The following is a 558,440-nucleotide window of genomic DNA, read 5'->3' as shown; positions in this document are numbered from 1 at the left end:
TTTTACAGATGGGTGTCATTTGATTGCATTACTGTGTTCATCAGCTAGTTAATTAAATTCTGATTTTTGCATGCCATGCTGAAACTAACAATAGTGATGTCCATTGAGTTGTACAGCCTAGCAGGTTTTCTTTTTAATTCCTTTGAGCTCATTAGTTGTTAAAGGTCTGGGCAGAACCAGAACAAGCTCATCACAATGGTTTTAGCTGAATTTAATAGTACAGTATAAGAGAGTTACAGTATGTTTGACTACTGGCCTCCTACCAAACGGCAAGATAGATTACTGATATTCCTGCATAATGTCAATCATTTTTAATTTCTCTCAGTTGAAATGCAATGGCACCTGTTTTTCCAATAACTTACATGCAAATCTGGGCAAAGTGAATTTGAATGAAAAAAAAATGAATGTTTGAAGCAGGCTGTTCCCGTCCAAGAGTGTTGAGAAACAGGGATGTGAAACCAACCGTGCAAGCAAATAGCAAAACCTGTGGTCATTATGGCTGATCTTCCCATAACCCTTTTACTTCACTGTGTGAGCCATCCTTCCTCAAACCCCAATGGATGTCTTGCAAAAATAAATTGCAATAAATAAGGCAGAACGACTTGCCTTGTTGATTTCTACAACAAGTCACAAGGTCACCCGCGAGGTTTATTTAATGGAGCTTAGAACTGAAAGGCTGTGTGAATGAGTAACAGAGACAGTAACCATGATAAACTTTCACCATGTGTTTTGTGTGGAGATTTGGAGATGTATTCTCCAGCATTCACCTGGGAATATCTCATTAACCTGTGTGGAGTATGGTGATATTTGACCAATGATTTGATCAGATCTGTAAATGTACTTCACATATTAAGATTTTGGCCATTCTCCTTATATAACTATTTAAGATCAGTCAAATAGCAAGGGGGCTGCTGATGGACTACAACCTTCATCTCATTCCTCAGATTTTCAATCGGATTGAGGTCAGGGCTCTCACAAGAACAATCAAGGACTTTTACCTTTTTCATCTCCACTGTTGCTGTGCCTTATTGATTTGGGTCGGTTTGGATTCTTGCAGAAGACAGTAGGTTTTGCCCCATTTATTTTTTCATTAATTCATTTTCCCTTTTTTCCTCACCCAGTCATTGATGATGAGAAACATCACAGTAACATGACACTGTCACTACTATTCTTCCCCATCGTAGGGATGATGTTCTTTGAGTGATGTGCTGTTTAGTCAGACCACAAAACATTTTGCCAAATGTGTAATGCCTTGTTGTTGTTGTTGTTTTAGTTTCAGTAATGGCTTCAGGCCAGATACTATATGTGAATTGCCTGGGCTATCAATGTCACTTTCACTCTTTGACCAGTCTTGACCATAATAGCCTGTAGCTCTTTCAAAGTTGACATTGGCCTCTTGATTGCCTCTCTGATCAGTCTCTTTTTTGCTTCGTCATCCAGTATGGCCCGATCTGGGCAGGGATTCAGTTGTGTCATGCACTTTTCACTTTTTATAATATCGTGACCATGCTCCAAGGGATATTTAAGGCTTTTGAAATATTTTTATATCTCCAGCTCTTGAGATGAGATATAAATTGAGATGCACTGCCCAAACAGAAGCCGATAATGTTATTCTGAAATCATACAGGTGGAGGATAATTAGCTTGCTGTGTGATTTGGAAGGCAATTGGTTACACCAGAACCACCACTGGTTTTCAATTGTAATTACTTTTCAGAATGTTCGAGCATTTGTTGCTGATTTGGAAGATGTGTGTCACAATGTTAATAGAGGTAAAATAAGTTCTGATTTAATGTGTCTTGATTTCAGGCTATTAAGACTCAACATGTGTTAGTTTGGAAAGGGCATGCAGCCTTTCTATAGGCATTGTTGGTAGTACAAAATGGCCTTTTCATTGACAAATAATCAAAGAATACTGTAGATTGTGGAGAATTGGTTTGTTCCATCCATTTTCTAACTGCATCATCCGATTCATGGTTATGGGGGATCTGGAGCTGACAAGCATCTCGACAAGCAACAGGCACAAGGCAGGATATAACCTGGATACAGCAGCAGTCCATCACAGGGCTTGATCCTTAGCATACAAAAGTAGTGTCATCATTGCATTATTGACAGACCAATGAGCTGTCCAGTTTATATCTATTTTTTAAGGTCAGAGTATTTCCATGCATGTCACCACTCCATTTACAATGTCTCACACGACTGCCGTACAGCCACTTTCAAATTCTGTTCTTTTCAAGTTAGCCTGTTCTGTTAAACGTTTTATAATACACTTTTATATTGCATGACATACAGTAAATTGATAAGAAGCATGTTGGATTTCTGTTTGTTTACCCTATACTTATATCACAGTCTCAGCACTTTGGCGAAACCAGAGCATTTCACAATTTCACAAAAAAGCCCCTAAATTGACCAACAAGGATGTGGAAAACTTTTAATTTTTACCTTCCATATATAGTAACTACTGAAAAAAACACATTTAAAAAAATATTGTTTCAGTTCTCCACATATGCCTGTGATAGTACTGTATATACATACATATACATTCTTCCTGTTTCTATTATATGATGGAATTCTGCTTTACAATGCACTAGCAATATATAACTTTGACTATTATGTTGTTTTTGTCACTATACCGTGAAAGGATATTGTAGCCTAAGAAAGATTTTAAATAGGAGTTTCAAGAACCTTCTTTGGTGTACTGTAGCTTTCAAAGGTTGTGTTTCAGATTCAAACTGTCACCTCTCCTGTACCTCTAAACAACTGAGGAAAACCAACACAAGGAGCCGATTTTTAGTGCAGGAGGTTCAACTTCTTCAGTATCTCAAAGCTTTGGTAGCTGTAGTGAGTAACATTACCGAAAGAACAATCATCTTGTGCTGTACCACACTCAGAGGTGAAGCTGAGATTCAGACAGGGGTTGACCTCCACCAACGATTCAATCACAACTCCACAACAGCGAAGGAACGTAATGAGTTTCTGAATCCCAGCCTAAGGGTCCATATTCTTCAAGTATCACAAACCACTATAAAATCAGCAACCTCTGAACACATGAGCAAATTAATCTGATCATAGTTTCATAACATTTGTGAATGCGACAAATCTCCTCACTAGATCAGAGTCATTTATGTAGAAGAGAAGTGTTTTAGAACTGACCCTTGAGGTACACCTCCAACAGCCTCACTCTGGGCTGAGAAAACCCAAAGAAACAAAAGAAAGGTAACAAACAAGGGGAGGGCATTCAGCCCATCTAGCCAATTTGGTAGTTAGTAGCTAATTGATCCAAGGATCTCATGTGACCATTTCTTGAAAGAAACCAGGGTATCAGCTTCAGCACATCTGGGAAGCTAGTTTTGTTCTCCCAAAGCACCTTGGGAAAGTAAAACTGTGCCCTGCTCTTTATTTTCACTGTACTTCAGTCACCTGGTTTTCACTTGTGTCCTCAGGTACATGTTTTCATTTTCATTCTGAAGCTGTCCACTGGTTTGACTTTGTCAATGTCTTTGACAACTTTGAAAACTTGTACAGTATCAGGTTTCCTCTTAGTCCTCTGTGTTTAAGACAATTAAACACAAGGAACCTGAATGCCCCTTATCAGTACACAGCAGTCAAACATCCTTTTTAGTTAGGGATTCCAAACTGAACCTAACGTATCATACTTGGAAGAAAAGCTTAAGTGTTAATCATCTTTGGGAAATTATCGCTAAATTAGCTCAAATACAATTTGCTGAATCATGGTAAAGACAGAATTTCTCAAAACCATTTCTTAAGCAGCAAAACCCCAAACAGATGTTACTTTCCTCCACCTTCTCACGAGTGAGAAACAGAAAGTTCCTCATTTGGGTTATGTTAGATAGGATAAAGAGCTCCACTATTGGTCTCTCAGTCTCTCGCCAGTTGCAGAATGGAGACAACAGTCATAACCTCAGCTCTGCTTCTAGTTCTTCTCTTCAGCCTCTGCAGGGTAAGAATCCAACTGTCTTTTCACTGTCCCAGCAAACAGAGCATATTAATCTCATCCTACATTTTACAACAATGAACTGTTTCTCCCGACATGTTGTTCTCACATTAATAACTCTGCAATTAGAGCTCATAGTGCTTTGAACACAGTTTCCTTTACTGTGCGCAGAGATACTTATTAGATGTTTATTGTTCAGCAAATGGAATTGAAACAATAATAAATAAATAAAACTTGAAGCAATATTTTGGTTTGATTTTACAGGAAATTTAAAACACCTCTAATCCTTTATATACAGTAGTCATATTAATTCTAATACAATCAGAACTTTTGATACTGCACATTGTCTTGCTTGACTTTAAACAGAGAGATTCCTCTATTCCATTAATTAGTCTATTTATGGACTCTAGAGATTCCAGAAACATATTTTGTGTAAGAATATATTTTGTATAAGAGCTAGACTTGTATTGCACTTTAATTGAATCCTGTACTAATGTATATGAGACCTGGTTAGTTTTTAGGTGATTGTTATAGAGTACAGTATCACTCATTAGGTCAAGTCCCTTGATTTTCAATATATAACTTACGATGTTTCTTACTTGTTTTACAATGTCTTCATACAAAGAACTTCGCACTTACTTAAAATGAATTGATTGCATTAGACCAGGCAGTAATATAGCACCCGCCCCCTCTGCTGGGTGGTTTAATGAAGTACAGCTTATAGAAATGTGGAATTTTGTTCTTGATCAGACCTGTCAGAGTCAGAGGGAAGAGGAGGACCTGCTCACAGAGGTGGTGACCCCTTCTCCCACATCCTGCTTCTGTGAGCTGAAGAACCTGGGCCAAGCCTTCCCCTGGCAGACACTGGAGGACATGCAGAGTGCCTCCAGCAACTGTACTCACGCCATCACCAAAGAACAGGTATTCCTGCACTGCTCGGGCCATATTAATGTACAGGCAGTATAGGAGTAAGAGAGTTCAAAAGTTCTATACTGGGCTGCTTGTCACTTCCAATGATCTTATACCATAACCTTGGCAAGTAAAATAAGCAAATAGTTAAGTAGTCTAGAAGCTGTTCTGGAAATCCAAGAACTAGCTGAAATGCAGGAAAAAGATAGTTGAATTGTGTATTAGGAAACCTAGTGTGTCATGTTTAGGGGAAAAAAAGTTGGATTGCAATCTTCATGAAATTTTAAGTGTGTGATACCAACAGTAGAACACCACATGTGGGAAAATGCATTGAGGTGTTGTTTTGTAAAGAACTGGTCCAGAACAACACCAGTTGCTTCACAATGCTGATCATCCTGTTACCCCGCTAGCTGACCGAAGTGGAGACCCTGCTGGACAGCCTGCACTACCGGCTGCTGGACCTGGAGAAGGACATGAAGGACCTGGAGGAGGCGAACGATGAGGGGATGTACGGCATCATCTCCCTGAGGATCATTGAGATCGAGCTGAACGAGATCAGTGACCTCCTCATCAGGCTCAACAGCACCACCCGGAACCATCAGGCCCTCACTGCCAGAGTGGCTCCACAGGTAACACACTGGCTCCATTGACACAATGCAGCACAACATGTGGAGTTGTCTGCTGTGAATTACATTAACTATTTTCCAGCCCTTGAAGGTCAGCAATAATGAACTACTGACATATCACAGTAACGGTGACTGTGATCTTGGTGCTCTTTTTTGGCATGAATCAAGTACACTAATGTAATTTATTTCCCCAGCTCTTTTCCAATATTAGATGACAATAAATTTATACAGTACAGTATGATTCATTAGGTCACGTCCCTTAATTTACCATATGTAAGTTGATCAATATTTTTTAAAATATGATGGGCAGGTAACTGTGATCACTGATGCAGATCACATTTAAAGCATTAATACAATAATAAAATACACCACACGATACAATAAGCCAATACAATTCTAAAATGTATGTCTACCAATAAAAGACTGCACAAATACATTTTAGATTACTCATTAAACATATGCATTAGATCCAACTGTATTGTAATAAATTATGTAAATGAACACAAATGTATTTAATTTTTTTGAAAAAGGAATTGACCTAACCTAGTTGTCCTGCTGAAAATCACAACAATAAAAACAGTTTGTGAATCCTCCCACGCACATGTAGAATGTCATAAATTCATGTACCTGAAGGTTTGACCAGGTGTCTTCCTTTATCCAGCTGGAGATCCTGATGACTGAGATGGAGAAGCTGGTTGACTTTGATAGGATGCAGGTCGTGAAGAAGGAGCAGGAGAACAAAAGGGTGAAGAGAGATCTGGCATCTTGCAAGACAGAGCTGCAGGCAACACCTGCTCCACACAGCACCTCTGCACCAGGTGAGAGAGACACAGAGTTTGTGCTTTCCCCTTCCAAAACAAAAACGGCAGACATCCAAGCTCCTGATCAGAAAATATCAATGATGAAATCTGAAATTATAAGTGAAATCTGGGCATGTTCAAAGAAATACTTCTCTTAAGAAGGTTGGTTTAGATCCATGATGTGCGAGTCTAGTGTATTCTGAAGGACAATTCACATCTATCTGAGATTTGCCAGGTTCATGATGAATGACGTGGCAGCTTTTCTCACTTTACAAAGTATCTCCACCACCTGAGCTGGGCCATCCATCTCCATGTCTGAGCACCATTAGTAAGGTCATTTTTCCTTCCTCTGCCTGAGTCTGTAATTCCTGTTGACCACTGTCTGCACAATCCTTCCTCAAGTGGTGAAAAAGGGAACGCTTGACACAGTGCCTCATGGAGAAGACATCCTTGATTACCTTATCTTTACATCACAACAGTAACCTTGGATTAACAATTCTTAAGGATAAAAATAATTGCCATTTGTTAAGTTAGTGCTGAAAACAGAAGGATATTTATTTTTGTTTTATTTAGTGGGAAAAATGTAAATTGATTTAATGTATGCCTTCTTGTTAAAACAATTTTAGCCCAACTAATTTTCCCTTCTCCTAGGAAACTGTCCTTTTGGCCAACTTCGGAACGTAAGTGGTCCCAGCAGCTATATTGTCACCCAATATGGCACCTCCTATACTTATGGCGCCTGGGGAAAAGACCCCAAACCAGCCCCTGGCAAGGAAGACTGGTACTGGCTGGTGGTGCTGACCAGCAGTAATGCCTACGGCAACTACATTCGCACTTACAGCAGCCACCTCACCCTGATAGCCGCGCAGAGTGTTAGCGATGTCACAGTCACATCTTCCAATCCCACGACCAACTCCATGATGGGCCCCGGATCTGTCATGTATGACAACGCCTTTTACTACAACTGCTACAATTCACCTAGTGTGTGTCGCTTTGACATGACAACCAAAGCCATCACCTCCATGAGCCTCCCAGGGGCAGGCTATAACAACAAGTTTCCCTACTGCCATCTCACCTCCTGCTACAGCTTCACAGATATTGACCTGTCTACTGATGAGTCGGGGCTCTGGGTGGTCTATGCCTCGGAGGCCAATTTTGGCAATGTCGTCCTTAGCCGACTTAATGCCAGCAGCAATCCTGTCGCTCTCCAAACGTGGCACACCTCTCTGTTCAAGAAAGCCATCTCAAACACCTTTGTCACCTGTGGGGTGCTGTATGCCACTCGCTACGTTGACAAGGAATACGAAGAGATCTTTTATGCCTTTGACACTGTCACAGGCATCGAGCGAGGCAACCTCAGCATTCGCTTCAAGAAAGTGTCACCCATTATCCAGCACCTCAACTACAACCCAAGGGATCAGCTCCTCTATGTCTATAATGATGCCTACATCATCACGTACCAGGTGGTGTTTGGGTAGTCTGATCTTGAAGCAGCCTGTTTCAGCATGCAAGCCCAGCTCAAGCACAGACTGATCACGAATAGAACAACATTTACAAGGAATCCTCTACAAACAGAAACACCAATGGAAATGTATGTGCAAGAAGAGACTCCAATTGTTCTATTTTACTCATTTGCTTGCTTGTTTTTTGCATTTTAATTATTTTTTTCGTAAATGTTCGACAAAAAAAGAGTGGGGGATAGATCAGATGATTCTGTTTATCAAAAAGTAGAGAATACCCCCTAATAATGAGCTATCTCCAGTGGCTATTATAGTCCCAATAACTTACCACATCCATTCTTACTTACAGCAGATGGTGACAAAGCACTGTCTGAGATATTAGTCATGGTTTAGTCCTTACTTGCACTTCCTAACTGGCTGCATGTTAGTCCATCTGAGCTGACACATTTGATAGGTCTGTTGTTAATGTTGAAAGTATACAAGAGGCATGTTCACCAAGAATGATGCATTTTATGAGATCACTTACAGTACATAGCCCTTTTTTCCCATAACATAGCACATTCTACTTAGAGTCTGATTTAATAGAGAAGTGTATAATATACAGTATATAACCTGGATCACTATAACCCTGTATTGGACTAAGCAGTTAGATGTATATATGGCAGTATATTAACATTAAATAATATATAACAAAATATATGTGAAAGCACTTTTAGTGAAACTTCAGGTTAAAAATAATTAAAGTAACAATTGAAAGTTAATATGTGGTTTGAGAATAAGACCAATAAAAATGCAGTATTGAACTGGAATACATTATTTTATTGTACCTAAAATCTTTTTTGTAGAAATCTTTACTTATGAAATGCATACGGACTTTTAGCATTCCAAACGCATTACTTAATCACTGCACCATTTTGTAATGAATAAAATGATTTTAAAAAAATGATGAAATTGCTTCTGACAAGCGAATGGAACTATTTGCCAATCAGTCATTGTGACATGTGAATGAAGAAGAATTGAAGCATGCCAAGCCAGGGTTGCACACTGGGCTGAGACTCTGACTGGTGGGGCTGTCTCTGCTGTCTACAGCAGGGCCTCCGTGGCTTCGGGGAAAATTGGCCCTGACATACAGTAAGTGTGTTGGTTTGTGTCTTTGTGGCGCCCAGTGATGGACTGGTGTCCCGTTCAGGGTGTACAGTATCTTGCCTCGCACCCTTTCCCTGTCAGACAGTCTCCTGCTCCCCTGTGACACTGTATTGAATAAACATGGTTAGAAAACAGATGAATGAAAAATATCACGATGGAAAATTATTATTTTTACCCCAAACACTGGTTAGATTTGTAACAATAAAGTTGAAAATGTTCCTCTTGTTTTCCTTTTGAAAAATAGAATCAGTGGTTGCTGGTCAGTCCAGATCAATACTAGAACCCCTGTGTCCGAGGAGAAGCAGTGTAACATGCAGGTTAAGGGCAAGAACAAGCACTTGTACTTTGTATCACATATCTAGATCACTGCAAGCTCACAGGCAATCATTGAGCAGTAGAGGTCAGTGTTGTAGAGCAAACTAACTCCAAACTCCTGGTGCCTGACGTGCTGCCGTTTGGATAGAACAGGAGCCGAACCTCAGCACTTCCTTTCCATTCCCATGCAAGCCTTACTTCCAGCTAAGCGAAAATTGGACACTGGGACTTGGGTTAATTAAACAATTAAATTGGAAGCTTCAAAGTAATGTAATGTAATGGTATCAAGGTTGATGACCCCTATACCAAAGACAAAGCCAAAGCACTTTTTTATGTAATGCACATAGTTTGAAATACTGGCCAAGTTTAAAAATCAGCTTAGAGGGAAACTAAACAACATAAATAACAATGTTAGAATATATTATACTCCAGGAGGTATAGAGAAGTATACTTGTGAGATTAGTAGGTGGTAACAAGTCTTATCAAGGCCAGGTTGGGGCTTGTGAGTCCTATGATGGGAAAGCAAAAACACACTGCTGCTGTAGAAAACTGGTGGATCAATAGGTGGCGCTCTTCTGTTTGGACCTTAATTTGCCCCATTATGGCAACCAGGGACATTGTGTTGTAGGATGTGCCATCCTTCAGATGAGATGTTAAGTTTCTAACATCTTCTCTTCTGCGTGTGGCTGTTGGTGCAGAATGGCTGTGTGACCATGGGACCCCTATGTGGGGCTGTACATGAGTGCTAGGTGAATTGAGTTCTCACCTGTATGCAAAGTCCTTGGGATCCTTTGGAATTAAATGCGCTATACAAATGCAAGGAATTAATTAAATTTATTTGATTGATTGCTTTTAATCACATTTGGATACATGTGCATTGTAGACAAGTTAATACAACTATTCATTTGAAATACTGCTTTTGCTGTGCCACGCAGAATAGAACCATTAATTATAATACGACTACCGTTTCCAAAGTTAATAATTGTCGATTACTCTGCAGCAAAAGCTGTATAATATAAAAACAAGTGTTGCCTTAATATCTGCAGCTATTATGGAACTTGGCTCTTGATTTCTTAGTCATGGAATACCTGATAATATGGTATTGTGGGGTTTCCTTTGACATGGGCGTTTCAGAAAAACAGGTCAAAGGCCATGGTGTAGCCATCATTGAAAAGGTAGAGACGCTGGTCAAAAGGGCTGTAGTTTAGGTATTGGATAGTGCTGGAGACCTTTTCAAATGGCAGTTTCAGGGCACTGGTTTCGTAGCCGTTTGCTGTGTCAAAAGCATAGAAAACCTCCTCTTGGTAGGTGTTGACATAACGGGTGGCGTAGAGCACTCCACACACCATGAAGGTGTTGGTCACCGACTTCTTGAACAGCCTGGTCCTCCAGGTCTGGATCACAGCCAGGTTGGTGGTGTTGACTTTGCTCACCACCACATTCCCATAGTTCTCCTCTGTGGCATAGATTACCCACAATCCTTTTTCATCTGTTGCAAAATCTATATCTGTGAAAACAGAGCAGCTGTAGTAGCAGTAGGGGAACTTGTCACTGTAGCCCGCCCCAGGCAGAGAAACAGAAATGATGGTCTTGGTCTGCAGGTCATATTTGCAGATGTTGCCTGAAGCATAGCAGTTGTAATAGAAGGCGTCCTTGTACAAGACAGAGCCAGGACCTTGGATGGCGTTGGTTGTGGAGTAGGAAGACGTCACAGTAATTGTTTGATAGTTTCTTGATGACATGTAGTCCTCATGGCTAGGGTAAGTATACAGGTAATTGCCATACTTGTTGCTACTTGTCAGTGCTGTGACCCAATAGACCGCACTGCCGTCGTCCTTTTTGTCTCTGCCCCAGGACCCATAGGGGTATGACTTGCCATAAATACTGAGCTTAGTGACCGCTGGGGAGCTGATATTCGACAGCAAACGTCTGGAGCATTGGCCTATGACGACAGAAAAAAGACACAAGACTTTATTTCTGAACAGTTTTCTAATCGTTTGGATTATTCCTGATCAATAGTGGGCCCTGTCATATCAAATGGAAATAGCATAATGGATAGATAAATACTGGTATCATAATAGATAGATACAATCTATTAGTTTATTGAAAATGTACTGTATTTGTCTGCAGCCCCTGTGACATTTATCAACCCTAAAATGAGAGAAATTCAAAACAACAAAATAGAAATTCAGGTCTGCGGGCAGTAGTGTCCCTTAAAGGAGAAATATATTTTGCTTTACAAAACTTTTCACTCGTCTTCTTAACAGTGCCAACAAAAGCATAGCATCAAACCGGTAGTGACATTGTCAAAACTGACAGAAAACATTGTACAAACCTCTTTAGTCCCCTGCAAGTCACTGTGTGTAGGAGCCTTTGATTTCAGGGGAGCTTCTCCCCAGTCATTTTAAGCATGCTTACTTGATCTGAATGAGTCAGATCAAAGTAAAGTCCACCTTCCTTGTTGTACAAAGCATTTCAGAGGTGTCTCAGGGTGTGAAATGAGCAATTGACCGTGGGAATGTGAACAAGACGTTCTCAAAATAAGTATTGAATTGTCCTATGACTTCACATTTGTTGTTTGAAACTTTCCTACCACTTGGTGTCAGTGTATAGTTACAAATTTCTGACTATGAAAAACTTCACCATATCAAGCAATTTCTAGCTACTTATAGTAGCTCAGCTGTTAAAGGCACTCTCTAACAGCACAGCGCAGGTTGAGCTCAGTGACCCAGACATCATGTGTTCCAGCCTGTGGAACCAGTGTGGAGCTGACACTAGTGTAGAGCTGACATTAGTCTGTTGTACAGTGACTCGTGAAACCTGTCAGCACCTGTGACCTTATGGTAACATCATCTATTGACCTAGTTCTCTGTGTGTTGGGTGTCTTGTAAAGCCCTGTGGAACTCAAAGTCTGTCAAACGGGTCAGAAAGGTATAGGTGTTATGCCAAGGTTAGGGGGCTTCAGCCACAACCAAAACCCAGTTGCTTTGCCCCTCTGGATGTGGTTGCCTGCTACAATCCACAGCAAACCCACACGGTTTGTACCCTCTGCCCATGTAGACACTGGCTCTGGCCCTTTCCCCAGTGGAAGAGCCCACTCACTTTGGTGGTTGCTGTCCAGGGTCCTGCAGGACTCCAGGCGGTTCCTCAGGGTGCGGAGGTGCTCCCTCATGGCCAGCAGGTTAAACTTGTCGAAATTCTGTAGGCTCTGCACCTTCACCCGGACGCTGTTCAACTTGAAACATCAAGGGAAAGCGAGTTAGTTTTCATAAATTCTCAAGAAAAAAAGACGATGTTGCCTTTATTGTATTCTGATGTGAGATTACAAATCTCACCTTAACAAAGTTCCTTTCAATAAGTCCATTAAGAATTCCATACTCTGAGCTGGTTGAGAATGAAGAAGCAAGAGTCATATGTCTCAGAGATCTTAGAACATCTCTGCAGATATGGATAACAGAGGAGAGCAACCTGACCCCCTAGTCAGACTTCACACATAACCCATTCTTGCGCCCTACCTCATTGGTGAGTTCTCGTGTTTTGGAGGGGTCCACTGCTTTATTCTTGTGAAAGTCTTTGATCTGTGTCTCCAGTCCTTCCAGCTCTGAATCTAGCTGGCGGAAATGGAGGGCATTGTACAGGCCTTTCTTATTGAGATACTCATACTGACGGACACGCTGGGTGAGGGTCCCCACGGTGCTGGATATTTTGGGGACCTTGTACTGAGTGAGGTTCACCTGCCAACAAAAACAGTCACCATTAAACGTGGCGATCCTTGAAAGTGAAAAAGTGCAGTATGTGTTGTGCCTTTGTGGCAATTAATTGTGTTTACCTTCCAGGGCTGGTTTGGAAATTTCCTTGGCATTCCTGATTAATGGAAGAAGGTAATGGATACACAAATATCTAATTTCATTATTTAATTGTTGTATTTCTACCAAGAGTTCTGTATTCAGTATACACCATTGAGTCTGATGTAGAAGAGAAAGATTTGTAATTCAGCATACTTTACTAATGGCATGTGTTTTCTGTGTTGGGTCAAAGTCCTGTATGGAGGATTGAGTAGGTAGTGGTGGGCATTCAAATGTCTGAAGCAACCCCAATTGCTGCTCAAGCAGCTCACCTGTTCCCGCAGTGTCGTAAAAGTGGCTTGGCATTTCTCCACCAAGCTCTCTGCCTCCTCGTAGCTCTGGACAGGGAAATCCCAGGCGCTGAAGTCCATCCTGCACAAACAGGAGTCACCTGTCTGGATCCCCTGCACACGCTGCGAGCTGGCTGCCTGTGCACACAAGCACCATCATTCTCATAGATAGTGGTGGCACCACCACCTACAGCACCTCATTCTGACATTAGTAGTCTGCTACAAAATCAATACCTGGAACGTTAAGTATCCCCCTTCATGACCATACTGTATCGAACTCTCACTGTGAAGCAAGAACCTGTAAAATGTGATGTGTAATTTTGATTGTAGGTACAGTATGGTAAATGTATCTACAGTAGATAATCAAACATGCTTTTAAAAAGCTGTTTAGAGGGAAATTGTGTGGCGATTTTTAGAGACCATAATGGAACCAATTAAATCAGGACAGAAAGTGGAAGAATCCTGCAAGGAGTGACGCAAAATACAGATAATGTTTCATATCCAGGTTCCATATGTGGATTCAAGTTCTGAGTTCCTATTGTGGCTGATTTTGTAAACCACAAAACTTTGGATTTTGGGACATCATGCACATTAATCGTGAAGACTGAGAGCTGTAGAGGTGGCAGGACTCTTACTGAACATCAGTGGTTTCTTAAGATATTAATCTTGTTGACTTCTACATCATCAAGAGTACTGACAGGGACAGTGAAAGGGCAAGCATGAATTCTGCTGTTTGAGCGCTGAGACTAAAAGTTCACATTCATCTGTCAGCTTACAAATTTCAATTAAAATTCATGTAAAAAAGGTATAACAAGCATTCTTTCAGAAACTCATTAGGGACAAACAAGAGTTTCAGTCAAAAGTGAAAAGCATTTATGATTAATCCTGAATTTGCTTTTAAAATACATAAATTTGATTAAGATCTTTTATAGTTTGTTAATTTTTCTTAATCTCTCACAGTGATAATAGGGTCTACTTTATTTATCTATCATTACATTACTACGGGGTCCTATTTTATGATAATACTTACCATATTCATAGTTAGTTAGTCTAGAAAGTAAGGCCAAGGTACAACTGCAACTTTTTTTATCTCCCACTCATGCTTGGTTTTGAATTTACATTTTGAAAACAATTGTGATCTTAAATCAATACACATTTTACACTGTGGTTACCTTAAATAAATACACAGTTGATTGCAGAGATATTCTCATTATTTCAATTCCTAATCAATCTGAAAAATCTACAGTTGCTTTAGGCATTAAGGAAGAACTGTTGCAACAGTGCAGTGCTGTTCATGTGGTTATGTTTATTCAGATTTCACATGTATCAGAAAATGCTTTTGCATGTAGCGTATGACTCTATAGATCTAATGTATCATAGAATATATTTCAGAGCAGAAGGACAGTGAGTACTCACAGTGAGAGGCAGCAGGAAGAGCAGGAGAATCGGAGGCTTGGCCATGTCTGTAAATGAGCCTCCGTATGGAGAAATGCTCCTTTTTATACTTAGCAGAGTCCAGACGCTGTTCTCCCTCCTCCCCTGATAGACAGTGGGCCACCCTGCACCCTTTACAAAACAAGACTCGCGTCGTGTCCACAGCAAAACTCTGCTGTACAGACAACACAGACTGCTTTGTAACGTTATCAGTGCTTTACGAAATACAGGTTGAAAGGGCTTAAGGATATTCCCAGAATATGCTATGGATATTGTGGTAATTATGTTCTCAGAAGAATAAATTAAACTTTAAAAGTACAGTAGTCCACTGTACTTTATTGCCACTGTGTTAGGTACTAGCCGCAGCCTATAAGTACAAAAAAGCTTTTAAAATGATTATTTTGTAAATGAAGGCTCTTACTGCAGCATCCAGCTGACTAAACCCTAAAAACCTTGCACTGCTTGGAGTATTTAACAATAACCATCACTTCCCTGAATCTCTCTTTGACTTTCAAAGCACTACTTGGTTCAATCAGGCACAAAAGCTACACCCAGTAAAGGCTGATGCCATAGAAATCTGTTCAGGAAAAAATCCAAACTGAATTTGGCAAATTTCACACTTGGCATTGAGCTAGCCTATGCACATAGCTAAAATGTTTTAAGCTAATTTTGCAAAATGAAACATACAGTATTTACAGTACATAACGAATATCAAAATGTAAACGCCCCAGGGTAACATTAACAACAAGGTTGTAACTTCGGGGAAGTTACACCCACATTCACTGCATGATGCTGACAGCTGTAAGTGTGAGCAAAGGCTTCTTTCTGGGTGATTTGGGTGCGTCAGTGCTCAGAAGTTTCGGTCACTTCTGCAACCTTCCTCAATACCAAAATGTTTGTGCAGTGTTTTTACAGCATGCATACTTGGAAGAAAGTTATTGCACTTTTGAAGTAAGAACCTATGCAGGCTATTTCAGGGTACTGACTTTAATTTAGTTTTTAGCCCAAACTCCAAAGGCCATTCTTCCATTCTTATAACCAAGATTTTGTTTACACTACTTGAATATAACCTGTCTCATAAAAGGAGCAAACGTTTTTTGTCTAGAACAAAGCGTACAGGGAAAACTGATTCAGGTGTATCAAAACACCCAAAAACTACTGAGAAAGTCAACCTAGGAGTCTTCAAGAAAGAGACCAGCTCTACCTGTATTGCTCAAGCTGACTTCCTGAGATCCTTCAAGAAAGCTCTTGTTCAGATTCTTGGATCATTAAGCTATTAGTATCAGAGCACTGAAAGGTTTGTTCCTGACCTTTGTCGTGTTCTCACTGCCTAGAGTTCTTTTTGCAATCTCTGATACAAGATGTAGGGTCTTCTAGTTTGTAACCTTGACAAAGTTCAGGGTGTGTAAATCCTACATCTTGTTTTCTGTGTAGCAAATCAGGGGAAATGAAACCTGCCCTGTGAGACGGAAAACAAGATGTAGGATTTAAACAGCCTGAAGTTTGGAAAGGTTACAAGCTAGAAGACCCATCTCGCCGATGGGGGCTGAAGATCCTGTCGTAACACTGTGCTTGTTTTCGTGGTCTTGCACAATAGCCTCCTGCTTTTATTTTTACACACTGAATAATCAGAATAATCATTTTTACTTTTGTGGAAATGTTGAGCACAGCACGCCTAACCGTTCATCAGTTCCTTGACCGGATTGTTTTGCAGAAACAACAATTTTACCACCTTTTCAGCAATATTAACCAGAGCCAGTTAGGATATCACCTTGGGTATCATATCACATGAATTACAGTAAAGAATAACTGTTAAAACTAAGTATTTACAATAATACTGTAGCTCCACATTTACTGATTTCATACATCACAATGGAACATTCTCACAATTGTGATCTATATTTTACTGTTTACAAGTAAATTCAACCTTTTCAATGAATTCAGTGAAGTACTGTATTCAAATATTATTTACAAAATATAGTCATTTACTTAGAAGGTGAGTTTAGCAATGGTGATCTACATTCCAGATAATCAGCAAACTGTTAAAAACAGTGCAAGTAATACAGAGTGATTTAAAAACTAAACCACAGGTGCTGAATCTGCAATCTAATCCACAACTTTCAATAGACTTGATTTACTCCATCATTAAAAAAACAAAACAATTAAAGCAATTGAACAACAAAACGTATTTTCTTTGATGACAATTATTTAAACAAGAAAACCTGTCCAGGATATTTTAGGAATCTATTTTGCTCATTATTGTTACAAGTGCAAGTGATTTGTTGAAGTTCTGATTAAAACTTAAAAAACTTTGTTATTCTCATGCAGTGTTGTAATGAGTAATGAATGAAAAACATCTACAAAGTAAGGAGCAAAGGCAATATGTTAATGTGACAGACTGATGAAACTGCATGTGAAGAAAAAGTAGTGAATATGTGAAATAAAAGAAGAGATGATGTAAATATTGAATTTACTTGGTATATGAGTTGTTTTTGTTCAGTGGTTCCTTTTGATTTTATTTTCCAGTTTCAGTGCTATGCTAATCCATTGGGATAGAGCTGTAGCTTCTGTGCAAGACAGGGCCAAATAAAGACCAGAATTAATTGCTGTAGTATGGCTCACAGCTGGAGCACTCCCTGCTCACTAGATCCACAATGTGCACAGTATGCACGTCTTTCTGTACAGGAGGATAAATTATTGGCAAATTATGAGGTATTTAAAAAATGATTTTGAAGTGAAACATTATACTTTTCAAAATGTATGGTATTCAATCTGTATGTAGAGATATAACATAGATCTAAAAAGCTTTGCTTTCCGGGTGTCATCTGCTTGGTCATTTGGGCTTGAGAATGTGGAGTAGTGTCTTCCTCTTAGGAACAAAGAGCTAGTTAACCACTGAGAAAAAGCAATTAGCTACAGTACATAATGCAGTGACAGTGTTTTCCTCACAACAGGAGTTTGCTCTTCAGTCATTATTTGGCATTGATAAATGCATTGCATTACGGCTTTGATTTCTTCTGCTATAAGACCATGCCATCAAGCCAGAACTTATCCTGCTTTCTGTACTGTGGTATTAAGCACACTGAGTGACTCCCTCCATATCTGTGGCATAACCAATCTGCAATGCCTAACAGGGTGAATTATTTCCTTTATTTAGATCATAGGTCCCCAAGCCTAGGCTCTGAGGTGTTTTATTTTCAATCCAGCTGAGCCCACATTCATTTAAATTTATGCTGTATCAGCATCTAGAATTCCATTGAACCTATTTGGTTATTGGAAGCAAATTGATCTGAGCATTTTATCCAACCATTTCTTGAAAGTATTGCTATTGGCCTCAACATCATGACTGTGTGTGTATTCCATTGTAGATTTGACATTTAGAATCTTGTAGGGCTTCCTGTGTGCAGTCTTAAATGCACTTCTTCATAGTTTCCACTTGTGTCCTTTAAGTCTGTGAACTCTTGTCTCAATTAATTCTGAAAGTTGTCTTAGACATGTAGTACTTTAACATAAAAACAGTTATTGCCAGGTAAATGGCACTGAACTAAAATGAACTAACACTCCAACCCTTCCATGAGTCCACTCAGCATTATTGTACCAAAACAAACACTAACCAAGTTCAAAACGATAAGTGTTTAGGAGCATGTGGTGAGGTAAGCAATAATACATGTTTGGTTTGTTAAAAACATGGCCTCTGGCACTTTTGTGATGCAAAGTCATCAGTTCCTTTTTTAATCATCTCTATCCTGCTCATTAGCAGTTTCAGGGTTTTTTTTTCATTTATTCAGGATTTTTAATGTACAGTGAGAAATAAAAAAGCAATGCCATTTTTTTAGAGAAAGTGTGCAATAAATCCAGGTCACTATTGTCACTGTTCTCTATTAAAAAGGAACACTTTTTAATAGAAATAAATTCTCATGAAGGAAATACATTTTATCAGTGCTGTTTCTGAATTGGTGGCATCCATATACAGTACTTTGTGCACAGTGACATTTCATTAATTTCAAATATTGTTACTTACGTCAAAACACATATTCCTTTTGTATACCCAGCCCTAGAAAACCAGCATGTTGATGTTCAAAATTTGATAACTGACAATTGTGTAAGGACCTCAGTATTTTGTAATCCCACAGAACAAAAATATCTGCCTATTATTTGAAATGTAAATAACATCACGTATCTGCCCAATGAATTATTCATGTAAAGCTCAGATTGTTGAGTTTTCATTGTGGATCGGTCTAGGTTTTTGTTTAAATGTGTACGCAGAGCATCTTCACAAACAGATTTACTGTATAGTATTTTCTCTTGCATATGGCAAAATAAGATTCTAAAAGATGGTTCTCCTTTCTACATTTATGCTGAAAGTTCTTCACCCTTTTTCAATATGGAGAAATGTTTTTTTGTGATTTAGAACTACAGTAACTTATTAGGTATTTACAGTAAGCACAGTGAAAAGAGCCACACTACTGTCATGTCCAAAAATCTGAAGCTGTTGAAAAATGAACTGTTCTGGACTGTGTGCCTCCGCCCAGTCACGTGCTGAAGGAGAAAGTACTTGACTCGGCTGGTGTGGCCTGAGCCAGCACTCTTTTGCCAGACTTTCAGCGCCTGAGCAATGAAGCCATCATTCATCTTCTCAGCTGTGACTGCAGTTGTCCTCTGCAGCCTTCTCAAGGTAAGGAGACAGGCCGTCAGAAAGAAGGTACAGATTGTGTACAATTAGATCTCACTGCAGAATTCAGGCAGTTTGACATCTGCACTGTCCTGGTTACAAAAAGTTTGACAGTGTTTCTCAGCTTTGCAGCGAATTGAGCATTCACATTTAAATATTTGCTGGTTTAGACTCCCTGTTTTATTAATAGTTTTCAGTTCCTAAAAACTGGTTAGTTTTGTAAATCCTCTACCAGACATTTTCAGTATTTAGGTATCTTTAGGAATTTTGCTCTCAATATACAATAAAATTGTTTATAATGAGAAATCCCTTTTCGGGTTTGATGGTTTGATGAAACACAGGACACCATTCAGATGTACACCATTACTAATTCACAAAACAAGTTATTCGGAAGGTTTAGTGGTGAAACAGTTTTCACATTGAGGTCATTTATAAAATTCTCGCTGACTATACACAAATTCTTATTAACTGTATTACTGTTAGTACTTTCTGTAATATGTGTACAGTATATTTCACTCACAACATTAATATGTGATGCAATGGAAGCGTCTTCATTTTAATGTGTGACCTTGTCGTGTTGATAAAAGACAGTTCATTTCAGTTCTTAAGACGAACCTTACTTTGCATAAACTGTAACTCAGTTCCTCCCACCTGTTAGTGCAGAACACTCTTTATCCCCAGAATGCAACAGGTTGCTTTGTTTATCTGAACTCGAAGAAGGACATGAACTCAGTACTCTGGAGACTGATAACCCATGATGGACACAGCACTCCGACACAATCACTTCAGCAACAGACAGTCATGCTGATGTGGTTCTTTTGATCAAACAAGTGTTTTGTTTGGTACTAAAAGATACAGTAGCTGTACCAGGCTTAATCAGCAAGGAGTAAGCTTTATTACTGTAGGTAAATGGAGAAGACCACTTATTAGCCCCATAGTTAAATGTTATTATTTCTTGGGGATCCACTTTAGAAACTGGTACAAGCTTAAACAGCCATTTGTATTAAAAAAGGGTTTTATTATTTTTCTTTATGATTTTAAGCATCTCAAAATAAAACTCTGGCATAAAGTCTTGACCTTACACCTCAATGGGTTAAAAGAAGCAAATTTAACTGATCACCGTGGAACTGTATCTTTACTACTGTAGATTTGACAATAAAGCACCAATACCTGCCTTAGCACAGGGTCATTTCTGTCTGTTTAAGGATCCAATTAAAAGCACGTCCATCTGAAATTTTCCTGGAGAAACAAAAATTCTCTCTTTCCAATAATACACTATCCCTACTTCATCAAAATGCACTGAAAACTGTCCTATCATGTGATCATCATCAAAGCAGAAAAGAACTGTGATTAACAGTAACTTCCTCTTACTGTATGTGTGTTTTTATCTAATCATGAAAGCTAATTGTCCTGAGTGTGAACCTGAATCTATGGTCTTTCCCTCTAGTCTTGGGTTTCAGCCCAGGTCTCAAAAGCATGCTTCTGCGAGCTGCAGAACCTGGGTCAGGCTTTCCCCTCAGACAAGCTCGAGGAAATCCTCCAAACCTCCACTGCCTGCACTCGCAGTGCCACAGAGGAGCAGGTAACATGAGCTGGGCGTCCGGCTGTGATGACTTTCCTCCCCTAGACCCTCTAAGTCTGATGTTCTCTCACAGTCAGGCACGTGTCTCACATAAGATTAGGCCTTATGTTTAAAGCTGCAGGCACAGAAATGGCTGCTCCATAACTGGACCATTTAAAGATAAAGCTTTTTTACTGCATGAGGTTCGTCTTCAACAAGTTCTCTGATTGTAAGAATTCTCAATTACTGTACAAGTTTAAGACCCCAAAAGACAGTATTTTTATTTGATCATTCCAAAAATCAGTGTGTATAAAAGTGAGATGCTATAGAACCTTTTGTATTTTCCCTTGAGCTCATCTGATCTGATCTTAGTTTCCCCTCTTTTGAACTATAGAACTATGAGTTACTTGTGTAAAAAACAATATAACTAAGGTTATAAAATACAATGCCAGAGGAGGCCATGTGGCCCTTCTGGTTTGTTTGGAAATAAGTAGCTTATTGATTCAAGGATCTCTAGGCTGGACCTTTCTCAACTAGTCATTTAGAGTCTTTCCAGTGTTCACAGTTGAGGCTTGTCTATTTCTCCTTCAGCTGACCGAAGTGGAGACCCTGCTGGACAGCCTGCACTACCGGCTGCTGGACCTGGAGAAGGACGTGAAGGACCTGGAGGAGGCGAACGATGAGGGGATGTACGGCATCATCTCCCTGAGGATCATTGAGATCGAGCTGAACGAGATCAGTGACCTCCTCATCAGGCTCAACAGCACCACCCGGAACCATCAGGCCCTCACTGTCAACCTAGGTCCACAGGTAGGACATGGGCTCCACAGGTAACACACTGACTCCACAGGTAACACACTGACTCCACAGGTAACATACTGATTCCACAGGTAACACACTGACTCCACAGGTAACACACTGACTCCACAGGTAAGCCACTGACTTCACAGGTAACACACTGACTCCACAGGTAACATACTGATTCCACAGGTAACACACTGACTCCACAGGTAAGCCACTGACTCCACAGGTAACACACTGACTCCACAGGTAACATACTGATTCCACAGGTAACACACTGACTCCACAGGTAACACACTGACTCCACAGGTAAGCCACTGACTCCACAGGTAACACACTGACTCCACAGGTAACATACTGATTCCACAGGTAACACACTGACTCCACAGGTAACACGCTGACTCCACATGTAAGGCACTGACTCCACAGGTAACACACTGACTCCACAGCTAACACACTGACTTCACAGGTAACAACTGGTAACAATCTGTAATTGCAGTCACTGCCACAAATCAAACTCATACAACCATGTACAGTTTCCATTTGCAGTCAGGTGCTGGCCCAACAGCAAATAGATTTTTTAGCAAATAAGTACATTAGAAGGCAACTGCTTCAAGTCATTAAGGTCATTGTTCTGAGATGAAATGCTGGTCAACTGTCTCCTTTTTCTTCAGTGAACTGATGTAAGCTTGTAGACCTGACCAGGTATTTTCCCTTATTCAGCTGAGGAATCTGAGGACAGAGCTGGGGAAGCTGGCTGACTTTGATAGGATGCAGGTGGTAAAAAAAGAGCAGGAGAACAAAAGGCTGAAGAGACACCTGTCAGTTTGTGAAACTGATCTGAGGATGACTCCTGCTCCACATAAGGACCCTGCACCAGGTGAGAGATGCACAGAAGAAGGTGCACACCATCCTCAGGTAACATAGCTTAGGTCTTTGGTGTTCTGGTTTGTAGGGAAGAGAAGTGGTGTAAAAAGAAGTAATGGTTCATGGATGTGTCAATGAAGGCACAGTCAGGAAGATATCATTAGGCAATGGATCCTGAGACATATGGGTGAGGAAGGTTGTATAACTGGTTCACTACAGTATGGTTGGATAGGTAATTATGGTATAACGTGGTTGTACAGTATAACTCTATTTCTGGAGGGTCAAGAGTCTTCTGGTTTCTGTTCCACTTGGTCATATAGTTGGTCTAATTACTGTATGTACTGTAATTACTGTAAGTGCATAATTCAAAAACGTCTAGTTTCAGAGGTAACAGTGAAGTGAAGTTATTTGAGTAATCGACTGTAAAATATCTTATGATAAATCCCAGCTATATCTAAGAAAAAAATTACGTTATTTGTTTGACTGCTCGAGTTAGAAAATAACCCAGAAGACCACAGATCCTCCAGAAATTTAGTCTAACCCCCCTACTACTGTTTCTCATTTTCCCTTCTCCTAGGAAACTGCCCCTTTGGCCGTCTGCTGAACGTGACAGGACCCACCAGCAGTATGCTTACAGAATATGACAGCTCCTATCCCTATGGCGCCTGGGGTAAGGACCCCAAACCAGCCCCTGGCAAGGAAAGCTGGTACTGGCTGGTGGTGCTGTCCAGCAGCAGCTGCTATGGCAGCTTCGTTCGCACTTACACAAGTCGCAGTGCCCAGATCGTGGCCCAGTATGCAGGTGATGTCACTGTTACTTCCTCCGTTACTACCACCAACTCCATAATGGGCCCTGGCTCTGTCATGTATAACAACGCCTATTACTACAATTGCTACTACTCCCCTAACGTCTGCCGCTTTGACATGGAGACCAAAACGATCACTACCAGGGCCCTTCCAGGGGCAGGAGCCAATGGCAAGTTTCCCTACTGCCATCTCACCGCCTGCTACAGCTGCACGGACATCGACCTGTCTACCGACGAGTCGGGGCTCTGGGTGATCTACGCCTCTGAGGAAAACTTTGGTAATGTTGTTCTCAGCCGGCTCAACGCCACCAGCACCCTGGACATTCTGGAAACCTGGCGCACCTCTCTGGTCAAGAAAGCCGTCACCAATGCCTTCGTCGCCTGTGGCGTGCTGTATGCCACCCGCCTCGTCAACAACAACTATGAAGAGATCTTCTACTCCTTCGATACTGTCACGGGCATTGAAAGAGGCAACCTCAGCATTCGCTTCAGGAAGCCTTCTGCCTACATCTACTCTCTGAACTACAACCCACGGGACCGCAACCTCTACGCCTATAATGATGCCTATATTGTCACCTACCAGACCGTGTTTGGGTGAACAGATTTGGATGCCCATTCTTCTCCAGCTTGTGGCCACACTTTCAAACCAGACTCAACAGAAGGGCACAACAAACAAACAAACAAAATTTGCTCCAAAATATAACTTACTTTTTTCCCCTCAGATGACCTTCCTACGGTGCGTAGATGTGACTGAAACATTACTTATGGTAAAGAAAATACAAACTAGTTTAAAAATGCTCTATGGACCTTCTGTGCTTAAGTATAGATAGGTAAGGAGCATTTGCAGTTGATGGTACAGTCTGGTTTCAGAAGGGTGGCTTTCAGGCTTTATAATCTTGATTTTCTTTAGTAATCCTATATATGCACACAGGGAGCAAAGATAAGACTGGGAAGTTTAGTAAATGATTTAGTTGCACTGCAGTTTACGCCTGCTCTATGATAACTGGCCACTGATGATCAGCTGGCACTTTCAGAAAATCATGCAGTCATGCAATTTTATCATTTAAATTAATAGAAAAGATGTAGGTTCTACAAAAACCTTGTTCTGTACAGTACATGGTTATACTTGGGTGTGGAACTCACTTTTGGGGTTTTAGATCGCCAGATCAATCACACCTGTACAGAACAAGGTACAGAACAAGAACTAATCCTGCCTTGCTTGCATGTAAACCAGATGTGTGGAGATTTTGATATGTGTAGCAGCTGCTCAATAAATTTGTACCGCAAATGTTGGTGTTCCTTTCATGCTTCACAACAAAGGGGTGTTACAAAAGCAATAATGTCCACAATCGAAGCTTGTCCATTTCTCTTCTGCTGCTTTAGCAGGACCAGAAGAGGTCAGCTGAAGACCCGGAGAGCCATCGTCAACCACTGATGGGTCTCTCTAAACGATGACTAGCCTCAAGGCTTCCCTCTCCTGATCTAGAGTGGATCTGTTTCTTTTTGTGTTTCATTCCATCTTTATTTTGTTCCTGGTATTGTAGCTCATTCATAAAATAATTTTATCACGCTGCTTATTACTGGGAACGGGATGGTACTGTAGCAGCTAGTGCTGCCCTATACTGTAGCTCTTGGGTAGAGTTCAGTTCTGAGCTGGGGCACCATGTATATGGAGTTTGCGTGTCTTCTTTGTGTTCATGTAAATGCTCTGGTTTCCTCCTACCCTGCAAAGAAATACTGGTGCAGGTAATTAGTCTCTCTGAATTGGCCTATGATGTGATGGACTGGTGTCCCACCCAGGATGTAATCCTGAATACGTATTAGTAAAATAAAATATAAAGAATGGCTAACTTTCCAACACAGGTGCTCACAAAGATATTTTTGTATTTAAAAGTTTCCTAAACAAATGTTTCCACATGTATAATGATTTACGGTCTGTGTAGATGCTTAGACATTGGTGTATTCCCTCCAGACCACAAGTGGGCACTGTAGAAAAAGAGCAACAGCTGTCCATTTACTTCTTCCTGGACAATGTTTGATCCTGACCCTGAGTGTGGTTTTAGCTTATAGCATAGGTGAGTGTACTGTCTGCAACTGCAATCTGCAAATACCAAACAAAACAAACTTTTCCTGTCCTACTACTACTACAATGGAAAACACAAATAGCCTGACAAAGGTAAGTGCTCTACTTTTCTTTATTTTGAAACTAGCCAGTGTGTTTGCAGTAACAAAATATTTTTATAGGTTGTGAGAAAATGTCTGATCACACCTGCCTTTCTTCTGGGATAAGATCAGGAACAGATAGGTTTTCAATTACAAAATGAAATGGTGTATGTAATGGGCCAAAAATGTGGTGAAGCCCCTACTCTTTGTAGCCTTGTTCCTGAAATTGTGTGGCTCTTTGAATCCATCAACAGTGCCATAATTTGAATTTCCCAGTTGGCTAAAGAAAAAATAGATGGCCAACAAACTCCTTCCCTGGGTTAACTATTCAAAGATGTTTTCATTTAAAACATGTTAGAAGTATTGTAAATGAAGGTGTGGCAAAGCAGTAATCTGTTTTTGTTTTACATTGTACAGAAGTGGAATTCTGTTTAGAACATTTGACTTTGTGTTTAGGGAAGAGTTATTTTGGTGAAGAGAAACATTTAAAATCGTTTGATGAAGTGAATCTATTTAATTTCACTACCACATTGCAGGTTGGTAAATGGATCTTCCAGGCCCTCTGAGAGGTAAAGTGTAGAGGCCTATGTTAAAGTGTACATAGGCCTGAAAAAGAAATGGCTTTCTATATAAAAAAGATGTTCTTTTTTATTTTGTTGGTTCTGTAGATTTCCTTACAGCACACAGTACTTTAAAACAGTGTTGAAAACACACTATCATACTCATACTACAGTCTTGCTTCCTGTATTAAACAGGACAAAGACTGCTCTGTGGCGTTGTAGTGGAGACTTTGGATATGATCAGAGATCTTCTCAAATGGCAGGCTCAAGACATTGGTTTCATGGCCTGTTTCTGTGTCGAAGGCATAGAAAACCTCCTCTCGGTAGGTGTTGACGTAGTGGGTGGTGTAGAGCACTCCACACACCATGAAGGTGTTGGTCACCGACTTCTTGAACAGCCTGGTCCTCCAGGTCTGGACCAGGCTGGAGGTGTTGAGTTTGCTCACCACCATGTTCCCATAATTCTCCTCTGTGGCATAGATTACCCACAATCCTTTTTCATACGCTGTGAAGTCTATATCTGTGGAATCATAGCAGCTGTAGTAGCAGTAGGGGAACTTGTCGTTAAAGCCAGCTCCAGGCAAGGTAGCATGAAGGATGGTCTTGGTCTTCAGGTCATATTTGCAAAGACTGGCCGTCTTGTAGCAGCTGTAATAGAAAGCCTCATCATACAAGACAGAACCAGGACCTTGGATGGCGTTGGTTGAGGAGTGGGAAGAGGTCACAGTGAAGTCTTCATGGTTCTTAGACAAAATAAAGTCTGAGTAGGAAGCATAAGTACGCAGAACATTTCCATACTTGTCACTGCTAACCAGCCGCTGAATCCAGTAGATCTCCTTGGAGATTTTTCCATTTTTGATTTCTTTGCCCCAGGAGGTGAAGGGGCATGATGTTCCTTAAGGGCTGAGGTGTATAACCACAGGGGAGCTAATATTGGACGGCAGGTCTTTGGTGCATTGACCTACAATGTACCAAAATCAGAATTTGATCACACTGAAAACAAGTGAGAGAATGAAAGATGATTTTCAGAATCCACTATTTGAAAGCAAGGTGCAAATGACATTGACATTATGGCAAAGATTTATTCCATATAAGTCACAATGTTGGAAATGGCCTGTCATTTCCTCTTTACCTCCAAAAGGCAAACTGAAGAAAAATCTGTTTTCTAAACATCATGCAGGATGAAGTCTGTTTTTAACCTCAGATTCAGTCACTTCACTGCCTTACCAAATTGTTTGTTAGAGCCATTTTGCTTATTTTTCCCTTTTTGAATTTGCAATCTTCTCTTTAATTGAGGATGTAATGTCAGCACATCATTTTCAACTACCCTCCAATCAGGGTTAACAGCAGCCATTTCAAAACTGCCCACCACAAAGACAGCGTGAAATTCAATACATTCTCCCTTATGAATAGAACCCATAGTCCTGGCTAGAAAAAATCATTATGTAAGAATTCAATTGCACTATACTTACATTTCCTAAGAAACTTCCCAATGAATTACAGAGAGTCATTACACCTTTGGAAGTTGGTTTAGTTTTTGCTGATTTCCGGCCACTTGGTGTCAGTGTAAACTAACATTTAGTACATTATGTATTCAATTGCTGTATACATTTGTTTTCATATTAGCTTTTATATCCTGCTACAATGCTTGAGAACATGTCACAACTGAAGAATGCAAATGTTCACAATAGCACTTAAATACTGGACATTTCACCTGTTCATATACCACTTTAATAAAATCACAGAACTATTAATATTGTTACCTTACTATTGCTACCCTCATTTTTATAATTGAAACCTGTGACATATTTTTTCTATAATGGATTAATGGATAATTTAAATCTTGCTAGTAGTTTCATCTGAATTCAGATAGGATTCTTAAATTCTACTTACTATGGCAACAGCTATGGATGGTAAATTGATAGGAAACACCATTACAGTTGTTATGTCCCAGTGTGGTCTATGTGTGTTTTGTTGTTGACACTGCTGACCTTGACTGTTCTCCCTCCCCCATTGGCCCACCATTTCACCACTGTTTCAGTATGATGTCATCATCAATCAGCTTCTCAGCCAATCAGAGTGCATCTTATTCAGTATATAACATGGAGGTTTTCAGAAGGAAGGAGCCTTTCGTTTGACTTCGGTCCCGCTCGGCCTTGGTTTTGCTTTGCTTCATTTCGCTTTTGGTTATTGCCTCGGCTTTTTTGGTTTGTTGTTTTGCTTTGTGTATGTGTGTTTTCGTTTAGCTTCAGCTTTGTTGTTTTGTTGGTTCTTTTTGCCTCTTTGTACTTTCCTTTGTTTGTGATTATCCTTCTTTCGCCATTACCTTGCCCTAACGTGTTATATGTTCAACCTTTGTGTATAGTTTTGGGTAGTCAGTGGAGGTTAGGCAGGGTGTTGAAGATACCGAAGACTGTGTGTTTTGGGTTTTCTTTTGTAGTCAGGTTAGCTTTCCCTCACTTTCCTAGCCAGCTCCATTTTTGTTTGTTATTTTCTTTTCTTTGGCACCACTCTAGTTCCCTTACCCTATGTGTTATTGTCTTATTTCATACCAGTCACTTATTCACCTTACAATTATCAATTTTTGCACCAACCCCTTAATATCACGCTTCCTAGTCCCTCACCAGAACCCACCTGCTTCCAAAAATGATCCTAAATGTTACACCCCTTTACCCCTAGACACTTGGGGTCATAACAACAGTCTAGAAATAGGAATAATGCAAATGTCTTATAATTTATACACATGGGATTTTATTCTGTTATGAATAATCTGAGTCAGATCCAAGTCAGATCCCTGGGACTAGACTGTTGGCTGCATATTGTATGTCTTTATAAACCTGAGAATGTGTTATCTGAGAGTCTGCTGATGGAACACATGTAACTGTAACATCTAGCTTTTGTACTGTACCTGGAGGCTTTTCTCACTGCTGTCTTACAATGCCTGGTCAGTTTTAGCCACACATTCAAGGAGATTCTTTCCTTCACTGTGCCCATCACATGGTTGCCCTGCCTGTAGTTTGGGTGACCATGTGCCCTGAGGCTGCCCTGTCCCTTAGTGTGGGTGACCATGTGCCCTGAGGCTGCCCTGTCCCTTAGTGTGGGTGACCATGTGCCCTGTGGCTGCCCTGTCCCTTAGTGTGGGTGACCATACGCCCTGAGGCTGCCCTGTCCCTTAGTGTGGGTGACCATGTGCCCTGAGGCTGCCCTGTCCTGTAGTGTGGGTGACCATGTGCCCTGAGGCTGTCCATTCACTTTGGTGGTTGCTGTCCAGGGTCCTGCAGGACTCCAGGCAGTTCTTCAGACTGCAGAGCTGCTTCCTCATGACCAACAGGTTGAATTTGTCGAAGTTCTGTAGGTTTTGGACCTTTTCCCTGACGGACTTCAGCTAGAATCAGGGAAGACAAGTACAATAAGTACATTTTATCGTGACTATTCACATCGTACACAGACTAGTGGTATTTCTTGGCTTTTTGAAAACAAATCAAATTTGACAACACAAAATACAGAATATGTATTTAAGACAGAAAAAAATATGATAATGATATACAGTATAAAAATAGTTTCAAAGAGGCATATTATGGTTAATGATAAGACACAACACTGAGGAAAACCACAGTGCATTAAATTATTTCATAATTCTGTGGGTTTTGACCAACACAAAAGCCCTAATCTCTTTAGAGCTGAGTTTGCTGAAACTTGGAGACATAAAGTTATTTCTCAGCAGTGCAGCAATAAATGGAGAACTGAAACTACTACTACAAGAGTAATGAAGCAAATAGCTCTTCAAATAAAAATATATGTGGAGATTGTTATGAAACATTGGTTAGGTATAGAACTGACAACAACAAATCTCCCTCTGATTACAGTATATTACTCTGCTAAAGTCCTTCCATCCATCCATTTTCTAAATGCTTTATCCAATTCGGGATCATGGGGGAGCTGGAGCCTATCCCAGCAAGCAAGAGGCACAAGGTCTTTCTCACACCTGAAGAAGGCTCCATGGCTGAAATGTTGTGTTTTCTTTCTCCCTTTTTTTCAACATGGAATAAACCTATTACTTGTTCCTTTGCAGCCTACGCATGCTGACGCAGCTACCCACCTGAACTACTTATTGTACTTATGTACTATAGCATAATAATACATTAATAATGTAAACCTATTAACATGTTCTGTCCAGATGGGCTCTTAATGACCTAATTCAAATGATAACTAGCTTAACTGGACAAATTTAACACCACCTCCAAGTTTTTCAGGTTCTGGTGCAATTAAGAGACCTGGAACACACAGACACACCTGCCCCGTGACCATGATTAGAGTCCCCTGCCTTAGGACCATGCTCAAACAGCACACCTGGACAGAGGGATGTCATGATAAAGGAATTGTACCCCAAAATAAAGTGAAAAGGGACCAGAAAAGAATAGATTTTGTCTTCCACCCAAAACACTTTGCTGGCAGATGAGTGTGATCAGTAGGCAGCTGCAGTCATTTAGTCATGTGAAATGGAGGAAACTTTTTGAATCAGACCCAGTTCAACAGCAGACACAAAGACCAAGTCCATTTATTGGAATGGAAAAGTTCTATTTTAGCTTTGTCTTAAAAGGCATTTATTAGTTCTGTATTCTTAAAATCTGTATTCTTAAAAGCTTGTTATTGAAATTGTAACTGATGTCATATCTTTTAATACACTATATATTGCTATAAGCCGTGTTAAGCAATAACTACTGAGATCGTGTAGTACTGACAATTTCTATTCATTCGTGTGTTTTAAGTGGTGGTATGGAAGTCATAAAGAACCTTTATTATTTATTTATTTGACAGTTTGGAAAATGAGTGTCATTTTATACATGTACTGTAGTTTTAAATGTACAGTAGTTTTAGATCTGAGCACCATTGTCTTAACAACACATCATAGTAATCCTACTCCATGCACTGATAATTCTCTTTATAATGTTTTCAGCTATTGGAGTGAAATCAGTTTTTGAGCAGTTTTCTTGCTAAGGTTTTGTGTTCACTGAATATGACTTGAATTAACTATTAGCATCAACCTTGTTTGTTTCCTTTGAACTTCACATGGGACTGTATCACTCAAACCTGTTCTTTTACTGAGATTGAAAAAAATTAGGTCCCTCCAGCAAGTCTGCATAACACATCACCCCAGAATGAGCTGCTTTCCTTCTGTAATGAGGAGAACTTACCTGGCTGAAGTGTGTTGTCTAACTGAGGCATGGTACAAAACTCTATATGTATCCTCAGTTTTGTTGCAAATTAAGTTAATAATTAGCTCAGTTATTCTGACATTTTTAGTGAAGAGCCTCTTGTGTGTATTAAGTCTTATGTGTATTAAGTCCAATTAAATTATGGTAGAAACATTGAAAGCACTTCAAATAATAGTTGAAAATGTTATATTTTTCATCAGTTTTAAAAAAATTCCCCAAACCTTTATTAACATCTCATTAAAGAACCCCCATTCAGGATCAATGCCTGAGGCGACGGTTATTTTCAGTGGTGTTAATGGCTGCCTGCAGCTGTATTTTGTAGGCCGGGAGCAGGGTTGTGGAGTCGGTCTGTCAGAACACAGGTCTGTAGCCTCCTCCTGAGCTCTTCTGCTCGTCCTCCTCCCCTCCCTCTGCAGGGTCAAACCCAGTTCCAGCTCCAGAATCAGCTGCGACCCTTTCTAGCATTCTGTCTCCAAATATCTCCAATCTGATACTTCTCTCATCCACCGGCACTTAATAGTTTCGGACCTTTTTTGAAATCAATACTTATATTTGTTTATACTGCACTTTTTGCACTTAATGTAGCCTACCTTCATTGTATAAACTCTGGGTGCTCTATGAAAGTTGCTGTGGACAAAGCAATGGATTTCTGTTGTTGCATTCATTAATACCATTGATATATTACACATTTAAAGGTTTTTTTCTTGGTAAACCATATTTCTCTTCACCCCTCACCAGAGTCAGAGGGAAGAGGAGGACCTGCTCACAGAGGTGGTGACTCCTTCTCCTGCATCCTGCTTCTGTGAGCTGAAGAACCTGGGCAAAGCCTTCCCCTGGCAGACACTGGAGGACATTGACAGAGGAGCTAGCAACTCTCACCAAGGAGCAGGTATCACAGTCAGGAGTGTTGACTGTGTCTGTACTTATAAAATAATATATTTCAATATAAGGTTCATGTCAGAAAACAATTCTTAGATTTAACAGTGAAAACTGCAACCTAAATGATCCTAAAAGCAGGGTCACCTCCTCTAGAGTACAGATATCTAATCCTGGTCCTGGAGAGCTCCAATCCACTGGATGTGGAGGTCTGCTGAAGATATGGATTAATTCCTTTGTGATCAGTTAAAGAACTGATTCATAAAACTGATGACCTTCGAGATCTTTTAGGACTTCTTTTAATCTAAAGAGTTCTCTTAATTCAACATGAATTGTTTGCGGATGTTATAAATCTTTAACCATGGTGACCTACAAGACCAACAGGACTGGGACTCTCGATGACCAAGGGAATCCGCAAGGATCTCTCGGAGGCGAGCACATGGAAATGTAGAAAACGTTCCCAGCAGGTTGTGAGAGGTGTGGCTGGATCGATGGACAGACCTGTTCATGCCCACAGTGGCAGGCACTACCCATGACGTTACAGCACCTCCAAACTTTGAATAAGATTCACAACACTCGCCTCTTAATTCCTCAGATCAGATCATCTAAGATCTTTCACACCTTAAATATACACATATCTGCATGTTTTCAGCCTGCTTTGGCCCCAGCAAATTTTCTGTATGTCTGTGTTTAGCCATACATTATGACAATACATGACATGCTTGTTAGCAACGAAAATTTTAAAAAGAGAAACAATTTGATTCATCCATGAACAAAGATGTTGGTTAGAATATCACCACAAAGATATGCATACCAGGGTACACTTTTAAAGATCTATTTCAACAAGCAGTTTGTTTTATGAGAGGCACTCCAATGATGACATAAGACATTGCGCAGATCAACTTCTTTATCCTTTTCCTTTTCATGCAAGCCCTCTTAGCCCAGCCAAGCTTATTAAATGACTGTCTGTGAAACAAATATCCTTTATAAAAGTATTTAAATCAAATATAGGGTTTTCTATTAAGCCCTTTATTTGTCTCTTTTTGACAATATTTTTACACCAACATTTAACAAAGATTGTTGCCAGATAACAGGCACAGAATCCAACACAATAGTGGAAAGCAATGATGGACAAGTGAAAAAATAGATGCTGTCACTTTTCCAGCACATAAAAACCATCACCATATTATCTAGATGCTAAGGAAAGTGATTTTATGTAGGCCACAATCTGTGGATAAATGAGAAGCAGCGAGACATCTGTGTTGACATAAATCTTTTTATTGTTGACTATATTTTATTACATCACCAGTGACACCATTTATATAATACTTCAGAATTATAATTAAGCGATTTACTGTGGCACCTACGTAATGTGGGCTTGATTACAGGTCATAGAGAAACCCACAAAATGGCAAGAGAACAGAACAGCTTATTGCTGAATACAAAAAAACTAAATTATACTATTAATAATTAATAACACCCCACAGGAACAACCGAACCACAGGAGAACACTGGTCATAATATAAAAAAAGAAGGGAAATCAAGGAAGAGGATCAGAAATACTGTATTCATCACAATTTTAAACTTGTACTGAATATGTACCTCAGTTATCGCTCTAAAAATGGCAGGTATCTACAGCGCAATTGCTCAATAAATACAACACTTGATCTCTGGGGGGAAGCACATTTAAAGGTTCTTACAGCACCTGGAGACAATGGACACAGGTTGCACAGCTCAACCAGAGATGTCATCATATCTAACTATACATTCAGCTTTCACTCTGTAGGCTTAAAATAGGACTGCGGTTAAGCTCAGTGGCTAGACTGCTAGGCTGAAAGCAGGCTATGAAAAGAGGGAGCGAGTTTTCTTAGAATTACAGACCACATGCTACACAAACTTAAAGAAAGACAGCCTTAGGTTTTCACTGCCTTCGGATAGAACAGGCCAGGAAGAAACACTATCGTCATAATCCAGTTTCTTTTTCAGAACCTGTTAATATTAGCTTTTAATGCGCTGTGACCCACTGACACCTAGAACATTTTCTTCCCTCTTCTGAAACTCCTTCCTCAGTGTTTGTCATGTATTTCACATTGTATGAAAAGTGACATTGATTTGAATTTCTTTTCCTGAACTTGCTGATGTCTTGGTCATCCAAAACTGCTCAAATACCCACCACCTTTATTGTTTCTTTCTGTGGCTGGAGATCTTGACAGAATGGCCTTACGTTATCACAAGATATCCATGTTCCATCTACACCGACCTTCTCCGCTAGTCTCTCAGCCCTCACTGTAAAAGTAGGAAAAAAGCCATAGTTCTTCCCGCTAATCCACAATGCCACATTCCTGTCAGTCATTCAGCTCATACCACTCAGCCCAGTGCCAATACCTGAGCGAGATAGTCTCTGTTCTTTTCCTCTTTTGTGTTTCCCTTGCCTAAAGAAACATATTGTTCCCAAGCTTATTCCATTTACAGTTTGTGCCTTTTTAGCCCGGAAATGACATGATTAAACTCTTTCTTGTTGTGCTGCCTAAAAAAAACCTAGAAATTGTGACATCTCTGACCAACTGTACTGCATAACCGTATTGCTCAAAATAATAAAACATACATGAGAAATGAATGATTAAAACCTGGAGGAGAAACCGTGTTCCTATGGCGACGCATCTCTGGGCTAGGCTCAGCAGGGGGTTGGAGTACCTTGTAATGAAAAACAAAAGTAGAGGGAGCAACACATCCAGAAACGGAGCAGGGATCTGGAGAATGTGGGAAGGAGACCTGGGGGCTACATGCTCAGCTCACTGTACAGCACAGCAAGCATGAGGAGAAGAGAAACAGAGGGAAGAAAATGGCTTTGACTATCCAGATGACTTGAATAAAAGATTTTTCAAATATAGTAGATGGGACCCACTTCATTGTAGACACATGACCGTGGGACAGCTCGTTTTTTTAACGTTAGCCCTCATTTACCAAAGAGAGCAAAGACCATCAAAATAAACGATTTTGGACAGGGCTAAATTTTAAAAGTAGAACACTACCGTTAAAGGTACAGTATGTGTGTTTTCAATGTTTGGATTCTGTTAACAAACTATTCCATTTAAGATCCAAATGTATAAACAAAATGAATGTAATGTGAAATTTGGGACCATTTAATTTTCTATCCTACTGTTCAATTTACAGTATGTTTTAGCACTAAAACGTAGTCTTAGTGACCAGGTATATCAAGGCAACAGTAAAGCTTGTATAGTTCGGCCATGTGAAAAAATTTAATTTGAATATCTAAAAGGGTTAATGAAGCAGAAAGTTTCTAGTTTCTGTCACTAAAAAGTGTTCATCCTATAGGTACAGTATGTGAAACTCCCTGTCTGGCTCCTGAAATTAAAGTGAATTGGAAATGATCTGGTTTTGCTTTGAAATAATTTATAGGGATGGTGGATGGATTTTAAGTGAGTAGAGCTGTCTGTTATAGACTATAAGCACACACTGTATATCACAACATTTAGTTTTCTGCATTGGTCCCAACACTAGTTAGGGAATTAAATGCATCTAATCTGATAGCCCTTATAAGGCAATTAATCGTATCTGGGAGAGGTGGGGCACAAGTGATTTGTGGGGAAGTGTCCTACATTCAGAGCTCAGAGCAACAGGCTCTACAAGCCCCACCCCTTACAGACAGCCATTAATCCCCCTCTGTGCTTTGCTGCCAGTTACAGAATAACTGTCTTGGATTTGACATTCAAGCTGACATGAAAAAGTGCTACAAGGAAAAGCCAGTGATACCTGGAAAATTCCTGGGCGCTCATGGAGACATGGCATTTTTTAAAAGTATTCTTCCAAAAGGTAGAAATGATTCCACTTTAGGTGAAAATAACCAGTAGTAAAAGGTGGGTCTCCTCATTAATTTTTTCATTTTGTTCTCCTTTTCAAAATGAATTTTGCTTGTATGGAGAAAGTAATTGTTTTGAAGATAAATTCCAATACACCCCATGAGACTTTCACTGCTTTGGGACTGATTTGTCTTTTTCCTTGTGTAACGAATAATCCTAACAAAATAGATCGTACAGTATGACCAGCCACATCTGTCAAATTGTAATTTTGGTTAAGTTTGAATAGAATATTGCTCAGAGGCCTATAAAGTGATCTGTGAAAATTCAGCATTTCCATTGAATTGGAACAGTTCATTTTTATTTTGTCTAGAAGAAAAGTTGTAGGAAACTTTGTCTATGCATAAGAATACTAGGAGATGTCTGCTTGTTTCTTTTAGGCGATCAGCTGCTGTTATGTCCCCACAGTGAAAAGCCCCCGTCTTTACCTCCCCTTTGGTACACGTTATGAAACTGAAGAACACATCAGTGTGGGGACATGGGGCCTGTTATGGACGGAAGCTTTGATATCAAACCTTGTGAGTGTCTGCCTCGGGGCAAATCTTTGTAGCTGGTCTAAGCTGGCGCTGCCTCAGCTCCAAAGTCAGTTTTGGTACATGGTAAATGTGATTGTCATTTTAAAGAGACTCTAGAAAGCTGATCGTTGGCCAAAACGCCCCCCATTCGGACCCGCCAGCCTCGGATCGCTTAGTTCTCACTGGCTGATACCATGAAAGCTTTGGTTGTATCATCCAGTCTGCTAGCAGAGACTCCCATAAAATTGGTTTAGGTTTGCAAGGTTATGTCAGTGATTCCAAAGAACAATATGTCTCATGAATATTATGAGTTCATGGCCGAACGCCTTCCCCTACACTATGCAAGTATAAGCCACTATCCGCCCACGTTTTGAAGATCCACTGGACCAATTGCAGCTATCTAACTTTCTCTAGCTAATATAATTTACTGTCATGTTGATCAGTGAGTCTCCTAAAACCTTTCCCATCGCACGGCCTTCTTGTGTCTCACAGTTGCACTATACTTCCAATCACATACTTTGCTTCAGCTGGTCTGAATCATCAAATTATCATCTGAGAATTTTTCGTTCCACCCCACATGATATCTACAAATTTGAGAATGACAATAAAGGAACACATTTTAGAATTTTGATTGCTTCAATTACTTTCTTCATATGCAAAATGACTGGATTTTCACTGAATTAGTCACAAAGAATGAGTTCATTATTTGGAAGGAATTCACCCCAGGGATGAAGAATTTCCCAGGACCAGGGGCTGAGCCATGGTTAGTCTGTGTTTGAGAAAGATGGACATGAGGTTGACTACAGAGCCAGAAGAATGCTGTAGGCAGGGCCACATGGCAATCCCAAGGGTTGGGCCCACAGTCTCTCCTTCCCATTGTTCAAATCCAGAGGGAAGAACCGAAAAGGCTGCAGAATGACACAGGAACCACCTTCTCAAAAAAGATTCAGAATACTTCAAAAGGCTGAAGGTCAAGTTAACGTTCCCATCCCCCCACAACCATTACACAGGAATTTAACCCACACAGCATATCAGAGAACAGGATCTGGTAATGACAAGCAGGAGGATACACTGCGAAACACAAACGACCATCACGTGAAACCAGCTAGAAACAATGGCTACTGTTCTTAAGTTAAGGAATAGGTTTTGTGTTGAGTTTGCAGAGCGAGGGGAGAAGAGGAGGGGTGGATGGGAAAGAGAGGGATGACTTGCCAAAATGGCGGCCCCACAAGAGTGCCTGTCATCTGCTGAGGCCTCTTTTACTGTCTCTCTGCCGGCCTCCCAGGTGTCTTCAGCAGGACACCTCCATGGTGTGGTTGATCTGGCCCACGCCATCGCTACTGTCGGAGTGGGTGCACGGCCGGGCGCGCGAACCGTCCACGGAGCTGGCGCTGGTCAAAGAGGCAGTCCTTGAACGGGCCAGGCGAGTCATGCTGGCCGAGGGCACTAAACGGGAGGGAAAGAGGCAATGGCTGATCCACACTTCCATCGACACCAAGTACTCAAGAAAACAGAAATTGAAATTGGCTAGAGGAGCTGTCGTGGTCCTATTCTGTCGTTGCTGTTTCTACTTGTTTCTGGATATCTGTGTAACTGGGTGATGACACGGATGCAGAGTTGCAAATTAGGTCTTTCCCAGTGAACACCTTTTTCTAAAAACAACAGAGGTCTAAGAATGCACAATAGGATGAAATCCATCTTTTAAAATTGCCCTCCTACTGTTCCTCTGTAGCAGGAGTCTCCAATGCTGGTCCTAGAGAGCCTAAGTCAATCCAGTTATACAGTAGGAAGCCCTTCAATCGTCCATTTAAAAAGGCATGGAACATGATCAATTAAACAGTTTCACCTAAGTAATTTAGAGATCATTTGGAACCAAAATCAACATACAGTATCCTTCAGCCTTTAAGTTCAGTAGTTCCCTTCACTGAAACCTTATTTGCTTAATTAACCTAAATAAGTGTTTAAATAACAGGTGATCTAGGGTGACCTTTAAGAATAACTGTATTGGGCCTCTCCAGGACCAGGGTTTGGAGACACCTGCTCTACACTCTCCCAGTTATAGATCACCTTAAAATATTTTTGTGTGCAAAAGCAAGAAAACGTGCACCACCCCTTTCTTGGCTTTGTCTGTTATAGAGGTTAAAACACGTGAGGTTGTTCCAGAAAGGTAAGAAGAATTTCTTTCTGCAGTCACACACGTACTGTACTGTATATTGGGCTTGAGCCATTGGGAACTGATTTACAATTCTTCTGCCTTAAGGGGCACCTTTTCCTTCCATGGCCAACACAATCTCAGGATCCCAATCCTGTTCACCTCCTGATAAAATCCAGATGAATCCTGCATTCCATTACCCTTGACACAACCTCACGTGAAGGTGATCGTGCTGGAAGAATGGAATGAGACTGAGATTGGGCTGGGAATATTCCAAATCCTTGTGAAATACAGAAGCCCAGCACATTATTCTTTGAGGATCTCTAATATTTTGGGTGAGTGTAACTTCAACAGTTATTGCCACAATGCCTTATCTGTGAATGTCTGGGTTGTTCAAGCTCAGCTATCTATTTCTCTGGCTTTTTTTCCTTTCTGCAAATCCTCCTCTCTTCTAATACCCTTCAGGTCAATTCACTTCCTCACAGGGAACCACCAACAGGTCCTCTTTGCTTTTTACACATGCTTTCTCAGGATGTTCAGTTAGGAATGATAATACATCCCTTCCTGAAGATACAGTAGCGTGTCATGCCTACACACAATGTTTCTGTTCATTTCTACAGGATTTAACACATTGCTACTGTCAATTTCAATTTCTGTATAAATATCAGGGACTCTGTCTGGTTTTGTGAGTTAGTGCTTTTTGGATAGAGGAACTGGAGACCTAGAATTCTCCTGCGCTTCCATAAAAAGTACTGTACTTTGAGAACCAAAGTAGGAAGCAAAGCAGACATGCAGTGTGAGGTCATTCCAGTGGAATTGAAAAAGGTGCATAAATAAAAAAACAAGAGATTTAAAGCATCATTAAAGAGGTTTAAAGCATCAGTGGTTAGTTCAGGCCATTTTGTGGAGAATATTAAATATTAGCTCCCTGATCAAAGTGTACATTAGGACAAAATCAAAACAAGTGTTATTGGTGTTATTCACAGACTCTGAAATAGCCCTATACTTGCCTCAATTAATATTAGTTGGTAAAAATTTAATTAGCTACAATAAGGGTCTGTGAAACCACTGGCTCTTGTTCTCCAATGTACTGTACACAAAATCTGACTTCTTCAAGGCATTAACTAATTTTATACCACGACAGACAAAGAGGAAGCTTGCAAAATACATTAAAATGTATAAATGTACATTATACTATACATTAAACTACATCAAAACTATAAGACAGTTTAATATTTTGATAGTTTTGTATCATTATCAACTGATCAGTAAAAGACAGCAAAATAGAATGTAGGTTTCAGAATCACTATACATGTAAATCATAAATCAAATTGTTTTTTGCGTTTCGTTACTATATTTACAAGCTTAGGACTTTGGGTTTATTGTGTTTCCTTGTTTTTCAAGGGTATAAATATTTCCTTTCATTTGAAGATTACATTTTATTCATTATACACAGAGGGAATATTAAAAGTTAGTTTATTGCTTCTGGGAATTAACCCAGTAGAATAGTTAATCTGATCTCTGAAGGTACTTTAATTGGGCTACTTTACTGTAAAAGGGAAACTACTGTACATAGTATAAGATTACTACAGAAACATACTGTAAGCTGAAACAATATTTTACAGTATTTCCCAGCAAAGTCAAAAGTAGTTCAGCACTAGAACCTTAGACTGAGTGCCAGTTATAGGAGTGTTATTTTCCACTTAAGTGATTCTACTATATGATGAGACTAAAATCGTATATCAAGGGTTTACATGCCTCATGTGACTAAAGTCAATGCTATCTGATAACTGGAATTCTAAAGACAATCCCATCACTAAAATTACAAAAACTTAAAGGAGTAGGTACTGTAGGAGCAGCTAAAATATTGTAGAAATGTTTAAATGAGATCCCTTCAGATGTTTGTCAGCCTCTAACACAAAACGATTCATCTACACAGGAACAATTAAAGTTAGATGGAAGCACAGAAAAAAACAATGATGAGATTGTCAGTGTGCTGTCTGAACATACTGTACAGTACAAGAGTCCTGCTGGAGTCCAGATTTAAAGAGGGGAAAATGTTCTTGGTAATTGCAAGATTTAACTAGCTAAACAGATGAGTGCAAATTAACTGTTTAATGGATTTTAAGTGTGGGCTCATCTGTTATGCAGGGGTTTGACGCAAGGACAGACATTCTTAATATTATGTTTTATTTTCGCTGTGCAGATTATTCAATATCCTAATGACAAATCTCAAGCACTATGCATGTGGCTTCTCAGTGTTGCTTATGTGCTAGTGTTTTGAAATAGATCTAGTTTTGTCTAGATCTAGTTTAGATCTAGTCAGTTTTGGAGTTCACACTATGTATAAACTCCTTTGGAGCAGATGGTGGAAATCCATGAACATTCACAAGCTTTTGTAGAATCACTGGATAACAACGGACATGCAGAAGAGCAGAGCATTGACCATAAGGACAGGATAAGTGAAGGTACAGTACACAGTTACAGCTGCAGGCACACAGCGACATTCTGCATGTCAAATTGTTCAATTCACTGGAACATTTTCACTGCCACTTGGACACCGGAGAGTTCAATAATCTTACTAACTGTATCATTGACAAGGACAAAGTGTCTGCAGCTGTAGAACCTATCAATCTATAAATATAATATGTATCTCTTACAAGGAACACTCTCCAGGATTCTGGTGGATAGAAGCATGCAGTCACTATGAATTCTACATGCTAATAGATACAGTAGCTGGATAGATGGATAGATCACCATGCAAGCATATACTGTATGAAGCAACTTTGGGAAAACATTTTATGTCCTTCAAAAATGTAAGTTTCATGTACTGTGTCATAATGACTTTCCACATTTACTGTAACAATACTCAAAACCTTCAGCAACGTACTTGAAAAAAAAACGACTGGTCATTCAGTCTACTTTAAAGTTTCCAGAAAGTCCTCGTATATTAACGGATTTTCTCTAAATGAAGCAGGTTGAGAACACGTACAGTAGAAATTTACTGAGGTCACCTCAAGAGCATAAAAAGAGTTGACTTTCCAGAGGGACCCTGTACCACAAAACAGCCTGACCATGAAAACATCTTGGAAAGAAAACAGGATACAAGTTGGGCTTGGGATATCAGGAACAGATATGTCAGGGGAGATCTTCATTAGGGGCAAACTGACCACTCGGTAGCAAAACAGGCAGATCAACCTCTAGGAAACAGGCTGTGGGAGTTTAAAAAAAAAACATTTCTACAGATGGGAAAATATCTAAGTGTGCATGAATGACAAGAGAGAAAGAAGGAACAAAGGCACTTTCAATGGACAAGGCTGAGGGAACGTGAGGGTTAACAGCAAACAGGAAGTACCTGCTCCTCCACTCAACCTCCGATCCTTTAGATACGCAACTGAGAGAAGGAGGCAGGAAACACAAAGGGCAAGGTTAACACATCTCCCAGTAACACACAACACAAAAAAAACACACACACTGGATACAACAAGATACAGTGTGGGAGGGGGAGGTTAAGGCTGAAACGCAAATAATTTTTTATATACTGTATATAAACAGGCACAATTTCAAATCTTGTTTTCCTGCCGGACAGATTGCGATTGTGCCGTTGTGGAGATCATATTTCACAGAGCGGCACACTGGAGCTGATGAGTGCCTACGGGTTATCCACACGAATCCACAGGGTCTGGATTCAAACAGCAGAATTGTGAACAAAAGAATAAAAACTGCCGCATAATTAAAAGGTGCTGTATGCGGCGTGAAACACTGTCAGACTAAACTGTACAAAGATTTCATTCTCCATCCCTCCTCCAACACTGAGAACAGGGTTGTCAGCTGTGATTACAGCAGTCCACAAATGACACTGTGAGACTGGAGAGAATTAGGGGGATGTCATGATTAACGGGTTTAGTGTGCCACACATATAATGTTGCTCTGGGCATTGTAGAGATACATCTACTGTATGTACAGTAGCTAGTCCATACAGAACAAAAGGAGTCTGATACAAAGACATCTAGTTTTATAGATGAGACTGATGCCATGAGATCTTTCAGCAAACTACAAAGAAGGTGGATCCTCAGATCAATTAGCAAATTGCAGCCTTATATTCATGCAACAGCATTTAGCCTGAGGTGTGACAGCACTCCTAACGCTTATGTCAAAAGAAATGAGCTCAATTATATTAAATATGAAACAAATTAATTGTTAAATGTATTGGGTTGTATTTGATAATGCAGGTGAACCAATCTTAGCTTGTCACCATTCTATTAGAAGGTGAGTGAGAGATGCATCACTTCACACCCCAAAGAGCTGAGCTTGCAAAGAGAGGAATGACTCTGAAAAACACCCCCCACTGTTATGATCGACTTGCTCTGATGTAAATTTTTGTTAACTTTTTAGAGTCTCGGTACTCATATGACTGCTTTGTAGCATGATGGAGTTTAAAAGATCGAGGTGAATGAACACAAAAGTTGCAGGAGATTAAGGACTCGTGTTTTGAGGGAACTGCCCTAACCAACAGTATGGTAGAACCATTCAGAACAATGTTCGTTGTTTGAGTGAACATTGATGCATTTCTGATTGAGAGCTTTTTGTTAGAGAGACTGAGTATTTATTATGCATTTCTGTTGTTTTGTTTGTTTGTTTCACAAGATTACAGTAAAGGGATTACTGTCTAATCTCATAATGAACAGGGGAAAAGAAAGTGGAAAACGTCATTTCTGCTGTGAATGTCCCCATTTCTCAATCCACACAAGCACCAGGTGGTCAAATCTGGGGGGAGTGGGGTTGGTCCTGTGGAGCTGCTGCCCAGCTGTCAGTATTTATTTTAAAACTATAACACAAAGGCAATGGTTTGATTTATAATCCAGAGGTCTGATGAAAGGAAAGCAGAGCACTGCAAGACCCCAGAGGGCCACCACCTCAAGCTGTTGTGCGATTGTGTGTTTTCGTGAAAAAGATTTTTCGTTAGGTCTCGGTTTTGAAGGGGGTGTTTAAACAGGCCTGCCAAGGAAATGGGGAAGTTTCTATTAGACAGTGAAACTCTAAATGTGGCTGAGACTGGTTTCTACCAAGTGGAAATGCTGGGAACAGTGAGACTAACAGCTTCACACATACACACATCTCTTTCATGCACCCACATTCACACAAGAAGATATTCGCTGGTCTCTAACGTTTATCTGCTGCCTAAAGCTGGCAGCTTTCCCTGACCCAGGTACTTACTGTATCCCATCCCTTGAAGAAAGTACTTGAAAGCCTCTGTTAGTTTTCCAGGCTGAAAGAGACAATGAAACAACACTGTTGGAAAAAAGGAGCAGAATGTCCATAAATTCCACAGCAAGAGGTGATTGATTCCAGAGTGGAGCAAAACAGTGAGAAACAGACAGTGAACTAGACCTGTTGACCTCCTTTTCCCAAATTCATGGAATCATTTTTTTCTTCATCACTAAAGTAATGTTAAAAATACTGTACTGTATATATTCTACAGTACTATACAAAATCATCAAATTATGTTAAAAAATCTATCATGTACAGTATAATTGGAAAATATACACAAAATGAAAGTCCACCAGGCACGTATCTCACAAGGAAGGAATATAAACGTCGTCTGACCTGGGTGACCTGAGGCAGACCACCAGAGTCGGCCATCTGTGAAGGAAAAGCAGAACTGGGGTGAGAGGAGCTCTGGGATCTTCATACCGGGGTGTGAAGCTTACTCAAGGGGCACTGAATAACCTGCAGATACTGCATTATCCATGCATTAGTAAGTGTAACTTTATTCAACTACAGTAAAACACTGCAGACAGCAGCACACATACAGTAGATAGCATTACAAAACATAAGGTAGGACCATTTCTGTCTTTCTAAGTCATAGTCATTGCATTCTGCAAGATTTGCATTACCTTCAGGAAAGTGGTATTAGTGGGATCCAGCTTGGAGTTGCATTCAACCTTAAAAAAAAAAACAGATTGCTTGAAATACAGACATCAGTGATCAGCTCTGAAGGCATCTGTGCTCAAATGACAGCTGAAGAAAAGTGCAGTGAGTCCTATTTACCACACAGTTACCCACTCGTTGTATTCTTACCTCATCACAAACATTGAGCACAAGAAAGCAAACAGTTTTACTGACACTATGTAGGACAAGTTCCTAAAAAAACAGTCAAAATTTGAGAATGAAAACAAATCAGTTCTGCCATTGCAATTTTGAATGCGACTGACGTGAATTTAAAAAAAAATGTGAGTGCTAGACGCTAGATTTACACACAAATTGATCTTCTGGCTTGAATGAATACACAATGAACAGCTATATTGACCCCTGAGGAAATTGTAATATATCAGAAAAATGTGTGGACATATCATTTCAATCATTACATTTAAAATCCAGTCAGTTCAAAATGTATTTTAAAAAATGGTGCATTGAATATAATTAAAATAAGTGTCTATGAATAGAGTTCACCAAATTCTGAATTTCTGAATAACATAGAATATTCTGCTGTACATTTGATATTGGCACAGTACAGTACTGTATATGTTGTGTTGAAGCCATCGTTTAGCAGACCATTCATGTACAGCATTTACTGTACCTCCAATTAAAATGCTGCCATAGGCCTTCATCCCTAAAATTTCAAACTACTGTACGTGTTATTCCTTAAATTTTAAACATGCCCAAGTACAAGAGCTTGATCAATTATATGTAAGATTAGAAGTGCTACTATAAATGACATGATGGGCACAGAATCTGCAGTTTCTTACTGTACCTGTATACAGTATGTACAGTACATACAGTATTAATCTTATTGTGTCTACTGTAGCGAAAACAAAGAATTGATATACTCCTTACTGTATACTGTATATGATTGAATTGAATAAAAATTCAACGTTAGTTAATTACATTAGATTTCCCCATTTTGCCAATGCCAACATAACTCCAAGTAACAAAGGTAATACACTGTTTTTAAAAGACAGATTTCTTTTCTTAATGATGATCAACTGAATAAAAAATGGAGCAAAAAAAGAAAGGAGCTGACAGTTACAGTGAGAATGAAAGAACCACTGTAAGACAGATGTGCATTTTCAGGGTGAGCCTACTTGAATGAGAGGAACAATCAAGATGTTTGTACTGTATTGTATGACACCAGTTTGCTTATTTCACAGTTTATGACAGTGTACTGCTACAGTAGATGCTGGTGTGGGCTCCAGTAACACATGTACGTGCTTCGGAAGAGATGTGGGTCAGGATGGCAGAGGGAGAGGACGGGGGGGGGGGGGGGCTGGGCTAGCCCAGTACCGCAGTCTGCTGCAGTGATGAGTCATCTCTGCTTGCCAGGGGCAGCCAGCTGGCTCCGTGCTGCTGCAGACCCTGCGTCAGCTGGCTGCCTCTCTCCCAGAGCAGGACGCTGCTGGAATTGATATTCCTGCCACACCAGCTGCACAGACAGCCCCCATCTCTGCGGGGGTGACTTTGAAATCCTGTGCGCCTGACCTTCACTTGTCTGCGGCCTTCCGTTTCAGGAGCCTGTTTAAGGCCAGTGAGTGCAGAGATGGGCACTGCCTCATTCACTTGAATAATTTGTTTACCAATACAGTGAGAGATATAAATACTGTATTACATCAAGACTGTGGTGTACTGTCATCTAGACTGCCCTAGTTCCTCTGCAGTCATTAATACATTGTGACTGTCATAAAATACAACACAGAACTGACTTTACGTTGAGTGCAGATTCTGTGTTTTTCTGAATAGGAGAGAGCTATTGTATGTCTATATAAGAATTCTAGAATTTTGCAATAGGGATTTGTAATCTGGAGGTATTTTTTTAAATGACCAACATATTTACAATTGTTAGTTTTAGTTCTGGTAAATTGGTAAATGTGGAAGAAAAGAGACTGTGCTGTGCTATGGGTTTAAAGAGCTGGAATTTTCATGTCTTTCAGCTGATACCTCTAAGAGAAGCTCAGCACCCTCCTTGATGGACATGTTGTTTTGTGTGTTTTTATACCCATCACTTCTGGCAATTGTCCATCAACTCAGCCTGTCACTTGAAGATGGATGGAGATATCACTCACACCTCCTCCACAATGTGCATCTATTTATGCATTAGAAGCGCCACACAACTTCCAGTCAAGTTAGTTTCAAATGGAAGACTTTTGTAACCCTTGCTAATGGAACTAAACATTTACAGGTGCTTTACAAGCCTCAGGAGTCGCTGATGAACTGCGATCTGAGCAAACTCTCCCCTGGTAATTCTCAACCCATTGTAGTCTGCCACTATAGAAGATTCAGTCACAGTTGCTAAATGACACCAGTCGCTGGTGAGGGCTGGATTACAGGTCTCAACCTGTGCAAAAGTCCTGGGCATCTGTTACCCAGGACAACCACAAAACCACCCTGTTAAAAAATTAGGTGTTTCAAACAAAGAAAGATAAAAAGTTTTTTTTGCGTATGACAGAAAATCCAAACGCAAGATGCAGAAACAAAGCGTTAATGACGCTCTGAAAAAAACAGCTGGAATAAAGGGGAACAAAGTTGAACAAAGTTTTTTGGAAGAAAAAGATTTCTGCTCACAAAAGCATAAATATCTTTTGCAGCAAGACCCCATCCAACACTTACTAAGCAGCAATGTGATACATTTGTCAAACAAAAATATTGGTTTGGTGAAAACATCACTTTGACTAATAAAGTAAAAATGCTTTTTTAGCCAGGGGCTTTTTGCCTTTTCTGCAAGGCCACCCTTGAACTCAAAGAGAAGACACACAAAGCCAGCCCCTTATTCATCTCAAATTGAATGATGCCTGTGATATTCCTTAACAGTAGGAGCACTGTTATTGTGAGAAATGACCAGTAATCACACTCACCACTCCTTCTTCAGCTGGGGCATTGTCTCCAACCACCAACATGGCTGGGCACCTGCACAAGGAAAACACAGAAATGAGGGTTTGCTACAGATCTCTCCAATACCTCAGGTATGGTAGACGCATGGGCTTAGTGATGGTATTAAAGATGTACAGATTTAAAGAGATGATTGCAAAATTTGGAGAGAGGTTATCAGAGGAAAAATGAAGTTTACAGACCTTTCTTAAGTGTATTGTTAAAAAGTGATACATACATTTTTCACCGAACAATATTAAGATGGGAAATGAAGACTAGGAAATCATACCCTTCATCTCATAAAGTACATTATACTTTTGGAGCTCCTCTACACTTTGAATCCATATACTGTATCTCTACACCTTTCCCCAGGTCTAACTAACACCTAACCATAAATCAAACTGTACCACTCTGTACTGTGAGGAAATCCCAGCAGTGTGGTAACAATTAACTAATTAACAAGACAAGTGGTCTGCTGACGACGTCTATGTGCTACTGTATATGAACACTGAGGCACTCACTGCAGGGTCTTGGCATTGACCACTGTGCCAGGTCTGTTCATCTCCAGGTCTCTGCGGCTGTTTGAAAAAAGACCAGAATGCATTAGTCCCAAACGTGTTATGCAATTTCAGGCTGCACACTACTATAGATAACTGCAGAGTCCATATTTAATGTTCGCTAAGGCACCTGATGCAAACTTTTATGACTACACAGTGTGTACCCCTGTGGTGGCTAATGTGAGGAGGTACAGAACTTTGACAGGTTTCTGTTCATTCTCCCTTTCAAATACACAGATGCTTAAAGCAATGCAGCAGCCATAATGTAATATTTGCAAGGTTGTGGTCCCTTCTCTTTAATTCAATCTTACAGTGGATGAGGAGAAAAGCATCCTTTGACAATCAGATGCTTCACAGGAAATACCAATGCCACTCATTTCTGCTAAACACAAGTGCCAGCTGCACTCCTCAGTGCAGGAGATCTGCAGGCCTGGAAAGTTAAGAATCAGTCTTAACGTTGGGAGGCAAATCAATCTTTTTGTCAGCAGTAGTATGCGTTCAATAAAATATCACACGTAACCAATGAGCAAAGAAATTACTCTGCAAAATGTAGCTGTAAGCTTTTTTGTTAGAAGACTATTTGAATCAGACAATCCTGTAGCAGTACTTGAAATAATGTGTAGATCCAAAACTGAGAAAAAGGAGGACACAGTAACCTTGTTTCTGACTTGTTCTAGTTCTTATCTGCTGTGTTCAAATATGTGTGTGAAGTGGACAACAATCAGAAATCCCTGTAAATTAGTTTCAGCCAACCCTCGTGAGGCATAGCAATGAATCACAAACCCCATTTTGACCTGGAAATTTGCTGTAAAAACTATGACCACTCAGATCTCAAAAGCAAAAATAGACTGCTGGTCCAGAATGCACCCCACTCTTTGATCTTCAGCAGGACAGCCCCAAATAATGTCACTGGTTTACTGTATCAAACTATAGGATTGTAATAACCATATCACATTACAATCCAGCATATTCATTTCTTCACTACGAGCACTAAAATATATATATTTTTATTAAATAACTTCAGTCTCAAAAAGATAATGTGGAAAATTGGGTTAGCTTCAATTCCCACTCATTCATTTTCAGTCTTAGTCTGAAACTTCTGAAATACTCATGCATAAGTGACTGCTGAATTGATGGGAAAATATACCAATGTTCTTATTTGCAATTAAATCTGAATCATAAGGATCCTAGCCCTATGTAGATAAGCAGCTTTTAAACTAAAGATAATCTTTATTCGACACCAAGCACGTAACAGCAATTTGCATATGGCTTGAAAAATCATTTTCGTGCCCTGAGGCGATGAATTACCTATTGTACATGTTCCAGAAGAGCTGCAGATTAAACTGATTGATGCTGCTCCCAATCTGCTGCCTGTAGCTCTGCACAAGCTCTGTGTTGCTCATCAGCTCCTCCTGTGGACAGAGTGTGTCAGTGTGGGTTCAAACTTCACATTACAGTATGTACCCCAGCAGTACACAGTGACCAAGTGACATCAGCACAGGGTAGATATTAAATACACACAGCACTGCATACTTCTAAATTAATTATAAAACATTTTAATTATGTACTAGTTCAGAACTGTACATAGTGGATGTGATGATAATACAAAAAAGTCTGCTTTGTGTCTGTAACTGTATGAACATTCTAATATCATTGAGATGTATGGATTTAAATAAAATCTTAAATGAAATTAGACATATTAGATGTGTTATTAGGAAGTCATATTTCTATTTTATACTCAAATTCTATTAAATTAATATTTTTATAAAAGTAATATTTTATAATATTATGTACAATTCCAGAAATGACCCTGATCAGTCTAATATCGATGTTGATGAGTATGTGAAGAAGTTTGCTAAGCCTACATCTGCATTTTATTTCCTCCACCTACAAAAGAAATCGCAGGAAAAAATCCACTATCTCCTTATACTGTTTAATTGGGCATGTCGCAGCTTTTGTTTGTGATGCAACTATATGACTCTGAATCTTCCAATAAATTAACTGCTGAAATGATTCTTAATTATTTAATTAATCCAGGTGAAGATCGCTTTGATGATGAGGCACTAGCTGGAGCAAATCCTTCCAACTGAACAGAAATGATACAGTTGGTCATCCTGATCTTGCACAATCAGGCTTCTTGCACAGTAAGTGTTGAGATTGTTAGTACATAAAATTTCCTGTGGATTTAGCTTTCTGTTACTGTGCTATACTGCACTGAACTATAAGAGAACCATAGGTTTCATACTATGAAGCACCAGTCTTACCTGGCTGAACAAATGGGACAGAACTGTGTCTGGAAGAGAGCTGGTTAGTCCGGACAGCTGCGGGCAGAGAGCAGGGAACAGGAGAACGTTTGGAATAAGGAAACTAAATTCTGTCATACAGCTAAACAGAAACACCCTCAGTCCACAAGAAAATCAACCTGTGCAATAATCCAGACAGGTCCAACACAGAAGCATAATCAATAATGATTATAGGATAAAACAGAAAAATGCAATTTAATATATTCATCTTGTAAAAATCAGAAGCATCAGACTAATTTGTATCAATGTATCTGTAATTCTAAATATCACAGTTTATGAATATTTGAATAAAAAGCATTGTATGTATTGTAAAAATTCACATTTAACCCTTTTCTGCTATTTCAGGACTTGCAGGACAATTACTAATTACCATAAATTGCATTGGACAAAAACCCCTGACATCATATTTTCGGTATTTTTGGACCATAGTATTAATGTTTTAGGATTTTATTTTAATGCAGTATTCTTCTTTCCTATGTGTGTTTAAATAATAGGGAGCAGCCATTTTGTTCTCAGTTCAACAAAATGGCTGACATCAGCTGTGAAATTTACAGAAGGCTGTAAAATACCAAGACTTGTGCAGCCAGAGAGAAACAATAGCAAAGGTAAAGCATGACACTTTGTCACTGTGTCTATTTTTGCACTGTATACATATGCTGAAATACCAGACGTGGTGTACCAGCAGGCAGCTGTTGAAATTAATCAACACGATCCAGCAGCGCGATTTAGCAGAAAGATTTTTCAGACACACTGTGGAGGTGGCTAACATGCTCTCTCAACACTATCATAATCTGCACGCATTTAATAATTAAAGAGTCATTGATAAGACAGAGCAAAGCCGGATGAATCTGTGACATAACCCAGACGTGAACTGGTACCATCTTTATCAGGGAGTAAAATGAGTGCCAAGCACTTTACTTCAGTGGTGTTTTCTGAGCTTCTGCTCTGGGACCTTACTTTATCCATCTTCCTGAAGGGTTGAACCATTCCAGATTTCAAAAGGAGCTAACAGAAAAGGGCACAGAAGTCTGGAAATGCCCCGCCAGAACATGAAGCAGGACCCAAAACATATTTTTACACTCTCACATCCAGCTTTATCAGACTTTTCTGGAAATTTCTCTCAGATAAAAGGTCATGAAATGATTCGCTTGCTTAATCAAAGGAAAAGGCCTACTCTCTCCACAGTATACGAAAACATTCGATAGCCTGTAAATATGTTTGCCAGGATTTTTGGCTCCATATTATTAACGTATTGCTTATCCTGGTGAAGGCTGCAGCAAACAGGAGCCTGTCCTGGAGAGGGCACAAGGCAAGACTCATAGCACATGATTGCTCTTCCCTGGTTGGGACAGTTTATGGCCGCCAATCAAAACCTAGTCCACACAGCTTTGGAGCTAGGAGGAAACCAGAGCACCCATCAAAAACACACATGGTCACAGAGGGAACATGCAAACTCCACGCAAACACCCAAGGCCAGAACTGGACATACTGTATGACCCTGGAGCTGGGAGGCTACAATTAGCCTTTCCACTGTTCCTCCTGGTACAAAAGAAATAACGTTTAACCTCATTTTATTTTGATTCTGTGGAGATTGTATGCCGGCTCTGAGTGTTATGTTTGGATGAAGCCTCCGCTAGATGAACTGCAAGCTGGAAATGCTCTCCTGGTAATGCCAAGAAAAGCCAGAACCAACCTTGGTCGCTGCCCAGTCGATCCAACCCTTCCCATTGGGGTCAATGTTGAGCAGGACCAGGCCCTCCACCAGGTCAGGGAAGATCAGCTACAGGAAGGAGGAGGGAGTGTTACTGTGTCTTATGAGTACATTTATACTAGAGCAGACATACAGTACATCACAGAGCCATGTCTAATCAAAAACATCATCCCCTTGTTCAGTGTTTATACTAATACTACCCTGCTGTATGTAGATCAGCACAAGGTACTGTTCTACATACAAGCTGTGTTGGTATCTCCTCGGCCTTGTGCTTTGCACTGTGCTACAGTATGTACAATATTGTTTGTCAAGGCTGCTTATTTTAATATGACAGGGCTCTGGATTTTGCAGCTACCAATGTAAGAAAATCTGTGGTCGGCTGGCTCCCTCTCAAGAAAGGGATGTTTTTTTATTTATATATACTGTAGATACGCATTAACTACAGAAAAGCACTGTCAACATGTGGCAGCATATAAAAAAAAATAATAAAAGAAATAAACACAAAACACTTTGTCAGAAAGAAAGACTACATTGTTCTTAATATTCTAATATTGGCTCATCGAATAATCCATGTTGTGCTCTTTCTTGCTCTTGTGAAAGTTTACTTTGGTAAATGTACCACAAGAACGTCATTAATTTTGAATTCAGTGAAGTTGTGTAGAGTTACCAGCCTAACAGCACAGTTTACACTGATGTTCTGAACCTGTACTGTAGATAGAGCTCGAGACGACAAGGTGAAGTCACATGCTAGTCTAGAGCATCAGAAAAAGGAAGTGCTCACTTACAGCAAACTTAGCCAAGATGTAGGCACCTGCCCCCACACCTATTCCAACAATGCTTTTGAACCTGAAAACCACAAGAGACCCATTTGGAAAATTGCCATTATGCGTTTCATACAATATGTTTTTATTTACATCTTTCATTGATAAGTGCACAGCGTGGTACCTTTCAACTATACTCACCCAAAGTGCTGGATCACACTGGGTAGCATTCCAGCCAGCTGGTCCATAGTGGGATACTGGTACCTGTGAAGGAGGCATTCAGATTATTCTTAGTTATGAATGATAAGCACAATGGCTAATACTTTTGGTGCACCTTTTTGCCTTATACACCACGTAGAGAAAAAGAGCCTTTGTGAATAGATCAGTCTGTGGTCAGTGGTACTGGAACCCATTTCCACCACAGGCTTGTTGGGTGAGGAATGGGGCCACAACTGACTAATCAGAGGAGCTGGCCTCATAAAGAACTGCCCCACACACTGAGGTACTCCGAAAGGGAATTCTTCCTGCCTCTGCCTGTGCTCAGTGCCTGAAGAGGGCCAAGCTCATTACCCAGTGGAGACTGCCTCCAGCTCATACTGCACATGTGTGGCCAAGCACATCACAGATAACAGGAGGATATGATGACTAGACATTCACTGTACTCCCGACAATCTGTGGACATGAAGTTCTTCGACCCATTGTCCACTGTCCTCACTGATCTCTATGAAAGCTTTAGAACCAAGTTTAGATTATTTGAAGGAATACAGTACAATCCCATCGATCAGAGCTGATGATTTTGTATCATTGCTGTTTTGCATCTGACAAAGGGCATCCTTACAAAGTAGCATCATGCATGACTCCGGAATAAACTGAACTAGAAAATAGGACATCTTTTTATTAACTTCAAGAAAACAGACAGTCGGGAAGACAAAATGTCAATGAAGAAAATAGCATTTATTCAATGTACTTGTATAGGAGGAATGGAGTGATCTGTTTTTTATGATCATGAGATGCAACCTGATCCAGAGCAATGCAATGTCTCTGTATTGGATGGCTCCGCAAGACTAGACTGTATATTGTAACCACAGCTTGTGGTGTGAAAATCTTTTCGACCTTGAAACCAATTGACACATGTCAAAGAAGCATTAGCACATAGATGAAGGAGGTTAATGGTGCTGAAAATAGTTTTAACAGTCAGTCTCCCTAGCCCATTTGCATTTCATAGGAAGACAATGGTTTTTAGGTGAATAAGATGGGGAGAATATAATGAGTCTCTTTTTGAAAGGCTCTCTGGTGTTTTGTATTTCTGTGTCCCATTTTGAGATTAGACATTTGCATTATTGGTCTATTGAGAAAACCACAGACCTTTCCTACAGACACTTTGAGATATGTCCAAAAACCCTTAACGCACTCTTAGATTTTACAACACCTCCTTCAGATCTTCTAAGAACACTGTACATCTGTGTATTCTGTCACAAGCTTTCATCTGGACAGTCCCAGATTTCTGGGGAATTCTTTAATTTTTCTCCTTCTCATATGGGAGGCTGAGTCCCATAAACTAGAGGTTACTTCCAAAAATGGAGACTGTGCCACAAGTGACCTGTTGTTTAGGACATTGCAGATAGAAAAGCACAGCATGCCTCATACTGGATGAAGTTAACTAGAACAATCGTGGCCAATATCCTTCTCAGTAGCCCTGTATGTCTGTGACACTGTTGTGTCTGGTCTGGGCTCAAGCTAAAGCAGTTCTAGTGTGAGCACAAGTGATGTGACAACGGATTTCATGTATGGTATACAGCATGTATACAGTTGAGCTATCACTGGAGCAGAAGGTTGCAAAAGTGTTTTGGGCGAATAAAAAAATCCTCCTGCTTTCTTGGTAAGTGGGACGAGCGGAGATTTCTTTTTAATGAGTTTTAATACAGCCTTACCCCTGGGGGAACTGAGAGGCACCAGTCTGCTGGCCAGGAGCATCCACATGGCACACGACAAAGTGCTTCGTGATCTCCTGCATGTCCTCGAAGTTGAAGAATGTGTTGAAGCACAGCTTGTCTGTGGAGCAAAAAAAAATACTTACATTTTAAAAAAATAGACAATGGTTGAAAACGTCTTTCCAGTTTTACTGTAGTGTTTGTTGATGTAGCTGTAAAGCAATGCACTCTCTGTGACATTAACATCTACACATATGCCACATTTGCTGTTTTCTACATTGTAAAACAATGCAGAAAAAAACACCATTTGGGACACAGGCATAGAGTGTACCAGTGTAGGCCCCAGTCCAGTGGATTCTGCACAGACAAAGGAGACTTTATTTTCTTTTCCTAGATCTGGAATCATTTTTTACACATCCATTATGGAATCACCAATGGCTAATCCATTCAGCCTTGTGACTACAATCTGTGTACTGCTTGGGGATATTGCGTACCTGTCAGCTCCATTTGACAAACAGCACTTTGAACTCCACAGTGCTAAACAGCAACATTTGTCCTAAATGCAGGGGCAATGGATCTCTCAGTGACAACATTCCAAGTATGCAAGCAAGTCCCAGGGGAAGAGACCCTGGCTGGCCATTACTTTTGCAGCTCTGGTCACAGCGCGATAGTGAGCAGCCCTGGGCTCAGGCTGCACTCTGACTGAGCTCTTTCACTTCTTAAGCTATTTGTCCCAGAGCAGTCCATTTCCACACCTAATAAGGATCAAACAAGTGTCTCAAACTAATACAAATCAAAGTTTCAGCTCCCTATACATTCTAATGACAGTCACTGTTGGCACACAATGTAGTAGGTGGTGCTCAGAGTAAAGATATCTAGATTTAAATATTCTATATCAGGAAGAATATTATGTTTTATTAAATACTCTTTAGCCATGGATAAATGACTGTTATATGAGAGTAAAGGACATCAAAATGTATTTTATTTAGTGACATTATTATGACTAATAGCAATTATAATGGCTATATCTAATTGATGCCAAACATCAATTTTAAATAAAGTGAAACAAATTCCTCAGTACTGTACAGTTCTTTATTTGTCAGTGTAATGGTGTTTAGTAGAGTGTATAGCGTACATATACTGTACAGAGAGAGAGTCAGCCTGGTGTCTCTCAGGAATGCAGTGCCTGAGACGTGGATTTTCGTCTTTCTGAGTGGAGTAAAATTATACTCAGGAACACAAACATTAGCACAAGCTCAAAGGAAAGAAAATGGGACGTGCATTATGGCATTTCAGCTTTTTGTGATTAGCTTGCCTTTTTCCACTTGTGTTTGGAGAAAAAGGCAGGTTAAGTGCATTGTGACACGATGACCTTCAAAAAGCCTCGTCACAGCTGGGAGCTCAGACTGGACCGGATTCATTAACTTCATGCTGCAAGGGCTCTGGCCTTGATTTACAGACCAATCAATACAGACAGTTCTTCATCATCTGTTACTGACAAGCGAAAGATCAGGTTACTGAAGATGTTGCAGTCCTGAGCTCCCATTCCCCATTCCTTGTGCTTTATCGGCTTGGGTTATGTTCATGAATTTCAGAAGAACAGCGGACCTGGGGTGCACAATCAGCCAACAATTCAATTGGAGGCTTTTAGAAAAGGTCATCGCCCTTGTTGGACGAAAAATGCAATCTTAAATGCCAGCACAGTGAATAACAGAGATGTGGAGTGGCGACAGAATATAACACTCAATGTTTTAAACCAGAACAGATGTGAAGTTAAGAATAAATATTTTCTAGTATTTTAATATTCAACTTCCATGTCCCATTGTGATCATCACTTCAGTCACAGCCCAACTCATAACCATGGAATCCCAATTCTGAAGAGCATATCTTCTAAAACAAATCAGAGTATTTCACATTCTATTAATTATACTTTTCAAAACCAATTTTAAAGGCATACTGCATTAATATAGTGTCCTAAAAATATTGAAATGCACTTGAAAATGTAAAGAAATAGGATATAAATATATTGTAAAATGGATTAACCTATTTTCAGCACTTCTTTTTCAGTCCATATACATCACAGTCTATAAATAAATGGGCTTTAAACTCAGGAGATTTAGACAAATCCATAGTTGTGGAATAGGGAAGCTTAGAGTTTGACATTAAGCCGCTGGGTTATAAGGGTGAGAGTCTGGCCATGTGGACACAGTGGGCAAGGTGTTCCTTTGCAGAGAACTGGGGGAAAGTCTGAGGTCTCCTATTTACAGTATATGCAGGAGGAAGCAAGTGATTGATAAAACTGGGAGTTTGTCCTCCCAGAATTTTATCTGAATGAATGCTTTATTACTATTTCTTTAGGTTGTCATAAATATTTCAGTATTTTCTTCTGGTTATTTTATAATTACACTATATATCAATGAAAGTTCTGGAATCAGTTGTTTTTGAACTGTTCTGCTAGGTTTTCAGAATTACGGAGACAGGTTTTCTCCATGAAAGCTGCATTATATATGAAATATTTGCTTGATCAATTCATTCTTTTGGCATTTGTTCTGCCTTCACTCTGGATTTCCTCTCTGAACTAATTATTGATTCCGATAAGCCAATTCAACACCATTCTGAAGGCAAGGGCTTGATGAGCAGGAGCACTTTGATGTGGTGCTTCCAGTTTGAACCTCTATCCTACTTGAACGCTTTGATGACACAGACCCTTTCCAACTCTGACAAACATGTCCAGTGGTGAAATAATTAGTCTGAGTAGTTTATGAAGGATAACATGGATGACTTAGCAATAGTGTACAATTTAAAATAATGACATGGTCCACTGAAAGTGCAAACTAAATTATTGGCCTTCAGGCATACAAGTTGTATTATTTCTATTTGTGTACGTGGAACCCAACACCCCGGACATACTGTATCACTCCTCTCCTCTGCCTAACAGACCCAGCAAGGGTTTTCTCAGCTAAGGGAAAGAGTTTAATAAAAATAAATGTATGTAGAACTTTGTAGCATTCTGCTAATTGTACACACGCTTTACCAAAGACAGAATGGTCTGATCCGACAGCCTATAATCTGCTCTCTGCACCCAGGCTTCTCAATCATAGACCCTAGAACATGCAGGCTCTGATGACGCATCACATGGACACGAGTACGAGTGATTGACCCTGAACAGATGGTGAGAGGCTTTAGAGCAAACACGCATATTGGTGGCAGTGTCAAAGGAGATATTTATTGAGGAAATATTAATTCTGGAAAGGAAACATGATTTCGTGAAGATGAAAGTCAAGAACGCTACAGGTACAGTATATGAGATTGTCTTCAAGGATAAGAGAAACAATTCCACCCTCAATCTGAGGACATTCTGCCCATTGTAACCCCTCTCATGCCAGTGCTCACACAATCCCTGTCATAGCTGGAGAGTCCAAACCATCCATTTTAATATAAAAAAAACTAATCTACCTGAATTAACATTAAATATTTTAGGTGCCTAGTGGATGTTGTGCAAGGTAGGAATATGTATTCAATTGTGAATAAATAATATAGTATTGTAACGCAACGGGGGCTCAGGCGGGCGCCCTTGCCGCATCTGGTCGGCCCCATCCCGACTGGAGGCTCGAACCCGGGACTTCCGCGTCTCTCTGCAGCGACCCAGCCCCGTGAGCTAAAGAGAGATTTCTCCACAGCCCAGTAGCTGTGGTCCTGCTATCACAGGGAAGGGCGGTGACGTCACCCGCTCTGGTACGCCGGCTCTTACACACAGTGCTTGTCGGCCGTAAGCGTTACAGTATATAAAATGTATATTATATTTCTACACAAGTGAGCAAATACATTGGACACAGCAACTGACTCTGTTTCTAAGATTTTTTTTTATTATCCTTCTTTCAGCTGAAATCATGCCAAACAAATAGCCGTAAAATATACTGTAGCTAATCTTTTTTTCCTTCTCGGTAATGTAATATTAATTGCGCCCCAGCCACTGCCTTGTCACATTTGCATTTTCATCGACTACAAGCGCCCGGCCCCCTCTGCCCACATGTGCCAGATGTGCTGCACGTCACTGGGCTTCAACAACCAGGGCAAGACACCCGCCGCGGGGGGAGGAAAAAAGCTGAGTCGCGAAAGTTGCTTCGCTTCGTGCTCCAGATATTTTTCAGGGAGGTAAAACCGTGACCTCCTCTACCTTCCCCACTAACAGCAGCGTAAGCTCATGCTCTGCTCCCAGCACAATTTTCCGTCCTACTTCGGAGCACCGGATACGTAAATTAAGCAGAAAGCCTACAGTATATTTAGAAATAGCTTCGCTTATTTTCAACATATTAAAGCAAAGCATCCCCCCTCCTCCCTTAGGAAAACAAATTGCTGCTCATCCCACTCATCACGACCCCCCCTCCCAAATGTCCCTGACTTTCTCCTCTTTCTGTAATCTCTGCAAATAGGCCTTCCTGCTCTTCCTGCCCTGCGGCCCTCAGCCTCCGCTAAGCCAACTGCTCTAGCGGTGCCGCTCTCTGAATGTTAATAGAACCTGCCGCAGCAACGCCGAACTGCGGCAGACCTGGTGCTGCGCTGAGCGACTCCTCCCTCCCTCCCTGCATGACGGGAATGTTTTTTTGACCTACATTTTTTTTTTATCACACGTAAGCGCATGATTGGGAACGGGCGAATAAACTGGACCGATTAACCCTCCTACAGCTCAGCATTTTCTGTGGGACTAGTCAATCCTATAAACGTGTCTGGAAATCAGGGGGTGAAGAACTGCTTCTCCTCCATGTTTCTCATTTCGTGAACAGCAATCACTTCATTCGGACTGAAAAAAGCGAAAAGCAAGACATTCTGCCGGCGCATTTAAAAGAATAGTTTTTGTGTGAGTGGGTTTTGAGTTGCTCCACATACAGTACGAACCCCACTTTAGACACAATTCAAATAAATATGAGAAAACAAGAAAAACGTCTGGAATGCCTACAGTACCTACGTTTAAAGTATGCAATTACAGTCTGTCAAAGTGGGGTTTCACGGCAAACTAAAAACTGAGCAAATCTTTGAGCAAATGTTACATACTTTTAAATAATAAATTATGATGATAAATAGCCATCAGTTTCCACTGATAAAAGGTGGCTTCCTTTATGACCATTATACTAGTACATACCAGGTTGTAAACCTTCCACAAAATAGTCCGTGTTCCTCAGAGTGAAATGCACAATGATGTAAAACAGTTCAATCCATCCATTTTGTCACCACTTCACCCCCAATTCAGGGTCGCAGCGGAGCCAGAGCAACAGGCGCAAGGCAGGGCACCCCACGGACAAGATGCCAGTCCATCGCAGGGCATCGCTACAGCCACAGGCACAGACTCTCACACACTCGAAACAGAGGACAGCTCACCACCAGTATGTCTTTGGAGTCTGAATCACCCGGAGGAAACCTCAGAAAGCAACAGGAGGACGGCAGGATACAAGATGGGACACCAGTCCATCACTGGGCACACGCCCTCACACCAGGGGCAATCTTCCCAGAAGCCAGTTGACCTACCAGTATGTCTTTGGAAACTGGAGCACCCAGAGGAAACCTATTACAAACCTAGCGAGAACATGCAAACTCCACACGGACAGCACTCCAAGTCCAGAACCGAACCCAGGGCCCCAGAGCTGCGAGGCAGCCATACCAACCACTGCGTCACTGTGCCACCCTAAACCCAGATAACATTTAATTAAAATAATTGTAAAATTCTTCTGACATGCTCTTAGATTGATGTGGTGTGTTATATTTATAGAGCATCCTCCCTCCAGTAGTTAGCTCTATAAGGCTGACTCACTACCACACGCATGTCCTACTTATCGTAAAGTAGATCCTTTGTGCATCACATCAGTCATCATACAGTAGATGAAGAGATGAAAAGTCACTTAATATCTCATCCTGAAAATAAACAAGAGCAAGCAGCTATACTTTTGTTTTTGCATATCACATATCACAGGGACCAAGTGGTAGCATTGCCACATTTTTAATTTTTCCTATCATATGCTGAAGCCATTTTGTTGGTGATAATGCAATTTAGAAAGAACATAAGAGGAACTCAAAAACCTCTTTACGGTGTTTAAGAATTCATATTACAAAATAAAAAACTCCTGCTTAAATGGCCCTTTTGTGAACGGATACCCCTTGCAATGCTATTGCACAGTGTGTGATGCTGCAGGCTCAACTGTGATAAAATTAGACACTAAATCAGATCTGCGCACTCTGTATCTTCCTCTTCTACAGTACACACTGGGATCCACTTGAAACACAACACTTTATACCAGAAAAATGAAGGACATTCAGAGAGATTTACAGTATCACTTTTTGGAGAAGTAGATTGCTCTCAGATAACACAAAAACTTCAAACAGGCTTCATTACATGGTGGTTGCAGGAACCTGATTTTCAAGCGCCAGATTGATGACATTGTACTGGAGGAAGCAGCACATGAAAACAAGGGTCAGGGAGTTCATAAAGGCTCATCATTTTTGTCAGCTAGGGAATCACAGAACCCATAATAAGGTACCGTGGATATATTGTAAAAATTGTTAAAAGCTTTAGACAGAGCTTGCTTGGAATACTGTATTCGTCTGTGGTCACCAGGCTATATGAGAGACATCACTGCTCTTGTGGCAGTACAAAGCAGAGCTGCCTGAAAGGACTGCCACACTCAGACAAGCTAAGGGAACTGAATCTTTTAGTCTGGAACAGACAAGTCTGGTTTCACAAACCAACATAGAAAAAAAATAGAGAAGAGCTACTGCTGTAGACACATCTCGGATCTAGCTTTGGGCAAAAATGAAAATTAAACTCAGAAGACTGTGAAGAAGTGAAATGTTTTCATCAAACTCTGTCATGTACAAGAGGTGTGTTTCTGAGGCCTGTTCCATTTCATTATCACATTGGCATATTAAACAAGGAAGGATCTCCTTGCAGTCCGGTTCAGCACGCAGAGCTTCTGATAAAGAAACAGTGTGACCCTTCCTCAAAAACACATACAGACTCAAACACATAGTACCCCGACAGTCGAAGTGGAGAGAAATATGTCCATAAAATGTTAGCTAAAAAGCTATTCACTGAGCAATAAAGAGAGCTCAAAAACACATACAGACTCAAACACATAGTACCCCGACAGTCGAAGTGGAGAGAAATATGTCCATAAAATGTTAGCTAAAAAGCCATTCACTGAGCAATAAAGTGAGCTGAAAGAGCAAATACTGAGGGCAGTGTGCTTATGTTGTTCGTGTATTCATATAGTCCCCATTGGCTGTGCCTTATTCCAATTTTTCAACACAATAATGATATGATGATGGCAGATGTTCAATAGAGACACTGCCCATTTAGTGATTGCATTTCATACTGTTTTATTTTAAATGTGATCTTCAGATATTTTAGAATATTTTTATGAGTTATGAGTGAATACTAAAAAAAATCGAAGAGTCTCACCCGTCCATCAACAGAAATGTAATTTAAATGCATAATTCCAATCAGCTTTTGAACAAATCACTCACACTGTTCAGCTGTTCATATAATCTGACAGTTGGCAAGAGTATTGAACAGCTGATCAGTGTTACACATTGACTGTGCACAGACGTTAAGGACTGATTCTCATCTCTGCAAACAAACAAATAATAATAAAGGTTTTTCTGTATAAGGGAAATTTTAAAATCCCACCCTGTTTCAAAACATCCCGGTCAACACTTGGTTTAAGGACAGCTGTCCTGGACATGCACCAAAGCAGCACAAGGGTTAACTATAAACTAGAGTATTTCCGGTCACCAGTAATAATGCTCTTGGCTGAATGAGAAGTAATTAACATAATGAAAGCTCCACTAGGGCACCCAGTGATAGACAGGAGCTCAGCCAATGGTAAACTCTAGCATGTGCATCTTGAGGTTTATGCAGTTTGCAATTGTAAATCAAAGATTTAGTTTTGTTTTAGTTTGCAGAAATGGGTTTGCTTCTATACATCAAGAACTATTTTAACGGTGTCGTTGTTGTGGCCTAAATGCTCCTCTCCTGTTCTCATAATGTTTGCTGCAAAGATTATATTCAGCTGGGCTACGGCAGTGTTGCAGCCCCATGAATTGTCTGTGCACATTGCTGCCCCCGGAGTGTGTAGCAGCAGCCATCTGAGCTACTGTATAGTTTGCCCTGATAGGTTCTACTGTACATCACACTTTCAGATTTCTGAATTTGCCAGTTTAATTCAGAAAGTAGCTATGCCTTGCTCTGGTTGCAAATATTTCTTGGACGTTTTCCTGGATTCCTTTGTGCTAATATCTAGCTACACTTATACCCTTTCTGTCCAGTATTCCATTGTACGTTATTTCTGCACAAAGTGCCAGTGCTGCACCCAACTTGATTGACACTAAAGGCTAAATTAAATTCAGTGTGACTTCTCTCATCATTATTCATCAGCACCATCTAGTATCACACTTTTCTAGTTGCTAGCATACAGTAACTGCACCATAATGCATTCAATGAAAATTGCACTGACACTGAAAAAGTGAAAAGATGAGATAATGACAGAAGTTCTATGTGGACATTGTACTGTAGCTCCAGTTATGCTCATGTTCCAGAATCAGATTGAATAATTGCATTACTATTAAGTTCCCATTTTTTGCCCCATTAACTGTGAGAGTCTCTCAAAACATTCCATTTCAGATGCATTATCAAAGACAGGAAAAATGTGGCATTTCATTTTTGTCATAAGGCAAATATAGTATAGTATAGAAGTATTATATAGAAAGTGGTTGCTACAGTACTTTAGGTTTACATGAGTCATTTCTTTAAAGAAAGATTAGACTCCGAAGGGCGGTCTGACTTATCAAGGCGCCTTGCTGTGTAAGTAAGTTTTCAAGATCGCGCCAAAGAGTGTTCAAACCCACATTTGCAAGGTAAAGTAGGACTGGTAACCCTGGTAGGCTGGGCTCTCAGAGGTGGTATGGATGGCAAGTTTAAATGCCAGGTACAGCTGCACTCACTGCGGTGAAATATACACTTGAGTATTATGACACATGCACGGCATTGTGAAATTCCCCCATTTTTCAATGCAGAAATATGAATGACTTACGGTTGAGGCCAACATCATGGTAGGTGAGAATAGTAGGACGGTTGCCCTTCGGTGCCCCTCTGATCACCACGTGGAGCATCCCATAGGGGGTCTCAATGTCATGTTCCTGAAACAAGCAAAACAGACATCATGAAGGAGTGATACAGACTGAACCGCTGTTAGTATTCATTAAAACTAATAGCAGCTCATTAAGAGGCACTGCTCTGAAGATTTTAACGGGATATAAATGTACCCAGGGGCTTAGGATCTCAAGTACAGAACATGTAAAACACTGACTAGAAACATGTTTTTCAGAATCCTTCATTAGGCTTCTGGCCTCTGTTCAGCTGCTGAGCTCAACACCCTTCAACTCAAGAAACACTTCAAGGGAAAACTAAGTGAAAATAAACTTCCAGTGTTTAATCAACTGCCCACTGGAATACTGGAAATTTCCAATAGTTGATCCACTATGATACAATCTAAACAGAAGGCCCTGTGGCTCTCCAGGGCCAAGAGTGAGAAGCACTGACACACACAGTACAGTACTCAGCATGCATGCAGGTCCTTGTACTGTTTGACACAAGTAGGACTTTATTCATGTGGTTGATTCACACTGAACTCAGAACAGTCTTCACCAAGGGTTTTCTTGGTCATTATTTCAACGTTGTCTGTATTTTAGAGAGATATTGAGTTTAAGATAATACTATCCCCAAGAAAGTCTGCAAGATAAAAAGAAGCTATGGCATTCATTCATTCCATTCTGGATTTTCCTTCTAAGATAGTTTGTAATGCAGCAGGAACCTTTCCCTTTGCCCATAGATAAAAAGTGAAATATGCACTCTTTAATAGGATCGTGCTTCTTATAGAGATGGTTTAGCCAACCACAAAAGCTTAGCAGTCCTTGGTCAGAAGTGATGGAAATTAAATGCGATGAAAATCTATGGCTGATGCATCACATGCACCGACAGTGGCAACAGAAATGCACCCTGTCAGGGAAGGACGTCCCATTTACAGAGCTGTTCAAGATTGCAGATTTCTGCTCATTTCAGTAGTGTAATAACCTGCTTCACTGTTTTCAATCATTCAGCAGGACTTAAAAAACCGGACAGTGCTGAATACAACCATAACCAACTCATATTCATCTCATGCAAAGAAGGGGAATTTTATTGTGATATAGGTGGACATTTTTTATTAGCTAAACGTTTAAGGAGTTACTGTTGTGGTGACCATGCTGCGGTCATTCTGCGGGAGCAAACCTTCTCTTCTGGTGAATTCTTTTAGTGTTGAATCTGGTACATCAAAAAAGGTAAAAGCCCTCTTTGTACTGTTTTAACACTGGGAATCAAAACGGTGCCTCTTTGTCAGCTCTTGGTACTCCAAAAGTATTGATTTTTTCACACTACAACTCCTATGAAATGTATCCCATTAAGGACACTGCTAACAGGAAGACAGACAAGGAGCAATTATTGGAAAAGAAAGGGGGAGGGGTTTGCGCCACAAATCATACAAAGCCAACTGCAGCTTTTAGAAATGGCGTTCATTTTTATTAAGATATTTTGAACCATGAATTGCTGTCTACGAAAATATACTGTAGGACTTTCCAATAAATTTGTGTGTTAAATTGCCCGATCCTGAGGGACACCTGCAAGTAATAAAAATTCACCAGAAATGCCAAAAACAGGCATAAAAATACACGCATGAAGAAACAGTGTGATATTTCCTTTGTTCATTATAGTGCTAATAAGTCTTAAACACACAGAGAGGCAGTATTATGCTTCAGAAGGCTTTTGGATGAATCTGTTCTGGAGTGCATCAGTATATACTGTAATACAGTGCTTTTAAAAGGATTTAAGTTACAATGTACTACAATGGCATTTGTGTTTCAGTTTGAAGTGCACTTTCAACACTGGGTAATTAATGTCATTAATCTGACCAAAAGACTCCAGAACCGCATATCCTTGGTTAAATTTTTTTTTGTCCTGTACATCTTTTAGGACAACATCCTTAAATCTTTCAAATTGTCTGACAATCTTTAAATTCTTCAGTTTAGGTCAGGTTACATCTCAAGTTTTATTACCACACATATTTAAAATGAAATTACTGCAAATCAGAATATAAGCTAGTAGAATAGAGTACCTTTCACAATAAAGATCTTTAAATATCCTTTATAAAAAGGACAAAAAGACTTATGCTACTCATAATACCCAACACATTATTAGTATTTTGGTTGTATAATTGGAAGACTAAAACAAGGCAATAATAAACTGTCATGTCTTATGTATAACAGAAAAAAAATAAAAACCTTTGCTTGACCTTGTTGCCCTTACACACTAAAAAAAACCATTCACACATATTTAATCCACAAACACAGACTAACAAATGCTTTTGCGACACTTATTCCTCAAAAGGCAGATTCAGAAAGCAGCAATGCTGTAATTTCATTCCTAATGATCTCTAAAGAAGACAATGATGGCATGAAACTGAAGCTGAGCAGATCTGCTCCTCCTCAAGGTCACTGTGCCAGGTGGCTGTGTGCTCTGACCTCCAGCAGATGAAGATGGTGCTCCCTGCCTACCAGCCCTATTGCACTCGCACACGGAGAACGCAGATATCCGGCGTGATTTTTTTTTCTCCCAGCGTGGAGTTGCGGCTCTCCAGTGGAGGAGCCCTGCTGTGTGCAATCCTAGCCATGCCAGCGTTGTGCACGTGCACAGAGGGACCTGCCCAGCCCTGGCCTCGGCAGTCCTGCACTGGAGCTACCTGATCAGACTGAAGAGCCGATATACATCCTGGAACAAGGACAGGCTCTCTCACATAATAAAATAATAAAAGTGATCATTGCATGAAAACAGAAAGATCATTGAAGCAGGTGAATAGAGAGAGATGCACTACCAACAGCATTCATCCTTGCTTTCCTAGGAGCAGATAACAGATGAGGTGTAGCCAGCCCATACCCGACCCCATCCTTTTTATTCCCTCATGGACAGCCATGCACACAAGACGAACAAGCCTGGCTCGACCCCTGAGCCACTCACCCCATCCCAGCACTCAGGCATCTTGACACCACTTTGCTCTCTGACGGCAGGAGGATGAAAAGCAGGCCAGTCCTCGCTGATGAGAGGAACAGCTCCGGGCTTCGCTGGATGCCTTTTGTCTCCTAGCTCTCAAAGCCGTAGCTCCGCAGTGCTGCTCCCCTCCCCTCTACCCACTCGGCTTTATAAACCTCCCCTCCTGCCTAGGGGAGCTGTGGGGGGTGCAGACGCCTCCGATTGGCTGGACGGAACTGTGTCTTGCACATTGATTGGACTCTTCTGAGGCTCCCACCCTCCCCAGCCCTCCCCTCTGTCTTCCCTGCCCTGTTGTTTCCAATACAGGACACGCGGAGGGTCTGTTTGGAGTGATGTGCCAGGAATGCATGATCACAAGATGACCTACTCACCTCCAGGTCACTGCAATTCTGATTTTAGGGGTCAATCAAAAGGTGCCAGTAGCACACACAGCTGCTGAGAATACTATTCTGGAATGTGGCACGCTGCATTTAAGACTGGCTGCAAGTCTGCCAGTTAAATTCACTTTTTACCCTTGTTTCAACATCTTTGTTTACAATCTGAGGAACTGCCTAATAGATTATACACTTACACTTCTTTTCAATGTGGGTGATAGGCATTGGTTGTCACAAGTTGCAATCCACAGTTATTCCACCTTAATTGCAGCTATAATAAAAATTGACCAACAGCTCTCAAGTTAACACACAAACAATTCAAGATTTATGTCTAAAACCTGTTTTACCTTTTTGTCTTAAGGCTTGCACAGAAAGATTTACACATAATCCTTACACAGAACTTCCATGTATATATAATCTAAGTGTTATTTTCACAGCAGCGACCTGGACATCTTTATCCTTTGTAATGTGGTTTTCTGACAGTTTCCTGTCCTCTCTCATGATCTTCTTCTACCCAAAACAGAACAGGCTTTGAGCAGAGGTCATCACACTGGAGATCCGAGGAACCCGCTCACGCCAAAGAACAGGAGGCCGATATCACAAACAATAAAAGAGAAAAACCAGAAATATTCAATAAAAATTCAGTAGAGAGGAAAACAGCCTTTTCACTGTGCTTCTGTTTTATATTTATCCATCTATATATTTTCCAATCCCTTCACTGAATCTGGGGTCAAGGAGGGGCCAGACCCCATCTCTGTAAGCAACGGGAGGAGGGCAGGATGCCTCATGGGCAGGACACCAGCCCATTATAAGGCGCACACGGACTCACGCATGCTCACACCAGAGCCAATTTTCCCAGAAGACAATCAACCTACCGGTATGTCTTCACCCAGAGGAAATCTATTACGAACATTAAAACTCCACAAAGGGAGCACCCCAGGTCTGGAATTGAACCAGGGCACCGGCGCTACTGGGGGACCTTGGTTGTCCAATTTTATTGTTATTTATCTCCTTTTCCTGCGAGTGTATACATGAGCTCTTTGTGAACTAGGGGGCCATGTCTGGACTTTATCTCTTGGTGCAGCGCACTGCTCTGAGCAGCACCAGTGCGACATGTTCCTCTGTTCCTCTCTCTCTCTGTGCAGTGCGAGATGAATGCTACAGAATTTACATTCAAGGCAAAAAAAAAAGAAGGGGGAATATTATTTTACAGATGAATTGCCCAACATGACTTTTGCTTTTTGCAGCAGAAGAATGTTAGCTGTCGAGAGCACTTGATTAAATGCAAATGCCTTGTTTGGTATTTCCATATTAATAACTGCAATCAGAGCACTGTGCACCCTGACCGTCTGCAGAGGATTAGCAGATGGAAATTACTCTGTTCCTCTCTGTGCAAGGCAGACTGTGTCTCCAGAATGGCTTTACAATACCCTTCTAAAAAAATACTGTACGTCACTCTCTCTTACAATTTTTCTCTGTGCTTATAAGCTATTGGAAATTTTAGACATGCCTTGGACTCCTTGTCCAGTATCAGTACAGTAATAAAACAAATTGTTGTGATATACAACAGAGACAAATGAAACCACTGTCTGTCCTAACTCACGTTTCAATATCTTTGAGACACCAGTACCAAAGCTATACACCCATACTCATTTAAGTGTAAATCAAAACAGTCCGAGGTTCCCAAGCATCCTTAACAACCACTGTTGCTTCCTTTAGAAATGAGTCCATAGTTAGTACAGTTTGCTATGCTAGAATTTCTATGTATACTATCTTGTTTTAGTGATTAAAAATGAATGAGAGGATGTCACGAATTAAAAAGCAAAAGCAATCTAAATCTAAATCTAAAGCAATCTAAAAAATCTTCAACATTATATGTGTTTGCCTCATATTTGCAAGAGACCCTCCCAATCAAATCTTGGTAGAACAGCGACAAACTTAGCTGTGTGTTGGTACCCTGCAAGTCTGCAGTAGTAAAATTTAAGAATGTGAGATGCAATGTTTCATTACTTCTGCAGACACTGGAAATGTTATCAGCAAATTCTCTAACAATACCACATAGCAGCATCAGTCACTAGAAACTTTGGTGAAGGGGATCAACAGCTGAAGTCTTTTGAAATGTGACAAAAGAGGATCTGCACATGTTCAAAAGTCAAACTTTCTGTTACTATTGGCATCATATCAGTTCACGCTTCCAATTTTAATTGTTCAGATATGTACAGTACCGCTGCAAAAACTGCTCTTTTTTAAGTTTTGATGTTGAAGGCTTAAATTCAGAAATTAATGGAGACATTACTCTGACTTTGGTTATCATGCTCGAAGGCTGTAACTATCAGTGGTGTACTAGGCCCCCCAGTACCTAGATCTAACAACCCCAATAAACAGGAAGTTATTGTCCCTCTTGAACATCTTCACCCACCTGTAAAATCTGGGAAAGGCTATTCTAATGCCAGCAGCCATGTCACCCTGTAAGAAGGTACCTTCCTGATATAACTACAATAACAACTCTCCATTTAATACAACTCACAAATCAGCCATATCACCCTGCAGCTCACAACTGGCAACCACTGAAGCTCAGCAGGTGTGAGCCTGGTCATTCCCTGGATGGGAGACTCCTGGGAAGCTAAGATTGCTACTGGAAGAGGTGTTAGTGGGGCCAGCAGGGGGGGCTCACCCTGCGGTCTGTATGGGCTCTAATGTCCTAGTATAGTGATGGGGACACTATATTGTATAAAGGCGCCGTCCTTCTGAGACATTGAACCAAGGTCCTATTTTCTCAGGCTATTGTTATATATATCATTAAGCTGTTAATTAATACGGAATGGTTAATCAGCCCAGTTGTATTAAAATTGAAGATGGGTTAAAGACTTGATCAGGCCATTCAGCCTGTTGCTTTTTTTATTTTCCTACTGTGGACATTGGGGTATACAGTTATAATGAAATAATTACAGTTATAAAGCATAATAATTGGGGAAAACAGTTAAGAAACAAAATGACCCATCTGGCTAATCAAGACGAAATTGGCATCTTCCCAGATGTATTAGGGAAATCAGCTGCTACACGTGGTGACAGCGGTGTTGAGTCCAGGTGTCTGGAGAGAGGAAAGAAAGATAGAAAGGCACAGAAAAGCTTTGGAGGCTTATGTGTCTCTGTGAGAGGGTACGACCAGCACTCAGCAGACAACGCTAAGAGTGTTTGTTTAAGATGTGAGGAGGACAGTGCATTAAACTAGGGTTAATAAAGAAAAAAACTTACAATCTGGAGACTAATTGTCAATACAAGGCAAGCTAACCAAGCGCTCAGTGTAGAGAAGGTGCACAGTAATACAGTACATTATTAGACGATAACATCATAACCAGCCTGCTACCTTGAAAAGAGACAGCTAGGATATCACACCACACAAGGAGAAATTGTGTTGCCACTTCAAGCCTAGATTAGACAGAACCCTGTGTCTCAGTAAGCCATGCCAAAACCCACGAAACCGTCTGCCAGTTTCACTGAGGATGCAGCTTTCGTTCAATCTCCGAAACTCATCGCGGTACTGTGTGTTGCAGTTCATCTGCTGTGTCATCGAATTGCCGCAAACTGCACTTCAATCATTGTATTTTTCTTTTTCTTTTAACTCAAAGGCATTATCTATTAGATTCGGAACAGTGGAAACAGTAGTGTGGTGGATTTAATTGTATTCAAGGGGCAATAGAGTTCTCCCTGATGAGTTTAATCACCGATGGGCTGGAAGTGAGCTGCCCAGCTGATGCAGTGATAAAGGCAGTCTTCCCATTTCCCTTGTCTTATCGGTGCTTGCAGCTTTCAGGCAAGGAGAACGGGAGCATGGCTTTTCTCGGTAGTGTCCGCACACCGGACAGCAGCTGCACCAAGGTCTCAAACCGACTCGCGCTTTGTCCTTTCTTTGCCACAGGACACAGGCAGGCAGAGCCCACAGGATTGTGTCCCACTCCAGAGGGAAAGCCCCTCCCTTATTTTTCAAAAGCGATTGCAAATTCTTGAAATGAAAAATCTAGCAAGAGCTGGCACACAGATAGAGACATAGACAAGGTGGTTGTTTTTTTTTTCCATTTGAACTTTGTTGAATTCTTAGCTGATTGTAAGTTGGAAAGCGAAAAAGTAGAAGACATTTCACTCTGGAGATGAAATCCAGCAGCGATTGTTTTAATCATGTTTAAAAACATTTTGGAAACTGAGGGTTAGGGTTAGTTTCGATTGATGAAAATAAAGATTTTTTACAGTGCAAAATATGCTCTAACATCTGTCATGTACAGTACTTTAAATCTCTTCCTGTTCCAGTTTGTCTCCCCAGTCCAGCATCTGGTTATTCCTGCCGGATTTTGTACAGCATGGGTCTCTCCGTTCAGCTCCAGACCATATTGCTTCCTCTCCTACTTCTCTACTCCAATCCTAGTCCCAGCCATTCCTCCAGCCTCCTGCTCTGCCCTGTAGCCACCTCTGCTGACAGGGCTTCATCACCTTCCACTATATGTGCTGTACATAAACAAGCAGAAGGACACAAGAAAGGGTACAAACGAGTAGATGCTATTCAGCCCATCTTGTTCAAGTGGCTGCTAGTAAGGGATTGATATGTGGATCTTGCACATTACTTGAGCAATCCCAGGAAACCGTGGTCCTGCAGACCTTACAATGCTTTTGGAAAGCTGTGATTCCTGACTTCAACACTAAACACATTCCTTCTTGTGATCCTAAAGCACAGTCCCCTGTGCCCACATGGTCACTTCCAGTGATTTAACATGCCTGTGTGTAGGTCCCTTGTAGTCTCCTCTGATCAAGGCTGAATTAGAAGAGAGAACATGATCTACTGTATATACTCCAATTACAGTGACAAAATTTAGTACCCAGGCTTTCACAATCATATGGCAGAGCTGCTCTTCTAGAGTTTCATAAAGGAATATCAGAACTGACAAATAACGTCATTTGAGAAATTGATTAATACAGTGTCTGAATTCTGAACTGATGGAATTTCATTTGTTGCAAAAGTTACACACTTCAGAGAAAAAAAAAACGATTGCACCATCTTGAGGGAAGATTGCTAAATCCATACTAAGCTGACAGTGCATCATGTTTATCTTTTCTGAAGGTTTTGAATAGCTAGGAGTTTCTGTCATATCACACTTTAATTGCAAGGGACTTTTTAAATCATCACTTCAACCAATATGTTCTATTTCATTTCACATATAAACAAAATAAGTCATTTTTTATTTTAAATGTAATATTGTATAGTATCGACTATTATGGTGTTGCTTCATCTGTTTAAAAAGTATTTTTAAAATGCATCCTTACTGAAGATGTTAATAACAATAATACAGTTTTGTATTTTTCGTATTGAACAGCCTAAAACTGCCCTTTTTAAATTAAAAACATCGAAATATTCACAGCCAAAATGGGATACTTATAGAAAGGTGGAATCTCCACTTTTAGCGATACAGTATTACAACTTTTGATAAATGTGTGACTCTAAATAAGACTATAACAGTGTACTGTAACTGGAAGTTCCTTTAGTGACCTTTAGCATCTTACACACTTTCTCACTTGTGATGATGTCACTTGTGACCCTGGTGGAGAATTTCAATAACCATACGAGTCTGGTGTCTTGCATGTTAGTGAATAGGCTGGCCTGCTCAACACAAGATAAGTAAAAATAAAAGCCACACTGTAACTCAGTGTGACATACATACTGTATAACCATGATGAAATCTGTTCTCACGCTTGGCGCCTAATGTTCTTGCAGTCAGAATTCAGTCTTGAAGTTGCTGGTTTTTGTGCATTTTCAAAAGGAGAGGCCTTGATACAGACACCAGCTTCTGAGTGCCCTGGCGTCTGTTTCATGCAGGGGCTGACACAGATGCTTGTGATGAAGGCCAATGCCCTGCGAGCAGAAAATTCCCTAACTTACCTAAAAGACAATTGTGCATTTATTGTATATTAATAAAATACCTCCATGATGGGTCAACTGTTCTCTGTTCTGTGGTAACTTAAAATCCATAAACTAACCTTGTTTGTAGTCTGAACATAACCAGAACCCCAGTGAATGTTCCTATCACGGAACATTCAAACTGCGCTTCAGAGTACAGGTCAAACACAGACCTTACCATAAATTAAATTCAGTGACCAGAACATGAGGACACAGCTGGAAACAAGGAAAAAGCCAGATTTGCACCAAGAGGAAGAAGAAATATGATCTTTATACAGAGAATGCATGGAGTGGATTTCTGTGGAATGCTAGGACAATGATGGACACGGATGCGTTTCTGAAAATGCTCTTAACAGGAGTCTGTCACGGATGTTGGAAAGGCATGCCATGGAATGGCCAGGAGAGCAAAAAAAGACCCTATGTGTTGCGGCAAAACAGGGTTTAACCTGGGCCCAGGAGGTCGGATGATGTCGGGTAGAAACTTAAGCCCCCAGGCCGCGGAGGAGACGACCTGGTGCTCGGCGGGTCTCAAGACACCCGAACCCTCAGTGCTGAGCCAGGAGCAGAGCAGACACAGGAAGTAAGACATGAATCATCACAGGGCACTAGGAACAGGACAGAAGTAGAGCGCCCTCTAGGTGTACAGGGCGTGACGGAGTCCTATTCCAGATGATTCCCTCTGGTAGACACTTGCCAACCCTCGTCTGTGCTGAGAGTCGAGCCACTAGATCCCGCACACGCTGTGTTCATGCAACACTGGGGAAAAGTGGGAAGTGATGGCAGAGGGCCCAGCAGAAACACGATGCTCACAGCTACTGACTGTCACCCACTCCCCTGGGAGGAAGGCGTCTTGTCATCTTCCAGAGCAAACACAATCCTTACAATAGGCTAACAGCACTCAAAATAGCTTCACCCCAATTACCGACCTCTTACTACCGTGCAGTGCCCAGTCTAAATGGTTCAGACAATAAGTGCTTCATTTTGCAAAAGGATTTGAGAATAATGAGAAGTTACACTGTCGGAGAGGTGGGGATGATCCTGTCAGCCAGTGGAAATGAAAGCAGAAAAACGTCTCATTTGTCTGTGTGACTGGTAGCTGGATGTCAATCCGAAGATCCTGCTACAACAGCTGCAGCCCGTTGGTGGAAATTATATATTAAGAGATGTGAATTTTATGTTACAGAGAGGTCAGACTGTAATAGCACGACTCTATGGAAATTACCTGGGGGTGGAAAAATTAACATCCTAATACAGAGACAGACAACCCAGATGACTTCTTGCTAGAGTACCTACAAGTAATAGTCAATATTCATAAACACAGCCTCACTATTTCCACGTACTGTAGTTCCCTTCAAAACTCACAGTTTCAGATTTACTGTGAGTTAAATCCTCAATGCCAAGTTAACTCAGGGGACATATTGCAGGGATGCAAGGAGAAATTAAATTCTGGGAGACGACAGTTGATGCTTTGTTTACACGGAGGATCATGGAAAGTTTGAAGCAGTTCTTTAATCCAGGTGCTGGAAGCCACGTCAACTGGATCCTTTAAAAGAAGAGCTTGCTGAAACGCTTAGATTGTTAAACTGCTAGCTCCCAAAATCACCAAAGTGAGCTCAGTCCTTACATGCACGTGATTCCTGGGTTTCTAATGTGAAAGTCTGAGCACAAAGAATAATACAAGCTTGATTATCATGACTTGCCTGTTTGCCTGTATTCCCCATGGGCAGATGGGCAATGGGCAGCTCATTGTGTTCATTTCTGCTACATGTTGGGCTCTGTAGCCTTCAGCTAAATGTATTACTTGAGGCAGGGTGGTTCATCTGCAATCATACAGGTCTAGAGCAGCTTCAGGACTTCCCAATATTGCTTCCAATGCATATAGAAAAACCTTTACAATAATTATTGAAGAAAACTTGAAGCAGACACCAGGGAGTTTTGTTTTCTTTAAAAAGGGTTTGCAACTGTAACCAAAAGGTGACATAATATTTTCTCACTATTACCAACAACAATGCTTGTAATGCAGTGCAAAAACATTGCATGTCTAAACAACGTGATTGCAGCAAAATTAATTCATTTTGGTATCTGAGATTTATCCCAGGTATAGAATATACCTGTTTTGCAGTTATCCCGCTTTCTGCTCTGGAATGTTTCAGACTTCATCCACTAGAGGGCACCCCTTACAAATCGGTGAAAAACATGAAACGTACTGCCAGATTTCGCCTCCGCCCTAACCCACTTTTTGCTGTACTTCTGAGCCCACACACAGCTAATAAACTGCAAGAACTGTGTGTTCTGTGTGACACTTTCATATCATTAAAAATTATAGAAATATGAGAGCCATTCTTTCTCTGGAGGGAATACATCTTCTGACTGGCACAGAGAAGAAGCAAAGCTTATTGTTGGAAGCGCTAACGCTTCTCCAGCACGTACGTACAGTATGCACACAAAAATCTGCAGGCACTTCAAATAATTATTATATACTGTGGCAAATACTCTGCCAGACTTGTCCACAGTAAAGAACTTTGGACGTTCATTTCTCAGAAAAACAAAAACAGAGACCTGCTGAAAAATCCCTGCTCAAACTCAGTAATATGAGAAGCTGTGACCCTACACAGGGAGTTGATTGTTTGGGTGTATCCTGTAGTAATTATGTAATATAAATTATATAAAAACGACCGGTCATTTGACTTGGACCAAATATATCTTGGTAAGACTTGTTTGGAATTAACTGCCTGTGTGTAGTAAATGTAGTTGCATTAGCAGATTGTGGAAGAGTTCATCTTTAATTTGTACATTGTTGTTGTACTGCTCAGCAAGGCCCTTAATGACTCCTGTAAACTGGGGTGGATGAGCAGGTATCAGACTATACTGGGGCTTAATTTATAAATATCGAATTCTGTGGAAGACTTGTACTTTGCTTCAACTCCAAGAGCAGGAATAAACACTGCTCACCCAAGCCACTTAGTACATCAGCTGCAATATTTGGATAGACATGATAAAAAAAAACATAATTTTTTACTTTTGTGCAGAAATCAGCTTTGTAATACCACCCAGAATAATTTCTAGTTTCAAAGCCTGTCCTGTAAAGATGGATTGAAAGAAACATTCTCTTAAATGAAAGCAAAGCATTTCACATTCTTTGAAGGACTGCTGCAGTCCAACCTCCCGAATACAACCAGGTCCAAAACGTATGCACACAAAGAACAGAAATTAAGAGGCATTTCTTCACTCAGACGGCTGTGGTGTCTAAAACAAACTGCCCCGCAATGTTAATGAAGCTGACATGCTTGCATCACTTGAGAAACAGCAGGCAGAGATTTCTGAATCAACCAATCAACAAATATAAAAAAGTAACAGAGTCCATTGGATCTTCTCTTACTTGTAATCTGCATTGCATTTGTATATTCCTATGGTCTTATAACTGCAGTTCCCAGTTGAGTAAGTCATTTTTATCTTAAGGTAATTAGGCAATCAATAAGTAATATAGGGGTACAATTATCCCATCTCAGAAATGAACTCAGGTTCTGATTCAAGTGAATACACGAGTCAAGCATGATGCATACAATGACCTCTGATTTGTAATCTTTCTTCAGTTCTTATGTGCTGGTCTGCCTGGGTAACTGGCAGACACTGAAAGGACAAGCTCGGTGTTTGGAGCCAAATTCACTGGCTCATTAGGCTTAAAGGGGTACAGATACAGTAGAATGTGGGATGGAGACAAGGTGGCCAAAGCCTTTTTGGCCCCCATAAAGCAGAGCCAAAAATACATGCAATATGAGCAGTGTCCTGCATTTTCAGTACTTATTTTAAAACGGCATGACTCCCTATAAAAGGCAATTGCCAACCATTACTTCTCCACTAGATCCCAATTTAGCCAAACACATTCATTATCCTCAACTGATGAAAAGAGATGCGCTGCTATATATACTTATCACTTAGTGAGCTGTGACTGAAAAGAGGTTATCGGGCTCGGGGATAAGGGAATGTCATCAGATGTAAACTGTGCTTGAAGAACTGAAGAGGCAGCAGCACCTCAGTGGCCCAGATCAGTTCAGGAAGAAGCGGCTCAGGCCTCTTTGTGATCAGCAGAGTTTCAGTGTTTTTAACCGGGAGAGAGTAAGACCAGAGGCAAGTTTAAACAAGGCGTCACGTGGCCAAACACTGAAAACACGAAATATGAGTTAAGCATAAGAAACCGAAGGCACGTCTTCGTGTTCACGGTGTTTACAAGGGAAAAGGAAATCTAAGCCGTACAGATACCAGTTCTTGAAGGTCTTTTCTGAAACCCCGGAAAGAGATTATAAGGAGTAGCAAGCGAAGACCAACCTGACAAGCTGAATGCTTCCTTATTAGAGCAACGGCTGTAATTAGTCAACACTCCTGCCGCATCTAATTTTAATCAGCTGTATAAACAAATTACACCCTCAGACAAACACACTGTCCCAAATCCTAAACTCAACCGCCATGATTGTGAGAGAGCAATATTCCCCTGGAGTTCACCTGAGTCATTATTCATATTGTAACAGGACACCTTTCCTCCCCCAGGCACAGATGACAGTAGCATCTTCATGAGTCTGCAAAACCCCGACATCACTTCACAAGGTATCATCAGCGGGCTGCATCTTTACAGCTTTGTTTTCTTTCCCAGCTAGGGCGGGCACTGCAGCCCTTATTCAGTCATACATCACAGGCAACACTGCAGAAGCCTTGCCTTTCCGTTATTACATTGTCCCTGACAGACATGACTTCATGATCTCACTGCCTGAGATTTGCAAAGTGGTTAAAATAAAATGTACTAAAATACACACCTTTTTTAATACCAGCTCCAAACAGGTGACAAATGAAATCTGTTTTAAAAAAACTCGGGGCTACACATTTGCATGCACAAGGAATTTGGTCCAATTCATACTTTCGATCATTTTAGCCAAGTCTTAACTATGTCTATTTGTGAGATCAGATACTACTCAAACGGCTGTACTGGTGCATCAGTACCATTTGCTTTTCAATCTTGTTCTACCCTTTTATTTAACATATTGTACCAGATCTCAGGGTCATGTTAAGAATTTCACTATGTTCATCAATATCAAGCTAAATACCAAAAGTGTATATACAGTGGTGCTAATCCCTTGTTGTTATTTCTTAAAGTGAAGGACACACTACAGTTCCCAAGCAGGCACAGAAACGTGAAGTAAACCAGTTTGATTACCTTCCAGTCTGCGTCCCCAATCGAGAGAAACGTCTCACAGTTTTCCTGAAAGAAACAAAGGGCGAGAGGGTTATTAAGACCGGGAGTGATGTTGGGATTGACAGAGCACATGGCAGCACTGGACTGCAGCATCCACGGTGACTCGCTGGCACCCCGTGCTACACAGTGCCACCCACCTGGGGGATACTGACAGACTACGCTCACATCATCATCACGGGATCGCAAACGGGCAGGTCACAAAGCAGGACTCCATGGGGACAGTGGGTGACCTCCACTCTCCCCTTCACACTTAATCTCAAAAGTATTTCCAAACTACAAAACATCTGACAAGCCTCACTTCAAACGGAGTCACTGTGCCTTTCAATCATGTGTACTTTGGCTACAACAATCATGTGTAGGCTGCATTGTATTTTTGTTGTGTTCATCTTACCTGCAGCAGCAGTAGCTGTAGAATGTTAAGAAGGAATGCACACCTACTGTACCTCTGCCCCAATGTAAATGAGCTAATGCACGACCTTCCAACGGAGAGCTTCGTTGCAATACGCTACAATAACGTTATGAGTTAACTCCATGCTGAAAAATCGATAAAGCACAAAGAACAGCCTGAAGCTCTGAGAGTGGAAACATTGAATTTTCCAGAGTAGACTTCATCTCTACTTGGTCCCTTGCAGCCAGCACACTGGTGCAGCTCCCTGCTCAAACCATGGGTAATTATTATGTGAGATATCTGTGAATCTTACATTGAATATATTATATATCGCACAGTGCACATATTCTATCTCAAAGTGGATATATCCTGTATATCTCACAGTGATCTAATAGATTTTGCAGTGAATAAATCATATATAGCACAGTGAATATATAATCTTTCTTCCATTGTATACGTTGTATATCGTACCATGAATAAATCTCATAGTGATTGTACAGAGTCTACTGTGGAACACAGAGTAAACATGTTTAAAACAGGCAGAACTAATTCAGGTTGTCAGGAGATGGCTTGTCATTCTTGCTGGGACTGAACAATTGTGCCGAAAGACAAAAAAAAACATGTTTTCAACTCCCAAAGGACACAATTCGTTCAGGTGGTGTCTGTTGTGAGGCCTGTTGGTGCCAAACATTTTGAGGTAGAGATGTGGAAATAAAAAAAGAACTGAGAAATATTTGTGTTAAAGGAAAAGGCACTGTTTACTTTGAGCTGTGGAAAGCATGCAATTTCACCACTAGCAGTGTTGTAAAGCTGAAAGTGGCACCATTATAACAGAGAATAATACAATACACCTGAAACAGAAAAGAGATCTGGAGTGTGCTGCAACCGAAAACAAATCCATTGCCAGCGTTGGAGCAGAGATTATGGAGAAACGATAAAGATTTGACATTAGCACAAGATCACAACAGATTATTGTGAGAGCTGTTAACAGTGTATCCCATTGTAGTGCACTTCTACTGATGTTAAGTCACATATAATTAAGATTGTTGTGACAGTGTACTCATGCCCTGGGTCAGAATTAAGCTGGACAGCACTGATGAAATCGAATCCCACACTATTTCTCCAGGAGTTAAAAAACTATACTATCAACTCCAATGATGATATTAAACCTTCATAAATAATACAGATTTCCCTTATTGGCTCATTGGATTCTGGGATTCAGTCAGCAAATATCCCAGCATGCTTTGCAATGATCTGATACAAGCCCTGCAACCACACAGACAATTCAGGCAGAAAACAAAATGCATCTCTCTTTTTTTAAAATAACAGGCTAGTAGGTATCTCAGTGGTGCGTTTTCTTTCTGAACATCAGGGGTCAGTCTTATTCCTCTTGATATTCTGTAAATACCTTGATTTTAATGCAAGACCATATCTCTCCTTAACTATTTTAATCCATCATGCTTCCAGCTACAGTATATTACTGTATGTACACACCACTACAGGAAACTGGATCCTAGTCTCTTATATACAGCTTGTCCTTGGGGCACTAAGGACACATGTGCACACTCCCTGCACATCTTGGGAGTGTCCGGATGAGGTGGTGTTTCACAGATGGGTTTCTTCTTCCCTGCCACTGCACAAGACAAGAACCTGGTGATCCTGTTGAATGACATCACCTCTTGGTCCATCACAGCAGCAGACAGATGTGGTAGGCTTGTCTCACTGCAGCTAAAAAGATTTTTCCACTTCAGTTCCTCCCTGGGCATCATCGAATTCTGGCTATTTTAAAAACCTATTTATACAGAACTTTTTTTAATGCCCATATCCCTGGTGTCAGGGAGGACCTCCGACTTCTGACAAAGCACATTAACTTGAAGGAATCTATTTTAGAACTGGAATTCAGGCTAATCCCTAAGGCAGACAACAGTTCAGTTCTCAAATACAGTATCAAAACTTAGATGCACTGTTTAAACATCTATTACGGACAAGTGTCTAAGTCAAAGGAGAAACTATTGATCTGATTTTCTTGGTGACATCCATTATCTCCCATCTATATTTCACATCCTCCACCAGGATCATCAAGTTGGATGGACTTAACGATCCCGACCTACTGTGCAAAACTTGAGTGGCACCATTATAACAGAGATTAAAGCAATTGCTAGCCTGCATGTGTTCACAGCAGGAATGGCATTTGCTTAAGAAAATATCCATGGGTGGTGCTGCCGTGGTCTTCAAGCACTTTTTCGCAAGCCTGACATCACAGAAGTGGGTTCAAAGGCTTCGTCGTGGAAGTTCGTTCACTGTCAGTAAAACTTCAGCTAAGCCAGTGCGATGTTTGATGTCACCCTGAGAAAATTTAGCTGAGCACTGGGGTTGCTGCTGTATCTTTCAGATGAAACAAAACTTGAAATCAGACTGACAAGAAATATGCTATAGAACATGGAAAAACCCTTTTAACAAGGGCAATGCTGATAAATATCTAGGTTACAAGGGCTGGTGGCCCTTTTATTTTTCAGCCTTATCCCCCACTGAGGAACTATTGCTTAGGCTGTGTGAAGAGTTGAAGTTAGATGGAAGAACATTTGATACTGAAAACTGAGGCTACTTCTTTTTCGCAAAGTGATGGTGGAGGATGGAACAAGCAAACCAGCCATGGTGTTGAAAAGGTTGGCATCCCCCAGGAAACGACAGGATGAGATTATTGAACAATTAAGCTATCAGCGTCCGAAAGAGCTGGGCGAGAATTTCAGAGAGTGATACATGAATGTGTTAACCCTTATACTCCTCATTCAAAATGGCCTGCTATTCAGAAGTAATTGTTTACCTCTGGAATTACTTCATAAAAAAAGAATGAATTGGTTGGGGACAAATATTTATCTCTTTTAAAAAAAACCAAACCTGCTACAGGTTACAGCTTGGGGGTCTTCTTTCAGTGCTAAGAAGCAAAGAAGCTGAAATGAAACAATTGCTTTGTGGAAACGTGATAGTGCTGATGGTGAGGTAGCCTTTGGGGCTCCTAACAGTGAGGACACAGGACTATAGAGAGATCTGACGCTGCCTCGGCTTAATTACCGGTACGCGACCTCTAGTCCTTCGTCTGGTGATTCGGAGCCAGTGCCGTGCGATCACGTGGCTGCGCTGGAGGCCAGTGGGAGGTTTTGCCTCAGGTTTGGCGGAACGGGGCTGTGCAGACGTGCGCAGTCCCTCTCTGCGTTCCAGCTGCACCAACACAAATAAAAACACCACCTCGTCAATCCATCACTCAGTCACACAGCACGCAAAGCAGCAAGGGCGCGCAGCAGCTCTTGGCAAAGAAAACCGTGAACATAAATAGCAACAGGCAGAGTGTCCAGAAGGTGCTGGTCTAGTAGGTGGGGCCCTGCTCAGTCGGTCGGGACACTGTGTGGCTGAAGACGCCAAGTGGTCTGGTATCGACACGGGGCTTGGCACAGGCTTACCCACAAAAAAACGAGAGGGGTTGTGCTGGGCTTTTCTTCCCAGTACTGGCTGGAGATTTAAAGGCAAGCATAGTGGAAAAACTGCCTTGGATGTTCAAAATAACAAAAAAAAGTCCAAATAAATTAAAGCTGTCCAAGATGCAAGGCTTATTTTTTCTGGGCAAAACAGCACAACCTTTGGAATGGATAGGTGTTTCAGTTATTATTGTTACCTACAAAGAATGCCAGAAATTACTGTTATGACTGAGAAACGGTTAAAAGCACAAGAAACACTGGAAACAGGACGAAGCCTTTCAGCCCTTCTGTCTCGTCTGACAGTTAACAGCTTCCAGGTTCCTCAGTTCCTAAACTACCCGTTTCTTGAAAGAAGTCAGAGTATGGATTTCAATATGGCTGGGTAGCTTGTTCCAGACTACTACAACCCTTTGTGTAAAGAAGTACATCCATCTCTTGTTTCAAAAGAACTTCCAAATAGTTTGGGAAATCCAGAGCTAATGGAAATGAGCAGTGGGTTTGACTTGAATGGGCTCTTCACTGTGCAAAAGTGACCGTGTCCAGAATGATGAAGCACAGCCTGCGTAGTGCTGTGATATGCAGAGGCAACTTTTTCATCCCAAAGAAAATAAGCAAAGCAAGTGAAGAAAGATAAAACCATCAATTAAGATGTTGTTGCTTCGTTCAGTCCTCTGACACATTAGGTAACTGTTGAAAACAAGCTCAGACTTGTGGAGGTCTGTATTGTATTAAGGCAAGACCACAATGGAACGGTAAGGCTCTTCCACTTAGTGACAGCACAGGTAGTTTTGTGAAAGCACACAAAGGTGAAGGAAGCCTCTTCAAAAGAAAACCCCTGATTAAAGTCCATAACCAGAGTCAGTAATCTTCACATCTGTCCAGAGCAGCCCAACAAGAATGGACTTGGACATGACCACGAGGGGGGTATTCACAGGTCTCGGTAAACTAACACCGCATCACAGCATTTCAGTGCCAAAAGGGTGAGCTAGCACTTACACCACTTTCTTTCAAGAGTCCACAGCCAAAAGCGGGACCACTCAATGTCATGGAACAGACAGTCTTCTATTTCCAGATGGGGATTTAAGCACACGACTTCTTCTCATCCCATACTAAAAGGATGTCAAAGCACAAAGCCACATTGTGTTGCTGCCCTCTTTTGGAATTGAAGTTCTGGATTGAAGGGGAGAGAGGGAATCCTGAATCCTGACGGGGAATCCTTCATCACTCGTTCCAGTCCGGTGCCTCTGGGGAAATGGAGCCAGTACCAGGGGGTCTAAACCCGTTGGCCTTAGATCCCCCAACGGCTGCCCCTTCGCTCCAGGCCTGCCTGCACACACCTCTGCTGCCTTGAAGAGCTATTGGACAAGAGTGGCTCAAAGACCATGGCAGCTCCCCTCTTCTCCAGGCTGAGTTAGCTCTTCTTGTGGGTGCGTGCGTGCGTGCGTGCGTGCGTGCGTGCGTGCGTGCGTGCGTGCGTGCGTGCGTGCGTGCGTGCGTGCGTGCGTGCGTGCGCCAGGAGAGGTGAGGGGGAATAACAGAGATTAAGCGACTTCATCCCGATGCTGATTTCCATTCAACTAGCTGGAAGGCAGGAGGAAGTGAGCAGAGGGAAAAAGACAGTGTGACCTCCCCATCCCTTGACAGGTGCCTGTTCCAGTCTACAGGAGCTGTGCCTTCCTGGAGCGGAGCAGAGCGCTCCTGTGTTGCCCTGGAGCGGGCCAGCAGAGCAGCAGTCATGCATGTTGTGAGATTGGAAAGGACGTGGAGAAGCAGAAAGGGCTGTTCTGAGAGCCGCAAGCAGGATTTCGAGATGACTCACACGATGTGCTGAAGTGAACACTCTGGCCCATATTGTCCAAGGCTGTTACTGTATGTAATCATTAATCAACATTACAGATCCAGCATATGAAAGTGTAACATAAAGTGATTGTTAACTTGAATAGACTGAGAACAGCAATTTAATAAAACAGCAGTCTACGAAGTTGTCTTAGATGATGAACTTCTGACAAACTAATTCGATTAATGTTCCACTGATATGTACCATATATTCAGGACAAACCATACATATAACAAATGCACATTGTTAAGGCAACAGGGCTGGAAAAGAACAACAGGAAACTCATGTAAATGAGTGACATACAGAATGCAAACAGGATGTTTTATTCATTTGTATTTGTGAATATTATTTATAATTTATTGTAAATTTCACAACACTGTTTTGTGTATCAGCAGAATTGTAGACCACTGTTTCAAACCTTATTCTTTCCTGAAAAGAACTGTTTTTAAACATACTGTACTTCACTGTGAATAGTTTCAGGTATTTGTGTTTCTATTGTACCATTTGCAATAAGGTGCAGCTGTTTCTGAATTTCTCAGGCCGGTCCTTCTATTGACTCACACATGTTCCCACTTTCTGTATAAAGCTGTGTACAGTATTTGATTGACATGATTCGGGGGGAATTAAATGCACAAGAAAGGGAGTAGAAAATTAAAGATGTACTTAACCTCAGACTTTTCAGTTTAGGAAGGGAAAGGAGACACATGCTTGAGAGTACAACTGCAGTGTCTTGCCTGAAATCTGAACCTACAATATTCCACTTACAAGTCCAGATCTATACCTGTTGCACCATGCTGCTGCCCGACCCACAGCAGTTCTGCAGGATTTTGTTTTACATTTTGGAACATCAGTTTCAGTCCATTTGAATGTGTTAATTCTAATGGTTCTATAGTTAATTAAAATCAGTGTTGTATTGTATTGGAGTAGACATGCAAATAAGCATTTCATTACCCTTGTGCATCTGGCGAATAAACTGAGCTGACCTGATGTTTTAAAGAGCATTTAACTGTGGAATCTGCTGCTTTGTTCAAATTGTGTTTTTTTCCTGTTCAGAGCCCTTGTGAGACGCTTTGTCTTCTATCAGAGATTGATGTTTGATTCAAAACTCTTAAAGGAAATTACTTGGATGCCAAATCCAGTTCATGTTTTCTTTGCTGAGTCTATTACAGCTGTGATGTAAACCAACGTGTGCTTTCACACGGCAGCACAAATGTGTTCGAGCAAACTTCATCATGTGCGTCTGTGCAAACTATTCTTGACTGCAAGGAGTTTTGTTTTATTGGTTTCTTCCCACTTTCGGACTTACCATGGTTAAAGACCAGATAGATAAAAAATATTATTAAGCAAGGACTGTGAATTGAGACAGATAAACCTCTTAATATATGATAAACACTGAGGACGCGGTGCTCTTTTTGGACTAGAATGGCATTTCACACCTGACAAAATAAGCCCTTCTGGACTGCCAGCTGAACCCTGTTCGGAATCACATTCTTTCAACAAACTAGCAATCCAACCCCACTTGATTCAGGGTGTTATCTGCAGTGTGAAGTGTCCATTTTCATTTATGCAATACAAGTAGTTTTTCCTAGATGGACTTTGTTTCTGGTATCTCTAAAAATCATCTTTACAATCTTCAGTTAATTAAAAATGTGGCACAGAGCAGGACTAATTCTAAGACATTGCTCCTTCTTGCTTAATTCGACTAGATGTCTCTTAAATTTAAAATTGATTTCAGACATCTATTGTTGCTGCACAGACACTACTGTGCTCCCTCAGCCCAAACAATCTGGTCCTGGTGTATTCTCCCAGCTATGATCCACAGTTATCCACTGATGACTCACTGTAAGTCCCCAAGAATAGAATACATCCTAGTAGATTGTGCTTTCCCTTAATGAGCAGAGATTTCAAAATGCTGTGCCTCACTGCACCTGCAGAGTAATTTATTGTGAAACCTGATTAAAACTTATTCTGTCACTTTGTTTTAATCACTTGTGACTGCTACACAGCCATTTTTAAACAGTTGCATGCAATGCAGTTAAAAAAAAGGATTTTAGTGTTAAAACTGTAAAGATTCTTTCCCTCTCATATATAGTAAACAATGCTAGTTCAGACTGAGGTTGGAGTAATGGGGTCCCAGAAACCATTACAGCCTCATCAAGATTTTAATTAATCCAAACCAGGGCTGATGGAAGAGTCATTTCCCTGCTTCTCCAGTATGTCTGTGCTACAGTACACCTCTCAGATAAACAGTTACAGTAGGTCACAGTTTCTAAATTAGCTGCAACGATGCAAAAGTCAAACGCTCTCTAAATCCCTTGTATTTAAGCACTAATACTTCAATTCTAAGTGTTTGACTCACATGCCACATAGACTTCTTTAAAACAGCACTCTTAGAAGCAAAAAGAACTTTAAACACCGTCAGCTGCTTTTCCTTCTTTCTGACCATTAATTTGGAATGGCCAATTATTATTCAATGACTCACTGTCACTCCCCCCGATGCAGGCTGGGAGAGCTGATTACCGCATACATGCATTCTCCAAACTGTATATTTTCAAACCATCTGTTGGTTCTTGCTCTATAGGCCCTGAGCACCAGGAGCAGGTCTTTTTGTCTTCAGATGCACAGCTGAAACAGGCTGCATTTCCACTCATTTAGGATTTCCTGCTAGGATGGGCCAAACAAAACCTCGCCCAGGCCTTCCCAGAAAACTGGAAAGACCTGTTCTGACACCATGCAAGGGGAGGATGAACTTTGCCGTGTGCAGAGGCTAATAGGCATTTCTGTGCCGCTTTCAAGCGTGTGGTTCCTAATCACAGAAGACACCTCACTTGGATACCCATAACTGTCTGGCGCCGTTGTGTTCAGCACCTGTTATTTAAAGTGTTCAGCAGACACAGCAGAGCGGTGATGTGAACGCAGCTGGTCCCTGTTGCCCGAACTGTGTTCCAAACACATGCAGAGCATGTCGTTACCGTGTGCAACGTCACCACGGGCAGAAAATATTAACAGAGATGTAAACAACACCTGAGCCTCTCAGAGCACCAGGGCTTAAAGCTATTGGAGACGCAGCTTGTTGGGTAGAAGATCAGATACTGCAACAGTTATGGAGGTTTTGTTAATGGACCTGGATGTAGACAGTTCAGGTTGTCCCAAGCAATCGATAGGCTGATTGTCACCGTCTGTGCTTTTCAGAAATCAGTAGCTCGGGAGCTCCCTTCATGCAGACTGAAAGGAGACCGTCATGGAAGCAGTAGCAGTAGAAGCTGGGTCTCCTTCTTTGACCTCTTTGGTACTTTTGGAGCTGCAGTAGCATGACGACCTGTGACGTGCAAACTCCAGATTACAGTGCCAAAGCTTGACAGCAGGAATGTGCAAAGAAACTAGAAACTATGTGCCATGCACTTCTAAAGCTGATGGACTCTGGGGAGAGGCTTAGTGATAGTGATGATGAAACTGAGACGTGAATGACTACTAATGAAAGCATCTATGTGGCGTGTTCATGTACAGTAAGTAACTGATTCATATAAAACATGCTTTGCTTTGGGACAAACTTTACTTTGGAACTACTGTACATGATTAAGTGTGAAGTTCCTTAAAACTGAAATAACTAATCTCTAACTGAATGTTTCTAATTATTTTTGAATTGTAGAGACTCTTGAAGCGCTTCCAAATGCAAGCAAACCCTTGACATGTACAAAAGCATGTTGTGCTTCCCCACGCCTGCTTGACCAGCCCCTCCCAGCCCCAGCTCCTCACCATCTCCGTGTCCTGGCCTGGCAGCAAAGGTTTATCCTCGGTGAACTGCAGCTCCTTCAGACCAGCCATCCTGGAGAGCAACCTGGAAACAGACAGAGGACCAGGGTCACTGCACACTGCCACTACACAGTATGGCCTGCATAGAGGGGATAGCCTGTCCTTATCCAGGGAGTCACAGGTGAGCAGATTTCTCAAGCACGAGAAAACTATTAATGGGCTAAGTAGAGAACTGGAAAATAATTGATTCATGAACCATGCGGTTCATGAGATTTACTGAGTCATCCCTTCTGTTGAAACTTTAGACTCCACAGCCACAGATTAGGCCACCAGATTCTTCATATCTCATACCTATTGAAAGGGCAACTGAACTGTTTGGAGGGTTTCCAGAGTTCAAGAAAGAAACCTAGCTTTAGGGTCACACAGTGAGAGCAATTAGCAATGCAGTAGCTCAATTTCAATTTACAGTACATAGTGCCTTTTAATTGCAAAGCACTAACAAGTGTACCGGTTTTTGGATTTGGCCTTGTGCAGTAGAAGAGTAATACATGAAGTACAGTCAAATAATCTCCATGTCAAATACACGAAGCAGGCTTTTTCCACTGGAGGACCCCTTTATAAAACCGGGTGGATTACAAGTACAAAAAACAGCAAAAAAAATCAAACGAGGCAGCAATGAGGAGATTTTGTGAAATGTCTATGTTTTGCTCAGGTCATTTGGGCTTTGGCATGCAGTTCCTAATGTGAAGGAGTCTGCTGAAGAGAGAGAGACTGCCAGGGCTGAAAGGTTTCTCAGATATACTGTATACAGTACAGTGTGTCACAATGACAGAAAAAAAATGATCTTGTTCTTAAGGTTAGTCGCCCTCAGGTAATTGATACAGTATTACAAAGGGAAGAACCTGAGGTGTTTTTATTTTTCTTAAATATGCAATTTTCTGAAGTTCACTTATTTAATAAAAATACAGATTACTTGATTTCTCTATGGAACATGCCTTGGACTCAAACGTCAAAATAAATGTACTGCTACAGACAGAATACATTAAAAAAAACTACATCGGCGTACTGAGCTCTTTCCATGCGCATCTCATTTACTAGAGCTCAATATCAGCCAAACTGTATAAATTAAACATTTCTTCATGATTAAAAAAGATTAATCCACAAACGAATGGGATTCCCTAGACTGGTGAATAATTTGAATTTGTTGTCCTAAAGCTGGGAAACCAGGGCCTGTGGCATTTAATTGACAACTTCGGATAATTAGGTCCTTTCTGATGTTTTCTGGTGCTCTTGGGCCCCTTTAGGTACATTCAGATGCCAAGCTATAATTCCCTCAGGCAGCTGAAGGTGGGCGGAATCTAAGATATTTTGTCGAAACGAACACTCCCACAGATAATTAGATGCCAATAAGGGATTCATTTGTAACATCTGTTGGCAGTATCCAAAACTGGATAACCTATTGCCTGAACTGGTAGGGTAGGCATGTATGAATGAGTACCCCTCAAAAATATTTGAAGGATATACAGTAAGTAGCAGGTGGCACAGGGGCCCCATGGTTATCATCGCAGCCTCACAGTCCTGTGTTCCCGAGTTCAATTGTGTGTGTGTGTGTGTGTGTGTGTGTGTGTGTGTGTGTGTGTGTGTGTGTGTGTGTGTGTGTGTGTCTGTCTGTCTGTGTGTCTGTCTGTCTGTCTGTGTGTCTGTCTGTCTGTCTGTCTGTCTGTCTGTCTGTCTGTCTGTCTGTCTGTCTGTGCCCAGTAATGGACTGGCATCCAGTGCAGGGTGTATTCTGCCTTGTGTCTGTTGCTTTGCCAACTCCCCTGTGATTCTGAATTGTATAATGAGGTTAGAAAATGGATGAATGAATGGATATTAGTGGCGGCAGTGAGGTTAAGACTCATCAGAGCTGTCATTAGAATGCCATGCATGATTGGCGCCTACGATATTCCTCCCCTTTCCAGGGGCGGGCCAGTAGGTCACTTTGATGTGCCCACTGTGAGAGTGGTTGCTTGAGCCTTGGGCCTGTCAGATGGATGTGTTCAATGGCAAGAGCCCCACAGCTGTCAGGCATCACCCTGCATGAATGCCAAGCATTGCACCATGTGATAAACGGGCACTGATCGGGCCAGATCAAAAAGAACCACATCAGAATCTGGCAGATTTTGCAGAAACAGGAGGCAGAACCAAATATACCACTTCCTACCTGTCATCTGTAAAGGTGTTTTAATGTCGCACACCTACACATTCAGGAAGGCAGTGTCATGTCTGTGCATGGCATTTCCTCACAGACCAAATTAGAACTGCAAAATACAGCTTATTAAACATCCAGCACTAGTTACAGTAGTAACTATGAGCAATGCTGTTTACAGGGATCGGAATTGAAAAAGTAAATGACATTGGGAAGCTTATTGTGACAATGACAATATACTGTAAATAAGGACACTAAAATTGCAGATTGGCATAAATTGACCACAAAAAGATCAAATATACAAGCATGCCTTGAGCAGTTTAATTGTCATCAAGGGCCTTGGAAAATAATTTGGGCTGTATAACTGCTGTTCCTCCAGTCTACCAGCCAGAGTATTTATTTGCATTTCATCTGGCTATGCAGCAAGGTGAGCTTATCAGGGAAATCTGTTGCAGTCTTTTTTTATAAAGACATTTGCACAGCTTAAGCCAGAAAAGCTAAAAAAAAAAAGATATTTTCCAGCAGAGAACTGCTGACATTCAAACGTCATACTGAGCTTTAAGACAACCATCGGTGCACAGAAAGTTTCTCTCACAGTCTATGCTGGCAACAGATTAACTTGCCAGGTCATGGTAACACTTTAGCAGGCAATGTGGTGGCACTATTTCTGCCCTCAAGACTGATCCCACTTCTCTTTGTTTCGGAAAGCTGTTGAAAACGGGTAAACTGTGTTGTTCAGCCACACACACCACTACACTCTTCTGAACCTCAACCAAAGGAGATCCTGCTGGATAAGAGATATGGGACGGGGCCGCAAATCTGTCAGAAGCTGGTGGAAAAGAGGCTATATTCTTGATCAGCTGGGTTTTTAATGTTTCTTTTTTTTCCAGTTTAATTCAGTTCAAGTTTTATTATCTTCTGGAGGAATCTGGTTTTATTTTTCATGGTACAGTCCAATACAGCAACACAACAAAGACGATCAAACATTACCAACAGAGAAAGACAGTAAAATAGTGTTACAGGAGGTAAGACAGAAGACAGCTACTGCATATTGTTTAGTGAAATGGCAGTGAGGACGAAAGATTTCCTCAGTCTTTAACTTTTAAGAGGTCAATAAAAAGGTTAATACTATCAATCCTATTCTCTCTTTTTGTCATTTCTTTCTTTGAACAAGGATCATGTGCACGGTAAAGTCATCCACTAGTTTTCACCCTGCGAGCCCCACAGTGCCTACAGCTCAGTGAGCACTCGTTGGAGGACTGATGTAGCTCTCACTGGTAGCACTCCAACGACATGGGCACAGACTCCCCAACAGATTCAAGCCCCCTGTAACTTTGTGCTACCATTTTAAGAACCCCTGTTGCAGTAAGCTGAAGACACATCAAAAACCTTGCAGTGGCTCGGGCTGAAGACACTTCACACTAATGTGAGGACAATAGAGCTTAAACAGCAGCCCCTTCAAATAACCTTCTGGGCACCTATACAGTACGTACATTGCTTTGAACAAAGAAAATCCTCAAGCATCAAGACAGACACATCAGTTCTGTTTCAGTGATGAAACATTTTAATCAGCTATTTTAACCCTGTTGTTTGATCAGTTACATAAACAAGAAAAATCCCTCCTCACAGGATTTGAAATTGTGTTTTTTTAAAAGACAGCTGAAAACAAGTAGAAGCCAAAATCTGCCTATTCCTAGCTCCATGAGACAGCTTTCAAAGAATTTGGTATCATGTGGCCCTCTCTCCTTGCACCTCTGCTCTTAAAGCCGCATTCTACAAATGTGTTGCTATGACAACCACTCTAGCGCAAAACAGCCCACTGCGCTCTATCCAGTACGGCCTGCCATTTTGGAAAAAAGTCTGGCTCGTTCTCTCCTCCCTCCTGCTGTGAACCTGTTCTTCGTTTTCCTTCCTTCAACCTGTCTCGATCTGTCCTTCAACTGTAGGGAAAAAAACTACATTTTTCAGATTTCTCTAGCTGATCTTTGGATCTCCGCAAACAATCTTTTATTTCAACTACAGTTACATAGCCTTATCAACTGAACAGACATTCGCTGAATACCCAAGATTTGTAAAAGAAGAATGAAACCTTGAGAGGACACAAAGATTTCTTCTGAAGGTTTATTATGATAAGTTGATGTGTTTTTCCCTCTTTACTCTGCACTTCTAGACTAATTTACTTCTAATTTACTGTATGCTCCTCCAAGGTGATTTCACTGCATGGCACAACAGTAGACTACCATAACATACCATAGTAACAAGAACACAAAACAGAAAAAAATGAGAGGAGAAAAGGACATTTAGCTCATCTGAGTGCAAACAACTACTCTAAGTGACCCAAGAATCTCACCCAAATCATTCATTTCTTGAAGGAATCCAGGCTTTGGGCTTACAAAACTTTGCATTGGCAGCTTGTTCCAGCTTTATGTAAATAAAATTTTATTTAAATACGTTTCCACATAAACTGAGTGGCACAGTCCTTATAGACATTTACTATACAGTACAAAGGCAAGTTCCTGTCTTATAGTTTTTGCAAAATATAGGACAACCATGACAAAGGAGCATTTAGCACCACTACTCTTTTCGAGAAACGCCCTGGGATTTTTAAGGACCACCAAAAGTTGAGACCTCAGTTTTATATCTCATCTGAAGGATGGTGCCTTTTTACAGTAGTAGTGTCCGCATCACTATATCAGGGGGCCCTAATTAGGACCCACACACCCCGCAGGGTGAACACTACCTACTGGTCCCACTAAGATGGGTTCCCTTGCCTTGGCATATTTTTTTCTGCTCATAGACCAAGGTGGACCTATCTGTACACGTGAACAAGGAAACTGTTCTTATTAATGACACCATTCTAGGCAAACCTGGCTGCTGATGAAAATCTCATCCAAAACTTCTATATCTATGCAGAGAGACTGGGAGAAAGGTTTGCTTTTATTAGCTGTTACAAACTAATGAATGGTCAATATTAGCAATTCCCGAGCAAAAGGCAAAACATAAAAATGTTAATTACATCACTAAATAAGTCATGCAGCATGGAGCAGATACATAGTTAAGGACACCAGACATTGTGCTCTCATGGGAACTGTAGGATCTACAGCAGGAAGAGTCTGTGGGGTGATCAACCGAGGAAAGGCTTTTCTTTTTTAATCCACGTGCAGTCACATCTGCAGGTACAGTAAAGGGAATAAAATCATGACTGTGGCAAAACACCTCTGAGATTCAGCTGTTTGAAGGATGTTCTTGGAGTGAAGATCCTGAGAGCTGAGACCCGCCATCCCAAAACGAGTGCTCTTGATAGATAGAGGTCGAGAGATACTGTGCACAACACACTTCCCAGCACCCAGCAGAGTGGAAGCAGACATGGCAGAAGATGGCCGTTCAGCCCCATGAGCCCCGAGGGCCTGTCTGGGGGGCAACTAATTTGGAAAATAACAGGGGGAGGCTTCAGGAACTAGTGAAAATCCCCTGGTGTTTTAGGCTACCTCTTAGTGTTGGCTCTTACTGCCGTATTAGAGAGGTTTTATCCACTTGTTGAAGCACCACCTGTAAAAGGTGTGTTCTGAATTTTTTGGGGAGCTACAGTAAGGTGTGGATCCCAAGAACTGGGACAGCATGTGGGAAAACTGGCTGTTTGGGTACTGGAAAGAAAATGTAAGGAAGTAACAGATTATTTAATCCCCACAATCTGCCAGATGGATATTTTTGTGAGATAGTTTTCTTTCGGAAAGAGCATTGAGCTTGTTAGGCCCTTGTGTTGGACCAGGCCTGGCCAGACTGGATAAAGAAAAGACAAGAGAAGCTATCCAGTCAGAAGGCAAAGGCATGATCTGTACACAGTCCTCAAGGTTCAATCTGTAGTGGGACGCAGGTATATCTATCACCCATCATCAAAGGGAAATGAAAATTTACCCCCCCCCCAACCCAGAAAAATTGAGCTACATGGAAATCGTTTTTTGAAAAACAATGAATGAAAATGCTATCATCTGTGACACAAAATCGATGAGGCTGTAGGTACTCAGAGGAATTTACCTCGAGGGCCACTGCTAGATTAGTGCTTTAATACGAAATCGATGCCAGCAACAGGACTGGATACACTTTCACAGCAGCGGTGTTTGGGGGGGGGGGGGGAGAGAAATGGCTGGGGCAGGGGCAGGGGGTGATTTTGTGGCTAATGCAGAAAGATATTGTGTGAACCACGGGGACAACTGCTTCCCGATACTGCAGAGACTCCAGACTGTATCTGGAACTGAAGAGCATGAAGGACTTGAGTCACACTAGTTGTGAGAAGCAAAAGAGAAATAGTCAGGTCCGGGAACTCATTCAGAATAACAGACATCCAAGAAGGAGACTGTATCAGTAACTGATACAGTACTTACTAAGATTGGAGCTGGAGATCAGGATCACTAAAATCTGTCCAACAAGGACGTACTCTGTGGTCTAGATGAGATTCTCATTTGCAAGCTTCTGAATCTGACTTTTATTGTAAGAAATTTGCCCTAAAAATAGTTAGCTATGGCAAGGCAGACAGTATGCTTTGCTCAAATAGCTATAACAACACATTAAGGAAACATAAAACTGTATTTGTCCAAAGCAGTACTTGTACTCATAATGGAGCAAGGAAAAGTACTGCACACACTGGATGGGACACCAGTCCATTGCAGGGCAGATAAGGCACAAACACACACATACTCACACCCAGGCCAATTTCCCAGAAGCCAATACACCAACCAGTATCTTTTGGACTGTGCATGCAAAAAGTGGGAGAACATACAAACTCCACACAGATAGCACCCCAGTTCCAGAATTGAACCCAGCGCCCCAGTGCTTCAAGGCACCAATCCCACTCACTGCGCCACAGCATACTTACAATGTGGTAAAAACCTTTAAAGACAGAGGGTCAGAATGACACTGATCTGGGTCAAGTCCAAGACCTATGATTCAGAGAGACAACTTGACTCCTTCACACAAGCTACAGTATGCAATGTCATTTTCAAGTTGAATTAGACCTTGTGTGCTGTAGAAGAGAGTTCATGGATAAAAACTGGGAATCCATCAATTTAATAGCAAACATGGAGATTCCCATTGTGGTGTGGAGGATTATGGAGTTTAATTGGGGAATCACAGCCTTATTCCCAATATGACAATCACATTAGGATTCAACATTCCAAACAAAAGCATCTGTGCTTTTGAAAGCTTAAGTTTTTTAATAGTTGGGAAGCAAACCTTTATGTTATTTTTGATCATGAAGATGTTCCCAGGACTGACTTGGTCTATTCCTTTCAAGGTTTTGATAGCTGGACATTATCTTATCTAATCTTCTGTGTCTCAGGCTAAAAAGATTAAATTCTCCTTATCTGTCTGAGTAGAACTTTTTTTTCAGAACAGAAACTAGTCCGGTTGCTCTTTAAAGTACTAAGAGGTATGATGAATTTCTTATTATGGATCACTAAACTTACAGAAATCAAATCTGTTTTCCTATTTATTTTGTTCAAATCCTTCTTACCTTTGCTCTTTTGCTCAATCATCTGTGGCAGAATAGCCTTTAGGTCTATAGTGCCTAAACGAATGCTCACAAGCTTGAAATGCAAACTATTGCAAAGCCTGATGAGACATTTGGGCATGTTACAAAGAATGTAGCATATAAACAGGAGGTGAAACATTTACTGTACATTCTCTCTAGAAACTGCTGTTACAAACATCTACATCCCATTTCTCTCTGTATCAATCAAAAACAGAGACACACTTGTACAAGGTTGGGAATAAAAACAGAATTTAATTTGTTTCACAATCCAGGGCTGACAAAAACAGGTAGACTGATCTATTATCACATGGAAAAACAGAGAAAAACACAAATATAACTTGTCCATCCCCAGAAGCTCCAAGTCCAATTTGCTGTCCTAGAGACAATGATGACACACATAAATAATGAAGCTGATTTGGTTCTGTGTGCCAATGGCAGTGGATGGCCAAAGGCACAGAAATTGATCTGATTGATGCTGATGTCCCTAACAATGGCTTTAACTAGAAGGAAATCAATAGCATCTCAAAGGACTCATACTGTTAGGCCAAAGCTGACATTTACTTATTTTCATTTGTCGCTTGTGACATTAACACCAGCTAAAGTACTGCCCACCCACCCTTCTCTATTCAAACCCCCTGCCAAATGGGCAGAAGGTAAGACAGCATGAGCCTCTCAATGGTCATCTCTATTCTTGCAAAACAAACACGCTCTCAGTGAATGCAGGTGAATGGGGATGAGTTAACTCTTCATAGGCTTGAGTCCCAGTCCTAACAGAAGTCCTATCTCCCGTTGACAGTTCAGATTTAATCGGTTCACAAGGATCTTTTTTTTTTCCGCACACACCGCCCCAGTGTGGAATTGACAACTGTTAATCACCACGACAAGCCCTTAACCAGAGCTGGTGAGATAAGGTTTGCACACATCTTCACTTCCAACCTTCTACTAACAGACCAGCCTCAGTTTTTCACACTGTGAAAATAGTCGTCCTCAGCTTTCTTCTCAGAAGCTGCAGCTGTTGTGATTCCTTAACTGTGTCCCTGACATGGTGTCTATTCCTGGTAAAGACTCTTGTTATTTGTGTCTTACCCACATAAAAAGCCACTATTTTTTCTTTTTAATGTTATTTCTAATTGATCTTTAGATAAATACACATTTTATGATGTCCAAATAAAAAATTAATTGGTGTGCTTTAAAATTGAGTGCGAGAGAATACTTTTGCTTTTTTGACTGCTGTTTTGAAATTTCTTTACAGTGACATTCAGGCTCAGCCATTCGTGCATTTGATGAAACAAAGAATAAGGCTGTTATACAGTATGTTGCTGTCTTTTCAACATTCACAATGTTCGAGAAATTTTTTCTAAGTGTTTTTAGTCTTCAAGGTTTCATCTGCCAACCAGACTGTGAAATTAGCTCATTTAGCCAAGCTGTGAATTAATTGGGTGTTGCTAAAATCATATCGGACTCCACTTTACATATTACTCAGCATTAAGAAAAATTTCCATATATTTCAAATCAGTGCTGGTGTCTGTGACCAATATCAATATATCACAGACAGTGGATTGCTCAAGGTAATTTTGTGTTGTGTGGCAAGAATCTGGGCACCTGCAGGGTTTATGACTGCATGATCACGGGCATTTCTGATCAATACTGAATGCAAAGCACGCAAAGCACGCAACTGGATGAACAGTCAGTAAAAGTACTGTATACATGTATCTCAACCAGAGATACAGAAATGGCACAGTTGATCATTTCACAGTGAAAAAAAACCAATGAGGTGCTAAAGGTTCAAACATTTAAGGACCTCAAGATGCTAAAAGCAGCTCATATCATTCATCTAATCTATATACCTTACAGGATACATAAGACATTCATACAGTATGTCTTGTCAGGATGAGTTCTATAGAGATGTTTCCAGCTCATACTTTGTGAGTGACACTGGCATTTGCACAGCTAACTCCTTGCGCTCAGGGTGTGATCAGCCTCCATTAATTTCCCAATCAGGCTCACCCCAATCATCTGGTTGTGTTCTTTACTTAAGGTCAATTCCCTGCCTGTTTAGTACTCCTACGCTGAGCCAACGCTCAGTGTCAATTCCTTGAACTGAAGAGCTATTTTATTTATTTATTTCATAGCCGCCAGAGCACTGACTAGGCAGGGAATTCCCTTTTCCCCTTGAGCTGTACTTCTTCTGCTCTGCAGCAAGTCCGTCCCAGAAACTAAAGCAAACCTTGTCTCCCCCAAACTCCTCTGATTCCCTCTGAGCCCCTGCACTTGGAGCTCAGCTTGCCATTCAAGCCAGGGAGCCCAAATAAGACCAGCTAAGCACTGGATGGACATCTGTCCATCACTGATTCAACAGACAGTTCGACAAAAATCGTCAGAAATGTTCTTTTCCAGCTGTATGTAACATGAATGGTACATTTTCCGATAATAAGACTACACCACCAAAAGTCCCGATTGTCCTTCACAGCATGATATTATTCACTCTACGTCTAGACACAGTTTAAATGGTTTGTGACCTATGTAAATATGCTGCTTATTGCTCATGACGTAGGCTATCGATGTCAGCTTGTGGTATAAGCTGGTATAAACAAAATGTAACCTGGTACTTGGAATTTATAGTTAAATATTTGTAATAAACACCTGATTTGTGAATGGAACTTTTCAGCAAGCCAGTGCAGACATATTTTAGTGCAATTGCACTTTTGGTCCTCTTTCTTAGCAATAGAGGTTCCACAGACTCTGAGAAACCCTGTAATGTTGGATGGCCTGGAAAAATCACAGCCTGGCACAGATTTGGCACCAACTTGACTGGCTGAGGGAAACACAGCCTGACCATTGCACAGAGCATGATGGAACTTCCTCAAAAGCCGGAAAACGAAAAGGAGCTGCTGCACAGGCATGAACCAGCAAAGATTGAGACAAGTGGCACCCATTTTGTAGTCATAGTCAGGTTTTCCTTCTCTCTCTCTGCCTTTATGGAAGTGGATTCTGGGCCCAGCTGCAGCCAGGCCTTCTGATTGAAAGTCACCCCAAGTCTAGATAAGTCACAGACTCACGCCACCCCAGAAAGTACTTCAAGTGTGCAGCAGAATATCCAGGTCCTCGTGGTATCAGCATGGAGACAGTGCACAAGCTCTGCTGTTTTCCAGCCAGATAGGAAGGCTACAGAAGGACCGTGTCTGTGGCATGTTTTAAAAGTGTTGTGTGAAATCAGCGAGTGCTGGGTCTTATCGGAGATGGTGTGAAAAGAACATAGCCCTGGGACCCAACAAGTCGAGCCAAACTGCACAGTCTGTGTACTGCTCAAAGCCTCTTTCCCCTAGCAGGCAAACACACTGACAACCCCTTTCCTGATTCATAACCCATGCCAGGACCTGAGATGGCGTTGATCAACGAGGGCAACCAACCTACGCGTCCAGCATACATGCTATTTGATTGGAGAGCAGACACAACAATGGAACAGAAATGTCTTCACGAGACTATGACTGGAACATGCTCTCAAACAAATGGATTAACTATGGGGTTTTACACACACAGTGGTAGTTTAAACCAACTAAAGAAAGTGACAGCATCTCAGACATATCTGATGACTCTGTGCCAACCCAGACACCCATCTCACCTCCACCCCAAAAAAATAAAAAAAGGTCTGATCTTTGCTAAGAAAGTCGTGTCCATGGCATCACTGTCAATAATACAGTAGATATGACTGATGATGTTTAAAATAAAACTGGCTGCAGCGAACAGAGACCCAGACACAAGATGAAATGAGCCACAGGCATTAGAATTACGTACATTGTCTGAAGCAGTTTCTGATACGTGGCTGTTAGTCTTTACAGAGGAACTCCATAACAATCCAGATCAGGCCCCATCTATTTGAACAAAGCAAAAGAGTTGGATGTTGAAAAGTTTTTTTAAAAGTAAGGCAAATCTGTAGTTAAAACAAAGCTCCTCCTACCCATATAGCTTTTATAACATATTTTCTATATTAAAGAATGAAGGAGGACAAAAGGGTCTGTCTCTTTAAAGTCTTGTGGTATCATACATTGCTTTGCATGCTGTAGATAACTGCATGACATTGATTCCAACTTTTTTCTTGTACCTCTCTTAACAATATATGTTACTAGAATAATTTACATACATTATATATGATATGATGTCACTTTACACAGCCATTGTGTAGTTTATATTAACAGCACAGCAATTGCTCTGATTGTGGATTTCAGAAGAAAATTAAAAATGCTACAGGACACCTTGAATATATCATTGTACAGTTAACTCCGCCTACACCTATATCATTTAAATTTAAAAATATTCTCTAGCTTTTAAATCTATTAATTGTATTAAAATGGGTATTAATCCAATAGGTTTCTAATGCTTTTGCTTAATGTGCTGCAGATCATGTCATGATGTCATGAAAGGTGCTACTGTATATACACAAAAGATTATAAATACAATGTAATCCAAGTCACCTTTTATAGAGAGATCACTAAATAATTTACAACTGTATTAAAAATATAACATTCAGAATTCTGTTAAAGAACTCAATTGCATATGCTTTCTTCTTCAGATTGTGCAACATAGACGTAATTGGATGGTCGTCTTCTTAAGAGATATTAAATCTGCCTGGACACAGTGCCTGTCACAGTGAGAGAGTGGGATAACAAAAAATTGAAGTCAAGAAAAGAAAATCAATTGAAACATCCCGGGCATCACAGCCTGAAGCTCAAAAGCCTCAAAAGGTGGGATTGACTAGGCATCTATGCTGTCGGGTTGCATGTCTCGCTAGCGGCATGAAAATCAAATAAGAGTAGAAATACTCACTCCTGGGTCTCCAGGTACAGGGTGACATGGGGATTCGCTCTGCCTTATTGATCAAAATGACAGCTTGATTTAAAGCTTTGATGTCCCATCTGATTATCTGAAAGCCTGCAGAGCTGTGATTGCCCAGGAACAGAAGCAAGAGGGATTTCAACGCCAGAGTTTTCCATATCAAACTCTTCTGAACCCACAAGCGGCTCATCCCCTGATATTGGTCTCTCATTCCAGAGTGTTGACGGGTCCCAGAAATCCCGGGTGGTGTTGTGTGGTGGTGCTGACTTTGTCCGGCAGTGTCCGGTCATACTGTACCACCAGCCTAGCTGAGGACGCCGGCACTGCAGGAGCAGGTTGGCCCAGCAGGGGGCACCTCTAACAATAAAACTCAGAAGGCATTTCTGTGATTGACTGCGCACCTACAGTATATGCTTGGTTAATATCAGGGCTACCTTCCTGTTGGCAATGCAGCACTGCTACTTTCAGTTATCTGATTGACGGTTAATATCCGTCATATTCAAGGAATTACTCTACTACTTACAGTACACGTTTGGGAGCATGAGGACTTGGGGATAGTGAAGAATAAGAGAATAAAGAAACAGAAGGGGTAGTTGAGCATTCTATAAAAATTAAATTAAAAAAATGTAATTATTTGACACATACTACTTCTAATTAACACGATTGTTGTGTTTAGCGAGTTGTATAGATAAAGGGTTTTTATACTTTTCATGCAACAGAATCTGGAAAATATTCAACTATTTCTCCTTAGATGTATTCCTGATTTCCCAGTAGATTTCACAAAGACTAGTCTGTTAAAAACAAACCCCTTCCAACATTTGCTATGTAAATGACTTTGGTTTGATCTTTTTTAATCAAGCATGTCACTCTTGCATCACATATCCAGCCTGTATTATGTTAGATGGATTAAAAGCAGCTTCATACAAATTATTTCAGATATCTTTACAAATATCACATAGTTTGCATGTAAATACTAATTAAGAAATTTTAAATCGGACAGCTTCACGATCATTTTCTTTCATGTTTTCCAAACAATATTGGATTCTTGAAATGGAGAAAGAGTTAAATATCTTTATGTTCATCCAGATCTTTCCTTTGTATAATGTTTTTTTAATAAAGGTTTTCATTGAAGATTCCCTTACACCATCACAGCCCCATGTGGGGCTCCAGATAATCTGATACTAGCAAATAAAAAACGTTGCTTGTGAATTAAGGCAGATGAAAAACAGGGCCTGTGAAGGTTTTTAAATTGATTTTTTTTCAATAATCCAGAAATGTCACATCTCTCAAGCAATTTATTGTGCAATATTTTTTTTATTTCAGTGCTGTACATAGCAATCTCCTCCTGCCAGACCTATATCCCCAGAACAACAGCTTTAACCTAAATGCCTCCTAACAATTTAGAAGTGTTTAGCTCTTTGCTTATAAAAAGAAACCACTTAACGAGGAATTGTGTATATCCTGTATTCCACTTGATAAATTGAGCTTTGCTTTACGAACATTTTGACAAAGTTGCCCGTCACTTCAATATTTATAAAACCAGTAAAAATAAGAGACACTGGATTCAAAACTAAAATTTGTATTGTTGAATTTCAGAATCTCCTGTTTAGCCAGAGGAGAAGCATGGCATTACAGAGGGTATTCTGATAAAGTCTTTACTTTGATACATATCCAGTGTTTAGATTTCCCATTTAAAGCAGAACTTCAGGGGTTAATTAATTCACCTGATGGTGTCCTGATGCCATCGCAGATCGTGGAACACTGACGCCATGCCAGTCTTGCCCATTATGGACTAGTATGTAACACATGAGCTCAGAAATCTGGGTGTAAGACTGCAATACAGCTCCCCTGATCATACTGGCAGCACAGCCAGATTAAAGAATTCAAATTAAAAATAACTCCACGGTGCTGAACAGAATGTGCAGTTTAAAGCCCACAGCTGATCGCCATGCAGATGAAAAATAAAGTCTCCTACCTGTTGTGATGTGGTTTAGGCTGGTTTCTTTGTGCTCGTGTCTCCTGTTCTCTCGTCCTCGGCCTCTGTGTGTGAGGGACAGCCTACCCTGGGAGAACGCGCCTGGGTGGCTTGTTCTGAGAGGCAATAAACAGAAAGCACGTGCGTCTGTGGTGATGCGGCAGGGGAACTGACGAGTGTGCAGACTCCCCCTGCTCTGTGAGGCTGGAGATGAGAGGGAGAGAGAGGGAGGGAGGGGGGAGAGAGAGGTGGCTACTTCCACGAAGAGACCTAGACTGCGACAGGCAGCTCTCTGGCACCGGTCTCAAACGAATCAGGGAGATGAAAGCAGAGCAAAAAAAAATAACACCCACACAGGCACTTAGGAGTGTTTTCATTATAAAATGGTTTAGGTGAAAATTTTTGTGCATGTCTAACACCCCCCCCCAGAGTTAATTATAAATTAGCCTGTCTTTCACATTTGCTGCTACAATACTGTACCTCATTCTCCCCTCGAGTTCTCCATCTGAGATCATGTTTCTCTGTGATTTCTACTAAAAGCTCATTTTTCTGCCCTCGTGCTGTATATCTCACTAGATTGTTAATTGTGAAACAGCAGTTTTGTGCTGGCGATAGTCTCCTTGCTTTTAAACTCCTATTGGTATTGTTGCATGTTATGTAACATGCCTTTGAAACTAGAATTGAGACTTGTTAGGCCTCAGGCCCTTCGGGGGCACGCTAATCTTGCAGCAGCATCTTTATGTTGATATATCTCCGTCTATGACACACTGCTACCAAGTTTTAAACAACAAGGAACCTGAACACCTAAAATATTTACAGCAATTTTTTTTTTGCATGAGAAATAAGACACTTATAATCATAATAATGAAGTCTACATGAAGTCAGCATTTTTGTGACTTTTCATTGTACCTGAAAAAAAAACATTAATTTATGTTGGTCATTCCACAACTCTGGAGTTCTGGAGGCATTTTTTTAAAACACACAGTACAGAGGGATTGATCAAGATGCCTCTCCTGCAAGTTACTGTGGCTTTTCTGTATTTGCACAGGCAGACTCAACCCAGGGCTGTTTTTGTTCTCCTTTCCCTGAACAGATTGAGGTAAGCGGAGGCAGCCCTGATCAGATCGGAATCTCGCTCTGGAGAGAATGGTACATCTGAGCTAACAGGTAGGCAACAGGAGAGGAACGGGAGACCCATCCAGCAATGCACTGTGTAGAGCTCTGGCCTCAGGCCACAGGCCAAAGCTCACCCACCTGCCTACCTGCTCATTTTACTTCACCCCATAACCTACCCTTGTTCGCAAATAAGCACAACTCAACTGAGAACTGCAAATGTAGAGCTGTGATGGAGACAAAGATGATTTCTCTTGGGAAGGAAACCATCTTGGCTCAAACCCGGGCACTCTTGAGCCAAAATGGCTGCCGAGTAACTAATAATAATAATTGTTTACACTTATATAGTGCTTTTCTGGACACTCCACTCAAAGCGCTTTACAGGTAATGGGGACTTCCCTCCACCACCACCAATGTGCAGCATCCACCTGGATGCACAAATAGACAGAGCTGCTGAATCCGAATTCGAATTCACCTGGGATGAATGAGTGAATCTTGGATGTGCTCTGAGTGTAAGGAATTTTATGTGAAGGAAAAGAACTCTCTCTGTAAACTGCCACGGTTAATGGTACCCAAGAGCCTTAGAAGAGAGTAGCCTATAAAGTTAAGCCTGCATCTAAGAAGGAACAGCACATCAAATCAGCTGCTGTAATGTCAAGGGCGCCTGTACTGTTGTGGAGGTGTATCCCTGAAGAAATGGGATCATCCAGAATGGAGAATGAATGAAGGCTCCATAGCCAAGCATTATGTAGTTGTTGAGTTCCTGATCTTGGGACTCAGCAAGCTTTACACGACATAATGAATTCTATTGGGTGATGTATCACAAGTCCTGGATGGGCAGGTTGCACGCTAGCCTGTCCTAATGATGAAGACAAGTTCAGGAGCAAGCAAGTCTGATTCTGTTGTTCTTTATAAGGAAGAACAGTCATCTTGGCTCAAGGCTGCAGTCTTGTCATTCTCTTTTGTTCAAATTTACTGGTTAGATCAACAAAATCAAACTGGTTGGTTCTGTCAGGCTGGTGTTAGGAGGTGCAGTGATAAATGCTCACAGCCAGGAGGCAAGAGGCAGATGGACACAGACTCCTGCGCTGGGAACCAGTTAGGCATAACAACCCCACAGCTGTTTCTTCAAAGCCCAAGGGCAGGACAGAGATAAGGTCAACATTGCTCTTGGATTTGGTTATCTTAAGTTAAAAATAAAAGCGCCTGCACAAGCTGCCCTCTGCATGACGGACCTGTTGTGGACATGAGCCTGTGAAACTGCTGATCTGATCCAAGGGCTGTGAGCAGCAGACACACCCCTCCACAGAAAAAACAATAGGAGAAAAACAAAACAATCAGGCCCAGAAAATGGAAATGATCATTAATTGCATTTATACAGCACTTCACATTCCAAAGGATTCCCCTTGGCAAGCATACAGGAGGGGAGGTATTGCTTTCACCATTGAAATGTGGTGTTTTACACTTAAAACAAATGCAATATCACAGTTTTACTATTTTACTTACAGTAACAGCCTTACAGTCTTCCTAACCCTAGTTCAACCCAAACCTCAACTCTCAGCTTAACACTTTCTCAACACTTTTGTTGAGGTTCATCCAAAAATACTTTCTAGAGTACAAAATACCAATGGACAAAACAAACATGTATTCAAAATGGTCTTAAATTACCTTAGGATATCATGGAGAATAATATTACAGAAATGTGATCAATATTAACATTGAGTGCATTTAAGGGTTCAAATGCTATATGGCACTGGTTTAGGCCTGATGATTTGCTTGGGTTTCTGCTCAAGATTGTTCATATGATATTTGTTTCACACCACGTAGTACACAGTAGGAATAAACTAACAATATATTTTAGGCTTATCCTTGTGTAGAATGCAGGGCCGGATGCAGATGCTCATCCAGAAGGCTGATTTAAGAAAGGTTTTGGAAACCAGAAATTGTAAAAGAGGTACTGTAGGGGGGGGCCTGTTTTCACATTCACACTGAGGTATGCAAGAGCAAGAGCACAATGCCAGCTAGCATAGCACAGCAATGTTGTAACAAGTGGAGAGTAAAGGCCAGAGAGGAATGGTGCCGTACATGTATAATGCAAGTGTGTAGAAACCATGAAAGAGCTGACTGAATACACAACACTTAAGGCAAAACCAAGTCAAAATTGTACCAGCAGTTTGCAAATGGAACTTGGTGAACATTTCAAGAAGTGTTCCTTTGACAGGGGAGGGCTCAATATATGCAAAAGATTATTCTATGAAATTTGCCATCTAAAACCAAACGACTGGGGATGGAAGTCATGAGTAGTGGTGGGCAGGAATATGTTTTAAATTCAAGTTGTGCTGAAGTTCACAAACTTGCATCTTGTCTGAGGACTCCACAGCATGGGGCATCTGCCCTTCAGCTAAAAAGCTTTTCTGAACTGTTGGAAGAAAGCAGAATACAAGAACAACACTGGCACACACTCTCCAGGTATTTGTGCATTTAGTAACACAAAAAATCCTTTCACTCTGCAAGGTGATCTACAGTAACTGGATGGAAGCTCAGGCTGATGAAGGATGTGTGGACAGGCAGACAGGTGGGACCGTTCCCTCTAAATCAAAAGCTCCAAACAAAAACTCCAGTTTAGGAAAGGGGACACTATACTGTAGAAGATGCCATTCTGGAGTAGATTTTACACAGAGGACCTGACCACTTCAAGACCTGAGTCATTACAGATTCCAATTGTGCTGTTTGCAAAATGCCGGGCCTGGTGGACTGGCTGAATTCCACAAACGTTACAGTATAAACTACCTAAACATCTCAACACATCTCTTTCTGATCTTCTGTTTCTATGAAAATTGGCATCTAAAAACCCAATCAGAAAATTATTGAGCATCTAGTTTAGATGGGCCGGCATGCAGGAATGGAGGTTTTTACAAAGTGATTCACCTTCAAAACATAAAGTAGCCCCTGTACAGGACAGTGTTCAGTGCCATTCAGCTTTGAGGAGCCATCATTATTGCCATTGCAGTGTGTTGACTGGATGGGTCCAAATCACAGTGACCTTAAAGTGTCAGATGTTTTAAATCCCATAAAAGCCTTCGACAAAGACATATCATCAATTAAAAACCCATACTCATTCCAAGCTTTTTTCGCTTTCTCGGTATTTCAGCTGAAGTTAATATCTTCATTCAGTAGCTATTGAAAACCATTGTTATATTGTATGTTAACAGCCGACAGTATTTCACAGATCCTGGTGGCCAGTATTCAGGCACCCCAGGACTCTCTCTGACTCACAGCATTGCTCTACGGACAATGTTTGCCTTTCACTCTCCTACTGTACATCTACAGCGAACCATAAAAGGTGAAAACTAACAGGGTTTCTAGAACAAAAAGAAAAAAATGACAAATGACGTGTTTACAAAGAACACTAAACATTGCACACTAAAAGGTCTCAGCATGAGCCACGCTTTTGTAAACTGATTATAATCAATGTTTAGCAGAATTACAGAAGCAGTTGGAGCTAGGACAGTTACTCAAACCTGCACAGTGTCTCTTAGCAAGGCGTCTGCATGGTTGCTTTTGAGTTATTCTGGGTAATTAATAATAATCAAATTGTAATAACCTATAACACACTGCTTTTACACCTCTTTGCATGTTTGAAGCAGAAGTGGTGCACTACTGTTAAATCTCACTCCCTTCAGGGATGCATGAATTCAAAACACATCACTTCCAACTGTCTGCCTCAAAAGCTGCAATTCACCGCCAGCACCTCACCACGCTGCCCGACTGTAGAAGTGTTTTTTTTTCTCATATTTTCATGTTTTTGCTCTGAATCCTTGAGCTACAATCGTGATTCCATTCTCCTCTTGTGGAGAAATGGGTGCTGCTCTTCAGCTGGTGATGAAGTGGGATCTCTGCTATGTGTAAAGACCTTTACAAACGTTGTTGTTGTTACGGTATCTTGCTTGCACAGCCATTGGCTGTGGCTTCATTCCTTATTTCCATACACAGTGTTGCAGCTCCTGCATCACTCTGCGTGTTGCACTGTGGAAGTAACCGTCATCTGCAAAACTGTGATGCTTCACTGACCACATGGGGATTTATGTACAGTAAGTTATCTCGGATAAAGGAACAGGCAAAATAAACATGGCAAATGTAAACTAAGAACAGCAAAACAGCCACCGGCAGGCTTCGTAATTTACAATGAGGTAACGGAGAGGAACAAAGCTTTCAACCTAATGAAGCCATTGCACCACTCGATCTCTGTGCAGAATGCACAATGTTTTATTGAAGTCCATTTGGCTGTTAATCGATTGGTTTCCTTCCAACACAATACACTTTTAATAATACTCTACTTTGACCCCATTTTAAAAAATGTTGGAATTCTTCACCACACGACAAAGAAAAATACTTTAGTCTTCTGGTCAGGATATTTTATGGAAAAGGAAGCAATAAAAAGACCGTGGTGAGTCATGGTCTGTAATAATGATTAAAGGGTGAATTGTAAAGACATAGAACAACCTCAATACGACCTCTTAAAGACAGTTTGTTCAATTAAACCCTCAGGAATGAATGAACACTGTGTCATTCTAGAACCAGAGTTGAGAGCTCCTCACTTAATTGAACAAACTTCCTAAAACTAAAAACCTACATCAATAATGAAGTGAAAAAAGCTACTGGATTGGGGAAAGGGATCCCTCAGTGGATGAGTGAAGAAGGGTACTTGCTTAGAGAGCAGGTTAACGTCCTTCAAACCCAATGTCACAATTTGACCCAGGACAACCGTGACCGCATTTCCACAGAATGGCAAAAGGTGAATCTTCAGTTGTTCAGACACATCTGTGCATGATCGCTGTATCAACATGCCTTGTGTTATACATGGAAAACAAACAAGCACTTCCTATAATTGAGTTTAAGCGGCTAAAGGCAGATTAACCAGTCAGCCTTGTAGCCTCGCGCTCCGCCTTTGGTACTGAACTCCATCTCTCTCACATTCTCTTTTGCTCTCTGCTCTGGTAAAATCTGCTAGCAGGAGGAATCGCATTCCCTGATCCCTCTCCAGCTCAGGATTTAATGATCTGAAGATGATTCACACAAGCCCAGAATGAATGACAATGCAGTCAAGCTGAACAGAAAAGACAGGTTCAATGCCATCGCCGTTACAGAGCTCTTATCATTTAGCCTTTTGGTATTTAGATGATAAATTCTATTTTTATCTGAGGAACTTGACCTTAACTGCCAATAGAATATTTCTGGTGCTGTACAATTGGCAGACATAATGCAACAGCTACAACAGGGATGCAAATTTCACAAATACATAACTTCAAAATAAAGGCCATTTAAACATACATACGCCACAGGTCCAAGGATTAGAAATAAAAAGTGAACTCTTACTATATTCTTCCTGTCTTTGATTATGGTCACTTTATACTGCTGGACCATCAATATTTCCTATTGACCGATACTGTGCTTATGATACCATGTGAACCAGAACTCTTGCTGCTCCACAGAGAAACAGGGGTATCTTAGTCTGTGGGCAGGGCTTGATCCTATTCGGTAATCAAAATGTTGTCTGCCTTGCAGACGTATTCACCTCTTTTTCCCCCCTACCATTTCATTGAGCGACAAATAATGGATACTTTTAAAAAGTGAATATTTAATCAAATTAAACAAACTTTGAATGCTCAAGCTGAACACTTATGTAAAATAAGTTGAATGTGGTCAAAACCTGTAAAACCGAAATAATTCAAGAATTATAAGGGGGCGAATACTTATACAAGCACTGTATCTGGACATGAGTCTGCGTCTTCTTTTCTAAACATGTATAAGGAAATTGATAGATTAATTAATACAAAAAAATATATATAATAAATTAATAAAAACAGAAGTATAAAGAATTTCCACCGAGGAATTTATCTAACAGAAGAAAGCAGCTGGAGGGGGGATCAACAGTGTGGAGCAGGTCTCCAGGCTCCTGCGTAGTGAAGCCCCCCATGGCGCCATTGGCCCAAGGCAAATTTCTGCCGGTGTGGGTTGAGCCCTGCAGTCCTGCTATAACTGCTTTTGATTCCCGGCCTTTTTCCTCCTGCAACCAGGACTCCCCATGATAGTACCATAGCATGATGCAAACACTGCAGAGGATGGGATGAATTCAAGGCAAGTAGAATAACCCTGTATCAGTGACAAGTGTGCTCTGGCAAATCTGTTCTCCAGTTTCCACTGACACTGCACGCTAGCTGCAGGCGAAAGTAGTTTATGAGTCTAAAATGTATGTATGCCCACTGCAAGGGGCCGGTACCCCCTATCTAGGTGCAGTCAGGGCCTACGTCCCTTATTCCAAGATAGGCTCTACACTGCTGTAGCCTTCACCAGCATTGAGCAAGTTTCTGCTAACGCATGAATGCATAAAAGGGCCCATTAATGCATGTACTCTTCCCAATCAATCTTCAACTCCTTCAAGTAAAAATCAGATCAGGATAATCAAATCAATTGTTTCCTACACTGTGATGTGGGCTACCTTCCTTACCAGAACAGCAAAGAAATGATGAAAGGGCCTCCTTCTATTCCCGAAGACCCTGGGTATGTTTGTCGATTGAGTTCTAGAGATTATATTCATCGGACAAATTTTGCTAAATGGGTTTAAAAGCAATGGACTACACTTAGGAAGGACCTACAAAGCAGTGAAGTAATCTTGCATGTTACATGTCTTTGAATAGGCCCGATAATACACATCTCTTGTGTGCTTTTTGGAATGTGGATTATATTCTGAAAGGGTTCTGCATCTCCTGTCTGCCTCCTGTTCTATCTGCCTGCCTTGGGCAAGACTATTTAAATCCTTTACATCAGTCATCCTCCTCTTAGCTTCTTTTTTAATAATCATAACAGCCCGTTTACAGAAGCTAACCACCCAGGGGGCTGAGGTTTGGAGAAGAGCAGCCCAGCACATAGAGATAGTTGTTTTTCTTGTTTCTGTGCGTCACTTCTTTTGTCTTAAGATGGAATGAAATTGAGAGGGTGGAGGTTTGCCAGAGAAAGAGCACAGTCGCTGCTTGAATCTATTTCAGAACACGACCTTAATTTCAGCCAAGACGGCAGGGAAATATACATCATTGAGGTGGGTGGTTTGCAGATTATGATGGCTGTTACTGAGGTTTGAAGAATAGAGTGTGAATGAGCTCCTCATATATTTGTCTTGTGAAGATTACAAAGAGAGAGCTGCAGATTTACTTCTGCAATGTATAAAGCTTTGTCTTCTTAATGCAGAACACTGGTAAAATGTTTTAGCTAGTATGTTTATTTTACTATTCATAGAATTCAATTTTTTCTAATTTCTGCTTAATTAGATCAATCTTGATACCCACTCTTGGGGTGGGTGGACCTACAGTAGGTGAATTGTATAGTCAATTATAATTTTGTTTGTGAGTCTGTAGTGTTATCGCTAAAGGGCTCTGCTTCTCTCCTCCACCTGGTACTGAAGCTCTATTCTTTGGTCAATTTTTCTAAAAGGAAGTAGGAACCACCAGGGAAAAATTGAAGCAAATCTTAAAAGGTGGTAAAAATGGGAACTAGCAAAACATAAAATGAGAAGATCCTCATAAATAATGAGGGTGAACTCCTCAGCAGAATAAGAAATTAACAGCAAAAGCCCTGTTATCTAAACTTAGACTAAAGATGACAAACACTGTAAGTCTCCTTGGTGTATTCACAGAGTTTTTTGCAGTATGCCAGCATCATCTGTGCCAGGCCCTGTGAAATAAAGGCTAAGTTACTGTCAGCTCTGTGTTGCTTTTCCACAGCTACATTCTCTGTCAAAGTGGATCATCTAAATAATACAAAAGGTTCTGCAACAGCTGACAAAGAAGATCTCCCTGTCTGTGCTGTACTTAATTTGAAAACACAACAGGCATTTGCCTACTGTTGCTACATTAGTACAGCATGGTCTATAACTGACAAACTTCCAAAACAACCAGCAGAATACCCCTGGAAACATTTCCTACTCTCATGAAACACACTGGGCCACTTTCTGGATCACAACGTAGCCCAGATCACCAGCTGGAGGTCAAGTCCCTGCTTTTTATCACCTTGTCTTAAGCGCGTTCCATTTCCCCAATATTCACCACACTTTATATAGTAAACAGAAAACCCTGGAGCTCTCACATTCTGTAAACCACTTTGGCCACACAAGTCATTTTTCATCACTGGAACTTAAAAATAAAAACACACAGGCACACATTAAATTTGAAGATTACCTGTGAATGTAAATGACTGACTGTAGTGGCGCCTTCTCTGACATGCATCTGGAAATACTCTTAAAAAAAGCCAAATGTATTTTTTACCACTTTACTATTTGCTTTTACTAAAAACTAGGTTATTACTCTACAAATCTGTAGGTTATTTCCATAAGGATACAGATGAAGTAATAATTGAATTGACCACATGACAATCTCCCTTAGTCATTGCTAGAAGTTAGGCAAAACTTTACAACTTCACATATTAGCCTATACCAGAGCTCATCTTACAGAACACTAACAATCTGCTTCTTGCATTGGAAACGGAACTAAAACAACCATGTCGCATTCCAGAGCTTTTCCTTAACATGCCATGGGGAAAGAAGGCTGATGTATACTGTACATGTTCTCCTAAAACACCACAACTGTTGGTGCACCGCTGACTGCAAGAGCAGAGCTGGTTAAGGCAGGAATTACTCAAGAGTTCACAGGTAGTGGCTGCTGAATAACAAAACTACTAGCAGGAAACACAATCCTGGAGCCTTGGAAGCCCTTCAGTAGCTTCTACATCTCCTCCAATTCTGCGGTTGGTTGAGCTGTGCAGAAAGCCCACCCTGATACTAAGGATACTCTTGCATTCCTGGTCGGAAATTACATCTGTGATTGCAAAAATACCAGCAAGCCATTTGGAACAGGCACAGGAAAGCTGTTGTTCTCAGCTGCTTTAACTGCGCTCACGGTGCCCGTCATGGGAAGATGTCAGTAGAGCTGTAGGGAATGGGACCTTTGACACTTTTGCAGGTTTGGTATGTGAAAGCTCCAAGAGAAAGGAAGCTATCTTTGACCTATGGGTTTGTTTGGAACGTATGTACAGTATGCAGTACTACCTTACTGTCCCCAAAAATGATGAGGCACACTGAGTAATGTCCACTATCTTGGGCAGGTTGGGTCACACAGAATAGAATGTTCTCTAATTTAAGAGGGGCAGAAAGAACAGATACAGTATAGCTTGGCAAAACTCAACAACCCTCCACCTTTGGAAGGATGCCATTTGGGCTTCAATTGCAATGACGCCGACATCAACGGATCATTAAAACCCAGCCTGGAATGTCGATATTTTCCGCTCTCATCAACAGGAACAGACGATTTGCATTTCACACATGACTGCAGGGCAGAATTGTGTTGGAAAAAAAAAGGATGGACAACAAAGTTGACCCTGAAGTGCTGGAGCAGGCTGCATCATGCAGTGCCCTCCCTCTCTCCCTCCCTGGGTACTCAGCTCGCGATGGAGCTCAATGTCACCCCTGGGCTGCCAGGGAGTGCAAGCTGACTAAACAAGGTCACTGGCTCGGGGTTGTGAAAAGCACACAGGCCAATCTCCCCCAGTCAGGACGGGCCCCCAGGGGTGAGGAATCTAGCCCTACTGTTCAGATTAAGAAGTGGTCATCTGACAGCTCAGTCTCCCACTACCCACAATTGAGATTTTCTAAGGGGAGAGCTTGGCTATGAACAACTGCATAAATAGAATCTTACATCTGCTGCTATACAAACATATAATCTCTGGCACGTTTCCCAAAAAACACAACTGTGACTCTTTGAAAATTGTCCAATTAGATTGCAGTTAAACATGGCCCCACTGCCACCTGCTTTGCACTTACAAAACCCCTATTCCATAGATGAAGCCTTGCTTCAGAGCCATACATTTTTGTTCTGGTAGGTTATATTGTTCTAAAAAAGAAAACAGTATGTCTACTCTCTCTCGAGATCGGTCTCTGCTCCATTCAGAGGCAGGTTAAGACCTGTTCTCCCTACAGACTATTGAGTCGGCTCACCTTTCAGATCTAAATGAAGTCTCACATTCCCCCCCCACCCTCATTCTGCCTTCCTTTATAGGGTTTCTCAGGTGAACCTTGATTATCACTGCCCACACCTGCTCTCAATTATTGAGCTATCAGCAGCCATTTTGACAAGAGCCAAAATGGCTGCCTCCTATGGAAAACTCCGAAAGACAGTACAAATGAGTCTTTCATTAAGGGGTATATATAGACTGTCCCGTAGGCTGCCTTTGGACACTTCATAGAAGTCATTAATGTATAATGGCAGGATGAATTTCAGAAAGGCAGCTTGGTAATCACTGTAAATGTACCAGTGTGCATAGTTAACTGTAGTATTTGTTTAAACCATGAGTACCATGTCATTTTAAAAGTTTGAAGTTTGTAGTGCCCCATTCCTACCAATATGATATCACCAAAACATGACAGAATATCCCGGTCCACCTCTGGTGGCAAAGTTAGTGCTTGACATGACACGGGCTATCATGTCACAGACAATGGAGAATAAACCTTTACTGTAGCAATTCTCAGGGATGACTGCCACATGAAATCTCATGCCACTATGAGCTCAAACCAACCTCAAGACTGTTACAGGATGTGAAGCAGGAAGAAAATAATTCACTGCCTTTGATAGAGGCTCTCCCTTTTCCTGCAAACAAATCTCTCAGCTTCTCAGTGTGTAAACACTTGCATTATCACAAGATGCAAGGAGCCCGAAAACAACACAGGATACCGTCAATTAAAGTGCAACACAATCGCGGTTATGTCTCACACTCCAAAGTACTGGAGGTTTTGTAAAGCCTCCTCCCTACCTGTGAAACTCGGTGCTGGATGGTTGGGAAATGAGGAAAAGCAAGACTTGATCAAATAGTTCACCTTCACTTGAACCACCTCAAGTGGATCAGGTCTGTTTGCGTGCAGCACATACAACAAATCGCGATGCCAGATCACCAGGTCTGACAGTCAAAATTCTGATAATTTAAACAAATCTGAAAAGAAAAATAATCTACCTGACTGATTTGGAACCCCAGTCTCTAGAGTTAAAGTGCTTCAAGAAAAAAAAAATGTACTTAAACTTTAACTAATATGCATTTTGTAAGAATCGTTTAGAGTCTGTTGCAATAAGAAGTCAACGGAACACAATAGCTCAAGAAAGGCTGCAAACAGAATGAGGCCCTTCTGCACAGTTTAATTGCTAGTTTAATTGTTTAATTGAATCGTTTACTTGCTGGTGGACAAATGATCCGAGGATCTCATCCAAACATTTCTTCCAGAGCCTCGGGGAACCTGCTTCGACAACATGGCTGGGCAGCATGTTTCAGATGGAACACCTTGTATGCCTCCTGTATTCACTCTTACCTGCACTTCCACTTCACTGTCAATGGCGCTCCCATGTCATTTCACAATGGGTCCTACAGCAGCACTGGCAGCTGACTTTCCAGTACCTTTTTGGGATTCGTTTCACAATTGTATCAGTTCACCTTCTAGTAATACAAAACCATATTAGAACCATATAAACTATATTATAGCATCGAAATTGTGGGACTTTTCTTCCCTTCTTGATGAGGGATCGCCCAGGCTAGGCTCTTTCCATAAACAACTGGCAGCGTGCTGCCAAAAACAAAATGGAAGTTAACTTCAGAGCTGTCCCAAACACAAACGGTGCACCAGAAGAGCGACAGCAACCGTGTTTCAGCACCTGCAAGAGTTTCACCTGTTCACACCGCACTTGTGGTCTAGCTGTGCAAAAATCGACTTTCAGTATATTCTTAGCAAGCCGACAATGATGTGCTTTTTACTTTCATTGCTGTAAACGTGGAGCATGTGCCAGAAGACTGTCTTCATTAATGACTGGCATCCTCTCCGTCTGCTGTTCAAATTTTGAACTAGCACTTGCATCACTCTTCCAGGTGGTGCCAGCCTTATGCTTCACTTTATTAACTTACCTTTTTTTTTATGTGCATGAATATTAGATACCCGTTGTGAAGTCACCTAGCTAAGGATGTCAGCTATATGGATTAAAAAATATATATTGCTCTTAAGCTACACCAGAAGGCTTCTATAGAACAAGGGACTTTATTACAGGCACTCCCACCTGGACCTTTTCTGACTGCTAGTACCTGTATTTGGTTTGGCCTCAAGTGGATCCTAATCTGCTTATCTGTAAGTTGAGCCTGCGTGTTCAGCAGCTACTGATCATGGGCCTGTGAGCATGAAGAGTGAAGCAGGGCTCCCAGCCCTGCTGAACGCTCGATGTCTGGTTGACAGTCTGCGCTGGTAGTAACTGTCTGCATCTGCCAGCAGGGTTTTAATCAATGACGCTGAACCACTGTAGAAGAGTTTATCTAAATCCCCATTACCAGCCACTCGGAGGAAATTCAGCTGAGTGCCTGTCTGAATTTGACAGTCTCCCACGTGCAAATTGAAAGAAATCCACTGCACTTGCGGTCTTCTCCGGCAGCAACAGTATGATCTGAACCCAAATTATAAATAAAACGAAGAGCCAGTTATACAAACAGGCTTCTGCCTCGATATATGGGGATATGACCCAGTTTGCTGCGCAGGATTCGACAGGGTTGTAGGAGAATGGCTGCAGCTTGTTGTGATGTACGTCAAAATCAACCACAAGAAACAGATCTTTCCAGGGCACATTCTTTAGTACTGATCGAGGATATACAAGGAAACAAAAGGCAGAAAAAAACATGAAAAAACAGAAGTAAATAGCAACCCGACTGATTTTTAGAGATCATCATCAACAAAACACAAGAGGAAAAAAATGCCCCTCTACAAAGAGTACTTATTGCATCAATAAAAGTGTTACTTTGTCATCAAGGTCTTCCGTTCTTTGAAGTACATATTTTCCACTTTTGTGTCCTTTAAATGGATCTTTTTTTCTGTATTCCTGTAACTAACATGCATGACCTACTTGTAGTTTAAGAACTATAGAGAGTTTCCTATACTCATTTTCACCAGTGTTACAGTTGATGTTCATAACACGAGATTTGCAAACCACCCATCTTCCAACAGCTTTATCCAATATAGGGTCATGGGGAGCCAGTGCCTTGACCAGCAAGCAATAGGAACTAGGATTAGATGAACGCCTGTCCATCGCAGGGCACGCGCACACACACACTCTAACACCAGGGCCAATATTCCCAGAAGCCATTTCACCTACCAGAATGTCTTTGGACTGTGGGAGAAAACCAGAGCACCCAGACCTATTGATCACAGGTCTTGAGCAAAACCTTGCAGACGGCACCCCAGAGCTGTGAGGCAGCAATGCTCAACACTGCTCCACAAGTCATAAAAAGTCTTTGAACCAGAACAATCTTGATACACCAAAACAGTAATGAGGAGAAGGGGGATTAGTTACAGTACATAAACAACATCTGCACTCCCTGGCCAAATTATTTGCACTCCCAAGCACTGCCTGGTTGGTTTGAGGAGCCCGAGACAGACGCCATCACCATCCTTGAGTAGAACAATGATTACATTCACGCTTGCTGTGTTTTGACTGTCACCATCTGAACACAAGTAAGCCAGGAGCAAGTCTAATATTTTGTTTCCTCAACATCTCCTTTGTCATCCTGTCTATGGTGGACTGAAAATATGGCATCCAAAAAATGTTTACATAGCTCACTCCAAAAGGGTATTGACTTGTTACCTCTTTTGAGATCATGAGACTGAGATTTTGAATGCCTCCTTGAATTTTAATTGCTTCCACTTCATATTTTTCAGCAGACCTTCAGGTCTTTATGTTGTCCTTACTACTGTACATGCAAAGCATCTTCAGTCCTTTAATTTTTACTATACAGAAAAAGACATTAAGTAATGACGCCCCTTTTAAAAGGCCAACTTGACAAAATGCAGATAGAGGGGTTTGCAGTTTGAGAGTTAATATTTGCTTTCAGCCCTAGCAGAAAAAGAACAATGCTCCTTCGCTTGTCTACACATTGTGCGAGTGCCAGAACATCTTAATATTGAGACTAATTTAATCTGAGATGTTTAAAACGGACTCAAGTCACGGACACATATCACTTTTATCTCTACATAGGAAAATTATTTCACAGCAATATGTAATTAATAGCTGAGGGTTTAGATTACTATTTCACAAACCAAACCTGAAAGAATTATCAGTGAGGGCTTCTCTTCCCCATAATTATCTGCCGAACAATACAGATGGAAAGATATGTTCATAATGCACATTTATAACCTCACAAGAGTCTGGTCATTCCTCAGGGCTGCCCATCAGTCCTCACGGTCAAAAGATTTGAGCTTCCCACTTAATTAAACATAACAGAGGGTCCCCAGCTGCTGTTCTGCAAATTAAATCTGACCTAGTTCAAACTGTCATAGTGTAAGCTCGCCGTCTTAAAGTGTCTTCTGTGCGAATCACAGCTTCCTGCAAGGTGTTACAGCATGTCCCAGGCCTTACAGACATGGCTCTTCTTCAACCAACTTGGAATCGCTACCCTAACAAATCAGAAAGGTTTGAATGTTACCTTATAAATGACTAATCAAAGGCTCAGTCCCTTCCACCACTGGTAGGAATCTGTAATGGCAGATTGAAACACGTCATTATTAAGACAGGTGATCTGAGATCAGTGAACCTCCTTTGGCACCGCCGAGTATCATGGTAGCAAGTCCAAATCGAAATTGTGGATTGCCACCACCAGCCCCGATTTTCCCAGAGGTTGCGGTGTTGCTTCACGTGTTCATAGTTCCTCTTGGTGCAGATGAGGGCCGCGGGGCTGGCGTGGGGGCCCCACACCGGGCCCTGCCCGGACCTCAGGCCTCCAGCTCGGCGAACTTGCGCTTGCGGTAGTTCTGCACCAGGCTGGAAGCGGTCATCTGGGAGGACTGACCCTTCTCCCACCGCTGGAAGTCGTGGAGGCCGGCCTGACCGGAGCGGAACAAGCTCCTCTCCATGCAGTCCAGCTTCTCCACCAGTGCGGACGTGTCCTCGTTGTAGGCGTTCTGGGAGGAGTCCATGATCCGCCGGAAGCGCCTGACGAACGTCTGTCGGTGAAACAGACACAGTGTGGGCTGGAGGCAGGAGAGGAGAAACAGAACGCCGCATGTCCGGGAAAACTAGCCCATTACTGTCCTTGTCTGGATTAGGCTGAAGACACGACGTGCCACATAATGGGAGAGAGCTACTGCTGGAGATCGCACCGGACATTAGAGCCATTTTTAAACAGCTATTAATGCAAATTTTAAAAAGTCCAAAATAAATTAAAAAATTAAGTCAGAGAGATTTGGGATTGCAAAAAAAATGTCTCAAGTGAAAACAGATACCATTGTTGCAATTAGTGTTCGTTGCAGTATCTGTGCACATTGTTGCTTATACAAAGTGTCAAATGTCAAATTTGAATTTTTCTGCCCAAAATATATTCCGCAAGATTGTAACAAACAGCTCATACACATGGAACCAAGTTTTTTACATTTAGAAAAATCTGGTTGCCTTTCAATTGAATAGCTACATTCAACTTGTAAATTAAAGAAAGTAAGCTGTTTTTACATGTATGCAGTTTTTGCTATATATACATAAAACGTATTATTTATATTTTAAAACTCTCAGCATCACAACTGTACTATATCACAAGCATGGAAGACACTTGGCCTATATAATGAGTAAACAACTCACATTTTATATTTATTTAATATTTAATTACACCCAGAAGAGAGAATGGTATAATTACTTTTAGAATCAGTTTCCAAATAACCAATTTTATTTGTTCTCCTGTATTATCCTTTTCTCCAAGGCATGTTGAATAAAATAAAGCAGATCTCAACAGCTATACCAGGCTAAACCTGGTCAGCACAGGAATGTGAGATCATAAACAAAACAAGGCTGCTACTCCAAGACATAACAGTAGGGGGCACTCACTTAAAAAATAAAAAAGATAAGATATGATCACTTTATTGGCCATATACAATTTCTTGTATTAGCAATTTGTCTTTTTTGCATACCCCAGCTTGCTCTCCATGAGACACACAGACAGGGAGAGAAGCCTGAGGTCAGAGCACAGGGTCAGCCATTTATATGGCACCCCTGGAGCAGCTGGGGTGAAGGGCCTTGCTCAGAGGCCCAACGGAGTAGGATTCCTCTACCGTCCGCTGGATATGAACTGGCAACCTTCCAGCACAGATCCTTAACCACAGAGCCACCTCAGCTCAAGCATTAAAATACAAAGCTTAAAACTTAAATTGGCAACGGTAAGAAAAGCAAACCATTTCATAGTCACCATTCTAATATATAAAAATCCTCTTCCCTAAGCTGGTCTCTGTCATTAGATTAAGACAGTGGGCTGGAAAATCAATTTTGAGGAAAAACTATGACAAAAGCTCCCAGAAACAGATTTGGAGCTCAAATCTGCCCAGCAACACTGTTCAATGTCATTGTAAGTGTACTGAAGTGGTGCCATCTTGTGGTGGCTCTTGTGAAGTAAAATAGCCTGTAAAATTGTGAAGGCATACCTTGCACTTCTAATATACTGTATATAAATCAGTGGAAATATACAGGTGATCAAATGCAGTGCATTTAACATCACAGAAGTACAATTTCTAGAAAATGACACAGAGTGGGGTAAAATCTGTTCACAGAATATCAGTGAACTATTACACATACCTAGCATTGAGATTCTTACCCAAAACAGACAGACAGGCCAAAGCCAATAAGAATGAATTGTAAAGCTTTATTCATTACAAAACTGATAGTTATTAGACTGTTGGTCTCCCACAGGCAGGCCCTGGTGACCACGGTCAGAGTACAGGCAAATGCAGTTTCTTCCCTTCGACCCATTCAGCTCTCATCCTGGCAGTTAAGGTGATGCTTATATAAATGTCTTTCTTTAACCCTGCTGCTGAAGGTTACTTCAATCATCAAGCCTTCACTGGATCAAAGAAATAAGGTTAAAAACGAAGGAGGCATTAGAGCCCACCCTGTTCGACTGGCTGCTGGAGATCACGAGTCCAAGGGTCTCTCCTGGCTGCATCTTGAAGACTCCCAGGCAGGGCTGGGTGATTTATATCATCTCCATTTCAATTTCTTTTTATGAAAAGTATTTGAATTAAAATATTTTCTTTACCTTATACCTTCTCAGGGGATATTTATAGTCGTTGGTCTGCTTCCAAATACTACGGGACCACTAGGATATTTACCTCATTTAGAATAAAATCTGATAAAAATATTTTTTTTATCATTAATAAAAGTATTGAACCTCCCCCAGGGAGTGGCCCCCAGTAACCAGGCTCCTTCAGACACCCGCCACTCTTTGTGTACAGAGGTGCTTCCCACCTTCTGTTCTAAAGGCACACCAACAGGACCTCTTTTCAGGTCCTTGAAGGGCAGTCTTGCCCTGTAGGGCATCCCGAGGCTGCAGATTCCCCACAAAGCTGTTTTAAAATGACTAGATATCCTTTTCCTGGGAAGCATTTCAAATTTTGTTTATTCTGCAATCATGCGACTGATGTAAATTGGTCACAGGGAATAACTCAGAATAGGCAGCAGTCAGAGGACATTTTACACTGAGAGTTGTTCTGAATTATTCATCATCGTGAGTTCCATTCATTTTCAGTAACTGCTTTAAACTTGCAGATCACGCCTAACCTGGCACGTATAGGGCACAAGGCAGGAGTACACCCTGAACAGGATACCAGTCCATCACACGCCACATACAAGTACTGCATACAGTATATTTTAGAGATGTCATTTAACCCAGACAGCATGTCTCTGGACTACAGGAGGAAACATGCACATCCACAGACAACCCAAACGAACACAGGCAGTACAGCAGAATGCAATTTTATCATTAAAAACAAGGATATTAAAACTGGGGCAGCATGGTGTCACAGTGGTTAGCATGGTTGCCTTGCAGTTCTGGGGCCCTGAGTTCTATTCCTGGGGTGCTGTCTGTATGATCTTCCCCGTGTTCATGTGGGTTCTCTAGTTTCCATCCACAGCCAATGAAATACTGGCAGATTGGCTCCTGGGAAAACTGGCCCTGGTGTGGGTGCCTGCGTGTGCCCTCCGATGGACTGGCATCCCATCTAGGGTGTTTGTTGCCATTTTTCCCCACCGTTTGCCAACGTAGGCTCTAGTTCCCACATGTCCCTGTATTGAACAAAGTAGTTAGAAAGTGGATGGATAGATCCAATGAGCATCCTGATCAGCAAGTCACAATATCATATACACTTTAATCACTGTAAAAAACAAGATTTTACTCTGCACTTGCTCTCTCTTGCAATAACGACTGCTTGCACACCTTCAACAATAACTGAAGTGCATAGTTCATGCAATAATGCAAATATACTCCCTGCATTAGTTACTGTTGAAAACTGCATTTCAGACACCATGGCAACATTCTCATGACTGATGCACAAGGTTATGGGTGTGTGCATGATCCCTGCCCCTTACCTGCAACACTGTCTGAGCAATGTCGGGGTTCTCCGGGCTGTCGAAGTGCAGCAGCTGGGAGCCCAGGCCATAGTAGTAGGGCCCCATCTTGTGCAGGTCCACCACGTTGGGGTCTGCGCCGAACACGGTCCTCCAGCCCTCACGGTACACCTTGGGCAGGTCCACCGCCACCACCCGGCGCTTGGAGTCGTACAGGCCCTTGGCCAGCCACAGGGGCATCTCCATCTTCGTCCCCTGGACCGGACAGACACCGGACAGATCTAGCGCTGCACACTCTCTACAGCCAGGAGCTCGGAAAACCCCCACAAACCACATTTCTCCTCAAGACTGTGGCGTGGAAATGTACAGGTCGGACAAGTATGTAAGAAGGCCTTGAAAAAGATTAAATTAAACTTCCCAAGATCTCTATCTGAACCAATCTCAGTACCCAGCAACAATCAGTAGAATATCAATATGAAATCACCTTGTCGTAAGTTTTAAAACTCTAATAAATATTCATTTCACAATCTTCCCTAGTTTATAGTTCCTATCACCTTTTCATTCGATTTCGCTTAATTTTGGTACAATGTTTCAACTCTTCCCTAAAGCTGAGGATAATAAAACATAAACGTGCTTGTCAAAAATATTGACTACTAACAGCTCAAAGACTCAATCCGACACAGAGCGCCAGGATCGTCCTGTAACTGACTGGCATTGAGGTCTACAGTATGTACGCGGCCGTCCCCCTGCTTAAATTCTGCAAGGTCGGAGTAGGAGGTAGGAGTCTCTAAATCGAGGGTCAACTGTACGAGTAGATAAAAAGAAATTACAGGTGCGGGATTAAATCATGTCATTAGTACAATTTCATATGCATCTCAGTGCCAGCGCCTGATCAACATATTCAAGATGTCTTGCAACTAATTACTGTACTGCATTTACAGCATGAACAGCCCGGGCAATCATGTGCAATGAACACGGCCGATCACTGTCCTTTCCCCCTCATAGAAATGTCAACACAGAGCGCTAAAACAATGCACATGGCTGCAATACCGGTCAGATTTGGGTTTAAATACTGTTTTAAACGGTTTTTGTGGGATCAACGCGGTCCTCTCGCTTACCTCCTGGATGTCCCCGGTGTCGCCGGACTTCTCCAGGAAGCCCAGCCGGGGGAAGGCGGTTTCAGTCCGGCACGGCAGCTTCTCTTGAGAAAGGAGAATGTCGTCGAGCGAAAGAAAATTATCTTCCATCCCCACGCCGGGCGGCACTGGCGTATAAGATTGGGTCGCCATTCCGAAGCAGTTATTTTGCAGCTTGTGAGGAAAGTCAAACTTATCAACAAACCCAAACCCCAAGACGATCTGCTTTGGCGCGGCGCTTTGAATGGGCCGCTATCCCCGCCCTCTCAGACAGCAGCAGTGGAGCTCCGAGCGCGCCGGCCGACGGATGGCTGAGACGACCTAAAGTGCAGCACTGAAGGCGTTTACAAATTCAGACTGCTTGACGAGGCACGCATGTCGCAAATAATACAAGTAGTTGTCATTGTTGTTATTATTATATACCGGAAATACTATAAATTATCTCAAATTGTCCAAATATCCTTCGTCTTATACATTTTCCAACAAAAACACAACAATAATCAGCAACCAGTAGTCAGTAGCATAGCCCGCAGTCCAGGCAGCGATTCGGCTTATATTAGGTTTGTAGAAGTGCAATTATTTTACTTTGAACTCACATAGTATGGTTGTATTTTTATGGTTTTATGTAAGTAGCCGATAAAAACTGAACTCAGCGACCAGTGTACGTTTTTTTAGATATTCCATTGCATTTAAGATGCATGTAAGAAACTTAAAACTTCAGAAAGAATACAAGATATCGGAAAGTGGCCTCAGAGAGTTCTGCACTTTGAATTGCATTCTGGGAAATAGATGAAGCTTTCAGACCAGTACAATCTGTGACTACCAGGCCAGTAATAGTCAAGATTATTTCATTTTTTCCTCCAAGGCACAATAAACCCTCCAGCAACAGGAGGCTGGACATGTCCTCTCTTGTCACGGAACCACACAGGCACCTTTTCTTTCAGATCAAGGGGAGGACCCTTTCTTCTGCACCCCAATAAATAGGACATTCTGGTGCTGGGGGGTGCTATCTGTTCGTATTTTCTCTCTATGTTCGCATAGATTTCCTCTGGCTGACCTAGACTCCTCCCACAGTCCAGTAAATTAATTTGCATCTTGGTAACTTGGAGCTGGTGAGAGTGTGCGTGTGCCTTGCAGTGGACTTGCCTTAGAAAATGAAAGGATGGAGTGATTCCCTTGTAAGGCCCCTTTTAAGGCTGTGTTTAATATGTGGTGTAACTCTAACATCCCTTTTTATGACAAATACGGAGCAATTCGGAACAGCACACACAAGGCGCCTGACCGCCCCTGTTGACGAACTGTTGTTGTTAAAGTGCTCTGCACTACACCTCACTGTTTCAGTGCCTTCAGTACAGGCCACCCAATCTCTCTAATTTATAAATAAACAGCCACAGCCATTCCAGCAATCTGAAGAATGGCGCCTGTACAAGTATGGATGTCTTTACACTGAGAGGGTCTTCACTGTGATTGCTGGACAGAGGCTAGAATCACGTTGAAGATTTCCAATTAAGGTGCCGGGAACCACGCTGGAGAAACATCTTTTAGGTAGATTTATTTCCGCTGTTTAGCACGGTCTTGCAGGAAATTTTATCCTTGCACAAGCTGCACGTGCCCAGCAGTAAAATGATTGAATGAGTAAAGTAGAACAGATCACGGCCTAGCTTTTATGGCAGAACTGCACAAGAACAATCACACATTTAAATGACCAAAATTCTTCCTCCCCTCCTGTTTCTGTTAAACATTATTGCTATATGATTCATTGAGTTTCAGCACTTTACAGAAACATAACCTTGTTTGTTTCTGCCACATGAGCTGTCCACATCTTGTCACGAAAGGCCTTCAATGGCTTTGTATTGTCCCGTGTGATCTTCCTTGCTGTGGTGCAGAAAGGTGCCAAGCATTAGCTTGAAAAATACAAAGTACCTCCTTATTCTAGAATGTATGCAGAAATCTGTTAGAACTTGTAGCTCTTATATACATGTCTGCCATTCATAGATCCACTTTGTGCTACACAGATCAGACCCTCACTGTTGTCTGTCACAACACAAACAAATGTAAATAGAGAATTATGGTTCAAATTAGATCTAAAGCTACAATACTACTGGATGTAGTTTTGTGCAGTCTCCAGATTACATGCATACTCTACAGCCACAGTACCTATGATATCTGTCTATAAAAGAACTAATAGCTGTAGTTGCAGGTTTGTCCACTGTGAGGCTCTGTTTTGCAGGGATTGGTGTACATATTGCAATTGCTTATAAGGGGTAATGGGGTACTTTTGTACCCTTTCAAGTGGTGACAATGTTGCTAGTTTCCCCTCTGACAAGGTCTGCAATGGTACAGAAATAAACAGAAAGGAAATGCACAATATAAAAGACTACTGAAGTTTCAAAAACATCAAAGTTAATGAACTAATGCAGAAAGCCATGAGTGTTTTTGCATATTGATGTAAGTATCTTCTTAATGTTAATACAATAGGTCTTTGTGGTGCTGTAAGTATTTTTAATTCAATGTTACTTCCTTACATAATGTTGTTTGTCCTACACTACTCTCTTGTTTCCCCATTGATTTTTTGTCTGTGCTGTGGTATTTCTTAAAAGCACAGAAAAACAATACGATACTGGTGAAGTACTCTATAGCCCCAATACATAACAGTACTAATACAAGACAGCAGTGAAGCACAACACCAATACATCACTGCATTAATGAAACACAGCACGGATAAAGCACAAAACCGATTCAGCACCTCACCAATAAAGTCCAGCACCAACACAGCACTGATACAAAACAGCGCTGATAAAATTCAGCACTGCTACTGCACAGTATCACTTCAATACAGCACAGTACTGGTAAAAAACAGCACTGACAACATAAAGCACAGATACAGCCCAGCCCTGATGCAGAGCTGATGCTGCACAGCAAAACTACAATACAGCACAGCAGCCAGTGGGTCAGCAAGTGATCAGTCAGAGATAATTTGCGGCTGTGTTAATGACAGCTGGGCCATAGAAGTATGATTATACTCCCACACCCCTGACACTCACACTAAGTGTCCACTGAGGAAGTGGTCTGAGGCCCAAGCTAGGGAGGAGGAGGGGCTACCATGGAACAGGGGGTGTTCTTACCGATATTCCTAGTTTTATTGGGGGTGGGCTATTTCCAGAACTTGAAAAACGCGAGGAACTGGGATCGGGCTGTCTACCAGGGGGAGTTTGCGTGTGAGATATTAATTGGATACAGATGTTGCCTCCTGGGTAAAGCATGGGTATGGTTTGTTCAGATAGCCAAGGCTGGTCGCCTTTGCCACCTGTGCTCCGGTTAAGCCATAATTATCAAGGTGATCTTCAGTACCTGGGATAATTAAACAATTTGGAATCCATTTGTAGACAATTCATTGGAAATTTTAAAAGTCCTGCAATTGTCTGGATAGGATGTACCAGGGTTGCTTGCTCTCATATAATGTAGGCTGTAGGTACATTTGTACACGCTTTCTTAAGTCAATTTTAGTTGTAACAGCAGTTGTGTTTTACATTTGTACTTGCTGGACAGCGTAATCACAGACTGGAAAAAGCATATAAAATGATTTTAAACTGCCCACAAGAAAGAGATGTGAAATCTGGATATTTACTGTGTGGAAACATTAAAAGGTAAAGACTGTGAAGCATATGTATTTCCTTACAGAGTTACAGTGCTTTTCATTTGAATTACTATTTGCACTTGTTTGCACCTAGTAAAACATGGGGTGAACCTGTTATGGAAGGGTTGTCCTTGAACCAGGTCTCTCCCAGTCCCTGGCCTGGCAAAGCAGTATGTTCAAATAAAAAACAGTGATTATGTTTATAAACTATATATCCTCAAAGGGTTTTTGATGGATTCTTGGAAAGAACTATGAGGTCGTTTAAGGCGTCCTGATCTCGGGTTCCCATAAATGATTCGTCAATTATTTTTAGAACTAAGATTTCGCAATACGAGACGCTTTGGATACTGGCGTCATTCCAAAATCCCTCCACGATTTTGGAGATCCGTTTTCAGAAACTATCGTCTGTGTACGTCTTGCGGCGAATAGGATCCTCGGTCCTCTTCCTGACTCCCCCCACCGCGCCAAAACTCTTAGCTGTGAAGTCGTTACCAGACGCAGAGCAGACGGCTGTTAGCGGATGCCCAGCAGTGACACGGTTAAGCGTCTGCCTTTTCTATCTCCACGCTTTTAATCCGCGTATGCGCAGTGAGCGCTTCTATTGTCTCCGACCAGCAATGTAAGGAGAAGCTCGGGGAGCTTGCGAGCATGAGAGCGGAGGGGAGCGGCACACACTGACCCGACAGCGGGGGCATGAAATAAATCTGAGACCGATACACGCTGTAGCAGGGGAGCAGGGATACCGACTGCTGCGGTTGTCATGGTTCGCTGAACTGAGCAACACTTGTGAAAAAGGGGAAAATCCTGCTGCTTTTCTGAGTTTTTCCCCCCCTGCTTTTTGGGTGGCGGAGGCTGTTTATTTTTTTTTTATTTTGGGGGGAAACGTGTTGCTTTTTTTTGTTGGTTTGTTGCTGTTGGTAAGGCAAGAGGCGACCCTGTGTTCTCACCATCGTTATTTTTCTGGGCGCACTGGGACCTTCAAACTCGCTCATGTTTGGTTTGGAGGAATGCGCTGTAACATTGGTTAGACACAGCTGGTTCAGGCAGACTTGACAAGCTGGGATTTTTTTTTTTTGCCTCTTGTTTGTCACCGGCGGTAACGGACCTGGGCTGTTTTAGTCCATTAACAGGGGCGCACCAGGGACCGAATTATCTGCCGGCTCTCGATTTTTTTTTTTTTAAAAAAGACCCGTACTTTATTGAACCCCTCCCCATTCTTTGGGAGCTGTGAATGGGGGGCAAACAGAGCACAGCGGGGCGGCCCCGGGGAGGTTTTCCGGGTGTCTCGACGGATGACAGTGCGGTGCCACCCGCGGCCCACTTCGGGCACTACCGAGCGGGCGGCGCTATGGGGCTGCGCAGCCGTTCGGTCAGCTCTGTGGCCGGGATGGGGATAGACCCCACCGGCGCGGTGCCGTTTGGATTTTATGGCGGCCGGGGGACTGGGGACACGGACAGAGCCGGGGCAGGGTCTGGAACCGACGCGGCACACGGGAACGGGTACCAGGAAACAGGCGCAGGGCACCACACGGACGGCATGCTTTATCTTGGACCCCGGGCGTCGCTAGCAGACACCTTGCCTCTCCACATTGCGCCCAGGTGGTTCAGCGCACACAGCGGTAAGTGCGGCGCTCTAATTGAGCTCGCCTTCGCCGCGGCTGGAAAGACAGATTTTTAATGAAGTGCATACCGTCGGTCTCGACGCAGGTTGCCATGTAGCTCTGCTTTTAAACTTTTAATATCGCCCTCTCCGCTTTCCCCATTGCGGTTGATGGCTGCAGTGCAAGGAGCCGTTGTGAGCGAGGAGTCGGTCGGATCGCAGTCATTACGAAGCGTAAATGCGTTAATGTGACAGTTTTGTTTCAAGACCTGTGGAGCTATTATTAGGGTCCAAAACAATTTGTTCTCGCAATGAATGCAGCTCCCCGCTGCCACACAACTAGTCACAGTTTAACATATAAATTAACGTGAAGAACATTATACTCAGGACAGACCGCTCATCATCGAGCAGTTTTTATGCGAATAAAGGTGAGCTCAGCCTTATCATCCTAACTGTAGATGAGCTGTAAGGCGTCAGTAGTGGGTTACACTTCAGGTGACAATCAGTTTCAATAGATGGAGCCATGTAGAAAAAAAAAGTGTTTGTGAAATGGTTGTCTTTAAGGTTGTAGTTTTCCGGAGAGATTCAATGCAGGCTGAGGAAGTGGAAAGACTCAAGTAATTGTCAGTCAGAGGCTGAGATATGAAAGGTGCTTTAAGGCTGATGCCCATCTCTCTCAGTTGAGTCACGTACATACTTAGCCGATCTGCCTGCTCTGTGCAGGAGTATAGTCACAGGCTGCTGGCTCTTTCAAGGTGACTGTCATGCTGGGTATTTGTATTTCCCTTGTGTAACCCAGACCTATATATTAGACAGTGTTTTGCCCCTTTGGCACAAGTTTACAGGACATGATGTGTTTTTTCTAGCTGTCATGTAATGAGTACTCCATCCTGAATTACCATGGAGAAAGTGATACAGACTGCAGTTTGCACTGTCTACCCCTCTGACAGTGGGCTTTATAACAGCAGTCTGATCTTCACATGTGGGAGTCAGCAGTGCTCATACAAGGCTGAGAAATTAAATGCCTGCTCAGTACAATGCTTGTCACTACATGGATAAGAGTCTGAACAAATTATCAGGCCCCATGTCAGGACAATTGGATTGAATATTGGAATAATTCGACACACAACCTGTGAATTGTACTGTACTTGTTTATTAGGCTGTAATCTGTCTGGGCCACTGCTAAGGGTTCCCATAGTTGTTCATTATGCTGAATGCCTTGGTCCTCAAAGAGCCTAGAATTCATTCTGAAAGCACCGATTCCCTCGAGAGTAGTGGAAGAGACTAAAAACAGATGCTCCCGTGTTGACCTTGTTATGCAAGAGATCCACCTTGATATTGTGAGGAAAGAGAAGGGTGACGACACCTTTCCAAGCACATCTGTCAAGGGAAAGAGAGCAAGTTAATACTGGCTCTTATTTCTAGGACACAGAGATTTTGCTTTCCAAGTCCCTGGCTGACTATGTAGAGCTATATCCATTTTTAAGAAATATGGGGAGGGGAGTTCAAGTGGGGATGTGCGTATTGCACCCGTTGTGTAGCTTTGGAAACCCTTTCAAGTTAAATGAACTTCTTGCCCTTTTATAAGTGTTACAGAAGAGAAAGCAACATCATAAATCATTATGGACATGCATGCTGGCACCCTGTACTGGTAAAAGGTTATTCACTACTTTTTTGAGCAGGACATTGTCCCCTCCAGCTACACCAGTACTGATTTGCTGTTGCTTCCCAGTCTTGCCCATGCTGAAGCAGAGGGTCTGTCTCTGCCAACAGTGCTCAGGGTTGGATAAGATTAGGGGTCTGAACTTCATGACACTGCCCAGGGTGCTCCCAGCAGACCTCATTGGGAAATGAGCTTGGGCTGTTTCTGGTTTCTTCAAGTTCAACATCTTGTGAGTATCAAAGTTGAGAAACAGGCTTAATATTTAATGTTTGCCACCTTATTTGGAGTACATTTGCATGCTGCGTGGCATGAAAATAGTGATAAACACATACATTTCTTTTTCTCTTTCGTCACTATGGTTCACACACCAGCCTGTGGCCCCCAAGACCTTAAATGCATTGGGAGTGATTGCAGCCTGACTTCTGCTGACTCAAAACCTTGCCTGTTTGTAAATAAGGGAATTTAAAGGCTGTTATTGTATTTTGTTGTAGATGGGTCTGTCTGTGTTATGGTATTAGGTTGAACATCGCAAAAAACGTTTCTTTGGCTGTGGGGGGTTGCAGTTACACCTGCTGACGAAACGCCCTGAATTTGAATTTAAACATATTGCAGTGAGGAAACTGATGGCTAAGCCAATGATGTCGATATTCACATGATCTCATTTGTCAGAAGGTATTGGAGTCTGTGCGGATTTGATAACAACAGAACTGAGATTTCTGTTGCCAGTATGACTTGAGTCCACTGTGGTCAAGAACGGAAGGTAGACACCAGTGCATGTACAGTGGCCAGGCTGAAGAGACACAGTGCACCCCACAGGGATGTTGATAGCCATGCCTGGGGGATATTGGGATTTTCTATGACTGCATTCTTTCAGTCAATCCAGGGCAGCAATGGAAGAATAGCACACCTTGCTTCACTTACAAAAGGCTTATTAGCTGAAAGGTCCCTATAAGTACTGTTTTTCAGACTTGAGGGTTCCCCCTGATCCAGCTGAAATGCCCCTGTTAAGCATGCAAATGCTCCACCTGGTTCTTGGCTGCCTGTTGCTTTGACTTTCAAAGCAAGCTCTTCTTCATGAGGCAGCTCTGTCTGGGCCTACAGGGATCTGCACAGCTCCTGTGACATTTCCCTGACTCTGAGGTGTAATATGTTTGTGCAAGAGGGATAATTGAGCAATAGCTTCTTCCTAGCAAAGACCAGGCTCACACTGTGATCCTTTACATTGAAGTCATTCAGGTGAGACGTGTTATTTGCTTTGCATATCACCACAAAAACAAAGGAGACAAAATATGCAAGAGCTGTCCTATGATATTCTTCACCTCAGACTGGGTGGTTGACAATGCCACTTAAATTATTGTGTTCTTAAAATTGTTTCTGCTTCATTTCTCCTCCTGAAAGTTAACACCCATCCTCAGAGAAATGGGGGGAAACATCTAGACTGACTTTCATTTTGTCAATACAATGGACGTCAGTAAGTTTTCAAATCAACTTGAACGTAGACTACATGGCCTAAAGCACTAATGCACACCCTGTACAAACAAGATGATGTTGGCAAGTTATGAAATAATGGAATGAAATGGATCATGTTGCCCTTTCTGAAGATTGCCATCCAGGATTGTGACTTCTAATCTATCTTGCCTTTGCTGAAGTGTCATTTTTGTGTGCTGTTCTGCAGCACTTCATCTGGTACCTATTTTAAAAGTAGACTAGGCTTGAACTGCAGCTGCCTGACATTTGATTTGAGTTCAAACCATCTTAAGTTAATGCTGACCAGGGCTGCAGTAGGTAAGCTCTTCTCCAAGGGGGTATGCTGGGAGTGCTGTAGTATAACTTACTGAAATCAAGTTAGTCTTTAGCTGCCTGCCATCATGTTACCCTGATGGGTTGTAGTTTTGCAGCCGAAGCTGCCAGCCTTTGATCCTGCTCTCTGTAAAAACTCCAGCTCCCCACCACCATCTGTACAAAGTGTTCTATTGTCAGTGCACTGCATTTGACTCATGAGGCTGACTGTTTAACTGTGCAGTATGTCGTGATTCAAAAGTGAGAATCTGCAACAATGGTAGAAGTGACTGTTTTTCTCGTGAAATGATATCAGCATCTGCATCATGCTGTTCATGGCGTGCAAAGCTAAGTTATACCAGATACAGCATGTTTGTGTCTGACCCTTTTTTACTTTTTTGTGTCTCATGCATCTCTCTGGTTAAGGCTGCTGATTGTGAACCCGGTGAGGCTCTGTTTTAGCATATCTTGATGGCCTTCGTGGTCAATTCTTTTTAAATGGATAATGTGAATAAATGAAACGATCATTTTTTTCCTAGCTAACATCTATTTCTATGGATTGTGTTTGGGATTTCAAATCTTCAGGTGTTGCTGACTATGACGGGTAAGAAAATAGTCTAGCTGCAGAAGTTAGAAAAGAAAGGAATGAGATGGCAGTTTAGGTGAGTCTGCACATTAGCGTTTGTGATGATCATGTACGTCTAGCCTTCTACACAAGAGACAGCTGGGTCCTGTGAAATCCTGTAACGAAGACCCTGGAACAGACCGGTACAGGTCACACTGCAGGGGTGAAAGGTTGTTCCAGTTTTCATGTGTGTTTTCAAGTCTGATATTTGAATTGGTAAGCAATAGGCAGGTGAGTCTGTCCTGAAAGGACAATTAAAGAGCCTTGCTCCTGGCGCGTGTGCTGAGCTCTTTCCATCACTTCTCTTCTGGCTTCTGTGGTCAGTACGAGTGTCCCTGCAGATCCAGCCACCCATTTTCTAACTGCTTCTTCCAACTCAGGGTTGCAGGGGAACCAGAGTCTATCCCAGCAAGCAAAGGGAGAATGGCAGGGTACATCCTAAACAGATGCCAGTCCACCGCAGGGCAGACAGACACAAGCACTCAACCATTGGTGCTAGGGTACGTTTTCCCAGAAGCAATTAATCTGCCAGTATGTCTTTGGACTGTGGGAGGAAAGCGGAGCGCCCGGAGGAAACCTATGCAAACACGGAGAGAACATGCAACATACAAACTCCACGCAGTTTTGGAATTGAAGCAAGAGCCTCAGTACTCTGCAAGACAGCAGTGCTTACCTCTGCTCCTCCATTACTGCCCCACCATTCACCTCAAGGATGTCAAATCTCAGCTTTGACAGCTCTCACCGGCGCTAAGGGTCAAATCTTTAAGTCCACATACGGGAGCAGGAAAACCCTTTTTTTTTTTGCTTTTTTCACTTAAGTATGTATTTTTTGGGAAAGTTAGCCATGGTGTCTCCTTAAAGGTAAGAGGAAAGAAAGTACAGAAGGTTCGATAAATCCTGCTGTGAATTCCACTCTCCCACTAAGAAAGGAAACGGGCACCTAAATGAACAGAATATGTTGTGAGAGTTGTTTGTAAAGCTCATGCTGGTGAGCAATTTGGATGAGAAATGAGTCATTTAAGTTACCCAAGATTTTCCCAGTAAAGTGTTTTCAAGGGAACTTGGAATAACCAGACATGCAAACATGCTGTTAACTTTGTCGTGTAAGCATTGAAAGTCAGTTGAAGCAGCCACCTGAAAGTCACTGACGTCTCCCTTGTGCCAAGCATGCCTGTAGAAAATCAGAACAGCTATGATGTGAATTTGTCTTCCCTTTGTTCCATTCAATTCCCAAACGTCTTTGTCAAGTGACTCCTTATGAGAGGAAAGCCGTCACAAATTAGATGTGTTCAGATCAGCCAGAACAGACAAAAAGAAATTAGGTTCTTAAAATGATGCTGTTTGTTAAAAGCAGGCCTCAGGCTGTTTTTGGGAGAAGTGGTCAGGACACTGGTCGCAGTAGGCTGTGGGTTCACATTCAGCAAAGGGCACTGCTGTTGCACTCTTGGGTACTTCACTCTCATAGCTTCAATGTAAAAGCACACAAATCTAAATCGATTTGGATAAAAGCATCAGCCAAATAAATGACAAGCCTGAATAATGGGTGCTGCTGTATTACAATGAGCATGTCCACTAACAGAGGGATTTGTCTACTTTACCCATTTTCATGAATGTGTGCATCAGGCCTTGTTGACACATTTTTTTGCCTTCTCCCTTCTCCCTTATGCGCTTATTGTTCTGTTGCTTTAAAAGATGCTCATTATAATATGGTAGGACTCTGTGTCCGTGGCAATGGGATTTCACTTGTGGTAGGAACAAGTGAGATTCACAGTTTAAGAGTACCAATTTATAACCCATGCTTCAGACAATGCTTGTATTTATCTAGTGTTGCTGGTGCCATGTCATTGCTAATCTGTCAGTTCTGCCATTAGTAAATCAATAAATAACTGCACAGTTTGCAGACACTTATTTAAAGCAACTAAAGAGACTAGAAGTTGAGCTGTTCTTAAGCAACTGTAGTTATTTTCAGTAGTGCCTTGGTTTTATATCTGGAGGATGGCAGTGTAATTAAGTTAAGTAAGGCAATGTCAGCATGTCGCAGACATGGGATTTGAACTGGCTACTTTCTGGTCACACTCCATTTTCCTTAACTATGGGATCTGACACACTTGAGTAAAACGTGAGTAAAATCTAATCGCTCCGAAATGACTGAGCAGTAACCACATCAAAGAGAACAAGCCATGTGCAGAGAGATATTTGGACAGTGAATTGATCATGTGAGCATATGACCACTACATTAACAAATGTGTGCAAAGAAAATTGGAACTTACACAGTCTGTTTTCACTGATGCAGTGATAACATGAATACTTCTAGAAACTGTTAGAGAGCATACTTCAATGCTTTTGCACATTATGCACTATTGAAAAGTACTTTCTGAATTATTCTCAGTATGTCTAGCTCTTTAAAGTGGAATGTGTTCTTTCGTCCTATTCAAAATGTACTCAACAGTACGCTGTATATAGTGTATGAGTTACACAATGTTGCACCCTCCTCTAAAAAGTGGTTCTGTTGCGGTTTATCACCCTGGATTTGTACAGTTTTATTTTGTGGCATCTTTCATGTTGGTTGAATTTGCCACACATGTTTTTTAAATAACTTGCTCAGTTCGTGGTGAAAATCACCTAGAGTTAACAGCAGAAAATATTTCCCTTGGTGCAGGAGTTTCTCTGTTGATTCCTCTTCTGGCGGGACTGCAAATGCACTGTTAGGATTAGATAAATGTTTTGGTTTTCAGTTCTTAGGCAGTGAGGATTTAAAAACAGCTGCAGTCTTGAAGAGAGGACGCCTGGATGTGAAACTAAGCAGGATCTTGCTGGTGAAGGACACCCACGGGGCCCTCCTGAGATCTGCGCAGAGGTGTGTTTTGGCCAGCGGTGCTGGGGTTATTCTCAGCTGTTTGTTTGCAGAAAAAACCCAGCAGAGCTGTTCCAGTACTGAGCCGAGAGCTGCTCGGAGATGGTTTTTGCAACTTAACAGGGTGAAACTTTGCAGGTTTCCCGCTAAAGTAAGAGCTAGAGCAGAATGCCAGCAGGGTTCAAGATGGAGTAACACTGATAAAAGGTTACCATGGTAAACGTATGGTTTTTAGATGCATTCCTTTTTGGCAATGTTGGAGAACAGTGTACTATTGTAAGCACCCCGTGCCCTTGTTAACCCTTGTAGTCAACATTACAGCCCTTGGGTTTGGAATCCCCTGTGGTTCTCGGGGTGTTGACACCCGTTCTGCCCAGGAGGGAGAGGAACGTTCGTCTGACCTGCCGGCTCATCGGTGCCATTCGTCTTTTCGCACACTGCAAGCTCCACGCTGCTGGCGCCCACAAAGATGCAGGCTGCCAGCAAGCTGAGACGGCCTCGCCCTACCCTGGAGGCACTTTGCCACATGCGCTGCCCAGCTGAAGTCCTTGCTAGTGGTAGCCGTTGACACAGCCCAGGATCCTGGATCATAGGTCTCTGCCTGTTCCCGGGGGGGGGGGTTTACTGGTCAGGCCACTTGGAAGCTCCCTAAGAATTCAGTTCGAGGAAACGCCACAATTGTCCCAGGAATGTTAGAAAGGGACAGCACAGGCAAGTTAAAGCCCCAGGACACTTTAGCAGAAGTAAGGTGGAGCCGTGGTGCGCATCGTGATCATTTCACCATGGTGAAACTTTACAAGGCAAGCCAGGCCGTGAACTTCGTCTTAAACTAGTTCACGGCAAAGGAGGCCAGGCTGCTGTGTGTGATGCTGAGGTGCGACTGCCAGTTCTCGCCTTTGTGAGCAGGAGTTGCAGTCACGAATGCTGCTTTTCCCAGTTATTGGAACACTTTTTGACATGCATTTGAAGCTTGACTCTCAAAACAAAAATGTGCCAGACCTCCCTGTGCAGTGATATCACATTTCTAAGTGCAGGCAGTTCCTATATTATATATTTCCTGGTACAACATCTCAAGGTGCTGAATAGCCTTAATATTATAACTCAAGTTGCAAGCTCAAATTAGCCATGCAGCAATGTAAATAAAACTCCCATTTCAGGTTTTCGGAGCTGCAGGCTCAAACTGTACTGCTGGAACACCTCCAGGTGTCTATGCAGATATGTTCTATTGAAGGCTGCTATAGCCAACACCTAGAGTTGGGCTCTGCGACAAGGCAGACCTATAGTGGTTCCTGCTGATGTGCAATAGCAATCTGTATTCAGTATGTGTCCTCGGTTAGCATACAGGTCCTGTGAAGTACTTAGGCAGCACCACTGCTCAAAGCTCATGTTCTAGGTTTGTTTTTCTAGGTTTGCTTCAACAAAATAGTTAGTTGTCTTTGATTGAAATAGTCATTTTCTCTAGGTCTCATAAATGCCGTAACCATTTATATGTAATAACCACATAACCACAGTGAGCAGCTTATATTAATCAATGCACAAATGCTTCCCAATCGATCGATTTTATGTTCTCCAGAACCTAATCCTATAGTTTCCTGCAGGTTGGCTGCCCCTGGCTGTTTTGGCAGCACATTAGGTGTCACTGAGGGAAAGTAGGTCACCACAGGCCCCGAGAAAAGCTTAATGTCTTCTCCCCATAGGCTGACTCCTGTTTTACAGTACAGGCCTGTACAGCTATAGGCCCAGGGCTGCTGTTGCCATGGTAACCCCACTATCACCACATCCAGTGTTTTCAGAACTCGGTGCACCCACGGTTCCTGCCAGGCCTAGTGTCCCTCACCCTCCGGGACACGAGGAGAGATCTGGGGAACAATTGATCGCTGTAGTGTTCAGCATCTGCTGTTGTTGGGAGGAGAGTGGTCTCTCCTTCCTCAGATGTCAGCCCGTTTTTCTTTGTTTCCTTTAGCGTGCCCTTTCAGAAGAGTGGTACCTTGAGTCTTCCTTACTGCTGTTAGGAGATTTCTCGACGTTCATAGCAGTCATTATTTTATGAAATTCCGTTAAAAGCAAATGTAGGAACTCGGAAGCGCTTGAATTTGGAGTAGCGTCACCAGGGACTGTTTCTCTTTTCTTGTTTTGGGGCACATCGATTGCATTAGTATCCCTCCAGCCAGCTCTCACGCCAGTAACGTGGCTGAACTAACTGAACAAAATCGCAGGTGGTTTAGAAGTGAGGGGAGGGGATCCACATGTTTACCGTTAGCAGGTCACTTCTGCCAGGAAGTGTCTGTCGCCCACACTGGGTTTCCGCTGTAGTCGCATTGCCCTCGCTGCGGGAATGGTTCACTCTGCGGCAGAACGCAGTTTAATCTCCCCCAGTGTCATTTTTCATGTAAACCTAACAAGAAGACGCTGGTCTTACAAGATAAACGGCTGTAGGAGGCTGTGGGGGTAGGCTAGGAAATTGTGGTTTCATTGCTGCTCTTCAGTTTGCATCAGTGTAAGGCTTGATCCATTCTTGGTTCAGGGGGGAATGCATGTCGGATCTCAGTTTTCCTGGGTAGATACTACATCAGTTGTGGTTTCGTGTGCTTAGTATTTGGCTTTTCCCGATCCTCTTTATGCACACAGGCATGCCGCAAGGTGCTTTCTTTACCAATTTTGCAGACGTTTTTTTTATTTTTAGTTTTCAAAAATCCATTGTTCTTTTAGTATATTGGTTCTTGTGAAATTATAAAAGTGTTTTAAGGTATTACCTTCTGGTTATATCGTGCTGGAGCTTGTGTTTTAAGTTGCCTTTAGCTGTATTTATTGGAATTCCTTCCCGGGGTTCTGTCTGTGAGGAGTTTGCATGTTCTCCCCTTAGACGAAAAGGATAGAAAATGGATGGGCGGCCGAAGTGAATGCTCCGGAGGGCTGCTTTGCTGACCACTACTGACCACCAACACAGGCTCAGCCCACTGGTTCACAAAAAAAGTTAAGGGATTGGCAAAACAGATCAAGACCACCTGACAGACCCCTTAAGATTCAACACTGAAACATAACTGGAGGATACAAGTGGAAACTAATGGAAAGGCTTTTTAAAACTGGAAACAGGAGGTGCTTTACATAAAGGGATGTGGGTGTCTGGAACAAGATACCCAGCCACACTGTTGAACTGATGCCCCTGGCCTATTTCAAGAAACAGCTGAATTAGATTAATCAATTAATCAATTAGCGACCAAATGACTGCAATGAGCTGACTAGCCTCCTGCCATTTGCAAGCTTTCTTTATGGTCTCGCATTTCTGTTCAATATGTGTCTGTGCTGTTTTTATTCCTTTTTCACTTCAGCTAGAAAAGGGAAGTAAAAAAATCAAAGCTTTATGGTTCTTTATTTTAATGTGTTGAAGACTTGAAGTTTCTTTTGCTCATGATATTAAGAGGTTTCAGACTGCTTCAGGAATGTTGCACAAGTACATAAAGTAAAAGATGCAAATGCTACTAGGAAGAGCTGTATTAATACATCAGATCTCCCTGCACGGTTGCTTCTGTCTTCATTCTGATTGGGCTGGAGTTGAGGCTGTACCTCTGATCAATTTAATACAATACTGTTACGATTAAGAGGACCATTACTAATATTCTCCTCAAGTCCCAAGGACAGCAATAATGATTCTTTAACTAAAACATACTTCATGTATTTGAGAGAATTGAGTTTCTTTAGTTTAGAAAAAATACTTTAAACATATTTGATTTGGGTATTTAAAATCCTGATGGGCGCAGACAGAAATGAGCAATTATAGAGAGGGAGCAGGTTGCACAAGCTTCTAATGCACATAGAAGAGTTTCAGGGTCAATTGCTGACTCTGGGAGTGTACCTTCTCTCTGATCCCTCAGAAACCAGCTGGAAAAGGCTCCAGGTTTGGTCAGGTGGCAGAAACCAAAAAAGTTTTTCTTTCTGGCCTTTCTTACACTGCGATGACCACGTTAGCCTTCACTCCAGGAGCTTTCTTTGTGCTGTGCTTCTGGTGCACATTCTGTTTACACCTTTCAGTTGCCTTGCACACTGTAAATTGCCCTTTGAAGGCAAAAAGGATCGAAAGCTTCATACACTTCTATTTTCAGCTTGTATCTTGCAGGCAAGGACTAAGAAGGAAGAAAATGGTATAAAAACACATTTCCTGTTTCACGTTGCAACATCGCATTGTAGCAGTTAGCAGACCATGAATTAAACTACAAAGCTAGCGAGTGGTCAAGGCTAACCTCCTTGTTGCATTGACAAGACTGCACGATTTCCTGGCAAAGACCATTCTAAAACCAGTCGATCACAGTCTGTTCACATGTCTGTGCAGGCTTTTGTATATCTTGCTTGTATACATTCTTATATTTTTTAGTTCTAGTAATTCTATGAAATGTTCCATCTTGGTGAAAGTGAAAATGTTCCATACTGTTTTTTTTATTTGAAATGGCCCACTCATTCATTTCTTGTTCCTTGCAATACTTCCTGTCTTTTTAATGCAACAGTGACCTTTCTCATTACCGATACAGACTGCAATGTTGAAGGTGTTAGGAGTTCTTTGCAAAGACTGCACATCAATTTCACTTGATTTCTGGATTATTGTATGGCCCTGTATATCCCATGAAAATCTTCCCGAAAGTGCGTTCAGCGCTTTAGATGGCAAAGAAAGCAAATGATTATATGCCCGAGGGATCATTAACGCATCTGATGAAAGTATGCCTTTATCTCCATGACATGACCTAAATGGTAAAGATGGTCTGGGTATTCTTTCAGTCCAGTCTATGCCTCATTCTTTGATTGGAGGGGTCCTCCAGGGAAAGACCTCTGACTAGTTGAGGTGCCTGCAAGTGTCTGACAGGGGCAGTGTGCCTGTCCTCTTGCTGACATTAGAGCCATACTCCTAGCTTGAATCCTGTCTTCATCACAGCCAGGCTTGGGGAGATAAGTGGTAAATCAGGCTCACTGGGCTTTTTTGGGCTGGTACTGTGAAAGTAAGTGGTAATCATACAGTATGTAAAGAAAAGAGATGGCATTTTAAGAAAATTGAAAACCGGTTATCTAGGAATGAGTAACAGAAAATGTGCCTTAAGATGCATCCCTGTAAATCATCAGATCAAACATCCCAACTACTCTTACCGTCTTTGCAAAGATAAGAATAGATAGGAATAACTCAAACTTATCTTGTCAGAATTTGGAACAGTGCTTGTGTTGTGTAAGCATTGAACTGTAATTCATGTTTGTTTTGTCCAGTGATCTTTTTTCAGGATCACTGTGTGCTGCACAGAGACTCAAAGGTACAAGTTGACAGCAGAAAATAATCAGGCAGCGATGCAGCTAGGTATTGATTTCAATTGTGGATGTAACTTTAAGATCAGACTTGCTGTCTTTCCTTTAATTACATCACAGATTTTGCCTGGGAAGCAATTGCAAAACCACGTTCCAAGTTGCCAAGGTAAATGAGATTGGTTTGTTAAATGAACAGAAGACATTTAGGACAATTTGAATAAGTACTGTTTCTTTAGGCAGTATTCCAGCATGTTTAAAAAGGCTCAGGACCTAATGTATTTCCTGGTTTCCATCTAATTTAAAGAGCTGCTTTTCTTAGGTTTTTTTAATGATAAATGTGACCAACAAAATTCTGGATTATAAAACATCTCTAATTTCCTACAGACATTTCACTCAGGTTTCTAGTTTTAGTTAAATGCTGAAACAGCTCTCTGTAGGGTTGTAAATGATATTTTAATGCTGTGTTATGTTTTTTTTTATTTTATTAATTCTTGGCACTCCTGAATTTAACTGGTGCCCCAAGGAATGTTCAACATTTCATGTCACACTTAGTACCTGGAGCTTCTTCATGAGAAGGAACGAAATGAAACTGTTTGGCACTTTGGAAGGAAAATCCTGGTAATTCCAAGTTTTCCTTGGCTCCACTCGCTGCTCTGTTGAAAGAACCCCAAGAGATCTGACCAGGCTTGATATTACGGGTACAGAATGTCCAAAAACCTTGGGGTCGTGTACCCTTTTTAGGAGGGGTGACTAAGTATGCTGGAAAATCGTAGGAGGAATATAAACCTTTGGCAGTCGCAGGGAAGTCAGAGTCGAACCTTCAGCTCTCTGAGCAGCGGGGGCAATCAATACTTTACGCCCACAGTACCCTGGGGCGAGGTAGGTGGGGGGACAAGAGGCAGATCTTTGTCCCATCAGAAATCCGTAGCACATGGGTACAGTGTTTATGAGGGCCATTTAGGGATTATCGGTTCTTGTTTTCTTTGCTTCCTAGAGCTTAAAAATAAAAGATTTGTCAGTCTTGCATTTGGAGATGTATTCAAACTGGAAAAGAAAGTTGCTGCTGTTTTGTGTGGTGCCAAGTGTCCATCATTGCACAGTTCGGTAATGGCCAGTAATAATGGCCGTCAGTAAATGGTAGTTAACCCAGGGTGATTGTACCAAGTGTGTCATGCACTCTGTCTAGTAGATCATCTGCCAACTCAGTTATCTGTTTTATGGCAGACATCAAGCTGCCATCCTGGTTTTATTGTCCCTTCTGTTATTACATATCTGACTGGAAAAGGAAAGTTCTGACGTTTTGGTTCCGTCGTCTGGGTTTCTCAGAAATGTAGCATTGAGATCGGTCAACATGGGTTACTTGTCTCTGGAGGAACTCTGGCGACATTGCTACCAGGATGCTTGATGGTACTTGATTTCTGTGGAGGCTAGATTGTGGAAACTCTTCAGGTAAATCAGCAGGGCAGTCTCAGAGCTGTTAGAATCTCATTAATCACAAAAAAGTCTCCCTGAGCGACAGGTAATGAAAAACAATTTGTCTTTCTGGAGCTTTATTTTTGCAGCATTCGCCTGGAGAATACAAACGACTGAGGCTGGGGAGGGGGGGTAAATGTTTTCCGATACTGCCACATTGTTGTTTTCATTATCCAGGTAGGTCTTGGGCACGGAGCTCGGGAACTCTGAAAGCGAGATATTGTGAAGTGCCAGTGTGATCTTTCACATCTGTTTGACATGTCTGCAATCATCGTTTTTTCTCCATGGGCCGCTGATATGATGAGTTTTGTAAACTAAGGATCCCACGATTTCTAAAAATATTTCTAAAATTTCATGATTGGAATGGAGGGACACGCTCCTTACCCAACAGCAGTCTCTTTTGGGAAATGACTTGATGCGATTCTTGGGTCATTAAGCTGCTAACAATCAAATAAGCAAGATGAAGGGGCCGTTTGGCCTACTTCATGTTACCAAGCTTTCTTTTTAAGTTTAAAAACATGTCAGGATGTGGGACAATTTTAAGGGAAATTATAGGCATTCTGCTTAAGCCGCTGGAACAATGTGTTGTGATATGCAAAATGGAGTTTTCCCCATTTTCTGCTATTAATGACATTTCGGTGGGGTAGCATGTCTGAAGCTGGTTTGCTTGTATCGGAGGTAGTAGCAGTGAACCCTGACATACTTGTAGTTAAATAAAATGGCCAGTTAGCCATTAGCGAGTCTGTAGCTCTTATTGTAATATTAGGGGAATGGGACACTTGATTGTGTGGGAGAATGCAATAGAATTTCCTTCGCTCTCAGAATTAAGAGGTTTTAAAATCTGAGAATGGAGAAAAGCAACGTTCTCTCCTTCTGCCGTTTCCATGGGAACTGCTATTCCTAATTCTGTAAGGTGAACTGTTGAGCTGAGGAAAACTCAGGCAGCAGAAATAGCTGTGGTACAGTTGTGGTCTCCGACCCCCCCCTCATTTTCCTTTGCCTTGGATTGACACATCTCACTGATTTTATGTACCAGGTGAGCTGAATGGAGTCTCGTCTTTCAATACCTTTCAATGTTGTTCCTTTTCAGTGGTCTTTCACTACATTCGAATGCGTTCGACATGGTGCAGGTTGGATCTGCACTGGTCTGGAGCTACCCTGGCTGTCTGGTATGTTTCAGATCAGCTTTTCTAGCTCCATGTAGGATCTTTCAGGAAAGAATTATCGACTTACACGAGTACACGAGAAAGTCCCTAGAAGTTTTTTTTTTTCTGCAGCGAAAATTCTAATGAAACTTTGGTAGTCACTGTAAGAATTTAGTCATTTTGTAAACACATGCGAATAAAACCTTAAGGGTTCCCCAAACACATTAAGACAAAGCAGAAACCTATACTAAGAAAAAAAAGATTAATACATTTTACTGCTAGCTAATTGTAGTGTGAACATAAAATTGAAAATGTTGGTTCTCTTTTTATAGAACAAACTGCAGTCTGTCCATTTCTGTTCAACCTGACTCATCATTTCAAGAGTTTTTTTTGTTTGCTCTTTTATATCTGGAACAGTTACAGAGATGATGGGAGAAGTAGGTGCTCTCTAAGGCTATGCTGTGTCTGTCTATGTATGCAGGACTTCATTCTTTATGCATCCAAATAAATCGGGATGCAAAAGCTTTTATGAGAGGAAGACTTGTTTTCCCGTTCCAGAAATTGGCCATCGGTGCATTGATATGGTGTCATTTTTCATGTTGTGAAATATTACGTCAGCTGTTCCTGTGGAAACGAAGGATTGGGTCCTGTGTAAATCATCACCTTCTGACCCACAAAGTCAGGAAATTGTATTTCTGTCTCCAGTCTTAAATTTTCCTACACCTTTAAGATGGAAGGTTTTATTCATTCCAACCTTGGGACTCACTGGGTGCTTTCAAACAGCAGCATTAGCTTTGAACATGTACAGTATTGTGAAAAGAATGAAAATATATATATATAATTATCTATTGCAGCAACAGCCTTATTTTCTGCCCTTGAAGAGAGGTTTGGCTGTTCTTCCAGGCATGTTTACATACTGTCATGACCTGCTCCGGGTAGTACAAAGGCATCAGTTGCCAATTAGGTTAATTAGAGCACTGTAAGAGGCACAATCCGCATATGTTGTACTGTATTTCTCATGTTATACAATGTTATAAAGACAGTGCTGGTGTGTCCCTGTATCTGGCATGAAAAGTAATTTAAAAAATCAAACTGGCTTGACATCATGGCAGAATTACTGCTCAGTGTGCTGGATTATTTCGGCCTGTGTAATGGAGAGTGCCCTTGAGTGGTCAACTTAAAATGGTCAAATTTATGACAACGGCATCTTCAGCTCCAAGCCGTATACTGTAGGTGGGCTTCACCTGAATGTACAGTAAATTAAAGAATCTCCTCAAATCACCGCAGAGAATCGGTGCCTGCCAGTGTTTTCTTGCATCCACCCATGTCTTTTTCTGCTTGGCGGCATCTCTGTTTTTTAAGCCAGAGGGTGAATGTGCTCCTCAGCTGGTTTCTCTTGGCGTCCTCTAGGTTTACTCTCTCTGTTAAGTTGGTGAAGGCTGCCTGTGTTCTAGTTTTCAGACCCTTTCATAATTCTAAAGACCTGAGATCTGCCCGACCAACACATCCCAAACTCAAACGATTCAGTTGGATGTCACTTCCAAAGACAGTCCTTCATTCTAATAGGCGCTGTTCTGGGCACTGCTGTTGGGACTGCCTAGTAGGTGGTAGCCATAATTAGACACAATTGCACAACAGAATCTGGTGGAGTGTTGTACAGCATAATCATTACTTCCTTTGATAAAGCCCTGCTTTTAATCCTGTACCGCATGGCCATGTATTGTTGAAGGACTAAGATAAATCGAAGTTAACGGCTCGGATCCTTTTGGTGGGCTGTCTGCTCCATTACACAACTCAAAGGTCCTTTAACCTTGTGTAATGCTTCACATCCGTAATGTTGAATTAACATCCGTCTCCATTTTGAATCTCTAAATATTCCTCTGAGGCTCCAAGCACTATTGTATTTGTGATCCTCCCATTATCGGAAAATCACTAATTCCTGATGAGGGCCATGGACACTTGGGGCTGCTCCCGGAAGCACAGGGCACAGAGCACAGGGCAGGACTACATCCTGGATGGGACCACAGTCCATCACATTTTCTCCATTTGACTTATTTGATGTTATATACAGTATGTTTGTGTTAGGCTCACAGAGACCTGACTTGAGCTCCAACCAGTATGTGTCTTCGGGGGCATGTCTGCAATTCTGCAACAAAATTTGCAGAAGCTGATGATTGTGGAATCCTTTAAGAGTCACCATGGTGGGAATTCTGCGGTATTAAGCTACGATCAAACTAACAAGCCAAGTGAGTTGAACGACTCTTTCCTCCCTAATTCGCTTGGCTCCCAGACAACATTACTGAAACTCCCTGTGTGCTCCTTTAGCATGGAATCGTTTGAATAAAATAACAAGTATAGATTACATGAATAAAATAAAGGCCACGTCTTTATTATCCGTTTTAGTGTTGGTTCCTCACAGAATTATAACACTTTAACTTAATAAGCTTTTTTATAATTCTTTAATGGATATTAACATGTTGTGTAGGTTTACTTCCTTGCATTATTGAATTCATTGTTTCGTTGAATTTCAGAGCTTTAAACCTGCTTAATCCAAGATTTACACTGGTGCGATCTAAACCCTTTCAGTCAATAAAATCCTTTCTGCCATCTTCTTACATATGAACTGGACTCTTAACAGGCTCTCTATAACAATTAAGGTGCTGATGTTGAGACTGCAGTGGAGTCAAGTAGAAGGATCAGGGGATATGTAGCCCTGGATTACAGGGTTAGTTTTATCCCACATTTGAGATCCTTATAAAATGCTTGAATGGTTCTTATAGAACATTCCTTAACTGTGTGGTAATTTGATTGACATTCTAAGCCTGAGGTTTTGCCTTATATTAATTCTAAGAGACCTAACCTCCTGCACAATACAGTATATCTTCGTCAACTATAAAACCCCATTTGAAATGTTTAGCTTCCACTTTCTTTGCAACTGGTGTGTAAATACTTGAAATTATCTAATGTTTTGTGCTGAAGTCTTTTATCTCTGGCCTGTTAACTACATGCTTTTTAAATACTTTCAATCTCTTGTACAGCCTGTGTGATTTGGAATGTTTCTGCAGTTCACTTGCTATAATGTAAAATGACTAGCAGACACCCTTGAGACGAAAATATAAATAATATAAAAACGAATGATCAATTGGAAGGTTTCAATCCTTTGCTCTTGTTATTTTAAAGCGAGAAATGCTGTGATGAACAGTAGATCCTGTATTCATGCAGGAGCTCTGAAGTTAGCTTCAAAGGTATTTCTTTCAGTAAATAAATTCAGGCCTACAGGAAGCAGTATGAGATGTACTGTAAGAGTCTTTTGGAAGAGTTGCTGCCATCCTTTATCCTGTAGGGAAATGAGCCTGTCTCCCTTTGTTACTCCAGACATTATCTTGGTCTGACACTTTTGTTAGGATTCCTACACAGGGCTGCTCAGTCCACGCACACAATGCTCTGATACTGCAGCATGGCAGAGCTCCCTGAAAGGAGAATTGGTAAGCTACAATGCCAAACATGAAAAAACGGAATTCTGGGATAGCCTGACCCTCATTTGTCTTATGCATGTTTAAGGCATTGTCTCCCTGCACCTGGTTGACACATTCAGACTCTTCAGACACATTTCTCCTGCTCACAAGTTAGATGGCTTTTCTTTCAGCCTCTGTGTCTAGGCAAACCTCACGTGTCACACAGAAGGGTTCAGCACAGTGAACCTGTGCCTCACACAAGTGATTACGGCTCCATGGACCCTATATTTAAAACTCGCTTAAAGCTGGGTGGAGAGAGTCATTCTTCCCTTGATCTTACCCAGAGCAGTAGTGACCTCTTTGTAAGCTGATGTCTGGCAACAGAAACCCATCATTTTCTCTGTGACGCTTCTTGTTGCTGGACAGTTCTTCGGTATTCCATCCAGTTCTCTCTGCACCTGCCATATTATTGAAAAGGTAGACTTGACAACAGTTACCATGGTGGGTGGTGCTGTACTAGGCTGGCTGAGGTTTAATTCTGTGGTATCTCAAGTCTGGCCTTGTCAGCAGTAGTGAAGTGCACAAAAGAGGCATTCAAAAATCGAGTTCTAATATGGTATTTCTGTCTCAGTCGTGCTGTAAAGCAACAAAGAACCCTACTATGTTACTAGGTAATCTGATGAAACTGTACAAAAAAGAATCAGCAAATACTACAGCAGCCAATAGAAGGTTTTAATGTTGGAATCAATCACAGTTGCTCTGTTTGGTATCATGTTTTCAACTTGGAGAAAATCTGAGGCAATTGTGTCACTTGTGCATTATAGCAGGGGCCATTGTTTCACCTTCATGTTTCATTGCAGGTATCGCACACTGGCCAAAGGCTTTCCTCCTGAAGCAGTTTAATGGAACACAACTGTAAAATTAAAGAATCACAATGGGTCAGAGCACGATCGTGAAATTGAGTGTGATTCTAAAGGAAAAGACCAATCCCCTAAACTTGCACCTTCAGTTAGTTACAGTGTTCCTTCAATTCAGGATAGACGCTACATGTCTAATGATGGACTACGTAGTTCTTCATTGCAGACATAAACATTTAAGACATAAACTTGCATTTTACTGAGACATTTCTAAATCTAATCTCATGGACTTGGAAGTAGCTTTCATCCCCCATACAAAAGAATGTTTCCTTTTTAGCTGTCGCGCAGATTTTTTTTAGATGACCCTGTGTTTCGCTCAGATTGTCGCGTTGCTTTTGCTCGAAAGTTGAATGGCTTGTGAACGGTGGTTGCTGGTGAGGGTAGTTTAGCATAAATGAATGAGTCTGCACACCTGTAGCCTATGCGGAGTAACTCCGTTACACTGGTAGACAAGTCATTTTTTTAGGCCATTTCAAAGTAAAATTGGTCTAGTTGTACTGTGGTAAGGGAATGGAGTTAATAATATTACGGTATTTGTCCATTTGAACTGTTGAATGTACTTGGTAATGAGCCTGTGTCTTCCATTATAAGACAAGGGTGTGACACTGAGTCACTCCCCAGTACTCACAGAGGCCTTCAGATCTCACTTATAGGATGAACAGAGCAGGCTACACACACTATATGCAAGGAGAGTAATGACAGATTTGTCATTAGTCAGCACCTTAAATTCTTATTCATCTGTGCTATTACACCACTATAACCACTGTGTAAACTCAACCCTATTAATTGCTAAAAGTCCTGGTTAATATTTTGAAACTATTTCTGGTCGATGCTCCACATTATTTTAATCCTCAATAATAATTCAGCAGCTGCAGGAGTCTGAAACAGGCTAACTAGCTGCATTATGGAAGCCGATAACCTGGCTGAGATCAGATCGATTAGGTACTAGCAACCAGCAGTGTCAGATGGACCAAATGGCCTCTTCTCATTTTGTCTTCTTAATATAGCCTATTTGAAATGTTGCAACTGAGTTACAGACTAGGGATATAAGTGCTCCAGTATTTTGAATATAGTGCCCATAATTTCAACCACATGGAAGGTTAACCCAGAGAGAGTAGATTATCGCTGTTTCCTTGCCCTGGGTGTCTACTGATGTTGGCTATCTAAGACTACTCTGCTCTCTCAACAGGGATAAAAAACATTTCTGGGTTCTAGGCCAAACAGTCAGTCAGCATCTGTCTAGTCATTTCAAAAATAGATGTTAACAGAAGAGAGAAGCAGTACTTCAGTTGGGTTGTGTAATGCAGGATAGTGTGTAGAATTGCCAAATAACACATTCTTTGGATGAGAGATTACCATACATAACTAGACAGTGCTCATATACAGCTCTCAGTTTCAGTCTGAGGAAGCAGCAGTCCTGTATCTCAAGGTAAAAAAAGCCAGGAATAAGATCAGCATGCTTTAATTGAGCTGAAGTGTTTTGACTTTCAGGACTTATTAATTCTTGCAACATTTCAAAGCAACGTACAGTATAGCATGTCTGTTTTTCAAGGAGAACAATGCAAATACTGTATATCTGAGGTATTTAGCATTGTGAAAGGGTCAGAAAATAATAACCCAGACGGTCTTTGCCAACTATTCACCAATTATTTTTAAGGTGGATATGCATTCAACATATAATATTGTCCACTATTCTTTATAAAGTGAAATATTCTCCTACAGTAGCAGCAAGTTGAAACAAACCCAAGGTAATGCATTGAGAGCTACAGTTCTGAGTTAAATTCTGTTAAATTCACAGATATTGCTCGTACAAATACTGTTGTACTCGTACTTGCTGATTAATTGTGGCCTTTTGTCATTAATCCTGTTTGAAATTGGTGTCTTTTTTTTTAACAAACTTGCACAAAACTCTTTGAAGGACTTTCAGCAATGTCAGCTATTCTGAAATTCCTCATTCATTTTTTAGAAGACTGAGCCCAGGTTCTCAGGCAATGGATTATTCTCTGAGTGCTAAACTACTAGCATGTTGGATTAAGGAAGTGATGTATTGGCTCAATTTGTTCGTGTCATTTCACTGGCCCGTTTGGGCCAATTGGAATCAATCCGAACAGGGGAAGAAGGACACTGGGGGCCACCAGATACAGATATGCTAACATACAGCATATATGAACTGGAGGTAGTACAGATATTTTTGTATGAGGCCCACAATGTTACTTTTTCCACTGTGATTACATTGGCTTATTAGTTTACCGCTTTACTCACTTGATTCCTGCTTGTGGCTGTAAGCACTTTGGTCCTGGGTTCGATTCTGGAGCAGAGTCCCTTCTGTGTGGAGCTTGCATGTTCTCCATGAGCCTATATGGGTTTTCTCCAGGTTCCCAGCCCATCACGGACTATGAACCCTTACGTGCTGTAGTCCTGACTTGCATCCCCTGCTTCCAAAACAGTCTCTGGGGTGCTGTGACCCTCACAAGGAATAAGCAGAGTTTTGCTGATAGATGGAGGGTTTCTGCTCACAGTTACTCCTGTGCAGGGATGAAACCGTTTTCTATTTGCAAATGGAACAGGTGTCCAGACTCCAGCTCCTAACTTTGGCTTGTTTGTCATGTTTGGAAACTGCTTCCGTGTTCATTTATATCTGTTTGATGGGTGATACATGTAGGAAGTGGAATAGCAGGAGAAAAGAGGAAACACCTGACATAAACCGTGGCTCTACAGCTGTCGGTGCTCAGAACACACTGCATCATTAATGTGACAGAATTTGTACCTCCAGTTGCCATGGTGATGTTCTCCCAGGATCTCTGCAGGCATCTTTAAAAGCACACTCCCAAAGGCTTAGAGATGTTACCGTCTTGCTGCATCATAAGTCATCCAGGTTCGGCTTTTCAGATTTTCGTCCATGGATCAGGGAAGTGAGGAGAAAGACAGAATTATTGTCTGTTACATTCGTCAATTATGGCCGTCCCAAGTTTTTTCATTTTTGGGGGGGGGGGGGGGTATGTGATTTGCCATGTTACAGTAGGAGGCAGCCTCACTATTAGTTTGTCAGATTCAGCTTTAATTATCTACCAGCTGCAATCAGATGGACAACTGGGATAACTGCTGCTCCAAGGCCCTCTGCATTTTTCAGTTGTCTGCGACATTTACAGTGGTTTAAAATGGGAGTGCATCAATTGACCTGAGGAATGAATCACGCTTCTCCAAGCTCAAGCACAGTCAGAGGCTTTCAGTCTATCATCTTCCCCGTGTAGTTGTGTTTGGAACAGACTGCTCTATCCCACACCACTCTGTTCTGACCTTTGTTCTTGTCAAGTGATGGCCTCCCCTTGCTGCCTGTCTGCTGTACGACTGGTATGAGGTGGGCGGAGGGGTAGAACAGTGGAGAGGCACCCAGCAGCTCTTGACCATAGTCAGTGAGAATTTGGGTGATTACTGCGCAGAACTTTATATAGAAATGGGTAAGCACCCAAACTGACACACAACACAGTATGTTTGCTTCATTTCGTGTTGAGTCTGTTTTTTCAGATATAAATTCTGAGTTATGGACAGATTAGGATTTTGTCTGAGAATTTTAAAAAACGAAGGGGTTTTGCTTCAAGTCTTTGGCATTGTCAAACCAGATAACGATGTCAGGTGTAGTAGCAAAACAAAGACGCAAGACAATTAGAAGAAGGTACTTAACATTTGATACTTCTTTTTACAGTGAGCTTTGGGTGTCTGGAACTACAGTAAGCTGGGCTGCCATATTGTTATGATTCAAAACATGTAGATGCAATACTTGGATCAGTGAACTAGTAGAAACACAATTACTGTAGCTGCTGCAAATAGTCTCATCTTCTCAAGAACCTCTCGTGAATCCTTACATGAACCACAATAACCACTTGGAAAGGTATTCACAAAAATGACCCAATCTCACTGAACTCTTCTTAGTATCTCCCAGTGGGAAGACACTGTTCTTTCTTGTTGGCCTTAAAACAAATATCTGGTCTGATGATGGTCTTTAATGACTCGCATTCATTTTCATTAACCTGGATGTATTCTGTGTCGCGTTAAGGACAACACAAGTTTGAATCTCTTGAGTCTTCTTCTTTGATGCTCAATGTCATAATGCACCCACAGTTGCTCTTAGATTTTTGGGAAATAATGATAAAACGCCAATCTTAACTTTTTGCATTTTCAGTCAGGACTGCCTGCAGAGCTTTGTAGTACATCTTTCCTGCAACACAAGGAATTGTTAATTGTGGGGTAAATAGCCTGATCCCAAAGTGCAAATCAGTTCAGCAGCTTGTCAACTGCTGTGCGGAGCAAGGTAAACTTGCAGAGTTTCAAAGCTGTGCAGTGAAGCAGTTTTTCAATTGCAAGCTAGCACATACTGTGTTTGTTTTGAGATTGTGTTTGTGGTATGAGGAGAATGGAGATGCCTGTGTGAAGTCACAATCCGGAAGAGGTAGAAATGAAAGTTTGGTTCCTGTGTCTTGTAGGCTGGGGTCTTTGGAAAACAGGCTGCTGAGACAAGTCATTGCAGCAAGCAAGAGAGGAGGAAGCACAGGGCGCAGGCAGCAAACTGTGTGACACTGAAACGAGGGTGATTAGGCTACATCACCAGTGGAACTACTGTGGCACAGTTCCCAACCCCTTAGGGCTGGGTTTGTCTTCTCAGAGCTGTCCTTTCAATTTGGTTGACATAGTGAGATTTAAAAGACTTTCTTCTGGTTTTGAAAAGACTGAATTAAGGCCCAAAATGCTTGTCAACAGACTCGTTAATAATATGTATTTCTTTTCAAGAGCGAAAGCTCATTGGCCGACTGCTTCAGAAGGCACTGAGGGCATTTGATTTATTGGCCGAATGATGTTTTCTGCACCGCTTCAAAATGAGAGAACTCCAGCAAAATTAAAATGTAAACCCACTGCCCTGAAACCTGGCTCTCTGAGGCTGCTGTGTTACAGTACATCAAGTTATTAATTTTTGCTGTTGAGCCATAGTCAACATTTAGTTCTCTGTTGGCTTTGTAAATGTGATTTAATAAATTCAAGAACATATCTGCCAATTTAAATCTTAATATTGAAATTTTCACATTTTGGGACAGTTTAGCTCACACACATACAGTATCAATACAATGTACAATATTCTTTAAACAGTGAAACGATAGAAGCCCCTATTTTCAGTCATATATAGATAGAAATAGACATGTAATAATAATAAAAAACCTGAATTGACTTGTTGATATAGCCTGTTATAACAGATGTTCATATTCAGCTCAGGATAAATTTGAAGAAATAAGGAAGTCAGTACAGTATGTACTGTACTGTATGTACATCAGATTTTTTCCTAGACAACATTTGGGCCTTTGATGCATGACTAATTACAGTAATTAGTCTTAATTAGTATTAGTCTGACCCAGAACATGGAACCTGTGTGAATGTGCTTAAATGCCTTTAAGCCTGAGTACTTGTTGATTGCTCTTTTCAGGTATTCAGATGGAATTGGAGCTTCCTGTCCTGGGTGTACAGATAGAATCGAGGCACTGGCAGTAAATTCACCAGATACAGAGCCTTCCTCTCCTGGTCCGTGGGGTGGTCTGGTTTGGAGTGCACCCGTGCATCTCTCTCTGCCTCCTGCTCCACCTCTCTCGCTGATGCTCCATGCTGTTCAGGGAGCCGTCCTCCCTGCGCAGCCCAGCAAAGCACTCAAAATAGCAGCCAGTGAAAAAGTGGGTCAGCCGTTGCGAGCTGAAAAGAGCTGGGCGGGGGGGAGCTGGACTTCCTGACTATACTTGCTCCTGCCTCACAGTGCTTCACCATTTGGGCTGCCAGCCTCCTTAGACCTCGCATCGCAGTCCTCCGCAGCAGGGCACAGGCCTGCTGCTCTTCAGCTTTCCCTCCTGTCTGCGCCTGACAGGAGTCTCTCAGCTCTGCGCTGCCTCCCTTCTCCCTTCTCCCTCCCTCGGCTCTGTGCTGCCTCCCTCCCCTGATCCTCCCTCGGCTCTGCTCTGCCTCCGTTTCCCCTCCCTCGGCTCTGCTCTGCCTCCCCTGTCCCTCCCTCGGCTCTGCGCTGCCTCCTTACCCTGTCCCTCATCTCTCTGTTTCAGAACAACAGATCTTGTGAGGCTGTGGCATGTGCCTCCATGCCGTTTGTGTTGGAGTCCCTCACTGAACTCCAGTTCTCTCAAGGGTCTGCTGCCCCCTTACTCCTAGTGCTGTCAGGAAAGAAGAGAAGCTGTCAGAGGAGTTGGCTTGATGACCTCTCCTATCATCCATGCAGATATATGCTCACACACACACAAACATGCAGGGCCTCCCCGAGTCTCCAGCAGAGGCTGTGACGAATCGGCGCCGACAGGCAGCTCTTGTACTTTTTAAGCAGACCAGATCGCTGTGAGGCAATCTGTAGGCCTTCTGGATGGGGTGACATCTCAAAAAGGAATCTACGTGGCTGGCATGGAGATGGTAAATGCGCTGATGGACATCAGAGTTCACAAACACTCCTGCCCTCCTATGCGTTACCCTCTTCCTGACTCCTCCGCCCTGCAGTTCCTTGTCTGTACCACGCAGCTTGGAGCAGCATGCAGGGCACAGCAGATGGAAGCTGCAGAGAGATTCCTGATGCAGTCCAGGAGGCAGAATAGAAGGAAGAAAAACTATTTTGACTGCTTTGGCCTTAAATCCAGTGCCGTGTATAAAGCAAGAACACAATGCCATTGGCTTAAAACAATACTTTGTCAAGTGAAAAAGTGCACAGCAACCTGGAGCTCACAATTTTAGCAAGCAGCCATATCACCCTGCAACTCGCTACTGGCAGCCCACTGAAGCTACGTAGTTGTGAGCCTGGACAGTACCTGGGTGGGAGACCTCCTGGGTTGCATTGCTCAGGAATAAAGCAATTCATTTGTCCGAAGCTTTGCTGTTCCTCAGTTAGTAATACTTACTTTGGTCTGGTTTTGTTCTGGATTTTCAGGTGTTTTAAATGTTGTGTTTTTTGGGTTAGTTCTGTCACCTGCCATCAGTCAATTTTAAATCAATTGTCAATTTTAAATCAATTGTCTAAAGTTTTTGCACCACTATATAAGCACATTGGGCCAATCAAATTTTTTTAATTAAATGTTAGTTTTTTTAAAAAGAAACAAGCTAATGTGTTTTCATTAGAAACTGTTTTCAAAAGATTGTGCTGCTGTGTGCAGAGTATCTTTTGTCATAGAATGCTCCTAGAGCAGCACTGATCTTTGTGTAAAATTTGAAGTGTTACAAAGCTTCCCCAGGGTGTTAATAACAAGCACATGACATTTTATTCCTCTTCATTATGTTGAATGCCTTCCTGAAATAACTACAATAACAGCTCTCTTTAATTCAATTCACAAAACTGGCAACCTACTGAAGCTCAGCAGGTGTGAGCTTGGTCAGTACCTGGATGGGAGACCTCCTGGGGAAAACTAAGGTTGCTGCTGGAAGAGGTGTTAGTGGGCCCAGTAGGGGGTGCTCACCCAGTGGTCTGTGTAGGTCTTAATGCCGCAGTATAGTGACAGGTACACTTTACTGTAAAAAGGCGCCGTCCTTCGGATGAGATGTAAAACCAAGGTCCTGACTCTCTGTTGTCATCCCAGGGTGTCTTTGAAAAGAGTAGGGGTGTTACCCCAGCTTAATTTCCCATTGGCCTTTACCAATCATGGCCTCCTAATAATCCCATCTATGAACTGGCTTCATAACTCTGTTCTCCTCCCCACTGAGAGCTGGTGTGTGGTGTGTGGTGAGCGTACTGGTGCATTATGGTGGAGTCTCTATTACCTGTAAAGCGCTTTGAGTGGAGTGTCCAGAAAAATGCTATATAAGTGTAAGGTATTAATATTATTAATTTCCTTGTAAACTGGAATAGCCAGCCAGAGAAGAACAGGTCTTCTGAACCATATTCTGGAGTTTTTTACATAGATAAAAATGGCCTCATCTTGTTTGCAACTTTTGTTCTTACTTAAGCACTAAAGTCAATACACTCAATAGGCTAAGAACTGCAGTAGAGGGGAAAATGCTATATCAGAGTTGTAGTCGGATGTGGTTGTTTTGCTGCAGTCTTTTCTGTCTTCCTATAGTCTCTATTCCACAGTGGATTTTTTAATGAACATGCTAAAGAATTAGTTATATTGGAAGTAATCTACAGAAATATGTTCATCAGCCCTTTAACCAGCACTGGGCTTGGTAGTATACACACAGGTCAAACATGGTTTTAACATAGTTTCTCTTTACATTTGTTTGACTGAAGGAAAAATAGTGAATGGAAAATGAATAAAAGCCTTATTCGGTCAGCTGCAAGGATCTGAGCAAAACGCGAAGCAGAAAAAGAGAGCCGACACCCACTGCTTAGCAAGTTTGATCTGCTCCAGGTTTCATGGGCTGTGGGCTCTCCTGTTAGCCATCTGAATCCATGCATCTTTGTTATTTTATATAAGCTGAGCTGAATACTTGTAATATATTACAAGCAGTTGGCTTATTTGAAGCACAACAGGTATGAAGGGAAACAGCTTGTGAAAGTAAAATGAATCAAGTAGCTGGACAGTTACAGACAGGCTTGGTTCGGTGTGAAGAGGTGGGGAGTTTTTTGCCTCGGTTTCTTCACGATGGTTACTTTGTTGTTTCCTGTGCTGTTGTAGGTTGTTTTTCATGAAATCAAACTTCCTGAAGACATTGTCTTCTCTTTCTAAGCGTGTGTGTTCTGGTGCCATACTGTTTGCCTCTTGATGTCTCTGTTCAGCCTGGGCTTTCATGCTTAGTGATGCGGTCATGTTGTGACACTGGGCCTGAGCACAAGGTCCTGCTCTGGGGAGTTAATCTCTGTGCTGAAACATATGCAACACCTTCTTCCCTATGTGCTTTCAAGCATAAGAGGTTGCTATGCAACCTGTTTCCCTTAGTAGTGTTGTCTCCATTGCAGACTAGCCTGGAACTCTAACACAGCTGTGTTTCCCCAGCTGCACTGATACAGTATGTGTTTTACTGATAGTCTGCATTAACCTGCCTTTCTTTCATTGTCATCACGGTTTTATAACGGGGAGCTCTTTTGAGTTGGGGTACAGTCTGATGTTGCTGTACAGAACATTGAAACCCCACTGCGCCCCACAAGACAAAATATCAGGCACCCCCCACTAAGTAAAATGTTGGGTAGCATGTGCTTCAAGAAAAAAACAAGGGTTTTACAGCCCTAGAATATCTCATGACGGCCATGTCTTTACCTGGGGCTGTGATTTGAGCAGTTAAGGTCTTTTAGTGATGACTTTGAGCATTTGTGCAAGTGCTAGAAATTCAAGAGGTTTAGTTGAGTCCTCTGCATGTGGTTTGTTAAACTCACAATTTCTTTTATCCTTGTATGTTTTGTCAGTAGATCTTCTCTGGAATTCTGTCCTAATTTAGCTTAGCCTATTCATGTTTTTTGAGATGGTACCAAGTCCTGTTAAAAGTTGTTTTAAAAAAAAAGGCACTTTTGTACAGAGTTTACTTGTTTTTGTCCTGGTGAAGTAACAGCCATAGAGTACGTCATACTATAAAAAGCAATCTGGTAAAGTCATCTTGGTGCTGGAAAGGTTTTATCTACAATAGCATGCATCTGTGCTATATTATTATTATTATTATTATTATTATTATTATTCTTCTTCAGTATTTCATACAGTACGTGTTATTTCTGAACCATGCGCCCTGAACTGAATTAATGCGGAAATCGAGCGTGATTAAACAATTTGCTTTATTCACCTCCAGCCAACGGGAGCTTCAGACGGTGTGCACAGCTGATCGGTATTGTTCACTGCTGAGAAGGAGTCTGTTCAGATCAAAGGGATGTGTTAATTAACAGAAGGCAATAGCAGGCATTTCATATAGGCAACTTCAAAACATAAAATTGGAATTAATGAAAATACAGCAAATTGGAATTTGACTCATTTCAAATGTTGTTTTTTTGTGTGTGTGGCATATCTGATAGCGGGGGGAAATGAGACATAATTGCTTTTTTTGGAGTTTTTTTTTATAAATTGAGCTTTTGCCTATTCTCCAAAGATGAGAGTACATGAAGGGAAGTGAGACAGTGGCAGGTGTTGAACTAGGAACCTCAGGGGTCGCAGAGTCTTTTTTCTTAACCATTGGACCTACTGCAGCTGTGGCGCTTTTTACAGCATCTTCGATTATCCTGGAATGCATTCAGTTTGTGACTTACTGAATTGATTAACACAACTACAGTTCTTAGGAGTTCAGATAATTTAACTTATAACAGTAGAACTACATCTATTTTACATTCTAGTTATATATATTTATATAACAGGCATACGGACATTCCCGTAAAGTAGGTCCAAAATCGGCTTCTGCAAAATCATCGTGCACAGTTCTGCCCTTTTCACCTGGACAGGAGTATCAACGCTTCCTGTCTGTGAATGTACTGTATGCAGGTGGCAGCAGGTAAGGTCAAGCAGTGGGCATTTAGGTTTGAGGTTCATGAGTTGGTTGGAGGGATGGTTGTCCAGCTTTCCGGAGGTTGTTTCTCCCCGTCCTGAATATCGCACTGTCTTGTTTCCTCTGCAGGTTTCAAGTGCCCCATTTGCTCCAAGTCTGTAGCATCCAATGAGATGGAGGTTCACTTCATCATGTGTCTGAGCAAGCCTCGACTTTCTTACAATGGTAAGCTGTAAAATGTCTAGCACTAAGGAGAAACTAGATACTGTTGCATCTTTTGAGTGTCTTTGCAATATTTTCCTTGTCGCACATCCTAAATGTCCCAACATACAAGTTGCCATTACTTACATCCCAGATTACCAGTTTGAAATTTCCCTCCTAGTCCCTTGTTACTTTTGTAGAATGTGTTTGTGTGGACTGTGATATTACATTTTTGGTCTGCGAGTATGCTTTTGTCAACGAGCAGGCTCACAATTAAGACGCACTGGAACAAGTAATAGGTTTATTCCACCTATTACTTGTTCCTTTGCAGCCTACGCATGCTGACGCAGCTACCCACCTGAACTATTAAGACGCACTGTTTTGCCTCTGAAATGCCTCAGAAAATAACCTGGGCTCTGACCTGCAATGTCTGTGTGTAGGTGATCCTAGAGTGGAAAGGTGCTGCTCAGTGGTTGCATTTCTACATAGATTCATTTTAAAAGCACATACAGTAAAGGAGTAAGACATAAGCAGACACATATCTAGGCACTTGTTAAACCTTTAACACAGGACAGAAGGTTGAAATAAAATACAATGTTACTCTCTTGTAAAATACCAGAGTACTTCTACTACTGGTAATAGTCTTTACAGTGCAGAGGGAAGGATCCCTTGTGCAGAGGGAAGATTATTGTATTGTAACCTTGGACCAGTGATGGTGTGACAGTCTGCATCCGATGAGTTAAGAAATGTTGAATAACTTTTTTTTTTAATCAGTAAATTCAGATCAAATGGTAAGACCTTAATAAACTGAATGTGTAAGAAATGGGAGCTGGCATTTATTTCAAATGTATATGGTGAGGTTTACACTAGACTTGTTTTCAAGGAGGGGAAATAAAGCTGTCAGGATTTCTCACTTCGGTCATGCCTCTAGTTAAAATGCAGTTTTTCCCCCAAGCAATTTTTTTTATCAACTGTATACAGTGCTTTTTAATTTTGCAACATCCTTTGGGGTGAATTTGGTTTGCACTGGTGATTCATTGTATCATCTTAGATGGTTTCAGTCAGATGATCCAAACTGGTCAGGTGTCCTGATTCCTAATGTTTTTAACTTGTCCTTTATTCATGGTGTCTGTGTTTAGTCTGAATTGGTGTTTTGAGCTGACTTTAGTCATTGTGAATTCTCATATTGTATCCACCTTGTCTTGTACGCTGTACCTAGAGGAAGAGACAAAGAGCCTCGTCTGGACTTCAGTCCAAGCCATTGTAGGGATTTCCTTCCAGTATGTTAATTGATAAATTAATTCCTAATTGCCTAATTGATCCAGGTGCAGGTGCAGAAGATCATTTTAGTATTTAAGGATTAACTGGAAGGGAGATCTGCAGTTGAATGAAGGGTTTGCCAACCTCTGACCTAGAGTACACCAGCCCTTCTCCTGAACAGATGCTATCAACCATACTTGCTTTACTGGTCTTAAATCATCAAAGTTAAACTTTAGAACAGCTTTGACTTCTTAATCAGTTGTTCACTCCTGTAAAGAACTGAAAACACAAATACTGTAGCTCTCCATTATAGCTTCTGCCCTTTTATGCTTTCACTGAACAAATTAATTTGCTTTTTTCAAAAACTGAAGCTTTGAGAAGCTTGTAGAATGGCTTCTACAATGCTGTTAATGGCCTGAGGAACCCACTGGACTGTGGCTGTCACTGTACAAAGCCTGGAGAGCCACAACCCAGCAGGTTGTTTAGGTGTCTTTAAAGGGCTTCATGATAACACAGGCTACTCCAGGTCCTTCTTTCTATAACTAACTGTTGCCATTTGTTCACCTTATTGCATTCTAGAGCTCAGATTGTAATAAACTGTACAAATATCAAGTACAGTAGGCGATCTGTATTGATCAGAGTTCAATGAAAGGTAATTTGTGTCGATCAGCTGTTCAGTGGCCCTGACTATTGGCAAAGAAAGAAAGTGAGCAAATTGCCCCATTTTCTAAAGCTGGGTGTTTTCAATAAATTTGGAGCAGAGACAGATTTCCAGCCCTGTCTTGACATCTTACAGGACATCAGAACCAGGTGGCTTTGCAGCCCTTTGATGAGGTTAGGGTTAGATGGAAATCAATTCGTTTTTGCCTGACCTAGTTCATTTTTCAGGTTTCTCCTGGCATGCCATGTTTCATGTTTTAAGTTCATTGTGGTCTAATTTGTGAGCTATTTAACAAATAGTCAAGTAAGCATCTTTCTCTCTCATCAAACTGTCACATAGGTACATTGAAGAACGGTAGCTTGCCAGTAAAACAGTAGTGATTTGAAGTACAAGGCAGTACTGATCCTCTGTCTCTGTACTTTGTGTACTGAAGCAATCCAAAGAGACTTGAGCTAACTCGTTTTCCTGAAATGGAAATATACTGTAGGTTTTGTCTGTGATCCAGATTTATTGAAGAGTTATAAAATCCTCCACAGTCCTCACCCCACCCCCTCTCTCAGAATCAACACCTCAGTGGCACCAACACATTTCAAATTAGGTTTTTTTTTTGTGCTTCCACTTGGGCTGCACCTTGCACTGTAGCAACACATTCCATCCTTGGATACATACTGTACACATCAATGCAGGTGAAGGTCAAAGAACAGAGGAATCCCTTTGAACTCAATGCAATGTATATCTGACCTGATCTCCCAGAGCAAGTTATGTTTAGATGATTCTCTCTGCTGCTTTGTTACTTCTATAGAACAGCAGGACCTGAAGGAATACTTCAAAGTATTTATTGCCGACTTCCTCTTCTTTACCTTTGGCGTTCATTTGGGGAGTTTGGGTAGCGTAGCCGCAAGGACGGATGTGCTAGGTTTAAAGTCTCCTGCTAGAAGACTGACCTTAAAGAGCGCAGATTTGGGCCAGTGGATGACTGATGGTGACTTCATAGGCCAGCAAAATTCAAGAGGTTTGATTCGTTTCTGATGACAGGACGTAGGAGGGCAACCATTCCCCAACGGCAGGCCTGCTTTTCCTTTAATGGGCAGCGACAGTCGCCCTCAGCGAGGGCCGTCCTTGAGATGCGATTCCGTCACGCATCACTTCCTGTCTTTGTTGGCATGTCGGTGCAGGGCAGAGCAGGCCAGTAACGTACTGTAATGTCCGTGACGATAATAGAACATCTCTGGCACACCTGTGCTTTTCAACCCGATTTCCTATTTTTTTCTCAAAGATTCAAAGGGGGTGTAACATTGTAAGATCTTTAATTATTTTTAATTGTTGTAGTAGGTGGTAACAATAATAATCAGCATTGTTAAATTCTCCGATACATATAAATGCAAATAACTTTATGAACACATTGTAATGCCATGTGAATTAGAACTTTCCTATCTAAAGAGCTAATTCCATATGTTTGAAAGTGTTCCTTGAGATCATACAGCAGAGGTCTGTTCTATTCCAAGATATTGTGCTGAAACATTTTGGGCATGAGCCTTCAGCCATTGCGAGTGCAGAGTGCAGGAGCCCACTTTTCCTCATCATCAGAGAATGAAGGCCTCCTCAAAGGCCATGGATCCAGATCCACTGTTTGCACCCTTGACAGTACTTGAAAGGCAGATTCCTATAAACCTGTTCCCCATTCTCCATGAGGCCTCCAAATTGGCCTGACTTGTCCTCCAGATGATTTCCTTTTGTCCCTTTCTGATCTGCTCCATGTAGTGTGTCAAGCCCATAGCCCATTTAGTCTTCACTTTTCGTTGCTCTGTTACCCCTAACTTTCTATTTTCCCCAGCCTTGTCTTTCTCAGGCACCTTGTGCTGTTCTCCTCTTCATGTGAGATGGTGTGGGGGTTGATGCCTTTACCCTTTGATGCATGAAAGCCATTTTACTTTCAGGATTACGTTTAGTCTTTCACCTATGAGCTCCAACCCATCGAGACTCTCTTAACGTCTAAGCAGAAGCCTCTCTCTTGAACGGCTTGGACATGGTATGCATCAGGATTGTAGGCTTTGTTGCTTTTGTTTGAAGCTTGAAGAGCACAATTTAAAACTGATTTGGTAGAACTCTTGATGTATAACTCATCCATTAATAAGATGTACTGTAGCTTTTAACAAAAAGTGTCCCTAGAGTGATCATTAATGCTTAGTCTGCCTCTCATCAAATGATCTCCTCTCCATCCCTGGCCTGTTGAACTGAATTTGTTCTACAACAGCCATAGCCTGTATTGGCTGACCTGGGAGCCGACCAACAAAGTACTAATTTCCCTTAATTTCCCCTTCCCCCAGTGGAAAGGTTAAAGTAACCTAATCTGTGTGTCTCATGTGGACACTGGAAGACCATGAAAACTCTACAGAGACAGGAAGCTGGAAACAAACCCAGGACCCTGGAGTTGTGAGGCCATAAAGCTAACCTCCAATGCCTCCATGACACCATGCTAACTTCTTATCGGTACTAATGCAAAGCACACAGCAAAGTAGCAGTGCACAACATTCAGTAGCTTCCAGCAGAGAGGGAGGTACTGTGGGATGAGGGAATGAAGAGATTTTGGGTTTTTCCACTGAGGAATTGTGGTTGTGGAGTCAGGCTGTATTTCACCATTGACTGTTAAGGCCTGTGTAGTGTTGTTTGTTTGGGCTCTCTTTTGAGGTTGTGTCTGATTTTATTACGGATACCAAAAAAATGTCCCATTATAGATGTCAGATTTTCACTGCCTTGTCAAAATCCGATGCCCATACAAAAATATGGACCCTCGGTTTATAATCTTTCTGAAATGTATTATACGTGGAGCAGTCCTGAAGTTGATGACGGAGCTGTAGTTCACACAAACGTTTTTACAAATAATAAACTTTGGAAAACCTTAAAAAATCTCAAATAAGGTTATTGGACATTTTGGAGAAAATCTTTAATGTTAAATGTTTCAACTAAACTCTGGGTTTCATATGTGAACTTCTCTTGGAGGCTGTGTTAGCCTCACTGGCATCAGTTTTCAATGAGCTCTCACCATGTAGAAGAATACAAAGTCTCGGGCACCGCGCAGTGTCCAGCTTAGGAAAACTTGAATCGGTGGCAAATGTTTGTGCCAGTTGGCTTTAGTTCAGTTCAGTTTATTTGTCATATGCACAAGTGCAATGAAATGCTTATTTGCTTGTCTGCACCAATAAAAAGACATTAAGGAAACACCGAAACATAAACAGAGAACAGCAGCCACAACAACAACGTTAAATTACATACAACTTAAATACACGTCGGCACATGCAGTGTGGAAACAAAATAAAACATGGGTGTGATATTCCGAGATCTCAGCGTCCTTGAGTTGATCTGACAAAAAACACCCCCCAACACAAGTCTTTCTTGGCTCAAACATGAGGGCCAAGGGTAGGAGGGGTACATTTACTGTACATGTTTTCAGTCCAGTGGGTGGGTGATGGACAGAGCTAGAAATGAGTGCACTCTTGGTCTGTTGGAGCAGGGATTCAGAGCTATATTTAACAGCATGTATTAATATATCATTAGGCAAAGTCACAGTTCAAAGACACCAGGGGACTTAAATGCCTCTGAGTACCGATTCTCATTGAGAACACTGATGCAGAGGTGAACTCAGTTTTTCTGTGCTTTGAGATCAGAGCCACGTTTCTGCATCGGTTTTGAAATGCGATTGAAACTGCTGCGAATTCAGGGCCTCTCAGGACCTGTCACAGAGCAAATTTTGCAAATTTTAAAAATTAGAGGATAGAAGGGTGTTTCTAATCGCAGAATATACTGAAAAAAATAGAACTGAACTTCATGTAGACCTTTAGAGTCCACAGTGAAACAGGGACTGAATAACACAAGTGGGAATAAAGAACAAGTATATATATTTATAGTAAGAGTGAATATAGGCAATGCTCCCTTTCTCAGGGAGCTGGGAATATCTGGAACAATCGAACAGTCTGCCCATCGAATTCCCAACTCTGAATTCAATACTGCTGAAGTGGAGCTCTCTTGGACCTTTCAAGAAACTGCCTGGGGTGGGCCAGTGGTCTCTTCTCTCTTGTCACACTCCTTGTATTACAATGAATACAGGCAAAGGATTGATTTATCTTTAATATTTAATTGCAGAGCCAAGATTAAACTCACCTTTGGTAGCAGCTTGGGATCAATCTTCAGTTCCTTTCAAGTACAGGACTTAATTCCAAATCATCATCAATTAAGGGATTTTTAGCCACCTTGATCCTTTTTGTTGTTAATATAAATCTAGTTGAAGTTGTTAATATTAATATAGGCCGGAAACAATTCCCTAGGCAAATATAATTTCCTGCTCAAAATACATTGAAATGTGTAACAAATGTGTAACACAATACATTGAAATGTGTTGCTCAATTGCTTTTGGATGGAAGATAACCCCCCAGACATCATTCTTAAATACCCCAGGCAGTCCTTTTGGACAGCAGTGGCCCAGGACCCCCATTTATAAAATATGGCCTCTCGTTTCAGGCTTCAGGGTTTAGGCCATTTCAGTAAGCAAAGGGTTTACTGGATCAAGAGTCCTGCACCACTACTGATAGTGTCTTGGCTTCACGCTAAAGTACCTCTGCTGTCTTCCCCATTTCAGGAGCAAATGCCAGAAGTCATCGCAACATGTATGTAACATGTATCTATTGTGGAGCATGAGACCATGAGATACGATGGTGTCTGTCTGTCCGAGGACTGGCGTGCTGCATGCTCTCCATGCTGAAAGGCAATCCTTTTAGCCGCCTGCAGGGCATGTGAGCTGCTTGTGTGGGCGATCCCATGCAGGGTGCTGGAACGTGCCTGGCAGGCTGACCACACTGCTTTAGATGTATATAGGAACGATTTCCCAAAATAAGATAGCGGCGCATTTAGAAGAAATGTACGAGAGTCTGTCATGTGATTATGACTGCAGTGCCCTATGGGAATGGAGCTCTGACGGGGTTCAAGGTTCCAGCACTGCAGATGGTCACAGCTGTTTTGAGTAATTCTCTTCGGTGCTGTACAGTATGTGGTCTTCCATTTTCGGGACCTCAGAACTTTTTTTTTTAGCTGTGGAGCTCATGCCTTCTCAGTAAGGATGGGGTGGACATAACATTGTGAAAGAAGCAAGCTACAGGTCGTCGGAAAAACGGCAACTAGTGAAGAAGTTCCAGAGAAGAAGAAACTGTCCTGTTGGTGCCTAGCGCAGAAACTTGTGAGAATGGAGCCCAATTAAATAACAGCCCTCAGGAAAGTGGAATAAAATAATTACCTCTGTCATGGAGTGACCTGTACCTGCATTTGGTTGTTCAAAACTTCAACTTCTGACGGTGTTGAGGTCACCGTTGCCCTGACCTGGAGACAGTGCAGTTGAAAATCAGTTCTGTGATGCTAACACAAATTATAGCGGGAAGCTCGACGAGGTCACTTCTTCCTTTGCGCTCTCATTAGATATGTTCTGTTTAACAGCTTCTCCCAGGACTCCTCCAAATGTTGTGATCTTCCAGTTCTGAAAAAGCGAGATGTTGGTGGCATGAGTGTGGGTTTTCTTTAAATCCACTTGCGAAAAGACAGCTTCTGTTTCCCCCTTTCTTCTGCCTATTCAAATCGCCCTTTTTAGATACAGGTCTGTTACGTATTGCGCCAGTTCACTTGTTAACAGGTGCATGATCAGTCTGATTGGACAGTCACGTGTTGTGTTGACTGTTGGAGCTTTCAGAAGAGTCCTGAAATACAGTGCTGTGGTTATGTTTCAGAGCAGCGTGCTTCACCTTTTCCTGGTCATGCTGATGATGATACAGTAGGAGAATGAGAAAAGACAAAACATCCATTCAGTATACTTTGACTTAAAGTTGTAACTCTGTGACAGGAATAATGGTATGATAGTGTATTTTTATAACATATGGAATAGCCAAAAGGGAGCACGTGTCTTGGGACAGGTTTGAAAACAGACACACGAAGACAAGGAGAGAAAAAACAAACTACGGAGTGTGATAATCCTTTTGAAGGCACCTGTCATCAGACAGGAGAGGTTTATGGGATTTGAAGCTTATCCGTTCTGCATCATCAACACGGAAGGCTCTGCAGTCTCACCTCGCTCCATCTGCCTCTCTGTCTCCCTCTCCCTCTCTCATCGCCTCTCCCCCACTGCCTCTCCCTTTCGCCCTCTGTCCATCTCCCAATCTCTGCCTCTGTCCAGCTCAAGTTCAAAAAGACTTTATTTGTGCATCAAGAATACCAAAGTGCTCTTAGTTACACAAATCAATTAAACACACCCACAGTATCGACAGGTTTTCAGTCTGTAACAGCGTGTCCTTTCCACTCCACCTCCCTCTATACAGCAGTTTGCACCCTCTCTCATTCTGCACCTGTCTTGTGCTGTCTCATGGTCACGCAGGAACCTCTTGCTATTGGTCACAAGCTTTTTACAGAAAGGGAAGCTTAGGCTCACTGAGTGACCTTGGGGTCTGTGTTACAGAATGCCCGTGCACAAATGTGAGGAGACACACACAGGACATGACAATGGGCATGCTCACAAACCACAGAAAGGGACACTGCAACCATGTTCCATTTTTGGACTTGGATTGATCACGCGCTCACCAGCCTCCAGAAATTGAACATCTTTTATTTCTTCCTGGAATGTACATCCACATAATGAGCCGCTGAGCGAATCGACATTTCGCTGTGGTTTAGCGCCTCCTGTTACACTTCTGTTAGGTGAAAGAATACGAGGGAATGATGTTCTCTGGCCTAAGACGAGCACAAAGTGCACAAACAGCTGTAGCTGTGTGGGCAGACTGAGGTGGCAGTTGGGAAGCACAAACCAAAGTTGGTGAAAAAAGAACTTTCGAAAGTGGCTTTGGAGGTCGACAGCAAGAACGATTACAAGCATGGTTAAAAAACTATGCTAGCGTGACACTACCTCAAATACCATAGCCAAATCGGGGCAAGCTATTGACATACTTGTCTGGGTTGTTTGAATGTTTTGAATTTTATGAGGAGTGGAAGAAGCCTCCTTAATGTGAGGTGTTCAGGATTCTTTGGAGGACTAAAGACGCCACTCAGATACGTTCTGTACTTCAGACCTGAAAGGCAACCATTAGAATATACAAACATCGAGTTCCTGAACAATCAGATTATATAGCCATTCCCTCAAGTATTCTGTTACCGTCTATGTTAGCATATATAATGCCAATGCACTGTTTTAACAAAGACATTTTGAAAAATCGGTGAGTCTAGTTAATCTAGTTTAACTATATATATATATCATTAATATGCCAGGAATTAACTTCTGGCTATCTACAGTCCCTAAATTATTTACAATACAGCAAACAAATCAGAACAAATCAGAACCTTGACCCCATGTGCAGATTGCAGACCTGATACCTGAAGGGGGGTTCCTACCCTAAGGAATCCTGCTGACACAGGAAGTAGTGGGTAGCTGCTTTGCAATGAGTTCTGCAACTGTAAAAGTATTTTATTTCAATAGTGATATTAAAAGCTTTTTTATTAATCTACAGTAAGAAACGAGGAGTGACAAGTGTTTTTCTGTGGTGTTCTTAAAGTATTTTGAGAAGTGGCAAGGCTCCCTTTAGCCCCGCCCGTGTCGAGAGAGCCTCTTTCTCCGGCGTACAGCTTTGTGGCCGGATGTTTCCACAGGAAGTTGTAACGCCTGAAACAGGAAGTGGTTTGTGCAGCGCTCAGGGCACACTTACACGGCTGCAAAAGGCTTTTTGGTTGCTTTTTCTGAAGAGGCTGCTTCATTTAAACATGAAGAATCAAATCCAGAACAGAAACATTCCTCCCCACCTGCCACCAAATAACGGCTAAAGAGTTTCATACTGCATTTTCTGCATACATGAATAAAATGAGGACAGCAAATACTGAATCTGAAATATGCTTTTAAACATTGGCTTTAAAGATCTCATTTTTATTTAGAAGCATTTTGTCTCCACCTCTGTGATGACACACTTGAAAACAATGAAGGATGTTCTATTCTGTTTTTGACAGCCAATTAATTTAATTGTTGTATTCTTTGTTATTTTATAATCTTTTTAAAGAAAACATTTTGACTGAAGTGTTAAGGAGTATTTAAAGTTAGTTTCCAGTAAGTTCTTAATTTTTCACATATGCTATGCTGTTACTTGATTAATGTCCCTTTATCCGTGTTTTAGATGAGAAATAACCCACACTCTGGAAAACTTGGATGGTCACGTTTTTAAGTCTTGGTGTGTGGCTGTGAATCTCATACTGCATAGTGAGAATGAGATTCTGCAACAAGCCCAGCGTTAGGTATGTGCAAGACTGGATGATCTGACTTGAATTATGTGGTTTAGTTTCAGAATACTTCAAAGCCTACTAGTTTGGCTGTAGCAGTATTGTCTTTTAGACATCAGCTTAGAAATATCTGAATGTGAGTTACCGCATGTTAAATGCACTGGGCTGCTTTTTGAAGCGGGTGTTGTGTTATTTCTCCCGCTCACTGCGTGCGCCTGTGTTGGCAGCCCTGTGCTCAGTCCACTCGTAGTCTCAGTCCATCACGTAGTGCCCATGACCTGAAGGGGTTGTCACTGCGGGGCGGGCTCTTCCTCACTTTGCTCCGGCTCAGTGTTGTGGTCCATTTAGAAAGAATACCCTAAGAAACACTAATGGCAACGCAGGGGCCTGAAAGCATCCCTTGTAACTCCTATCCATCAACATCTTCACACGACAGGTCATTCAGGAATGCGGGGAAGGAGCTGAGCTTAATGGTGAGGATTTCTCTGTATGAAGAAATTGTGAACAGGCACACCTTTCCACACATTGTCAATCTACAGAGTGATCTCCAGCGTTTTGCACAGTGTTGACTGAGTTTCCTTAGCAATAAGGGTTAGTCTCTCGGCAGGTGGTAAGCAGGGCTTGTTGTCTAGCAGTGCACTTCTGTGTACTAGTCTCATGTTTCTCTTCTGCTTCAGTGTTGCTTATTGACTAAGCCTCCCACTAGGTGACTGTATTTAATGAGCAACCTCTTCAACAGTAGCTGAGTTTTTTTTTTTCTTTTGAATTGCTCGTTTTGCTTTTGCTTTCTTATTCGGTGCACAGTGCTAAAATAAAACTGCTTTTGCACAGTACAACGCCAAGACAGACAGACTAGTGCCCCCTGGCTGATGGTAACCGTTTCCTATTTTCATTCTTAATTCCTGCGATGAGATACTATTATTTCTTTGGAGTGCAAGGGCCTACAACTTTTATTCATTTGTTTGAATGTTGAACTGTTACAACTTCCCTTCTGTAGCTGGTCATGCAATGAAACATTGGTTACTGACACTTTGGGTCTTGTTCAGTTAGGTAAAGTTGTATGCTTCCAAGTTTCTGGTTTGCAGCCAGAGACTGTGAAAACCACAGAGCCCAGAAACAGTTGGTTTTTTTTTTGCTCTTCCTGTACAAGACCACACCTGCCAATTGCTTATGTTCTTAAGCAAACACAACAGATATTCAGATAAGCTGTGATCAGAATGCTTTGGCCTGGAGTTTAAGGTTAAAGGGTTAATGAACGGCTTGTTGTCATAACCAGAGACAGAGGAAGTAGAGCTGTTTGAGGTGACTTGATTGTTCAGAATTAGGTCTAGCAGAAGGGGTTAGCAATTTCACAAAGGGCCGTAGGTTGATTGTTGTGTGTGGGCAGGTGTCCGATTTTCTGCAATCAAGTCAAAATTACTACATGACTACGTTTAATAAAAAATTTTTTTTTCAGTCCATTACACCTAACAGACAAACAATCTGAAAAGAAAATGTGAAAAGAATTTCTAGTCTCATTTGTCTGGAAAATTAGTTCATTTTCCTGTGAGCTAAGTTGGTGTCATTCTTTGCCTCTTTCCGGAAACACCTTGATGGTGAGCAGAAGACTTGGGGCTTATTTCAGGATGTATTGAACTCCACTTTGGATATTTCTTTCTTCAAGAAATTAGAGTAGTAGCTGATTATAATATTGATGATATTAAGTTAAAGTCATTAGAATTGAGTCAATAATATAATGAACTTTCCAGTGAGTGAAGGGGCACTGTGCTCTCTGTCCATCCTTATCAGTGAAACACCTGTTGCCAAATACAAATGCAGCTTATTAATGGTTTTATTGGGGGTCTAATTAGGAAACAACATAGAGCTCAATTATGAAGATGGCTAGGCAGGCTGCCAAAGAAGTAAAAAGGCTGTAATGTGGAACTGAATGTGTAGTACACTCGCCTCTTATATCTGGGGGCTATGGTCTTGAAAATAACAGTGCAACGTATACTGTACATACATGCAGTTGTCACTGGAGAAAAACAGAATACTATTAAAGCTGTTTACTATTAACTCCCCCTCCTAAACACAGGGGAATTTCTCAGTTTCATTAGCATGCATGAGCAGCAGGCTGAGAACAGATGCTGCTGTGTTTGTGTCTGCTCCCTTTTGGAGCTTAGCGTTCGGCCACGTCCACTGACCCCTGCTCCTGTTACTGTGGACGATTTCGGTATCTCAGCATTCGGCTGTTGGGCTGTGCCACCGGGCCGTGCTGCTACAGGCCTTCGTTCTGCACTCACCTCCCTGTCTCTGTTGTTGTGCAGATGACGTGCTGAGAAAGGATGCTGGGGAGTGTGTGATCTGCCTGGAGGAGCTCCAGCAAGGAGATACAATAGCCAGATTGCCCTGTCTCTGCATTTACCATAAAAGGTAGGAAATGGTTGCTGTGCCGTGTTCCGTCTTTCACCGTCAACACTCTTTCTCTCCTTTACAGGTTTCTTCCATCCTGGCCTGCATGTCAGATCACTCACTGGCCAGATTATTAGGAACCCCCAGATTCTGAACATCTGTGGTAGGCACTGGTAGGATCGAGGGCCATGAGTTTCCCTTCCATCACCACATCTCAGCCCCGCGGAGAAGGGGTAGAAATGTGGAACCGGTGGAGCATGCAGATCAGGCTCTCTCACCATTACATTTCGGGATTCCTAATGTTCTGACCTTTGGTGTCCCTGTCCAGAGCTATTAGGCATGCGAGGGCTGCAGAAAATGTTAGGACAGTGCTGCATTAACTTTTTACAAAGAACTTGGGGTCCAAGAGGGCCAGAGGGTACTAATTTATACTAGCTGCACCTCTCTGGGCAAATGCTTGTGTTTGTGTTCTTACATTAAGCTTGTGCGGAGGCGGCAGTGTGGAGGGTTTGATTATTAATCATCTTGGACCCAGCCGTCTGTGGCCAGGACTCTTCTGGCTTCACTCCAGCTAAGTTAACACTCCTAAAGAAAACCTCTGGCTTGTTAGCACTTCTTTCTAGACACCTTTTCTGACTTTTTTTATAATCTGCGCACTGCAGGATGGTGACTCACAGTATCGGAGCACACAGCTGGAGCTCTTTCCAGATTTGGTAACTCGTTCTGAAATACCTGCTGCACCTGAGCTTCACGGTCTTCATTGTCATTTCTTGGTATCCAGAAATTCTACTCGGCGAGAGAAATCTGTTAATATACGGGGATTCGAGCTGTCGGATTATGTTTCCATCACGCTGTAATTTTAAGCCCTTTCCTGCAGCAAAGTTTTTAAAAATGTAAAAAAAATAACATTTTAGAAAGTTTATTGCCTCCAGCTAACTTTTGACCATTAATTTGAGGCTCTTAAAATCAGTTTTTTGTGTGTCTCGTTCTTTATCACCCGGCGGTCGTTAGGGATTTAGCTGACGATCTGCCGCTTGGCTTCTGTCCACCCCTGGCTGCCCCACTGAGATGGAGGTTCGTCTGCCAGGAGCTGCTGACTGACTGGTTTTCTGCCAGGGCAGTAGTGACAGACTTGTGTCCTGCAAGAGCCTCTCAGATCCCGCTGGCTCTGTTCCCCGGGAGCTTTCAGCCAGTCCGCCTTGTCACTCTCCAAGCCGGCTCATCGATTGGCGCCGCTTGACGCGCAAATCAAGGGGAGAGCATAGAAACTCAGGCCAGCTGAGAAATTGACCCTGCCTTCAAGGCTGATCCTGTAAAGCTACGAAGGGACGAGCTTAGGTCAGCGTATGGAAATAGAGGACCTGTGTTGTAAGCTCACCTAGGGGCAGTGGGAAGAGACATCACAGTTAACATGCCCCAAACCCACATTATAGTTAATGTGTTTTATCCTCTGTCAGATGACATCAGAATATGAGCAGTGTAATGGGAGAAAAGCCTCTTAGTCCCATCTGAGCAGCTAACATTGCATATCCCTGCATAGCTCCTGGAGCATTGCTGTGTCTTCTGACGTCTGTTCCACCTGAGCTCAAAGGTACTTAATAGTTCTAATTTTCTGATTCACTAAGGTACATTTGCGCTCTCCCCCGTAGGCCTCAAAATGTTTGGAGGATCATGTTTTTTTTATTCTAGTGCAAATTTTTCAGACATCAGCTGTGAGAAAGCTTGAGGAAAACGTTTGAAAATGTCAGAATGAGCAAGAAATTAGATTAAGGTTCTGTAGCTGATAGCCCCAGCTGGAAGAAAAGTCACAAGGCTCTGAAAGATTTTCCTAGGCTTTTCCCATGGTTAATTTCCATGTTAACTGAGTGTAACAGTTCTCAGTGTACGATGATGTGATGATGTTGCTTCCCAAGTTTCCAAAGAGTGTTCAAATCTCCCTCACCCAAAAGCCTGGCCTTTTGGCATAGAGGGCTTCTGTGCTGCTTGTCGGGTCTGTGCAGCTCAGGCTCTGGACAGGAGATTGAATCAAGACTCAGACTACACTCTTCGTCCGTGGTTTTCTGCTCATCGCCATGTGCTGCCAGCGAGAGCAGTAAGCAACAGCTGTTGCGCGTGTCGAAGGGAGTCTTAACTGAGAACTTTTCCAACCAATGAAAACGGTCACATTTCATGATTTAAGTATTCTGTTTTTTCCTATTCTCCTTTTCTGAAGACTTTCCTCCACCCTCTTCCTCAGTGACTGACCCGATGCCAACCATTACAGGCAGTCAAGTCTCTTCTCAAAAAGACTTTCTTCCCCATCAGTAATCACTCCCCTCCCGATTATCTTTATGTGACATTCAGGGACCTAGACCAGCTAAATGGTAGTCCTGATTGGGATGTACTCTGGGATGCTACTCGCCAATTTTCTCGAAAAAAGCAGCACACCAGCTAATCTATTTTAAACTTGCACGCAGAAGGTAAACGACCTATGTGTCACAGATGTCTTCAGGGGGTAACCATTACCTTACCTACACACTCTAAGAGTGCCCTGTAATTCAGTGCTTTTAGCTTTATATGACTTGTACTTTTGAAGATCACTGATGGTACTGTGCTCTGAGCCCTCAATGTCATTCTCATTGATGATTCCCAGGTTATACAAATCTTCAGGTACAACCTTTTTGTGTTTGTGGGTCTCACAGCAGCACATAACTGTCAGACTGTTGCTTGCGACTGGGATATTCTTAAACTGTTCTTGGATGCATTGACTAGTTGCTAGTGCACGAACAGCTCTTTGTCAAATCAGCTTCCCTCTCTCACCTTTTCTATCTTTTGAGCTCCCCATGTTTCAAAATGGAATAAAATAGTGCAGCTTTTCCACATGTTTTCTTAAACTAAGGCAACGGCACTGGAAAGTAAATTAGAGAATCTGAAACAGACATCATAACTGAAGCAAAGACACCAATGGAAACCTGACATGTTCTGTCACAACAGGACCAAAACAAAAACAACAACAAAGATTATTCCTGAAGTAAATTAACAGAGTTTCTCAACTTTGTCTGTACCAGAGACCAGCGTCCCAGCGTCTTTCGTTGGGGACTGCTTAAACTAAAAAGAGAACTATAGCAAGGGCACAAATCAGTCAGTAATGTCACTGGTCAGGTGAAGATTTCCAGCTTAAATGTAAAACAGTGTTGGTTGTATTATGTTGATTTGATGCAAAATGAAACTACTGTAACTTAAAAAAAAATATTTCAAAAAATGAAATAAAAAACTGAAAATGAGGAAAACAGGACTGTGTAAGTTTAGATTTGGACTTTCAATTTGTAGTTTTGTTTTTGAATTATCTTTTTAAACTGAATAAAAAACTGAAAAAGGAAAATAAGACTATAACTTTAGCAGTTTATTTCTGTACTGTCATAAATGTCTCACATTAGCCCAAACAGTTTATTAGATTTTGTTTTTCTATAAGAATCAGATAACTATACCATAACAAAACCAGTAAGCATAACAAGTGCCAGTAAAATGTCTCACACAGTGGAATTGTTTCTCGCATGTACGGTATTTCTTCAATAGAACCTCCTGGCATTCTATTGCTTTAACCCAGCTGTGTGTTCTCCTGCTCGGAGTTCCCTGTATTATTCATTACTGGGACATATTACTGGGAGGTGTTGCTTTCATGTAAAGTCCTCAGCTACCCATGTGGGGGTGAAGGCCGATGAGTGGGGGTCACAGATGCCAGCGTTGATGCCCTTCGCTGGGTAGCGTGTCCCATTGTGCCAAAGTCTTGCCCTTGGCAATAATTGTCCTGCTCTGGCATAGAAGGCACTGAAGGCACTTCTCTCCCTGTCCTGCAAAGTCAATATGTCTCCATGAATGAAAATCACCTGCTTTGTATTGTAGTCACTTGACCCACTGTCCTCTCTCGACCTCTCTCCATCTCCAGCTGTATAGACTCCTGGTTTGAAATAAACCGGTCCTGCCCAGAACACCCTTCTGACTGACCGCAGGCGTTCTCCACCCCCTACAGTACTGTTACAGGTTTGTTATCATTGTTTCTGTAAGACCTCACAAATCCTTCTCACTTAGTACTGTGAGCACCCAATTCAAAGCTTATAAACACAGATGACTGACTGAAAAATGCCTGGCAGATGACATTTAATGTACAGTAGGTAAGTGCAAGGTTTTACATCCTTTACAAATATGTGCTAGAAGGGGTTGCTTACAGTATGTGAAAGGTACATTTTCATAGTGGTTTTCATGAGAGTGGGAGCCCAAAATCTTGCCCGGCCCGGAGCTGTGAAGGGCTGAGCAGCAGGATTCACTTTGTGCAATTCAGTAGGCAAATCGCTGATCAGCGTGAGATTCCCCGAGTCTGGTTCAATAGCACTGAGCGATGGCTGGTTTTATCAGTCAGCCTCAGACTTGTTGCGCTAAGAGAGCGCATTACATGCATCCTGTCCATAGCCTTTACGAATGCTCCAAGCCCATACAGAATAGATAAAAAAATGTCTGCAAAACTGCAAACATCTGCCAAAGTGTCATGGCTTTAAAAAATAGCTGTCACAACATGGTAACATACTACTGCAGTTATTGCAGAACGGGCCCTCTGGTGGAAGCATACGGTAATGCAGGTTTCTGCTCTATGGCAATAAAGTGAGTCCTAAGACATTTTAGGTGAATAATGAAATGTAGTGCTGATTTTAGATTTAGACCAACGGGCAACAGTGGAGAAGAATAACATGCTCATTCAGTTGGGGAATGATTCTGAATGCCGTGTACATGAGTGTGTACAAGGGAGATGGCGAATCCTGATATGTTGTCTCTTTTATGTCATTCCCAGGGCACTTTATGGACTTGGCCTAAACGTACACATACCTGGACATCTGGACACTGAAATAACCAAAAAAAAAAAGAGAAACAAAACCAAACATAAATCAATCAAACCAACATCTTAACCTCCTAACTAGGCCTCTGTCCTGCGATCCCCCCCCCAGCCCTGTTCTCCCACAAATCCAACTAGTTCTGCCTCTGGAGAAGCAATTGAAGAAGAATGTTCTGGCTGCACTCCCGTCTCTGCCCCTCTCTGTCTTTGTGATGCCCAGGAAAGAGACTTGAGGCGAACAGGCCCTCACCTGGACGCTCGGCTCCAGCCGGATCCCAGCTGTCCTGCCCAGACGGATCTTGCTGTGTTTTTGTCTTGTCTGTGTGTAGGTGCGACGGGGTGGGGGGGGTGGGGACAGTTATGCACCTGAAGGTGGGAGGGGGTTACCAGGGGTGGAGGGGAAAGGGGAGGGCGGGGGAAGTGTCGCATGACAAAAGAGTCACAATTCCTATTCCTAGTCCCATTTTTAGGGAGCGTTTGAACTCTGGACTTTGAAAACAAGAGGAACAAGGAAACCTGCTCGTGCCGGGAGGGGATTTCTTTGGCAGTGCAGTTTGTCGGTCTGTCTTTGAAATGTTTACAGATTTTTCTTTTTTTTTTTTCTGTGTGCGTGCGCGTGCGTGTTCTTTTTTTTTCCGCTAATGTTTACAATTTATTAAATTGAAAGATGAAACAGTCAAGCACTTGTTTTTATTTCAAGGCACGCTGTCGGGAGGGGAATGTTGCCGAAGGAGACCCTTCCTCTGTTTGTAAGGGACACAGGTGGGATTTCCTGTGTGCACAGGAAGTGGGAGCAAGTGTGTCCATGTTAGAAGGGTTTCTGATGTCCAGGTTTGGTTTCAGGGCTTGCTGCCATGCTGTCTGCAGATGGTCAGACCGATGGGACGAAGGTTTAACTATAAGAAAGAAAGTCTCATCTGAAGAAATAGCATTTTTTTAACAGTTCACTTTATTTTAATTCAGGGTATTCAGAACTAGATCCTGCTTTCTCAGCCAAGCCATTAAAGGTCACCTAATTCACCAATGATAATATTATATACTGTATTAATACATTCCTCTGTTTAACAAGCGCTACCATTGTTTCTCTTTAACAGATTGTACTTTGGTTTGGAACTTTGAAGGATTTATACATTCAGAACACATGTTGCATGGGACTTCACTGCAGATGATGCAATTTGCATTGCTAGTGAGGAACTCTGAGTGGTACACCTTAAACAATGAGAACAACTATTGCAAAAGTGCTTCTAAACATCCCTCTCTGCTTTATTACAGAATTGGTTTTCACAAATCCTTCAAACTTTTGATGTTGCCCTTGTGGATACTCGAGAAAAAGCAGTTTGATTTTTGCATTAGTTGCATATTTAACCTTTTAAGTTTTTGAATTTTTATTCTTGTACCCTGCCTAGGGCCATCTTACTGCGTCATCATACATGACTGTTATTCAGAGTTACAGTACCAGTCTTAGCTGCATCTTGTAAAGAAACCAAACTTCTTTTAAAAATCCATGATTATATTTCTGTTTTAACAGCACAAGCCCAGGCTGCACATGTTCAGATCAATCCCATCCTATCAGTTGCCCATATGATCTGTCAATGAAGATTCAACCTCTGCTGATTTTATTTTGCAGTCTTTGTTGCTGTCGGGGCTCCTGTGTTTGAAAGTGTTGATACAACGCAGATTCCCAGTATGGGTAGAGTGAAAGGGACTCTTGAGTGACTCGGCTGATAAGGATCTGTGTTTAATAACTGCTTGCTCATATATATATATAGTACTTTTCTGGATACTCCACTCAAAGCACTTTACAGGTAATGGGGACTCCCCTCCACCACCAATGTATAGCCCAACCCAGATGATGCGTCAGCAGCCAAAGTGCACAGTCCTCACCACGCATCAGCTATCACTGGGTAAGAGCTAACAACTCTTCCAGCAGCAACCTTAGCTTTCCAAATAGGTCTCCCATCCAGGAGCTGGCCAGGTTCACACCTGCTGACCTTCAGTGGGTTGCCAGTTGTGAGCTGCAGGGTGATATACAGTAGCTGCTGGCTGCTTTAGGGCACAGCCTGTACTCCACAGTACAGATACAGTAGATCACTGGCTTGAACCTGAGCCGTCATTCCCTCACTGTGACCAGCTGGCCCTGTGTCACATCCTCTGCTTCAGGCCCTACACCCCAGCACAGTGAGGACCCTGACCTTGCACTCCTTGACCGCCACCTGTGCGTCGTCTTCCTCTCTCCCGCGCGAGTCCTGCTGCCCTGAAAAGGAGTTTCGCCACGTGGTGGGATCAAAGGAAAAAAAGAGTACCCAAAATACAGCACATGGGTCAGATGAGCAACCCCTCAAAACACACTGAGATGCACACTTTGTATGTAGAACTCAGTTACAAGCATCTATTGCCCAGAAACAGGAGCACTTTCAGATCCTCTGGTAGTATCCCCTGCAGTTAGGTGAGTGACGAGTTTAACCCTTTAAAGCGAAGGGCTTGTTCAGATCCCTTTGCTGCTTTTGAGCCACTTTAATATTTCCACTTTAAAGGAAAGTCAATTACAAATATAACGTAGACTTTAAAAGGGAGGTAGTTTCTTGGTGAAGGTGCTTTGATATGTTGTATTGAAATATTGTCGAATTAAAAGTATTTATTCACTGACTGTGGTGCCCCGAGTTTTCTGTTCTTTTTGCTGACAGGATCAGTTTAGGCCTCCCCCATTTTCCCATCTGGATTTTTTTTTTCCATGAAAAGGTATCGGCATATAAACGACTTTAAAGTTTTGAAGCGGTTTATTGAACCTGCTGATAGTCAAGCACACCCAAGGACCGGCTGCTGAAATCTGCTATCGCAGCCCTTGCAACGAACTTTTATCTTTAACTTTATTTAACTGCAACTTTTAATGTGTCTAAAATGCAAGGGTCCTGTTTGCATAATCATTGCCCTGTTGTGTTAACATCACAGACTGTCCACAGAACTTCTTTCCAGAAAAGGAATTCCTGGGCTGCCTTGCTTCACAGGTAGGGTTCTGGCCCTGCGCTTGGTATTGCTAGGAGGTTGTGCTCGGGCTTGTGAAGCCTTTGCCGTCTCCTACCTGCTCCCTGAAGGTAAAGTACATTTGTTGAGGTCAGTCTGTTGTTGCTGAGATACTTTTTAAAGGTCATGTGCTCACCTACCGCTCTCTTCATCTCTCCATCGCTTACCCCTCTTCTCTCCCTCTGCTGGTCACTCACTGTACCATGGCTGTCCCTCCGCCTGCTGACCGCTGGGATTCTCTCGGCCCTTTCCGTCACCCCTCCAAGGTAGCTGGGTACCCACAAGCACCAGAACCACTGCTTACCACCCGTTTCGCCTATACCTTGAGATGGTATTGGACTATTGTCAACTGGTTTGTATAACTTCTGTTATAGTTATAGAGTTGGAGACTACTTTTATTACCTGGCTTATTCAAATTCGTTCAATATTTTGTCATGCTTAATATGATGCGTTGATATATCCAATTTCATTTGCTAATGGGCCTTCCTACTGTATGTTAATGTCACAACTCCTGTGTGGAGTTTGTATGTTCCCCATGTGTTTGCACAGCTGGCACTCTGGTTTTCTTCCACCTCTCAAGGACATGTGGGTGAAGTTTGATTCACTGCTCTAAACTTTCCCAAGTGATTTCAAGGTGATTTCTAACTGGAAGGGGTTGTATGCAGTATAGCCAGTACCAGCCATGGAATTACAGAAAATTAGAGCCAATTCAGCAGAATGGACCCAAGGGCCTTATCTCATCTGTGCTCTGATGTTGAATATTCTGTGCATAATAGTATTGTATTTTAGTACATGGTGTCGAACAATTCATGAATAGGCAAGTACATCTGTCTGGAGAGATGCAATCATTCCGATCTCTAACTACCAAGAGACATCAGCAGAACACCCAGCACCACTTTGTCCTTGGCCTGCATTGTCAGCATATACTGGTGCCATACCCTGTGCTATGGGCTCTCTGGTTGTTGCTTAGTAACCACAACCTTGATTTTAGTTCTGAAGACAGATGCATTTGCATGTTTGGGAAAGCATTAAACATGTAAACATAGCAGCTACAGTATATCACTCTGCATCTTACAACTGGCAGCCCACTGAAGGTCAGCAGGTGTGGGACTGGTCCCTGAATGAGATGTAAAACCGAGATCCTGACTCTGTGGTTGTTAAAAATCTGTAGTGTTTCTTAAAACAGTAGGAGTGTTACCCCAGTGTCCTGGCAAAATTTCCCCTTGGCCTTTATCAGTCACGACCTCCTAATAATCCCCATCTCTGAACTGCCTTCATTACTCTGCCCCCTGCCCACTGATAGCTGACGTGTGGTGAGCGTTCTGGCACACTACGGCTGCCGTCGCATCATCTGGGTGGGGCTGCACACTGGTGGAGGTGGGGGGGAGTCCCCATTACCTATAAAGCGCTTTGAGTGGAGTGTCCAGAAAAGCTCTACATAAGTGCAATTCTTCCTCTTGTCATAAAGTGAAAATAACACTGGGCTACTGAACAGTCACTGGCCCTTGCATCATGCAACATTGAGACCTGAGACCACAGACTTCCATCACCTTCTGGCCAGAACAACCTCCTGATCTCAGTCCCAGAAAAACAGCTGAACACACATCGGAACCAAGTCGGCGGAAAGCAAGCCAGTCTGAATCAGGAGATGGGACTGGACTGCAGGCGTGTCCAAACGCCTCGTCCTGTTGGCGCTGCTCTTGGTATTGGCAGAGACCCGACAACTTTCTCACTGTAGAGTTCCTAATATAACCAGCAGGGCGAGCAGCACATGCAGGAACTGACAAGTCACTGTTACGGTCTTGGCGTCTTCAGTGTAGATGTGACTCTAGTCATCCCTGATCCCTGTCTTTGTTTTGTTGTTTAGTAAGGAACGCGAACCCTTTCGGGCAGCACAGTTGTGCAGTGGTTAGTACTGCTGCCTCACAGCTCTGGGGTCCTCCGTTTAGTTCCATGCTTAGGGTGTTATCTGTGTGGAGTCTGCATGTTCTCCTTTGTTTGTGTGGGTTTCCTCCAGGTGCTCCGGTTTTCGTCCAGCAGACCAAAAACGTAATGGTAGGTAAATCGGCTTTTGGGAAAACTGGCCCTGGTGTGAGTCAGCGTGTGCCATGCAATGGCCAGGTAACCTGCCCAAGGTGTACCCAGCCTTGCGTCTGCTGCTTGCTAGGATAGGCTCCAGCTCCCTTGCCACCCTGTATTGGATAAAGCTGTGACAAATGAATGGGTTATTGTACTCCAGCCTGCTAGTGCTTGTCCCCCCACTCTCCCCTACAGTCCTGGTGCTGAGGTTTGCGATATAAAGGTGGCATGTACTGTATGTCCTCCAGATCACCCCTTGCTGACAGGGACCTGGAACCAGCCAGCAGTGCAGAAGATTAAGGCCTGTCCTGCGAAGCGGTTTGGCATGTTTGTAAATCCTTCTGAATTGTACTTCAAGACTAAGTGATGAAGCAAGAAAACCTCGAAGTAGTCAAGGTTGTGGGTGGGTTAGGGGGTTTGGTAGCTAATAATTTTTAAAGGCATCTCGTCCCTCTTTAGCAGTGATCTTTTTGACACCTTTTCCTCTTCTCTTCCAGATGCTGCATTGTGCCGGATCACTTAGTGAAAGAACTAAGAGTCCAGGCAGAATCGAGGGTCCCTGGCTCACAACTCCTGGCCATCTGTAAAAACTCAGGAATTACAGGTGATACTGAGGCAGGCAAAAACTGGAACAAATCATACAGTGATCAAACACAGAAAGTGCAAAAAAAACTCTTGGAAGAGATTCTATAGAACCCTACCTAATACGAATGCTCACCCCACAAACAATTGAATACCAGTTCTTTCATCTGCTTCTTGCCTGTTCTCAGGCCCCTTTGATGTTTAAGGCTCAGGCTACCAGAGAGAATGTGTTTGTGTCTGCTTTATTTTGTGCTTGGTGTTCTGGCACATTTGCATCACCACTGTATCGAAGCTGTATAGTTTAATGAGGCAGAGATCTGTTCTTGTGTTATTCTGTGCTCTTATTTATAGCCATCCTGTAACAGAGGTTACTATATTATTGTTAAGAGTAATGAAAGTGAATGACTGCAGCGTGCCTAATAACCCTGTATTGGAGAAAACCAGTTAGAAAATGGATGGATGGTTGCAATTAAAGCTACAGATCATAATGGCCATATCTACAAATGAAATGTCATTTTCTTTTCCAATGGCACATGGCTGAATGTTGCACACTCAGATGGTTTTAGCAGGCATACAGAACTGTGAATTTGTTAGAAACAAAATATAATTGAAGTGGGCAGAAAACACACTTTAAGGAAAGCAAATGCTTGTAGGTGATGGGAGAGAGATTTTCCCGTCATTTGGTTGGTTCAGTTAGCAAAAATAAAACGTTTATTTTTTATTTGGGATTTTACCAATGATGGCTGAAGTTCAAACCCCTGTGAGACCAGTGAACTTTATCAAACCTTTTCTTGTGATACGGATCTGAGTTCAGCTGGAAAATGTCGTTTCAATGGCTCTACGCTGTGTAAAGAGTGTGGAGTGTCACTAAAACAGCAGACCCGATACAATTTGTGTGTCTGCCAACACCTGCATTTACACTGAAGGAGTAAATCAGTAGGTGCTCTTACATGGCATGTTTAAACTTTTTAGCTCTAATTCACCACCTTGTGGTCAAATTTAAAATGTAAAAGATGCTACCATTTTATAAGCTTAAACGCCACTACATTAGACTCATGATTTCTAAAACAAACCTTTCTCAGACATGTTTATTGTGCTGACTGGGCTTAGTTACTGAAAATAATGAGCTATCTTTTTTAATAACACAATCAATAGGTTAAAGCCACAGATGTATATGTTGTTGAGGTGTTCACATATTTAATCATGGACAATGTCCTTAGTGGTCTGATTCATACTATTTCACCGAGGAAAACAAAATAGCCAGAGGGAAATATCAAAGTGATTTTTTCGGCAGTGGAAAAAGAAATCGCTGAGAAAAAGTGTTCTCTGTGAATCCAGAGAAATTCCATCATTTCAGTATGAACATGATTGTGATCTGGTCATACCTGAGAGGATAAAAGGAAACACAGGATTCGACCATGAAGATGATAATAATAATCATTAATTAGCAACCCCTCACAGAGCTCAAGAGCACCAGTAATGTCAAATTCATTGTCCATTCAAAAACAAAGAAAATATATTTTTATGTACAGTATGATAAACTATTATACTTTTAGCATGTTCACAATTCTTTTATTGATCAGAATAAAATACAACATTAGTTAAATCATGAACAGTCTGTTCAATCAAGCCTTCAGCACACATTCCTGAATACAGCTATTATGTTCAGGGGCCTGATATTATACCAGGTGCAAATAAACATTCACTAGGTTTGCACACAAAAATAGCCTATTTTTTCTCCAGTCAGGACTTCATTTTAAAAAATGGAAGCAATTTAAATAAAAACAAATTTTACTGACAAAATTCGTTTGAAACTACACAATCATGGTGCTGCTTTGCTTTAAGTATTTTAAAGCGAATCTAAAAATAAAAGTTGTTTGATTAGTATCAATGGAAAAACAATCAGGTATCTTTAGCTCTCTTTCTGCTTAGTTAAACCTTCTTTCAAATGTAGAACAAAAACTGTGCATGTTACTTTACACAACTCTCAAAACAAATGCAATCCTTCCACTGAAAACAAACAGGAGCCCTATGTATAATGAAGATCAACCTTTGCGAATTCCTTACCAGTGTTCCAGTAAAATCGCCAGCATCGCCAGTTCTACAGCGAGTGGAAATGTATTTTAGCCCCAGCTGGTACGCATGCACAGAAGTGGACTGGTTGGAGCAATCAGGGCTCAGGCACCTTGTTTAGAGCTGTAGTTGCAGTTTTGAAAACGGGGCCTTGAACCCGCAATCCTCTTGCTATTCAGCCCTAGGGGAGTCCTAGGGGCTTCTCTGCCAGAGTTGTGAGGGACTTTGGTCTTAAACTCTCCCATGTTTCCCCTCTGTGAGTGTACAACACCCCCCAGGGTGCACAGAACTGCATATTGTCCCAGAGCTGAGTTAGTGCTACACCAAGCTAACGTGAATCGGGCTCTCTGGAGTGCAGCAGAGGTGTAGAGGTGCAGTGGCCAATTAGAGGACCTTTCCGGGGTTCATGAGGTTTTTGGGGTCCAGGGATGCTTTGAGCGCCTCCATCACCTCCATGGCCTGAGGCCCCACCTCCTCCCGCAGAAGAGCCCGCTTACCCAGCCCCACGCCGTGCTCTCCTGTACAGGTCCCGTCCAGGGCCAGAGCCCTCCTGCCAGAGAGGGAGGGAAGGTCAGAGCTCTTCCTGTATTTCCCCAGGTTCCCTTTTTAAAACCAGGCAGCAGCTGTATCACTCTGCAGCTACCAGCTGGCGGCCCACTGAAGCTCAGCAGGCGCGGGCCTGGCCAGTGCCTGGAGCGGAGACCTCCTGGGAAAGAGTTGTCAGTTGAGCCAGTAGGTGCACACCCTGCGGTGTTTGAGGGTCCTAATGCCCCAGTATAGTGACGGAGACTACAAGGCGCCTTCCTTTGGATGACACGTACTGTAAAACCGAGGTCCCAACTCTCTGTGATATTTAGAAAACCCAAGATGTTTCTCCAAAAGAGTTGGGTTGTTACCCCAGTTTCCTGGCCAAATTTCCCCCTGGCCTTTACCCATCATGGGCTCCTAATAATCCCCATCTCTGAACTGGCTTCAGCACTCTGTTCTCCTCCCCACTGAGAGCTGGTATTTGAGGAGAGTACTGGCACACGCTGGCTGCTGTCACATCATCCAGGTGGGGCTGCACACTGGTGGTGGAGGGGATTACCTGTAAAGGTGTACTGTACAGAATTACAGTAGGTGGGTTACCGTTATGTTAAAGCTCCTCATTTTATCTTTGGATTTTGGATTCACTGGCTCTGAGTAGAATGTCTAGAAAAGCACTATATTATCATTAAAGATTTATTAGAAGAAACGAAACCACAGGGTGTTGTGGCTTCTGTAGAGTATAGTGGTTTTTGTTCTTCTGTTCATTACGAATTCCTGCGAGGCAGAGGGAAAATAGTCATGCAGAGTTAAAGGATTAATAAAACCCTGTTGTGGATTCACGGACACTGTGACCCCACTGTTCTGCTGTCTTGAGAGCCATTTGCGCAGCAAGAAACAGAGCAGTCCCTCACCGGGCCAGGCGGTTCGTGAACTCATGAACACGCTGGACCTCCGCTGGGTCATCTGGATCCAGGACCATGAGACAGTGGAAGTTTCCATCGCCAACGTGACCCGCAATGGGACCTGGGTATGACATCACACACAGAAGAGGTGAGACGCTGTGACCTCGCCACACTCATATACTCAGATAACAGCTGCACTGGGAACGCCGGGGTGTTCTTGGAATTTAAGGGTGATGATGTGCTCTGGGTGTTGTGTAGACAGCTCTGAATATTGTTAACCCTTAGAAAACAAACGGGCACTGAAACAATAGTAGTCCGTTGCTGGTCTGTGTATGCACTTGTGATCCTGGGAGATAAACAGAACCTGTGGCAGGGAAAAAGAGTCCTAATATTCTTCATAATGGCTAGGTGGTGTAGTCATCTACAAGCAAAAATAATTCTTATTTTTAAGGGTCACCTATCAGTGACACTGACATTTCCAGGACCAAGACACAAACGACACTCTTCGGGACAAAGCTTCAATTTTTAGGATCCGTTCAAAACTGGCTGCAGGCGAGATATCGTCACCTGACAGAGGGAAATGGAAAAACACTGCACAGATCTGCAAGGGGAGCCTTATTATCGTCACCACCCCTCCCACACGCACGCCCCCCTCCCTCTCCACGTACCTGTGAGCTTGTTCTTGATGAGATCGGCCTTCGTCTCAACGATGATCTGGGGGAGTCGAGACAGGGGGACGCACACGTCCGTGGAGTAGGCCTGAAAGAAATACCCAGCATAATACGTCCTGCAATAACACAGGAAGACGGTTGCAAACAAGGAGACGCCATTCATCATATCATGATTATCCGGGAGCAGGCTGGCCATAACCAAGTCTCCCCTCAATTGGCCACAGTCCTGGGCACCTGGGGGCGATGAGCCATTTCACATTAGATTTCCGGCTCCGTTTCCAGTCTCACCTACAGAGCTTTTTCTTTACCCCCCGTCCCCGAGAGGCAGCTGGACATTGAGACAAAAGGGGTGGTGCTTCCATTGGAGCTACCGAAGGAAATCTCATCCCTGGCTGTGTTTGGAATTATAAGCGAACTGAATTTTTGCAAGTGAAAGGGCGTATATCCAGCAGCGAACAGAAGTACAGCAGGTGGGTTACTGTTATGTTAAAGCTCCTCATTTTATCTTTGGATTCACTGGATTCTTTCATTGTTGCACAGATGTTCCGACCCGCCAGTTCCCTCCTGCTCGCAGGCTCGGGCAGTGGCGCTGCCCAGCACGGGGGGGGTACCGGGCTCGGGACGTCCAGGCGGCGCTGATGCGTGTCGGGCTTGAGGCCGTACCCACCTTGCAGCCAGGGCGCAGTGCCAGGGCAGCGTACCAGGCGTCGTGCCGCGCCTTCCAGAGCTTCCCGCGGGTCTCCGCGTCCCGCGCCCAGCTGAAGTCCGAGCCGCCGTTGGCTCCGGCCAGCTCCTCTGCAAAGCGCAGCGAAGCCCGTGAAGAGCGTCTCTGAAGAACCGCTCGGGTTTTGTTTTGTGCGGGTCAGTTTGGGTTTGCGGGCACAATGATTAAAAACAATCCGATTTTGGCCAAACAGTATTAGTGGGCCTGAGTTACCCTTACACTGAGACCTGAACACCAGCTGCAGGAAAAGCTATATACTGAGAAAACAAACTTCCTCAATTTTGACAAGTTCTGGGCGCTCTGCAGAACTCGTGTGTGGGTGCATGGAGAGACAGCAAAAGAAAGAGAGCAATTACCGTGCTTCAAGAACAATCAGGATTAATTTTGCTATTCTGAGAAAAGAAGCCGATACAGAGCTCACTGTATATTGTAATACAGAACACAATACAGAAATAAGCCAATTAGCAACAAATGCATTTTTCTGCTTTAAATAGGTGTTCCTGTGTCATTTAACTGCAAGGTCCCCCAGAGCGTCTCTGCACCTCACGTCTTGTCTTCTGTCTAATACAACTTGACAGCTTTTGAAACACCTGCAGGTTTTAATTCCTTTTTTTTATATTTATGCTTAAGCATATTTTGGCCATATTTTTGACACTTGTAATCATCACTCCAGAACTGGAATTGCTTAGTGTTTCTCAGCTCTTCTTATGACTTCAGCCCCCAGATCACACCAGAAGAGTAAAGACAGATCCAGGACTAACTCAGCTGACAGGAGAGTCAGCAAGTTAGCAGTGATGGATCTTGCTGATATCACTGCAAGCTCACTCATCCTCAGGAGGTCCCAGGTACTCCCGTCCCATGGAAATACAAGGGAATCCTGACTAATTCAAACCACATCACACTGTCTACTGTCATCAGGGAATCCAAGCCATTTATCCTTAATGGCACAGCCAGACTCTAACTAGTGAGGTCTACCTGCAATCCAGACTAACTCCTGCTTACTTCACAGCTTTATACAAACTGAGTTGGATAAGATCCCTGGATCAAATGGGTACTACATACTGTCCTATAAACAGGCTCGATGGCCTCCTCTCGGTTCTGACCTTTCTTCTGAGAGGCGAACGAGCCGCACGCACCTGCCATGGAGACCTGCTCCTCCAGACTCCGCTCGCTGCCGTGGAACTCCAGGAAGAGCGTGGGGGAGGCCGGGTACGACAGGCGGCTGTACCGGTTACAGGCGTCAATCATGACGTCATCCAGGAACTCTGGAAGTCAAAGACAGAGCTGTGGAAACGGGGCAGGCCCAGAACAGCCACAACCCCCGCAAAACCTCAGGTTCAATTCAATCCAAATTCCTTTATTCATTCCCAAGGGATGCAAATGAAGTCCGATTGGCTTGTCAAGCACTTCAAAATGAGCACATGACCAGCCTTTCCCTGTGCTGTTTTTTTAAAAACTAAAACAGTGACTGAGCCTATTTTTCTAAGCCCCTTCTCAAAATAGTTTTTTCCTCCCTCAAACACCTCTACCACCCTGCTCATGTAACAGGCAGGAATTTACTTTATTTGCCCGATGCCTTTATTCAAGGCAATTCACATTCAAGTAAGAGCACTGAATTCAAACAGTTCAACACAAATGCCACTGCATTAACCAAGAGCTACACATAACAGATTACACAATTAATACTGCACTGATCTCTCCCTATCCCATGAGCCTTCCCCTGCCTCTTCCCATGATCCCCCTGCCTCTTCCCATGATTCCCTTTTATCACTCTCCACCAGCTCTCTTACCCAGACGCTTTCTCCCTCCCTCCTTTCCTCCCCTCCGTCCCTTACTGCCCCCCTCTCACCGATCCTAGCGATGGGGATGCCGCACTGCAGGATCTGCACGGTGCTGTCCACCGCAGCCTGCACGGAGGGGAAGGAACAGACGGCCGACACCATGGCCTCTGGGATGCCGTACAGCCGGAGGGTGGCCTTCGTCAGGATGCCCAGCGTGCCCTCGGAGCCGACGAACAGGTTAGTCAGGTTGTAGCCGGCCGACGTTTTCCTTTAAGTGGAGGAAGGGATGGAGAGTGAACATAATCAGGTTTTGGGAAAAGGAAATAAAATTTGTCCGACCGCCCCCAACGCAGCTCGGTCCGTCTTAGTTGAAAGAGCTACACCACTTGAAAAATGACCCCACGGATTAAGCCTGTACTGTGGCAGACATGTATCTCTCGTGATAAAGAGGCGATCACCTTCAGGCGCAGGCGAAAGGCTACCTTGGACGGCGTCCTCTGCCTGCCGTGTGGAAGACTGTTCCATCAGCAAGGACCACCTCCAGGTTGAGCACGTTCTCCCTCATTGTCCCGTAGCGCACCGCGTTGGTGCCAGAGGCGCTGGTGGCAGCCATCCCGCACAGCGAGGCGTCCGCTCCGGGGTCTGGGGGCAGACAAGGGTGTGGGAGCGCGGGCTTGTGGGATAGATCCTACTGTCCATGCTGGTTGCCAAAGCACATTGCCCAGGAGCCTTCAGGAAATGGCGAAATGAGGCCAAACTACTAGTGAACAGAGGAGCAGGGAGAGCCAGTTGGTGTCCTCTATTTTCTATCTCTATTTAATTTTTTTGTCACCTTTTTATTTTGAAGCGTCGCGTTCAGGCTTGGGCAGCACTGTGGCTTAAAAATGCTTTCCTGCAGCACTGGAGCCCTGAGTTCAGTTCATGAGTTTGGTCTCCCCTTGTTCGCGTGGCGCTCCCATTTCCTCTCACTGTCCAAAGACATGTCCATAAGTTAATTGGCTCCTGGGAAAATTGGCCCTGGTGTGAGTGTACGTGCTTTGTGTTGGCTGGCATCCCCGCCAGGGTGTACCTATTGTGCCTTGTGCCCGTTGCTGCCCTGCCTACTGGATAAAATGGTTAGAATAAAGCATGGATGGGTGTTGAGGCTTGGAGGGGTACGATCTACCTTTGCCTGTAAGATCAGAGATTCTTGTCATTCCAAAGCTCAAGGGCATCTACAATAAGCCGCCAACCTTAAGCCAGGTGACACATCTGGAATTTAGCTTTGGCTATTTTGTCATTTTGATGGTGAGTGTATAACGTTTTTCACAATACTATGCAATTACAGACCTACATTCAATTCATAAATTGAAGGCTAAATATTTGGAACCAGGGATTTGTCCAGTTATTTAAATAATTAGACCATTTAATTCAGACATGGCGGAAACAAAGAACTAGAAGACGCTGCAGGCCACCAGGAATTCGGGTTCTGACCCCTGCCCCAGGTCACACGACAGCACTGTGAACTACGCTGTGCTTACCGACAGGAAACCAGAGGCCGCTGTCCCGCAGGTGGCTGTTGAGAGCCGTGCGAGTCACACCGGGCTCCACCGTCACATCGAAGTCCTCAGCGTGCAGGTCCAGGACCCGGTCCATCTTCCGCAGGTCGAAGCACACCCCGCCCTGCCACAGCACACAGCAACACTGGCACACTGGCCATGCACAGCTCACGGTTTTTACAACGCCCGCATCGTTTATTCCTTACAACAAAACAAACCTGAACTTCTCATCTCATGGACTCTTGGCCACCAATCCCTTGAAAACTACTTTCTGGAAGAACTTGATCTCTACTGTTCTCTTATCTCTCACACATTTGTAGGTATATTCCTAGTAGGCTGCAGATTTCATCTCACCGATAACGGGAACAAAAGCGTCTGAAATTTGCCTCTCCAAGTAATCTACTAATCCCCTGCAGAAACTACAGCGTAGCTCCCCACAGACTTTTAGACACATTTTGTATTCCTGCAGAGCTGCCTTTAAAAACCCACTTGTATTGTGCTGAATGCAACATTTTAAGAGCCAAAAAGAAAAGAAGTTAAATGGTGGGTTGTGAGGGTTCAGTAAAATAACAGAGAGTCCTGCTGAAGAAACCCACGAGGGCCAAACTCCACGTCCTGGATTGGGAGCAGCCAGACGCGTGGCCCCCGGGTCCCCCCCCCCCCTCCAGGGCGCACTGATTACCTTGAGGGCCCCGACTCCTCCTTCCAGGCCGGTCCCGGTGCCGAAGGGGATGATGGGGAGGCGGTGGTGGTGACAGATCCGGGCAAGGGCGCTCACCTCTTCCACGCTCCGAGGCCAGACCACCACGTCTGGGGGCCGGCAGCTGAGAAACACCAACACCGCCAAAATCCTGCCAGTCCCACATTACCCCGCCATCACTTTGTCCTGGGTAGGGTCTCCCCTCCCGCAGAACTGAGCCGATGTTTTATATTTTTCTTAGATATACCATTTTCAATGTCTGCCTAAATCCTTACATAATAAATATGAATCCAGTGACAAATAAGATACTAATGACTATAGAAGAAAGATGTAAAATAACATAAGCATTTGAAGAGCCAAGAGGTCTTATTAGCAAAGTATGAGTTCAGTCAAAGGCTCAATCAGCAGCAATGAAAACCCAGTAGCCGGTTTCCCAGGATCTGTAGAAGGAAAACTGGTTTTGAATAAAGATATGTGTGGGGAAAGTCCACCTTGGTACACAGGAATTGTACTTCATTGCACTGCTTTGATCAAGCCAGTATCTTCCTGGATTAATAACTTAATTGGTCAAAGTGCAAACTGGTCCAGAGCTTTAGCCTGCACTGGAATAGAAGAGCTCAGAAAAGCTTTGGCAGTTTACAGTACATGTCAGTGGATGAACTTGTTTGATTCGCTCGTGTATAAATTGCCCAGCCATGTTGTTGAACAAGATTCTCTGGGATCCTCTGAGATGAAGCTGGATGAAATCCTTGGATCAATAAATGAATGGCAACTAAATCAGCAGGACCTGATGGATGGCACCTTTCCCGTGTTCTTATCAACTTATCATGGTACATTAGTGCCCTTAAAAGAGACATCAAGAGGGATTATGGAGAAAATGGCTTTGAGATGGCTTTACCATTATGGCTTATAAAGAATCTGGGTTCTGTGCGATGACCTTCTCCTGAAACTGCCATCTGTGCATCTGTCTGCCTGTCATTGATCCAGGATGAGCACCTCTGAGCCCAACGCACACACGGCGGCCTGACCTGTGCACCGACTCATCCCTGCCATGCTGCTCCCTGACTGCATCCCCTACAGAAACACCCTCGTCCCCCGTCACGGCGCGGAAGGCACCCACAGCGCGGTCCAGCCCCCGGCTCTAGGGAAACGAGAAGGAAAAGAGAAGCTTATCCGGACCGTGCAGTATCCTGAGAGTGGGGCACTTTAATCCTTGAAGTCTGATCCTTTGCAGAAAAACTTTACAAAACAGCACAGGATTGGGAGACCCTGAGTAAGGGCACAAGGGATACACAGACAGTCAGGACTCACAGGACTGGCAAAGCCTCCAGACAACCAGCAAAGCTCTGGTCCGTGCTTGGATTTATATTGCAGACACTGTGCTCCTGACGTTAGCTGGCTTGAGCTAACTGTACAGTAAATGATTCATGAAAACTGTGAAGGAAAGAAATTTAGTGCACAAAGCCATTTTGACAATGACATTGCACACAAGAGGGAGCTAAACTGGCTCAGTGTGACCAGTATTTGTGTTCATAATGGATTGCATGTGGTTACTGAATAGTATATGAGCTGTTCTCCCAGGTCCCATTTGTGATCTCATTGATCCACAATGAATAGTTTCCAGGATGCAGTTGTTTTAATATCCCAGCTAACTTTTTAAGCACTCCTGTATGAACACTTTGGAGTGCACATGCTCTTGCCCCCCAGGTAACACACAATAGATATATCCATGGCATAAATCTCAACTTCAGTCTTCAACTATCCCTGCCTGTACAAGCCCAGACTATCAGACATGGTGTTTATGCTGGCTCTGGTGTGTGCCTGGTGCTAGCATGTTAAAAGCAATCCGGTTTTATGACATTTGAATCAACAGGTTAAAAGCACCTGCCAATGAATTATTGTTATGTATATAAACAGACACTGCACATTTTTTCTTGCAAGGCTATTGATTTTTAAGACTTAATTATTGATCTTATTATGTATAATAATTTTAGCACTGGTGAGGCCAACTTTAAAGCTCTCTTGTAAACATACAGACGAAATCAACACTGCGCATCGACGTCGAATTGCACTGTTTTGAGGACAAGGGGGTCACCAAATATTGACGGGGCAAATTTAAAATGAGAAGATAAACTTGGCGTTTTAAAGGTGTTTACAAGAACCGTGCATTGAGTCCCGACCGACGGGACCGGGGCGGTGCTCTGGTGTAACCGTGAGAATATGGAGAGACTGAAAGACGGCGCTGACCTGCTCCCCGGCCGCGTAGCTCTTCCGGTCAGTGCGCAGCGGAGGAGCCCGGCGGTGCGCTGCCCATCTGCCCTGCAACAGGCGGAGCTGCACCAGGCGAGCGAAGGACATGGCGAGCGGGGCTCCGAAGTCTGCGGTTCAAATGCTCTTTCAGGAGATTCTCCCCCCTCTGCAAAAAAAAATGAAATTATTTTGCTTCCGGGTAAAGGCAGTAGTACTGTACTACAATACTGATACTAGTACTGATCTACACAGCTTCAAATTGCCGCACTGCGAGCCGACTGCCTTGAGCGCACATACAGATACACCCCCTCGTTAGTACACAACCTGGCGTCTTTAATAACCCGTGAAATGTTCTTACTATGTACGGAAAATAAAATATATCTTATAAAATTCAATACCGATACAGAAAGCAGAGAGTAATAGATACAGTTGGGTCCATCGTGAAACTTTGATCAAGCAACAATCAGTATGAACTTTTCACATGTTTTTTTTTTGTTTTTGCTCTTCATTTCGGCTCGATTTAAAAAAACCCACAGAAAATATATAAAAAATTCTCATCAATTTAAAAACGTTTACGAAACATTATAATTGTCTTTTGCGCTAACAAAAATGTTGGAATTTGTTTTTTGACTCTTTAATTTCAAGCGGGTATGCATTTTTTTTATTTCGATGTGGTTTGTTTCTGTAATACTGTATTATTGTTATGGCAATGAGTTTAATAATGAATAGATTCTGGCGTGTGTAAATAAAATGCATATTATGGATTTTTCAGATTACACTAAATCCAATAATAAGAAAATAAATCCCTAATATCCGTGGAAAGAATATATGATGCGTGGCACTTGCAAATCAGCTAGTGGAACGGGACCCTTTTCTTCAAATAAAACTACAATCGCTTAATGCCAGGGTGTTTAGGGATTTATGTTATGATTACAATGCTACATAAGGCAATCAACATTTTAATTACATAAGGCAATTAACATTTCCAGTTACAATATACAGTATATATTACTACAACTAGTGCTAATATAGTCCTACTGTTTCTACTAATATTAATAAACAGTTGCTATGCTCCCCCATTTCAGAACCAGTTCATACAAAAACAACGACATTAAACAACGCACTCAGCTCCTTTATGAATTATTAATAGCTTCAGAACGTGGCATTTTATTATGATCAATTCGATCTGGCCCACACCTCATTCATTTGGGGTGGGCGTTTTCTGATCCTTTTTCGCAACGATATTTCAAATGAAAGCCCCGCGTTTAAAACGGATCATGGATAAAACGAACAACAATTTTTAAAACATCTTCTTGATGAATTAACACTTATTCATCTCAGTGTTGGCTCGAAACAGCTTGGTGTCGTCATGTCATGTCAGTGACTGCAGGCTTCCAGTTGTGTTTTTTTTTTCTCCACGTGCTGACAAAGATAGTGCAGCGGTCAAAGATCGGTTTCGAGAAAAGGGGCACTTTTGTCATGTTTAGTCCAAAGTGCAGGCGGACAGAGCAGAGGCTATTGCGTCTGGTACAGGAGGCGGCTGGGAATGAGCTGTACAGTATGTATTCTGAATAAAGGTCTGCTCGAAAGAGGTAAGTACCTTACAGCTTACTGATTCAGTTACAGTTACAGCTTGCTGATGGGCTTGCAGTTTGTTCTGGAATAGAATTATGCCGACTGTTCGCCTTGAGGGCGCTCTAACGCCGTTGAACCATTTTCAAAAGCATCACACTGACAGAAAACTGTCACAGAATACCTGTGTCAGCAGCGAAACCGAGGAAGCAGGATATGCAGTTCCCTGGGCTGTCCTAATCTGTTATTCTCTTTCTGGCGTTTTATTTTTATTTTGCGACCTGTGAGTTTCGACTTGTGAGTCCATTGTTAACACTCTCCGGCCCTCATACAGTATGAACTGGCTTATCCCACAGTGTCTCCCTGGGCTGTACCGCACGTGTTGGGCTCAGTCTGCTCAGAGCAGCAGGGCAAGAGGTCCGTCACTGTCCTGCTTCAGCCCCTCCAGAGGGGGCGCCATGCCGAGGCCCAGGAGGCGGGCAATGCTGCTGTGTATCTGTGTGCTGGCAGTGGTCACCATCGGGCTCGGCCTCATCCAGAGTGTCCTGCTGGACAGAAGAGCTGAGAAGCCCTGGAGTCGCACCGGAGAGCACCTGGCCTCTGCTCTGAACCTCCCCACGCAGGCAGCAGTGCTGAAGCCCCTGAGAAAACTCCCTGGGAGAAATGACCAGGACAGGTAACATTAACACTAAGCACAGAGCAGAGGCTGCAATTTCATCTGTTCATTTAGCCACGGCGTCAGGATACATCACAGGCAGATACTAGCCAATGTAAGCATTCACCATCAAGTAGCACAGCAGGGTGGAAGCTTTGTAGGAACATAAGAAAGGCTGCAAATAAGAGAAGGCCTATTCAGCCCATGCAATCAGTTTGGAAGTTAGTAGTTGAAGAAAGCCAAGGTTTCAGCTTCGGCTATATGGCTTTGTAGCTGGTTCCAGACTCCCACAGCCTCTGAAGCAGTGAAGAAGTGCCTCCTGTTGGTTTAAAATGCACATGCACATAACTTCCATTGTGTTTTCCTGGACTTTGTGTCAGCTCAGTGATAACCTCTTTCAGGTAATGTGGGTTTCAGGCATGAAGAGGTGTAGATACTGTATATGGAACAAAGTCCCTATTGTTGGCATGAGGAAGAATGAGAATGGGAGATTCTCTAAGTCCAGTGACTCGCAGCATAGATCATAGATCCCAGAACAGAGGATACCTATTGAGGAAAACCACCGTCAGCTGAAACTGTGATCTGCATCTTGTGATTGGTGCTCTCCTGTTTCACAGTGCTGTGTTAGGTTTTCTCTCCCCTCCAATGCGACTGTCTTATTTTTCAACTTTGAGTAAAGTGCGTTTTCCATTTAGCCAGTTACATATTTAAATCCATTTTATCAGCAGTGGAGGGGGCATGTCGCAGATGAACTCTTCCCCTGGTTTTAATGGTCCTGCACATCAGGTGTCAGTTTCAAACGATGCCAGTCAGCGTCTTGTTGAACTGTAAGGGCAACCTGCTCCTGTATGTTCTAGATAACTCGCCTGTTCAAAAGGCCTACTTTTCCTACATTCTGACTGTTTTCCACCTGCGACTAAAGGCCTTTTTCTCCCAGGTGGCTGGAAGAGCCAGTCAGTCAGTCCGAGCAGCACAGAGCTGCCCAGCACCTGTTCCAGAACGGGGAGCTGGCGTGGAGCTCTTACAAGTGCTTGACCTCAGGAAGCTTCTCCCCCGAGGACATGCAGCGGTTGATTCGTTCTCCGAGACAGGCGGACCGGCTGAGCCCCCGAGACAGGGAGATCCTGACCCTCCTGAGGAAGGGCTCGGTCCGCAAGGTGGACCAGCTGGACCTGCGGGGCAAGCGAGCCCGGCTGGTCGTGTCCCTGGACACCTCCCGGCCCGTGCAGGCGGGGAGGGACTACTGCGGCGAGGGCGGCTGCGCGCTGGTGAGGGAGGCGGCGGGGCTGGGCGAGGTGCTGAGCTTCCACCTGGACCGGGTCCTGGGGCTGGGGCTGGCCCCGCCCGCCGCCGCCCGCGCCCTCTCCACCTGGCTCCTGCCTTTCCGCTACACCGACGGGCCCCCGCGGGCGCTGAGCTGGTGGGACCCCCGCGCAGGCCGGGACTGTGAGAGGGGGCCGCCCTGCGAGGGAGGACAGAGCAAAGGGCGCCGCGAAGCCCAGCACCTCCTGAGCTACTTGCTTCAGGTACTGTAAATGGTGTCGCTGGGCAGCCAGACCTTGGGATGGGCACTGTTCACCCTTACCAGCCTTGTACCGACACAGAAAACCATGGCTAGCGTGTGGGCAGGCCAGCGTCAGGCCTTGATTCATGAATAATGATGAATAATAATAATTCCTTACACTTACTGTATAAAGTGCTTTTCTGGGCACTCCAATCAAAGCGCATACAGGTAATGGGGACTCCCTTCCACCACCACCGTAATGCGACAGCAGCCAGAGTACACCAGTACACCCACCCCACACCGGCTCTCAGTGGGGAGGAGAGCAGAGTGATGAAGCCAGTTCATAGATGGGGATTATTAGGATGCCATGATGGGCAAAGGCCAGGAGAAATTTGGCCAGGACCCCGGTGTAGCTCTTTTAAAAAAAACTCTGGGATGCTTAATCAGGACCTCGGTTTTACATCTCATCCAAAGGACAGGTTAAAAGCCACAGGTGAGCATGGAGATAGATGAATGATAAAGCTCTTGATAATAAGACTTTAGATTCACAGAAACACAGTCATCAACACTAGAATTTTTAGGAAGATAGTAACATATAAGAGGAGACTTTCTTGATCACTTGGATGCTACTAGCTACAGTAACAGATGCACGGATCTTATCGAGGTGTTTCATGAAAGCTGATGTAGTTAGCTTCACATTATGGATAACATCTGAATACTATCTGTAATTTCAGCCAGATATTGACTACTGACATCAAATCAAATCTTTAACAATAGTTTTACTCTCAACCCCCAGCCCATGGCACCTGTAAGTACAACATCTTGTCTGCACGTTCATTTCAGCCTCATTGTTAAGAAGTCTTATTCCTACCTCGCTTTGTGCAAAGTAGTGTTCTCCCAGAATGTGCTCTTTCCGGTCTTGATGCTCAAGGAGTCCATTGAAGAAACTTTAACCATTTGAGTAATGAAATACCCTCATAATTGCCTCTGATCAAAACTTAGATTAAGGTATTTTAAGAAATCTGTGTATGTTATATTATCTAGATTGGGATGTCTGGTAGCTGTTTTGAAAATTTTCTAATAACCCCCCCTTGATCTAAACTCTACATTTAAAGGGACAGATCTGAAGTCAAGTTTTTGTCCTTTGATTCACACTTAAATACACAACATAGATACACTTTAATATACATTCCACAACTACATACTGTAGGAACAACAGACCACAAAAGATTCATAGTATAATTCTCTGTGTATTTAAAGATAATGGAATTGCATGTCAGAATACGTCGAGTTCAGTTCTAGTCCAGCTTTGCCACACTTCCCCACTAGAGGTCACATGCCACAAAAAAACTAAAGCAGCCAGCTACTGCAGGAGCTTTCCAGAATTCATTACAAAACAGTAAGAAATATGTGATATCTAAGTCAGAGTTCACTGAGGTACTGGTAACTTCCACTCTCAAGGGGTATCTAGGAAACTATGACTACATTTCTCATGTGAAATAGTCTGGATGTAATGTTGCAAAAAATGTGGAGTCCATAGAACTTTGTAGGGTCAAATTTGATTAGTTCATTTATGATAGCAGAAACAACATGACAAATGGGATGCAGTACATTCCAACTCCTGCGCAAAAGAGACAATCATGTGGGTCACGAGAGCTTGCTGAGGTCCGGCTTAAACATTCTGCATCACTACAGCTCATAGCACCTGCTTCTGCAAGGACTGCATCTCGCGCCACAAATGATTCGACACATACCTAGTAAGGAGGAGATTAGCTGGCTGCAGGATAATTCCAAATTAATTTCATTCAGTTCTGGAAAAGGAAAATTATATGAGGTAAATTCCTTTAATTGTTAGTATTTGAGAAGGAATAGTCAATAGGGAACACACCTCTGCAGTGACCGCTGTTGGCAGGTGTCTCCAAGGTTTTAAATGTATGGCAACAGACTGTCTCCCAGCTGTCTCTGCCTAAGGGATAGTAAATACTTCCTCTCAGCCAGGAACACTCCTGTGCTATACGTCGCACCTCTTACTCCCTCCATTTTGGGAATGACAACTCCCACTGCACACAATCACACACAGTCACAACCCCCCCCCCCCCAACTTTCTAAAATCTGTCCCACACAGCTGTGAGGCTCTTATCCCTAAGCCCCTCCCACCGTTCCTCCACTCCTGACTTTCTGCCTTCAGCCTCCTCTCTCCATGTCCCCTCCCCAGCTCTGACCTGGGCTTCGTCCGGTAGACGAGCTGTGTCAGCTCTACCCTGAGGTCCGTGAGTGCAGGCTGTCGAAGAGTGGGCTTGTGCGCTAAAAGGAAGCGACTCTCGTCCTCACAGGGAGCAGGTGGAAAGAACGCAACTTCCGATGGACGAGAGGAACTTGACCCGCAGCTGATCGAAGAAGTTGGCCGGTGAGTCCCAGTTTAGGGGGTTCTTGTTGGGGACAGTAAACAGCTGCAGAGATGCATTCAAAAGCCCATTTCCATCAGTTTTACAGAAGACATGAGCCAAACAGGTTTGAACTTCCAAAGAGGGCGTGGTGCTTAGCGCTGCTGCTCCGCAGTGCTGGAGACCTGGGGTTTGGTCCTGGACCTGGGCTGCTGACTGTCTGGAGTTTGTACAGCATGTTCTCCCTGTGTTTCCTCCGGTAGCTCTGGTTTCCTCCCAAAACATACTGGTACAGTAGGGGAATTGGGTAACTGGCGGGGGTGTCACCTTGTATTTTTGTCATGACATTGACACTGACATATCTTGACGTTTTGTATCATTGAGACTTTGAGCGTGCGTGCGTGTGTGTTTGTATCTGTGTGATGCCATGTGATGGGCATGTAATCCTGTGCAGGGTGAACCCATCTTTTGCTGGGATAGACTCCAACTTCCCAGTGACCTTCTGCTAGATAAAGTAGTTAGAAATTGTGCTTTGTGTGGAACTTCTACAGAAACTAAATAACATTTTGGGTCGCTTCCCATACTTCCCATTTAGAATCGCTTCTAAATGGGAAGTATTTCCACTTCTTCCACTAAAGACATCGGAGCTCAGTAAACATTTACTGAATTAATGAGCTTAATTGTTGACTGGGCCTGATCTGTCTCTTAAGCTGTAGGTTGGGTATCTTTGTGGACACATGTGAACAAACTGTACAGTAAGCCACAATACTGACACTCCTAAAATAATAACGCAAATATGACTGTACCAAGGTACTGTATAAAAGCCTATGTGTCTAAGAAAAGCTAGCCCTTCTGCATTGTGATACTTTTCACAAATAACAAAAAAGACTCTTGAAGTCTTTTAGTGACTGCTGAAACAAGGGTAATAAATCAATTTATGAAAGAAAATACGTCAAAGCCTGCAGACACTTAATTGCAGTTCATTTTATCTCATTATTTCTTGCAGCATGAACACCTACTTCTCTAAGAGAAATAAACCACATTTGACAGAAAATATCTGCCCCTAAGATATTAATAACATATTCAATTCATAGTGAACATTAATATTAATGTATTTTAAATATATTCTAAATTTGCCTGTTTTTGGATGGTACTAAGCAACAATCATATGAACTGTGTCAATTTAGTATCTAAAAACGAATTGATGTGATGGCATTTTAAAAATTACTCACTGTATCAGGATTCAGGTGATGGTGAATAAGCATACTACAGGATACTCTATGTAACTCGATCGCATGCACAGAATATTGATCAGGCGTAATCTATGCCCTGCACTTAGTGACATGATATGGATCATACAAGAGAGAGCAAGAGCTATGCTTCAGATAGAGAAATATTTTTTAAGCAGGATACCAGAAAAAGGGTACTGTTTATCTCTAACTCAACTATTTTGTGTGTTAATTTTGTGAATGAGCCAGAGTCTAATACTACAAGGGTGCGAGATGGGACTGTGGATATTAGGCTTGTGCTGGAGCACCTGTAAGCAGGCATCAGTGACCTCCGCAGGTACTCGTGTTATCCAGTACCACCCAGCCAGTCCATCCCAGTGTGGCTTGAAGCCGTTTCCTCTGATTATTGCATTAATAAACTGAACCAAGAAATGAATTCACCAGATGAGCCTTACTGGAGTCATAAAAGATTTCACTTACGAACTGGATTTTTATTGTCTCTCGGTGTATATCAACAAACCATATATTAACATCACAGGGAACCTTCGCAATCGAGTCTATGCTAATTTCCTCAATACTAGTTACTATGTTGTTGTGGAAGAGCTACTGTCCTACTCCTACTGTTGTATTGAGAGTTCCTGTCTCAGCGTGCAATACAGCAAGCCTTGATGCTGGTATGAACACATTGTGTTCTAGCTAATAGGTCAAATACTGTGTGATACTACATCCCACAATGGGGAAGTGGTCAATACTGACTCCTACCATCTCTCATCTTCAGTACATTACAAAATAGAATAAATGGGAGCATGGTCATTTTGTAGAATGATTAATATAGACGTTTTTTATTCTTTATTAAGTGAAAAGCATTAAACATTATAATCTCTTTTTATCAACATTTCCCTTGCGGGGGGATCCTGGTTTCTTTCTATAGACATCCAAGCATGTGGAACAGATGAACTACTGCACTGATACAGAAAAAAGTTCAAATTATCACTGTGTCCCAAAATGTCCTCAGTAAACTAGACTAACAGCAGATCCAAAAGCAGGAACAAGACTTATTATTAAATGCAAGTGGGGGATTTGACTGGAGTATTTGCAGGGATGTCTGGGGATTCCTGAGGCAGAATGACTCATTACCATTGGAGTAGAAAGACGTGTTTCGTGTTTTACCTGAAGAGTCTTACCGTAATATGAGGCACAGTATGGTGCTTTCAAACTGCCTGGTTCTCTTTCTGTAGGCTTCCGGAGAGAGCCCGCACTGCCCTGTCGTCGCAATGCGTGTCCGAGAGGTGGGCCACCTCCCTCCACAGTGACCAGACTCTCTGGGAGACCCTCAGCGGGCCGCCCTTGCGGGAGCTCATGCGCCACGTTCAGACCAGGGCCAACGATCTGGTCCGAGCCGCCCGAGATGGAGGGATGCCTTTTGTCCCCCAAAATGTGAAGCACTAACAAAGGTCCAGGTTTTTTGTGTTAATTTTTTCCAATTTGGTTTTGCCAGGTGGCTTTATGGCCACCTGTCTGTTTGTCAGAGCGGTTTGGCGCTCAGTGTCTCGCAGGACAGTTGGCACCTGTAGGCACAGTACAGTGTGTTTCTCCCTGATGACTCCAAGTGCTTGAACTTCATTGCAGCTTCAAGAGCTAAGTCATTCCCAATCCCACAGTGCTCAGCCAGCGTGGCTCTGTGGTGTTCAGGATCACTTGTACAGCAGTCACCATGCGCCCAAACATGGACCTGACTGCTCAGGGCCAACGAAGGAGGTCTCCATCGCTCTCCAGAACGGGCCCTGTCAGATATGGCCCAGAATCGCAGCAGAAAAAAACGTTTTTATGAAAATCATGCGAAATGTCAGCTTCCTTTTCAAATGAATATTTAACGTTTTGAGTTCAATGTTCTGTGTTTTTATTTATGACACAGCCTGCTCTGGCTGTTGCATCATCACAAAACCCAATCAGAATAGAAGGACTTCAGTGGGTTTAAATTTCATTCCAGTTCGAAAGTCCGTGGGGCAGCAGTATTGCATCACAGTGGTTCAATCAAGATAGCAGCGTCCCTTGTATTATCACAATGGACTGTGTGGATCAGTGTCTCCAGTAAAGGAGTAGTTCACCTGAATCTCATCAAGAGCTGCATGAACAAAGAGGACTAACATACAGCTCAACCATGCAGGAATAAATCCTCCTCCCACAGATATGGATGAGGACCGACGCAGTAATCCCGCACATTTACAGCTCTCCTTTTGGCCTCTTTGATTTAAAATCTTTAGATGTCTCTCATATGATCCTCATTGCTCTGTCTGTAGACATGGTCTTTGTGATTTCAATGAGTGGATATTATATTGTATATATTAAAGAGTCAGTAGAGCTCAGAATTTCCAGTTCTCTGATATGTTCAGTTAGTAAACCCCTGTATAAAATATTCTTTAAACACATTTATTATTGTATTTAAATCTTTTAGTATTGGTGTTTTTGATCTCTTATTTAAATTGCGCTTACTGTTCAGCTCATCATTTTTGTTGTTCTGAATTTTCTCTTCCTGAATACTTTTTTCTTTCCTTCTAAAGTGTCCTCTTCCTTTGAACATTAATCACTTAAAGCATGGCCCCTGTTTTAAGAGTAGAAGTACCTCCAGTATGTCCTCACATCCATAAGGGTTTAACTAGGATTTCTAGTCACATTTAATTTCAACCACACTTTTACCAATGACCCATGCTTCATTGTTAAATTTGTTTCATATCTGTTTTGTCATATTTACACTTGTGTCCCACTTCAATTATTTGCATTGTCTGGGATGACTCTCAGTTTTGCATCCTGACAAAACCTCAAATTCAACTTCAAATACCTGTATTGTTGTCTTGTCGGGAAAGAAGAGGGAAATGGGTGAACTGAAACGTCCAGTAAATCTAAGACCTGGAAATAGTTTGTCAGCATTCATGTCGTTGATATAAAACAGAAAGAACGGTTAAGCCTTTTTACTATGGGGATGTGAGCCACTTTTTTACACAATGGTCTAACGCTGTGAAAATGTCAACTAAATGTTGAAGTGGAGTCTTTGGGATTTTGTGGTAAATGCCTGGCTCAGATTTCTGCAATAGCAGCTTCAGATTAAACACGCAGGGCAGACCAGTGGCCTCCTCTGTCTGGTCAGCTGCATCACGGACGTGCGGTCCTGCAGGAGCTGCCTGTGCTGTCTCCTGCCTCTCTGCTGACTCAGCAGCCCTCATCGCCATGTGTGAAGCATGTGTCCTTCATACTTCCCTGCAGCCCTGGAGCTCATCGCCCTCAGCGGTCCCAGCCTCCAGAGCAGCCAGCGTCAGCTCATCGCTTGCTCGCCCTACGGCTGTGGCTGATCCCATAAATTCTGACGGCAGCACTTTCTGTGCTTTTGTACCGCACACATGAAATGTGTTTGACAAGGACCATTATTTTCTGTCACTCCCTCATCCCTACTTACATAAGGTGTTGTAAAACTGAAGTCCTGACTCTCTGTCGTCATTAAAAATCCCAAGATGTTCCTTTGAAAAGAGTAGGCCTGTTACCCCGGCGTCCTGGCCAAATTTCCCCCTGGCCTTTACCTGTCATGGCCTCCTAATAATCCACTATGAACTGCCTTCATCACTCTGCTCTCCTCCCCACTGAGAGCTGGTGTGTGGGGAGAGTACTGGCGCACTATGACTGCCGTTACATCATCCAGGTGGGGCTGCACACTGGTGGTGGGGGGGAGTCCCCATTACCTGTAAAGCGCTTTGAGTGGAGTGTCCAGAAAAGAACTATATACAGTAAGTGTAAGTAATTAGTTATTATTTGCTCCTTCACTCACTCATTCACTCATCCCTCTTGTTCACTCCATTCTTAACTCCATCGCTCTCTGACCTGTTCACTCACTTTTGCCACAGGTCTCATCGAGAACAGGTCATCTCTGATTTCACTCGCCTCACAGTTAAAAGGAGAGATTTTTAAAGGGTTTTGGCAAACCTACTACAAGAATGCAAAAGTTTTGTGGATCAAATTCAAAATTTGCTTGTCTCCAAAATAAACAAAACTTGACATCTCTAAATATCTAAAGTGCATTTTAGAACATTTTGATCATTTATGTCAGCGAAGCTAAAATATTAAAAAATTATGCTGTGTGTAAAATTGTGTGTACCTTTTTTGAAAGAGTTAATAATATTCCTTTCTTAGGCATCTTCCTGGTTTAAAGTCTGTTTTTCAATTTAATCTAACACTGACAAACATGCAAAGCCGATATTTTACTTTAAGAAATGGTGTTGAAACGCGTAAGGTGTTTCTTTGATTTTGATTCGGAGCCCCTACAGCTGGGAAAAACATCAATCAGTTCTGTGCAGCCTTATCTTAAACCTGGACTCTGCAGCCCTGATCCTAGAGGGACATAGTACTGTGGCTTTTTCAGGCAGCTTTCAATGCTCAGTGAGAAAAGAGCTGCAGAATTTTACTAACTGTTCCATTGAAGTCATTCAGGGCTTAACTGCAGTAAAGGCCAGATTCTGAAGCACCAGGGCTACAGACTCCTGAGGTGACATGACCTCATACATTCTAACTAGAAGATGAACTGGTAGCACCAAGGTTTCACAGTTCCATGCAGTTTCAATTTGTTTGTTCTGGTTAGTCTTTTACTGTTAATTCACCAGTGACTAAAATTCCAGGTCAGTGTAGCTAATAGCTTAATATATTTAGATTAAACTTAGAATTAATTATTAGAATAGAATGATTTATTATTACTACACTCAGCCAATGTTTTGATCCAAAGTAGCTTCCATTTATAGAGGTGGGTATTTTACTGGAACAGGGAAAGTACCTTGTTCAAGGGTACAACAGCACTGTCCCAGGATTTGAACCCACAAGCCTTCAGTTATGAGTCCACTCCATACTGCTTCCCTGTGTACCATAGCGTTTTTAGACCTGCTACCCTGAGCAATCGCATCTGGCTCTGTCTGATTCCTGATCCTGGAATAGAGGAACTCTGTTTAGCCTTGAGCACAGTACCTGATACAAATACTGTTTAAAAACCTAAAAAAAAAAACTATTTACAAACTTGACATGTTTTGGCAAAGACAGCTAAAAGGACTACTCAATTTAAGGTCCACTTGTGCAATACAGATTACCAGCTACAAGGCCAAGTTGATAAAACAGATCAATAATTCAAGAGATCCTTGAACCAATGAGCTAAGATGAACTGCATGGCCCCTCTTGTTTGTTACCTTTCTTGTGCTCTTCTGTTTTACATGAATCTGTTTCTGTATTCAGAATGCATGTGGAATCTTTCAGCATTGAAGAGGTCGCCTTGTCCTGCTCTTATTTCACTGAACACCATAATTACATGCTGCTATGAAAAACCAGGGATTTTGAAATGCTGTGTGTGGTGAGGTTTATAGCCCTAACAGCACCCATGCCTCTGCTGTGATTTGTATTCAGCACTACAATTGGAGCATCTACAGGTATGCGTTCATGCCAAAAGGTGATACTGATGTTTACCATACCATGGAGTCAGTAACTCTTGTTCTCAACACTTGATTATGTGTTTTCAAATTTAGAAAGTGCTTGTCCCATTCATTTAAAATATGTCACCTTGAGTTTCACTTCTAACACTACTATTAGTGGTGTACATTGATGTATTTCCTTTAATTATGTTGAGAGCTTTAATTCAGATAGCACGGCCATGCTGGAGATGTAGATCACTGCTTCTTGCAGTTTTCTTATATTTATCAGACATGCCTTTTAAATGACATTCACCGTTCAAGAGCAGGCAGGCAGACAGCATTTATCAGCACCTGGCACGTCATCCCTATCATGTAGTTAGATACAATCTAGCCGATCAAACACTGTCTTTATTTCTTAATCCCATTTTATGGCTCGATTATGTGGAGGTATTTCTGACTATAATTTCTTGGTCTTAGGGGAAAATTACAAGGTTGAGAAGCCCAGCAGGTTAAATGGCTCAATCAGTAGTGACGCTTCTTTATAGCACTAGTTGGTACCCAAACCTCAGACATTACTGGCGCAGTGTGGCACTCTGCCATCCGACTGTAACTGGCATTTTCCCAAAGAATTGAGATCTGGGGAGACTGCAATGAGAAGGTTTGGGTCAGCTGGCCACTCGCCACAGTACGTGTTGATGTATTCACCCGCTCGGTTTTAAATTTAAATTCAAATTCGGCCCAAAATCAGTACTATGGAAGGACTAACTTGCGCAAGCAACCAGGAAAGTAATTAACCTGTGTTATGTGCAGTTGAGATCTCTTGAGTCAAGCTGTCGGAATGAAACGGACCGCCGACTGAAAAAAAAAAAGGACTGAAAAGAATCTTTTAACAGGCCGCACATTCTCGTGATGGAGACATGCCTTGTGTTCAGAGACTAATCAGAATCTCCTTCAAGATGTGGGCACCTGCCCTCCTGGAGGGAGCCTGGTGAGAGGTGGGATCAGAATTTAAGACACAGAGATTAATTATCTGTGCCCACCGGTGTGGCAGGAGTAGCCGAAGGCTCTCCTCGTGTTTGTAAACTTCTCAGATGTACTTATAGTACGTCCTTAAGCCATTAGGGCTGTGCAAGAGCTGTGGTCTTATTAGGTGAAAAGGGAAGGGTGTGACTGAAGTAAGGGCTTATGCCGTATAAGAGGGAGATTCTCAAACTAGTCTGAGCAGTACTTCCATACTGTGAATCATTAACGTTCAATGGTGTAGCCCTCTGTCCTCCATCCTCACTGTCCCTTCCTGTCCTTTGCATTACCTTGGAATATATTTCATATATTGGAAGTATGAAATCAACTTAATTGATTGACCCCCCACCCCCATATCCCAGATTAGCTTTCAAGATACTAAATCTATACTAACCTCTATCTTCCAAAGACATGCAAGCTGATGTCATTAGTAAATCTCTAAGTTGTCCCTGTGTACTTGTATGTCTTTGTGCATACACCCCGCCTCGTGCTTTGCGCTTGCCTTTCTAACAATGGATGCATGTGGGGATGAACCTGTATGCAGATGCCTTCACTATTGTATTCCTCCTTGTATGCTAGGAGTGTGTCTGTGCGACATTTCACAAGTGCAGCAGCAAGCACTGTGTAAAGTGTATAATTCATGCTGACCTAACATAATGTCCCTATGCAGAGCCACATTGTCCTTGTTTTAGTTTTAAACAATGATGCTTGTCTTGTCTTTGTTGCCATCTTGTGCAGCGATTACATCACACTCTCATGTTGCACGGCCAGCTACCAGCTGCTGATCTGTGTCGGTGCTGCTTCAGTTCAGTATTTGCATCTTATCAGGGGGCTCTTTTACAGTTCATCCTCCACTAAATTACCATCAAGATATTCAAACTAGAAACTAGCTAACATAATAGGAGCCCCCCCCACTGAATAACGCTGAGCAGTCTGACTATTTGGAAAGATTTGCAGCTCAGCCTCATCCTGTTCTTCCAGCGGGCTCTCCAGTTGAGGGTGTGATGAGGGCAGTGGTGTGTGGGATTGAACTGCATGGTCCAGAGGTTTCCATGCTTTTCAGAAGAATTGAGATCTGGGGATTGTCCTGGCCCAAGAACATGATGACAGTCTGTCTCATGGTCCCCAAGATAAACACACAGGTTGCTGAGGGTCTTTTCATTTGACAGAAAGTGCCTAATATTTTAAACCGAGACTATTAACTCCCTAGTAGGATGCTGATTTTGCTCATCAGCACTACACAGGAAAGGAGGCAGTGAGGAATTATACCAAGTAGATCTTACCATTGCATATTATATGTGGTGTCTGACTGCCACTCATTTAGCCCAAGAATGTCCTTTAGAGATTTAATTTCTTCAATCTGTCTGACAGGTTAGAGGAACTTAATCTCTTCGGTCTAAAAAAGGGAGATTTAATATAAAAGCCTAAGGGGTAGAATAGGGTCAAACAAGGAGACATCAGACTCAGCAGCGAAACAAGGACACTAACATCTTAACCCTCATTTGAAATCTCTTAAGAAACCACTGTCTTTCCAAAAGGAATTTCTACTGCTTGTAATTATTTCTTCCAGTTAGCTCAGTTCCCAAAGAAATTTGATCACTGACGTCTGCTGCGCAAACCCCTCTCTTATTTTCTCTCAAAAATTCAGAATTCATTTAAGATGTACTGGCGGGATTTGAGTGCAAATATTTTTCTCCCTCTTCCTGCCTGAAATGAGGGACATTTAACCATAAATCTGCTTATTGGAACTTGATGGTTTGGCTTAGTTAATAAAAGCGTAATTAATTTCTGCTCCCAAAATAGGAAGTCATATGATTTCCACATAGTTGTACAGACCCTTTCACAACCTCCTTATTAGGGGAGAGTCAATTGAACTAGACTGGGACTGACATTGAAACAGATTGCGACAAGATGAAACACAATTTTTACCAGTGAACAGGGCTTTTTAAATACCACAAGACCACAATTCACTCCTCATTTGAATTTGGAAAACTGTACTTTTTGCAGCACATTTATCTTTGCTTTGGTTTGGATTTGCTTTAGTTTGGATTTGGTTTGATGTTTCTGGTCCAAAAGTAAAATGCCATGAAATACAAGTATTAATAACATTTTCCATGGAATTACTAGGTATCTGAGCTTTTAGACTGGATAGCCCCTGGCCAAACATATCTGACAGAATGACAGACCAAATTTCAGGATGTTAGGTAGCTCAGCAGAATCCAGCAATTTTCAATACAACTAGGCGAATGTATGTGGGCTCAAAGCATATCACTGTTTATTCTGGAATTGTCTCTCAGTTCATCATGTGGGCACATCACTCTGAGAGGGACAGGAAATTGGAAAAAGAGAGACTATATACCAACACATACGGGGAAGCAGAACTAGACAAAAGTAAGACAAAAAAATGATGAATGGTTTCAAATAACCTGCAGAAATGGACTGACACAGCGAAGACTGCACTCAAAATTGCAGAGAAGACCTTTGTAAAGTTCAGCCACTTGGCATGTTCCTCTCCCAGGAAAAGAGACCCACTTCAAGTAGATTCAAAACTTCAAGTGGGCAGATCCCTCCTGCCATTCAGACTTGGGAACATCACTCGTCAGGAATGATCAGCCTACACTGGGGTAGTATGTGCAGTCCATTGATCTCAGCATGAACTGCACCCCCAATGACAGCAGCCATCCCCTCTCCACAGAGGACCTGAACTCTGCTGTCCTGAGAAGAATGTCACAACTGTCACAGAAAGAGTTGTGACACACACTTCAGACCGTATTATATTTGTCTCCCCTAAAACAAAATTATAACAAATCTTAATCCTGGAGTCTCTAGGCAGAACTTCAAAAGGTACTGGTCCAGAATTACGCAACCAGCTCTGGAGTAAAATGTAGGGTTAGAGCTCATTGTAGGGTTGTGGTTAAGGTTGATCTTGGGAGCACAGATCTGAGCTCTTCATATCAGGTTCCAGAGAGACCAGCTGATTTCATACAGTAGGTACATAACAAATCCTCAAATTTTAAAGACCTACCTGTAGACCAATTGGACTTATTAACAGTGATCAGTCATAGGAGATTCCGTATATTACAGTAAGTCACTTAGAGATTGTTTGGGCCAAAAAACAGATTATTCTTCAATCCTCAAGGAACATAGTTCTCTTAACTAAACAAATTATAGGCTTTATTTGTCATTTCCACGTGCTCCTAATCTTCAAATCCAGACCCCACAAATCTACAAATACCCCATGAAACCACTGATGGCCCTGGAGTTTTGTCATTTGTACCATGGTCATAGTTTTGTTTTGTTTTTTAATCCCAGGCTCTGACCTCCCTGTTTGTTAATATAGGACTTCTTTTCAGATTTTACTCAAAGCTGTTTAAGGCTGTCAAGCGCTTTTCTATTTTAGTCGGAAGAATACTGTTTGCAGTTCGATATTCAGTTCGTACTTTAGTTCATCGAGTCTGTGAGGAACGCCCAACGCTCACAGACAAAAATGCCGGAAATGCCGCTTTTTAAAAAAAAAATACATACATTTTTCTATTTATAGACGAGCTATTGCATAATACAGTAGCTCAACTTCTGAACACACTCCGCTGTTTCACTTTAAGAGCTGCAGCTGCCGAGCTCGCATTGACGTCAACAGGCCAGGTCTCTGAGCAGATTTGAGAACAGGACAACACACTGCGGAGAAGCGCTCGGCGGCCGGTCAGTCAAGCATCGTTACAGTCTGGGCAGACGGGCGGGCGACTCCAGGTCGGAGCAGCGTCTGTAACCGAAGCGCTGAAGCACGCAGCGTTTGACCATTTGAACCAGAAAGGGGGTCTTGCGCGTTTGCAGGAGCGCTGCAGAATAGAAAACCTGCGTATTGTTTTAGGGGGTAAGTTTTTTTTTTTACTAATGTAACCTATCTGTTTGGGCACATTTTGTTCTGAGAAGGGATCAGTTATTTCTACATTCTTATTGATTTTTTTTTTTCGTGAACAATGTGAGGGATAGATTGCATCCTTTCTCTTCCCTGGATGATCACATTGACTCGGGCACTGCAGTTGCTGATAACGAAGTTTTCAATGCTAGTGCGTGATGGTGGGATATTATTAATTGACTATCAGGACACACAGTCCAGTTTCGCGCCCGGGAGAATCGCCATAATAGCTAAGTGTCGTTTAACAATACAATGAGGTTATTATTAGTAAGAATAGTAGCTGGATGTTCAGAAAATGTACTGGCGGAACCGTCCCTTCAGCGCTACCGTCAACAACGCAGGTACCTCTCCCAGTAGAGGACAAGCGTGTCCTCAGAGACATTCACACACATCGGAGGAGCAGAGTGCTGTACTTCAGTGTGGCTGCACACTTTAAAGCGCTTCGATTTCTGTCTTCCATGCCGAAATCACCTTCACCCGTGCATCACTTTCTTCGTCCCCTATGATAGTAAGACTGATAGAAACGTAAACTCGAGTCTTTCACAAACATTGGCATCGTTGGTGCCTTTAACTGTTTGTATTCGCCTCAAGTTCAGTTTTAATCGTGCGAAGCTTACCTGCTCGCCTGCGTGACGAAATGAACTACGCATGCCCTGCAACACAAGACAGTAAATTATAGGGTTAACAGAAACTCCATCCTCATATGAGATTTTAAAATGCACCGACACGTTACACTCAGTGACGGAAAACTTCCTCTATCTCGAATAATACCACTGGGGTGCATTAGTGAAGGAGTTCTCGGTATTGCTAAGCATTCGAAGCTGGTCATTTGCGTGAAAAACATCATTCTTCAGTCACCACGCCTGCCACTCCAAGTTTTGTCTAGTTACTGCAGAAGGAGTCTTGTCAGTTATTTCCCTGACAGGGGGCTTTTTGACAGAAAGCCAAACTCTATGTCCGTCTCCGTTTGTCTCCGTGACTATTGCACTGCAATTCAGAGGCAGAGGGGGTTCACCTGCCTGGAAATAGATTTGGGGTCCATCCAGTTCAAAACCAGTATGTAAATGCAGTAAATGATGAGAAAACTAGCTGTAATTGTATTGAATGCAAACTGCAAGGCAGAACTAGCTCCTGTATCTTTAGCCCATTAGGTGAAGAGGGCAAACGATATATGTACAATTTCTGGACTCAACATAAAAGATTAATCTTTCTGAACAAAGTGCAATGTGCTGAGAGCAGGACCCAGTGAGTCTTAATTCCTTAAGATCTTCCAAGTAATGGAGTCTCCCAGATCAATAAATGCCTATAGGTTGCTGAAAATGAGAGTGGTGGTCTGACTGCTTCCTTTGTTAGGTTCTTATGCCACCAGAAGGGAGCCCTTCGAAAGTGCACCCCGTCTTGTCATTCACCTCTGTTCATGGCACGCTTTTCTCCCCCAGCACAACCTGCACTTTGCCTCATGCTTGAAGCCAGTTAGCAACACACAGCAGGGGCCAGCAGCACCCGAAGGTCAAGTGGCAAATACTTCTCCTCAGACCTGCATGTGCATCCATTACAGTCAGTTTGCAAAGACTTAGTCAGTTTTGAAAAGCCGTATCCCTCAAAGCTTCGTCTTTGTTTCAGCGCAGAAGTTGACTCATCCAGGAGATCTATAAATATTTCCTTGTCTGTATAGCAAATTGTGACGCAGGACATCAACAAAATAGGTAGGAATTCTCCCCCCATTTTTGGAATGTCAAATATGTCGGTTTTTACCCTGCTATAAACAGGGTTGGTTTTGTGGTCAGATAAAAATGACCACAATTGCTATTTTATTGATAAGACTTGGATTAGGTATGTCTTTGTGAAAGTATTTCCCATTGCACAAACTGTGAAGGGAGTGGTGTAGTGGAAGGCAGATCCCACATACTGTACCTTGTGTTGAGTAGGTGTCCTCACCTCCATTTAGACAGAATGGAATAAGATGCACAGCCTTTAGTGAGCACTGTACCTGGTTCAATAGCTATCTAAAACCTCAAATCGCCTTTTCTGTTGTGTGAGTTACAAGAGGAAATATTAGAGGGAAATATTTAGAGGTTAGAGGGAAATAAATAGCCAGGAAGTATGTCAGTACTTAGATTCATACCGAAAAAAAAGTTATGTACCTTAGGACAGAGGTTCCCAGTCCTGATCCTGGAGTCCATAAACCTGGTTTTCATTCCAGCTGAGCTTCATTGAACTTAATTGAAGCCTGAACCTGTTTTATCAAGTTTCTACATAGGGATATTTGGATTTTTTTTCCACTCCTAAGTTTGATTTTATTTTACTTGTGAAATGCAATCAATAAAAGGCAGCCTCAAACACAAATAATCAGTGGTATGTTTGAGGTCCAAGACCGGGACTGGGAACTCCAGTCATAGGAGTTTGCTTGCCCACATTCCCCTACATCATCTCCTATAAAAACTAGCTTTGTAAGCACAGCTCTGTCAGGTTCTGCCTGAGCACTGCCAGGCTGGGGGAGGCTGTAAGCCAGTGAGAGAATTTGGTCACCCTGTAACCTTGCAGGATTGTCAGTGCAGTCAGATCACTAACTCTTCTTGCGGTGAGAACACATCTCAAATCATTTTGCCAGGCCAGGAGTAAACACCTGCAAGATTCGGCTGTAAAACTTGTAAACATCATTGCTGTAGTGGGAGAGAGACTGTATATTCACCCAGGATGGTACAGCTGTGAAATAAGCAGATACATTAAGATGGAGTAGGAACGTGGATACATTTTTGACAGTGCTACTTCTGAGCCTGAGTATCTGCAAGGCCTGCCAAGTGTTTGTTTATTGGGAAAGCAAAATGAGTTTAGTCGTGGAGCTTTTTACTGCTGAATTTGTTTTCTGCAGAGCAAGGTGCGTTGTCTGAAAGCCAAGAATACAGGGGCAGTGTGTATCAGCTGGAAAAAGTAATCTTGTAAGTGCAGTATGTTGAAATACAAATGGGCATTGTGTTGTTGAGCACGTTCCTTTCCCTGATAAGATCAACATACTGAAACAAATGCTTCAAAGGCACGTTTCTTTAGAGGAGGGTAACTAAAGGCCACGAAGATGGTTAAAATTCTCTCTTTTAAAGAAAGAATTGTTTTTTCTTTTAAGCCCACATTTGGCATGTTGTGAAATTAGAACTTTTACGTACTCTGCTGTGATACCTAAATAAATTGTTTGCATCTCATTTTATATGTTACATAAGAGTCACTACATAAAGTCAAAATACATTTTCCTAAATCGGGTTTCTTATCTATCTGTCATTAGGAAAATGCAGGTGTGTGTGAACCTACAATCTTAGCAACATCATAAAGTCTGTGATTAAACACAGTTTAGTATGGACACAGCGTGGTACCATTTATTTACATTACTTTAAATTCCCTGGATCAGAGTACCCAGAGTGCTCAATTAACACAATCTTTTTGGTGTCCTTAGCAACCGTACTCACTGTTCCTAATTACTGGACAAAACATTCCATAGTTGATTTTTATTTTTGGATAGCTATTTGACCTTTAAGGAATTGGGACATTTTTATATGTGGAAGGTGAAGAAAAAACCGAAGGACTTTTCTGAGTCAGAAGAGAAACGTATTTAATGGACAGATAACCTTGAAATCAATTCAGAAAAGTATGTGGATGTTGTGTGAGGCTGACTTATTTGTGTCAGCTCAATGCCATGTTTTGTTAAAATGCTTTAATTTTTTGGTTACGATTCCTTAAAAAACAATTTGGAATCCTTATTTATATATAAATTAGAGCATAAGAACTCCTGTTAAGACAGGATTGTGGTTAGGGAACACCTTCATGTTAAGATGCTGTTTTCCCTCTGTAAAAGCAATAGAAACTCTGTAAAAAGTAACACATACCTTACAGGTTCTCTCTAGACTACTTACAGCTGTTCAAAAGGAAATTATGAAATAGCTTATCCCAGTTAGTTTTGACTGTTCTGATCAATACAGTAGCTCTGCATTTTTTCCTCTTTGCAGGTTTCATCTTAAAAGAAGACGCTTAAGCAGCTTAATCTTATAATTATGCAGAAACAGGTCCACTCTTGTGATTTAGTTTCATTTTGATTATTTGACTATTATAACCAAGAAATACATTTACACATACTATACCTATTAATATTGAGGTTATTGTTTCTGACTGGCATCTTCATGACCTTTATAGCACCTGTTAACAGAACTAGACTTCCCAGTGTCATTCTCTTTTAACCCTGTAAAATCAATGGATACCTGACTATCATGCTTCCATTTCTGGTTCACAGCAAGTCATATTCCACAATGAACATTTGTCACAAAACAATAGGTGACCACCTTGTCTTCCGACTAGCCAAAAGGCAACAATGTAATGACAGTGCTGTCTATTCCCACACCTTGTACCTCTCAATTTTGGAATTTTGGCAGTATTTATCTAATTTAATATAGATCTATATGTTTTTGAGTGCCGCAATCCCATTTTCCTCACGGATAAAGAACCTCCATTGTATCGAGGTTTGCAACCTAATAAGGTCATCAACTCCTGTGGTTAATGAAGATGGAAATGTTTGCTCCTAATTATGTTTTTTCTTTTCAATTTGGCTCAAGGCTAGAGGCTCAAGCTGCTACAATCCCGACCGGTATGATGCAAACAGACTGCAGATAAACCCAGCTCATACTGTGGCTCTTGCATTTGAAAGTCTGATGAATATTTAAAGAAGAAAATGCTCCCATAGCACCATTACCTCACTGGCTGAAACCTGGCTGATGAATATTTGATGGTGGGAATGCCTGTATGAGGTCATCTGGAATGAGGAAACCCCTTCAGTCCTGGCCAGTCTCCTTGTGCATCTTTTGGAAGAGGAGGGTGTGAGTCACAGTTCACAAGTTTCTCTGCTGTTTCATCAGCCTTGGTAGTGCTCTGAAATTAGAAAGAATTAAGGTGCAGTAATGTTACTTAATACAAGAAGGTGGTAGGGAGGGGAATGATCAGAGCAGCAGACAGAAGAGCAAAGACCTGCACCAGCTAAGTGACCAGCAGAAGGTCATGGGAGAGAATGATGGACATGTTGGGTATGGTGAAGGGAGCTCACCACAGTTAGGTAGTCAGTGAATGAAGCTGTAGGGCTGCTGACGTCCTCTCTAATTGCCTTTGAAGCCACAGCTGTTAAACCAATTCTGTTGCAGAGCAATGAATCTGCTAGAACAACAAACTCATAGTCATAGTTTGTTTCTGGGCATGGTTAAAGGGGGCTTGTCTGCTGTTATTCCTGCCAATACAACTGTGCTCTTTAAAAGCAAAATAGCTGTTTCAGTACAAATAATAGGATAGTTATAGCTGTGAATTTTAACAATTTACAAATTGATTAGTCATTATCCAAACATTACCTGGAACATATCACTGGTTAGAGGGAACTTGTTTTGACTTATCTTTTCTCTCCCGATAGCACATTGCCTAATATGAACAGTAGAAATAGCCCTTACTAGTTTGAGGTTGTAACAATGTGTCAGAAAGTGGAAATACTTAACCAAATTGCCAAAATGTATACATTCCATACTTGGCCCTATATAAGTCAATCCAATAAAACTGCTCTACCTCTTTTATAAATCTTGTATCCTTCGATTCTCATGCCTTATTTCCAAATGCATTGACTTGTGAAAGAGGTTTGTATGATAGTGACCTTATACAGTAGTAACACACTGCAGTGGCAAGAGCAGGAAAATCTTTGCTTTTGACCTACATTTTACTTCATGTAACATGCAATACAATAGATGTCACAAAAATTCCTTTTTGCCGTTTTGGGAGTTAATGGTATTATCTTAATCCATGACTAAGATGCCAGTTCAGAGTCGACAGCACTGTTTCCTTTTCTGCTTCATTCACTGGTATGAGAAAGACACACAGATTTTACTGCCTGTCCCGAGCATGAGAGGGTTAAGGGAAACCTCTGGTCGGGTGGTGTTATCCTTCCTTTAGAAGAAAACTTGGCTGATTTGTGCGGTACCATTGTGCTCTTAACAATGACTGACTAGTAAAGGAAGTCTGCTTTGTATGCGCCTGGTGTTTACTTTCACAAATAGAACCTTAAAACAGCTGCTAGAACATCCCAGGCACGATCCTTGAAAGCCTATCTCCATAATATCGGAACCCTGTCATTTGGGATTCAGTGGATTCTAAGGAATGCTCAGTTCTGGTCCTTCATGTCCACACACACCAGCTACTTTTCATTCCAATTACCTAATTGAAGCCTGAATTGAACTAACAGATTGCTTGATTGGAGTATTTTCAGGCTTGGGTTTTTATGTTCCAGATATATAGTAAGATAATAGTTTAAAGGCCACCTCCCACATGCTTAAGAGCTGCACAGTTCTGAGCTTGACTGGGACCAACAACAGCAGGCGTGCATGGTCCACTGGAGCCAGGAGAAAAGGCTATTAATGTAGGAGATCCAATTCAGGTGGTTTCTTGAGAATCAACAACAAAACTCAGAGTCAACAAAAACAACAAAACCACTCTGGAGTAGTGGTTGCCAGCACTGGGCCTGGAGGAATAATGTCTGCTGGTTTTCCTTCCAGATGAGCTCTAAATCTCCACTGCTGTTTGACTGGCTTAACTGAACTCTTTGCTTGTTTAGACTTTTAACTTGTTTCTTCAGTCAGTCCTAAATGTCACATTTTCAAGGGCACTGTTTTCAGCGACCTCACCACACAGAACGTCAGGCAGCCTCTTGCTTGCATTATACAATGACTAAATAGCTCTTAGTGGCAGATAAATTGATGATGAACAAATACATGTGAAAGTGACACTGTATCAGACACTCCCACAAGAGAGAGAAGGAATGAGGGCAGTTCTGAAGCTCAGAAAGTGGCACAGGGTTAATACCCATTGCAACTCTCATTTGACCTTTTGAAGAGCTGAAAGGAAATTTACAATAATGTCCCAAGCAGAAAACTGATATAAATTAGCCTGTGATTAAGAACCCAGCTAGAGCAAAAAACCAGAAGAGACAATGTTCCTCCAAGACCAGGGCAGGGGACCACATAACAAGAGAACCACAACACTTGTAATACTTTTTGCATTACAAGTTGTGAGGGACTGGAACAAGGTTTGTCCACGAAGCTGATATCATAGTTATACTGTATGAGGTCTTCAGATCAATTAGCAGTCAAATGATCTTAGCAGACTGAATGGCCTCCTCTCAGTTACTGTGATCTTCTCAAAGAAGCAGTACCATGGCTGCATCCAAAAACAGGTTTGAAATCTCTCTTCCTTCACGCCCAAGATAAGGACAACAGTACTTATGTAGGACTCTTGGTTCAACTGAACCTTTGATAGAAAAATGATTTGGATTTATTCGTGAGTGTAACACCAGTAGATCAATGTAGTCTTAAAACTGCCTGTACTTACAGATAATAGCTTACTGAAACATTGACAGTATTTCTTACTGTTTTGTTTACAGTAATTGCTATATAAACTACAAGCAAAATAACCGATCTCTCTTCAGTTAACTGTTGTATTTTCCCTAGGTTTCGGATTCCAGGGTCTGTGTCCTGGTGTTGCTGTGGAGGCTGTGACTGCCTGGGTGTGTCTGTTTCTCTGAGTGTGTGAATGAGGCTTTGCAGGGGCTGAGGATGTGAATGAGCAGGAGACAGATTTCCTGATTCAACGCTCCGCTATTTCCTAGAGGGCATCCTGTGAGTCTGGGAAGGTGTTGCCTGAGTCGAGCTTTGGTTTAGAAGTTTTACAAAAGAAAGTTAATGTGTCTGATAATTAAACAACAATGTACAACAGGATGTGTGTGACCAAGGGACCTTGCACTCTGAGAAATGACCGTATCCTTTAATAATACACATTCTAGAGGGTATTGTGCTATTGTACTGTTATTGGTACTGTTGCTAAACATACAGACTGTTTCTAAAGATTGCTGACCACACAGTAAGAGTGGTATTAGCTGGTATGTGGATAATACACATCTCATTATTTGTGACAGGATTGACTCGGAGATGCAAGTCCTGAACTGTTGTCGTTAGTTTTGAAACAGCTCTGAGGCCAAGCTGGGCATATCGGTTCCCTCTTGTATTTCTTAACATAGCCCAGCTATAGTGATGAGCTGCTTTGAGGACAATTAATAATAATAATAATAATAATAATAATAATAATAATAGACTTTATTTTATATAGCCCCTTTAAAGGTGGCTTCTCAAAGCACTTTACAGATTGACAACAACAATAAATAAAAAGAATACACAAGATAAAACACAATTACAATACACAGAGGAGACTGTGGATGGTGGTACTAATTAAATGTCTGAACCACAGTGTGGGCTTTATACAGGACATACAGAGCACTTTATTAATGAGTCCTGCACTACTCTGACTTGAACAAAATTTGCTGCATGTTGTGCTTTCTTTTTGATCAATAATTAGATGCACATATTTCCCAGGCTGCAAAGAGAGGCCACTGCAGACTCAGGGAACCTGGCTCAGCTCCAGAGGGAATCACAGCCACAGCGTGTCAGCAGACATCGAAACACTCTTTGCAGTGGATGTCTTTATTTTTTCATTCACCTACTTCAACAGTGGAGTAGAAATCAACAATGCATTTGCTGCCAAAAAAATAGTTCAGTAAATAGAGCAGTGCTGACCACACTGCTGTCCGTGACTTGATGTTTCTTCATCTAAAATCCAGAATTCTATGGATAAGTGTCAATTTTGCCTGTGCAATTTGATTTCTGTTATGCTGACAGTTGTGCTGTCAAGTGCTGAATGCTCTTGAACATACTGTAATTGTGAATACTGTATCACCTGCTGGGTTTCTTTTGCTGTTGAATGATTGGGGATTTTCTTTCTCTGCCTTTCAACACAAGAATGATATTTAGGTTACGTCGTGGCAGAAGTACATATTGTGCTTGTCAAGAAAATTGAGAGATATTGACCTCCGCTCCAAGCGAGTATCTGGACTGTAGCTGAGATATACAGTATTACTTGGCATTTCTACACTATATTCTGTGATTTCTTCCATAATCAATTAGAAAGAAGATATTAATATTTTTCCCAAGCTGTTTCTTGATGGGTTCTGTTTATGTCACGTAGTCTAAATATTTTCTACTAGTCCACATAAGGTTGGTTTGAGCCATTAAATTCTCTTTTTTTTCTCACATGTCTCTTTAAAAGATTAGCAGAACACAAAAGGCCTGCAGTGCAGAATATGGTGATGTTCTCATGTGTTTAGAACTGCAAAAATAATGCTCACTAGACACCAGCAGTCAGCATGGCTTTTGAAGTGGTGGGTGTGCACTGAAGTGTAGCAGTTTTACACACAGCCTGTGTAAAGTATATGAAAGGTAAGAATACATACTGTATAAAAAGACAATGCCTACTGTATGTGCCTCTGGAGTACTGAATAAACTAGCTAATCGTGAAAAGGTAGGCAGTTCTACGGAATTAGCTATAAGCCTGCAAGAGCTGTTAGTAAGTCTACTCTGGAAGTTTTTGGAAGGCCTGAAATTAGTATTCACTCCCCTGAGTTTAAAAGTGATGTGAGTTTGTGCTTCAGTCTCCTTTTGCATACAAAACCTCTGAAACCAAAACAAGTACAGCTGCACAACACAAGTGCACTGGCGTGCTTTTTAAAATCTGAAGCAACCTGCAAGTTTGTTTGTAATCTCACATTGGCATAGTGCTGACCAGATCAGTCCTGCTTTAATAAGTAGCTTTTGTGGTTTGTCGTCATTTGATAAAGAGCCACGTACAGTCTGCCTACTTGATCTTTTGTCTCTAGTAAAAAAGAGTAGAATTTACTTGCATTCAACACCAGATGCTGCAGCTTGTTTAACGTCAGGCTGATCAAAGTGCAAGGAAACAGGGAAATTATGTTTCGGAGAAAGTCAACATGGATACAAGATAACAGCCCTCCAGATACAGCGTCTTTAAATGAGCCATTTGGGCAAATGATCTTTAAAAAATCTGTGGTGCCTTGTATTGCCAACCTGTGCTATTATTTCTTGTTCCTTTCAGAGTTGTTTTCGATGTCTGATTCTTGAATAATCCAGAAGATCAAGTGATGCATATCTGCCCATATTTATGGAGCATTGACACTTCTCTTGATAGCAAGCGTCTTTATCCCTATTTTCTTTCATTGCCTCACCATGCAAACTCGAAGCAGCCTTCTTCGGGTGAGGGGTCAAGCCATTATGATATCTTTTTACTCATCATCGATCCTCTTGCTGCTTCTAAATCCATCAGATTCCTGCCAAGACCACACATATTCTTTGACCCAAAGCCCCTGTGGAGCAGCACAATATCAGAAAAACATTGTGCTGGAACAGTACCTCTCACTGGGCTGGAGGGCACCAGTGAACTCCCTGAGTGAGCAAAACAGTCCAACACAATTAGGACAGGGGAACTGTGATGAAGGGACGAGTAAACCACTGTGTCGGCCCTTTGCTCCAAAAGATTCCCTGAAAGATTTTTCTTCCCCCCTCTTCTCTAGAAACCCGACACTTCTCTAGAGTCACGTTTTAACATGTCAATGTGTAACGCTTCTGAATATGAGACAAAGTATTTTATTCTGACACCCTCATCAAAACTGAGAGTAGGAGTTCTGAATGGCATCCCTGCTTTAAAAACCTCTAGACCGAGGACTACGCTGAATGTGCTGGTATTAAATTTACTTGTCGAGTTCCATCCATCCATTTTCTAACCACTTCTTCCAGTTCACGGTGATGTGAGAGTTTGAGCCCATCCTGGCAACCTTTATGTCCTCTCTAATTTAATCCATCTGTTGAGTTCAAGATGGTGAGCAGTTTTTTAGGGCTCTGGACATATAACTAGGAGTTCAAGGGTACAGATTTGCTCCGTTATTAAACTTCTTCCAAATTCTACTACTTGATCTCTTGTAGAGCACCTTCTGCTGATTCAGTCATTGAAAGTCTTCAAAATCAAAGGGAGGGATGTTTACAGTTACCACTTTCACGAATTGTTCAAACTGCAATCCTATGAATTTAAATTATTTGATGCTGAGTTACAGATCAGGGGTGTTGCCTTGTAGACTTCGTTTTTGTTTTTGGAGTAATGGGGTTTGGAAGTTTCAGCACATAATTAAAAGAAGATCCCATAACAGGGAGCTGGTATTTCTTATTTAATTTCTTAAGACTTATTTTTGTGGTCCTCTGTTGTGTACCACCTGATGAACAGGGATTCAGCCTCAGGGGTCTGTGAAGTGAAGGCAGATCAAAGGTGTCTTGTGTTCTTCAGAGTGAGTGAGTGAAAATAATCATATGATATGCTGTCAGACTGCAAAAACAGTCTCCTTTTCAAAAGCTTTCCTGAAAGGTGATTAAAAATAGTGCAGAGCTTACAGAGCTGGCGGGCAGATTCAGAGATGAAGTGGCGCTTGTGTTTTTCAGAGCCGAAATGTCGCTCCAGCCCCCCCACAATCGCTGATGGTATCGGCGGTTTGACTGGGTTTTGATTTTAAAGCAGCTTGATACAATTTGTATCGGTGAGCTGCATTTTGTCTTTTCACTAAAAACCACTTTCCTGAACCAAGGTGATATGCCTCCAATCTGCCATTCCCAATCAGACTCGGGGTGAAGGTTTTTCTGCTAGCCCTGGTCCCCAGATTGACTTTGACGCCATGAGCAATATTCAGGAGATGTCCTCAGTCTTGCGCCACCAGAGTTCTCTTTGTCTCTTTCTTCCCCTACTCACTTTGCTGCAGTGGGCACAACCTTGTAAACCAAATGAAACAATAACACATGAACAAAGGAGACATTTGGAGTCACAGTACAGGAGGTCAAATACATATTTTATTAATATATTGAAAGGCAAATGTGTTCATAATAGCTGTTTCAAAGCAGTTTGTCACGATAATAATAATAATTAATAATAATAATAATTGCTTACACTTATATAGCGCTTTTTTTCTGGACACTCCATTCAAAGCGCTTTACAGGTAATGGGGACTCCCCTCCACCACCACCAATGTGCAGCATCCAACTGGATGATGCGACGGCAGCCATAGTGCGCCAGAACGCTCACCACACGCCAGCTATCAGTGGGGAGGAGAGCAGAGTAATGAAATAACGATCATAAACCCCTCCTCTTAAGGACGCTCCAGCCCTTCCTTGTTCAGAACTATGAATTTTCTATGAATGTTTCTTACAAATGCAGTTGTACTGTACAGTATCTGTAAAACGAAAAGGTAATGAAATTTGTGCCCCTTTGGTTTCAGGAGGCAAAGATATGAAATGTTGTTGTTCATGAAGCAAAACAGAAGGTTGGGTCCCATGGCAGCTACACCTCCCCACTGCCAGTATAATGATACTTTTAACTGTATGTCTCATGATTGTTGTAAGGGATCAGTTACATACTTTGCACTGCTATCAAAGGGAGATATGTAAATATCTGGACTGGACTGGCTTTGTGTTTCTTTCCGCTCCATGGGGCCTTTGGAACAGAAGGTTCAAGGGAAAGCAGCCCGAGTGCTTCTACGACTGAACTGGTTGTGTGTCCTGAACAAAATAACAACATTGCCGTTGCATGTACAGTTTGAGCCCTTAAGCTGAGATGTCACTGGTACAAGCCTGGCTGAATAGGTCATCCAGACCAGCCATTAGCTGGCCAGTATTCCAGGGTGGAGGTGCCCAAGTGTCTCAGAGTTGGGTGAACTTCAGCCACCCAGGTGTCTCTCAGCTTTCAGTGCAACAGTGACTCCTGGATCCATCTGAGTACCTGGAGCCATGGAGTGAGATCTCCTCATTGGTACAAACCCTTCTCTAATGTACTGTAGAGCTCTTGGCATGTCAAAAGATAGATGGCTCTGGAAGGTGGGAATGTTGGGGCTGGGTGGCTGCTGATTCCTATTCTTCCAGTGAAGTTCAGGAACCTTTCAAAGTATAAGGAATAAATATCTGGCCTTTGGCTTGCAAAGGAGATAAATTAATTGGGGATTCCAAAATTCTAAAAACAAGAAGACACCTGCAGTGGAGATTTCCAGCCCAGCCCTATCTGTTAAATATGTATGCTGGAAAACCTCATTAAAATTGCAGTTATTCCTTTGAAGTTGAAGTTGTCCTTCTTCAGTTTGGTTGTCTTTTGAGCCTCTCATTGAAGACAATAGCACTCAGCTCCAGAAACATTTAAATGATAGCAGATGAAATTAAATAGAAAGCTGGGAAACTGGGAACATAAAAGTAACGTAGCTTGACCCGGTAAGGTAACCCAGAATCCCTGAAAGGTTTGCGTGGCTCAGCGGCACTGAATGGATGTCCCACCTCAATGTCTTTAATGACTGGAAAATATAGAGAAAGGATCTCAAAGAAGTGCACTTCTTCTTCAAGCAGGTTGGAAAGTAAAAGCCAGTTCACCCATTCACACAACACTATACCTGAGGTCATTAGCAGCTCTGCAGAATACTTTTGATACTTTTTTTTTCATTCTTTTTAAACAGGATAACTGTAAATAGCAGTTCTGCAGCTGTGCCAGTGTGTGCTCAGCAGGAAGAAAGAAGTCTTTTGAAAGAGCAGAAAAGAGGCACGAAACCACATTCAGAAGACACTTCAGAAGCAGCATATGAAACAGATTTGTCTTTTATGTTGAGTGTCACCACTATCTCTTACTAATTAGCATTCCACCTACTCCCTTGCACTTTCCTTGAACCTTTCCCTGCCTAATGCAGTCACCTTGGTAGAGCTGCTCAACAGGAAGATCTGACAGCTAAATTTCCACTGCCGAGACTCTAATTGAGGTTATTATTGTGAATCCAATCCAAAATTTCTCCAAAACAGAATGGCACAATACAGCTCCCTCCACTCCAAAATCATCTCCCTATAGCATCCACAAAGGACCCCTGCATTGTGTCAATCAGCCTGTACCATCTAGTAAGTGTGTAACTGTGTCGGCAACTAGGGTTATTTCTAGTTCCAGACCTGGATACAACCACTAATATTAAAATTACAGGCATTGTAAATGTGCGTGCATTCTGAAACTAGTTTCTTAAGCAGCGCAGTCAAGCACGTGAAGCTCCAAGAAGAGCTTTTTTGTCAAAAAGTCAAGACATCAGAGTGAAAAACAGTTTCTATCTTTCTGCTTAGCCTTAGGAGCTGTTATATTAATATATTTGTTAGAAACATTCTGACTGCTTGAAGGCACTGTTTGAGAGTCTAAACAATAGGTGCACTAATAACTGGGAGTTAAAATGCAATTGTAAAAATATCTCTTTTCCAAGTGTAGATGGCAAGCAGCCATATTTTTTAACCAATGCAAATTTGCAAAGATGCAAAGATGCATTGTTGTTTGGCGAAATTAAATAGAAATACAGGTCAGTTTTTAGAGCATTTGAACGTTAAATGTCCCTTTTCTACCCTACATAAAAAATGTACATCATTTCTTGCATCTTAGTTTCCTGGTTTCTTCTATTCACTTTGTTGTGTACTGGAAATCTGTAAGCATGTTTGTCAAGAAAGCATGTCAAGCAGCACCATGTGTGAGAAAGAGCAGGTGCAGAACTTTTGTCTTGGTGCAGAAGTGTTGCAAAGGGAACAACTGATGACTCTCAGCAACAGCACTGCTTAATTACTGAGCAAATACTATATAGTTGAACTGTACAGCCATGTCACACCTAACAAATGCAGAGCAACCATAACTGCTACTCCTTCTGTTTTTTCAGGTGTGGACAATGGGATTTTAAACAATCGCTGAGAAACTGCCGTTGTTTCTTTAGACCCCAGTGAACACAAGTACAACCCAAGTGGGCATGGCGTCTGCCAAGAGTGGATACGAAGGGAAGATAGCCGGGCTGTATGACTTGGACCGCACGCTGGGCAAGGGGCACTTTGCGGTGGTGAAGCTGGCACGCCACGTCTTCACTGGTGAGCTGGTGGCCGTCAAGGTCATTGACAAGACCAAGCTGGACAGCTTGGCTGCAGGGCACCTCTTGCAGGAGGTACGTTGCATGAAGTTGGTGCAGCATCCCAATGTGGTGCGGCTGTATGAGGTCATCGACACCCAGACCAAACTCTACCTCATCCTGGAGCTGGGGGATGGCGGGGACATGTACGACTACATCCTGCGCCACGAGGGGGGCGTCTCGGAGGCCCAAGCCAAGGTCCACTTTGCCCAGATAGTGCGCGCCATCTCCTACTGCCACCGGCTCCACGTGGTCCACCGAGACCTCAAGCCCGAGAACGTGGTCTTCTTCCGCCAGCAGGGCACCGTCAAGCTCACTGACTTTGGCTTCAGCAACCACTTCCAGCCCGGCACCATGCTGATGACCAGCTGTGGCTCGCTGGCCTACTCGGCGCCCGAGATCCTCCTGGGAGAGGAGTATGATGCGCCTGCCGTGGGTAAGTTATTTCTATAACTAGTATTTGTATGGAAGCAGTCCCATGACGCAGCTGGTCAGGCGGAGAAGAGAGAAGCTGCTTCATCAGTGGCGTCAAAGGGGAACTCAAGGGAGGCTGAGTTAAATTAGCCTGAAGAGGAATTTAGCCAAGACACTAGTGTTAAGACGCCTACTCTTAATGACAGTGCCAGGAGATCTTTAATGACCATGTAGTCAGGACCTCAGTTTAATGTCTCATCTGAAGGTTAATGTCATCTTTCCTACACTTATGAAGGCAAAAGATCTGGGACTTTCATCTATAGCAATGTTATTAATTCATTCAGTGTAATAAATACCCTTCTCTCTAATAAGTGGGATTGGAAAATATTTGACAGCATGTTACAGGAACTCAGCTAATCAGCTTGACCTAATGCAAGAGTTAACTTAATCTGTAAAAAAACTAATTTCAGTTTGAATTTAAAGAAGTGTATTTTTTAAACATTTTTTTTGCGACAGTATCATTCTAACACAGCTATTTTGTTGATCAGTGTGCATTACCAGCCAGTGCCTCACAGAGAGCACAGTGGTTAACAGCAGATGGATTTCATTCTTGTATTAGAAAGAGTATTTGTATTTCTACTTTAAGCTGTCAACCTAATCCTTGAGGAATTGCATTGTTGATATGGGTATCTGTGGAAGTCTGTGTGGATTTGTCCATCTGCGTGTTTTTGTGAGCCACCTCTGGACTTCACCACAGGCAGAACATTTAAAAATACTTTGAGTTTCTATCTGGGTTGCGTGTGGTCATGCCAAAACTGCAACAATAACCTAAAAAAGGTCTTGAAGGACTCCGTTTTCCAGCCTGGCTATATTCTTTGGTCCCATTACATGAAACTGACAAAGTGCTGAAGGATGTCTGTTTTAATTACGTTTCTCTTTCAGAGCCAGTATGTCTGTAGTTTTGGCGTCTCATACAAAAATCAAGCCAGTACCCCCACCGCAAAAAAGTAAGACCAAGCACATTTACTGTACAGGTCCTCTATGTGAACAGACTAACGTTACTGAAGAAGATTATTTGGGGTCTTTCAGGTGATTGGGAAGATGAGATTCAGTCAATACCTGAGCAGTCATGTGAGCAATACTTGTTGAATGACCTCCTTTCACTTCTGACATTTCATGTCTGTCCTCTGGTCATTAAGGGATTCTGAATGGTTCTTCTAGTTAAATCCTTTGTTCAGAGTTTAGGTTGGGCCAGATCAGATTTTGACTATATCACAGTCTGGTAGGGGTGCCAGATCAGATTTGGACTGTACTACAGTCTGGTAGGAGGCAACATACATATGGGACCATTCCATCTTGTCATGTCTATGGAACCATTTGAGCTGAAACACACCCCTCTTGGGTATTTCAAGAACTTGGCTATGCAGTTGTCATTGATCATATTCCTTCAATTTACACTGTATTAGATACAGCTGAACATAGCTCCTTCATCTGTAACTGGTGCCTTCCCGCCTGTTAAATCAGTGCTAACTTTCAGTAATGCCACTTGCCTGATCAAAACCCCTTAAGCTAATAAGCTGCTTTAGTTGATTAACCACACTGGACACGCTGAGAAAATGAGCCATGGAGGGCTTCTCTGCTGGTAGAGATCAATAAGGGCAGAGACGGGGAAGTTGTGGATGACAAGGAAGGTATTTTCTGAAGCACAGTTTATTCAAACCAGAAAAATCACTGCAGTCTATCTTAAGGGAAGACCTGTTTGAAGCCAATTTGAAATGAACAGATCCCAGCCACTGCGCTGCAGTGCATGGTGGACTGAACACTAATGAGAGAAAGGCTGGCATAAGTTGGCCAGGACTCTCTTGGCTCCCAGAAACCCCTGTGTCCTCCTGTGCACTTCCCCTTGCATGGGGCTTCAAGTTAAAAACAAGCCTTTTGAAGGCGGAAGGGTCCCAGGACTCTGCTCACATTTCCTCCTTCTCCCCCATGTCCGGTTGCAGGGTTTATACTTGTGAGCTGAGATGGGAAAACGCACTACTGGCTGTTCCAAATCAGTGGGTATATAACAAGAGATAATAAGTGATATGATATAATATCACAGCACAACACAATGAAGAAGCAGGATAATAAGTACAGACCAGTAAGGAGCAGTACAGCCTGACAACACTTGATTTCCAGGGGAAAGCAAACAGTGGTGTAGGCCAAGTGCACTTCCAGACTCCCAGCCGAAGACAGGAAATGTTCAATTTGCCCTGACCGTGATCTGGAACACCTGGTGTTAAGAAAATGTTATTCCATCATGCTACAGGGCTGAAGTGAGCCCCAGAAGTAGGTCTGGTTTGGCGATGTGGATTCAAATCATGAATCAAATTTGTACTGTTTTCATGAAATAAACGGTATGTGTTTAAATGACAGAATTTGTTAACTTTGTGCTTTCTTCTAAGTAACAGTGCTAAATATGTTCATACAAGATTACAAGAATTATTATAAATATTGATAATGAGGTTCAGTGGAAAATACCAGACCCACTGAGCTTTTTATTCGAAAGACTTTGACAAGTGCCTTAGCAAGCACTGAGAATTTAATTGCAAAGTGTTTTCAATATAGGGCTCACTGTCTTTCTTTCCTAAGACTCACAGGACAGTTGCCAAACCTGTACCAGTGCCGCACATAGCAAATTTAATCTCATTAAATTCTTCTAAACCATTCTAGCAGGCCTCTGGATTTGCAGCAGGTCCATGGGTAGCAGTCTTCAATTTACTGCCTAGGCCTCCAAATTATTGTGCGCTGATTGAAAGGCTGTTGAATTCATGACAAGAATAAAATGAAATGTTTTTTTTTGAGAAACTGTTTTAAACCAGCTCTCGTTCCTGAATGTGAGAAGTAATTGAGTGCTGCCAACACAGTGATAACATTTCATTTCAAGACTGGGTGATACCTGATCACACCATTAGATGACTTGCCTTATTGATTTATGCACTGGCCTTGGTTTAGTTATGCCTGCGTGCTGTGGACTCCCAGGGCTCCTCTGCAGGTATAGGATGTCCTGTGTGTTAATTAACGCATTCACATTGTGGGCTGTGTTTCTCTCTGTTATAGAGTGCAGACGCGGGGGGTGCCGTCTGAGGGCAGGCTTAAATAAAGGCATTCTGAGAGACTGGCAGCTGACCCGTCTTTCCACACTGAGTGGCATGGCTGCTTGACAAGAGCGCAGAGCTGCTGAGACACACAGCACTGCCTCCCCAAGCAAAACAACTATACCTTTCCCACGGCACAAACCGTGAACCAGATTGGCGGCAGTGTAACCAAGTGGTCTTCACCTACCCTCGAAATTAAAGAGCATAGACGGAACACAGGAACAGTCACGAACGAGAGGAGGTCTTTCAGCCCATTTGGTAGTTAGTAGCTAATTGATCCAAGGCTCTCATCCAACCATTTTGTGATAGAGGCCAGGGTATCGGCTTCAGCTGGATGGCTGGGTAGCTTGATCCAGATTCCCACAACCTTCCCACAATTCCAACAAACTCTCGTTTGTTTCTCTGCTTCGTACAGAAGAATTCTACATTGCTGGATTTGTCAACACACTTTCTTCTCTGTTCAAGGCTAGAACATCTTCTTGCTTTTAGACCATACGAACAGGACATTCCTTTAAACCCAGGAATGTCTCTGGTCGCTCTTATTTCCAGTTTTATGTCTGCTGTTATTCTGTTTGCAAAGGGTGTGTAAGTTATTGTGTGGTTTATTGCAAGATTTTCAGTTTAATGTCTAGTGGAGACTGTGCTTTCTGTTTCACAAAGCATCCAGAAGTCAGGTGCAGTTTTCCTACGTTTGCTGTTTTTTACAGACACACTACCATTCTTGCTTTTGAGTAAGATATGGGTGTACCCTTTGGCATGCTGGGACTAGAATTTTATTTACTACAGAAAATCGGAATATCATGGTTCTTAGCATTATGTTGAACGTTTCTGTGAATTGAGATAACCTTTGGATCATAACCAAATCAGAAACAAGTTAATCAAAATCTTGCTTGTGTGCTGTTCCCTAGCATCTTGATTTGGTGCCAGAGGAAGTAAGTGTTACACGCTGGCTTGATTGCAAAATGGCTGTTTTCCACAACGTAACTCAGTAGTAATGAAAATGGCATAAACTAGCAAAAAACAATTGGGCTTAATTATTTAACTTATTTTAAACAACTTGTATGGAGGTTTATGCACAAAATGGAAATACTTAAAACCTCAATACTTCTCAAATTCTCCAGTGTTAAGTTCATTTATGACTGTGCTGTGTAAAAATCTAGATTATTTAGTTATTATTAGTCTAGTTTATTTCAGATGAAGGAGCCATTGAAATAAAAGCTCCTAGCTTGTGACAAGGGTCCTTACAATGTCTTATCCTTAATAATTTTCTGGATAACCTATTAAAGTAATAATGCAGTACAAAACGCAGTGGGCCTTTTTGTCCTTTGTCATCCGGAATAAATCTTTAGAGACTGTAGCTCTAAAATGCAGGGCTGCTCTTGGTATGCGGATTGGGGTGCTTTTCTCTAGGCAGAGGAATGAATGTACAGTGTGCTATTGTGTTTTAACAGAAAGCAGTTTCATTTTCAGGCTGTCATGATGGCTCGATGGTTTAACAGTTATCCTCGTGGATTTTCTATGAAGCTTTTTTTTTCATTTCGCTTGAGCCGGATTGTAAACAAAGTCCTGGAGGAGGACGACCTAAGCCGTTGTCCAACCTGATAATAGTCTTTCAATCTGCATTTCTTCCTTTTCAAGACCTTTTTCTTAAAAGAAGCATGACTTGAAAACTCTTTACTTGGGCACAATCAGAAAACAAATCTCTTAGTGAATTGGAGTTATTTATAACCAGAGATAGAATTGCTTCTCTAAAACAACGACTTGAATATAAATATAATGACATTTGTCGGGTCCCTTTTTTTAAGGTAAAATAACAGCAAGAGAGATTTTACACAGATAGGTTTTAATGATTTTAAGGTGTTACACAAAAAAAAATCTCAAAAACAAAGCAGTTTATAGAAATGTGAAGATATCGTAAAATGCACATTACTTTACTTCTGCGCATTTATGAAAAAACAAGCTTACTGTTAATATTTCTACTTCCCACGGTGGAGTCAAGGTTGTGGTTGTAAGGGAAAAGACTTCCACTTTGGCAGAAGCTGTGTGTCCAAGACAGTCTCTTCTAGAAGACTTTATAGCATGGAAAAGTGCTTCTGGCAGGTTGCAAAAATGAAAAATTGAGCAGCAAATTTAAAAACCTTCACTTGAAATAGAAATCTGCTCTGCTTTTCTAAACTACTCACCAGCCCTGACAAAATGACTGTTTCAGTGCAGTCCAGTTACAGCCCTTTGTGCATTTGAGCAAAGCCACTGCATCACTCAAATCACATAGCCATGAGCAGAGAGGGAAAACAAACCTCCAGAGCCTGGTCTCAGATTTCCCTCTTGTTCTTCATCACTTGCCATTAGAATTTAACTGAGAGGCCAGAAAGGCTAACAGATATTGTCTATGCCACTAAAGTAAAATGCACAAGTAGCGCAAGGCAATCAGAACATACATATATCTCTGTGGTTGCAATCCAACCATGTGATGTAGGAGATATATATAATCCTCATTTGAATGATCACTAAAGGGATTGGGGTTGCCATTGTCAGGGCGTGTTGTAAAAAAGGGATAATGGAGAACACACTTTGTCTGTTTTTATTTCATTCTGTAGCAGTGCTAATGTAGCTTCTCACATCCCTACCAACAGCATAATTGTGCAGTGCAGACACTGGGTGGGAACTATGGTGATGAACCATCAGGTTTTTAACCTACAGTGCTAGATCGTGTCTTTTGTGTTTCAGTTAGTGATCTTATGACGGTTTTCATTACTTTAGCAAATTCGGTCATTTCCAAAAAAATCTTGGAATTGTAAATGAGTATTCAGGTACGGAAGTGTAATTTTCATCCAAACACTTATGTGAATCCTGTAATGAAAAATGAGTACAGTTCGAAAAATGATGATCACAGATTTTTGTTTGTATACATACATACTGTATTAGTTTCTTGAATCTATAGAGCATAACTCTTTACATATAGGAGGAAACATGCACACCTGGGTGGTGCACAGCAACCAATCCATACTGGCTAGGTGAATACTTTGAGGAAGCCAGACTGTAGAAGCTCAGAGTGGGAACTTGTACAATATATTCCACTTTGGGTTAATTACACTACGTTTTCAAAAAGTGCCATTGGATATTTAATGTCTTAATGTCTCCTCCGTAGGATGGCAACTCCTTAGCTGTGTCCTCACTCATCATACTAGGATATAGGTTTGGAATTTCAGAGGGAAGATCGCCACGTACTGGTCCACCGAACACCACTTAGGCTGTTCCTAAAGTATCCAAGACTAGAACAGCTGCTATCTTAGATTGAGGCTTTGGATCAAGGGTACTTGAGCGTGTGTCTGTGGGAGAAACGTATTCTTTTGGAAAGCCTGAACAGGAGATTGTGCCTGTTTCTTTTCTCAGCCTCTGTGACCTAGAGGAGCATGTTCTTGTTCACACAGATGGTCTGCAAAAGGCATCCTCTTGCACAGCTCTGGGGGGGGCTGGGCCGTGAGGAACAGGGAGTGCAGGAGATGCGTGTTTCCTCTTGAAGGCTCACACAGCCCAGTTTGTTTGCTCAGCAAGTAAAGAACCTGCCAAGTGCACTGTTAGCAAACAGGCCTCTGCAGCCCTGACAGGGCAGTGTGCTCCACAGAAAAACACAGTTCTCCAGTTGGGAGGGCTTTACTTGCAAGAATAACCTGGTCTTATTCTCATGCTGAGATCAGGAGGATGTTCTCTCATAGACATTGCAAAGCCTGGTTTGTCCCTTTCTTCCTGGTTCTCATCCCCATCTTGGCATCTCAGCAGCTGAGCCCTGCCAACACCTTGGAAATGCCAAATGCACAACCCTGCTTCGCCAAAGTGAGAGTCAGATTCCAGATTTGTCAAATAGGATCCTAAATTCCAGAACTGAAAGAGAAAATACAGAAAACAGTCATGCTCTTTAAATAAGAACAGAAGGAAGTTTAAAAACTGAGGGGAAGCTCATTTTGCTTGGTTCTTGGTTGCTTGTAGCTGATTGATCTCAGGGTGTCATCTACAGTATCTGTTTCTGCATGGTCTGGCAGCATTTGAAGAGCAAAGAGCACCATGTACAATTCCTCCTAAAGATCATACTAGCTTTAGTTTGTTTCTTCTTACAGCATAAACACAAACCAACCCCTTTTTTAATTAAACAGAATTAAAGAACACAGCACGGCTAATGCATTCACTGGCACTGTGTAGATAAGCATGCATAATGCTTTCTTGTCATACGTTACCTTGTATGTCCTTGAGACAAGGAAGAATTCACTCTATAAAACTCAATATAGTTATAGAAAGAACTGTTGTTCACAGTTGAAAGGCACCCTGACACACAACCCCGCCCCACCTCCCAGTGTCACACTGTATGAATTAGCTATAGCCTCCAATGAATGAATACACATTGATAAACTGAACAGTACGTTCTTGGCAGAGAGCAGGACTCATCAGCTGTGCACATGTTCACATCTGTGCAAACTTTTCTCAGCTGAAAACAAATAACCAGACTAATCATCCATCCATCCATTTTCTAACCACTTCTTCCAATTCAGGATCACAGGGGAAAAAGGACACCAGTCCATTGCAGGGCACAGACAGACACACACACACACATCAGAGACAATTTTCCATGAAGCCATTTAACCTACCAGTATGATTTTGGACTGCAGGAGGAAACCAGTGCACGTGTAGGAAATCCACATACTGTATAAACAATGCATATATAAACTCAATACAGTTAACACCCTAGATCTGGATTTGAACCCAGGGCCCCAGCAATGCGAGGCAACAGTGCTAACAACAACAACATCATTGCTGCTCACCAGACTAATCAGTTGTGCACAATTTCAACATAATTGCTTTAATCTAGAGGCAGCAAGTATGAACTTTTGTGGCTTAAAACAGCCCTGTCGGTCTGGGGCCTGGTGGCCAGTGTGTGAAACTAATTAATGAAGAATTAATATTGCAGGATCTCTTTATTCTTTACTCTACCCCCCTTCCTTTGTTAAAGCCATTCCGAATAGAGCCCCTTGGATTCAATGAGAGGCTTTAGTGAAGAAACAGATGAGTCAGAACAGTGAACCTAAGCAACCTAAAAAAGCATACCAACGGGTATTCGACGTTGAAAAAGAAAATATTACACTTTACCTGTACTGAATACAAATTTGGAATCAAACTTCCTAAACTTATTAGAACGATGTTGCATGTCTCCAGAGTTTCTCTGATGCCCTGGGTTTTGTCTTTGCAGTCGAAATGCAGTCGAACAAAAGATTCCCAGCCATGTTCAGACGATATCGTAGCCAGTGCTGTTATGCTCAGTTAATCACGCCAACAGGAGCAGCGGGCTGGGATGTTAGTGTGTTGATAACTTCATTAGCTAAGTGGATCAGGTGGTGACACACTGACTGCAGCAGCTCTCTCACTGGCTTGGGCTGGCTGGTGCCACGGGCAGGGTGCCAGAGGCTCTCCCGTGGACTGATGGGAAGCATTGAAGAATTTCAAAGAAGGATTCAAGACAAATTTCCAAAATATCCTGTCTTGGGAAAGTTCGCAAAACGCACACGTCACATGGTGCAAATGTGTCGGTTTTCTAAAAGTAGTCAAAAGCCTTTTTTATTATAATGAAGCTTTTCTGGTCTCCCCAGAACATGCTTACATACTGTACGTTGTTAGTAGAGCAGTGCTACTCACTGATGGACATGAGGTTCTGCCCTGCAGCCCAGGCAAGAGCAGATTGGATTTGGTTTGTTTCCGAACAGGGGCTGGCAACTTGGCCATGCTGGAGGATAGGAATACAGGAGGGAAATGAAATGAGTTTCTAGATGTTCTTCACCCATTGGGGTTTGAGCCTGAATGGCAGCCAAACCACATAATGGATAGTGGATGGATGAAGGAATGAGGGGATGGAAGGAGGGGGGGAGATCCAGTGAGGTGGGTTGTTTCACACTGTTACTTCATACGCCTTTTTTACACAGACTTATCAATACATGGAATAGATTGGTAATTTACATTGTGAAGGCAGAGAAGCTGAAATCGTTCAAAGGCCGGCCTGGCAGTGTGACAGAATCACTTAGTGTATAGGAGAATGATGAGCTCTAAATACATACTGTAAATGGCCCTTTCCTGGTGCCAAGATATCTGACGTTCTGTTCCTCTTTAGCTCGTTTTGCTATTAAATCATACAGCAGAAGCTGTGGCTTAAGGGACAGTCATAGAACACAAACCACAGAATGTGTTCTAATATTATCCTTAGTGGGAGGCCTGATATTTTTGTAGTGGTTCTTAATGCTCCTAAGCATAATGAATAGGGGAAATTGTTCCAGGCAGGAATTAGACTGTGCTTCTTGCCAAGTAACGCTGAAATCTGGTCAAATGCAATTTCAGTTACATCCTGGAATGGTTGGTTTTATGTACAAACTTTTATGTTGTAACAAGCAAAGTATTAGCTGCAGCTGTTTCGTCTGGTTGCCTGATCTTGTCAGCTCTCCGAAACTCAGCAAGGTTGGTGGGTTTCATTATATAGACAGGAGACATCTTAGGGAAATCAATTGGAGAAATTCCACAACAGGGCTGGATGTCCAGTAGGTACTGTAATTCAGCCTTTAAGGCATATTTTTAAGTCCAGAATTGACTGCCATGAGAAACAATGCATTGGATGAGGACACTTCTGTGGAAACTCAGTTTCCTTCCGTACAGGCCTCAGGCTTCAGTTCCTTATCAGTTTCCTGCTCCCGTTGTCTCAGCGTCAGGCCTTTGTGATGTCAGTCAGCCATCTCTCTTGACAAGCTGGGGCGCTGAATGTGCTTTTGTCTGTGTGTGTGTGTGTTCCCAGATATCTGGAGCCTGGGAGTGATTCTCTACATGCTCGTATGTGGGCAGCCGCCTTTCCAGGAAGCCAACGACAGCGAGACGCTCATCAAGATTATGGACTGCCAGTACAGTGTGCCCCCCCATGTCTCCGAGGAGTGCCGAGAGTAAGTCTTCCAGGATCTGTGGGGTACCGTGACACAAAACACCCTTCCTGAAAAAACACTGGACATGTCATTTTTCCTTTTTGTGGGAATGTGTGTCTTACCAGTCCTGCCTGGAACACGTTTTATGTGTATACTATGCTCTAAGGACATAAAGGAAAGGAAATGTAAGTCTGCACATACATTAGCTGTAACAAAGGTTGCAAATATGAGGAAGCCACAGGTTATCTTGCTTATCAACATGTCTGGGCCGTTCCAGTCCAAACCCTTTGTGTAAAATGTTAAAGCATTAGTCCTCAATACACGAGCTCTTCATTTCAGTTTCTGTTTCCAGGTTATTATTTCATTCATGGAACTGAGGTGGCCTATCGAATCAGCCTTGTTAATGTCTTTCAAGGTTTTGAAGGCTTGTATCAAGCCCTCCCACATACTCTCCTCTGATTATGACAACTCTTTGAGACAGTGATTTTAAAATAGGATGTTAAACAATATACATCCATTTTGAGTTATTTTCTTGACGTATACTGTATTTGCAAAAAAAAATCACTAAAGACCTTTTGTTTCTAATAAATTGAAGTCCAAAATGAATGCATAAGGAAAAGTAGAATTTCCTAGAAGGGCCTTACTCGAGAAAGATTCCCTCACAAACTGTGAGCATGAGTAACACACTACCACACAAGTGGGCTTTGGGCTCACTAGGTCCAAAACGGAACCCTGCTGTGCCTCTGGAGACCTCCTAGTGTGAAAATGTGACATTTCATGACCTCTTAAGACCGCTTAATCTTAAAGGGTCATTCTTATGTGTTCAAAATTATCCAGGGAAAGTGACAAGCCCAGAGATCAACAGGGGTAAAGTAACACACGTGTGTTGAGTTGCTCAGTGCTCAGTCTCTTCTGCACCAAACTAGATGCTTCTTTGTGTTGGCATTTCCATTTGGACCCTCAATTATACCTTCTTTACTTCCCATCCAGTTAATCAGTGACCCTCCTAGGCACATGTCCAGACATCCTCAGTCAATCCAACACAGACCCAGTAGGAGGAGTGGTGATCAGGCATGGTCCCCTAAGATCAAATTCGGCCAATGAGCCACAGGGTTTTTGAACACATTGGAATCTGAGAATACCCCGAGCAAGTGACACCTACCCTGCCCCAATGTGTGGCTGCCTGCAGGATCTCAGTGAAAGCAGCCTGGACATAACCCAGGCTCAAACCAGCAATGACCTGGGCTATTGACTTCAAGCTCTGTTCCAAATTGAGCCCTTTAAAGTTTGGTTTGCTTGAGAACCCATCTGTTGCTTTCTTGTCACCAGCCAGGAGCTTTCCAATCTCCTTATTTTCTGAGATTTTCCAAATCTCCTGTGACCTCCTGGGTGCTTGCCTGCTCTACATTTCTTGCCTTGGATGGAAATTTTACAAAAGTCATGCGCAATCGAGTTTGTTGCATGATTCCAAATTCAGACTAATGCTGATAGATCTGTTTCCACTATGCCGAACAGTCTCTAAGCTTTCACTTGGAATTAAAATTGGCAACAAAAGTGACCTGGGGATTTATGGCATGATTTCCCATAAGAGGATGTCATTGCTCTTAAGTGTATTTCTCTATATTACTGCAGCAGATGTTTCCAGATGTATTTCTTCTTTCCTTAAATGACTACTGCCCCATTAAAGATCTAATGTTTTACAACATCAAAAGGTCTTTATGTATTGATAACAGATTTATAGCAAATAAAAAGGCATTTGTTCCTAAATAAGTGGCACATATAAAGGCGTTTCTTTGTAAAGAAGGGGTGCCTTAATCTCCATTTTCTTATCTTCATGACATTTGCTTAAAACAAGTAATTGTGCTTGAAATTATGGCCTTTCAACACAGTTACAGACCCTAAATATAGCGTTACTTGCAAGACTGGGAAAGTTGCGGTGATGAGCTCTGAGAATAGATGAAAGGTTCTTTTGATGGAAAATCTCATTAGAAAATAGAACAGTCCTCTTCATTTCTCACAGCAATTGTCTGAACATTTTCACTCGGGACATTATTAGACAGCTTTCTGCAAATCCACAAATTCTTCATTAAAGTAAAAAAAGAAAAAGTGTTACAAGATAAAAATCTGACAATAGAGAAAGACATTGTAACCTAGCAGGCCTATAGAATGGCAAATAGCAAGTTTCAGCAAGTTCTTTTGACACAATTTCATCAAATATAATATTGTGCAGGGAATGTTTCAATAGGTTCCTTTATTTTAAAGGGATTGTGCAGGTTTATTGTCACTTGGAACATCTGTCCAGTCCCTGAGGAACAATAGCATTTAAGCCCTTTCTGTGCTCTGGCTGCTGTGCAATGGACTGCCACAGAACTGACCGACATTTAGTATTCCTGCCAGTGTAAAACTTGATACATCAAGCACTATGTGTAGAGTTTGCATGTCCTTCCTTTATTTATGTGGGTTTTCTCCATGTGCTCTGGTTTCTTCCCAACTATAAAAGACAAGAAAAAAGATCTGGATCTTTATCGTCCTCCCAGTGTTAACTGTCTGGATCCAATTAGGCAAGTGAGCATAAAAAGTGTAAATAAAATCTCCTAGCCACACCTGGGTGACACTGGATCAAAAGTATCTATAAGTTTACAGAGTGCTAATTGATCCTGGTGTACAGATTCCAGCTCAATAAATGAAGGGATGCAAAATAAATGTGAAAAAGAATCCAGAGAATCTTCTTATGGGATTTGCAAAAATGTTAGGACTCTCTTTCATAAAAAGGTATCATAAAGACACAGATTTAAGAGTGAGATACGACTCCATCCTTGCTGGGGGAGGGAGTGGCGTGACAGTCAAATCAAGGGCCCATGACAGAGCTTAGCATAGAATCAGAGAATGGGCCCTGGTTTGCCTTCAGGAGCTAAGGCTAAGCAGTCACATGGATAATCTGCTGGGACAAAGGCTGAGTGAGTGGATTAGACTCTGAGAGGAGAACTAGGCCGTGTTCTGCTTCTCCCTGGTAGCAAGGCCTCAGAGCTCGGGAGCAGACTCCAGTGCATCCTCCTACTTTACCGGAGCCTTGATCTGCCTGCAGGTGTAGGACACATCCCTTCTCATGCTGGCAGAAAGCTTTTACTAAGGGATGTGAGACTGAGAGGCGTTTTCTTCCAAGGGGGAAGCAGTCGTCTGGTCATGTTGATCTGCGCCTGTGGCTGGAAGGTTGCCGGTTCTTATCCTGCAGCCGGCAGAGGAATCCTACTCTGTTGGGCCCCTGAGCAAGGCCCTTAATCCCAACTGCTCCAGGGGCGCTGTACAATGGCTGACCCTGCGCTCTGACCCCAGGCTCCTCTCTCCCTGTCTGTGTGTCTCATGGTGAGCAAGATGGGGTCTGCGAAAAGACAAATTTCTTAATAAAGAAATTGTATATGGCCTATAAAGTGATCTTATGTTATATTGACATAAGCCTTCATACTGTGGTAATTGTAATTTTTGTAACACCTCCTCAGATTTAGGCGTAGACCAAGTGAAATAATAATTATGTTGATAAAACAACATAACATGGTGGAAACAATGTTTGGTGTTGCCAAGTCCATTGCAAAACAACAGAAAACTGGTGTTTTTTGAGATGTGGAGAAGGGAGCACTTCTGATTGGCTGGAATTTCAGTTTATTATTCATTGATAAATCTAGTATCCAGGATTCATATCGGATTATATCTGTGCAGGCTGGGACCCTTTGTAGTGGTGAAAAGAAGATGTGAAATGTCAAAGTTGGGGGTCTTTACATTACATACAGTATCAGCTCAGACCTGAGGGATTCATCATCAGTTAGGTTAGGTGTTTCATGTCTGGCTGAACAGTCAGTTTTGTATGAACATTGATGATTGTAATCACAAAGATCCTTCTCATTAGTAGTCCAAGGAAACTGTTTTTTTTTTGTATTTCTTGTTTTCGTACATCTGCAATATTATTTGAATATCTTTTAAAATGGATAAACTATTGAACAAAGCGTGCAGTAAACAGCAGTAAAACATACCATTATTCTGTTCTCTTGTTCTTTCTAATCTCCTTTCTGTTCTCAAACCTCGAGCTTAAATGGAGTGTATTTGGTATGTCTGTACCAAAGAAAATAAAGCTCTCTCAGAAGACTCGTGCATTTGCTAATAAGCAGTAATCTGGGCTTGCCTGAATGCACGCTGATCCCCAGAGAGCCGGCACTCCCAGATGTTCATGTAGGTTAGCATTAGCAGTGTGACTGGGGCTATTTTTGGCACTCCCTGCCTCACATCTGTTCTGTAGGGCTTTAATGTGGGATTATGGAAGCAAAGGCCTGCCTTGTGCACCTCAAGCTTAATATTTCTTTCCTGGACCACTGTCACGGTGAATCCGGCTTAGAGCTGGGGGGTTTGCAAGATACAGATCACGAGCAGAATTTGGGCGCTCATAGGAAATTAAAAACTATGATTTAAGGTCATTTGACAGGCTGTGCCCAGCTAGACGTGCCCTCTCTTGCCCTGTTGCACTTCTAAATGGATCCCAGCAGGAGTTGTAAACAGGAAATTTGTTAACCTTGAAGCAGCGCTTCTCAAAGTAATGCGGGCTCTCACAAAGCCCTTGGTCCAGATAAGTATTTGACGTACTGTGGCTAATCAAACTCTTAAATGGGCTGTTTGCTTTATAAAGTGCTTTGTAAAGTTGTGCCCATGCAGGACAGCACGCTGATTGTCAGTGCACACCAGACGTGACTCAAAAACGACTTGAAACGGTGTGAACCAATGTCAAGCCCTGCCGTGTGCTCCTGTCCTGACAGGCATGTCTCGTCCCCACAGCTCTTCTGCGCTGCTGTAGACTTACTGGACTTCTGTATTTTAATAGGAAATGTTGACTCATTATAACACGTGTTATAATAAGTACTCCTAAGCACCTTTAAACTAAACTTTCAGAGTACTGTCCAACTAAAACTCATTATGTGTTGGTTCTAATTTGATTTAAATCAAATTTGGCTAATAGAGACATATTTTTATGCAGTCAGCATCACTGAGAAAAATGTTATTGTCAGATGCTGAAGTCTCTTATAAAACAATGTAACAATAAACAAACTGAATCCTTTTAGTCTTGAACAGAGAAGGTTCCAAGGGGACCACATACAAGAGTTCCAAATCCTCAAGGGCATCGACAAACTCCACCCAGTGGGACTTCTTCTGAATCAACAGTAAAACACAAACCAGAGGATACAAGTGGACACTACAGGAAAGTGTTTCAACTTAAAATGAGAGGCACTTCTTTACACAAAGGGTTGTGGGAGGGTGGAACAAGCTACCCAGCTCTGTTGCTCTAGCCAAAACACTAGCTTCTTTCAGGAAATGGCTGGTTGAGATCCTGGGATCAATTATAAACCAAGTATCAAACTGACTAGATGGTCTGTATGGCCTCCTCTCATTTGTGATTGTTCCCATGTCAACATTCCCACTATGTGAGCATTTTTTATGTGTGTGAGAGGTGTTTACTCTTGCTTCTCATTGATCCGTTTCTTTCCAGTCGTGTGGTATAGGTGTTGGTTCTGTTTTAAACTGGACGTGAGTGTTATGAGAATAACTTAGAAACAGCTTTAGTGTGGTGGGTGTAACCACATCAGTGACGCCTCTTTAAGAAATATCCGCCTCACTAATATAGAACCATTTTCTATGTGTGTTTATCTAAGAGAACACATCCCACAGGTCTAAAAAAAGCAGATGTTTCTCTTCGATAACTTGAGTTCACTCAGAAGACAGAATAGAGGTTTTCAACAAAAACATGGTTGTAGGATGTCTGTAAAACTGTCTGCTAAAAATAGTCAGTTTTCTTCAGGTCCAACTTCAAGTGTTGTAGCAGCATAAAAAACGACCTCCAGCTGTAATGACAAGAGCTGGGCTCTTAAAGCTGTACTGCCCTCTAGTGGGACTGTTGATTGCTTGAAATGAAGCTGAGCAATTCGAGTCTGTAGTCAAGACAATCTTCCTAATGCATGGGTAGTTTTAACAAGTTTTGAGCTGATTGGACTATAAGAGAGAGGCATTAGTTGTAATTGACTTTGGCTGAAGAAATTATTTTGTTGTTACACATTTGCACTAGATTTTGTGTTTAATTTGGAGGCCATGTCTGGGACAGAAGTCTCAAACAGATGTCCTCCAACCATAACAAGTTATCTAAAATGATCTAGTACATTTAGTATAAATTAGTACAACAGCCACACGACCAAACTCATGTGGCAGAAAGCAATCATCCCAAACATTTTCGAAGAACATTTTCGATGAACATATATGTTAATAAAATCAAGAATCCCTCGGGTAGTTCATTTACCTCTTAGACATACAGTAAGGTCTCAGTTTACACATCATGGATTGCAATGCTATTCCTTCATGAACTTTTATTATATTGCTTGTTTTAGCTATAAGCTGTAAAAGACTGATAGTTTTTACACAGTAGAAAGCAATCACTGATAATGGAAGAGATGTAGCCTACCTGAGATACAGTATTTTGACAGAAATTAGTTTTCTTTAAAAAAAAAAACGTTACACTTGTGCAGAATTTGCGCCACGCGTTTCCCAATGGACAGGTGTATTGTGGGAGCTCAGCTGCCGGCGGCTTCCTGTGGTTAAGAGATGTTGCTCCTTGTTGCAGCCTGATCTCACACATGCTGCAGCGCAACCCAGAGAAACGGGCGTCCCTGCAGCAGATCGAGGGTCACCCCTGGCTCCGGGGAGTGGACCCCTCGCCGGCCAGTCGCAGCACCGTGCCCCTTACGTCCTACAAGAGCCTGTCCCAGGAGGAGCACAGCATGATCATCCAGGCCATGACCTGCGGCAACATCGCGGACTGCGACACCATCCAGGAGTGAGCCTGCTTTTACTCCCCAGTCGGGCAACCAAAGCATAATTGTCATAACCAAACTCTGGCAGAAAATAAATCACAGACCAGCAGCCACTGATACCAAACTCTGCCTGTGCACGACTCCCATTTGAGCTATCTGCCCATCTCAGCTCAGATTTCCTTCCATTGTGTCATGTCAGGCAGGTTCAGATATTACCTGAAATTAAATATGACATGCTCTGTGTGGGCTTCCTCACACTGGGCACACTGTGTTCTTCTGTAAGATAAGAACACCTGGCTGTTGCACTGAGGAAAACAATAGGAGCTTGCAGCTGGTACTGTCTCCATTGGACAGGGGTAACAGTTAGGCTGCAGTGGGACCATAGCCAGTGCAGTTGTAAAACATTAGGATACTGCTAACAGGGCTGTGCAGGTGACAACACTGCTCTCCGCTGCACAAGTTGCCAGCCTGCTCAGCGGTAGGGATGCACTGTTCTGCATGCCGCTGTAATCGAGTTCATTCTCTGCCAGGGCTCTGGAGGCGGATCGCTACAACCACATCACTGCCACCTACTTCCTCCTGGCGGAGCGCATCCTGAGGGAGAAACAGGAGCACCCCGGACAGGCCCCCAGTGCAGAGGGCAGCTGGACCGCACCATGCCAGCAGCGGTAAGAGGACTCGTTTTTACCCATCAGGGCTCTCTGTTGCACATGCCCAACTGCCCCTGCCCGATGCCAATCCCAGAGTGAATTGCCCCATTGCCTCCTGCTGCGGGCACTGCAACAATGTAAAAAGCTTGCTACGCACCGCACGGGTGTGTGTCTGCTCAGGTTTGTGCTTGGTGGTGGGTTGGATCAGAGAGCCTGACAGTAGATTGGGTTTTGCTTCAATTAGGTTGGTTCACAGAATTAGCTAATAGCATCTAAATGAATAAAATTGAAAGTAATGTCAGTCGCCTTTCCTATATTTCTAACCTTTTAAAAAATCCAGCCCTGAGGTCAAAAGTTATCTAGGCTTAATGGAAAACCTAAACCTAACCCTAACCCTAGCACAGTCTTTTCCTGACTAAGAGTTTCTTTCAATACATCAAAATACAAGCCTGGAACAACTGAAATACTGACCTGTAATGTGACTTTTTCCTATGTTACACTGTATTTTTGTTAGATATCTGCCTTAAATTAAAGCTGGTATACATATTGTTCACTGAATTTATTTATATTTAAGAAGTCCAATTTCCATTTTGTTAGGGCTTGAAATGGTTGAATTAATACTTCCCGTCTCCCTAGTAAGGCAGTATGTTTAAATATGGTGGGATTGTGCAGAAGCATGGCTACTTAAGATGGTCGTGTCACGGGTACACCTGCCATTCAAAATATCTGCATGCAGTGCTTTGGCAGTCAAAACTCTGGACAAACCTGGGAATATTCATGAAGTACAACTAAGAAAGGATGGGTCAGCATCATGTCTTGATCTAGGCTTAGTGCTCCAGCCATTAACCTCAGCACCCTGAAGTATTACAGGGGGAGTCTGACTGCAGCCTGAACATGAAGAAGGCAACCAGTATGAATATATCTTGTGTATTGATTATGACTATATTGACAAAAACTGATTGCAAAATGCTATTAACGTTGGTGGCGTCTTTGCCCAGAGGAACCCTGTCACTGTCATGGCTATTCGAGCTCTTTTTAAGGAAAGATTGCATCATAAAGTACTTGCTGGTATTTCTTGTTTACCCCTTTGGTATGATTTTGGCTCATAATTGTGTTCCCAACCTGCTTTTGAATGAAACACCTTCATCCTAACAAAGAGGACTTGAAAGGGAGCAACTGCTGCACTCAATCGGAGAGAAGTGACATTTTAGTTACATTGGCAGGACGCAACCAGTTACAAATACAGCTTGACTGGAAAAAAGACGGAACTCATTTGCCCTTCCTTCTAGGCATTTCTGTTTCAGAACATTTCACCCTAGTGCTTCAGGAAGAGCCGAAAGATAGGGAAACGTCCGTTGTTACCCTCAGTACAAAACAGGTCGTTGTTCTTGATACCTCATTGAACTTTCAATTCACCGTTCCTCAGTTATTACTCATGAGGCTTTCTTTGTGACACACTGCAGTCTTTCTAACACCTGTCTTTTCCTTCTAAATTAGGAGGCCTCTTTCTGAACCCTTTGACTGGGGCGGGGGTAGAGCCCAGGAGTTACCCGGTGAAATCCCAGGCCACCAGTCCGCGGAGATCCACACCTCGGCTGCTGGACCTGGCCCGGATGTTCCAGAGACCTCTCCGATTCAGGCTGAGGCCCAGAAACCCCTGGACCTTTGTGCTGGCCGGGAAGACGGGAATCCTTTCAGCGAGCACAGCGTCAGCCAGCAGGTGGGGCTCCTGTTGAGGTCCAGCGGGCCAGGTGAGCTCCCGCCCACCAAGAACATCCGAGCCCTGCAGCAGATCTGTGAGGAAGATGAGGAGGAGGAAGAGGACGGGGTTCCTTTAGCTCCATATAATGAGTGTAAAACCACACCTCCTCACAGAAGTGACAAACTGACACATTGGGAGAAAAGGGAGACCCAGCACCGCCTAGACCATTGTATTACACCAAAAGAATCCTTTGCCATTAGCCAAGCTGGTGCACAGGGCTGTCCATTAGAACAGGAAAATGGGAAAAGCAAGCAGAGATCAGAAGGAAAAGAAGGTTGTAAAGACCCTAAGCAAGAACTGCAAGTCAGAAGCAGTGTCAAATTCACCCCACTTGGAGATGAGCTGTACCTTGAGAGCCAAGGACAGGGTGTTGTGATGAATACTGGAAGCAAACAATGCTTAAAAGACCAGGGAAACACGGTGCATTGCCAGGCGATTGAGATTAGTCAGGGCAAAGAGTCTAGCAATGGCGGAGAAGATGTGAAGGAAAGCAGGGCTCAGGAAGGCGAAACTCCAGGGCAAGTTGGTACTGGTGGAGAGACAAGAGTGCAGAGCTGGACTGAAGGATTCACAGAGGAGCCTGCAGAAGCAAGTGGCCTTGAAGTCACTACAGGTGAAGTGGTTGGACAGAAAAATATTCAAGCGCACGATGTTTCAGAGGAAAAGAAAGGGCTCTTGTATGAGAAAGGCATTGCAGAAAGCAAGGATATTGATAAGCGTAGGATTTTGGATAGCCAAGAAGCTCCCAGAGAACCAAGCAGGTTAGACAGCCTGGGAACTTTGGACAAAGGCTACAAGCAGGTCAAAGGGCAAGAGGTGGCTCACCTTGATCGGGGGCCTACAGAGCAAGTTGACCCCATGCCCCAGCATCCCCAAGATGAAATACAGAATAAGCCCAAGAATTCCTCCCGGGGGGTTAAAAATGCAGTGCCAGGTGAGGGCGAGGAGGGTGCCATTGTTTGCCACCTCCTCAGCGTGCAGTGCTGCCAGGACGGCACCGAGACGGCAGACGCCAGCGATGGTGAGGCAGATGTGAAGGAGCACAACAACAACATGCCCAAGATGGAGCTCCAAGTGCCCTCTGCGGCCAGCTCTCCCAGGGCACTGGTAAAGAACCACTGTGTCGACATGGGTCCGGACTCCGTGGAGACGCGCACCAGCGCCCACGCGAAGGACGTTTCACACGCGGCTGACCGGGCACAGTGGGGGGTCCAGGAGGGGGAGGGAGAGGTGAGCTCACATTTCAAGAGGTCCAGGAGAGCTCTGGGTGGCAAAGAAGTGGACTTCTGCAGCCGGGGGGGCGTGTACCTCGCTGGCGGTTACGACATGGGACCAGAACCCATGATCCGGGTCGATCCCACCAAAATGAAAAATGTCAACCTGAGGGACAGGCTGCTGCAGTTCCCGCTGTGTGAGAAAGCCCTGTCCTTCAAGATAAAACCCACCTCAAAGGAGAGCCTCATGCCACTCGGACAGTTCAACTGTTGTCATGTGCTATAGGCCATTGCTAAAACACAAAGGACTGAGAATTTCATTCTCTAAACTAGAGAGTGGTCATGCATCCTGCGGACATTTGTGAGAGACAGCTTAAATTTCCAAGTACTGTAATATTTTTAATTTTACTTTAATTTTAGAGAGGGAAAAACAGTTTATCCTTCATCCATGTCCCTCACCTTCTCGACAGGGTATGGATGTAGTCTCGTTAGTAGGTAAACCATGGCTGCTGTATTTATCTGCCTACTGTTCCTATGCTTTCTCCTTAATGGTTTTAAAATAAGGCCATTTCCTATGAATGCAACAGCTCTGAATGCATCCCTGCAGTGTTCATTACAGTGCTTGTATGTAACCTGAAAGCCCTAAAGCTTTACCAGTGTGAGCTGACTGAACACCACTTTATTTTTAACACGTGTTATTCTTTGGGAAACCTACCAGGAATCTTTAAAGCCCTGTGCATGCTTGAAATGCTTGTGAGCCCTGGTATATTTATCAAGATAATTTTAAAAGAAGGAAAAGGGTGAGGACAGTGATTTCTATCAGTACAGGTTGCAGAAAAGATGATCTGTTGGAAAAAGTCAAGGCAAATGTTTTACCTATATTTAAAACTACAGTCCACAAATGTAATTTATTGCTGTTGGGCCATCCAGGATGTTTTAAACATCTGACATTAGAAGTGTTCCTTAGCAGTGGCCTGCTGGAAATTGGAGTAATGTTTTTCCACATTTATTTTTCCACAATGTGTCTGAATGCATGACAGTGCATTGGATATGTTAGATGTGTTGAGGAACTCTTTTTCATGAGATGGACTGAAGAATGCTGTCACACTCCAATTAAATATTCTAATGCATTTCTATGCATTTAAAAATAGGGAAAGTGGGGGCCTAACATTTCTGATGAGCCTCAAAACCTGGTTTCCTGGCCTGGTAAAGATGTAAAAAATGGACAGAGCCAATACAATGTGTCAGCACTACTGTACCAGCACCCTAGAATTAGACACCACACTGCTGGAGTTTAGCTCTGAATCAAAACAGAGCATGGGAAATGTATTAAGCATGATAAATGTCTGCACAAAAAGTAACATTCTAGGGAGTTAGCATGCACTTCACAAATGCAAATATTAGTAAAAGGGAGTGGCCGAAGCTTTTTAAAAAAAGCTGAAGCTGATTCGGACAAATACACTGATGAATAAAATAAGCTATGTAAACCCCATCGTCTTACGCTGCTCAGGCTGCAGTAGTTATGCCATAAATCATCCTTGCTGTGAGGAGTTTCATGCCTCTTCTAAAAGCAGAACACTTTCTACAACCTTTTCTATATACCAGTTTTGCCCTTTGAAGTTGCACAAAGGGTTACATTTGTTTTGTCATTGCCACAGTAACCAGCAGCAGCCTGACACCCTATAGGGTGAAGATCAGTGTTAAGCGTCTCACCCTGTGAGCTTATCAAGGCCTGTTTCTGATTTTGCTATGTATGCTGTATGTTCACACAAGCCTCTGATGGGATAGGCTACATGTGAAAGGGATATTCAATTATATGTATTTTTCACAACCACATTGATGCATTTTTCTGTACATAATATATGTGTATAATAATGTATATGGGATGCAAGTACGCACTTGAAATACATTTTAAATATAAATTTAATTTATAATCTTTCCATGCATTTCAATATATTTTTTCTCATTCCTGTTTTATTTTGGAAATACAATCAAATTAAATACTGAAATGTATCAAGTGAGAACCTCCACCTGCACTGTCAATATTTGAGAAGTTAAAAGCAGCCAATGTTTGCTGTTTCTTCTTCAAAGGAAATTCCTGCTTGTGGTTATTTCCCTGGATGTCTCCCAGCTTTGCTCTTTGGGCGCTCATGGTCCAGCAGGTTTTTCAGGTCTCTGTGAGCCTACTGCTCTCATTCCACCTGAAGGATGAGAGTTCAGCTGTTCTAATATACCAGCATGAACTGCACCCTGAATAAGATCTATTAACATGTCCAGGCCACAATCCTGACCGAATCTGACATACTTTAACTAACAGACAAAAGGCGCCAAGCCCTCAAAATAAGGCCCACTATAGACCAGAGACTGTTATTTCTACCCGACAGACTCACCTTTCCCAGCAACCTAACAGCATATACAGGGGCCTTACTACTTGTCTATGTGAGAGCTCTGCAATCCCAAACAATACTGTACAGGGTTAGTCAAAATGCTGTCGACAGCTTTGACAGTTTATTACAAATTAATTACATGGGTGTCATGATAACAGAGAACACAAAATGATTTCTCCGCAGGTGACGCCATTGTGGGTGCTGTGTGACTGCAGCGCCATCTGTGGAGGAGAAAACAAAACGTCAGTAAAATAATAGGCATTTACAGTGTACTTGTCGACAACATTTTGACTAACCCTGTGTACTGATGCTAATGTTAAGCTACTGTATTATACATGTGCAGTTTTTTATTCCTGTCTTTTCAAGCTGTTTTTGACCACTCTTGTGGTCTTCCCATCTGCTACTATTCTGCAGAGGCAGCCTGCCAGAATACAGAGTCCTTCCAAGGAACATCTTTTAGAGGAGCAGCATTTCCCAGATCAGGCAGAAGTCACTGTGTATCACGGGATATATGAACATTGATTCAACTCCAATGATAATTCTTTTTAAATTATTTTCCATTTCGTTTCATGCAATTTTAATTCTCAGTCTCACAACTTAATCTGACTGTGTGTGACCTTTCGGAGCGGAACTGTACAAACTGACACCTAATCCTGTTTATTTTATACTTACAGTACTATACATGTGAAGCCGAAAAAAAAATCCCTTTATACCGGAGGTCCCCAGGACTGGGAACCCCTTCTTGAGATGGTTCTGCTCCCTAGCATTGTGAAAACAAGTGTCTTAATATTTGTGTATTCCATGATCCAGTTTATACATGGAATTATTTGGACCTCAGTGTCCCTTTACCTTTCTGAGAGCTGAGATGTGACAACTAGGGAGACCTTAGGGCCCTCAAGCACTGGAACACAAAACCCCTTGTTCACAAGATCACAGAGCTCTGCAGCCCAGACGGACATCATCTTTGGAGTCTTTGTTTCCTTCTGAACCTGTTGGGCCGATAAGGATGAAAAAAAATTGTGACAACACAGTGCATTCAGGATGTCCAAACTGCAATACTGAAATGCATTTCAAACTAAAATGAGTCATCACATCACTAATGCATCTATTTTAAAACGTTTTTTCATTTTATGGGTGTGCTGCTTTTACAACAGCAGGGATCTGTGTAGAAACCTCCTTAAACTTGCTTTCATTTTTCAGTTCACAGGCTTGACTGCACCCAGCAGTAAAAAGTGCAAATTCTCACATGGTATGGCACATCCTGCTTGTTTTTCTTGTTTTAAATGTCTGCCATTCTTAAACTGTACTGTTATTTCTCCTGCTGGACTGACCTGTAAATGTTAGTAGATGGGAAAAGCCTAATTAAAATCTCTGTCCTTCAGATTAATTTATTTTTATATTTATTTAATAAAAAGGATTTAACCAAAGACATTGTGTGGTGGGTTTATTTTCCCCACGTGGGTCTCAAAGGCTTTTTGTTCCAAATCCAGATTTTATCAGTGAACTACAATAAAACAACGCACATTGTTTACACTGAGCGTCTTTAAGCATAATGAAAAAGAAACTTGTTTCTTTATCACTCATTTCTTTTATCTTTTGGGGGTTACTCTTCAGCATTGGGTAACATGCCAGCACCCAGCAGTATCTGATTTGAAATAAATAATGCACACTATACAAGATGATTGAGAGCTAAGAGACCCATGGATGTTCTTCCCGGGTTATTCTGATGCCCTGATTGGTGGAACAGCTCTGAGGTGGGAGGTCAGTATCACTCAGGTGGGTAGAAAACACAGTGATTAATTGCAGAGAAAATAGATCTGATTATGGGGATAGAAATAACTTCCAAAACATGGTTTGATGACAGCAATTAACCTACCCAGTAGCTAGCAGCCATATCACTCTGCAACTCACAACTGGCAACCCACTGAAGCTAAGCAGGTGTGAGCCTGGCCAGTACCTGGATGGGAGACCTCCTGGGAAAAACTAAGGTTGCTGCTGGAAGAGGTGTTAGAGGGGCCAGCAGGGGGCGCTCACCCTGCGGTTCATGTGGGTCCTAATGTCCCAGTATAGGGACAGGGACACTATACTGTAAACAGGCACTGTCCTGGTGAGATGTAAAACCGAGGTCCTGACTCTGTGGTAATTAAAAATCCCAGGGTGTTTCTCAAAAAGATTAGGGATGTAACCCTGGTGTCATTGGCCTTTACCAAATTTCTCATTGGCCTTTACCAATCATGGCCTCTTAATAATACACATCTTTGAATTGGCTTCATTACTCTGTTCTCCTTCTTACTCTGTTCTCCTCCCCACTGATAGCTGGTGCACTATAGCTGCCGTCGCATCATCCAGGTGGATGCTGCACATGGGGAGTGGTGGAGGGGAGTCCCCATTACCTGTAAAGTGCTTTGAGTGGAGTGTCCAGAAAAGCGCTACATAAGTGTAAGCAATTATTATTAATGTGTTCACTTTTTGTGGATCAAATAAACTAGAATTACTGCAAGGGCTTGTATTGTTTTACCGAGATTTCCACTGGTACACCCTAGAGGTTCTTTGAGCATTTCAAAAGTGAATTGAGAGTAAAACATTATATTGTTATTAAAGAATAAGTGATGTGTTTATTTATGTGTGACACTTATCTAACGGAATTTATATTTGTATCCTTTTTTGATACAGTTGGGTTTTTCACTCTGTGAAAAAAAAGCGAACCTTATGATAATAAGGTATAAAGCCTCGATTACTACTCCTCAACTTCACTCTTAGATTTCACCTCTCAACAGACGCAAGTGTAAGAAAGCTCTTTAGGAGTCCGATTTTATTCCGAGGTTGAGGTTTCAATTGGCTGTTTTCTACTTTGAAGTTATGCTACTTCTTTAATTCATTCAAGACTGTATTATCGACGTCTCCTTCGTTTTCAAAATTCTTAAATTCCCTTCTTATTTTGTTATTGTCAGAGGCGTATGACAGACGTTTATAGGTGTTTAATATTCTCTAGGATATTTGCCAAGGTTTTATGCTTGCGCCTGCCCGGGACAAAAACGAACAACACGAGGTTCCTTGGGAGCCCGGATTCAAGGCGAGACTGACTGGATTCAACCCTCCTCGGGATAGGTACTGGCTGAGTTTGTGTTGCTTTGTTGTACCGTTGTTCCGTTCCTGGCGACGTTTTCTCCGACTGTTCTTCACGTTTGCACCGCCTGTTTTTTTCCTAGAGCACGGTTTATCTTCCAGGCCGGTGGAAGTTTGGATCTTGGACCTTTCTTCTTGTTTACAATCTTCTCTGATTCGAGAAGATTTTCATATCATAGGTGGTTGTGTTTTGTGTAAAGTCTCCCTCCGTTTGCTTTTAAAACGTTTTCTCCTACTGTTTTGTCTCTGTAATGCCTTTGCGTTTTCACGTTTGGACATTGGGTTACGTCATGGTGCATGCATACATTGTCCTTCCAGCGATAGAGTTGTTTCGGCTGATGTTCTTTAGAAACCAGAGGGCAAAAAGTCAGAATTAGTGAAGTGCTTCTAAAACCGAGAACATGGGCTGCTTCTTTCACGCTTGTGGAAGAACCTACCGCGCCATGTTGTGAAATAATCCTTAAAGAAAAGGAGGACGAGATACTCCTTAGCTACTAGCAGCCAGGTGAGTTATTGGAATGAATGAAAGGACCTCGTCTCGTTTGTTACTTTTTTACTGTTCTCAGATTGAAGTTAAGCCCCTATTTAGGATTAACACTTGTTTCGCTTGTCCTGTACATCAGGTCTTATGCATCTGTGATCAATAGTGTATTCGAAACTTTTCTAATGTCAAAATCAAGCTTGTCCTTTTGTCACTTTGTGTTGTTGGCGTCTGAAATATTCATTGTATGCACTGTGGAAGACAAGCTCCCCCAGGCTAGAAGATATCAGACTGTCCATAATTGTCTTCTCATGTAACTCTCAGTTGTAACTAAAAAGTTGCACATTGGTACAGTACACATACTTAATATCACCTGAAAAAGGCCTAATGGCCGAAACGTTGTTTTCTTTCTTATAAACCTATTACTTGTTACTTAATGTAACGTATGTTTAGGGTGTGTATCTTAGATTTTAAATGTCTCGTGCAAGCTTCTTTCTGAGAAATGAAAAAATGTCCAGCTTTAAAAATTTCCCCATGTTTTATTAAAGTCTTATAATTATACAATTCTAAGATGATTATTACAATTAAGTACTGTATATGTATTTTAATTATACTAGATGTTCAAATTTTCACAGTTTTCAAGCATTGATTTATGAAAGACATCAGAAAATCATTTTAAATGCATAACACTACAGCTTAATCATAAGTTTAAAAAACTCTTATAATGCTGTTAAACAGTGTTTCATTTATAAAGGTCACATTTTATTTGGATTCACAGGTAGTCAGAAAGACCCAGGTTGAGTAATTTGAAACTCAGCTGGTACGCAGTTTACCAGCTTTTGCTTTATAGGCAGACATATTTAAAGCTTGGCATGGATGCACTAAGTAAAAGAGGAAAAAAACGTTTTAGCAGGTGATATATTCTGTTAAGCGTTGTTCACAGTTTAAGTTCGTTTTCTGCTTCAGTATTTCATGTTTCCTTAGGCTTTCTCTGCTGTAGTGCTTTTTTTCCTGAAAAGAAAGAGGAGCAGTATTAGGAGATAAGAATCTGTTAAATTAGCTTTTAATGTGAGTTCTTAGTACTGCGCCAAAGCAATTATTCCATTTAATGAACAGAAGTTTTAGAAATGTCTGTGGGCCTAGAACATGTCTTGGGATAGAGGGAAAAAACTCTCACAAATGTAAGAGAACAAGAAAATTCCACACAGATGGCATCATTGTCCATAATCAAACCCAGGACCTAGGAACTGTGAGGCAGTATTACGTACTGTTACAATAGGTAATACCTAGAGACATTAAAAACATGGGTTTTGGAAGCAATAGCATTTGTTTTTAATGATCTCTCGGTATATATGATTTCGAAGACCTTATTGCCTTTGGTGGGTATTTACTAAAAAATGTGTATTGCCCCAAAGGACAGGTCTGAATATAAATAAGCTTTAATAAGCTCTTTGCCTGTTTCTCACAAATCGGATTTATATGGGTATGCATATATACAACGTTTTTAATGTGATGGTGCAGAGTAACCAGTGCAGCACAAAAGTATTGAGCTTATTACCTTCTAGATTATTTGGCTCATGAGTTGTGAGATCAATATAGAAATGAGTCATGGAGGACTTACAGTGCTATGACATTACTGATTAGCTGATTGATCCATTGTGCCTGAGGATCCACACAGACAATGTTGTTGTTTCTCAAGGTGACACTGAAAAAGAACAGAGGAAGGGTTTCAGTGTTGGCTCTGTTACACCATACATTGCTTATTTGAGCATAGGCATGAGAAAAACAACGGCAAGATCATTGAATGGAAAGAAGAGGCAGAACATGTTTCCCTCGATGAAAATGCAGGGACTGGGTTCTCAAAGAAAAGACCTCCTTCTTTCTGTTGCCCGAAGGCCCTCTCACGAGATACTGGCCACTGTGCTGTCTTTTAATTTGCTTTCTTTTTTTGAAGTTTTCTTGAAACCAAAACATCCAAAATCTATTTTCTTCAGCTGTGGCAAAGGTACAGATGAAACAACACAAGTACATTACATACAGTAGCCGCTAGTAGGGGTCAGTATCCTGGTAAGCAAAACCATTTATTTTTCACTCTTCCTACAGCTGGGTGAACTACAGTTATTCATATGGGCGCCCATGAGTAGCACAGAATGAGAGCTGAAGAAAGACATTTTTTTTATGTGCCCTGAAAATGTAAGCCTTAAATAGTTTTTGTCCACACATAAAGTTGCATATAGTTTGATATTTAATATATGCATTCAATAAGTGTATTTTGTAAATAGATTATTCATAGTTTTTGTGGATTGATGTAATTGTCATTTGATCTTTTAATGTGCATCAAACAATAATGTCAACAAAATATGAAAAATATCAAGTTTGTCGCCCGTGGTACTTAAAGCATGTACATTTTTATCCTAATCCTGCTGATGTTTTTGTTCTTCTTTTGGATATAGTTCTTTGACAAGTTGACAACAAAAAAGGAAGTTAAAAGTACACATTAGGAACTCTGTGGTATCACCGACACGTCTGTGGTTTACCATGTCTGTTTATATACTTACATTTTGCCATATGCTAATTTTCTAGCGGGACGTTTATATTTTAAGAAACGTTTTAGTCCCATGTAAGCTCAGAACAGGAAGTTCTCTGCATGACTTTAGCCAAGGTTCCAGTTTCACGACAGTTTCAAGTTCAGATCTTTACTTCTGAACCTTTGGGAAAGATGCCCTTCATCTTCTCCGCAAACATAGTCTGATCAGGTGATGGCTGTGATGAAACGTTTTAGACTGGAGTGAAAAGGCAAGTGTTTTTCAGACAAGGTAAAGATTGTGCGCCCACATCAGCCTACATTCTCCAGCTCTCTGAACCTTGTAGCCAAGTTGAGGTTCCACTGACAAGAAGAATTATTTTTAATTATTGTGGGCAAAGGCCACTGAACCACAAATATCATGAAAAGATCAACCACACAAAGTCTGTGCTCTTTAAAGCCACTTAACAGGACGCATTATACAGCTGTGCTGTGTTTTAAAACCAACCTCTGAGGTAACTTTGTAAATATAGCTGAAGTTTCAGGAGGCATTTTTTCCCATTTCTAAGCCCTGCTTTTCTTATGGAACAAGCGAGACTCCTCTGATATACACTACAAAAACATACTAACAGAAAATATCCACCAGGTGGGTGGCTTTAAAGATACAGGAAGGGAAGCGGTTACTCACATTATCTCAGTACGGCGACAACGAGCTCCTTGGGGAATTATTTCGATGTGCCGGAAGTTTCTGGGATTTATGTAGGCAGATGTGTATCTCACACATCGACACTTCAGGTCACTGATAATTCCTTCCATAGGTAAGGCTGGAGGTTGAAAAGCATGAAAACTCATAACCGCAGGTTAGTAGCGATCTCTGAGATAACACTTGCTACAGTAGGTCCCAATACTGATCAAGCACTATGTCTAAATTCACTTTCTGTTTTTATTATTCAAATATGAATTAGATTACTTTCGTGTTACCAAGTTTAAGAGAAAGCTACACGAAGCCCTCAAGTTATAGAGAGAGGGTGGTCAAAGTCCCTGTTCCAGAATAAGTTTTGTTTTTCGGAATTATTACCTTACCAGTTATCTGTTTTCCAGTCATGCACAATGGCTAAAAACAAGGGACAACGTTTGCTTGAAATGTACCCTGATCATCTGAAAGCAGACCTGAAACGCGACTGATATATTGACTTTTCAGGGTCAATAAACTTCTTAAATAAAAAGAAACAAGAGGGCTTTTAGCTGCTTTTTAGAGGAAGAAATAATATCTCCATATAGAAGTATGAAATGAAACCTGAGCCCCTTAAATTATATTTATATTTTAGGTCTGAAGGTCTCGGAATAAAATAATTAATTATGTACATATAAGGAGTAATTTAATTTTGATTTCAAATATAAATAAATACTTAAACATGCATGGATTTAACTGAAAGTTTTTAGATTGTAATTGTGGACAATCAAGGTAACTCGGTAGGTAATGGAATTATGTATTTGGAAAAGTTTGCATGCAATGTCTTGTCTAGTTTGAAACTCACTCACACAGGAAAATTACATTTTTAGCTCAATAAAAATGGAATCTCCCTTTTGAAAGACATGTTCTGATATTCCGATTAATTTTCAAAACTGCATCGAGAATTGAACAGCAATTGGCAAAAATGCAGATCTTAATTACAGCTCAGGATTCCCGACTAGCGGTTGGTCTAAACCCTGTGCGAGGTGACAGTCGGTTTGTCTTACCATAACTTGTGGCGATGCAGCAGATGGCCAGTGTGGCCAGGAGAAGACTCGCCTTCTGTGTCATCTTGTCAGCTGGCTTGCAGGGTGGGTAATGATTCAGCCTGAGGAGTGAGTTGACAGTGCAGTGTAACCTCCTGTGATTTATAGCACCAAAAGCGGAACTAGATAAATCAGAGTATGGAAAGCTGACCCATCACTTTTCATTCACTCCAGAGGAAAGTTCCACTTTCCTCTTGTTTGAAAACAGTTTTTTTTTCTGAACTTGCACAGGAAGTAATTAGATTTTCTTGATCTCTATGCAATGAGTCACTTAACAGCCTACTTTAATGTATTTATGCTCTAAGGACAAAATATTTTAATAAAGTACTCAGCTATGACTAATTTAATTATGTATCAAAGTGTGTGCTTTATTTTTTAGCAAATCTGTTTTTCTTATTTAAAAAACAGACTTTTTGGGCTGTGTGCATGCAAATGTTTTTTTTTATATAAGTAAAACTAAAATATATTTAAAAATTGGTAAACATTCCTTTTCTAGGAACTCTTGATGAAAAATATATTAGCAGATATTGATTTTACTATGATTCAGTCAAATAATGTATGCCTTGTTAATACATTTCTTATAATTAAAGAGATCAAAATGTCTCGTGTTCTTAAGTAATTAGGAGATATGGTTTCAGTTACTAAGGTATCATTATTGAAAATGTAACTTTAAAAAATTAACTGAAAGAAATGTGTATAACGGTTTTTAGTTATTTCAATGTGATTTGGTGTGAATTCTGCTACAGAATATGACATTTATTTAATAAAATGTGGATTGCAGAGTTCACCAGTTCACCAACTGAGTCACTTTTTGGTACCTAATTAATAGAATTGCAGAATCAATTTTGCCCATTTAATTTTTCCAAATTCGCTCAACCTCTGCCAAAAAATTGAAGCAGGTTTTTCTCGGATTTTCCTGTTTTACTCCATCTGCTTTCCCGTAATCTTGGCAAGTCCCTGCCAACGAGAAGCAGCCTTGCCAACACCATTTATGTCAATAGTGATGATACAGGTATTTCCTGAGTGATGTGCTTTGGGGGGTTTTGCTGTGGGAGCTGTGCATTTAGACCAAACAAGATTCATTTTTGTATTTGAGGTGTTATTTGTAATTCCAAACATGCCAGCTCTGTGGAGTGATCAAGGGTTGACCCTTGGACATCTTCTCTCATCTCAGCCCATGAACTCTGTAACTCTTCAAAAGTCACCATTGGCCTCACAGTGGCATCCCTAACCAGTTCTTTCCTTGCCTGGCAGCTCAGTTTACGGGGACAACCTGATCAAGGCAATGTCAGGGTGCCTCACACTGTATGTATTTGTTTTCCTTTGCGCTTTTCTGCAACTACATCTCTGAGTTGTTTTGAAAGCTCTGTGGTCTCCCTGATTGACTCTTTGCTTGCAATTAACCGAAGAATCTTACAGCGTAAACTGTATTTATTCTGAAGTTATGAACTTGTATTATTGCACAGACAAATTGTGTGACTTGTCAAAGTAACTTTGGGCGCCTGAGCAAATGTAGGGTTGCCATAGTAAGAGGTGGGCATACTCACCCATGAAATATTTGTAGTTTTTGAGTGTTCTTTGTGGTTATTGCTGATATTATTTGCCCATAAAAGTGTTCAGTTTGCGAATTCACATTTTGATTAAATTTGATAGTTGTTGAAAAAATGTGTATATGTGACTTGTAATTCAACAAAATGTGACATCATTGGAAAGAGCAGCACTCTTCTGCAAGTGTACAGCTTAGAACACATCTGCCCACAGAAATAATAGACATTTGTTGTTGCTTGACTATCCCCATCTACCATGAGCCAGAAGGACTGATAAGATCATTATGGGATCTACACACTCTCAGGCTGGTTGAGCAGGTGCTATCTTTGGAGCTATCAATGTACAGTACTGTGAAATTCAGCAGTCCAGTTATAGTGAGATCTTTTCAACACTTCCACTTTGTTTCTTTGTTCTGACATCTTTGTGTCTCTTGCATTTTTGACGGAGCCTTTGTTGCTTTGACGTTGACTGTAGAGAAGGTGATCAGTTGTGCAGTTGCTCTTGTAATGTGTTCATTTTTGGCATTGCAGGTATGGACAATGACAGAGCCAGTTAGATGCCACTGTTTGGCCTATGGATATTGTCGGGAAGTTTTGGGTTTGTTTGGTAAGGAGAAGTATGCTGATGAAGTTGAGATGCTGGTATCTCTTCCAGTTTTGGTGTTGAAGAATTGGGTCAGACTCGGCAGAGCACACTAACCTGGTTTTGTGTTCAGAATCCAGAGTAGAGGCACATAGACATATTGGTATCCCTATTATTTGAGACCATGTGTCAAGCTGACAACACAGCAAGGATAAGGGGGTGGATTCTCATATAAAGATCATTCTCATAAAGCTCAACAGCACTGTACTTTCTTTGCTTGCTTCCTTAGTACTTTTTGAGACATGCTAAATATTATTGAAGTATATCTTTAGAAGAAGCTTATAGTTGTCACATAAGCAAATAAAATGTAGATAATTTATTACATTAGTGAGAACAGCTTAGTGTTTCTACATGTGACATTTAAGATTCCGTGCAGCCCTCCTACTTCACAGTCATGCCTTCAATAACTTTAATCTTAAATGAGGCCTACATGAAGGTCCTTGAATCTATCCATGCTTCCTTTGAGCTCTTACCAAGGCAGACTCTTGTATTTACTGTGAGGTGACCACACAATAACTGGACAATTTCTAAAGTGAAAAGTAAGAATTTGCAGACCAATTTGGACTATCATCTATTGGAATGTTTTGCTCATGTGTAATGAGTAGATTAGATATAGTGTGCCATGACCCCATGTTGAATTCAAATTGGTTATGCTTCCTATTGCACACACCTCATTCCAAACCTGCCACTGTTGCCCAAACATTACTTTATCTTCCTTATAGACTTAAGTCACCCTGCACAAATTCTCCCTATCACTGCTCCTTCTTTAAGTCATTTTCCCCTTTCATAACGAAAGCACCACAGACGATGAGCATTATTTTTACCCCCAAAGTCAACTTATTATTCTATAGCTGTAACTGCGTAAGATTGGGTGTACAATTTTGATTCTGATGTCAAGGATAGTGGATGGTGGATCAATGAATTCACACTTGGTATGGCCGTAAGTGAAATGGTCAGAGATGGGATGCACTTCATTTTATTCTAATGATTTTATTTTTATAGTTTGTACAACATTGAAAGGTATTTGCATGTAATTTGTGTTTTTTTTTTTTGTAATTTACAGTTGTGTATTGGTCATTCATTTCACTGTTATAAACCCAGCAGCAGCAGGTGTGTCATTTCCTTACTAGAACATCTTGCAACATTTTTCCTGGGCTTGCCATTTCACAGCTAAGGAACAGAAAGTGCTAACTAGCAAAAAAAAACAGCCTCAGTGAGGTTCTATTTTAAAGTTATTCTGGAAAACAATATAAAAAAAATAACTTTTTACTGTCTGCATTTTCTTCACATTTAGCTTGCAGTTGTGGCACTTTTTAATAGCAATTTGTACCTACACAACCCTCTCCACACCTTAAAATAAAAAACAGAAAGCAAATAGATTATACGTCCATGGAACAATGGCAATCATGACATTTCCTGTGTTTTTAAGTAATTTCTGTATGTTGAATTTCCATATGCATGGAAGCTGGTATCTAATATAGGTAGGTTAGGTCCCCTTTTCAGGCCATCAAGGCCCATGGGGAATTGGGGGGCAAGGGCCCCCATTTTTTTCATCCATCCGACACTGGAGGTGGAGGTGATGAGGTCAGCATGCAGTCCGGCCGGCCTATCGCCCCCAGAAGGATTAACCCCCGGTACTCCCTTGGAAAGCAGGCTGAGTGGACCTGGGAGCTGTCTGGAAGGAATTAGAACAAGCGTCATCACTTGCCCCTACCTGGGACTGAACCTGGGACCTTCCCATCAGGAGCTAGACACCCCTGCTGTCTGAGCTGCCACGGCTCAGGTAGTTAGTATCACTTCTTCTTATTTTTTACATGTCTCTAGCTTCATAGTAACAGCGGCGGCAGAGGCAGAAGAAATAATCTACTCTTATGCTGAGTTCACTCGACGGTGAAAATGGACATGATCTTTCCAGCCAGGCTCCAGTGACAAGTTTCCAGTTTCTCAGATTTTGTATAAAAAAAAGAGAACAGAAAGCCGTAAATAAGAGGGGGAGAAAAACACCTTATTGTAATAGACATCTGCAGGATTAACAAAAAACCCAGTAATGTTGTAATGTACTTAATATATTAAAGGGGAAACTCCATCAAGAACGCTCTGTATGAATAATCAGAATGACAAAACCGTAATGATTAACTAGCCATTGAAAATAATTCTGCATTTCACACGTGTCCAGCACACCACAGAGCCTGCAGCATGTAGTACCATACATCTGACTATTCATCGTCCTATTAGGAAAAAAAAAACGTTTGTGAGCAATCCTGTTTCTATGCTATATTGAATGTCTATTCATGTAGATATCTGGGGCCGATAGGCTGGCCGGAGCATGATGCTGACCACATCACCTCCACCTCCAGTGTCGGATGGTTGAGAAAAATGGTGACCCTTGCCCCCAATTCCCCATGGACCTTGATGGCCTGAAAAGGGGACCTAACCTAAAGTAGAGACTAAAGTGTAGGAGTGATTTGCTGCCAGGGTCTGGTGTGTGTTAGAAGCAGCAAACATTGATAGAAATTGCCTAATGCAGGTAATATTTCAAAGGTGAAAAAATGGCATAATCAAAATTTCCATGTAGGACTTCCAGATTCCTGGCTATGACTGATGCATAAATGAGGAAGTCATTCACGATTACTGTGGATGTGTGGATCCCTCTGATGGACAAGCATCATGCTGAGTCACTGTGGCTCTAGTATGAACTTGCTACATTTATGTAGATACTTGTTATGAATCATGGGATATACTGAATTTGAATGAGCTCAGGCAGCTTCACAACACTAGAAAGCAGAACTGTCAAAAACATGGGTCCCCCCATCCTGGCCATGCAAGAACTGTGTGTCTGCCAGGTTTGTTGGTCGCTTAAAAGCACCAGCAGTAGGCTAAAACCCCAATTAATTAAATTGTTCCAGTTAAGCCAGTAATGTTTAGATTTTTGTCGTGAATAGCTGAGCTGGGATGAAAATCTACAGACACACCTGACCTCTAAGACCAGGAATTGACACTATTGGTCTAGAGAGCCCTATAATTCAGCCTCAAGTATGTAAAGTTAGTCAGCTGCCACAGAAAGCTTTCCCCTTATTAGAGCTCATCAGCAGAACGTATTGTAGCTGTACATTGATCAGGAAAAGGATTCAGAAATGTAAGGACTATATTATGCAACACATGCAGAGAGCAATATAGCATCGTAGTCATTCGCTGCTCCTTCTAAGATGGCACTTGATAAGAACACAACCTCCATGGTGTGGGGCTGTCCATAAACAATGCCCGCGCACAGCTACTCACCATAGAATCTGTCAAACAATCGGGACATACCTGCAGTACCTTTTCATAACTTAATGGATTTTTCACCTAATGTAATTTAATATTCTTGACTAGAAAATAAGAAGAATGTAAATATTAAGGGATGCCTCTCATTCAATTGTCAATGTGGTGATCATTCCTGCTGTAAAGGTAGTTTGGGTTTCCTTAACAAAGAACCACAAACCTGTCTACCACGTCCATAACATCCCTGAGACCCAACTGTATTACCAGAAAGCAATTTCTATATGTGTAGCTATACGATATAGTGTATTTTGAAAAAATCATCATTTCAGTACATTCTTACTGCATATATAGAATTTGTAGCTACTTTGAATCTGTTTACTGTATTATGTAGGCCAATTACCAAAACATCTGCTTATTAATTTATAATAACTGTAATAGATAGTGTAATACAGGAAATGATAAGACGTTAAACCACAGATAAAAACTTTCCATAAAAAAAATGTGCAGCTGTAACCACAAAATAAATGCACTGTTTATTTCATATGGGGATTCACTTCAAGAAATGCATTTGTGGGTTTTTTCAAACTATATTCGGCGCTGCTGCTGGTAAATGTTTTTTTTTGTAGATAATGTTTATTTCCTTCCGTGACTCTTTGTTGCCTTGTGATCAAGCGTTTGACACTTTCAAATGGAACTATGCATTTTTTAATCTGACTATCTTCTGAAGAGTGCTAAAGCTAAAAAAACGCTGACAACAGGCAAATATTTTTAGACGAAATGTAGAAGATTTTCAGTTGCATTGCAAGTGCTTTGCTATGGCTACGCTAAATCAGTTCATGTGCAATCAAAGTGGATTAACCTGATTTCATCTGTCTCTGTATGTTCCATCAGAGAGACATTTAATTTCACATCACAGTTTATAAAGTGATACAATGAGTTGACCATGAAGGCCAGGCACCTTTTATTTTAAAACATATCAGGGAAAATGTGTTAGAGAAGTAGAGATAAAAACTAGGTTATTTATTATTTTGAGTACAGTTAAGTTATTAATGTGCATTGTAACACCCTTCCACACGGAGCTGGGCAGGAGGAAACTGGTAAAGAATGTCAGCGGAGTCTTTTGAAGAAAGTTCTTTGAAATGGGAGTCAGGCCCTGTCCTGACTTTAATCCAATATAAAGTTTGTAATAAGGCTTGACTATTGCAGTCCATCAACTCTCCCTACCACATCTGTCAGAACAGGGGTAATTATTAAGAACAGATAAATGTACACAAACCCACTGTGTTAAGCTCCTAGAGACCTGTCCAGAACTACTGACAGCCATAATTGTTGCTTCCATCCAGTACTGACCTAGGGGGCCTGATATTATGAAAACTCTTGCAAGCACTGCATATCAGAGAGCACATCCTCCACAAAGTATTCTAAGTAAAAATGTGGCTTTAAAGGCAGGTGTGACACTTCAGTGTCTGTATGTTCTATAGTTTTCTATTGACGAGGGAACATTTACTTTATGAGTCTAGACAAATTTGTCTACAAAGGTATTCATACCCTTAATGAACTGTAACTACAGATTGATTAATGTAGGTGTGCAGCAATATATTTCTTGGATTCTAAACTATATCAGGATATTTTAGCCAAAATCGTGGGTACGAAGGAATTCAAGCTTGGTTGCAAATGGGTGTTCCAGCAGAATATCAGATCCAAGCACACCTACAAATTTGCTGCCCAACAGTTAAGGGAGCATAACCAATGTTCCTGATTGGCCAGCACCTTGTCTGGACACCAGTCACAATTGCAAAGTGAGCTGAAGGACGCTCAGATGTCATTTGAAGGTGGCAGAGAAGCTCTGCATGGATTAGTGGCCAACAGTCCCTGAAGCAATTAAAAGGCTGCAGGAAAGCCTTATCAAATTAACTGTCATCTAAGCCAGTGGAGGATCAACAAATGTTTGCAGGGGTGTTAATAATATTGGACATTGTATATTTATATGTGCTTTTTTTGGACTGATTTGTTTTTGAGATTTCCAATACTGATGGGTAAATTTTCATTTTTCATTTTTGCTAAAATCCAACTTTCAGCTACTTTGCGTAAGGGGCATGAATTCTTTAGGAGGCTATGATATCTGAAAGCGCTGGAACTATAGAGTAAGACATCATAAACCGTCGTAACCCATGGGTTTCCGTAGTTCATAGGCCACTACGAGGGCAGCCATTTCCTTTACACGAAAGTAGGTTCACTTGAAAGACACAAAATAACATATGAATTGTAAGCGTAGCAGTGAAAGTAAACCTTTGCACAACAAGAAAGTTACTGAAATATTTATTTCATTTACCTGCCAGTAACATTATGTAACTGGAGGTACTTTACCCTATGTAGGCCTAGTGTTGTATTTTTTATAGCACAAAATATCCATTCTATTCCTATTATCCTATTTAATTCTATTCCTAAATATCCTATTTAATGTCATTTAGGTTCATTGCCATATTTGCTTGGGGTCAATATGACAAATTGGAAAATTATGGCCTTTTTTCGCTGAATGAAAACATTGTAGTAGATGCAGTCCAAAGTCACCATGCACTTAGGTGATGAATCTTATCTTTACTGGATATGCAATTCAAAATCACAACCTTCTTTGACAAGGCAGCTGAGGAGTAATCTTTCAGGTTCAGTAGCTTGGTAACTCTATAAATATCTTGTTTTACTGTAAGCATATTTATAAAGACCAAGGTTCAGAATGAGAGGAGAAGTTGCTATGAAAGAGTCAGAACTGATTAATATACGTAATATAAGTATACCACAATTCATAACAAGATATGCTTGGATGTCCATACAGTACTCGGCCAGTTTCCCTGCTGACTAAATATACTGTATCTGAAGCAGACCTAGTCATCTCTTCAGATGGTTCTGCTTACTAACATTGTGAAATGAGATTGATAACTCAAATACTGTACGGAACACATCCATACTGAAAGAGAAATTGTAATAATCGAGCCAGAACTACTAAGAAATTGGTACATTTTGGGTGAACATCTTTCAACACCAGCTGTGTTTATTCTGTATGCTACAGTTCACCCTCCTCCAATGCCTGAGGAAGAATGGATAAATAACTGAAAAAGAATGTGTTGATGTTGTGTTCAAGGTTTAAATCTTTACAATAACACATTTCACAACTATAAATTTGTTGTTGTTGTTCATTACACTGGAGTTATACTTTATTTCCAACACCTGAAGGACTTTTGTCCATTACTGTATGTTTTTTTTATGATTACATACAGGAGGAGGCCATTCAGCTGATGCAGCCTGTTTAGTAGTTAGTAATTAATTATATACTGTATGTGTAAGGATTATTATTTATTTAGCACTTTTCTGGACACTCCACTGAAAGTGCTTTCCACAGTCACCAGTGTTGCAGCCTCACCTGGATGATGCGACGGCAGCCATAGTGCACCAGTACACTCCCCACACACCAGCTCTCAGTGGGGAGGAGAACAGAGTGATGATTAGAGATTATTAGGAGGCAGGGAGAAATTTGGCCAGGACACCAGGGTAACACCCCTACTCTTTTCAAGAAACGATCTGAAGTTACTCTGAAGATCTCTGCCACCTGTGTGTTGAAAGAAGCTGAAGTTTCTGCTTCAGCAACATGGTTGGATACTTTGATCCAGACTCGGACAACCCTGTGTGTAAGAAAGTGGCTCCCATTCGGAGTATTAAAAGCACTTCCATGTTATTTCAGTTTGTGTCGCTGTTTATTCAACGGTTACTAAAATTTTGGGTCGGTCTAGCTAAATCACAAATTGATTTGGCTGACGGATTTATCCAAAGCAACTTGCTTGTCGCATACATTCATACCCTGGGTGTTGTACTGGAGCAATTTGTGTTTATTTTTATTTTATACGCTTATCTGTCTGCAGTTGGCGTTGGTTTAAAGGAAACATTCCCGTCATGGAACATCTGTGCATTACAGAATAGTTTCAGTTCGAGCTGCACCTTTGCTTCATCCCACGGAAGGAGAGACTTTCCGAAAGGTTGGCGAAGTCCTTCAGACAAAGGGTCTGGAACAGTGCCACCGGTACGTGCTCCACATTAGCAAGAGTTTTTCTTGCTTTTAAAAAACGTGACATTTAAGAAGTGTGAAGTTTCTGTGTGGGCTTCACGAGTCATGCTTACTCTACAAAATGCCATGGGGAAATTGCTCATGTGGCACTTCTGATGGACCTGACAAATATGTCCTAAAAAAAAAAAAAGTAACTTCCCTTCAAAAGAAAAACATCATTCTGGTCTGAAAAGCTTATCTGTGACAGACGTGGTAGAAAAGAAAAACAGGGAGTTCACTCTGACTAACAGTCTCGGCTTCTCAACCTGTGGCACCTCCAATCCACTCTTTTGCAACACATGAGTCTAGCCAGCTTCTTAATTGCTGTATTGATCACTTTAAGAATCAATTAATTCATGAGTGGATTACAGGGGCCAAAGAGTGAGAAGCACTGGACTATGGGTGAGGGGAGAGTGATGGAGGAGGTTAATCAGGGCTGAGAAAGAGGCACTGAGGTTCCAGCAGGAAAAGAAAGCTGGAGTAAAAGAAGTTCAGAAGCCATGTGGGTGGGCTCACACATAAGAACTCTGAATTATAAGTAGGGTGATCTTCAAAACCGCTCTGTCTAGACACCCACTAGACATTACTGATTGTACAGTGAAAACAGAAATGAGGTGATATAAGGGGCTTTAAATTCAACTGCACAGATTGGGATCATCACATTGAAGCTCCAGCACTGAAACTTCAGTGGTCAGTGCGGTCCATGACTGGTTTGCTGTGGCACTCATATTCATTTCCAACACTGGGTCCTGAACAGCAGCAAACAGATGAGAGAAGTGCAATTATCATCACAGCTAAGGAATATAAAATGACCTTTATTTCATGTCTTTAAAAAAATATGCACATGTGCATTTTTATGCTTTTTTATGAAAATTATTCCCCCCCTCCCAATTCCCAAGATTTTGTAAAGTATTTGTATGACAAATTTCTCACTTTGGCTAAAATTTGTCTGCTCCTCTTTTACTTGCATTACTTTTCTTAATATTAATACTGTTGCTGCCCATTAGTACAAGGAAGCACATGTTCACCCATGAAAATCCTTCATGCAAAAGTGCACAACAGATGCATCACGTCCACCCCCTCACACTCTTTCAGAGTGCTTATCCATCAAAAAAAGTCATCTTAAAAAAGCAGTGACTGTAAAATGTTTCTAGTCTTATTTCCTGGCTTTTGCGAAGGCACTGTCTTCCCGTAATTGTCAAATAAAAGTAGGTCAACACAAATGCCTACAGACTTCAAGAGAAGTGGACACAGAGACACATTGTGAACAGCGGCTTCCTCTTTGGAAAATCTGTTTTCCGTCCTGGGAAACCAGAAATCGGCAGCTTCCGCGAGCAGCCTGTGACTGGAATGTGCTCCGCTCAGTGCGTCTGTTCTCCCCTGTTCTCGTCGAACCCCAACAGGAATACCACAACCAGCTGAAGTCGCTCGTGCTCCACCTACAGCGTCTGATACAAGACACACACCAAGGTGATTAGTGGAGAAAAAAATACAAATTATGAATTGGTTCGCTTGCCTCCCTGCTTTGACTCCTATATCTGAATGAGGGGGTAGGAGGCTGACAAGCACACACTAGTCTGAGCAATCTATCATAGTTTTCGCTCTGAAACGCCCACTGTGTCTTCAAGCAGAGCTAGCATCTTTGGCACAAGAAGCAGAGGATCCCCTGCTTCAGGCAAGGTTACTCAACACTTGCCGAGGCACAGGGGATTGTGCTGCTGCAGGAGTCACAACCACTACAGCTGCCCTCCAGACAAGAGCTTTTCCTGATCGGCTGTTATGTTCCAAACTCTTCACTCCCATTTTCCCAGTTGGCTAGGCTGTAGAAAACAGAAACGAAAGGGACTGAGGACAGGGGAGAATTACCTGATGCGTCAGTGCTTGGAGGGAGTTGTACTCCATTTTGGCCTTCTCTGTCCTCACCCAAGAAGGCTCATCAGGGATGACGAACGCTATGATCATCTTCAGAGCAATCAGGCAGTGCTGTGATACAGGCGGGGGAGGCAGATTCTTAAATCGACAGAATGATACCCAATGCAAAAATATCTAAAGTATGATCATCTGATTAAATAATAAGCCTTCCAAATCATGTTTAATAGCAGGTGTAATTCATTTTAAATTGCGTTAAACTGCCATTGCGAAGATCATTTGAGACTACTTGTAGCCTCTCAAAAGGGTGATCAGAGATTCAACAAACTACAGTATTTTAGACAATATTTTAAACCTATGAGGTACTTCCACAGCCGAGCTCTGTCCCCCTCTTGACGGGTCAGAAGTTGAACCCAGGCTGGATCGGGTCAGTCCTGGAAAAGGAGGAGTCTACAAACAAGATGGCCCGGACAGCTTCCGGGCAGCACTGTGAAGAGTCTTCAAGACCTTGCCTTCCCTTCATGCTGTGGGAGCCCTTCACTGCTATAAGCACTTTGCCACCACCAGCCAGACAGGCAGAAATAGTGATTCCATGTTCTTTATGCAGTGCCTTGCGTGTTGCTGCTAGAAGTGATGCTGGTGGACCAGTAGGGGGCAGTCTTCTGCCTAGACCAAAAATATTCAAGCCAACGGTGTGGCGAGAGGGGGAACTGTGCTTTAAAATGTGGCATTGCTGTGATGTAACCTTCTACCAGGGTACTCATTCCCATAAAATTACTTTAAGGAACTTGTGGAGCGTTGCTCAAGAAATGGGGTTTGGAAGACAAACTGGACTACATGAAGCCCCCTGCCATGGTTTGGGTTCCAGTCTGTTTTGTGCTGGGTACCCGAGTTTCTTTTTTTCAGGTTCAGCTGGGCTGGTGGCCGTGAAGAGCAATTGGATCCTGGTGCTAGCCATCAAACAGCAGCAGTGTCCGTCTCCTCAGGTCAGCGCCGCTGGAGCAGCCTGATCTCCCTGCCTAACGTCAGTCCAGTCCAGGTAACAGCTCTTCTGAAAGGAGTTCTCTTTGTTATTCAGTTCAGAAAACCATAAACTGAATCTGTGGGCGCTTCCTGACTCGGATCATGCAAGATTGCTGTGAGGGATTTACCATATCACGTGTAATATCCTACACAATGGGTTGGTGCCAAAAAACAGTTTTTTTTTGCCTCTCAAGAAGAAGAGATCAAGCTTTGTCAGCATGTCTTCTTAGAGTGAACGGTAAAAACAAACCACTGTGGAGATCCTACCTCTAGGAATATGGTGACCAGTAGAGCTTTGCCCATACTGATGCCACTTTCCTGGCAGTACCCCTGGACAGGAGGGGACAGGAGGATGAGGCAGCAGTTTGATATCACAGAGACGAAGCCCAGGACCTCGAAGGCTCCCTGAGAAGACAGCAGAAAACAGAAGAATGAAGAAAGGGGGAGGACTGATGGGCCACATAGTCACCATACCTCACTGAGCCAAACCTATGTGACTTTTCACACCTCTGTGAAGGAACAAGCCAAAAGGGTGATTCAGGAAAATTCTGTTAGCAAAAGAGATATTTAATTGCTGAGTTTAACCCAGATCTGGGCTTCTGAAAACTTAATTTGAGTTCACATCGATTAGTAGTCAGCCTAGATCACTGCTACCACTGTATTAAAATCACAGCATAAAAAAGCTGACAGGCAGATGTCCTCTTAAATACACAGTCAAACTATCTAGCTCTGAGCAACAGCAGACAACAGCAGACAACAGCAGGTCCATGAACTGTATGAGCAGGATGCCATGTTATAAGCATTCTCATAAACATCACTCCCATATGGGGAAAATCTGTCAATTATTATTAGGAAATTCTATCCATCCATTTTCTAACCACTTCATCCAATTTCAGGTACAGGGGAGCCAGAGCCTATCCCAGCAAGCAGCAAGCACAAGGCAAGGGGCAGCCTGGATGGGATACCAGTCACGTACCAGGAACACCTGGAGGAAACCCAAGCAAACACGGGGAGAACATACAAACTCCACACAGATAGCACCCAGGGCCCCAGGGCTCCAGCTCTGTGAGGCAGCAATACGTACTACTGCACCACTACGTTCCCCAGAATTTCATACTGTACATGCACAGCTCATATAATCACTAGATCCTTTTCTTTAAAAATACATTATTTCGGATTTGGATCGTACACACTTGTGTTTTTCTGCTGTGAAGCATGCAAATTGGTAATCGCTCTGTCCCACCTGCCAGACTCCAATGCTGGTAACAGGCTCTGCAAAAGGCTTGCGAAACAGCCTGCAGATCTTCAAGGCATCAGTGCGAATCTCAGTGATGTTGTTCAGCAGCAGCAGGATGGCTGTGAGAGGGTAGACGCAGGAGAACAGGCTCAGGTAGCCAAACTGCACGAAGAGCTCGATGTACTCGCCAAACAGCCCCTGCGAGACAGAAGAGGTCTGAGCACTGAGCAGCAGAGCCTGTATCACGCTAGTGAACATGTACTGTTACACATCTGGCAGGTGCAGTGGAGACCCCTGGTGGTTCCAAATGTTATTATATAGCATGTTAGTCAATGCACATGTACTGAAGTCCTTTAATGCTAGTCGTCCTTCAAAGAAATTAGGTACATATGCTTCATGCAGCTGTGTACAATGTCAACATCCTGCACACAGATGGGAGCCAAACTACAATGATGTGGCACCTTGTTGCATGTGCAGCCATTGTCCACTGGCGTGTGTACTCCATGGTCCCAGATTTCACTGCTCCAGAGTACACAGTGCTGTACAGCTGTTTGAACAGGCCAACTGCCTTTATCAGCACCCCGTATAACACTACGGTCCAAACCTGCTAATCGTGAGCTGAATCTTTAGCAGTGGCTCCCTGGCTCATAAACCAGCAGTACTGATCTCCAGCACACAAGGTAAACATTCAAATCGTCTTGACAAGTCCCATCCACTAAACACAAGCAGGCTTCCATTTGCAGCAAATCAACAAGGTCTTGGGCTAAGTCTAACCCAAAAGTTTAAAATTTAACATGAAGTCTAAGCAATCTAAGCAACTGTCCAAATAAGTATTATAACCTGAAGAAACACTAATATTGTCCCCAGTCTCACTGTGGCCGTTTTTGATTATTAGAAGAAAGTAAAATTTAATATATGAGTCTCCTATGTTGATTTACCAACTATCACTCATAACCTCTCCAATTGTACTGCTTTCGGAATTAAAATAAGGCATTAAGCTGTATTACACTTGGGCAAATTCCTCATTAGGCTGTGCTGTGGTTTGTATGACTAGACAGTTATCTAGTGTTCAGAGATCCAGTGCTATTTGTAAATCTAGGAAGGAGTGTCACTGCTACCCCCCATCCTTTCTATTGACTGTGACTCCAAACTTTTGAACTGTTGAAAACCCAAATGAAAGTCATAACTGCTTAATCCGGCCCTATTCTTGTCTTTTGCAAATCTTTAAACTCTGAAAACTACTAAACAAGTAGTTTCATGAAATTAAAAACACTGATATATTACAATAAAGGTTCAATCCAGTCATTGAGAGCTCAGTTACAAAGCCAGAAGACTACAAGCCCCTGCGAACTGGAAATGAGATGTTCTGCTTTGGAAAAGAGAAACCCGTTAGTTGCGCCACTGCTCAGAGTTAGAAATGGAGCCATCTGAGGTGTTGCTCTGGATCACTGTTTTTGTCGGCACAAGATATTTAAAGGCAAATCCTTCTGGCAAGAACAAGTCCTCAGAGCTGGCCAATGAGTACTGTAGCAATAAATCAAAGAATTGAAACTCCTCCCTCTTTTCCGTCAATCCTGAGTGGAGACCAGACTCACGGGAAAGGCGGGCAGGGAGCCCTGCGCTCGCAGGCGGTCCACCAGGGGATCATCCTCACTGAGCTTCTTGCCCTGGCCGGCAAACAGCTTGTCGGTGACGTAGGGCACAAGCACCTCAGTGCACTGGTTTAATATCTGAGAGACGATCAGCAGGGAGGCCAGCCTCTGCATAGATACAAGATGAGAACCGGGCTGATGAGGCAGCAGCGGCTGTAGGCTATGGAAAACTGAGCCCCTGAACACATGTACAAAGGTACATGTAGACAGAGCTTTAAGAGAAAAAGATAAAAGGAATGAATTACGTTTATTTTTAGGTGCTCACTTTTAAAGTATTCATACCAGTGGATAAACAGTTTTAAATGGCATATAATGATGTGTGTAAACATCAAACCAAGACAGTGTTAAGAACATGTAGTAACTTAAGTGAGATCCCCTCTTGGTCCTGTATATACATGAAAAATTGCCTGTCCAAAGTCCAAGGTGTGAATACCAAGGAGACTAGAGGATGCCCAGAGATGTCCTTTGTAATGTGTGTAAATGAGGAACGACCTGTGTCATTCTTCATGTGTGAAAAAGAAGAACGAGTCACTGTGATCTCGGGAAGCAGTGGGATATACCTTCCGGAGGAGCTGCAGGTCCTGCCTGAAGAAGGCGATGTGGAACAAAACTGCAAAGCAGTTGAAGAAGCTGAACTGGAAAAGAAAAACGAAGACAAGCTGAGCGACTCCGACAGGCACCAGGTGTGGTGCAAAGAGGCAGGAAAAAAATAAAAGGTCGTACCTACCACCAGCACTTTGACAGTATGATGGTTCTGAAATGAAGACTCCACTCTATGATTCTCTAGAGGAAACAAATTGTACATCACTGAACATGACAATGCCGGCGAAGTCAGAGTATTTAAGCCATTTAAACTCATTAAAAATTCATGCAAGTCACTGATATCTCAGGTCCAATGACAGAACTCACATTGCCAGGGGGTTTCAGAAGTCAGTGGCAAAAATGTATTATTTGTTTTGTTCTTCAGCCTGAATTAAAGCTTAGTTGATACTTTATTTAATTGTATTATTTACAATAATTAAATTACCGCCTTTGAAAATACCCTCTTTGAGTTTATATATTCAATATTTCAGTTATACCATATCTGTAGCTAAAAACAATTTAAAAAGCAGTTCATCTGAGTTCCAGAATTGCTGCCTGAACTCAAGGGAGGACAAGTTGCCTTTTTGCTGTTGCTGATACTCCTGTCAGATGAGATTTATGTCCACAGACGTAGATCTGACACCCACAGTCCAGCAGAGGGAGCCAAACACTGCTGGCTGTGTTGTTGTTCAGTGAAGTAACAAGGCATAGACGAGGCTTTAACAGAACTGGTAATACAGGATACTTTGGTGTTGATGGGAAACCAATAGAACAAGTTTATTTCCGCCATTCTATCACAAAAGTTTTACAACCCTTACCCCATTCAGTCAACATCAGTGCCACAGTCCTGTAGATCATGCCCAGTACGTTCACATAGAAAATGTGTGTGATTGAGGGCAGGTAGAGCAGGGGCGATGTGAGAACGGAGCCGTGCTTGCGGTGAAAGTCACTCACAAGAGCTTCGAATTTGTAGAACCCCACCATTCCTGCCACCACCAGCAGCAGGAAGGAGCACACGACCGGGACCGACCCCAGCCAGATCCGCAGCTTGCGCCTCCAGCTGGGGTAATAGGGCTCCAGGCGCCCCGTCACTGGGTTGTGTCCCAGGGTGCCCCAGTAACTGGGGCGTGGCTCGCTGAAATGGGTGGTAAGGTACAGCGTCCCCCATCGGTGAGCCAGTCCAGAGCCCCGGCGCTTCCAGTACTCCATGACCACGGTAGACCACAGCATGTTGAAAACCGCCAGCAGGATGTAGCCGTTCATGGACTCCCAGGGTAAAAGAAACAGGACTAGTCCAATGACCGCAGGGGGCAGCAGGCAGAGGATGTAAAAATCAAGGAAGCTGAAATAAAACGCCACCGGCCCACCAAAATAAGACTGGATGGAATCTGTGCAGAGAAAGAACAGTGGCACACTGAGAGCTGAGGATGACTAGGCACTGGTGCATTGAGGCCGAAGAAGATCAATCAGCAGCGATAGCACACAGACAGTTGTTTAATTAGCATATCTGACTTGACTCCTACAGGCTTCCCAGCAAGCTGCATAAGAAGGAGTGGATATTTCAATACTTCAGTACTTGGTTTTTAATTGTCTGATAAGAGGAGCTCAGAGCAGCATGGTGGCACAGTGATTGGCGTTGCTGCCTCACAGCCCTGGGTTCAAGGGTTCAATTCCCTAGGTTGCTGTCTGTGTGGAGTTTGTACGTTCTCCTCGTGTTCTTGTGGGTTTCCTCCCACAGTGCAAAGACATACTGGTAGATTAGATGGCCCAGGGCACATGTGTATCTGTGTGTGCGCTGTGATGTACTAGTGTCCCATCCAGGAGTGGGCCCTGTCTTGCGCCTGTTGCTTGCTGGGACAGGGTCTGGCTCCCCCGCAACCCCCAAGTGCTTAAAGAAGGGGTGGATGGAGAGATGAGCTCGATTTAAAAAATGCTAAAAATGTGCTGCGTGGCATGTCTGACAATCGATCAGCAAGGACTGGCGGTGCCCATACCCAGTGGCTGGCCCCAGTACCGGCTGTTGGAGTACCAGGCCTTCGCCAAGGCATCCAGCTTCTGCTTCTCGTGAAGTGGGTACATTTGCTTTATGACTCCTATTTTCTCCAGCTTCTGAACTGCAGAAGAAAACATAAATCAGTCTCAAAAAGTCTTCCCAATGCAGAACAGCCCAATAACATTCATGTTGTTTTATGGGGATCTCCTTGTGGTGTGCACCATCATGACTCAGAGACTATACCGTGCATTTGTTAGACCTCATGTAAAATATTTTTTGCATGGTTTTTGTCATCACATTACGAAAAGGAAATTCAACACCAAACCTTGTACATAGTGATCTGTGAACAGTTAATGGATTGTTAATTGTTTGTGGAGTGAGCAGTGCTGCAGGATGGGCTCTTGTCAGTCTGCCTTGTGGTGGGGGAGTACTTACACTTCTGAAACGCCTTCCTACCTGCTGTGTATGAAGGTCTATAAATAGTAAGTCACTGTATGTATTTGCATGGATGTGTTTTACTGTGCCAGAGCTTAATGAAGGTACCAATTATTTAAAGACTACTTCACATTAGAGTGGCAGTACTAGTGTTCTTGGCTCTCAGCGACACAGCGCCCCCTGTGGCCTCCTGGGTGCCTGCAGGCATGTGGTCCTGCGTGACATCTCTCATCCCATCGGCGCTGCACCTCTGGACATGGCTATGCAGCCTGGGCTATGTTAAAAGATCCTGTGTGCGGTCAAGGGGTGCATAGCTGAGAGCCTACACAAAAAAAACACACGACTGTCTACGCCAAGTCAGGGGGTATAATTCTGCACTGACAGAAATAAGCTCCTAGCAGAGCAGCTGTAGCTCATACAGTCACAGCAGTCGAGACTGTATGAGAGACCAGGCAGCTGGCACAGGAACATTAGGTGAAACTATACTCAAGGCACCTCGGATCCATTAGTGAACTGAAATGGACTACCCCATTCTCTCTTTTCTAAGAAGTCAAACATGAAAGGCAAAAAACATCCCAAATTCCCAAACAGAGACTCTCATCTTGCATCACAGAGGCTCCCATTCCATTTGTTTTGGGATTTTTAAAAATAAAGCGGCACTTACATATTGTTTGTCTGGGACGCAAAGTTCCTTTCTTAACCGGAACACCTGGTATGGAATCGGCTTGAGCTGCTTTGACTGAGTTCAGTTCGTACTTAACGATGTACTGCTTTTCTGCCAGGGTCAGGAACTCTTCCACGTCATCTATGGTGACAGAAAAGAGCTGAATCCACCCATCCGAGGGAACAAGCCGTCTTCCAGCAGGGGTTGTACATGAAGTAGGGTACATCGGCTAAACACAAGTCTTAGAGCAGATATCATTGCCTCTTGGCTTAATAAATAGCAATAAGTGGCACAGAATGAATGAATTATACTTACATGCTCGAGGGTGACAAAAACTAGTTTTCTAGGTGTGTTGTGGTATGTTACCTCCACCTCAAATTTGAACCAATGTCACACCAATCACACACCCCGTCAAGTGCTAAATTCACTCTATCGTGACCAGTCCCTTCCTTTGAGGAGTTTACTTGGTTCTAGGAGATCTGTGGGTGGACATCATCTTTACAGTCTTATTTAATAATAAATTAAATAAGTTTCCATGTGGTAACTGGAGGGAGAGGTGTGGACCTCTCCCTCCAGTGACCACACGGGCCGGAGTTTTCTAGAATTGGGCATTTGGAGGTGTGTCTGCATCGGCAGTGGAAATATGGGGTCTGACGATAAAACTGCAAATGTAAATGGCATATCGCTGGTTTCGTTTCGTGATCTGCAAATTCATTTCAAATTTAAAACAAAGTATTGTCCACAATTGTTTCTTTGTAGACCATAAAACAGTCCCGGTCCCGGAGTTTCCCAGCCCGCCCAGGGAAATTACAACCCCGAATGGCTCATGATCCGGTAGCCAGGTTAATTTTGACCCAGTCAGTCAGTAATTGAATTGAATAGTTAAGAGCTGAGATGCAGTGAGAGCTGACCACCTTGTGGCTCTCTACCACCAGAAGTGAGCATCACTGCCTTTGACTAAATGACATGTGGGAACAGAGGCAAGGACCCCCAGATAAGTTCCCCCTCTTCTCCCACCTGTACATGCTATTGATTTTCAGAGAACACCCCCCTGTTGTTGTGAATGACCATCAGTGCCCAGTCTCTCACCTGCACTCATGAAGTTAGCTCTGTCCTTGTAGGAGAAGATCATCATGCTGCCATCATTGTAGCGTTTGGCCAGGCCCAGATACTCCGCCGCCTGGAGCAGCGTACAGCGAGGGGCTGAGACCAGGATCATGTCCCCATCGTCATCCTCGCCGGGGTGAGCCAGCAGCTGAGCTCCTTAAAAAGGGGATGGAGCCAGGAATTAAAACTACCAAACCAAGGGTCTTGGAAAGCATCAACTTTTTACAGCTTAACATTTTTATTTAAAACAATATGTGAGATAGATGCCCAAATAATTATTCCTCTAGTAATTTATTTTATTCTAATCCAATTAGAACAGTAGCATGGCAGCGCAGCAGTTAGCTATGCTGTCTCTCAGGTCATGGGTTAATGGTTCGATTCTGGACTAGAGCACCTTCTGTGTGGAGTTTGCATGTTCTCGTCATACTTTTGTGGGGGTTCTCCAGGTGCTTCTGTGTGAGCCCTGCAAGGGACCTGATGGTTTCTGGGTTACAATGAATTTTACCAGGAGAGCTTTAAATGGCTGTCTGGTAATAGATTGGTTATTAATGGGTCCAACCAGAGTCTGTGGAAAAAAACATTTCTCTACTACACTCAAAGACCAAAATGGTAGAAATATGGAATGCATAACATAAGAAATGTGAAAAGTACAAACGATACAGGATATCTGTACATAATTACAAGAGGAACACAATTATGACATGGAAACTGAGCAAAATGTCAGACAAAACACCTTAGTATTATGAATAATTTCCAATGCGTTCATTAAGCACAGGTTCAGACTGTGGACAGTAATTGATATGTATACCATGGGTGGCTCTTGCACACAGAGCCCAGTCCTGATTCGCCAAAGGAAACGTCAGCCTCTCTCACCTCCGTCCTTTGCGTGAGACTCAATCTTGGAGATGATCCATTGTTTGGTGGCAGGTTGGACATTCTCTGCCAACTCTATGACCACCAAAGGCTGAACGGTAGCCGAATCGCAGCACCGGCAGGTCACTGGAGTCCAGGAGCTCATAGTCAGCGGTCAGCTCCTGCGGAGAATTGAGGAAACACACAGTAAGGCCCTGGAATTCAGCATATCTCCGTTCCCAGTTCAGTAACCATAAAACTAAAGAGAATGTGTTTTGAAAGCATAAGTCTTGACATACACTATAAATTAATTAGTAGGGAATTCAAGTCTATAATTTTATTAGAAGTGCAGTATATTATTGCAGACATTAGTAGTGGCACTAGAATTAGCATTTTGACTTAGAGAGTTTGCATGTTGTATTACAGTTAATATAAGTTACTGAATATAAACCATTCGGTACTGATTGACTAGGAAGCACATACTGTATAAAGCCTACTCCAAAGTGAGCGAGTTTTGAATACAGATGATAAAGCTGTGTTACAAAACCAAGCACAAAGTGGAGAAGGCAGAGAGGTACATGCAGGGCCTAACACAGACACTCCAGCAGGTACAGAATCAGTAAGCTTTGAAATACTACAATGAATTGGACATTTCCACTGTATCAGTTCAAACTGAATTATACCATAGAACTGGGAGCTCGTGACATGAGAGTGTAATCTCAGAGTGGAGGTTTGTTTTTATCATTGTTTATTATACTGTTAATGAAAGTAAAACTTTTTTTTTCCAAAGGAAGGGTAACATTACTCAAGCTGTCGATTCAAGTTTAACCTTTTTACTCACAACCACTCAGACTCACACCCGTAAAATCCACAAAGTCAGTGGAACTCACACCACGGGTGTGTTCTTCTGTATCCCCGCCCAGTGGGAGAACAAGCCCAGCCAGTCGTCTCTGAACAGAACTGCAGCTTTCACCCGGGGCTGTGAGTAGGCACCAGAGTATTTCAGAATAAAGAGCAGTGTGGCTGGGTCACATAAGATATTTTAGTCGGGTAACGTAGCTTATTTTCACAGAGTACTTGATCAATACACGGTCGCTACTGGTCTCTTTCAGAAAAGAGAAGAAACACTGTGTTTCCTTTCTTCTCTTTTCAGCCTGGAATAAACCTGTACTTGTCCCCATTGTAAACTTAGCCTAGCAGGTACAGAAAAGTCACACAGAACCAATGATGAACCTTTCTGTTGGATGTGAGTCAGTCGGGAGTCTGCTTTCTGTGGTGTGCGCATACAACAAAGTACATCCTGACTAATATTATAATAATTAATCATAATTGCTTATACTTATATAGCGCTTTTCTGGACACTCCACTCAAAGCGCTTTACAGGTAATGGGGACTCCCCTCTACCACCAATGTGCAGCCCCATAGTGTGCCAGAACGCTCACCACACATCAGCTATCAGTGGGGAGGAGAGCAGAGTAATGTAGCCAATTCATAGATGGGGATTATTAGGAGGCCATGATTGGTAAGGGCCAATGGGAAATTTGGCCAGGACACCGGGGTTACACCCCTACTCTTTTCGAGAAACACCCTGGGATTTTTAATGAGCACAGAGAGTCAGGACCTCGGTTTTACGTCTCATCCGAAGGACGGCGCCTGTTTACAGTATAGTGTCCCCGTCACTATACTGGGGCATTGGGACCAACATGAACCACAGGGTGAGCGCCCCCTACTGACCCCACTAACACCTCTTCCAGCAGCAACCTTAGTTTTTCCCAGGAGGTCTCCCATTCAGGTACTGACCAGGCTCACAGCTGCTTAGCAGCAGTGGGTTGCCAGTTGTGAGTTGCAGGGTGATACGGCTGCTGGCTATATTAGACTGAATGGCTTTCTGGAGGTTCTTCCCAAATCTGTTGTAGACCAGATTCAACTCGTTTACACATTTTGGCACATAGTCATTAAAGGCAAACAATGTTTGGGTACAGAATTTAAATCAAGAGATTTTGTATTAAAACATTACAATGTATCAGTAAAACCACATGGAAACAGTAACACTGTTCTTGAATCAATAAAGAAAAGAGACACCAGATGCAATTCCTGGGCCTAACAATGTCTTGCTATGACAGGGGGAGAGAACTGATCCTTTCTAGTCTTGAACAGAGAAGACTAAAAGAGGATTTGAGTATTCAAATTTGAAAATCAGGGGAGGCCTTTCAGACCATCTTACTCGTTTAGGTTTCTGGCATTGTATTATTACAAGTATCTCATTGAGGATTTTTAGGGTATCTCCTTCAACAGCATGGCTAGGCAACTTGCCCTAGACCCCCACAACTCTTTGTGTAAACAAGTGCTTCCTGTCTTTAATCCTAAATGCACACAGCGGAATTGAAAGTACAGGTATATTGACACTGGCCAATGAAAACAAGATTACAACTAGTTTCTCACTCAGCAGTCTTATGAATTACGAACACAAAAGACCAATTCGTCCCACCAACCAAGTTACTGGTATCAAGGATGTTCCAGAGTGGCAGTTTTTGGTACAGAACACACTCAGGGCTTTCACAAGAACTCACAGAAGCACACTGCTTACAAAGGTGATCCCTGGTTATTAACTATTCCTGCTGAAAAGGGCTAGTGATCCACTGTGAGGTGACTGTGGAGGAAGCATCAGCTACTTCGTGTCTCTTTCACCAATTTGCATAGATTCAAACACAAGATTGTGTTTTGGAAGAGGCAAAACAGCAAAAAAATACTTCTAGCAGACACGTCCACAGCAAATAAGAATCAAGGAGAGAAACTGCACACTGCAGAAATACTCAGACCAAAGGTAAAACCAAGATGTCAATAATACAAGTCAAGAAGCTGCTCAATTCTTTGTTTTCTATAAAGTGTCAAAATATGTATACAGTATATTTACAGAAATGTAAGTAAAGAATAGGTTAGCTGTTGCCTGTAGCTTGAGACAATTCCACAGAAATGTGACTAAAAATGTCAGTTTAACTTCTTCAATCAAGCCTTTTTTTAAGCTTCTGAAAGGGAAACTCACATGTTGAGTTGTGTGTTGCTCTCTATTGCTGCCAACACAGTCCTGACCACAGAACTTGTGAGTGCCAGTGGCTCTTCTTCACACTGCTGGTAAGTTCATCCCATCATTTTTCAGTAGGGAACACTTCCAAACTCAGGGCTTGTTAGCTGCTGCCTTAATGATTCAGAGTTTCATTTCAGCCAAGCCTGCAACTACTGAAAGGAACTATTCATTAAATTAATGTTAATCTACAAATCAGATCTTTCACAGTGTTCTCAAGACTGAAACCTAAGCTACTGATAAATAAACAAGGCAACGACTTAAAACAGCTGTTCTAGAAGTGAAAACCAAGAAGGAGTAATTATGCAAATTGTTCAGTCAACTAAGGGTTTGCTCAAACTAGAAAAGGGCAGTATTTCAATTAATCAACATAAACACACTGAATAATGAACCTTTACCCACTATCACATAATACAGAAGAATGGAATGATGTTGCTCTGTTACAAATGCACCTATTAGTTTTATATTAGTCTGTGCAGCAAAACAGAGGAAAATAGTCTCAAACCTTGTATACAGTAGTACCCGTGCACAAGAAACAGGAAAAACTTAAAAGAATTACTATCAATTAAATAATTACTATCGCTCTGCTTTGTGACCTACAATTTTGTATCCCTGACATTGCACTCCACCCACTGATCACTCGAGCACATGATGATTAATGATAGAATTAGCAAATTCCTCCAAATCTTAAATAAATGTGTACCTGTATTTAAACTTTTATAATGTACCACTTATATACGGGGATTCTGTACATAATATGTTCTGTTGCTAAATAAAAATGTTTTTAAAACCAGTGTCCCCTAATGAGTGAGTTGTTGGCCACATCCACTCTGATCAGTCCAGGTAGCTAGTGATTCAATGTTTCCTTTTACCTCCTAAATGGAGATACGTCCTTTGTGCAAATGTATTATTAGCCTGAATACTATTGAACTGCAGTGATAGTATGCAATACATTTTGCAATACTTTCAATATATATATATTGGTTAGTCACCCAAAACCCTTTACATGTTTCTCATGGTAACTTACAGAATTGCTAAGTGTGAGAACTGTCATCCTGAACACACGAACAAACTATTTTATTTTGCTGCTCCTGGATTTGTACTGAGTATGAAAGGAGAAATGCACTGTGCTGGAATTTTAGGGAGGAGCATCCGAACAAAAACACTGTCAAGCCGGTTTCCCCTGCTTTCCCTGCCTCCTGTTAAACACAGCGCAGGAAAGGAAGCTGCAGAGGAACCCGAGTGAGAGAAAGGCCGTGAGAGAACATGATTATTACCTGTTAGAGGAAGAGTTGGAGGTCCTAGGGCCGCTGGCCTCTGTATTTCTGCCTGTATTCTCCAGCACGAAAGAGGAAAGTTTGAATATAACCGGTGCAGCCCCACTCCACTGCCTTCAACAAGTCAGTGTGCTCTCCAGCAGCAAAGAATGCGGATACAGCCCTACTCCTGCCCTGCCCATCCGTCAACCTGGGCGTTTCTCTGTGCTTCTGGGTCCTAAATCACAGTTACTTTCACTTTTCACCAGATTCCTCCTGCACGGTTTCTCAGTCTGTTCACGAGACTCCTCCTGCACTGTTTCTCAGTCTGTTCACCAGACACCTCCTGCACTGTTTCTCAGTCTGTTCACGAGACACCTCCTGCACTGTTTCTCAGTCTGTTCACAAGACACCTTCTGCACGGTTTCTCAGCCTGTTCACCAGATTCCTCCTGCACTGTTTCTCAGTCTGTTCACCAGATTCCTCCTGCACTGTTTCTCAGTCTGTTCACCAGATTCATCCTGCAGTTTCTCAGTCTGTTCACCAGATTCATCCTGCAGTTTCTCAGTCTGTTCACCAGATTCCTCCTGCACTGTTTCTCAGTCTGTTCACCAGATTCCTCCTGCACTGTTTCTCAGTCTGTTCACCAGATTCATCCTGCAGTTTCTCAGTCTGTTCACCAGATTCATCCTGCAGTTTCTCAGTCTGTTTACCAGATTCCTCCTGCAGTTTCTCAGTCTGTTTACCAGATTCCTCCTGCAGTTTCTCAGTCTGTTCACAAGACACCTCCTGCACTGTTTCTCAGTCTGTTCACCAGATTCCTCCTGCACTCCTTCTCACTGTAAACGTCGTTCACCTAAAAATACTGCAGGGCATTTAGAGGCGATCTGAACAGTTATCTGTAAAATGCAAAATCGTATCCATCCGTCAATGTTATCTTAATGTTTTTCATGCATTCCAAAACTTGTAATTTGTTAACAGGAGACATTTTAGGACCTCTTCGTGCTAGCCAGCAGCCATATCACCCTGCAACTCACAACTGGCAACCCACTGAAGCTAAGCAGGTGTGAGCCTGGTCAGTACCTGGATGGGAGACCTCCTGGGAAAAACTAAGGTTGCTGCTGGAAGAGGTGTTAGTGGGGCCAGCAGGGGGCGCTCACCCTGTGGTCCATGTGGGTCCTAATGCCCCAGTATAGTGATGGGGACACTATACTGTAAACAGGCGCCGTCCTTCGGATGAGACGTAAAACCGAGGTCCTGACTCTCTGTGGTCATTAAAAAATCCCAGGGCGCTTCTCGAAAAGAGTAGGGGTGTAACCCCGGTGTCCTGGCCAAATTTCCAATTGGCCCTTACCAATCATGGCCTCCTAATACTCCCCCTCTATGAATTGGCTACATTACTCTCTGCTCTCCTCCCCACTGATAGCTGATGTGTGGTGAGTGTTCTGGCGCACTATGGCTGCCGTCGCATCATCCAGGTGGATGCTACACATTGGTGGTGGTGGAGGGGAGTCCCCATTACCTGTAAAGCGGTTTGAGTGGAGTGTCCAGAAAAGCGCTATATAAGTGTAAGCAATAATAATAATAATAATAATTACCTCCTACAAACGGGCATTACACTGGCAGTCTGCTGCTGCGCCATGGCAGCGCTGCCACCTAGGTGCTAAATGGTAACACAGGCTGATAAAGGCTCGCACCCTGGTCCACCTCACCCCACATTCGACGATGCATGCCGCAGCTTTACAGTGTTACTGGGCGGTGTCAGCTGGTCCGGAGGGAGAGGGTTGCTGTTATCTTCAGATCGCAGATACACAGCCGTGCTGCAGCATGCGTGGACACCGCTGTCCTCGAAGCAAACTCACTCGGATTAGCATGCAATTAAAAATGATGATGCGCTTCGACTCACAGCAACCATGACAGCGACTGTCATGTTGCAGACTGCCCCAGCCTGCCTTCCAAGAAGCACTGCTCCCTTCCATGGCCTTTTTATGACGTCGCTTCCCCCATCCCGGCCGCTGCTGTTTGTTTTTTTGTGTTGCAGCCGAAACCTCGATGCTCGGTGAAGTTTCACGACATCTGCAGCGCTCTGCTCAGTAAACACCCGCACACCCGCCACGAGCACTTCCTGACTCCGCCCTCGCAGCTCCCACTTCCTGGGGTTGGCAGCACCCGCGCCAGATCAATCGACCGAAAGGAGTTGTACGTTTTGAAGCCGCTACGCTTTTATGTAGTGTGCATGGACAGTGAACTTCAGTGAAATCAAGGCACGTTCCGTTTTAAAATCTAATTCATAAAATTGTGCACTATTTTTACAAAAATAACAGATGCAATAAACATTCAACATGTACTGAAGATACTCTATGTTCCTTGGCCTGACTCAGGGCCAGTGAAATACCCTAGGGTAAACTTGAGCTCTCCTGTCCCAGTGTCAATAACAGAGCTCTTGGGATCCCTTTATGTTTAAAGGTTCATCGTGGGACCCTGAACTACAGTCTGCCTAATCAGTACCCAGGGCTTGAACTTTGGGGCAGACCTTTATTTGCAGTGTTGTGGGACTTATTTAGGTAGACCAAGGTCAGTCATGATCGGTGACAATTGAACGATGCTTGAAGTCCCCAATGCAATTGCTCATTCCTGTAGTACTACTGTATGTGCACTTACTACAGTATGTGTTCTGTACTGATCGCATGTCCACGGGTCACACAACATGTTCAACGTTTAGAAACATTTGTGAACAAAATGTATAAAAATGAAAATGTTGGCACCTGTTAACATTTACACAAATGTTAGGCTGGTGGCATAAAAAATCATTATTACTAAAGCTGTTTAAGGTTAAGGTCAGTAGTAGAATAAACAAGAGGTTCCATGAGGCACTTTGTCCATCTAACATTGAATGAGACTGTCCAGCTGTAGGTCAGAAATATCCAGCGTCTCTGCAGACCTGTACCTCAAAACCACAAGAAATCAAACAACAGTCACAGGAAACAAAAGGGATTAGAGTGACTTTATAATAAATATAAAGAAATGAAAATTACATGTGTAACAGTCGTGCAAAAAAGTACAAGAAAGGTGTCAATCGCTAGGTTAGTCTCAACAGACTCACATCGGTACAGTTTTTCAAATTTTAAATACTTGTCACAAGCTCACATAGAGCCTATTCCCGGATTTCTCATTCCCCGAAATCTCGGTAACTCTTCCCCCAGCAGGCTCAGCATCATAGTTGCTCCTATTTGTCAAAGGAGCCTTTATCTCCCAGCATGACCCCGGACAGAGAATCATGCTTTGATTGCTAACCTTTGGAAATTTTAAATGCTTTCCCCAAATTGATTGTTTCTGCTTTTTTTTTTCTTTCTTGTGCAAAATGCCTTGATCGTTTTTAGCTAAAAAGAACCAAAAGGGTTCCCCTTCTTTTACTAAACTGCCACCAAAGTAAAGCTATAAATTACAAATGTAATATACTGTATACGTTTATTTTTGACCACTGCCAGAGGGGACTGTGGCTCTCCATGACCAGGCCTGGGTCTATATATTTATTCTGCTGAATTATTCCCAGCCCAGAAAAAATTCTGAAAAAAAGACAAGGAGGAAGCACAGGGACTTTGCACAGAACATGTACGTTCGAGGAAATGGCTCACAGTAGCAACCTGCCAGCCCAGGAGTGTTGAGCATATTTTTAATAAGGTATACTTCAAGGCTAGCTATTGTGCCACGAAAACATGCAAGCTGAAACCACAAGGACTCCCTAATAAGACATTACTACAGAGGCACTAACTGATGTATTAAAATAGGGACCCTCTGACAGAATGAATTCAGCCAGTTTCTTCACAGCATCTCTGGCATCACCAGCATCTATGTCAGGCTGTGTACAGGACCAAGACGTGCTCCTGGGCAATTCTCGTCAAGATGGTTCATTTTAATATATCAAGGCTCATAAGAGGAGCACACAACACCTATTGTGTGCCCCTCTTCCCACCCCCCATTAAGACATAAAAAGTGGACCTCCTATGGTACCAACTCTGCATCACGAAGAGGACTGCCAAACCACTCTACCAACCCCCCCACGTTATTCTCATTTTGTTCTGTTGACTTAATTTATTCCAACTTTACCGAGAGCCCCGTTATCACACATCCACAACTATCTTTTTGCTTTCGATATAGTCTTTGTTTCAAAATCAAGACACCACTAATCTGTACACTGTTTGAGCGGATCATGATATCTTCAGCCTGTGAAATATACTGCAGCTTTTCAAAGAATATTAGAGGAATCTTCATACAGGGATGGGGGTACTATAGGGGCAGATCCTGTCTGTGGAATGCTTGTGGAGAGCATTCCAAGCTATCACAGGAAGTGTGACTTTGCTAAATTTAAGACTCATAACCATTTTCACTATTCCTTTGGCAATAAACATGAGAAATACTGCAGCTGCAGCAAGCTGCAATGAAACAGAATGACAAACTACTTACAGTTATCATCTGCTTCTATACTTCTTAAAACTGTAAAACATCTTCCTCAAGGAAATTCACTAGTGTGCCAAACTCCTCAAAACTTCAGGGTTAAAGAGGTGGAATACTCATATGAGGTTTTGTTTTCTGAACATATCAACACTGTTCGGTGCCGAATTTCAACCCAATCTAGCAGCAGCTTTAACAAAGTGTCAATTTATACCAGTGCAGCTGGGGACACTTAAGTGCTCTAGCACTGAAGTCAGCTGAGACCGTCCGAATTGTCCATCCCAGCATTCCGCAGCTGCTGTAACAGGACTGTCTTTTTCCACAATGCTCATTGTACCAAAAAACAAGTTTTGTAAATAAACACCTCAGGGATGTGCTATCTCTGAATATTGCTCATCGAGACAAAATACGGGACTAGTGTCACTCTAGGCACACTAAAAATGCACAGTATACTTACTGTAGCCAAACAATGAGAGGTATTTATTTCAATCGAAAGGTCTGAGGTACTGTACAAATGCAAAGTGTGAGGATGCTGAGCTTTTAATTACTTAATTAACATGGACCATACAGAAGGTCCCTTCTCTCTGAACTCAGAGGTTCTGAAGGATGTCAAGTCAGTAGCAACCACGCTAGGAGCCACTGAATAACGTTTTCCACTTAGAAGTCCCCTGGATTTAGTTCCAGGAGGGGTAGCAGTGGTTTTTGTTCAACGGGACCATGGAAGCAAAAACACACTGAGCCTTCACCTCCAGGAAGCAGATATGCCAACCGGATATGCTTCCTCTCTCTTTCAGCATCAAAGGGTTAAGGCAGAAAGTCCCTTGTTCTGAGGTCAGTGCCACGCTGCCACCGAAAAAAACCCCGCTGTTATTTGTTTTAGGATTTAAAAACAGTTGAAATAAAGCTAGAAGAGTTGCCAAGGTAATTATACAGGACCACCCCAAAAGATGAGCCTTTCATGCTGACCCACACGATTCTGGTTTCCTAGCCTTTCCTGTGCCATTAAGGATTCCACAGAATAAATCTGCTGGGTGAGGAAAGGCAGATCAAGACTTCGTCTTTTGCGGACAGCTCCATTGAAAACTGCACAAATGCAGACATAAAAAGATAAGACTCGGTATTCAGCTTAAAACGAGACAAATGTCCTCCCAGTGGGGAAGGTATGATTACTTTGGCAAAGATCACGTTTGGTTTTAGTCGGGTTTTTTATCGTAAGAATTAGACCCAACTGGGAGGGGCCAGCTGGCGGTGGCTGTCCTGTTCCGAGCGGTGGCGCGGGCGCACTAGGGTAGGAGCTGGCACAGCTCCTCGTCGCTCAGCTCATTGACGGCGACGATGTGGTCCAGCTGCTGAAGGTAGCGCTCCTGGTCCTCCATGAAGTGCGGGATCCGGGTCTTCCCCAGGACCGCAAACTTCCTTAAGTGCTCCACATCCTCATATGACACCTTCGGGAGCCAGGAAGGAGAGAGAAGGATCCACATGAACTCCGCATGAAGTGCTATACTCCACACAGAATCCCATACAATTTGAAGGCATCTTCCCAACTAGCTCTCTTTTAATATTTACTTTCAGATCCAAAAAAACCTTAATGACGTGCATTTCCAAAAGCGCTTTTCGTAAGCTGTTCAACTCAAACGAGTACCAGTTCAGTACCTTTCCAATCTTCTGATAGATGATAAAGATGCTAGTATCAGATTTCATAACGGCCCTTTTTGTTCAGAAGTACCAGAGAATATAAGAAAGACAAATTTCTTGACCAGTTTGTTAACAAGACGTGCAAGGCAGGCTGAAACTATTTAAAAGATGGTACTTAAGAGTGGCCCTCCGGTAACAGCTGAAGTCTTAAACACTAGTGCCCAGATCTTGTGCATCTCTTCAAACTGCGGCGTCACAGCGTGACAATTGATGCTTTACTGTCTCCAATTTACCGTTACATCAAACAAACTTCCATTTTCAGACTGATGATGTCAAAGACTCATAGGTTTTGCAGAGGTGAAAGTGTAACTTATACCTCCCTTTTATTCAAAGCAGTTTGTAGTCATTTTTGCACCAGCTGAGCACTCATTTTGTCCTGTACACAGACAAGAAAAACCTTCTCCTTCTGAGAAAAAAATCAATTTCCTGGTTAAGGTGCAATTTTCTTTTGTTTTTTCGGAAGTTGTCAAATAATTGCTTTTGATACTCTGCAATTTACATAAAATGACACTTTCCACAAACCTATAACACAAACGTCTTTTGAGTAACAAAGATCAGTTAGCATTAGGGGGCAATACCAAACAGCCCCATTTACACCCCTTCGTTGAGTTTCGACGCCTTGACCTCAACATCCTAAAAACGCAAATCTGACCTTTCTGGCCTGAAAAAAAGTACCAAGTCTGGTGTAAATCACCGACAACTGGGTTTAAAATTGAACGTTTCACGCTGTTCATCATAGAACAATCCCACAATGTTCATGTAAAAGACTGTGTGCCGTGAAAGCATCAGACTTCCACTGACCTTGCCCAGAGACACCAACATTTTGAAGTCAATAGTCCTCCGATCCCGCAGGATCCTCAGAATGCCATCCAGGTACACTTGATCCTTACTGAAACACCCTGGAGGTGTACAGGAAAGACAGCAGAGTGACAGAGCACCACACAGGAGAGATCAGAAGAGCAGATAGGTTACAAATGAGAGGAGGCCATTCAGCCTGTCTCTCCAATTGAGCTGTACACTGGGGATAAAGAACTGCTTCCTGTGTCCAGCAATAAATGCACATCCTTTTAATTTATACCTGCGTCCTCATGTCTGTGTTTCACAATTGATCTAGAAGTAGTAATCTGGGTTGAATTTGGGTTTTGGCTATTTTTACATAAGGTACTTGTATTAAGTTGCCTCCCACATTGGCTCTTGTTAAATTTGATCTTTGAAGTGGTTGCTATTACTTTCAGGAAAGGGGAGCACAGTGAGCTGCGGACCCAGATGCTGTGAAAAGGACTCTCTCTGTGCAATCGTGAATGCTGGGAACAGGACACAGGGCAGTAGGGCACCAGAGCCCACCACTCACTGTTAGGTCATGACGGGAGACCAGCTGCCTAGCTCAGGTGCGGGCACAACCCACAGTCACCCATGAGCCTAAGGCTTTGGGAAGTGGGAGGTAAATGGAGCAGCTGGGAAAACCCCCCATGAATAAGGCAAGAGCGTGCAAAACCTCCATATGGACTGGAATCGAACCTGTGACCCTGGAGCCACCATCACACTGCAAATATCTAGAGCCCCTTCTGGCCACTGCCCTGCATTTACCACGCTTCCTTCAAAGCTCCAAACTAGGCTCATCATCCAAATATCGGCCTCATCTTAGCAGACACCCTCATCCCTATTCCGTAGGATTTACACTACACAAATATGTACAATATAAAATCAGTGGCTCCCACAAGAAACACCTATGGCGGACAATGGCCTGACTCTTGTGCTTGATAACAGCCTGCAATCAGTGTGAAAGTGGATTCCCCAGAAGTGCTTGGGGCTGTGCTACCTGGGGGCAGGCAGTGATTTAGTCATCCTGGGCTGGTGCTGCTTACCCGGGCGGGAGGTGTCCGTCTGGCCCCTCTTGGCCCTCACGCAGTACTCCCAGCGCACGGCGGGGTCGTGAACGAACTGGCTGATGTGGCCGAAGAGCTGGCTGAAGCTCATGTGGCCGGCGTGGTAGACGGTGAAGTAGAGGAGCGCGGCGCGCCACAGGAAGGGGTGGCGGCGGAACAGCACGCTGTGCAGGCTGGCCAGACCCTCCTCCGTGGGGTTGGCCGGCTTCAGGCCGAACTGCTTGCGCCCGGCCGCGCTGTGCCAGGGCTGCTGGCTGTTGTTCACCCCCCGGATGTAGTGTGTCCCTGCACAGGTCAGAGGTCAGAGGTCACAGGGCATCACACTGGGGGGTATGGTGCAAAGTCCAGCTTCTAGGTGGGTGCCTGGCTCTAAACACTTTAGGTCTTTATAAATTGGCTGGATGAATGCACATTCTCCCTATTTGTCAAGGCTAAATATAAGTGACAAACTGGCTGTATTGTGTTTTCCCAGATACATCTTTGATTTCCTTCTTCTATAAGTTACTGCCCTATAAAAACAACTTGGACTCATTGATTACTTTTTCTGTTGTTATCATTATGTAAGTAGTCCCTGAAATGTTCAGAGAGACGTCAGGTGTCTGTCTGTGCCACCCCGCGATAATGAGAAGCTGCACGGGCAGAGAGGCGGGTGAGGGGAACAGTACCGATCTCGTGGCGCAGCATGCCCTCCAGCCAGTGCTGCCGCGCCCCCGCCAGGTTGATGGTGAGGGTCGGCCGGCAGCTCTCCACCATCATCACCGCCTGGGACAGCAGTTCCTCGGACAGGCGCACCACCACCTGATGGGGGGACACAGAGACAGACAGGCAGGCTGCCGTGAAGTCTCTGCACTGGCCCAGAGCTGCCACCACTTTTATTTCTCCGTCTCCTGTGTGTGGCAGCATTCATTGTCAGTGGGGTGATAAGAGAGGCTACTTTACATAAAGCATTTCCCACACCTCCTTCGGAGGTCAAAATGAGGCTCATCATCAAATTACTGTCCCCATCTTAGCAGACACCCTTATCAACTATTCTGTAGCACTTACAATACACACATATTTACAGTGAAAAAATCTTCAGACTCTTCGTACACCTTTATATATTTCTAACACAGGCTAATAGGATTCAAATTGTTGAAAAGCCTGGAAAAATGCTAAACCAGGCAATGGTCTATGTAATTATGTCTAGCAACAAAGGAACGTGGGCATGAAAAAGTGCAGGGACTTCACAAAACTGATGGAATTTCAATAACAAAGCAAATTTCAGCATCTGCGGACAGTCATCCAGGATGCCACTTCATATCCTCGTGTTAAAAAGACCTATTGAGAAAATTTATGAACAGTATTATCACGGAGAATGACCAGAGGGCTACCAGCAGCAAAAGTAAATTTCTCATCCCTTGCTCAACAGTAAAATCAATGTTCAGACAATAAACTGGTTAAAAATGTGCTTATAGAGCTCTTAACTAGTTCCTTGTATTTTCTAGATCAGTGCAGCACTATTTCGAATGATACAAAATCTGGTTTCAATGCCTGGCTACAATGGAACCATTGACTGAGAGAAGTCTCTTAAGAAGGGAGACTCCCAGTCAGGGATGAAAACTCCTGACCAAAGTACAGAACTGAATGTTTTTATTAGCATAAATATCTCCCGGCACACAAGAAGGATAAGTAGTGTCGCCACCCTGTCACCTGATCTCGTCAGATCTCAGAGGCTCAGCCCAGTTGGGCCTGGTTAGTACTGAGATTGAAGAAAACCAGGCTCCTGTTACTGGTGGTGTTGGTGGACCAGTAGATGGTGCTCTTTCCTCTGGATCAGAATGTTCAAATCAAAGCCTTAGTATGGGGGTGGGTACGCTCTTATATTACCTTATATTAAAAGTGATCTGGGGTGACAAACACTATATTAAAAGCAAGGAATCACTGGTATAAGCCTTTTGACACTTCCTCCTGGACTAAAGCCTCTGTAGCAGACAGACAGCCCTGCTGGCGGAGAGCAAAGGGCACTGCCAGTAAGCCTCACCTCGCCCACACAACCCTCCTTCTGCAGGTATTTGCGCACCGCTGTCCAGACACGGCTCTTGGGAAGAATGCTGCCCCCGGTGGCCACCTCAAAACTCTCATAAGATCCATACTTCTGGAGGACGCACTGCATGATTCGCACAGCCTGCACAGGAACAGACGGCACAGACACAGCTGTCACAGCTGGCGAACTGCAGCAATACTGAGGCACTGTCCACTGGACAGGGTGAAAAGAAGACTGAAATCATGGGGATTCATTGTTAGCACCATATTAGTTTTCTTAACCCTTCGATTAAGGGCTGGGATCAGTCTGGACTGGGCTCTTTAAGATCTGGACTCCTGTATTTTCTAGGGCACCTGCAGACTTGCAGTGATGTCAGTGAGTCACTGTTTCCCATAGACCGGTGGTTCAGAAGACAAGCCAGCCCTTCATTCTCCCACTGTGGGTGCGGGGGATGCTGCACCCAATCTAAGATGATTATCAATTCCAAATTGGAGGAAAGGGGTGTGAGACTAAATATACATACAAAAGGGTTTCAATAAGTTCACAGTCCTCGACCCAGTGCATTTGAACTCTTAGGAAGCTATATCCACAAATATCCTACCAGTCTGAATTGCATAAAACATGCTTCGGCTAACTGTTTTGAGTTTTCTTTTTCTTGCTACCAGCCAAATGAGAGGAAGCTTTAACTGCATGATCAGGCACCGCAGAAAGATTCCTGCCCCTCAGAGTTTCACTGAAGGCTGCAGTAGGGCCTGTCCTCCAGTCTGGGCTGATCAGAGACAGAGGACTGCAAGAGAGTGATGTGCTCACTCTGCAGTATTTCTAAAGGGAGATGACTGTTTTAATGAAGTGCTGGTGTCAGTACAGTGAACCCCCCACTGTAAAATAAATCTTGATGGCTCAAAGTGACTATTTTATCAAAGATATCTGCATTCTAGATATCTGACATTCTAGCTTGCAAGTCTAGTTTCTTTGGTATCCTGTGTAGATCAGAATATAATTTGCCACCAAGAGTGATGTTTTCTTAATGCCCAGGACACTTGGAGACCAGGCAGCTTTTTAAACTTGCCATGCAACCCCAAGTAATGAACACGTAATTATGCCTTATTTCAAACACACCTGGCCGTTTCATTACTGTTCAGTGATCCTGAGGTTCACCACTCCTGCCGCCTAGTGGACTGAGTGAACAACTGATGCCCGGTTTTACCGATTGTATCTGAACCGAAATCGCAAGTCAGTCCAACGCTTTTTATTAACCATGACCTGGAGGTGTACAGCGCTTTGTATAATCTGCGTGGGACTGCACAAAGCAAGCAGCGAAAGGAAAGGTTTGTGTTAGTGACTGGCCGGCGCTGGCAGGGGGACACACCTGTGACAGGAACTGTCCCGAGCCCTCGCAGTACTTCTCCAGCACGCTGGTGGGCTGGGGCTCGGCGTACTCGAACTGGGGCTCGTACTGAAACCCCGACTGGAAGAAGGCCTCGCGCTCGTGCTCGATGTTGACGGGGCGCAGGGCCACGAGCAGGCAGGTGGCGCGCGGCCCTGTTGGCGTGGCGGGCGGCGGCGCGGCCCCCGCCCGGGCGATGTGGGGGAGGGAGGTGGCCGGCCGCATGCGCCCGCGGCCCCCCGCCGGCCCCCCGTTCATGGCGCAGGTGCTCTCGCTGCGGCGCATCCAGCTGCCGCGGCCCGTAAACACGGGGCTGGTCAGGCTGCGGGGGGGCGGCCCGGGGGCCCGCGCGCTGCGCCAGGCCGGGCCCCGCCGCTCCTCCTCTCTTCTCGCGTCCAGGCTCGCGGGCCGCTTGACCTCGGGACCCGCCGGCTTCCCGTCCTCTCCCTCAGCGCCCCGGGCGCCCCCGGCCCCCTTGGGCTTGACAAAGGTCCCCGAGACAGGACAAGGGTGGGGCCTCATCCCGTTGCGTGGCGGCTCCCTCTTGGCCGTGCCCGTCCGCTCGGTGGCCAGGGTGCCCCGGCCGGCTGCCCGCTCCACGGAGCCCCCGCCAGGGTCCAGCACCATCTCGGCAGCCGGGCCTCTCCCCTCCCTCCGAGACGAGCCACCTGAGAGCGCAGGGCAACAGCGCCAGATCAGTCACAGGCACACACAGCCACACTCACACTTGGGGTTCGAGGCCTCCACCGGGGAGTGATGATCATCTCAGCTTCTATCACAGTGACAGGACGGAACGCACGCGGCTCCTTTTCTACAGCTGGGAGGACCGGTGCAACCTGGTCGCCGCCCTTGTATCAAGTGGCACATCATCTCTAGCCTTTTCAACTATGGCAGAGGGTGATGGTCCACAGATCACGCAGTCCTGCTACTCAGTTCAGGCCTCATGACTTGTGTGTGTGGTCGACAAACATCACATGTTCCTGAGATCATCAATTCAAACATCTTAGAGCCCATTGAAGAGAGTAGCCCAGTACACAGTGGTGGTGACTACTTGACGTTAGTATTAACTCTGCTGTGAAGTGTGCATTTCTAATATTATTTTGATCGTTTTCACCGTTCAATTTACAGTACATGAAATCATAACTGTAAGGGGATAAAACTACAGTACTGTATATCATCTAATCCAGATATGTCAACAAATTGCAAGAATTAGACTATTACCATTAAAGGTACATCAGCCAATCAAATATAAAGTCCTGATTTAATACACAAAGGTAGATTGTATTCTATTGATGCTTACATTATGCTTAACCCTGATGTGCCTCCAAGTGATGCAGAAGGTCAGAAAGAAGACTGACATTTGGGTCACAGGTGCCAAGAGCAATAGGGAAAAGAGGCAGCTCTGCTATGCTCAGAATCCTCTCTTTAACAATGGTGAGAGCACAACAGAATCAATTCATTCTGCAGCGCAAGGAGTCATTCCCAGGTTCTTTTAACTGGACCTGCAGGGATCTCCCGTGCTCCTGCTTTGACGCCTGGGCAGTTAAAGAGAGCATGTGAAAGGAGCTGCTGTGCCTGCGCTTCCGTGTGGAGGTGCTGTCGATGGGACAGCTGTTAGAGCCCAATTCTGCAGGTCCTGCTGAGAGCGTCAATCTGCCACTTTGCACAGTCATCACCTCTTGTGTTCAAACCCAGCGTACAGCACTATACAACCTATTCTTCATCTAAGGAGCTTGAAGTAGAAAAGGCAAGCCAATTTAAACAATTTAAAATCATGCCTATTGTAGTGAATTGGCAGGGCAACACAGTTCCCAGAATAAGTGCAGAATGACTCACTCGCACGCAAATCATGCTTTTACCCTCTTACAGAAATACTCTGTATTATTTACCCAAACGCCTATGATCATATTGACAAGCAGCACCTTTTACAGGAACAGTAAAGATCTCCCATCATATAGTGAAACTGTCAATTTTCTCTTAAAAATCAAGGAACACAAAGGTCACCTCCATTTTCACTTTGGAGGGTAATATGTTGTTACCTTGTAATTTTTAGTAATGTTATAAATCTAATTTATTCATGCCTTTTATCAAAGCAAAAGCACATTTTTTTCCATCAAAAAGTAACATAGTGCAATGTGTACAGTAATTTAGTAGTAAGAGGGTTACTTTATAAGTTAGTGAAACAAGAAATACAGTACAAAACACTAAAATGATGCACATACAGTAGATGAAGAGCAAGATAATACATTTACACCAGAAGAAAAAAAGTCTAAATCATGACCTAAAATGCAAAACTCAAACATGGAATAAAACACAGAAGAATAATCCTGCAAGGATGACAGCTAAAATGATCATTAAAAAAAACAATTCCTTTTGTTCCTGCTTTCACTGCAATACTGAAAAAATGCACAGCACTCAGATCAGGGCCTAGGGCATTAAACAGGAAGTCTAGCACAGAGGAAGGAGCGCCGGACTGGAACCAGAACCCATTATTCAGAACTGAGGCTCATTCCCAGTGGTCTCAGCTCCATGTGAGAAGAGCTCTCCAGTTCTTGAAAGCAAGAACCTCATTATCAGGAGAAAAAAAAAGACTGTGACAGTCACATGATGGCAAATTATTTTTACCGCATGTGAACAAAACTGTGGTTTGGATAACGTACGTTTCCTCTTGCTAAGCAAACACAAAATACAAAGATATACCTTATCTGGGTTTTTAATAAACGCAAAATGCTTTACAACACCATGCAATTAATACGTTTTTAATGTTTTATAATACATAGAAAAATGTGTAGAGTTACTGGTCCTAACATTGTGCATACCTTACCTATTACAACAGGAATAGTTCTGGCTTCATGATAGTCATCCATCATCAGAGAGCCACTTATTCCTTCTGGATCCTGTCCCAGTAGTACAGGACACTGGGCAGAACTAGACCCTGTGTGGGATTACGGTCCATCACAGGTCACACACATACACAGACAATCTTAGAGCCCCTATTTGATGTAACCAGCGTATCTTTGGGCACAAGAAGAACACACAACTGCTTTGGCGTGCCACCTAATATTGCCTACTTCTGTCCCAGTCTGCTGCCCAGTGACTAAATCTGCCCTCTGGGTCATCGAGGGCTTGCAGAGGGGGGAGAGGCAGGTGATGTCATTGCAGGCTTCTTAGATTGTGCACATACTGTACAAGCCAGACCTCTCCTTTGTTGCTAGAAGGGCTGCAGTAATGATAGTAGTGCGAGAGACACAGCTCAAAGTGTATAACTACAGCCACGCCTAGCAGGTACTGCAATTCAAGAGACCAGGTTTCAACCTCCAACGATGACTCCGAAGAACAACTTCATTAACCGAGCAGGTTCCAAACCCTGGGACTTGGGGAAAAACATGCAGGAATGATGCATATTTAAAAAGGAAAAAAAAGGAATGGCTTGCAGAGACATTAATTTCCAAACTTCGTTGGGAGCATGCTTAACATGGGAGCTTTTTCCCATTTGCTAGAGGCCAGGGGGTTAAACTCCCTTTGCTCTTCTGTCTGGAAGCCTGGTCTGGAGTCAGCTGTCACTGTTCTCTGTCGAGACAGATGTGATAATCAGACCGGACACAGCTGGAAGATCCCACTTCCTGCCGTTTCCAAAGGGAAGCCGCGCCAGAGACATGAACAAGTAAAGTTCAAGAAGAAACAGCGTCTCCGTGTCCTGGGGTGTGTGCCGAGTCAGCTGCCACCAAACCCGGATTCACACCCACTCCATCTGAACGGACCGCAGAATCTCCTGAGGCTGCAGCTGCCTGGGATGGCACTAGGGCTTGTGCTGACACACCCAGCACAATCAGTGGAGCACCTTTCCGGCAGTGGAGCCAAAGCAAAAAAAAAACTCATATTCATAAAGATGTACTGTGCTAAACTGAAAACTGAAAACGATTTCCCCTTTCTTCTGGGAGAATCAGTGAAAAGGGTTAGATTGGGCAGGGAAGAGTTTTTTATCTTCTGTTTTGACGAGCTCCACCTGTTCAGACAAAGTTGGTGCAGATTCGTCCCAGGAGGAGAAAAGCCCCTCTGGTTTTTCTCATTGCTTTTCTCTGCTTTTGGTCTCTTCCAAAGTGAGCCTCAGACCTCAGTGCCAGCTCTACCCATTCATCCACCTCAGACTCTTGCCTCTTGATTCTGTATCAGAAGGAGACCCTTCCTGCAAGGCTAACAGCAGCGGAAAATCCACCTGCTGGATCACTCTTGCTGTATTACGACGGGCTAGGTTGTGTGTTTACAGACGTTGTGCGACCACAGCTAGCTCCACGCCTGTGCTTCCTCAGTAACAGGCCTGGAGTCTGGGTCATGCTAACCTCCAACGCAGTTCACTGAAATGACAGCTCCGTTGTGCTCTTTATTCACACAAGCTCTGGTATACAGTTGTGTGAGCTCTTCTGTAATAGTTCAAAAGTGTTCATCAGAGTCCTAGCTACCTTTCGAGAAAAGACAATGCTTGTGTCCACACCTCAAGTCTCACAGCTCCTACGGGACACTTCAGAAGAACATAAAGCTTAAAAAACAAGAAACCCTTCTGGTAGCTCTCTCTTCGGTGGTCTTTCGCTTTTCAGGCGAATTCGCTGACAATTCACCCCGCTGTTGGAGCTCCGCAGAGGGAGCAGATGGAAGCGCATTTTTTGCCTTCACCCATACTGTATATATAGAGCATAACACTTCACCACTATATGATGCTAATTCCACATTTTCTTTAAACCCCCCCACACACACACACAAATGGCAGGAACTGAAAAGCATCCCTATTATCTGTCATCCTCGAAACGCACCGGCCTCGAAACCGCGAGCCTGTGGGGTCGGTGTCCCGTTATCCCGATCGGTACCGGGACAGGCGGGTCAGCCGGACCGCAGCCAGAGAAGATCGTCGGACAGTCGAGCCCGCAATTGTGTTTCTGTATCCGTAGGACCGCCGGGGACCCACGTCTGGCTGGCCGCAGTGCCAGTAAAGGCGCTGCCTAGCTCTCACGCTGCTGGAGAAGGTGGTTTTCGCCGCCGGATTATCGACACGAGTCGGCACGTATGCACTGCCATCGCATGCCCACTCACTCCCGAGCTTGCCTGTTCCAGGGACGAGTCAGACCTTGTTTCGTTATACGACCTCGCCGCCACCCCCCAGGCCTGTCTCAGGCTCTGTACACAGCAGCGCTGCTATGGATTCGCCGGCTGCTTCCCAGCTTAAACCGAGCAGGGATCGCCAAGTGCAAAAACCCACTCATCATGTAAGACACAGCGAGAACAAAAGCAACATGTGCCGATTACACCAGCGTGCTAAATTCCGTCCGGATGCAGCGATCGAAGCGTTCCGAGGCGCATCACCCTTTAACATCACATTTAAAAAACAACGACCGTAAACACAACTTACTTGGCTGTGGTTGGGGGATTCTCTCTGGTGGTTAACGCATGGCGCCTTCTGCTGCAGCACACAATTGCAGAACTAGCGGTTCCTAATATCCGGCGCAAGCAGATGCTGCCAGACCCTCGGAATTGACACACCGAAGCAGCTGATGGGTCACATTGTCTGAGCGTCTACTGGGCCCCGCCCCCTGCGTGCCGGGGCCCCGCCCCCTCGAGTGAGCTCCCGCGAAAGCCACGCCCAGACCACGTCCGCCCAGCCTCCTCATTGTCCCAGCACACCACGCGTAAGGGTTTTTAAATGGGCGTTTATCCAGTTGCTCGTATAGGCACATAGGTTTTAATTGTACGAGAAAAAAAAAACATACCTCTTCTCTTTTGTTTTAATTCCCAATGTTATTAAACTTGATGAGTAGGAGAAATCACAGCGAGCGTTTCACCCTTGGTAAAATTAATTTTAAACACTTTTTCTTGGTTGGAGTCAGAAATTCTTGTGTGCTGTACCTGTGCGATGGGTTTTCATTGCAGTAATGCAGGCTGCACGGAGCACTGGATGGAGACTATGACACGCCCTGGTAGCAGGAACATGGTCAGTGTACCTGGGAGAGAGAGAAGACAAGACGCTATTTCTGCAGGTGGGCTTAAATATTCCATCACCATGGCGACGGGATGGGGCTGTCACAAAGGTGAGGAAGTTCCACTGATGTCGTCACCGTGGTGCCTGACCTACGTAGGGCAAGAGGCGAGTGTTTTGTTTCGTAAGAATAAAGGAGAACGAAAAACATTATGATACATACAAAAATGAGGCTGATTACAAGTAGGGTGCTTCGTCGTTCCCCTTTTAAGTGCAAATAAAACCCGAAATTTTAAGCAATTTTAAAAGCAGCAAAAACACAAAAATACAGATTTGTTAAAAAGAAAGTTTTAATGAAAATGTACTAGATTAGTTCAGTAACCTAAACGGCATTGTGAATACTTGATATCGAAATTATAAATTGCTATAAAAAACTCAGAGGTTACAGATCTTCATTTTTCAAACTGACATATTTGGATATTCAAATGTAAATACATATTTCGGTTGAGAATCGCAAGTGTCAAAATCTTTTTTAGCACTTTGTGTTAAGATGTTGTTGTGCAGTGAGTGATATTATGCCATCTACCAGAGTATGGACTAGTGATGTAAAGTATTTAATTCCGTGAAAGTAGTGTGTTTTTCCAGTCATGTGCACCGTTGGTCCAACATAATAGCAGCGTACATTTCCAGTGACAACAGAAATTGTGTAAGGACCTGAAAGGGCTTCAGTGACTTTCATAGCTGCTCCTCCCTGTACTAAAAACTGAGACTTTTTCTTCAGTGTGTTTTCTCCAGGCCAGCACGGCCAGTGTACTGTCCCCAAGGCCATCATTCCGCTATCTGAGAAACAGGGAGAAAACAATTAGTGACTTTACCTTCTCCTCCGATCTCCTGCGAAGAGAAAGGTTTTCAGAACATATCAAGTCATTCAAGTGGCTGGCGTACCCTGCTTTTGTGTGTTACAACAATAAGCTGTGGTAGGCAAGAGTAGGCTTGCAGAGATTATGTAAAGGTTACGTTGCAATCTGTCAGACAAGTTCACTGTTACAGGCTTTCTTCAACAAAGCCATCTTTGCAGCAAATTTCCATTGCATGTGCTACTGTATTTGCTGCTCCAATAATCATGTACCATTTTTGCATCTGTAAATTTGAACACTTACTTACACTTTACATTGAGAGGCAATTCTCTCAAAAAAGTACATGCCAAAAAATAGGAACAGAGCATGACCAAATTATTATTATTATATAAATGAGACATTCAAAGATGATAAAATATACAGCAGATGGATGCATTCAAGAACTCACACACAGCTGCAAAAAATGTTTATCAGCATCTCTAATGCATTTATGTGAGACAATGATAATATTCAGGGGAAAACCAAAGAGTGTTGAAGGGAACTGCACAGAAAAAAGCAAACGTTTCTGAGCAAGAGGTTGTCATTATCAACATGCCTCTACTTTACACAAATCACATGCACATAAACTATTCCACATCAGCAGTCCGTCTACAGCAATGGACAAATGTAAAACAGAAACCCAGAAACAGAAAAATACACAAGATAAAGTTATCCAAAAACTCATAATCTTTATTCCAAAATGAGAATTTTCAGGAAAGACGGTACGCCCGGGGAAACGGGATTATGTGCTGGTGCTTCCCCAGGCTGAAGAGGAAATGATTCCTATTTCCGTAGTTCAGAATTTGGTGTGATGTCACAGTGTGGTGGAAGTACAGCTCTGTAAAATATGAGGCAGCATTTGTGTGCCTTTATGTTCGTTTCTGTTCCCAGAACCCTCTCTCCCCTCACACCCTGCATGCTCTGTCCTGGGATGTCGCTGGATGTTCGCTGGAGCATAGGACCATCTCGGAAGCCAATTCTTTTCTCGCCTTTAGGATTGTGAGGGAGAAAAGCAGGAAAATGAAGAATCCTGAAAAAAAAAACGGACGTCATCAGTTGTAATATATTTACCTGAATACAGGTGGCTGACAGTCAAAACATTTAACAAGCACTAGAATGATGCAAACTCCTTTGCTCTCTTCCACCAGCTCAATTTCTTAATCAGTAATAATTATTTGGATTAGTTCAAGTAGGGAGCTGTGTCAGCATGTGTAAGTTATAAAGGAACAAGTAAAGGAGAAAGAGAAGAAAAGAAAGATAATTTTTTGGCTTTGGAGCCTTCTTTGGGTGTGAGAGAGAGGGAAATAATAATTTTATTTGGATCATTCATTTCATCCACCTGACAGGATTTCAGTGAGCTGAACCTTAACTTGGCAGGCACAGGGCGGGACAATATTGGGCCATTGCAAGGGCATACAGTACCCACAGAAAAGCATCCTGAAGGCAGTTTAGAGGTAGCAGTCAACTGGGCAGCATGTCTGGAGGAACATGCAAACTCCATACAGACATCACCAAGCTCCAGACAGGTCATAATCAAAGCCAGGACCCAGGTGCTTTGAGGCAGTGGAGCTAACTGCCCTGTCACTATGCTCTTTTAGGTGGCACAGAGCTGCTAATTGAAAAATACCTGGAAGACGACAGGCTGAGAGGGCTGCTGACAGGAGGAGTATTTAACTGCTCTGAGCAGCTTGCATATGGGATAAGATAACTCTTGAATTGAACAAGCTGAATAGATCATGTTTTCAGGCTGTGGACTTTATATGTTACTTAATCCTTATGAATGAATATGAAAATACTACTGTGTTGTTACAATGTCACACAGCAATGAAGTAACAATATATTTGCAGGGTTTCATCTTCAATTTTTAATATTTCTTTTGGTACCAGGGCAACTTCAGCCTTTTGTCTTCAAAATGTTCTAAGGCAGGACAGTCGCATGCCAGTGTAGCTGCCGGCGGGAACACGTTTTTCGTAGGGAGCCACAGGACTCACCCTGCAGGGAGTTGACCACAGAGAAGCAGATGAGCCCAGGCAGAGCCACGGGGCCGTAGCCCATGAAGGTGAAGCCCCAGGAGCTGCCCAGCAGCAGGCTGAGGCCCAGCACAGTGCAGGTGTCCCTGCAGCCGTGCCTCCCACTGCCTCCCGAGGGCTGGGAGCAGCGCATGGCCCAGACCCTGTGTGCGACCGCAGTCAGCACCGCCAGGGAGCAGAGGAAGAGCAGGGCCAGGTAGGCCAGGTTTAGCAGATACACCCCTCGCAGCTCCTCCGTCTTCAGCCAGCAACTGGGAGGTGACAGGAGGGAGAGACACTGGTATGTGAAGTGGCGATCTTAACTGGTAGGATTATTCTCCTGTTGGGGAGAGCCCAACCTTATTAGAAGAAGTATCCCCACATAAAAACACCAGTACTCTCCAGGTTTCTTTCACGTTTTCCATGTCACAGGGCTTGGAAGTCTATGCCAAAGCTGCTCAATGAATTCTAGCTTCAATTCAATGTAGTAAAGTGATCGAAATGCATCATTACGTTTCTCAGTCAGACTGTGCTGTGTAGGTGGGGCCATGATTTAATCAGTTTCAGATTTCACAACCTTCAGTGCTTGACCTCAGCAGCCTATGGTATGCAAGAATCCCAAGGACCCAGACACATGTATATCAATATCAAGACTATTTTAGAAATGCAATTGACAGGCAGTCAATTCTCTAGTCCACAAACACTGCAGTCATGTCCTGTGACCTTCAATTCCATCCTAGTGCTGTCCTGTCTTCTGTTTTTAACAGGACACCGTGGCCCAAGTCAGAACTGGCTGCTGTGTGAATGAAGCCTTTCAGTACTGGACAAGTACTCACAAGTGTCCATAGGTTTGATTGCCTGCGGTCTTGACTTCAAGCCGCCCATACTGGTTCAAGGAGCCGACGATGGTTACCACCAGCAGCGGTGACCCTAGCTCGGGGGAGAGAGCGGTCAGAGAGAAAAGTCACAGGAGAGGCTGCTAGACAGAAAGGAGAAGACACGGTGGGGAAAAAACAGAGTGAAAGAGAGGGGAGAGGGAAGGTCACAGACTGAAAAAAAGAGCTCTTGGGGACTGTGGATGGGTACTTTTCTACTACAATGCCTGACTGAGGACTGACTTGCTTACATGTGAGCTATACACTCCACGCTACTAGCGCCAGCTATATAACCCAATGTAGCTAACAGCAATGATTCTGCGTTAGTGCCAGCGTATGGAGGCACCAGCTTGGAACTTCTGCTGCTGAATGTACTCCAGCCACCTGTCCACTACGTGTACCAGACGCAGGTTATTTCCACAGGCCAGCTGGGACAAAACTCAAGACGGCGTCTGGCCGCAAGCGCAGCCTGCCGGCAGCCGGGGCCTCACCCCACCCGAAGAGACAGAGCTTCAGCACGTAGCGGCGGAAGTAGGAGTTGAAGATGCGGACGACGAGCAGGTAGAGGTGCAGCGTCTCGATGGCCATCCAGTTGAGGCTGCTGAGCAGGGCGTAGTGCATGACCCCCCCGGCGAGGGCACACAGGGCGCCGCTGCCCAGGGACGCCAGCTTCTCGTTCACCAGGAACAGCAGGTAGAGCAGGAGCAGGGAGGCGCTCAGGCACACGTGGATGGTGCCCGTCTGGTCTCTGCGGGCTTGCCTGCAGTGTGAACGGGACAGGGAAACGCAACCAGGCTGAGTCCTGCCACAGTATAAACACACCTGTGCAGGTTCATCACACAGGCCCAATACAGCTGTTTTTCTGGTCACCCTCTGGAGCAACAGGGTAAGATAACAGCCCTGGTACTGTCCAAGGTTACATTGCCAGCAGAAATGTGTGCTTCTGTCAAGATAGAACTGCCTTTCACTTGACCACACCTTCTCTTCTGCTGCCGCCAGCCAGCCAATTCAGAAGAAATATAAAATAGAAGAAACCGGCAGAGACTACAAAGCCTTTTGAGCTTTTGAACCTTTGGAGAGATTATGAGGGGTCCATATACATGTAATCAAAATCCTCAGGGGCACTGATGAAGTCAAGCCAGCAGGTGTCTTCAGAATGGGCAGCGAAACGTAAACTAGAGTACAAAAGCGGATACTAAGCAGAAGTACATTTGAATCTAAGAAAAGGAGGCCCTTCTATACACAAAGGGTTGCAGGAGAGTGGAACAAGTTTTCCAGCCATGTTGTTGAAGCTGATACCCTGTCTTCTTTCAAGAAATGGTTGGATGAGAGCCTTGGATCAATTAGCTACTAACTGCCACACAAGCTGGACGGGCCAGATGGTCTCCTCATTTGTAACCTTTCCTGTGTTCTAAAAAGTAATCAAAGAACTGTTCCACACTGACTTGTAGACAAAGTAGATGGTAATGCTGAGGACTGAGAACACAGCTGACACTCCGCAGCCGATGAGGGAAATGTAGGTCAAGGCCACCAGTGCCACCTGGTTCAGCACACTGCTTGTCCCAGGAACTTGCTGGGAAAAATAATAATGCAAAAAAAAAACAGGTTTTGAAATCACCCTTGGATTTAGAGGAATTAACACATACATTAAGCATTAAACCTTTGGCTAAACTGATACTTACTTTAACATATGTACTCTTATGAAAGCTACACTTTCCAAATCTGGTATCATAGCATTATTGGACAACGTTTTAATATCACCCTAATTTGAACAGACTCTCTCCAGCTGAGCTACCCTTACCTCTCCTGCAAACAATTTTAACTAAACACTGACTGTCTGAGGAGGCAGAGCACAGGGTGAATACACTTAGTAAAAAGACAAATTATGTATTTTCATGATAAATTTAAAAAGCAAAGTTAAAATGAAGGCAACTAAAATGAAAAACAAATCTGAAAATGACTGAAAATAGAGCAGACTATGTTTTTGTATCATAATCATATATTCCCAGTTTTGCAGTGAGGCCAGACGGGGCGGATGTTCTCACCAGCAGCAGGGCAAAGAAGGTGAGGTGCTGGCACTGACACACAGTCTGGTTGTCGCCTGAGATTGTCACACACCCCGACGTGTTCCACTGACCTCTGCCTGGCAGCACAGGGGAGACATGACAGCGGGACATCTGCTCCACCCTCCACAGCGCACATCGAATCGTGCCACCAGTTTCATTAGGGGAGACTTTAGGAAGCCCAGATTATGCAAACCCATGGCTGTCGAGTGGGGAAGTCGCTGTTATTGTCCTTTGCTCCAGAATTGTAGGGGTCTCTGGACTTTTTTTCATCTCAAACACAGAACACTGGGATTTTAAACCCAACTTCAGCACTATGGATTATTAGAGACTGGGATATTATTACATTTTTACAACTCCTGAAGTGTAACTGGAGAGTAAACATCTCCAAGACAGGAGAAACAAAAGTGGTTTGTGGTTCAAACGTTGAAGCTCTTTTGTGATATTCAATCATTATGTGCAGAAATCAAACATTTGTAGTATATACTGTATATGGAGATCATGCCCCTTAATATTAACTATATATTATATATATTGTGTATATACTGTACATAGTACCTACTATGCCATATACAGTATGCTATATACACATCTCATTACATAATCTCAATACGTAATCTCATTAGTTGTTCCTAAGAAATTCAAATTCATACACTTTTCTTCCATCATGGGATATGGGAGATTTCAAATCAGGATATAACCAGCTCAGCTGCTGTATATTCATTCAGATGTTCCTTCTGACTGAGGAAGTCACTGGGCAGAAAAGTTTAGTTCATATTGAAGAAAGAAAGTAGGGTGGACTGGACTAGGAAGAGAAAAGCAGTCAGTTTCAGGAAAAGAAGGGACATTCTATTTTTTTATATTTACCGTTTTCCATGGGAACCCAAAAAGAGCATGTTCTGTTCCCCTGAAAGAGAAGGTTTAGATGGGTAAGGGAAATTGAGGAAAATCGACAGGTCTCCTGTAGCTCAGATTACCAGCTCATAGCGCCTCGTGGCTCTGCAGGGTTATACTTTCTCAGGGTCTCTCAACACTGACAATGAAGGAGCTCAATGCCACCAGCTTCCCAAGAGAACAAAAAAAGCCAAAAAGGGCATTGGCCTATCGCACTTAGAAAAAACAGCAGCTAAAATTACTGTAAATATGATACGTATATGAAATGGCATTTGGAAAACAACTGGGAACATTTAAGAAACCCACCTAGATTAAGGGGGGAGGGTTCCTTTTTCAATAAGTTTCAGAGCTGGAAAAGGATCAGGTCTTTGAATAGACCTTTATTGCAACAGTGGAAACTAGCTGTTTGTAACAGCTGCCCATGGCTGCTAACTTTGACTTCATATAAATCAAAAAGTAGAATGAGAAGTCAGTGAGACACTTAAGTCTCCTGCAACATTGCAGCTGGGTGAAGACCTCGTTAACATTCACGTCCACAACACATGACCATATACACACTACAAATGCATTCTCACAAGCATACAGTCTTATGACGTGGCTTTGATTGTGGTAGAACAGAATGGACAGTACCTTTGTTCCTGCCTTGTGAGAAAAGGTGATGTTGACTGTGTTTGTGAGATTGGAGATAGTGGAGTTCCCCAGGACCACCCCGATGACGAGGTTCTCGAAGAGCGTTCTGTTCTGCTCGTCCTGTCGAACGAACGCAGGGTGAGAAGGAACACCGAGACGGACGTCTCGCTAACATGTGGTGGTGCTGAAGTCAGGAATTTCAACCCTGCCTCCGCCGTACGGCACTGAACACCTGAGGTGGAGCAGAGCCAATATAAGAGAATTCCTCTCACAAAGGCGGTGTTCTGCCTGCAGAACATCTCCATCTCCGGGTCATCTTCAATCATGCCAGCAGCCACCAGCCCATCCTCCTGACTCACACAGGGCATCGCAACGTCTTTGGCTGTTCTCGTGTTCACATCAGAAGACCGCCCATTTCGACTGCTAATTATTCAGATTTGTAACCAGCTTATTTTGTCACTTTGACCTCAGCTTTCACCTGCCGTTTTTGTGAAACCACATGAATTATGCCCAGCGTTGTGTTATCTCCAGGAGAAATACCACTTCATTCACCAACCTGTCTGTTCACTATTTAAATGTGTAAATAGCATTATGTACTGTTTGCTCCTAATGAGCCATTGATGTAAACCTTGGACTCATTGTGCGTCAGCCTGTAACATCCAGAGATGTTCAAGGTGCTTGATGGAAGAGGCTCAGGGTAGGGATGATCATCAGTCTACCAAGGCCTTGTCAACTTCAGTCAGCATTAAACATGTCTTCTCTTGCTTACCCTGAACTGAGATATGTTCTTATATGCAACAACAGCAACCGTAAAGGATCCTGAGGTCTGCCCTCCTGCTTGTCTCATGGCTTCCTCTGGTATGCTAACGCACCAGTTATCGATTTCCTGAAAGAAACACATCAATTTCACACACAGATGCTGTCATTTCTGCGAAAACAGGATTTTAGTTGCCCAGATATTTACTAATATCAATATATCTGTGTCTTAGCTTAAAGTGCGGGTGTTATTACACAAAATGAATCACCTGTTTCCTGGTTAACTCTCCTGGAATTGAAGGTGCTCCACTGTATTAGCTTTTGGTGTCTCATTGTAACAACTTGTAACAGCCTTGGAGACCATCCTTCAATTGACCTAATTGCCACTGACATTGTGGGGTCTTCTTATTTTTATTGTGGACCAAGCCACAGGCACATTGGCGTTTGGAAAGTGAAATTACCACATTAGCTATTGCCTGTGGTAGCAAGAGCACGGGCATCAGATAAAGACGGGTACAAGCTGCTGGCATTGTGGGTCTGTTTTGACCTGAAGTTATTTTTAACACTGTAAACTTTAAAGGTTCAAAAATATTACAGTTATTGATAATAAGCTTGTTTACATCGCAAAACAAGGATACCCTTTCTAAATCTCTGCCTTTTTAATTAACTGTTTTGTTAAGAAAGGCCTAATTCATAAGGGAGTGTGAAATTGTTGTGCACTGCTTTCTATCAAGTGGCTGAAAATGGAAACGGAAATGTAGTCAAATTTAGTTGATCAGAAGTCAGTATCATATTCAGTTACATTTTCAATTTTTTTAAAAATTTGCCTTAAAAAATCACAAGCTTATCTTTGCTTTTTAGAAGCCAAATGTCTCAAAGTTGTCTACCGGTGTACAGAGGTGAAAACCTCCATGCGTCCTGTTAGTGTCGCTTACCTGGCCACTAGAGGGCGCAGTGAATTCAGCCAGATCTCATCTTCCAGAAAGACTTATACACCCCTGGGCGTTTAGAAGTCCAGCTCCAAAGACCTAGGTTCTACCGGTCTTCATGACAGCTTAAGGGTTTGATACCTAAATTATTTATAATATTTAACATTTTTTGCCATTTAAATTAAATTTAAAAAGATCTTTTGAGGCCGTCGGAAAGTCCAATTACTTCGACGATTACTGAGGCCGAGCAGGAACAAACTGGAGCAGTCTTCTTAACAAAGACCGGGTCAGTCCAGGGAAACTGAGATGTGAGCATCTGTGACAAACTCATCTGTGAACGTGCTTCTGGGAGGTTTGTCAAAACAGGATTTTTCACTGAACACAGAGATTCACTCTTCCAATGAGAAAACGAACAACAGCTTTAGAAAGGTAGTGGTATAACACTCATAAATACGAAATAAATTTGCTACTAATAGATTGATGCTGTCAGGGTGTTGGGTAGTTCTGATAACTCTGCTGTCCTGTGTCTTCAGGGCAGCCCCGATCTCATTTCTCTCACCTCTTCACGTGTGGAGTCTTCAAAAGTCATTGGATTGTAATCGGTTCCTTCCACATGTCTCTCGTCCAAATACATGCCGTTTATATCAACCACTTGTCTGTCAATCAACACAGATTAAAAACTTATTGGACAGCATTGCCAGGGACATCATTTTGTTATTGGAATGAGTATGTGTGAATATAAGTTGGGCTGGGTAAATTTATCTTTAATATTTATGAATTAATCTGGGATCTTTAATACTACATGCTAGGATACGTGTTCAATAATCTTGTTTACTGAGCCAAATGAATCAATGTGTGATTTGGCTCCAAATGTACACTAGCTCCTTGGACTGCATATTATTTCCCCTCACTGGTTTGACAATTGTCAGGATTTGAGTTATTCCATGAAATTGACAAGGCAGAAGTGCTTCATCTGTGAGACGGCACTGTGAAGACAGTTGGAAGAATGGCACAGTTTTGTTCCTGTCTGGTAGGATTATAATCATACTGAAACAGCATTAGTCCTGCCTTGTTCCTGATGCTTCCAAAACTCTGCTGAGATCCTACCAGGAATCAGCAGATAAGAGACAGATGAACGACATTCTGATACGTACCTGTTGTCTACATTTTTCGGGCAACACGTACATCCTAGCCGGATGTTACACTCTTTTAAGATGTTACACACATTTGAGCTTAAAATCTCATTTGGTCTCCGAGAGCATGTTACACATGAACAACTTGATGACGATAAAGTATAGTTCCCACTGATACTGATCCCTGAAAAGAAAAAAAAACAATCTTTGCACTGCGGAGCCTCTGTGGTGGTGTGTGGGAATGAGGGGCAGATCAGGAATATGAAGAAAGTGTGTAGAATGTGTAGTGTTTTTTTCTAGTACAGGACGTTGCTGTAAACCTACTACATACAGAGAAGTCAGTGTCAATCAGAAGTGTAGTAAGAAGAAAGTGGGTGTTGGAAATGACCAAAAAAAGGCATGGATAGGAGAGTAATTATTATACTAGCAATCATGTCAGCGGGCTAAATGCAAGTGTCTGTTGATAGAAAACAACTGTTAGCCCAGAAGTTGCAATATGATGGAACTTAAAAGCTTAATCAGATCCTTGTCAGGGGGTGAAGCAGCCTAATAACCTGACTGTGTACTGAAAAAGGAAAGATCTGGAGGGGGAATTTGAAGATGTGTGGGGGTTCACACCATCACACAGCTCAAGACTGTCTCATACGCTTCTGTGAACAGAAACGGCAGGAAACCTCAGGCATAGGGGCACAGAGATTCTGTGAAATTAACACTACAGAAACCTTGCGTTTGGCAGAATGGTTTAGAGATATTAAATGATGGCTAAAACTAGCAGATGGAAGCGAGAGGCAGTCCCATTTAGATATCTGACCTTCAGAAGCCGCCTATGAAACAAATGAATAAGGGTTTTCTGACAGCTGAATATAACGTACTGTATATTTTTAAAATGGGTTGAAAGATTAAAAATCATAAAACTCAAAAGAGATAGAAGTCTATTGTTGTTGGAAACAGGGGTTGGGATAATAAGTCCGACCTTCTCTGTCTTTCTTGAGTCCATTGCTGAGGTGTGGGGCTAGACTGACGAGCAGCAGACTCCAGAAGGCTCTCATGCTCACAGCGGTGTCCGAAGTCACTGTCCAGGATCTGGGAAGGAAACTCCCATGAGGGGAATGAATACACAAGAACAGAGAAAAGGCACTGATGTGCCAGGAACACAAATTAAGTGTAATCTGATGCAATCTGAGCTTGGAAAAGATTTTCTATTCTGGAACTAATGTACAATCATTTCTAAACTACTCTGGATTAATTTATAGCGGATTAAATAATTTGCACTACAGGGAAATTTTTATGAGGCTCGCTAAGTCCTATCAAAATCAAAAGGAAACATTAAGGAAGTAATTTTCCTTCAATTACCTCTCACGTCTTTCAGGTGTCCTCCACCTCAAAGTTAGAAGACTGAATTCTCAGATCGATGTGTCTGTCCCCAGCCCCCTGCTCCTGCATTAATGAGGTTTACTGCTGGCTTTCTGAGCTCAGGCTGCAAGGAGAAGCTCTAGGCTGCATTTGGCTTGACATGCCCACATGCAAGTGATATACAAATGTTTACAAAGATGTGAGTCAGAATGCATTACTGCCAATAATGGAAATCATTGTTCTAGCCAACAGAACAGCAGAGCCACCAAGCAAATTCAAATACAATTTGGAAATCTACATGAAGATTATTTGTTTATATTTGGAGATCATCAACAGAAACTGAGCCCACATCTGAAAGAAGTCATGTGCTTTGAAAGTTTACTTAATAACACCTGTCAGGATTAAAAAGCATGTGATGATGGAGATCAGGGACTCCAGGATTCTCCTTGAACAGAATCAGACAAGTTGTAATTAGAACCAAGCCAAGTACATACAGCAGGGCTCCAGAAATCACAGGTACCAGCGTTGGTCAGTGCCACACGAGATTTGAATTATCTTTCTTCACAGACTTGGAGAATGATGTCACTGCAGTTTCTTAGTCTGAGACCTGTCACACCAACTGACTGTCACATGGCTACAGTATATTACTTGTACTGTAGCACAGAAAGGGAAGCCAGCAGCTATTCAGGCTTCAGTGATTAAAAGTGAAAAAAGAAAGTGGACAGACTCACACCTGTGTAAATAACCTGTTACTTGGACAGGCTAAAAGAAACTGACTCAAGTATTCCAAATGTTGCACTGACAGTCAACCCAGTGGCATTCTTCAGAATCAAATGTGAAACGCAAACCTGATGACACAAGTAGAAACTGCAGAGTGGTGCATTTTAAACCGAGAACAGGAGGCATTTTATCCACATTGTTGCTGGATTGTGGAACAAGCTACCCAGCCAGGTAGCTGATACACTGGAGCCGATAGGCTGGCTTCTTTCAAGAAATGGCTGGATGAGATGCTGGAGTCAATTAACAACTACCAAAGGGGCCAGATGGGCTACATGGCCTCTCATTTATAACCATTATGTTCTTAGCGTCATTCTTCATGCAGTTTGTCTCTATATTTCTAACTTAAAATGTGCTTTTACTTTTCTAAGTATGTACATAGTCTAGACATATTAAAAATAGTCAGAACATACAATTTCTGCCATTCTTTATTTCAGCAATATTTTACAATCTGATCCAATACAGATATTGGACACTAATAGCAATACCAGGGCTTGTACCCTGAACAGTTTATACCTTGGCTATATGCCTTGAAGTATTCAAAGTGGACACTTTTAATCCCTTATATTGGCTAGCAGAGGTTATGCCTTCCTGCGTTATAAAACTACACCCTTCTGATATAATGCTACCCTTTCGATTACATCAGACACACGAGTCTCTTGTCACCTGGTTAAAACATACCCAGAACTGTATCTTGCACCTTGCTTAATGTTTCTCCATGTAAATCCAAATCACTGCTTGGAAAATCACATTTTTACATAGGGACAATATTATAAAGTACATTATTATTTTACTATGCCCTAGTTTGAGGTGCTTCAGCAAAGTAAAAAACATCTTTAATGAAAGTATAGAAGTCTTGGGGGGTGCAATGCAGACGGTGATTCAAACGAAGGAAAGGCAGCAGTGTGGGAGAACCACTGTCGGAGGGGCCCATGGTCTCTGGGCTGCTTTGAGCCGAGGGCTTGAGCTGCAGGGTTCAGTTAATGGTGAGGACATCACTCTGTATCTCATGGCTCAGCTGGGTCTGCAGATCGCTCAGCTTTTTCTTGAGGACAGCCAAGGCGGACATGACTATAGTCTCTGGTCGCAGAGAACCACATGACTCCACATTGTAGTAGAACCTTGGGGAAACAGAAAAAAGTCAACACTTGGCACCCATGTCAACACCATTAATAGGCAGGGTGCCTCATATACTGGACACTCACTGGCCACAACATTAGGAATCCTCCGTCAAATCAATGGGCAACAGTGGACGGCACTGCGAGGTCACCTCCAGGACCAGGAAGCACACATGAATCATTTTACCAGAACACAAAAATCACCAGATCTCAATCCTACTTAAACCGGGGGAATGTGCAGTTCACTCCCACACTTCTCCATTCATCACAATCTCAAACAAAGCCATAGTTACAAAACTCATGAATATTACTGTTACCTATACATTTATGCATACTGCCCATACTTCTATTTTATATTGCTACTTTCAACTGTAGCTGGCACACATGCTATTGTTCTATGTTTCTGCCTCTAACAAATTTGATGTCATTTGTTATGCGAGTACACAGGCAAGTAAGCTTTTCATTGTACTCAGGTACATATGACAGTCAACTTGTAACTTGATACAATGATTGCCAGAACTTCTGAGCAGAGAATTAATAGCTTAAGTGGTAGGCTCTTACAGCGACTGTACTGGACAACATAATCAAGAGTATTAATGCACCTCCACCGCTGAAGAAGACACTTCCAGTAGCTGGTTTCTCTCAGTGTGACACTCACCTCTCCGGTTTTCCATTGGGATCATAGGGTGCCTGTACCTCTTCCTCATCAATCTCCGAGTATTCACTCTTCGGCCTGAAGAAGAACCCAACAACAAAAGGTATAAGAAAAGGGGAAACCTAAGAATCTGACATCTCAATAATCCACACAAAGCAACCAGCCACACAATGTCTTAGTTTGTCTTCAGCTTGTGCAAAGCATACCATTCCTCTGGGCGGGGGTAGACGGTGTGCCTCAGTGCATTGTCCGGATCGTACTCAAAGGACACCCCCGCAGTGGGGTTCCACTTGGCGTGCTCCTTGCCAAAGCCCTTCTTGGCATAGGCTCTGAGTCGGAGCTCCTGGCCCTTGCGCAGTTTCACCAGCAGGATATCTCAACACAGACAGGAGGGGTGGGGGTTAGTCCGGGCACTGCGTTGTAGCAGTGAAACGTGATATGAAATGTGATACTGTCAAAATACAAACATGACAAAGAGTCTGCCAGAAAGCTTTGCAAATAACACCGTTAGTTGGACACAGACGTGTAAGAGGATTAAACAACTAGAACACCTGGGGAATCTTTGAAGGAAGATATTGTCAATGCTTCCATGAGTTTTTTTAAATTTGAAAAATTTGAAAAAAAACTGAGCTAGGTAAAGACTAAACCACTGCTTCACATGAGCAACAATATGAGTGATGGACAGAAAAGGACAGAAGAAATGACAAAACATGGCCAATCATGGTGACGTTTTGGCCATTCCGCCAACTGACAAGTGTATCAACTCTTACCATCTTGTTCAACATAATCGTTAGGATCATTGTCCCGGCTCCGTGAGGTTACCTAAAGAGACAAGAAGGCTGTTACTTTTAAATCAGAAAACCGGTATCTCATAAATATTATTTCACACAACCAATTTCCATGAATAGTTCTTTTACGAACAACTACTGCAGGACGCTCAATGAATTAATGTGATGAAGGAGTACTGGGCAAATTAATTCATTTGTTATATTGCATATCAACACTAGCTAGTTATGAGTTTAAAGTCCAAGGCACTTGCAACAATTACATGCAAGGGATGTGTTCCTGAGGCTGCCAGCACTTGCAGCTAGTAACAAATTGCTCTTCTCTCATCTATAACATTTAAGGAGTGCCTGAATCTCCAGGGCAAATGACAAACTCAACGATACCATGTATACCTATGACGGACAGACGCTGCTGCCCACTTGATTTTGTCCACATGAAGAACTGTAAATTTAAGCACCTTACTTCTCTTATGTAGCCCCAAATAGCTCACTATTATGAACGTAAAGCCTCTTGCTATTTCCAAACTCACATCTCAGCCAAAGCGATGAAGGTCCACTGCAATCGGTCGGACGTATGAGGGGTAAAGACAGAGGCAGTGTGGGGCTCTGGGCGACTCACCGGAATGACCCTGGGGTTGTTGGAGAGGAGATCCCGGGACGTGACGTGGCGCGTCTGGTCCTCTGTGCACCGCACGTCCAGAGTCAGCTCCACGGAGCACTCCGGGCAGAACTCGTCACACGTGCAGTCCTGAGGGGAGGAAGGGTCATTCTCTGACCGGCACGCCCCCGCAAGACGACACCGGGACCGTGACAGCCTGTGCTCCTGCCCCCCCTCCCAATCCCATTCTTTTTACATCCACCTTTTTCGCTTTTTTATGTGTCCAATAAGGCACTCACAGATTATAAATTATACAAAGAAAGACATTCTTGAAAATAGTTTCAAGAAAGAAGTCATAAAAAAAGAGTACAAGTAATAGGTTTATTCCATGCTGAAAAAAAAGAAGAAAGAAAACAACGTTTCAGCCATGGAGCCTCCACAGCCGAAACGTTGCATTTTCTTTCTTCTTTTTCCAGCACGGAATAAGCCTATTACTTGTTCCTTTGCAGCCTACGCATGCTGACGCAGCTACGCACATGAAATAAAAAAAGCGTACTGCCAGTTTGTCACTGGGTTAAGGCTCTTCTGCATCTTCAAGTAGACATTCTCTATAATGCAGCCTCCAGGATTTCTCAAGGCACTGAAATTCCTATCGTAACAAAATTCCAACAGCACATTTTTTCTTGTCTTCTTTGGATCACGAATTTCCTTTTCTCCAGAAAACACTTCCTTGCAGTTTTTATATAGATGCTTATGAGTTAAAAATAATGACTTAGCTACATGGATGAAGCTGCAAAACATGAGACCCTACCCTTGAATACTGCATCTTATCCACAATGTCATCACTGGTGAGGGGAATCAGACCTGAAAAGAACAGCAAAAAATAAATAGCTTGTGCTTTGGTGCATAACGCTTTTTTAAGTCATTTTGTAACAGCCAACTAGCCATTAACCCAATCGAAACACCTATACTAAAGAGCTGATGAACCTAGGTGTTTACTCACTAAAAAACTGTGGTAGATCCAGGAAAAAAAAATGCCATCAGCACCACAGGAAAACAAAGAAACTTCCCTGTGCTTGTACACATCCACTTTTATTAGTGTTTGCTTTAGCATGAAAGTGTCATTTATAATGTCTCCAGCCACAAGGCCATAAGCATGTACAGTACTATCTATTCAACTACAAAACAAGAAACATGCAAAAACATTCCACAGATCTAATTTGCATGTTCTTTTTCACAAGCTGCACTTTCTTCCTGACGGCTCATGCTTTGTAAACTTAAGGATATTTTTTCCCATATGAAAACATACAGGAGATACTGGTATTAAGAATTTTACTCTACCTAAATTGATTACCAAAACATGGTAAGTGTGGATATGCAGCTGTGAGGGAATATTTGTTCTCCAAAACCAATTAAGCTAAGTGAACAGGAAATAAACACAAGCTGGTGACAGCCATTGAACTCACCCACTCTGTGGGCAATGAACTCATCGTGGAGGACAGAGGAGTTGGCATCAATCTGGACCCAGTCAATAGCTGTAGAAGAAAATTAAAAACCAAGCAGAAGTCAATAAATCAAACTCACATACACAAATGATTTTCTTGTGACCGTGTGTTGCTGGATAAGAAAATACAGGCAAGCGTCTTTAAATCATCACACACAAAGTATTCTTTACCTATTGTCGGGACTTCAGCCATGAACACCCGCCGAATGGAGTTTGCCACTCTGAAATATTCAGAAAATAAAAAGTAGTATTACACAGTAAATAAGGCAAGATACAAGAAACAATCACAGGGCTTAGGATGTCCTCTGAATTATCCACCGTTGCTGGCCAGATTAAAGCTGCTAGATTTGCTACTTAACATATACAGGCTGAGAAAGCTGATAATACTAAGCCTAATGATGATGATAAAAAAAAAAATACATACACCCATATAGCACTTTTCTGGACACTCCACTCATTACACTTTACAGGTAATGACCAAGGAGAGTCAGCTCTGAAACTAAAGTTACGTGCATTTATATACTGTGAGCTGTGAAATACAAAGGAGTCAGTGAACCATAATCAATGCATCTAAAGGTGAAGTAGGAGATGAAAGACAAGCAAAAACATACAATAGTGAGCGAAAAAGATGGACATAGAGATGCATTCAAAAATAAAATGGCTAAACTTTATCTGGAAATTCAGTCTTAAACAGTAAAGAAATGGGCTACAGTACAGACTGAACCAAAAAACAGCAGTAAAGCAATGGGTTGCTTTAAAGAAGGATGATTATCTCCCTCTTCCTAAAGCTGGGGAAACAAACAACCACACCATCTCTTACGTACCGCCTTCTAGGGTGAAATAATGTTCAAAGTAGCAGATCACTTAAATAGGGACACTTGAATAAACCATATTCGTTACACTTTATAAATTAGCTAACAACGTTGTTAAAGACCGAGAGCTCGACAATGCAAGTTGACACATAAGATAAGACCGTCTAGTCTGATGATCTGTTTTCATTTTACGGTTTCTATGGCTGAATATCTAATTAAAGCTACGTTTTTTTTCTCATGTGAATTCTTGGAGGATAAGACAGAATCCTAAACGAACGTACAAATAGAACAACTGATCAGTCTTCATTTCAACCAAAAGATGAAATAGTTGCTAAACAGCATACCATATACACTGCTACCAAACTACTAAAAATAAAAAGAATAAAGAACCAAAACTACAAAATAAAGATTTAGCTACAGTTGTTTTAATTTAAATTACTATTGTGCTCTAGTAACAAAACCCATGTGAGTGTTTATTGGATACTCACGCCAAATCGGTGTTCTCTATAACAAATTTCACATTCTCGTCCGTAAGTTCTGTAATTTTTACTGTCGGTTGATTGGCATACGGCATGGCAGCGTCCCGCTAAAGTGTAAACTGTCTTAAAGACAATTAAAACTAGTCACAACTCACGAACTCTCTGTAACGAAACTATTCCCATCTACTCGCCGCCTGAATTAAGGCGGGACTTCCGGTCGGTCGGGGTGTTTGACACGGAAGAGTTTCGAATAGCCAATCGCAGGCCGCTCAGAGTATCACTATATAAACAGATGACGACTAATTACCGCTCCTTATGGTAAATAGCATATTAAGGCGCCCCCCCATGATTCCATGAGAAAATGTTGTGTTGTCCAGCTTTCTTAAAGGGAGAACACCACTTTGACCACGTCTTCTTTTAGAGCATATTTTGTATGCAAGTTGGACCTCCTCCTTTTTAAAAGGGACAAGGGACACCACGCTGTGTCCTGGATTCGTTTTAAGGAGATAATGTAGCCTTTTTGTATACTGTATATGTAATTAATATATAAGAGCACAACACAAATTTTCATTGCTAGGATTCTAGGTGTATCATTCTGCAGCCTTGCAGTCATTGATGCTGTACAAAAAGGCATAATTTCAATTCTTCGTGTCACATTTCCCACCTGGAAGCAAGACATTTGCGTCAGACTTAGCCCTCACATCAGAATTTAGTACTTTCATCAAACTGTCAAAATATACAGACATTTAAAATTCTTGGTGATGAGGTAATCCAGCACATGGGTACATTATTGCAATAATTTAAAAGCTGCTTCAAATCTACTGCTTTGACACAAGGGGCAGGCTACATGTGTAACTGTGCTGTAATAGATATTGAACACAACACATGAACAGCAGCAAAAAGCTCAACACTCATGCAAAGATCATTTCTGTACTCAGATTAATGTTTTGACCTGTCACGGTCGAGCTACTTAACAAAAGAGTCAACAGCCCTCAAACACCATTCATAACATTTATTTAAGAATCTCAATGATCTCAACAAAAAAAGGGACGTTCAGTCTTATACTGTTCTTCTTTTTCACAGCTGGGAGGGGGTTCTAAAGAAGAAGCGCAGAAAATAAGCCACTTGCGTCCATCGGGTTTCAGATCAAAGTGACTATGAACCAGTCTATGGCACATAAATTAAGAGCATAAGAGCATTTCGTCTTTGCTCATGGGCTTGAGTATAACACCAGATCGATGTATAGTTTGAAACAAAATGCAGGCTTCAGAATTCAGATTCATCCCTCCAAGGCAGGATTTTAGCACTGACTGGAAGCTCACAAGAAAAAAAAAAGAAGTATGAAAACATCCATATTGTTATTGTCAAATTCAGGAAGAAGGAAGGGAACAACAAGGCTGCTTTGGGTTGTGCTCACAATGAATAAGGGCCCCTTTTCAAATGAGAAACTAAAAACAAAACGATATGAATCTCTTTTGTTTATTTCTACATTTCAGTTTTGTGGAAGGAGCTCTGACTGAAAACATTCAAACGTCAGATGACAAAGAAACCTTTATGTTTCAGTCCATCTCGAAGTGGACTGACTGTTGAGGGTGGTGAGGCAGCGTGTATGGTAATACTGCGGATTTTAAGACCTTGTCAGAGGTGCACTAGGAGAGAGAAGGGAGTGGGCTTGTGTGGTGAGGAGGGGGCCTGTGATGATCAGCAGGAGCGCAGGAGTGTGTTGTGCTGGTTCCTGGACAGGGGAGAGGACAGTTGTCTGTCAGTGTGTGCACGGGCTGAGCTGGGGAGAGGGATGAGCCGTTCTGATGGGCAGGACCAAATCACCGCCGCTGGTTCATCCCCGAAAGGTTCTTCAGCTGCAAAACAACAGAAATGGAAAAGGATAAAGTGTCCCAGGTCCAGTCTGGTTCTCTTTGTCCTCTTCAAACTCAGTCTGTGCAATGAAATACAAATCTTCTTTCAACTAAAAAATAGCAGCCAAAATGAACATGGATCTGGAATGAACAGTGAAAAACACATGCTGAGCTGCATTAATTTAGCTTGCATTTGTTTCACTTTAGTTTGTCAGTTGCAATCCGGTCATGTAAAATTCTCTGTTCTGACCACTTAACTGAGATTTGGAAATTTCCAAATTAATTAATTAAGGCTAAATTAAATCAAAGAAAGAAAACAAAAGCAAAAAAACTAAAATGGTGATTGGTCTAAATTAAATCAATTAAAGACTGCAAATATCAAACCCTGTAAGTGCTTTTTGTTTTATACATATTTCCTTCCTTCTCCCAAAGCGAACTGGTTAAATGGTGTGATCCTTACACACACTGCTTGGAGTGAGAGTCCAAAAAATAGCCATCTGATACTAGGAAAATTGCTGAGATGAACCAGTGAGCAAGAGAAACAACTTACAGTGATGGCAGCTCCCATAATCCCCTGTACCACAGCTTCCCCAGTGGATTTAACCTGTAAAGACATAGGCCGACCATCAGCAAAGTACACAAAGCAAACCTGTGTAGTGATATCTACTGTACCATATGTACAGCCACGTAGCCATGCTGCAAACTGAACAGTGAATAAAGACCAAACTAAGAGGACAAATAATTCCAATGTTTTCATAGCAACACATTAGTTACAAAAAGATTTGTCAGGGGGCATTCTGGAGAGGTCAGTCTTTCAAACTTGGAGCGTGTGTTACCTAAAACACTGTTAAATGAACAAATGAGAAATTCACACAACAGTACCACTGAGATCCAGACTCCAGCAGGGTTCCTGCTCTCAGCACCTCTAATGCTACAGAACTGCAAGGTAAAATAGCCAAGCTCATTGCCCAGATCCTGCAGTCTGAAGCTTGGTCATTGCTGGGAAAATTTGATTGGCATGAGAGTGTTGTGCATGATTCCAGAGTATCACAAGTTCTGGAGGTTCTGCTTTTCATCTGACCTGTGCTCTCAGCTTAGAACACGAGAAAGGTTACAAACAAGACTAGGACATTTGGTTCATGCAGCCCATTTGGTGGTCAGCAGTTAATTGATCCAAAGATCTCATCCTAGCGTTTCTTTAAAGAAACCTGGGTATCAGTTGCACCAGTGTGGATGGGTGTCTCGTTCCAGGCTTCCACATCACTCTGGGTAAAGAACTGCCTGCTGGTCTCAATTTTAAATGCACTTCCACCTAGTTTCCACCTGCGTGTCCTCTGGTTCGTGTTTCACTGTTCATTCAGCTTCTAAGCACAAGAACAAACCTATTCAATCATCCGCAGGGATGTTTCCCAGTTCTTTAACACCTGAGGAGTTAAAGACCAACTAAAAAAGCTAGATGCTTATGGGTCTCTGCATCAGGTGAAGAATTCTTCAGAGCTGGGGAACAATACCAGGGAGGCGGTCAGAGCACATGTGGTCAAAAAGATGTGTGTTTTCCCTCAGGGATCAGCACCTGCTGGGCAGTGTTGGCCATGTTCATCACGTCTTTAATGCGGTTGTCCAAGAAGGTCCAGGTGTCCTGGAAGTCGGAAGAGGAATCCTGAACCATCACCAGCTCTGTGGTGTTATAGATGCCGGTCAGGGCTGCACGTCGTGTGTACCAGTTCAGCTGTGGGCACACAATCACACCAGTTACCAGACTGGCACAGAAGAACACTACAAAAAGTTACAGATTCATCTAGGTTGTCTGGTTCACCCTTCTCATTTAGTTGTCAAAAGCAGTGTGTAGTGGGGATGCTAAAATTATAGCATTATTAATCACCTAATCGTGCTACAGCAGTGAGAGATCATGGCCATGTTTGGAAACATGCTGCAGAATGACGTGACCGCACTCACATCAGTAGAGCGGTCCCCGGCGTAGTACCAGATGTCATCCACCAGGGTGGACAGGTGCTTCAGGCTCTCAGGGATGTTCTGGGGCAGCAGCAGGATGCTCATGGCCTGGTGACGGGGAGGGAAAAAGAATACCATTTTTCAGGAGAACAGCTACACCTCCCGTTCCAAAAAAACTCCCCCCTCGTCCTAGGAGTGCCGTCAGCCATGAAACCAGAAGCCCCTTTCCCCAGAACACAACACAGTACCTGCGGCCAGGTTTCGATGTATGGGATGAGCATGCGTAGTCTCATTTCCACTGCTTCTCTCAGAAACTCAGCAGGCTTCTTTGACCTGACACAAAAACACACCCACACTTTTACCCACACAAAGAACACAAAGAAGCTGCACACTGGGTCAGTTGCAACATGTTGTTGAAGAACAGCTGATTGGGGACAAACATGTGTTCAATATTTGCATTCAGGAGGAGAGTCCCTTTGTCCCTTCACTCTGTGTGTTATTCTTGAATTTTATGACTGTGTGTTTAAGAGATAACAGACAAGACTATCCCTAGCATTAAATGATTGTCTCAAACAGAGAAGATCCACAGTTGTCAGAACAATAAATGGGTATACAAGGCCCTGCCACTTGGAAACAAGCAGTTTTCACATGGGTAATAGGTATGAAACTCCAAGCACCAAAAAGTGAGCAATGTCAAAAAGCCGCAGCATCTGAGAAAAAAAAAGACCATTTCCTCATTTCTGGAAATAGGTTATTACTCCCTTCCAGAACAACTAGGCACACTGCAAGAGTGCAGCAGCCACTGTCCCGATCACACAGCACACCACAAACACCCGCAGGCTTGGACTGGGTGGGGGGGACTCACTCGGCCTGGCCCAGCTGGACCTGCTTGTGCTGCTCCGCCAGACTGTCGGCCAGGCGGGTGTTACACTGAGTGATGAAGTGCAGGACTAGGTCTCCGGCGCCGTTGGTGAACATCCCTGCAGCTGCTGCGGACAGACCCAGAGCCTGACAGACCAAGAGACAGAACGCAAGGGTCAGTGATGAGTCTATCATCCTCATCCTCTGACTACAGCAAACTGCTCTCTGTAACTGAAGAAATGGGACAACAGTTTCTTACATTTATGTCTTATTCCCTAAACCTTCTTTTAATACTATTATTAATATTTCATTATTAAGTGTTAAAGAAAACTCCAAACCTACAATTACATCTGTCATACTATAACCAATAAAGATAGATGCAAGCAATGTTTTCTTCCAAGAAATGCATTATAAAATGCGTGATTAAAATAATGTTTCACTGAATGCCTCCATGCGAGTGGTTTGCATTAGCACCTCGAGTGTTTGCTCAAGCTCTGTGGAAGCCCTCTCACGGGCCGGCGCATGTGCACACATGCTCAAGGGCACACATACATGCGCGCTCCGGGATCACCTGTGCTCCCTCCGCGATCGCGTCCACTGACCAACCGTGCTGCGGCACAAAGTCGAGTGCGGCCGCGAGGATGCGGCTCTGCAGCTGCTCCTCCGTCTCGTAATCCTCCCCCTGCTCGCCGCTCTGGTCTGCATAGCTGCACAGACACACACGCAGGCAGTAGGAGTGAGGGTCTGCCGCTGCACAAAACCAGCAGCTTGCACAGAACCACCACCTGCTACACTAATGGCACCTGAGCAGTCCCCAGCCCATAAATATTAAGGAAAACGTAGAGGCTCAAAAAGAAATGGCTGAAGATATCCCATTTGCAATGGCAAAGTGGGAACCTATCCACTAACAATCAACATATGTTAACACGTGAGCCAGCTACACGCTATCCATATGGAATATTCCTTTCACAACAACATCCAAATCCAGTACAGATAAGAGAGCCCAGACACAGCCAGTCCAGGCTGGGAGCAGACCTGGTGTTAGTCTGTGAGGACTCAGAGCCAGGTGACGCCTGGTAGTGCTGGTGATAAGAGGAGGAAGAGGCTGTCTGCTCCTGCTTGGAGTCCTCCTGCAATCTCAGCAGCGCAGCTCTGTGGAAACCCCTCTTCACATGGGGGCACTGGCTTCTGTGTGCTAGGTAGGCAAGGAGAGAAGAATTGCACGGGATTTTTAAATGCTGGTGCCTTTGTGAAGCCTCTAGGAGAGGAAGCTGAAGGTAAGGGCGTTTAAACTTGGCTTCTCTTAAAACGAGCATTTTCTCCGAGCATCCTGGAGCGGAGGTGTTTTCGGTTGTTTGCGTCAGGCGACCGGAGATGGTATTGTTTTTACTGCAAACATTTCCAGCTCTACGTTTCATGACATCACTGTCTTTACAGGTCATTGACTGACGTACTTTATACATTTCCTTGACTGCCCCCACGCTAAGCTTGTAAACAAAGTGTTGTCACAAAGGCGCAACTCGCATTTAGCGATAGGTAGGCATAGAAACTACGGGAACGTAAAAAGAACTAAAACAATATACATTTGGCGTTCACCGTAAGAAGAAATCAAAACAATATACGCGGGGTTCGGCTGTTTAACTTTCCAGTTGTTTTAGTTACACAACAACAAGTATGTAACTACGAGTCGTCACGGAACAAATGTATAACGCACTGCTACATTAATATATCTTACACTGATCAGGATTTATCATTTGATCAGTATACACGTATATGTGTTATATGCGCGCATTAAAACAAAAACAATTGTTTCATTAAAACTCTGAATCCATAGGAACAACAATGCAGACTGTCCTTCACGATCACCTTGCTAGTCTCAGATTCAGACCCAGGTTCCAGAGGGGTCACCAGACTACCAGCAGGAACATGTTGCCAGTCCCGCACCCCAGATCGGAGGCTATAACCCCAGCCCCAGCCCGCCGGATTCTCCCTCTCTCACCAGTTCGCAGGGCCCACAAAACCCTCCCGGCTCTCCAACCTCTGAGCAGCGCCGCCATATCCCACCACAACTGCCGCACGTCATTCGCTTGCGACTCTTTCTGTCTCCGGCCGCCTCTCGGTAAAGACGTCAGCGATCTTCCCGGCTTCGGATCGGCAGAAGAAGAGAGAGCCGAGTAAGCGGAGTGTTGGCTAGGTTTGTTACAAAAACCGGTTTTTATCTTACCGTCTGCGTGCGGAAATTAAGACAGTTTAATTTCTGCGTTTCAGTAAGATTAATATAATACTCTGCGCAGGTTCACTCATAAAACATCGTTGGACGAGAGTTGTATGTCAGTTCATAACCAAGGACAACTGAAGATTCAGGTAAGTGGAAAGGTCGTGTGATATATCGAATTCATTAGAATGGTTTGAACTACGATTTGTTTGCTGGGGGCCGCTACATGTCCAGAGACATTTTATGATTAGTGTAGATCATCACGTTTGGTCTGAACACAGTTTCTTCAGCTATGATTCTTTGATGATAAGCATCGTGTTTCTGTGAAATGAGAAAGGGAATTCTGCTCTGATACAGCTCACTCAGGATAAGTGCAGCTAAAATCAACATTGGTTGAAAGGCATGCTACAGATTACAAATAAATCTATTTTGTAGCTCTACCGCACACGATGGGAGTTTTGGGACGTGACACAACCTGAATAAGCACGTGATCTGTGCATTAAGGGCTTTGTCTTGAGTGTACTTGTACAGCCGGAATCTGCTTTTCTCTCTATTTTTTTACCGAACGTGAAATGTTACTGCTTAACTAGACTCCCTGTAGTTTTAATCGCTCAAATGCCGGCGGGATGGGGTTCGGAAGGGACATTTAATTGGTGCCCCCGCTCAGATTCGGATTTGTAAGGCGATTGGAGTGGGTTGCAGTAAAAGCAACTGCCTCTGGAGAAGCTTGTTTACATGCTGCGATCTCAGTCCCGACGTCGACACTGTCAGCCAGCTTCTTTACAAACGCCTGAGGAAAACAGATAAAAACTGAAACCAATAGGAACGTCTCTCGAATCACCCTGAAGCGCTGACTCACTTCTGCAGCGTGGACAACCTGTCCTCTCATTATCCAGGCTGACGGGGAGGTTTTTCAAAGCATAATACGGTCTCAAAATATTCTTCTCGTGTGGGAAATTAAATTTGAAGGTTAAATCTGCCAACAGACAATGAATTACTGTCTTTTGATAATTTTGGAATTTTATAAGAATTTAGCGAGTTAAGATCTCGGCACTGCAGGAAAAAAATCAATTTTGAATGTCGCCCTGTTAGTTTCACGCTGGGTGTCTTAATTTGGGCCCTTTCGGTTTTCACTGGCATCTCTACACCAGTGTGGCCAGTTGACTGGGCCTGTATTCGACATCTGAAATCGACAAGAAGCTTGTGAAACTTAAGCTCAGCTGCACGACGGTCTGATCCAAATACAAACCCAAGTATCGTAAAATCTGATGCAGGCGTGATTGAGATGCAGAATGGAAGGTTTTGAAAACATCCTTTTTTAATTATCAGCTATAAATTGACCAGGGTTAACTGGAAAACTGGCTACCAATTACTGAAGGCAATTACAGCTAGCAGTTGTGTAGGGTTTACCATGGCCCTAAGATTCTGGACACAGGCTCATATTAGAGCTCACTGATGTAAATACTTAAATGTCATTTTTTTAACAATTCAGTTTATTATTCTAATTTAATTCTGAGCAGAAGACCTCGGGACTTATGAGCTCTAGCACCCTTCATTTTCAGGTCCTGGATAGTCATGCTAGTTGCTCAAGACTAAAGTTTTGAGTTCTGTGAATCTGTCTGTTTAGGGCAGTCCGTTAGGGCTGGGAATTTCCTTCTGTGGACCTAACAGCATTGCTTGTCTTGTGAGTTTGAAACCTTCGTCCGGGGACTGGAGGTCTGAGACTGAGCAGTCTTTTCGGCTGTGCCTGCAGGACAGAGGTATGGCGGAGCTGGGCGTGCAGGCAGGGCAGAGCCTGCTGCTGATGTGGGGTCACCCATCCAGCCCCACGGCAGTGAAGGAGCAGGTGGAGAGCCTGCAGAAAGCAGTGGGATCCCAGGGCAAGGTGGCAATAGAAAACATTGACAGACTACGGCTGTGTGAGTATTCCTTCACAAACCCATGTTAACTTTAAAAAGGCTCAGTAGCTCTGGGCACACTATAGGAGCTGTACCACATAGAGGCAGTACAAGCAGTTGATTCATTTCTGCATTTGGAAGCCTTTTGAAGAATCATGGTGTGAAACCTGTTTTTGTTTTTTGAAGAGTGTAGCAGCATTTTGTACCTGTTGCTACTGTTCAGAGAGCCGATGTATTTAGTAATGCCCCCATATGTGGGAATTTTACACTTGAGGTCCCTTGACATACCCCACTTTCCTGCCTGGGGTATTGTCAGCCTAATTGTTTAAAAATCTGTCTTGGGCATTTCAGAATGCAAAATCCAGGAGTCGCTGTGTTGGTGTCAGGTGCTTTTGAGCTTGGTGTTGTGTCACCTGTTTATGACCTGATTGTCAAGACTTTTCGTTTTTGTATGGCTACATTTCAAAATGAAATTATCCAACATAATTCTAGTTAATTCATAATTCCTAGGGCATTTAATTCTAATACTAATGCCTGAATCACGTATTATAATATGTCCCCATGTCTAAAAAAGATAGCAACTACTCATTTAAATTTTGTATCCATAGTCCTGAAACAAACAGATTTTTTCATTTTTTTGTGACTTTCTGTTCAGTAAAAATATATATATTTGTTTTGAAAATCAATGAAAGTTGTCCATAATTACTGCATCGTCCATGAAGGTGAGCTATATACCCACTGGCCACATCATTTAGCCAAATGAATGACGTTCTGACATAGCTGGACTGGAATCATAGAATCTCCTGATCTTCTCCTGTCCCTGCAGCCTCTCACCCGGAGTCCAGCTTCCACTGGGTCCTGTCCGGCCTGCTGCCGGACAGCACTGTCATCCACAGCTCAGAGACCTTGGCGGAGATCGGCCGGGTGCTGAAGCCAGGCGGAAATGTCATCCTGGAGGAGCCTGTCTCGGCCTCAGGTGAGTCTCCAGGCAACCAGGGCCTGTGTGTCCCAGCTTATTTCCCACTGCAGGGCCACTCCAATCACTCACCATAAAGTCAATCCCGGACTGATGTGGATGGAAATGTTCCCTCATCCCTCAAGTCCCCAAGAAAATTTTCCATGTTCTGTGAATTGTGACAGTATTTTAAGAAAAGTTACTGATTTATATATTGTAAGCAAAAATGTCAGGTATTACAAATAACAAATAGCTTCTATGTTTTACTCCCTTTGACATAAAGTACCGTTGCTCTCCTTTTGAGGTTAATTGTTATGTTTTTTTTCCCAGAAACAGGAAAAAAAGTTGTCGTTAAAATAGCTGTTTGGGCTCCAAGCACCCCTGAGCGGGAATGATTTAACAGACTGCAGCTGATACACACAGGAAAGCACTTTGCGTGAAAGGTAGCAGGTGCTGGAGGGCCCAGGACATGGCCAGGGACCTCCTGCTTTGAAGCCTGCTTCCGCTGTCTATGGACAGGAGCTGGCCAGGAGCAGGAGTCTAGATTTTCATCTTGTCTTGATATGGGCACAGAGATGGAAGGAAGGCTATATGAGCCCGTTGCAGCTGAAGCTGAGCGACCAGGTGGAGGAGACGAGATTCAAAATGAGTGGCGCAGACAAACCAGGGCCGAGAGTCTGCTGTGTGATGATGTGGGAGTCCGAGTTGGTGGATATGCGGCCCTGTGGTTTCGAACTGTGGGGCTGGGACACTGTGAGGCCAGCATTCATGTTTAATTTGCATTCTGTTCTTCTCTTTAGGTAACAACAACAAAGTGAAAACTCTTAGCAAACTTATTTCAGCCATGAAGATGTCGGGACTGGTGTCCGTGTCTGAGGTAATTTCTGAAACTTATTCTGAGTTCCTGATGATGCAGAATAAGATAGAAGAACCCAAACCTGAACTATATTCAGTATTCTAAGATCATTTCCCCCAAACAGCATTTTTATATAATTCCCATTTATTAACTTCATCATAATAACTTCTTCTTTTATTTCTGCTATCACTGTACTTCTTTAAAGCAAACATTCAAAGTGGACCTGCAGCTATGCTGTTATGGGTAGGGGATTTCCTTTTAAGTTTTACCCATAAAAAATCTTATGGGGATTGAGCCTGTATTGAAATGGGCCCATAGGGGTACTCCCCTGGGCATGATATTCCACATCAGTGGGCCCTATTTTGGCTCTGTGACCATTTTTTGTGTCCATGCATCCTCGGGTGACACAGGTGATGTCTGTGCCATTGAGCTGGCTCCGCCTGTGGGAATGTGGACCAGTGGACCCTGTGGATTTGGACCAGACATTTGCCCCACACAGCAGAACTTTAATAATAGCTGTCTGGAAAGGCCGACTAGATTTATAAGTACTCTGCACCCGCCAGAAACAAAGTAAAATGGCTCAGAAAGAGGCCTGCAGATTCTAGAAAGTGATCTTGTCATTCATTTCAAACTGCAACTGGTCTCTCTTAGATCAAAGAGGTCATAATTGGCTTATCTGGATGATGATCTCTTAGAACAGCAGCCCATTCCTGAAATGCCTTCTGTTCAAAGGTCAGAACCGAGCCCTTGAGTTCTGAAGTCGCCACGACTGTGAAGGAGGCCACTGGGTACCAGGAGAGTGACCTGTCCAGAGTTCGGATGTCTGCCAGCAAACCCAACTTTGAAGTGGGCTCATCCAGCCAGCTGAAGCTGTCATTGGGAAAGAAAGTGGCTCAGAAAGGTGTGTCTGTCGGGCAGCGACAGAAATGGGGGGTCGGCCTGGTTTCTCATTTCCTGTGCTGCTTGATCTCGCTGGGCAAAATCGAGGAAGTTGTGTGGCCGCCGTTTGAAGATGCAGGGCAGTGGCTGCGGAGGAGCCAAGTCTTCCTACCAAGTGGTGTTGAGTCCTGTTTGTGATGGGAGAACATTACAAGCCCCCCCCCCCCCCAGTTATGTCTGAAAGCAAGCAGGTGACCAAACACACGCTCTTTCTCCACAGAGAAGCCCGCCCTGGACGCCAGCACAGCGAAGATGTGGACACTGTCTGCCAATGAAATGAACGATGATGATGTGGTGAGTGCGTGTGCGCAGGGTAGGGGTCCCATGTCTTCTACTCCAGTCCGGCATATTGTGGTAGTAGTATCTTCCAGGGGATAGTGTCATGAATAAGGATATAGTTATCTCAGTGGGACTGAGACAGTTGCCATTAAATCTGAAAGTAGGCAGCAGCACAGATGCTATAAAATGCTTTGCAGTGACTTTTAAAGTACTAATAGGTAAGGTGCAACCTAAAAGGCTCTGGAGCTACACCACACCTATGTCTGCTGTCCAGTGAGAGAAGGTGGTTCTGAGGCAGCTGCTGAAGTTTGCTTTTACCATTTGTTAACCGCCTGCTTGGTACAATATATATTTCTGGAGATGTGTTAATCCTGTATAAACATCCAATTAAATCGATAAGCAAAATTCCATTTTCAACATGAAATAGCTTTTATTTCTAATACCGAAAAGTATAGCTGACACTTTGAAACCAACAGCTGACTGATCATTGTAGTTTATCTGCTCTTGAACGAATGTTTCTGGCCACCTTAGTGATGTCCTGATCCTGTCCCCCCAGGATCTCTTGGACACAGACGCCTACCTTGACGAGGAGGACCTGAAGAAGCCAGACCCGGCCTCTCTGAGGGCCCCCAGCTGTGGAGAGGGGGCAGCCACGAAGAAGAAGGCTTGCAAGAACTGGTGAGAAGAGGGAGTCCGTGCCTGCTGGTTCGAAACACATCAGACCTTTTCCAGAGCTCTGGAAAGCAGCCATCTTTGTAAAACTAAGGAATAGTTTCTGCAGACTCGGAGCACTATGACTTTTCATTGAAGTTACAAAAATATATTATATCATTGAAACTAAATCTAGCTTGTAAGTGTGGGTAGCAGTTGACCACTGACCACCATCTTGCCTGTTTTCTCTCAGCACATGCGGGCTGGCGGAGGAGCTGGAGCAGGAGACCAGGGAAGCCCAGAAGCAGACCCAATCCAAGTCTGCCTGCGGGAATGTGAGTTCGTCGTCCGTTCTAGTTCACTCCTGTCTAACCCTTCGCCCGTCCAGCTCCTCTGATCTCGCTGCCTCTGGCCGCAGCAGTATCGCCCTGCGGATTGATCTCTGCAGCTAAGCAGGGCTGGACCTGTGTTTGGTGTTTTTCCCGAAAATCAATGAATAGTTCCAGTATACAGAGGGATTCTTTCCAGACCCAGCCCTCTGTTGTTCTGTCATCGATTATTAGACAGCTCTGATGCTACTGTGTCTCCTTCAGTGCTACCTCGGAGATGCCTTCCGCTGTGCCAGCTGCCCGTACCTCGGGATGCCTGCCTTCAAGCCCGGAGAGAAGATTGTTCTGCAGGAGACGCAGCTCACAGATGCCTAGAGCTCCCCCCCTCCCAAGGGCTGACACATTCCACCCTTCCTGCTCGGCATGTCTGCTGAGCCCCTGGGAAAAGACAGGTCGCGTTCCAGGGATTATCACAGCTGCGTTTTAGTCTGGATTTCCCCACCGTAGATGTCAAATACCAGTTTTGTCCATAAGAAAGACGGACAACAATCAGATCTAATCAAACCAGTACAGTTAGCAGTTTCTTCTGAGCAGAACCATTCACTTCATTGCTCTCACTTGTCATCCTATTATGCAGGAAAGAGGTTTTAAATCGTATGTCATGTCTGAGGGATGTAGAGAAGCAATGGTTATTAATATCTCCAATTTAACTTGAGATAAACAAATATTAAAATGTACATATTTAAAGAAAAAAATCAAACAGGTGTCTTTCTCCTCTGTCCTATGAGGTTGTGAATAAAGCAGCTTTCTGTAGCATGTACACTGTAGAAACAAAGGCTAATAAAGGGGGTGTATTGTTTTTCAAACTGCTTCTGCATCCATCAGTCTCTTCCATTTACACCAGCGACGGGGTTGGAGGTTAGATCTCTTCATCAGCACTGTGAAACCTCTGATCACTGGTTTCACTGTCGCTGCAAATCCAGCTCTGTCATTGAGCCCACTTCCATCTCAAACATGGTCTTGTCTTCCAACAGTCTCTAATCACCATGCAATTCATGTGCATTTGCATCTGAAACAATAGACTTAGCTTGTCTTTTCTAGTATTAACCCCTTTATATACAACTTATACTACACAATCTTATTGCGTTATCATACTTAGTTATAAAAGAATTGCGTTATGCCACAATTTAACGTTGAGAAAATGTCTGCTTGTCTGATCCTTTCTCCATTTCTAAATACTGATTCTGAAAATGTTACAAAAGAGTAATGTCTCTTTACAAAGTACAACATTTTATCAGAGGCTGAATATATCATCCAAACATTCTTTTAAGCTGAAAACAAAAAGACATACTTCTGAGAGCTGAAACTCCAGTAAATAAGATGCCCTGAGCAATACTACTGAAATTCATCAGCTGTACAGGTATTCATGGTAACACCAAAGAAAACCGCAGATATTTTAAAATCCTTTATTAAAAACAGTCTTTGGTCAATGTGCAGCTGCAGGGGTGAACTCCATAGCAATGTCTCCACTGTGGGGGTGAAAGGTCAGAGTATAGCTCACAGAGTCACAGCCGTCTCCTTCACTGTCCCAGGGGGAACTGAAGAAATACACACCTTGTTTCCGGTGGGGGCTCCATTCACAGGTGCCCTAAGAAGGGACAGATAAAGTGGCATGGATGTAACTTAAGGTTTTACCAGCATGTGGCGTCTGAATTAATAAGGTTACCCTAAAGCACCAAACGTGAAAGTTAAGCTTTTACTCCGACTCAAACATGGCTGCTGTCCTGTGCCCTCATCAGATTCTCTAAATTAACGTTTGCTTCTTTCCATTTCCTATAGTTTATCACTCGACAGTCCCTAACATGACTGATAGCAAAATGACTCGAAATGTTTGCAATGTATCCTAATAAGTGTTTTAACTGTTTGTGAAGAGCCTGATCCCGTCACCCGATAAACGTCTAACTTCCCAGGTTCTTTTTGGTGTTGATCCTGGAGTTTTCCAACAAGTTGACTTTATATGTTTAAGGACTGAGAAGGCACAAACACTTTGAATGCTACAATGTAGCCTAACCTATTTTTTCTTATGTTTTAATGAAGAAGCCACACCTGTAGGCAAGCTACTTCCACACAATGCAGAGTGAAAGGGGTTACCTGTTCACTGGGGAGCCCTGTGAGGCCTGTGCTCACAGTAATGTCGTCAGTCAGGTGGTATTCCATCCACAAGGCCACTCCATGGCACCTGCCCTTCCTACATACAACACGTGATCAGGACAACCACAGCTCAGTCACAAAAATCACATTTTATTTTACATCTATAGAATCAGCAAGAATGTCTCAGTGTTTTCTGCATACAGTAATACTATGGCTCTGCTTCAGCTCTTCCCCCAAAATCAGTGAGAATATCCAAATTGTAGGAAAACAAACTCTAATACCACACTTTAATAATTCTGTTCCATATAAATGCACTTCAAAAGTCAGTTGGAATTAGTTTCAAAACAACAGTTTCTTTGGATGTTTCAAAACACTGGAAAATATGTCCAGTTGAGTCAAAAATGAGAGCAATTAAGACCAGAATTTACAGTACCTCCTCAGTAGAAGGCTGTTTATTGTCATTTCCTTATTTAATAATAATCCCATCAGCAGAGATCACATTTGACTGTATGGGAAGTGCTCCTTACTTGCCAAAGGAATTGTCATCATATTCAAATATCATCCAATATTCATCGCTCTTAGGCTGGACTCTCCAGTTCTGATCCTGGAAGATCAGTGTATCTGCAGAGTTACATTATAAATCAGCTAGTTATTGGCTCAGTTGAACCAGTTTAGCAATTTCTCCAGGCTCTTTAAGTACTGGTACTTGTAGATATGAGATGTAGAAAATTTACAGAACATGTATCTAACAAAACTGCTCGAACATATAATTACTTATAGTCTTACCGCACAAGCGCTGCTAATCCTTGGCTCTTCATTGGTTGCTCGGGCACACAGAGGCGGAAGTCAAAGGTCATGACCTCGCGTGGCTGGGATAGGGCCCTGCAGGGGTACTCCCACAGGGGGTGAGGCTCAGCCTCCCGGGACTCCCGAAAATCCAGAGAGCGCTGGTGGGGGAGGTGGGAAGGGTAACGATCTCTTTAATGAACTCTTTCACACTATCAGTTGGACATGGAGGTCCAATATTCGAGTTCCATAGTTTGGAGATACTTTACTGAAATGTTTGAAACGTTATGCAAAGGTCAGATGAAGAAACAAGATGCTTTCAATGGTTCACATACAGTTTTCCCCTTCATCATGCCGGTGAATTCTAGTGATTTAACTTTTCCTTAACCACCAGGATGCACAGACAGACCATTGCTGCATCACACATGTACCAAACATCAATTCAGCAGAGCACCTACCTGTATCATCTCATCCATGGGACTGACGTCAAACCCCTCGCACAACCCACACGGAGCCCTGATCCGCCACAGGTCCTGAAGAAAGGGGTGGACACAGCTGTGAGCTCTGGGACTGCCTGCCTGCCTGCCTGTCTTTGAAATGTATCGACTGCCTTCTAAAAATGGACAAAACTCACACTAGTAAAACGTCAAATGGACACTAATGCTACAGGTTCAAAACATCTGCAAAACTGAGAAAAGATTTAATGGAATCCTACTTTGCAAAGTAACATGGGATACTTTTGCACACTTAAGAACAGATACGAGTCTGTGCGTGCCCACTGTACCTTGAACTCCACGGCTGCCATGCACAGGGAGGCCGAGTGTGGCATCACGGTGGCATCTGGGTGCAGGAGCCCTGCCAGGGCGGTGCGGCAGTACCAGAAGTACAGGGAGTGCCAGGGCAGGAGGCTGGTGCTGAAGTAGGGCTCTCCGAATAGCACAGAGATCTGCGGGCACACAGACACGGCCACTGAGACGGGAGCGGGCTGGCAACTTCTTCAGCCAGGAGGAAGCTAAATTGTAACTTCCCAACGGGTTAACTGACTCTGAGGCGACTTAGTCTGACTGAGGTCACTGTCTGTCAGCCTCTGCCTAATGAGCCCTCGCAAACATGTACCTCAGTTTCCTCCGTCTAGCATCTGAAGTATCTGAAGACACAGACAAGCTCACAGTGTCGCACAGAAAGAATGTGTCTTTATTTGCGTATTCATTACATTTTCCCATCTGCAGTGAGAAGCGGGTTTGGATAGCCTAAAAGTATATGGTACAACGGCCACCGGCTGCCACTGTAAGTTAAAAAACAGACGCAACAGCACAACGTTTTGCTGTGACTGAACAGAGGCCTGCAGGCAGGCTCAGGCTGTTCCCAGTCTCCCTGGCAGCTCCACTGGGCAGTGCCACCCGGCACCCCTGCAGGGCCCTGTCTTACCTGATTCCCCCCCACACTGCTGACGGTGAGCTGCTCGGGACGACTCTCCAGAACCTCCACTGCTCCGCTCAGGGCGCTGGCCTCCAGGACCTCAGAGAGAGAGGAGGGAGGGGGGCGGGGAGTGAGCACCAGGAGACTCTTTTCAAATTGTGTCAGTCTCTCGGACTTTGAAAAGCAACAAGCAGCTGTGAACAACACCTTTTGTTAGGGGAGTGTATCAAAATTCAAAATGCATTCAGTATTTACTGAATACGGAGCAAGCCGCTGTGAAGTATTTATTCAGCAACATGCTTCGAGAAACTCTTATTTGGAGGTTTAGCTTTATTTGGGTCACTAGCCGACTGGGACTGGTACACTGGTACACAATCCAGCCATTCCAAACTGGGCGGATATATGGTAAAAACATACTGCAATTGGCTGATTCAAATTTTTAAAAAATCTCATCCGTGAATCAAAATATAGAGTATATCTCTTTTCAGCTTTCTTTTTTTTGGCTTCTGTATCCTTAAAATTGCTTCATGCCTTCTGAATGATGACTAGAAGGCACTTCAGTTTATTAATACTGTTGTAGCACTACACTGTTCCAGACAAAGCAGAGCACAGCAGGCAGGGTGCAGTTACGGAGGATAGCAACCAGAAGACACTAAAGTACAAGTAATGTGACTTCAGTTCACAACTCAGGCTTTCCATATGTGTCTTTATTTGGGATTTCGGGGTTTTATTTAGGAGCAAATGAAAGAGGACACAGACATGCAAACAGCTTCATTCGAGCCAGCCTCTCCACTGCATCAAGGCAGCCTTTTTTGTTGTTGCTTTGTAATAATTCAGAGAGCTCGCGTGAAAACTCACAGCAGTAGCACTTAGCAGCACCACTTGTGTAGTGCAGTTCAGTCCCCTTTCCCACAGTCAACTTACCCGCTCGATCACCTGCTTAGACATCGTTGAGCTTTCCAGACTGTACACCTGCCGAGAGACAAGGACAGAGAGAGACCACCATTGTCAGAAGGACACAGAACCAGATTTCCATAAGCCAAAGGTTATTTCCCAATCAGTTTCCCTTCATTAGTGAATTAATCATTTTCTTCATTATCCTCCCTCTTGCTTTGCATCTCAGCCCCTGTATTGCCGGAGGTGAATGATGAGACCTCCTCCAGGCGCTGCCGTGCCCAGCAGGAGTGGTGGTGCCCTGGCCAGCTGCCCCCACCCCGAACCCCAGTAGCGCTCTGCCAGTCGGGCAGAACTGCTTGCAGAACCCCAGCCACAGGGGCGGAGCGGTGGCACTGTGGCTCAGGATCAGCGCCTGTGGCTGGAAGGTTGCCGGTTCAAATCCCGGGGCCAGCAGAGGAATCCTACTTGTTTAGGCCCCTGAGCAAGGCCCTTAACCCCAACTGCTCCAGGGGGGCCGTATAAATGGCTGACCCTGCACTCTGACCCCAAGCTTCTCTCTCCCCGTCTGTCTGCCTGTGTGTCTCATGGAGAGCAAGCTGGGGTATGCAAGAAGACAAATTCCTAATGCAAGAAATTGTATATGGCCAATAAAGTGATCTGATCTCATCTTACACTCTGCGTGGCACCATGGATACACAAGACCTTTTACTGCACGAGAGCGCTCCTCCTCCTCTGTCGTTTTCACAGTAACGAGAAAGGGATCGGAGCGTGTGGTGGAGAGCCGCAGAGCAGTACCTTCCGTGCTCCCAGGAGATGAGCGAGCGCGGGCAGCAGGCTCCCGTCACTGACGCCGAGACACACGCTGTCCTGGCGCAGCACCTGCAACGCAGCAGACGTGGCCCGTGAGCGCAGCGCCAGCGGGATTCCTCGCGGTCATTTACTTCCAGACATCACTGTGACCTGTCCATGCCTTGAGCTCTTGCTGCTGGAGTGTCTCCTATAAGAGACATCCGAGAGGCAGCAGCCTCAAGGACACATCTCCGACTTCACCTCTGACTCTCAAGACTTTAAAAGTTTAAAAAAGCCAACCAGGCTACAACGCCTCTGCCGTTGAGGGATTGAATACGTTTCATTGCCAGAACCATTGAGGTCAAAACTAACCATTTCCCATTAACCATGTCTTCTGCTTTACGTCCTCCATGATGTGCAAGGGTGAATAAGCAGACATTGGTGGTGCCCCATCTCTTTTGCCTTTGGGAGTGTTTTTAATGTGCGTCTCATTTCAGTATATTAACACTACGTATTTCATTACGGAAGAGCCCTGTATACCTAGACCACACGCAGGATCATGATGTGTCCATCTTGGCTGAAACAAAGTGCTACGCTTTCATGACCAGATTCATATACATACATTCATATTGACTTTCCACCTCAGCCAAGAGTGTTATGGCAAGCCTTTAGCTCACCGGTTCTCTGAAGACTCAGTTAACTAAGCCTAAGAACCCACCCACACAGATACTGGACACTCACGCTGCGCAGGGCCTGGATGTAGCTCTCAGTCCTGTGGGGATCGTTCAGCTCTCCAAATCGCGGCCTCGTCCACACCATATGCGCCTGGCAGGTGCAGCGTGGTATGCACACACCCAGCTCATTGTCGCCGCCCTCTTGGCTGCACAGGAGAGGCACAAATTACACATACAGCACTTAAACACATTTAACCAAGCTTGTCATCATGAAGAGATGAGGAATGATACTGGTAATAACACGTCATTCAATCTGAAGTGAAATAAGATAAAAGAGATGATATAGTCTAGACGCCTGCCAGAATCATGCATTCAGCCAGCTTGAGAATGACGACACTCAGCACGACAGGTTACCTGTGTTTGCGCAGGCTGTACCAGAGACTGTAGTCATCACGGTTAACCGTCAGATTGACCTTCTCTCCCTCTGCCAGCAGCACCTCCGCCGGAAGGAAGTATACACACTGCATCCAGTGATCACGCCACTGCAGCACAAAACAGCCCATCAGAGCTCCTTTTAGCTGTCATTCTGAGCTCTTTGGACAACCAGAAAACATAGACTCTCGCAGTCACACCCATGTGCTTTTCAGTACCCCGCCCCTACGCTGTGCAGCCAATTGGAAGCATTTTCTTCCATACCCTAATGGACCTTTCAGCCAATCAGAAATCAAACAACACCCCAGTGTTCCACAGCCAATGAGGAACCTCTAGTAGCAGTGAGATCAGCCATTAAGAAAACCTTCATTAGTGACCAATGATAACCAGTAAGAAGAAGGGTACTTAGAGCCATATTAATTTATGGAGGTCAAGTTTTAGGGACTATGTCAAGATTACACACGAGTAACAGCTGAGTATCCTATTTAAACCCATCCTGCTTCCCACAGTTTCAGCTCTAGCCACTCAAGCTCCCTCTCTGCCAATTACTGAAGTCCACCCACTCCAGCCCTCCTCAACACACAGTCCCAGCCCGATCGCTCACCGGGTATGTGTCTGAGTCGGGGTACGTCCAGCTCGGAGCCATAGTGCAGGTGATAGTGCCCTCCGGGTCCATGTCAATGTCCCACCAGGACAGGACCACCTGTGCCCGGCCCGTGGTGAGGGCTGTGAAGCTGGCGCTGTGCCACTGGGGGGCACTGCTCACTGGTTGACTGAAATCCACCCTGGAAGAGGGAAATGGTGGCGGTCATGTGTAAAACTAAATGCCACAGATATGACAGTGCTAGCAGCGTCTGTCAGACACAAGATGCTCTGTGCCTGGATTCCTACCAATCTGAGTTCACCAACACAGGGAAGAATGAACATATCTTAGATGAAGGTGGAAAGGGTTGGTATCTGTATTCTGAGCAGAGTCACAAGTGAAAGATGGCATTCTGATTCTTACTCTCAGAAGGGTGTTGAACGCAGATGGTGTCTGAGTCCAGTACTTTAAATTCAAGTAAAACGGAGCTGCAGGGGCTCCCGAGTGGCTCAGACTGTATAACCGCTAAATTAAAAAAACGCATTGCAAAATGCAAAATATTTGCACATGTGACAAGTGATGCTGCCATCACTTGTCACAAGTGATAAGCTGAAGGTAACCATAACAACTCTGACAATACTAAGTACTCTGGCCAACAGCTCTAGAACAACAGCTTCCAAACACAATCGTACATTGCTGGGGCTTTGTGTAAGCAGAATGACAATGTGTCTACGGGACTGTGACTGAGACTGGCTCGTGAGACATGACCGTGCACATGTATAGAAGTCTGCCTGCTCAAATTTCAGCTTCTTTCCAATACTTTCTAGTAGATTAGACTAAGCCTGAATCTCCGAGCCTCTTCCTTGGGATCTTCAGTCCAGCAGTTTAATCTCCAGTTTTAAAGGTCTCCCCAACCTAGGTCATCCACATTCTAACAATTTGGAGCATTTGTAAGTTATTGATCAATTAAGAGAATCCTGGTCCTTGAGGGCTGTATGGTATTAACATCTGTGTCCTGTTACATTACTCAATTTAACAAAACACCACCACTCATTGTAGTTATAATGCTATTTAGAATTATGATCAGTGGACCAGAAGACACAAGGTGAAACTATACTGGGGTACATTAAAAGTGAGAAAGGCTTGCACTTCTTTACCCAGAGGGGTCTGGGAATTTGGAACAAGATATTCGGTCATGTTGTTTCTCTGGCTTCTTGCAGGAAGCAGCTGGATAACACTACCAACTAGCTACACTACTGAACTACCAAACGAGCTAGGTCCCTTGTAACCCTTCTTATTTTCCTGTTTGAAGTCCTGAAACTGTCCTGAAAAAGACCTACAGCACTATGGTCAATCAGCAGTGTTTAAGTCTCCTCCATTTTATGCTTCCTACTGTGTCACAGAAGGACTGGGTCCTTGTTTTCCCCTCTCCAGGAACTGAGGGAGGGAGGCAGTGAGCCCACACGTGGACGTGACTGGAGCTGGGCTGCCCTCCAGGGTGTGCTAAGTGGCTGTGTTGGGGTGAGCTTCAGAAGTGTCTGTGCACGCCGGTTTACCTGAACACGGTGCAGAGTGGGCTGAGGGGGGTAAACTGTGAGGGGGGCACCTGGCTCAGCTGGATGTCGCAGACCGCGGGCGCCCCAGCACACAGCCCCACCTCGGGGGGCGGCAGCAGCTCGTGGTTGCCCACTCGCATGGGCAGCAGGCGGGCCCAGCTCCACAGCCTCTCAGACTGGACCAGCTGGGCATACACTGTGGCTCTGTGGGGCACTGCCTCGCACCCCTCCTGCAGAGAGAGAGGAGGGACAGGCTCAGCCTTGGGCCTGCCGAGTTCTTCACACATGTCAGGTGTGCACACAACCCTCTGCTAACGCTCTGCTCCTGAGTCAGCACTCACACAAAGCATTATCTCTGTACATCTACAATGCCTGCTCATTTACAATCTGTCGCCAATGGGCAGCCGCAACAGAGAGGGGAAAAAATAATGTTCACTTCTTTCTGCAAGAACCAAAATGAAAAACAGAAAGAACAGGGATAACAAGGGGATTACAGGGAAGTGTTGTGCTGCTGCAGCATGACTTAATATTTCTGAATTTGTATGGTAATAGTACTCTAATACCATTCACCATGTTTTCACAATGCTCTGCTACATTCCCCAAAGAATCATTACACCATGCTAGCTGCACACAATGGTACCCGCTGTTAACGTCTGTAAGGGCAGTGACACTGACACCATTATATTATGCTAATAACATTCATCTGTCTCTCTCTCAGAAATCTGTCAAGACTCTGCTATAAATGACAAAGCTCTTCTTCAAAAAAGGAGGAACAAGGTAATATTTTTCTAAATATGTTTCTACAAGTTGCCTGAATATACGCCAGATACAAGCTAAGTGCTCTGTTCTCGCAATTGTGGTTTGAAGTGAGCGGACCGCTCCTCACCTGCACAAGGTGCTTGTGAGCGTGCTCGTAGCTGGGCAGGGCCCCCTCTCCGATGAGCTCCGTGTCGAAGAGCTCTGTCACCAGGATGTTGGCTCGTGTCTGCATGTCACCCTCTGACAGACACAGAAGAGGATGTTAGCATTACCACTTGTAAACACAGCTCTGAGGACACTGAGGACGAATCAGTCAATGGTGACCTGAAATAGTGCTTCCGTCAGCAAGATGCTTTAATTTCGTAAACATTCTTCCCTTCTCAAAGAATCACTCAAAGCACTCTACATGTAAAAGGGAACAAACTTCATCCACCCACTACAGGGCAGCAGCCCCAGTGCAGTTCAGATCTGGTGAGTGAGAAATGACTTCACCAGCTGAAGTAAGGTGGAATTTTAGGCAGGCTACATTGTGCAAGCCCGGGGGCAATTCAGCCAGGACACAGGGACTAATAGCCCTACTCTCACAGTAGCATGCTGGGATCATTAATGACCGATAGTCAGGACCTTAAATTAATGTCCCATCCAAAGAATAGTTTTTCCTATAGCACAGTGTCCCAGATCACCACACTAGACCAGAGGGAATATCAATGCCTCCTGCCCACGCCACCTTTTACAACTGCAACTTGACATGGACAACAAATGTCTTCCTGATTGACATCAAAGGTCTTTCATGACACTGTCTTTGAACACACGAGCTAAAAGCACCCTGTACTTCTCAGACGAAGTGCTGCAACAGGACAGGGACTGGAGTGAGCTAACCTGGCCCCACTGTGACCTCGGTGGAGTGTTTATTGATGATCTTGATCTTATCCCGGAAGCCATTCTTCTGCACGATTTTCTGTGCCGCCTCAGCCATGGGCTTGAAGACCTGTCGGAGAAGATAAGGGCACTTCAGAGCAGAGCTGACGGAGAGACACCGTTCCTGAGGCCAGAGCCGCCTTGCTAAACAACAGGACAAGACACTCAGCACAGACTGCAGAAAGCACAGACATCCACGCGTGGCAGGTGAAGACTGACAACAGTCACATCATAATAACAACAACAACAACAACAACAACAACAACAACAACAACAACAACAATAAGAATTCCTTACACTTATACATGTTCACCACACAGGAGCTATCAGTGGGGAGGAGTGCTTTACTGGAATGAAAACCGAAGGATTCAGCAGTTGTCCAGGAAATTATTAGGAAGGATTTTTTTTTTCCTGGGAAAGAGTGACAACCCTTCTCCAAAGACATCAGTTCATCTTCTGTTTTTTCAATGATTGTTAACATCAAGCCATGCCTGATACACAGAACCAGCTGGTATTGGTATTGTGCCTGTTCTGTTTCATGCTATGAATTTTTTCCCATCAACCTGTATCTGTTTCAACCTTCAGTTAGAGCTACACAATCTGCATAACGCACTGAAGAACTACTTTCAAATCATTAGCTTAACTCGTAATGAGACAGCTATAAAGGTAACTGTATGCATCAAATACTGTACATAGACTCCGGTTTAAAAACCTTCATGCTCAAGCCAGCACACACTGATAACTAAGATGTCTGTATGTTGGATCTATCTGATTCCATCTCTGGGCTTTAATTCTCACGTTCCTCGGGCTCCCATCTCCTCTCTCACCTCCACAGCGTAGCAGTAGTCTGCCCCCGCGCTGATGGCCATCATGGACAGAAGTCCGGTGCCCGTGCCAATGTCCAGCACCACAGCCCGCTGGCCCCGAGCCCGCACGCGCGCCACAGCAGCCCGAATGCCCAGGAAATACTTCTCATTCTGCCGGATCGCAGAGAGGGGACAGATAAAGGAACAACAGAGCCACAGAGTGGATGGGCTGCAGACAATATCGCTGAGCACAGTAACGTTCAGCTTCACTTCACTAGTGCCTGACTCTGGGGGCAAAGATCTTGGACGTCTGTTATCCTGCTGAGCCCAAAACTCTTCTCCTGCACTGTGAGTATGTACCATCTAAACCCCTCTCCCATGTCAGAAATTTATGCTATAAAAAAGATGATGCATTCATACTTTCATAAAATTCTGGAGACCGTCTCTTGTCTAAGATTGCTCCAGTTGAGGGGTCTAATTAGTTTTTAAACATTTCATGTTAAGGTCCAATATTTGTCAGACAAGAACATCAAAGGTTTGCATTTAGTGAAAGAATATGGCTGAGCTCAGAGAGGCACACCTACCCGATCTTTGTCATGAAGCATATCTGCATAGGAGGACCTGTAACAGACAGAACAGCCACAAATACATCACAAATCACAACGGTGGGCTGAAACAAGCACACGGAACTGGGGTCAACTGTTTTGGCTCTGTATGCAAAATATTAGACTGAACGTAAGCATACGAACAACTATTAAAACTTAAAAATGTACAAACGACTATAATTATGCCTCTGTTACGCTGCTTGGTGAGAAGGCCAAGAGCTTTATTCAAGCCCATGAGCTGGGATAAATCAAAATGACCTTAAACTATCAAATGCGTACTTTACACTTGGCGCTGGGAAGGTTCGAATGTTCAACTCAAGAGAAGCCATCCCCAGCTCGGTTTTGTCAGTCAAACCCTCTTGGTCATAATGGCCTTTAGATAGATTGTTTAAAAAGCGGCAATCAATACAGAGAAGGCCGGCGATCAATAGGGCACCAGGAGGATAAAGGGTAGCTGTTGGGCAAACGGGCACTGGAAGTCAAAGTTATGCTTATCATCATAATCATAATAGTCACAGTTGGTCAGCATTCTCTACTTCTTTAGAGCAGCACTTGATAGGGACTGTGATTAATGTTTGCTCATGTAGTTTGGCTTCAATCGAACCCTGAACCGTGCCTCTACTGTCTATACTTACAAAGTTATTAAAAAATTCTTAAGAGGACATAATTCCAGCTGGAAACTGACTCTGTAGGTCTGTGACACATGGGAGTACTAAAAGATTAATGTTTTTACAGTTTTTTTTAATGTACAGTTAATTAAAAACGTCAAGCTACTGCGTTGTAAATCAGTGAAAGACGTGTAAATCGAAGTCAGGCAAACACCTCTGTGAAGCACCTCTCTGCAGAGAACAGCTTAAACAATGGCTTCGTGTTTGAAAAAGCAAGATGTGCCGCGCAGGTGTTCAGTTTCAAAGATTTAGCTTCAGTACTGCGCCCTGGATTATTGACAGCGCACGACAAATAGTTTTTTATGTGTTTTCAGCCATCACCGCCATCTACCGTAGATGCCCACTTTAATCCGTTTCCTGCATCCGACTCGATGTTTGGCTGCGTCATGGTATTTCACAGCAGTCCATGATAACTGACCGCCTAAAACCGCCCATCCCGGCGCCTACTGTCAATTAAATTCTAACCGTATAAATTAATGAACGGATCCTTAGGTGTGCGTGTGTTTTACAGTATGTGGTGCAAGGTTGGTCCATCTAACACAAAATAACCAAAATAATCTATCATTCCCGCAATCATTTGTGAGCTAATAATTTAAGAATGTTTGAAAAAATAATCTAACCCCCTTTCTTTATCCAAATATCAATTAACCCTTTATGTTGACACAGGGAGTAATCAGTTGATCGGTAAATGAAAAAAGGATCAGTACACTGGACAGCGATTTTCTCATGCGGGTTGTTCAGCGCAACCGAGGCGGGCAGTGAGATGACATCTTTAGCTCCCAGTCATCCGATAATGCCGACAGGTACGTGCTTCGCTAACACTGTCGTATTTGTTCAGTGACTAGCCGACAGACGGTTTTTTTCAGACTGATCTTTCGGGGGGGACCTCTGCGATTTGCGGGGTTCACACAAATAACCCACTTTGGTCAGTCACTCAGCGGACAAAATGGACGCTAGTAAGAGGAAACAAACTACAGCACTAATCAAAACCTTAATTAACTGGCCGTAGCTTTCTCTGCAGCGTATTTGTTTTCTCGAAAACGTCGGAGATAGAACAGATACACCCATTTGAACCGTAAACGTCTTCATCGTTCAACAAAATAAGTGCTAGATTATTTTTGCAGATCTAATGAGTACTTATCTGCGGTTTCTTAATAATGGACGGGGTTCGGTTTGTTAATTTAATCTCAGACGCAAAGGACCTAATACTTTAAAAGCAGCTTTGTCGCAAAGAAACAAGATTCGGGTGATGGGAGTTCATGTGCGGCACTTTACCGGGCGATCTCCTGATGATAATCATATTCTTCGCTTTCTTCAACCCAGTCCAGGGCTCCGGTGGTAGGATTGGCCCGGCCACAAAACGTCTTCATGTTTTTAATTCGGCCTGCTTGGAGAGGCTCATCTAACACGGCTTTGATTAATGGGTAAACGGTGCTTCACTCTCATCCCCTACGACAACATTAAGACAGCATTGCTGGCAAGGGCGCAGCCATTTTCCTTTCTCGGTAGCAACGCCCACCCCCGTCACATGACACGAGTGTCGTGTTTCCACTGTGAAGCAGACCACGAGCTAAAGAGGCTTATTTTTTAAAATCTAAAAAAAATGCCGAAAATAATAACCAGTGGAAATGAGACCCAATACGAAATTTTGCACCGTACAGATTACCGTATGTTCTTCATAAACGTAACAGGGACATAATATGTTCTAAATCTAAAAAAAGTAGTGGAATAATTTTGTACCTTTTCAGGATTGATAGCTACCTTCAGGATTTAAACAAATATAAACGAGTGCAAACTGACCAGGTAGAGTTTACGTCGTACATTTCCAGCATTAAAATGTGTTATATTCTTCGTTACTGGGTCAATACACTCGGCAGATGCTTGATCAGTGGTTTGCGGAGTTTCTCTCCTACAAGGATGGAGTGCAGACGTGGAGAAATGTCTGAATTTATTTTAAGTGTGTCAGTGTAAAAGTGGAATGTTGTGGGTTTTCCTCAGTGGCATAAGCAATGTATCATCTGGGGTGTGCACACCTTCATATGTTATTATCCTGTTTTGTTCTTGATGTCATTTTTGTCATTTCTTGTTTTGCTTATTTATGATCTATTTCTGGTTTGTTTCAGTATTGAAAAGCCAATAAAGATATTCCAGAAACCAATGGGCGCTATTTTTCAAAATTGATGTTGCGTTTCCCAGTGATGCATCATGTTCTTAAAACATGAATAGATTCAATTTAAAATAATATTTTTCTACATAAAGTTCAATTTAAGTAACATTAAAATAAAGTATAATATTGAAACATTCAGAAACAAAAATACAGCTCATAAAGGCCTTTCACTCACTATGTTTTCTATTTTTCTAACACACTCTAATAGTCAATATTAGGATTATTATAATAAAATTAGGATAGCCGGTATTGTCGGTTGACGCGCTTGTTTTTAGCCTTTTTGACCTCTTAAAAGAAGAGGCGAAAGAATTTGTAATTCAGGGGAGTTATGTGGTTGATACTTGGTCTAAAGTCCAGTGAGGCCTGGTGTCTAGAGGGATGTGTGGTTATAATGTAGTGAGATGATTGTATTGCAGGGGTTTTAAGAAGCTGGGTTTGGGGGATCACTGTCCCCAGAAAAACTCAAACCTAATTGTGTAAATCCACAGTTCTCCGACAGCAGTACTTATGGTCGACTTCTGTATTTCACTTTTACGTGCTACGGTATATTCTATCCATGTATTATTGTTGTTATTTTCGTTACTAGTAGCAGTATTATCTTAATGTGTTGCCGTTATGACAGCAGCAATGTACTGTAAGTTTCTCCTTTGTAAAGGGGTCCGCCGGCCTTCCGAGCAGGACCGCGGTGTCGGTGTCGGTCGCGGGAGAGCGAGACTGATTGCAGCCCGTTCATTTCCGTTAGCGAAGTAACCAGCGGGCGTTTTTCATAAATAAACAGGGGCGGATAATTTTCACGGGAGCGATAGTGACATCCCGACAGGCGGCTGTCAGGTATGGCTGATCTAATAGCGAAGGAGGGGATCTTGCCACTTGATTTCGGAAAATGCGGAGTGACAGTACACTGTATCTCCCTATATTTGGGATGGAGAGGCTGGGAGGCAGGCGATCTTTTGTTGCTACTGTACGTAATTTCAAAATCCATCCCTAACTGTTCTTTGGTTAATGATTTACGGTACGTGACTCGTGAAACGAGGGAGTACATGTTACCGACTGCATTTGTAAACTAACATGATCCCAGGCCCCTGCAAAATAGACAGACGTTACTGTACCGGGACAGCGTTTCATTTGACTGGTACAAGGGACAGAGATGCTGTCAGGTGAGTGACAATTCTGCCCATTCAAGTCGCCCTCATCTTTAGTCTGTCGCTCTCCCATAACTAAAGAGTTCATAGGCTTTATCCATTAAACCTAGTCGAGAAGCAGTTCTCCCAACTAAAGCCAGACAATTTCTAATGTTCCTCTTAATGTCCTCCTCATTAGGAAATCGTATGGGTCCGCGTGCCTCTCCCTGCCCCAAGGGCTGATCCTGATCTTGCAGCCTGTGTGCCCGCAGATCGCCCTGTGGGACTTGGGTGCTGTGCCCAGCTCGGCAGAGGCCAGCCTGCGTAGAAGATGAGCAGCAAATCCAGGAGTTGGTTCCTGTCACGCTCCTCCAAGCCCAAGGATAAGAGCGAGGAGGAGACGATGGCTTCTTTGGACCTCAAGCTGGATCTTCTCTGGTACCGATCGCAGTCCTCAGATACGTATATATGGGGTGTGAGGGGGGGGGGGTGTCCATCTTATTTTAGAAGGGCAGTGTACAAGTGTACATTTACAGCAATATCCAAGACTATACCTTATTGCTCAGTATGCTTAAAACATTTCACTTGTCTGAAACGTCTGTGCTCAAGCTAGTCCAACAACCCCAGCTTGGTTGATGCGCAGAGTTTTTGTTGTCTGAGCACAATCAGGTTGTCTTAAGTATCTGTTAGTAAGGTAGATCAGTTTTGATATTGAGAGCACAATCTCAGGCATGAACAAGGGAAACAGCATTGAGACACTATTTGTAGTTCTCCACTGTGCTGTTAATAGGGTTAATCTGGTCTGTGCATTGTTCGCAGTTATTCTTTTTCTCCCATGTCTTTGACCTTGCATTTAGCCCTGCCAGTTAAAGCAGGAGGATGGAGCGTAAACGAGGTGAGCTCTATTTGGCCACAGCCTGGCATGAAGTAGAAAGTGCTCTACATCATGTCCAGCATCTGTAGCTCAGGCTCATTAAATAGTAATGATCACTCAATTATAACTCTTTCTTTATCCCTCACATGCTGCAGTCTCAGGAGTGACCCTTTCCTGTTGTCTCCTAGATCATGTCTTGACTAAAGGCTTTTTTTGCAGCTGTCACAAGGTGCAGGACTCCCTGCTGAGCTCAGCCAGTAGGTTCACTGACTATCGAGGGATATTCAACTGGTGTGTCATCATGCTGGTAGGTCAGAAGCGTCCTGTTCCTACCAGGTGCCTTGTCTACCATCGGTCTGGCTCAGACGTCAGCAGGGACATGTGCTCAGAAAGGGAATGCTGGCCAAGGCCACCCGTTTCTCTTTGAGCATCTTGAGAAAGTCCACAGTCTGACCTTTCCTGCCGGGTGAATCAGAATTATCTGGTGCACCTCAGAAGAATGGGGCTGTTTCAGTGGCTTTGTAATTGTAACATTCCAGTGGCAATGCTGGCTGTGTTGATGAGCACTGTGTGCAGCTGAGCGATGTGCTGTTAATAAGACCTCATAGAGCAATGTTCTGCCTAGAGGGAAGTTGGTGAATGCAGCTTCTAGACAGACACAAGGATACTTAAGAGGACAAGCCATAGGCCCAATCTTGCCTGTGAGAATAGAAGAGATGCAAAATTATGCTCTGGCTATTTTGTGGAGTATTCCAAAGAGCCAACTTTAACACCATCACTAGCTCGTTTGTTACAGACCCGCTCACCAAACACACTCGCATTTAACTAGTGTTGGTCTGCATGAGGTCTTGTTTTTGTTGTGGAGCTTGAAGTACTGCAGACTGACAACCTATGGTACATGTAGATTCTTGTAAAGTGCCTTTATTCAAAGTCAAATCCCTGTCTGTGTGGTGTTTTGTAGGTACTCACTCATGCCCACCTGTTCCTAGAGAACTTCATTCAGTAAGTGCACAGGTTTTACAATTTGTTCTACCTTCTGCATTGTGTGAGTATTACAGGTACAGTTCAGAAGAGCAATTCAACTACACAGGACTGTACTTGGCCATGTGGTTTAACAGCTGTCTGTATGCCTTTAGTCTTAATTCGTATTGTTCTCATTCAAAATAAGATAAGATAGATAAGATCACTTTATTGGCCATATACAATTTCTTGTATGAGGAATTTGTCTTTTCGCATACCCCAGCTTGCTCTCTATGAGACACACAGACAAAGAGAGTAGCTTGGGGTCAGAGTGCAGGGTCAGCCATTTATAGGGACCCCTGGAGCAGTTGGGGTTAAGGGCCTTGCTCAGGGGCCCAACTGAGTAGGATAACTCTGCTGGCCCCAAGATTCAAACCAGCAACCTTCCAGCCACAGGCGCAGATCCTTAGCCACAGAGCCACCGCTCCGCCCAATAGTGCACAAAGGCTTAAATTGTACAATTTGGAAAAACAGAAAGACTCCACCTTTCAGCTTTATTTTGTTGGACTTGAAAGCAGTCAGATTCTCTCCTACTGCTGCGACATTTCATAACAAGAACTTCCTTACCTTGAAAAACAGGGACATAGTAGTCCTAATAACACCACTGTCATTTCCCACACAGACATGGCTTCCTGGTGGACCTGAGGAAGGTTCTCAGACTTCTGGTGGAGGACGGTTATAACTGGCCTTCCGTCTACCTGATCCTCGGTAAGCCAGGCTGAGAGACAGGCTTGCTTTCCTTAGATTTGAAATTGCCAGTTGTTCTGAGACCCCCCTTTCTGGAAAATGACTCTTGTACCCACACATGAGGAATTAGAACCTGCTAATATGTTTTGCTGAGATGCGTACCTGTTATGTTAGAGATGTTAGAAAACACTGTTAGAAAACTGTGTTTTTTTTTCTATCTGCTTCTCTCTGCTCCGTACTGATTCTTCTGACAAGGTGACCAGCTGGCATGATAGCAGAGCACAATGTTCTTGATTGTTAGACCTATGCTAACAGTAAAGGGTGACTAGTAAACCTGATCTCTAAGTTTGGTCACCTACCCTGGTTTTCCAGGCTCTTATTATTTTTACAGGTACCTTTAAATCTCAATGGCTAATGGCCAAGAAACGCCAATCAGCTTAGCTCATTCTTCAGGTTGAAGTACTGTGATTGATTTCCCAGGTGGCAGGGAAAACGGAAAGCCCTGTGATTCTAATGCATTAGAAGTTTTTACTATAGAGCTACTATTTTAAAATATTAAATACAATTTTTTTTAAATATTCGTATACTTTATATACATGCAGGTGAGATATCAGAACACTGGACACTCCGTTTGGTCATTCATATCCTGCTGGACATAGAGCCTCCTTAATGAAAACCATTAATTAATCTCTTCCAGAGACAGGTTGATCACATAATCTGCAGTTCCAATGGAATTCTCTTCAAAGAAGATAGACATACTTTATTTAAGAAATCGCGATACCTACACTGCAAAGAGATGACTAGACAAGCTGAATGAAGAGATCTGAACCCTTTGCAGTAGTAAGCTGGCAGTAGTTAAAGCTCACCAACTAAAAAAAAAACTTTCTGGTCTTTTAACAGTTTCCAATGTGTTTGTGGCCACAGCTCTGTTGATTGAGAAGTGGCAGGAGCAGGTAAGTCACAGATCCTAACTCGTTTATACTGAGCAGGGGGCAGGGAAATTAAGACAAAAACAAGTCTGCGGTCCTTGTAAAGTCTGGAGATGAGAGACTGGGCTTGACTCACACCTATCCGCCAAATGAACACGATGAGCTGAATGGCATCTCCCCATTTTAACTTCTTAGATATTGATAAAATAACAGGCTCTTCATGCCACCGTAGAGCAGAAGCAATGCCAGGTATTCTTATTGTTTGAAGATTGCACGCTATGGGGGCCTTAAACTGGAGTTTTTTCTTATCCACTGGGAGACACTAAAGCACTACCATGAGTGAAATGGTTTTATGACTCCATGACTGTTCTTGTGGGAAAGTCATTGCTTGGCCCAGTTTATCAAAGTCATTAGCAGAAGAGATGTCAATCTCAATGTGGACAGTGGTCTGCAGATGTCCAAAAGACACTAAGGGCTCACTGATGGACTCATACCAGGCATTAATGCCCAGATTCTTTGCTCCAAGTTATGTAGAAATAAGAAATCTGAAGTGCTTCTTAATGTGCCTGCATTTATTTTTGTTTAACGTAACTTTGATGCATAGCTGGCTCAGTGCTGCATACTGTACCTTGAGAGATGTGGGATGTGTGCTGTCATCCTCTCCTTCTCTTGATTCTCCAAGCTGCATGGTGCTAACAGTGTCAGAAGGACTCCAGAACTGTCCCTTAGCAATGTGTTTTCAGAAGAGTGCTTATTAACTTGATTGGTCTCATCTCACCTTATAGTGAAAACTGTACACAAACAGACCCATAGGCAACACATGAGAGGGATGCTCACAGCTCACACTAGAGGGCACTAGCGTCGCACTGGTGACCATGAAGCAATGAGTGCAAGCCATCACAGACACGAATACGGCCACTCCGGGGCAGCCATGAGCAGGGGATGATCCTCTCCTTGGGCACAGCTGTATCTCTGCACAGCTTTCACAGCAGAGTCTCTTGAGGCGGCCAGCTGGCTGCATGAACTCTTTCAGGCGGGTATGTGTTGTTTCCTCACAGGGCTTCCTATCTCAGAGGACTGGATGGGTCCTGGAGGCAGGAAACCTGCTTGTGTTGATGGTGTTTCCCACAGTGGTCATCCTGCACAAGTCCACCTCCATTTCTGTTGGTGAGGAAGAGCGGCCTCCTTCTTCCTCCTCCTCCTGCATGTGAACTGGGTTTAGCAGCCAGCACTATTGGCAGCAAAGCTTGCAAAGCAGCGTTTCTTGTACTGAATAGACCACACTTCTACTGTATGTCCCACAACCTACTCTAAATGATTTTTACGAGACTTTTCTGTGTGTAAACAGTATAAAGGTGAATTTGTTTATGAGTATACATCATTGTCTCACCTGCAAGTCCACCAGCTGAACAATTCTAAATAGTGCTGTTGCACTAGAGAAAAAAAACTGAATATATTGATACCCACAGAAATGTTACTTTCATGGTGAGGACTAAATACATCTCTCTCTCTCTCTTTTTCCAAGTGGGGTCACTGCTCTCTCTGTGCTTCTACACTGTCCTCACCCTCAAGATCTATTCTTACCATGATGTGAACAGCTGGTACCGCCAAGGGCAAGTCGGAAACTCAGGTCTGATCTGATCTTTCTCTGGCTAAGGTCAATGCAAAAAAGCAACAGGAAACTGACCTTTCAATCCATTGAAACGTATTGACTGATCTGCTGCTGCTCTCTCATTTAAGCAATCAGTACAAACAGGTGTTTTGTGTCTGGTGCAAACAGAGGTGCCCATATATGGGGCTTTCCTGGGAGGGGATAAGACTTATGTGCATCGCACTTTAAAAATAAAGGAAAATGCTGCAAGAATGGATATTGATTGTTCCACCTCGAGCAGAAAGAAATAAAGAACGTGATGCATCTAAGAGAAGGAAAGAATTCCATGCACATAAGACGTAACAGCACTTTCAGTTTTATTTTTAGGCCCTCAACAAATGCAAACATAACTTTATTGGGAATTTTTTTTTTCGGGAAAAGGAATGATGTCAAAAGTAATGTATGTTCAGATCCTCTCCCTGATTAGCAGGCAAAGTACAGATGATAAAACCGTGGCTTCTGGGATCTGTGCTATGTGGTTGATCACTGTTTTCAAGGGTCGGCAGAGATGAAGGAGGAACAGGAGGACTGTCCAGGAAGGAGGGAGTATCGAGACTGCCTGACGCTGAAAGGTACAAGAACTGAGCTAGACCTGGCCATCCTGATAGTGTTGTTTTCATTTAGGTGCTGCTGCCTTAGTATTTAATTGTTCCAATGATAGGAGGTGTCACAGGAGGTCCTCTTTTCCCAAGCTTCCCATGTGGGTTGTGGACCCAGAACTGGAAACGTGATTAGTGCAGGGGCAGGAGTCTCCACGCTGTTGTGCCCGTGAATTAACACGGTCGGGGTTTGAGGTCTCTGGGGTTTGGGCCGTACTTGTAAGTGAGGAATAGAAAGAAAAGACAGAGGCCAGCCAAAACGCAGCACAAAGTGATACTCGACCATGTCATACATAGTCAGCCCTGTGCGACATCATGCGGTTGACATACAGTAGAGTTGCAGTAAAAGGCCTTCAGCCGTGACAGGTTATATTTGAATCCGATGCGGTCAGAGGCCTCACTCTCAGTGCTGCCTGTGCGAGACCTCTGCTTTAGTGTTCATATGAACAGCGAAGGCTAGTGTGGAAGAAGTGTCTTTAGCACCTGTAGACTGAAGCCATGCAGTTGACTCTCAGTAGTGATGCTTCTCAGAGTGCTTCATTGATAGGCACTGTTGAACTCTCAATTGCAAAGAGATGAGATAGAGTATTTCTTATTTTGAGCAGGTACCCATCATATCCTGAACTAAAGACATTTCCCTTGATTTCACATAAGGGAGAATGCACCCACAGATCAGTACTCAGCACTTGAAGTCGAAGCCTGTATTACTCAGCTAAGTGACTCCTTCATCTACCAAACCGCAGCTCTGCTGACTCTGACTCTCACTCTTTCAGATCTGTATTATTTCCTCATGGCTCCCACTCTGTGCTACCAGCTGAACTTCCCTCGGACTCGAACCATCCGCAAGAACTTCCTCTTTCAGAGGCTCTTGGAAATGGTGAGGTTTGGCCCTGGCCCATCTCCGGACACAAAAAGGAAATATTGACTTTATGTATGTTTAAAGAATACGACGGTTTATTCTTTTATACCATGAAAAAAACAGCTGGAGGAACAATTGCATCAGAAGTTGAGAAATCAGGGGCTTGTTAGTTTTGTTTTTGCCAGGATTTGCACACAAAGACAAAATGGCAAAAGGGCTAACTGCATTTTCTCCGTTATAAGATGAGATCTAAGCAAGGTTTCCTGGTGCAGTACCGTCTGACCCACTTTCCCCCTCCCGGTCAACAGAACTTGGCACGTGGCTCCGAACAGTAGGCCGTAGAGCTGGGCTATAAACACAAAAGTACATTCTGCCCCGTGTGCGGCTGTGAAAGCATAGCGGGAGAGCAGGGCTGAGGGTGGGGGAAGCCAGAAAAACACAGCTATTGTTTCTCTGTGCTGCGTTGCTGTCTGGTTTTCTTTTTTTGCTTTCTGGGAAAGAAATGTTCAGAAGTGGCATCTGCCTTTTAGAAGTGAGGACTCCCATGTGGCTCAATCACCAGAGCTGCTCACTCAGATTATGGGCGGTGCCGTCGGCGGAGTTGCTTGAGATGTCCCTGGGGGCTGTGCATACAGTAGCTGCCCAAGGCCCACGGGTTCGTGTAGCTCTGGCAGCTCCCTGTGTGTGCCTTGGGTTTATTTTTTATTTTTTCAGAAAGTACCGTCCTGATGTTTCCAGTCTTTTCCTATGCGGGTCCTGTTCTTGACAGGGTAGCTTTCAGATGGCTGTTCACAAGTGAATAAATGCAGTTTCCTCAATACATACCTGTCAGGATGAATGAAGAAAAGAGCAGTCAGAGTCACGTCTACCCACACGCGAATAACTCGGATCAGTTCTGCCAACAATCAATGACAAATGGAAAAAAAAAGTCTGGGTTTTATCGCCTCTGCTCTTTCTTTTTCAGCTTATCCTGATCCAGCTGATGGTAGGGATAGCTCAGCAGGTAAGGGCCCTGATCTTTCCTCCAGGGCCATGGATGGGTTGTTCCTCAACTTCAAGAGTGTTTAACATGGGGGCTCAACAGACTAATAATAAAGCAGAAGGGTGTGCATATTTAATTATTAAATTACATGTTACTTAAGGCCCTTGAGGTAGCCCCTGTATTTTAGGTTGCAGGGAGGGTCCTTCAGTTTCTTTCCCAGGAGTCTGCTGAAGATTCATGTGTTTTTCTTGTCTCGTAGTGGATTGGGCCGATCATCCAGAGGTCAGAGTGCACCTTCACAGTAAGTCACCGCAGGTGTCCGCTGCAGCCTGCTGGGCTTTCCCAGCCCCTGTTTCTTCCTCACGTGCAGCTGCTCTTATCAGTATTCCCCAGGAGATGCCCTTGTCAGCTCCCAGCTTCCAGACAACACACACACGGCGGGGATGTGAACACAGGTGCAGATCCACGGAAAAGAAACACCAGGCCAGACGGACAGGTTTAACACAGGCTTGGGGCTTTTTTCCATTCCATAATACAGAAGTCCGAGCAAGCCGACTGGAAAGGGAAAAGGATGAGGGAGGAGGGACACTGTGTCTGCAGTGAGGAGTTCCTGCCCTTCAGATCAGTGTGTAGGCTGGCCAACACTGCATTTCAAACACCCAGGACAGTTTTCGTAGAATAGCCTCAGGTGGTTGGAGTATGAGATGAACAGTGCCGCCATACTGATCCAAAAGTCCTTTTTAAATTAATTCAGCAATGTCATATGATACAACTGGAAAACCTAGGAGTGGGTGTTCAGGGTCTGTTGGCTGGTTAGCCCCTGGAGTTGATAATAATAATAATAAACTTTATTTTATATAGCGCCTTTAAAGGTGGCTTCTCAAAGCGCTTTACAGGATGACAATAACAATAAATAAGAAGACTACAACAATAAATAAGAAAAATTTCACAAGACAGGACACAATTATAATTACAGCAATACAACAATAACAATAGAGGAGACCGTGGAAGATGGTATTAAGAAGAGCAGAGGGGTGAAGAATGGAACCAGTTAAGTAAAGGCTTTTCTGAAAAGGAGGGTTTTGAGTCTGGATTTGAAGGAGTTTAGAGAAGGTGACTCTCTAATATCCTTGGAGTGCTACCTGGCCTCACCAAGGTGCCATCAGTCTGCAGAGACTGTGTACAACACTTTTATTTTAGCTGAGAAATAAAACACTGCAACATGGGTATAGTTGTGCCTTTATGACATTTATTTTTCAGAAACACCAAAATTGTCGAAACAAACCAGTGGCATAGTACGGCCATTTAACTGGATTTAGAAATACGTCCCCTTAAAACAGTTCAAACTAATTGCTGTCAGTTGGAAGAAGTCATTACCTGTTAAAAGCATTGTTTGCTGTTTTTCCTTTTCTATTTAGAGAAATATTTCACAAAGAAATAACTGAAATTGGGAAAAGGGCCTATTTAAAATCCTATTGAAACATGTTTTCAAATGTTCAGACATACTAAAGGGGTAAATCCAGTTTATTTTCTAACTACATGAATTTGTCTCCTAAATAATAACTCGTTACATTTTGAAGGTTAAAGTCAACTCATCAAAAATAGAAGATTAGTTTTGTTGAAGCCACCAATCAATATAGCAAAACTATATATTTAATTGACAAATAAAAGACTAGTTTAAGTCAGTGACCACGAAATATGTACCACAGACACAAAGTATAATGTGTGTATAACATGCACAAGAACAAGTTGAAGGTCAGGAGAGAAGAAACAGGAATTAAAAAAAACACCAAACATTTGGCAACAGTGATATAAATTGTTTTTGTAATTTTTCCACCAACCAAGAGCATTCCAAATGAAATCTCTCTCCACCTGCCCTGTTCTTCTCAGCTCTGAGATGCTGGAAAGGCTGAAGGTTAACTTTCTACAAACTACAAAGACAATAAGGATGCGAGAAACACTGATCTCTTATGGCAGTCTGAGAGTCCTTCTCATCCTTTGAATCCCTGTGAGATTTTGTCTCCTCCATAGGTATAGTTAAATGGTGTCTTAGTCTGTGTTCCTCCAAGAGAAATGTATGTAACACAACCACAGGCAGAAAGGTCTGCCGATCACACTAAATAAAGAAAAAAAATAATACTGTTACACATAACTGTGCAGAACTGCTCTTTGTTGAGCCATGAAAAATATTGGACTGGATCTCAGGTAATGGAAAACAACCAAGAACTCCTGTGTGGTGTCAAACCATGCCGGAGGGTGTGGACCCAATTGCTGGCGGAATCTGTAGGCGAGGAGGTTTTCATCCAGTGATGGATCAGCAGAAAACGATTATGCAAGGGGGTGGGAGACTTCTGTAGTCTAGAAGATACCCAATAAAATCTACTGACTGTATCTTCTAGAGTCCCATACAGCAGGATGACTAGGATGCCTCCATTGCCTTTGGTTATATCCAGCCACATTTTTAAGTTCATGACAATTTAATTTGTGCGTTGACATTCAAGCATAAAACAAGAAGTTCTGAATTGAAATTTGACTCTGTGTCCAGTTGATTTTGTATCTGAAGTTACGGTGGTCTCCTTTTCCCTGACCTGTTTCAGAATATGGATACCACTGCAAAGATTGAGCATCTGATGGAGTTGGTGGTGAGTCCTCAGTACTGCCTCTGTAGTTACTCTTCTTTATTCTCTTTTGAATAATTTTTTCCTTTTATAAAGATTCTGTCAACATTTCCTGTTGGCTGTTGTGCTATTCAAAAAACAAAGAGAGTCCAGGGAAATTATTGCTTTATCTGACAGGCGCTCGCTCCTCCCAATTCATTTACACCTGGCAGCCCGTTGTTTCTGAATGAACACTGTTTGGTCTCGCAACTTTGAAGTTAACCGGTCCTGACAGTGGCCTTTTCTTACAGGCACCCAATCACTTCCTCTGGCTCATCCTGTTCTACCTGCTCTCTCACTCCTGCCTCAACTTCATCGCCGAGCTGCTGTGCTTTGGAGACCGCGAGTTCTATGGGGACTGGTGGTGAGTGAGCCCCACCGAGCTAGGAGGAGGGTGTAGTAACAGTCCTTTAAAGATGTGACGTGGTTTAGTTAAACGACAAGATTAATCTGGTCCCTCTTTGAGCTCATCTTTTAATTTCATGTTTGTTCTTTTTGATCAATAATAGTTTCTAACAACCCATTGTGCTGAGCATTGCTCACCATGGTTTTGAAGCACTAACGATTTCTTTTAATTGGATTAGTGGCCAAAAACAGGCTACAGAAAATCCAAAAGAAACATGAATGCCTGCCATGTGTGAACTTTTCCATCCAACTTCCTATGTGCCCTGCTCAGTGAGTAATGGTGCTGTCTGTCCACCCCAGGAATGCTGATAACCTGAAGGCCTTCTGGAGTAAATGGAATATTCCTTTCCACAAGTGGTGTTCAAGGTATGTGCAGACATGCTCCCGATCTCCCATCTGCAACTTTACAGCCCATAAGTCAGTATCCTTACAGCTATAGATGAATGCAGATGTGATCTGTATTTCATTTGTCTCAATCTGAAAATTACCTTTTTATTGAGAACTAGGCATAATACAGAGCCCCGAACTTTTAAAATTCACCCCCCCAACAGTGCTGGAGCGGAGCAGTTGTCCAGAAATTGTCCAGTTGGGTACAAACCTCAGCCTGATGCCAAAGCAGGTCTTTCAGATGCAGGCTCATGTGTGCCTGTTATAGTTTGTGCTTGGTGTTGTGCTTCACCAGGTGTATGTCAGGGCTGCTAAGGTTAACACTGATGACCTGTTAACTAGTATTATTCCTGTAGTAGATGCTGTTTTTGTAAAATCATGCCTTCTAGTATCTGTTCTTCTAAAAACATCTGCACAGACGGCATCTCTTTCCAGATAAGGCATTCTGTTATAGACCTAGGCATTCAAAGAATTTCCTGGATTTCAGGACAGCATTCTGTCTTTTTATCAGAGATACAAAATCCAGTTGGTGTTGGTTTAATCCTCTCACTGACCGGCAGTGAGAAAGTACAAGCTCTGTAACACTCCTGCTCTCCTTAAACCTTATCAGATACCTGAGAGATCTCCATGTGCTTCTCATCCTCTGCCTTCAGAGTTTCTGGTTGATCTTATTTCCCCACCTTTTGACAGACAGAATCACATACAGTACTGTAACAACACCATGCTTTGTTTGAAAAGTATCTGTGAACAGCTAACATCACAATAATGAATCCAGTCATTTCTATTTCACAAAGCTTCTTTACTTGGTGTGCTCCCTTTCTGTGAGTTGCATTACAGAACCGAGCAGTCAAAGGCAGACAGAAATGTAAAACAGAACGGGAAATGAAGAAATTATCTGTAAGAAGTAAAGAGTATTTATAAACAACTACAAGTTAGAGGACATTTTACAAAATGTTATAAAACAGTAAAAAATGTCACATGGTTGCAGCTTGTGAGCTCCCATAATACAAAAGCAAGGGGTAGCAGCATAGGATTATGCCACTATATTGTCACTATATCAGATATCAAATTAAAGGTAGAGATATGCAATTGCAGCAAAGCTGGAAGTGTGTGGTCACCTGCTGTCCTCTGTCCGCCAGGCACCTGTACAGACCCCTGCTCCGGAGGAGACTGGCCCCTCAGCACGCAGAGCTGGCCGTCTTTGTGATGTCTGCGGCCATGTGTGAGGTACCACGCCCTGGGGGACCGGACATTCATCCACAACTCTCTCCACCTGCCCAAAACAAACAACGTAATGGAAAGACCATTACAGTTCTGACCCTGCATTTCACCTGATTGCTTTTTTTCTGCCTTCTCGCTTTTGCAACATCGTGCTGTCCACCGTGCACGGGGAAAGAACAACCTGTGGATGCAGGAGATCATTCATGTTAGGAATCTTCGGTGTGCAGGAGCTCGGACATGTCTAAATCCCTAGGAATTGTTTAGATACTAATGCGTCACGGCACACTAAATAGCATTTTTTTCTATTGATTTGTGAGCAGGTGATATTCCTTTGATGATGTGTGTTGTGCTATGAGAATGAGTTATGGGTCAGCTAGATCAGGGGCACCAAAGGGATACAAAACTGTGTACCTGTGCATTTTTATACAAGTCATTCAGTGCTAAAGATTGTGTGAAGAATAAGGTAGTTATATAATAGTTATAATTAATTATAATTAAGGACAGGAGCATTGTGTTATTTGAACATATCAGTTTCATAAAGGAATCTTATCATGTTACATTATATAAGAAATCTAACCTGGAACTGTAGATGTGGAACCACAAAGCTTCCTGCACCCAGGAGATTGCTCTCTTTATTCTGAGGCAAATGGTTGGTTCAGTCTCTTTCACGTCTGTTGTGGCCTCTCCTGAAATCCTGTTCAGTTTCAGGTTTTTCATGCCAAGGTAACAAAAGACTTGGGGAATCACTGTTCTTGGTCTGTAAAAAAAAAGAAAAAGAAAACCATACTTCACAAGAATAATAAAAAAAAAAATCAGCTTAACAAACACAACTTAACAAAACAACAACATCAAGACTGTTGAAGCTGAATATTGGCACTGATCTGTTTCTAATGGCTGTTGTTTCAGTAGTAAGTGGATAACTGTCCTGTACTGGGTAAAGATTTTTAAGTCTCAGGGAAGAGTTTAAAGTGTTTTTTATAGCTTCATGATACCTGCTCATCTCAACATGAATCACATGTTGACCTTTACATTATGACTTACAGTACCATGGATGTAGAGAGGAAGAACTCCAAAGTACATGGTTTAACAGCTTCTGATATGGATAACATGGAATTTCTGATTAAAAAGAGTGGATTTCATGTAAGGGCATTAAAGCTACTCTTGCATTAGTGAATTTCCATGATCTGCATTGTTTGGATCAGAGACGTGTCTTTCAGCTGACTGAACTGTTCCTTATTGTCATTCAGTTCACCTGCCCTCAATCCAGACCTCAATCCTCCCTCTCTGTCTGATATTGTACTTCACAGTTCCTCATTGCTGTACCTCTGCAGATGTTTCGCCTCTGGATCTTCATCATCATGATTCTAGAGGTAAGATCTGAATTTGCTTGATAAATCAGGTGTTACTCTTTGTACTGGAATTTACAGACTTCTCCAGAATGTAGTAAAAGCCTTATATCCTAGCACATGTGCAAATTGTCCTGCTTGTCCCTGTGACTGTCATTGACAAGTGACTGCTCTGAATTTGTCCATTGATCCAGGGTGTTTGTGGTACAGGCAAACACCCTGCTCACCAGTCCACCCTCAAACTGCCTTTGACTAGTGCCAAACAGCTCAACAGACATGCCTATAAAGAGCACTTGATTAGATTTGATCATCTGTTTTCATGTCTGTTGTCCATTCCTGTCTTATTGTCCTTTTACCTCATCTCAGGAAAGATTTCTGAGCAGCGACACCCCCCTGTGACCACTGTGTGTTCATGTGCATCTTGAGGTTCTAGCAGAAACATTAGCCCCTGTACTCTAACGCAAAGAAATTACACAGAGACTCACTTTTGAACCGTTTCCATTGTCAGAAGTACTTGTTTCACAAACTCTCTTTGGGATCTTGCATTTTAGCACTGTGTGAAAAACCGTGCTATGATCTGATGAAAGGAGTATCCTTTCTTAACTAAAACATTAACATGTTTACATGTATGAAATACCCATCTTGTCCTCTGTTTTCCTAATTATGTCTGACACTGTATGTAAGGCTGTTTATGCAATCAGACAGCTTACTGTGCATGTTTTCCTTTGTAGTATGTCTGCTTCACATATTCTTTCATTTCTTGAAGGTCAAACCACAGTGCCTCACTCCAGAGTCTTGTCTCCCCAGATCAAAGTGGCGTACTTCCTGGGGCACTATTTCACAGGGAACTATGGCAACGGCATGGTGTGGCTCTGCATGCTCCTGGGCCCTCCCATCGCGGTCATGACCTACTTCCACGACTACTACATCCTGAACAAGGAAAACTCCTCCTGGACGCTTATTTTACCACCACTCTAGACCACCAGCTCTGTGGGAAACCCGGCCGATTAAAGGCTTCTCCCCTGGAGAAAGCAATGCCCCGTCTCGTCTAGCGTCTGCTATGTGTGCTCTTCTGCTCTGTAACTATGGCTTCTGGATTCAGTGTTTTGCCATTCTTATGCTCCTTTAAATGTTTGCTTGACACCCATTTAAGTCATTGATGTTAATCCTGATTCCAAATGCCATACTTGTTAATAGTCAAATTGATGTAACTGATGGGCATTCGCTGCCTAAGATCTGAACTGTCATTCAAAATCAGCCCTTGTACTTTTTACAGGAGAGCAGGGGTGCAAAGCACAGCAGTCTCATTATTCACACATGGGAGAAACGGGCAGCACTGTCTGAAATATGGCCTGCACTGCAAGGACTGCAGTGAACTGAAGCTCGAGACAAAAGGCACTCACTGGTATTAGCACAAGAAAAATGAGAAGTTGTTTTATTTAAGCATATTTCTGGGATAAATTGCAGTCATGATGACCTCTGTGAAACGTAGTTGATTGTGTATATTCTACGGCTGTTGGAGTCAAGCTTCTTAAGACATTGGGAAGATGTGAAATGGGACTTTTGCCAGTCACTGGATTATTAGAAAACTGCATCCTGCAGAGGACCTTTTTCTGGGTTACCTACAGTCATGGACTGAGCAGCAGTAGGTCCCAGTGTGCCTCTGTGACAAAAGGCATCCTTGGGGCTTCCATTCCAGTCTGCATCACGTGTTTATTCCAGATCATCCTTGATTTATTAAAGAGACTTCAGCTCATGGATCAATTTAGCAAGTAAAGGCCAAGTCAGTAATGAGGCTCTTACAGCCTGGACCGGAGGAGTCAAGGCTGCCTACCCCTGGTGTAAGACAGAGATCCTTCTCCCAGGGTTCCTTGGGGAGCTACTGCTTTGTAACTTTTTGTAACTTTAAAGGTAACTTTAATCCTTATTGGCAGCTGCTGTGGGACCAGCTGTGTCCTTAACCTATTCATCAAAGAAATAAAGAGCTCAGAATGAAGAATAACCAGAACAGCTGTGATTCTCTATGACAGGGTCATCAAGTCCTGGAGGGCCACTGTGTTTACAGTTTTTCTAAGCCTCTTTAAAGAACCAGCACCCAGGGGAGGGGTTGGTACTGTACATTGGTTAAATCCCTTAATGAGGTGGTTTGGATTGAAGAGAAATTATTTGGAATGAAAATCAATGCCATGACCTTCCTGGATTTGAATCTGACATCCCTGCATAATGAGCAGCGTTTGGATTAAACCATGTCTTCGTCCCATCTTCCAAATATCTCATGAGGTACTCTATTTTCCATGGTGTAGACACTAGAGACTTGTTTTCATTTAATGTAGACCCAGTAGGGAGTACCAGTTAAACGGGGGCAAATTTCCATGACAAGATTTTGTTTCTAACTCTATGCTGTCACACGATGAGGTTCCCAGAGATTTAATCGGTAGACATTGTCATGGTCTCAGCTGTCTTTTTGACATACATTAGGAAAGGTTACCAAATTAGCGAAATATAACGAAACGGTGAACTAGAGGATCTGCAGCAACACTATACATAACAACTCCGGATTCCAGTCTCGTTTGTGTTAAAACTGAGGGGTCCCTACTAATACCACGGAATAAAACGAAGAATCATATTCCAGCCAGGGACGATCGGGCTGCACTCCGCTGTTTCCCGAAAGGCTTTGCGGCTCTCCAGCCAGAGTCATGTGACTCTGACATTGAGGCGGAAATGAAAGTTAACTAGAGGCACCGGAGCTGAGCAGGAGCAAGGTACGCCAGAGCTTTTGGAAATTGTATTTCTCTACCGCGATAAGCTTCCCTTCTGTCTGGAGCCGGCTTTCTCCAAAGTGACACCTTTTCTCTTACGGAGGGTCAGATTACTGAAGCTTGTTTTGCTACCGTGCTGAGAAGTGCTGCCTGCCTGCTTGCTTGTGGTTTGTGTGTGTTATTCTAGTCCGGATACGTATTGGTAACAGACAGCAGCGTTTGTTTTGTTCCCATTCGCGATACAGGGGAAACGCGGGGCTGACGTGCTCATATGGGGGTTCAGTCTGCAGTGCCCGGGGGTGTCCAGGGTTTGTAACGTACGCTAGAACAGAGATGCGGTGGGTAGGACTGAAACCCGAGTCGTAGTGATACTGTAGCTCTGTTTCTTCCTTATTTCTCGGAGCACGCAGTTTAAGGTGTGTTTGTTGCCGCATTTAGCAAGCAAAAATGAGGAAACATTTCGCACCGTTTAGTCATGGGGAGTTCGGTGTTGTAACATTCTCTTCTGACTCCTTTTGGCATCCAGAACTATACTACTACAATATTTTTCATCCCCCATACCGGAGTTTTCTTTAAAAGGATGGATAAAATTACTGCTTGATTGATTTCCTCGCGTTCAGGTGAAAATGTATCGTACGTAAGGCTGGCGTCTTCCACCTGCGAAGGGAAAATGTAATTTCGTCAGCTGTGCACAGGACTGCGGTATTGAAGTCTCTCCTGGGTCGTAATACTCGCAGGAGGGGCTGCTTGTACACAAAGCGTCTCTTGTCCGATGGAGGGTATTTCATGGTCAGCAGAGGTCGGTCCTAAGGGCGGCAGGGGAAACAGAAACTAATGCTGGGTTACCCAAGATGTGCCACCATCCCTGTTCTGATCAACAGTCTTCGTAGACAGCATGCTGAAAGACGATTGTTCTGCTGATAAGCATCTTCAGCTTTCGTCATTTTTTTTAGTCAATCTAATAAATTCTATCTGTTACTGTTTTGGGGCCAGACTCCTTCTTCAAACTTATTGATGGCGCACACAGTGCATTCCCTGCTTTGTGGTAAAGACTTCAAATAATTAAACAAATTGAAGACGCAATGCAAAGGGGGTATTTCTACCCATACAATCCGTCCAATCACGCAACGCCTAATCCGTAAGTGAGTATTAGGCGGCATTGGTGTCGGAGAGTGTTAATTAGGTCTGTGGCTATCGCTTCCTCACCTGATCTGCTGTCGCATGGCATCCAGGTGCGGTAGCGCTTCAGTGGCGGAAGAAGTGGGGTCCCTCCTATATGTGAAGTACTTTGGTAAAGCATTCTATTAAAGCAAGGATCTGTCATCCTTGAGCCCGATTCACAAAGGATTGGTAAGACGGAAAACGTATAAAGCTGAAACGTAGTCTGTGTCGGAACAGTGGTAAAAGACAGTGCTTCTGTCACCTGACTGGTGATTGAAAAGCCCAATTGCTTATTTTCCAATGGGACCTAGTTTTGAACAGATGGCACTACAACCTTTTTCGAGCCAGGCTGAAGTTTTGAGTACATTCAATACTGCAGGAGGCTTAACTATAAGGTGTGTATATTTGATTCACAGCAGGTTTATTGCATACTGTGTTGATTCTAGTTTCTGTGTATAGCATGAGGTAGTAACAATAAACTTTTTTTATGTGTTGCTTTTAATACTGGCTTCTCAAAATCGCTTTATAGTAAGAAGAAAGGTGCTCTATGAGAGAAGACAGCAGAGTTACACGATTACAGTGTGAGTTTGGAATGCAGTAGGAAGGCGAAGGGGCAGACGCAGAACCAATTAAATAGAAGCCCTTCTAAACGGCATGCTAAATATAATATAGAAGATTTTATATCGTTTAAAGGGGGCAGAGCGCTGGCTCTGTGGCTCAGGATCTGCGCCTGTGGCTGGAAGGTTGTCGGTTCGTATCCCGCGGCCGGCAGAGGAATCCTACTCCGTTGGGCCCCTGAACAAGGCCCTTAACCCTAGCTGCTCCAGGGGCATCGTATAAAACATATAAGACCCTGCGCTCTGAGCCCCAAGCCTCTCTCCCTGTCTGTGTGTCTCATGATGAGCAAGTTGGGATATGCGAAAAGACAAATTCCTAATACAAGAGATTGTATATGGCCAATAATAGTGATCTTATCTTAAATATGAAGGTTTTGAGTCTGAGGTAAGGTAGCCTGTGTGCGCGCTCCGTGGAACGGAGTGCTGATGTGTCCAAAGCAGCAGATTTGTCCAGTTTCCAGTTTACATCCTCTTGCAAGACTGACATAACTGTGGAAAATAAGAAAACATATTGACTGTTTGGTTACTGGCTGCCTGAGGGATTTTCTTTCGATGGAGGAGTTCTTGTGCATCTCCCACTTCTCTAATTTACTAATGATAGTGTTTCTTTGGTGTGATCCTGCACAGCCACCTTTTAACATGGTGATTTGACACATTAGCTCTCGCTGCTGTAGCTCCTCTTGACTCTTGTTACTGCTGTTCTAGAGCTAATTACTAAGAAGCCAGTTGTTGACGTACCAAAGACAAGCCATATGCTTTTAAAATGTGGTTCCTGTGATACAGAAAGTACTCCCACATTAAAGTGAGCATTACTTCTCCCATGTATTTTTAGTTCTAATTCTTCTTGAATTATTAGTGCTAATACTATATAGGCCTATGAGTTTGAAGCCTTTCTGGATATCGGCATGCCTGGGATAACACTGCACCTCTATTTTTGTTATGCAAATCCAGATATATCGTATTACTCTAATTCTGCCCTGATCTTTGTGGTCATTGACCCATGTATTTGAATGGAGGTCCAGTAATTACACTAAATATACCTCATTGTGCATGTTATGTATGTTAATTGGATCCATTTAAATCACTGGGCAGCGGCTTTATCTGGGTCAAAACCTTTCTGCACCTTTCTGATTTTGTATGGAGGGGGAGGTATGTTCCGTAGTGCCGTCTGCATGACAGGCAACGGATTTCGGCAGCACTTTGTGGTTGTGTTCCGAGTCACGTCAGGTTATTCCCTGTGAAATTAGTCACTAAAATCTATGATGTTTGTTGATGTTGGCTAAATTGTTCCCATGCGTTTTGGCTTTGTTAGAATTGGTTCCCAAGACCTCCGGTTTATGAGATACTTCAAAGTATGAATAATATTTTCATATTGCCACTGAAATTTGTTGGCCCTTCCAAACCCCAATTTACAGCCAGTGTGTGTCTATGTGCCAGCCGAATTTGAAGCCCCACATTTGTGCTTTCTTTAAAATGTATACTGAGTGCACGCCCATTTCTAAAAGGTTTTTTCATAGCAGGAGTTCGTAATTAGACTTTTGTTTTGGATACACTGGTGGGGTAGGTGGGCTGGATTATTTAATCCACTGCAAATTGCAGAAAAATAAAGGAGTGCATATAGGTTTATTTAATGAGTATAGTGTTGTGTGTGTTTATCAAGTTGTATGAATTACAGATTTTCTGCCATGCATTCATCTTTTAATGTAATGCATTGATTTGTTTGCAAACCATCTTTGCAGTCTTCCGTTTGCTGTTTGCTGGCGCCTGATGAAGTGAGTGGTTGGATGAATCGTGTTTATATAGTCCTGGTACTTTATATGCATTTGACCTCCTACAAAATATACAGAAGCTCAGCCCACACATTCAGTACAATGTGCTGCCCAGAAAGAAAGTAATTATCCAGTTTTCTTGCAGTTCTGCTTCCATGGGTATTGCTACAACCTTGTGCATGGCCACCAGCATGATGTGAAAGGCTGAGCTGCAAGCTGGATACCTGTATATAGAAAGAAAGCACTGCAGGCCTATGGAGGTGATTCTAAAAAACTGCACAGCCCTCTAGTCGGACCACGCCCGGAATACTACCTGCAGCTCTGCCCCCACGTTTTAAAAGGGATGTTGAATAAAATATAAAGAGAAGCAGCATGGACTAATTCCACGAGAGAATCTTGATTATAGTCATAATTCTTTTTTAGTCTTGGTAAGAGTCTGCTCACCGGAGGTGTGATTGAGGCTCATTGTAAAGCTGTTGAAGTAGCTGACCCTAGCAACTATTCCAATCAGCACGCAAATACAAGGACATAACTGGAGACTTATTGTGCACAAAGAATTAAAGACCTAATTATCAAACCTTGCTGAGGAAGCACATGTTCTGGGATCTATCAAAAACTGGGCTTGATGCAGTGATGATCTAGAAGATGGCCAGCTGTGGTGGTTTGAATGGCATACTGTCATCATGTGAGTCTTGGGACTTGGTACGTCTTGGCATTTATTTTTTAAGGTCACAGAATACTGGAGTAAAAAACTCACCAGTCAAAGCTGGTTTAACAAAATGTGCTTTAATTGACGTTAACTAAAAGCTTTCCCAGACTGACCAGAGGCTTTGGGGCTTTAAAATGGTAACTGTTGATTCATTGGCTATTTTGTGTTTGTTAGGGGTAATCTGAAGACTAAAGCTGGCATGACTCACCTGGTGTAGTTCAGAAAGGAAGAAGTGCGCCTCTATATCCTATATGGTGGTGGCTGTGGAACGCTGGCATTTTCTGAAAAATAACCCATTTTGAAGTCTTAATGGGAATTTATGGCTGAGCTATAAATTGTAAAAGATGAGGGACATTGGTAAGTTCTCATAGCATGGACAATTATGCATGTTAAAACAAGCAAATGCACATAACCCCTCTAGAATAAAAGGCCTCTGTTTTATTAAACCCCTTTTATTAAATTTTATTAAGAGATATCTAAGCTGGAGCAATGGATCTGGGGCCATGTCCTGTGTTCACAGTTCAAGAGCACTGTTTATACCAGGGGGTTCTTTTGAGTGTAATACCACCGAAGTTATGGCATATTATTTATTTGGAAGAAACATACAGCACAGAATCTTAAATGTTTTTATTAATAAGCAAAATTACACAACATTATATGTTGTACACATCAGCCTTTTTGATGGTTTTGTAATCTGTTGTTACTGTATGTGTTCTTATAGAGTAATTATTGAGAAGGAATTAATCATAATGTACAAGGGGTCATCATTTCAATTCTCTTTTTCTCTGTGGGAGAATAACATGATTCTGTTTGATAATGACCTGCAGGAGTAAGCTGTTCAATTGTTTAGACTTTTTTGATCTAAGAGGGTTTAAAGCAGGGGAGATAAGAACAATCAGATGGTTTAATTAGATTGCCACCTAATTACTAAGAATCCCTGACAGTCTGCACCTAGATGGGGATATCATAGCTACAGATTTAATGTGCAGAAGTGTTTTGGGAAAACTGGACCATTTAACTGTCTTTTGGATCACTTTAGTCTTGTGGCTTGTAAAATCAGGTGTATCGTGGAGGTCCTACTCTTTTACCCATCCATAACTAAAACTGAACTGAAATAAGACTGTGGAAGGAGTGCTAGATCTTTACACTTTGAGGGTAAAGCCCAAGGGTTAAAAATACTTTGAGATGTGTTTGGAAGCAGTCATTCTCTGATTTAATTCATAATCATATTTAGACAATGCTGCAGAATAATAATTAAAATAAGACAAAGCCAAAACGCATGGGGAAAAAGATATTTATGGCTGCCATCTTGCTAACAGGAACTTTGTCTTGGTGCTTTCAAATACAGTCGCTATCTTGAACCCGAATCCGTTGTCTGGTTTGGTTTTTCCGACTTGAAATTCTAGCTTAGTCCAACAATATTTCAACGCGGGCTGGTAAAAGGTTTTGGATAAAGTGTGATTTGGGGGAATAAAACACTCATTTAATGGTGATTTTCTATAGTGATCCTGTTTCAATATCTGTCTTTAGATTTTCATGTTTTTCTGAATTAATATGAGTGGTAGTTGGCATTGCTGTTGTCCTTGGGTACAGTAATACCTCCTACTACTCCAAATATAGGACTAACTCAAACTTTAACCCTACCCAAATACTGAACGGTACCTTCTTAATCTTCCATCTTCCATTCTTCTTGACATGTGTGAAGAGTAACACCTAAGAGGCTTTAAAGTGGCTCAGTAAACGTGTTTTCTGGAATTGTAGTTTTTGTCTGGAGCCCCAAATATCTTTGTCTCAGGGCTGGACAATGCCACCTCCTGACTTGGATTCTCCAACTGGTGTGGTGCAGTTGGCAGGGAGCCTCTGTGGTATTGTGTTCCTTAGCTGGGCAGGGCCTGCTTGAATTCCAGAGAAACTGCAACTCCAGCATGATGAACACCCGCAGGCCTTCAGTGAGAGAGGTGCCCTTTTCTGCAGTGTGCATGGAGTCTCTTGCGAGTTGCTGTAGAGCTGCTCCTCTTCCTGCAGTGTGCTCTGACTCCCCTGCGAGCCGCTGTGGAGCTCCTGCTCTTCCTGTGGCATGCACCGACTCTCCTGCGAGCTGCTCCTCTTCCTGTGGCATGCACTGACTCCCCTGTGAGCCGCTGTGGAGCTCCTGCTCTTCCTGTGGCATGCACTGACTCTCCTGCGAGCTGCCCCTCTTCCTGTGGCATGCACTGACTCTCCTGTGAGCTGCTCCTCTTCCTGTGGCATGCACTGACTCTCCTGTGAGCTGCTGTGGAGCTGCTTTCCTTCCCGATGAGTAGAAGCACACCTGCAGCTCCTCTTACCTCCTGGTGCAATGTGAGAGCTGGAGCTGAGTGGAGCTTCACGGAAAAACAATATGGGTCTTAAAACTACAAGGTGATCAGATGTTTTTAGAAAATGCTCTGCACCACTAACGTTAATATTTTCCTGTGTCCACAGAGCTGTAATGACATGGCATCTGCCAGTTCGAGCAGGTCTGGTGTTGGCCAGAGCTCCGAAAAGTCACAGTTGACCTTGAAAGGTAGGCAACCTCTTCTGCGTTATTCCAGCTTATGTATACTATGGGAGTCCAAGCCAAGGGTTGTGCTAAGAAGGTATGAGAGCACTGTACGAATCCCTCACAAATTTGCCCCAAAATACTGTGTAGTCTGCGAATGTGCAATTAAAATATATATTGCATCTTTTGTCTGTTGGTCTGATAATAAAATTCAGAACTTGCAGTTGCCAGAAGAGTTAGTCCTGTTGGTCACATTTTCTCTTAAGAAACACATCAGACTTTGGTCTTCTGCGGTATGGTTTCTTGCAAGTGAACTGATGTATAGCTCATCCTAAGGTAGAAAGAGAAAAGCAGAAACTTGGCGGAGGTAATCACTTCTTGCCGTTTTCAATTTTTTTGCATTTCACTCCAATAAACTTCATTTTGCGACAGTAACCAAGGACCTTGACTAATCAAAGACTTGATGCTCTGCAGTATTCCTCATTGAGAAGCACACTTCACATTGTTATTGACTGTGAACTGTGAGGTGGTGACTACTGTGACTGGGTGCATTTACATTTGAAAATCAGAAGAAAAATTACACAGTCATTGAAACATCTGGTATTATTGTTGATATTTCAAATAGCCTACTTCTAGAGCAGCAATAGTTTTTCTTTAACTTGGCAAATAAAGTTGTGTGCAGTTTTCTAATTGAGGGCTTGCTAGTGTTATCAAAGGATGTATGGAACCTGTATGTTACAGCAGTACATGCAAATCTGGATTGCTGTACTGTTGCTTTTGTTTGCCAATATTGGTTTGTTCTTTTGTTTTGCTGCCCCTCCAATACACACAAAACTAGATTCAGAGTTTGTAATCAACTTCAGTCTGGTTTGTTTTCATGCAGTTGTATCGCATACTGTCGTGTCTACTAACCCAAGGGGATTACCGTCACCGGCTGGAAAAATGAGGCTGTCAAAACACATTTCTTAAAAGAAGTGGAGTGATTTTAAATGTGGATGTTTTTTTTGTTATATTTTTTCCACAAATGAAATATGTCAGTGAAAACCAAAATAAACAAAATGGCTTCTATCTCTGAGAAATAAAATGTAAAATCTTATAGAAATTGATATCTTGAGATACAGTAAAAGCTAATTATTATGGATAATTCTTGATTTAGTGGAAGAATTAGAAGCCCAAACTGCCTCTGTGGGACTGTGGTACAGAGAACATCTGTCACAGCCTCTAAGAAGCAGATGCTTGATCAAGGATTCTCACCTTTAGTTCTGCAAAGTGTCTATCAACAGGTTTTCCCTGTATCTTTAAGATCAAAATAGCTTTGCACTCAAATTAAAGTTTGATTGGACCAGTTTTAGCCCCTTTCTCCAAGCCAGACTTCAGAAATATCTAAAAAGGTAGAAACTGCTTTTCACAGCTATCTAGGATTGATAGCTAATCTTTCCTAAATGCTTATATGATTCTTACTGTTCCTTACTGGTATCTGTAAAGTCTGGTTCAGTCTCCAATAAAAATTCTGACTAAAGCTCAAATCAGGTGTGCTGTGTCAACATGAACCGGGTGTCTGGGTTCCTATTCTACCTGCTACAAAACAGTAAATCAAATGTACTGAATTGCCTCAGCTTAATTGTCATACTTATGTCCTTTTGACAAATTTCAAACAGACAAAGACTTGATAGGCTGGTCAGTCAGGACATTTAACATACATGATAGTTCTTTAAAAAAGCATAGATCTTAAATCCACAGTTTGTGCTTTAAGTGCATCCTAAAAAAGACAAAAGTTTTCAGTACAACCTGGGTAGTTCTCGTTACACTGTTGGACGCTGAAATACCGCTCCTGTGATCTGCGAATGGGCAGCATGAGCATTGTGAGAAAAATCGGGGAATGCAAGGCTGGTTAAACTGGTGGGGACAAGCAGGAATGCATGATGCCTCCTCTGTCATTCCTGTTTTAGAATTACACATGAGGAGAAAGTCAGTGTCTCCTAATGAAGATGTTAAGATCAGAGCAACTGAACAGATTTTTTTTTCCCGTCATGTACAAATTGATTTGGCAGTCATTTAATTAAATAACACAATGGGCTCAGAGTAAGTTTAAAGGGGTGTCATGGTCAGAAATGTAATGTTGAAGTGTTGCTAATCAAAAGGTGATCCCATGGAATCTTATTTTCCCTTCTGATTCTCAGTGTCTATAAAGCCCCAAGTGATGCAAACAACTACCACTAGATGGTGTGGTTTCTCTTTGTGCCTCATGCCTTCAGTGGAAACTGAGTACTGTTACCCCTCTATCAGCTTAAAATCTATTGCCCAGTACTTCAATTCAGGCTCTTGTACAAATCCTGCTGAAGAAGCAGGAGAGCAGAATATATGTTAAACATTTGTTAGTGCATATTTACAAAACAAAAATGCTGAAATATCTAGCTTCTTGTCTAGTCTTGTCTTGTATTACAGCCTGCCGTGTGATGGAAGTCCTGCCGGTTTTCCTGCTGCATGTGTGTGCTCATCATTATCAATACAGCAGCAGCACTGTCATAACTGCGTGTTACTGTTTTTGTCGGCGCCTGAAGAGTCAGAGTCACCGCCCTGGGTTAAAGTGTATCTGCTCAGATTGGTGTCTCTCTTCTCAAAGACAATAATAATAACCTATGGTTATATTGTTTGAAATGCAGGTCGCTATTGAGAGTGTGATTGTAATATAATCTTATGGTTATCCATATTGGACATAATAGTGTGTGTTGAAAAAGGAACAGTTGATCAGGTGAAACGCCAAAACTACCCAATCTCACTGTCTCTGCGACTCTTACACTGACTGCGTCTTCCTCTAATGCTTACCCTCTCTAGTACGCTCTCTCATTCTTTCACAGCGTTACATCCTGGTACACTGTGGCTGTTCTTTCTTCTGATGACAGGCTGGCTCTCCCTCCCTTTGCCTTCTCCACTGACTCCATCCTTCTCTCTCCTTCTTGCTGCAGTGCTGTCGGCGAAGCCCCAGTCGCCCAAGTCCCCGAGCCGCCACTCTCGCTTGAACTCCTTCGTGGAGGTGACGGCCGACGGGCTCTCCAGTGAGACCAAGAAGACGGGCAAACGCTGTGGACACCCGGAGCTGCAGTGGAACGAGGACCTCACTCTGTAAGTGCCTCCCCACGTGCCCATCGGCTCAGATGTGCCATTCTCCGGACCCCTGCAGTTCCTTTTTTTTTATGTGCAGCGCGGGAGAAAACGATTGCAAGGCCCTTCTCGCAAGAAAAAATGAAGAAGCAAGGAAGAACGCCTCCATCTGGCATGTGGGTTGTCTGAAATTTAAGGGCTTCCAGTAATCAAAGCGCAATTAAAATTAATTACAGAGGTTCAGGCGCAGGTCCTTCCAAGATTCTGTCTAGGATGGGAATGTCAAGTGAGTGTATTTTCCTCCATGGCTCTCAAGGAAAGGAGGGCTGAAGAATCAACCCAGATATCTGGAGATGATCTTTCTTCTCCTCGATTGGGAACAGGATTGTGCTTTGGCCTGGGGCAGAGTTGTCACTCAGTGTGTGTCTAACAGGTAAATCATATGTAGTACGTATAGAATTGTCTGCTGGTAAAATCAGGGCGTGTCACCATCAAGAAACTTTTCCTCAGTATTAAGTCCTCAGTATATTCATCGTTCTTTTACTATCACCCCCCAGCTGGACAGATGTATTTGCAGCATCTGATGTAAATAACACTAATCCAAATTAGGATGCAATAAATATCAACATCTGCAGCATTCTACATGTAAACTGTTTTTTGGCAAAATATAATTTAATATGGATGCTCCCCAAACCTGCTGTCTATCACCACTTCTGTACTCCTTGTATACTAATGACTGTGTATCTAAATAAAAGCAAGTTTGCAGATGATACTGCCCTGGCGGGGCTAATAACAATAGGGGCTAATAGTGGAGATGGCAGATATCTTGAAGTTTCTTGGCACAACAATTTCCTCTACCTTGAAATGGGGGGCCACTGTACACCATAATGTGAAAAAAGCCCGCTATTTTCTCAGGCTGCTCAGAACGTTTGGTGCGTCTCAGGAAGCCATGGTCCCTTTTAAGGGGTAGCAGTTGAGAGTTTGTTAACCTTTTCTGTTGTGGCCTGGTTTGGGAACAGAGCGTCTCAAGGAGAAAACAGCTGAATAGAGTGGTCCACACAGCTTTTAAAGTAACTGTCTGTGACTTTGCATCTGTTGTTTCAGTATATACAAGACTGTTACATCAGAAAATTATTTTGAGGCATATATTTAGTAGTAGTGACCACTCTCATCTAACATCTCCCTTATCTGAGCTTCTTTCCTTCTGTACAATCCGGAACAGAGCGGTTTGGGAAGAGCACCTATCATCAGGCTATTTGGTCTTTTAACTCAACACTGACATAAAAATATGTAGTTTTAATTTTGCACAATTTTGATGATACACCAGAAAGATTGGGCTGTATTCTGTACTCAGTGAGTGGATTTTGTATCACTGTTATGTAGCATTTTATTGTATTTTGCATACAATAGGTGTATGTTATTTATGCTTTTTTTTCTTTTTCTTTGCTGTATCTGTTATTTTGAGGGTAACACAAAAAATGTCTAACAAGCTGGAGGTTTGGTTTGGCAGTATTTTAAACAAAGAGAATAAAAATCTTTCACAGGCAGTCAACGCTGTTCAGTGTAAGTTATTGCCTGTAGTTTGGAGACCACCGGTTCTGGTCTGGGCTAAGTCCTGTAAGCTCACAGGAGTTGGGGATTGCAATACAGTGCCTGCTGGGAGCTCCCTGCCGCTACCAGCACCAGTGGCAGGGCTTTCTTCGTTTGGTGTACACCACACTCAATTTGTTTGGCTGGTGATTTTATCAAACAACTTACATTTGCACTCATTTGTGCAGCTGGGCACTTCACTGGATCAATTCAAGGACACAAGACCACTGTTTCACCTGGAATATAAACCCACATGTATCCCAGTTGACCAGTGCTCCGAAGGCAGCCAGGGTTTTTCCTTCAAGTGAGCGTATACCTGTCATTGATTTTGAAAAAAATGGCAGAAAGCTTTTTGCAGGACTAGATTCATATATAATTTACAAGTCCTTTGTGTGTGTTCTGTGTAAAATAGACTGAATGATAGTTATATGTCTTTTTGGCAAAACATTGATTTCTCTTTCATACATTGTGTTGGGGATTTCTGGATCTATGTTTTCATAGCTGTCTAGACATAAAAGTAACACATCTGGATGTGGTGTTTTTGTTTTCCTGTGATACTGATGATTTTAATATTCCCATTAAAATTGTAAAATAACATGAATGCACAAACCATTTATGAATCTTGTTTGCATTAAATCCTGAACAGCGTAAAAAAGGTTTAGACAGAACTGTGATTTAGTTGTTTCGTAACCTCAGTTTGCATTTAGCTAATTCTTGTACCGCTCAATTTTTGTTTTTGCGATGTTTGGTAAATGGCAAATCTTGGAAGTAATCGAACAACCTTGCCGATTGTGCCGTGTACATTTCAGAGAACTTCTTCCCTGTGCTGGGAGGAATATTTTATTTTGTATGGAAACTGGTGGGGCAAAAGAAAATTGAGACAAGAAGTTCAGAAATTATTAAGAGAACTAATTCAGGCACAAGTTATGAACCTCAGCTGCAGATAATGTCATGAAAGGCAAGTTGCGTGGGGAAGAAATAGCTCACTCTTTCACATTCCACCCTGATGCCAGTTTTCCATTGCTGTGAACACTGCGCACGTTACTTGAGATTTCTAGCTCAAGTCTTTTCCTTCATAATGATGTCTATCAGGAAAATAACTCAGGGTTGTCACTGTTCAGAACTATGCTAGCACTGGATGGTAATTGTACAAGTTTGATCACTGCAATAAAAAAGTTTTCGTTTAAGCATCTTGAGATGTAGAAGAGGACTAATTTATACGTGTCCTGTGTGCTTAAGATAGAAATATTTAGTGATGAACACATTTTCCTACAGCTTGAAGTGTTGTAGTATGCTTAATCATTGTGTGGTTGCAATTGTGTCAGTTACGTGCTTGTAGTTAAATTGAGCTTATCCTCTTATTAAAGTATTTTAAAATACCAAGAGCTTGGGCTTTTAAGTGTTAGTAGAAGCAGGAAGTTGGCAAACTCAAAAAGTGTTGTAAAAGGGGGATTTTATTTAAGGCTGGGCAGTCAATAAAAATATTCATGTGAAATTGAAGAAGTCAGGAAAACTGTAACAAGAGTGCTTTTATTTAATGCCCAGCCTTAAATTTATGATGCCTGTTGAGTGTGCCAGCTACTTTCTTCTTCTTAAATAGCATGCCTGAAATATTTCTTTTCTTTGCTCAGATCTTGATGAGTTTTTACATTTGTGAGAGCACTGCACTAAATTTCGAGAGTGTACCCTGCCTTCAGTGCAGGGATGTTCACGCATTCTAGTAAATAGGGATGCCGATAGTGGGTTAACTGTGCTTCTGACTCCCTCGGCAGGAACGTGACGCCCCAGAGCCACCTGGATCTGAAGCTGTGGAGCTGTCACGCTCTGCGGAACGAGCTGCTGGGCATCGCCTCCATCGACGTCTACGACACACTCAAGAGCAACAATGGCAAGAGTGAGTGCGGTGCCGGCCCTGTGAGGGTCGCACGCTGTCGCAAACGCACTAGCACGCAAACATGAGGTGCTCTCAGTGCCACAAACACACATGCACACACTCGGTGGGTAACATGCAGCCAGAGCCACAGGCACTCTGCTGCACTGACATGCTGACCACTGAGGTGCAGTACTGTTAACGTATGCACAGTAATGACACAGCACAATCACACAGCAAAACACACTGACCAGCCCTGGCACAGTGTCACTGGGCTAGATGCTTGTTTATGTATTATACCTTTGGTAGGGTAGTTTGCATTCTCAGAAATACCGAGAAAAGCTGCACACTCATTTGGCCACATTATTCGGAAACCCTGGTGACTGCTATATCGATAATCTGTGAGCTGCAAAAAAAAACATGCCCAGTTTAAGATGGACAGACTGGGCATAATCTTGTCACATCCCGTCCTTCTAGTACAGGGAACCTCCCTTCGTTGAGTCGAGAAGTGTCTGCTCTTCCACCCCCGCAAATGAAAGAAAACCTAGTCTCTTTCTCATTGTTCAGATCAGATTCTGTTTTGTCACAGGAGATTTCCATGCGATTCATTTCTCCATGATTAAAGTGGGAGGCTCTTGTGTGGAAGAAGTTTTATTTTATGAGGTGTGTAGAAGGGTGAAACATGAAGGCCGCAGTGACTATCCGGTACAGAAACACAGGCTAATGGGAGCCCTGGGAGTCTGGCAATTGACTACAGCCTGCAGATTGTTTGCAGCCTGTCAGCAGGACCCTGGGCTTCCACAACTGAAACCCCATTCACGCGCGTTTTAATTGGGTTGAAATTACTGGGGAAACTCGATCCGGGCGCAGTTAAAAAAAAAAAACCCACCAGCCCAGCGAACAGAGGCCGATTCTGTTTTGCCAGCTTAAAGGCATATTCTTTTTGCATAAAAACCCCTCTGTGGAGAGGGCGCTCCGTATGACAGTCAATAGACCTTTTGGGGAACAGGCCCGGGCTTCTGCGCGCGTGATTTATAACCCGCTCTGTTGAAAAGCCGAGCGGCGAAGCGAGGCTCCCGCGGCCGGCCGGAGCAGGCGGAGCTGTTGAAACCCACATCAGTAGCGTCCCTTCCTCTGTTTTGGGGGATTTTAAAAGAACGGGTCTTTTTCAAACGCAATTCCGAATTTTCTTTACACTGTACAGTTTTTGTTTCCTGGAAAAGAAAGCTGTCTGGATTTAAATGGTTTTTCCTCCTGTGTGCTATTTGTAAATGTTTTTGGTATGATTTAGGTTGGGCTTTTCCTTCGTTTAAATTAGCATGCGTTTCGCCAGTCTCTTTTGAGTTCTCAATAAATGGACCACCAGACAGTTCAGCAGTAAAGGTTTGATGAACCTGATCTGATGATTAGAAATGCTTAGCACTAAAATAAGCTATTGTCAGTGCAGCTTGAATCTGGGCCTTGTGCAGGGCCTGATGCAGAAGTTCATTGACAAGACGCTACTCCTAGTAAAACGCAATAAGGTAGCGTTACGTACAAATCCTATATGAAGCAGTGACTCACCTGTAAGGAGTGGGTTGTTAAAGAAAAATTGCTAAGAAGATGTAAGTTATTTAATCCCATTTGTTTGAACATGTATTCCTTGCCTTTAGAGGTCGAAATACACCCAGAGCTTGTTAAGAGCTCTGTTACGAAAAAGCTAATTTGGGATTCAAAGTTGAAAAATGGAAAACAAGAGCTCAGACCCTTTGACTAGCCTCTGTGTTAGATGCAAGACATCAAATGATTCCCAGAATTTGGCTGCTGTAGGGTTTGGCAGACACAAAATAGGCTAGGTAGCAGATGGAGGAAAGTTTCATTTGGTCTGTCAACCTCTGCAACTGAATCTTTTTCTCCTCCTGTGACTTTGCATGTTCAGCCATAATTGCCTGTGTAGTATTAAACATAGCTTCACCTGTGCCTAGTTTACAGAGTATTCCACAAATATCAACAGCAAATCTAACATCTGCTGACAGGTCTTGGTGGCAGGCTTTGGAAGTACAAGAGCAGATCCCTCAGATGTTTTCCTCCCTACTTCACCAACCCTGAAAAAGGATGATGCACACAATGACTGGCCATTCCCAGCATAAAAACTCTGGTTCTAAAAACTGAGAGAAGAGCAAAGGCTTTAGTTCTTATCCCTTTCCACTTTACTTACTAGCTTGTGTGCAAGTCATTCCCTGCTGGCAGAGGGAGACCCGAGACCATTCGTATGTTTTCAGACAGTCTCATCCTGCCAGAATTTCACAAAGTGCTGAAACTGTGGTCATACATGTATCAGATATTACCAGCTACAGTCCTCAGTATGTGTTGAGTTTCTACACATGACCGTTCTCAGCATTAAAATGTCCTGCTGTGGCTTTAACAGAGCTTTGCACAATCTGGAACAGTTTCTTCTTTTTGTTTTCAGGTACCTGCTAATGGCATAACAGAATAAACTAAAGGTCCTTGGTGCTCACAGCAAGTATGTGGGTATCTATTGTATTGAAGATATGCCACCCACTTAGTAGGTGTTAGTTGGCAGAGGTGTATTCCTATTCCCACTCCGGTGAGCCTGTCTTCACCAGGCAGCTGGGCTCAAATGCAGTTCAGATGTCAACGAAAATATTTACTCTCTCCCACTTCAAGCCTCCAGTGAGGCTGAAAAAGTCTGTCCTGTGAACCCGGACAAAAAAAGCCAATTTTTCAGAAAGACTGATAATTGCAGCCGTGCTGAGGATAGCAGTGCAGTACCTTAAGGCTTTATGGTTCCCTCACCCACCTCTGTAAAATGATTACTTGTGTCTTGTTTGCATTTCTTAAATTGGCTTCTGTACTGTTTTTGTCTTCCGAAGTGCAGTTGTGATTTATTTATAATCCGCTTTTATCTGACATTAAAGGGGTGGGGGGTGCTGTTTGGTGACAGAATGATTGGCTCGAAGTCTTGGGTGACATCCACTCCTCTTTTCCCACCTTGGAATAAACTCCAGCTCTTTTTGAAAAATGGTTTAAAGTGGGGGGGGGGGAAAAAGAACTAATTTAATTTCTTCTTTCCCAGCCTATATTTCTTTCCTCTAGAGAGATTCACATTTATAAGATTACTGTCAACAAATGGGGAGCATGGTTGGTTCTGCAGGAAAGCACTTTGAAAATCAGCCTTTTAATGTACTTGCTTTGTGTCTCCATAGTGCTTTCATTGCTATGTTTGTCATGGAGCTTATATTTCCTGTACTGTACCCATGCTATAGCATTGATTTCGGTCATTGCATCATCAGCCCTGTTCGTGCACCATAAGCTAGTGTTTTAGCAACTCTGTAGATTTTCAGCTACAGTACTGCTGTAATCGGGTTCAGTATGCTGTTACTGCTGGATGGGAAATACTTTTGTCTGTACCAGTGCTACTTGTATCTTGTTAGAGCTCCTACGGCCTTTTTTTGCTCATATTGTGAACTAGAATTAATAAATAATTCTTTGCATTTATATAGCAATTTTCATCCCATCTGAAGTGCAGCACCCACTTGCGTGATGTCAGGCTGACGTTCTCTGCTTGCAGTCCCACTGCACATTTGTTTAAGCCTGGAGTGGAATCTGGGACAGTGGGTTTAACCCCTCTGCTCATTGGAAAAGTCACATGGGGCCTTGTAGTCAGGACCTTAGTCTGATGTCTCATCTAAAGGATTGCACCTCCTCCTGCACAATGTCCCCACTCACTGTAGTGAAGCATTGCTTTGGAAATTCTGGTACAGAGGGATGAGCACCAGCTATTGGTCCACCAACACTATTTGCAGGAGTGACCTGGATATTCTCGGAGGTCGTCCAGCCTTGCTTAGGTTCTGAGATGAGGCCGCGGTATGGTAAAGTGCAGTATTGCCGTTTGTGCTGTGCCAGTAGAGCTTATGATGTCTGTAGTATCTCTTCTTAGGGCCCTTCAGTCCGTTTCCTGTGTCATGCTTCTGTACTTAGCACCGGTTCTAACCCAATGGGTCGGACATGTTGTCTGCTCTGTGATGGAGCTGTTCTTGCTTGAGCTTTGCTGTTGCAAGAGTGCACTTTCTTTATAGGCACACAGCTGTATGATGTAAAAAGGAATGACAGCTGGGGCTTCGATTGTGAATGCAGACTGAAGGGATTGATGATGCTAATCCAAAAAGCTGTGGAAAACTAAGCATACTGATTTTTATTTTTTCAACACCCATAAAAAAAACCTCAGGATTTCCATTACATACACACAAAATTTGTTCTAAACAATTCCAATTTGTTCTGGTCATTTTTGGACCTGTGGAGATCACAGGTACAGCAATTAGCTCTCTCAAAGGAAGAGTTTCAGTCACCAGTGAGAACCAACACAGCAACGTTTGTGTGTAGGTTGAGGGGGTCCAGGAAGGCATTAGAATTGGAAGCTGAAGTGTTCTTTTGGTAGTTGGAGATGTTGAAAAGGCAGATTACACATTAGGATATACCTTGCTCTGCATTCCAAATGCATGGTATCAAAGTGATAATTTTCTATCCTTTCATAACAATCCTTTTGCTTTTTGGTGGTGTCTGTCCAAAAGCCAGAAAGAAACAGCAGGCAGGAAACCACTCAGAATGCAAAAGGATCTTTACCAGACTAAAGTTTTTATTTTCTTTGTCTTGGGACAGTACCCCTGAAAGCAGACCATACAAACATTGTTGCGTAGACGTGTAGTGAGTGTACAGAACTTATATGTGTTGTTAACCCCAAGATTCTCACAAGTTGAAAGAGAAAGCATCAGTTGGGGTGTAATCACTTGCTGATTTGACATTTTGCTGCAAAAAGCTAGTGGCTGGAGCCCAGTTTGGATAGCAGTTACACTGCCTGCTCTTCTGTAATCCAAGTCATGAGAGTGAGAGATGGAGCACTGAGGACAAGTTCATGCAGTGAAGAAATAAGAAAAAAAAACAGAAAAAGTAGAACCAGGCAAGAATAGCACATCAGCTTTGTGTGTCAGCTCAACCTTAGTGCGGACCACCAGGCTTCTTAACCACTTGCATGCAGATTGTTGTGAAGTGGATCTGCCAGCACTCAAGGAATTTCAAGGCAAGTTTCTCCCTCCCTGGATGTCTCAAAATTGCTTAAAAATGTCATGAGAGGGATCTGAGCTTTTTATCAGACTTTTCTGCCCAGTGCGCTTGCGTATCTTTGTACAATTACATGAAACGGCCTAGCTGCTCTGCGCATCCCAGGATGTTATTTAAACTCCAGAAAGGCCTGGGGAGGTGGTGGGGAAGGAATTTAAAGCAACAAATTTGTCTTATTAAAACTTGCGCAAATTAGGCCAGTTTTCATTTAGGCCACTTCATCCTGCTGTCTATATGTAGCTTGTCTAGCTGTGTACTGCAGAACTGCGGTTTCCCAGCTCTGCAGTTCATCTGATCCATGACTTTACATTGGATATGCCCATGTAATGCAAATAACTGAGGTGTTATGTTATGCCAAGTGCTGTCTGTGAGTGAGACTTTTCAGAGTGAGGAAAGCACATTCACATGCTCTTCCATCAACACTTTTGGAAGCATCTTGATGTCGCTGTACGTCAGAGAAACTCTTGTGTTCCTGCTGTGTTCCAGCAGATGGGAAAGTGTGTCATGGTCTGGCCGGATACCATTGAAAACATACTGGCAGAGCCTGAATGTTACCTAATCACCACGTGACATGGTCATCTAAAGCCCCTTTCTTTGAAACGTAGTTTTAGATAATTTTTTTTTTAACGTCTGGAAAACCTGAACTGAAAACCTGAGCTGTTGGCTCCTAAAAATCAACTTTCTTGAAAGCTGTAGACATATATGCAGCGTTGTTCTGCGGTTACAGGGATTAGGTGGGAAAATGAACAACGCCGCATTTTTGAAAATGAGCTATGACAGGAGCCCAGTGGAAACTACATTTTTTAAAAAAAACTGTACAAAGTAACTGAATGAGCTGCCTCCACAGTTCTGTCAGTCTGGCACAGGCACCCTCCAGAGAATAGTGCCTTCCTGACAAATATCTCGACATCCACCCATTAATCCATGTTTGCAGTGTATCTGTGTGTAAATTTAGGTTTTCCATGGAATGAAGGAATAACAATATTAAAAACCTTCAAAGTCTAACAAAAAAGGTAATCATGTACTTCTTCCTTTTCTCTGTACATACATAACTATGTAGTGAAAGAAAGGACATCAATGTTTTGAGACCACCAAGGATCTCTTTATCGAGACTGGAAGTTGCAATGGGAAGTGTAAATACTTCAGAAGTGGAAGTTCCAGTTATTCTTTCCTATTACTATTATATGATTACTGTATAATATAAGGATTATAATAACAGAATATAGTTACAGAATATAATAGGATAGTAAAAACACTGTTGTATGTGTGAGACTTCACATAATTTATTTTAAACAATATTATCAAGGTCGTGTTTAAAAATGGCAAAGAGTTTCATATTTACTTACAGTCTTCCATAATATGAAAGATGGCTTAAAACATAAAATGTAATTATTATAATGCTACAAATAAGGATCCTACAAAAGAGGATTAAAGTGATAAGGGGGTCATTGTTAAAAGATGAGTGATGCAAAACGTTTCTCAGTTTCCTAGCAACAGATCAAAATCATCTTCTCTCCTTGGAAATTAAAACCTGAAAAATGGGATGAACAGGATGGGTGTTATGCTCATGAGATGGGAGAAAGCGAAGCTGTTGGTGTTGACATTAACCAGGTACAGTCTATAGAAATCCCCAGTGAATTGAGGAGCAGGTGAGGATTAGCTGAGCATGGAGCGTGTTGACAGGGCTGTGCAGTTTCACAGGAAGTACTGTACAAGAGTCCTCTAAACTCTGGGAGGATGTGGTCTCCATGTGGATTTATGGAATCCCTGATGTCCCATTTCCCCAAGAAAACCAGTGTAATAGAATTATGTAGCATGACAATGGTCAATAAAATGAAATACAATAATATGAACCTAATAAATTAACAAAAAACAATATCATTCAGAATATCCAAGTTCTTTTGTTAATTAATCTTTTTTTATGGTTTAATCATACATGTGGTCTTGTGCAGAAACACAGAAAGGAATGCTTAATTTTATTCTATAATCTTTGCAGTGCAGCTCTACAGTAATGTCTACATTACTGTAATGTTATACAGTAATGTCTACCATCTCAGTGTTGCAGGAGACACCAGACAAGCTCAAGGTCTTAAAATGTTTTGCATGGGGGGGGGAAAAAAACCTCCAGATGCTGTATGTTTTAAACTTTAAAGGAACATATAAGTTATTAAATGAAATGCAGCATAAAATGATCTCAAAAACATTCTGCGATGATCCTGTATATTGCTTAGCTAATGTATTATGCAGTATAAAGAGGTCATTGCATCTATAGATAAAATGTCATCGTTCCCTCCTTGATAGTCATCTTGAATAGAGCGCACTACGAAGGGACCTCAATCACGTATTCAGAATTCTCAAAGGTATTTACATAGTCAGCCCATAGTGAACTGGAAGACCCAAGTTGAAACTACATAGTCATTCATTCAAAACTGAGAACCCGTCACCCTTCTTTACCCAAAGGGTTGCTGGGGTCTGGAACAGGCTGCCCAGCCTTGTTGTCAAAGCCAGTACCCCGGCTTCATCCAGAAATCCCTGGATGAGATCCTTGGATCGATTGGCTGCTAGCAGACGAACCAGCCAGATGGACGGAATGGCCTCTATTGATCGTAAACTGTCCTTATGATGCAACATCTGGATTTTGGCTCAAAAACAGGGATGAGCAAATCACATTTTGATCCGCAAAGCTGCCAAGGCTTTTCCACCACAACCATCCACAGGTTGGAAGTTAAAATCCGAGCCATTTTGTGCTTTACTAGTAATAGGCGGTTGTGTGTAAATGTTTTGTAGGCACAGATATGAAGGTGAGGTTTCTCTTTTTTTCCATGTTGTGGGGATAATTTGTACAAGTGCCTGCACTGTGTAAAAGCTGAAGATGACTCACTCTGCAGTGGAGGTCTGTTCCCCCATCCTGTTAGTTACTCACATTGTTAAAATCCATTGTCTTTACACGAGGCGGCAGCTCCTTTTCTGAAGACTGGCTGCTGAGGGCAGGGGTGCCTAGGTCTGGCAGCATGTCAGCGGCAGCCATTTACCTCTGCCTGGAGCTGTGTTCATATCTCTCAAAGGGTCAGAAAACTCCTGTTAAGCTGGAAAAGTGGGGGTTGAGTGCCAGAGAGGGGAGAAGGGGGTAAGTGTGGTGGGGCGCCCATCCGTAACTGAACGGATTATTCATTTTGTGTCTTTGGGTGCAGTGGAGAACGTCCAGCTGAACCTGGCCCTGCAGACGGAGAACAAAGGTTCCCTTGTGCCGGGAGGAGAGCTGACCGTGTGCCTGGACGGGCTGGCTGTTGATCTGGGAAGTTTGCCTAATGGCAGCGCTGTGACGGACAGTAAGTGCCGAGCTGCCGACGTGCACAAGAGCCGCCACGCCCGCGCGCGGGGGGAGCCCTGCCGTTCAGCGCGCCGTCTTCTTGGCGCTGGGAGTGGAGGATGGAGCAGGCGCGAACACCAGGCCTCGCGTGCTCCGCAGGCCCCCCAGCACCCCTTCGCGCAGATGGGGGGCGGAGGTGGGTAAGGCGGAGGGGCTCCCTGTGCTCGCTCACACGCCCCCCCTGCAGGTACCCCGCTGCCTCTTGCATACCGACATCTCTCCTCTTCACAGGACTGCGCAGACGTGGACAGTGGACACAGGCGCTCAGCCACGTGGCCACGACACAGATAAACACAGGGGTTTTGACTCTAGCTGTACAGATGCCACAGGGGATGTTTGCCGCTAGTCCAAAAGATCAAATTCAGCCACAGCAGTGTACATGCCTTTTACAACTTAAGGAAAGATAAATTGGTCGTACTATTTTGTCTTTATCAGACGCAGCAAGCAATATGCACTCTATAGGCAGGTCTTGCACTGTTTTTGTTGTAGATCTGCCAAGGCAAGGCAGTGTCGCAGCACTTCTCTGGCGCACCAGGGATTAATGCAGGAATATGCGTATTCACTCCAGCTGTTTTAGTCCTTAAAAAAGTAGAGGTTTGTTTATCTTGTGACAAAAGTAAGGGCAAACTTCACACTGTAATAATTCCTTTTCAGATCTGTGTAGGACCTTTGGGTCTTTGAAGGCAGCAGCTATTAATAATGCCATTATTAATTTTATTATTTACTGCATGTGTCATAAGCATAATTTATGTTATGATTCACTTTGTTTTCATTTCTGTTTAATCTCTACTTAACCACGTTAATGGCTTATTCTGGCAGAAACAGCCTCATTAGAAACTGTAAAAGGCCAATTTCCAGGGGAGTAAAAGATGATTAAAAACATGCCATGCCAAAAAAATGTAACGGGGAAGCAGTGCATTGGTTTTTTCCAGGAAGAGTGCAAACAGCCCCTAAAACAGGTGGAATTGACCATATTTCACATGCTGCATCTGTGTCCAGGTGTTTGTGTGCTTTGTAACCCTGCAGGATGCACAAGGTTAGGCTGCCAGATATGAGTATTTGCCTACTCTTTTTAATGCTTGTTGCTTTGTTGCATTGGTCTTTATAGTGATAATTTAAATAGCAGTCAATAGTTAAAATTACAGAGCACTCTTTTAATAGGATAATTGGACACTTTTATTGAGAAAGTGCTCTTTCAGGCAGCATATAATGGGGCTGACTGGCTGTGTCATATTTTGCGTCTTTTCCAAAAAATGGGTTCTTTGCAGTTAACTGTCAATTTAAAGTTAATAATCCTACTCGTAAGCTCTACAAGAGAACTTTGATGCAGTCGAAGCCAAGATCTTCATTATTTTTTGCCTGTAAGGTCACAATATCATTAAGAACAAATTAGCACGAATCAAGCTTAACCTTTAGAACTTGATTTGTTCTGTCTCCCTGATTGATAAAGATAAATCTTAGAATATTACAGCCCAGTTGGAAGGCAGTGATCAGACAAGATGTTCACTGCAGAACAATAAAAATGCCACATACTGTATCATTTTTTTATCGTTAGCCTGTCTGCTGTCTGAATGGTACTATAATAACAGTACTTGGATTTGTCTTGGAGTCATTTTAACCAGGGTTGGTTTTTGACGTCTCGGTAGTGACTTTTAATGATTTCTCTGGTTTGAGATTACTGGAACACTGGGCCTTGTCTGAGTCTGGGGTTCAGTTCTCGCTTGATTAAGGCTTCAGCAAAAAATAAATAAACATGCCTCACTTTTATCCAGCTAAAAATAAATCAATCTATTTGTCCCCTATATACTGATTTCACTTAGACTCCTTATAGTTAATTTGTAGCTGTGCAAAAGCTTTGCCAAGTCTAAACTATTGTTGCTTTGCAATACTCAAGAATCTGTAAAACTAATTTGTTGATCATTTCAAAGTGAAGAGAATGGTAGTGCTCTGGCCTAGTTGTACATAACTGCCTTGTTAAAGATAAATTTATTTTTGGAATCTTTTCTGGTTCTTTTGAGCATTATTTGAGTGGGACTGTTATTTCTTGGAATTCTGCCATACCGGTTAAGATGAATTCAGCTACTGAATGGAATTTAATGATTGCCAGTTTTTCTGTTTGGGGTTTCTGGACGTCATGCTGTTGTTTGAAAAAAAATGTTCTGACATAAATTCCAAAATTGTAGCATTAATGAAAAGGCAATCTTTAAAAAACAACAGCTTGGTATTTTGCTGCACTTGTAGAAAATCTTACTTTCTCTGCTGCTCAAGAGAATAACGATCTGAAATTATTGAAACTCAATCAGGTACTGAAAATACTGTTTTAAAAATTAGATATTTAAATTGCACCTTCTTGCAAGGAAATAAACAGATTTTATTTTTCATCTCATTAAAATGTAGCTGTAAAACAGTTGTATTGCATTGCAAAACATATCTTGGCAGCACTCATCTCCTGCCTTCATATTCTGCTGATCTTTTTTACTCCTTCCACACCCTTGCTCTCCTCTTCCTGTCTCTTCTTTCTCGTCCACGGTCATCTGAGTCTTTCTGCACCATTGGTTTGTTGCAGTGCAGTGTACCCTTGATCTGTTAGACGAGATCTTATTTGCTCTTTAGTTCTGATGTGGATGTTCCTATGACCCCTGTGGGCCAGAGGGTAAGACTCTTACTGAGTGCCCATGCTTAGCTGTGGAGTGGCCTTCTGCAGGGTACAGCACTGCTTATACACCAATAGAGGGTAGCAGTGACGTCAGTGAGAAATTCATTGCTCTTCCAGTTGGTGTTCAGACTGAAGAGTGATTCTCTCCCTATCTGATCTGCTTGTCATTGTCCACATTTTAGGATTAATATATTTAGACTTAACCTTCAACCCTTCCTGCAGTTTTCCATATACAGTATGACACAATAGTATGCTAGTTTCTAAGAAGTACTGATCTTTCTTTTTGAAAGATATGTGCGCTTGACAGGAGAAAAAAGTGTTAGAGGCGATAAATATCACCATCAACACCCCAAGGACGTTGATAACTTGTAAGTTATCAAAGTCCTGGGGGTGTTGATGGTGATATTTATAGCAGAAATTAAACTATTTGATTTTCCTTATTTTTTACTTCCCAAACATAGTGAACAGTTAAAGTTTTACATGCTCAAGTGTCTAAGCATTGGGCTGAAAGAGCTGGTTAAAAAGGATTTTTTTGTTTGCGTTCATGCTGTCAGAGGAACGTTTATGTGTAATTTGTTTTTCAAATGGTGTAATTGGGGGTCTTGATCTCGTATAGCACAGAACAGTGAAGTCCAGTGATCCTTACACAGAGCAAGTTTCTTCTTAGATTTTGACTTAATGGGTGACCTATGGCTCTACAGTGTCACACAGTATTATGGAGAGAAAATGATTTTCTTAAGTCTGAATGGCTGCTTTCTTAAAAAGGGACTGTTTTTTTTCCTTTTCCTGGTTTACCCACATGAGGACATTATTAATTTGCTCATAAACAGACTTTTGTTATCAAAAGAGCTGTGGGGTGGCTTTGCTTTACTGATCTGGCAGAGCGGTTTTAACATACAGTACCAGCAATCTCTGTATATCATCGATGACTGGAGACCAGGTTTTGGCCTGTTTTGCACCTGAACCTAATGTAGGAGAAATTGCTCTCAAAGATCCAGGAAGTCTTAAAGAAAACGATCCAAATATTTGTTTCTGTCTTGGTCATTATCTGGAGAAGCAATGACATTTCCTTGTCTGCTTAAGAATAAAACAAAATAGGCAATGAGGAAAAGAGGCAGTGTTTTCATTACAAGTTTTGTTTCAGTGTGTAGTGTGCAGACTGTGCACCAAATTCATGGTATTTTATACACACGTGCTCCTTCGTCACATTAGTGGGATCCGGTGTCCTAATTTTTGGCTCAGCTGAATTACCATTAATTTACTGTATTAAATATTAAGTAGGGGTGTAACCCCGGCATCCTGGCCAAATTTCCCATTGGCCCTTACCAATCATGGCCTCCTAATAATCCCCATCTCTGAATTGGCTTCATTACTCTGTTCTCCTCCCCACTGAGAGCTGATGTGCCCCCTACTGGCCCCTCTAACACCTCTTCCAGCAGTAACCTTAGTTTTTCCCAGGAGGTCTCGCATCAAGGTGCTGACCAGGCTCACACCTGCTGAGCTTCAGTGGGCTGCCAGTTGTGAGCTGCAGGGTGATGTGGCTGCTGGCAATTTGTGTTATAGAGTCTTGAAAACCGAGGCAAGGAAGGTTCGCTGTGTGTAAAAGGATTGTGGGGGGAAAAAGCAACTTGTAACGGGACCAGTAAGACAGACCGATGGGCGTTCTACAGTTGTTTTTAAGGTAACGGAGCAGGAAAGGTCATGTGTGATTGGATCACTCTTCTTGCCTTCAGAACCGCAGCAGAGCGATGGCCATGGTATCCGTCGGACCCAGAGTGAGGATTCACCGCCCTCGAGCTCCGGCAGCTGTTCTGGCCCCAGAGGAAGGTGGGTACTGTATCCACACGTGTCAAACCACAACTGCTCCCTGGACAGGAGCAGCCATCCACAGAATCCTCAGGGAACCTCCTACACCTTTTATCAGTAACAGCTTAGAAGTCTTCTGAAATCTTTGAAACCTGAAAGATGAGTAGTTTTTAACAGAGGCCTATGTGACTTCAGTGACATCAGAGAGACCTGCCACTCCTTTTTTCAGTGCTCAGTATAACTCTCCTGCTGAACACAGGGGGGCTGTATAAAGAATACAATAAGTCAGTGGATGATGATTGCCATATTCTTTTAAAAAAGATTTAACAGGCAGATAAATGGCGTTAATTAGAAGTTCACAGGCAGATAAGGATGGCAGAAATAAAAGTTGAAAGGTAGAATCTGCACACACTATTACACCTTTATTTGATGTAGAAACATGGGATCTTTTTGCAGATAAAATGAATGGCATGATGGCATGAAGAAAATTAATTCTAATAAATCCTGTAGGCGCCTAAATGTGAAATTCTGAGGCTTGTGAGGAAAATAAGAAGCGTTTTCCTCTCTGTAAGCATATTCTACTTGAGGAATTCTCCAAGCTGAATCTGGAGTAACTCCCTGTCTGGTGAATGGTGTGGGATGGTTTTTCTTCATGCTATACAGACAGGAGGAGGGTGTTTAAAGGGGACTTGAACTGGGAATAGCCGAGCAGTGCAAAAGCTTGGTCCCAGCTGTTCCGGTGTGTTGACAGTCTTGAATCACAGGCTTCCTCCGTTAACAGATCTTCTCACCAGCCCGACCTGTTTGCTCCATCCTCCCAGGCTTTACATTGCGCTGGTCTGTGGGACCGCGGGCAGAGTCACGGCCCTCAGATTATTTTGTGGTCATCACAGAGCCGGCCAGTGGCTGGTCAGGACTCTGCCGTTCTCCCGTGACGGCTGCTGTCTGACATCTACACTAGGGATTAAACAAGGGAAGGGTTAAGGCTGCAGGGATTTGGGAAGAATTCTGGGAGGGGGGATTGTTTTTGATTGAAGACTGTCTTGAAAGCCTAAAGCCTGCCGTCTGCATTTTAATGTTATGTCGTGTTCTGGTCCCTGGATCTGAGGAGAATGCCAGGGGTGGACTTGAGTGACCTGATTAAACTGGGCTTGCAGTCTTGCAGTTTTAATGGCATATTGTCTGTAGTTCGGTTTTACTTAGGAAAGAGATGGAAAAGGAAAAATATGAATATGAACAACTTCCTATGTGCTATTGTATCTTGTCAATGCTGCAAAATATGGTGTAAGAATATACTAGTGTAGGTGTCATATGTATTGTGGTTCAGAGTATTCTTGCTAAGGTGCAAGAATGAGGAGCCTTAGTTTTAGTCTTGGCTAAAGACTTGAGTTAAAGTTGTTCATGGAAGCTCTCCCACAGAGAACACTCATATGAGTAGATGTCTCCTTTTTTTCCCCAAATGTGTGTCATAAACATCATTGTTCTGCATCAGCATCTGTATTACAACCTTGCACAAAATAACGGACTGGACTACCAGCTGCTGCTGTTTGCTCCCTGTTGTGCATTGTGCTTTGTATTGTCACTTACACATTCACTCTCAAAGTCAAAGCTGCTTATTTTAAGGAGAGTGCTGTGCATACTATTTGGGTACCCATAAACTATTGGTAAAACACAACTTCCTTACGTTCCAAGTGGAAAAACATTTTACAAGGAATGTGAAAATTAGCAACAAGATATAATGGATTGGACTGAGACACCTTTCGAACACATTCCCCCAGCTCCCTGAAACAGGACAGGAAAAGTACCCACTCAACTTCTGAATTTCCCACGTTTCCCACTCCTGCTTCAGAGAGAATGATTCATTGTCTTTGTTTGGCTGGAGAAGATTTAGTCGGGCGGGAGTCATGATGATTCATGGATCTCTCCCTCTGGAGTTTTGGCCACAAAGGGAAAAATCTGTTTGGTGACCTACAGTTGTAGGTTTCATAGACTGTGTCTGCCACCTCTGAAAAATTACACCGCGTGACTGCATCTTTCTGAAGGAGAATGGTACACAGAGGTCTTCTTGAATTCTGGGAGGTGGGTATCATATTTCTCAGTGTGCTGTGAAATGCTTAAGAAGTTTGATTTTGGCATGTTGGTGTCATAACTGCTTGTCTGTTCACATGCAGTAAGCTTATTGTGCAGCTAGTGAACAGAATGACTGTTAAATTCCCATTTTTGAATTTGTACACGATAATAGCATACAGTAGCATGTGTTGGAAATTTTAAACTATTTTTTTGTTAGGTTTTATAAAAAAATGATTACATGGAACAATCCCATTTTAATGTAACTGTGTTCTTCTGTCTCTTAGGCTTGTTGATCTGAATTTTAAGTGAACTAGAACATTAGAGTAGTTTTCTCAGCTCTTTGTCCTGTTGGACATGTTTTTTTGGATCTCTAAAAACTTAATGAAAATAAAACCACCGAACAAAAGAGTTCTGTTCTCTGATCTTTTTCATAGGGATGTACAGAAAATGCTGTACTGTAAAACCTGCAGGAAAGTCTAGAAGGTTCAGCACTGAGTTCTGAAAAACAGCAAAGAGAGGCTGCAGTTTAACCCATGTGCTGTGACTAGTCCTACAATATATAACATAGAAGAAGTAAAGCTGAGGAATCTCCCCACTGGATTGCAATGAGGCTGGCTTTAACAGGGAGCAGAGGGAAACGAAACTCAGTAGTTCACAATTAAATCTCTCACATGCTTTGGATAAAAGTGTCTGCTAAATGACTTGGTTTGTTAATATTTATGAATCCTTTTAAGTTGCCCTTTTCTCATTTGGATAAGGAAAAGATGTGTAGAAGAGGAAAATGGATGAGGGCAAAGAGTTTAAGCAGAATCTTCCCAGCTTGACCTCACAGTGCTGCAGATATATTAACACACCACCGTGAGGAATCTGACAGGTGGCATCTGTATGACAGGAAGACGTATGGTCCTGTAAACCTTTTGTTTTTTCACACCACTGGCAGTTTGTAGTGGGTATGGCCGGGGGTGGGTTTTAAGGGATAGGATGAAGTGCATGTGGGGTCGTGTCCATGGGATTAGTTTAAACTATTTATTTTCAGAACTCTCTGAAGTCTAAAGAATTACAGTACGCTCATTTCCTCCGGTTCAGAATGTCAATCTTCTGAATCTGAGGTGGGGTGTTCAGTTTCTCCCCTAACGCCTTCAAAAGAAACATCACCTGTGAGAATAAATAAGGACTGGTAAATGGTAAATGCGCATTTTTCTTAGTTTTACAGTCATCATAATAATCTTGTTGTGATGTCTCTGCAGTCGTAATAGAATATTCAAGATGAGAATTTTAACGTGTCAGTTCTAGAGATCCTAAATCTCAACAATTATTGCTTCTGAGCTACATGATTTATAAAGGCAAAGGTAGTAACCCCCCCCCCCCCATCAGTGGTGGCTGAGAGTTTGATGGATTAGAGCAAGACTAGTCCACGGCCACTAAACTGGTTACAGCTGGACCCTGGGCCCTGTCTTTCATTCACTGTGAATTGATCCCCGATTTTTATTGGATCTTTCCTTATGAGAAATAACAGTGACATCCATGCTCTCTGTGAGATTTCTCTTTCAGCCAAGGTGCTATCTGTAACAATTAAGGATGTGGTGTTTACTCCAGCTAGCTCATGGCTGATCCAGGCATTGGAGTTATGCCCTGCCTTAGCAGAGGTGACGATTATTGACGGAAACAGGTCTGAAGCTTTCCTACCGAAGAAGCTCTGGTTTCAACCGCACTGTGGTGCTGCTCTTGGGTCAGTTCTTTCTTCCACCACACCAGGAGTCATTTTCACCAGTGGACTCCTGAAAGCAGCTGTTTCCCATCTTCTCATGATGAGGAAAAACAGACGTCTCCTCTAATATAATTCAGACAGGTTTCATTTGCCAAATCATTTTTCACACAATGTTACATTTGGTCATAATGGGTGTTTATATCTGTGGTTGTCAAAACCGAAACAGACGTGGAACCTACAGGTTTCTTTAGTATTAAACATAAGTAAGCAGAATGTAGCCAATCTGCTTAGGTTGTTTCCTAGTGACCAAAAGAAATGTTTTGGTTGCATTAGCATGAGAGCAGTTGTGCCCAGCCCTGGTCCTGGAGAAACACTCCAGCAGTGTATATGGACCAACCTTAAATCAGCACTTTCTGAACACGGAGAACAATTTAATTTCATCCACTGAAGCAGGTTTATTCATTCAGTTAAGTTAATTCAAAATGAAAAAAATAGCATTTGATTGAGCCAATATTACAGAATATATGTAAAATGTGAACCGTGTCCTGTTTAAGCTGTTAAGAATAACTTTTATTAAAATTAATCTGATTGTGACATTCCTTACAGATCAGGGATTAATCGGAGTGCTCTATTTTATATTAGCTGCGGGACAGCAACATCAACCATTTGGTTTATTGACCAAAACTGAATGTGAGACCAATTGCATTGTTTAATGTTAACTTCACTTTGCTTAAAATTCTAGACTTTGATCTACTGTATATATCCACACTGTGTATTTAAAAACAGGGTCTTACACTCTGCCCTCTCCACTTTCAAGTCACCCATTTGGTAACCTGAAAGCAGAAAAAACTAAAGCCATGCAAAATTGTCAGAGCAGTTTTCTACCATATTAGGTCAGTTCTGGTTTCTGTGTATGATTTGGCATGGAGTGTTGCTACGAATCCAACATTGCCACTGCTGTGTGTTCTCTCAGCATTTCCTCTGTTCCCCAGACCTGCTTCAAAAAGACATTTGTATTGTTCTTTGTTGTAAAACCACAGAGTTCTGTCTGTATCAAGCAGCCCAGTTGTGGTGTTCTTTGGTTGTTGAATTTGAGTTTGCTGTTGTGAAAACATTATCCCCCACTCCAAGAAAAAGTTTGCTGTGCTCCTTTGGAAAGGGCTGTAGTAAATAATAAAGCAAAGACCACATGTTCTTGGACATCCCAGGTTTTCTGCATTAGGAATGGGAAAGAGATTTTCAACCACAATGCTTTACAGTTAGTCCAAGACTTTTTTTTCTTCAGATTTTGAAACTTGTCGGAACTAGCAAAAAAAAATTGCAGGTGGTTCACATCTGAAGCAGATTTCTTTTGTATTAAAATTCACAGCACACAAACAAATGTGTATAAATGCTGCTTTCCTCCTTAGTGCCATTCTGTAATTAACAGATCCTGCAATGCCTTGCTGTGTGACTGGAATATTTTCTTTAAGGGGCACTCAAAGCTTAAAGGCTTTTGAACATTTTTTTGTGATTTGTTGATAAAACATTGTGTGCTGTCTCTTATTAAAATGAGCACCACCGAACAAAAGCATGCCATAGTTTTTCAGGTGACCTTGGCGCCCGTTGAATTGATATCGGCCTACTGCGTGAGCATCTGTTGGGCTTAGCATGCTTTAGAAGGCTGCGACTTCGATTCTTCCCAGATGTCTTAAATGCAGTGTCCTTTTGGGCCTCAATTTTAAAAAGAAAAAAGGAAAAACTCTGACGTAAAATAACTATTTTAAAGGTATGGCTTTCTTGACTCCCACTAGTCCTCTTGCGCTGGGACTGCGAAATCACTGTCTTAATGTACTCTGATTGATGTCATTGTCGCTAAATATTGCGAAACCTTATCTATACCTTTTCTTTTTTGTTAAGTCATTTTCATAAAACATAAAACCACATGCAGTGATACTACATGTCCTTATCACAGTTATCACACACAACCCTCTTCCTTTACAGTGTCACTTGGTACCTAATGCAGTACATGGGTTTTAGCACATACAGCTGGGTCAGCTTGCGTGGAGCACTGAGGTAAACTACTAGCAACCTTACTGTCCTTAGACTCACTCAGATCCTAACTTGGCTGAGACATTTTGTTCAGATCAGACTTCAGAGACACACACTCCTCTGGTGAGCTGAAGATTTGCACATGGCAAATCCAGGTTTCCGGGCTTGCCCATTGACAGAGAGCAGGCTTCTTTGTGAATCTTCCAAACTCAGCTACCAAATTTGAACGTGGCCAATGACTGGGCCTGATCTGAGTTTTTTTTCCAGTTGTGTGACACTTGCACTTATAACCACAGCCTGTTATTAACATTTGTCTGATTGTTCTTTTCTTTGTGCTTTTCTTATTCGTAACTGTGTTCATGGCTGAGCTTCTTGGCTGTTTTGTCATAATAAATGAAAATCTGTTCTCTGACTGACTTGTTTAAATAAGTTATGATGAGATGGGAATGTGACATAGATTTGAGAAATCTGTGGTGCTCTTTCTGTATGTTGCTATTGAAATTAATTAATGATGTCTTCCTTTTGGTACCGGTTTGGAAAGCATATTGCCTTAGTTGATGAATCCAGAATAATATCCCTTGTATTCTTGAAACTCTCCACGAAACATCTTGGTATGGTAGGTTTTAGAAACTGTGATTTGGTTGTGTGTGCTGTCGGCGTGGGTCTGATTCTCTGTTTCCTGTGGTTCAGATCACACAGGCACTCTGCAGGAATGGCGAGAGGAGGGCCAGTGGCGAATGGAGACCCTGCGGTGAATGGAGAACACAGCCCCGGAGCAAGGAGCCGGCGCAGACAGACTGGCAAGGCCCTGAGCAGTAACACCGGCCTCGGCACACCAGGCAAGCACCACCGTATGACTGGGCACTGAGAAGGATGCTGTGTGTGCTCCTGAAATGCCCTCTCCCAGGAATGTGACATGTGACAGGGCGCTGTGAGATCTGTTTTCTAGTGCCGTCACATTGGAGTTCAAACCGTGGCTTTCAATCTGAAAGGTTACTTTAGGTAACTTTGGCATGCTGCACTGCAAGATCCAACTTTTATGTTTCCCTATTTATTTGCAGTTTGAAGTAAGAGAAATTATGATCAAGAGGGTCACTGAACTCAGCTTTGAATAGTGTTCATTTCAGAGCACACAAGCACAGGTTGTACCTTCTGGTCCAGATAGTAATGGTTAATTGGCTACAGGGCAAAAATGACCCTGGTATGAGTGTGTCTGTGTCTGTGTGTGCCCCTTGAGGAACTCATGTACCCTGCCTTGCTCCTGTTGCTTGCCGAGATTGGCTCTGGCTCTCCAGCAGTGCTGAATTTGAAGAAATGGTTAGAAAATGGATGGGTGGAATTAGTGCAGTAATGAAGTGTCTTGAGGACAACATTATAAAAACAGCAAGTATTTTATGGATGAAGATAATGGTCTGAACATCCATCCATTAAGTCAGAATGCTGCCTGTTCCTGGTCAGTGTAGTGAAAACCTGCATCCTGTCTCAGATACACAGGTAGGACTACCCACTGGACATTCTTAAATTAAAATGTGGGAGAAACTGAAGTAAATCGCCTGAACTATAGCTACAAAAGACATAAAATAGTACCGGAACAAGTAATAGGTTTATTCCATGCTGAAAAAAAGAAGAAGAAAGAAAATGCAACGTTTTGGCCATGGAGCCTTCTTCAGATGTGAGTGAGAAGGCTCCACGGCCGAAACGTTGCATTTTCTTTCTTCTTTTTTTCAAGCATGGAATAAACCTATTACTTGTTCCTTTGCAGCCTACGCATGCTGACGCAGCTCCCCACCTGAACTAAAATAGTACCGTGTTTCTCTGATAATTAGCATTTGTTTTTTCAAACAGCCTTTGTCAGAATTAATCAAATGACCTTCTCTGCGTGATTTCTCTTCTGATTCAGCCTGATATGCCATTCTGAAGCCCTCCTTGCCCAGAGCAGCCAGCTTACAGTAGCTAGCAGCATCTCAGACTTACTGTAAATCAAATAAAGACCCTCTTGTGTATAAGCTCCTATTAGTATAAATAAAAAGTACAATGACCAAGTTCAAGAGTACTAATATCTGACAAAAAGTACATTAATGATGGCTCTTCAATTTTTACTTGGCACAACATAAAGAAAATGTTTTTCCCTGTCTCTTATTTGTTTTATTGAGCAAAGACAGTTAGGCGATGAGCTTACATCATACTCGGGTTAAATGCATTCAGCACACTATGGAATTTGTTTTGGCCCGCTGTGGCAGAGATTAAGGAGGTTTACTGAGAGCACTGGAGGACTGCAGGGTCTGTGTAGGACTGAGTTCTGTTTTCTATTAGTGATCCTTAGCAGCTGGGAAGGGGAAAGGGCACTAATGGCACTTTCCTGGTTGCAATTACTATGCTGTCACCCTGGAAAGTGTAGGACTTTTAAATGTACCGTAGCACTCACAGCCATCAGATCCAGCCTCTCTGAGATTTTATCTCACATGAACTGGATGTAAGAAAGTCTGACAATATACAAAACCACTTTTTCAGTGGATTTTAAAGAGTGGGACTTTGTCGGTCAAGACGGTCGTATATATAGGACACCCTTGTAATTGCATGCCCTGGTATAACGCAGGGCAAAACTAGTGACAGGAATGTTTATATTGCTTCATAAACAATTAAAACGCAATATGGAGATCTCATCAGCCATGTATGTTGACAGAGTTTACCAAGAGAACTGCTTCAGCTTTGGTAGTGAAATAAGGAAAGAAGGAAAAAAAGAGGAGTACTTTTAGCATTGAAAACAGTATGCGCTTTACACAAAGAATTGTGGCAATCTGGAACAAGCTGCCCAGCCATGTTTTTAAAACAGATCCCCTGTGATCCTTTATGAAACCTCTAGGCCAGGTCCTAAAATGAATATGCTGCTTAAAACAAAATGAGCAAGAATGATTTAATTTGTAATCTTTCACACCTGAAGAAGGCTCCACGGCCGAAATGTGTTTTTTCTCTCTTCTTTTTTTCAGCATGGAATAAACCTATTACTTGTTCCTTTTCAGCCTGCGCATGCTGACGCAGCTACCCACCTGAACTACTATCTTTCTTATATACTTAGTTTCTAATGCCACTGCCCAGGAGGAGAGTAGAATTTGAACCCATCTTGATTTTCTAGTGAGGGGTTTGTGCAGAAATAGGTACAGGTCCTAGAAAGACAGAAAGGGTTACAGTCCAAATATTACTGTTTTTTTTCAGATACCTTTCCGATTCTTGGCCTCTGTGTCTGTAGTGAAAATGAATTTCAAAGCTGGACTGTAAGAATTTTCCGTTTATCAATTTTGTTCTTTATGTGCTATTGAAGTTTCATAATTTTCCATTTTATTGCAGAGGTCCTTGTTAAAGTGTCTCTGAAACTTATTTGTTTTTACAGGCCACATACAAATATCCATTGGGAGCCACTATATGTGCCAAGGTTGAAGTCTAACATACCTTGTAAATGACAATATGAATGAAGTAGTAAATCTTACTCATCTTAATCTAAGTGTGCGCCAGGTCGGACAGACGCTAGTGTGAGTGGAGGAGTGCCTAAGTGGGCTTTTTGGACGTCCCTGTCCTTAAACGGATATCCGGATGAATTTTTTCCACATTTTTTGGTCTTTGTATGCTGAAAGCACTCCAATAAAATACAAGCCACTTCAATCCTTATAGAAAATGCCAATGTCCATCTGCAAAAAAAAAGTGGTTCCTGTTTAATCTGGCGATTGAGAGCCTGTTTCTCAAGCTCCCTATGCCAGTAGTAGACTGTTTTCTCACTTTGTGGGGTTTGGCTAATGTCGCAGTGGAAAATACTGGCGCAAACACAGGTTTTTCTCACTTCCCATTGTGTGCCGTATTTTCTCTTTCTTCTGACACAATCTCCAAATAAAGTGCAAGAAGGTGACGACTGGAGTGTTCCCGGCCCGCTGTGTTTTTAGCGGTGGGTCCGTTTTGGCGTGACACAGCCTGTGGGCAAGTCAGGCAGCTGTTTACACGCTGGTGGAGAGAGAGGGAGACGCTTCCTGACTGAGACAAGGGCATCTTTAAGAAAAAGACTGGAGTGTTGTTTCTCAAAACACTGTGTGCGTGTGAAACAGCTCTGTGAGACGTTTTTTCAAAACACTTATTGATGCCATTACGAGAGAACAGCCGGCTACCAGTCTTAACATCATCTGTATAAGTCAACTGGATGTCACTTGTGCAGAGCGAGGTACAGGACTAAAAATTGTTCTGCCAAGTGGATTAAAATGAGAGATGCACTTACCATCCACGCGTGGCTCAATAAGAGTTCTCTCCTTTACAATGATGGCACCTTTCAGTTCTGAAACCTGAGTGTCTGAAATAGGACTTCTTTCTGAACTGAACTCTTAAGCCTGTATTCCGCTATTGATATCGCCAAATATCTTCAAGCTAATTTTCCCAGAACTGTGTTTATTTGGGATGGAAAAAAGGAAAAGGTTTGCTGGATGATTTTTTTTCCTGAGCAAAAAAAAGTTTTTTTTATGGTGAAGATTGGTGGCAAATCTAAGATGTTTGCTGGTATGGACAGTAGCAATGAAATAATAATTATTTTATTCTGGAGTTCTTCGAATCTGAGAAAGGGGTCTGACTTTTGCTTCAGACCTTCTCCTGTAATGACGTTTTCCACAGGCATCCTTGAATTTAATCTTTAAACTTGTGACTTTTAGCCAAGGAGCATGGTTTCAGTTAAGAACAACTCTTTGGACAAACATAGTTTTGTAAAATGTATTTTTATTTAGCAAAGCTCATTCTTTTAATTTAGCAGGATTCAATTTGTTTGATACATAAATGAAATGCAGAAAGATAACCAAGCACTCCCTCTGTGCCGAGTGTGAAGAAATGGCCAGACCAGGCCTTCACAGCTTTGCATGAGCTTCTGAGGGAGCTTTTCTCTGATTGCCTGCAGTCTTGGGTTTGTATTTCTCCAAATTACCCTAGGAGAAGAAAGCCGGAGTACAGATTAAGAAGACTTAGTCATTTTCCTTTGGCCTGTTAAACATCTGTGGATTTAACTTGGGCAGATGTGTATTTACTGGGCCTCGTGTTTGAACTACAAAACGTAAAAACAATGCATTCTTTGTCCCAGTTTTGGGAACAGCATGCTCAATCTCCTCTTGCTGGGTGGATATTTGGTCGTTTTATTTTTAGTTGCGATCCCGTAGCTTTAATTTCTAGGTAAAGCAGCAAAATGCATTGCTCCTACACAAGTTTACAGAACAAAAAAGGACCTCAGCCAAGAAAAGCAGTGTGTCACTGAGGTTCTACAGCAGGCAGCAGTGTACCAAGCCAAAACGTAAAATGTGATATTATGGCAAGAGATCCTCCTTTACCAGCACAGCTCAGAGCTAAACCACTTCTCTTTGATTGTCTGCATTGATCCCTGCCGTCTAAATCCTGAGCCTGAACAGAGATAGAAACGTTAGCACGCAAGCAAATATTAATGGGGAGAACAGGTTCAATGAAGTGTGGTTTTGAAGGATCCCAGACTGTCTCCGGCTCTGTCACGTGGCTAGGTAATCTTGGATGTACTGTATATGGTACTGAATTGGTAGTAGAAAGCAGAGATAATTAGTAATTAAATAACAGTAGGTTGTGTCTAGAAAAATGTGATTTTAAATTTAAATCTGTATTCATAGTGAGTGCCTTTGCACACTCAGTGTGCTGAAAATAGAACTCCTTTACACGCAAGATGTGCGATAAATAAGAGAAACCTCATTGACAAAAAAGAAACTGCAAAACTTAAGGTAACGTTTTCAAAATGCGGAGCTTAATCTGCAGAGAATCATCATACAGTTGATGTCAACGATCAGGTCTGTGCTTTCACTCTTTCCCTCTTTTTAGTTTTCAGGTAAAATACATTGCAGAGGATTAAAAGTCTAAGTACCTCCTGTCTGTCCACATTGCTTGTTCCCTTAAGCTCTGAAATCTTAGCAGCTCAGCAGTGGAACTTCTGTGAGGCTCCTCCGTCTTTAAGACTTGGTGACCACAGATTTTATGGAGTATTCCAGATGTGGTCTAACTAGGGCATCATTGTACTCTTTCAGTTTAACTTCTGTTGACTTGTCCTCTCGAGTCTTTGCTATGTATCCCAGTCTCCTCTCTGCAGCTTAGTCTTAATCACCATGCAGACGGCCACACACAAGGCAGATAGGGATACCAGGGAAGAGGAAGTGCTGTGGGTAATCTGAACAAACAGGTTATTTTTGGGTGCTTTGTTCATTATAATTTGGCTAGCTTCAGGATTTTATCATACGCACTGGGGAGAAAGATTTGGGCATTGTGGTAAATTCATTACAATCTGGGAACATTTACATTCACTCCATTTACATAGGTTATAATACAGGCCTTAACGTATTGGCAGAGGACCGCTAAAGAGAGAGCTTTGTCCCCTGTGCCCCTGGCTCTAACAGGGCTCTGACCATGTGTTCCTGCCGGCTCGGAGAACACAAAGCCGTCCCCTTCAGCAGCTGCATTACGACAGGGAAGGAGGTTAATTGCAGGGTCAGCAGGAGCCTCCGCCGATCGCGGCTCTGACAGCACTAACTCTCGCTCCCTGCCTTGTGTGCACAGGGAAGGCGGAGGCGGCAGCCAACGGCACGGAGGATGGGAGGAGAAGCCCCACGTGTCAGACGCCGCCCCCATCAGCGGCCCTCTCCACCAGCACCACCCCCTGTGCCGGGACCCCCAGCTCGGGCAGCGATGCCCCGCAGGGCGACACCGGAGAGACAGGAGGCACGCCCACTCCAGACCAGGCCTCCGCAGCACCCGAGCAGAACATGGAGTCCCTGCCACCTGGGTAAGAGCCACTTGAAAAACCTGATGACAAGTGTTTTCTGTCAGAGTTATAACAATGGCAAAATAAACAGGAATCTAGTTATTTCATGTCAGGCCCCTGAGTGTCCAATGTATCCTAGTGCATAACATGGATAAGTGGATAAAATGCCATGATTGTACAGTATCTAAGCTGCTATCAGTATTTTTTCTGCCAAATGCTTTGAACTTCTCCACACAATTGCCCTTTTAATTTGTTTGTCATTTCGAGCGATTGCCTAGCTTGACTTCCTCACCCCTCCCTGAGAACTGACCCACAGGACTTTGCGCCACATAAACGAGTTAGTGAATCCACTGATTTGGCAGGTGACATCAAAGCAGTGCTTCAGGTTTAACCAGAGAGGTCCTCCCCACAGAGCAAGACATTTACCCTGTCTGTTTCCACACTTCCACGGCACAAAATAAAAGTGAGAAAGAGACAGACTGCCATGGCTGAACAGCCAGCAGGGAAGTAAAGAAGGCTCTGTAGTTAGAGGTTTGGAGGAATTTTAATCGTGGGCCGTTGCAGTCAATGCTACATTGTGAGCAAGTTTCAAAAGAACCAGGGGCGAATGTGAAAGCGTGGTCTATTGCCAGACGTTTTTTCACCTCGGCCTGTTTGCTTTGTCAGGCACAGTGTGGTGAAAGACCTGCTTCTTCTCCAGCTGACCCCTTCTGTCTCTCTGTAGAACTTTCCTCCCGGCTCCTGTGTTTATTTTGGATGGGCTGGGCCCCGCAGCTTGTAGTCGGCTGGGGGTGGGGTTCGTTTGGAAAACACAGTGTGCTCTTCAGACGTGTGTTGTGTCTGTGTAGCACTGCTGAGAGTGTGAAGTGGGTTAAATATAAACATCACAGAGGGAGGAACAGAGAATCGCTGTTGTACACTGGGCAGCTCTGAAGTCCCATTTTTTCCCTGTTCGCACTTTCATCTTGTTAGACTTGTGGAGTCCAGTGGTGCCTTGCCCCAGGCAGGAGGTCCAAAGTAAGATCTGGAATCCTGTCTGCCTTCAGTTTGCGAGAGGGGATTGCGAGTTCTCTGATGACCTCATAGATAACGACTGGATTGCGTTCCTTTTAGTCCAGAACTGAACAAAGTGAATTGGCCGACTCCGTTGAAGAGAGTGACGGAACAGCGAAGTACACAACACGCCAGCTGCTGACTAAGTAGCTGGTTTATGTCCAGATCACAGAGTCCAGAGGGCTCTCGGATCTCTCGGCCAGCACGGGTTGAGCCCTGCGGTCCAGGCAGGGCGGGTTCGAGCCTGGGCCGTGTCACTAGCTGACTGTGACCTGGATCCCCCAGGCACTGTTGCAGGGTTGATGCAGGGTGGACCAGGCTGAGTGCTGCCCGAGAGTGGGTGGATGGTAGGCCAGGCCTCCCTGGGCTCTTGGTGGCACAGCGCCCCCTGTGGCCTCCTGGGCTCTTGCAGGCGCGCAGTACTGTTAGCGAGGGACTCGCCTCTCCTCCAATCAGCGCTGCACCTCCTGCATGGGGCTGCGGTGCCTGTGGCATGTTAAAAGTCGAGGGGCTGGAAGACAGTCTGCTGCTCTCCCTCTAGTGTCTGATTGTAGGGTTCTGGATGTAGCCATGCCATGAGACATGTTAAACACAATTGCCTTTTACAAATTGGATGGGATAACAAAAACATGTTTACATTTTAATACATAAATATTTCTGAAAAATCTGGGCAATCTCCTATCAGTGTGGATCTGTGGTTAGGACTTTTGAGTCCTTACTGAATAAAAGCATCGGATGTATAATATTAATAATGTTTGCTAGATTCTGCTAAGGCAAATCCCAGGGCATGAGTTGTTTTTATTAAATCAGAAATGTGGATTGGTTGATAATTCAGTGGTCTGAATTACCCACTGTTACTGTAGTATTTTAAACATATGAGATATGAGTTCAACTGAGAGGTCCTACCTTTTATCCAGCAATGTGAAAATTCAGTACAGCGCATCTACCAAGACTTCAGTGCTGCATTAGCTATTTTTTCTTAATGTATTAATATTAATGAATATTTAATATTCTTGTGTGTCGTGTTTAAATTGGCAGTATTTATTAAGAATTTATTGAAAAGGGCTCCATCCCAAAAAGGCTGATGTTAAAAGAAAAGAGCTGGAAGAAAAGGATTTTTTATTCTCGGTTTGGAGAATCAGTATGTATTCAGTTAGTCTTATTTGACAAAATTTTAGTTTAGATAATACATTTCAGCTTCTTTAGTAATAACAATAGTACCTACACATTTAAAAAAACATTTATTACAAATCAAGTATGTCTACTAAGTGAAAGTATGGCTATAGAAATTAATAGAAATAATGAATTAGTTATTTCTGTTCTGAGATCCAATAGGTGTTTTTCCTGGAAACCACAGAAGTGACAATTGCAGTATTGATAGGCCAGTCCAGGCCTTTTTATTGGGCAATTGGACTAATTTCTTTTAACAAAATCACACACCTTTTTCTCTGTGCACCATTGCCACTTGCATTTCTGCTGTATTGAGTTATATTCTCGAGCACCTCTTACCATTGTACAAGTCTTTAAATGATAGTCAGTCCTCTATGTATAATGTCTGCAATTTGAAAACCCCCCATTCTTAGAGTTTTTAATATTTTTAAGGTTCAAATATTTTGAAATCTCTGCAGTTATGACTTTAAAAATGCTAGGTGGTCTCAATTCATTGGGCATTTTCAGCTATTGAACCCTGTTTTTTTGTCAAGCAATCCTACTAACATTACCTTAGGCTGAGAGTTGCCATCTTATTAAAATCCTTTGGTTGCTCATACTACATGAACCTAAATTTTAAAGTACCTGGCAAAAAGGTCTCCGTGCAAGATTGCATTTACTCAGATTTTATTGTACATTTCACCAAGAAGCAGTTGCAGATTAGATAGTTCATCAAAGTGATTTGTAATACGGAAAGAATGAATTTATGCTAAACATTTCTGAAGCCATAGTGGTATTGTGACTCAAATTCAAGTGAGCTCTGGGATTATGCTCTGGTGGGGCAGTTGGTGCAGACTGTGATTATTTTTCCATCAGTTTGTCCCAGTAGTGCCTTTTTAAAGTTACTTTAAGACAGAGCAGTGGCTTAAACCTATGCAACCTAAAATCTCACTTATTTTTATAGCTTTATTGACCCCCCCCCCCCCAACACACACACACACATAAAAAGAACAGTGTTTTTTTTTAAAGTGAACTGTGTTCCTTGTCAGTGATTCATGGAAAAAAAAATCAAACACACAGATCAATTCAGTGCGGCGGGGCTGGGTCTGTTTAGCAGGTTTCCTGTGTAAATGTAGCCTTGATGATGTGAAGGGCAGCGAGCTGGGGGATCTGCACAACAGCACCCATTGAATTGCATGTGAGCACAAACCTGGTATTGTCCACTTGAGAAAGACCTGACTGTGCGAGAAAGTGGAGGTGTAAATGGCAGGAGGACAGCCAGCCCCCCTTAATAACTCCCACAGCTGCTCTGCTACTGGACAAACCCCATTGTGCAGAGGTGAGTTTCTAGGGTGACAGAAGGACCCTCGAGTTATAGTGTAGCAAACTCCTGGTAGACAAAGAGACAGCAGTGCGATCCAGCCAGGGATACGGCTGCTTATCTTACTACAATATGTGTCAACAATACGCACCTTGATAAAAGCAGAGTTTCTTAATCAGCCATACAAGAAAAGGGCCAGATGATTTTAGATTTCACATAAAGCTTTTTTTTCTACACCTTTCCCTGTCTTGAACTGATGACATAAACTTTGATGAATACTGTTTTGAAATTAAGAATCCCTGCCGAAATACAGTAGTGTACAGTTTGGATTCTCTTTCCTCCTTTCCTCCTTCTCTTCCAAGGCATGGCTGTTGGGGGCTTATTCTCAACATTCTCAGCAACTAAGGTTTTGGTTCCTGCAGAAATTGTGCCTGCTAATGTCCTGACTTTGTAAGGTCAGTGTTTGCAAAGCTGTTAACAGGTTTTTTTTTTTAAATGACTGTATATCCTTAACCTTTCCAGAGATTACCGCTAAGATGTATAGATCGTCATGGGAAATTACTATTGAGTCTGGTTTTAAGTCCAGGTTTTCTTCTCTTTGGTTTTTGTCTAGCAGCTGTGAGACTCTTGGGTCTCTGAAGTGTAGCTGTTGGACTGAGGATTTGGAGGGTGTAATTGAGGGTGGGCTAGATTAGGTAAGACTGCGGAACAGAGAAAGTGCTCTTGTGGCGCTCACCGTTTTAAAATGAGCAGCCTTAACAATAAAGATAATTTAATGTGATAGACTACCAAGCATGGATGTGGTCAAACACAGTTATAAGAAAAATATCTAACTTCAGATATCATTTGAATGCAGTATCTCTAAATGTCATTGTGGGAATCACGTAAAATAAAAACATGGACAGGGTGATCTTCAGGTGGTGTTACTGGAATTTAATTGTTGAAAATCGAAGATACACACCTATCTGCCATCAGATGTGGGAAAGATAAGTGAAAGTGGATTTTCTTTTTCTCTTAAAGCTAGTTTTGGAATCTTAGCTGGATTTAATGGAAGGGGTTCTTAAAAGTGCAGCCAAAAGCTTTGGAAGTCATCCTGCACATTTAAGCCCTCATAAAACGTCAAGTTAAGAATAAGATCCCACATAGCCACGTAAGAAGTCCCAGTTCAAATGCAAACATTACAAAGCTGGGCTTTTAAGGTTAAAGTAGCTATAACGCTAACCCTAGCTCCGTCCTATGACTGGTCCAGATCCAAATACTATGTCAACCTTTAAGTTAATTGGGCTCCAAAACTGAATGCAACTCATGTCGCCTAAACATCATCAAGAGTACGTTTGCTTCATTAAGGTCACTTGCTTTCTTGCATTACAAGTCAATTCTGTATTGAAATTCAGGGCAGTTTTGAGATTGCATTAAAACAAGGGTTGAGCCTTTGATAGGCCTAGACTTGGAAATCCACCAAGCATTCAGGTTAATTCACATTCTGACAGGGTATGAAATGTAGAAATTAACAGAATGTAAGGTTTGTCCTGGGTTTTTCCCTCTAATGTTGGCAAGGGAGTAAAGGGGGGTTCTGGCTCTTGTTAGGTTTTATTGTAAACCTATCCCAAATACAAGTCAAACAAAATTAGGGCACTGGCAGCATTGTTTTTTTTCTTATTGCAGTTTTTATTTCAAAATATCAGTTCATTCTAGGTTTCTGCTGAGGGTCTAGCGAAATGTTATCCAAAGCCATCAGCTTGCGAAGGCTTTTGGACTTGTGCTGAAGAGGGGCTTGGGGGAGCTGTGTAGTCTCTCTAGAGGACGTGCGGTAGGTTCCAGCACCACGCAGGTTAGTTTTCGTAAAGAGGATAGTGGCCTCCGGGGCTTTCTGGAACCCTCCTGTGTGCGCGCGCACACACACACACACACACACACACACACACACACACACACACACACACACACACACACACACACACACACGTGCTTGTTCCGCACTGGGGTTTGTCCCCCCAGCGGCTCGCAGTATCACAGACGGAGCAGGGCCCAGGGGAGCAGGGCTGGGAACCAGATCGCAGGGTTTTTAAACTCGCCCGTCCCTGGCGGATCTCCGTGGGCAGCCGCTATCAGGGTCCTGTTCAGAGCTTTTGATAGCCCAGATAGAAATTTGCTCCTTATGTTCTGAAAAGCATTTGCAAATGTCTAAAAGGTCCAATCTGAGAAGCAACAGAGGCTTGCAAAAGGCAATGACTGGGTGGAACATGTACTGTATACATATGTTCTATCAATGCAGAGTTAGATGAGCTGTAGATTATGAGCTTAAAAAGTGAGGCCCGGTTGAGCTCCTCACATTTTTAACTTTTATGATGTTGCTTGAGGCCTGATCGCACTGGAGCTTTTTTGGACTCCCAGCATGGTTCAGCTCGTTTGGAGACCAGTATGAACAACAACGTTTGGTTTGCAGGTGGTCTGAGTTGAGAACACCAGAAGTCAAAGGATGGCTAGAAGAATTTCCAAATTTTAATTAGAAATTAATTAATGAATGCCTCATTGAGCTTTGCGCACAAAGTTTTCGTTAACTGCAGAAAATGGCTCCAAAAAGTGTTTTTTTTTTTGCAGACATCTCGCAACAAAAACTGTTCCCATATTTCAATGAGATGTTGGTTGAGTTCACTGTCTTTTTGGAATATAATATTTTGGCCAGATCCCTCCTCCTAATTGGGGAGTAGAGTAAAATATTTTGGTTTGAGCTGATCAGCTGCAAGAAGATGACCAAGATTCTCAAACTTAAAACTTAACGCAGTTTTCCATTTCCATCTGTGCGCCTTTCCTCTTCCCATTTCAAATTAACTGCATGTGTGGCATCTTAAAAGTCATTAATATAATTAGACAGTCAGTGATTTTGGTAGTCTTCCAGGATTTTCAGTTCCAGGGGTTTGATTTCGGAAGCACAACAGATCCAGACTGCAGGAACAAGGCGAATGTTGTAATCTCACACATCTGTACAGAGGCTGTATTTTGAGATGCTTGTTCCATATGGAAGCCACTTTCCATCTAATGTATTGGTAAAGTTCCATCCTGCTAAATTTAATTTCCTCTTACACAGTCCTCTTGCTGGGAACCAAAGGCACTTTTAGTATTTCTTATCTACAGAGGGCTGTATTAATTCAAGCGTTAAACACCTCCAGAAGCCGATCCAGCTTTCAGTGAGCTGTGTTCTTTCCACAGCAAGCAGCCTAGTTTTGCCAGTCTTGGGGGATTAATAATACTTTTTGAGATGAGACTTGTCTTTTATATTCCATACACTGGATTCCTTTTTTGTTAATTGTGACTGGGGCCTTGCAAAAGGGCTTTAGACCTCTTCTCAATGTTTTTACTATACCTTTAGTCAACAGAAATTATACAGAGAGACATTATAAACTCACCTTTGTAATGCCTTTCAGCGTATTTAGTAGAACTTTCTTTTATCCTGGTGTTCAGGTGATCAGACTGACTCATCAAACAAAATTCTTTCAGCATTTCCTTTAATTTTCCTGGTTCAGATTCTTCATTAAAACAAAAGGTTTTGGGATCTCATGTGGTTCAACCAAGTAGAGGTGCTTGCTGGGAGCATAGGATGGGCACTGAGATGCCTTTTTTATCAGTGTGTATGTCTGGGGTAGGACTAGGCTTAGTCAGGGCTCCCTCTGCCATGTTTAACAGCAGCTTCTCTATGCGAGCACTACAGTGTTCCAGTGATGTCAGTGAGAGATGCTCTGCTCCACCAATCAGAACTGACTCTCCTGTGGGGCAGTGTGGAGCTTGCCTCTTATCAAGAGTCTGTAGGGGGCTCTTCATATGTCCTATCCCGAATGGGTACAGAAGTCACTGCTGGCAAGCTGAACCTTAAAACAATTGCCATTTGCACAATGGTTATGATTTCAAATTAAAATAACAAATAAGTGAATATCTACTGTCTTAGAACTTGTTTTAGGATGAAATATAAATTGGTTGCTTGAAAGCACAGGTTGGAATTTGGAGATGTTTGGGAAATATTTGAATATAATTTCTTCATTCTGCTGTACACATATTCATAAGAAAGTGATAAAGGCCATCTGGTTTGATTATGAGTAGCTAATTGTTCGAAGGATGTTATCCAGGTGTTTTTTGAAAGAGGCCAGGAAATCGCCTTCAACGCCACAGCTGGGCAGCTTGATCTGTACTCGCACAGACTGTGTAAGGAAGTGCCTAATGTTTTCAGTTGTAAATGTACTTCCCCATAGTTTTTTACTTGTGTCCTCTGGTTCATGCTTCACCGATCATTGAAAGTTCATCCCATTTGTGCACTGCGATCCAATGCTGGTCTATATGGAAATAATAGTCATAATAGACCTTGCACACTGTGCTTTGAACTGAGACCAAGGCTTTGAATTCTTAGTTGAGTTGGCCGGTTAAAGTTTGTTGTTTCTTTTCCATAAGTTGAGGTGATTAATCAGGCTCACAGTGATTCCTCAGGGAGCACTCTAGTCTTGAAGTCTTAGTCTAATTAAATCCATTAATAGCTCTTTTGTTGCTTTCCTTTGAAATAAAGAATTGTCCTGTGCCAGGCCATGCAATGTTTATCACTGCTTGGCTTGTGAGTTAGTGTGGAGCACAGGCAGATTCTTGCTGATCTGTTGTTGGGGAAGAAAAGAATACCGTATTTTATATCTTGTCTGTTTTAGATGATCTTCATTCTTATTTCCCGTTGTAATGGCTTGAGCTGTCCAATCAGGCTGCTAGAATTCTTTTTCAATCCCCAGGATTTTTACTTGTGATGGAACTTTTATTAATTTTTGTTGTCTACAAACCTTAGAGGTCTTTGGTTTCCCAATGTATAAATGTATTTTTCATATATAAGGGGACTGTTTACACGCCAGTTAAAACGTTTTCAGATTCTTCTTCACCTTTTGCTAAATGTGGTATTGCTTTTTGTTTGTTCCATAAATCATAAGAACAGTTACAAATTAGAGGAGGCAGTTTGACACATCTAACGTGTTAGGCAATTAGTTATTTATACAGTATGATCCAGGGATTGTACCCAGTCTAATTTCAAAAGAGGGTTTGATTTCGACTTCAACATGGCTGGGTACCTTATTCTGAACTCCCACAATTCTTAAGTCAGCAGACTCAGACTTTATCATGCTGAGAGGCTGCCCTCTGAAAACTCCCTCCCTGACTGTGCGGGCCAAAGTAGAGGCAGTGCATGTTATTCTCCATTCTGGTTCACAGGGCGCTTGATTTGTTGTTTCCAAGACGGACCATTTGCATATTCCTAAATCATTCTACCTAAAACCTAGTAGACCACATTTGGCAAAATTCAGAAGGAAAATAATGTATCTGACTATTCTCCTACATGAATGTCATGTGACCTTTAATGCCCAAAGTCTGTCCAGCACTTCAGTCTATCAAATCAGGATTTCACTCCATCTGGTTAAATAAAGCACGAAAAATTCTGGTTCCGATTTTCTGACAAGTAACTTAAAGACGGGTCACCTTCACTAGTCCTGATGGCAGCCAGACATTTTTTATTCCTCAGGTGAATTAGTCATTTCCATCGCTGTTCCTGCTGAAAATCATATCTGTTCATATTTCTATTCTTTTTGTATATATATTCTAAATCAGCTTATTTTGTTCAATTTACAGTAACTCAACTCCAATAACAGCCATCAAGTCCCCATGGCTTCTATGAGATGACATGACTTGCTCACAGTCGCTGTCCAAAAGATCTCTGTTTAAAATGTGAATCCCATTGTGTGTACAGTATGTTCCCAATGAGCCACTGACCTCAAACTTAAAATGTTCAGTTTTCATTGTGCAGCGGTGTACTTTATGCTACGAAATCAGTACACACAGACCATTTCAGTCCACCGTATCGCACCACAAGTTGTCATAGCCCAAGTGGAGTCAATTGGCCATGTTTGAATTCTGCACTATTTTTATACTGTGCAATTAGGCTTTTCCTTCAATCATTGATGGCAGCACAACATTTGTGTTCTGAACTTGAACTCCAAGCTTCAGGCATGTGTGGCTTGAAGCTGAGCTGAGTGGGCCAAACGCAGGCGCCATGTGCAGTCTGCACCTGGATTCCCTGCTTCCCAGAAGAAAAAGGCAGCTTTCCTTGCAATTTGGGTTCAAAAATGCATTTCTGGAGGTTCAGTTTCACCAGGCAGGTCAAAGAGGAAAAATGCAGTCACTGCTTGGCTGCCATTCAGAAGGACAGTGAAGCTGGAAAGGGAAGGGAGTTTCTTTTCTTATGGAGAATTAAGTTAATTTTTTTGGGATGGGTCTTTTAATTGGGCAGGATAGCTGCATTAGAAGCAAGTTGAAGCTGCAAGATGTTGGCGCATTCTCCAATACTCATTTTAAAAATAATTTTCAAGGATAATTTAATTTGAATGAATGTTTTGATAACTTGTATCATAGTGAATCGAATGAAATAAGTATGTGGTGAGTGTTTCCCGTTTTGCTGTGGGTTTATGGCAGTGTTTGCTGATGGCTGAAACCTGAGGAACTGTAGGTGCAACATGTTTTTTTTTTTCTCATGACAAGCACATTACGCTCACAAGAAAGTTCTTACAGGAAAACAGCAAATGATGTGTATCAGTGGACTTCTTGATCATCATGGTTGCCAAACCAATGTTATTCTCAGCAAACTTGCTGAATCAATAGGGGCTATGCTTCTTTGTGTCTAGGTACTGTACATCGTTATGCAGCTGTACTGTGAAACCAACGCCCTTTCTTTCTCTGTGCGTCTTTCGACCTGCTTCTGCTGATAATATTCCAGTACGCATGTGTAATTTATTAACAATATATTCAATATGTTCACATGCATTTTTTAGAAAGGGTTTCAGTACTCCTGGGAATTAGGCGTGTAAAATTGTGCTGAGTTGATTGGGGAAACCAAGGGGGAATGAGGAAGCGTGGTGAACCTAAAACACTTAGCAGAGTCGTTAAAAGTAAAGTAAAATACTGTAAAAGGTATACTGCTCATATGGATCATGGAAAAACATGCTAATGTCTAGTTCCATTTCTTGTAGAACTTGAGGATACAGTGCAGTATCGGGTATCTGTGAGCCTGTGGACAGTCCACAGCTCTAAATTGTTTGTATATGGGACCGGTCACTATAAAAGTGCTTCACAGTAACACCATTATCCTGTGACTGGTTATGGATACGGACCGGGTCGGAGTCCTCAGGTTATCTCACTCCACGATAGCTAGATTAAGGGAACAGGCTAGATTCTATAATTGAGCCAGGAAGAGGTTGCGTTTCTTTTTTCATCTTGAAACTGATCTGGGTAGGGCCTTTGGAATTTGGACCAGATTTAATTAAGGTAATCAGAACATTGCACAACAACTAGTAGCTCATGGGATGAAACCTAAGAGCTGGAGTGAATTCTCATTCTGTTAAAGCTAATTGTTTTTGAAGGCTGATAGGAAAGTTTGACTTCATTTTTTTCTGATCTACATTAACTGAAGGCTGTTGTATTTTGCTTCTCTACAAGAAAAATACAAATGTTTTTTTTAACTTTAGATTATGCAGTTCATTTTGAAAGTTCGGAACCATTAATTCTTCATATTACCTCAAGACCCCTATAAAACTAGGAAACAATAGAATTACAAATGAGAAAAGGTTATTAGGCTCATTTTGCTGGGTCAGTAGTTTAGTATGTACCTCAATCTAATTTTTTCATTTGTCGAAATCTAAATTGTTGCTATAGTTTAGGAAGAGCAAAGGTCCTAAAACTGATCCCTGTTGAACACCACTATCATCATTCTCTCAATTAGAACCTATGTTCATGATGATTAGCAGTTTCCTATTTAAGGAGTTCTCAATCTGCGTTAATATATTGCCTTACGTTAGGGCCACAGCATCTTACAGAACAGTTATTATGGAATGGAGGGGAACTGCATCGCTTACTGAATGACCCACAAGCTTGCAGTCACATGACATGGATTACAGCAACGTGAGGAATCCGTGGCCAACTCAAGCCTGCCTGACCCCGGCTGTGTGTTGTCAATTGTGACTTTGCCTTTATGGGCATTGGAGTTCCGGTTGGATAATGGTTTAGCCCAGGTTTAAACTAGCAAGGCCAGAACCACATGGGCCCAGTCTGCACTCCAAATGAGTGCTGTTCCATGCTGGGATAATCATTATCATATACATATGTGCATATTCGCTGGTTTTAGTTTGAATAACGCTGCAGAGGGCACCAGGAGTGACAAAAGTGTTTCGTAACAAAAACAGGGTTTACTTTTCTCTGCAGCCAGTCCCCCTAATAATGAATACCTGTGTCTGCAGCATGCATGACCTCATGTGCTTTTATGTGTCACAGGAAAAAACTTTTAGATTATTGTATGCGTCTCTGTGTAAGCAAATTTTTAAAACCTAGTAAAAATACACCATAGAAAAAGCAGGGCCTGTGATATGATAGTGCATGATGGACTAACAGGAGGAAGTTCCTTATTTCCACTCCTTTCATGACTTCGTGTCTCTTAAAGGCTGAAACAATAAATCAAACAGATTTTATTTATTACTTTTAACCTGCACAGGTCAAAATTGTTAAAATCACAATAAATGCCTGAATTACATCTCACTGCCTCACCTTCAGAAATGGAAATATTGAGTATCGGTGTGCTTGTTTTTCACATCACAGAGTCTGTTTTACAAAGTCTCCACAGGCCTTTTGATAGCTGCATCCAGACCTGAGATAAGTCTATGCAGAAGTTCTAACAGCCGTTCTCTTCTTCAACAGAATTGCCTTTTGTGCTCTAGAACGAATTTCAGTGTTCTGTGAGAAGGTCCTTCACTCAATTTTGAAATATGTTTGAAGCAGTACCTTGCTCATCTTGGAAGTTAGTCAGATGGATCTACGTGAGAAAATGATGCTATTTAATAATCAGCTCTCTTGGTGTTTTAATAGTTTTTGCAATACCACTTCTTAGCTGACATTTTGCGGAGAGCAATCCCGATGACATTGCAAAACATATTTTAAAAGACAAGGATCTCACTAGATGTTACTGCCTTTTGTGTCAGGCAGGTTCCGTGCCTCTTTGATGTGCAAGAGCTGATTTTTAAAACATGCAGTAAGTTGTACAATGTATTAATAAAAACCTGAGTATTGAGCTTCAGCCTTTTTAAATGAATGAAGTCATGCAACAGGCTCTTTTAATGTTATGTCTGCGGCAAAATTGCTCAGTTGCTATCAACTGGCAATAGTTATTTTCAGTATTTTTTAAAGAGCAATAAATGTTAGCACTGGCATGCTCATAATATTAAGATGTGTTTAATTTAAAGTCCACCAAAACCAGGCTTTTCAAAATAATTTCTCAACATTATATTTAGAATTGTACTAATAAAAACATTGAAAGAAGAAACCTTTATAGAAGCTGTAGCCAAACTTTTAGCTTTATTGCTTTTGCAGATATAACTATGTAAAATGAAGATGTTGTAAGATCAAATTGACCACAAAATCAAAACATCTTGAGAATTAATGTGGAGAAGAGGGAAGGATCGGGTTGAACACTGCTAGGCTTATAAACTGCAGGAGATAATATGGGCAGTAGAGTTCCTTAGTCATGATGTAACACTGAGCTTTGTAATGTGAAGTAGTCGTGATTTTCTAGAGCCTGCTGCCAGTTCACTAGAGTTTAAGAGTGGAAATAAAACATTGAGGCAATGCTGCTGTCAGCTGTGAGGAGTCTTTTGTTCCAGGTGATAGATCTAGCATGTAAAAACGAGTCAGAGATGACCTGCTGGTCACTCTATTCTGTTTGCTGAAAATCATGGTCAATTTAAAAAAAGAAAATTTTGGGAAGTGCTGAAAATAGGGTATTGGACATGTTAAGCTCCATGTCTTGTTTGGTTCCCAGAGATCTCTTTACAACCCACTTTGATTTTTGATCTTTTGTATAGTCTTACTTTGTAACCAATTCTTAAATATATTCAGAATCAGGTTCACTTTAAGGATTTTATCCTTGTTAATTACTTGCACCACAACTACAAAACTGGTGAAGTAGGATATAGTAGTTAAATATATAGTTATACAGTTAAAACAATCCTTTGAACTGATTTTTACAATTCATTTATTATTACTTGAGCAGACATAGAAATTTCTTAACAGCTGAGATCCTGAAGTTTGGCTTCAGAAGCACTCTTGCACTCCTAGATATTCCCTTGCTACATGCATTAGCGGAGACTGAATTTGACAGCCCTCACATTGCATTCTAATCACAAAGGTATTTTATAGTAAATCAGCCTATCCATTTCTCCATCCGTGGCTCCTGCGAACTTCTGCAGTCAATAAAGACCTCAGAGCTATAAAGTGGCAAAACACAGCCGTGGGTCACAGCACAAGTTATGTACCTTACATTCAGCGTAACACTTTGCCACATTAAGAGCAGGGAGAAGCTGTTGTTAGGCTGTGGTCCAGAAATGTGTTTCTAATAAGGTGCAGTAGCTGTTCTCATTATCCTCAGTGTGTTCTCAGCAAGTCGGCGATAAGATCTGACTATACCAGACTGCTCAGGAATATATTGAGCTCACATTAACACCTTCTTGGTGCCAGCCTGACGTTTCTGGAGACACTTGTCCTCGGGGTGGCTCAGATCATCAGTCCTCCTAGCGAGTAAGCCGAGTTCAGGAGGCATTGGGAAACACTTGTTGAATTTATTCAGGAAGTAAATAAGGTAAATCAAACATTTGCTGCTTTCATGTATTAGAATGGACTCCTTTTTCCTTGGAATGTATAACCTTCTCTTATTTTTTTTGATTCAAGAGTTTCTGCATAAATTTAAAAACAATGGTCAAAGTCACTTTTTAGCTGGCTGCCTTTTTTCTGTACATCAAAGACAGTCCTGCAGTTTGCGTTTCCCTGCTCTGCAGTTTAACCTGAACACAAATGTCTTTCTATGAAATTGCATACTTTGGAACTGTAGCACATTGGGCTTTGAGAGTATTCTGCAAAACGCAATTGGCCTGGGCTGAAGCAATATTGATAGAGTAATTAAGTGAGTCAGCCAGTTGAAACCAGTTCAGTGTCTGCCAAGATAATTATTTAGCCACAGTGACAAACCACTGCGCCAAATTTATCTCCACAGCCCTGCCATAGAAAAATGAGCAGTCTGGACAAATAAATGACAGCACTGCTCCAACAAAGCATTTTAAAAATGGGTCAGTGCTGACCTCCAGATTTTAGGCTGTGTTTCTTCTGTTTTTGTCATCTCTTCCCATCTCAACAAAAATGAATTGGATAACAAAGTGCATCTAATGTGTAACACTTCTAATCGGATCAAATCATGTGTGTCTGTGAGGGATCTGCTATTTGTCTAAACTCACTCTCAGTGGACAGGGACATTTTCTCAGAATTGGGGTTTATTGTGAAAAAAGGTCACAGAAGTGGCTCTGGCCAGGCAGCAGCCTGGAGTATGCCAGTGAATACAAGCCAATGTCTGGAAAAGTGGACTTACTCTGGATTTGTAGCTAGGTTTGAAAATACTCCAGGATTTAATAACCAAGAATATCCCGGGCAGCTCTCTCACACAGGTATAACCATGTGGTGATGTGTGCTTTTTACTGGTGCTGTCCATTGTATTTGTATATTTGCATGTCATAAATGGAAACAACAGCACAGTTAATATTAAAACACTGTGGACCGAGTATAATTTAATCTTGTATCTGTTTTAGTTCTGAACTAAACTTTGTTGCAGGAGGCTCTTATTGTAATGTGTGCCATCTACATTGCACCCCTTGTGTTTAGCACGGATGTGGGCTTGATGTGAACACTTTGTTGGTGGACATGGAGTTGGGAGAGACACAGGGAGGCTGCACTAGCCCCTAGGGACACAGACAGGCGGGGGAGAGGCAGAAGGAGAGGTCAGGGCTTCAGCAGACCTCGCGGGTCAGTGTGGCAGGGCTCAGATGACCTCTTTAACACGCTGAAAAGCAAAAATTTCCATTTCTGTTTGCTTTTTGTTTGTTCTTTTGGTTAAAGAAGATAGCATTCTTTCTGCAAAGGTGTAGGACTCCACACCAAAGGGAAATATTCCTCAATGTCTGCACACCATCATAATAATCTACAAGAATAATTGTTTTGTGATATTGCCCTCAAATTGTACACATGGTGGTGCCTGTTTTCTAGCATTAATGCATCAACGCTAATAGCCGCCCCTGCCTCGCTGAACTGTGCATTCTCTTGCAAGAAGCTGAAACGATTTTGGAGAAACCAAATGAGAACATCTGGAAAATAAATGCAGTATGGAAAACTAGAGCCTGACACTTAATCTGAAAGTAATTATATGTTTTATGTAATTATGCCATTATTTAACTGTCCTGTTTCCCCCACAAAGACATTCCCCCAGCCCTCTGCTTGAGCGGCTATGGCAGGCCAAGCATGCCGTGCTGGGAGTGAGCTGGGCCTGTCACGACAGCTTGTCACAATGTGACAAGACTGGGGGGAAAAAATAGCACCGCTCGTCAGTTTTGCAGCCATCTTTGTCAGGAGTCATTCCTAGAAAATTAAAGATAAGCTCTTCCATTTTCTGCTCACCATATCCAATTCAGGGTTGTAGGGGAGCCAAAACCTATCCCAGCAAGCACAGGGCGCGAGGCAAGGTCCTTTGTTGGGCACACACGGATACAAGCACGCACATACTCGCACCAGGGCCAGTTTTCCCAGAAGCCAACTGACCTACACAGTTTTCCTTGGAACTGTGGGAGGAAACCGGTGCACTTGGAGGAAACCCACGTAATCCCAAGGAGAACATGCAAACTCCACGCAGATAGCACTCCATGTCCAGAACTGAACCGAGGGCTCCAGTGCTGTGAAGCAACAATGCTAACCCCTATTCCTTTTCTTTCAAATGTTAAAGAAAGTAACAAACCATATAAAGCTGGTTTTACTCTTTCATTTCCAGTGAGGGTTGTGCTTGAGGAACAAGAATTAAGTTACTTAAAAAGGAAAGGTACCCAACATTATTTAATATTATATCAGTTCAGAAAACAGCTACTGAAATTTATTCTCCAGTCTTTAGAAGTGTCTTCACAAATACTAGGTATTTCTTTACCTTTTTGAATGCTCACGGTAAAGTGCCTTATCTGGACAGTGGAAATGGCGTTGTGTGCGCGGTGTGCTTTCAGACACAGTGGTACTGTGTGAGTGTGTTTGTGTGAGCAAAAGGAAAAGTGCACTTGGAGTTTGTCCACAACCTCAGCCGTGCCGTTAAAAAAACTTTGTACCTCCAGAATCCACTGAAAGAAGCTTTCTTTCTCAATCCAAGCATCGAGTTATGGCCACCTTCTCTTTTCTCCAGGCTGTATGAATTGTGTGTTCTTACAAGCCAACATTTGTGTATACAGAAAAAAAAGCCCAGAGGTGAGGCTTTAACACTGCACCGTCTGTTAGTCAGAGGAAGCCGTGCAGAGCTCGGCTGGTGAAATTTGGCAGCACAAACGCACCTTTTCTACGTCAAAAAATAGCCTTTCAGAAAATCACATAATTTTCGCAAATTTGATTGCAGATCTCTCACAGCATTAATCAACAGCAGACTTTTTCTTGAAAATAATTTGTAAGCCTCAGCATTAAATTTAGATTATATATATTAAAATGTCCAGGCACTATTTCCTTTTGTAGTATTTCTTTTGAAATGACCAGAAAAATATACTTGCAGAACTGCCAACAGTTTTACAGTTTACTCACCCAAATTCAGTGGAAGAAGAATAACCTTTTCTGTAGACTCTTGCATTTATCCTGTATAATTATTTCTAAAACACCCGTATAACAAATTACAGTATCTTGTTTGATTACAGTATATTGATTTCTAGGACAGCCTCTCCAAGTTTGAAGTTGAATCATCCAAGCTACCCCTGACTCTCAGTATCTCAGTATTGCACATTTTCATTCTTCCTGCAACAAATAATTTTGAATTTCAGGATACATTTGAAATACAAAACACCCGGGATGCATTGCTTTAAAGTTGCAATTTCTTAGCTAGATATATATAGACCATGTATAATCTAATACAAGACCCCTTAGTCTGTTCCATTTCACGATTTGTGTACAGTTGACTTAAATCTAATGAACATATCTTAGAAAACAGATGAATGAGTTAATTGAGGAGGTGACTGTATTCAGGGAAGAGATTTACTGAGGTAATGTTTGTGACTTCTGCTATTCCTTTTTGGCTGGAAGTTCATCCTGCACACCCGGGTCAGAAACAAGACAAACATCTTGTTTGTACGGATGAAAAAAATCAATCCAAGGGTTCCCTGCATCACTTATTGCATTAACTGCAGACTGCAAAGCTTTGTGCTTTTTTCAGTAACATGTTAGGAAGTAATCACTTTAGAATAAATGATGACTTAGATGAGACTTTCAGTCTTGATGTGTACATTGGACATGGCTTTCCGGAGAACCCAGCAGTGTGCTAAAACATTGTACATCATGAGCCTTCAGCTCAGTTCTCAAAATCCCCAGACAACCACTACATCACATAGTTCTGAAAATGTGCAACATGTTAATTGGAATTAAGTAAACCCGTGTTAAATTCAGATTTGGAATAATCTGAATACTTTTTCCGTACTATGGGTCGCTTAATTAATCTAATTGCTTGATTATTGATTGATTCATCATTATGACTTGCAAGTGTTTCCAGTCTTTAGGAAAGGGCAATATAGGGTGACATACAGTATAACACTGGCCGGGAGAGGACTGCTGTAGATTTTCGTTATTTGTATCAATAATCCATAGATGCATTCAAATAGAATTGTAAAGGAATAGGTTCTGTTTAAAATCACAAAGGAAAAGAGTTTTGATGCAAAATAACTAACTTCATTGCTTGGCTCTCCTCCTCCCCGATAGTTGGTGTGTGGCAAGTGTGCTGGCACAGTCTGGCTGCTGTCGCATCACCCAAGTCGGCTTCAGGACAGAATGTGATGTGTGAGGTTAACTACCACAGGGGAGTGAATTATGAGAAAAGGCATTTTGCTTCTGCCCTTCTCTCCCTGCGACCTGATCTTGACGTGACAGGCCTTTGTGTTAGTGTGTGAAGCCTCAGCTGCACTGCCCGTTCAGACCCGTTAACATGATCTGGACAGTGGGGCAAATGTGGTAGAAGCTGAAAGTACCGTGTGTTCAATGCACCAGCCAATGTCTGCTTCCTGGAGTGTGGAGTCACTGAAACCAGTCCAGCCCACTGCTGTGTGCGAGAGGATCATCTTAAATCAGGTGCTCAAACAAAGCTATTCTGCTATTGTCTGATAATGTGAGATTGCACAGCTCATGGGCAGCTCAGAACATAAAAATAACGATCTGAAACACCCTTGTATTGCTATCCTGCAATCCACTGACAAATCCAAGTGATGCTCATCTCCTTAGACATTAGTTGGTGTTTGAAAAGGTTGCCATGAAAAAACTTTCCCAGACCCACTGATGTGGCTTCTGTATGGTGAACTGTGGCCTTGGACAAAGATAAACATTTTGGGCAGCTGCACACAGTGTCAGTATGTTCTTGGACCTCAGTGTGCTGTACTCATGCCAGTAGGGTTTAATTGCCCTGGTGTGAATTGGAGTGTAGAGACAGTAGTTCCCAGTCTGGGTGGCAATCCTAGGAGGTCCTCACCACATCTGGAAACGCATCATTTCAGGAGGCAAAAATGTGTCCTCTTTTGCAAAAATAAATGGAAAGGCTTAAAAAGACAATGTTTACTCATAAGAAAGAAACAATTATTTCATTAAATTGATCTAGCTTTTTTGGATAACAGTCATGTGGAAGTTTGGAAACAGAAGGCCAAATTATATACTGAATGAAACGTACTGTGTGCTTGAGTACATCCAGACATTAGTACATTCCTTTTTTTCCCCCATTTATTTAACAATGTGTGTGTTGTAAATGGTTTGTTTAAGGTGTGAAGTTTCTCTACATCCCAGCAGGTATTTGGGTTAAAAATTCCAGCTGTTTTATTACCTGCCTTTATCATTATTGTGAACAGCAGGAGATGTGCAGACAACATGAGGTATTTCCCTTTCATGAAAAGACTTTTATAAGCCTGTGTTTGCTGTTTTATTTTTCATAAAACCTAATTAAGAAACAGCCTCTATGGCCTGCAGCCAGTCAGTATGAAAATGTACTGGTTTTGTTGTTGCAGCGGAAGAATGTGATGTCCTGTCTTCCTGAGAAACCAAACCACTCTGAAACCATAAGACTGTAGTCAAAGAACTCACAAGTTTAAATAAGAGCTCTCTGTAATGATTTATACACTGTTCCATTCAAAGGTATGGAATACTGAATCCTTTTAGCCTGGAACAGAGAAGATTATGTGGAGGCTTGATAGCAGTATTCCAGATCCTGAAAGCCCTTGGCCAAGTTAGCTCTGGGAACAGAAGACAATTCTTTACATAGGGGGTTAGAATATCTGAAATTAACTCCCTGAGCTGTTATTGAAGCGGACTCTGTGGGACCCTTTAAGAAACAGCTTGATGGAAGTCTTGGATCATTAAGCTTCTTTCAACTAGATGAGTAAGATGGGTTGAATAGACTCCTTTCGTTTGCTTTTATGTCCGTATGGACTGAGTTCCTGAAAGAACGGACAGTTTGGATAGGAAAAAGCAGAGCAAAACGTTTCAGAAGAGCCAGAAACGTTAAGCGTTGCCCAACAGACAGATCTGACATGGGTGAAAGATTTCTAGGCTTTTTGTTGTCTTTTCAAAGGACCATCTAAAGATCCTGACATATTTCCTGAGTCCTCTGTGTGTGTGTGCGCTAGGCCGAGATGTGGTTTAGGGTGACAGGTTTTTGGTGGGTACTCAGTGAGTTTTTAAGGAATGTTCTTTGGTAGTCTTCTTAAGCACATTCACGGCTGCTCTCCCCTCTGAAATCATTAATTCGCCTTCCCTGCATTAGTGATTAATATAAACAGAAGCCCCAGTGCCAAAAATGTAGATGAGCTATAATGAATCTAATTTCCTTCCTATTACCATTTTTTCTTTAACAGCAGGCTGTCTGGAAAAAAAGGTAATGTGATAATTTTTGGAGCATATAGCTCCTAATTGGTAACAGACTTAAACCCCAGAGACTGCCTCACACCACCTTGTTGTAATAAATGTTAATATTATGTTGCCAGGTCTGAACTTCAAAACCTTTTTTTCATTTTGCTTTGCTAATGTAGCATTCTGCCCAAATATTCTACCTTGTTTAGATGTGTTATCAAAGTTACTCACTCAGGCCCACGTGAGTAAAGAAAACACCTGCCCTACACATGTCAAGTGTGGGATCTGCTTTAGAGAAAGTACTCATGACCCTGATCACAGAAAACTACTGCTTTAAAATCTTACTCTTTAATAGTCTAATAAACTAAAAAATACACATGAAACCGATTTGGACATTTGTGCACTGCTAAGTGTTGTCTCAGTGGCTCTTGTGTGCTGATGTGCGAATGCAGTAATAGCTGTTTTCCACAGGTCCTGTGTGTAAAAGTACCTGACTAAAGCCACTGTATCTCTCGGTGTTGTATCTGCACTGTGCTTAAACATTAACCTGGAAAAAAGTTTTTTTTTAAACTTATTTTGTAATGTTGCACCTGACCTCTACTACAGGGCTGCTTGGGTATAGCACAAAATTTAAAGACATTTCCTTCCAGCAAAAAAAGGCATGACAATGGGGTAGATCTTCATTGGTATTTTTAAAGGAAATCCAGCCGATTTTTCTTTAGTCGTACTTATCTTGTGCTCAGTCGGTCACTAGTACAAGCATATAATTCAGACGTGTTTAATGTTTAACAGAGTCTTAGAGGCAGACTTATAAAAGTTATACGACCCTATAATTATTGTCACATTGTGGATGTATAATCAAGCCATGATTTGCATGAGTAACAACTCTACAGTTTAGCTTTAGTGTATTGTATCTTGGGCGTATCTAATACAACTACAAGAACTCAGAAGATATTCTGTAAATCTAGTTTATCATATGATTGCGTGATTTAGGTTTCCTTTCATTGATTGCAGAACCACATATGTCTGCATTTTAAGAGTTTTAAAACTTTTTTTTCTTTTCAGTGTGGAATTAAACAATGCATATCCTTTAGCAGATGTATTGCTTGTTCCATCAGTATATGTTGCTTTGTATTGTGATTTAAAAATCCAAATGGGCAGAACCATTAAAATGTGACTTTCTGGGGGGGGAGGGTGCTGGGTTCTCTCCTCACCTGATTTGCACAGAGGGACTGTTGAACCTTTTTCTGCTCTGTGGGATCACCACCAGTGTTCTCTGCCCACATTGCGTTATAAGAGAGTTTGTCTTTTCTTTTCCTCATTATTAATACTTGCTCCACCTTTCTTTTACTAACTCAGCTCCATTGTCTTGCATCATTCTTCTATTTCTTTGTCCTGAAAGAATCCCGCGGTATCAGTCCCAGCATCGTGGCTGGGGAATGTATACTGGACTCTAAAATCTCCGTGTGAAGACAAGTTATCGGTCTGTAATGTTTCTGAACATACTGTAGTGCAAAGGGCACTTATATCTTTGTTGATTTTGAGCGGCACTTACAGTATACTGTATCCTTTGTAATAACATAACTGTCTGTGAGGCTAAAAGGATTTGGTTTTCTCCCTCCTAACTGCCTGCCCCCTCCTCTTCTTTCCAGCTGGGAGCAGCGTGTCCTCCCCAATGGCAGGATCTACTACGTCGATCACAACACCAAGACCACGACCTGGGAGAGGCCACTGCCACCAGGGTGAGTCATGCCAATGGACGCCATGATCAAGTCCCCCTTGCCAGCAGGTCTGTGAATGAGTTATCATGTGAGAAATAATAATAATAATTAATAATAATTGCTTACACTTATATAGCGCTTTTCTGGACACTCCACTCAAAGCGCTTTACAGGTAATGGGGACTCCCCTCCACCACCACCAATGTGCAGCATCCACCTGGATGATGCGACGGCAGCCATAGTGCGCCAGAACACTCACCACACATCAGCTATCAGTGGGGAGGAGAGCAGAGTAATGTAGCCAATTCATAGAGGGGGATTATTAGGAGGCCATGATTAGTAAGGGCCAATTGGAAATTTGGCCAGGACACCGGGGTTACACCCCTACTCTTTTCGAGAAGCGCCCTGGGATTTTTAATGACCACAGAGAGTCAGGACCTCGGTTTTACGTCTCATCCGAAGGACGGCGCCTGTTTACAGTATAGTGTCCCCGTCACTATACTGGGGCATTAGGACCCACATGGACTGCAGGGTGAGCGCCCCCTGCTGGCCCCACTAACACCTCTTCCAGCAGCAACCTTAGTTTTTCCCAGGAGGTCTCCCATCCAGGTACTGACCAGGCTCACACCTGCTTAGCTTCAGTGGGTTGCCAGTTGTGAGTTGCAGGGTGATATGGGTGCTGGAAATGTTTAAGACGGGCGTTGCACGATAAATTATTACATACTGTAGGCCTCATCACATACCAGTGTCAAAATACTTTAATTCTGTGTGTGGTCCTGCATTGGATACTAATGCTGCACTGATGTACAGTAAGTTAATCCCATTGGAATGTGTAGTTACTGATCACAATTACGTTTCTGCTATGCGCAAAGTAAAATAAGCATGATGTTCTACAGTTTTCTTAATAGAATAGTATAAAATCTGACCTGGCAGTATTAGAAAACAAATAAAATGAATGTGCTCTTTTGATTTTTAACTGTGTACTCTAGTTTATGGCAAATACTGATAAATACTATTGATAGACACTGCTTAAACACATTTAATTCAGGTTTTGTGATACATTAATACAGTATGTTCTGCCTTTTTAAAAGATAGCTCAAACAAATGTCGTTAAGCCCAACTTTTTTATTGTAGGCAAAAGTTCAGCATCATTAGGCCAGTTTTAAATTAAATCATGATAATGTGGTAGTAATAAAAATTGTAACGATACTTTATTATCATTGACAAAACTATACTGACCCAATGTCTTATTCACTGAATGAAATTAGTTCTAAAGGAGACATTTCCTGTCTAAAATTAGGAAGAGACTAAACCCTTGTGTTCTGGGCTCCTAGATTCTCTGTTGGTTTTTAGTTAGTCCTCTGGTCTGATTATTTTAACACAGATGGGGTTTTAGTCTACAAGAAATCATTCATCAGGTCCCGAGAAGGCCAAAACTGTCCCTTGGTTGACCCTTGGTGTCTGCTATTTGTCTGCACTGAGGTAGTAGAAACCATAAAGATACTACGTGTTGTGTTCATGTATCAAATTGTGTATCATGTGCATATAATAGAACAGTAACAGAAAGGAATGTGAAGTGATTTTTCCTCTGAGGTCCTGCACAGCACATTGTGCTGTAATCTGCACAATAAAGCCGTCTGCTTGAGCTGGCAGCAGCAGTGCAGGGTGAGAACTGTGTTTTTGTGTCAGTGAGAGAGGAGAGGGTGAACAAAAAAATCTGTTCTGGGTTTTTAACCGCTTACAGAAAAATTCCCTGCATACTTTTCCTGTGTTCCAACAGCTTTAAAATACCTGATTTCCAACCCAAGGCCTTTTATAGACAATGTTATTTTGGCTGGATCTAGGTGCTTCTGGTCCTGCCCTGTTGCGTAGGATGTTCAGAGAAGACTCAGACCTTGTGCAATTGAGGGAACAGCCCTGGAGAAGAACAAAATGTCCAGCATAAGTGAAAAAAGATAACCCACTGAACTCCAGAAATGGACTTAGATTGATGACTGTTATTCCTGGTTTGAAACTACTCAGACCACAAAGTCCACAGAAATTAAATCGCAACTGTGACCTCCATCCCTCTTGAATAACACATTTAACAAAAATGGCTCACTTGTTTTCTCAACACGTCTTTCTAATGCTCCGGCTTTATGAGAGGCAATTTTATGGTTGTGGCTTTAATTGTAATCTTCTGTTTGTTGAAAGTTTTCACTTAAAAAGGAAAGCAGTAAGACGTCTCCTCCTTGCAGCTGTCTGTCATTATGAGAGGGACCCGAGTCTATTTACAGTATATTCTCCAACTTTGACTTCTGAGCAGCAGAACTTTACCTGTGCCAAAATGGTGTTTGTGTGTGTTGGAATTGCACACACACCACTGATCCACATTAACAGAAACGCGCTTCAAAAGCTGGGCAACCTAAACTCCTAACCTCCTCAGTTCCTCAGTTAAAGGGACCAGCATGCTGTCTGCCTTTCTTGCATTGTGGCGTGTGCGGTTTGTACAGTATGTCAGAATACTACTGGCCAACCAGTGGCCCTTGGAAACATAAGGGATTTCAAACAGGAAACAGATACTCCATTTTTCAAAGACTAGAGATTTTTTAAAATCATTGGCCCATTAAGAAATAAGAAAGGATCTAATGGCCTTGCCGTTTCCTGCTGCTTTCTTTGCTGGGGGGCACTGTGGCCCTTCAGTTAGCCTCAGGCCCCAGCTGTGGCCTCCACTGCCTGGAAAATACCTCGGTTTCTGTTTAATCAAAATGGTTATGTACTGTAGATCTCTTTTCTGTCTTGTCATTTGAAAATAGAATCTAGATTTAGATTTTTGGAGTAATCTATAAAATAAAATTCTGTTCAAGGCTATTAAAGAATTTATTTTTCCGATGTCCTTTAATAACAGTTTATAAACACATTTATTATTGATATCAGATTGGCTTCACTTAACATTGTTATCCTACAGCATATTCTGTTGGTAGTATGGTTAGTATATTACTGTATTAACAATCAAATGACTTAGCTCACATCTAGAGGACTAATTGTTTGGACAGTGTCTGTAACCCCTTCCTACTACAAATGAACTGCTGTCAAATAACATGTTTTGAGGGAGTATTGCTAATTAGAGGAGAAATAAAATGGGACAGACAAATGTATTCTAGATGGAATTAGTTTGAAGTGTAACTTGCTTGTTGGCCAGACACATTTGTAATCTTTTGCCAAAAAAAAAGAGGAAATTACTAATCGTCTTGAAGTTTCATTTGAAGCCCAGAGAAGCACAGCCCTTCCAGACACACAATCCCCGTGCTCCAGCTCTCTTGAGGCTTGGGGGTGTGTGGATGTTTTGACAGATCAGGCCGGGGGAGCTGGATTTCTGTCCCCCCCCGGCTCTGCTGGTGGCGGAGGCGGTGCGCGGTGGGGTGTCCTCTCCTTCGCCGCGCCGCAGCAGGAAGGGATCGGCCGGGGAGCGGAGCACTGAGCGCGCAGCCCTGCGTGTCTCCGCTTACAGAGCCCTCTTAATTGGGTGAAATTGCATTGAAGGAGACCGAGAAGTTTTCCATTACCCAAGTTTTGAGCGTTAAAAAAAATCAAATAAGCGGTACTCCCTCTCCACACGAAATCTCACTTTTTCCACTTTGGCGCGGCCCGCCTTTGTGTTTCTGTGAAGAACAAGAAACTAAATTAAGAACCCAGAACACATAAGCCCTTCTTTTATATCAGGAAGAGAAAGATCTCTGTGTTCCTTTTTCAAGTAGTAAGAACCGCCTTGTTGTAATATTACGCTGGCTATAAACCTGGGTCTTTGTTGAAAATGAATCTTGCGGTGGAGTACACTAGGCTTCACTGTGCTAGGAAGGCCAGGTAAGCAGAAAGCAGAAAGTGTCCTGTGTTTATTTTATTATTATATTCTTTAATTATTTCTGCTTATTTATCACTTGGAGGAATGCTTTTACCTCCACAGTAATTAATGTCCGCATTTCCAAATGTAACAAGATATTAAATCTTAACAAGATATTAAAGAAGGACTGAAATGAAATCCAAATTGTTAAAAGTGCTTTTCTAGTACTAGCTTGAATAGACGTGTTGAATTCTTAAAGAGTGCAATACTCTTTAAATGCTATACAGTGCTTTAAATCTCCTGTGGAACCTCTCTGTAAACACTCTGTATGTTGCCAGGGGCTCCTCAAGGCCTGATTATGTCCAGAAACAACCTTCATTGCAATTTGAAAACAGTGCCTCCTATCACATGATGAAGCCTGAATTTGCATACTGAATATAAATATGAAAACGAAAAGACACCACAGGCTGTTTTTTTTCCTCTCTTTTAAAGAAAATAATTTAGAATGGAGACTAGGGGACCACTTCACGTCTGAAACAGGCTTCACAGCCAGGTGGTTTCGGCCCAAACTCGGGGCCCATTCAGGAAGTGTGTGGGCATGTTGAAGGCGCATGCCCACGTCTCTTCCTCCGTCCTCAGTGGGCGCACACACCACTACTGGAGACTCTAGTGAGTCTCACGAAAACAGCAGGCGATTCCAACTCGGCTGGGTGTACAATACCATTGACCGTTCCAATGTCCGTTTTAAATGGACTTTGACAAAAGAAATTATGCGTAAAGCAGTTTATTTAAAAATTCCCCTAGAGACAACACAGTTGTCCCACAGAATGCTTTTCTGGATGCCATCTGAAGAATGTTTGAGGGGGTGTGCACAGTGTACCCTTAGCACAACACTTAACTACATGCGTCTCAACTGGAAGCTATTTTGGATGACTCTGTAATTCTTTATTTTCCTACACACTCCATTTGATTTGTCAATGTTGCAGGAATAGTCTCACAATGTGGCAGTTAGCCTTAAGTAATCTTGCTGAAGATATTGTAATCTGGGCAATGTGAGCTTGTAAAAAAACAGAAAGACATTTCTCATCTGTTGCTCTTTGTTGAGCATGGGGGGACTCAATGATCTCAGCATGAAGAACACACCTATGAGATACTGTTCTATAAAGTTACTTTTCCTGTTTTAATTCATAAAGGCTCTCCTGTTTGGTTACTTGTGGTTATTTAATAGAAAAGGCATTTTAATTGTTTACTTTTATACAGTAGCTCACCTATTCCCAAACAGTAGTCAATTCTTTAGATCGCGTGATGCTTTAGGTTTTGGAGTCTTAGCAGTTGGGACCTTCTCTGAATGTTTAATTCTACAGTATTTTATACCATGGCTCTTAATAAAAAGCATGAAGAGCTTGGGTGGAAGAGCAGTAAGTAGCTGTCTCTCAACAGTGCCTCAGCTCCACATGGATTCAAAGGAGACTCCATTACAAGATACTGACAATTCACTTGGGGGGTCATGAAAAGGCCACCGTTTGTGCAAAGCGCTTCTCATTCTCAGTCGTACTGTAAATGCACCACATCTTAATTTCCCCCTGGGCCCTGTCCATGTTTCATTGTTGATTCTGATGTAGTCCATCCATCCATTATCCAGCCACTTGGAAAATCCCACTTATCCCGGCGAGCTACGGGCGCAAGTCAGGATACACCATGGACAGGACACTAGTCCACTGCAGCGTACACACAGACATGCACGCCCACACCAGGGTCAGTTTTCCTAGAAGCCAGCTAGCCTCCCAGTATGTTTATGGGTTGTGGGAAGAAACTGGTACACCTGGAGGAAACCCGTGCAAACATAGGGAGAGCATATTAACCCCACTCGGATAGCACCCCAGGGCTGGAGTTGAACCCGGGGCCCCAGCTCTGTGAGGCAACAACGTGACGCAAGCCTCTGCGCCGCTGTGCTGCCGCTGAAGTCGTAAGAAGTACTCGTCGGACTGGCGATGTTCCCTGCTCGCTCGGGATCGCCCGGGCAGTTGCTGATCAGTGTTGTCTTCTGTGTCTGTGGGTCAGGTGGGAGAAGCGCGTGGACCAGCGGGGCAGGTTTTACTACGTGGACCACAACACCCGGACCACCACCTGGCAGCGGCCCACAGCCGAGTCGGTGCGGAACTACGAGCAGTGGCAGTCCCAGCGCAGCCAGCTGCAGGGGGCCATGCAGCAGTTCAGCCAAAGGTTCCTCTACCAGGTACGGTGTGCCCGCGGGAGGCGCCAGGGCGGCCCTGCCCTCAGACTGCCCCGGCGGGCGTTCGTCATGGCGGCGCCGTGCTGCTAGAAAACATGGGGTTTGGACTCGTGCAGTCAATCGGGATGAGAGCTCTGCAGAGGACAAAGATAAATTGTTACAAAAAGTAGAGGGAAGCTGTAGTAGTAAAAATGGCTACCATCCACGTTTAAGCGCAGCAGTGACAAAATAGTTTATTTATATTAGATAACAGTAGTTTGTTCCAGGGTACGCTGATTCTTCTGGGAGTCTATATTTAATTTTTTTTATCACTAGACCTGCCCTTTCCTTGGTTGGGTCAGTGCTGCTGGTTTTGTGAGTTTGTCTCTTTCACTAAGATTTTCATTCTGTACTTACTCAGCAATGACTCTATAGACAGGAGCAATCATTTGCTCTTCGAAATATTGAAATGTCCTTTTTCCTTATTTTTTTTTAAAATCCCTTACTTAGAAAAGATTACTTTAATATCTTCACATTCCAAGCACTGCAGCAACCAGGCAGTAGGTCAGTGGGATAAGACTGTGAAATCACGTTTTCCTGTGAAAGTACAAATTATGTAAAACATTCAGGTGAAGTCAGGTTTTTAATTCGTATGCATGTGGCTATCCACAGCCATTACGATCTTAATGTCACAATCACAACACAATATGCTATCTGACAGCCGTGTTCCACATTCAGCATTAATGTAGGCCAAGAAATCAGGCAAGTTAAGATACTGTATTATTCTACTGCATGCTAGTCTCTGTTTTAGTGAGTATGAGCTGCCAAGTTCTAGTTTTGAGAATGACAGGACTTAACTTTAACACAGATTGGGTCTTATTTAACTAAATAAGCTAGTGTAAACTGCATCTTTGTAGAATCTTTTTTGTGTTGGTTCGGCCTTCTGATTTGGCTGTTTTGTAATGTCCAGCTGTGGGAAGTGATCTGGTTTGATACATTTCTATCAGAAGCTTCCATTTTGTACACATGGTACTTTTCCATTCTGAGTAACAAATGTTGTAAGCTAGTTGTTGCTCCCACCTAGGTAATTAAATTTGGTAAGTATTGTGTATATATAGAAGAAACAATTTCTGTTGACTCTTTTAGATTTAAAAAAGGTATTTCAGAACAGAAATTTAATGGGTTGGTCATAATTGTTTAAATTAGTTTGCAATTAAGCCTCCTAAAATAAGTGGACAGAGGTGTGTAAAAACTCAGTGTGGGTGTGAAGGGTGGATTGCATTGAGCACGTAGGAGGTCATGATTAGAGTTTTCTCCAAGTGCCCTGCAGTAGTACAGTAGTTCTTTTTATACACCTTACTTAAATCCAGATTTATATCTGTTGCTCCTGTGCTCTTCCTTCTGTGTTTTATATATTTGTTCACTTAAAGATCATCTTCACAGCTCAGCTGTTTGTTTGGTTTTGTAACTCTAACCAGGAGCATTGTGTTGTGTTTGACTTCTCTCCTACTTTTCTTCTTTTAACTAAAGAAGTTCATTTTTCAATTTAACCCCCCTATTTGGTTGGCCCACTGGAAGAACGCCGTCCTTAGCTACAACCCACATGTCAGACTAAGAGGAAAGAGTCAGTGGGTGTTCCTCAGTCTTGCCTTCATTTGAATAGCAGTGCTATATCACAATATTTGAAATTCTACTAGTCATCTCGGAGTGTTATACTTAGCTTAAATCAAAGTATTACCATCACAAGCCAGATCTAAAAAGGACTTTCATCAAACCTGAGACCAAAGGCCATGGAAATGTCCTCTTTAGGAAGTATCGCTTCCTGGTGCTGGTTAACTGTGGGACAGGTTAGTTTTGGCCTTGGTCTATTTTGTTCAGACTATGGGTTGTTTGGCTCAAAAATCTGGTCAGCAGTTTAAGCAGAAATAGCTGCACAGGGTGGTTAGATCCTGAAGCCCAGTGCTGTACAAATTTGATTTTACAATATCCATCTACAGATCTATTAGGCCTATAAAATCCAAGAAAAGGGCAGAGGGCGGAGCGGTGGCTCTGTGGCTAAGGATCTGCGCCTGTGGCTGGAAGGTTGCCGGTTCAAATCCCATAGCCAGCAGAGGAATCCTACTCTGTTGGGCCCCTGAGCAAGGCCCTTAACCCCAGCTGCTCCAGGGGCGCTGTACAATGGCAGACCCTGCGCTCTGACCCCAGGCTCTCTCCCTGTCTACAGTATGTGTCTCATGGAGAGCAAGCTGGGATATGCGAAAAGATCATTCCTAATGCAAGAAATTGTATAGGGTTAATAAAGTGAAGTAATTTTTATTTAAAATTGGCAAAGGAGGCTAACTGTTGTTGAAGGCAATTCATCAATACTCTGATTTTCTGAAGGTCTGTAATTTTAATATTACTGTGAAATGATAAGACTGTCTGGGGGTCTTCACTCTGCTGAGAATCCTTGATTAGAATGATTCAAATGATCTCAAAACCAAAATTGAAAAATAACGAACGGCGTTGGTAGTTTTACGTTAAAGTTTTGATTGCTGCAGTACATTTTTTGAAAGCTCAATAAACTAATAAATGTGTCCGTTCCCATAAATTTGCACTGTATCCAAGTGTGACTCGAGACGGAAAGGTGTTATAACCTACTTCTTGAACTCATGATCCATTTTCAACCCAAAAAACACAAGCCTGCATTTAGGTTTCCACCACAGGTTCCCAGCCTCTGCTCAGCAAGTAATTTCCATCTTTAAATGTGGCATCGGGAGCATAACATGTAAAATCACTGAAATCACCAGACTTGAGTTCTTCCCTTCTTTAACAGGATAGTAGACTTCATTTTTTTATGCGCTCATAACTTTTTAATGACTTTTCCATTTTATTGTGTTTTTTTGTATTTTCAGATACAAACGTTGCTCTTTAATGTCTTCAGACATTTTACAGGTTTCCTCTGTAGGCCCAACGATGTAGATGGACTGAATGGCTCCTTCATAACCTTTTTTTTAATCTCCTTAAGCTCATAGACCATTGTTTATTTAACATTTTCTTTTTATTTTCCTTTGCAAAGTCATATCACTTGCATATTCTTCTCTTAAATGTGGAAACACAGGAGTAATGTCAGCATGGTGCCTGTCAAAAATGTGCTCTTTCGTCATCCCCTCCTTTTTTGTGCCACAAACCCATAGGAAACGCAGCAGCAGAGCTGGAACATTACAGCAGAGAACAGTATCCTTTCTTTATGGCTTTGGGCTCAAATATTTCTTATGCAGGGTTGCGGTTAGACCTTAACAGTACCTTACTAATGTATATAACTTAATCAGCCACCCTGTTGCTACATCTTTGCAGATGGCCACTGCGTGATCAGTGTATTACTTTGAAGGCTTATTTTAACACTCATCTGGGAAGTGCAGCTGAAGGGTGCACGCTTAAGTACTGGCATCGCTGACAGAGTCCATTAAAGTCCATTCTTTCCATTAAAGAGTAACTTCAAAATTGTCTTCAATTATTGGATTATATGATGAAGCTGTCTAAAAATATTTTTAAGTATCTCTGTATGAGAAGGAGAAGGGACTTTCCAAAATCACTTTGATCACGCATAACTTCATACATGGTACAAATTAGCACAGAAGGTAAAAACTGATGGTCATTCTAAGCAATCTCTATCACTGTTCTTGACATACAGTTAACTAAATCAGTAGTTTAATAAAATTCATAATAGGGAAACCATGGAATTTATGGTCTTCACAGAGTACTTCCCACTCATATAAGAGATTTTATGGATTTATGGATTCCCTGAACTCGTGCAGTTGCATTTTTCACTCCACTATGGAACATTTCACCCAGATCCCTGCTTCCGTCATCTCTGTGTGACTGTGCAGTGAGCACTAGCTGGTTGGAATTACTGTCGGAATGATATTGCTCCACATACAGAGCTCCGCTTTATTTATAAAATCAGCACCCACAAGTTTTGGAGTTATCCATTCATCCCTCAGTGGGTTGTCCCTGGTACAAATCTCTATTAAGTATGAGCATTTTTGCCAGCATCTTTGACTAACTCCAAGCATTGTAATTCCTGGATGTCATCCACCCAATCTCACCGGGAGCAAAAAGAATCGAATTGAGCCCTGTGCTTTGCATTTTAATAAGCCTTGTTTTTCCCTGGTGTGGGTGAGGCCAGTTTTAGGGCAGGCAGCTGGTCTGAGACCTTGGCGCAGCAAAATCTCTCTCTGCTGAGTGTAAGTGCTATGATCACACTACCAGTAGCTGCAAAAAAATGTCACACTTGACTTCTGCATTTCTTAAGGGAACTGAAAAAGAACAGAGCACATTTTTATAACCCCTAGGATCTGACACTTGGGAGAAGAATCTATTAATAAAACAGTTTAATGCCTTAAACAGATATATGCACTTTAGAACCCATTAGGTTTATCATGGCTTTCCTATCATTGAAATCTGTAAGTGTCCATGTGGATGGATACAGGACAGCCTTCTCTTGATGTAATGCTTATTTCTAATGGAGTAAATATTCAAAGTATGTAAGTGGCTATTTCATTTTTTTTTTCTTGCTGGACTTAGCAGTTGTAGTAAGCTGAAAAAAGGCTTTAGCTGCATGTGTTGAGAACAGGCAGGCATGAATTGCACTAATTCTTTTGTATCAAGGCATTCTGTTCAAAATAGTTTCATGTAAGTCCGTTCAGCCTTCAGTATACAAAAAAACTTGTTGAAATGAGTACTGGAATTGATAGCATGTTGTGTTTAAATGTCTGTTTCTTTAGACCTTCTAGGGAAAAAGGCTCATGCTCTTTCCTAAAATTGAGAAATTTCAAATCAAATACTGTTTCTCTAAAAAGTGTTAATGACTGTCCTGGTATAAAATGAGAATCATTTCAGTTACCAGTTTTGTTTAGTACAAGAGTAGAAGCATGTTATGTATGCGCCTTGTTGAGGGTGTGCTGTAATATATACCCTGCAGTATATATGGCACAACTGAAACGCAAAACTGAACAGACATAAACAAAACAATGGTCGAAAATGCCCAAAATAAGCCCATCAAACTTTTTTTGGTGGTTGGTATAGAATTCGTCATTGCCCTTTTATGTAAGTCAGGGCAATTAGACCTCCATTCACTTAATGATTCCTGCGTGCCTAATGAGTCATTTTCCTCAAGCCTTGTTTCCCTTCCAGAAGTAAATGAAGGGAGCTTTTCTGCATAAGAGGCATGGGCAAGCTTATTCAAAAACTGCTGAATCGGTTACACTGTGCTTCAGTACCCCAGCTAAACTTGTCCCTTGACAGTCCTTGTCCAACTTAAGACTGTGCGCTGTGACATCATTTTTTGTTAGTCTTGGATGTGCCAGCTCGCTCTCGCCCTGAATCCATTTGCCTGTATTTATGTTGGTTTGCCCTGAAGGATTTTATCAGCCCAGACCGCTCTGTGCGCTGAGTGATTTGTAATTACGGCTTGCTCTAGCCCTCGCGGTCTGACAGTATTGTGCAGTCTGTAATCAGCACGTCTGTCTGCCCAAGTCACCCCAGGCTCTCTCACTCCCTGTCCAGCACCAGCAGTGTGGCTACAGTACCAAAAGGGGGTGGGGGGTGATGTCATGCACATTTCCTAACTGTGCTTTTTTTTTAACCTTTTTTAGTTACAGAAAACACACAGAGGAGTTTACTTTAGTGAGGCGAGCTTTCCTGCTGTTTGATCATTTGAACAACGCTTTTTCAAAGCTTGTTGGTTACGCTCAAAAGGAAAGCCATGCTAGCTGCCTGACAGCGGATGTTTCACTGGCCCTTGTGTGATGAAACACTGGTGAAACACAGAGTGACGGAATCAGATGGGCATTTTGTCTACAGTGTGTTCACAGAGGGAAGCCAGGTCAGGCGTGTGAGGGACACAATACTAAGCACAGCAGCTAACTGGTAGCTTGGTCTTGTGCTAAGCAGGGAAATGCCCGTGGAGATAACTGGACTATTTAGCCAAGTTTGTAGGGGTAATCTGAATAAAGTAGGCTTTAAATATGTATATCTGCATGTATAAATTAAACTCAACATAAATATTAGAGCTCAAACAATGTTTAATTCCATTCTAATATCTCGATCATTAATCTATGTACTAATTTATATGCTACAGAGATCCATAAATTTCTCATTAAACTGGAAACCTCTGAAATGTTTATACTGTAAAAATATACATTGTAAATATACAAAAATAAATCTGTCTCAAGATTTCATTAATACATAAGGTAATATTTGACATCAATGTCTTGTACCCAATGGCGTGGTGTGTGTGCACTTAAAATCTATGGTGTCTGTTTTCAATTTAGCACTTGAAGTTCTCCTGACTTTCAATAGCTGCATGGTTCTGTGCTCCTGTGTCCTGTGGCATCATCACATGTGAACTGCATCAGTGCAGTTTGACAGACCATAATTTTCCTATTTTTTAATGATAATCAAATGAAAACTGCAGAAGTGGCAGCGGTGTGTTCCTGGGTTTGCACGCTGCTATAATACATGTTGGCGAAAGTCTCGGCTCTAAGCGTTGCAAAACGCGTCCGACGTGATGTCATATTATCCACACCTTGCCTCACCCATCCTGCGCTGTGATGGTCTGCTCTTGAGGGATTAAAACACTTAGTTCAGCTTAAATGTCATCAGTCTTCGGCCCCTTTTTTCTTGGGGAAATTCCCTGAAAGTGCCCTAACCTGTAAAGGTGGCTAAAATTCAAGTTTGTTTGACAGTGTTCGATATGTGGGCTCTTCTTTTATCATCATCAATAATAGTTTGTTTGGCTAATATTTTTATTTAATATGACTTAATTTTGGACCCATTTATACACCAAGGAATTTTTATTGGAGCAATCTGAGTAGAGTACCTTGCTCAATGGTAAACCAGCAGTACCCCACCTAGACTTCGGAACCCACAGCCTCTCCATGACAAATCCAGAGCCCTAACCACTATTCCTCAATGCGGCCCGTCTGTTTATGGGATAAGTAAGGCAGTTCAACTCTGTTTGGCTTCTTCCTCCTCCCAGCACTTGAGACGGGCTCAGCGGCTACAAGATGTGGCCCCTTGCAGAAGTTTGACATGTGTCAGAGGTTTATTTATCAAAGCCATTGCGTATCGGGGGCGCAGGTCATCGCCGAGTCAGAAATCGGCCAAAAACATCTCCAGGTTGTTCAGATTTCAGTAACACTGTACTTATCACAAATGCGCATAGTGATCGACTTCCCAGATACAGTAAGGCTGTCCTGAGAACAGTTGCCTGCCTGCCTTGTAATGTCTTCACATTCGCCCTGTACGGGCTTGTAAACCAGAGTCCCTGGGCAGGATGGGGCTGTTGGCATTTGGGAGAATTCACTGCGAAAAACAGCAGGAAAACATGCAGGTGAGAGGGATTGTAGAGTGACCAGAATCGGCATTGAGACTCTTGTTTGCAGACAGGCTTCTAGTTTTATGAAGCCTCCCATACAGGAGTTGACTGTAAAAGTGCCAGTTACTCATGAAGGTGGTCGCGCACACCGACCCCTCCACCCCCCACCCGAAAAAGAAGAAACTCAGAAAAAAAAACTTTTATTTTTTCTCTCTTACAAACGTTGACTTTCTCTAGTTCAGGCTGGGTAAAGGCAGGGTTCAGTTTTTTTTTCCCTTCCATGCCTGTGTGAATAAAGGTGCTTTTGTCAGGATGAATAAAAACATTCATGGGAGGAGGGTTTGGGGGGGGGGTCTGTCTGGGACCGGGGCATGAATGTTCTCTCAGTTTGAATTTACATAGCGGGCTACTGCTTACTTTAACAGCACATTTAGAAAGAGGAGGGTTTTTACGAGTTGGGGAGGGAGGAAAGAGGAGCGGGAGGGGGGGGGGGCAGTTTGTAGTCAGGAAGTTTGGGCGTGCCTTGTAGTAGAGGGAATGATTTCATTGGAATGGGCTGTCTTTTTTTTAAATGTAATGTGTAGTTTTTGGAAGGAGTAGGAGACGTCGCTCTGGTGTAATAGCATTTGCCTGAGCCAACTGTCGGTGTGCAGACGCATAGGTACCTAACTCTGGGATTCCTTGTTTTTTTGGAGGGGGAGAAACTACTTTACCTTTTATTTTCTACTCCCCTGTCTTGTCATTTTTTTTTGTTCTTTTTCTTATGGTGGTGCGAGAACTTTAAGGAACATACAAGCATCCCAGAGGCCACACGGCTGAAAGAATTGTCTTGAGCTCCGCCACCTTTTTTGCAATTACTGACCGAAAAGAGGAGAAGAAAAGAGGCGAATTGCAAGTTGTAGAGAGAAAAAAAAAGTTTATAACTGGATCTATATTTCTCTCTCTCTCTCTTTCTCTCTCCTAGTCCTCTGGTGTTCCTACAGACAATGATCCACTGGGGCCGCTACCTTCAGGCTGGGGTGAGTACACCTTTCTCTGCTGCTGAAAGTACCTGCTCCCCTTGAGCGCCAAGTAGCCTTGCTGAGCCTCAGTAGGCAAGCGGGCTGCACACTGTCTGCATCAAATTCACAACCGTACTCCGGGTGCCGTTTCTATGTAAAACCTTCAACGTGAATTGGCAATATAATTGGTTTGACTGAGCAGTATTTTTTATCGAGAGTAACCTAGGGCTTAACACCTCAATATAGTATATATATACATATTGTTCTGCAACCCCAGGTTAAATTTCAAAGAGCGTTTCATGCGGTTTTATCATGGTGTTCACGGTTCTAAGGCTCCCAGTTGATTGGTTGCCTTCTTTCCTGTAAGTCATGTACTTCTCCCGCAGACTGGTTTAGCTGCTCCTTGACTGGGGAAAGTCAATTCATTCTGAGGGAAAGAGTGCTGCAGTTCAAAACACTTTGTTGTTTGCGTGTTCAGGTGATCTGCTCCGATATGCAAAAGTAGAGAAACAGAGTTTAAGTAACTTAAAACTGAGTTCCTTCATTTTTATCACCATCTCCCCTACCTGTGAATATTAACTCGGTTCATGGCATAGCCAGTACTGTGCAAGTGAATGTCCTTTTAGAAAAGATTCTAATTTTAAAAAATATTAAGGGATTATAGGGGATTAGTTTCTGTATTTGGAAAAGAAAAGTCTTCGGCATCTCCATGTGCACGCCAAGTTCCTTATTATCCTCTGAATGGCTCAGCTTTGTTTTTTCACTGTGATCTGGATGCAGTTTAATCTGAGACAGCATCACACTGCGATGGAAAATTGGGCTAATTATTAGTCATTCAGACTGACGGGCGCTCTCGCATAACCTTCTTTTATCTTTTCCTCAGAAATAATTCAAATGGACGGTCGCCCCCAATATTAACAAGCATTTTCTATGTGAAATGTCTCATTAATCCAATGCAGATACTATAAATGATGTCTGAAAAATTGAATGCAGTTCTACCACTCAGTATGAAAACTGTGTATTCCTTTTCCTGCTTGTAAACTCTTGTTTCCAGGACATTTAGAATAATGCCACAGCATTAAGGAGGTTATGAGGCAGGTAGTGGCTTCCTCAGATCTGCAGATTATTTGGGGACCTCAATTTCTTATGAGCTGGAGAGACGGCTTTGACCAGCAGGGAATATTTTATCCTTGGAAAGGTTTTGACGTGGCTTAAGGACTACAAGGAGTATACATCCGTTTGAGATAAAATACTCAACATAAGCAATACCACTCGGGGGGGGCAGGTGGAGTTGCAGTAAAAGATGCACTGTGTTGTGCTCAGTGGGCAGAAGTAGACATTTCGGGAGACTCATTTCTTGACCGCTCTTGGCATCCAAGTGACTCCCGTTTTTTTGCTCTTCTTCCTCCCAGGCCCTTTTCTGACTCTAAAATCAGACATCTGAAAAAGTACATTAATTTCTTAATTACTTGTTTTTGAGCTTTCCTTTTGCACGCTTGCTTTTTTCGAATGGCGTACAATCCATTCTAGTAATTAATTCGTTTTTCGGGCAAATAGGGAAGATGGGTCTTTTGGCGGAAATTGAGTCAACACTACTGCCTCCTAGTGTCCTTACTTAGACATTGTTCTTTAAAGAAAGCAGCAGTGTTTTGGGGTGCCAGACAGGGCAGGGGTGTTGTGACTTTGTTCCGCACGGTTAGTGCTTACAGCTGTTGTGCAGGTGTGCACTAGGCTTTGGATTTTAGCACATGTTCTACCAACAGCAAAGAGCAAAAGGCTGCTGAGAGACACTTATTAATTGCTCTCCGGGCTATCCGAAGCATGACCCATTTGCCGATAAGGGTGCGTTCATTTCAAATCAAACCTTTTTTTAAGGCAAAATTGTCACCATTTGAAGGGTGCAGGTGTAAATTTAGCAGTTTTATGCAATACGTGGAAGAGCGAGTATATTTGGAAACATCTTTGCAATTGAAATGGAGATATTCAGTTTTTTTGTGCTTCAGAGCAAGGGCTGTTCCCTGTATTCTGTGAATATATTACAAGACGTTTGAAATATGTTTGCTATAAAAGCATGGGAAAAAGCAGAAATAGCAAGAGAACTTTGATTTAAAAGCAGAGAGTGAAGCAGTGTAGAAATTAGAAGGAATGTATTTGTTTTCCAGCTAATGCGTCTTCAGGTTTTTCTGTTTGCAGTTGACCAGGACCCGTTGTTCTCTTTGGTTTGCTGTTATTTAGCTGTAGTTCAGCAGTGCTCTGAGCCACCGCGCGGTGCGTCAGATCCAGGAGCTCCATGCTAGGACCTAGGCGCGCTTTCAAGAGCTGTCCTGTGTCTTTGAAATAATTCCAGGATGGGAATCCCTCCACTTTCCTGTTTGAAAACTGAGCTGGGTTAAACCTGTATGGAGATTTTTTTTTTCTAGGCTCTGAGCAGGGCGATGCTTCTGAAGCTGAATCGCGCAGTTTGGAAGCTCAGGACTTGTGCATCACTGAATGCAAAACTTGTTTCTTTCCGGCAATTCTATTTGTCAAAAACCTCGTCTAAAGTAGTTCACTCATTCAAATAAGGTGTATACAGAAAAGCCTCAGTTTAACAAGCTAATAGGGGATAAGGGGTGTCTGTTGATGAATTTCCATAAAGTAACCATCGACATTTTTCAGCCAAGAAACACTACTGTATGAGAAAAATATATCAATACACTACATATACATTCTGGATCTTCTGAATTCATTTTTTAACAGTTGCAGTCAACACAGTCAATCAAATTTGTTCCTGTGCCTTTTTTTTGTCCTTAATACACTACACACGCTCTTAATTTCTTGAATTGTAAATAGAGTGACAATAGAGTGAATAGAGTGAATTGTAAGCAATTTGATATTCCTGAATTTTAATACAAAGTGGTATTTATTTTTACCTTGTTTTATTTGTGCATTTTATTGTTATAGCTGGAAAGGTGGGACAGTTCTGATTTTTCAGACCTTTAGCAGATTTTGTCTGTGAAGTCTGTTAACGCAAAGTCCGTTAAACTGAGGGTTGACAGTTTAAGCTAAACGTTTATGTTCATTCCTCCAGTACCAATAAGGGCATGCTTGGATTCGAGTGCTGCACTAAATTTAAAATGAAGAAATACCCTTGTGGATGGATTACCTGCTGACCTGGGAACATGTTGCAGAATTATCTGTCCACTCCACAGTGACCTCCTCAGGTCAACACCTGAAGAAGGCTCCACAGCCGAAACGTTGCGTTTTCTCTCTTCTCTTTTCCACATGGAATAAACCTATGACTTGTTCCTATATTAAATACTGCTATGAATGCATATTTTTATTTTAGAACACATTCGTGAAACAAATTGCAAAACATTTCAGAAAAAATGTAATCAAAAGGAAACAATAAAATAGTTACTTTTCATATTACTTAAGGGTATAAACTTAACAAAACAGGAAAACAAGCGTACAAGTCATAATTAAACAATACAAAGAAATATAACTAGTGCAGTCTAATGAACTATTACAAAAAAATTGGCTGAGGAGTGTAGAGTGAAAGGTGTTGTTTAGCTGATTAAAAATGTTTGACGAACAATTTCACAGCCAAAAACACCATTTCAATTGCATCGCCTTGCAAAAATGATGCTGTTCATCCTCTCCACTGGAAAGCTCTACAAACTCATTGAAGTGACATCACCCTGCAGACATCATTTGTACTGCGGCTTGTGAGGAAGCACTGTCAGGTGATGCACGACACGCACCTGAAGCTTTCACAGACGTGAAGCTCGTCGATCACATGAAGTCGTAGCTCTGTGCAGGCTGGGGGCTCCCGCTTGTACGCCATCTTCCTCTCAGAGGCAGGCAATTCAGATCCCACCGCGTGATTTCCCAGTCTGTCAAGCGGCAGCCCCAAGCCCCCAGCCCCCTGGCCTCTTCTGGGATCCATTAACTTCCAATACGATTGTGGTATTACAAAGCAAAGTTCCAGTAATGGATCAGGATGACATTTTCTTTCTCTTTAATTTTGTAGTTTTTTTTTCATGTGGGGGGGGATGGTACTATTTTTGTGTTCAAAAAAGGGGATGGCTTCATAATAATCCCCTTCCAGCAGCCAGGCAATTTCGGCTTGCAATCTGAGAGCTACTGTTCATAGACTGTGGGTTTCCTAATGAGTCCAGCATGTCTGACGAAGCATCTGTGGCAAAGAGAAGTCCGATTTTGCAACCAAGAGCTTCATGTTGATATAATGTAGCCTTGTTTTGTCCAAGGTGATTTGAAACCATTTGCACAGCTGTTGTAAGGGCCTTGAGGTTAGATAAAATACTTCAGTATTCTGACCAGGGTATGATACATTCAGGTAACCGATCTCTAAGGCACAGAAAAGACTCTTACTGTATAAGGGAACACATCCATTTGCAAGAATCAGGAGTTTTTGTCACGTGTTAATGACTTTGGAGTGGTCTGTTAAATTAGCTGATGTACTACTTATTGCTGTTTGCTATTTTTTTCCCCGATCTTGTTCATAATAGGTGTCAGAAGATGACATAATGACAGTTACATATGTATGTTGATGGAATTATCAACAGTGTCAACAGAGCAAAAAATTGATGACAATCATTAATATTTATATAGATATAAATATTATTTATCTATTTATATATATATAAATCTATTTATATTTATATAAATTTTATAATTAAATAAATGTATAATATTTAATAGTGTCTTGCAACATCTAAGTGCATTGTATTCTTTATGAACAATTTAAGCGTATTGTTAACCATTTTAAATTGCTGTAGTCAAATTGACTTGATACTTCTTTTAAACATAATAGTGCAAGACGAGTGTTGCCCCCGGATGTTCTTAGGCGTTTCTGAAGCTCTGTGAACTGTTTATTCGAGGTGCATATGTTTCTTTAATAGGATTTTCTTTATTTGATTTTCGAGGTTGGAAGTAAAATCAATTGTGTTAAATGGCCAGGCAGGTTCATTGCCCTTTACCATTATTTTTTTAAAAAGAAAGCCTAGCAGGTGTGATCTTCTTCATAGCTCTATGGGAGTCTGCAGTTCGCAGGATTCATTATACTGCAGATTCTTTGAATTCTCTGTAGATTTGATAGCTGAATGCTTATCAGACATCCATAGTTCCAGTTAACCTTCAGAGTGCAAATAAATTGTCTGAGGCACCAAAAACATCAATAAAGTTGCAAACATAAATACTGGCACCCCATCTCAAATCAGTATAATAAGTTGGGGAATGAGGCTTTTATGGGTGCCTGCATAAGTGTCACAATATATTTATAAATAATTAATAATTTAATTCGTAAATACTGTGCTAATATGTTCCAGATGTCCCCTTGAGTAGATGGGTGTTGAATAAGCCTTACAATTTAAACATTTGTTCTTTGTTGTTCAGATCACTGAAGATAATACTTACCCTGGGTTAGGCGGTTGTTCTTCACGGTGATATCAGCTGAACACTGCGCCTCGTTAACTCACTTGGTGATTTTGCTTTGTCTCAGTGTTTCTTTTCTGCTTGCCCTGCATGAAGGCAGGATTTCTTTTTGTTAAATTGGTTCTTTGTCATGATGTAAACAGTGAACGTCAGGATTGTGCTTTACAAAGACTGGAATTAATTTTGAAGGAAATCAGACTGGTTTCTGTGGTTCTGAATACTGAATTTTTCCTGGCACAGAGATTCTGTTGTGTAGACAGCAACAAAACACAGAAAAAGACCCTTTAGCAGTTTTAAGTAATTATAATAATAGTTAAAGTAGTATTCAATTCTCTGTTGTAATCTCTGCTTTATGTATTGTACTTATGAATTTATTTTCATTTGCGTGTATGATAATGGGCAAAAGTACAATCACAGGATATTCAAAAACACTGCCAGGTGATCCATTTGTCTCAGTTGGTTAAATAAACTTGTAAAGAATATCTCAGAAAATCTCAGAAAATAGAATAGTAGGCTTTATCTGTGTGCACAACTATCTTTTATTTTGGTTTTTCAAGGTCTGTGCTACCTAAAATGCTGTTCATGGAAAAAAAGAAACAAGACCCAGTCAAAATAGGAAAAGATTATTTTTACTCTGTGGACAACTTGGGATGAATTATAAAAAACAGACTTGCCCCTGACATTATAGTGATGTGTACAGGGTTACACCTTTTATTCAGAAGAATGACATGATCACAAAATGCAATAATTACAGTAGTATGTACTTCATGCATATGCTGGAACAGAGTGTATCCACTTGTTTTTATCTCCTAGTTGTCAGTATCAGCATAGGATTCTTCCAAGATTTCCTTTAATCCATTATCCTTTCTCCCATGGCTGACTTTATCAGGATCCTGGCAGTACTCCTATTCTCAACTCACTTATCCTCGCATGTGTTTTTTCTTCTTTACAGTTAAGCGTATTGCTTCTTTGAGGCCATTTTATTGCTGTACCTTTATACAGTATGGTCAGTGCTCACTCCTTCCACAAAAGTTTTCTGTGAGAGAAAAATTGTCAAATGTTTTTTCTGCTAGCCTGGCCAAATGAACAGTCAAAGAACTTATTCTGGTCAACAAATGGCCCATGAAAGCAGATCAAGGAGAGCATGCAAAAATGATGTAACAAGAACACCCAGCAATGTATGACAGAGGTGTTTGCGAACGCATTACAAAGCTTACTGCTGTTAGTTAAAAATAGTGTGGATTTTGCTACTTGTGAGAGACAGCACTGTGTTGATGTCTGCAGTGCTCATAATGAGGGTGTTTCCAACATCATGACTTAATTTACAGCGTCTTAAAAATCAGGTGCAACTACCCTGAGACGTAGAGACATAGAGAATAGATTAGACAGTTTCACCCCAGCAACTGAAGTGAATTGCTTTCATTGGTAGCTTCAAATTGTCTGTTTTTTTCTCTTTTTTTTTTAGCAGCAAAACCACAATTTGTGTTCTGGATGCTTTTGTTAGCTTCCTGGGTAATTTGGTTGCGCGGTATTCCAGAAAACCTAGCTTCCTGAAAGACCCTCATAAGTGAATGAATAGCTTTTATGCCATACTCATTGGCTTCAGAACATTCTGCCTCCCCCAGATCCTCTTTAGCTGGATATTGTTTTTAAGCTTATTTTTTTTAAGTTAACCAAGTAGCAGAAAAACACACAAAAAACATTTGGAACTAGAAATACCAAATGTACATCGGCCAGATGCCCCCCTTCCTCTCACATCACTGTCCCTGCTTCCCTACGTTCAGAATGAGACTGACGCGTTCGACAAAAAGTTAGCCCTTCACAGATAACAGATAACAGAGCTATGGTTAAAACACCACGCCCAAGTGGGAGCAGGCATAAATACATCCTTATCTGGAGGCTTGGCTTTGTGCACATTCCTGATGTTCAGGCAGGAGGAAAGTTCAGAATTATCCTCTAGCTGTGCAAGTTGGCTCATTTAATTCTGGTTCCAGTTTTGCATATGTAGAATTCATCACCTTATCAACAGAGTCTCCAGCACCAGCATGGCATCAGCGCCAGTTCAGCTTGAACCGTGGTGAATTTGAAGACTGCAGGACTGTACCGCTCTAGTGCTAAATGCTGGCCTGCTGTCTCTTCTCCCTTGCAGAAAAGCGACAGGACAATGGCCGGGTATACTTTGTCAACCACAACACCCGCACCACTCAGTGGGAAGACCCCCGGACCCAAGGGTGAGTCTCCCCATCCTCCTGTGTCTCCATTTCCATTTGCCCGTCTCTCCGCCTGCTCTGTGCTGAGCTCCCGATGCGGCATTGGAACAAGTCGGAAAGAACTCGGCGGTGGAATCCAGAGGGGTGTCAGGAAAAAAAAAAGAAGGCAATAGAAAAAGAAAAAGTGTTTCTGTGCAGACAGCTATTTCATTTGGAACAAATGGAAAAAGACTAATGAGAACTTACAGTCAGTTTAAATAAACATTTCAGTTCATAAATGCATTATCTTTTGATATTCTTAGCACAGTGCACGTTCACTAATGATGTCATCTTCATTATTTTCCAATATGTTTGGGAGGCTGACTGTTCTGAGTTAAGGACTAGAGTCTGTCAGTGTGTGGTAGGTCAGATTCTTCCATTCCATGCTGAGTTGTCTGACAAGTGATAAGTAGATGCACATTTATATTTAAAGCTACCCGTCGTTTGATAGAAATGTATATCTTTGCTGCAACACTTCTGGCTGTCTCTCTTGACAGAGATGAATGTGCTCATATACATGTGCATGCTTTGTGAGCTTTCCAAGCGCTGCCTTTACGCTGAGACGATGGCATTTCTTATGTTGTGACATGGTAATGGGGCACAGGGCTCTAAGGGGGACTCTGTGATTTGACCAAGCCTTCCTGCCCTGTATTCAAGGGATGAAGAATTGTACAGCTGAGCAGAATGTTTCCGAATGTCCCCCAGCTTGAAAAAGGACTATCGTTTCACTTTTTTTTCGTTTTCTGTAAAAGCTCCTGCTGCGCCAGTTTATCCAGGCCTGCCTCTCTGTATGGATCTGGCCCTGGAGACAGCATGTAAAAAAACCCAAGAAGCATGCGAGGTTAACCTTGTCGTGCTGTTGGGGCTTCACAGTGACCAAACAGCCTGCCAGAATCTGGCAAAGGACGAGATCTGGCAGTGGTATCCTGCAACAGGGACAATTGTGCTGGTGAACTGACGATGACATTGGTCATCGCAGAGAAACCAAGAATAGACAGTGGCTGCCAACAGCCAAATTTGGGCCTGTGACAGTTGGTCAGAACAAAGTTTTTTATGTTAGCCAATCTGAGTCAGCTTAAGTAATAGTAATTTCCAGTGCAGTAGAGCCCCCACTTATCTCCATCTGCATTCCCAATCAAGTGGGCAACTTGGTAATTGAAAAAATACTCAACAAAAGGGGCTTTTCAATATGGGTTTGCTCATAACTTTCATGTATCTTTGAATCTCAAAGCCAGAGGAAAGTTTTTCTTGTTCAGTGGGGTTCAATTTAAGTGCTGCTCGTTGGTAAGAGCTTTGCATTTGTTAAATTGGCGGTATGGATGAGTGCCTTCAAGCTTCTAAACTAACTCTGTTCTGCATTGACTGCTTTCCATTAGAGTGTATGAGGTGTAGCTGAATAAGCCAGGGTAGTCTGAGCCGTTTGCCACTCCAGCATGGAACATGGGGCTGTGCAGAAGAGCATTAGGGCAGCCGGCACTCTGTGACTCTTGGACGTTACTTTCACCCTTTCCTCCGTGTGAAAATCAGCTTCAAGTCAGTGTTAACTGTGGTAAAAATGACACTCCAGTTTCATTGTAATTCCATACCAGATGTCATACCGTGAGTTGCAGATTCCCATCTCTCTATAGGATTTAAAGAAAGTGGCTTTGCTTGGAGTCTTGACACAAACAGTTCTGCAGCTTTTTCAAACGGCACAGATCACCGAGACTCACGAATCGGATTCCGTGACAGCCTGGCAATGTCACTGAGCTACCTGGGGTTCTGTCCCGTGGACAAGACCTTAAGCAGAGCTCCTGTTGAAAATGAGCAGCGTTTGTTGATGTACAGTCCCCATTTGGATAAGTGCATCTACTAAATAATTTTAACTAAAATGCAAGAGTATTTTTAGTCAAATGTCGCTCCAGTATCCTATAGTGAGCGTATCCAGTTAATTAAAGTCATAGAAATCAGGTCAGTTACGAGTTTAGGCCTAGTTTACAGTTACGCTCAAACACACTTCTCCCACTTAATTAATTCACCTCCCCCGTCATTGTTTTATCTTTGTGTTCTTATATTCACCACCAGCTGAAATGTTATGTTTATTTTTAAAAAGCATCCAAAACCAGGATACCTTTTTTTCATCATTTTGAAGGCAAATATCAGTTGAAACCATTGATTTCTGCACTGGACAATTAATTAGTGTGCAGCAGTAAAGTCTATAGATGACACCACACTGAAGTAGTCACAGGGACAGAGCCCTGGTGCATAGATGTATGCTGACATCTTGAATGTCAACATTCAACTTCAGACGTCTGAAAACACATCTGTGCACAAACATGTGAATGTCACTTTTTTTTTTAGCAGCACATGAGCTATAGCCTGTGCGTTTTAATAACCAGGGTTTCTCAGTCTAACTCCAAGTAACTGAATCGTTGCAGAGTTTGCAGAACATGCTGTGTTTTGTTTTGTCGGTGGACTTGATCCGCATTGTCCCACTCCGAGCTTTTTTCGTTAGACTCCACAAACATACAGCATTGTCATCAAGTCTGTGAATTCAGGGGAAGACGAGCAGACAGGGCGAACTTGGCTGCCCCCTTTCTTGGGGTTCCTGAGAGGCAAAGGCAAACAGTCTCACTCCAGTTCCCTTCTTTTTAGGATGATACAGGAGCCTCCCCTCCCCCCTGGCTGGGAGATGAAATACACCAATGAAGGGGTCCGCTATTTTGTCGACCACAACTCTCGCACCACCACCTTTAAAGACCCACGACCTGGATTTGATTCAGGGTAAATGTATAGGACATTTCTGTTGGTTTTGTTTGTTTTTTTTAGGCAGGAGCAGGAGGGTCAGAGAGTGGGATCCTAGGTGCCTTAACTCCATTTTGAGGCTTGTTTTGTGTCCGGCAAATCCTTAATTAGCTAAATGATCTTTAGGAACAAGTCATAGGTTTATTCCATGCTGAGAAAAAGAAGAAGGAGAACACAACGTTTCGGCCGTGGAGCCTTCTTCAGGTCCACACCTGAAGAAGGCTCCACGGCCAAAACGTTGTGTTCTTCTTCTTTTTCTCAGCAAGGAATAAACCTATGACTTGTTCCTTTTGTAGCCTACGCATGCTGACGCAGCTCCCCACCTAAATGATCTTTAGTTCAGCCTGGATGGGTTGAAGTCCTGAAATGGAAAGTAATGGCACCAGACGGCTGCCTACTCTCTGTCTAGGTCACACAGTACTCTCGTCTATGACCTCGCCTTTCGCTTGCATGTGCTTTGACGATGAAGACCTTTTTTTTCCCCGGTTTTGTCCAGTGGTTCAGGTCTAGCAAAGAACCATATGTCAAGCAGCTCAGAAACTCATGGATGTACAGAAAGAGACCCCCTCACACATTTGAACAGCTCAGTTGGCTGACCCAGTTTAATCTGAGTTGTACCAAATCAGAATAAAGATTTCACTGTCATGGTGGTAGTGTCCTTGAGGTACAAATGTGGATTATTTAGATGTAAGCGCAGTCTCTTCTGCAGTATTAAGATAATTGTAATTGCATATATATCATCTAGGTCATTAGAAAGTTACCTGGCCTGTTCAGGCAGGCTGTATTATGAAAGGATATGCAAAGACATTTCCACGAGGGCACTGCACTCCAGAAGGCAGCAGTGTTGTTGATATCCACCAGAGGATCCATGCAGGCCACCGTGACACAAAAGGAGGTCCCACTGAGCCGACCTGCCTCTGGTTTGCACATGTGAAAGCTTTGCCTATTGTCGCATTTATGAGACCTGCTGTACCCACTTTTCACAGTGCACTTGTTTGAATTGGCCAGCTAAGCTCAATAAGTATGCTCCTTATCAGCTGATACCTTTATCCATATCGGCTGCATTTACACAGCATGGCATTTTTTCTGGAGCAATTTGAATTAAGTACCTTGCTCAAGGGTACAACAGCAGGATCTCCAGCCTTCCAGTTCAGAGCCCTGCACACTCCTCTACACCAGCCTACACATGAAGGTATACACACATGAGATAAAATAAGATCACTTTATTGGCCATACACGATTTCTTGTATTAGGAATTTGTCTTATCCCATATCCAGAGCATATCCCAGCTTGCTCTCCATGAGGCACACAGACAGGGTGAGAAGCTGGGGGTCAGAGCGCAGGGTCAGCCATTTATACGGCGCCCCTGGAGCAGTTGGGGTTAAGGGCCTTGCTCAGGGTCCCAATGGAGTAGGCTTCCTCTGCCGGCTGCGGGATATGAACCGGCAACCTTCCAGCCACAGGCGCAGATACTAAGCCACAGAGCCACCGCTCCGCCCTACATATATACAGCACACTGCAGTGCTGATGGAGCCACTGCAGCCAGTACAGCCGTGATATTACAGCCTAAAGTAGACGTGGCTGTCCGACAGTGACAGTCACTGTTCTGGTTTATTGATCAGTTGATTGGGGGTATTCATTTTAACAAGGTATATTTCTGACCATGTAAAAAAAAACAATAAAAACGTTTTCTGCCGGTTTTATACACATTTCAGATCCCTAAGAAAATGGCTTAATCAGCACTGCAAGCACAGGCATATTCACTGGTTCATTTCCCTGTGGAAGTGAAGAGTTGGCAAGCTGGAACAAAGACCAATGCACGTCTGTATCTATATATTAAGGAAAGTTTTATGTTCCCTTGGAGAAGGGGTAGTGTGTCAAATCAAATGGTTTTACATTTGGGGAAAGATGTAAAACATACGCAGGCAAAAAAAGAAGAAAATCCTTATTTGTTGTAATTGGAGCGCTGCTTTAATGATTCAGGCATTTTGACCAAGACAGGGAGATCGGTAGCCAAGGGGAGTTTCGCCAGATGACTGCTGGCCTCGCTCCCGCCCATGTGCAGAGCTGACTGGGCATATCTCTCAAGAGCAGGGCTGGCTGCCCCGGCCCACAGCCATTTCGCCATTGTGGTAATGGGACCACAGGACGAAACAAATGGCCCAAGTCCAAGCTGCAGCTTTTCTGGACAGGGTGGGATATGAAGAGAGAGCAGCTGTTCGGCACGAGGATCATGATGTGAAACTCGGTGCAACACCTCGTTCCTATGTGGGAGCAGAGATCCTCTGTTGGAGGTGAAGTGCTGTCTACCAGGAGGCTCCTGGTTCAAATCCTAGATTAGCCATTGAGTTCCTGTGCAAGCAGTCTAGTGTGGAACTAGTGTGGCTTCCATTATGGGTGATGCAGCAACAGCTGGTTGTATATTTGCTTGGAAATTGCTTTGGATAAAAGCTTCTGCTAAATGACTACTTAATAATTATAGCAGTACTACAGAATAACCTGTAAAACCTTATCATTCAAAGCTGGGGCTGGGCAGCAGCAGGTAGTATATAGGGTTTGATTTTTATAAGACGTTTCTGGTCCTTTGAATAAGGTACTAAAGTGAAAGTGTTCACCTCCCCCTGGTGGTTTTGTGATACATCTGTCATAGTTTCATGCATTGGAAGCTGTGGTCTTATACATTGTTAACAGTGTTTTCACTTCATTACCAACCTACCTTTGATCCTTTGTGGAAATATAAGAATCAGAAGGCAGGGCATTCCCACAGAAATGCTCATCTATATAGGACTTAACTGTAAGTTTACTTTTCTGATCCAGTCCAGTGCCAATGCAGCCAGTTAACGATTCCGTCAGTTGCTACTCCTTTCAAATCATACTTGAACAGGATTAAGTGAGTCATAAAGACTTTAGGTTTGATTCAGAGACTGGAACAGATAATGAACATGTGTGGGATTTTCAGTGTTATTCTTGGGAAATTCAAATTCCTATTGACTCTGGAGCTCTGGGAGGGCAGTCTTTAAAAATTCATCTGTTAGGAAGCAGACAGTTTAGCTCCAGATCTCAGTTCAACTGTAAAGACACGGCTATAGGCACTGCAGTGCATTTAGTTAAATATCTTTGCCTGAACTGGAGCTTGTCTCACTTTTGCAATAGGCAAGTAGATTTATTGTGACAGTTTGATCAGTGTTTGTTGTGGGGCACATCAGTGTTGAATGGTGCCAATGGGTAAAACAGTCATGATGACATTCTGCTCCAAGATATTGGTTTTCAGAGCTGCTCTGAAAATCCAGGCCAGTGAAAAATGTTCTCCAGTAGAGCACATCCTACCTAACTGCAGTTATGTGGCTTGTGAAGTTTTGAGTGGAACATCAAAATACGGTTGACCCAGACCTGTCATGTGGAGAAAGGGTGGGACAGTTTTGCTGGAGCTGTTCATCAAGTGGCCTCGCAATTCCTGATGGCTTCTCTTTGTCCGTTTCTCTTTCTTTTACAGTTCGAAGCAAGGAGGGTCTCCTGGAGCATACGACCGGAGCTTCAGATGGAAATATCACCAGTTCCGCTTCCTCTGTCATGTGAGTATAAGGAATTCACCCGGGAGCACCGCCAGCAAAGGTCAATCCATTAACAGGATCTTGTCAGTCAACCCTGGATTAGTGCCGATTTGTGTGATTTCTGTGTAATGGCAACTTCTTATTCATTGCTTAAATATATAAAAGTGGCATGTCTTTTCTTCAAAATAGCTGACTGAACAAGGCTGAGTACTTTCTCACGGCTTTTCTTAATTCCACTTACAATTGGCTAATTTGTCTTTGTTTCTGATCCATTAGCTAAAAGTGTGTAGATGCGACGTCTTTGAATGTAATACACCAACTTCATGGATCATTAACAGAAATGTGGTACTAATGGCTTTTAAGCACATGAAAGTTTTTACCTTTTTTCTAGGTTGAATGGGATTGAAGGTTTTTATTTCTTAAATGACACCAGCGTAAATGACTTAAACAAGTGATGCTCACGTTCTTAGCCAGGCTGGCGAAATAACATCAACAATAAAAATAATAACTTGGATTTGTGTAGATCCTTTCATCTTCAAAGGTCCCATAAAGTGGGAGGGAATTAATTTAATCCGCCGCTGAATAGTACGGCTTTCTGGGATGGCACGCAGCAGCTGTACTGTGGGATCTTTAAAAATCACGCCAGTTTCCATTTTCGTTTTTTTCTGAGCTGATCAGCATCTGCAAAATGTTGTTTCTGCGCTCTGCAGTCTTGAGGAGCTCAGAAATCTGCTAGTGTGTGTTTGAAGATTATTGACACAGCAGAAGGCTAGAAGAGGTTGCAGCAGCACCTCCAGCCTGCCCCCCCTTCCTTGGATTTTGTGTAATTGTAATGTTACAGCGCTGATTGTGGGAGGAGCTTTCAGGAAGTGGGCGGAGGAACGTGGTTTTCTGTGCACCTTCTTACACAGTCTGTTGGCCTGCAAGCAGGCACCATACCTTCTCATTCCACCCCTGGCATTCACTGTGTCTGCTAGGCACGAGAGCCTAGCTCCTGTAGTCTTTTAGGGCCTGACTTGAGCAAGGTCTCGGAGCCGAGAAGGGCAGTGTCTAAAGGCTTCCAGCCACTCTTAGATCTAGGACAAGCTTCAGCAACCCTTGATCTGATGAAGACGGATGTCTGCTGAGCAGATGTGCTGCCTATTCCCTTTCTTGTCTTAACAAAATACCCTTGCCATAGTTTTAGAACAAAAAATATCTGTTTTTAACTTTTGGCAGGCTGTTTAATTTTCCCTGCTACTGGGGACTTGATCTGTAAAAAATAGGAATGCACGCATCTCTAAAAAATAAACCTTCCATGTCTAATGAAGAATTTTTTCGTTACTCTCACCAAAAAGCATATAGTGTATTTACTTTTACTACAACCCAAACAATTGGAACCCCATAAAAGTTTCCTTCTTCCTGTCTCCCACTACATCATCTGTATTAACGTAAATCGAATTCTACCCTGATATCCAACATGTCTTTCCAAAAAGAGTCCTGATCCAAATTTAGCCTGTTTTACTGTCTGTACTTCAAACAGGGTGAAGACGGGCTTCAAAAGCTCAGCTGTTTGAGCCATTTAGGATTTGAGAAGCTGCAGGCTCTTGTACATAAAACCAACACACGGTGCTTGGATGTTTGCTGGCATTGATGAAGCTCTCCTGCTTCATCAGGTCACTATACTGCACAGGACAAGAGTGGGGAGCAGTAGTTAGAGTTCTAGACTCATAGATGTAATGTTATAGGTTCAAACCTCAGGGTTCAAAGATGTACCCTTCAGCAAGGTACCGAAATTGGTCCAGTGAAATACTTTACTGTATAAACAGGTGCAAGCTTAAATCTCTTTGAGTAAAAAAAAATATTCAGTAATATATTGAAGGTTTTCCTCAACCCTGGAGTGAAATTAACTCTTCTACAGAATAATAGAGATCTGCACTGACACCTCTTGCATGTATTGGTCCCCAGTTATGGGACCAGCAAAAACCAGTCCCCGAGTGGGTAATCATAGTTTCCGACAGGCAGATGTGTGAACATGAATCCAGCTTTTATTGAGCGCGATCCTTTAACACGGGAGAGTTTCTGGATGTTGTTCTTGCGTTCAAACATATTGAAAAGTTTTTATGGTTTCTTGGGAATTGCAGAAGGGAGGTTCAGCAGCCTTGGCACCTCTATATTGTTCCATTGCAAGTCTTTCTTTCAGTTAATCTGTTGTCATTGAAATAGCCTTCAGCTGTGGGATCTGTTAAGGGGCAGTGGAACAGAATGAATACACCATTGTATTCTCGTCTTGGCAGTGCAGTGTGTTTCATACCCCAGCTGTATTTTAGAAGAGCGATGCAATGTATTTGTATTTTTTAAAAGGGACAGTACTGACATATTTTGGGTGTGGATTGTGCGGGAATATACACAAAGGAGATTTGTGTGTTAATTGTCTGTACTGGATATATAGGGAATGGATCCTGTTGACAGACATAGAGAGAGTGTTCTTTTAAACACGCATTTATGATCTTGAGAACTTAATCTGATGCTATGAAGTTCGCCGCAGCAGAAACTGGCATACAGTATGAGCTATCCCTTTATGGGTCTTAGTGTCATCTTGTAATTTTAGACAGCCAGAAAAATTCCACTTGAAGAGGTGTCAAAACAGCTGGGAAATCCATTCTACTTTCTGTTGTTGAAACCATAAAAACACAGACCTTTTAAAGAGTGCTTAGAATACCCGGTGAAGTTATATGGAAGAGGCTTCTTTGGCAGTTTATTGAACTCCTGGAAGATATGTTGTAGATTCTTTTTTTTTAGCATGTACATAAACTACTTCTTTTTTTTATCCAGCTGGCAGCTGGGTAGTGTATTTGGAAGGTCGGCAAACGTTTAAGCCAGATGTCTGTGCTCTTGTCTTGTCTTTCCAGTCCAATGCCTTGCCCAGCCATGTGAAAATCAGTGTCTCCCGGCAGACCCTGTTTGAAGACTCCTTCCAGCAGGTGAGCTTAAATGAAACCAACATGGACATGTGGTGGAACCAAAATCACCGTGATCACCACTTATTTTCTTCTTATGCCTTCCAGCAACTTCCTCGGGCACTGGTCTGTTTGGCTTGGCACTGTGACCCACACTGTGATCGTGCTTTCAGCGTTATCAGTAACCTGCAGGCTTCAAGCCTCAGAAAGAGGCACAACAAGCCTGAATGTTAGTGGTGATACAGGCTGATTAACAATTAGTGGTTATTGAAAGGTCGGAAAACAGTTTTTATGGCCCAGTGGGGATGTCTCTAGGTTAACCTAAGATTTAAGGGCAGTCTTTATTCTTTGATTTCAAGACCTTTAACCCATCTTTCCTGCTTACAGATCATGAACATGAAGCCATATGACTTGCGCCGGAGATTATATATCATAATGCGTGGAGAAGAAGGGCTGGACTATGGAGGTATTGCTAGGTAGGTGTTCCCTGGTCGACAGGACATACTACATGTGCTGTGTGTACAAGACGATAAATCACCTTCCTGCAAACTAACTGGGGTTCTCCAAGCTTTTTGCTCCTTGTCAGGTCCTCTGTGACATTATTTGCAGATGTTTAAAGGTGTGAACCTACCAAGAGACATGAGGGCACAGTAAACACAGAGCAGATAGTAAAGCTCAAATAACTGGCAGAGCTATTCATTGCCACATGATCTACAGCTGTTTACTTAACAGAGTTGTTTTCATTGCACAGCATCCCAGTTAATTGTTGGATTTCCACCAGGGTCACTTGAAAGGCATCTTCTCATACACAGTGTGTCCTTGAGACCTGCTGTCTGTCTCACAGCTGCTGGAGAAATAACTGCAGAAACTTCTCTCTCCAGGAGAGTGTTTTGAGAAGGGCTTTTCTTCAGCAGCTGCGTGTGATGTCAGGCCTTAAGGGCACACTGCCTCACCGAACCAAGCTGAAAGCTTGAGAGAGATGGAGGTGGACTTTTAAGGACTAGCCAATCTTTGTCACGCACAATGAAAAAGAACAGTAACATGTTAGTTAAACAGCTACCATGTGGTAATGCGTGGGTTTTCAGAAACCACCTGCTTGCTCCTTAATCATTGGGTATTATTCATTAAAAGGTGATGGAGTTTTGTGCTGGAGCAAACAGCTTTGATTGTATTTCTGCAAGTATGTTGTATTACAGTATTTGTTTCTATCCGTTTTCTTACAAATCTGTCGGATCCCCCCTCCAAAGTCAACAACAGTTCCTTCAATCTGTATGTAATGCCTGTTGTGTGAGATTACTTAAACTATTGGAGACTGATGCTTGAACCTAGCTGTTCAGTGACTCCAGCAGTAAATCCAGCATTGTAAATCACTTGTAATCACAACAGCACAGATGCCGCTTGTTGGAAGCACCGGTTTTGTGAATAGGCTTTGCTACTGAGGTTAAGGTGTCAATTTTGTTTTTATTACAGCAGGAAATGGCTCCAACAAGCTTTTTTTTTTGTGCCCGTGCCAACATTTCAGTCTTTGCACACCTCACAGGTCCAATATCTTCCCTCTGGGGGGAAAAAAAAGTAGAATCAAATATTATAGCATGCATTTCAGTACGTGTCCTTGTCAGATGCGTCTTTTAGGTTCCAGTTGGGAAGGAATTTGAAATGTGGACCCCTGTCTGGAGTCCGGAGTATTAGTCGGCCCATGGCTTCTCTCGCTCTGGGGGGCGATAGCAGTGGAGTTTGCAACTCCCCGGATGATTCCTGCTGAGCCAGAGTCAGCCAGCGCTGACGCAAAGCCAGGCACTCTGGGGGCTTGTTCTTCTCCGAGCAGCCCAGACTTGTGACTGCCTTCCAGTGCCACTACTGTTTTGCAGAATTGATACAGGATGCTTAAATACGTTATTTTTTTTCTATAGATTTCTTTAGTGCTAAACTAGTTTCTATGAGAAAGTTCCATCCTATATAGTATTCATTGTATTCCAGTTACTGCCACAAAATGTTAATATTGATTGAGAGACACCTCTCTCCAAAGTGTCTTAAAGATGCACAAAGACCCATGAGCAAGGCATTAGGCATCTGTAAGCTGTTAAGCTGCAGAAAAGTACACTAATTCAAAAATGCTGTCAAATAGCAGTAAATTGTACAGCATGCAAGAGGTTAAGAAAGCTTTGAAGACTACAGTACATATAAATTTACAACATCAGCTTCTTTTACAATTTATTTAGGTAGGGCAAAGTGAACGGTGGACAACATCACTAATTGGAAGCACAAGCAATTGGATGAAATTTGTCAGAAAACGAATTTGATTTAAAAAAATGAAAAAAAACTTAAGCAAACAGTTTGCCAAGGAACAGTTGTTGAGTTTCTCTTTGTTTTGCAGTGGTGTCAGGTCTTTAGTCCCTCCTTGTATGTACAATGTATTAGATGTAGCTGTAGCCCTCCTCTCCTGTGGCTGTGGGGGGTCGAGCCTGTGTTTTGGGGATCCCATGTGTGTATCACTCCCTGGTGTGACCGCAGCAGCCGGACATCTCCGTCTCATCCTTCATCCCTCCTCCTCCTCCACCTGGTCCCTTGTGTCTGTGTGTGTCTTGTCCTTCTCCGGTGTCTTGCCAGTGGTTTTACCCTATGGTAGGTTACGTCATGCTGTTCTACCACAGGGTAGAACCACGGACAGGATGCCTGGGGATCTCTCTGCATCTCCCTGGGAGCGGCGCCTTGTCCCCCTGTAGCCTGCTTCAGTGGTGTTGGGTTCCTGGGGCTGAATCTGATGGTTTGTCCCTCCTTTAATGTCACAGGCCATTGGCACCTGTTGTTCCCACTGCTGTTGGAATTTGCTGATTCGCAGGTGCAGTTGTTGGCAAATTTATCAGAACACCCCTGTGATTTGGTAGCTTTGAGTTGATTTTGAGTTGAGGCCAGTGGACAATGCCCTGGAAAACACTGAAGCTTAGCTCACGATTTCTGGACAATAGCTTCAATATTCCACATGCACGTCCCCCACAACTGTTGTGGCTTTTCACAAAACAGATGCGGAGGTACGACAGTGCTGTCCACTGGTGTGAAGAAGGCAGTTCTACCATCAGACAGTAATTTTAGAATACTTTCAAGTAAAGCAGGGGACTGCGTCAAATTGAGAAGCAATAAAATACTGTACCATTTTTTCTCTGGTTGTAAATCATGGAGTGTTCTTATCAATTTGCATACTACTGTAGAAGTGTTTGTCATGTATTTGTAACTTCAGCTGAACCTTGGCTTGCCTGTAATACTGTGATTACGCCATGTAAGCAACTGAACTGATCAATCAATCACTTCAGCTGCTCTGCCTTCACCTCGCTTAGTCTTCCTTATTGAATTCGACACCACTGGGTAAACATTTTTGATCGGGTCTCTACTGTGAAATTTTGTTAAATGACAATATACGGTTCTAAATATGCATGCAAAAGGCATATGTCAGTTTAAATAAAAATGCTTTGAGGTAAATGTCAATTCAACTGACAGCTCTCCTTTCTTTATAATTGTGCCACAGTGCTTGCAAGGGGAGGAAATGAGGGCAGAGCAGCTGAGCAGGTTGGGAAATACCCTATGCCGTGATGCTGTGCACAAAATCAACTGGCGCAGAGGTTAAGACACAGAAATAAATTGCAGCTGCAGTCAGATCGAGAAAGGCCGAGTCTGGCTGACTTCAGATGAGAGCAGTCCATTAATCCAAGAGGCGAAATTAGAGGGTGCAGCTGGGTGGAGCTGGCAGATTGCCTCCATTCTGTAATTCTGGGCGTGAGGCTAGTCGTGCAAGGGTGGCGGCTCAGAGCGTCGTCTGCTCTTGAAGAGTCCCAGCTCCCAGAGAAGTCTCCAAATATAGACAAGCTTTGCGCCCCTCCTCGTGTTTCTTACTAGGTAAAAGGAGCATGACTTAAAAATAATATTTTTCTTAGGGAAAAAATTGAACTCTCCAAATCCCCAAAATAAGAATATACATTACTTTAAATTACAGCTGTCAGTTTATTTTATGTTTTAAAAAACGAGACAAACTTAAGTTATGCAATCAAGAGGATGCCTATCAACCCTTCTTGATCTTCTGGCAGATTAATGATCCAAAAATCCTGCCATCCCGGTGAAGGGTCAGTATAGCAAGTCTGTAATGAGTCAGTGACGAAGTGTGGGGAGAGAAGACTGGGGCCAGGAAGAGGCTTAAAATCTGGAACTTGTGGTAGAAGGATCGCAGTATATAAAGAAAACATTTTCACTTTGATTGCAAATACATCTTTGGATTTTATCAGGCAGGAAGAAATGAAAGCTGTCTGGTTAAATGCAATGACAGAATGCCCAGAGAGGCATGTAATTACAGTTGCCAACTATTGTCAATTGAGGTCTGGCCATCAGCGGTTATGATGAATTGGGCTGTCAGTGTAGAGTCAGGGAGCAAGGCCCTGGAGCTCAGCAGGCAGGAAGTAGCGAATGGAATGCACTATGCCATCAAGAGAGCCAGGCACCTGACAGGATGCTGCCATCCTACAGGAAAACAATGGCAAGTTTTTTGCAGCCATTACAGGCTAAAGAGAGAGACGTGGGCAGGGTGTTTAGAGAAGGTGAGTTTTCCTAATTGTGTGGAGCCTGTTCAGAAATCGCACTGGTATCCCCTGTCAAGCACGCACAGCAAAACCATCACAGTGCTCAGTGCGCTGCACGTTAGGGCTTTCATCGTTTCCCGTGGAAAAAAGATATGCAAAAAAGTCTTAATCACGGGTTAAGCTCTGTGGTCACGGGTTCAATCCTGGGTCCTGTCACTAGTGACCTGAGATGAGGATTCCAGAGATGGTGGCACACAATTGGCTGAGCATTGCCGAGGGTAAGATGGGATAACTAGGAAACCAGATGGTGCTACCTGCAGGCTGTTGTACAGATAGTACCGGTTGTGCATTTCTCAAGTTTACCGAAGATAACCTGAAATGGATCTAACTGCAGCACAACAGTGTTTTCTTGCTGTGGTAGCAGGGTGTCTTATCTGCCTAGTAGGGCAGCCTGTAATAAACAACTTTCCAGTTTTAATGCTGCCTTAAATTACAAAAAGAGAAATAGAAAAACAGAAAAGTGGCAAAGTGTATAAATGTATAAAATACTGTGCACAGCACCCTTCCCCACCCTCAGCAGGTGCAATGTTGAAAGAGGGTGGGGGCGCCTGTGTAAAAAAAAAAATGTGCCATAACTATAAAGTTTATTTGCAGACAAAATTGCAAGGTTGGCAGTCTTGTGTGGAAGCATCGTAAATCTGTGCAATATGTGAAACGACTCCCAGTCTCCTCTGCCAGCAAAAGCACTCCCACTCTGCCAGCCCTGCCTGATCCTCTCATTCCCCTGGTGCCTTGATGTTTGTTTGTACCTCTATCATATGCCCGTTCGTTACAGTGTACACCTTTGTTGATGCTGTGGATGAAATTGTAGGCATTACTGCATGCTCTGACCATGTCACTAGAGATTACGTGCTACAGTATGATCCTTGAGCAGAAAAAACAGAGCCAGTCAATAATAAATGTACTGTATTGTCAAAACCTGAGTACCTGAATTCAAGAACCCCTGCAGTGATGTTTGTCTTTGTTGTTCAAGTACTGTACTTGTCTTCAGTGTGGTATTCTTCCCTGATCCCCATGTCTGATGTTTTTACTGTTTTACTTTTTTGTTTGTTTTCCTCACATCTCCTTATCGATGCCGGGCCTGGGTCTGATTTGCAATGGGCCGCTGAGCATCTGAAAGTGGTAGAGAGGAAACCTGCTGGGCACACTGCGGTTTGCCAGCATGGGTGGTGCTCCAAGGAGCTCTGACTATGACTGGAGTTAACTGTGGAAGTCAGAATACAAACATTGTGAACTCTCAGACCCTCAGTTCAGCCCACTGAACAGATAATCTTAAATGTCTAACCGCAAACCACCGAAATCTGAGTGGCGGGGATCTGTGTTCTCATGTTAACAGCCAATCTTTTATCTCTTGGCTCCAGAGCTGGTTTTGCATTGCTTCACTGGAGGAATGCTTCAGTGGGCAGGCGCTGACGCAGTGCAGAAGAGCTGCCAGCTTTTGGCATGTGTGCTTTCCTCTCTTCCTGCCTCGAAAGCTGTAACCAGTAATGTTAAGCCAGCTCCTAACTGAATTTTAAACCACCACATTTTAACTAAGTAAGATATCTGATGAAGGCAATTTTCTTTATATTGTTTGTATTTGTATAGCTATTTTTATACTTTCATGTTCAAGATATCCGAACTTTCTAGTCTCCATGTGCAAGGTATTAAACCTCAAGGATCCATTTATAATGCTTGTATATATGAGAGCAGTCTAAATATTTCTGACAACTGTGCGATTAAGCATTAGTAAGGATTAGTTCCATCCAGGATATTTACATTCTATCAGTATGCTTTTAATGAATTACAGGCTAAAAGGAAATGGAATTTGCAGCCTGTGATCGGAAGCATTGCCGGATTTTCTTTGTGGATACATGCTTGTTGTTAAATGAACAAATTAATACAAAGCATTAGGAGAGAAACTCTAGGGAGGATTAATTACGTTTTTGGTGCTGAGCAATGAATGTGGTACACAGTCACGGTTCACAGAGGTTCACGGTCAATCTCCTAGTTAATGGATTTGTTTCATTGGAATGGGAGATACCCGAAGGCAGGTACAGTAATTTCATTCTAAATAGACTTTGAAACCTGGTAACCTTGAATAAGAGGAAGTAATTCAGAAAAAGATCCAAGTCCTACTGTTTAATGCGTTCTGTAGCTTAGCTTGTCCGTGAGCACTTTCTGCTAAATACAGCCCATTAAAGTTTTAAACAATCTAGTCTGCAAGCTGATGTTTTCATTTCAATAAAATCTTGCACTGTTTAAAACCTGAATCCAGCTCTGTAGTGGGTAATAATCCCTCCTGGGTGCTATCAGATATTAGTGGAATTTTACATTCTTTTAAAAGTCTTTGAAATGCTGCTTTTAAAACACTGGGCTCCTCTCCCAGACTCTTTTACCATTCTTGAATAAAGATTGTTGATTTCTTTTATGTATCCTTGATGTCATTCCCATGGCATAGAAACATATTATTAGTCGGAGAAAGATTTTCATAATCACATTGGACAGGGTCTGCTCCAGATTTTGAATTACTACTGTACATGTGCACTCATTGTCCAAAAAAATAGGAACCTCTGAATAACACGCTTGATTAGGCTGGCAGCACTACACGGGGTTCGGACGTGTTCCCAGCCCAACGCCATCCCTTTCTAGCAGCATGATATTCCACTGAGGTTGTGATGGGGGTCGAACTGTCCCTCTCTCTCCGCTGGGTCCCAGGAGTTTAGGACCTTCTTCCTACCAGGGAAGGTGATGGAAGCCTGTCTCAAGCTCTTCGTGCCAGTCGTGCATTGCCTGTCAATACTCGAGAGAGTCTTTTTGTTTGATTAGTTGAATCCTAATATTGTGGCCAGAAAGCACATATTTTCTCTTTCAAACAAGACATCAGGTGGTATTTTATGGGGCCGCCAGCATTTAAGCCTTTTGAAAGCAGTGCTGCAACTTCCGTTGTTGATTTTACCATGAAAAATATCCTTGCCATATCTGTGACTTATATAAAGACAAAATGTTTGTTAGTGGTTTCTTTAAGTCTCTCCCCTAGATCTTATCCGTAAGACTACAAAAAACATCTCATGGCTGGAAAAGTGACCTCAAAGAGCCTAGTTTTAAGAGAGCAAGTCCCATGTAGTTTATATTCCTTGAGGCATTTTTAGGTTACTTGATGGAAAACCGATGTGTTCCCATTTGTAGGAAAACTGAGCAGCATCCAAACCAGTGTGCTCCCCAAATAAAAGCTTTAATGAAGGCAAATGTAGACCCAGTGTATTCTTGGGGTTTCATCCCATTCTCTCTTGTGGTCTTGATGTTAGATTGTGGGGTGATGGCATGAACAGTCTGTTTTGCAGCGATTCCCTTGCCTATGCTTGTGTTAAATGTAATGACTTCCTGCTCTCTTCCTTGCAGAGAGTGGTTTTTCCTGCTGTCCCATGAGGTGCTGAACCCCATGTATTGTCTGTTCGAGTATGCGGGCAAAAACAACTACTGCCTGCAGATCAACCCTGCCTCCTCCATCAACCCCGACCACCTCACCTACTTCCGGTTCATCGGCCGTTTCATCGCAATGGTAGGGGACACCGGCAGCTGCTGACCACCTCCCCAGTTCTCACGAGACTCTGAATCAATGTCCAGTGTTTGCTTCAAAAGCTTTGCCGAGTCATTTCTGTGCTTCTTGATATGTTTTAGTTCTCCGTTTTTATGCGTTTGTTCTCTGTTTTATTGCGGTAGAGTTTAATAGATCTGGTAATTATTCTGGTACTGCAAAAATCTCTGAAAGGTCGCATCATACTGTGTTTGTCAGCACTTATTTGTGAAATTCTTGGCATTGCCATAAACTACCACAGAAAAATGCAGCCAAGGCCGAAGTAATATTTTGAAAATTATTATGTCAAAAGAAAGATGAGTAGGCATAAAATGTTGACAGAAATCTCTGTAATATTCTTTTTACATTCATCAGCTTTTTTAAGCTTCCCCATTTTAAGCCTCAACATCTGTGTACTGCTACGAGCAGATGTGTATTGTGTCCTACCATGTACGTCCTACCTGTTCTCTATCACGGTAACATGTTCCCCACATCCTTATTTGTCGTGATGCCATTGTTTGTGTTGACTTGCTATCATTATAAGTACCCTATAGACTGTATGGTTCCTCTTCAGAAACTTGCTATGTCTTCATGCAGTCCTGCTACACGCTGTGAGTAGACAACACGGACAGTAGAGTTAGACATTTAATGGTACACTGACGCGGCTCTCACTGATACAGCACTGTGGACTGGCTAGTCACAGGGACAAAAATTGCATAGCATGCTGAAGATTCACCCTGTTGAAACTTAACCCATAACAAAGACAGCTTGGGGATTGTCAAACAGAGTCAGCTAATGACATAGTCTGGGCACCAACCACACTCTCTGAGCTTTAGGGTCTTTTACCTGAAGTGTGAGTTTTTTGTCCTTTCTTCCACCTTTTGACTGCTAATATTGACACATATGGTGTCGCAGACTTCAGCACTTCAGTCTCCTAAACCTTTTTTTACATTCAGAGTCCACATTTTTTGTATGCTTTTCATGTCTCGGCACATGGCTACGAACCTTGTGACTGCACAAGGGAGAAAGAGGAGGTCTAGGCTGAGTCCTTCTACCCGACCACCTTCAAACCAGTTGTTTTTTAACTTGTCACAGGCAGTTTAGCCCCGTACCGGAGGCTCAGAGCTGATTGTTGGACAAGCAGCTCCAGAATTTAATTCAGTTTATTTTTATATAGTGCCTTTCACAACAAGGTTTCCCCAAGGCACTTAACAATACAATTGACGATTCTACGGAGTTGATGAGAGCCAAAGAGCTCTGTCTGCTGTCCTCCCTGGTTCTCAGTCAATTGTGTACCATCACAGCTGGCTGGATACATGACCTGAAGTCGAACCCGTGACTGTAGAGCTCAACCTGCTCTTGGGCGAGCGCCTTTACCAGTTGAGACACTCAAGAGCCCAATTTAAAAAGCTTTTAACTTGGCACATATCAAACTGAGGAAAGAGCCCCTTTAGTTATACAAACCCTCCTTGTGGCTTTTTGTTCTCATTTGCTATAATTAAGGCAGAATTCTTCCAAGTACTTCAGTTTCTCTCCATCACTGGGTAGTTTGACATGAATGCTGAGGCACTGACTAAGTGGGTATACTGTTTTCAGCACTGAAAAATGAGAATTTTGCAATATAATGTTTCAAATATAATTGGTAAGAAAGCCAAAAAAGTATTACATTAGTTGTGCCTTTATAAAAATCCTTAGCAAATTTAATAGCATAAAGCACAGTGACCCAGGGTTTTGGTGACTTTACAGAGCCATCCTGATTAATGTAAGGGTCTGTTACTTTATACTTTCATACTTTATACTTTCTTTTGTGGCTCCATGGTTTACTGTGAAAGAACAGTTTTGAATGAGCAGCATCTAGTTATTCAGAGAGATACTCGTTACATACAGCCCATGAAACAGTTCCATTTTCTTTTGCAGATTAATTCAGTCTGATCCCAGTCTGTGTCTGAAACATTACATCATTTTTCCTGTTTTATGTGGTTTTGCTAAGTTTAGATCAGCAAGTCACAGAGAAGTCAGTTGCAGTATAAGTACTGAGTGTCTGTATTGTAAGAGAGAGCCAGGAGTTTGAAGAAGTAAAAGTCTTTGCCTTGGAGACATTCAATGTAGGAACTTCATTTTGATATGAAGTTTTCAGATTTAACAATCATTCAGATTGTCCCAGTATTTAAGTGTTATTGAGGCAAAAATCAGCAGGTTCTACAGAATATTTTTGGAGGTGTTGCATATTTTAATTTCTAATAAGAAATGTCACTAAGGAGTAGATGTCTTTCGGCTTATCTTGCAGTGTAAATCACATCTGCTTCTAATTCACAAGCTAGTTTGTAGACTGTCTAGATACAGTATGTGATACTTTGCTTGTGCGTCATTAGCTAATTTGTCATTTGAAAGATTTCTCAAAGGTATAGGCTAAGGTCTCCTCATGTGGTTTGAGCGTGAGAATCACAAAATGAAAAGGCTGTTTTGGCTGAGCTAACTGAATAAAATTACTGTATAATTCAAACACAGTGGCACCCTTCACATGATGGATTAGCTCAAAATAAATCACACAAAATCTGATTCCTATCCACATTTGGCTTTTTATAAATGACACTCACAAAGGAAAGTGTGTCCCACTGCTTTCCAACCTTTAAAACGTACAAAAAAGTGAAACGCTTCAAAAGCACAGGCACCTAACTCGAGCTGTATATATATGTTTAAGAAAGCTCATGTCCTATTAGTTTCTGCTATACTGGTGTTTATTTGGTCTCTTAAGTTTACAATTACCTGTGGTGCTTTACTGTAATGTTTTTCAATCTAATGATAAACACCACTGTAATTCAGTTTACAGAGCAGGGCTGATTCTTTTTCTTTGCTTGTTTCTTATGACCATAATGCGTGTATTTTTAAAGCCATATTTGTAAGATTACATGCATTGTGTTTCAGTTTGCACAAGTCATTATTTTGAATCAGGTGGTTTTAACAATTATGATTGATACCTGCACTGGCCAAAATATGCACACTGCCCAAGTCAAGTGATTCTGCTCTGCATGGTTGACGTAGGAAGCAGAAGACAGACTTCCAACAATGTCAGTACCACATCCCATGATTCTCATTACAGCCCCAAGCTGAAGGAGATCCTGCTACCAGAACTGGGCTGCAAAGAATTCAAACCCTTGTGGAATAGAAGCAATGTCCTTTTCATGCTGTTCATGCTGCTCACACAGGCCAATGAGTTAAACGGCTTCTGGCAGAACAGCTGGTGATTACACTGGCAAGAAGAAAAGGCATTATATTTAAAATGAACTATAGAGAGAAAACAAATCTCATCTTGGTCAAGCATGCATTCCCTTTAAAGCAAGGACTCAAGACTTCCTTTGCTGTGTGGGCGATCTCTGTGTTTTTCTGTTCTCCTGTCTCCAAATATATGGAGACAAGGGAATGTTACCAAATGGAAAATGTAAGAATTTGGTCAATGGGTTGAGTTCCTGAAGAATCCCCCAACCTCCTCCTCCCTCTGCTACCCTAACCCAGATTTCTCTGGGAAAATGTGCACAAGCTGGCCCAAAAAACAACACCCAATCCACAAGAGACAAAGCATGAAGTCACCACCACACCCAGCCCTAAGCATCCAATGGGAGCTATATATAGAGAGGGCTCAAATGCTTCACACATCCCCTTATAAAGATACGTCTGTTTCTTCTCGCTCGCTGTCCTTCCCAGACACTTGTCGTTGCGCAGTGGGTATTTGCCGACCCCACCCTGCATCAAGACGTAATCCGCAATGAAAGAGCAGACTGTTAGTCACTCCCAGGCCCGTCTGTATTGTTCTTGGACACCTTGCGGCGGGGACCGTGTGAAGCCATTATCGCATTTTCAAAAACAGTCTGGTTTTCATCCTGCCGGCGGCGGGGGCCCGGTCTCGCAGCTCGCTCTCGGCAAGGGAGACCGCGGGTCGGGCCCGGGGAATTCGCCGCTCGTTTGAAGTCGGATGCCAATCGCTAGATTACAGCCTGTGCCCGCGTCACGTGACCGCTTTCTGGTCTCCGATTTGGGCCGGGGGGCCCGAAAGGAATGCAGAGGGGAATGCGGTGAGGGTGAGCGAGTTCTCATCTGTCCAGGTCACTCCTAGAGTTCTGCTTCACTGTGCACAGGAAACCCAGCTGCCCAAACTGCAAATCCTAGAGATCTGTTAAAATAAGTGAGTGAATCGGATTCCATTCTTTGAAAGAAGACAAGGAAAAGGCACACATGGTCTCAAACTGCAAAGATTAAATACATGGTTTCCTTTCCATGGGACATTTACTAGAATAAATGGTGTCGTGCTACATTGCCAAAGCGCTACAGCATTTTCACCCATCTAAGAAGGAGATATTGGTGTAGAATTTCGCATTCTATTAGGATAAGTATCTCACCAATGGCCCTAGCAGGAAGATGTAAAACTTTTGTTTTTTTTTCATTAAGATTTGCAAACATTGATAGCCGGCTTCTTCAGAGAAGGAAATATTATGTGCCAAAAGCTCAATAATTGACAGATCTTGTGGCTTTCATATAAGTTTGTAAGCTGATTCGTCTTTTGCATTTTCCCTTTCATTTTGTTTCTTAACTTGGGGCTTCCTATTTTGCCTACTTCCCTATTTTGTTGTGTGATTTATTTTAAGACCAGTAATAGTATCTCAAACCAAATGGAAAACCCAAAGCATTGTTATAGAGAAGTGCAGAACCAAGTTAAAATGAGCAGATGTGAGGGAAAAGATAACGTGCGTGACACAACCACAAGCACAAAGCACAAAGCAGGCAGAGCAGTATCTTGGGGGAAATGGTGATAAACAGGCTATTAACCTGGTTGTTCGTGATGTCTGCTGATGGGCAGTGTAGAATGAAGGTGATGTTAACTAATGTGCGCTTGGGATCCATTCTCTGCAGGCACTGTATCATGGCAAATTCATCGACACAGGCTTTACTCTGCCCTTCTACAAGCGCATGCTGAATAAAAAGCCCACCCTGAAGGACCTGGAGTCTATTGACCCCGAGTTCCACAACTCCATCATGTGGGTGAAGTAAGTATTCTTTTCTTCCAAATACCAAACAGTTGGTCAAGGACTCTGTTCAATTTATTAATGGTTGCAGCGGTCAGATCATTTTAAGCAAGTGAAATAATTTTCTTTTTGCTCACCTTTCACTCTGCTTACCAGAAACGTTCAAGCAGTCCAGGCTTGCTATTTAGATTGATTGAAGGAACCAGTCAATAGTGATCAATGATATCACTGCGAGTGTGTGTGTGGAGCACCAGTGATCAGTAACGTCACTGTGAGTGTGTGAGAAGCTGCAGTGATCAGTGGCATCGCTGTCAGTGTGTGAGAAGCTGCAGTGATCAGTGAGGTCCATGTGTGTCTTCCCAGGGAGAACAATCTGGAGGAATGTGGAGTAGAGCTGTACTTTGCTCAGGACATGGAGATTCTGGGAAAGGTGTCAACTCACGAGTTGAAGACTGATGGCGAAAATGAGCTTGTGACAGAAGACAACAAGGAAGAGTATATTAGGTAAGAAAAATGGGCATGGGCGCCATAGGTCAACCTTAAAATTACAGAATTCAGTAATACACTGGCTTCCTGTGCACTGACTCTGTATACAGTGACTCTTAAAAGGAAAAAATAGGTTGAATGTTTTTAATTGGTGTGGATTCTACAGTTCCATATTCCATGAAAGTACCTCCTGCTGGTTCCCTGAACCCAATTAAAGGCTAAACAAGGCCTTCACAGTTCCATTACAAAATGAGATAATTATGATGATAATTCAGTGAAGAATTTGACAGAGTTGAGGAGTCTGTCTGATATTAATGGCATGGATTATGAAGGGAAATCCCCTGCCCTCTCATCGTAGTGGAGCCTGACCGCAGCGTACGAGTGATTTAAGATGGGCTTGTAACAGATGCTGACTCCCATGATGTGCAGACGTGTGCCGATTGCAAGGGGAGACGGCTGTGTGTGCAGATGGCAGAGCCTGTGCTCTTCCCCGCAGGCTGCTGACAGACTGGCGCTTCACCCGAGGGGTAGAGGAGCAGACCAAGGCCTTCCTGGATGGCTTCAATGAGGTGGTGCCCCTGGAGTGGCTCCGATACTTTGACGAGAAGGAACTCGAGGTGAGAGGGGATCTCAGAGGAGGTGCTGTTAAAGGTGGTCTCTTGGAGGAGATTCAATCCATTGTTTTTGGTGTTTTTTATCACCTTGTTTTATGTATATTTCAATGTTTATGCAAAAAGAAAAAAAGGTTAACAAGTACGAACTCCTCTCCTATGGAATGGTGCAGGCCCCCTTTTCTTAGTGCTGTCGTGTCTCGCCAAACGCCCCTTGACTGGAGCAGGAGTTCTTGTGATTGGACTGTGGCTCAAATCCTCAAAAGACTGGGGGTTAAAGAAAGCCTGTAATTATACCAAAACCTAAAAGCTGTGCGCTCTGGGAGCCATGCAAACAACAAACAGCCCGTGAGATAATTAAACACATCAGCAAAAGAACAGAGCATAAGATGTCTGGGAAAAAAAGCTCTATTGCCTAGCAAAGCGCACACGTGCTGGAGGAGGTATCTGGATCTCTGTGTACTCGGTTCTTTTTTCCGATACCAAGTTTTAACTTGTGATACTTTCAGTGCTGCTGTGTAGATGCACAAGATAAGACTTCAGCTCCACTCCACAGTAATGAGCAAAAACAATTCATCTGCAGATTGACAGCGCTGCCTTGTACCAGAATCGTCTAGTTTTCCTCATCACGTCACTTCTTGCAAATTTTAGACTGGAACATACTCCACATTCATTTTAAAGTCCTTTGAAAGCGTACTGTCACCAGTGCTTCTTTTATAACTGATTAAATAACCTTTATGTAATTAAATTGGCATTGAGGCATTGGCAGACTGAGAGCTCAGACCCCTAATTTAACTGAAAAATGACAGAAAGGGTATAATATTTCTTTACGTGATGTTGCCTTTTACCTGAGAGACACAGTTTCGTTTTTCCTAACATTAAGGATGTTTCTTCTCTAAGTGTAGAAGCACAGTTTAAGAAATTTGGGCTTTGTTGCCCTTTTAACTTTTGTGAGTTGAAAAGAACTTTTATTTGTAGGCTTTTGCCCACAATTCCCTGAATGCATGGAACCCAGAGATTTTCATGACTTGCTTTTTTCCTGTTGAAAGTTTTCTGGGGCTGATGATAATGCATTCAGACTGAAGCATGTTTAAGTTCAATGGCGTCAGCCTCCGATTTTGAAAGGAGTAATAGAATCTGCTAAGCAATCTCTGCCATTTGAGGTTGGGATTCTGCTGTTCTTTTGCGGGCAATAGTCCCATATCCTGGCAAGATGTTTCTTCAAATGTGATGAATTTGCCACTTGAATGGCCGCACAACAAAGTGCTGTGAAATTAGTATAAACATGAAAGCCAAATTTCTGCTGTTCAGTATTAGACATTGTGTTTGAATTGTGAAAAAGCATAGCTGCTTTTAGACTTGGTAGATTAAAATCCAAAATGAATGTTATCCCGCTAGAAGCAGATCATCGCTTGATAGAGACGAGGTGGTCCAAGTGGTACAAGCCTTGTTACAAGTATGCTGCCAGTTCTAGCCCTTACTCGACCACTGACTCACCGAGGATATCCAGCTTAAATCAAATGAGTGAATTCTATCCTTACCAAGACAGCCCATAATAAGGATTTGGATTGCTGGTTTAATCGATGAGAAAGCTTTCTGCACATGAAAGCTTAATGATAGGGTTCATTCTGCTGTGCTCCAGAACTTGACTACATTTCACTTGGGTTTTGAAGTTGGCGGAACCATGACATTCCTGTGTGAATATAAGAACTAATCAAAAATCTCCCGTCAGAGAGGTACCCCGTGCCTCTTGTCCACAACACATGGTCTTTTGTTTTTATTTTCAAGTGTTACAAAAATCATAAATGCAGTCCTTTACAAAGAGAGTGTTCATCTACCAGCGTTGATAATGGAATACAGAGATTTTCTGATGTGAGGTGTGCTGTCTAGGGCACTGACATAGTTCTCTCCACAAGAGTGAATAGTCTAAAACTGCTTTGATGTTCTTGTTCTTAATTGCCTGGACCTGAAAGCACTTTGTCTCTGTGTTTGTCTCTGCAGCTGATGCTCTGTGGGATGCAGGAGATTGACCTGACTGACTGGCAGAAGAACACCATATACCGACATTATACCAAAAACAGCAAGCAGATCCAGTGGTTTTGGCAGGTGAGACTGTGTTCTTAGTGTCTGATTCTTTTAACCCAGACAGGACACACATCAATACCACCTAATCTGAAAAGAATTTACAAATGGCTAGATCAACGGGTTTAGAGTTAAGGAGCACTTTGGAATTGACAATAACTTTCACAGGCATGGAGGACCAAGCTGATGGAAAGCATGTCTTGGCCATGATGTTGATATGATAGGGCTGTGATTGTATAAACCACGTAAAGTTCAAATCCATGTGAAACAGAGCAGTCCAGGTATCTGATATCACCAGGCTCGCATGATTTCTGCCTTGGAAAAAGGGATCAATTGTACAGATCTTGACAAAATTGCATCCTTTGAGATTTATTCTGTTGAGTCATTTAACTTTGCAAGTACATCGGGACAGAGTTTGCATAAAAAAGGTATGCTAATAATTACATGATTAAGTACTGTGGTTGTAGAAAATATTATATATCTCTACATGTTGTTACAGCTGTTCAAGTAATGCGGCTGTATTTTGTTCTCATCTTTGTTCACATAATGACAGCTATGCTTGTCGTTCACCGGACTTATTTTAAGATAATTTTGCAAGTCTGCTGTTGGGTGTCATTTCCTATTATACGTCAAGGTCATGGTGCACCGGCCACCACAATTCGTATTGTTGAGGACCACGAGAAGGTATGAGGAATCACACCAGGGCCAGGTTGCTGTTCTTTGCTAGTACAGAATCACACGACAGGGTGTTTTTTTTTTTAACAGTACACCTTAAACTGTACATGGACGCGACTCACCCATTTCCTGTAGTAGTTTTTTTGTTTAGCATTTTTGTGTACTCACTCGATTTGAAAGTGCCATTTGTTTCATTGATTTGACTCACAGCAACAGACATTGTGCTGCACAGGGAGTGTTTGAGGGCAGACATGCTCCTTCAAGCCACTCACGAAAACATGCTGCAAGTCCCGTAGTGCCTTACAGGACATTTAGCAATGATTGAAGCCCGCAGGCACTTCTTAAGTCACTGCAGTCAGTAAATCACTAAGAGAAAGGGCCGATGCCCAGTGCTAGTTCCATTGGCACAGATCTCTTGTTGAGTGAGCAGGTGGGCTGGTTGACCTCTTGCTTATCTCTTGTAAGATATAAGTTCATAATATTGGATGATCTTTTAGGGGATCTTTGATTAATAGTAATCGGCGGCTGATATATTGAGGTTCTCCCTTCCTACCCATTCAGACTGTCAGTGATGTCTTAGTGATGGGCCGTGTGTAGATGCCTTAAGAGCTCGAGACGTCCATCACCTTCCCTGACCAGAGCAATCTTCAGATCTCAGTCCTGTGGAACGGACTCACTGCCTGCCACAGAAGGCCGTCCCACTGGTTGAATAGGAAGAGATTAGGGCCTTCAAAATCCTTGTGAAATACTTGACATATCCAGCCTCTGCTGTTCTTGCTGCGCAGAGAGGTTTAACTTTAATCTTTGGGGGGTGGGGTGGGTTCCTAATATTTTGGCCAGTGAGTGTGAGCAGTGATGAGAGTCAGGCATATTCCCCCCCCAGCCTTTTCAGCCCAGAAGCTGACACAAGTTCCCTTGGCACGGGTCTCGTGCTGACTGAACTCGGTGATTAGTGGTCATGGGTGTTTACTGCAGCCGTTCTGTCAGAGTACGGGCAAACGATAAAGAAATGTGATCCAAAAATAGCAGAAAGTAATGCTTGAGGTTGCATTACAAATATTCCAGTAAATAAACAATCAACATCTGTCATTATATTGGCAATCATTGCCTCTCTTTCTGCCCACATCTGTTTTAAATCACAGTGTCACTCACTGAAATTAAGAAAGCTGTCTTTGAGAATTTTGCAAACTAATGGTCTGTTTTTTTAGAGAAACACTGCTTTTCTTGATGTATCCATTAGCAGAGTTTCAATTTCTGTTATTAAATATTTTTGGCCTGGAGTATATGCCTATACAGCAGGCTAACAGCTACAAAATCCTAAGATCAGTAACTGACTTTTGGCAAAAGGGTGCTAATTAATGTACTTTGAATGTAAGAAATGAAAACATCTATTTCCTCCATTAAATGAAGTTCTGTAACCTCAGAAATAAAATATCTGGTAGTCCAAGGCAAGTCTGAAAGGAATGTGAATTTTGAGACTGAGGATCTTTTCACAAATTAGAAAAATTGAGCTATAGCTTCATAATTTCCAATTTCCTCTTTTCTTATAATATCAGTCACAAAATGGCAAAAAAAAATAATTTCAAGTTGTTTTTTTCCCAGACGTTCATTACATAAAACAGGAATGGGGCAGCTCCTGGCCTCAGCTGGCCTAAGCCGTTGCTGACATAAATTTTTTTAGTAAGCGTGGACCTGAATTGCTTAATTAAATTATCCCTTATAATTAAACATCAAAGTCCAGTCGTAAAACCTCTGTTAGTAGAGCAGTAAATACACTAAATAATAGCAAACACAGGTTTGAATCCAGGCTATGCCTCTGTGTGATGAACTGACCCAAAAGATCATAGGTTCCAATCCAGACTGTGCCTCTCTGTGTCAGCCTAGTAATCATGGGTTGCAGTCCAGGGCCTCTGTGTCATTCCTGAGGTAATAGGTTCTAGTCCAGACTGTGCCTTTTGCCAGCTCTGTCTGAGACCTCTGCTGGTGGAAGTAAATTGTTGCCTGAGAGCAACAATTCCTGGCTTAGTCCAAAATGCCTTAAAAATGTATCATTCATGGGCTTGGCACGCAGGAAACGTGTTTATTACAGAACGTCTAGATTAAGTTTTTCAAACTCCAATTATATAAATCTAATTGAAAGCTTGACATATAGCGCAGCATTTCTTGGATGTGTGTTTAGAATTACCATCAATCAAAATGGGTGGCACAGCGGCGCAGTGGTTGACATGACTGCCTCGCAGTGCTGGGGCCCCGGGTTCAATCCCAGGCCTGGGGTGCTGTCTGTGTGGAGGTTGTAGGTTCATCCTGTGTTTGTTTTCTCCGGGTGGTCTGGTTTCCTCCCACAGTCTAAGACGTACGGGTAGGTTAAGTGGCTTCTGGAGAAAAAAAAAAGAAATCTGGTGTGTCCGTGTCTGTGTGTCTGCCCTGCAATGGATTGGCATCCCATCCAGGGTATATCCTGCCTTGCACCTGTTGCCTGCTGGGATAGGCTCCAGCTCTCCCACAACCCAACAACCCTGTATTGGATAAAGCAGTTAGAAAAAAGATGGATCACTCATTATTTAGTTTAATTTATCGATACTCATGTTTAGAGCTACTTCTAATCAATATTTTACGGATATGGACATTTCCAAGATTTCCAGTCAGCAGTGATGTGAATGCTTTTGAAGAACATTAAGTAGAACTAGAGTAGGAATAGTGTGTTCTAAGAGATGTATAGGTGCTGTTTGTTCTCAGACATATGATCTACAGGTTGGGTTGCAAAACGTGGGAGTGAAAAGAGGAGCATGGAGCTCGACTCCTCTTGTGCCTCTGGAGCACATGTTGTCTTTGGCTTGTTCCTACTGTGTGGCATTGCAGCAATACATTGGGTTGAGTCACAACTGCGGTTTCCCATAGCAAGACTTAAAAGTGAAAAGATTATTATAGATTCAGAATACATTAAAACATCTTCAAATCCTTCTAAAAAACCACATGGCACATAAATTATTTGAAAGAGTTCAGTGTTTGTTACATTAATTCTTGAAGCAGCTGTTAAACAGACTTCTATTCCATTTGCTGATACTGGCTCAGGGTATGTACACACGATAGTTGTTGTGTCTCTGCCAATTTGCAGCTGTGTTTTAAAATCGCAGTTAATCATATTATTGTTAATGGAGCCTAAAAGAGCTTTTTAATCCTTTCAATGCAAAAACTGTATAATCTAATTGAGAATAACAGCCAGAACGCAGCAATTTACACTGCAGGAACAAAGGGATTTTTTTGGTTTAGGAATTTGAGAAGGTGCATGGTTTTCTCAAAAGGCAGCCACTGGGCTTTAAACCCAATAAGACTGTTGAATTGTGGTTACCTCCATGTTAGCCACATTCGGTGTGCTGTTTTATGTCATTCTGTGTGGTTGCAAAAAACTTCTAACTCTTACTTAAAATTGAATGTTATTTAATAGGCAGTGCTTGACTTTGTCCTTCACAATAATTTCTGATGTTGCAGACATAAAGAAGAGAGTTTTATTTTTGCTCACAGTATTTCAGAATTCAATGAGTTACAGATATCTCTTAAAATATCTCAAGACCCTGCATTACCAAGATGCTGCCAGTTAGCAGTTCCCAGAACTTAGTGTGGGACTTTCCATTTGCAGTGGGGATTTATGCCTTGTGAATTTTCTGTTAGATCACATTTCTAAATTTAAACACTCATCATTTTGTAAGAAATCATTATAAATACTCATAAAGATAAAAAATGGGTTTGCATGAAACTATTCACTTAAGCATGCTTAATATTGGATAAATTTCTGCATACACCAGCGAGGCGCTGTAAAAGAAGCACTGATCTACTCTTAGCCCCATGTTCCACAGGTTACTGCTCTGAGCAGGTCCTCTGTCTCTTCCTCAGGTTGTCAAGGAGATGGACAATGAAAAGAGGATCCGCCTGCTGCAGTTTGTCACTGGAACCTGTCGACTTCCTGTGGGGGGCTTCTCGGAGCTCATTGGTAAGACCGAAAGACCTCCACGCAGAACACAGAGTGGGCCCTACAGTCCAGAAATTGCCATGTGCAAATCTGTGCTGTGTCATTCTGCGCCCATGACTGCAGTTAGGAAATGGGGCTTTTGGGACTGTCTGAAATACATCTTCTGGTCTCCCAAATGGATCTGGGTTAGTTCATAAGGTATGAGCATTGATTCTGGGAAATGTTCCTTTGAATATTATTCCGCTGTAAGGCCACATCAGCAAAATGAAGGTTCAAAATGGCAGTTGTGGCTTATTTAATGCTCCCTTTTAGAGGCTGTCAGGAAGATTGATAATGTCTTAGAAAGCATTTCCTTCCAAAAGCCTGGATTTGAAAGAGCAGTTAAACGGCAGGAAAACCCCTTTCATATGAAAGAGAGCAGAAAGTTGGTGATAGTCTTGCAGGCCTGCTGTTGAGATTAATTGGGAAAACATAAGGGGTGGTAGATTCTTCTGAAACTGCACACCAAAACACATGGCCCTATGTTTTACCGCCTTAAAAATTAGGCACGAAAATGCCTCTGTCCCTGATAAAGTTAAAATCCAAAGGCCTACAATCTCCAAAAAATATAATTACAGTGCGTGGAGATTGAGATGTATGATGTAGCACTCCAGCTCCACAGCGGTCCTGGCATGAGACTATTGAGCATGGCTGTATGATCCATTTCAGGTTTTATGAGCTTCTGGCTGCTGGGCAAATTTACTTGAAGGGTGGAAGAGAAGATTAAATTGCTTAATAAATGTTGTTTCAATGCCATGCATGTCTATGTCGAAAATAGCATTGCCTCTTTTCCTTTTCATTCATTTAAAATAAAACAAATTATGTTAAAGATGTTTGTGAACATTTTCTACATAATCCCAGAACATACTGCTGCAAATACATAGCAAGGTCAGTACAGGAATACAGGTAATCTTCAAAAGTTCATATTTCAGGTGGTTTCCCACACTCTGTTTAGCATTAGTAACTTGGCTAGCTTGCCTAAAGTAACCCCAGGTAGTACAAGTAGATTTTTCTGGTGTGGCATTTCTGTCAACATCCAGAGTAAAGTAGCAACATATTTACCAGAACTTAGACGTGTTCCATTCTTCAGGTGTGACGTGACATGTAACTGATGGTACACGGCCTGTTGATGAAAATAAACAGGACTTCCCTTGCCACTGTGCAGTATTGCTAATCATGACCAGTGAGGTTAATCCTGTCTCTGCACTGTGTGTGGTGTGGTAAAATCCAGACTGAGGGCAGGAAGGGAAACAAAAGAAAATCAGACGAGGTTTTGTTTGGAAGTGCTACACAGGAAGCACCTTGAGGCACACAGGGCCATGCGGCTGCTACCCCAGCCCTCAGTCAAGCTGGCATTGCATGTACCCAGCAGGCAGTGCACTAAGCTGCTGTATCCTGCTTGGCTTTGCACAGCAGAGGACTCTTGCTCCCCTGTCTTGTCCACAGTGTTGGTCTATGGATTTTCAGGCATCTGACCAGGGCACACATTTGCTCCTGTGCTCTTAACTGTTCATGGTTTTGACATCAGGCCCAGCATGTTTTTTCCCCCCTGCAGACATATCGGAGCAGCAAGAACAGTTCAGTCTTTTGAGTCTGGTTCCAGTGTTCCTTAGCTGACCGATTGTCCATGCCTAGTGCCCTGTGTTTACTGTGGCATTGCATAGCCCTGCTGGTCATGAAAGAAAGGCATCGGAGCTCTCCTGCTATTATCGGTATTTCAAAACTCATGTGACTGCCTCAGCTCAGGAAACCTATGGCTAAAATTTCCTGCCATGGTTAAAACAGACCTTGATATCCTGCTCAGTCAGCACTTGAGAAGTGAGGTGCAGAATCAGTCCTCTGGCCGGGAACAGGCCCGATTCTGTTGTCTCACAGGTAAGTGGTTCTACATGGCCGCTGACAAACATTTGCAAAGCCCCTTTATTGGGGATTCCCAAAATACCTCCAAAGGGCGTAGTGCTGTGTAAATCATTACTTGGCTGCTGGGGCATAAAAGAGGTTTTACTCCTTTTATGCAGGCTATATGCATTTTTATGTTTCATGCTTCTCTGAGCAGCAATTAGTACATTTCCCCCCAATTTCAATTTATTCTAGCTGTGGCCTGAAACTGGAAAAGTATCTGAACACCCTCTTGCCATTCCTTTCTCTCACTTCAGTATTCTCTGTGGTACCTCAAGCAATTGAGTCTTTCTTACTAGAAAATCCCTGCTATTGGAGGTTGGCTAATAGGCTTTAGACATGGGAGCACTGGAACAAGTAGTTGCAGTGGAATAGAGGGGTTGCCTACACATGACCCAGATTCCACATTTTCATTTCTGGGATTTCATAGGCATGATCAGTCATGATACTCAGGTCACACTGGCACCAATAAAAAAAATTGTAACTTCTGTCAGTGATTCACAAAGTGATGCAGTTGGATTGCTGATTGTATAATGCAGTGGTAATCTGTGCCATCAACAGGAAGTAATGGACCCCAGAAGTTCTGTATTGACAAAGTGGGCAAAGAGACCTGGTTACCAAGAAGCCACACATGGTGAGTATTGATTTCTTTGCTTTGAAGCGACCATATTCACATTGTCCATTGCACAGAGGAATTTATTTCCTAATGCTTGCATTTTCTGAAGAGCTAGCAAAAAAATGCAGTTCTGATTCAGTTCCTGAGTGTTAGTGGTTGAAGCTTTCATTGTGCGAATGTCCTATGGACCAGAGTTCTGTGCTTTTTTATCTGAGCTCTCCCCTGTACCCTGTGTGGCTATAAGTGACGCAGCATTCAGCTGGCCTGGGCACTGACGGGGTTTAATCAGCTCGCAACCTGACATCAAGCCCCGTGGCTGGCTGGTGAGCTTTTGCACCACTTGGTAATTCACTCTCCAGCTGATGTTTTGTGTGCACTGCAGGCCCACAGTGTGAAACTCATCCAGATGGCCTGACAGTACACATTTCTGTCAGGGTCAGAACACACCGTTCTCACTTCTCTATAATAAATGCTTGAAGAGGTGGACCGAGGTAATCAACAATAGACACCCTGAGATATAGAGTTATTCAAAAACATTTATTAAAAGTTATTAAAAAATTAAGTAGCACTTCCCTCACCTTAACCCTCTCTCAAAAGGACATTACAAATGTTTGCCATCAAGTCTTACAGCTATGTAGGTATTAATATCGCATTCACTGCATTTTGCAACCGAATTCCAGAAAGGGTGGTGGCTTTCAGTCCTTTAATTGCATGGTGGGTGAAGGATTTGACCACTTCCTTTAGTGAAATGCAGGATATCTTATGACCACAGTTGCAGAAAAGAGGAAATAATGTATCCATGGTTTCCATCAAAATCGGTTGTCCCACAGAAGGAAGCACAGTAGCTTTACCACACAGTCGACCTCTGTGCACAGTACCCAAGTGCTCAAAAACTGCCCTTCCAGTATAGTAGTGAGCTCTTTGGTTTGTTTGTTCTTATTAACTGTGCTATCATGTAGCAGATTAAGACCCATTACCATCTAAAGGGAAGAAAGTGTGCAAGCTCCATGCAAACAAGCACCTTATGCTGGAAACAAATCCAGGACCGTGGGGCTGTGAGGCAGCAATGGTGACCCATTGCTCTTGGTGTGGGCTCAGAGAAGCTTGCACGATGATGGCTTCATCTGGGGCATTCATCTCAAACCCTAAAGCTGAAATCTAGCAAAACACTTTTGTTTTTCTTTCAGCTTTAATCGCCTGGATCTGCCTCCCTACAAGAGCTTCGAGCAGCTGAAGGAGAAGCTGCTGTTTGCCATTGAGGAGACTGAGGGCTTCGGGCAGGAGTGAGCAGGAGATGACACAGAAGCCTGCAGGAGGAGTGGTTTCACCACAGCCCCTGTTCTGCAGGGATGGATGGTATTCCGGGGCCATGGAATGACACCATATTAATGATCAATGCACCAAGCAGCAACCCACAGCCTAAAGATACCAGAGATCCACAGTTGTTTGTCCAACACTGTAATCCCTGACCAAACTGAGTTGTTGTTAAGCAAATCTGAAGACTGAGCTGAATCTGTTCATTATTTTTTTAAATCAGTGATAATTATATTTCATATCCTTCAGTGCTATCAAAAGACATATGCTGCTCTGTAAATAGGGAGCTTGTGTCTCTTTTTCCATTGCCTTCTTGCCAGTTCACATGAAATGCACTGCACTCTAATGAGGATTTTTGGAGATTCTGTGCCAAGGATAGCCCCCCTTGGCCATGCCATTTCTCTTTAGAAAATTAAGGGAAGCTTGAGCATTAGTACTTGATGAAGCACATCGACCTACAACATGACCAAGCAGCGAGACATCAGCAGAGTGTCACCAGCGTTCAGTTCTGCTCTGTCTCACTCACTGACTGCAGGCCAGAGCTGACATTAGCATTGCTGAGTTTCCTGATGTCTCTTAAGTGACCATGTATGAGCCTCTCAGTTTTGATCAAACTACACTTGTGCAGTTTTCCCAGACAGGGGCATTGGAGTTATTTGTAAGTCTTTCAAAATTGGGAGCCAGTGCTTCTTTTGCAGAACTGGAAAAGGGTGTGGAAACTATTGTCCTATTGTTTCCCATTAAATATCTTTTGGGCCTTTAACTTTGCCCAAAACCTTTAACAGATTTCTCCCAAATGTTGACACTCTGTTGTGCAGAAGTTAAAACGATCAGATGCATCAGGTTTTATTTTCCACTGAAATTGAATAATGAAATTAAACTTGGCTGGGCTCAATTCACTCTCTCGTCTTCACCAGTTTCAGTTATTGCTTCATTGGCTAACGTTAACGCACGTCAAATTGCATGTTTAAGACCATCAATGTTTTGCATTAACAGAATATCTGTTAGTGCCAAGTGACACACAAAGCCCTGGGGTAAAGGCTGTTGAGGTTGTGAGGTAGCAGTGGTCTAATGCCCCACTGGCACCACGCAGTGCTGTGTGAAGACTTGTGGTCTTTCCCCTTGCTGGTTTATTCATCAGTGGGTTTGAGCACTTGGAAATGGAGGAAGACCATAATCATACACCGGGGTCTTTGTAATGAGTTTGGGAAGACGCTAATCTCTGACTCCCCCTGTCCTTGCAAGCGTATTGGAACCTGTGGGCCATTCCTGCCCCACCCTGTCCTTGACCAACTTGACCTTCTCCCACGGCAGTGAGCTCCTGAGTGATGTCCTTTTCCAGCGGAGCCTGGAGATGCAGGGGCATGGAAAACAGAGGTCCGACTGCTCGGACTTCCTTTGTTTATTGTTCAAAGCCTTTAAACATTTCAAGGAACTTTCGTTGTTGTTGTTGTTGTTGTGTTTCAAGCTAAGCCAGGCAGGAGGGCTTCTTTACTTCAATTCCCTCATTTCCTGGGCTGTACCGCATTCTAATAACTCTGTCTGCACAGATATGGAAACGCTGTTGGTCTTAGGGCTGTGCATGTCATGGCCAACCTGGGTGTGCACGTTCCAGTCCAAAAAATTGTCAGATTAGAGACTCAGTCAACCATCACCATTAACTCTTTCCCATTTGCTGTGCACTGTAATTGCAGTTGTCTTGGAACAGCTCCAGCAGTTGAGAAAAAAAAACAGTGTTTGACAGCAAAATGTTATCTGAGCAAAAAAGCCTTTTTCTTTTTTTTTCTCCATTTTTAATGCACTTTCCATGCCATTTGTTCTCATTCAGATTTAATTTAAACCAGACTGTGTTTTTTTAGATTAAAACAGTATAGTTTGGATTCCCAGCTTTCTTGGAGAGGAGAGGTTTGCAGTTTGGACTTGAGCTTTTCTGGGCTGCTTGAATTTCTTCCATCGGTGCTCCCATCCTAGAAAACATGATCTGCTCCATTGATATTCTTTGCTGCAGCTTTACCAAGGACACTGGACTGTACCCTAGAGCGTTGGAGCCACAATGGGCTGATTTTGATGGCATGGCTGGACTGATGATCGCACTAGACCGTTGTATTTGATTGGTTGGAGAGCCAAGTAATGCCACTGGATATTTACATGCCCTTCATGATTAAAACCTGTTCCATAACCTAAGTACTCAAGTCCCTATTTGTTGCACAAGAATGAAGAGCCAGTTATCCATGGTATTATTTGCAAGGAAACTGAGTGATCACCTTTACAAAACGGCTACAGCAGGTTGTAGCCATTTTGAAGCTACAGTATTTTCAGTCCTGTTACCAGTCCCGGGTGCTGGGGACAGAGCCACATGGCCCAGCTCACTTTCTCATTGCAGTCAGTAGTAAATTGAATCCAGGACCGTGGCAACATCAGTATGCCCCTGTCCCACCCTTTTCACTTATTCATACACAACTAATTTGATGTCATGCATGGTCAGATTTTGTTCATACTGTGGAGGATGCTGATTAAATGTCTAATACCTGTCATCTTTAGCTTTAATAAGGGATCATGTAGCTGTGCAGAACAGAACCTCAAACTCGGCCTTGCAGTTTCGCAACATCTATCTGCGGCACTGCCTTCACCGGCGACTTTGGGTGAATGCAGGCAGGTTCTCAAGCTGAGTCTGGTCACCTTCCGGCCTTCATACACTCCTACAGGGATACAGTTGGACCAAGCACAGCCTGAAGGCTGCAGAGGCGGGCTCAGTGCCTACTGTCTGTGTGCGAATGGACAGACTGGCCGCAGTGAAGATCGGTGCCAGCTGTTGCCTCATACATATGAATGAATGTGACGCTAAGGGCCCATACTGTTGCTATTACACACCCCTATGATTCTCTTTCCTCATACACAGAAAACAACACATAAACAGCAAATAAAAGAGGACTGATGATGGAAAATTGCATCCATGTGTTAGTAGCCGAGTGCGGTTAATTGACCATAATATCAGATTGTTGGCAGGATAAACATTGTGGGACAGAAATCCAACCCCTTTTAACATTAGCCCTAATTCTTTTTTTTTTCTAGACAAAGACAGAAACCTTTTATTGCTTTCAGATGTTTACAGGAGTTGGTTCGCTAGGGCTGCTGTTTAAGAAACCAGCAGACTTCACAATCTTTTATGTGCTTCTCAGTAGCCATTCAGGTTTCGTTTCACACGGAACCCTCTGATCATATGAAAGGCAGGGATTTATTGTTTCCGTGTGATGTTTGACTGCTGGCAAGGTTGTGACGTGCAGGACAGGCAGAGCGCTTCTGTCTGCGAGCTACAGACTCTTGTACTGTATATGAGCCTGCACCCGATGTTGGGCATTTCAAGCTTGTTTCCCTGCTTGTAGTAAATAATCACAGACAGAAATAAAAAGCTTGGCTGTGCAGCCACTTAATTCTCTCAGCATGGAGAAGTAACGATCACTCTTCCAAACGTGCCAGAGAAGAGGCCGCTTGCTGTCTCATCAGTCACATACACAGGGCTACTACATGAGGGCTGCTTGTATTCTACTGTATGGCTGAAGCTGGCTACATAACTAGTTCTATAATTGAACATGGCAAAATAAAAATGGCACCTTTATTAAACAAGCAGTTTCCTGTGCGGACAGTGCAAATGACTGGACCACTGAGAACAAGGTGGTAAATGAATCACTCAATGCCTTTAATGTTTTCCCTTGTAAAAGCAGTGAAGAGTCTTTTCTGTGTTTACTGTAACACACTCGATGAACCATAGTTAAGCCCTGCTTGCAAATCTTCAAATATATAGCTTGATGCTATATTGGGCGGTGTGGTGGCTCTGTGGCTAAGGATCTGCGCCTGTGGCTGGAAGGCTGTCGGTTCGTATCCCACGGACGGCAGAGGAATCCTACTCCATTGGGCCCCTGAACAAGGCCCTTAATCCCAACTGCTCCAGGGGCACTGTATAAATGGCTGACCCTGCGCTCTGACCCCTAGCTTCTCTCCCTGTCTGTGTGTCTGTGTCTCATGGAGAGCAAGTTGGGGTCTGTGAAAAGACAAATTCCTAATACTAGAGATTGTATATGGCCAATAAAGTGATCTTATCAAAGAGGACATTTCATTCACAATAAATCTGCTGACCCAGGAGTAATGCTTCTCTAACATTAATTTCTGGAGATACTTGCTAGCTGTTAAAGGAGAAAATTGGCACTGTGCTGTAGATATAAACTGAAATGGAACAAAGACTTAACGTCCAAAACTTTTGTACAAGATGCCACCTAATCAGACATGCACACCATTTTGAGACTCGTACTTGTCACATAGCCTTGGCAAGCTGACTCAAGCTTCTTTGACAGCGAAAGCACATGTGACAACAATGCGGAATATAAAAAGGAGCACACATGTATTTGCTAGCTTGGTCTCCTGCTTCCTGCCTTATGCAGAATTCTGATGTTTATGCACGTTAACATAGCAGGGCTCTGTCCATTGAAACAAAAATGCTGGTGTTTGGGCATATTCTTGGATGAATGATGCAGTGTCCATCCCCAATTTGGAAACAGTCTCGTGAAGAACATAGGACAGTTTTATTTTATTTTAATAGAAGCTGATTTATGATCAGGTGTAGACTGAAAAAAGGAGAAAATGCTTTTTGTAAAATTGAATACATGCCTTACTTTTGGCTGCTGTTTTTGTTTTTTGTGGTAAATATAAATTAAATGCAACCTGCACTGTACAAACAATTCTTGTCATTTGTTTCTTCCCAATATAAAAACCAAAAACAGGAGATTATTTTTTGGGTGTTAAATAGATAATGGTAATAAATTCAGGTTAACGTGTTGTAGGAAGAAAGTGTTACTGATTTATAAAAGTGTCTTAAGAACTGGAAGGAAGAGTTCTTGTTAGACCAGAACCATGACACCAATGTTTGAAAAATGCCTGGATAGATGATATCCAATCTGAATTAAGAACTCATTCAAAGTGTGCTGTTGGGGCACTTTTTTTTTCTTTGATCTGAAGTGCAGTGTTGTTAAAAGACAGAATTACAGTAGATCCTAAATTGCTTTGAATGGGGCACTCAGAAAGGACATGTACAGTGATACGATTATAAAACATCTCTACCAGCAGCCTGTGTCTGTAAAGAAAAAAAACCCATATCTTTATGTGCAATAATAAAATAGATATTAAAAAAATTCAAGAGTGCAAGAGTCATCTTTGTCCCAATACTTTGCACTAATCTGTTGTTGAGGGCAGAAAATGCAAGTACAAATTGCAGTTCTTCCACGTGAATACGTCTTGAAACGGAAGACAAGCCGTGCAGTAGTGATCTGTGGGTCGACCCACGGTTGTGAGAAACAAACCTGCACTCGCCCGACCCGATCCAGAACCCGAGCTGCCTGACCCGCGGGTGAGTCAACCCGCACATCACTACTGTGCAGAGATGGAATAAGTATAGAATTTGTGAACAGTCATACAGATCAAGGATGCTAAGTTTTCAAAATGACATGTGTGATGCTGTCACAATGAAAACATTCTGAAGTTTGGAGTAGGACCTCGATGAGGTTTGTCCAGCCTCTTGGACAGACTGCTATGGGCTGCAGGCCATCATCATGGTGCTCTCCTGCTTGCGATCATGGAAATCTCATCCCACAGATCTGCTGTCGCACTCTGTGTCACTGTCTAGAGAAAAAACTGGTCATGTCATTGCCATTGTAATCTTAGCACTGTTGTCTTGCATTGTCCTGCTGCAAGTTCATATTTCTGGATTGCGTTGCAGGAACAGATAACATTTCATCAATGTGTCGCTGAGCAGGAAGGCTGCTCTCATGTCTACAGTCTGTGTCAAAGACATTCTTGTGGTGAGATTCTGTCCCATATCATCATGCCTCCACTCCCTAACCCTGATGTCTCCTATCAGGTCTGTCAAAAGCAAAACCACTCCACCACACCAAGTCTGTCATCTCCAACGTTTTCTGGCTACAGACGATGGCGAGTTAATTGATCTGACTTCCGGGCCATGTGCCGTCCCTTGCCGAGTCAGTTCAGTTCTCTAGTCTGCTGACTGACAGGGAACAAATCGTTCTCCAGGCTGCTTCTCTCACGAACGGTGCTTCCTAACTCAGGCCTTGCATTGTTGAGCTATTAAAATCCTGTCGTTTTCTGAACGGCTTTGGTACAAAACACTGAGCGCACGGTATTTTTACAAAACGCCTCCATATTTAATTTTCCCAAGAAAAAAAGGCTCGGTATGTAAATAACATTATGTTTGGATGCAATGAGGTACTGGTAAACATTTTCAAGGAGCAGCAGTATATGTGAAGGAGGGTTTGAACTCTTATATGGTGGCAATGTCATTGTCACCAGTGAATTTAGTACTTTTCTGTTGCGAAAATCAACTATCCACCTCGTTTTGAAGAGACATCCCTTGTGCTACTGGAGGAGGAACAACCAACTTTATCATCCTTAGAAACGCTGAACAAGTGAACGAGTCGCTGGAAAAGCTGAGCTCTGCAACAGCTGCCTCTCCCGTCTCTTCAATTCCGGATTCAGCCCTTCCATGGAATGGTTTTTGAGGTATGTTTATTTTTAACGTAGAAGCCAGCATATTAAAATTGAACGATGAAAAGGCTGATTCAGTTCAGCAGCTTGAAATCCAAGATAAACAGGCAGACGCAGCTTGTTTGGATAGAAGGACTGTTTCTGCATCCGTGAAAAGAGAGGGGGTTGGAAAGGGAAGACAAACAGTAAGGTCCCAAAATTGTGTCCTGAAACCATTTTTACTGCCTCTGTTAGTGACGGAGGTCTCGTGAATCTTTTTCTGTTCTCTGTTGTGTGCTTATATTACCGTGTAACAGAGACCTTCCCCAAATTGTCCCAGCTGGATGGCCCCTTTCCAAGCTGCTTGTCTCAACAGGGACCCCCGGGCTGTAAATTAACGTAAATGCCAACTTGAAACGCAGATTCGCTGTCAAAATCTGTCGGGAACCTGCCTCAGTCATGAGCAGCAAGACTAGCCTCTCTTCCCCAGGGACTTGAGTTACATGCAGCCTGATCTTCCAGCACTGGGGTCCTCAGTCCCTCAGTCCTTGTCCTGCTGGTGTCGGCCCCTGAGTCCTCGGTGAACTGGACGCCTACAAGACCTGATAACAGGTTTAATTTGAACTCTGTAGCTGTTCAACAGGAGGTTGCCTTTTAACTATTGTGTTTCCTGCGTAACATACAATTTCCAACCTTTGAGCAGAAAAAAAAACCTTCCAAAGGCTCAAAACAAGCAATAACTTGGTTTGGTTAATGATTCTTTCTATAAAAGAGTTCAGCCGCAGTTAAAACCATCAGCTGCTGGGGATTTCAGTATTACAATTTCAGGATTTATTTTTACTCTAGGTGTTTTTAGACTGTTTGGGAGGGGGGTTCACCTCGAACTTAAAACACTTCATATTTGTAACCTTTGTAAATTTTCATTCACATTATACTGTACCTATATTTGGAGGAACTTACCATGGGAAAAAATAATAATAATAATAATAATAATTGCTTACACTTATATAGCGCTTTTCTGGACACTCCACTCAAAGCGCTTTACAGGTAATGGAGACTCCCCTCCACCACCACCAATGTGCAGCATCCACCTGGAAAAAAAGAGCTTCTACACAAGTCTCAACAGCATCAAGTTTGGTGTGAAACTCCTGATGTGCAAAGTGTGTTGTGTGATCTTTGGGATGGTGCAGAATTAAAGCTTTTTTGTGAAAAAATATATCACCGACTACATTCGCAGCAATGTGTGGTTTTGTACGGTAGATGGCGCCCACACGATGGATATTGTACGTCATTAGCTCTCCGCCGCACCACCACCAAGAGCAGCGCTGTTAAAAACGCAATTGTAGAGCAAGGACGCGTAAAAAGCTGGATTATTAATTAAGTGATGTGCGTAATTCAAAGTTCGGATAGCACAGATTTAATGTGCAATTTCTCTGATGTCTATATGCAGCGGTTCGGGGCTTTTAGTTTGAAAAGGTCTCGACAGGAAGTTGCAGGAAGTGTCACTGCGCTAAGATGCCGAGGCGATCTCGAAGACCACTTTCACAAAGTGACCATTTAAAAAGCACAGGGGGGAGTAAGGAGACTGGGAGCAATTGAGCAGAGCAGGTATGCGTGTGTTTGCTTACAAAGTAATTTAGCGTGAATCCCGGTTTTCTGGATTTCTAGAACTAGGCTAGGCACGTTGAAGACCAACTTTAAACCTTGCCAATCCACAAGTCGTGCATTTAATGCTTCTTCCAGATAAGAGGTCAGGAAGTTATGTGGTTTGTCTACGCGCGAAAGTGTATTCGTGATTTAATACGTGTGGCTAGTTTTAATTAGGTTGACAGCCGGACTTTCCGAGTAGAAGAGCCAGTTTATGCCCTAAAACTCCATCCCCACCAACCACCACTTAAATCGTCCTCCAGTTACAACGTGAATTTCCAGCAAACAATTCACATTTAAAGTTAAATAATACACTCCTGTATTCATACGGCACACTGTAAGGCACTGCTTGTCATGCTTTGGCATGTGGTGTCTTACAGTGTACTGGAGGATGGTGTGCTGGTCTGTTTCCTGTTACCCACAATACAGTGGGCCTGTGGGCCTGGCCCAACGTGACCTGTGAAGAAACATGATGAATGGACCACCTGGCTGTGTAGCCTGTTCCCTACTCCCACAACCTTTTGTGCGAGGAAGTGCCAACAAAGTATTTTACAGCATCTTCCTGTCTGCCCGGCTGTCCTTTTTCAGTGCCATTGTGCCTGTGGGGTTTAAGAAAGCCAACGGGGTTTATTCAAAGAACAAAACGAAGGTCTGACTTGGCTTAAAGGAACTGAATCTCTTAAGTCTTGGTCAGAGACTATGCCTGAAGTGCTGCCACACCTCCAGTCTGAATTGTCAGACGGGTAATTTGGGTAGAAATGTGGAGGAGGGTAGTTACTGTATGTTCCTATTGCTCATGCTCTGTTTTAGCGTTTTGTAATCTTCCAAATAAAAATGACCTTTGCACTTGTCATGTATATGTGTGCCTGAAATAGCTGTGCAAGCTCAATCTGGAGATAACGGGGTACAGGTCCTGTCTGTGAAAGCTGTGTGGCGCGCATGCACTGTAGTTGGGGCTGTACTGAGCAGCGAGCCGATGCCTGTGTGTTGCAGCTGGGCAGATGTGGAGCGCGGACGAGGTGGCCAGGCTGTGCCACGAGCGGCTGGGCTCCCTGCCCAGGCGGGGCAGGCCGGAGGCGGGGAGGGAGTGGACACTGCTGGCCGCCGTCGTGAAGATCTCGCGGAGCCCGTCGGCTGGTCAGGGCTCTGCAGGGGCGGAGCACATGGGTGAGTCTTGCTCTCCTGGAGGTGCAGAACCTTAACCCTCAGCAGAGAAGCCCGTAAAATTCTCTGGCCATCGCAATTTGATACCAGCCTTCCCAAGAGAAGCGGGGTGGTGGCGTGCAGGGTTCGTCATGCTGTAGGATGAGGACAGTATTATACCACTGGAGCTGAAGAGCAGCATGCGTCAGCTTCACAGGCCCCTCTGCACAAATGTGTGCAAAAAAGAAAAGCTGTAATGTGTAGCATTCGGTGTCTTCATATATACATCTGCAGCTCTGAGCCCTGAAGGAAATCCAGCTGGCTATGTGATTGTTTTGCTTCTCTCCCCAGATCAGAAATGAGTTTGTATTGTTCCGCTACAAGTATATGGAAACCAAGGCGGTAATTGACTGTTTAAGTTTAGCACTGGCACCTGAGTGAGATTTACATAGTGGTATTTTAATGATTAGTCTAGTGAAACTCCAAACAAAGACTGGAATACAGTGGACGGTTTTAATAGTATTTCTTTTGTGATGTAATAGAATACAGAAGCCAGTCTTCTATTGTTTGGAGTGGTGAGGAATACCTTTGCTTTGTCATGTTGCTGAGACTAACATCCTTCATTTGACAGCACGTGCGGTGTGTGGTTTGTGTAGTAGCACTGTAATTGCTTGATGTAGGAGGTTGTTTCCTTATAAATGTGACGGGAAGGCTGCTCTTTGGCGCAGTGGTGAGTAATGCTGCCTCACAGCCCTGGAGCCTGCTTCAGTACCAGTCTGGGGCTGCTGTCTGCATGGAGTCTGTATGATCTTCCAGTGTTCATGTGGGTTTCACCTGGGTGCTAAAGTTTCCTCCTCCAGTCCAAAGACGTTAACTGGCTTCTGGCAAGATGCCCTGTGAAACAGTGAAAAGGAAACTCCAGAATGCTAAATTGTAGACACACTTGGGAATAAATGGATAACGCTACATTTGAAAATACCTGGCTGCCTGATTTTTAGTAACAGGAGTTGGAGCACAACGTTGTATACCACGTGAATGTATCAGCTGTGCATCCTTTTTTTTCCCTGATCAGTTTTCTATTGGCTTCACAGTTTTAAAGGAGGTGGTTGCTATGGGGACCGGAACGAAATGCATCGGCCAATCCAGAATGAGCAGCAGTGGTAAGGCCTGCGAATTAAGGCTTGGGCTTTTCAGAGCGAGATTCCCCGCCTTCTCCTCCCTCACAAAGACACCTGTGCCTGGTGCAGCAGCGTTGTTAGGAGCATGTGAAAAGTGCTCTCATCTTCGCAGAGGACACAAGAGAGGAATAACTGGGATATCACAAGAGCTTCTGATTCTCATTTTTAGTAGATAAATACTGATCCACCTGATGAAGACCAGCCAGTTTACGTGAGGCCCATTCAATAAAAAACTCAGCTCCAACATCCGTGCAAGACCTAGTCTGATTTAATGCCAGGTGTTTAGATTAGGGGACAAATGTACAATCTGTGGATTTTAAGATGCTCATTGTAAAAGTAAGAACGTGCTTAGACTCACTGTACTCTCAGATCGCAGCTGTAAAGTACACCAAGTGCCACGCACGGTCAGTTCTGACAACCTGTAAATTAGCAAGGCCCTGAGCCTGGAAGACAGGACTGTCAGTTTCAAAAGACAATGACGAGGTGGTGCAGGGAATTTTCAGGAAGTGTCATTATAGTTCTTTACAAAGTGAACGCACTGGACAAGCCTGGCTAGAAGCCCTGGTGCAGGTCCTGCTGGGGTGTGCAGTGAAGGCCTGTCGAGGGAGTGCTGGCTGTGGATTATCCCAGTGCCGTGAGCGTCACGTGAGCTGCCACTCAAGGCCTGCGGTCCGGGTTTCGGGTCTCCCCGTCTCCACAAACTTTCATTTCCGCTCAGACTCCAATTACTTCACTGCTCACCTTGATCAAACTCGTAATTCAAGTGTTTTCTTTCATCCTTTTAGCCGTTCTCTGCTCTGCCCTTGATGTCAGACACCTGCATTATTACAGAAGAAAACTGCGAACAAAGCTCTTCTCTGTCTGCCCCAGTTTAAATGACTCTTAAGAGGTTGACAATTGATTTACCAACAGAGCTCACAGTACATCCAAGACTCAGAATAATCACTAGTTTTGCTGGAGCTCTACTATTTAAATTCTTGATAACTGGGCTCAGGTTAAATGAAAGCTTCATCCCCGCTATCATATTACCAGTCTAAGTCCTAGATCTGGGGGAAAAATGCCAGTGAAAGAGGAGAGGCTGAATATCTAGCGCTTGGTGTAGATTTACTCATTTCTACCCCAGTTATTCTTCTTTTAAGATAATAAAGCCTTAAACAAAACAGTGTCATTAAACAAATTGCACCGTTTAACGGTTGAATTAGCCAGCCTAAGGAAGGCGCTGGGAAAGTGGTGGTGATTTAACGTGACCTCACACACTATATTACTTTAAGTACAGGTTGTCAGAGCTCTCTTCTCTGTCCTGCCTAGGGGATGTGCTGAATGACAGCCATGCTGAAGTCATAGCCAGGCGTGGGTTTCTCAGGTAAGCCGCACTGCAAACGCCTGATCAATCAATCAGCAAGTTTCAGCACCTGGAACGCTTCCTTTTTGACAACAATGCATGTTCCAACACAGGATTCCACATCCCATCATGGGTAACGTTCAAGTTCTGTGTCAGAAATTCGGCGCTCTGTGGTTGTATGCCATTTTCTGAGTGGGCTCCACAGGGACCTGAGCTATCCTGGTTAGCGTTTTGAGCACTTTTTAGTGCTTTTTATGTTCATATGTCCTTGTAGTCTTTATGACAGGATAACAAGGGCAGATAAAACTGAGACTGGGAAGCTCTTTTTTACACTAAGGGTGGTGGATGTCTGGAACTAGCTGCCCAGCCTGATTGTCGAATCTGCTTTCTTTCGAGCAGTAGCAGGATGAGGCTCTCGAATTGCAGGAGACAGCAGTGCGTTTTGTGCCCGTGTGCCGCAGGTACCTGACAGAGCAGCTGAGGCTGGCAGTGAGCAGGGCAGGCAGCAGTGTGTTCGCCCCCGGGACAGACAGGGGCCGATGGAGTCTTCAGCCTGGCGTGTCCTTTGTGTTCTTCACCAGCCATACACCTTGTGAGTGACAGGGCTGTCTGTGCCTCCAGCACGCTTCCTGATCCTGATCAGCTGATCAGAGGTGTTTCTGTCTGTTTGAAAACTTACCGTATGGGGCAGAAAGGGTTGTGAATATTCCAATTAGATGTTTATCTAGGTGCTAATTGAAGTCCGAGACAGATCGTAGTGTTTATGAGTTTTCTGAGGTTGTTTGACTTTGGTACCAGGTGACCGTACAGAAATAGAACCCCAATTAAAATAGACCAGGAATCATTTCAGTAAATATTGAAATACTTTATAAAACCTTTCAATCACCAATGATTAAGAAACTCTTTGATTCAGCATGATAGCTGCAAAACTGTCAGGTTCATTGATGTGTCTTTGTAGGTGGAGATGCCTCCATTATCGCTATGGGCGAGAGCCAGGACCAGCCCTGCCAGCCGGTCAGCACACAGGAAGCACTCTGCAAGGCTTGGGTTCCAGGTCACAGTGACTCTCGTGATCACCTGACCGTGGAGAAGCAGGAAGGTCACAGTGATGTCACAGATCACCTGATCACAGACAAGCAGGAAGCTCACAGTGACATCAAAGATCACCTGACCGCGGAGAAGCAGGAAGGTCACAGTGACGTCACAGATCACCTGACCACAGAGAAGCAGGAGTGTCGCAGTGACACACAGGGGACTTGCACACCATGCCAGAAACGCAAGGCAGAAGGAAATATTGCATCAGTCAAGCGTTTAAAATCAGCCCCCTCTGGCAGCCGGGAGGAGAGTGGCCACATGAGCAGGGGCACAGACGTGCACAGGACCGGGGCCAAGTGTGTCCCCGGGGGCGAGCAGGACCCCCTGCAGCCAGGGGCCGCCTACCACTGCGTGGGCGTCCTGCGGGTGAAGCCGGGCAGGGGCGCTCGCACCCTCTCCCTGTCCTGCAGCGACAAGCTGGCACGTTGGAACGTTTTAGGCTGCCAAGGGGCCCTCCTGTCCCACTACCTGCAGACGCCTATCTACTTCTGTGCCATTGTGACTGGCAAGTGTCCCTACAGCCAGGAAGCCATGAAGAGGGCGCTGGTGGACAGGTAACGCCACTCTCTGAATCGTCCTACCTGCTTACTCAGACTGTGATGTCTGCTCTTGACAGTTAGTTTGTCTTTGCAATTGTTATTGTTATCTGGAACTATATCAAATTCGTGTCGGACATTTACATCATCAACAAAAACAGAGTATTGTGCTGGATTTGTGTCTGTCGCTTTGGGAGCTGGTAGTTTAGCTCATAAGCCGAGTGCAGATGAGATTCAGGAGCTGCCGGATTTCTCCCAGCTCCAGACTGCTCGGGACCACTGGTCTGGCCAGGGCTGCAGCGTAGCTGTGCAGCACCACAACTCAGAATCAACTACATCACTGCACAGATCAAACAGCAATATCTCACACACTGGGACATGCACACACAAACACATCATAAACTGGAAATACAGAACCCTAAACAGACAATACACACTAGCCGAATATTTGACCAAGATAAGAAACAGCAAAAAGAAACAGACCCTGACAAGTACAGGCTCAGTGACCACAGGCAGACCTGGCTGCCCAGAGAGGACAGGCTGTGCTCCTACTGCCAGCGGGGAGAAATCGAGACAGAGGTGCACTTCCTACTGCACTGTGACAGGTACTCTGGGATTAGAGAAACATTCTTCCCTAAATTCAGAAATCTAATCCCAGAGTTCCTACGCCTGCCAGAATCACAACAGGTCCCAATCCTACTGGGAGAGGGAGGAGGGAACTCCTCATGAGAACTCACTCATACTGGGAGCCCAGTATGTGATCTCCTGTCTCAGCCTGAGGAACAGTGAGTCTGTCTCCCAATAATACTCCATCTGTCTACAGTATATGTAAATATTTTATGATAAATACAATACAATACAAATATTGTAAATGTCTGTAATAAGTCTGTAGGTTTTTTTTTTTGTTTTGTTTCATGTTAATTTTATTCTTATTTGCTTTGGCAACACTGATTGTACCCATCGGTCATGCCAATGAAGCATCTTGAATTGAATTGTCTCCCACAGTGTAGCACTGTCTTATTGTATAGAGGACTTTACATGACTCAACACACTATCCTGACCCCAGTCTCTCTCTGTCCTGTACTGTCCCCAGTCTCTCTCTCTCTGTGCTGTCCCCAGTCTCTCTCTCTGTGCTGTCCCCAGTCTCTCTCTCTGTCCTGACCCCAGTCTCTCTCTGTGATGTCCTGACCCCAGTTTCTCTCTCTGTCCTGACCCCAGTCTCTCTCTGTGCTGTCCCCAGTCTCTCTCTCTGTGCTGTCCCCAGTCTCTCTCTCTGTCCTGACCCCAGTCTCTCTCTGTGCTGTCCCCAGTCTCTCTCTCTGTCCTGACCCCAGTCTCTCTCTGTGCTGTCCCCAGTCTCTCTCTCTGTCCTGACCCCAGTCTCTCTCTGTGCTGTCCCCAGTCTCTCTCTCTGTCCTGACCCCAGTCTCTCTCTGTGCAGGTGTGCTCATGTAGCTCTCCTGCCTGCTGGCTTCTCAGTGCAGGCTCCAGAGCTGCAGCAGGCCAGCCTAGAGTTCCCTCACAGTCGCGGGCAGCTGGAGAGAAGCCATGACCCTCGCAAAGGAAGGGTGTCCGCCTGTGGAGCAGGTATTCCTCCTGTTGTTGTCTGTTTCTTTTTACTCATTTCTGGGGGTTTTATTCCTATTTCTAAAAAATATAATGACAACATAGTTAGTTGATTAGAAATGTTTAGCATTTGCTCCTAGTTTATAAAAAGGAGCAATAATCTGGAGCAAACAACTGAGGGACTTTTTTCCTGTCTGCATGTACATAAAGCTCTGTCTTCAGAGTATTTTGACATCATGCCATGTAAACCAAGAAAGTCTGAATTTGTGTAGGTCATTTCTTTATTCAGCACTGTAATACAGCCAATATTATGTGTAAAACTTTTGTTACAATTACTAGAATTAGGAAGACTAAGGAAAACATTGAATACAAAGGTGCTGTTTTCCCTTTGGTTTCAGCTATCAGTTGGTGCAATGTCTCGGATCATCCACTAGATGTCACTGCAAACGGCTATAAGCAGGGTGTTACCAGGAAGGCCCTGGGCAGTGCACAAGCCAGGTAAACTGCCTGTACGCACACTGTCGCCCACTGCACTTCGAGGAGCAGGGGAACAGCCTCTCCCACTGACTGATATTTATAGCTGCAAATATCATGCCTTTTTTACTGATGGGGCTAATGGAATTAAATCAATGTTCCTTGAGCTAATGGAATATCCTTCCAATGCATATTTAATACCAGTAGGCAGAACAGGAAGGAGAAAGAATGTGTCTCCTCAGGCACCATGCAGAACACCCAGGGGGCTTCTCAAGCTAACGCATTTTGTCTTGTATAACCTCTGGTGCTATAAAACCAAAAATAAATATTTTTAACTGCCCCATTTCTGCCAGGAGGCAGATATACAGTTTTTTTTTACTATATTTAAAAAAGATTCACCTTGGGCAGAAGCAGATATTTAAGGCTCTAAAATTCAGTACGCCCTTTGGAAAATAGCAGTGGCCTTATTATCCAAATTTTGGCAGGTTGGTTTTGTCCTGCAGTTAGTATCATGGGCTGGTTTCAGGGTAAGGCTAATATTAAGTAAATGCCTCAAATTGAATTCTTATATTTGTGTTCCAAGGTGTTAGTGTGTGCTGTATTTTGTATTAGGCATTAGATCAAACCATTTATGGTTTACATAATCCATAATCCTGAACAGCATTGGTTACATTCCAGGCTCTTATTCTGAAATACAGCTACCTACTGACTCTTTGTTCAGTTTTCCCAGTGTTGCTGACATCGGCATTCATGACTGTTGATGTCAGTATTCCTGAAACTGGTGTACCAGATACTGCTGGGTTTGTGTCTGCTCTGCTTTGTGCTTTGTGCTCTGTGCTCCGTGTCAGGGCTGCTCATATCTAACAAGAAAGGGTCTCTGTGTGAGCCCTGTCAACTGTGGCCATGGATGAACTCCCTTGAGATTCATCGCCAGGCCGCACCAACATGACTGCTGTCCCTTTATGCAGCGATACCTATGTGACCTTTAACCTTCTATCTCCCCTTATGACCCGCAGGTCATTAATATGCAAGGCTGAGCTCTTCCGTGCCTTCAAGTCTCTTGTCTCAGCCACCCCAGAGAGCCAACTCCCAGACTCATTAAGGTGAGTGCGCCCCTGTAATTTTCACTACCGGAAACAGCTCTCTTCTTCCTAAGATCAGGCCCTTTTTAACACTCCCAGCTGACAGCTGATTGACAGGCATGTTTTAGTATTTCACTAAAAACAGGCTCTGCACCCAAAGACGGACAGGTGGGAATGTGGACAATGAATCACCCTCGACTGCACACTGCCCACTCACTAGCCTGCTGCAGCCCCCAGTACAGATCCTGTGCACATTGCTTTATTTCCTTTCTAATATTTAGGCAGCATGTGCTCTGTCCCTTGCCAGAACCTCGCTGGTAACGTTTCAGCCTTTCCTGTTTGTAACTCTTTCCACTCTGTGGTGGAAAAAAAAAAACAGCAGGTAATGGAGGAATGTCCTGCAGGACAGGTGGAGATGCAGAGATGTTTTTCAGTGTGTAAATGGTAACTTGGTCCATGGTAAATTAGAACAGAGCTGTGGGTGTGTTTCAAACCTGCGTGACGCTGCAAAAGTAACGTGCTCTGCTGCTTGGAAAGCTTTTTCTGTAGTTGCTTACCTCAAAATCCTAGATGCCCATCTGGCCAGAAGAAGCAGTTCTTGGTTTGGGCCAGAGAGACCTTGTCTTTCCAGGATCCGGCATGCACGATCCGGAGCACTGTGTTGCTGAGCTGACTGAGCAGTCCTGACACAGCGTTCATGGAGCTGCAGCAAAATGCCAAACAGAGCAGCACCTGGGAGCTTGAGTGTGTGCCCTCACACAGGGCCAGACACAGATGCTTATGCAAAACATGTGGAAATATGGGAAAACCAGGAAATTTCCACAACATTTCAACTCGGTAATGTAATGAACCTGACTTCTCCTATTTAAGTAAAATGTGTCGGCTGGCATCGCTGTGAGGGTACCCCCGGTGCTGAGCTCTGAGCAGGTGGAGCGGCTGGCCTGTCACCTCGTGGTTGTTTTCCTCGTTGCTGGGGCCCCCTGCCTCTTGATCACTCAGTCCTAAAAGACACGCTCCTTCACCGCCCCCCCCCCCATAAAGAAACCAAATACAGGTCTGAAGGTGACTTAAAATTGTTGCCTCTGTTTGTGGAACAAACGCCCTGTTGTGCTGTGTTTCACAGATCTGTAACACAAGGAGCCCTGTGTGGCTCAAAGGCCCTTTGTGCCTGGGGCAGGCCATGGGCCTGGTGGGCCGTGGTGCAGGAGAGGAGTGTGCAGCTCAGGGTCCCAGGGGGACAGAGCGCTGCCGCCAGCTGGCGTCGTGGGAGGTGAGGGGAAGAGCCACCCGCCAGTTGTCCAGTCTGGAGTGGTTGAGCCGGTCTCCCGTCCTTCCCGAAAAGCAGACGCGAAGTGGAAGCGTGATATTTTTGGTGTCTTGGAAGCTCATTTGCGATCTTCAGAATAAGACCTCCTCCAAATCATAACCTCTGTTGTGGTCATCCACCACCCGTTTCCTGTCCACTTTTTCCAGTTCAGTGCCGCTGGGGAGCCAGAGCCTGTCCTGGCAAGGCAGGGTACACCCTGGATGGGACACCAGTCCATCGCAGGGCAGATAGACACGAACATGCACACACTCACAGCAGGGCCCATTTTCCCAGTAGGCAGTCTACCAGTATGTCCTTGGACTGTGGGAGGAAACCAGAGCACCCAGGGGAAACCCATGCAAACACTGGGAGACCATATCAACTCCACACAGACAGCACCACAAGCCCAGAACTAAACCCCAGTGATGTGAGGCAGCAGTGCTATCCACAGTTGTTGAGTTGCAGAGTAACTAGGAGTTCTTTACAGAGATTGTACTGCATTGAACAAACATGCTCTCATTCAGGTACTTAGGCAGTGGACGCTGTGGTCAAGAAAGCTGCTTGAACATGCAAAGTTCCTCCACTGCATGTAAACTCTTCTGTAAGACTCCACATGGAGGGTCAGAAGATGGATGGATTAATGGTTAAGCCTATTTGAAGGCAGCAGCAGTTATTCTTGTCCAGGTGTCAGGAGATTATGATTAATTAGGAGAGATCGGTGCTATTAACTTCAGGGACACTTCTGTGTGTTGTGTTGGTCATGTTCGGTGCCACACAGATGTTGCCTGGGATTGACTCAAGGCCCAACTGTTTGCCAGGAAGCAGTTTAGGAGCAGATGGCCACTCTCCATCACCCTGCAGTCTCCCACCCTTGTTTGGAAAGAGAGCTGCAATAATCTCTGTAACCTCTCTGTTAATCTGTCACCAGCCTCAAACACAAATATCTTTCTTTGCTCACATCGGTAAACTGTGGAACGAAAATCTTCCTTCCTCAAGTTATTATCTTGGTTCCTAAGTGCCGCACTCACCTGAGTAAATCCAGGCCCAGTTCTGGAATCAGCAGCCCCACGACACAGCAAATCAGGTGCAGGAGTCAGAAAATGTCTTCCCTTAATGAATTGAAGGAGGCCAAACTCATAGACACCCCTGCCCTTAGCAAAGGGCCAAGCGATCTTTAACAACCAATTAGTCAAGGCCTTGAAATTTGGACCATCAGTGCACAAAAAGAAAAATGACCATTTATGCAATTAAAAGTCCAGTGAGAGGGAAAAAAGCCTCTAACTAGGACTGTGTTCAATGTGCCTGACTCACCTGGAGGGAGGCCAGAGGTGGAGGTTTGAGCCAGGATTTGGCTGCTTTTGCTGTTAACATGACCATATATAAATGAATGTGAGCGACCCTTCGACTTTCCCTCTCCCGGCAGGGCAGGTCACACGGTTCTCCAGTTGTGTTTCCCAATATTTGGTTCCCTCCTTACTCTAAACCAGGGGTCAGCAACCTTTCAGAAGAGGCGTGCCAAGAGTTAGCTCATGCACTTGTTTTTACAGATTTGCATGCCACGGATACTTTGAAGTATTGTTAGCCAGCCACAGGTGGGACAAAGAGCTGACTGCATGTGTGAAAAGACCCGTACACAGAGGTGTGCTCACCCAGATGCTGGGAGCAGTAGAAAATGTCGCCTTCACACTTCTAACAGACAACATTCAGCGGCAGGGACTTCCAGCAGGTCTTGGCAGAGGCACCAGGATTGATTCCAGTAGCCTCAAGTGTGTTTCTTTGAATCCATAAGTCTGATCCTCAGCACCCATCCTTCTGGAATGTCCAGTCCAAACTCGGCAACATGGATTGTGTAGTGTCTTGAAAGTTCTTTAAGATGTTGGAAATAGGTGGAAAGTTGTGTCCCCAGAGAAAATTGCAAGCTTAGAAAGAAATGCCTTCCATGTTTCAAAAATACCCATTACAGGTAGATCAGCACCTATTATATTAGCACATATTATTATTATTATTATTATTATTATTATTATTATTATTATTATTATTAAATGCATGGCCCTAGTCTGAAAAATTAATTCTGTCCTCCTTAGATCAACAAACATGCTGTCAGCTTTCAAGATTACGCGTGTCAAATATTGTAAGAAACACAAACGCCTTCAGTATCTCTCTATTACAGCAGCACTCTAGTTTACTCAGATAGTAAGTCAGCCAAGCTGTTGGATCAGAGAGCCTTTACGTTGTAACCAGACACCTGACTTAATAGATTGTGGTGCAGTCCTTATCCTTGTCCTTGAATCCCACATGGAATTCAATACTGGCACGGTTTTGGCGGGGATCTCCACAGGAGAAAAACGGAGAGGTCTGTTTTGGTAGTACTAGTCATGTGGCGCTGCCTTGAACGCTCTGATAATATCTGCCAGGCTCAGTGAGAGACACTCAGGCAGCCACACACGAGCAACCAGCTCTAGATCTATGTCCAGAGGTTTAAAGACAATCTATATCGTTTTCTTAATACCTTTGGCCGGGGAGTGCAGCATTAAATATTAATTACGGCCCATTAAAGCATCTTGGAGATGCAGACTTCTGTGTGAGGTCTTTCTCCTTTTTAATCAGCCCCTCACTGGAATGGGTGTCTCCCTTATCAGCAGTGGTGGCTTCATGCTTTTTAAAATGATTTCTGAATATCTCTCCATTTAAACACATTCAGCCTAGACTGGTAGTCTGACTTAAAATAGGGGAGTGCATAGTGGGAGCCTGGGTGGCATGGTGGCACAGGGGTTAGCCTCACTGCCTCGCAGTGCTGGGGACCGGGGTTCGGGCCCTGGGGCGCTGTCTGTGTTTGGTTCGTGTGATCTCTGCATGTTCTTGTGTGTTTCCCCCTACACTCCAAAAACATACTGGTAGGTTAATTGACTTTTAGGAAAACTGGCCCTAGGTGTGAGTGTGTGTGTGTTCATGTCTGTTTGTCCTGCGATGGGCCCCACGATGTACCCCACCTCCCGCCTGTTGCTTCCCAGAAGAGGCTCCTGCTCCCCCACAACCCTGTATTTGATTAAACTCTTAGAAAATGGAGGAGTAATATGAACCCTCATATGCAGTTTTATAACTGCATTATTTCTACCAATTTTGTTTCTTGTTCAGAATTTGTACTGTTTTATACCTTGGTACTTTAGGTGCAATAGGTGCACTAACCCATTCTTGCATTAACCTTGCAGTCTGTCACTGACTGCTGCAGTTCTTTGCATTTTCCACATGGCAGCCCTGCATAGATTTGAAACAAAGAGGCAGGACTTTTTGTGCAGTTTTCAAAGCAGTCGCGTTATGACGCGGCAATCAGATGCAGAAAGCCCGTCTTGCCAATGGAGACTGTCGAGGCCGTGATTTCTAATGTGAAATGGATTTTAGAGTGAATAGTTAAATGCTGTTTCAGTCAAAAAATGATCCTTGGAGTTGTGGGTCCCCATGTGCACTGGTGACCAGGTAGATTGGTAGTGTGGGTGATGAAACAGTGCGGCACAGTGCACTGCTCCTTCGTGTCTGTACAGAAAATGGCCGTAGTTTTTGGCAACTGTGTTAATTCAAGCTGCAAAGTGAAAGAAGTTGAGTTGAGCTTGATTATAATTAGACGCTTAACCTAGCATTTTACATAGCCGGTAACTAGTGAGGGCTGTTTCCATACAGATGCTTCTAAAGGTTGTTGGCTTCCTCAGATAACTCTCATGAAGAGAATGACAGCAAAGCCCCAGAGCAATGAGAGGGCCTTAGAAGGGTGTGGAGCATTAGGGCTGGCTCAGAACATGAATACCATGGCCTGCAGCAGACACGGGAGAAATGCCACAGATGTCTTTTATTTACAAAATCCTCCAGATTTGCTGTGTCCCCGTTTCTCCTGGTGCAGTGTGCCGCGCCCTGAGGTGTCGCTAAGTCTTCCTTTTGCAAAGCGGAAATTAAAACTGCCGGAGGACAGAGGGAGGAAATTTTCTTGGGAAAGAAGAAAATGAAGAACACAACATTTCTCAGTACAGCCCAAGAATAAAAGATGAATCAGATGAGGGGGGGGATGGGACACCTTTATTCAAAACAATCTACAGTAAAGCAAGCTATCGTACAGAGGCACAGACTGCAAATATTCAAATTAAATAACTGAAAAACCTTAAAATAGCGGATCCCTTCAGAGCTGTATGCAAAATAATGCAATTTACAAAACTATTTTACCACCATATTTTAGGAGGTGTACATAAACCATTTTATGTAGAAAATCATCTTAAATTTTAACGACGATAGTGTGTGTACGTGTAAGGAACGTGTCACGTGTTATTACCCAGGGGTGAGAGGCAGGGGATTCAGGATTCAGGGCGAGCTGGAGTACAGGGGGATAGGCAGGCAGGAATGGGGCAGACAGGCACTCTTAGAGGAAACCAGAGTGTGATCCTTACTGCTGGGATGTGAGAAGGATCGGGAAGCTGTTTGCACAATGTCAGCGCCACTTTTAATCCCTCTTTTGTAATCCTCGGGCTCCAATGTGCTCTCTCCTATACCATTGTCTGCATTGATGTTTTCCAGGGGAAAGGAGCTGAAGACTTACTGGGACTATAAGCAGGCTGCCTGTGAATACCAGCGAGCCTGGGATGATCTCCGTGCACAGGCCTTTCCAGACTGGATTCGCAGTCCCCGGGAGCTACTGCAGTTTGAGTGAGCGACCTTCCGAATCCGAATCCCGGGAAAGCGCCACACAGCCTCTAAGCTGTGGCATACCAGAGAGAACACCGGAGGGAAGCAGTCGGATCCGGAGGATAGAGCTGGGAACGACGCAGGGATCTGCTCACTCGGCTGTCCCAGAACCAAATGCTTCCATTCTCCCCAGTCCCTCTCGCTACCAGCTCCCAGTACAGACCCACACATGTATTTTTGTCAAACCTTGTGCCAACAGCAGCAAAGGCATTAGCAAATGAATAAGAGGTATTGGTTTTCAAGATTGTTTTAGGTTTAGTGCTCATCTTTCAAAAATTCAGAACTTTTGGCCCTGTAGTTGCACAACAGTAGGGAAGATAACAGATCTACCATCATGCACCCTGCAGCCTAGAAGCAGGTGTTCTCCCCAGTCAGTCTGTGTATCCAGTTAAGCACCCGAAGTGTAACTTCCTAGTTTCTTATATGTACATAACTGAATACTGTGTGCAAAACTGTTGTTCTTACTCATACAGTATTGTGGATTTTCTTTTTTTAATTTTACAGAATAAAATGGAACTTTTTCATTCTTACTTTTTTCTTTCCCTTCCTGTCTGCCCGGGAATTTTTGAATCCTTCAGGGCTGTCCATTAGCCCAGAGCCCATTCTGTGATTTCCAAGTGCTCTTCCTGCCTAAACACAATCAGGCTCAGAAACTGTCCCAGCACCGTGCTGGCCTGTCATCCCAGCGGGGGGGAGGGGAGAGATGGCTTCGCCCTGCCTCGCGTTCCCTCTTTCAGGACAGACTGGGCCTGTCACAACACTCGCCAGGATCCGCAGCTTCCTGGTCGTGGATGTACGGACCAACGTGACACGCAGGTCAGGATTTTTTCAACCTTGATTTAAATCATTTCCAGATCGTTTTCCAAAACTTTGAGAAAAAAATGTTTCTCTTCTGCTTACTGGTTGGATTATCATTGATATGCAGTGGAACGTCCCATGTGACACAAACTCATGCTTCTGTTCACACTCGGCTGTGAACAAGTTTACTGGCTGTACTGTGGTTGACGTCTAGACCACTGACATAGAGTTGGAGACGCTGTGGTCTTACAACTGACCTGACTCCAGTCTGAGGTAACTCTGCTTAACAGTGCAGTTTTTTTTTCTGGCTTTTAGACGTTTTTTTGATACATCGAAATCTTCCTGAATCCTCAAGGTGGACAAAGTCAACTCAGCAGAATTCTTTAATGAAGAACAGTGAAACTCCAGAGGGCAGACGTGGAAACCACATGGAAGTGCGTTTACAACTGGGAACAGGTGGCGATTCTGTACCCAAAGTGTGGGAATAAGGCCACGCTGCTGAAGCCAGTACGCTTACTAACCTAGCATCTGGAGGGGATGCTTGGATTAATAAGCAAAAGGGCTAGATGGGCAGAATGACCTCCTTTCATTTGTCACTATTCTTATCTTCTAATGGCTGTCCACATGTCAGAAAAATGGGATCCCTCTGACAGATGAAAAGTAGGGAAACTGAAAGTGTCTCTAAAAGACATTACCTTTCATGGCTCCAGGGAAACCAAACAACGGCTTCTTCAGACCTCCCTAGCCCAATTACAGCACGCAGACGAAGGGAGATCTCCAGTAACTGTATCCCGAGTGCCCGTGGAATGGGAGGAAAAGGATACAGTGTGCGGAGGACTGTTATTGAAGCTGGAATGTTGACAGGAGTTATCATTCCAACAGACAAAGGACACTCTATTCACAATCTCTCTCCCCCTCGCTCCCAGCCCTAGAATCAAAGCAACACAATGGAGAGGAGAAAAAGTGTTTTTTTGAAAATATTGCCAGAAGAAATTAATATCCTGTAGTATGTACTCCATATCTTATCAAATCAAAATTGTTCACTGCTACTGAACGTTAAAGTCCTTTAAAAGGTTGTGCTCGACTAGGAAGACGTGGAGACTTCATGCGCACAATGTAAGTAAAATATAAAGACTGCAAGGGGACCTGCTACAAGTACAGAGTACACTCACTTTGCCAGACTAATAGGGGGAAACTGGGGTCCAGTATTGCTGGCTGTTAAATTACCAATGAGATATTCCAAGCCCACAAAACATACTTATATATGAGAAAATAAATCATATATATGTTTACTGAATCTGGCCACATCATCTTCAGTTGCCTCATCCTTGCCTACAGTACCTTCTGTATGGGTTTTGTGATATTGATTTTGAACCTTTCAACAGTTTTCTCCAGTGATCCTCCAGTGACAGACTGAACTGCCCTGAGCACATTAATGACGGCAGATTTCAACTTGCCATTCCGCAGACTTTACCACGTTCGTGGCCTCTTACGTCGTGTAATGTGTCTTCAGTCCCCACCACCACCAACTACAAAAACTTCTTTCTCTGGTCTTTTCCAGGGATTAATGTGGTGGTATTTTTTTGGCAAAAATAATTGATACTTTAATGGACATTATCCTGTCTTGTAGGGGGTTGTCTGATATTGTCCCTTTTATCACCAAAACCCCCTTTTAATAGTTTTGGTCCATTAAATCCAAAGTCCATTAAAGCAAGGGTTTACTGTGTTCATACTCCTCAATAACACAGTGGACTTCTTCAGAATGGACAGTGAGAGAGATTACAGAACAGCTTCTAACTCTAGGCAATAAGACTGCTAAATAGCCAGCCTGAAGCTCCTTCAGCAAATCACCCGTAATGGCTACATGGACATATAGTTTTCAGCAAACTGCATACTTGGACATGATATATTGCATACACATAGCAGCTCTATTTATATTGAGTTTTGTCTGAGTTTATTTTATTCAATTTCTATTGCATTGTCATCTATTTTTATGTGACCTTAATTTTGTTATTTTTACCACCACCACCTGTGAACTCCTAGAAAAGAAATTTCATTGCCAGCAACTACTGCTGCATTTGATAAACTCTGATTGAGTGATTGATTGAGACACCAACTGGGGGACACAGGTGTAAAACCAATAACGGGAGGTACTTCTTTACCCAAAGGGTTGTGGAACTGTGCAGCACGCTGCTCGGCTATGTTGTTGAAGCCAATATCCTAGTGTCTTCCAAGAAGTGGCTGGATGAATTGTATGGGATCCGTTAACTCTTAACTACCCGATGGGCCATCGGGCTAAATTCCACAGCAGCCTCAGAAACCAGTGGGCATTACCTGCACTGATCGGAGCCGTGACACCCCAGAGCCCGTACAGCTGGACCTGCTCGAAGGCTCTAAAAATCCCAGATTCATTCCCCATGGTTAGAACACGAGTAATGGTGCCCTGTACTGAGAAAGCAGTGAATCCGTGGGTGTCCAAGCCCAGCACCTCAAGGTGTAAAAATGAGAAAAGCCTAAATGTTAAACAGAAAAAGGTGTTACCCTTTGCATGGGCTTTGACTTAAGCTGTTGTGTTGTGTGAACAACTTTATGTCAGCTAAAGGCGTTGTTTACAATTGGCCACGGGGCTGGTGACTATTGACACTTAGGAATTTAATTAGGCAAATATTACCTCAAAAACCAATGAGCATAACATGTTTGCATTTCCCCTTAGATTCAAATAAATGAGCTAGCATATTAATTCACTTAAAATTTTTCTTAAAAACAAATCTCAAGAGAAAGTTTTGAGAGTTTTTTAATTGGTTAGGTCATCCAGCTACCTTACCTTTCAATATTTAAACTTATTTAGTTGAAATATAGTTTTTAAAGAAACGGAACTCCAAACAACAAAAAAAAAACAGCAAGCAATTCTGATAAAATACAGCTAGCAAAACAATTCACAGCCATAAGAACAGAAAAGTCACTTATTTAAACATAATTTAACAATCTAACGATGTATACAGCTTAAATACAATATGGGGTAGGAACAAAGTTACAAATGCATCCATTATACGATTATTATAGTGATCAATCTTTTTTTCTTTTCCAAAACGCAAGTATATGTCTATAATACAATCAAGCTTGTCAGAGGAAGTGAGGGAGGAGAGAGGGTGTCAGCCGGTGTTACAAGCCAAGCGCAGATGTCTAAAAGCCGAAGGTGTTCTCGCCACTGTAAGCAACGTACAAAAAGCCGTCTTCGTCTTTTTCCTTCTCGTACAGCTGCCCCATCGTCAAGCTGCAGGGAGACAGGCAGACAACATCAGACACTCTACAGGAATGGACTGGATGAGCTGAAGGTTTTCAGACCATGATGTCCTTAATTTCTGGTTTAAGGCATGTAGTGGTACATTAAAACATTTGCAGAACATCAAACTGGTAAACAAAAATAACTCATCAAAATACATAGCGGAGCCGCAGTTAATTTCAGTATAGCATGACACTCAAATTATTAAATTAAACAGCCGGCAGCTGACAAATTCCAACCTATCTTAAGGCCTTAAATTGGGGTCCTCCAGCACTCACAGTGACTCCAACATGGACTTTCACACCCCGAGTAGGAATGTTTCCTAAAGCCTCACTAAATGCTCAATAAGGCAAGCAGTTATGCAGTGAGTTGCAGTACTTGGCATTGAGGAGGATATTGAAGTCTGGTTCCTTCTCATAAGGATCTTTTCCAATGTAAAGATGCATTAGGGCAGGACTGATGTTTGCTCCCGGGGCTGTATTGCGCAAAAGCTGTGTGACTCAGTAACGGGCAGCTCTCCAGCACCTGTTTCCCCAGGACATGACGGTCAATATAATCTGAACTCACAAAAGGTTATGAAGAGGCTAAAAACGGTGTTTAATTTCAAGGAAATTTTAAAAGACCGGTATAGTGTAGTGCTCTTTTGTTTACTTTTAGTTCTCATTAACGCTGAGGCTATAAAAAATGCCTAGTGCCTCTTCACTGGCAAGCTATGGTATTGTTCTTGTAAAGATAAGACAGTGGAGATTTTGAAATAAAATAAATGGAATTTGTATTGATTTTCTCTCTTAATTATTTACTTGAGTTTAAAAAGATTGAGCCGGTGCAATAATGTCATTATTTTATGTATGTTAAACAAAAAGAAATCTTCATACCATTTGTAAGTATAATGAAATAGGCAATGCACACTAATAAGATGTGAGGTGCTATATTCAAGCACTTAGGCATTAAACTCTCAATTACATCGTATGGGGATCTGAATGTGAATACAGAGTGTGGCTTGTTTAAGATATGTTAAATAATTTATAGACCACTGTATTACAAAATGCATTTTTGATTTTGAGTACTGATTTTACAGGGAGAAAAACATATAGTGAAGATTCCTCACTAAAACAGGCAGATTCCCTTCCTCAGAGAGGGGAAAGCAGCTGTCGTCTCACCTGGACTGCGGAACGGTTTTATCTACGAAGAGGAAGATGGCTTTCTCCGAGGGCAGCTGGATGCGTTTTCTGATGATCCACATGAACTGGGCGACTGTGATGTCGGAAGGGACCAGGTACTTCCTCTTGTCTATATCCACGATTTGAGAGCCTGACACTTTCTCCACAATCACCTGGAATATGTGCGCACACACACAGAAGGAATTTGGAACAGCATGCTTTTAATAAGCATACTATACAAATATGTAGAAGCAATTCTTGGCGTTTTAAAAAAGGGTTTTAAAAAAGGGTGTTAAATTTCTTTTTCTGTGTAGATAAAGTCTAACAATTCCAGCACCCAGAGAATCGTGTGTAAAACTGCCTGCAGAACTAAAGCTGACCCAGAGACCCTGGCTCAACATTTACACACAAAAGGACCAATCGTTGCAATTTGTCTCACTGTGTCATGAAGCTTGAGTGTTAGTTTGGTCTACTCGAAGCCCTTCAAAATGATGTACCAGTTCATCAGTATTAGCAAAATGACATTTGCTTAAAGGGTTTGTTGTACTATATTCCAAATATTGTCCACATTACAACATGAACCTCATTGCATGCTCTCATCCTCAAGTAATTGATAGCCTAGTCCCCATCCAGTGGCTGGATTGCCACTGTTTGTGAAGGGAATGGCATGGATTTGATGCTGGGAGCAGCTGGACTCTTCACTCTTCAAGGTAGTTCCTACCGATTTAAACAATCCATGCCCAACTGCTCAGCTACTATGGCATTCCACCCTAGTCTCAGGGCTTGCCTGCAGAACTATCAGATGGCTCCTCATGCAACAGGATTACTGTGTCTTACTTATTTTCTTAGGATCACACTATCTATGGATTATTATTCTTTTCATTACTCTCTATTGTGCCCAATGAAAAACACCACACAACACAGTATCATTTAATTCTTAGGTGCACAGGGAAGAAGAAACGTTTCAACTGTTATGTACACTTGACTGCACACCTGAATTGACTTTCAGCTATACTGGACTGACTATATCGATGGTAATCACAAGAGAGGACCATGTCGCCAACTCTTTCTAAGCACAGATCCACTGTATTTATAACAATGTACTCTCTGGACTGAAAAATAATAATCTCCACCAGAAAACACTGATCTTATCTGAACCAGAGTGTTTCACAAGGTTTTGAAATACTAGATGATTTCCAGCCCAGTCCGATCTCACTGGTCTAGTGGGATTTCCTTTAGATGAGTATGCGATGAGGGCAAAGGTGCGTGAGGTTGAAACACATTTCAATCCAGTTTTCACTAGGACTGAGATCTTGAGATTGTTCTAGCCAGTGAAGGTGATGCCACGATCTTAATCATGTGAATTCCCCATGATTTCAGTTTAACAAGTGAATATAGTGTACATACATTTATATTGTATATACAGCTCAGGACACAATAAGAGTCTAGCCTTGTACATAGTTCATGCACTAAGACACAATGAACCACCTACACATCTTTATTATTCAGTCTGCAACATCGGCATGCAGTCTGCATCTCAGTCTGTAACTTCAAAGCACATAGTGATAGTGTATACAGCAATATTTTTATGCTTGGCCCTTCTCTAACCAGTATTTTCAAATGTGTTTTCACATTATTAGTGTTCTGCTTCAGTCTAGTGTCTTCACGTATGTATTATGACTTTATATAGCAATACCTGGAGATTTGGAAAAATGATATCTCCTGCATAGATCTTGACAGCGAGATTAAAATCTTTCATATGGGAAATTAAAAGGACCTGTTATTGGAAGAGCGGAACATGTGTACAGACTGAGTAAAGAGAGTGGTGTGTGATCAGAGCTTTAGAAGAAAATGGAGTAAGCATGTGTTCTTGGGGGATGGGGTCCTGCTGTCTGCACAGCTTCATTGTATACACACTCACCGGAACCCTGTCCGGGTACTTGGTTCGGATTTTGGCCGACTCCACACATCGGTGCTCTGGAAAAGAGAAATAACGAACATCCAATGAAAAGAAGGGGCACAGCTGTCAACTGTGGCCCAAAGAGATTTCTAATACCTTTCAAAAACGCTGGAACTAAAGCCATTAATGTGGCATTTGGCACTTAGCACAAGTAACTCTTTGCAATCGCTGTGGGGAGTCCAGAGCAGCTCAACCAGCTAAGGTGCTTGCTCTGAACTTGTTTAGTTCAATGGCCACAATGCTCCAGGTTCGAGCCTTTGTCGTGTCACTAACCAGCAGTGTCCAGGATTCGTGGCACAAAAGTGGACAGCCTCCAGGAGGGCAGGGCAGGGCAGGGATTAACTCCAGCAGCTGGCCAAGCGCCTCTAGTTTTACAGTGATGTCAGTGGGAGACACATGTTCATCCAGTCAGCGCTATCCTGTCTACTATGGAACTTGTAGCTTCTCAAGTGAGGAACAGCTGTCCTGAGTGGGCACCACGGTCGTTATCAGAGATCCAGATCTTAACACAACTGACCGCTCCAAATTGTGTATAATAAATAAAAGGGATTTCTTGAAAATAAATAATCCCTTTGACATTTTCAAATAACAAGGTGGCAAGTATGTCAATCTCATAATTGTCTGATATTCCTACTGTATTAATGCTTGCCCAAAAAAGAACTGGGAACTGCATACATATGACAAATATAATATTGAAGTTTAGAGGTTTAACAGAAACAACATCAATTAGTGTTCTCCCAGAGCAGCATGGTGGTTGTGTGACAGCTCCAGGGTTCTGTTTTCTGTTTTGGTGCTGCCTGTGTGGAGTTTGGATGTTCTGCAAGTGCAACAGTCCAAATTCATGCTGATTAGGTTAACATGAGTCTCTAAACTGCCTCCTGTATGTGTGTCCGCCCTGATAAAAATACTAGAGAGGTAAATGGTAGAGTAAAAAAATGCACATTTCAACTCTGCAAATCATTTTACTGCTTATCTACTGCTTTAAAATTACATCCTATGTATAAACTATTTATGTCACCAGGCGTGAATGACCTCATGGCTGTTACTCAGCGTGAAAGATTCTTAATATTCTCCCGTGTTGAGTTTCTCAAAGCTGCTTCTGAAGACTCTTTCATTTTGAAGGAGTTCTCCGTTATGCTTCTGCATCATTGAATCAACTAATGAAAACTGCACAATTAAACATCTTGGGGCCCAAGATGTTGTTAATTTCAAGTGGGCATTTTATAACCCAACTGAAACCTGAATATTTTTAGGAGTTTAAAATTACTAGGAATGTTTTTTTATTCATCCCAGCAGGTGTTCACTTTATCTACAGGAGGCCCTGGAGGGCCAGGTTTCAACAGAACAGTTTTCAGCTGCAAAGGAACAGATATATAACTGCTGAAGCTTTATTATATAAAGCTGCTAAATGCTCTGTTTTGTAGACATCAGGAGACAGTGGTCTGGAGCCACGTGTAACACTGTAAACAAATACACTGTGGCAGGTGTCCCTGCCCAGCCCAGCCTGACATGCTCAGTATCCACATGTTTGACACTTGATCTGTTGACCTCAACCAACTTAAAGCCCATGTTTGAGAATTCAGCATCTGAGCAAAGAGGAAGAAAACAGGCAGCTCAGCTGACTCAAATGGTAAAGAGGGTACAAGGAAATTAGGCTGAAACCTACTGTATGTTTAGTATGGCAGCACAAATAAGCATGCCTTGAAGCTTAATCATATCTGCTGTGACTATCAAGCTTTTTCTACATGTACAGTATCCTGAAAATGTATCATGATGTACTTTCACACTTTGACCCGTTTTATCACTGTTTTGCAGGGTATTTTAATGGGTTTATGAATTACAAGTTTCTAAGAAATGGTTACTCTAGTCCACTATGGTTTTCCTATAGACAAATATAGCAAAGCACAAAAAGAGTCATAGCAGCACTTAGGTAAAACCACAGCACAAGTGAGAAAATACCGTGCACATTTTGTCATGGTGCATGATAACTATATTCAGCATAACTCTCACTATATTCAGCATAACTGCACTACATGTATATATTGCACACACCATGGACACATAACAGCTCTACTCACATTGAGTTTTATTCAATTTCAAAAATGTAACCTCAATTTTGTGATTTTTGTGTTTTTGTTAATTTTTGTGATTCTTGTGAGCTCGCAGAAAAAGACATTTCATTGCCAGCAACTACTGCTGCACGCCGTATTGTTGTGCATTTGATAAATAAACTTTGATTTGATTTGATAACACAAGTATGGCATCAGAAACCACAAGGGAATTAAACTATTGATAATTAAAATCTTCTCTCTTCAGTTTTCACTCTACAAAAGCCCAGGACACACCAGCACGTTGCATTGAGCCACTTTGATCCACTGCTTGTCAGCTCCCTTTCGTGGGAAAAACCCACACCCAAGCCCACCTGGACTTCTTAAACACAAGGAGAAAGAAAGCAGGTCAGGACACGGAGAGGACTTTACCTGGAGTCAGCAGTCCGATGAGCACTTTTTCAGGGACCATTCACCTTGCCCCTGGTCTAGAGCACATTCGACTATCCCAGTTTTTCAACAATGTCTCAGGGAGAAATGTGAAAGCACCCCTTGCACAAGCAAACCAGAAGCCATTGCATCGATTCATTGTGTCCGGGCTTAGTGCAACCCATTAACTCAAATAGTTCTAACACTGTAACTGTAATCCTGGTTCTATTTCACTAAAGTTACATTAGATTTCCATAGTATCCTCTTTCTCTTAGACCCCCTACTTAAAACCGATTTCTTCCCCTTGTGCAGTTTGTATCTGCTGTTCCACTGTGATCAATGCAATTGTATTGTTAGGTTTAAGTCACCTTGGATAAAGCTGGCAGCCAATTTAGCAATAATAATGTTTAAGCTTCCTTTCAGAGACTCCCTCTAATGGAGCCAAAATGCAGCAGAATGATTAATTTGTAAAAAAACAAAAACGTGGACTAATATGACATGAGGGGTTTAAGGGAAACCTGAAGACATCCTCTCAGAACTTTTAATCAAACTGGAATGTAGATAAAACGGTTGCTAATTTCTAACTTGTTCCTACCGTACAGTAGCAAATGGATATCTGATTAAACTGATAAAAGCCTGTGCATTGCAAGCAGTTAAAACCCACTTGCATACCTGCGTGTTTGTGTGATGAATACCCACCTCAGACAGCATTGAGCTGTTCATTGATCTAAGCAGCACTGCATTGATTTTTACCCTAATAACCCTTTTACACTTGTACACTAGTACTGTGAGTGCAAATTGCCAATTGTAATTAACTGAACGTGCAGCCCTGTAATGCCAACAAAATACAAGTCCACATAACTCTCTGGTGTGATACAAATGCCCAGACAGAAATGGTTGAATGTGCAAATAAAAATACTTAGCAAGCTAAAAATGAAGACACATTGCACAACTGTGAATATTTTTACTTGCACTAAATTACTGCTCTTCTAGAGATAATCATCACAGTCACATGAATGAGGTGCTGTGTCGGAAAGATACAATACATGACTGATATTTCATTTTATCACGATGTAAATTTATTTTGGTGAAAGTTAGGCATCTTCTGTTAAATGCCCTTCATGAATTCTGGGCTGGGATTAATTCAAATTGACCTATTTATGAACTCTATATAAAGGGGATATTTTTCCAAATCATATTCATGCAGTGGATTCTTCACACCACTTAAGATATGTTCTGCAATTAGATACAGATTTCATTTGAAGTGCTTCAATTGTCACTATACAATCAGGCCAGCGGACCACTTATGACCACCTATAAATCAACCAGAACTCAAGTGTTTCTTGTGGGTCAGTATAAATACAATGGCAACTATTAATTGCAATTGTAACCCACTAGTTGCAACTAGTACTTCAAGTCATAGGGATCTGATAAAAAAAAAATAATAGCTTCTTCATTTTGTGAACTTAGAAGACATTAATAGATCATACAGGAAGGAACTGACTGCATTAAATATTCTAGAACAAAGAGTGATCTAAAATGTGGACATCAGATTAATCTCTGAGCTGCCCGAAAGAAAACTAATCCAAGCAGATTATGCTTTTGCTGATCTGAAACAAGAACTTTTTGTTCTGCTGCAATGAGAATGTCTCGAATGAACCACAGTGGATAAACACACAAAGACTAGCCTCTCTCCTGACCCGCACACAAAAAAATATAGACTACTGTCAATGTTAATGTTTTCCCTTTTACACATATCAGATCGTGTCACTTAGCAATGCTTATCCCCACAAGAAAACACTCTTACTTTTAATAGAATTTTGCAAAGGTATTAATGCCTTTGCAATTATTAAACTCGTTTTAAACCTTCTTAACACGGGGAATCTATCATTTTGCTCAAACCTTCACAGTGTCGGTGCTGAAATAATAGCCAAATCTACTAAAACTGCCACTCTTCATGGATCACAGCACAGAGCCGTTTGCCTTTCTTGCTGCGTTTAACAATTCCATGATTAACCAGTAACGCAATGTGCTGTCGGGGGTCTGGGACAAGGTACCCGATGTTCGGCTTCTTTAAAGAAGGGGCTGGGTGAGATCACGTGATCAATTTGCTACTGGTAGCCAAACCAGCTAGATCAGGCAAATGGCCTCTCTCGTTTCAAACCTCTTATGCAGACATCACTGTTGACTACACTGTGAGGGCGATACAGCCCTTTGAAAAGGTTCGACAAATATATATATATACACAACTATTATTCTTAGTTATAAATATTACAATATGACGTCACTGAAGGCCTCAAAAACCAGTTTAGCCCTAAGGTCGTTTAGAGATTTCGGCCCAGGTTCGTGTGTTGAAAGGGACCGCAGTCTTTGCCCTAGTTAATGACAGGGCTTTGTAAAAAAAACAACGCCTGCAGTCATATCTATCTGACCACAGTCAATACTGTTAATAACTGAAGTGTCATTTCTAAAACACTTCTGTTTGTTACTCTAGAAAGTACTACCCTGCAGAGTTCATGGTATGCGTCTGGTTAGACCGAGAAATTAATACCTGGGTCTTGTACCGTATTGATGAGATGTGAAACGTCCTGGCTGCTTTCGGTTTTTAGATTTGAATTTAAGGAAGACTGACGGGACAGAAAATATCTCAACATCAACCAGTTTCGAGCTTCTGGTTGTTTCTCGTCTGAAAGGCTGGAATGGGCGAAATGTGCCGGTTGTCACGTCCTTAGCAAAGCGACACAAACGAGTGCTGTCCCGTGGTCGTCAAAATACAGTCTTTGCAGAAGAAAACAACACCCAGATATTACGGTCAGCTCCTCCCCACCCCAGAGAAAATCCCTAAATACCCGAATGTGTTCTGATATGAAGAAAATGTGCTGTCAGACACGTATGACGTAATCCGAAAAACAATTAAAACCGGTAAAAGGGAAAAAAAAAACATTCTGCGCAGGTCACCCTTTTTCCAGGCCCTGACACGGCAGAGACATCCTCACAGTGGCCTGAGAAAGCGAAAGCAAACATCACCATAACACAGCATTTCCCCCGTCTACTACAAAACCTCTTACCTAGGGAATGGTCTTCTTTAAACATCCATTTCATTTTGGCAACTTCCAAATGACGCTTATTTTGCTTAGAAAACGAAAACGAGAAGAATGGTTTCGTTTATGGGTTATTTTTTCGGTTTCTTTACAAACAAAAGGGGGTAAACTATTACAGCAACAATGTAACAAAACAAGGTTAGCCGTCGGAGTCCAGCCCTGCGATGACGTCACCGCCGGATGGATCCATTTGGCAACCCGGAGGGGTAACGGTTTTAAATGATGGGGATACACTTAGTTTATCATTATTGATAAACTCACCAGAATAATATTTTACCCAAATTGATATAATCTGTGGAACACAACCAAATTGTTTTATTCATTAGAGATTGCATATATTGCCTGTAGTGACGAAATAGTACAATCCATAAAGATGCTACTACCGTGTAGTATCGCTTCTATATATAAACGTTGATGCTTCTGGTGGGACTGGGGGGGTTCATATGGGATGGGATGTAGATAGTTGGGGGGCTTTCCTAATGATTGTTTTAATATCGGTAAGGGAAATGTCGTTAAAGGCACAAAATATGAATAGACTGGCAAGAATTAGCTCAGAAAAGATAGCTCCCATAGGTCGGCTTCTGGGTTCCCTGAAAGCTGAGCTAATGTACACAACCACAGCCCCCGAGATCGCCTCTACAAATATCCCTAAAAATAGATTACAGGCTGGTAGGAGCACGGCATAAAACTCGATAGGGCTGTGACTAATATCGCGTGATACTCAAAGGTCCCGTATTTCTTGTATTTAGGGGAGCACCGCTCTGGGGAATTGCAAGCGTTTCTGTAACCGTTAACATGCCAATCCCCTGATTAATTTACACCAACAGGAATTCGGGTGTCAAATTCTGTTGTTCTTTCAAAATAAAGCGAAGAAAGTCGGAACAACTGTGGCGTTAACGTAATATTAAGATAATATTTTGGATTGGCTACGGAGGTCTGGTATTTAAATTACTCCAGCTGGGTTTGCCCGTGAGGATAAATACAGTAGAATATTTCTAGCCTCTCTTGCTGCATCCGGGTAGTGGGGGGGGGGAAAAACGCCGCCGGTTGCTAGGGAACAGGGGGGCTATGGAAACCCGCAGACGCCAAACTTCAGGAAGTGCGTGAAAAGAGTGCGGCCTTCGGTTTCAGCTTCACGATTTTGGAAGGGATCTGTATTGTTGCGTTTTTTAGAAATAGTCAGAACGCTAATACTTTGGGGGCGGGGTTGCTTACTAGTTTTTGAGCTTTTGCGAATTTCGATATTTAAGAAAAATCAAGTAGCCTTCTTGAATCGAGAAACTATTTATGTTCCGAGTGCAACAACCCCGCTCATCTCATCGCTGTGATTTAAAGGCGAACGAACGGAAAGTCTGTGGAATAAAGTTTAGCTAGTTTCAAAGGCGCCCCCTTTTTTATTTTGCTTTTTTACGAACACGTTTCGATCTTCCATGGCCATTTATGAAGTTTACTCCCACCCTGCTTTACTGAGGTACAAGACCAGTATCTGCACCAAAGCCACGCTTTTCCTAATAATCGTCCTGTGTCTCACCTACATCTCTCCTTTGCTGGTGGCTTACAGAAGCCAAGGTAAGCACAGCGTTATGCTGAGGTTTTGACTGTTGTTTTGATGAATGGTTACTGTCTGTCCAGCCTGCCTCTTCCAGTAGTGTTGTTTTCAAAGACAGCCGCGATGTAGCTTCGACTATGTCTATTGTGGCCCCGTCAGTACTACACGGACGTTCAATTCAATTCAATTTATTTTAATATAGCACTTTACACAACAAGGTTGTCCCAAGGCACTTGATCTTGTGACATGATCTTGTGCTTTTTTAGAAACTAACATTATTATGTAGCGAATACCGTTTTACCGTGCGACTATTGTATTGTTCAATTCCTTAGTTACACAGATGCCAAGAACTCAATGCCACGGTACAACAAGTAGACTGATATGCAAAGCGAAGTTTGCACGCAGTTCTTTTTATAACTATCTTTCGTCCTTGAGAGTTTATCATGACTGTAAGAAAAAACGATTTTGTCTCTTCAACTTTAGTGTGTGATCTGGTACCCAGTTCCACTTTGGTGGCATTTATAGAACGTCCTCATCTCTAGGAGATCTTCTGATCGGAAAGAGACTTTATTTCTCATTTTATTTACAGGTTTCTGGACAAAGTCGAGCACGTATGAGGAGCAACCCAGCATCACGTTCCAGTACCAGGTGCTGTTAATTGCTGCAACCAGCACCAGTGGAGACTATGTAGCCTGGAGCACATTTCAAAATTTCAACAATCTGCAGGGTGGCAACCTCAGAATCCCTTCAATATCAGTGAGTATCCTCCCCTCTGATCCTTCATAGCCTTGGTGAAAGTTAAAAACATAGTTATTCAGGTTATTTCCTAATGCCTGCGTGTGATCGAGAGTGTCAGATATTTACATTCTTAGAAAAGTAAGAGTGTTAGAGTGATCTCGTTGAACACTTGTGAATGGATGGAGTTCCACTACTGAGGGAAATTACTGATCAATAAGCCATTCGCTCAACATGTGTTGAATGAGGTTATGGATTTGGCCTCTTCAAAGCGGACAGAAGGAGGACAGTCCTGTCCCAGGAAACAGCGAAGTTGCAATTACAGTGTTTGTACATTATAATCGAAAAAAAAAATCAAGCTTTTCTTTGCTGAAATTTACCAGGTATTTTTGGTTGGGGGAGTTTTTGTCAAATCTCGCGAGGGGTGGACCGGGGTGAGATGCAGCCTAGCTCGGCAGGGAGGTAACTTGTCCCCGGTGTCGTCAGGCCAGAGAGGAAGACCGGAATCAGGATGGGAAGTTTGACCAGCTGAACCTTCGTCTGGCGCTCCCACTGCGGCAGAGCGAGCCGGTGTACAGCGTTCAGCTCATTCTCACCTTCTCCTACAAGCTCTTCGTAAGTCACCCACACCTGGTGCTTTCACTCTTTCAACAGCTATTTAGGTCTCGTCTTGTCTTTTCTAAACTGGGGGCAGAAGAGGGAAGCCTGTAAGAATCGATCCAAGGACATCAGCACCTGGAGACTTCCTGCATAAGAAGAACGGTCTCCAGCCTTATTAAACATTATAGGAAAAGGCTTTGTGCTGTTACCCGTGCCAGAGTACGTTGCATCAAGAACTAGCAACTGGGGATCGAATCATTTTAACACCTATGTTTTTGAGGAAAAAAATAGTATTACTCATTGAAAACATTTGTTTTGAAATAAATGTATTAGAAAAAAAAGCTTGTAGTTTTCCCGTTTTGGGGGTTTTATAAAATACAGCTCATTATCTGTGCTGTTTATTTTATATGGCTATCTATGTTCGTCTTTTTTTCAAGGGTGCCAATAATTGTTGAGCCCACTGTACAGCCACTGTGTATGTCAGTTTAGCAGCCTGCTTGAAATGAACCACTAGAGTAAAAGATTGCCTGCTTGTGTTTTAGAGGATGTCCACCTTCATCATGCAGAGCATGGCCTACATCCAGCACTCCTCGTCTGTTCCAGGGTCTCAACTTTTTGTCAGTGGGGACCTCAAACTGCAGCAAAAGCAGCCACTGAAGCACAGAGGTCTTGACACCACCTATAATGTAAGAATTAGCTCATGTGTGCTGTTTTTTAAGTAATCTGGGAAATGTCTGCATTCCAGATGGCTAATACTTGTTCTATGTTATTCTATAAAAGTAAAACCATTCTAAAACATTATATGTTTGACAGGGTGCATTCCCACAGGCAAACGCCTTGGGTCCTGGTTACACTGATGATGGCAGGTACATCAGCATGGACACAGAGTTGGTCCAGCATGAAATCAGGGTTGGTTCAATAGAAGAACTATTTTGTTTGACAGATTTTTCCCCATACTGCTTTTGACAGTATTTTGACAGTATGGGGCTGCGCTGTGATCTCCAATGAAGACCTCTTTTTTTCTTCTGTCAGTTTTTCTATGATTCCTCTTTAACAAAAAAATCATATTTCTTTATACATAAAAGCAATGTTACACACGAGCAGAGACTGTTCTGCTTGTCATGAACATCTAGTTGCTAGAAATGTATTGACCTGAGACTCCCATCTGGTTGCTTTTTGAAGGATCCGAGGGAGCTGACTTCCACAGCACGGTCTGAGCAGCTTTTTTCAGACACCTCCCGCACTCTGCATAAAGACATGCCCGCTGTTTTCAGTCTTGAATCACTTTTTTGTAATTGGTGCCATGAAATAGAGCCATGACACTTCACATTAAAAAGAAAAAAGAATTGGGACGCTCTAAATCAAGTGGGTTACTTTGTCTCTAAAGAAGCATGGCCTACATCCAGTGCTCTCTGGAGGAAAGGACTGGAAAAAAGCCTTTCCTGGTCTGGGGTGGAGCAGTAAGTTGTTTTGCTGTGTGTAATGCTCACCTGCTCCTCCTGTGATAGTATTTATTTTCCTTGCATGACACTATAAAAATACAGCTTCCTATTCTTTTGCAGGTTTCTGTTATCAATGGAAACAGCCCCTTTGCAAGTGCCTATGATCTGACTAACATCATTGGCTCATATCAGGAAAGAAATGGTAAGTGGAAGTGTGGAAGATATATTACTTTTAATACTGGGCAGTTCTATGGGTAGAAACCAAAAAATTAAATAACATAAATGTGTCAGAAGACTTCATGATTTCTGTAAAAAAACTCAAAACAGTAAAATATAAAAATACAAGCTGCTTAAAATAAATACAGGTTTATGTTGCTGTGTAACAGCTATTAAGCATTTTTAAACTGTTATTGTTTATTATCTTTTATTGGTGTTTTTTGTTTTCATCTCCTGAACACTAGTTTCACAGTTTTACATTAATTCTTTTTTTTTAACCAGAAAATTAAATGTTCTTTTTCGTGCTGTATTGCATATATTAATGATTTTGTTTGTGTGTGTTGTGTAGCTCAATGCATTGTGGTACTCTGTGTTTGTGACACATAGTGTTAGAATTCTTCTTATGGTAAATGTTCTCTGGGACTTTGCCATGCAAACCACATTTCCTTCTGGATAATAAAGTATCAGTCTATCAAATATATACCGCATTTTAGACACACCTAATCCAGTGGCTTTTGGCCAGTCATGCCCCTGTGACACTGTGCAGGTTCTTCCACTGACATTGCCTTTTTGGACAGTTTCCACTGTGCTGTCAAACCCCAGCCCTGTGTGGGTTTTGGGCCGAGCTGCCGGTGCACCCTTTGAAATAAATGCAGTCATCAGATACCCCGTGGAGATCATCACATATCCTTTACTGTGTCTCAGCATAAAAACCATCAGCTGTATTCTAAGGTCTCATGCAGATTTATTTAGAACAGTCCACACCGTGCCTCCAGACGTAAGGTAAAAACATCTTGAGGGGAACATCACATCACTCGTAAGATGTTTGTTGAGGTTTTTTTTGATTTATCAATGGCTCTATTCATCTTTTATTTAACTGTAATAGTTGTCACCCTGCTTGTAATAATTTCAGTGTTTTTATGACCTTTGTTTCTTGACTAAGAGGTGTATGAGATCAACTGCACATTATAGAAATGATGTTGAGTGGCAGATCAGACATGAGCCTGTTTGTATTGAAATTCCTCTTATGAGAAAAGTCAGATTACTGTAGCATATTTGTGATTGAGCAAAGTATCAGTATAATGTCATATAGTTATAGGAAACAGTACTTCTGCAGTTTGTGAACAAATGATCTGGAAGTTGGGAAGTGTGTTCTGGGATTTCAGTTCCCTTGCTATTTGTTTTATGTTCCATCTTTATTTGCTTTCACATTGAAAAAAGAGTAATTAGAGATTTGTAAAGACTCAGAAACTATACCACAAAGTTTTATGATGATGTTTGATCCTTATTTTGGAGTTTGATCTTTAACGTCTATACATATCAGCCTGGCTTCTGGGAAATGATCAAGTTTGCCTGGGTCCAGTATGTCAGCATCCTTCTCATTTTCCTCTGGATCTTTGAGAGAGTCAAGATCTTTGTCTTCCAGAACCAGGTACTGCCCACAGTGACGGTCCCTCTGTTCAAACAGCACGAATCCTAATTCAGACCCTAAGACTGCAGACAGACGCTGGTTCAGCATGACATTGGTATGCATTTCTTCAGAGCTTTCATTCAACAATACTTGAAAACTCCAAAAACACTAAACTTTTTAGATTCATGCTTCAATGCTCTACTGACCAGGTTAATCCAACAAAGGAGAAACAAGGATGGATGTGTATTTACTGAAGAGCTTATCCGGCTCCTCTGCAGGTATAACCAGTGTATGTCCTCAATCTATTTAACCCCAGGGGAACACAGCTACATTTGTTGACCTTCTTCAGTAAAAGGGTACTATGTCCTGGTTAGCCTGCTTTAGTATTCATCTAGGCATGTTCTTAAGTTTCATGATTTGGTTTTTATGAAAACGGCTCTCTTTACAGAGCTTGCACATTACAGAAAACTTAAATCTGCCTCCTACAGAGGGAAAGAAACAGTTGTGTGAAAGAATTTCAGTACAGAATATATTGATCAAGATACTGCCCCAGGTATAACAGGATGTTAGTTTATGGATGATGCACATTCATGGATATATATGTTTATTAATTATATCTGGGATGAAACTAAAACTGATCACACAGCATATTGAACCATTTAAAATGTATTTACAAACTACAGGCTTCTATAAAAGCTGATGTAAGTTTCTGAATAGATCTCTCAATAATACATTTTATAAGTAATACTGCAGAAAGATGTTGAATTATTATGGTATATTTAATAAATATACTGTGTATTTATAAAACAGTTTGCTTTTCTGCTTTGGCTGTGTGATTTGTATTTCAGCCTACAGCTTGTAAAACCTAAATGGACCAAACTGCTGTGAGCCAACTGCCAGATTTCCCGTAAAAAGTATTTGCTTGAGTAAGAGTATGACAAATGGTTTTTCATTGGAAATTTTGCATTTGACCTACCTAACCAATTTGGTACTGATTGATCCAAGGATCTCATTCAGCTGTTTCTTGAAAGAAGGCGAGGTATCAGTTTCAACAACATGGTGGGAAACATGTTCCACAGTCCCACAACCCTTGGGATAATGAAGTGCGTCCTGTTCTCATCTTTAAATACAATTATCTATAGTTTCTCTTTGTGTCCTCTAGGTCTTATTTCAGTGTTCATTCTGAAGACGTCAGGTGGGTTGATTTAATCAATGCCCTCGATGATTTTGAATACTTGAAGCAATTTTTTAACGTCATTCCAAGGTGTTGTGTGATGCCACTAAATTTACTGCTATTATGCTGGCATTTGCTTTGTTAATTTGTTTTAGTGTTTTTGTTAATGGTAAATGATGTAAAATTGTATTTAAATCAGTCATTCAACACACTTTTTTTCTTTTAATTATGCAACACTGTTGCATTCACTAAATGACTGTTATAAAGGTACATTTGCAGAGACAGTGTTTGATAGTACAAAATTTAAATTCTACTCTTAAATTCTAAGACCTTCATCAGTTTTGGCATTGTCCTTGAAATATCACTTATCTCAGGTACCTGACACTTTGTGGGAAATGGCACTGGTTCTGAGAGCCATTACTTGCAGTATTTAGTTTCTAGCACATTAAACTGTAAAATACTTTTCAGAATATGGAATAAAAAGTTTTTTTTAAAAAGGAAATAGCCTACTCTCTGCTTCCGAATAAATGTTTTCTGCTTGGAACTATTATGAAATTAAGACGTAGGCATCAACCTACTGAATCAGATACACATGCCTTTCAGAAGACCTCAGATGTACCTACAGTATGCTCTTCAGTTTCAGTTACCCCAGCGTCTTATTTGAGATTATACTTGACATATAAACTACAAAGCTGATGGAATTTAGCCCATCTCTATCTTTTGTAAAAGACATATGTGCATTTTGGATCGACACAGAGGGTTGTCATATTAGATATTAGAAAGAGCAGTCTTGACTTGGAGGTAAAGCACCAAGAAAACAATAGAGGCAGACATATAGTCAGATAGTCAACACAGGAGGTTTGGTTTTTCAACTAAATGTACAAATGTACCCACATTTCAAATTGGACAACTTTATTTTGGATGGGACAGGGGCTGTTAATTTAAAATGCCAGGGCTTTGAATCAACAGTAAACTCTGCTTTGTTCTGTTGAGGTTGTTTCAACACGCATTTATCCTGAACAGACTTCTCTAAGTCTGTCGTGACTACAGGGGAAATCGCATGTGCTTCACATTAGAGTGTTGGTCAGAGTCTGATTTTTGTCTGCACTCGGTCTAGCCAATGAGTACAGCAAAATAAGGAGAGAATGGGGAGAAAAACTGCCAGTGATGTGACCAACTGTAATTCTTCAGAGACCAGTGTTTGCTCTCAGACATGCCAAGGTCCTGTGGCCAGGGCTAAATGTAAAAGACGAAAAGGAGAATACTGACTCCCTGGACACGCAGGTCTGGTCTATCCCAGCTGTAGCCAAAGCAAACAAAAAACAACAGCAATGGAACTTGCTGGAAGTGTAATGGAAAGCTTTGTTTGGAAATTCGATGTGATTGGAAAAAACAGAATCAAATGTTTTGGTTAAACAACATGAATTATTTTAGATACTTTTTTTGCAAATAAAAACCTTAGTCATGCTTGTTTAATGCATATCTAGTTTTAAACTTTAATTTTTCCAAAATGCATCAAACAACAGGAGCTCACACAAGAAAAAAAAATATTTTTTCATAAAAAGGTATTTCATATCTGACTACACCTTCAGATTTTTTGCTCTGGCAAAGTCTAAAACCAGAACTTTTATTTTTCTCAAATGCAACAAACACACCGAAGTTCACAATTTAAGTGTGCAAGCTCGAAAATGTTTGAAAAAAAGATGGGAAAAAAATATCTAACCATTCTAGCAGTTTTTGTTCTGGCAAAATCAATTACAGCCATATATCTCTGTGTAAGAATGATTTCTACTAGTTAATAGAAATGTATTATTTAATCAACAAATCAAGTTTTCTTCCTGTGGGAGGAAATTGGAGCACCGGGAGACAACCCCCAGAAAAACTGGGAAAACTTACAAACTCCACACAGATAACATCCTAGGAATTGAACCCAGGGCCCTAACACTGTGAGGCAGCAATAGAAACCACTGTGCTGCTCCATTCTACACTGTAAAATAGCATTTTTTTAGCTAAACCTGCCAGCAAAATAATATTTGAATATTGGTATATACTGAGCATCAAAGGAAACTTTACTCTGTTTAAGCATATACAGTATGTTTTGAGAAAAAAAAGTTATTTTAAGAAATTAGAGATTTTTTTTATTTGATTTTGATTAGTTGTTCACCACTGCTAATACACTTTGCTGCATAAATGCTGAATCTTCTCATTAGTTAGAGAGCAGACTCTGCACAGCTGTTCAGGCAATGTAACCTGTTGAATATCAAATCTGGTTGAAATCACGAAAGGCAGACGCAGAAAGGAACCGGTATGTGCTCCTTATCAGAACGATGCCTCGGTGACTTGTTATGATGGAGAAACAGCTCTGGTACAACCTGACTGCATGGTGAAACATTGATCAGCTCCTGGCATGTCCTTCTACCTGATGCGACAACATTCCAGAACAACAAGTCATCAACTCCTGGTGCTTGTGTGTAATAACGGCTTGTATTTAAGATACAATGGTTATTCATTTGAGAGCCCAAGCCTTTATTTATTAACTGGTTAATGTGTCAACCAATGCATAACTGCTAATACACTTGAGTAACTTTGCTGCATAAATGCTGAATCTTCTCATTAGTTAGAGAGCAGACTCTGCACAGCTGTTCAGGCTGGTTAATGTGTCAACCAATGCATAAAAAATAATGTAGCGTTACTTCACCTAGGAATTAACTGGTTATTTATAGTTGTTGTATCTCCTGATAAGAGTTGAATAGGCCATACGGAAATTTTCACACAAAACATTTTCATATAACCGTAAGCAAATGTATCGGCACAGTAATCACTGTCGAAAAAAAAATATATATTTTCAGGGGGAGAGCATGGGGTTGGTTTTGATGTGGCGCCATGCAATCTGGCAGTATTTCCTGGGTCATGGGGCTGGAAAGACGTGTCATTGGGGATGTACACCATCGTGTGCGCCTTTCGGAAAATAAAACAGTGCCTGCTACCTCTTTAAAAGGGAAACCAGACATGCCAGGCCTCTTGGCTCTTACAATTATAAAATCTGTGTGTAGAAGCCAAGAATGAGGCATACTTAAGTCCAGGGAGTTGGCTTCTCCATCACCGCCTGGCTACTAGGACTGTGTATCGTTCCAAGGCTAAAAGCAGTGGGGGGAGGGGCATTCTTTTCTAATTAACAGGGGGACTCTGTTTTGATCTGTAAAAGTTTGGTTACCGCTCTTCCTCCTCAGTTTCAGGAACCAGGATGGCAGCCCTGTTCTCTCCTATTAGGAGGTTGCCTTAAGTATGGTAGTAGCACCCATTTATCATCTGTATTCCTCCCTTGGGACATCAACCCATCAGACATATGACTGAGCTGGGATTTAGAGCCACATTTTCCAGGTGTGCCACTCCAGAGAGGTGCTTAACTGGATTGAACTTCCAAATTTCCATGGAGAAGGTGCTTAACCTCCAGGAATCTCTGCCACACCGAAAACTTAAATACCTTGACGTGGAGACCATACGCAGCTGTGTGACAAAGCACCTAGCATAAAATGGAGCAAGCAAAAGCCTTACTGGTATCTCTTAATGCAGGCTTGCACATCGATTGGGGCCTGATGCAGAAGGCAGATGAAAACATCACAAGATGCAAGTCTATCAGATTTGCGTGAAAACTATAGAACAACAGCTCTACCACGGGTGAGCTGTTGATCTTTGTCCCGGTGTGAATTAAACAGATTGCCTTTTTTGCCTGAGGTTGCAATCCAAATGGTTAAAGAAGAGTGATAGCAAAGTCACAGGCCTGCCAGCTCAAACCGTACATGTTGTCCAAACATATGCTGGTGACAAGATAACCCATTAAACACAAATTGAACTTCCCGTCCTTTTCTGTTTTTCTTTGCTTTCATCTCCCCCCGCAAGGCAAATACCCCCCAGCTTGCTCTTCTTGGTCTGGGCGGTTGGGCGCAACTGCCTTGCCACTGTGTACAGACAGACATCCTTCAGGCAAGTGGGCTGCCACCCACATTTTACACACCTCCCACCACCCATCTGCAGCGCCAACGCCTGAGGCGTTTTTCACATTTTCCTAGAATCTCAGATCCTACAGATTAAAGGGCAAATGTTGTGTACAGTAGGTCACACTCTGCTGTAACAAGAAAAATGGTGCGGTGCACATGGTGGTTTGTGTTATGAGCTGGCCAGTGGCTGGCACGGCGGTGAGCGCTCACTGGAGACACTCGGAGGGGAAATGAGCTAACTGTGCTTTGGGGCTGCAGACCTTGCAGAACGTTCAGAATGCTGCACCAGCAAAGAGCACCTCTTATTAGAGCAAGAACGAAGCAGCCCAGAGAACAGGGAGAGGCTGTGTGCAGACCAGGGGAGCCTGAGATTTGCTCACTTGGTTGAGTACCAGGGTATGATCTCACGGGGACTCTTGGATCACCTCCTGCTTCACTGCTTGCCTAATGCAGCATGACTAGAACAGAGACGGGGCTTTTAGTGCTGTGTCAGCAGCAGATTTGTAGTCTGTCTAGGGCCGGCCAATGAGTGGGCTGTGCGGTGGCTCACACTGATGCCTCACAAGTCTTGTGTCCCGGGTGGAATTATAGACTGGGACACAGCATCTGTGTGGGGTTTGCGTGTTCACCTTGCGTGTCTGTATTGGCTTGGGAGCTGTGGGAAATGTGTTTTAACTCTAATTAATTATGGAATCTGTCTTTCACATATGACGGAGGTGGAAAATGAAAAACTAGGAAAGGTACCCTGTATAGCGATTGGACCTCATGGCACTCAATTCAGGCTTAATCTTAATCAGTTCATGTACTTCATCTCTTTGGCCAAACTGCTTTGTCTTGCACTCTGTAACACCTGGTCAGTAATCCTTGTCCCACTTGGACCAGCATGGTTTGTCACAAGAAGGATGCTTGTAAACAGGCCCGATTTGAAATATGATCATAACATTAAAAATTAAATGTCTCTTGAGAACTGTACCATAAAACTTTAAGTATAAACATTAACCAATTAAAAAAATATGAATGCATGTGATGCCTGGATGTTTGATCAAACAATCTTGCTTCAGTGACTTAGATGCACACAGGAAGAGAGGGTTTCAATGCCTTCCATAGCCTAGTGAGAGTGATACCCCCACTGCAGCTCTGTATGAAGTTGTAACGTTTACTCACTGTATCAGGTGCAATTACTCTACCGATAAAGGGCTTTTACTGTATTTTTTCTCTACTTTCTCTTCTTTACTTGGTTTGATACAGTAATTGTTACGTACTGTATATATGTAGTTTGGACTGTGGCCATGAATGGCACCTCCATGCCATAGTGCTGTGTATATATCGGAAATCTGAAATCATAGAACTTCACAGACTGTTCATCAATAATACTGTATGTTTGTTGAAGAGGCCACCAAAGAAATGTAATGGAATCGCCTCTGTGGTTTCAATTTTCTTATACTTCTTCTCTAATCCAGGATGTGTCCATTGTTTAAAATATATATGCAAAAGAAAATCAATCGCAACACGATTATAAAGAAAAAATACGATTTCTTCCCCTTTAAACAGAAAAGAATTGTTCAGTTCGAAGTCGCAGTAGGTTTGAAGGGGCCAAGATACTGTTTGGCAAACAGGAAGCAAAGCGAGTGAGAAACACTGACAAACGAAACCAGAGCAGCAGCCTGGCTCCAGATTTTTAACCCCTCACTCTGGGCAGCAACAGCCTCCTTCTTCCTCCAAACAAAGTCATGGAAAACATCATCATTATCAGGAAGCCGTGTTAGAACAGCTCCAATTACTTATTGCTAAAAGCAAGCAATGAAATAAAACCCAGGCGTGATACATATTTGTAACAAGTAAATAAGCTCTGGATGGCATTGCACACATATCCCAGATCCGTCATGTCTCTTTCCAGAGAACCGGCTTGTTCCTAACAAACTTTGAGCACTCTCTGTGTTCAACACTGTGGGCTGCCTCGTGTGTATGTATACTCTGTATAATTATGCCTCATGTGTGTATGTATAAATAGTTAAACAGTAAGGTAAATCTATTGGAAGGCATTACAAATTCAATAAACAAGAGCTGAAACCAAGACTTCTGTATTTTTAATTCTTCTAAAATCTTCATAAATCCTTTTTCTAACATTATTGCACAATTGCATGCAATTAGGGTCAGGATGTAAAACTGTATTGCTGCAGATTACTTCAGATTTTTGATTTTTTTTTTAAAGTGAAACTCATCTACAACTGGCTGGTTGTGCAATTCGGTTGTGCACAGCAGTTCCGACAGGGCTATAACTGGTCTTCAGTCAAGTGTGACGCGGAGGATTTCATGAAATCCAGCAGAGCCTGGTTTGGGCTGGAGCACAGGAAGAGGTGGCAGGACTTCTGCTCCCTTGAAGAGCAGCCTTCCTGTGCACAAGTCCCTCACTTTCCTCCTCAGCTGTTTGCAACTGGATTTCTTGCATTGCCGCAGCTTTGTAACAGCTCAGAATGTAAAGTCGTGCACGGAAGGTGAGTAAAATGTTTAAACTCTGCTTCTGTGTTTTCATTGTTTCCTTCAGATCTAATACAATAGAACAAAACTGAAGAGGTGCTAAAGAGCACATGAGTTTTTATTTTATGTGTGACGGGACAAAGACCTTTATACTTTCAGTGCATCAGGTGTTCATTCAAAGACTCAAGCAGTAGCTGTCCTATATATTTATATCAGTGCAGTTGATTGTTCAGGTCTTGAAAACTAGCTCTCATGCCTATCTAGTATTTGTAAATGCATGGTGATGAAAAGGATACAGTATTGTTGATTTAATGTTGTCTGTATTTCAGGATATTTTTATGATAGGTGAGCAGAATTATGCATCAGGTGCACTTGTATAAGACACCTTAAGTTACATTTCTCCCTCAGTTTTTTGTTTAAGCAATTCATGGGGTTTTGGGTGCTGTACAGTAAAACATTAAAGATAATATCCTGCATTAGTGCAGAAGCATCCTTATCTTATCTGTATTCAGTACTTATTTTATTTAACCAGAGCCAAGACCTGAAAAAATACAATGGGTTGCTAGGTGTGCATGATTCTTGTGTTCTGATTTTGTTTCACACTAACCCCACTCTTGTTGGAATGAAACACTTTAATATCTCCTCAATAATGAGTGACTTTTCTTTCTGTTCTGATCTTCTGAGTTTTCTATTGACACTGTGCGCTCATATTTATAAAGAAAATGTCTGAAAAAAGTTTGAGGCCAGTTTTTATGCACAAGACTGTTGTCTAGAAAAATAAGTTGTAAAATGAACTAATCAACCAGAAAAATTACAAAAATTAAAAAACTCTATCACAACTACATCTCATTATTATGCAAACCCTGGGAAAGGACAAGCTGACAGATATGGAGACAGAATCCCCTCCCCCAAAACCAAGAGAAGAAAAGTAGGAAACAGCTTTCTTCCTTGCAGGCTGCAAGTGCAGGCACCATACCTTCCTGTGATGACTCATGGGTACAAGTGCTACAGCGTTCTGATGCACAGCAATGTCTTCTCCATTCGGCACCTTAAGGTTTGCAGTCACTTCTTTGTCACCTGCAAACAAACTGAGATATTCCTGCTTAAATCCTGCCTGCCTGAATCAGAGGACAGAAGCCACTGATCTAACTTATGCATTGTTGGCTGATCAAAGCAGATCATGTAAGATGATCTTATTGACAAAAAATGTCTATTGGAATGGTCACCCTCTCTGGCCACTGCCAGACCCACTGAAATCATTAGGGCACATAGGAATCATTACATTTCCAGTGCATGAAATGACAGGGCTCATACCTTAAACTTTAAATACCTTTGCTTTACTGACTGATGGCTCATACTTCAGACTGCCAAAGGCTTAGATGATCCAGCTCTGCATGACCTAATGTCACTGACATTCTTCCCAGGGTATTGCGCTATCGAATCGCAGACTATGAAACATTTTGCTCCATTGCTCCAGTGTAGAAAGCCCTTCTCTAGCCTGGTGTGAAGCTTTTCTACCCAGGCAAGCTGAATATTATCCACAGCAGCCTATGCAATCTGTCTATCATGGAACATGAAGCTGAAAGATTTGTCGACCTATACTAATGTCTACCTACCAGGATGTACCTGACAGATCTTTTTTATTTTTTGTCTGAGCCACCTCCCTGGATGTAAAGGAATGTACTATACTGAAATGTTAAGACCAGTGAATTGTTTTAGGCTTAAAAGGAGAAACATGACATTATTGAAGTATTCAATAATGCTTAAAGGTGCTGACAAGAAACATGCAATGGACATTTTCAATATCAGCAATGAAAGGTCTGTGAGAGTCTAGTAACAGCTATCCCTCATGTTGGTACCCTAGCGTCTTTCAAGTAACAGCAAAATGAGATCCACCTATCTCACCAGTTAAATGGGCTGAAACGCCTCCTTTCATTTGTAATATTAATGTTCTAATGTTCCAGCTCCTTTTGATTTCAGTGAATAACAACTATTCTCTAACTCTTAAAGATTTCTTGTTATGCTTCCCAATTTATGGAGACCAAATGCCACAAATTAAAAAGAAAATCAGTGCTATGCCATTCAAGAATTGATTAAATTTAGAATTCAGAAATTAGAATTGATTTACAATTAGCTGTTAATTCAATTCTTCACTCTCTGCACTGTGTCAGGTCATTCCATGCCTGCTCACACTGACGATCCCCTACCTACTGGAAGATTGTTACACTGAGTATCTGTTGGTACAATCTGTTGGTAAATCTAATATAAAAAAGGCATTAATATCGTTTTAGCTTTTGCCTCAAACTGGTTTATCTTTTAACTGCAAATTGAAATATTAATTGTGTTTAATGCGTGACTTTCCCCTCTTTTTTTCACCTTTGTTGTGAAATACCTGCAGATAATTGGCTGTGAAAAGGTTCTGCTATATGTCAAAAAAAAGGTGTTGCGGTTGTTGGAAGGTAAGGGAAGGTGTTTGTAATGAAACAGCACTTTATCGAAACTGTGTAACGCGTGCTCAACTAGAGAAAAGCAACATGGCACTGAACTTCTGGGGAGTAAAGGCTGATGATTAGCATTTGCCAAAATTGAACCTGAATTGAACCCCAAAAACTCTGGCATTAACAGGCATATCTGGAGAAGTGTTTACTGTATTTTGGGGCTGCCGGATGCTGAAGGCCATTTTGTAAGAAGGTGCTTTTCCAGCAAGAGCTTTTGTAATTTCTTATGGGCTGCAAATAATGCAATAAAGAGATAATAAGGAGAGATTGATGTAGAAAACTGAGCCCCAGTCAAACAGCAGGATCTGTTGTTGTTAGACTGCTTGTCTACCTACAAGAGGTTTAGGTGATTCTATGCCTGTTATTCTGAGTGGTGATGCTGAATGTACTTTTTGTAGAAAAGGATGTACAGTATATTTACATTGTAATTCTTGTTGTTTCACACTGTGTTACTGGAGAGATTTTTACAGTCTCTTCCCTTCGTTGACAACAGCAGGAAGTGAAAAGGGCAACATCAAGGACACACGCTGCATTTTTATCACCTCTGCAACACTTTAATTGGCTTATCTCATGAAGTTTTCCACTGAGCACTAAAGGCTGGTAGAAATTTATAACAGATGTATATATGTAATTTCAAGAGCATTTGTTTATTTTCTGACCAGCTGTATAATTTGAAAAATCCCCTTTTCTTTATTCGTAGCATAAATGTGTTTAACAGTGTGCTAACTAGAACAATGAGAGCAGATATATCTTGAACTCTGCAGAATCCACTTGAAAAGTGATTCTGTAGAAAAAAAAGTATGCAGTTTTATCTGGATTTACAGGAGTTTAAACCAGTTAATTTTGGGGGATAAAGCAGCAGCCCAATATCACAGTAACCTTCAGTTCACCCCATTTCCCCTTTCAAACACAAGAAGTAAGGTTTAAAGATAGGAGAGGTTTTACTAAGACACAGGACAAGTGGAAGACATTGCCAAGCCATATTACAGTATAGATACTGGCCCACTGTAAACTCAGTATCTTAATGTTCATGTAATATCGGATACTACAATACCAACTTGTGGATAGATTTAAATTGGATAACAATTGCATTGTTAACAAGTGATTTATGGCTTTTGATTCTGTAAAACAATCAGATAGGACATCTGTGAAGCACGCATGAAATGAGTGGGAAGGAATTAAAGACACCACTAAGTAGTTATCACATTTCCTTTGGCACAACTCTTCAGTTGTGTAATTTCAATTTTCCCAGCAAACATGTGACACAACTTTCACCACCCTCCACACAGCTGGGAGATGTGTGCGTGACACCTGCCGTGGGTTTCAAATGAGACCTATTCTGCTGGAAAGAGCTTTCCCACCAGCGAATAGCTTCTTGAATTGACATGCTAGGCAAGCTTTATAATTGAAAATAAGGGTGTTTCCCAAGATGCTTAATTAAAACTACCAGAGAGACTCACTTGGAGAGCAGGCGAATCCCTGTGATCCTAAAGGTGCAGGTTTAAACCTGGGTTACATTGTTACTGGCTCATCTCTCGGTGGGCAGCAAACAATTGGAAGAGAGTCTCCTTGGTTTGGTGGGCTTGAACCCTCCAGGGGGTCCTAGGTTTGTCCAGGCCAAGGGGCCTTAGACCTTGCAGTGTTGTCTATGAGATAGTGCCCTCCTGCCACTGGTTCTAACTCTCCTCCTGGGCACCTTGAGTCCTCTGTGTGTGAAATGATTCATTTATCCCACGTCTAACTTCAAGTTAAAATTAAAAGCATTAGAGCATTTTTTAAATATTCAAAAGTGTTGGACATGAAACACATACCATGCAAAAAGACAAACATGATTTGAAGTTAGGGTTGCAACAAGTATTTGAGAGCTCACCTGGAATGAAATGACCCAAGTATCACAAGGCCTGAAGGAAGGTTGGGGGAAACTTTGATTTAGACCACAACATCAAGCAAATGGATCTTGTTTTTTACGAAATGCAAAACATCTTATTACAGTGTTTGCTTAACTGTTTTCACTCACACCACTTTTTCTTCAGTCCCAGTTTTTTTATCAGCAGTCTTGTTTTTTTATATTGACACTGCACGTTGGCAGCTGTTCTGTCAGCATATTCCTGTCAGTTAAGGAATGTTTAAAGTACCTGAACTTCAAATACCTTGTCCTTTATCACAGAGAGAACCAGATAAAAGTTCGTTTCAAGTCAGCAGAGGGGAATTTTCCAGGACTACCTGTGTGGTTATCAGATACTCCTCATTAAAGCAGTGACAAGAGAGAAGTCCATGATTGACCTCGATGGTAAACCCTACCAGCTGCTCCAATTTTAAATGCACAAACAAAATACAGCGCAGCTGAACCTGGCAATTTGGAGATTAAACAAATATAAAGAGAAAGGAGAGAATAGAGAAGGAAAAATGAAAGCATTGTTTATTTGCGAGGTAGCCAAGGGAAAATAAGTCAACACAAAGAGTGAAAGGAGAGCACACTGTCTTAAGCTTCTGAATGGATTTACTCACCGTGTAACGGATTTTCCCTCAACCCAGAGCCTCCTTCCTATAAAGCACGTGGGACTGTAGGGGAGCAGAAAGAGTGTTTTTCCAAAAAAAGGCAAAGGCCACAATATTTTGTTGTAATATTGTTACAAATGGGAGCTTACAAAAACAGAGAAAATGAGGAACTGACCAAGCAGAATCATCAATGAGTCAAATACATAATCTCATAAATAACCCACCACAATTAAGGGCTTTGCCAAGAATATACCTGAGTGGTTGGTATGATCAGAGGTACATGAGTTCTTTGTTCTCTGACACAGCTTTGGTCAAAAGAATACTAATTCAGGCACAGTGGGTTAAACAAATATATGTTTAAAAATGACAACACACACTAAACATACAACGTACAAGATATCTATTTACAAGTTTATAGTCGAGGTGTCCCAGAGATCTATGTCTAGACCACCCAGAAAAACCCCAGACTGCTACCAAGTATTCAACCTCATTAGACCACAAAGTCCAGAGTCAGATAAAGCTGTCTTCCAACACAGCAGCCGGGTCGCTCTCCCGTGGAGGGTGGTGTTTAGACCCTGTGCGAGGCAGCGATTCCGGAAACAGGACCACAGACGGGGTTTACTGTGAAGGCAGTGAGGGGTCACAGCTCGTGATCCAGTGCGCAGGGGGAAGCAGCCTTAGGCATCCAAGTCCAGACGGGTCCAGGCAGGTAGTCAGGGGTTAGTCCAAGATCCGAAAGGCCAGGTAATCCGTCCGGGACAAACACAGGATAAAACCCCCAGACGAGGGGAAGCCGGACACAGACACGCTGACACGGAACAGTAGCCCATGCTCTGAGCCGAAGTGACTTACAGAGACTGCTGCAGAGTTACCATGTAGCCTTGGTGTCCCCTTTCAGAAGGAGACAGCGAGTCGGCAACTCGATCGGGTGGCGCAGGCCTGATCTCCGCCAGCAGGGGAGTGTGCACTTCGCCAGCGCCTCCGCACCTCTTAGTCTGTGCAGTTTTGTGTAGAAGAGTGGAAGCCGAAGCAGACGAAAACTATTTGCCTCTTAAGATTGACATGATCCTTATTCACGGACAGAAACCTAACATTCTGGTGTTACAGTGGGCAAGACCAGAATCTAAATTCAAAAGCTCCAAACATTAAACATGTTGCAGGCCATGTCATCATCAACCAATCAATGCACACAGTGTCACAAATTCTTAACTGCAGCCAAAACTGGGATCCTGGCCGTTCTGTGAATGGGCAGGGGTGCAGCAGTGTTAGGACTCTGGGATTGGGGTTCAGCTCCCATTCATGGAAGCCCCTGCCTCAGCTCCTGTCAGCCTCTCAGCAACCCTGTGATGGGCTGGCTGGGAAGACAGGACTGGGTTCTGGAGATGACCGAGTCAAGGAAGTATGGGAGCAGTATGTGGGCACTGGTTTCTGCCTCATTTATTCTCGTCTTCCTTCTCTGCCTCTCACGTGTTGCTGTTATAATGACATTAAAGTCTGTGAGGAAGTGGGACGCGGGATCAGTATTCCTTCATTGCAGAGAGGAATAGTTTTAATATTCTACAACGCACGCCAGACGATCATCTCCAGCTGTTGCCTTGCAGTTGGCTCTTGTGTCCTAGGGCCCCTGATCACGGGGTGCAGATGTGTGTGACAATGCACATGCCAACCACATGTCAGTGAAGATGAACTGCCATCCTGCAGTGTCTTCCTCAGCGGGGACAAACTACAGTTGAAACAAATGGGGTACATTTCCAATATATTTCCCGTATGGGGAACCATTTCTAAGAAAGCATAAAGATAGATGTGTCTTTCAATATTAGGGAGCCTCTATAGCTCTTGGGTTCTGGGACTGATTCCAGCTGGCTGATCCTGCTGTGTGGAGTTTGCATGCTCATCCCTGCATCCCTTGCTTGCAAGGGTGTTTGATGACTGCTCCAGTTTCCTTTCACCTCCTAACAACATGGTTTTAAAATTAATCGACATATTTAAGTTGCTCTTGAGTGGTGTGTCTGTCCAATGATGGACTTTTGACCAAGTCTCATCTTGTGCTTCTCTTGTCTCTTCCCTGTGCTTCCTGGACAGGTCCTGCTGGGCTCCAGGACACTTAGCAGAAATATGTAACTTTCTGATAATAGATGTATATAAAAAACAATCTCCCTGCTGCACCCCAATTACACCAGTCCACAATACCTAAAGTTACAAGATTTCCCTTTGAACGTGTTTACTGTTTTGAAGGATAAAACTCTTCTTCGAAGGTTTAAATCATCAGGCTGAGATTTAGAAAGAACAGAATCTTAGGAAAGCCTTATTTCGGAATGAAAATCTCTATTTGTTAATTTCTTTGCTTTTTTAAATATTGTTTTTAGCTTTGCGGTTTTGTAATAACTACGCCTGTACCTCAGTAGTATTTTTTTCATGTATCTTTGTCAGTAGCCCCGAGAATCTCCTTTTCTTTCATTTCTCATTTCCAGTACCCGTCTTAATGTATTCTTGTTCAATATGAAAACTTTAAATATAGAACTTAATTAGCTTTTCGGGCTATTCATTTACTGAAAAACTGTATACTTGTGTAAGTATTCAGTTTTCAGCTTTGACAAAAAGCTGAACCACAAACTACAAAAAGGTGCCAATAAAAAAGAATACATGAATATTAAAGTCAGTCCAATTGGACAGGACCACTCCCGTTATATTTAACATGCTACAGTCAGTAACTGGTTGGGCTCATTGCTAATTCACCACGCTGCAATTGGATTTAGCAACCCTGCTAAATTTAGTCCTATCACACTGACAGGACTGTCTAATCCTAATGCCTTATCTGTTAAGGTTGATACGCTGAAACCTAAGAACGTGTTCCCTGCGGTTGAATTCCCATGCAGATCTTTTTTTTTTCTTAGAGTTAGAAGTTTGCGCATAATTTGACCGCAGTGAGGAACCATAATAATGTTTCAGAACATTTTTAAGTGTATAAGAAGTGAAAATTGTTTCGGCTTTACGTTGTTCATAACAGCAATGTTTTCGCTTGAGTGATAAAACTGAACCTCTAACTTGAGGTTTCCTGAAACAAAAAGAGTTATCAATTTTAGTAGCTCTTCTCTTCTGCCAACAGGTGCGTTTGAGTCACTCAGAGATAAATCACAAGGCAGCTCTATCTACACAGGCGTATAAAGTATCAGTTGTTCGCTATTAAATTATAGGGAAATAATACATCATGTTTAGTTTTTATGGATGTGCAGGAAATAACATACAAATCTGGGCACCTAACAATTATTTTTCGTGTTCTTTGCTTATACTGTACGTTTGTTATTCTTTTAATTTTTAAGGTAGGACAAATAATGTGTAGTAGTCAAAACAAAACGGAGTCCAACGACTTTTCCTGGGGGGTGGGGGGCAGGTCGGTACTCCCCAGTCTTCCGATACCCACCCCCGCCTCCTCCAGCCACGTCTGAAAGCTGTTCTTTGTGTACAGACCCCACTCTGTACTGAGAGCTGCGAGTCCTCTGAACTGTCAGCAGCAGCCTAGAGAACGAAAACGGGATTTTATCCCTCTACGTCTTTGTTGAGGTAAGCAGAATTACGGCGGCTTATTAAAGGGAAGACTCGGCAGTTTGTATTTGTCTGGCTTTTTGGTACAGGAGAGTCGGTATCTAAACTTGGATGGCTCGAAGTAACGCTGACTTGGGTAAGATGTGTAAGATGGTAAAACGGTGTATGCCGGAGTTACATTTCTGGAAGAGCCTTGGGCGTTAAGTTTAAAATTTTGTTTCTCGAGTTTTTGCAGCAGGAGAAACCGGGGGATATTTTTCTCTGCGTTTTTTTTTGTGTGTGTGTGTTACTCGAATGACAATTAACGTGACCGGAGAGCTGATCAGTCCGAGAGTCTTGAAACTGGTAACGAGTTCAGCGGGAGGCGATGATCCAGTCAATGAGTTTCAGTTTCAGGAGCGCCAGTGAGGGCATGATGAAGCCCAGAGAGATCATCCCTGTCGCACGTGTGAAACGGAGTGAATGATTGAAATGAGCCGATACATGCCGACGGTGACATTAAATAGTTGCAAATCTGCACTGAAACCTTTCTGGCTTCAAACAGACGTTGCTTTAATAAGGTTAACAAAAGAAACAACTAATTACCTGGATCTGTGTGTTTGATAATTAGAAGTTGCTGCGGCACAGGCCGGCCTCTTAATAAATTCGATGTGTCTGTTCTCGTAGTTGTAGTATAAAAGCAGAGTATTTTAATGTTACCCTTCGGTGACTGATGTAATGTAGGTTTTTTTTCTAGTACATAAATGGCTGTAATTAGAGCACTACTGCAATAACAAAACACAGTAAATTGCTGGCGATTAGAACATTTCTCTGTATCAGGGTACTAGTAATGATGTGGGCTCTACACGGGGTTCCAGCGCGCCTCTTGCCAGACTGACCTGCGAGGCCCACCGTTTTTCAATTAAATAATAAGGAATATTATTTTTGACAGGTGCAAATCACAGCGTGTTCCCGTATTCGCATTTCTCCGTTGTCTTTTGAAGTTTGAAATCCCATGCTCCTTGCTTCTGTTAAAAAAAAAAAAAGTGATTTGATCTTTCTGTTAATCTGGTACACGCTGGGGGGAAGGACAGAAAGGCTTACATGAATAAATCGTGACCGTCTCCGGAAACACGCCGCTCATCTGCCGTTTTAAAGAGAACCTGCAGTCGCTAATGCAATTAAACATTGTTATGCTATAAGGTGATGTACCCATTTCTGTGTCTCTTGTATATATATAGATATATATGTAGTCAATAATAATTTAAGGTTATTAAATGTTTCCATTACCCCCGTGTTGTCCGCGTTGTACTCGTTAGACTGCAATTGCTTGACGTTTTGTTTATATACACACATACACCCTGTATACTCTTTAGTCTGTGTAAACACGAATTTGTGTACAGAGTCAGTTTTCCGTATTTGATGTCTTGTATAGTTGTTTCATGTCGCTGTACTGTGTTTCTTTCATTCGGATGTCCTGAACCCATCTGTTGCGGTTGCAGGGAGATGTTTTTCAGAATAATCCTAACGGAAATATTCAAGCTCTTTCCCAAGAAGATCAGGCATCAGTTCCTAATATTGTGGAATAGTGGGATTGTTTGGTGGGAAATTTTATCCAACATCTACTTTTAACTAAAAAAAGTGATGAAGTATTTGTTGCGTAAAGTGCACATTTTAAAATAATTGCCATAGTAGCATTTCTAACAGTGTTTATTTTTGAGTATTCATTTACCATAAGCTTCTTTATAAAACTCCAAATAATACTGAGTTTTTCTGTGTCTAACTCATGGCAGAGGAGCCAGGGTACTGTTGGGTGTCTACAGGTCTACTGTCTGGAAGTGAAGTGATGATTGACACAGATCTTTGTGTGCTAAGTGGGGAAACTAAGCAGTTAGGGTGTACAGAGTTGGACAAGTTTATGTGGGGGTACCTAAAAAGTATGCCATTTCAGAACTGTACTTCCATGATCCAAAAATCACAGTATAGATAAGATAAGATCACTTTATTGGCCATATACAATTTCTTGTATGAGGAATTTGTCTTTTCGCAGACCCCAACTTGCTCTCCTTGAGACACACAGACAGGGAGAGAAGCTGGGGCCCCTGGAGCATTTGAGGTTAGGGGCCTTGCTCATTCTGTATATGAAAAATAATCCTCAATTTTTCAGTGTGCTCTCAAATCAAGCACAGTTTACAGTCCCTCTGGAAAAGAAACTCTATTCCATGCGCCTTGCTGAAACTGAGGCTGCTAAAATGACCTCAGATACTCATTACCTTCTCTACCAATGATCTCACACACAGCTGATCTCACGTTAAGAGTAGAGAGCTAGACAGAAATAAAAAGGAGAAACTTCTGCACTGAAGACTAAAAAAGATGGAAAAACATAATATTTTCCTTTTAAGGGCTCCACAGCTGAAACATTGTTTCTTTCTTTTTTTCTAAGGCTTAAGCATTGAATTCATTTGTATCTGTTTCAAAGCACCACGTGTAAAATAAACCGCAGTGCGGTCTGGTGTTGGAATTAAAAAGAAATTGTACACGTTGCAGTTGTTGCTCTTGTGTGTAGGTGATGACCATGAGCTTCTGGGGACAGCAGGTGGGACTGTAGGCTGGGCTCAGGCAACATGAGGAGAGTCCAGGCTGAGAGCGCTTGTGCAGTTGCTCCCCTGTTGCCTGTGATTGCCCACCCCTGCTGTGTTGTCATGCTCAGGTTGTTGTGTTCTGAAAGCCTGAGATGTGTTTTCTCAGTATCAGTGTGAAGATGGCTTTTAACCACTCCTCAGTCATGTGTGTGACTTCTGTTCACTGAACTTGGAATAATTTCCAGGATCAGCCTTTCCATCCATCCATTTCCTACCTACCCTTCCCCTCCAATTCAGGGTCAGAGGCAGCAATGCTAACCCGGTGCTGCCCTGAGCCTTTCCTATTATCTTTTAACTATTAAAGACTTGATTGGAAACTCCTCTCAGCCGTCTTTTACATAAAATAAAATCTGACTTGACTCTTTCAGGAGATTGATTAGGCAGCAGTGTGGAGCAGTGGTAAGAGTTTCAGACTCCAGCAGTGGACAGGGTTCCCCTGCATTGAAGTGAATGGCACAACACCAAGCAAAAAACAGAGCACACACAAACACACCAGATTCTGGGAGGTTGCCCTTAGGTGTCATGCATATTTTTTTTTACTTTGCCACTTGTTCTGACAAGACAGGGAGAGAAGCTGGGGGGTCAGAGCACAGGGTCAGCCATTTATACGGCACCCATGGAGCAGCTGGGATTAAGGGCCTTGCTCAGGGGCCCAACGGAGTAGGATTCCTCTGCCAGCCGCAGGATACAAACCGGCAACCTTCCAGCCACAGACGCAGATCATTAGCCACAGAGCCACCACAAACATGCTGCTGCAGCAATAAATCATTTTAGAATATAGAACGAAGAAGAATTTGTACAAAGGAGAGTGTACAAGGTTCAGCTACTGCGAGAGCTCCAAGCACATTTCTGCCAGTTTTGTCTGAGTCTCCACTTTTAGATACAGGTCACAATCTTTCATAATGCTAAGATTCGCTGTTGTATACTATCAGTTCTTTTTTTTCAGTGGATCAAACCATAGTATGGAACCAACATAAGATCAAAGGTTTAAAAATTAACTCAGGGCATTTTGCATGTGTTAGTGTAGAGTAGGACTGATGTTCTGTCTTAAGTGACCCAGATCTGCATTCTGTGATTTGAGTTTTCAGAGTTTTGGAGTAAATGGTTTAAACAATACCCGGAAACTGAATAAAGCTGGTTTCATATGTAGGTTAGAATTTGGTTTTTATGCTGAAATGTGCTGAAGGTGTGGACAAGTTCCAGGGTGTTTTTCTGGCTTGCTCAGCTTTACTACATGCGTTTTTCCAAGAATACTGCTGTAATTTAATTGACTTTCATTATACTTTTTATGGTGGTTAAAAGTTTGTGTGAAAAATTGACAATGTTTCTTGAGTAATGTTTAATCCCAGACCATTGTTTTTATTGTCATTGCATCCTGTAAAGAGTATTATAACTTGGTCTGTTCCCTCGTAAGTTTTTGTCATACCAACTGCTTTCTCAGACAATATGTGTTGTGTGTTACACGAGGCTGTGGTAACCACGTGTAACACCAGTCATCTTCCCCAGTTCATAGCCACCTATTCATCTTTTTATATGTTACTTCGTTTCCTGGAATAATTGGTCGGCAAACAAGACGCTCATTGGCCGAAATCTGGCATGTATTTCAAAAAGTGCTGAAATACTTTCAGCTATATTTAATTCTGTTCTTCAAGCAGGTCAGGTTCATCTGAGGGTAAGAGTGTGTCAGTTGCTGCAGAACAAATTAATCTAATGATTCAAAACAACACAACTGATTATGTAAGATCTCCTTATACACAAGGGACGCAAAATGAGTGAGTGCCATTGGCAACTGATGGGCACATAGAGATACCGATTTCTCACAGGAAACAATCAGTGATTCTGTAATGCACCTCTATACTTCTATACAAAGGAAGTGTATAGCAGGAGTTTGGAAGGAAGGTTAGATAGTGATCTTGCCTGCTTTCTCTCTCCTGTGTGTATATGTATAGATCTCGGCTTATAAACTTCTCTTTATGTGTTTTTCCCATGCCATTCTAGCAACGCTGTATGCACCCTCACTGCAGCTCCCTAGCTCATTCCTCAGATAAATCAAGGTGGTTTGGTCTGCCTGCTGTCCCCTCAGGCAGGTTATGCCACATAACCTCTAATACATTCTTCTGTTAGGAGCTTACAGTTCACTTACTCCTAACAGCCAGAGTCAAACTAGACTTGACATTCACGCATCTTTCCACATCTCCAAAGGGGCACGGCTTGAGCGTCCTAGTGTAAAATAACTAAATTATTAGACTAAAAACTATTCAAGCATGAGCTGGAGTTTAGAACAGCACATTTTAGGGTGAGTTCTATTGAATTGAATATTGCATATCTGAGATCAAAAATTGTCTCTGCATGGTAATGGAATTTCCCATTAGAGGTTATTGCTTCATCTGCTGTTTTGCATTCCAGTTGTGAACAGTCCACTGGCTATTTTGACCATAGGATATTGGCATTTTCTGTTGCAACTAGATAGTAACTATGTGCACCTAAGCTGAAGAAATACTAACCTGTATGACCGTTCTCTTGCAGCCAGGAGATGACAGGAGGTTTGTTTATCATTAGGTTTGTTACAATCTCAGAAGGAGCAGGGCTGAAAGAGCAGTATTTTGGTAGATGCTGTAGTATTAACGCTACAGTACACATTCCGGAATGTTCTCTTCCTCACAGAAGTCCAGGACAAATATTCTATACTTGCTGCTAAATGTACTGAGGACACTTTGCTAAAAATGCAGGTGGTGTCAGTAATGGTCTTTTTGGAGCTTGAGAGTTTGTCTAACTGTCAACAGGCAGACAAACATTGAAAAAGGACCCTGCTGAAAAGCACTCAGTGTGCAGGAGTCCTAAAATAGAAATTATTTTGCTTAAATGGAAATGAAAACCAATATCTTCCTTTAAATCTTAAAGTGGCCAAAATATTTGCTCTTGATCCCCCTGTGGAAAACCCTCACAACGACAGGGATACAAAATGCATGTTTTATCTATGCATTTGCTGGTATTCCTATGTCTGTGAGGAGCACTTCTGAGGAAAAAAAAGTCTTCATAAAAATGCTAACTTCTGAGAAACGGGCATTGTGAGGACAGGTGTGGTCGGCCCACACAAGCAGAATGATTTTTTTCTGTAAATCGTATGGCACCTAACAGGGTTAAAGAGAGTTAAGTCAAATGTAGGTCCTCAAAAGTATGGAAACACAAGTGTGTGGGGGTGGGTGGATAGGTGGTTTCAGTGCACTCCTGGACAAACAAAACAAAACACAAAAGCACAGCTGGTCCACAAGTATTTTCTAAGACAACAAAAAACTATTTGTCACCACACTGTCAGTGTAGCTGGCCAGCAGACAGCAAGACTGAGCGAATGTCCTCGGTTTGAGGTGTTTGTTTTCCTGCAGGCATGCAACTGCTCCTTCCGTTTGCTGGCAACATTTTATTTTTGCCTTCCCTGGTTGACAGGGCTAGACAGGGTTCCTGCGTTCCCCTTCGTAACAAGCTGGAGCTGTAATTTCCAGCAGAGACTGCAAAGAGCGTCATTTTTTTGTGTTTGCTTCCTCTCGTTTCGTCCCGTCCTTCTTTTTCAATGATTTATTTGCCTTGAGGTCTGCTCTGCTGTAAGAACGCTATGGTCAGTTTTAGACCTTCCTTCCTAGCAGAGATCACCTCTTACTAAGTCACATCAAACTTAGTATGAAAGATTAAACCTTCTTAAAACTTCAGTTTGGAATAATTTCAATTGCTATATGTTTACTTAAATGGATACGTCTTGGTTACATTTTTGATTAACTCGTATGTGAATTTTTACATCTTAATGCATGAAAGTGGCTGTATATGTATGTATTTTTAACAATATTTAAACCGTAGTGAGTATCATATATTATGTTCTGAGCATGCAGGCTACACTGCAGTCAGTGTGTCAGTTCGGAACCAAAATCGACTGTCCTGTTCAAAGCCCAAGCTCAATTCATCAAGTTTTAATCAGTTATTTAAATCGTGCCATTTTATGCAACTGTGCAGGGTGTTGTCTGAAGTTCTTTGGACCTCTAAATGTTTTTTTGACTAAGCATAAATTGACAATAAAAATATATCATTTTTACAAAAATATAGTGTGGAAGAGACTGTCAAGCAGGGGTGGGTCCCCAGAAACAAAGGGGAGCCCCATTTCTAGTGGAGTATAACACCAGTTCTCTTACACAATGATCAGTTCCACAGCCCTGCTGTTGACCTGCCACTCTGCTTTTGCTATTTCCTAGTCCATGGCGACATGGTGTGTAATAATTGAGTCTTACAAATGGATTTGACGCCTGGCGTGGGGGACACAGCCAGAACAGCCACGATCCTTGTGTTGTGGTGGATTTGGTGTCAGTGTCTGTCCTGATTACGCAGCACCCTAGAGTGCCGTCTGAAACTTGGTATTGTGTCCAGAATGGGGACAGTTCCGGATTTTAGTCTTTCCTGGCGAGGTGCATTGTTTCCATTCCTGTAGCCGCAAAATTCCTTGGGTTTCAGTGGCTCCGCACTTGGTTGAGGTGGGGAAGAAACAACACGTTATTGTTGGCCCATTGTGTCAGCAGCCCAGTGTTTCTCTCTCTGGAGGCTTCGGCCTGCCTGGGTGCCACTTTCACTCCTCTGTCCCGGAACACAAGACAGGGTGTTTGTCGGGAGCAGCCGAGTCAGATGAGCAATGAGTACACGGGGCTTTTTCCCCTCAGCTTGCTCTTGTTTACCGCCCTGTAGTCCCACTGGGAGTCTGCCTTAGAAGCTCCTGGGAGCACTGGCAGACGCCACCTGTCTCCCTGGCAACCAGGTAAACAGAATGGCAGCGTGCATGTGTTACTGGAAGAGCACTTTTCCCAGCTCCTCGGACTCGGGGTGTAAACTCGTGAAGTGCCTGGATATCGGCCTCATGAATACAGAACTTGAAAGGTTATAGGAACACGCTTCTCTGCCTGTAAAGATGTGTTACAGATGTGTTTCTCTGTTGGGCAGTGAGGCTGTTTGTGTGGTTGCTGTGACAGGGTTGGGGTTTTCAAAGATGCTCTAAACTACTCCTGATGCTGTGCAAACAACTGCTTTTGACCCAGAGTCTTGTACTGTGCTCCTGTTGACGTGCAGAATGATGCAAAGTAAGCTGGGGTGGAAGACCTTGGGCTGTCTAAAAAAAACAGTCTGGTCAACAGCACGCAGAATAAAACAAAAACATTCCAGAAGATTTTAAGAGAAATGCACTTTATGTCCAATGGGACATGCTGGAATTGTGGAAACAGAATTAACTTCTGCAAACAGTTGCAGTGTAAAATTCAGGTAGACTTCCTCTGTGTTTAGGAAAGCAGGTAATACACCTGTTGTGTGACTCTGGCAGTTAAAAGTCTTTATTTAGACTTAGGAATATTTGAACTTCAAAAAAAGCTGAACTTTTTTGGTGTTTGCAATGTCCAAAGATCCAACTTCGAATGTCTTTTCCCTAATACGACCTTGATAGCAACAGAAAGAGTTTGTAGCTTTTACAGCTGATCTCTGAGAAAATGATGGGTTATTTCTGCTCAGTTTTCCTGGGGGCCTTTCTTAAAAAAAGCTTGTTTCAGAAATGCACTGTGACAGATTACATTCCTACACAGAGCAGACTGCAGGAAGAGATGCATAAGGACTGTGCAGTTTCTAGGTGGCTCAGCAGATTCCTATTGAGCATCTGGAACCTGAACTGCTTCGTCCCCTGCTGTTCCTTTGTCAACGAGTCCATTAAAACGTTTCTCTTTTGCTGATTGCCTTGTGTCTGTCAGCTCTTGGGGAAATAAAAGGACCTGTCCAGTTGAACAGGGTGCCCAAACTCAAAACAATCCTCAGACTTGAGAGGCATGAGAGAAACTCCACTGGAAAATGTTGCCCCACTTTTTTACTTTTTAATTTCCTTCCACAAACAAAAGGGAAGACTTGATTCTTATTGCCAGGGAATGCACATCTTTCTGCCTGTAGACAGTATTCATAACTCTTTAAATCTCCGCAAGCATCTGTGCTTAACTTCTTTAATGTGACAGTTTGTTCTTTTCTTGGAAGAAGGCGATGAGCATTTGCATCTTAAAAAAAGGGATTGATTACGTGAACCACAAGACTTGCTGATGTTTATCCCTTACTCAGATCCTGGGTTTGGTGTTTAAAGAAGTCGCACCTTTTGCAGAAAATAGTGTCTTGTGGTTTGAGTTCAAAGAGCTAGCTGTCTCTGTTTGTGTATGTTACCTGAGCATGCATGCGATATCTTCATCCTCCCAGGCAGGAGCAGGGGTGCAGAAGCGAGGCAGTGAAAAGCAGAGGAAGTAAAAACTTGCTTTATTACTTCTCTTTAAAACAATTATCCAGGTTCACTGAAGCACAACACATAAGGCAGACATGAGACAGCATGCTAATGATTCACATCTTACTTTTTGTGTGTGCCAAACGTATCGAAAGAGAAAAGGCAAATGCCTTAAAAAATATGTTCGTTCACTCCTAGATCTTTTCTATAATTAAGTCACGGTCTTCCTGGCAATAATCTGTGCCTTGTGTTACAAAGCGCTACAAACACAGTGGACATCAGTCAGTTCGTAGTCTGGGACCTGATTTTTCCGAAGTGCCTGTTTAGCCTAAGCAGGAATGTGTAGATATTGGGTCACCCGGAGTTTGGCAACGCACCGGTGATTCATCACTTTTCTCTTGGTCTGGTGTCTTTGTGGTGTCTCGGTGTTGGATGCACACCTGTCAAATCAGAGGTTTCTTCTCTGTGTAAAGACAGCGCAGACCTTACAGGCTGTAGCTTACAAGGGACCTTTGACAGTCTTCTAAACTGCTAGGAGACAAGAGGGAGTGTGAACATCATTAGTTCCTGCCACAGTATATGCTCAGAGGGGCCTCACTGGATGGTGATTTTGTATTATTAGCTTATTTGCTAATATGTGGCCTTTGTCTTATAAAGGCGTAATTGCTGCAGAAAGAAGGAACACAATGATAGCAGGATATCTAACGATGTTGGACAGCCGAGGATAGAAATTTGAATTTGATTACTTTTTTACTTCTAGCAGTAGAAAATCCAGAAAGGTACTGACAAAGCCAAACCAGATAATTGCTTCAGGACCAACAGTCAAATTAGAAACTACTGCTGTGCTAGGCTGTAGATAGGCTGTACTTCTTTACACAAAGAGTGGTGGGGGCTGTGTGACTGAGCTAAAACATTGTGCATTTCAAATACAATGTTATAATAATTTGATCGATTTTCCAAGTCCTTGTGGTATGATTGGATACACCTCCAAAATTATGACCTATTAAGAATTAAGACGTGATGGACGTGCAGGGAGATCGCCCTCCTGCTGTCTACTTTTAATTTGGTCCTTTGACAATTCTCAATGAGCACATTTTCGTGCGTGTTAACTGTAATTTCACTGTAGAGACATCACTTTCAGCCCGAGAATGGAGAATGGCGCGCCAGTGTGGTATAGTGTGGTGTTCAGAGTGTACATGCTCAACGTGATCTGTGGGATTCATGTCTGGGTGTCTTAATTGCTCACCTGTGCGTTCGGTTTCTCATTTTACTATGTGAACGACGTGGTCTGTGAGGAGAGACGCGCTGGAGAGATGTTTGGTTCCTTCATACACGCCTTTTCCAAATGTTTACTGTAGTTACTGATGTACAACAAATTAAAATAGTTGGATAGCACAGCAGCACATCATTGCATAGTAGCTGCACTGTTAACCCTAAGTTATATATCAGAGCAACACGAACCCTGAAGCGTCAGGTGATGTTTGAGTTCCGTGCGCTTAACTTCAGTGACACCCAGGAGCTGTTCTCTATAAAGTTAATTACTGTACCTTAGGCTGCAAGCTTGTCTAAGAAGAGTAAGACTGTCGTGAGAGAATCATTACAACAGAGAGTCGACTTCGGACCTCTTTCCTCGGAAGGTATTTTCCCAGAAACGATTGAAAATACAGAGGCTGAAGAAAAGCAGACGATCTTGATTTAACTTTAAAAACAATATTGATGGTTTTCAAGTTTTGATCTTAGAATGAATAATAAGAGGAACATTTATTTCTCTAATCGGTCCTTGCATGTTGTTATAGTGTCTGCGATTATGTTTTATTAATCATTTACACTTTATATTTCATCTGAGAGGTGCGAAAAGAAACGTGACGCGCTGGATTTTTAAACGGTACTATACGGTTTATAGTATTAGAGATGAATGTTTAAAATGAACTTTCGCACTTTTTAACTTGTGAACCACAGGAAAATGCTATACTCATCCCCGTACCTTCAGAGGTGGTGTGTCGTTGTGAACCTCGATACCTTGCAGAATTGACCGTGCAGACAGGGCACTCCGGAACCGTATACTGGATTTGAGTTTAAGTTATCATCATTGTCCTACTCTTACAACCATGAAGGCTTTTACTGCGTGTGTTGCGCTGTAACTGAATGTGTCTCCAAATTGTCCTATGCTTTAAAAATAAAATATTTGATAAAACTCGCTTAAAATGCCTAAAGATCTTAGTTCTAAAAAGATACATTGTTACATATCGTTGATTTGTCATATTTACATATCATTACGACTTCTACTACGGGTCCTGGAAGACAGGATTGCCAACACTCCGCTAAATCGTTTAGTTTCCAAAATGACCCCGACGATGAGGTTCCACTCTGTGATTAGGTTGAAATTCTTGTTTGATCATGGCTGCCAGATGAGTTGGGTGTAGCTCGGTATTTTCAGAGGTTCATGTCCAGCTTCGCTCGGGGTTCCAGTTGGACCTGACTTTGCGGGATCGGCCGATTCTCAAATTAGCTCGGGGAGCGGAATGCTGACCTCTCCTTGAATCTCCACACACACACAAAAAAAACACGCTGGATTTGAGAGTCGGCATAAAACATTTCACGACAAATGAAAAGCCTACATGTGAAAAAAATAATAATATAAAGTCTTTGTGGAGTGTATTTTACAATCATGGAATTACTTTTACAAACCGTATGAATTCTCGTTGTTCCATCAACAAAAGGTCTAACTGATCCACCTAAATATATCAAATCTATATGTTCACGCTGTTGGGCGACAACCTTCCAAAGAAACCACATTTGAAAGTCACGTACAACAGTGTTCGATGCTCTCGAAACCTGCTGGTTTTATGAAACATTAAGAAAAACCTGCATTTTATAGAAATATAAGAGGTCAGTCATGAGGCAGCGCTGCCCCACTTTGCCGCTGATAGGAGAAGTGAGAAATGAGTTTGATTACTGATTTAAAAGGAAACTTTAGGAAAAACGGTTCTAATTAACTCTAATCGAACTCTTTAAAAAATATATATACTGTATATAATAAATGCAAGTCCAGAGTGGATTATACATATATTTCAGTGTATATATATAATGAATGCAAGCCCAGAATAGAATTTAGCCAGTGCCCTTGGGCTAACACTCCAACTCTTCAAAATGCAAATTGTTTTGAAATTGAAAAAGGTTGAGATAAAATTCAAGACCAGGCAATCACTGGCAGATGACATTTAATGAAGACATGTGAAGGGTTTTGCATGCAGGCAGTAGAAGCCCGTACTATAACTACTAAAAGGAAATTGCTGAACTACAAGATTCTACTTCTGAAAAAAAAAAGATGTAAGTGTTCATATTTATATATTGTTTTTGTATCACTTTCATCTTTCGGACAATGTGGGGCAGCATTTTAAAGGCAAATTATATGTGAGGATATATAATTAGAAGTGTAGAATTTAAATAAAGGGATGTTATGTTAAAACTGTATAACACACTAGTAAGGCAGGTATTCTTCCGAATTTACGGTGAAATATGAACCAGAGGACACAAGTCGAAACAACATGGACGTGCACTTAAAAACATGAACAGGAGGCACTTCTTTACCCAAAGGGTTGCAGGAGTGTGGATCAAGCTGCCCCGTCATGTTGTTGAAGCCGATAACCTGGTTTCTTTCAAGAAATGGCTGGGTGGGGACCTTGGATCAATTAGCTACTAATTGGAAACGACTAGATAAGCCGTATGGCCTCCTCTCCTACAGTGTTCTTAAACTTTCTCCTGTTCTCATCTCTAACACACCAATATTCGGGACTGCAGCTCAACATCCAGATCTCCATACGGGCTTTGGATGGGAAATTCTAGTCCGAAGGCGCGAGTTCCTCTTACTGTTCCAGCTTGCTGTAATGAACAAGGAAACGAGATGATAGCTGCCGCTTGTGAAAGGCAGTGGTGTGTACCACAGTATATAGTGAATAACTCTGTGACGAAGGTAAAAGAAAAATAAATTCTTTCGCAACACCAAGCCAAAGGCAATTGAACGGAGAAATGGTAAGACCTTTGACAAACCTACTGTAGAGCTTTATATACTGTTATAATGGGTCGTGATACCCACCCACGTTAACCCAATAAAGTAAGAAAACATTAATAGAACGCACCCACAGGGCTGTTTGTAACTGACGCTTAGAGACGGGAATTGTGAGGAAATACGGTGTCTACGTAATCGCGCAAAATTTAGTCAGATCTGCAAAGGAACAAGTAAAGGTTTATTCCATAACGAGAAAAAAAACGCAACGCTTCGGCTGTGGAGTCTCTGTATATTTCAGTTATTTATTTATTGTACTTCAATGGTGCAGAAGTGATTACAGCCAAAAAACGGTGATATATTGGTAAATAAACTATACTCCTATAAAAAGATTCAAGTGAGAACAATTCAAATCGTGTACGCATTAGTCCTCAGTTTTGTTATAACGGTCCTAAAATATCTTCCGCGGTATTTTTAGTTCAGATCTGTTCGTGATTGTCCTTGTTCTAGAGCAGGGGTTCATAACCTTTTTGAGAGTGCGACCCTTTTTGGGGTTAAAAATATTTCGCGACGACCCCCCCCTCCACACGCACACACACAGATTGAAAAATCGTCACGTTGTATAAATGGGAAGCCTGCTCACTTAATGATAATAATATGTCTTATTTATATAGCACCTTTTCTACATTTTTTCCCAACTCAAAAAGTGCGCGTTACAAAAAAAATTAGATACAAAACGTTAAGGAACTTAAAACAAGCAACAATAACAAAATTTAAAGTACGATGCACAAACGATACAAAATAGCACTGAAATTATATAAGAAAAATCAAGTAAAAAAATAGGTTTGGAGCTGCCGTTTAAAAATATCCACAGAGCCTGCCTCTCGAATATTTTAAGAATATTGTTCCACAGTTTAGGTGCGTAGTAACAAAAAGCTGCCTGTCCAGTCATCCTATGCTTAATTTTTAAAATAATCTTTAAAAGTCGTGCGCTTGTTCCACTGGCCTTGGTGGAAATTACAGTACGAACAGCTTCATCAATTACTTGTCTGAGCTCGGGGGGCATTTTCTCAGCCGGGAGGGCTTGTCTATGAATCATACAATACGCCCACAAAGCGAACAGAGCAACGGCCTGTACTTTTCGCGACTAGCCCGCTGTGTTTGCCGGTCAGAGCTCGTTTACCGTCCGAGCAGATTGCCACACACGTGTTCCGGTCCATTTCAAGCTCAAGTACGTTTGAGTCCAGCCAAAACGACAAGCTGACCGCCAGTGGCTCGCTCGGGGAGAGGACGACAGGACCAAAGATCCTCGTTAATTTCTCCCTCTTCAGCGAATCTTTTGCGTCTGTCTTTGTGCATCTCCGGAGACATCAGTGGTCTCGTCAAGTGGTGGAGAAAAATAATACGCTAGAATTTCGTCTTAGCGGTCACCTGCTCTTCCACGTACGTGTCTTGCCACACGCACTAAGCGGTTAGACACGGTGTCATCTGACACTGGTATCAATCCTAGTTGCTCAGGAGCGCTTTTCCCACGCATGATTGAAACCGTTTCCTTAGAGCACGCTAAGAAAAAGGTCTCACCTAACGTGTGTGGATTCTCAGTTTTGGCAATGCAGCTATGATGAAAGACGCCAGAGGTGCCTTCTGGTTCACAGTGGTTGCTTTCGTTCAAAGCGTTTTATCGTCGTGTTTTATCTACTTTTCTCCGTTTTTTTTCAGTTCGAAGTTTTCTGCTGTGCGTTTCTCCCCCATTGTCTTTAGCTCTCACTCTTCCAGTGTCACCTATTTATAAAAACGCTCCATTGCCTGGCTGATCGCGACTACCTTTGCGCAAAAGAAAAAAAAAAGTGCTTCAAATATAAATGCCATCGTGGCCGGCCCAGTGGAGATTCATGTGGCGCCCTCGCTGGGCGCACCGCAGAGCAGGCTGGGAGTTGTAGCCGAGGGATGGTCTGTGGGCTTGTAGTGTGGCCACTAAGTCACCCTGCTACTGTAAATAGTCTTCCAGGTGTATATAATAGTTAATTGTTTACCTCTATTGTTGTCCTTTGATGTGTAACCACCCTGAACCCTGACCCCCGACCCCTTAGGTTAAGAACCCCAGTTCTAGAGCTCACTCTTCAAACAGATGTCACACTGCGAAATACTGCAGACTGTAGATCAACATCACAAACAACGTCGGTTTCCTCAAGTAGGAACGATAACTGGCATCATCGTTTAATGGAAATGTGCTACTATCGACAGGAAACTGCATGTAATAAAAGTTTTAACATCACAGCAATACGTGATGTTGCAACGCATCTATTTTAAACTATAGGTGTTGTGCAAGTATTAATCTTTAACTTCGCGATTTATATGGCCGTTTACAGCCTTCAGAAATTACGGGAACAGGTAACTAGCGGGATACCAGATACAGGTCAATAAGACAAGAGCGTATTATCTATTTAAGTCGTAGATCAAAGACTAGATTGTTTTCCTTGTAATTTTAGAGCCCTTGCAGTGAATAGTGTAAGCAAAGGTTTATCAGATTTTAAGCACACCTCGGTTAAATTAAACAAACGTCCTCCTCCGATATTTTAATGTTACTCAGTAGTCCTGACTCTGGAGAGCCACCAAGCCAGTAAGTATTCTGCTCCACTCTAAATCACTTATTTCTGAAGTCTGAGAAGTTTTAAGATATTGACCAATTAAGCAAGCAATATTGGGCTGACAAATGGTCAAATTGGGGACATCTGGTTCTTTAAATTTGATCAGATGATCCCTAAATTACTTTATGTAGTAAATCGGCAGATGTTACAAACTCGTCCCAGATTGTTCCAGCAAAATGCCCAGCTCTTTAAATAATTGCAGATGAAAAAAAAGATCAAAACCGTCAGCTAAATGACATTTCGTTCTATATATCAGAAAGAGAAAGTTAAGGTAAAGTTAAACACTGGTTCCTCTTAGCGGTAGAAAACGGTATAGCGCTGCTTCTAAACTCCCAACAGTGCTGCGTACGGGATAATCTGGCTATCGAATATCGTGTATAAATTTACCTGTTTTTACTTAGAAAGGAATCTACACTCCCCGTACTCTCATTTAGCACATTTCTCTACGTGGTATCCGACAAAATAGCAATCGACCATTTAACCGTTTTTAAATGCCTGGGTTGGTAGTCGTAATTTTATATATATATATTTTCGATTAACCGCGCGTTCCTAAAAAGGGAGCGTCACAATCAAACCAAGAAGTTGCTGCGGAGCTAGTTTTGCACGCTGTAAATCATTTTCTCTGACTCCGAGCGCGTCCGCCTGAGCTGTGGTCCACCCTGCGTGTACCGCTTTGCTCGGGACCCGCTAAAAAAATCTGGGCTCAGATGGTTTCAGAATCAGATTCACGTCTGAACAAAGGGGGGGAACAAACAGTTACGAGGAGAAGATTGTGTGCCAGGATGTCGCCCGTTCAGACCCGGACTCTGCCACCTCTTCTCCGTGCCAGCCTGAGCCACACGCTGGCTGAACCTCCGTGTACACGGCCCTTCAAACCCAGTCCTGTTGCCCTCCGGCGCGCCAAGTCTACACCACAGGGCCCGTCAAGAGACTCAGATAATTCTTTCAACGTTATTAAGCCGGTGAAACGTGCTTAGACGGGGACCTGCTTACAAACAGCACTTCATTCTGCAGCATAAGCTTCTTCACAAATTTGATTTCCAGCCCCCCCGCTTTCCACAGAAAACAGAAAGAGAAAGCACGTCTTCTCTAGACTGCAAACCGGCTTCTGTGTGTGTCTTCTTTAAGAGTTCCGGAGCACATAGAGTAGCAAGCGCCAACGTTTCCGTTAGTCGTCTTAGGGAAAGCAGGGGAGGCTGACCCCCATCTCTCTTTCTGTCTCTCCCCGGGCCGCAGGTGCAGTGGAGGGGTCGGTATCCCAGCATGCCGCGCATTAAGTGTACCGTGCCGACGATGGTGATGGTGGTGCTGCTGCAGAGCGGGGTGCTGGTCTTCCTCTTCACGTGGCACGGCCCCCTGGTCTCCCCCGTGCCGGAGCCGCAGGGCAAGGTGCACGTGCTGATCCTCTCCTCCTGGCGCTCGGGCTCCTCCTTCGTGGGCCAGGTCTTCAGCCAGCACCCGGACGTCTTCTATCTGATGGAGCCAGCCTGGCACGTGTGGGCGAACCTGTACAAGCACAGCGCCGCCGCGCTGCGGATGGCCGTGCGGGACCTCATCCACTCCGTCTTCCAGTGCGACGCGTCCGTCTTCGACGCCTACCTGTCCGGCAGGCACAACATCTCCAACATCTTCATGTGGGAGGTCAGCCGGGCCCTCTGCTCCCAGCCGGCCTGCGGCCTGTACTCCCACAGCAACATCAGCAGCGACCCCGAGCTGTGCAGGAAGACCTGCGGCCGGCGCGACCTGGAGGTGCTGGAGGAGACCTGCAAGAGCTACAGCCACGTGGTGCTGAAGGAGGTGCGCTTCTTCGACATCAAGTCCCTCTACCCCCTGTTCCGGGACCCGTCGCTCAACCTCAAGATCATCCACCTGATCCGGGACCCTCGGGCGGTGGTCCGGTCGCGGGAGCAGTCCATGGCGGCTCTCATGAGGGACAACGGCATCGTCCTCAACTCCGGGGGCACCGGCGTGGCCGACCCCCAGTACAAGGTGATGCAGGAGATCTGCCGGAGCCACATCCAGATCTACGAGACGGCCACGCAGAAGGCCCCCGAGTTCCTCAAGGGCCGCTACATGATGGTCCGGTACGAAGACCTGGTCCGCGACCCCCTGGCCCAGATCTCCCAGATGTACAAGTTCACTGAGCTGGAAATGACCTCCAAGCTGAGGAACTGGATCTACAAGGTCACTCACGGGCAGGGGTCCGGGAAGCAGAAGGAGGCCTTCAAGATCACGTCCCGGAACGCGGTGGACGTGTCGCAGGCGTGGAGGAGCTCCCTGCCTCACGACAAGGTGCGCAAGATCCAGGAGGTCTGCAAGGGAGCCATGAACCTCCTGGGCTACAGGCTGGTGGAGTCGGAGGCAGAGCAGAGGATGATGGCCCTGGACGTGGTGGTCCCGCAGGAGCACTACCAGTTCAGCTGGCTGCCCTCGAAGACCACGGAAGGAGAGAAAGTGTAGAGCATGCCGAACGAGCTCTGGTAGACGTTGGCCTGAGAGGAGGACCGCCTCAAGCGAACCCTGTGTACAAAGAGGCTGCCCTTGTTTGGGTGTTGCCAATTTTTCGGAATCACAGCCCACATCCTACGTTAATTATTCTCACGCAGCGCCACCGGTGGTGAGAACTTGCCAGGCGTCGTGGTCAGTTGAGAAAAGAACGCAATGGCGAAGTTACCCCACCGAAACCGCGAGCCTCGGTAGATCTCTCCCGTGCAATGTGCAATACGTCCTTACTGAGTTCCTGGGAAACACAGGGACACTTTGTTTTCCATTAAGAAATGGAAAAGGGGAGTTTTTCTATGGAAAAATGCTGAAACCCAGGAGGGACATGAATCACATTCTTGTCTGCTGGAACCTTTGTGTTCCTCATATGGATCGTTGGCTAGCAGGTGAGCAGTTGGCTGAATCTGCCTCAGAGTCAACAAGGTATCTTGATCTACCAGGAGCTACCTTCTGAGTAGAAGGTTTGAGTAAATTCTTTGACTCCAGCATGGAAAAGTGGTCCACAATAGGCAGTAATTATGAGTACCACTCATCATTTCTGTAATCAATTGACTGCTTTTTTCCTATTGTAAAATAGAAACACTTCTATGAAGGTTTTCACCAGAGTCTGTGGCCTGTGTTTTGTTACTGTGGCCTGTTTGTACACCAGGTGTTTGAAGGTAAAACTAAAAGCCGTCTTCTCCTGACATGGCTTCTGTCGAACTTACAGTACCTGACAGCAGGACTTGCTGAAAGGAATTCGTTGTCAGCAATAACTCCAGCACAGGTGAAAAGCCAAGCTATTCATTTGTTTCACAAGTATTGAATCACATATGTCTTATTTTTTGTTAACAGAATTCTTTGAGATTTTGTTAAAAATAAAGACAACTGATCTTCTACCAAACTGGAAGTTAAACTTGATCTTCAGAAATATGGAATCTACCACCAGCTAGGTTTCTCCAACACTAATGAAGTCCTCTTTTCCTTTGGGAAATATCTTGAAAGTCCTTTATGTTTGGACAGGACTTGATTGTATGAGGAGAAACAAAGTTATTATGTGGGGGTATTTCTTTCTTTCCTAGTCTTTACAGTAGCCTGGCTCTTGTTTCTGGGTGGGTTTAGTTGAAATGTATGTTTTCAATTAACCCCTGGACAGCAATATTTCACCATTAACAGCAAACACATTTTGTTTTAATTAATTTATTTTTAATTGTCTCCTGCTCTGCAGTATAAAATAACTGACAAGTAAATTCACAGTGATCTGTCCGAACTATAAGAAAAGTGAAGCTTTTATGGTCCACTGTGTGGATTATCTGAGTGCACAGTGGAGTCTTCCATTTTCAGTGGATGTACCGCTATAATAATAATAATAATAATTCATTTCAACAGTGCACTAGTTTTTAGTTAAGTAGTTCATTGTTTTTATTGCAATTTTAGTCAGCTCTTTTCTAATTCTGCTGTATGTGTCCCTAAGTTATGAACAGTTTTCTTTTCTTGATGGTGGCTTTCAAATCAGTTAATATTGCCTCTGATGTGGAATATGGGTGCCAGCAGGCTTCAAAGCTCTGCATGATGTTTATTGGATTTTTTGGGGTGTTTGGTGGAAGAGAAAGTGTGCATGCCGCGATAGAATGAATAGCCTTGATAGAAATACTACAGCCATGACACAAGATCAAGCTGAAAATGGAGCAGACACTAACACAGTATGATCTGATTGCTTGGCCCTGTGCACTGTACAGTGGCTATCTGACCTGGCTGCGTGGCGAGCTAATATTTATATAATGTGTGAATGTGTGTAAAAATGAAGGGGTTAAACATAAGTGTTTTACATAGTATCAGGTACTATATCCCCTTCTGAATATGTACTGCAGTACAGTATTATATTGTGACATACTTCTGGGGAATTTGGTACAAATCTCTCAAATGTGTATTTTTTGCAATAAAGATATTTCAGTTGCATGTCGTTTGTCGTGTGCAGTTTGCTTCTCTGACTCTTGGGCAATTTGACAGCTTCTGCTGGTTTTCAGTTTGGGAATGCCTGCTAGTTTCTGAAGCTGTTTTATAGATTGGGGGTCAGTGGCTTTGGCAGTTGTACCATCAAGAATAAAAGCTAGCTGGATCACCGCTGCTCTTTAATGTCATTTGCTTTTTATCATTTCTATTCTTTTGCGTTTGCAAAACAATTCTTAACGGCACCAGGAGATGGCAGTAAAAGGCTGGGTAGTTACAAATATTAACATTTTCAGCCTAGACAAAAAGTCTCAGGGGCGGAGAACATTTTAGTATACAATAATTTCAACTTAATTTTCTCTTCAAAAGATGGAGTGCTAGTGCTGGCAGAACTTCATTTTCACTAAGGGAGACCCGTTCATGGTGACAATAACAAACAGGATCAAGACAAGACTTGGGTGTCTTGTTACTCCTGTTCCATTTACTAGTATATTTCAACAGGCTTGTGTGATAAGAGTTCCAGCCAGCTGC

At 42.5% G+C, this 558,440-nt stretch overlaps 24 protein-coding genes and 2 long non-coding RNA genes across 67 annotated transcripts; 12 read left to right on the top strand and 14 right to left on the bottom strand.

Moving 5' to 3' along the window:
* Positions 1 to 3,803: 3,803 nt before the first annotated feature.
* olmf4l1 (olfactomedin 4-like 1) lies at positions 3,804 to 9,115 on the top strand. The gene is made up of 5 exons (XM_088614132.1): positions 3,804 to 3,962; positions 4,707 to 4,877; positions 5,276 to 5,494; positions 6,153 to 6,309; positions 6,943 to 9,115. Exons 1-5 carry the CDS (start codon positions 3,903 to 3,905, stop codon positions 7,767 to 7,769), a joined length of 1,434 nt encoding a protein of 477 aa, XP_088470258.1. The 5' UTR covers positions 3,804 to 3,902; the 3' UTR covers positions 7,770 to 9,115.
* A 916-nt stretch (positions 9,116 to 10,031) lies between these two features.
* On the bottom strand, positions 10,032 to 14,898 carry LOC148644365 (olfactomedin-4-like). Its single transcript, XM_088614134.1, has 5 exons — positions 14,764 to 14,898; positions 13,330 to 13,485; positions 12,728 to 12,946; positions 12,315 to 12,447; positions 10,032 to 11,154 (listed from the first exon to the last, which is right to left on the bottom strand). The coding sequence occupies exons 1-5, from the start codon at positions 14,806 to 14,808 to the stop codon at positions 10,343 to 10,345; spliced, it is 1,365 nt and encodes a 454-aa protein (XP_088470260.1). The 5' UTR covers positions 14,809 to 14,898; the 3' UTR covers positions 10,032 to 10,342.
* Positions 14,899 to 19,337: 4,439 nt separating this feature from the next.
* Positions 19,338 to 24,776, top strand: LOC148644364 (olfactomedin-4-like). The gene is made up of 5 exons (XM_088614133.1): positions 19,338 to 19,456; positions 20,901 to 21,035; positions 21,606 to 21,824; positions 22,539 to 22,695; positions 23,260 to 24,776. Exons 1-5 carry the CDS (start codon positions 19,397 to 19,399, stop codon positions 24,084 to 24,086), a joined length of 1,398 nt encoding a protein of 465 aa, XP_088470259.1. The 5' UTR covers positions 19,338 to 19,396; the 3' UTR covers positions 24,087 to 24,776.
* Positions 24,777 to 25,682: 906 nt separating this feature from the next.
* Positions 25,683 to 30,519, bottom strand: LOC148644363 (olfactomedin-4-like). Its single transcript, XM_088613476.1, has 3 exons — positions 30,505 to 30,519; positions 29,398 to 29,596; positions 25,683 to 27,106 (listed from the first exon to the last, which is right to left on the bottom strand). Exons 1-3 carry the CDS (start codon positions 30,517 to 30,519, stop codon positions 26,379 to 26,381), a joined length of 942 nt encoding a protein of 313 aa, XP_088469602.1. The 3' UTR covers positions 25,683 to 26,378.
* A 3,044-nt stretch (positions 30,520 to 33,563) lies between these two features.
* ndrg4 (NDRG family member 4) lies at positions 33,564 to 102,858 on the bottom strand. 7 transcript variants are annotated; one of them, XM_088614124.1, is made up of 19 exons: positions 102,638 to 102,858; positions 99,625 to 99,701; positions 88,118 to 88,199; positions 82,124 to 82,270; positions 78,625 to 78,669; positions 64,054 to 64,159; positions 54,974 to 55,094; positions 53,244 to 53,306; positions 53,067 to 53,127; positions 52,264 to 52,350; positions 50,532 to 50,588; positions 49,576 to 49,679; positions 48,232 to 48,288; positions 47,698 to 47,749; positions 44,746 to 44,793; positions 44,456 to 44,491; positions 44,066 to 44,117; positions 42,204 to 42,242; positions 33,564 to 38,142 (listed from the first exon to the last, which is right to left on the bottom strand). In XM_088614124.1, coding segments are annotated over exons 2-19 (1,314 nt in total). In that variant the 5' UTR covers positions 99,627 to 99,701; positions 102,638 to 102,858; the 3' UTR covers positions 33,564 to 37,987. The 7 variants fall into 7 exon arrangements, with proteins under 7 accessions (XP_088470250.1, XP_088470251.1, XP_088470252.1 ...); XM_088614125.1 differs by lacking the exon at positions 99,625 to 99,701; XM_088614126.1 differs by lacking the exon at positions 42,204 to 42,242 and having other exon boundaries at positions 102,638 to 102,856.
* A 13,572-nt stretch (positions 102,859 to 116,430) lies between these two features.
* Positions 116,431 to 123,614, bottom strand: gins3 (GINS complex subunit 3). Its single transcript, XM_088613941.1, has 3 exons — positions 123,309 to 123,614; positions 122,212 to 122,445; positions 116,431 to 118,811 (listed from the first exon to the last, which is right to left on the bottom strand). Exons 1-3 carry the CDS (start codon positions 123,477 to 123,479, stop codon positions 118,581 to 118,583), a joined length of 636 nt encoding a protein of 211 aa, XP_088470067.1. The 5' UTR covers positions 123,480 to 123,614; the 3' UTR covers positions 116,431 to 118,580.
* Positions 123,615 to 127,444: 3,830 nt separating this feature from the next.
* Positions 127,445 to 178,485, top strand: znrf1 (zinc and ring finger 1). The gene is made up of 5 exons (XM_088613542.1): positions 127,445 to 128,582; positions 158,303 to 158,398; positions 170,891 to 170,996; positions 174,901 to 174,995; positions 175,798 to 178,485. The coding sequence occupies exons 1-4, from the start codon at positions 128,195 to 128,197 to the stop codon at positions 174,956 to 174,958; spliced, it is 648 nt and encodes a 215-aa protein (XP_088469668.1). The 5' UTR covers positions 127,445 to 128,194; the 3' UTR covers positions 174,959 to 174,995; positions 175,798 to 178,485.
* A 4,586-nt stretch (positions 178,486 to 183,071) lies between these two features.
* Positions 183,072 to 192,943, bottom strand: ldhd (lactate dehydrogenase D). The gene is made up of 11 exons (XM_088613656.1): positions 192,686 to 192,943; positions 191,467 to 191,579; positions 190,421 to 190,562; positions 189,721 to 189,862; positions 188,683 to 188,842; positions 188,269 to 188,468; positions 187,556 to 187,684; positions 186,363 to 186,490; positions 185,693 to 185,783; positions 185,034 to 185,145; positions 183,072 to 184,144 (listed from the first exon to the last, which is right to left on the bottom strand). The coding sequence occupies exons 1-11, from the start codon at positions 192,794 to 192,796 to the stop codon at positions 183,979 to 183,981; spliced, it is 1,494 nt and encodes a 497-aa protein (XP_088469782.1). The 5' UTR covers positions 192,797 to 192,943; the 3' UTR covers positions 183,072 to 183,978.
* Positions 192,944 to 193,817: 874 nt separating this feature from the next.
* On the top strand, positions 193,818 to 202,461 carry LOC148644358 (uncharacterized). The gene is made up of 5 exons (XM_088613657.1): positions 193,818 to 194,280; positions 194,617 to 194,936; positions 195,853 to 196,441; positions 198,753 to 198,826; positions 201,271 to 202,461. The coding sequence occupies exons 2-5, from the start codon at positions 194,719 to 194,721 to the stop codon at positions 201,479 to 201,481; spliced, it is 1,092 nt and encodes a 363-aa protein (XP_088469783.1). The 5' UTR covers positions 193,818 to 194,280; positions 194,617 to 194,718; the 3' UTR covers positions 201,482 to 202,461.
* Positions 202,462 to 210,066: 7,605 nt separating this feature from the next.
* snrkb (SNF related kinase b) lies at positions 210,067 to 250,076 on the top strand. Of its 4 annotated transcripts, XM_088613508.1 has the most exons (7): positions 210,067 to 210,358; positions 223,845 to 223,988; positions 225,063 to 225,738; positions 235,677 to 235,818; positions 242,447 to 242,659; positions 243,167 to 243,304; positions 244,784 to 250,076. In XM_088613508.1, exons 3-7 carry the CDS (start codon positions 225,150 to 225,152, stop codon positions 246,546 to 246,548), a joined length of 2,847 nt encoding a protein of 948 aa, XP_088469634.1. In that variant the 5' UTR covers positions 210,067 to 210,358; positions 223,845 to 223,988; positions 225,063 to 225,149; the 3' UTR covers positions 246,549 to 250,076. The 4 variants fall into 4 exon arrangements, with proteins under 4 accessions (XP_088469634.1, XP_088469636.1, XP_088469633.1 ...); XM_088613510.1 differs by lacking the exon at positions 223,845 to 223,988 and having other exon boundaries at positions 225,117 to 225,738; XM_088613507.1 differs by lacking the exon at positions 223,845 to 223,988.
* Positions 250,077 to 252,775: 2,699 nt separating this feature from the next.
* LOC148644356 (alveolar macrophage chemotactic factor-like) lies at positions 252,776 to 256,659 on the bottom strand. Its single transcript, XM_088613970.1, has 4 exons — positions 256,521 to 256,659; positions 255,469 to 255,604; positions 253,878 to 253,961; positions 252,776 to 253,267 (listed from the first exon to the last, which is right to left on the bottom strand). Exons 1-4 carry the CDS (start codon positions 256,582 to 256,584, stop codon positions 253,237 to 253,239), a joined length of 315 nt encoding a protein of 104 aa, XP_088470096.1. The 5' UTR covers positions 256,585 to 256,659; the 3' UTR covers positions 252,776 to 253,236.
* A 10,242-nt stretch (positions 256,660 to 266,901) lies between these two features.
* On the bottom strand, positions 266,902 to 284,157 carry ano10b (anoctamin 10b). 7 transcript variants are annotated; one of them, XM_088614371.1, is made up of 14 exons: positions 283,457 to 283,758; positions 281,880 to 282,757; positions 277,542 to 277,702; positions 276,651 to 276,824; positions 275,562 to 275,702; positions 274,464 to 274,583; positions 273,288 to 273,857; positions 272,611 to 272,670; positions 272,448 to 272,522; positions 271,831 to 272,099; positions 270,242 to 270,433; positions 269,266 to 269,403; positions 267,973 to 268,089; positions 266,902 to 267,554 (listed from the first exon to the last, which is right to left on the bottom strand). In XM_088614371.1, the coding sequence occupies exons 3-14, from the start codon at positions 277,684 to 277,686 to the stop codon at positions 267,546 to 267,548; spliced, it is 2,010 nt and encodes a 669-aa protein (XP_088470497.1). In that variant the 5' UTR covers positions 277,687 to 277,702; positions 281,880 to 282,757; positions 283,457 to 283,758; the 3' UTR covers positions 266,902 to 267,545. The 7 variants fall into 7 exon arrangements, with proteins under 7 accessions (XP_088470497.1, XP_088470499.1, XP_088470498.1 ...); XM_088614373.1 differs by lacking the exon at positions 283,457 to 283,758 and adding an exon at positions 278,411 to 278,499 and having other exon boundaries at positions 281,880 to 282,859; XM_088614372.1 differs by lacking the exon at positions 283,457 to 283,758 and having other exon boundaries at positions 281,880 to 282,477; positions 282,645 to 282,859.
* Positions 284,158 to 284,848: 691 nt separating this feature from the next.
* On the bottom strand, positions 284,849 to 299,288 carry kiaa0895l. 3 transcript variants are annotated; one of them, XM_088614382.1, is made up of 7 exons: positions 299,197 to 299,288; positions 293,284 to 293,969; positions 291,912 to 292,055; positions 290,557 to 290,689; positions 289,871 to 290,176; positions 288,807 to 288,904; positions 284,849 to 287,755 (listed from the first exon to the last, which is right to left on the bottom strand). In XM_088614382.1, exons 1-7 carry the CDS (start codon positions 299,213 to 299,215, stop codon positions 287,594 to 287,596), a joined length of 1,548 nt encoding a protein of 515 aa, XP_088470508.1. In that variant the 5' UTR covers positions 299,216 to 299,288; the 3' UTR covers positions 284,849 to 287,593. The 3 variants fall into 3 exon arrangements, with proteins under 3 accessions (XP_088470508.1, XP_088470510.1, XP_088470509.1); XM_088614384.1 differs by lacking the exon at positions 299,197 to 299,288 and adding an exon at positions 299,061 to 299,161; XM_088614383.1 differs by lacking the exon at positions 299,197 to 299,288 and adding an exon at positions 298,703 to 298,861.
* A 1,543-nt stretch (positions 299,289 to 300,831) lies between these two features.
* LOC148644353 (adhesion G protein-coupled receptor G5-like) lies at positions 300,832 to 310,965 on the bottom strand. 2 transcript variants are annotated; one of them, XM_088614379.1, is made up of 13 exons: positions 310,805 to 310,965; positions 310,425 to 310,534; positions 309,473 to 309,635; positions 308,878 to 308,974; positions 307,403 to 307,519; positions 306,634 to 306,753; positions 305,977 to 306,016; positions 305,092 to 305,189; positions 304,492 to 304,619; positions 303,538 to 303,806; positions 303,008 to 303,101; positions 302,154 to 302,443; positions 300,832 to 301,192 (listed from the first exon to the last, which is right to left on the bottom strand). In XM_088614379.1, the coding sequence occupies exons 2-13, from the start codon at positions 310,498 to 310,500 to the stop codon at positions 301,068 to 301,070; spliced, it is 1,617 nt and encodes a 538-aa protein (XP_088470505.1). In that variant the 5' UTR covers positions 310,501 to 310,534; positions 310,805 to 310,965; the 3' UTR covers positions 300,832 to 301,067. The 2 variants fall into 2 exon arrangements, with proteins under 2 accessions (XP_088470505.1, XP_088470507.1); XM_088614381.1 differs by lacking the exon at positions 309,473 to 309,635.
* Positions 310,966 to 311,991: 1,026 nt separating this feature from the next.
* On the bottom strand, positions 311,992 to 317,753 carry polr2c (RNA polymerase II subunit C). The gene is made up of 9 exons (XM_088613768.1): positions 317,542 to 317,753; positions 316,413 to 316,462; positions 316,204 to 316,272; positions 315,549 to 315,601; positions 314,759 to 314,887; positions 314,125 to 314,176; positions 313,561 to 313,729; positions 313,358 to 313,432; positions 311,992 to 312,702 (listed from the first exon to the last, which is right to left on the bottom strand). Exons 1-9 carry the CDS (start codon positions 317,625 to 317,627, stop codon positions 312,558 to 312,560), a joined length of 828 nt encoding a protein of 275 aa, XP_088469894.1. The 5' UTR covers positions 317,628 to 317,753; the 3' UTR covers positions 311,992 to 312,557.
* A 776-nt stretch (positions 317,754 to 318,529) lies between these two features.
* coq9 (coenzyme Q9 homolog (S. cerevisiae)) lies at positions 318,530 to 323,376 on the bottom strand. 2 transcript variants are annotated; one of them, XM_088613771.1, is made up of 7 exons: positions 323,238 to 323,376; positions 322,207 to 322,349; positions 321,590 to 321,674; positions 321,345 to 321,449; positions 320,962 to 321,117; positions 319,939 to 319,992; positions 318,530 to 319,391 (listed from the first exon to the last, which is right to left on the bottom strand). In XM_088613771.1, the coding sequence occupies exons 2-7, from the start codon at positions 322,317 to 322,319 to the stop codon at positions 319,356 to 319,358; spliced, it is 549 nt and encodes a 182-aa protein (XP_088469897.1). In that variant the 5' UTR covers positions 322,320 to 322,349; positions 323,238 to 323,376; the 3' UTR covers positions 318,530 to 319,355. The 2 variants fall into 2 exon arrangements, with proteins under 2 accessions (XP_088469897.1, XP_088469896.1); XM_088613770.1 differs by lacking the exon at positions 323,238 to 323,376 and adding an exon at positions 322,755 to 322,894.
* A 708-nt stretch (positions 323,377 to 324,084) lies between these two features.
* ciapin1 (cytokine induced apoptosis inhibitor 1) lies at positions 324,085 to 331,193 on the top strand. Of its 3 annotated transcripts, none has more exons than XM_088613765.1 (10): positions 324,085 to 324,376; positions 324,497 to 324,566; positions 326,171 to 326,336; positions 327,142 to 327,291; positions 328,071 to 328,147; positions 328,859 to 329,027; positions 329,286 to 329,359; positions 329,901 to 330,022; positions 330,249 to 330,330; positions 330,589 to 331,193. In XM_088613765.1, exons 1-10 carry the CDS (start codon positions 324,129 to 324,131, stop codon positions 330,697 to 330,699), a joined length of 1,269 nt encoding a protein of 422 aa, XP_088469891.1. In that variant the 5' UTR covers positions 324,085 to 324,128; the 3' UTR covers positions 330,700 to 331,193. The 3 variants fall into 3 exon arrangements, with proteins under 3 accessions (XP_088469891.1, XP_088469893.1, XP_088469892.1); XM_088613766.1 differs by having other exon boundaries at positions 324,210 to 324,396; XM_088613767.1 differs by lacking the exon at positions 324,497 to 324,566 and having other exon boundaries at positions 324,209 to 324,396.
* A 583-nt stretch (positions 331,194 to 331,776) lies between these two features.
* prmt7 (protein arginine methyltransferase 7) lies at positions 331,777 to 344,875 on the bottom strand. Of its 3 annotated transcripts, XR_015928662.1 has the most exons (18): positions 344,643 to 344,875; positions 342,679 to 342,715; positions 342,116 to 342,265; positions 341,250 to 341,358; positions 340,498 to 340,610; positions 339,612 to 339,841; positions 338,077 to 338,257; positions 337,455 to 337,582; positions 337,108 to 337,246; positions 336,373 to 336,456; positions 335,605 to 335,652; positions 334,690 to 334,779; positions 334,046 to 334,207; positions 333,720 to 333,794; positions 333,262 to 333,422; positions 333,003 to 333,096; positions 332,476 to 332,572; positions 331,950 to 331,972 (listed from the first exon to the last, which is right to left on the bottom strand). XR_015928662.1 is itself a non-coding variant. In XM_088613755.1 (17 exons), the coding sequence occupies exons 1-17, from the start codon at positions 344,735 to 344,737 to the stop codon at positions 331,811 to 331,813; spliced, it is 2,061 nt and encodes a 686-aa protein (XP_088469881.1). In that variant the 5' UTR covers positions 344,738 to 344,875; the 3' UTR covers positions 331,777 to 331,810. The 3 variants fall into 3 exon arrangements, 2 of the variants coding, with proteins under 2 accessions (XP_088469881.1, XP_088469882.1); XM_088613755.1 differs by lacking the exon at positions 333,003 to 333,096 and having other exon boundaries at positions 331,777 to 331,972; XM_088613756.1 differs by lacking the exons at positions 331,950 to 331,972; positions 332,476 to 332,572; positions 333,003 to 333,096 and having other exon boundaries at positions 333,284 to 333,422; positions 333,720 to 333,874.
* LOC148644348 (diacylglycerol O-acyltransferase 1-like) lies at positions 343,743 to 362,274 on the top strand. 7 transcript variants are annotated; one of them, XM_088613760.1, is made up of 19 exons: positions 343,743 to 343,891; positions 344,034 to 344,170; positions 346,855 to 347,093; positions 347,749 to 347,836; positions 348,491 to 348,531; positions 349,172 to 349,257; positions 350,137 to 350,189; positions 351,224 to 351,332; positions 351,691 to 351,795; positions 352,314 to 352,388; positions 353,189 to 353,292; positions 354,239 to 354,277; positions 354,516 to 354,557; positions 356,854 to 356,898; positions 357,165 to 357,277; positions 357,619 to 357,684; positions 358,845 to 358,996; positions 360,234 to 360,296; positions 361,080 to 362,274. In XM_088613760.1, the coding sequence occupies exons 3-19, from the start codon at positions 346,987 to 346,989 to the stop codon at positions 361,322 to 361,324; spliced, it is 1,533 nt and encodes a 510-aa protein (XP_088469886.1). In that variant the 5' UTR covers positions 343,743 to 343,891; positions 344,034 to 344,170; positions 346,855 to 346,986; the 3' UTR covers positions 361,325 to 362,274. The 7 variants fall into 7 exon arrangements, with proteins under 7 accessions (XP_088469886.1, XP_088469887.1, XP_088469889.1 ...); XM_088613761.1 differs by having other exon boundaries at positions 343,755 to 344,170; positions 346,928 to 347,093; XM_088613763.1 differs by lacking the exons at positions 343,743 to 343,891; positions 344,034 to 344,170 and adding an exon at positions 344,933 to 345,170 and having other exon boundaries at positions 346,928 to 347,093.
* A 669-nt stretch (positions 362,275 to 362,943) lies between these two features.
* Positions 362,944 to 481,284, top strand: wwp2 (WW domain containing E3 ubiquitin protein ligase 2). Of its 2 annotated transcripts, XM_088613753.1 has the most exons (24): positions 362,944 to 363,034; positions 369,751 to 369,832; positions 372,775 to 372,931; positions 376,273 to 376,394; positions 384,680 to 384,817; positions 389,248 to 389,341; positions 395,820 to 395,968; positions 401,715 to 401,940; positions 424,081 to 424,170; positions 430,030 to 430,204; positions 438,505 to 438,559; positions 446,127 to 446,208; positions 448,861 to 448,989; positions 452,504 to 452,582; positions 455,453 to 455,524; positions 455,888 to 455,976; positions 463,504 to 463,663; positions 468,584 to 468,717; positions 469,060 to 469,200; positions 469,679 to 469,799; positions 471,795 to 471,899; positions 476,442 to 476,538; positions 479,017 to 479,089; positions 480,259 to 481,284. In XM_088613753.1, exons 2-24 carry the CDS (start codon positions 369,763 to 369,765, stop codon positions 480,356 to 480,358), a joined length of 2,658 nt encoding a protein of 885 aa, XP_088469879.1. In that variant the 5' UTR covers positions 362,944 to 363,034; positions 369,751 to 369,762; the 3' UTR covers positions 480,359 to 481,284. The 2 variants fall into 2 exon arrangements, with proteins under 2 accessions (XP_088469879.1, XP_088469880.1); XM_088613754.1 differs by lacking the exons at positions 362,944 to 363,034; positions 448,861 to 448,989.
* Positions 481,285 to 486,829: 5,545 nt separating this feature from the next.
* On the top strand, positions 486,830 to 503,537 carry adat1 (adenosine deaminase tRNA specific 1). Of its 8 annotated transcripts, none has more exons than XR_015928621.1 (11): positions 488,323 to 488,521; positions 489,554 to 489,727; positions 490,795 to 490,863; positions 492,190 to 492,244; positions 492,685 to 492,815; positions 493,182 to 493,872; positions 495,296 to 495,441; positions 495,819 to 495,918; positions 496,911 to 496,997; positions 497,608 to 497,813; positions 502,840 to 502,975. XR_015928621.1 is itself a non-coding variant. In XM_088613462.1 (11 exons), exons 3-11 carry the CDS (start codon positions 489,562 to 489,564, stop codon positions 502,970 to 502,972), a joined length of 1,578 nt encoding a protein of 525 aa, XP_088469588.1. In that variant the 5' UTR covers positions 488,324 to 488,521; positions 488,941 to 489,089; positions 489,554 to 489,561; the 3' UTR covers positions 502,973 to 503,537. The 8 variants fall into 8 exon arrangements, 7 of the variants coding, with proteins under 7 accessions (XP_088469591.1, XP_088469590.1, XP_088469588.1 ...); XM_088613462.1 differs by lacking the exon at positions 497,608 to 497,813 and adding an exon at positions 488,941 to 489,089 and having other exon boundaries at positions 488,324 to 488,521; positions 502,840 to 503,537; XM_088613465.1 differs by lacking the exons at positions 488,323 to 488,521; positions 497,608 to 497,813 and adding an exon at positions 486,830 to 486,949 and having other exon boundaries at positions 502,840 to 503,537.
* A 3,046-nt stretch (positions 503,538 to 506,583) lies between these two features.
* gabarapl2 (GABA(A) receptor-associated protein like 2) lies at positions 506,584 to 515,962 on the bottom strand. Its single transcript, XM_088613468.1, has 4 exons — positions 515,754 to 515,962; positions 510,170 to 510,225; positions 508,249 to 508,421; positions 506,584 to 507,079 (listed from the first exon to the last, which is right to left on the bottom strand). The coding sequence occupies exons 1-4, from the start codon at positions 515,785 to 515,787 to the stop codon at positions 506,989 to 506,991; spliced, it is 354 nt and encodes a 117-aa protein (XP_088469594.1). The 5' UTR covers positions 515,788 to 515,962; the 3' UTR covers positions 506,584 to 506,988.
* Positions 507,079 to 507,868, top strand: LOC148644345 (uncharacterized). The gene is made up of 2 exons (XR_015928622.1): positions 507,079 to 507,683; positions 507,725 to 507,868. It is a non-coding gene; the product is annotated as an uncharacterized LOC148644345 (long non-coding RNA).
* An 891-nt stretch (positions 515,963 to 516,853) lies between the features above and the next one.
* tmem231 (transmembrane protein 231) lies at positions 516,854 to 523,415 on the top strand. Of its 2 annotated transcripts, XM_088614007.1 has the most exons (7): positions 516,854 to 517,355; positions 517,925 to 518,091; positions 518,557 to 518,685; positions 519,213 to 519,356; positions 520,233 to 520,314; positions 520,907 to 521,017; positions 521,651 to 523,415. In XM_088614007.1, exons 1-7 carry the CDS (start codon positions 517,217 to 517,219, stop codon positions 521,806 to 521,808), a joined length of 930 nt encoding a protein of 309 aa, XP_088470133.1. In that variant the 5' UTR covers positions 516,854 to 517,216; the 3' UTR covers positions 521,809 to 523,415. The 2 variants fall into 2 exon arrangements, with proteins under 2 accessions (XP_088470133.1, XP_088470134.1); XM_088614008.1 differs by lacking the exon at positions 520,907 to 521,017 and having other exon boundaries at positions 521,755 to 523,415.
* Positions 523,416 to 529,138: 5,723 nt separating this feature from the next.
* On the top strand, positions 529,139 to 557,918 carry chst6 (carbohydrate sulfotransferase 6). Of its 4 annotated transcripts, none has more exons than XM_088614005.1 (2): positions 529,139 to 529,406; positions 554,715 to 557,918. In XM_088614005.1, the coding sequence occupies exon 2, from the start codon at positions 554,742 to 554,744 to the stop codon at positions 555,936 to 555,938; it is 1,197 nt and encodes a 398-aa protein (XP_088470131.1). In that variant the 5' UTR covers positions 529,139 to 529,406; positions 554,715 to 554,741; the 3' UTR covers positions 555,939 to 557,918. The 4 variants fall into 4 exon arrangements, with proteins under 4 accessions (XP_088470131.1, XP_088470129.1, XP_088470132.1 ...); XM_088614003.1 differs by lacking the exon at positions 529,139 to 529,406 and adding an exon at positions 537,635 to 537,947; XM_088614006.1 differs by lacking the exon at positions 529,139 to 529,406 and adding an exon at positions 537,959 to 538,065.
* LOC148644342 (uncharacterized) lies at positions 550,031 to 553,140 on the bottom strand. The gene is made up of 2 exons (XR_015928705.1): positions 552,014 to 553,140; positions 550,031 to 550,706 (listed from the first exon to the last, which is right to left on the bottom strand). It is a non-coding gene; the product is annotated as an uncharacterized LOC148644342 (long non-coding RNA).
* Positions 557,919 to 558,440: the final 522 nt, after the last annotated feature.

This window comes from Lepisosteus platostomus, chromosome 20 (genome assembly GCF_059453375.1).
Source record: "Lepisosteus platostomus isolate fLepPlt1 chromosome 20, fLepPlt1.hap1, whole genome shotgun sequence".
Lineage (NCBI taxonomy): Eukaryota > Metazoa > Chordata > Actinopteri > Semionotiformes > Lepisosteidae > Lepisosteus > Lepisosteus platostomus.
This window is presented reverse-complemented; position numbering and strand designations above follow the sequence as displayed.

Bases quoted from the DNA above. Each gene is read 5' to 3' on its own strand.
- LOC148644363 (XM_088613476.1), bottom strand. The intron at 27,107-29,397 runs GTCACCCACACT...TCAGCCCTTAAG, and splicing joins GGGCAGCCTCAGGGCACATG to GAACATCATGCCCCTTCACC.
- adat1 (XM_088613465.1), top strand. From the start codon at position 489,562: ATGTGGAGCGCGGACGAGGTGGCCAGGCTGTGCCACGAGCGGCTGGGC. The intron at 490,864-492,189 runs GTAAGGCCTGCG...TGTCCTGCCTAG, and splicing joins ATCCAGAATGAGCAGCAGTG to GGGATGTGCTGAATGACAGC. The intron at 496,998-502,839 runs GTGAGTGCGCCC...GATGTTTTCCAG, and splicing joins CAACTCCCAGACTCATTAAG to GGGAAAGGAGCTGAAGACTT.
- prmt7 (XM_088613755.1), bottom strand. From the start codon at position 344,737: ATGAAGACGTTTTGTGGCCGGGCCAATCCTACCACCGGAGCCCTGGAC. The intron at 342,716-344,642 runs GTAAAGTGCCGC...TGTCTGTTACAG, and splicing joins TATCATCAGGAGATCGCCCG to GTCCTCCTATGCAGATATGC. The intron at 332,573-333,261 runs GTAAGACTATAA...TGTTGTATGTAG, and splicing joins GGATTAGCAGCGCTTGTGCG to GAAGGGCAGGTGCCATGGAG.
- gabarapl2 (XM_088613468.1), bottom strand. From the start codon at position 515,787: ATGAAATGGATGTTTAAAGAAGACCATTCCCTAG. The intron at 508,422-510,169 runs GTGAGTGTGTAT...CACATATTCCAG, and splicing joins AGTACCCGGACAGGGTTCCG to GTGATTGTGGAGAAAGTGTC. The intron at 507,080-508,248 runs GTGAGACGACAG...GTCTCCCTGCAG, and splicing joins AAAACCGTTCCGCAGTCCAG to CTTGACGATGGGGCAGCTGT.
- wwp2 (XM_088613753.1), top strand. From the start codon at position 369,763: ATGGCATCTGCCAGTTCGAGCAGGTCTGGTGTTGGCCAGAGCTCCGAA. The intron at 452,583-455,452 runs GTGAGTATAAGG...TTGTCTTTCCAG, and splicing joins AGTTCCGCTTCCTCTGTCAT to TCCAATGCCTTGCCCAGCCA. The intron at 469,800-471,794 runs GTGAGAGGGGAT...TTGTCTCTGCAG, and splicing joins TTGACGAGAAGGAACTCGAG to CTGATGCTCTGTGGGATGCA.
- LOC148644348 (XM_088613760.1), top strand. From the start codon at position 346,987: ATGAGCAGCAAATCCAGGAGTTGGTTCCTGTCACGCTCCTCCAAGCCC. The intron at 352,389-353,188 runs GTACAAGAACTG...TCACTCTTTCAG, and splicing joins AGACTGCCTGACGCTGAAAG to ATCTGTATTATTTCCTCATG. The intron at 354,278-354,515 runs GTAAGGGCCCTG...CTTGTCTCGTAG, and splicing joins TGGTAGGGATAGCTCAGCAG to TGGATTGGGCCGATCATCCA.
- LOC148644353 (XM_088614379.1), bottom strand. From the start codon at position 310,500: ATGAGAGCCTTCTGGAGTCTGCTGCTCGTCAGTCTAGCCCCACACCTC. The intron at 307,520-308,877 runs GTGAGAGAAATG...TGTTTCTTTCAG, and splicing joins AAGACTCCACACGTGAAGAG to GAAATCGATAACTGGTGCGT. The intron at 303,807-304,491 runs GTCAGTGTGGAA...TTCACACTGCAG, and splicing joins ACCATCTACTTTGTCTACAA to GCAAGCCCGCAGAGACCAGA.
- snrkb (XM_088613510.1), top strand. From the start codon at position 225,150: ATGGCGTCTGCCAAGAGTGGATACGAAGGGAAGATAGCCGGGCTGTAT. The intron at 235,819-242,446 runs GTAAGTCTTCCA...TCCTTGTTGCAG, and splicing joins GTCTCCGAGGAGTGCCGAGA to CCTGATCTCACACATGCTGC. The intron at 242,660-243,166 runs GTGAGCCTGCTT...ATTCTCTGCCAG, and splicing joins GACTGCGACACCATCCAGGA to GGCTCTGGAGGCGGATCGCT.
- kiaa0895l (XM_088614382.1), bottom strand. The intron at 292,056-293,283 runs GTGTGTCCCCCT...GTTCCTGTGCAG, and splicing joins CGGGACAGTTCCTGTCACAG to GCTGTGCGAATCATGCAGTG. The intron at 287,756-288,806 runs GTCAGTGGAAGT...TGGCTCCCGAAG, and splicing joins TGTTGGTGTCTCTGGGCAAG to GTGTCATATGAGGATGTGGA.
- ldhd (XM_088613656.1), bottom strand. From the start codon at position 192,796: ATGTCCTTCGCTCGCCTGGTGCAGCTCCGCCTGTTGCAGGGCAGATGG. The intron at 188,469-188,682 runs GTAGCCTTTCGC...CTCCACTTAAAG, and splicing joins GGCAGAGGACGCCGTCCAAG to GAAAACGTCGGCCGGCTACA. The intron at 184,145-185,033 runs GTGAGGGACTGC...CCTCTCTGGCAG, and splicing joins TTCACGAACCGCCTGGCCCG to GAGGGCTCTGGCCCTGGACG.
- polr2c (XM_088613768.1), bottom strand. From the start codon at position 317,627: ATGCCGTATGCCAATCAACCGACAGTAAAAATTACAGAACTTACGGAC. The intron at 313,730-314,124 runs GTAAGAGTTGAT...GTCTGTGTTGAG, and splicing joins CGATTATGTTGAACAAGATG to ATATCCTGCTGGTGAAACTG. The intron at 312,703-313,357 runs GTGAGTGTCACA...TGTTTCCCCAAG, and splicing joins CCCAATGGAAAACCGGAGAG to GTTCTACTACAATGTGGAGT.
- ciapin1 (XM_088613765.1), top strand. From the start codon at position 324,129: ATGTTGCCAGTCCCGCACCCCAGATCGGAGGCTATAACCCCAGCCCCA. The intron at 324,567-326,170 runs GTAAGTGGAAAG...CTGTGCCTGCAG, and splicing joins AAGGACAACTGAAGATTCAG to GACAGAGGTATGGCGGAGCT. The intron at 329,360-329,900 runs GTGAGTGCGTGT...CTGTCCCCCCAG, and splicing joins AAATGAACGATGATGATGTG to GATCTCTTGGACACAGACGC.
- chst6 (XM_088614005.1), top strand. From the start codon at position 554,742: ATGCCGCGCATTAAGTGTACCGTGCCGACGATGGTGATGGTGGTGCTG.
- coq9 (XM_088613771.1), bottom strand. From the start codon at position 322,319: ATGTTCACCAACGGCGCCGGAGACCTAGTCCTGCACTTCATCACTCAG. The intron at 321,675-322,206 runs GTGAGTCCCCCC...TTTTTGTGTCAG, and splicing joins GTCCAGCTGGGCCAGGCCGA to GTCAAAGAAGCCTGCTGAGT. The intron at 319,993-320,961 runs GTGCTGATCCCT...ATGTCTTTACAG, and splicing joins TGGCCAACACTGCCCAGCAG to GTTAAATCCACTGGGGAAGC.
- LOC148644364 (XM_088614133.1), top strand. From the start codon at position 19,397: ATGAAGCCATCATTCATCTTCTCAGCTGTGACTGCAGTTGTCCTCTGC. The intron at 21,036-21,605 runs GTAACATGAGCT...TTTCTCCTTCAG, and splicing joins GCAGTGCCACAGAGGAGCAG to CTGACCGAAGTGGAGACCCT. The intron at 21,825-22,538 runs GTAGGACATGGG...TCCCTTATTCAG, and splicing joins CTGTCAACCTAGGTCCACAG to CTGAGGAATCTGAGGACAGA.
- LOC148644365 (XM_088614134.1), bottom strand. From the start codon at position 14,808: ATGGCCAAGCCTCCGATTCTCCTGCTCTTCCTGCTGCCTCTCACT. The intron at 12,947-13,329 runs GTGAGCTGCTTG...TTTTGTTGGCAG, and splicing joins TTACGACACTGCGGGAACAG to GTGAACCTCACTCAGTACAA. The intron at 11,155-12,314 runs GTGAGTGGGCTC...CTGTCGTCATAG, and splicing joins CCTGGACAGCAACCACCAAA to GCCAATGCTCCAGACGTTTG.
- gins3 (XM_088613941.1), bottom strand. From the start codon at position 123,479: ATGGCGACCCAATCTTATACGCCAGTGCCGCCCGGCGTGGGGATGGAA. The intron at 122,446-123,308 runs GTAAGCGAGAGG...TGTCCGGTCCAG, and splicing joins ACACCGGGGACATCCAGGAG to GGGACGAAGATGGAGATGCC. The intron at 118,812-122,211 runs GTAAGGGGCAGG...TTTCACCGACAG, and splicing joins TTGCTCAGACAGTGTTGCAG to ACGTTCGTCAGGCGCTTCCG.
- LOC148644356 (XM_088613970.1), bottom strand. From the start codon at position 256,584: ATGACACAGAAGGCGAGTCTTCTCCTGGCCACACTGGCCATCTGCTGC. The intron at 255,605-256,520 runs GTAAGACAAACC...TTCAACCTCCAG, and splicing joins CTGCATCGCCACAAGTTATG to CCTTACCTATGGAAGGAATT. The intron at 253,268-253,877 runs GTAAGTCCTCCA...CTTTCTTTTCAG, and splicing joins ATCAGTAATGTCATAGCACT to GAAAAAAAGCACTACAGCAG.
- ano10b (XM_088614377.1), bottom strand. From the start codon at position 277,686: ATGAGCTCCTGGACTCCAGTGACCTGCCGGTGCTGCGATTCGGCTACC. The intron at 272,523-272,610 runs GTACGACCTTTT...TTTCTTTTCCAG, and splicing joins TGTCAAAGTGCTGGTGGTAG to TTCAGCTTCTTCAACTGCTT. The intron at 272,100-272,447 runs GTATATCCCACT...TTTCTCTTAAAG, and splicing joins ACCTGCAGCTCCTCCGGAAG to CTCTGTCTACATGTACCTTT.
- LOC148644358 (XM_088613657.1), top strand. From the start codon at position 194,719: ATGCCGAGGCCCAGGAGGCGGGCAATGCTGCTGTGTATCTGTGTGCTG. The intron at 196,442-198,752 runs GTACTGTAAATG...TCGTCCTCACAG, and splicing joins TCCTGAGCTACTTGCTTCAG to GGAGCAGGTGGAAAGAACGC. The intron at 198,827-201,270 runs GTGAGTCCCAGT...CTCTTTCTGTAG, and splicing joins CTGATCGAAGAAGTTGGCCG to GCTTCCGGAGAGAGCCCGCA.
- tmem231 (XM_088614007.1), top strand. From the start codon at position 517,217: ATGGCCATTTATGAAGTTTACTCCCACCCTGCTTTACTGAGGTACAAG. The intron at 518,686-519,212 runs GTAAGTCACCCA...CTTGTGTTTTAG, and splicing joins CCTTCTCCTACAAGCTCTTC to AGGATGTCCACCTTCATCAT. The intron at 519,357-520,232 runs GTAAGAATTAGC...ATTCTTTTGCAG, and splicing joins GTCTTGACACCACCTATAAT to GTTTCTGTTATCAATGGAAA.
- znrf1 (XM_088613542.1), top strand. From the start codon at position 128,195: ATGGGGGGCAAACAGAGCACAGCGGGGCGGCCCCGGGGAGGTTTTCCG. The intron at 158,399-170,890 runs GTAAGCTGTAAA...GTTGTTGTGCAG, and splicing joins GCCTCGACTTTCTTACAATG to ATGACGTGCTGAGAAAGGAT. The intron at 170,997-174,900 runs GTAGGAAATGGT...CTCCATCTCCAG, and splicing joins CTCTGCATTTACCATAAAAG to CTGTATAGACTCCTGGTTTG.
- ndrg4 (XM_088614124.1), bottom strand. The intron at 53,128-53,243 runs GTGAGTATAGTT...TGTGGTTTTCAG, and splicing joins AGTGTGATCCAGCACTTTGG to GTTCAAAAGCATTGTTGGAA. The intron at 44,118-44,455 runs GTCAGACGACGT...TGTCTCTTTCAG, and splicing joins GTCTGCCTCAGGTCACCCAG to CCTGGAAAACTAACAGAGGC.
- olmf4l1 (XM_088614132.1), top strand. From the start codon at position 3,903: ATGGAGACAACAGTCATAACCTCAGCTCTGCTTCTAGTTCTTCTCTTC. The intron at 3,963-4,706 runs GTAAGAATCCAA...GTTCTTGATCAG, and splicing joins TTCTCTTCAGCCTCTGCAGG to ACCTGTCAGAGTCAGAGGGA. The intron at 6,310-6,942 runs GTGAGAGAGACA...CCCTTCTCCTAG, and splicing joins ACACAGCACCTCTGCACCAG to GAAACTGTCCTTTTGGCCAA.